Consider the following 485,589-nt stretch of genomic DNA (forward strand, 5'->3'; position numbering starts at 1 on the left):
TTTCAGTCTCTCCTCATAGGGCTTTGTTTCCAGACCCCTGATCATCCTCGTTGCCCTCCTCTGAACCCCTTCCAGCTTGCCTGCATCCTTCTTGAAGTGTGGTGCCCAGAATTGGATGTAGTACTCAAAATTAGGCCTAACCATTGCTGAATAGAGGGGAACCAATACCTCGCATGATTTGGAAGCTATACTTCTATTAATGCAGCCCAAAATAGCATTTGCTTTTTTTGCAGCCACATCGCATTGTTGGCTCATATTCAGCTTGTGATCTACAATTCCGAGATCCTTCTCATTTGTAGTATTGCTGAGCCAAGTATCCCCCATCTTGTAACTGTGCATTTGGTTTCTATTTCCTAAATGTAGAACTTGGCATTTATCCCTATTAAATTACATTCTGTTGTTTTCAGCCCAGCACTCCAGCCTATCAAGATCACTTTGTACTGCAACAGTACTGAACATCTTTTCAAAGACAGATCACACCCACACAACCTTAAAGCCTGGGTGTTTTGGTCTTCAGTTTCCCCCCAATTAATATTCAATTTATCCCTTAATTAGAGCCAGGGAGGTATAAAGGCTAGAGTGTCAGTGGCTGACCACACTCAGCCATGAGGCCCACTGTGTGACTTTGGGCCAGTCACTATCTCCCAGCCTAACCTACCTTGCAGGGCTGTTCTTTCTTCACCAAGCACTAAGCAGTAAGAATGTTCCCAGCAGCATTTTATCCCATTGACCACTTCTGTAAATTGAGATATGTCAACTATATTTTTTAGATACGAGACAAAAGCTGTGCTTTACAGTTGATGTAGATTTTAAGAACTGATTTTCTAGGAAGAATGTAACATATAAAAATATGTCCTCCACTTGAGAAATAAAGATTTGGGAATAAGATAGGTGATTGTTTATTTATTTGTTCTACTGTATTTTACAATAAATTAAGAGATATCACAGCTAATCTGACATGAATGAACAGATGGTTGGCATTACTAAAAAAAAAAAAAAAAACCTGCTCTAAGAACAGTGTGTTCTTCCTACTCAATTTGTAGTCTCTCCGTTCATTGATGCTGCAATATAACAACACTCCGTATCAGAGATATTATTCCTGCCTAATGTGAATTAACTGAGTTGCTACTATCTTTCAAATGCTAACAATTTGTATTATGGTTGTACCATCAATAAAAAGTATGAATGCTGTTATGAGGAGACCCTAACTTAACCTTTCTATATGCTATCAATATTTATAGAGCATCTGACATAATCAATTTGCCTATGTGAAATAAACCTCATATAAAGGAACTATTGCACTTACATTTCCAAATAAATAAGAATGTAGAATGTATATGGAGGGCTTAGCCAAGCTTTAATGTATCTTAAAAGTGCTGTCCCATTCTTGTTTATCTGGGAGTCAGTTTATTCAGAGTATAATTCACTACCACCACATATAGTGATGGCCACCAATTTGGATGGCTTTAAAAACAGGCTGGATAAATTCCTGGAGGCAAAGACTATCAATGGCTACTAGCCCTGATGGTTGTGTGCTATCTCCAGTACCAGAGGCAGAAGGCCCGTATATGCTGGTTGCTGGGGAACATGGGCAGAAGGGTGCTGTTTCACCTGTGTACTTCTTGTGGGTCCCTGGTCGACAGCTGGTTGGTCACTGTTTGAACAGAATGCTGGACTAGATGGACCTTTAGCTTGATTCAGCAGGGCTTTTCTTATGTTCTTATATAGAACATGTGTAGGAATGTTCTATAACTCTCCCAGAAATCAGAGGAATGTAGAAAGACATGATCCTTCATTGGCAACTTTGTCCTAGTAACCAATTACTTTCCCTTTGCAAGGCCAGCTACTGTAGGTGAAGAGGCATTCCCATTCTAATGTGAATATTGGTAAACATTCTGTGACATCACAGAATACCATCCAACTGGGGTGAATAGACAGGGGATGGCAGATCAGCAACAGCCTGTTTTGCATTATTATTTCTAAGAAATGTTGTATGTATATCTAGTAAATTCTAAGCTTGCAATGGGGGGAATGTTATTTTTTCTTAATAAATAATAAATGATAAGGTGGATAGATGAATTGGTATCTGAATGTTGCAGCCAGAAAGACCTTTTTAATTGTTAACCCCAGTGTGTGTGTGTGTGTGTGTGTGTGTGTGAATCTGGTCTGTGCTTCAGGCAGCAAAATGGACATCACTATAGCATCTGAAGCACACAGCATTGCTCCTTTTAACAGTGAACACATATTACAGATTCTGGATAATTATATGAAGAAAGAAATCTGTAAGTAAATAATTCTTAATTCATCATCATCATCATCAACAACAACAACAACAACAACATCAACAGCAATGCTGTAAGCAGTGAACTATATATGATGAAATCCCATTCCAAGAGGCTTTCAGCCAATTCTTTATGGCTTGTTGAAAATGCAGCAACGTCAAACATTTATTACCTTCCTATAGAGAAATGTAGTTCCACCTGAATTCTAGAATCCCACTCTCTCTTGGAAGAAAGCCAGTTATCCGAATCTATTCTCATGCCTCTCATCTGAGTATCCTCCTAGAGTAATGGGTCCTTACATTTCACCCTTTTCTGATTATGGGAGAACTTCCTTGGATAGAGCTGAAGAAACCATTAAAAAACACACCACCATGGACCTGTTCAGGCAACACACTAAGTCATGGTTAGGCCACTAACCTTTTTGCAACAAATGGTTAGTGAACATGATTAAACCATGGTTATGTAGCCACCGTGGTTAGGAATGGTTCACACGACACACTAAGCCATAATGTTGAGCTCAAAATGCTTAAGCACCATGGCTTAGCATGTTGTCTGAACAGGGTCCATGTCTTACTGGATTTCTCTTCTTCTTAATTGGTATGCCTCCACTGGTTCCCCCTATCTACAACTGTCTTTGAATGGTTACAATTAAGCATGCTGTCCAAACATTGTGAACAGGAGAGGTTATGTAACATTTATTACACACAAGTAACATCTTTGTTAATGAGAGCAACTCAACAGGAGAAATGAGCTGAAATCCTAGAGACTTTTTGGAAAGGTAACTTTATCCCCTTTCTCAAAAGACAAGCGGCCAGCTGGGAACAATTAACCACTGCAGTTCAGCACACACTGTTAATAATATGCACACAAGACCTTTTGATGTCAATGAGCATGACATTTGCATAAATGTGGCCTGGACAATGAACTACTATTTTGGGGGTGGGGTGGGGTAGTACTCCGTTTAGATTGTCCCTTCAAAAATAAAATAAAATAAATTTATTGTATTAATTATTACATTTTTGTGTGATATTTTATTAGTGGTTTTATAAAATACAGTTCTCTAAGTCAGTCTTTCCCAGCCTGATGCCCTCCAGAAGTTTTGGGGGACACCATAGGTCTCAGCCAGCATGGACAATGGCTGGCTGGGAATTGGCCATTGGCCATGCTGGCTGGGAATTATGGGAGTTGTAGTCCCATAGGGAGGCTGCTCTAAGAGCATCATCACATGGGGAAAAATCACATTTGCTTACCCTCACTTCTCCACCCCCGCGATTGTCCCTCATTACTTCCTCTTTTGAAAGAGGAAGTAAACAATGTGTACGTGGCCCATTTTGATCCTGCTGCTTCTCCTGCACACAGCAGGAGATAGAGAAAACTTCCATCTTTAAAAATAAGTTGGATTTACTGGGGTGCTTTGTTGTACTGCAAAAAAGGCTAGAAGGGGCGGGAGGCACCCCAGAGGCAGATGACGTCATGAAAATCCATGAGTGCTCAGTAACAAGTGTGCAGTAAAACACCCATCTGATGATCTCTAAGTGAATTTAAAAGATCATGTATGAAACAGAATGGAAACAGCAATCCTATAGAGGAGAAAGAAACTGAGGTGCAGGAACACTTTTCCTACACCCCACCAGGCTGTGCTACCAGGGCAGGAGGGCTGTCCCCTTTTATTTATTTGATTGTTTATTATTGTTCTAGTCTGCGCAATAGCCAAAGCTATCTGGGAAGTTCCCCCCCCCCAAACCTCCCCCCTATAAAATAATAATGTCATAGGAAACTTTAAAAAGTTTAAAACAGAATAAAGCCAATGTAAAAAAAAAAAATCAGAATGAAAGCCTTCAGCAGTATCTAAATCTAAAACCACAACAAAACACAAAGGGTTATAAAGCCTAGGAAAATGTAAAAGTCTTCACCTGGCACCAAAACTGACTGCAGTGTAGGCACCAGGGAAGCCTCTCTAGGAAGGGCATTCCACAGCAACAGTGCCACCACTGAAAAAGGCTTCCCTTCAATAGCCACTGACCTCACTTCATTTGATGGGGGCAGCTGGAGGAGGACATCTCAAGATGATCTTCAGGACCAGACACATACATATGGGAGAAGGCATATAAAGCTGCCTTATACTGAGTTGGACCATGGGTCCGTATTACCTAGTGTTGTCAACACTGACTGGCAGCGGCTCTTCATGGTTTCAGGCTGTGATTTCTCCTGCCACACCTGGAGATGTTGGGGATTTGAACCTGTGACTGTCTGCATGCAAAACAGGTGCTCTACCACTGAACTACAGCCCCTTCTACTAATTACAATCATTTTACCGCCACCTGGTTTTTAAATATTTTTCCCCCCTCCATGCGGGAAGAACATCAACTATGCAAGTTCCAGGACTGGTTGTAATTTATGTTTTATTCCCCACCACCACCACCATTGTAGGGGCAGGTTGGAGGATGGGAGGGCTTTAGTTCTTATAGATTCCCTCCTTTTTGTCAGAGAAGCACAGGTGATAGTGGACCTTTCTCCCGCTGCAAGTACGAAGCTCGTGAAGTCAAATCTTCCTCTCCAAGGGCAGACATATGTCTTGGCTCTCAGAGAGAGAGAGATCCAAACAATGCTATTACCTTTGGACACTTTCCCAGGGACTGTAGGGTTGTGGCCTAAAACAATACCCCTCCCCCCCCAAAAAAAACAAAAACGATTAACGATGAGATCCAAGTTGAGCATAAAAGGCAAAAACAAATGCTAACACCAGTAAAAGTGAATTCAGTACACAAAAGCTCTAAAAGGATTCACTAAAGGTAGAAAAGAAAAGAAACAATGTTTAATGGGAAGAATTTATTCTTATGCTCTGATAAAGAAATCTGAAAAGCCCACCTGAAGCCCCTTACTCCAATGTGAATGGCCCTGGCCCCCACCTTCATGCCTCCTCATGGAAAATAATAAAGTTACCAGTCTTCACTTGAGGCTCCAAGGTTGTCCTAAACCCTTTGCCCCACACCCGATAGCGGAACATATCAGAGAAAGAAGACCTTGAGGCCAGAAACAAGTTTCCGTATTTCCCCAGACATAGAGGCATCCAAACCATTGGAAGCCCTCTGACCAGGGATTTTTAAAGGGTCAGAGTATACTCTGGAAGTCCTATCTCTCCTTGTGGTGCTTATCAAGGAACAGAATGCAACCTTTTGTACCAGTCATAGGCTGCCAACATATGGCATTGTTTATGTAAGAGTGGGTTTCTGTTTATAGAACATGTATGGGACTTGGTGATCAGTCAAAGGAGGGAGGAGGGGAAAGTATGACTTCATTAGAGCAACTTAGATGAAGTATAAATGTATGGTGATGTGGCTAATGGTTAGAGAGTCTCTGCTGTCAGTTTGTACGTGGTATGGGGCTTTTCTCCTGTGTACACAGAAAATAAAGAGTCTCTGTTTCTGGACCGGTTGTGAAGTTGTCTCTTCCCTACCAGGTTAGGGGAATTTCCCTAACAGCTCAGTTTTTAAAAAAATGGTAGCAAAAGGCTTTATTTGGTGTTGGGTTTTGACTACCATAGGGATTTACATCACTTGGCCCATTCTTTACACCGGTGTCATGCTAAATATGGAACCGTGTTTCAAACCACATCCCACACATTTAACATAGCTATACACTTTTATTAAAAAATAGGAAAGTATATTGCTTCCAAAGGCTATTTTGGACAAAGAGACACCGAAGCAAGCTACAAAATCTATTGTTTCTATAATCTGAGATATGCTATAAAGTGATACATATGGAGTGCAATTGTTTCTAGTTGCTATTTGTCAGTGCCTAGTGGCAAGAAAGTCTGAATGAATTACATGGAACTTTTTAATAAAAGAACAAAAAATGGGCTTTATAACCTAGGGGAACTTTACATTGAGTATAAAAGAAAAAAAATCCCTAAACAAGCATCCCTTTAAAATCCTCTACAAATCCTCCCTCTCTCTCGTTCTTTTTCGCTCTTAAAAGTGCTGGATGATTTGTCCTATTCCCTGTCCAATAACAGCCAAGCCATTGTTTTAGAAGATATTCTTTAATGTTGCGTTTTATTTGATGTTTGTTTTAAATTTAGGACATTTCACCCATACGTTGCAAGGAAATAAGTGAATGCAAAGCCCTGCAATATGAGATGAACTTTGAACACCAAATAGGTAGGCCCTAGAGAAGGGAGGAACTGAAATATGAGCTGCTTATTCTCCGAGCCCTTTAAACCCTCCAATCTGTTTTAAATTATTTTGGTGCCTCTATTTAAAGGTTAAATTTTTGTTGTTGTTATGAGCCCTAGTTTAGTAATACAAAACCTGGGCAATATCAGCAGAGAGCCAATTCACAGATTACACACGCAGGGTCTTTCCTGAGCTAGCCTAAAGTGAAACAGCATGCTTATTCTTAGCGACACATTCTGACAATGAATGAACTTTTCACATCTTGGCTCATAAAATAAACACATCAATTCAGTGGGAAAAATAAATTAACTAGCCTGACCATTGCCTATGTGTACATTACTTGGAGAGAAACTCAGGTCTTCTGTCAAACCCGGGGTAAATCACCCTTTATTTCACTTCAATTTCTATATTTCTCTAGCTCTAAATATAATTGCAGGTATAAACATTAGATCTATGGATGCAATCCAACCAAACATTTTTCTCTTTTAAGTTCTACAGATCTACACCTTGTGTAAAATAATTACAAATGCAGAATAAAAAGCAGAATACGCTATGAAAATGGTATATGGAATGTGGCTTTTGCCCCTACAGTTATCAGTGCATTTCAATACCGCTATAAAGCAGTAGCGTGGGAGGATGATCAGACAGGGGGATTTACATGTTTCCTTATCGCGAGCTCTCTTTCTGGATCTCTTCCACTTTTGAAATTAGCACTTTTCATGGAGAAGAGACCAGTGACCATGCGGCCTGTAGATTTCAATGGGGACATCGCCCTCTAGTGGGCATTTTATAGTGCAACCTCAGAAGAGTTGGATTAAAAGAGGTTTATTTTTTGACGCTAAAATTGAGAAAAGGAGTGGGAGATGCGCAGGAGGGCGGAAGGCATCCTCAAAAGGACACTCCAACATCTATGAGTGGCCAGTAATGAGTGTGCTATAAAATGCTCATCTGATGATGTCCTAGATCTAGCTAAAGTCTGTACTGACCTCTCCCATTGAAATCACCCTACTATGCTCACAATTCCAGCCAGAGTGAAGCATTTTTAGGGCACAATCCTATGCATATTTTAGACAGAAAAAGTCCTACAATTCCCAGCATGCCCCAGCCAGTCTCCTCATCTTCAATAAATAAATAAATAAATAAATAAATAAATGGTAGGCAGATACAACATGATCCTCTCCATGCTGGGAATCACTGTGTCTCTATTGAATTTGGCTGATGGATATGGGTGACAATTTCATGTGGCTCCGTTTTCCCAAAATTAGCAAATTTCTTCATGAACAGGATAGAAAGAACTTTTTAATAATAATAATAATAATAATAATAATAATAATAATAATGTATGTGGAAGAAAGCAAATCTGACAGGTTTGTCCATATCTACTTTTTGATTTCATTGGGAGATTTCAACTTGTGCCTTAATCTCTCCTGTTAAAACCAGTGGGAGTAAAAAGAGTTAAGTGGGGATGCATTGCATTGGATTTAACAGTTGTTGACGTTGGTTCAATTGGATCAAATAATGCCTATAGTGGTCCTGATCCAGGGAAAGTTACAGTGGAATCCTATGCATATTTTACTCAGAAGTAAGTCCCAGCTATGTCTTTTTTATTATTGTTATTGTACTAGAGTGGGTACCAGGGCCTTAATCTACATCTTAAAAGCCCCCTACTCCCATGCTAGAGTCTGGTCGGAACGGTGGCCTCTACACCTATCTAGAATAAAAATGCGGGGAGGGGGGATGTAGCTGCTAGGTACAGTTTTAAAGTAACATCTGTTTGCGTACAGCTGTTAAAGTAACATCAGCAAGCTTGCAAGTATATTCTGAACTAACTGAAGTTTCCAAGCCATTTTCAATGGCAAACCCTGCATATAGCATTGCAATAGTCCAATATCTATCTTATGGATTGATCACAAATAATATGTGTGCGAATGCAAAGACTCACAAGAAATCTCTATATTCCCATTTCAAATTACATATAAGTTTCCGTCACATTCACTTAAGCATTGAGTAGATACTCGTCCTTGTTCAGCATGCTCTCTCTCGCGTGTGTGTGTTCTCGCTCTCTTTCTCTCTGTGTATGTATGTGTTTTGCCCTATAGATAATGCTCTGCATTTTACTGCTTTTTTCCTGTATGAAACTAAGCATTTGGGCTTAGACATCAGCTTGATTCCAATTTCAATGACCACTTTTTCCCCCATTGCCATTTTGAGCTCAATTCCAGTAAATACCAATGGGAAATTCCTAGAGGCCAAGCCATTTTCAGAGAATTAGCATCAAGACACTGAGCCTTTGTATAGCAGTTACATGTAACTTGATTCAAAATGCATATTTGGGGATTTCTGACAAGACTTGCTTTGTTTTTTATGCTAATAGAAAAAAAGTATTGAAATCTCTTGCATTTTTATGATCAAAGTTGACCACCATGAATGTGTCTGGAAGCATTGCCGAGTGACAGAATTTCCAGAGACAATCACGTTACATAGATCAAAAAAGTCTTTCAAAAATACTCCTTTCAAAAGACCCTCTTTCCCCCCTCATAATGTGTGTGTGTGTGTATGTATGTGTGTGTGTACACATCCAGTTCCTTTTCTAACATCATGATTGACATATTGCTTATCAAATATATATCAATGAAAAGATTGTGTCTCCTTTCATAAAGTACATTGGAAAATTCTTAATCCAAGAAGCTGTCCTACAATTGGTCCATCTGGCCTGATATATTCTCTATTTTGATTGGCAGCAATTTTCCAAGGTCTCTGGCGGAAAGTCTCAGATCTGCTATCTAAAATCCTCAGCTGGAGATTAAAACTGGGACATGCAGAGTAGGGATGGGCGATTGAGTAGGGTTTGGGACCCTCATCTTACTGTTTGTCTCATGCCCAATTACTGTTTGTGATCACTGCTCACTCTGCGCAAATGGGAAAACGTTAGGAAATTTATGCAAAATGACACAGGGGCACAGTCGTGCAAATCGAATTCAAGCACATATCTGGAAATTGGCAAACATTTTCAGCGGACACATGCTTGTGCTTGTGATCACATTCAGGGCTTTGAATTTTCCTGTTTCAGGAGCAAAAGCAAAAATTTCTTGCATCCGTCATGCGGGGTGCGTATCTATCACAATCATAAATGAAGCTTAAAGCAAGGGTGTGGTCTCTGGATTTATTTATTTATTTATTTATTGCATTTGTATACCGCCCCATAGCCGAAGCTCTCTGGGCAGTTCACATAAGATTAAAAACACTTAAAAACAATATACAAAAATTAAAAACCACAAAAACATATAATAAACATAAAAACATACAACATACAATATACATATATTGCTGGACTCCAACTCCCATCAGCCCCAGCCAACATGACTAATGAAGATAATGAGTCCAAGATCGGGAATGCCACAGGTCCCCCATCCCTGTAGCCCAAGAACACTTTTAAGAGCTACATCTTCAGAATCAGGAAAGTTCTACCTACACCTGCTGGGCTGCTACTGAGCTGGGCCACCACTGTCCTTCCTACAGTGGCCATTTTTGAATTGCCTAAAAAAAAAAAAGAAAAAAAAAAAGACGAAATGCATCACCCAAGAAGATGACAGGAGAGCATACCAATCTTCATAAAATTTGCATCTGCTAAGTGATATGTATAGATGCCAATTTAGAAATAATTTTAAAATTTAAGAAGAAATCCAATGTATCTCAACATAGCGTGGAAGACCTACATTGGGTCTGCACCTCCTCTACCCTCCAGAAGCTCCAGGGACCCAAGCTGCTCCCATGAAAATCCCAGAGCACAGCCATGTGTGGAGGCCTTGGGACGGAGTGGCTTATGGGTGAATGTAGGAGAAGAATGGGAAAGTCTGCCTTGGAATGAATGGTGCTTTGTGCCTAGTGGTACCAGCGGCACATTGTGAGACACGAGGACTGTACAAACTCCAATGGGGCCATGCTCTGTGCTAGTCAGTGTTTTTAGACCACTTACAGGATTGCAGCTGAATGGTCTGTTCTGATGGAGACAGAATGAACACGACTGCGGTCTTGTAAAAAATCTCTATAAGGTTTTAAATTTATAATTACTTCAGAACATAATTTATTTCATTGTACAGCTCCTGTTGAAGGATCTCCGGATCCGAAACGTTGAGTGTTGTACAAGTTTGGTTGAAAGTTTTTTTCTTTAACGTTTTTATATTTTCATATTTTGGATAACAATAAAGAAACTTCTTTTGACATTTCATAGCACCAGAGCCTCTTTTTCTTATAGCCTTTTCGCGGTACTTTTCCCCTCGTTTTCCTCAGCTGACTGCATCAGTCGCCATGCAGCATGATCCAACCTTTGAGTTTCCATTGGGGGCTAGGGCTCCGATTTTGGTGGGGCTGTGAATCCATGCTGGGTTTAAGTCAGAACCAGCCAGAACTCTTAAGAAGCTCTCCAAGGTGCTGGACCCATTTTGGGGATTGAGTTCAGCACTTTGCATAGCACCTGTAGAATTGTAGCTGTTTCTCACTAAACTCAATAAACCCCAGAATGGAATCACAGACCCACCAAAATCGGAACCGCCAGCCTCCACTGAGAGTCGTTTTCAGTGACCCCAAGTCAGCCTCATCTTCCACAGCCCTTGAATTTGCCAGGAGCTTTATGACAAGGAACCATGAAAAACCTATGTAACGTTTGGATACTGGAGGGAAATTGTAAAGATTCTCTGTGCAAGAAATTATTATTTTTCCTGCCACAGTATAACATATGGAGAACAATCAACTTTAACCTGTAAGCACTGGCAAGGAGCAATAGGTACAAGCAAAGGAGCCACTTTCAATTTATCATCACCTCCCCCAATCTGTTGCCCTTCAGATGTTTTAGACTTCAACTCCCATCAGCCCCAGCCACCATAGCCAATGGTCAAGAATACTGGGAGGTGTCGTCCAAAATATTTGGAAGGCACCAGGTTGGGGAAGGGTGGTTTATGATTAAAGCGTTTCATATCAATCAAAAGAATGATCACCTAAACTGCTAGGCTAAGAATACATTGACTCTTATAATATTTTTATGGTTACAATTAGATTTTATTTTAGCTCCATTTCAGTGCATATGATATTGTGGAGGTTTAAATCAAGGTATTATCAAACATTTTCTTTTCATTAACAAGACCTTTTTGTTAATTTCACCAGGAGTGCTTGAAACATCCCAGCTTCCAAGGAAGAGGGATACGCTTCCTTAATTTGCGGAAAGCTGCGTTCTAGTCTCCTCTGTTTAATTTTGTTTTTATAGCATACTATAATTAAGTCTTTATTTGAAATTCATATTTAAACCATTGCCTGGTTGTCATGGAATTGTTGGTAATGTGTGATTACATTATGTTGTCTTTGCCAGGACACTCCTGTAAATGAGGCATTATCCTCTGAGATTTTCTTGGCTGAAAATGTGAGTAATTAAAAACGTAAACAAATATTATCCATTACATATGCCACAGTAATAAGTACTTCACTATAATACAAGTTAATGGCTCTTTAGGGATCCAGCTTAATCCTGCTATAGCATGTTTCGTAGGTGTATAAATAAACCATTGGGCATGTGCTGTATTAGATATTATTTAAAGGGATCTATGAGGATGGAAGGATAATGGCCAAATTGATTGATGGGTTTTAAAGGATGCCTGTCAAAGAAGAGGAGGGATAAACAGAGAGAAAGCCCTGGATAGTCCCCAAACTATAGAAGATGTTATTGTTCTGGCCCAAAAATGTGGAGGAAAGTCAAGCCTTCTTATAGCAATGACATTTAGCCATTACAGTTAAAAGGAACCTTTGTCTTCCTCTGAGTATCAGATGACGGGAGCAAGCCAACAAGGATTCGCTATCTCCATAATTAGCAATTAAATCATTCATTTCTCAGAAACTTCTTCAACCATATGGTACTCAAGACAGCATATAACCCTCTACCGAAATACAGCATATAAGAGCATCTATGGCCATGGCCTATATCCTGGGATTGTCCCAGGATCATCCCTGTGCATCCAAATGACACACAGGGGATCCTGGGAGCAGGCAGTGATGACCCTTCCGTTTGCCTGGTATAGGCCTGAGAAATCTAGAACATAGCAGTGAGATACTACCACCTTCATCAGAATCTTATGAAAGTCAGATGTTTTGTGCCATCAACAAACCATGAGATGATTTAGCTCTTGTGTGGGGTAAGAAGGAGCTGGGGAGCAATCAAATCAGGAGTCCTGATCAGCTATACATTTGAATGATTCACCAGGCTATTGGCAAGACCAAGATCGGAGTCAAGGGTAGCCATGTCTGGGCACCGGCTTCGGGCTCACACCCTGATAGGCATCCACTGACAAGAGCCCCCTGGAGTTGCTCCTTCTCTTCACCTTCGCAACATGCTGGTTTACCTGCCCCTTGTTCTAGTCCACACAATGGTGGTGATAAGAAGGAGGAGCAGTAGATGCCACTGTCCACTTGCTCCCTGGATCTCTGCTGGTCAAGGAAGCCAGTGGTGGCAATGATGAGAAAGAGGCGAAGAAGCAAGAGTAGCTGGTGACAATGGTGGTGAGAAAGGGAAGGGCCCCATTGAGGGTGTCTTGCCCAAGGGACCTCCAAAACCTGTGAAGGATTAGCTAAATACCCCCAGAGTATTCTAATAGATCACACATACAGTATCTCCATGGGGCATCTTAGTGGGTATACACACGCTGGAGACCTAAAATCTGCACCCTGGCAGCCTTCTCAGTGGCTGCCCTGGGGCTCTGAAACTCCCATCCCAAGGAAGCTAGATTGGCTCCCTTCCTGGTGTGTTTCCGAAGGCAGGCTAAAACTTTCTTGTCCTGACTGGCCTTTGGGGAGTAGTCTGGACCTCGGTTTATGTGTTGCTTACATATTGGAGGTTTTTTTTTAAAAAAAAATACTCATATTTTAAATGTTCTTAAATGTTTTAATATTGTAGTATGTTAAATATAGTTTTTAATTTTTGTATTACTGTATCTGTTTTAACTGTGCATGTTTTAATTTGTAAAGCCGCCTTGAGTCCCAGTAATGGGGGAAAGGCAAGAAATCATCATCATCGTCGTCATCATCATCACCGCCGCCACCGCCGCCGCCGCCACCACCACCACCACCACCACCATCATCATCATCATCATTATCTGACCGTGATGATGATAGCAAATATCCCCAACCCCACCCTGGACCCAGGTCGCCAGCATTCTGACTAGCACAGAAGATCAGATCCCATGTGTGCAAGTTCAGTCCTGACTCCACCAACCACCTTCGCATACAGCCCTTGGGGCCAAAATGGTTGCCCACCACTTACTAAATGACTGCCCACCGTTTACTAAAAATGTAAGTAGTAAAGTCAGGGGGAAGCAACATGCAAAAAATACGGTTTGAGATGATTGCATGAAGGCTGAAATGTAGGTAAAACAGTGATAGTGAACATTCACAAAGCAGTATTGATGATCATGTGAACATGCTGGCATTGGGAAGCTAATGAACACCTGTAGCGTCAGACTGCGTTCATTTTCTCTTGCTGGCACCTTCACCCCAAAGAGAAAATGACTTTAAAAGACATTAACGTTCTCTGGTTATTAAAAAGTGACTTCCTCTTTGCACTCTCCGGCTTTCACGTCTTCAATAGGTTTCCTGAGGGCCTAACTGTCAGGAGGCAAAGTCTATAATAAACTTCGCTACTTAGCCATCAATGCTTTCTTTGCTTTCCCTACTTCGACTGGATGGCTTTATACAAGGAACAGCAGTGGGTAGAAGCGGTAGCAGGAAGCAGCAGGAGAGCTGTGTGTGCCACACGTCTGTCTGCCTGTGTATATAGTACCTGAAAATTAAACAGCTTTCCAATGTAGCTTTTGGGTGAATTACACCACCTGCCAAGCCTGTGGGAGCGGACCCCTGAGTGGTGATTTCAGTTATAAACTTCCTTTGGTAAGTCTACATTTCTATGCTTTGTGACAGGTATTTTTTCCCAGAGTAGTAGCCTATGGCAGTTGGTTGGAAAGATGATATTTCCGAGAGATACAGCACACAAAGAGTGACAAATTAAAATGACATGCCTGTCGCGGAAGATTGTGATCTAGTGGAATGAAATACTTCGGATCCAGATAATGTCGGACTCGCTGTGTGGCAATGCACTACAAGACCAGTTCAATTTGCACGTGTCCTCCTGAACAGAGCGGAATTTGTCACTCCGGCACTGCATCTTTCTTGAACGAGAGCTAGGAGTACGGAAATGCACAATTGTCTCCCTGCTCCTTTATTGCATCGCCCAATGGTAACATTTTCTGTCCTTCATTCTGCTAGCAGTTGGGCTAAAATGAAACTGAGCAGTCATTCTGGCTGACACAGGAGACAAGCGGGGGACAATTTGTTAAAAGACAAGTGTGGAACTTGGCATCACGTTGCCTTTGATTCAATGTCGTATGTCTTTTTAATTTCAAGTTTGTCTCTCGTGATGGTCTGGTAACAGTTCCTAATGCTGCCCCTCTGATCTTCAGATGTTGTATTTGATCCTCCTGGTGCAATGCCATGACCAAAATGTGAATTTTATTTTTACTGCATTTGGGGGTGGGTGGGGTTTTTTTCTCCCCCCCTTTTTTTCCTGTTAGAAGAGTAGCTGAGCTACATACATGTCCATGAGAATCAAACTTCAGGTTTATTATTTTTAAGTGGAATGCCAAACCACATCCACATACGTTGACATCAGAAGGTGCTTCTAGTTGAAGCTTTTATTGCACCATAGCCCTGTCTCATTCACAGAATTTTACAAGGGTCCAGTTGTCATCTACCACTCATAACTCCCCCCCCCACCTACTTACACCCACACCTGTGTTTTGTCACCACTTCTTCCATCTTTTCTCTTAACACAGAATATCCATTCAGGAGGAAAATACAGAATTGCAGCACAATGTCTTTTTTGATTGGCAGTGCTAAGAGCCCTCTGTCTGGAAGCATCCATAATATAAATTTCATCACATTATTTGATGGTTTACAGGACATTCTGATTCATGGTGGCGTCGACACTTTTTCTTGGAAAGGGAAGAAAAAGGAGGAGACTCAATTAGCAGTGTGATCCTATACATGCTGACTGATAAGGAAGACTTGTTGAGGTCAAACCAAGTTTTATAGGATTGCTGTCTAAAATATTTTCATTTCTTGTGAGGACCATCTCTTTTTAGTAGTGAGAAGATCTCAGGATGATGAGATATGAGATAGAATATCTCATCATATCTCATATATATGCAAGACAAATCTTTTCAAAGTGGCTACAGTCTTCGCAAGGCTTACAATAGAAATCATAAAATTCTATGCAATATAGCATGTTTGTAAAATCATAAATCATAAAAAATGCAATAAATAAATACATCTTTAAAGAAATGTAAGCATAAACCAAAACAGTGTAAAAAAAATAGGATATACAATTTTTTAAAAAACTTTTTAATTAAAAGCCAAAAAAACATGTACATTCTTTAAAAACCTTCTGAAAAACAACAGATAGAGCCAGCTATATATCACTTGGAAGGGAGTTCCATACTGCAGGGGCCACCACTGAGAAGGCCCTATGTCTAGTGTCCAGAGACACTACAGATATTAATAGTGGGCTAATAAGGAAGGCTTCTGATAATGATCTTAACACACAGGCAGATTTAAGTGGTCCTTCAAATTGCAAAAATAAAACAGAAACACGATCATGTTTCTGCAGGAACTTTTGCCTCTAGTAATGAGAATGCTGACATTAGAGCAGGCCTGGTCAGGCCCATTGTGTGATCCATGAAGCTGAGCAAAGCTATCTATTTGTGGCCTACCAGATGTTTGACAAGATAGTCTCCTTGTCTGTACTTTTCCAGATGTGTGGCAAATCCAAGAAGTCTATTGAAAACCTGGTGGATACCATATATGGCTGGAGGCCTTCATTTGGCATAATATGGTTCATAATTTGTACCAGCCTATAGTAGAGTATTTTGTGTAGGGAACCACTGGGTTACAATTTAAACTTTTCACAGAAACTGGGCTGCGATGGAACTTTAGAATAAGGGAATCACAGAGTTGGAAGGGGCTGTTTAGGCCATCGAGTCCAATCCCTTGCTCAGGGCAGCAATCCAGTTTGAAGCATCCCTGACAGGTGGCTATCCAGTCTCTGCTTGAATACCTCCAGCAATGGAGAGTCCACACCTCCCTGGGTTGTTGGTTGACTAGGATAAGGTCTCTTAAGAACCTAAGAACATAAGAAGAGCCCTGCTGGATCAGACCAATGGTCCAACCAGTCCAGCATTCTGTTCGCACCGTGAACAACCAGCTGTTGTCTAGGGACTCATAAGCAGGACATGGTACAACAGCAACTTCCCACCCATGTTCCCCAGCAACTTATGTACATAGGCTTACTGCCTCTGATAGTGGCTCTTAAGATGCATCTCTAAAAGCATCTTTGTGTTGGACTTGGTTCTGTTTTACAGAGACAATTAGTAGTGGAAGACATACTAGCTTTCCCACTACTATTGCTGACCTTCCTCTGTAAGCCCACTCACAGGTGATTGGTGTGTGTGTGTGTGTGTGTGTGTGTGTGTGTGTGTGTGTGTGTGTGTGTGTGTTCCTAGTTGCACTCTCAGTTTATACAAGCCAATGATGTGAACTGATAATACTTCCTAGAACAAGTCCCAGAGTTGCTTATGATGTATAGGGTTTCCTCAGCAAATGCACAGAGGTTCCTTGGCAGACAATTCAGTGAGAAATGGCCATGGTGGCTGGGAATGGTGGGAGTTGTAGTCCAATACATCTGGAGGACACCAGATTGGGGGGGGAACTATTCTAGTCTCTGGGCTGGAGTGCAGGAGGGAGTTTGCGTTATGCATTGTACCCTGACCTTGAAAAGGGTATTATATTTCACTTCCATAAGTGCTTTCCAAGTCAACTGTACAAAGCCTAATTAGTATAGCTTTGCAGCCTCATCTCCCTCCAGTTCCCCCCCCCAATTATTAGCTCTTAAGGGCAGGAAGCATGTTTTATGTTTGTAAGCTATACATTGTACCCAGCAGCATAGGAAACGTCCAGTAGGGCAACCATATATTTTGAAACCTACGGTGCTAAGGACAGCCCAGCACTGTCTGAAATATAGCTCAATTGGATTCAACCTGAATAAACAGTTTCAGATAAATTCAGTTAATTGGTGTGGACTTAAGTGTGCAAACAGCCTATCTTGTGTAGCCATGTAACAATAACTTGTTCCAGAATTGCTGTTATATAATTACCTTCAGTCAATGAATAAAGACGAGAGGAAGCTGGAAACCCATTATGTCTGACTAAACTAATTAACTGCTATCTAAATTTTCACACCTCTGTTTCATGAACGTTCTTGCTTTCCACAAACACAAAACATGGTGAAGCAAAAAATGGCATGGCGGGGGGGTGAGTCTCATTTTTAGGGTCTCATTTTATCTAGACCGTCACTGTGAAGTTTCACTAGAAAATGTCATCTTAAGAACTATTTTATTATGTTATTAATTAATCTATTTAGAATTCTTATGCCTCACCCTGCCTCCAAAAAGAGCACAGAGCAGATTACAATATTAACAAAACATGTACCAATAAAGCAACCATAAAATCCTATTATCACATTAAAACAATTAAAACGCAACTATAACAATCTAACCTAAAAACACCAAGAAAGGCTGCTTTCCACAAAGGATGGTGTGCATGGATTCTCAGATTGGTGTGTGTGTGTGTGTGTGTGTGTGTGTACTAATAATTATCCACAAAATACACTGGCCTTCATTTTATAGTCACTTTCGACATTTTATATAGAAAATCGAGGTACAACTATATTGAAATAAATAATTAGCTAAGAAGACCACTGCTGGATTAGACTAAAGGCCCAGCATCCAGTGTCCTGTTACCCAAGGTGACAAACCAGATCCTCCTGGAAACCCACAAACATGGAGGCAATCTTGAGATCGTCAGGTGCACTAAATCAAAGCCTTTGACACTTAGCCCCTCACCTTCACCACCCTCATGCAGTGAGGGGGTTGCCTTTGTTTTTCTTACTTTTTGAAGACTGGAAACAGATTTTCAGTAGCTGGGCTCATTTCTTGAATTATTCACACAAAGTGGGCCTTACTCACTCGTATTTATTTATTTAAAACGTTTCTTGGCCTCCTTTCAGGGCAGAGGCCCTCCCAAGGTGGCTTACAGCAATAAAATGCATAAAAACAGTTAAAATATTAAAAGCTGTAAAAAACATAAACACAATAAAATAGAAATTAAAAGCAACAATAAAGCCAGCAGCAACAACAATAGCAGTCATATCATGAGAAGGCCATGGTAAAGTAATATGTTTTCAAGGCCTTCTTAAAAGCCTGCAATGAAGGAGCATGGCAGACCTTTGGTGGCAACTTATTCCAAAGGTGTGGGGCCACTGCAGAGAAGGCCGGCTCATGTGTGATCACCCTCCTAATTGATCTCACGGGTGGACAAATGAGAAGGGCCTCTCTTTCTGATCTTAAAAGTGTGGGCCGGCTGATATGATACATGCACACACATGGAGCAATCACCACCATGCAGCTGTGATCTGGTATCCTTCTTCTTAGAAATATACCACTGCTTGGACTGGCTCTTGGGCAAAGCTAAGCCATTGTGTTGATTGTGACTATATCTTACCTTTGATACTTTGCACAAATTTGGGATGGTAGTAATCAGTGGAAACACAGCTCTAAGATGGTGTGAGCAGCATTGGCTCTTATAGTACAAGAATGCACATGTACTTTACAATGCAGATTATTATTCATGCACAGAACATTCATATGCTCATAGATGTTAAAGAAGTAGATAAAATATTGCAGTTGACTAACAGTGGGTGTAATGATAGGTATTTCTATTGGATGTATTAAATGCCATAAATATTTACAATGATAAGTTTAAATTGTGTTTTTATCGGCCTTTATAGCCCTATGCAATAAAAGGTCCAAATAATTGTAAACCTAAAGATATCCATCAGTTTAACAGATGGATGTTGTGATTATCTTTTGTTGTATATTATTCCTCTTGAGGGATTCATTAAATTTAGTGTGCCTTTCAGAACTGAATCTATGGCTTAATTAAGCTTTGCAAATATAAAATTTGAGACCACGCACCCTGCGTGGAGAGGCTATTGTTTGCTTTTTTTAATTCTTCTTTCATAAAAGTGGTACTAATGAATGTTATGCTTAGGCATACCACTGCAAGCATGTATCCTGGAGAATCCCCTTCCCACAGAAGCTGCATTCACGCTCAAGAGATCAAGAGTCAACTTTTTATATACTGTAAGTGTAGCGAGAAGAGCACAAGGACTCATTGACACCAAGGAAATTTTATCGTTTGTGGGAAAGACACATGTCAGGGTAAGGTGTGAAATTCCAATCAGAAATGTTGCGAAGGATAAAGGTAAACTGCCTGCGATAATTAATCTGGACTGCCAAGAGAAAAATAAATAAATAGATGGCACACTTTCAAAGCGTAGAGCTGTTTTAAGTGTTCTACTGTGTACACTCATGACACCACCACTACGCTGAAGGTTTTACGCACGGATCTATGGATATAAAGACAAGCCCTATTCATGTATTAGGAAAGGGAAAGGAACCTCTCGTGCAAGCACTTGAGTCATTGCTGACTCCTAGAGGGATGCCTGCTTTCGCTGACGTTTTCTTGGCAGACTTTGTAGTGGGGTGGTTTGCCACTGCCTTCCCCAGTTGCGGTTACCTTTCCCCCCAGTTAGCTGGGGACTCATTTTACCAACCTTGGAAGGATGGAAGGCTGAGTCGACCTGAGCCGGCTGCCTGAGAACCAGCTTCCGCTGGGATCAAACTCAGGCTGTGGGGAGAGTTTCGGCTGCAGTAACTGCCGCTTACCACTCTGCGCCACACGAGGCACTATTCATGTATTACTTGCATGGATTTGGTAAGCATGTCAAAAGTGCCAGGAGGGGGAACACATTTAGTTCACCACCAAGGTTTCATCACTCCTTCTGACCCAGCCCCCACCGCCATTGCAGATGGCACAACATCTGTAGCGGGGAGACGCCCACCTCAATGTTTGGAGACTTCTAGCATGATTGAGGGCCAAAATACACAATGCTTTAGTGATGTAGGAAGCAGCTACGTCTTTTTCTTTCTTTTTTTAGTCTCCCCTCTAGAGGAAGTGCAGGGCCCCCAGTGCAAATCAGTCATAGGGTGATTTAACTCATTTCTACCTGCTGCAGAAAACAGATAAGCCATCCCATGCCTACAATATATCTCCAAATCAATATTTGGCAATAAAAATTGCAGGTGCAGGAGGCCCTGATCTAGATCTGGACCACAATGGGAGAAGAGTTTTACACACACACACACACACACACACACAGAGGTCTCAATTCAGATTGGATTCCCTGCACTTTCTCTAGAGGGAGGGAGAGAGAGAGAGATATGCTTGCTACACCTTTAAATTAAACCATGTTTTTGGTCTCTGATAGGATGACCATATGGAAAGGAGGACTGGGCACCTGTATCTTTAACAGTTGTTTAGAAAGGGAAATTTCAGCCCTCTGCTTCGCAACAGTTAAAGCTGCAGGAGCCCTACCTTCTTGACCAGACACAAATTAGATTGTTGTTGTTTTTTCTTATGCTCTTCATGATCTTAATTTTTGTGAACCACCCAGAGAGCTTCGGCTATTGGGCGGTATAAAAATGTAGTAAATAAATAAATAAATAAATAAACTGTCGTGATGAAGAGGGCATTTCACCAGGTGCCGCATGCATACAAATGACACTTGCTGAAATTCCCCTTTCTAAACAACTGTTAAAGATACAGGAGCCCTGTCTTCCTTTCCATAGGGTCATCAGGGCCAAACAATATGTTATGCTAATTGCATGAAACTGAACATTAGGTTTTTGTTTACTCTAGATTAAGTGTTCATGACCCCAATTTGGATCCTAAACAGCGGGGGGGGGGGGGGAATTAAACCTCTCCTGTACCATTACCTCCTTGAAATTGGCTTCTCACATACCCACATTTTTTTTAACAGCTCTCACCCCCTGGACGCCACTGCTGACCATTCATGACAGAAAGAAAGAGGGAGAGAAAGTGTTGCTTTCAGTCTGGCAGACTCAGAGGCCTCCAAATTATCACAAGTTTCCTCATGTGAAGTAGGAAGTGGCACAACCCTCTCTCCTGAGTGTGTTTCTTACCTTTCAGGTTCCCACCCTCAACTTCTTGAGCCTCTCCCTTCCCCATCTCTCTCTTTGTGTACATTCCCTGGTGAAGAAGTTTCAGAGGAGAGGATGATGGTGTCAGGTGGAGAGAACCTAGTTGTGAGCCACTTGGCCAAGGAGAAATCAAATTCAAGGAAGTAGCCATCTTTAGTTTAGACCCCTGGTTGCATATTGCTAAATGATTTGCATCTAACCTCTTTAGCTGGTCCTCAGAAGGGTAGTAATTGAATGCTGCTGCTTCCACCTGTTAGAGGTATATATATACAGTTTAATTTGCAAGTTAGGTTCTTTCTCACACCTCATTGGCACAATCGGAAGTTCTGCATCACACAGGCTAGATCTACACCACTGCTTTAGAGTGGAATTGAAGTGCACTGATAATTGTTGGGACACAATCCACATTCCATATACCGCTTTCATAATGGTATTCCCTGCTTTTTATTCCACGTTCGTAATGATGTGACACAAGGTGTAGATCTGGCCACAGTTGCACGGGTTCATATAGCAGAAGGTGGTCCTTTCAAGAAATTGACCTGACTTAAATGTAAATTTTCAACACACTTGAATTTTAATACGCTACTGTCATTTTTTCACCTTTGAATACTTCAGTAAAAAAAAAAAGTGCATTCAATGCAATTGCTACATGGATATGGTGGCAAACCTATTCTGTCTTATTATTCACAGCATACACATCCATCTCATGTAGGTTATCATTAACAATATTGTATTCAGTAGACAGCTCCCTGTAAATAGCTCCAGTGATGCTGCTGAAATAAAGCCTAGAATTATATGCATTCTCTGTTTGAATATTTTTGAATGGCTTTTGTTCTGTATGCCACCTTGAGAGAGTTTTATCCTTAAAGGCGGGCTAAAAAATAATTTCAGTTTATTTATTTTTAAAAAAATAGAAGTTGAATATGATGTGCCTTATTGTAAGCAAGAATGGCCGAATGCCTGAAGGTTAACAGACTGTGTTGTGTTAGGCGGGTGGGGTGGGATGGCCAGAAGAGATTCCACACCTAGAGCTTTCAGGTAAGAACTCAGGTAAAATATTTCAGGATGTTCAGCCTCCAAAGAACTTTCTTTAATAGTGATGTTTTGGTTTTGCCCACATTGTGGACAAATGATAACTTACGTAGAAGTAATATTTGTCCTCCTGCTTTTCACAACAAATATGCTCTATTAGTTCTTGTAACTAATTGTTTTAATAAAGAAATGACAGACTTGCAAGTGGCCAAGAAAATGGTAAATAACATTTGTTCTAACCACTTACAGTCCTCATCTTGCAGCTTTTAGGCAGCTGTAGCCTCTTGGGAACTCTTCCTGCCTAAGGAAAACTGGAGTGAGCCCTAAATGGGTATTTTATTTTCTAGCTAAATGATTTTTAAAACATAAACTTGCTTTCAAAAACTAAACAAAAAAAAATAAGCATCAGCCTTTGGATGCCTTTAAAGAAGTTGTCAACACTCAGTGGTTTTCAGAAGGTCTTTCCCTCCCCTAACCATAATGGACTATGAATTTGCAAAGCAAATAATTAAGATCTATATAAAAACAGTTCATTAAATTGACCTCACAGATCCTGCATTATAGGAAATGGCACCATACATCAATGGAGCCCTATTAAAATGTAGCAAGACTCACGCTTCTATATGAGGCATGAGAGAGATTAAGCCACTACTACAGCCTTCCCCAACCTGGAGCCCTCCAGAGATATCTGGGATTAGAGAACTCCTATCACTGCTAAACATCAATGGCCATGCTGTATTGGGATGATGGGAATTGTAGTCCATCCTATCTGGAGATGCCCATTTTGTGGAAAATCTCTCTCCCTGTCTGTGCATATAGATCTGCTTGTCTATCTAGAGAGATGGCGAATTTGGTTGCCCTATGCTGGCAAGTAGGACAATGAAGCTGACATGAAGCTATACACAGACAGCTTAGGAGTTCTTAGCATGGTCAAGTGTCCTACCTTACAGAAAACAGATCTTTATTTAAAGGGTTATCAGAGGACAGTCCTCTATTTGAAGGCATTCTGTGCTTAAACAGCATCCAGCCCAAGTCTGGTTTAAATGCAAAGAACCAAAAAAAGAATGGAAAAAAGGGCCTTCAAAATGACTTCAATGGGTCTTACCCCCAGATAATTGAGTTTAGCATTGGAGTCTTAGGGCCTTGCTAGACCTGGTGGAAAATCCGGGGGAGAGGAGGGGAGACCTTGCGTTATGAATAACGTGAGATCTCGCCCGTATTCACACATGAGCCACGACGAGCTCTGGAGGAGAGCTGTCGTGGCCGCCATTTTTTTTTATTCTTAAAGCGGCAGCAGCAGCGCAGGAACCAGGAAAGGTAAGTAGGTTTTTTTTTATTATTCTCCTTTCCCCCCCATCTGCGATCTCCCCCCCCCCGGCCCCGTTCTCCTTCCCCCGTCCACGATCACCCCCCTGGCCCTGTTCTCCTTCCCCCACCCACCCACCCCACCCATGATGTCCGATCCCCCACCCACCTGCAATGTGCGATCCCCCGCCTGATGACCCCCACCCACAATTCCCCCTCAATGTCCCCTGGGCCCAATTCCCCCGATCTCCCCAGCCTCCATTTCCTGCCCCTCCCCATGTCCCCACTGTAGCCCTAATGGCCACAGCGCTCTTGTGCCACTTTCCCCAGCTACTCAGGAGTAAATCCAGTAGCTGGGAAAAGTGGCGGACTTGGCTACATGCCTGTGGTCTCGGGCTCAGCCCAAGACTGCAGGAGAAAATGGGCCTGAAGTGGTGCCAATTACCCCGGGCCCAGGGAGGATTCAACCCTGCCTGAGCCCAGGATACCCTGTGTGTCATCTGGATGCACAGGGGTGAGTCCAGGGCTTGCACTGGGCTAAAGCCCCATCTAAGAAGGCCCTTAGTTGCACATTAGATCTAGATCACAGCCTACCTATATATAGTTCCTATCCATGTGAAAGCCTATTTAAGCCGATGGGGCTACACATGTGTTACTAAGTGGTTATTAAATCCTACCTGGATCATGCAGGAGCTGCTTTTCTGTGAGCAACTTCCATGCTGATAGTGATAGGTAGCCAGTGCAGTTCCCTCAGCAAAGGAGCTGCATTCTGCACAAGCTTCCTGGGCATCCTTAACGGCAACCCCACATAGGGTACTTTGCAATAATCCAGTTACTAGCACCTATGTCACTGCTGCCAAGCTATTTCTGTCCAGGAGAGGCCATAGCTGGTGAACCAGCTGAAGCTAGTAAAAGGCACTTCAAGCTTCTACAGCCACTTGGGCCTCCAGTGACCGTGATGGATCTAGGAGTACCCCCAGACTAGGAACCTGATCTTTCAGAGAATGTGCAACCCCATCCAGAACAGGCAATGAGCCTATCTCCCTGACTCAAGAACCACTCACCCACAGGGCTCCTGTCTTGCCAGGATACAGCTTCAGTTTATTGGCCCTCATCCAGCCCATTACTGAGTGTAGGCGCTGATCCAGAACTTGCACAGGTGCACCTAATTCTGATGTCACAGGGAGATAGAGCTGCGTGTCATTAGCATACTGATAGCACTTGGCTCCAAATCCACTAATGACTGCTCCTAGCGACTTCGTATAGATGTTGAACAAGGGGCCGAGGAATGGTCACCCAATGTTATTCAATCAAATTGACCCCAGAGGTCAGACTGGAACCATGTAACATCCACAGAAGGGTGATCAAGGTTGATTCATGCGGACAGGGACTACTCATGTGGACCTTCCCATGGAACTGGTACCCCAGCCTCTGTGTAATTCTGATACTATGGTGGGGATCTATATGCTTGCCGTCCACCTCCATGGTTGGATCATTTTTTGTGTTGCCCAAGGACAGCAAGGTGCACTGTTGCCATTCCACAAGTCATGCATTATTCCTGTCTAAGACAGGGATTGGTATGAACTTGCCAATTTCAGTTTCTCTCACTTTGTTATTTTTTTCAGTTCACTTCATCCCAAACCTTGAGAATTTTTCCACTCTTAAATTCATTTTTTTCTCTATCTTTCAGATTTTCTTTAAAGTTCATAATAAATGTGTACCCATTTTTATGTGCATTTCACCTAATACAGATGGTTTTGTATGTACACATATTTTGCAAGCAATTCTCCTAATACAATGCATTTTTAATATTATTTTCACCCATATGCATATTTTTGCAATGCAGAATTCCATTGCCAAATTCGAGGCAGTGCGAATTTTAAAGGATAAACTGCATTTTGGTTGGCGTATAAGATCGAAAGCAAGAAATTCGTTACATTCGCATTAAAATGAGAACGTAGTGGATTTCTCCCCATGTCTGGCTTGTGCTGGAGCCCTGTGTACTCTCCATTGAGTAGAAGAGAGACTGTGAAGCAGCAGCACTCAGTGCATGGCTCCCCCGGTCTTCACGGCATCAATCTACCTGGGGGGGGGGGAGAGGAAATCCACTACGAGTTCCTGGTAGAGTGCCAGTGTAGGTTTGTGCTGCAGACAAAAGACACACCAGAAAGGGGAAGACAGATATGCCACTTAAATTAAATAGGAAATGAATTGGCCAGCGTGCTGGCTTGTCTGCTGAGACAAATCATAGACAACATGTCTCTCAACAACAGAACTTATTTGTTTTCTCTTGCCAACAGATTCATCACTGCCCAGGCAAAACAGGCAAAATACATTAGTGTCATGGTAAACTGATAAAGAGAAGTGCCTCAATCTAGCATCCTCAATGGCGAAAGTCTTCGGGCTGTATTGATCCGTGTTCTATAAATCTTGTTTTCTGTCTGCAGAAGTGAATCAGGAATGACCCTTAAGGTTAACAAACATTGTAATGTCTTTCAGCTGGGGCAGATGTCTATGTGCGCCACACATTGTATTTGGTCAAGTCCCATCTTGTCATTTTCCTGCCAAGGAGCTTAACTAATTGTTGGCTATCATAAGACAGTGTGATGGAAGCAAAGAAATCCTACCATTGTTGCTTCCCCCCCCCTTCAGCCCCCACTCCACCAAATCTCTTTTTAGTCTTAACAAGCACTCAAAGCCATGTAGCGGAAAACAAGCAATGAATTAGTCAGCAGGAGTCTTAGCTGAAATGCATGGAACTTTATGTAATTGGCATGCCATGGTCTTGAGATACCCAGAAGCAGAGCTGATTAAGCTGCTGCATTTTTGTTTTGATAAACTTTCAAAATGGGGTCTTCGTCTTGATGTGTGCATGTTTGGTTTGGTTTCTCGCTTAGCTGGCCTTTCAGAATATGTACGTTATACAGCAGAGAAAGTACGTTATACAGCAGAGAAATTCTGCTAGCAGAGAAAGCCATCATGACAACCCATGTCTTTGGGGCTGGATGTAAAGCAATATGCGAAAGGAACGTTGACTTATTCCATTTATTTGTTACATTTATATCCTGCTTTCCCACCAAATTGTGCCCAAGGAGGTTAACAACAGTAAAACAAACAAACAAATGGCAACCATAACATAAAACCAATACAACCCAAAATAAAGTCAATAATAAAACAATGAGGGAGGCCTTCTATTTTCCATATAATGGTAACAACGTGGTAACATCGCTACATAACATTATTCCCAGGCTCATTTGTGCCCCCCATGTTCAACATGTGCAGCAGTGTGGCAGCCGGGTGGTCCGCCAAATGACACACTTTGCTTTTAAAAGCTTGAAGATTTTTTTTTTTAAAAAAAGTAGGCATCCCTCAGAGCACCTCATAAAGCAATTAGTACAACCCCCCTGCATCCAAATTTTCACCTCCCACCTGATCAAACCCTTCCCAAACTTTGGGAGGATTCCCCCACCAAAAGACCCCAAATATATGTGAAAGTGTTCAAACACAAATATTCTGTGCAGAATTGGACTCGATGGCCTTGTAGGCCCCCTCCAACTCTACTATTCTATGATTCTATGAATTCTGAATCTGCTAAAGTTTGCGAACACTCCCCAAAGGCAGAGAAACACAGACCAGGTTACAGTTGTCTGAAATGAGGGAGGGGGGAAATTTCATATGTTTTACAAAATAAAAAAGTCACAAGCATGTGTGTGTGTGTGTGTGTGTGTGTGTGTGCGCGCGCGCACATGTGCGTGTGCAGTACTCATTAATCGCACAGCTGTAAGGACAGGCAGTTTCATCCATTTTCTCACCGATTAGGCACCTTGGAGAGAAAGTAATGCTCTACACCTCACTCCTTTTGTGTCATTGATTTGCAGCATGGTTTCATAGTTATGGCTATATTTGGTAAGCAGATTTCCCATGAAGCATGACTTCCTTTGAATGCCTCCTTAATCAATTAATCAGCCCTGCCCATTGGAGACGCTATAAAATTATGACGGGTTTCACTCTGCCCTTCCTTGGGTTGCTCAAAGTGTCAGCCTTTACGAAGCACTTATCATTAAAGTTAACTCTCTCAAGCTGATAGCATGGCAGCCATATTCCTCTCCACTCACACTTTTCCCAGCATAACCAGCAGCGGACTGTGGCACAGATGATTAAAGCTGAAAGAGTGCAGTTTCCAAGGGATTACCTTGTGTGCTCTGATTATTACGTCACCATTGACAATATCAAGACAAAACTCAGGGAACTAATGGAGCTATTTCTCCCTCCCCCCTCTCTCCCCCCCCCCTTTAGACATGGAAAGGTCAAGCTAGTTTTCACCATTTTCTGTGTGTGTTGTTCTCAATATAGCAACAGAGTCGTCCCCCCCATAGAAAACAATGTAAGTAAATGTCTCTACGCGGCTACTAGTCACCTGATCAAAAGTCAATGTTGAAAAACACTCCTAATGACTGTCTCTTATGCATCAGTGCACCTACTAATGAGCTGCCAGAAAAGGCTTTGCAAAGCTTTGTGGCGATAGAGCAGGAATGTGAGTAGCCTGAGATATATAACTTCCCTGCTGTGATCCTTGCCTTTTTACTAACAGGAAGCCCAGGCTCCGAGCTACTAATGAGCAGGCTGTAGTGGATGTCCAAACCAATGCGGGTTGGAGCCATTCCACCTGTCTGCTTTTGGATACGTAGTATGGTGCATGACAGTGAGGTACCCTGTTGTAGCCTGCCTTTAAATAATTTAGATATTTATTGATTTCTCTCCCCCTGCCCCAGCCCGCCATCCCCGATTATGAAGTTTGTCTTTGTCTATCTTCAGTAGGAACAAACACCCTGTTTTTGGAATGGGGCTTGCAGCACAACAGCACCTTTCACTCAGTCGGTTTTACACTTCAGAAAATCGTTGTCCACACTGTCATCTTGGGAGCAACGCAGACTGTGGCATGGATTTCTCTAACACCGTGTGTGTGTGCGCGTGCGCGTGCGCCTGTGCATGTGTGCAAACACATCCCCATTGGTCTTTGCAAAGACCAAGCCTCGTGAAACAAACCCTTGAAATAAACGCCGGCTCCAAATGTTCTTCATCGGATCCGGAGCGTGCCATCTGTTTGATGCTAAGTGGAAGTGCAAATGACACGAACAAGAGAGCATGCATTTCATAGACATCTTGCTCAAAGCCGTTACCCATCGTCAACAGGCAGCAGGAGAGCACTATGAAACATTTACTCAACTCCAGGGGTGGAAAAGTACTAGACTCTAAACGGAAGTGACTGCAGTAAACCTTTCAATCCCATGCTGAAATCATAACCAGTGAACATGTGGTCCATAGAGGATCGGTTGTTGTTGTTGTTGTTGTTGTTGTTATTTACATTTCTGTACTGCCCCATAGCCGAAGCTCTCTGGGCAGTTTACAAAGGAGGTTAGAAGGTTAGCAATTGTCCACCCTGTTTCTCTTCCATTAGCCCAAGGGTGTCAAACCTCTTTCAGTCTCAGGGTCAAACTGAATTTTGGAGAAGCGTTCAGGGCTGCATTCCATGTGATTAGGGTTAAAGTCAAAAGGGAGCTGGGCAAAAGGAATGGAGCCCCAAAATCAGCATATAGTTTAGCTTAAAGAGTCATCCTGAAAACAGTGCTATTCCAGGAAGCATTCCGTAATTGATCGCCCACGGTTTTTATTGGTATTCTATTGATATTCTGTTTTAAAAAGAACAATGTTAATAATGGTGTTTTTAATCTTTTTATTTTTTGACCTTTATGTTCACCACTCCGGAATCTGTCTTAGATGTGGAGCAGTATACAAATCTTGCAAATAAATAAATAATAAATAAAGCTCTTAACTAAGCCTTAAGAGAAGCATTTGAAACTTTTAGAATGGGAAAGAGCTGCGGAAATGGTAGGAGGAAAGGAGGTGGGGCCAGGGGAAAGGGCCATGGCTATATGGAGAGCACCCGAGAACTAGATAGGCACCTTAGGTGGGCCATATTTGGCCCAAGGGCCTGAGGTTCAATACCCCTGCGTTAGCCAGTGAGAAAACCAGATCTACACTACTCCTTTAAAGCGCTTTGTAACAGTTTTGACAACTGTATATGGAGTGTGTCCTGGGCCCCAACATTTGTCAAAACTGTTATAAAACACTTTAAAGCAGTAGTGTAGATCCTGCCCTAGTGTGAGAGTTGCAGGTGAGGTTCACTTACTTGTGACAACTCAGCTTTGTGTGCAATGATCAAGTCAATTCTCACGTACGCTGACTCACCCACACACCCCTCAGCTCAGGATGGCCCGTTGTGCTGATACAAGTTCCTGCTTAGATCGACATTGTTGGCAAATGCTATTGCTTGATACTGATTCTCTGTGTCAATGTTCTCTAACCTGCCATCTTCAACAATGCTGTGGAATTCTGGGAGTTGTAGTCCAATGCATCTGGAGTGCAACAAGTTGGAACAAGTCTGCTCTATGTTCTGCCATGCTGGCAAAGTCAGCGGTTGCATATTTTTGTCGTATGGCACCCATTGTTCCTCAACATGAACAGTTCTTTTAATATCTGTACCTTTAGCAAGAGAACATTCCTAGAGTAGTATTTCCCTTTTAAAAACATTTTTTTTACCTAGACATATTTGCTGGATGAAGATTGGAGTCACACCTCGCCCTTAAGGTGAAGAAGATACATAAACCTTTTCTTGGACAATGAGCTTGTGCTGAGCTCCGCGAGTTGTGAAAGTGGGGTAGCTTGTTCATCTTAGTTCCCAGGGGCAGGGGGCTTCATTGTGAAATGATGGAATCAACAGCAGCAGTGGCTTCTCTTGGGTGTGTGTCCTTTCTTTAATGGCAATGACAGGGCTGCTGTAGGTGGCCGCCATATTCCTCTGCAAGGCCTCTGTTTTAATGATGCTACATCAGGATGTCATTTCATTCCCGAGAAATTGTTGGCTGGTGGGGGAGATGGTGGTCTTGGGGAGCGGGGGAGGGACACCATTTTTCCCCCAGCAATGCCCCTAGAATGTCGCTAAATCTTGACATACCATCATTCAAACAGAGGCACTGCAAAGGATTATGGTGGCCTATTGGGCCACTAAATGCAACTCCATCCCTGCAAGGGATGGTGCCATCATTAAAGGAAGAACCCTTTAGAAAAGTTACCAGCAGTGCTTATCATGATAAGCCTTCCCCAGCGTAAAAAACATTAGATTTTTTTCTTCCTCTCAAAATTTTATCCCCCTGCCCTGCCACCACATTTGTTTGGAAAAAAGCTGAGTCAGAAATCTCTAGTCAGCCCAACAGTTGATATTCTATGTTTTCTGGGAAACAGTGAAGCTTGCCCTAGGCCTATCAACCACAGTGTGGGCTCCACTACGAATCCTAGGCCAGATTTACACCAAGCAGGATATGACACTTTGAAAACAGTTTGAAAACTGTGTATGGAGTGTGTGTCCTGAGCCTCAACAGTTGTCAGTACTTATATAAACCATTTTAAAAGCAGTAGTGTAGATCCTGCCCTAGTGTGTCCTCATTCAGGATGTCACAGCCTACACATTTTAGAAGCAAGCAACCAATGGAGCACGGAACATTTCTTCAATGATGGTTATTCAAACTGGTGGCTGGATGTTTCATGTCATACCTCATAGACATGTATAATACCTCCAGCATGCTTGAGAAACTTTCTTCCACAAGAAAAGCATAGATTCTTCTCCTCAAAGTGACATGTTTTTAAAGTCTTCTGAAGCTGGAGTGGTCCAGCCTCTCTATTTGAATCTATTGGGTCCAACGTTGGTTACAAAAGATCATCATTGTTCTCTCTATTGCCAACACTGGCAAAGCTCTGGTTGCAATGGCACAGTATTTAACGGTTGCATTGCCGTCTCTGCACAGACATGAGTCCTAGTTGGATGTGCAAGTCCCCAACCCAATTAGAACAGTGGGAGGAAGAGTGGGCAGGTGCACACATGGTGTGCACAAGCTCAGTCAGCACCAAAAGCAAAATGAAGCACGGAGCTTGAGAATTGGTCTCAATCCACATGCGTCTATTTATCAGCAGGCATCAAAAACACAGCAACATCAGGGTTAGGCATCATTAGAAAAAGCATAAATCTAATTAGACATAATTAGAAAAAGAATCAAACTCCCAATATCATACTGCCTTTGTACAAATCTACGGTGCGACCACACTTAGAATACTGCGTACTGTTCTGGGCCGGATCTACGCCTTGAAATCATTATGATGCCATCATGGTGATGTTATATCCCTCTTGCGCATTTATACCTTGTAGGACACACAATGACATTTGTTGTAGGTATTCTGGAGAATGTGGAATAAAAAGCAGGAAATAACACTATGAAAGCGGTATATGGAATGTGCAATGTGCCCCAACAGTTATCAGTGCACTTCAATAACACTATAAAACAGCAGTGTAGATCCTGTCCTGGTCACCATACCTAAAAAAGAAAAAAAGAAAAAAGATATTGCAGAGGTGGAAAAAGTGCAGGAAAGAGCAACAAAAATGATCAAGGGGCTGGAGCATCTTCCCAGGATGGAAGGTTACAACAGCTGGGATTATTTAGCTTTAGGGGAGGGGAAAGGAGGCTAAGGGGTGACCTGATAGAGGTGTAATCATGCATAGTGTGGAGAATGTAGATAGGGAACATAAGAAGTGCCCTGCTGGATCAGACTAAGGGTCCAGCTAGTCCAGCACTCTGTTCACACAGTGGCCAAACAGCGGTTGACCAGGGACAGCACCCTCCCATCCATGTTCCCCAGCAACTGGGGCACACAGTCTTCTGCCTCGAATAGTGGAGATAACATCTTTCTCCCTCTCCCATAATACTAGAAACCAATCATCCCATTAAGCTGATTTGATGAGATTCAGGAGAGATAAAAGAAAGTACTTCTTCACACAGCGCATAGTTAAACTATGGAATTCACTACCACAAGATGTGGTGATGGCCACCAATTTGGATGGCTTTAAAAGGTGGATAGATAAAGTCCTGGAGGAAAAGGCTATCAATGGCTACTAGTCCTCATAGCTATGTGCTACCTCCAGTATCAGAGGCAGCAAGCCTCTGTACACTAGTTGCTGTGGAACATGGGCAGGAGGGTGCTGTTGCACTCATACCCTGCTTGTGAGGTCCCAGTCAACAGCTGGTTGGTCACTGTGTGAACAGAGTGCTGGACTAGATGGACCCTTGGTTTGATCCAGCATGGCTCTTCTTACATTCTTATGACATCAACAGGCACAGATTCCACATAGAGGGAGCTACCACACTGAAGGCTCTATTCCAAGTGGACTCCAGACTGTGGGTATGCCACATTTGATAATCTCAGTGACCGAGCAGGATAGTAAGGAAAAGGGCATGCTCTGTTATGTACTTTTATTTGAAACTTTCATTATCTACATACAATAGGCAGTATCCTATACTCCACAGCATCTCTGCTGGTCTCTGACTCTTACACAAGCAGAACTGGCCACTTGCCCAACAGGAATGAGTGTTTCCAAAAATGAAATGCTCATTTCCCGAACAGAGCAGGTCTGCAGAGCTCCTTTCTGTGAGTTTCGCTCATATGTGCCCTTCTGAAATGAGCATTTTTTGCTACTTTCCAATTGGTTCAAGAACTGCTGGTTCCCATTCTGCTGGTGTTATCACCCACTAGCACATGGAGAAGTCTTGGATACTGCCCAATGAGATTGTATCCAATTTTAGTCCCACTTAGAGTATACGCATTGAAATCAATGGGACTTAAGTTAGACTAACATTGGATACCACCCATTTTATACAACTCATTATTGGTAAGTAACCTAAAAGCATGTTGCAGAGAAATCCAAGTTCCTCATGATTAGTAGGAATCAACCATGATTTGAACACACTCCCCAAAGTCTTTGGCTTTGCTTACTGAAGAGTCCTTGTTTCTCCATTCTATTAGCGAGCTCTAAGCAGGGGAAATCATATCTGCATTGCCCAGACTATGTCATCTTTGCTAAGGCTTGTAATATCCTGTCATCATTATCAGAATCTCTTGGCTAGCACTGGGTGTTATGTCAATTAGGTACCAAGTGGCTTACCTTGGCTGGTAGTAAAATCAATGTGTTATAGCAGATTCTCTATATGATAATTTATGCATCTATGAACTTTATGCCAATAATTACTGCATATGTTATATGATTATTTCATAAAATTACATGGCACCATAAAATAACTGCACATGATGTATTTAATTTTCAACTTATACAGACAAAAAATGGAAGTAGCTACAATAATCATTATTTTCAATTTTATGTAGTTAAGTGGTTTTACAAAAAAAAAAAAACCCTTCCAAATTACATAGTTATAATGTGTTAATGGTAGCATAACATGTCATTACATTATGCAACATAATTTCAGGGATATTATAGATGGCTAGACTTTAGAAATTTCTTGTCCTTTTACTTATTAGAAGGCATTCATATTTCAAACCACAGTTCGCTTAATGCACCTATTTAACCTTGATATTTCTACTTACCCCTGTGGATACTTACAGAAGTTCATGTTCAAGCCTAGAATCCGTTTACTGGAATGCTAACTGAGTCATCTCCTTGTAGTTTCTTCTCTAGATTGCTGAAAATTATATCCATTCTTTAAAGAAATTAACAGTCTAGTCCTCATGCTGGTGGAAGTACGCATAGAAACCTCATCATACTTGCTACAAAAGGCTCAGTCACAGGGAGAAACATAAATAGAATTCAAGTTCATATTTTAACAGCCAAATGGTTTCTAAGTTCATGTCAGGTTTCTTCAGGAGCTAACTCTAGATGTAGCTTTGGAGTTAAAATTTCTTGTATGAAAATATTCTGGGACAACATTCCATTGTAAAGCACTTATTCTGTCAGTTGCTACTTGGCAACTAAAATGAGTATCATAGAAAAATAAAGCTAATTGTGTCAAGCACTTGAAAGGTCCAAGGACCAGGTTCATAGGGCACAAATCTTCATAAGATCTGCCAGTGTGGTGTAGTGGCTAAAGTGTTGGACTGGGAGTCAGGAGATCTGGTTTCTAGTCCCCACTCAGCCATGGAAGCCCACTGGGTGACTTTGGGTCAGTCACAGACTCTCAGCTCAGCCTACCTCACAGGGTTGTTGCTGTGAGGATAAAATGGAGAGGAGGATTATGTACGCTGCCTTGGGTTCCTTAGAGGAAAAAAAGATGGGATATAAAGGCAATTTATATATATATATATATATATATATATATATATATATATATATATGCAAATTTAGAAATTATTATTAAGCTTTATTTAAATTTCACAGGAGGCAAAGCCAGACAATTAACTCCCCTATTGGAGAACATAAAAAGATATTCTTTCAAGAAGGAGAAGGAGAGAAAGAGGAGGAGGAAGAGGAGGAGGAGTGCAGAATCATAAGAGGGGCTTGACACAGTTAAAGCTATCAGCTATTCTTCTCTGCTATATTATTTGTGTATTTCTTCCCATAAACTTAATCTCTCTTCAATCCACCCGGTGCCTTAACTCTCTGGATCCTGCTGCATTCCTAATTCACCATCTTCCCTATTTATCTTTCCTCCCTGTTTGGTGTCGTCTGCAAATTTTAATCAGTCTTGAATTAATTTTATCCCCAAGGTCAGTAATGAATGTATTGAATAATGCTGATTCTAGGACCAAACCCCACTGACCTTTCCTTGTATTCAGATGCAGCTATATTCATAATCCCCTGTTGTTTTCTAAATGTTTGCCGGGAGTTTTCAATTTTATTATTGATTATTATCCAGAAAAATACCTTGGATGGCTGAATGTGCAGTGTGTGTTTTGGTCCCCCTGTAGCAAAAACGTTGCTGACATCCAGATAAACCCTCATTTGTCTGCCTCATTTCACTTATCTGGCCCACCTTGACAATGCTGACATGTCAAAAAGACTATTGCATTACCATGACGCTGGTAATGCTTCATAATGCTTTGCGGGTTGGGAGACCGCAGGAGCACTGGGTGCAATCCAGCAAAATGTTGACACTTTTTAAGTCCCACTGAAATCAGGTGTGGCTAGACAGCATCCTCATTCGGCTGCATGTTCAGACCTGCGTGTGTGTGTTTCTGAAGGGCAACCCAGTTTATGCCTGCATTTCCAAATAATCCAGCAAGATGCACTTGGAAACATGCTTACATGCACGGCTCTGCTTCGCTTGCTCAGCAGAGTTAGAGCTGTGCCAAAATCTGCTCTCCAGTTTCCCAAAAGCTTTTTTACCCCCTATGAAACAGGCTTCCATTTTATTTTATTTTGCCTCGTTTTCAGAGTGCTTTAGGATTTCTTTAGACTTTACTTTGGTGGGTTTTTTGAGCTCCCCTTATCACCGGGAGTTGGTCAATGATGCTGTGTGCATTTTTCCATCCCTCCATTGTTCTGTAGCCTCCTGAGAGGCTTCCACTCTCTGATCAGAAAAAAGGCCCATGGGAGGAGTTACTGCATGATGTCTTCCTGAGGGCTTTAATTGAAGCATGGGAGTCCACTGGACATTGGTGGGTCCTGTGTCATTGGGGTGGTGAATCCACTCTGGGTTTCAGTCAGAACTCTAAAGGAGCTCTTGCAGTCATTAGAATACTACGCGGGGCTGGCCCTTTCAGGAGGTGGGGTGAATCCCCCACTACAGATGGCGCAGTGGGAGGAGACATGGGTTACATATTCTCCTCACCACCAGAAGGATCACCCTCTGGCTCACCCTGCAGATACTCTCAGATCAAACTGGCAATCAGGTTCCTCAAAGAGCCACACTGGCCAGAAAAGTGGCTGCCGGGCTCTTCATACAGGGCCCCCTGGAGATTGCCTGCACTGTCAGCAGGAGAGTTTGCACCAGAGCTGATATTACGGCTGATACAAAGCTTTTGTTTATTTTATATTTACTGTTGTTCCCTGCCTCGATCAAAATGGAGAGGTGGGTAAGTATTATTATTATTATTATTATTATTATTATTATTATTATTATTATTATTTTGTGGGACAACTGGAATAAAAAAGCCTAGGAAGGAGCTTACAAACTATTGAGATATATATATATATATATATATATATATATATATATATGAGCATCTGTATTTGATTGGAATGCGATCAAAATCTTGAAAGCCTTCCACACTGGAGATGAATGGGAATCATGGCACCAGAACTAACATGTTTTGAAACTTCTTCTTTTTTGCTACTACTACTAAAGTCAGAAAAAAGTTTCTGTGGAAATTTCCAACTCACTCTGTTATTTATTAATCATACACCCTGCATCTAAATGCGTTCCAACTCCCACACTTTCACTCTCCCTCCTAATTATAAAGGAATAATAATTATAGTAATTAGCACCTGCACTTCTATATTATCTCTCATCAGATGGCCTCAGTGTCCACACAGTTTAACTGTCGCATTTTGGGTTTGATATGAAAAGGGGACATAAATGCAGAACTCAATCTACTAACAGACAACAGTGAAATGTAACCAGCCCCCAACTATATGCTGCTGACTATTTCATACCAGACTGAAGCCATGATACTACACAAGGATTAACATAAAGGAATCTAAAGGGAAGGCTATCTTCCAATGTATGTGTTGTACGTAGGAGGCATTGGGTATATCTCTGTGCCGTGGTATTCCAAGGTATGGGTACCAGAACTGTGAACAGTTAGGGCTGGTTATGCTAGATGTACCACTGGTCTGATGTGCTAGGAGGTGAGGTTATATGGATAGTATGTCCAGAATAGTAGTTGTGTCCAGTATTGCAGGGTTGAAACACCAGGACTTTTTATTAGCAGGGATAATGATTTCCTGGGACAATCGGTGCGTCAGATTGGCATTGAGCTAGAGTAGATGATGCAACATGATTTTCATCAGCATTGTCCATGTGTATAAACAGAAAAAAAACATTAATAAATCACGCAAAAGATAAAACCCATGAACACAAAGAAGTTCTAGCAACCTAAGGATGAACATGTATCATGAAACAGCAGCGCCACAAGTCGGAAAACCATTAGAAAAGTTAGCAAAACACAAGCAGCTTGTAAGATCAAAATGAGAGCTTAACGTTTCTTTTGCACTTAAGGAAACTTTCTGAAATTACCCACGTCTGTTACGTTGGCAGAACGAGATGAAAATAGAAGCCAGAAGAATTTACTGGCGGGAAGAGAAATTCCACAGCATGGACACTGCTATTAAAAGAAAGAAAGGTCTTCTCTGTAGCCCTGCACATTGAACTTCAGTGATCAACGGGGCATGCAGCAATGTTGCTTCTGCAATTCTTAAAATGTGTGGAGGAATACACAGGAAAGGGTGTGCATGTCTTTTCTTTTGCTCCTAGCCCGTATCAAGAAGATTATTTGATCTGTAAAATTCTCCCTGATGTGGTAGATACATGATCTCACATGTTCAGGTGAAACACTGAAAAAGATGGGGAGCGGGGAGGAGCCACAATGCTAGAGGAGAGAGTGTTTGCCATTTACTTTTCAGGTTTTTTAGCTTTAGAACATAAGAGCTATGCTGGATCAAAGACAGTGTCCATCTAGTCCAGCATTCTGTTCAAACGATGGCTAGTTTCCAGGCAAAGTATAAAGTGCTGGTTATTACCTTTAAAGCCCTACAGGGTTTGGGTCCAGGTTACCTGCAGGATCGCCTTCTCCCGTACAATCCGCCACACACACTCAGGTCCTCTGGGAAGGGTTTACTCCAGTCAGCCACAACTAGGCTGGCAACTGTTACCCAGAGGACCTTTTCTTTTGCCGATCCCAGACTGTGGAATGGCCTGCCAGGAGAGACTTGTTGACTTAATAGTCTTTTTTAATTCAAGAAGACTATAAAGACTGACCTCTTCCGGCAGGCCTACTCAGTTGAATTTTAAGATATTTGACTGTTATTTTAATATTGTATTAGTTTTATATGTTTTAATCGGTTTTATGTATTTTGTGATATTTGTATCTAATGTTGATCCCCGCCTCGATCCAAAGGGAGAGGCAAGTAAGAAACAAATTTATTATTATTATTATTATTATTATTATTATTAAGCTGTCAAACAGGGACCCACAAGCAGGAGACAGGTGCAAGGGCACCCTACCACCCATGTTCCCTAGCAATTGGTGTGTATATATGCTTAGTGCTTCTGGTACTGAAGACAGCAACACACAACCATCAGGGCCCGTAGCCACTGATAGACTTCTCCTCTAGGAATGTATCCAACTCCCTTTTAAAGCCATCCAAATTGGTGGCCATCACTACATCTTGTGGCAGCTTTTAGATCCTTTGACACCTGGGATTGAGGACTAATAATAACAATAACAACAATAATAATAATAATAATAATTTATTTCTTACCCGCCTCTCCAACTGGATCGAGGCAGGGAACAACAATAAGCATAAACTACATAAAATACTGATTAAAAACATGGTATATACCATTTAAAAAATCCTAAAAGCATGGCTCCATCTACCTTTCCAGCCCTTTACGAGGAAATATTCTGCTCCTTACTCCTTCTAGATGAGAGAGGGTTTGTTAGACTCTTCCTATTAGTAAAAAAAAGTAGGAATAGTTTCGATATTGAGGTGTTAGTTTTAATTAGGTATCTATGATGGAATTGCTCTAAACTGTGTTTTATAGAGACATGCTACGCTACGGTATTGTTTGACATATTTATATTTTTGCTTTTTATGCTTTAAGAATCTTCTTAATCATTTCTCCATGTGTTAGCCCTCTGGAATTGTATATCTGTTTTGTGTGGTGAAGAAAAAAATATGGAAGTCCGTTGCCTATGGTTATTGAAAGCTTCCCTTTTTCTCTGTTTGGTTTGTTTGTAAAAAGTTGACAAATCGTATAAATAAATAAAAAGTTTCAAAAAAGCAAGGAAGAAAATGAGTTGAGAGAACTCACCTGGGCCAGATCTACACCAAGCAGCATATAACACTTTGAAAAAGGTTTGAAAACGGGACATGAAATGTGTCCTGGGCTTCAACAGATGTCAGTTCTGTTATAAACTGTTATATAGCAGTAGTGTAGATCCTGCCCTGGTCAGAAGTCAGAGGCACTTCATCTTCTTCAGGCACTGAAGATGAGTTTTCCATAGGAGGTTGCAAAACCAACTGGAAGTTGAAGCCGAGTAAGTGCTTTTTCCTCAAGAAGCAAGCTTTGCAGTATGTAGATTCCTACACATCATTACAATGGCAGTGATTTATTCCCCACCCCTACACACATGCATGCATGCACACACACACACACCACCTTTGCTTCATACCCCACAAGAACAGTGAAGAGAAGAAGAGGCTGCTAATGCTTTTTCCCCCCTACTAAAACAGCCTTCCCCAACGGGTGCCCTCTGGGCATTTTGGCCTACAACTCCCATCATCCCCAGCCATCAGTTGATCTGACTGGGGATGATGGCAGTTGTAGTCCAAACTGCTGCTGCTTCTCCTCCTCCTCCTCCTCTTCCTCCTCCTCCTCCTCCTCCTCCTCCTCCTCCTCCTCCACTTCACAATTCTTCCATGGTATGAAACAAAGGTGGTGGTGGTGGGGTGGTGGGAATAAATCACTGCCATTGTAATGTTGTGATAATCTCCATACTGTGATTACTGATATAATCTACAAGATCATAGCATCAGCACTGCCTATCAATTTATCTGCACAATATTTTGTGCTGTCTCACATCAGAAAAGATTGCTTGCATTTTACACTCAGCTTCATCAGTCTTACAATCCTCTTAGAAAGCTGGATCTTCAACAACTAATGCTCAACTCCCGGGGGAAAGGGCAGGTGAATTTGTTTTGAAAATCCACATAGAAATACAGCCACACTTCTTCAGAAGCATCATGCAGGCGACAAAACACCTCTAGAAGGCGTAAAGAAAAGGTCCTTTTCCAAAGCTCCATTTGCTTTGGGCCTTGTCCATCTCAATGGCATTCAACAACTGTTGCTCCATCTTCCATGGTCTGTTGGGGATGTGGAATCAATGACCCTATTTGCACATAATGACAGCCCATGGGTTGTTGGGCATGATGGTAATGTGCTGCCTTCAGCGCGCTCCTCACTTCTACTTTCACAACCTGCTGTTACCCCATTTGTAGGTTGTGAGTGTGGTGTCCAAACATGGGCAGTCAGGGTTATTTAGGGGTTAAAAAAATCCAGACATAACCCACAATTTGTTCCTGGATTAACTCTGGTTTGTTTAAGTCCTAAACAACCTAGAATCTCCAGGTTCAGATGTCACTCTCACAACCTATGAACGGGGCAATAGTAGGTTGTGTACAGGAAGCTTTCCCCAAAATAAATAACCCACAATTTGGTATTATGTGTTAACCATATCATAGAGTTTGAAAGGAACAAAAGGACATCTCAAGTTTTAATGTGCTCTTTTATTTTATTTAATCACAGGTTGTTTCTGAAAGTGGGAGTAAAGAGCGCACTGAAGGCAGGATGCTCCCAGTGGCATAGCGTGGGTTGCTGGCACCCGGGGCAAGGCAAGTACTGCACCCCTAATCCGTGGACATTTAGCACTCCCTTCCACCCAGGGCCGGTGCTGCCATAGAGGCAGCTCAGGCGGCGGCCTAGAGTGCCAAGCAAAGGAGAGCGCCGAACGGCGCACCCGGAAGCTGCTCTCCTAGAGCGGCTTCCGGGCGCACTGTTCTAAAGCCACCACCCTGGCCACCCCCCAAACCCCAGTGTCCTGGCTTCGAAGCTAGCACCCAGCTGGAAGCCACTCATGGCTTCGAAGCCAGGACGCTAGGGTTGGGGGGCGGGGTGGCAGCTTCAGAACGGCGTGCCTGGAAGCCACTTCCGGGCGCGCCACTTCGAAGCCTCCACCCCGCCCCCCAAGTCCAGCATCCTGGCTTTGAAGCCAAGAGCAGGCGGGGGGGCAGGGCGGAGGCTTCAGTACGGTGCGCCTGCCTAGGGCGCAAAATAGTCTAGTGCCGGCCCTGCTTCCACCAGTCCAGTATTGAACCCCTTACCCCCCCCAAGCACATGTATTATATTTTAAGAAAATACTGATATATTTAAAATAAAATTAATTTAATACTAGTATACCAGTACTTACATTTATTTAAAATCGCCTGGTTTAAATATGTGCAAATTTTTCAATAACAGTATTGAAATCTACATTGAAATCTCTCTCAATTGACAGTATTGCTGTCATGCTCTAGTAATCTGGGGTTCAGCTTTCTCCATGCATTAAATCCACTTGGCTTTCCAAAAGAACTTTTTCCTTTGGCCTTCTGAAAAAGCATGTAAGGAAAGCAATATGCAGCACAGTTTACAGGAGAAAACACCAACCATGTCCTTAACATAGTCTCACCATTGTCCAAATTCTTGTAGAACCAATCCTTGGGAAATGACCTGCCATCACTGTCTTTTGGAAACAATGCGTCCTTATTCTGCAGTTCCACTGTCCCTCTCTTGACAAGCTCAGTTTTCAAATTATTATCCACAGTTTCTGGCCAATAGCCAATATCAGTGAAAACTTGTAGGTCAATACTCTATGGCAGAATATTCGGCTGAGCAGAAGTTGAAGCATCCTCAGACAAAGCTGTCTCTGCTTCTAAACGAACAACAGGAATGTCCACTGACACTGGATCAGGCTCCTGAGGCTCCTGCGGTGCTGCTGGTGAGCCTGGTGTACTTTCAGCAGTGTCCACAAGAAACCTGTCAAGGCTTCCAGCTAGCTTAGGTTGTTGCTCCTGCTCTACCTTCCTCCTCTTCCTGCATTGTGATTCTTTTTTATTTAGCATCATAGCTGATATGATGACCTTGATATGATAACCGATCACCTTGCAGGTTGCATTTCCTCCCAAATAGGCCTCTCTAGCACACGTGTTGCTGCTCTGTCCGCCTTCTGGATGACTTAGAAGGTAGCCAGAGCAGCAACGTGTCTGCTAGAGAGGCCCGTTTAGGAGGAAATGCAGCCTGCAAGGCCTTCCTGACCTGTGCGCAACAAGAAAAATGGTGTAAAATGTTACGTGGCAACGTTTATTTGCCCCGTCTACACAGTTGGATCTACACAGATTTTAATCTTTTTATTTATTATTACTACTTTCTTCTTTTTTTAATTTTTTTTGCGCCCCTAAGAATTTTGTGCCCAGGGCAACCACCCCTGAGGGGGGGCCACGCTACGCCACTGTCTGAGAACGTATGGGTTGTCATTACATGCAAATAGAGTAATTGATTCCACATCCCAAACAGACCATGGAAGTTGGGGCAACAACTGCTGAATTCCATTCAGCTGGACAAGGCCTTCTTGAGGGTGCTTTGTTGCCTGGACTACTATGGGACTGAAGAATCCAAGAGTAGGGTGAAAATGAGGACAGGGCTCCTGAATTTTTAACAGTTGTATAAAAAAGGGAATTTCAGCAGGTGTCATTTCTATATATGGAGAACCTGGTGAAATTCCCTCTTTATCACCACAGTTAAAACTGCTGGAGCTATACTAGAGTGGCCAGATGCAAAAGAGGGCAAGGCTCCTGCAGCTTTAACTGTTGTGATGAAGAGGGAATTTTGCCAGGGGCTGCATACATACAAATGACACCAGCTGAAATTCCCTTTTCTATGCAACTGTTAAAGATACAGGAGCCCTGTCCTCCTTTTCATAGGGTCACCCTAAACATGGGGCTCTCCACAATTAACTTAAACATCCTGGGAGAATGGGTAGATCCAGCATTTCTTCCTCTCTCCTGCTTTCCACTCAGACTTAACCATGTTCACAGAGGCCCACAAACACAAAGAGAGAGTTTCAAATGCACTTTTAGGCAGCTATCCTAAATATATGAATTGGAAGTAGATTCCACTTATAGGACTCCCATTTAAATGGGTTTAGGATTGGGGCATAAGTCTGTTCATTCACCCTCCTTAGACTACACTTTCAGCCATTTAATTCCACAGCATTTTATATCCTATCAGCAATGGGACTATCTATAATATATTAGATTCAAAAAGAAACTCTCCCAAATTCAAGCAAGAAATGAAAATGAAATATTAACTCTTTTTTTGCAATATTACCAGAATCACCATTATGCCTTGAAGTGCCTTTATAGTACCTACTAAGATTTTTATTAGATTATGATAAAGCATCGTCAATATTTTAAAAGGGACTCCTACAGAAGTTAACTCCTTTTAAGATGAAGTATAAACTTTACATTAAAGGGCTACTTTTTCTTAGAGCAGTAAGATTAGGAGTAGAAAAAATGTAGAGCAACTGAAGCCAAAGTTAAGCACTTCTGCTGCACAAACCTATGCAAATTTACTTTGGTGTAAACCCCGGATAACTCAATGGTACTTCTTCATAAAATTGAATAGGTCCTTATGTCTGCTATTGAAATCAAGGGTCTCTACTCTTTGGTTTAAATGCTAGATTAGAAGCATTATTCTATAATCCAATCAGTGAGGGATATGGCAAAATCCATCACAGGGTTAGGAACATTGACTCCTATTGAAGTCAATGGGGCTCAGCAGTGCCTAGCTCAGGGTGGCCAGGTGTCCTACTTTATTTGAAAGATTGTCAGAAGCAGTGGAGGCTGGTGGCTCTGATTTTGGTGGGGAAACTAATCCACTCTGGGTTTCTGTCAGAACCAGCCAGAACTCTAAAGGAGCTATGGATGTGCTGAAGCTACTTTGGGCATAGGGTTCTGCACTTTGGATAGCTCTGTTAGAGTTCTGGCTATTTCTGATTGAAACCCAGAATGGATTTGCAGCCCCACCGAAATCAGAGATGCCAGCTCCCACTAGTCAGAGGACAGTCCTCCAGTTGACAATGCCAAATCCTGTCCAAATAGAAAAAGCACTATTAAAAAGAGAGTGCAGGGTCCCCGAAGTTGCTCATCAATGGGTAGCACCTGGACAGTAGACTGAGCAGCAGGCACAGGCCGTCTGAAGACAGCCTTTCTCACAGTGGTGAAATGGGTTGTGTTTCTATTTAAATTATAGCCATGATTTCTAAATTTGCATCTCTATAGAGAACTTAGCATATGGAAATTGTATGCAAATTGGTGTCCTATTTTTTCCTATTTTTGTGAGTGATACATTTCCTCTTTGGGGGGGGGGTGATGCGTACGTAGCCACCCTACTAACTCTGTGCGGCCTATAATTTCACTTGGCTGGCAGCCCTCTGTGAAATTAACTTTGTTCTGAAGTTTATGGAACGTACTGAGAACTTTGATGAGTTTTAGTACAATGAGCGGGAAGGTGAAGACCTTCTGAGCAGAGAGGAGAAAGGGTGGAAAGAATTGTTCTCACAGGCATTTATTTTTAAAATATCCACCACTGACTGCAATCTGGTCCACATGACGGTTCTCTCTCTCTCTCTCTCTCTCTCTCTCTCTCTTCAAAATGCTCTTCAGACTTGTCCTCGTTGGCTCTAGTCACCTCCATCAGGAATAATTATCAGCATCCCAAAAGGGCTGAACCGCTTTGAAGGAAAGGAAAAACTTGTCTGATGGGTGGCAGGATTTTAACAAGGGTGTTTGGCAAGGCCTCCTGCAGTATAACATGGCTATGCTCTCTGCAAAAAATAAATAAATCCTTTTTATATACTGAATTACAGACAACTTCTGTAATCTTGCCAAAAAAGCTGAATAAGGATTAAAAATAAAATGTGAACTTGAAATGTGTGAATCATTTTGATTTGCTGATAACACCTTGTGCAATTGAAGCCATATTCGACGCTGACTTGTAACACATTCATTTTGTAAACTCGCATGTCTTGAAAGTTCTCTCAAAACTTTTTAGGGGATGTTCTCATATGGTGAAATGACTGGTGGTTACAAGCCTCACTGAAATGTCCTTACAATTTTACAGACCTGCAAGAGGGAAACAATAAGGGTTGTCAAATAGACAGCTGACAAAAATGAATGTTTCCCACTAAAATGTGCCTCGTTTTAAATTTCTGTGGTCGAACCTTGCTCTGCTGAATTGGATTTCGTTACATTGAATTCGTTTAATTTTTCAGAAAGCTCAAGCTAAATTAACTCACAAAGCGCTTCAAAAAGCAAACCAGCCAATTTTGAAGCTTCAAAGGGATCACATGCCCTGAAATGTGTGACTTCATGCAACCAATTGCAGATTGTCAAATTCGCAAAGAATTGCCACAGTCCAACAATCTCCTACGGGCCTGGGGAATGCTAGTGTGAACACAGAGATCCTATGGTTGCAAGGACAGCCACCATTCACTTGAATAGGGCAGAGAGCAAGGTGAATCACATAAAGAAGATCTCTCCATTGAAGTACATGGGGAAGCTTACTCACACAAGAGCTCCATGTAACTGAGTGCAATCCATGAAACACTGCCTCTTTGTAACCAGCAGCAGATCTACACTAGGCTGGATATACCGCTTTATAAACATTTTTTTTATTGTGTATTGAGTCTTATCTCGCTACATGACGCTTGCCTTATAACGTATCGCTTACCCTTTCTGTCGTTCTATTTTCTGATCTTATCCGTATAAGTTGTTGTATTTTCTCTTATGTGGCCAATTGCATCATACGAAACCTTCCTTTTTTTCATATGCTTTTCCTTAGCCAATCACCTTCCTCGGGGTGTGTTTCTGTTCCCAAAGTAGCAGTTTTTCCTCTTTCTTGCCTCATGTTCCCCTTTTCAGCCACAATCTCCCTCCCCCCTTCCAGGATCTGCATGTGAATGGGCATTGTTCTATATATGTTTACTCAGAAGTAAGACTCTCTCTGTCCAATGGACTTTCCTCAAAGGTAAGCCAGCATGTGATGTTAGCAGTTGAAATCAATGGGATTTACTTTTGAGTAAGGAAACCAGCACACCTGTAGTTTATGTACTTGAAGATACAAGCAAGCAGGGAGGGAGACTCCAGGCAGGGTTAGTGGATTTACTTTACTCAAAAGTAAATCCCATTGATTTCAACTGCTAACATCACATGCTGCTCCTTGTCTGTGCTTAGGGAATGGGCGCAGAAAGAGAGGAAATCTTTCCAGCGCCCCCTTCTTTCCGTTTCTCTCCCCTCCAAGCACAGACCAAGGGGAAGCAGGTCACGTTAGCAGTTGAAATCAATGGGATTTACTTTTGAGTAAAATAAATCCCCTAACCCTGCCTGGAGGCTCCCTTCCTCCATGTCTCCTGCTTAGGGAAAGCTCTCAGGTGTGGAAAGGGGAAATCTTTCCACCACCACCCTTCACCACCCTTCCCTGGAGGAGGGACAATGGAAGAAAAGAGGAAGTGGGAGGAACAATAAGCAGACGGGGAATTGAAAAAACAACAATGTTACAACATACATTGTGTGGCCCAGAGTGCTGCATTCCTACCGGAGAGGAAAACGGTAAGAAACGTCTTAATACCTACGTGTGCCCAACGACGTTTTAAATTGGTATAACATATTATGTTTACTGACTGACAAAACAACGTTATATATACCAGTGTAGATCTACCCCAACAGTAATTTAAGTGAGTATGCCATGCAGAGTGGGTGGGGTGGATGCCCACAATGAAATGGACAAAACTATTGTTGCAAGAGGGCAGAAGGGAGGAGCTTGCTGGTTGATAGAAACAATGTCTTACCAGCTTCTCTTGTCTCCTGACCCTGCCTTGGTCCTGAACCTCTGCTTTACCCTGCTACTAGATTATGTATGTAATGGACTGCCTCACTGTGTTTGACTCTTTGCATGTTTGACTACTTCTGCATTTGCCTGAACTTAAAGTTTGTCTGCTGGAACATTGGTCTAGGGTATTAATTGGCCTGGTGGTCAGTTGTATAACCAAGAATGCTACAGCCAATGCAGGACAGTGTGTGTGTTCCTTTATTCTTCATTGGATCATTGTGGTTGCTTCATCAAGCTTCCTCCCCCCATCCACCTGCAATTTCTTTTTTAAAAAAAAAATTCCAGGGGCTTTATTATACAATGAGGGCCAAATGACCAGGCCAAAATCTCATCTGCTGGCTCATCAGTTAACTCATCAGTTAATGAATGTTTGGTAATTCATTAACTGGCCTTAACAAGGGATGCTACATCATAGGTCACTGGTACCAATCCCAACTGTTTATACCCTCCTCTGGTAATCAGTGCTAGCAGCTAGCCCCCAAACAGTGCTCTTGTATTTCACCATGGCTAGGACATGTAGTTTTGTCAAGATGTAGGAGGTAGCCGCTTTTTTTTCTTTTTACTGCCTGGGTTGGTTGTCATTAAGTAAGATTCCCCCAGGGACTTGTGTGTGATGTTTAACTGAGTTGAAAGCAAAGGGAAAGCTAATCTATCCTCTGCATCATTTCCATCCCATAGAAATAAAGCTTCCACCCTCACTATTTCTTTTGTAAAAGTTTGTAATCCAATGCTTGGGTGCAGGATCCTCATTAAGAATGGGACACTTCTGTTGGTTCAGAATGCAATGCTAAGGTTTTAGTGTTGGGCTAATTCCTTGACTGTTAGGATTTTTTAAAGTTCAAGGGATGAACGGATCTGCTTCAAATTTGGCATGGCTAAATCCCTATTTAAGAGCTACTGTGGTGTCAAGCTTCATCTCTTTATCTTTAATTTCTTTAAAAAAAAACTTGTACTGCTGAAGGTCCTAGACCCCAAAGAGGAGACTTCTGTTTTAACTTTTAAAAATTCCTAAAAATCAAGGCATGGAGAAATTTGCTTCAAACTTGGCATATCTATGTTCCCACCTAAGATCTACCATGCTGCCAAGTTTCATCTCTTTATCTTTAAAAATGAGGGAGATGTAAGTATTTTGGTTAATTAATTAATTTGAAAAGTGAGTTCAACACATAACACTAGCCTTCAATTTATATTGGATGTCAACATAGTGTAACATCATGGCTGCCTTTGACCTGGTAGTCAACTGTATAATATCCAGTCATCCATTACACATAGCCATGAAATTCATTAAACAAAAAACCTACGGTTTACAAAACAACGTTAAGGTTCTACCGTTTTCAACCAAGCTCCAAAAAGCAGGGAAATTGGGAGAAGGCTCACAAGCCTTAATGCCACATCCTCCCTAAGGAGGCAGAAAGTGCAAGTGAAATTCTCCTTCACCCAAAGCAGATAAACCATGCGGAAAGGATAGAGAACATGATATGCAGAGGTGACTGTGGGGTTGTGGGAAACTGATGATGAACAACTTAGGGCCACCTACTTCTCATTTCTTGTTTAAAGCAGCCCTTCCCCAAGTTGTAGTCCAAAAGTGTTGGACAACAACTCCCATCATAGCAAGTCAGTATGTCCCTTGGTTAGGAACATTGGGACTTGTAATCTCAAACATCTGGAGGGCATTGTGAGCCTTAACTCCCAATTTCCCTGCTTTTTGGTGCTTAGTTGAAAACTGTAGAGCCTTAATGTTGTTTTATAAACTATAGATTTGAATACCCTTCTAAGGCCATCTAACTTGGTGGCTTTCTCCACAACCTTTAGCAGGAAATTCCATAGTTTAACTATCTGCTGATTTCATTTTGTTTGTTCTGAATCTCCCACCCTTCAGTTTCATAGGATGATCCAGGCTGTAGTATTATGAAAAAGGGAGAAAAACATCTCTCTAGCCACTTTCTCCACATCAAGCATAATTTTTAAAACTTGTTTTAAAAATGTTACCTTTTAAATCAAAAAATCTTAACTACTACAGTATGTCCAACAGTCATGTTAACAAAGGGGTTTTATCTACAATGCTTGCACATTCTTTACCATTTCTATAAGGGAGGTGGTTTTTGTGTATTTGTGGGAGTGGCATATCCGATTTCAATCTCTCTCTTTTCTTTTCTTTTTATCCATGCCCAGACCTGTAATATTGCTATTTACCTTGGTGAAATAATGAAAGGTTGGCTAGTTAGACCCCTACTGTTCAGGTAATATTATGACAAACACAATTATCTCTGGTGTCAGGTGCTGCGGGGCTAGAACTGGGAGCTCTGTGGATTAAGCACTGGCTTCCTACCTGCTGATCAGATGAGGGAACTACATATTGTTCCAGCCATTAATTTAACACCACAACCCATAATCTTCCAGGACTCAAAAGTCAGGTGATGTGCTGCTGCTGAGGGATATCAATACTTGCAAACCTGCTGACATCCTTCAGTTTGGGCCACTCACTGCTGTGGGGTGTGTGTGTGTGTGATGTTTAACTGTTTTATGCTATTTTTCTGTGATGTAAATGCTGTTTGGACTTCTTATGGTAAGGCTGGTAAGTGGCTAATTCTGTTGGGAGGGGAAGTGAGTGAATAGAATGTTGGAGTGAATGCTGATTGTCTGTTGGATTCAAGTGTGTGAAAGGGAATGACAGTTGGTTAGTAGTTGGCAGTTGAGAATGAAAGAGAGTTGGGGTAGTCTGTTGAAGAGGTTAGATCAGTGTAGGTTGTGCGTTTTATTGTTTTGGGAATAAGAGGGAGGAGGAGGAGTTAGATTTGACTTTTCAGTGGTGGTTGCCATGACACAGGCTCTGAACACCAGGCCTGGCCGTGGCTACTCCCTGCTCAAGCCAAGCACCACCACTTGATATGCCTGAGGCGAGGGACAAACACCGCCTTCCTCCAAACTATGTGGAGAAAGGGGTTAAATGGAGAAGGATTTCAATATATAAAATAATAGGGGTGTGCACGGACCCCCCGCTCCGCTTCACTTGCAGATCCGCCATTTTTCGGATCGGGCCACTCCGCCCCGCCCCCGCTCCGCCCACTTCCGCTCCGCTCCGCCCGGAGCTCCGGATCCGGATCCGGAGCTCCGTTTCCCCCCCCCCTAGGCTTGCATTGAAAGCTAAAAAATTATACAACTTTTTTTCTGTTCAAGTTAGAAACCTCATGTTTGGCACCATGACACCTCATGGGGATATACACACGCACGCCAAGTTTCAAAGCAATCCCATCATCCCCTGATTTTTGGCGAATTTTTGAAAATCGGGCACCCCACACACAACATCCCTGCGAGGTGTGTTAAAAAACACGGGGAAAAGCCCGTTCAGATGAAGAAAGAGAAGTTTCCCAGAATCCCAAGTTACCTGTTTTGCCTATGCCCTCCTCCAACTTTGGGATCATCATGACCGGGAGCTGACTCTGCCCCTCAGCCCTTTGAAAAAGGTATTTTTCCCGCCGATTTTTTAAAAAATTCTAGCCCGCGACCCGTACGATGCAGAAAGTTGAGAGTGGTCTCAAAATGACCCCCATCCACGACTCTCTGTGCACAAGAATTTTCAGAATGATAGCTTAACCCCCCCCCCAGTTATCCCCGATTCTTTCCCTCAATGCAATCCTATGGGCGAAAAGCCGAAAACGCAGTTTGAGCCGCGCGGTTTACCCGATTTTCACAAAAATATAGCCCGTGACCCGTACGATGCAGAAAGTTGAGAGTGGTCTCAAAATGACCCCCATCCACGACTCTCTGTGCACAAGAATTTTCAGAATGATAGCTTAAACCCCCCCCCAGTTATCCCCGATTCTTTCCCTCAATGCAATCCTATGGGCGAAAAGCCGAAAACACAGTTTGAGCTGCGCGGTTGACCCGATTTTCACAAAAATATAGCCCGCGACCCGTACGATGCAGAAAGTTGAGAGTGGTCTCAAAATGACCCCCATCCACGACTCTCTGTGCACAAGAATTTTCAGAATGATAGCTTAAACCCCCCCCCAGTTATCCCCGATTCTTTCCCTCAATGCAATCCTATGGGCGAAAAGCCGAAAACGCAGTTTGAGCCGCGCGGTTGACCCGATTTTCACAAAAATATAGCCCGCGACCCGTACGATGCAGAAAGTTGAGAGTGGTCTCAAAATGACCCCCATCCATGACTCTCTGTGCACAAGAATTTTCAGAATGATAGCTTAACCCCCCCCCCAGTTATCCCCGATTCTTTCCCTCAATGCAATCCTATGGGCGAAAAGCCGAAAACGCAGTTTGAGCCGCGCGGTTGACCCGATTTTCACAAAAATATAGCTCGTGACCCGTACGATGCAGAGAGGTGAGAGTGGTCTCAAAATGACCCCCATCCACGACTCTCTGTGCACAAGAATTTTCAGAATGATAGCTTCAAAAACAACGTAGTTATGCACGATTATTTGCCGCAATGCAATCCTATGGCGAAATGTTTTCAAGATGGCGACCGGAGCGCTCCGCCTGAACTCGGAGCTCCGAAAAATGGCCGCTTCTCTTCGCCTTGCTTCTAGGGGGTCCGCGGTCCGCTCCTACTCCGCCTCTGGGTAAGGCGGAGCAGGCCAATCCGCTACTGCTTCTACGCTCCTAATCGGAGCGGAGCACATCCCTATAAAATAATACACTGTGAGTTATATGTGCTGAGGTGAATTATTGTCAGAGTGGGTGCTAAATGTATAAACTTCAGATGATAAATGCCAAACAGACATGTGGGATTTTTGTGGTAGTTAAAAACAAAATAATTAAAATTTATTTTAAAAGTTCACAAGCTTTGTTTCAAAATAAAACATTTAAAGCTCTTTTTGAAACCTTTCATCCAATCCTTTCACCCATTCACATACGCGCTTTCCTTTCTCTCACACAATCACTCTTGAGCTTTCTTTATTATCAGTATTGTTTAATATACATCCACTATGTGCACACCACACTCCAAAGACACCACTCTCTACACTGAACCTCAAATTCTCCAGACCCAAGTACTCTAAACACCAAGAGCTAACACACAGAGAGCGCTAAAGGCTCTAAGAGTACCTAAAAAGTCTCCTCAAACCCCTCAGTCCTTCCCTTATATATCACTCCTCCCTCCTCCTCAGACATTCTAACTCCACCCACTCAGGCCAACATTCTAAAAACCACAGACTTACAAACTCCAGACATACATTTGGGAACTGACTTGTGGGGTGTAACGCCACAGTGGTCCCCCAGTTATGGAATGATCTCCCTGACAAGGCTTGCCTGTTGCCAACATTGTTGTACCAGGTCAAGACTTTTCTCTTCTCCCAGGCATTTAACAGCGTCTTTAACTGATCCAGAATAGTTGTTTTAAATGGATATTGTATCTAATATGTTTTAATATTTTTATGGTTTTAAAATTTGCATATTGGTTTTTAATGTTCAGTGTTTTAATCATTGTGAACCACTCAGAGTGCTTCAGGTATGGGGCGGTATATAAATGTAAATAATAATTATCTGGACAGAGATAGCCTAGCTACAGTTATCCATGCTCTCGTTTGGATTACTGCAATGCGTTATACGTGGGGCTGCCTTTGAAAACGGTCCGGAAACTTCAACTGGTACAAAACAGGGCAGCACGCTTACTAACAGGGACTGGCCGACGAGACCACATTACGCCAGTCCTTTTCCAGCTTCATTGGCTGCCAGTCCAGGTCCAGGCCCGATTCAAAGTGCTGGTATTAACATTTAAAGCCCTAAACGGCTTGGGGCCAGGTTATCTGAAGGAACGCCTCCTCCCGTATGTACCTGCCCAGACCCTAAGGTTATCCTCAGGGGTCCTTCTCCGCGAGCCCCTGCCAAGGGAAGTGAGGCAGGTGGCTACCAGGAGGAGGGCTTTCTCTGCTGTGGCACCCTGGCTGTGGAACGAGCTCCCTAAGGAGGTTTGCTTGGCACCTACATTATATGCTTTTAGACGCCAGGTGAAGACCTTTTTATTCTCCCAGCATTTTAACAGTCTATAAATAAATTTTAACTTGGTGTTTTAAATTTGTAATTTTGCATTGCTGCTGTTTTATCTGGTTGAGGTTTTATATTGTATTTTATATTATGGTTTTATACTGTTGTTTTATACTTTGAATGTTTTTAATTTTTGTGAACCGCCCAGAGAGCTCCGGCTATTGGGCGGTAAAGAAATGTAATAAATAAAATAAATAAAATAATAAATAAATTTAGGGGGTAGAGTAGGCAAGGATACGTAATATAGTTATTGTAACAATGAAGTACTGGACCAAATGAAACCACAAGCTTAATAACATGCGTGAACTTTCTTTTTGTTAAATAAAAGTTATTTTTGTTTTCACACTGGATTGGATTCCTGAGGTAAGGTACTGAGTTATATGGTGGCAGCGGTAAAGAGAAAGAAGGTGAATAAAAAGGAGCACAGAGTGCCAAGCTGGTTACTGTGGGACCGGGAAGGGTCAGAGAATCACAGAACCAGTGGGAGAATAAAAGAGCGATGCCCAGAGGTGGGATCAGAAAGGAAAAATATTCCACAGAGTGGGCAGACGTATACTGACTGCGTTCATGGTTGGGATCCTTTAAAGAGAAAGGTAAATAGGAGCCTTAAGGTGAGCAGGGGACATGACAGAGGCCACCCATGTCCTCCCTCTGTACATCTGGCCAGTCCATATTTAGCATGCCTGTCTCTATTCCACGTGCCTCCAAGGCAAGCCCAGCCCTACCATTAGGCAGAAATGAGGCCACCACCTCAGGCGGCAGACATTGGGGGAAGCAACAGAAACCCCATTGGCCATTTCATCCTTTAGGGAGGATAGTTCTATGTGTGCCACAAAACCTATCCTGCACCCTCTAATGCGACGCTGCTGCCCTCAGGTGTCATCGAGGCTGTTATCCCATTGTCAATGTTGTAGTGAGATTAAACTGCCAATTTGATGGACTTCTGTACATAGAATGGAGGGAGTACCATACCTTATTGTCCTTTCCCTCAGGCAGCAAAATGTTTTTGGAGCGGCCCTCCTTCAAGGTACCAGCACAACTTTGGCCTGAGAGCCTGGCCCTTGATGGCAAAGCCCATCTAAAGTGTTTATCTCCATATGAATTGCAGGTAGGATCATCCTTGATTCTCTCTAGTACTTTCCGAATCATGTATACCAAAAGAGGAAAAGTGAGGGACCAGCTAAGCGTTCTCTGTCTCTCTCCTTCTCCATTCATGATGCTTTCCTCACTGCATCCAGCCTCCACCACTGCTCTCAAGTGTTTGTTTACACTCTTGGGAGAGTGAAGTAGGCTCTCTTTCTACGCTCTTTTAATCATGCCGTTGTACCTGTTCCTGAACTCTCAACAATAAAAGCCACTTAATGACAACAGTGCTGCCAGTGGAACAATTGGACGTTGCTTTAAATGACCTATAAAACTCTGATCAAACACTGTGGTCAGGAGAAAGAGAATGAAAGTTGATGGTGATGGGGTCTTTTAGCTAGACAAACTTGGGGGGGGGGGAATATGGTGACTTTCTCCGCACTCAGGCTCAGCGCCGCTCTGTTTTGCATTAGGTGTAGATGGTGAACTTTGACATAGACTGCTGTGTATAATATTACTTGTTCTGACCACAGGGAAATTGTTCATTTTCTCTCACTTTCCGTTATGAATAGTCTCACTAAGGTTTCTTGACTCACTTGTTGAAGGTGGATGAACAAATTGTTAATTAGAGGAAGTGACAGAAAGCATAGCATATAAGAACCTCTGGGTGGAGAACCATCCTTTACTATGGTATTGTAGATATTAGGGGTGTGCAGAGTGGGTCTGCTCCTCCCCGAAATTCAGGGTGGAGCTCTGTTGAACAGGTTCCCCACTATGATTTTCAGAAGTGGTCCATCTCTCCTCACCACCACATTACTCGTCAGAAAACCGCTCAATTTTGGAGAACCGCACTATTATCTTCAATGGAAATTAACAAAAATGCATTAATCTCCATCACTTTTAAATAGGCATGTGCTCCGCTCCGATTAGAAGCGCAGAAGCAGGAGCGAATTGGCCTGCTCCGCCTTGCCCAGAGGCAGAGTAGAAGCGGACCACGGACCCCTAGAAGCAAGGCGAAGAGAAGCGCCCATTTTTCGGAGCTCGTCTTTCAGGCGGACCGCTCTGATCACCATCTTGAAACATTTCGCCCATAGGATTGCATTGCGGAAAAGAAAGGGGGATAACTGTGATGTTTTTGATGCTATCTTTCTGAAAATTCTTGTGCTTAGAGAGTCGTGGATGGGGGTCATTTTGAGACTACTCTCAGCTCTCTGCGTGGTGCGGTTCACGTGCTATTTTTTAAAAAAAATCGGGTCAACAAACAGGGACAGCGCGGTAAACCGGCGGTTTGGGGTTTTGTTTTGTTTTGTTTTGTTTTTTGAAGCGATGACAGGCACATTCAACTCCTAATCCTGATGAGAACTGATCACCTCATGAAGCATCCTCCAATCCCAGCGTTCGAGGGGGGGACTAAGGCAGAGTCACCCTCACAGCTTTGAGCTCTCAGCGTCTTGTGGGTTTGGACGTTCATGGGGAGAGGAGCTAGTTAGTGCTGCTGCTGTGTTTTGGACTTTGGAGGATTTAGCTTGGCGTGTGTGTGTGTTTGTTTGCTTCTTTCTGACTTTTAGCTTAGTTTGCTCTGTGTTTTTCCCTTACTTTGATTTAATATAAACTTTATTTTTAAATTTTGGAGTGTGTGTTTGTTTGCTTGGTTGGTTGTCCCCCCCTCCCCTCTCTTAAAGCCTGACTGTGTTTCATCTTCCTTCTTCCTTCTATATACAAAAAAATACCAAAAAATACAAAAAAAAATATTATTCTCTATTTCTTCTCTCTGTTACTTGGACTCTGTGTGTGACTGTGTTATTGTGTGAGTGTGCTGTGTGTGCAGTGCACTGTTTGTGAAGTACAACAGCCACAGATTGAGCATTTCAAATCCTGTTTGGGGAAAGCATACACACACTTCTTGTCCCATTTCCCTACATACAGTAATTTTCTTATACATATTATTATATTCTTATACATATATTCTTATACATATTATTATTAGTATTAATATTTTATTCTTATACATATTAGTAGTAGTATATATTCTTATACATATTATTAGTATTAATATTTTATTCTTATACATAGTAGTAGTATATTAGTATATTCTTATACATATTATTAGTATTAATATTTTATTCTTATACATATTAGTAGTAGTATTAGTATATCCTTATAGATATTATTAATAATATCATCATGAAAAGAGGGAGCAGGCGCATGTCTGTGGCGGGGCGTGCTGAAAGCAGCAAGGGTCAGGCTACCAGCAGTAAGCAGCAGGCTGCCTCTCCTGCTGTGAAAATCAAATGGGCAACTCCTTGGCTGGCTGCTCCGCAACAGAAGCAGGACAAGCAGCAGGCAGAGCCACTCTCTTCTGCAACTTGTGCCCGGCGTTCTCTTTTTGAGGGTGGGAGCAGCAGTGCCATTAGAGGAGGAGGAGGAGGAGTATCCCCAACTCCTTCATTATCCTTTGAGCCCACGAGCCCGCTGATGGACCTGTCTCCAGACCTCCTAGACGAGGTCCTCAGCACAGTGGAGGGGGAGGAGGAGGCGGTGGTCCTCCAGGATGTGGGGGCTGAGGAGGAGCAGCAGCAGGCCGAGGCTCTCTCCCCAGTCTCATCCCACCCCTCTTCCGCTGCCACCCCTGTTTCTGTGGCAACACCAGAGAGCTCAGGCGGGCAATTGGTGGTGTCACCATGGAAGCGAAAGACAAGCATCGTGTGGGACCACTTTGAGGTGGGAGCGGATCCCCGCTTTGCTGTCTGTCGCCACTGCAAACTCACCCTAAGCAGGGGTTCATCGACAGGGCATTATGGAACCAGCAGCATGAAGATGCATCTTCAGAGGCAGCACCAGGCGATCTTGCTGGGGAAAGAGGCGGGCAAGGCAACTGGTTCCAGGGGAAAGCCGAAGGCTGCTGCTGCTGCTGCTGCTGCTGCTGCTAGTGGTGGCACTGCCACTCTAAGCTCTCCATCTCCCATCCCCACGAGGGTTAGGCAGGCAACCCTGCAGGACATGGGGTGGGGGAAGTATGGACCCACAAGATAGCGTTTTCCAACGCCCACCCAGGGTGCTACAGTGGTGGGGCATCTGCCGGGAATGACTCCTCCCCAATACTAGATCTATGACATGTCTCTCTGCCTGCCCCTCTGCTAGCCTGTCTTCCTCCTCAGTGACCGACTCGCTGGGATGGTTTGCATTTGCAATGCGTGACTAACTGCAGTGCTGGCTTAGAAACCAGCCATCCTGGCCTCACTTCCTTATGCCCGCTGCCTGCCTGCCTGCCTGCCTTCCCTCCCTCCCTTCTCCCCTTCCCGCCTCGCAGGGATGGTGTATGTGTCCTGCTTTGACTCAGGGGAGAAGTCCTTCCTGTGCTCACTTAGACTTTATCAAGTTCAAAAATCCATTTTTCAAGTGTGGAAGAAGATTTAGGGTTATCTCATGGCATGTTGGGATTTCCTTTCAACTGGCCCCATTGAGCTGTCTCCATTGCAACTTTAAAATCCCTGAGATACTGGAGTGTCCGATTTTCAAAACTTCCTCTAACATCAGGGGATGATGGGATTGCCTTGAAACTTGGCATCCATGTGGACACATGGGTAATCTGTCACGGGACCAAAGGATAGTTTTCTGACATGCAAATTGACGTAGTTGTAGAATGGGACTTGATTTGGGGTGAGTTAAAAAGTTTAAGCACCGCCAAAACTCAGGGGATGATGGGATTGCCTTGAGTCTGGGTGTCCATGTGGACACATGGATTAGCTTTCATGGTGCCGAGTTTGAGGTTTCTAACATGCAAAATGACAGAGCTATGGAAAGAGGTGTGAATGGGGTGCCCGATTTTCATAAATTCCCCTAACATCAGGGGATGATGGGATTGCCTTGAAACTTGGCGTCCATGTGGACACATGGATAAGCTATCATGGTGCCGAATTTGAGGTTTCTAACGTGCAAATTGACGTAGTTGTAGAATGGGACAATTTGGGGTGAGTTAAGCCATGCCAAAAATCAGGGGATGATGGGATTGCCTTGAGTCTGGGCGTCCACGTGGACACATGGATTAGCTTTCATGGTGCCAAGCTTGAGGTTTCTAACGTGCAAATTGACGGAGCTATGGAAAGGGATGTGAATGGGGTGTTGGATTTTCATAAATTCCCCAAAAATCAGGGGATGATGGGATTCCCTTGAAACTTGGCGTGCATGTGTATACGTCCATGAGGTGTCATGGTGCCTAACGTGAGGTTTCTAACTTGAACAGAAAAAAAGTTGTATACTTTTTTAGCTTTCAATGCAACCCTATGGGGGGGGAAACGGAGCTCCGATCCAGATCCGGAGCTCCGAGCGGAGCGGAGCGGACATGGGCAGAGCGGGGGCGGAGCAAAGTGGCCCAATCCGCAAATCCCGGATCTGGAAGTGAAGCGGAGCGGGGGGTCCGTGCACACCCCTACTTTTAAAGATAAAGAGATGAAACTTGGCACCCTGGTACTTCTTAAGTAGGGCTTTCGCAATGCCAAGTTTAAAGCAGGTCCCTTCATCCCTTGATTTTTAGGATTTTTTAAAAAAAAATCCTCCTCAAAATATTCCCCCCCCCCCATTCACACACACACACACATCCAAATCTGCACAGGACCTTTTATCCTTTACTTTGCTGATGCACAATTGTGCATCTTCAATTTATAAAAATAGATCTGCTGCGTTCCCTGACCATTTGCTCTAATGGGGTGAAATGGGGGAGGAGGGTGCTCTCCCTATGAGAGGTCAGACAAGAGCAAACATAAATATACCTTTATTTTTGATATACATTTTCAAAGCATATAAACTTGAGTCCTGTTTTCAGAACAGGATATATACTAGTAATAACAATAGCAATTTTTTCTCTCGGTGCCCCTTCTTCTCTTGACTTTACACCTGGCCAAGTTGTGTCCATACTTGCAGTTCACAGATCAGCCTTTGGCACAAGATTCTTTTCCGTATTCTAATATTGGCTTGTGAGACTGTATGGATCTGCACTGCCTGCCAGTCAACATCACTTTCTGGGACAACTCACTTACATGGAATGATTTTCATTATTTTTATAATGTGAGCCATTTCCCCCTAATCCTTCCTTTCCGCCAGCATCAATTTTTCAAGAAGTGAAGAAGATTGGTTGTAGTTTCATTCTAGTTCAGACACTGCTCCCATAATTTAAACATATGATACTAAGTCGACAAACATTGGGGACTTTGATTTTTGTAGGAGGTTCTAGTTTCTGAAAGTTCTGCAAGCTCTCTTGAGAGAGATGAAGTGTATATGGGGAGTGGAACTTGGACTCTTTCTCGCTCTACGAGCTAGCAAACAAAGGAGTGCCAGGGTGTGGGAAAATGAGTTATATCATTTGCAATCCCTCCCCCTAATCACTGTGATTGGAGGGGGGATGACAGGGAAGAGACTGTGGCTATTGGTTAGCCCCAGATGTCAATCTCAAAACTCCCCCCCCCTTCACCCCTTGGTGTCTTCCGAATATGGAAGTGTTCAGTTAGCCATCCATCAACTTGAAACGAGCCCTTGCGTTGCCTAAAAAACCTTCGGATACCTACGTATCCATTCAGGGCTCCAAAGGATCTTCTAACTGTACTGTGGGTTTACAATGGTTTTGAAGCTGCCCCCTAACCACACCATGATTTCAGAGTCCATCGGAGGTCTGTCAGACCACTGTATTTTTGGTGCAGAGCGTACACCCATTGTATATATTGATTGTACTAAGTAACTGACAACTATTTCAGTAGCAGCAGTAGTAGTGGTGTTGTAGTAGTAGGAATACTTCCTCATCACTGGGATCCACTCCCCCCACCCTTATTGATTTTGTCCCTTGGGAAAAACAGAGCTCAGACTTCTTGGGGTTTATAAGCAGTGATGTGGGGTAGAAATTTTTCCATAAATTTTTCCAGTCCTTTACCTTCCCATGGAAAATTTTCCATTTCATAAGTTCATTAGTAACAATGAATGGATGCCAATTGCAGATACAGGCTTAGGCAAACTTGGCAGTTTCCATGTTTTAATTAATGTTTTCCAGGTGATTATCCCTAGCAAGTATGTGAGACAATACATGTATGTCACTAGAACCCATATATGCCTCAGTGTGAAATAGAACAAATAAATCGTGACTGTGAAAATAGATGAGTGGTTGTTAGCATATCATGCACAGTCCTTTAGGTTGCTAAAATTTATTAGTGTGTCAACAGTTTTCAGTACCTTTTTTTCCCCTTAAATTTAAACAATGTAAGGGAAAGACATGCTATTTTTGTTTACAAGTATTCCAATAAAATACCTACATAATATCACAATTAAATCACATGAAGAATGATTTAATTTCTCCCCTCAAATTTCTCAGGTCAATTATATGTATGGTGTACTGTATTGGGACAACAAATTAACATGGGGTATTTTATAAAGTCTTAGGAGGAAGAAGAAGGGCTATTTTATTTTTTACATTAAAATGTTGTTGGTACAACAGCCAGTTGGGGCTATAAGCAACACTGGACTGGTATGGAAAAGGGTTTGGATCTGGTGTCTTTTGAGAAATATCCAGTCCTCCCTCGAAAATGCCTTCTTACAACAAAAATGCTTGTTCTATAGCATTTGGTTCAGCCCTAAAATGTTACTGTCTTGTATGGTGCCACTAGATGGAACAGTTTACAATTGCCTCATGGGAAGGCCGGCACTGGGCATTTGACAAACACACAACATTCCCAAAGATACAACTAAGGTGTCAGGTTGTAACCTGTGCTATTGTCGACCAGGCTGCATATCTCTAAGCGACAGGATTGCAAATGGACCAAGGCCAGCCCTACCCTTAGATAGAGCAAGGTGGCTGCTTCATCCAGCAGATTTGGGGTGTCATGAAAGGGCAGCAAAATGTTAGTCATTTACTTGGTTATTATTGTATTTTTACTGTTAAAGATTCAGAAAGGTGCTTGTGAGATTTTCTACCTCATGCTAAAATAACTTGCCTGTCTTTGGGTCCTATGGGGGAGAGATTTGGGTGGGTGAGGGGGGACCCATTTGCTACTCTACCTCAGGCAGCCAAATATCTTGGGCTGGCCCTGAAATATACCCCGAGACTTTATTTTTGGACGCACGCTTCTCAGAAAACACAAAGCAAAGTTCTTCTCCTGCATTCTGTAACACATTTCAATAACTCAAGTACACACACCCTTTCCCTCCTTCTTCTTCCTCTTTGAGAGATTGATGGAATAATATTTTGTGTCTGAATCACGTGCCATTTTTCAGCACCTACCCACAGGGTGAGTTCAGGCTGGTAAAGAATATCAAGCCCAAAGAGGCAGATGATCATTAGCGCACAAACTGAAATTTCTCGAGCCTCGAGACGTTTGTTTGCAAGAGCCAGGAATATGAATGTTGTCTTGTTTTTAAAGAAAGCTTACGGCCAGATGAGTGGAAATACCAGGCAGAAAATAAAAGGGTAAATGAGGCACTGCGGGCCCCATTCTGTTAACTCGTGAGCCCATTTTATATGCAATTTAAATGAGAGAGCTTTAAATTGGCTCCCTAGTTTGTACTACGCTGCTCTGGTCTTCTCCCTTTCCCCATGCATCCCGATTTCAGGTTTGTCCTGCTGCAACATGAAGCATAGATCATGCAAAACAGGAGGGCTGAGGAGGGATAATTCAAGGTAGCTAGGGTGAATGTGTTACAGCTTCTCCAAATAATGCATTGCTGATGTTATGTTTTATCCACAAAAGTCATTTACAGTTTTAAGCTGAGACGTGGATTCCATCCAATTCAGTAAATTCAGAGTTAAGATTCTCTTCCTTGCTTTGACTCTGACCTCCCTTCTGCAGTGGTGCCAGCAGGAAAAAAATACTAATACTAATATTGATAATAATGTGTGATGAGGTGAGGGGGTTAGATTGGTCAAAATGGATGCTGAAGGAGTAAGCTTTGCCTCACATTTTAAACATTCTCAAATAGAAACCTCTCTAGATTTAAGAGTCTGATCCTAAATATGTTTTCTCAGAAGTTACACACATTTCAAAAAATGTTGCATTGAAGCAACTATGTTTAGGATTACAGCCTTAATTGAAATCTTAATTTAAGATTCTATATTCATCTTTATTTTTTTAAATTTTGGATTAAGTTCTAGTTTCTAGGTATAGCAAAAAAAAAAAAAAAAAGTAAGTCATTTTTCTGAATACAGGATAGTAATGGGAAGTCTTCTTGATCCAGATCTTCTGGGGGTAGAAAGATTTGCCTTGAATAACAAGGATGACAACAATTCAGTAGAAGAAAATCTTCCCACCCCAGTGATGCAGTAAAGGAAAGTTTCACCTGTTGAATTTCTTCCTATGATGCAGCTAGATGATGGGGGTGTCACCAATAAATACAAAATCATAGCAGAAGTACTTTGAGAAATGGTTCAGTATAGAACTGAAATGAAGATATGCAAAGTTCAAAATTCAAGTATGGACATCAAAAGTTGGCATTCACATGTTTTGATTGGTTATAATAAGTACTTTGATTGGAGTTAATTGACTACACACACTACAAATCGCTATCGAATGTTGATGTCTACTGTCAAACGTTGCAAAATCAAAAAGCCTAATCCAGATACAGAATATCAATAAAGCACCAAATATTTGGGGAATGTTCACCACCACCAAATTATCAGTATATATGTGAACAATATTCACTCTCAAAATTTGCAGGGGAGAATTTTTGGAGCTAATTTGTTCTAGCACTGGTTCAGTAAAACAGTTCAAATGGTTTGATTAAGCCAAGAAGCAAGGAAGCGAATCAATCCACACTCCCCAATGTAGTTTGGAAGGATAAGGAGCTCAGGACACAAGAGTTTTGATCCAGATATTTATTTTGTCACCGAACAAATACTTTGCTTAGAGAAAACTCCAAGTTCAGTCTCCAGCATCTCCAGTTTGGCCTGGAAAAGATCCCCCCTGAACCCTAGAAAACAGCTGCCAGTCGGCGTAAAACAATACTGAAATGTGGACTGCTTTAGGCAGCTTGCCATGGTGTAAGAATGTGCCCTGCTCGCACACCAGTGTTGTTTTTCAAGATTTGTGATTGCTTTTTGTCAGTTTGCAGTTTTATTGATTTTATCAGGAGAGGGCATATGGCATAATTGTTCTGAGGCCATAAATACAGTTGTGCCTGGCTACCCATGCCTCGTAAGTAGATGTCATAGAGAATAGAGTGATCACACTGCAAGAATAACTTTACACATACATCAACAGAGCGTGATACTAGATATGCACAATGAACAGGAAACCAAAATGATCTGCTGTGCTCTGAATTTGCAATTCCCTTCCTTCCCTCCACTTGAAATTCAATGGGACAGATGACAGAGCTCTCTAATCCCAAATCAATTTGTTAGCCCTTTTCTAGGCCGCTTGTATACAAGGGGTATTCTTTTGGAAATCCAGAGAACTGAACTGTGAGACGGTGTCTGCTTGCTCTTAGGTTTGGATTTTTGTCAGTGCCACTGCATCCATTGTTCATCAAGACCCTGTAAGAGATGAGAATTCTTTTCTGAAACCGTAACAGGATTGGAAGGGCATTGCCATATTTATACTTCTGGGTATTTAGTTTTCTGGTAGGTACTATTTTCTGGTAGGTTCTATGCTCAGAAGAAACAGCTGTGCTCTGCTCAACAGCAACCAGAGGGAAGGTTTTTCTTTGAGGCTCAAGGAAGGTTATTTACTTATTCATAATACTTGTATACTGCTTAATATAATAAAATCTCTAAGCAGTTTACACACATATATAAATATGAAAGATCACTGTTAAAATACACTGTTAATAAACAATTTTAAATACAATAACAAAGATAAATAAAAACAGAATGAAATGAAACAATAAAATGGAGCAGGGTCATGATAATTGGATTACAAAGTAGAAAAAGCCAATGTAAACAAGGAGTTTTCAGGAGGAATTTAAAACACAACACATTTTCTGTCTCCCATACCATACAGGGAACCATTTTCCAGAGGGCACCACTACTGAGACAACCTGTTTTCAAGATGTTATGTGGTAACATTGGGTTACCTACGTACCCTCATCCCAAGTTATTTAGTGCTTTTTTATGGCAAAAACAGAACTTTGAACTGCCTAACTCAGTAGCAGTTCTGTTAATGCAAGTGTACTGCATGACCTAGCTGCTGCATTCTGCACTAGCTGCAGCTTCCAAACCAGGTGCAAGGGCAGCCTCACATAGACCCTATTCAGACAACACACTAAGCCATGGCGGTTAAGTGTTTTGAGCTAACCATGAAGGCTTAGTGTGTTGTGTGTAGGGCCTTTCCCTAAACATGGTCCCTAAACATAACCATGGTTTAACCACCTTCTTTAACCATGTGCAGCAACAGGGTTAGCAGCCATAACCATGGCTTAGCATGTCATCTGTAAGCCCCCCACCATGGTTAAATCAATGCTACCATAGAGCTCCATGGCAAGAATGGCCGAAATCTGCCAGACCGCTCTGTCTGGCCAGTGGGATCTCCATTACCAAGATCTGAATGGCAGCTCCGAACATGCCAGCTGCCATTTTGGGTTCTTACCTGAAATCCCCACACCTAGCATGCCTGTATGCCTGTACTGGGTCCACCAGAATGGAGGTATCATGAGGTGGGGATAGAGCACACAGCTCTTGTAACAGCCTCCAGGAGCCATGGCAGGGCTTGTATTGGGCATCAGCACGGCCACCAGCAACAGCCAGGAAATGGTTCCCCAGGGCTGTGTGTGCCACAAGGAGTATGTGGTTAGGATGTAATTAGGCAAACCACACAGTAAGACATGGCTCCATGCTCATGTGGCAGCAGCACTAGGTGAAGTTAGTGCTAACCATGTTAACTGTGATTAGCATAACCATGTTGTTCAAACTGTCATCTGAACAAGGCCATCAAGTGTATTACAGTCATCTAATCATGAAGTTTCTAGTGCATGAACTACAATGACTAGGGTAGCCCTACCCAATCATGGACATAATTGTTACACCAACCAAATGTGGTAATGGGCACTCCAAGCCATAGAAGTCACCTGGCTTCTAGTTATAGGGATGGATCCAGGAGCATCCCCAAATTATGGACCTGTTCCTTTAAAGGAAGTGCAACCCCCATCCAGAACAAATTAACAACTCAACGCAATTGCATTTTATGGCAATTTCACCACAACAGAAGACAGCAAAGAGGAAATACATCAACCAAATTTGACCATATCATTATCTATAGCATATGATGACTACAGGACAACTCAGATCAATAGATGGGAATCATTATGCTGCATTTTCAGAGAGCTGTGTCCACCAGACTGCCAACAGCATGGTGTTCTTTTCATGATCATTGTCTGAATCAGGGACAGGCAAATTATAGCTCTCCAGATGTTTTGGCCTACATGTCCTAGCCAGTATAACCATTGGTAAGGGTTGATGGGGGGTTAGATTGAAATAACTGGAAGACCGCAGGTTATACACCCATAGTCTAAATATTGGGAGTGCCATGATGGAATCAGTAATGAATGGGATGAGAGCCAACAAACCTAAACCCAATGCAAACAAGATGGAGGTGCTATTGGACGGTGGTATTGCACTTCCCCTAAAGGGTGTGCTCCTAAACACAGCTTTGTCACTGGAAGTCCAAGTAGCCTCTGTAGCATGAAGTACTAGCTATGCCCCATCCTAGACAGTGATAGCCTGGCTACGGTTATCCATGCTCTGATAGCATGCCAGTTGGATTACTGCAAGGTGTTGTACGTGGTGCTACTTTAGGAAACTGTTCAGAAACTGCAGTTTGCCTAAAACACAGTGACTAGATTTTTAACTGGGAGCAGTCAAATGTCAGCTATTGACCTTTAAAATCCCAAACACTTTAGGCTGTGGATACCTCAAGATCCACCTATGAGCCTGCCTGTGACTTAAGAGTTCTGTCTCAGAGGATCTTCTCTAGGTCCCGTGGTCATTAGAGGTCTGTGCAGTAGCAACAAAGCTCTGGCATTGTCTCTCCAAAGAGTTTTCCTTGTCCTGAGTTTATGATACTTTCAGTACCAGATGAAAATCCTTTTTCTTTTTCCAGGCCTCTTGGATTTGTGAATATTAACTCTGCTTTTCTGTTTATGCTGTCGCTGTGTTTTATGGAATTTTAATTTTGTTTTTCTGATATGCTTTATTTTTTGCTTTATATTGTAAGCCATTCTGGGAATACTTGCATTGAAGAGTCAGATATCAAATGTCTAAAATGAACAAACAAGGGTTGTCAACATGGTATATATCTTATCTATTTATGGGCTAAATCCAATATTATGTGCATAAACAGCCATGCATGCAAAAAAAAAAAAAAAAAAGAGTTTCATTCCCTTCCCCTCCTGCTCCCTGCAGTCCCATGCATGCCCCTCACAGATTGTGGGGGTGCCCTGCTGGCTGAAGGGGGTGGGGGAATTTAACCCACTAGTGGTGTCTGATCCACTGGTAGGAGTCTCTATCTATCCATCCATTCATCCATCCTTCACTCTAAATGTCACTGGCTTGTGGAACTATGGTAGCAGACTTCCACATGTCTCAGTCTCCTAAAGTCCATTTACATCAGGGGTATTGAACCGCTTTCAGCCCAAAAGCCAAATTCAGAGAAGAATAGTCCTCTATTTAAAGACCTCTTCTATTTGAAGGCTAAATGGCTAACAGTCCTGATGGCTATATGCTACCTCCAGTATCAAAGGCAGTATGTATGAACATCAGTTGCTGGGGAACATGGGCGGGACTTTACTGTTGCACTTGTATCCTGCTTTTGGGTTTCTGGTCAACAGCTGGTTGGCTGCTGCGTGAACAGAATACTGGTCTAGATGGACTCTTGGTCTGATCCAACATGGCTCTTCCTACGTTCTTATGAACTACCATTATCCATGGATACACACATTTCATATTTTAAGTGTTTTGCTGGCTGAACATCAATACTTTAGATAATCATCACAATGACTGGGATTTGATTGGGCATGACATTTTGTTCAAGCTGATTGGGTCCCAGATTTTTTTCCAGCTATATTTTAATGGGTAGTCTTCCTTTCTTACCTGCTCAAAAATGAATCCCATCTTGATCATTTTGGCAAGCCTGGGAGGAAGGGGGTTGTGGCATGTTTACAGCATGATTAGGACTGTCTAACATAACTGCTCATACTCTCTAGTCCCTTTTTCTTGGCATCGAAAAATAATACGACTTCTGCTCCCTAGATTTTAGAAATCAATGGATTCAGTCTTGTCACATCATCTGCAATGATGATTTTTGCTGGCAACAATGCCGACTTAAGGATTTGCTGTTGCGGCACTGAGGTCTTCGACGATCCTTCTAAAATTTCAATCCAAAGTGCCCTGTTGTAACAGGTTACGTGGCAGCTGTGTGCAACCTCCTGCTAGAAAGTTGTTGCCTTGGCATACATTTATGACGGCAGAATTAGTAACACTCTGAAATGTGGTTCAAAGTATGTGTAGTCATGCAAAGTAATGCTTTCCTCTAAGAACCACCTACATTTGCTGTAGGGTAAAAAGTTCAGTCCAGTTTCATTCACCACCAACTATTATCTTGGCGAATTTTGTCCCCTGGTGCCATCTTGTGTCGATAGAGAATTCCACCTTCTCTTGTTGGGATTTGGAGTGTTTTGGTCTCCTACATCTGGAACTGTTTGCTAAAAGAGGAAAATTGTACACATGGTTATGGTCATCCAAAAGTACAGCAAAAACAAAAAAATATATGTTTTTTTAATGTAACAAAACAACTATGCTAACATTTCTTCTTTCTTGGTACAATAAAATGTGCCTTTATAGAACACAAGTAAACACAGGGTTGGATTCAGCTAAAGCCTCCTGCGGCTGGAAGGGCTCCTTCTGTCAGCTGCAGTCTTTTGATCCAGTGGAGCTTTTCTGCAGGCTGAACACGGGAGGAGGTGTTCTTCGCTGATTCCACACACACACAAACACACACTGCAGTATCCTCCTATCTCCCCCCGCCCTCCAAAAAAAAAATCTGTTCTGGAGGGTTGGGGTAAAGATTATTCACTCTTTTATGTCAAAAAACAAGTTTTTAACTCAACATGTCTGAAAAGAATACCATGGCCTCAATTTTAAAAGGATTTGTATCAAATTCATTCTTCTTCTGTCAAATAAAAGGGATATATGTTGACTTTTATTTAAAAAAAACTAATTTAAATTTAAAAGTTTGATTTTTAAAAATTTATTTTTTACAAAATCTGTGGGGTTTCTTTAAAAAAAAATCTATTTGTTTATACCCTGTGTGTCTCATATTTTATAGTTGAGCAAAGACTGCATGAGCGACCTTACTTTTAACCTCAGTGTTATATCCCTTAGGGGGCCTACTGTGCAATTTTGCAGGACATCAGCATTTGGATATACATGTGCAGTGACTGGTGATATAAGGTTGGCATCTGCATCTGGCAAGGTGAGGGGTGGATGTAAAGAGTGTGATGCTTAGCCTGGTCGTTTGCATTGAGCAGATGCGTTTAGCACCCCGCCTAATCTTTTCCAAAAAGCTGCTCAATTTTGCCACTGCAATACCAGGAAGCAAGAAGGGGCAAAAAGACTCTGAACTCTGAGACTGGTCAACCCGTGACTCACAAAGCCAGACTTTTAGACTTACTGGCTGTGTACCAAGGACTAGTATTCATCAAGAGTTTTAAACGTGGACTCAGACATTGCCTGTGAGTTAAGAAGGAGAGTGGATGATGGCTTAGGCTTAACCTATAGGGGGACTTGAGAGGAATAATGCGAGGTAGAGTCCAACGTGGAAGAAATAGGGAGCCAAAGCAAAAAGACGATGAGAGATCAGGTCTAATGAGCCTTTCGAGAGAAAGCAAAGACAAAGACCCTCCAAATGAAAGAGTGGCTGAGCAAAGCAGGGCTAAAGTGGATCAGCTACAATGTCACCAAATTGATCCAGAGTTCACAGACCATCAAATTGCTCTACACAATAGAGAGAAAGAGAAATGTTGGCAGACACAGGCCTTGTATTGATATTGGACATAAGCAATGCCTCCAATTTGGAATATGATAAGCCTTTTATCCTTTTAAATGCTGAATATTGGAAGTGTGTTGTACAATACAATCTATGCATTCCGAGAGGTGAAAATGCAGAAAGACGGTGGGCGGATATTTTTGAACGACAATGGAAGCAACTTCTCCCTTAAAACTACGGCAGCAGTGCACTAGCTTCAGTCTAGCTTTGGTAATTTGACAGGTGTACAAATACAATAGGAGAGGAGAAGAAGCTCTCTGGAGTTCAGGTGGAGGCAAACCTGTTCACTCCTATCTGAATTGCATCTTCTTCTCTTAGTCCACTGCCGGTGATGAAATTGACAGTGGACTGGTCTGAAACATTTTCTGGGGTACTCAGTTTAATTTCAGTTAAGAAAGGAGGGAGGGAGGGAGGGAGAGAAAGTTAGGTCTTGAAGGAAGATCTTAATTGATCTTAATTCAATTCATTTCATTTTTAAAGAAGTATATGTGCAGATATGTGGATAAGCACTCATGTTTTCAGGTCCTTCAAAGTTCTTACGCTTTTATAAAAACCCAGCAACAACCTTGGACTCCCTTCAGAATCAGGGAAGAGAGAGTGTGCTACTTGTTATGAGAACTATCCAATACATGCCTGCGACAAATACATTGAAATCCTGGTCATGCTGCTGGGATTTAGATTTGACTTTCCCCAAGTATCTATACAGAAATCTGCAAAACCAGTTTGAATGAAGACTCCAGAAAGACAACAAATACAAACCAACAAAAGGAAGGAACTAAAGAAAGTTCTTCTGACATACAGGGCCCATTCAGAAGACACCTTGAAACATGGCTTTAACCACAGTGGTTAAGCCAAAAAGCTGAGCCATGTTCAGAAGACACCTTAAACCATGGCTTTAACCTCAGTGAATAAGGCTTTTTTGCTTTATTCACCATGGTTAAAGCTGTAGTTTAAGGTGTCTTCTGAACACAGCCCATCCACAAATGCATCCATTTCCCCTTCCTGTTGTCTCTTTCACTCGACTGCCAATGGTTTTCCAGCTTTTATATATCCCACCCTATTCTAAGGTGTGTGACTACATTAAGGAAAAAAACCATACCCTTACCAGGCTTTCTTTTTCTCTGTCTTTTCATGATCACTGCATGTTTCTTTAGATAGTGACCAAAGATGACCACATGATTTTGAATTGAAAACTTCCCCTCTGGGGAATGCTATTCTGTTAAATAAGCCAGCACCACCTAGTGGTGGAATTATAGTGCTACACTAACTTTACACACTGGGCAATCCCATGATAATTTAAATACTGCATTATCTCCATTTTTTTTTTTTAAAAAAAAGCAAAATTACCAGGGTTAACACAGGAGATGTCCTGGAGGTTGATGGCATCATGTAAAGGACCTGCAAACTTCCTTGTGTGGCCAATTATGAGCATGCAATAAATCACTCATGAATAGAAGCTCTAAGAAGCTTAATTGCTGGCACTGCTACACTTAAGCTAAAATATGCTGGTAGTTTGGGTTGTTTTAGCCTTAGCCCTTTTGCCTTTGGCCTGCCTGCTTTTGCCCTTATCCCTGCCAACTCACCAATTTGACCCTCGGCCTGAAAGAGGTTCCACAGCCCCGCTCTAATCACCATAAATAATATATTAAAAATAACACTATAAAATAACTGGCAGAAGAGGGTACCAAAGGCATTCCTTGCTCAGAGCGCGATCTATCCTAGGGCTGGCCCTGGGAGAAGAAAACCGTGGAAACCTCATCACTATGAATGCCAGCGAACAAATGCACAATGCCAAAATAACATTGCCACTCAAAACAAATCCATTCCAAAGGCATGCAAAAGGTTTTCCACACTCATCGCTGATATTATGGAAGACTCCCCTTCACCTTACCATCTCGCTATTAAGCAAAGCGGAGCCCTAGCCTGCATTTTGAAAGCCTCTCTGTCTTGCAGTGATGTAAGCAGGAGACATTGTCTGTTTGTGGCAGGTTACAATATTTAGACACCTCGGCACCTCTGACTTGGTGGACTTATTTTTGATAAGTGGCACTTAAAAGTGTTAGTATGAAGCATAAGTAGCTAATGCAAATATGTTACCGACCCCTACCAGAGTCAGCAATTATGCAAATATCCCAAGCCTTCATCTTTTATAATTAGATGTAGCTAGCTTATAGAGAACTCTAATTTTCTAGCTCACTCCTTGTTGAAATGTTCCACCGAAAAGAGAGAGAGAGAGAGGAATGTGTATGTTTGAAATCAGATAAATGATGTATTCTCTAAAGATGTTTAAGGCATGGTCTGTATTTAAAAAGAATAAAGCTAGAAGGCTTTTAGCAATTATTTTCTTGTTTGTCATGCATGAGAGATGCATGAAAAGCATGGAGACGCTGAAAATAACATTGTAATAAGGGTCCTGTTAAATTCATCTCAAGTGTATGAAATGCTAATTAATATCCCCCTCCCCCCACCCAAAAAAATCCCAAAGGTATGTTTTGTTAGTGTGGCAAGGGAGCAGAGAGGCAAGGGAAAAGGTACCAGGAATCATCTCTTTTCTGAAGCTACTAACTCCCCTGAGCAAATTCCACTCTATAGCAATCACTTTGTTATTTGGGTGATCCACAGATTTCACAGTTCTGGATGCAAAGCCCTAGGAATGCAGAAGAGCCTTTGCTAGGACTTCACAGAGGTTTGTACTCTGGTGCCTTTAGATCACACAGAAACAAAATGTGTGTCTTTTGTTTTTATTATTTATTTGAATGCCATGGCATAATAAGACATAATAAGAAGTTGATCCCTCCTCTCCTCCTTCCCCAATTACAGTAGTGTTGGTTCATACATCACAGTAACCCACCGTGGGTTAATTAACCAGTTGGTTTCCGCCACATACACCAGCTTGCATTTTGAATACGCAAGCCGACTATGCAAACCGTGGGTTGTAATGCAGTCTTGCATTCACTTTTCTCTAAGTTTTTGCACACATTCAACTAATAAGCTGATTTTTGTGTGTGTGCAATTTTATCAGACTGCATTGCCAAGCTTGGAAAAAGTGTGGATTTCAGTATGCAATTGTGTTTCAGCTCGCTTATTGGCTTGGGAGGTACAAATCTGGTAATTCTGCATTAAAATCGGAATGGACCAAATTTCTCACCCATCCCTGTGTAAGGTGGGAGGGGTGGGTGGTGTGTGAATGGGGGAATCAGCAAAACTCATGTCTCCCCACCCCCACACCCTCATTCCTCAAATGGAAGAATCCACTAGAAGAATTTGGGGTGGGGGAGATGATGGAAGACTCCACTGGAGTGCAGCCCCTTCAGTGAACAGAATGACTCCTTCCATTCATGGAGGGGTAACTCTAGAGCCAATCCTATTTATTCAGAAGTTCAAAATTCAGTACCCTACCAGACTTAGCCCCAGACCCAAAATGGTAATATTGATCAGCTAAGTAGACATGATTGAGGGACGTGCTGTAGTTGCCAGTGAGGTGATTTGCTAGGTGAAACTGCCGGAGGCCGCTGCATGACCCTTGAGGCAGGGAGAAGATGCCTGTCCATAGCTTTCAGCACTAGGAAGCAGTGGAAGAAGCAGGGAATGCAAGAGCCAGCACTGTGTGAGTGCTGGATGCCCCCCTGATGACATCATCAGCCAGTGCCTGAACCAGGGGCAACTATCCAGTGAGCAACAATGTGCAAGCCCACGGCTAGCTACAGCACCCTCTGCTTTCACTCCCACCTCCCAGTGCACAATGTTGTGTTTTTAATATTGTATTTTAAACGTAATTGTAATTATAAGTGAACTGTTTGAGGATTTTATTATATTTAGAAGTATACAAAAGCGAGGACGTGCAAGATGGCATTAAGACAGCCCCAAAGCCTCGCTCCAGAGTCACAGCAGAGGCATGGCCGGGTGGTTCCTGGTGGAAGGCAACCTGTGATTGGTTGCCTTCCACCAGGAAGAGGGCGGGGGCGGCTCTGGTCCCTAGGTGGCCACCCAGAAACTCTGTACTGCCTCCTTGGCATTGGGGTTACCTGGGGCCACCCCAGGGAAGGGGAAGCGCGGAGTTTGAGAGGGAGGCGACATCAACCCAGGCCTGCGATGACACCCCCCAATGTACAAATCATGGAGATAGGCAGCCCCATGGGGGGTGACCTTTCGGGGGGAATGGGTGGAAGAAGTTTCAACACCCACCTTCCATCATCCAGAGCACCATCTTAATCAGGCCTGCATGCAGTTACACAAGAGTAGGCAAATCTATCATTTATAGAAACACTATGTTTAGGAGAACATTTCATTGGGCTCTCAGTTACTGGCAGTAAGAGCTTTCAGCTAAAACATGCTGGTATTTTTGGTCATGCCCTTTGAGGCTTTGGCTCTGCCCATGACTGGAATGCAACCCCTAAGAGCTTCTCTGAAACGGAATTCATCCAGTGGAAGCTGGTGTGTCCGATATCATTGGGGTGGTGAATCTAGTCTGGGTTTCAGTCAGAAGCAGTCAGAAGTCTAAAGGAGCCATCCAAGGTGTTCTGCACTGTCCACCATCCCCCACTGAATTCATCCCTCAGACTGAAAGGGGTTTGAGCCCCGGCTCAAACCAGACTGTGGTTAGCACAAGCCAAGGTTTACAAGATGTCTGAACTGTGAGAGCCAGTGTGGTGTAGTCGCTAAAGTGTTTGACTGGGAGTCAGGAGATCTGGGTCCTAGTCCCCACTTGGCCATGGAAACCCACTGGGTGACTTTGGGCCAGTCCCAGACTCTCAGCCCAGCCTACCTCACAGGGTTGTTGTTGTGAGGATAAAATGGAGAGGAGGATTATGTACGCCGTCTTGGGTTTCTTGGAGGAAAAAAGGCGGGAAATAAATGCAATAATAAATAAATGAGTCTCAAGATTACTGAACTGGGATTTTTTTGAACCCCAGCTTCCCTGGTCTAGGTCCATCACTATGACCATCAAACATAGTCTACCTGGTTTTAAATCAGATCACGTGAAATGATTTCTCTCCCCCACCTCCTCCTTCAGCTAAGATGTGTTTTTTTTGTTTCAGTCTGAACCTCAAGTCCAGGTGAACGGCAACTTTAAATCAGGGCGTATTTAACTAAATATGTAAATGAGCGTGCTCTGTTATTTTTCTTTTCTTCCTCCTTTTTCTTTTCTTTTCAGTTACTCTTAAAGTGATGGACTAATGCGGCCTTGCCGTATCTGACCATCTTTATAATGATCCTTTCCCACCACACAATGGTTCTCTGTGGTCAATTAATTAATGTTTGTGAAGCTTATTGTGGCTCTTGGATGAAAGGAGTTACAGCCTGTAAAGTAATTGTATTACGCTGATGATGACTGATGCCGTGTGATAGCACGGAGCTGCTAGCCCACTGCAAGGGCCAAGGAAGGTTAAAGTTCAGGGCTGGTTTATGTATCAGATTAATTTGCCATTAAAAAGTTGATTTCAACTGGGAAAATGAGGGACGGGGAATTTCAGCAGAAAACATCATGATATAAGCAAATTTAAGGGCTACAGTCTAATACCAAGCCAAGAGCGCTTAAATGTGTTCATCCCCACGAGCTTAAGCATCCCTCTTTCTGTACTAGATTCCAGCCATGTGTTTTGAACTTCCATTGATTTTAATGGGAGAGATTAAAAGCTCCATCACATCTCGGTAGAAACGCGCGGCTCCCGTCACTTCTCCTTCGTCACTTCTCCTTCATCGCTCCCTGAAAATAGGAAGTAACGTAGGCCCTTTTCTATTAAATTGTTAAAAAGCTTCATCACACCTAGTCAAATGCGTGGCTCCCGTAGCTTCTTCTGTCGCAGCTCTCAACATCGCTTCCTGAAAACAGGAAGTAATTAGGCCCATTCAGTCCGGCAGGAGAGAGCAGCAACTGGACTTTTTCTGGAGGTGGGTGGGTTGCGGTGCAAGGAAGGGCAGAAAGGGCAGAAGATGTGCGAGAGGCAGACGACATCATGTGAGCAATCCGTGAGTGCCCAGTAACGAGCGTGCAGTAAAACGCTCGTTGGATGGAGCTCTAAGACTGCAATTGTATGCACACTTACCTGGGACTATCCCCCACTGAATTCCATGTGACTTGCTTTGGAGTCTGCATGCAGAGGATTGCCCTGTAAAGCACATGCTGAAATCTTCCATTGCCCTCAATGGGCTTTAACGCCGACCGGATCATGCTATAACTTTGTGCAATAGTTCAGGAGTCTCTGTGACAGCTTTCTCACTGTGAGCCAGAAAATCCTCACCGGGAATTGCTATGACTTTAACAATTCCTGAACAGATAGTGGGTTGGATCCAGATTGAGTCATACTTTGAGTAGACCCATTGAAGTTGGGAGGACTTAATCTGGATCCAACGCACTGTTCCAAATTCTAAAATGCTAATGCTTACAAATAAGGTAAAAACAAACACAACCCGTTATCTATTGCCTGTTGCATGTTTGTGCTGCATATATAAAGTTCCAGCCTCATTGCTCCCAGCCAAAACCAAAGTGAGGAACAGATCTGTGTTGCTTTTCTTCCTAAACTGATCAGCAGCAGCGGCTGGTGTGCGATTGCATGCGAATGATAAGCTATATAGTTCATGACCTAAATCTAATGGTTACTTTTGTCATCTGCACTGGACAATTAAGTGACTGAGGAGTGAAACTGACATTGAGGAGCAGATTTTTGCCTCCCAGCTGCTTTCAAGACTTGGATTTCACTGTATCATGTTCAGAAAGGTCAGAACTCTGCCCAGATGACCAGCACAGAGGTGCAGATGGCTCCGTTTGTCACCTGACTGTGAAGGGCCTCCGCAACCTGCTGCAGAGGGCCAGGGTTCATGGAAAGGTTACGGGCATCTACAAAATGCAGTGCATTACTAGCCCGTGAGCAACGTGGCGTCCCTTTGACTCAGTTACTCCAAAACACAGATCAGAGTGAGATGGCAGCTAAGCCAAAGCTACAAGGAGAAATCACATAGAGGAGAAGGCCAGGGTGGAAATGCTGCTATTCAAACAGAGGAGTTTGGACTGTTACTTAAGATATCAATGGGGTGGGCGGGTGGAGGGAGATACTCAGCTTTTAATGGTGGGGACAGTAAAACACCCATTATTTGAGCCCGATATTCACAGCTCCCAGTTATCAAATTTCAGTTCTTCCAGCGACCAGGGTGTCAATGCGACCGAAGTCACCAGATGTCCCTTATGTTAAAGGAATGTCCCTTCATTCAGATGACACTGTGATCCATAGAAAGCCATGGACGTTTCTCTTCTTTCCAAACGCTTCGACACTGTGTTGCTTCATTGTGTGCAGCTGTCCCTCTTACTTTTAGGACTGGGCCTTTTTCTTTTCTTTTTACTCAAATGAAGCCCCTGTTTGAGTAGCAACAGGAAGCACAGATACACACACATGCAAAATGAGTTGGCATTAAAAAAAAATCTCTAAGAACATATGAAGAGCCCTGCTGGATCAGACCATGGGTCCATCTAGTCCAGCACTCTGTTCACACAGTGGCCAACCAGATGTCGACCAGGAACCCACAAGCAGAACATGGTGCAACATCACACATACCGTGTCCATGTTCCCCAGCAACTTGTGTATATAAACATAGTGCTTCTGATACTGGAGATAGGTATTATTTACGTGTTATCTCTAAATAATATCTGCTGAATAGGTATATTTAACACCAGTGATCCATGGAATTCTAGTGGGTAGGGAAGGACCAATGTGCACACAAAGGACTTCAATTCCTTTTCACTTCACTAGCTCCATGCAAATGAAGGGATGCCTTCCTTCCATTGAAATTAATGGGGTAGCCAACCTGTGTGAGGTCCATGTGTGCACTGGGATACTACCCCCCCCCAACTCCATCATTGTAAGAGCAAATCAATTAATTGTTTGTGAAATTCTTATGTACTTCGCATGAGCATCTCTCAAACTCTGAACCTTCCTGCATCCCCACCAACTAAGCCCTTTACTTCGAAAAAAGATGGTGTGGGGCAGGGGGCTTTCTATGCCACTTCTATCCACTCCATAACCAACACAATTTCTATGCCATCCCATAACCAACTTCCTCTTGGTGGCGCTGGAAGCAAGTATTTGGCCCAGCCTTTCCCCAGTATTTGGGGCCACAAGATAGGGTGCCTATTTACACATTGCTAAAGAAGAGGAACTGCACCACCAAAAAAGAGGGGGTTGGGAGGTCAGTAATTTCCATATGCAAATTTATATGTATAGGTGAAAATTTAGAAATAATGTCTCTACTTTAAACAGTAATACAATGCATCTCACCATAGCAGAGAACACTGACCAGGAGACCTGTGTGGCTGCTCAGTCTGCTGCCCAGGTGCCAATTGTGGATGAGCAAGTCCGAAGTCCCTCCCCGCTCTCCCTCCAAAGAGAGGGCTGTCCTCTGCCAGCTCTTCAAACTAGATAATTCTCCTGTGTGAAGTAGGACACCTGGCCACTCTTGGATGCTAATGTGAAAATCTATCTCCCCCCACCCCACACTTATCCAAGCCCGTCCCTGGGAATGATGCTATCATTCCCTGGGGTCTTCTGTGACAGATTAGAAAGAAACACCACTGAGTTGCTGAGGGCAACCTAGCCATTACTTGAAGTAGCAAAAGCATCTTTTTCCCCCAGAAAGAAAGAAAGAAAGAAACTTTAGGCCACCTGGTTGTTAAAGGTAAGCCCACCCCCACCCAAAAATTCTGAGAATCCAGTACGCTGAGGTGTCCCGATTGTGCAGAAGCCTACATATGAGAACGTTTCTCATGTATAGACTTACCTTCTGCAGACTTACAGACACTATGGCCTTAGCTAGACCTAAGGATTATCCCAGGCAAATGGAGGGGTCGTCCCTGCCTGCTCCCGGGATCCCCAGTGTGTCATTTGGATGCACAGGGACGATCCTGGGACAATCCCGGGATATTGGGCTGGTCTAGCCATGGCCTTAGAGAATTGTATTTTATCAAGTGATTAATAAATGTAATACACAAACAAATAAATATTACCTGAGGAGTCATTTATAGATTTCAGTAGGTTTGATAGGATTTGGTTCCTAATAAATATAATATGCTAGAAAAAAAAATTCTCGTTTAGGTACAGAAATGTTGGTACTATTGAAATAAATGCATGGAGTGTAGTGCCATCTAAGGGACAAAGTGAGTCCTTACACCAAAGTATTTTTCCCCCCTTGAAAGATGGTGTGCAAATGCACAAGAAAAACGGCTGTGAAATTATATCTCTACGACTATAAAAGGGAAATGGAACTGAACCTCATTGATTTACATTTAGCTACTCTCCATTGATTAAAAATATTTCCAATATATTCAAACACAGCTCTAAGAGCTAATCAGCACTGAGGAGAATTGCTATGGTAATGACTTCGCGGGCGTTTTAAAAATCTAGTAAAAGAATGTCTTGACTCCTGGGAACCTGGAAAAGCAAAGGAATAAGAAAACATTGTGGTCAGAAACTCTCTTTACTATCATAGAAGCATAGAATAGTACAGTTGGAAGGGGCCTACAATGCCATCGAGTCCAACTCCATGCTCAATGCAGGAATCCACCTTAAAGCTCTTTAATCCATCCTTAAAGATGGTTGTCCAGCTGCCTCTGTAATGCCTTTAGTGTGGGAGACCCCACAAACTCCCTAGGGAATTGGTTCCTTTGTCTTAGTGCTCTAACACTCAGGAAGTTTTTCCTGGTGTCCAGCCGGAATCTGGCTTCCTGTAACTTGAGCCCATTAATCCGTGTCCGGCACTCTGGGATGATCGAGGAGAAATCCTGGCCCTCCTCTGTGTGACAACTTTTCAAGTATTTGAAGAGTGCTATCATGTCTCCCCTCAATCTTAGGGTGACCATATGACTGGATTTGCCCGGATTTGTCTGGGTTTTTGTTTGCAAATCCAGGAGGAAATCCGGATTTTTTTTCCAAAGGGCAGCTCTAATGGGAATTAACAAAAATGCTCATAACTCCATCATTTTTTAAGATAAAGACATGAAACTTGGCACAATGGTTGCTCTTAGGAAGGGCTTTAGTTATACGAAATGTGAAACAGATCTGTTCATCCATTGATTTTTTAGGAATTTTTTTAAAATTGAGGTTTTAAAATTATTTATATCTCCCGCCCCTTTAGGATTCAGTTTAAAGCTCCCGCCCCTTTAGGATTCAGTTTAAAGCCCTCCTGATGAAGTTCTTCATCCTGTGGCCAAACACATTCTTTCCAGCCCTTGTGAGGTACAACCCATCCCTTGCCAGCAGTCCAACTTCCAAGTAACGCAGCCCGTGGTCCCATAATCCAAATATCTCACATCTGCACCACCTTTGTAGCCAGTCGTTCACCTGGAGTATTCTTCTTTCCCTTTCTAATCCTCTTCCAAGAACTGGGAGGATGGATGAGAAAACTATCTGGGCACCAAAGTTCTTGAATTTCCTTCCCAGAACTTCAAAGTCTGAGGTGATTTCTTCGTAGCTCTGCTTGGCAATATCATTTGTTCCCACAAGGATGAGAAGAAAAGGGTATATGTCAGTGGGCTTTATGTAGGGTGACCATATGAAAAGGAGGACAGGGCTCTTGTATCTTTAACAGTTGCATAGAAAAGGGAATTTCAGCAGGTGTCATTTGTATATATGGAGAACCTGGTGAAATTCCCTCTTCATCACAACAGTTAAAGTGCAGGAGCTATACTAGAGTGACCAGATTTAAAAGAGGGCAGGGCACCTGCAGCTTTAACTGTTGTGATGAAGAGGGAATTTCACCAGGTTCTCCATATATAAAAATGACACCTGCTGAATTTCCCTTTTCAATACAACTGCTAAAAGATACAGGACCCCTGTCCTTTTCATATGGCCACCCTACTTTATGAGCTTTGGCAACCCTTCAGTCACATCTTTAATCTGTGATCCAGGGATGCAGCATACCTGGCAAGTCCATGGATCTTCAAGACATACTTGGGTTTCAATCCCACGCAGCAGGGAGTCTCCCACAACAATTACTAATATGAGCAAACAAGAGAAGTGTCATCCCTTGGGAAATTACAGAATCATTAGAGTTGAGAGTCCAACCCCCTCCTCAATGCAGGACCTGCAACGCAGGATGCCACTCTAGCATCCCTGACAGATAGCCACCCAGCCTTTGCCAAAACGCTGTCCCCACAGTGAAGCAGAACCCTCCACCTTCTGCTCCAGTTGAATGGCTCTAACCACTAATGAAGAGGTGGAGGACTTTTTTTGCTTCAAGGGCTCACTGGCAACCCAGATATGGTAAGTCTCTCTCTCATGCATACATCTCTCTCTCTCTCTCTCTCTCTCTCTCTCTCTCTCTCTCTCTCTCTCTCTCTCTCTCTCTCTCTCTCTCTCTCACACACACACACACACACACACACACACACACACACACACACCATATTCATTCACACAAGCATACACACACATCATGCATCTTATGTGCTACCCCTTTCCCAATGCATAGAAGGGAAAATACAGTGAACTTCATCCATAGCCAGATTGTTCCATTCTTTTCTGTGCATGGAGAGAAGGGCAGCCTCTTTCTCCGTGCACAGAGAGGCATGCGAGCCGCTAGGTCTCTTCCTCTATCCCCAGATCGGGATACCTTTCTCTGAGGGGGCGTGGCCTCGGAGAAGGGCCTTCACCAGTGCCTCAGGAGGCAGGATGGGAAGGCCTCACAGGCCTAATTTGTCATCCCTGCGACATCTAAATTTTTCTATCACTTTGGCTTTTTATTGTATTTTTCATTATGACAGCTTTTGTATTTGCTTCCAAATTTTTATCATGTTGGCTTTACCATTGTGTTTTTAGATCTTTGTATCGTATTGTTATACTAGCTTTTAATTCTACGATGCCTAGAGAAGTTAGTTTTGGGGGTCAAATTAGAAATAAATGATGATTACGGCATCCAAAGATGGGTCTCATTTCTCAATCTTGTATGTGTGTGACCTGCTTATGTGTATGTGTGTGTGTAAATTTCAGAGAAGGTGTTCCATCAGACTGAGGCTAGTAATTCTGAAGCATAAAGGCATCAGAATTACTAGCCATTGATAGCCTCCTCCTCCATGAATTTGTCCAACCCTCTTTTAAAACCACCCAAATTGGTGTCCATCACTACATCTTGTGGAAGTGAATTCTATAGTTTAACAATGCTCTGTGTGGAGATGTAGTTTACTGTCCTTGTTGTAGTTTACTAGACGGGAAAAGATGGCGCTTTTCACGTGGGGTAACATTCAAAAGTATGACTCCCCCATTTGTAATCTGAAATCAAGCAACCCAACATTCTGCCACTCCAAGCCTTAGTCTATCACCTCAACCTGAAGAAGGTGCAGATTGGCTGTTGACTTAACACTCCACCCTAGCCCCTCACAACCCCAAAGACACACAAAACAGGATAATACTCCATCACTCTCAAGGAACAATGATCATCTTACAAATATAGTTAGACTGCGTTGTGAGTTCTGTTGCCATTTTAAGGACCTTGCTATTAAAAGGAACTCTCACTCAGTCCCATGGTAATTAGCACCACATGGCTGATGATCTCTATGGTAACGATGTATTTTTATTCAACCAACTGAAAGACATTTTAAAATGGGATCGTTTATTGTTATTTAAGGAAAAGCTGCCCCTGGGGACACTAAAACATCAGCAGCAATACGTTGAATTAGCTTTAGCGAAATAACCATTTTTGAAAAACATTTCATTTGGCGATGTTAAATACAGGGACGTGCTTTAAAAGCAAGAGCAAAACAAATATCTAGTGTATCAGTGAGTGGTACAGACAGCTGAGGCCTCTTTAAAAGAGCAGAAAAACGAGCAATCTAGAGTAACAGATGTGAAGTGCAATAATAAAAAGGGATTGACTTCCTCACTGTGGCCTAGCTGTCTCACAGAGCCAATACAGACAGAAGTCAATCCGTTTCTGGACCATACCACTTATGAGTGAAAATGGGCCTTCACGTAACCCAGGGTGCTTCCAGACAAGGCTTTTACCCTGCCTCATTCATGGAATTTTACAGGGGGAGGTGTTCCAGAAGATCATGTCTTCCACTTGTAAGCATTCTGTATTTTCCTACCACTTCTTCCACCTTTTTCTCTTTTCTTCTCATAAAAGAACCTGTTAAGGAGAGAACACAAGCAGGAGAGGGCTAAATGCTCTCACATCCTGCTTGCAGGCTTCCCATGGGCATGTGGTTGGCTACTTTTGTATGAAGAGACATTTGTGGCACACTCATATTGAGAAAGCAAAAAAGGCCTACAACTCCCAGCATGCCCCATGGCTGGCTGGGGCATGCTGGGAGCTGTAGGCCTTTTTGCTTTCTAAACATGCATAAGGTTGCGCCTTTAATCATATTGTGCCTCCCCACCCATCCACACACCCAGCAATTTGACACCATATAATTGAAAAACAAGTTTACATATTCCTCTTATTTGCAAGTGGAGACAGACAGGTACGTTTGTGGGTAATGTTTGCAACACAAGGTGGACATGGGAGAGGGGATCTGTGTCCCCCCCTCCCACCACACACAAACACTTAACCTTGCTGCATTCTGATACTGCAGAAATGTTTTCCCTAATGCAACTGTGCTAGGAGGGGCTCCTTTCCCCCCACTGCTGAGCTGTCTCCCATCAATCAGCTGAGCCACACAGAAGGAGATTGAGGGACAGTTTAAATCAAAGTTGTGCACAGCCTCCCAACTCACCTCAAGCTATTTTGGAGCCTCCGAAATGGCCCCGATTCAACTCAGCCTTGGGGGTGCCCGCCTTGCCTTGGAGTGACTCGGCCTTGCAGGTTCCTGAGTGCCATTCCTGGAAAGCCAAACACAAAGCCAGCTGGGAGTCCATGGGACTTTGGACTCCCCATTCCACACTTGCAGCCCCCTTCCCCCTCAGCTCCCAATCCAGAGCTGGCGCCAAAAATCACATCTTCCTCCCAGAGAGCCAAGCTGTGATTTAAAGTTAAGATCATGGTGGCTCTCCGTTTTTACTATATCTATGGCAGCAAACTATGGTGGCCATAAAGAGGAATGTCCCTTTATGGCCGCCATAGTTTTTGGCCAAAGATATAGTAAAAACAGAGCACCACCATGACCTTAACTTTAAATTGCGACTTGGCTCTCTGGGAGGAGGATGCGATTTACAGGTAAGTTCCGGTTACAGTGAGAGGTTCCCAGGGAGGGCGGAGAAGGAGAGGGAGTTGAGTCCAGGTTAGTTCAATGGACTCACCTGGACTCATGGCCAGCCTTGCACTGGCTTTCCTGGTTGGAGGGCTGACCAGCACTGCTTCAAATCAGCCTAAGGTGCCCTGAAGTGTTGGTGCCAATCTGCTCCGGCCTTTGGGCACCTTGGGCCAATCCAGTACCACCCCAGCTCAGATTCAGGGATTCAGCCTGAGGCAGTGCACAGCCATAGTTTAAACTCTACAGTCTCCCATGAGAAAGTGTGTGAGTGAAGTGTGTATATGAATGAGGGATGCATGTGGGGATGTGGGGGGGGGAGGAGTTATGGGGTGGGACAGAGAGACAGAGATTAGATTTTCCACCACATTTGGCTTTGGCCCCATTCACTAGAGGTGGACAAATCTGCCAGTTCTGCTTTCTCTCCACTTCTCATTTTTCTTCAGTTCATGCTGAACTTGGAGATTTTTTTGTAAAAAGAACTCTGCATGAAAATTCACACACAGCTTATTCTGATGTTCTTAAACAAAACTAGGGTATCAGGAAGGAATTCAAAGAGATGCAAGTTTCTTTTGAAACTGATGGGGAAAAAACCAAAACATTATGAAAAAATAAAACATTGTTCACATGCATTTTCGCACATATTTCTCCTAATTCACGCATTTTTGTATGAAATTTTGCCTACCATGCACATTTGTTGCAAACACTTTTCCTAACATAATGCATTCTGGAATGCTATTTTCATGGATGTGTGCAGTTTTGTATGCCCGTTTCCCTAATCCATGCATTTCTGTACACATTTTTTGATACAGGAATGCCATAGCAAAATTTGGAGAAGTGCAAATTTTGAAGGATGCCTGAGTTTTTATTCGCATATTGGTTTGAAAGTGCGAATTGGGCAACTCTGCATTAAAATGTGGGTTGCATGAATTTATCTTCCATCCCTACCACTCTCTAGTAGATCCAGCCCTTCCTACCCCCCACTTTCCCTGGAGGAAATGCAGCTGTGTGGAGGGGGGAGGGCATGTCCCCCACCCCTCTCCTACACAGACCCACCCATCAATGGGTCTCCTTCCATGCAAGTAGGCTGTAACAAGAGACCCATCAGAAAGGAGTGTTCTTATAATTGTCAGGTTGATGAAAAGGAAGCAGAGTCAGGGGTCATTGAACTTGGGCACCTCTTGGCAGCAGGAAGATCAAAGGTGGCAACTTGACACTGAGCAACAGGAGGTTAAGTATATTACAAGTAGCAAGATGAATGAAAAGAGGAAATGATTTGTTGTGTATATCTCATCTTTAAATTGAATAAATGTGCGTCAAAAACTAAAAGAGAAGATCTGTATTTGTTTTGAAATCCCCAAATCATTCAACGGTACTTAAATTTTTTGGTACTTCACTCATGACCGCAGTTGGACATAGGTATCTGTTCTGCTACAGGAGTCTTTCCCTTTGGGAATACTGCTACTGAAAGATGCACTTAAAAGCACATTATACAACAGTTGTTGCCCTGTTAGACATGTCACAGATGGATTGGCACTTACAAATGGGAAATTGACAACAACCTGGGCAAATGCTGTCCTGTTCTATATTATGGGATATTCCAGGGATTCTCTTCTGGGGCTGCACGCGGCATCATCTCTCCCGCATCCGTTGCACAGTGAGCACATCAGAGTCCATCCATCTCTTTCATTTTCCCCTTGTCCACCCTGCTTTTCAGAAGTGCAAATTAGAGATGCAGATGCAGAATCTGGGATGCTTTCCAGTTTCCTTTTTTTAGAAATCAAAGCTTGAACTGCTGAGGGGATTCAGACTTCTCCATCTGTCACAAAACCACTCTCAGTACCAAAAGAGATTCTGAAATGTGCTGAGCAGCACAATTTTTAAAATAATAATAATAATAATGTGACCAAAGCATTTGTCTTTCAGCCATGATATATAATTAATACAGTTTATTTTGATGTTCTTAAACAAAACCAGGGTATCGGGAAGGAATTCAAAGGGATGCAAGTTTCTTTTGAAACTGATGGAAAAATTAAAACATTCTGACATCTCAGGTGACGTAATAGACAAGAGTAACAGAATTAGAGCTGGGTTCAAATCTCCACTCATCCATGTAGTTTACCAGGTGTTCTTGGCTAAGTCCTTGTTTTTCTGAGCCCAAACCTCCTCATTAGTTGTTATGAGCATAAAATGGGACAACCCCATGCCTGCTGCTCTGGATGGATGGATAGGTAGATAGATAACCAAAGCAATGTACAGGTGATTTTTTAAAAGCATACTAACAATGGTATTTTATCAGCTCACTAGCTTCAATGAAGGCCAGTGCTAAAAGCTACAGTAGAATAGGAGCAGAGGGAAATTCTGAAGCACCTTCTTTCTAGCTTATACAAGCTTCCATGGATCCATCTTGGCTAATGTATGGCTAGCTTTATAAGCGGTGGTGCTATCAGGGCAGGAGGTCAAAGACCAGAGGTCTGGTGCCCCACTCAGCAGAATGAGCAAGAGAGCCCCCAAACACAGCAGTGCTAGTTTGCCACATTTCTATGTGAAGCAATGCACAGTAACATCTCGTGGGGTCCCACCCAGAGGCTAAAATTACCTACCTGCCCTGTTGTCCGTGAGGACTGGGTTCCTCTTATCCTAATTCTTTGTTTCTTCTCCTCATCCTATTTCCTTTTGTGTCATTTATTATAGATTGCAAGCCTGAGGGCAGGGAGTGTCTTATTACTGATCTCTAGGAGTTTGTCAGCTAAAGAACAGGTTTAAAAAAGTTCAAATAAATAAATACATAAATAAATAACTGGCTACTCAGCCAGTTACTGGCTGGATTCACACGACACACCAAGACACCCAGTGTGGGTCGTTGTTGAACCATGGTTTGTTGTGTTGTCTGAACGCAGCACAGTTTCCAAAGGGTGGCTTGTTAACCACTCTGAACAACCCAACAACAAGACATGGGTTCTCAAGGTGGCTTTTCGAGAGAAAAAAAAAATACTGCATGGTTAACAAGCCACCCTGTGGGGGAAAAAACCCTGTGTTCAGACAACACCTTAATGCAAGATGGGTTAGCATGTTGTATGAACCCAGCCACTAATTTCAAGCCAGAAAATGGAGAAATGTCAATCAACAGGTTTTTTCCTTCTGTGTCCAACCTATTGAAACTTCTGAAAAACAAAACAAATAGTAAAACTTCTTTGTACAAAGGGTCACATTTATATTTCATTCCTCTGCTCTCAGTTTTAAATGGATTTCTTACTGCGAGGTTTGTTTTCCTCAGTTCTCTGTTTTAAAGTGATTTTGATATGTATTTTGTTGTTTTAAATGTAATTTTGCTTGCTTTAATTTATTCATTACCTTTCTGTACCACCTGACATCCAAAGCGCTCTCGGCAGTTCACAAGATGGTTCCTGCCTTCCCCAACCTGGTGCTCTGATGCCATGCTTCTCGCCTGCCCAAGGGTCTCTACTTCCCTTGCTCGGCTTCGCCCATTTTCTTCTGCTGCCCCTTATGCCTGGAACGCTCTTCCAGAACATCTGAGATCCACAAGTTCAATCGCAGCTTTTAAAGCTCAGCTAAAAACTTTTCTTTTTCCTAAAGCTTTTACAACTTGATGCTGTTTGGACTTTATACTGTTATACTGTTAGTTTTACCCTACCCTGCGCCTGTTTACCCTACCCAGTGCCTGTTTGCATTCTCTTCCCCTCCTTATCGCTCTACTATGATTTTAATAGAATGTAAGCCTATGCAGCAGGGTCTTGCTATTTACTGTTTTACTCTGTACAGCACCATGTACATAGATGGTGCTATATAAATAAATAAATAAATAAATAAATAAATAAATAATAATAATAATAATAATAATACAAGCCTCCACATTCCTGACCATTGGCCAGGCTGGCTGACCAAAACATCTGGAGGACACCAGGTTGTGGGATACTGTTTTAATCCCTGCAAGATAACTTTGGTTACTGGGCAGCTTAGAATTTGCACAAAGCAAGCAAGCAAACAACGTCATTTACTGCCACAGGATGTGGTGCTAGTGTAGATCACTGTAATGGGCAATTGGGCAAATTCATGGAGGAAAGGGCTGTCCATGGCCATGAATCCTGATGGTTAGATGCTACTTCCGTGATCAGAGGTACCATGCCTCTGAATACCAGTTGCTGAGGAACAACAGCAGGGAAGAGTTATTGCCTTCACGCCCTGCTTGTGGGCTTCCTACTGGCATTCGGTTGGCGGCAGTGGCAAACATGATGCTGGATTAAAAAGGCTTTTGGGTTCTGCTTTAGATCAGTCTGTAAAAACAAGGGCAAGATCTACACCTCGTGTCATATTGATACAAGCCCATCATGGTGGCGCTATCTCCCTCAGGTGTTTATACTTGTACCACGCACAATGACATCGGCTGGCAATAAGGAATAAAAAGCGGGAAATAATGATAGGAAAGCAGTATACATCAGATGTAATGCATCCCTACAGTTATCAATGCACAACCAGTGTGGTGTAGTGGCTAGACTGTTGGACTGGGAGTCGGGAGATCCTGGTTCTAGTCCCCACTCGGCCATGGCAGCGCACTGGGTGACTTTGGACAAGTCACAGCCTCTCAGCCCAACCCACCTCACAGGGTTGTTGTTGTGAGGATAAAATGGAGAGGAGGAAGATTATTTATGCCGCCTTGGGTTGCCTGGAGGAAAAAAGGTGGGATAAATAATAATAATAATAATAATAATAATAATAATAATAATAATAATAATAATAATATAAACCACTAAAAAGCACTACTGTAGATCTAGCTGAGGTTAAAGTACAGCAAAGCACTTTAGCTTCTATGAATTGAACAGCACTTTTGATTCCACCTAGTATAGTATTATTGCTGTAGTGAGAATGACTGGGCTTACAGAGCATGGAAGTTCACGAAAGTATTACAGATGTTTAAGCAATGCATCCATATAGCAATAACAGGAGGGAGAATTTGCTGTGAGTCGACACTGGAAATTGAAACACGAACATGAAAGCCACATCTACAATAGATACAGAGGCACAGATACTTCAGGGAACAGTGGATGAGTCTTTATCTTCTAAAACCCAGTTACCAGGTGTAAATAATACACAGGATAAGCTAGAACATCCCCTACCTGCAAATATATTGTACTAGTATCTATGGGGTTGAGAGATATCACAAGTTGTCACGCGGGCACTGGATGATGATGATGATGATGATTTAAAAGTAGTTTCAATTAATGGCCCTTTTCAAACAACACACTAAGCCATGGTTAGGTGCTAAACCTTTTGCAGCAGTGAGCAAGTTTAAACCATGGTTATGTAGCCACCATGGTTAGGAATGGTTCACACGACATGCTAAGTTATGGTTCATATGACACTCTAAGCCATAATGCTTAGCTCAAAATGCTTAACCACCATGGCTTAGCATGTCATCTGAACAGGGTCAATGAGGGGCGGGGGTTTGGAGGAAAAGAGAGAGAATAATTTCCCAATTCACACTTCCAGCATTTCACATTGGCCTGACTTAAAATCAAAATTAGTCATTATTCCAAACAATATGTTATTCATTATCACACCTTTCAACCTTCCCCAGCCTGGGCCGGATCTACACCTCAAGTCATATTGATATGATCCCATCATGCTGACACTATCACTGTCCTGTGCATTTATTACTTATAGGGCACACAATGACATTTGTGTGCTGTTTTGGATAATACAGAATAAAAAGCAGGAAATAATGCTAGAAAAGTGATAGACAGAATGCATATTGTGCCCCAACAGTTATCAGTGCACTTCAATACCAAAAAGAAAAAGAAAAAAGCATTGGTGTAGAACTAGCCCAAGTTCATTCCAGAACTCTCATCATTCTCATAGGAGTTACAAACCAGGGGGCTGTTTATGTGTGGGAAAGCCCTGGGGTGGCTCCATGGTGGTGCTGCATTGTTTATATGATGCAACAGCCACTGCAGGTGATGCATGCAGCACCCAGTGAAATTTCCCCTTCATCACAACAGTTAAAGCTGCAGGAGCCCTGCCCTCGTTTGTATCTGGTCACTCTAATATAGCTTGAGGCAAGACACATACAAATTACACCTGCTAAATTCTCTTTCCTACAGAACTCTTAAAGATACAGGAGCCCTGTCCTCCTTTCTATATGGTCACCCTAGCTAAGAGTAATAAAATACAGTTAAAAAACCCAAAGCTTTACTAAAATATTAAATCAATTCAAAATGCTGCAAAGCAAGAGAGGGCAAGAAACCAGTTTTTTTAAAAAGCCTCCCACAGCAGACCAGCTTGCATTCCTAAAGCCTGCCTAAATAAAAATATATTTGCTTACTGTTGGAAAGACAACAGAGGGATCCAACCTATCCTGCCCCAGCAGGGAATTTTGGAGGCTGGGAGCAGCCAGCATGAAGGCCCCCTCTCATGTCCTTGTTGTCCCCCCAAACGGGGAGGAAGGCTCGCTACCCCAGCGCGTTATTTCCCAATTAAACACACGGGGCTGGAGAATTCAACTTAATCCTTTATTCTCAATGCTGCAGCACGGGTGCTTTGGCAGAAATGCAAATCAAAAGCACACAGAACAAAGGAATCCACACACATATATAGGCTCTGGTTACAAAAAGTGTGTTTGGCCTTAGCTAGATGAGGCGTTATCCCGGGCTGATACCCAGGATCGCCCCTGTGCGTCCTTATGATGCACAGGAGATCCTGGGCTCAGGCAGGCATCAACCCTCCCTTGCCCCAGGATAATGGGCACCACTTTTGGCCTGGTATTTCCCACGGTCTCGACTCGGCCCGAGACCGCAAGTGTGTGGCCCATGTAAGCGGTTTTTCCTGGCTCCGTGCGCGATTACTCACAAGGAGCTGGGAGCTGCGCCCATTGGGGGCAGGGTGGGGGGAGCAGGGAAATGAATTTAAGTTTTTTTTTTTAAAAAAAAAAAAAACCTTTATCTGTGCGCATGAGCATTCGTGCACATTGTCCCTTTAAGAAAAAAAATCTGGACGCAACAGCTCTCTCCTTGAGTCGCCTCGCCTGACGTCTGTACTAGGGCGAGAGCCCACGATACTTGCATCATGGGCTGTCCTGTCTTCCGTCAGACTTTCCAGTAGGTCTTGCAAAGGCCTTAGTCTCGTCATTGGTCAGTGTCACTACATTTTAATAAACCTTTTTTGCCAGTGTTGGAGTAGCAAGTTAGGTTACAGTGTCAATAGCAAATTGAGGTGCTTACATTTCATGAGTCATAGGTTACATTCGATGACTTATTGGTTACAGCTCTTCTCTTAGTCTGCTAGCACATGGTGTCCACCGTTGAGGAAAGTACGTTTGGCAAGTAGCCACTTTTGGCAGAGGGGTGGTCCTCAACTTTTCACCTGGTACATAACATTCCTTCACAAAATGAAATTCCCTCTGCAGACATCATCCCCACCAAACACATGCTGATGGCAGTGGGTTTGAGCAATGAGCCTCCCCACAAAAGACCTTAAAACCTAGACAGGCTCATGAGGGAGGAGGTGGTGGTCTTCCAAATAGGCTCAGGTGGTGCTTGGCCATTGTGGGAAGCAGAATGTAGGGCTAGATGATGGGTGGGAAACTGGTGCCCCTCCAGACAATGTTGCCTGTTTACACTTCCCTGTGCCTGTTTGCATTCTCCTTCCCTCTTTATTGTTTACTACAACTTATTAGATTGTAAGCCTATGCGGCAGGGTCTTGCTATTTACTGTGTTATCTGTACAGCACCATGTACATTGATGGTGCTATATAAATAAATAATAATAATAATAATAATAATAATCAACTCCAAGCAGCATGGCCAATGGTCAGGGCTGATGGGAGTTGTAATCCAACAACATTTGGAGAGCCCATAGCTAGACAAGGGGTTATCCCGGGCTAAGGAGGGCCTTCTCTGCTGTGGCACCCTGGCTGTGGAATGAGCTCCCTAAGGAGGTTTGCTTGGCACCTACATTATATGCTTTTAGACGCCAGGTGAAGACCTTTTTATTCTCCCAGCATTTTAACAGTCTATAAATAAATTTTAACTTGGTGTTTTAAACTTGTAATTTTGCATTGCTGCTGTTTTATCTGGTTGAGCTTTTATATTGTATTTTATATTATGGTTTTATACTGTTGTTTTATACTTTGAATGTTTTTAATTTTTGTGAACCGCCCAGAGAGCTCCGGCTATTGGGCGGTATAGAAATGTAATAAATAAAATAAATAAAATAATAATAATAAATAAATTTAGGGGTAGAGTAGGCAAGGATACATAATATAGTTATTGTAACAATGAAGTACTGGACCAAATGAAACCACAAGCTTAATAACATGTGTGAACTTTCTTTTTGTTAAATAAAAGTTATTTTTGTTTTCACACTGGATTGGATTCCTAAGGAGGTTTGCTTGGCACCTACATTATATGCTTTTAGACATCAGGTGAAGACCTTTTTACTGTTTTATACTGTTGTTTTATACTTTGAATGTTTTTAATTTTTGTGAACTGCCCAGAGAGCTCTGGCTATTGGGCGGTATAGAAATGTAATAAATAAATAAATAAGTAATAAATAAATAAATAATAAATGATGTTCCCTACTCCTGGATGAGGTGGGGCTTTTGGTCTGCTCCAACAGGTCTCCTTTTTGGTTTTTAAAGGTTCCCACAGAGGGAGATCTGGATTTCAAAGGAGGGTCATGTGATCAAAGGTAGATTCATTCAGACAGCAGAGGTTATATTTATCACTTTCATGAACATCTCCTGGACCTTCTGCTTACCTACACCTGGACAGTTAAGAAGCCATTTTGCAAAGTTTAAGCATTTAAGAGAACAGTCCTATGCATGTTAAGACCAAAAAAAGTCCTACAACTCACAGTATTCCTCCCCATTTCATCAGGATCATAGCACAGGGGAAATCAGTTTATCCTCTTCCCTGCATACCATGGTCCAAATCCTAGTTCCCCCCAACCCACATATCTGCTATTTAAATAACTAAAATTAAACCTGCTGAATACATTCACTTATTTAACATCCCATTTGACTGTAAATCTTGTGTAGAGAGGAAACTATTCAACTAAAGGCAATCTCTCAAATTCACTTTAAGAGTAAAGTCCTATGCATGTTTAGATAGTGGGGGTGGGGGGAGTCCTACAGATTCCAGGATTCCCGAGCCAGAATAACTGGCAAGAGAATCCTGGGAGTTCTAGGACTTTTTTCTGTCTAAACAGGCCTAGGATTGTGCCCTAAGAGCCTTCTCTACAATGGCTTTTTCTGAACTTCATCACGTGATTCTGACCATCAAGCCTGTGATGGTCCAGAATCTGTGTTTTGTTGAATGGTTTCTCTGCTTTGCCATGGTGTGAAATGAAACTAAATGCTTGTCCAAAATATGCAAAAGGAGACATTGCACAGAATGATTTTCAGTCAGATTAGCTACTCAAATTGGGGAAAATTCTACTGGTTATAATTTAATAAGTATGGTTCATAAATCAAGAACATTTGGTTCTCATCAATGTAATTTCCCCTCTTTTTTCTTTGTGTATAATGTGGCTTTTCATTCAAGATATGGAATTAAATCAGAAAATAGTTGTAGCCTACAGATCACATATGCAGCTGAGTTGTGGCTTTAAATGAAACATATTCATAATTTTAGATATTGCCCTGATAAAATGTAAGACTGAAAAGCCCAAAGGAAGAGAGAGAACAAGCCTTGCGAATAGAATCACCCTTCCACAACCTGGTACCTTCAGATGTTTTGGACTACAACTCCCAGAATTCTTGACCGTTGGCCATACTGGTTGGGGCTGATGGGAGTTAAAGTCCAAAACTTATGGAGGCCACCAGGATGTGGAAGGATGGACTAGACAGTAAAAATAGTAGGAAAGATACCATAAGCTGTTCTGAAATGAAACACTAGATGGCACAAAAGTACTCCTTTCTTGGAATGTTACATAGGTTAAAAACAGAGTTCAGGCAGCACTTTAAAGACCAGCAAATGCATGATGGCCTAAGCTTTTGTCTCAGATGCATGAAGTATTATCCTGAGTTGCAGGTATATATACACATGATTTGTACGTGGAGGGGAATTATAAACAGAGAAGTCATAGACGCACTATACAGGGAGGCACAACAGTTTTGAGAATGCTGATTGTCCTCTTCTCTTTATAATCAGGAGCGGGCAGAAAGAAGATCAAGATCTACTAGTAGGTGTGGTGCTTCAGTTTAAATGGAAAGGAGGAACACCTGAGCCTGGGAGTGTTTGGGGCGTGGCCCTTCACAGGAACAGGCAGAAGTTAGCTGAAGGCCCATGCAGCTGATAACAATCCCCAATCACCACACTCCCCATAAAAGACTTCCCTGAATTCAGAAGCAACTATTATTCTTCGTGCCTCATCTGTGTTACTTGCATACCAGCTCCCTGTTCTTGCCTGGACTTATCCTGACCTTGGACTACGCTTTGATGCCTTTCTGATTCTAGTATTGTTGACCCAGCTTCGGACAGATACTTCGGCTCTTGACCACGGACTGTTTACTGTCTTTTCCCACCTGCCTATCTCTCTAACATCAGTGATTTACGACAGCAGGAGGGGATCTACACTAGTATATGAAATGTTGTTTTTGCAGTCATTGAACATTTTGTTTTTGAATGATTTAAAACGTAGCAGTTTTTAAAACATTTACTTTTCTCTTTCCGTGGGCATGTATTCCTTTTGGCCACACTAAGAAAAGAAATCTGTTTGTTCTTTTTCCCCGTCTGCCAATTTCCCCTCCCACCTTCTCTTCTCTTCGAGAATCCGCCAACGGCAAACAATCCAGCAAGCAGCCTCCCAAAAGTGAAACTAAAAGTGTCTGCAAAAAAGAGGCTTGAAAGAAAAAAACGGCTCCAACTTTGGGTGCGGAAATTACACAAACATCCCCCCCCCCAGGAATGTGATTGGCTAATTAAGAACTACAGGAAACCCATTTAATACGATGAAATCAGCCACATCATACCAAATAGAACGACTTATTTCAGAGAAGTTTGAAATAAAAACCGGAGAACAGACAACAATAAAATGTCACAAACTGAACATCATGTGGCGAAATACTACCAAACGTACACTTAAAATGGTAAGACACGTTCTAACTTGACTAGTGTAGATCCCCGCCTGGTAGATTTGAAGAAGATCAGCAAAAGTTACTGATTTCCAATAGTTTAACAATAGAATTTTTTAAAATTTATGTAAATAAATAAAAAAAATCTGCAATGGCTGGCCTTGTGCACTCATCTCTTGGCCTCAGTGTTCTTCATCTGTAAAATATGAGTATTAACTGGTTTCCCTTGGACTTTCTGCACCTGAGCTAGCCAGGTTGGGCATTTTCCATTGGAATCCCTCATCTGAAGTAACTCAAACTTATATTTGTACTTGAATACGCCGCTCACCCAGTATGGGAAGCAGAAGGTCAATGGCTCTGCCCCAGAGCCCCCATTACACATTTGGCTTCATGGTCCCCCAGCTGACTCCAGTTTAGGATAGTCGCTTGTGAAGTGTTAGTAAAAGAGAGGACAAAAGAGGACACTGATTTGAATAAGATTTGCATATGCTGATATATACACATAGATATATATTTAGAAATGATTATTATCATTACATCTGGCCATAGCGTGGAAAACTGTGACCAGGTGAGATGTGTGCCTTGCTCAGCCTGCTGTCCAGGTGCTGTTCATGGGCAAACTCAATAGTCCAGCTCTCCCTTCTGATTGGTCTGTATCTTTACTAACCTTGGACAGGACAGCCCTTTAAATAAGACACATTCAAAACAGAGGATTGTCTATTAGAGAAGAGGATGCATAGCCGTCCTATCTGAAGTTCTAGTAAAAAATAGTTAAGTAGGTTCTACATGCTGAAGTTTTAACACTTCTGATGTATATTTTAAAGCAGCTTCATGACAGCTAAACAAACAAACCCACTCTCCAGCTTAGCAAATATTTTGCCATTTCCAGATTTATTCCAGTGATATTACTCAACACAGTGAATCTGCTATCACTCATTAAACTTTCAAGAGTGCTGACGGCTTTTCCGCTAAAGCAGGCACAAATCCACACTGCTTTACCTAGCAAATCACTACAGTGCTTTAGAGATGGGTTTTGTCTATTATTTTTTTGCACTGCTTGTCATTAGTTAGCACTGGGCCATGCCTCTCTCAGAATCTAAAACCGTGGAGGAAATTCATTCTCCGAAGAGATAAGGTTGAATCCTCATTCCCAACTGCAGCCAAGTTTTTAAACTGCCTAGAGCCATATTTGCATACATTCATCACTTGCTGTCCATATGACTGGATCTGGGCCAGTCCTGGAAGAACAATATAACAAGAGAGAGAAATGTATATATGGAATGGACCATATATGGAATAGGCTGGCAAAAGAGACAGCTCCTTCACAAGGCAGCTGGAGCAGTCTTAGATCTCTTGCACCAGCAGAATCCTGGAGACTTGGATCTACTCAGGGTCCTGTATAAGGGATCTGAAAGGCTTTTATTGTGCTAAGAAATTCCATGGTGCAGCTGCTCTCTCCCTGAACTCGCCTCCTTCGGCTATTGCTTGTCGGTGGCATGCAAGGCTGAATCTTCCGATTAGTAATATCTTTAGTAAAATGTTTTGATTGATCCACTAGCCAATCAGACAACTCTGTTTCCTTTCAGAGTCATTTGGGGGGGGGGGAGGAAATATAGTATTGATATGAATGAAACAGAATTCTTTCAGACATTGTTAAAAGATAAGCACCCGTGTTTTATTTATTTATTCATTCATTCATTTATTTCATCTAGATTTTGCTTACCCCCACAGGGCAGTGCACAAGGGATTGACCAAACCCAGACCATGCCCGATAGAGCATTTAAGCTTGCCTTCAAAACTGAGGAAGTGCAGTATTAAGCTGTAATATATTGACAAATCAGCCCAACTCAACACCTTAGAAATTAGATACAAATTTGTGTCCAGACTGTTTTTCCCTGTCCTGCTCTCTTCCTAACCAGGGCTTCAATGTACCTTCTGATTTTAGTCAAGGCACATTTCAACATAACTCGAGGGAGGGCTCGGCCTTCTTCCCAAAGAGATTTACGCAATTCGAGGCAGCTGTTAGATAATTCCTTCCTAAACCTTTGTTTCACTTTCTGCATTCCTCCACTAGGATTTTACTTCTTTGTGCAGACTTCGCACTGAAGTTAAGCTTGTCAGAAGGAAGATAGAGAGAAATGTGGCAGAAAGGTAGTTCTTCTATGTCATTTTTTATATGCCTCTTTGAGGTAACTGCAAATAGGCAGAGAGAGAGAGAGAGAGAGAGAGAGAGAGAGAGTTATCGAAGGGCAGATATATGGAGCATATTTTCACTCCATGATGTAGAACACCATCCAGAGAATCTCTCATGTGAAGAGACACACACCTGGCAACTGATAGGAAGGAGGCAAGGAATGACAGCGTGGCCAGTTTCATCAGTGGTCTCTGTGATCAATGGCCATAGCCTCTTCATTCCAGGCCCTTCCACAGTGTTTGCAGCTGACAGTCAAAGAATGAAAGACTGTAACACTTAAAAAGAAAAAGAAAAGAAAGAAATTCCTTGTTAGCATTGGTATTATAGCAGTGTAACATGATAATATAATAATAATGTTTGGATTTTATTATTATTATTATTATTATTATTATTATTATTATTATTGACCTTTTTGGTCACTACTTTTTAGCAATACAATAAATGATGATGTCTGGAAACTTACTTTGAATAATGTATTTTTAAAAGCATTTAAAGCATTATTATTATTATTATTATTATTATTATTATTATTATTATTATTATTTAAAAAAGCATTATAGTGCTATAATACCTCTCCCTCTCTGTGTGTCTGTGTATGTGTGTGCTGAGAGAGAGAGAGAGATGAGGGTTCAATTAAGCACATTCTTGAAAGGGCTTAATTAAAGATATGAGTGGGGCCAGATCTATACCTAGCAGTATATAACACTTTGAAAACTGTTTGAAAACTGTATATTCAGTGTGTCCTGGGACCGAACAGTTGTCAAAACTATTATAAACCATTATAAAGTAGTAATGTAGATCCTGCCCTGGGCCCCAACAGTTGTCACTACTGTTAAAAAACCATTTTAAAGCAGTAGTGTAGTTCCTGCCCATATAACCCACGCCATCCCCTGTCGCACGCCTACATTGCTGGGGAAAATAGGTGTGAGGATGCTGTTGTGCTCATATCCTGCTTGTGGGTTTCCTCTGCACAGCTGGTTGGCCACTGTGTGAACAGAATGCTGGACTAGATGGACCCTTGGTTTGATCCATGATAGCTCTTCTTATGTCTTTATGTATATGTGACATTGGCCCTGGTCTCCATGTGCAGAGTGCAAATGTTTGCAGGAATGAGTCCAACATGAGCAGACCTCCATGCAAGCTTGTAACCCAATAGTTTGGGGTTTTGGCTCACATGGACGCCAGCACCTGTGCAGTTGTATGCGGGTAGCCTCCTCCCTCCAGACATTCACAATGACACCTAGGAGGGGGATGTTACATGTGTGATATCAGGGGGCAGGGCGATGCGATACAGCCCTGCTTATGTGTTTAATAAAGACCTTTCAGGAATGCTTGAATAGGTCAATGGATCCTGTATTGGATCAGGATCTCTCTTTTGCAAGAAGAAGGGGCCATCTGCAAGAGGAAGGGCTCTGATCACAAGAGGAGGTCCTTCCATGTGATTTTGAAGGATCTGTCCTCCCTGCCACTGCGCACACACCGCAGCTCACGCCATTCAGCAGGTCCTCCTGTCTCTCTGTGTAGCGTTTTCAGGGGGTGAGTGGGGCAGGGAAGTTCTCCTCCATCAGCACAGTGGAAAAACATAAATATTTACAGAATGGGCAGATGGTTCCTCCAGCAGCTTGTTGTATTTGAGAAGTACAGTGTTCAATATTCCTCCAATGAAAGGGCAGTGAATCATGCAGTTTTTACCAGTATATATATTTTTTTATTTCAAAACACAGACAACTTACAAACACAAAATACAAAAGAAAGAAAGAAAAACATATAAAAAGATTTTTTTAAAAAAAACATTAAAAACATACAAAGTTAAGATGGACTTCCGATTTTCTCTACAGCAAAACAAGTGACCATAATTTCTCTTACTCTATAATAACAATAATCAAAATTCCCCTCTTTCTTTTATCTTAAAGTTTTCTTCTTAATCGTTAAATCCACAGATAAACAGATCATCTCTTCCTATTTATTAATTTATTTAAAATACTTATATCCAGCCCTATATCACTAAGATCTCAGGGCAGCGTACAGATAAAAACATACAGTATAAAACAATAAATATACACAGTTAAAAACAAATTACACCATGATCCAAGTTAAAACAATATATAATTTAAAAGCAATATTTACAGTTAAAACAGTTAAAACAATGTGCCAGTGATTTTAACCATCAAAGGCTTTGTTAAAAAGCCATGTTTTTCTAGTCCCTGCAAAAAGTCTATAAGAGGTTTCCATTCAGTTAAAAACATAGATGTTGACTTTTCTCTAATTATTGACGTAAGGTTTGCCATCTTCACCAACTCTACCATCTTCAATAGCCATTCATCAATAGTAGGCAATATTGAGCCTTTCTATTTCTGTGCATATAATAATCTCGCTGCTGTTATCATATATAAGAATAAAGTCCCATGGTTCCTCTTCATCTGGTCGTCCATTAAGCCCAAAAAGAAATATTCCGGCTTCAGTTGTATATTGGTCTTTAATATCTTCTGAATTAGAGAATGAATTTGTATCCAAAAGCTTTTAGCTTTTTTGCAAGTACACCACAGATGGCAAAATGTTCCTTCTTGTTCTTCACACTTCCAACAGGTTCCCGAGACACCTTTATACATTTTGGGCAATTTTGAAGGAGACATATACCATCTATACATCATCTTATAAAAAAATTTCTTTAAGACTAGAACTTAATGTAAATTTTAGGCCTTTCAACCACATATTTCCCCATTGTTATATTATATCCAAAGTTTTGGCCCCATTTTATCATACAATCCTTTTCATGCAGTTTTGTTAAAAATCTAACACCATGGTGTGCCATTCCATGCAATTCTATTTTTAACCCTGAAATGGTACAAAACCATTTTTAATTTTGGATTCTTCCCCCTTTCCACCCTTTTTCTTATGAGATTTCCTTCAAAAAAAACAACCCCCCCTCAAAATGCTTTATTTTAAAGTGTACTCCAAGTTTTCAAAGGGATCCTATGACTTTGGGGAGGGGACAGGGGAAATCAGAAAGATTAACAGTGTGATCCTATGGATGTCTAATCAGAAATAAGCCCCATTGGCTTCAACAGGATGTACTCCCAAATAAGCATGGTGAAGAACCAGCAAAATGATTTGGAGAGAGAAAATTCAGGGAGAGGCTATTTCATGAAACTGTTTCCTCAAAATTATTGAGTCAGATTCACAAAATGTTCGGTCCAATCACTGCTTCTCCCTAGCCCTAGTTGAGAGTGTGGAGTACACAGGATGCATCAAGTTGGGTTCTGACTGTGAGCTGCTCCGCTACATGGCTAAACATGGTGCAGAATAATTGCATTGCAGCTGAAACTGTGAGAGTTCTAACTATGTCACTGTGAGTCCTCTCTCCTGTTCAAAGTCGGGCCTGAAAATAGCCAGAATCCGCCCACTCCGTACACACATGGTTAAGCACTGAAACAAGCTGTAGGCAATTAAATTGTGCCTGGGCAGTCTAAATTGCAACCCGAAGGGAAATCTGGACTTGGAAAAGCACAATAAGAAAAACCTGGGCAGGACTCTGCATCCAGGGGAGACATGCAGCTGCCTGGGAGCCCAACTGAGCATGGGACTTAGGCCAACATCTCAGTCTTCCTCATGGGGAGGGTGCTGGTGCCACAGTTCTGATAGTCAGATGAGGAACCAGGAACAGAGCCAGAGTGGGCTTGGGAGAGGAACTCAGCAGTTTTGGAACGGATCTGTATTATGAGCTGTATAGTCACCTAAGGCATACAGCTTAAATTTGTCCTACGACACATAACATACACACACACACACTGATACTGGTGATATTGATATTGATGAGGTGTGTGTGCATGTGATAAGATATATATGACACATATATATTGATAAGACACACATGCGTACACACACATATAGTATTTCTATCTAAATTACACTAATTACTTCTGAATTTGCATCTGTACATACACATTAGAATATTTAGTTTTATGAATTATTTATTTATTTACAATATTTATCTACCACTCCCTATTCAGAATTTCGAGGCGGTGGACAAAATAAAGTACAATAAAAAACCCCATTGGTGCCCTCTTTGCCTTGTTTCTTGCTTTGCTGCCCTTCATCTTCCAATGAAGTCTCCATTTTTCCTCTTCAGAATCCTTCTCCCCAAATCTTATATTTGGACCATTGCCTCAGCGACTTCTATTTTTTGTTTGTGTTCTTGCTAAACTCCTACAGTACAAAAAGGGGAAAAAAGAAAGAAAGAAAAGACCCTAAAAAGAGCACAACTGCATTTTTTCTAATGTGGCAAAGAAACAGATGGTTGAAATAAAAGGGATTTAATTCCCAGGACTCCTGTAGTGAGGCAAAACTAAAATTAACATTGTCCCCACCTCAGCTTTAAGGAACCTGAGGTAAAGTATCCAAGGAAAGCACACTGCATATCTGCCTTATCGTTCCAATCAATCACAGACAGAAAGGACAGCATGGACCAATTAGAAAGGGATTAGAAATCAATGCTTTCCCTCAGGCCTTGATTTCCTTGTTGCAGTTCCTTGGATGAAATCAATGGGTTGCATCCAATGATGGCTTTGCCTTAACAGAGAGTACTTCTGCTTACACAAGTTGGGACAACTGTGTTTTTTTGCCAATCTGCCCTGACCTATTGTAATTTTCCATGCCATATCCCATAAGTGCTCTCCAAATATTTTGGGCTAAGGTGACCATATGGAAAAGAGGACTGGGCTCCTGTATCTTTAACAGTTGCATAGAAAAGGGAAGTTCAGCAGGTGTCGTTTGTATGTATACAGCACCTGGTGAAATTCCCTCTTCATCACAACAGCTGCAGGAGCCCTGCCCTCTTATGTAACTGGTCACTCAGGGCAGGGCTTATGAACAAGTTGAAAAGAATTGGTCCCAATACCAATCCATGTGGGACCCCCTATTTACTTCCCTCCATTGGTAGAATTGACCTACTCTCTGCTTTCTGTTCTTTAACCAGTTACTGATCCATAAGAGGACCTCTCCTCTTATTCCATGACTACTAATTATATTGGTGCTCATAAGTGTATATTCTTACTTTGAATGTCCCCTTGTGTCTATGCCATGGAACCACTCTACCTGTGAATTGTCATAGGTAAATGACAATTATGAAGGTCAATAAAGGAATTGGGGTGTCATAGAATAGTAGAGTTGGAAGGGGCCTATAAGGCCATCGAGTCCAATCCCCTGCTCAATGCAGGAATCCACCCTAAAGTCTTTGGTGACTATCTTGTATTGTAATGTGCATTTATGTGAACTGTCCAGAGAGCTTCAGGTATTGAACAGCATATGAAATTGGCAGTAGTATTAGTATTTCTACATATATTTTCCTTATAGGATTCAAAGTTCTTTTGATATACATGTTGTATGGGGTGGGGTGGGGGATGGAGTGTATTTTCATCCTACAATGTGAAAATCCCATTGCATCTCATAAAATAGAGAATAGGGGGAAATATGTGGAAGAGAATTTGTGTGTGCTATTTCTATTTCCTGGAACAATGAACTGTTCCCTGGCAGCTACCAATTTTAAAAATCTGCATAAGGGAAAACACTCTCATTTTCTTTTCTTCCCTCGGGAGTGAACACTTGTCAAGAATCTGTATGATACAATATGCTGTGTTACACCTTGCAAAGTGTAACGCTCTTTCGCTGCCTGATGCATCCAGGCTCTGTGGCTCATCTAAAATCTAATAAGGATCTCCAAGAGAAGTAATGCTTTACAGCCACAGGTGTGCCGGCTTGCAGATGAAGGCTTAAGGAATGGACGTTAAAGGCAAGCCTCCTTTGAATGAAGGAGGACCCAAGGCTGTGGAACTGAGATGAATTTTCAAAAGAACACTCTCCTAAGAAATTAATATGAGAGGCATGTGGTTAAACCACAATAGTATTTGCGTAATTATAATTGGTGATTATTTTGGAATAAAGTGTTCTCTTTTCAGAGGAGTGGAGGATCTAGTTTTTCTTTCATGTTCCCTAAATACAATTCAGAGGTACAGAAGCTCAGGCCCAGAGGCCAAATCTAGTCTGCTTGGGTCCCAATTTGGCCCTTTGGTATACTAGCTCTACTAGATTATTATTATTATTATTATTATTATTATTATTATTATTATTATTATTTATTTATTTATCTAGCACCATCAATGTACATGGTGCTGTACAGAGTAAAACAATAAATAGCAAGACCCTGCCGCATAGGCTTACATTCTAAAGTGACCATTTACAAAAGAGGGAAGGGCTCCTGCAGCTTTAACTGTTGTGATGAAGAGGGAATTTCACCAGGTCCTGCATGCGTACAAACAACACCTGCTGAAATTCCCTTTTCTATACAATGGTTAAAGATACAGGAGCCCAGTCCCCCTTTCCATATGGTCACCCTAGTTGAAATGCTTCCCCTAAGGTTTCTCCTGGCAGTAAGCGTTTTCAGTCACAACATGCTGGTATTTGGGGGTCCTGCCCTTCTTGCATTTGGCCTCCGCCCACCACTGAAATGTGCCCCCTCCCCCACCCCCAAGAACTTCTCAGAAATGGAATCTGGACCCCAGGATCAAAGAGGTCCGGAAGTAACAGGCAACAAGGCCTGACAACAAACCCAGGACAACAATTATTTTATGGTCTTTGTTTCCATCACAGGATATAACAAAACTACTCTCTGATGGTTCTTCCCAGAGTGTCCTTTGGTCTACTGGTCTTCAGTAGAAGGCCTGAGGTGGACTAGCCTACAATTAGGCCCTTCTGGAATCCTGGATCAAGGAATGGATCCATCATAAGCGCTTCACACTGCTCTCTGAAATGTTTCCAGCCTCTGGTGTGAGCTCATAAGTAATTAGTACACGCGGAGCAGCAAACTGAAAACCACCATCACATGTTCCTAATTCTACTTTAAACTTGGGGACCAGAGGTGTAGAACCGTTTCTAAGGGTGGCCACTTATGCATCGCTAAAAAAAAGAGGAAATGCATCCGCAAAACAAGAGGACAAGAAGTTGCACAAAATTTGCATATGTTTATTTAAATTACAATAATTTAAATAGGTATACAATACACTTCACCATAGCGGGGCAGAATGTAACCAGGAGGCCTGTGTGACTGCTCAGTTTGATCTCCAAGTGCCAGCTGTGGATGGGGAACTTTAAGGCCTCTGCGCTGCCTTCCTATTGAGCTGTTTCAGACAGTGTTTCCTTACCGTTGCTCTTGGTTCTGTTTCCCTTCTGCGATAGGGATGAGAAGAATCCCAAGGGGGAGAAAGGGGAAGCAAGCAGCAACCACATGGCCCATTCAGTGTAGTGGGACAGCGCCCTCTAGTGGGCATTTTATAATGAAGCTTCTCCTGCACTCGGCAGGAAACAGCCACAAATGTCGCTATAGCTCAGAAGAGTCACATTTTTGGAGGATTATTTCACAATGAAAAAATGGCAGAAGGAGCAGGAAACCATCAGGAGGAGCACACAAATATCCATGAGTGGCCAGTCGCGAGTGTGCGATAAAATGCTCATCTGAAGAAGCGCATTATATTTCTTTGTCTGGAAACCAGACTTGAACCGGACAACCTTTAAATAGAGGGCTGCCCTCCGTAAAGTAGGACATATGACCATCCTGTATTTCAGACATTGAGATCAATGGACATCAAACAAAACGCATTTAGGAGTGAGGTACAAAAATGCTTTTAGAATGTGCAGGGATGGAATTATTGCCCTTAGCTAGAGTCTAACCAATGCATTACTTCTGTGCTTATATATGATTAGCCCATTATGCTGAAAGACAAGTAAGTGAATGATTTTAAACTACTGCCTTGTAATTTATAATCTGTACCCTGTTCAACTGAGCAGTCATGCTATTAATTTAATACACAATGCATGACATTCTATTTCCAACTCCCATCCCAAAAATGACTCCTGAAAGGGATCTACTTCTCCTCAGTAATTTATCATAATTAACAGTGAATACTGTGCATCAGGGATATGATTTACTTCCTGTTCTAATGGCTAATTCAGACGCTCTTTGAAAGTAGGTTGAGGATGGAGATTCACTCTTAGAGGACCAATCCAGCAGCCATTTCTCTATGGTAACTCTTTATCTTATCAATGCAATTCCCAAAAGTGAATAAGGGGTAAAACACCCACCAAGGGAACGAGCGCTGTTACCGCCAGCAGCAGCTGTATCTCTGCAGAGCTGCCTCTGTTTGGAGCGCTAAGTGCTTCAGGTGTGCATCAAAATGAATTAAGGTAAATGGCTAACCATATGCCAATGTTAACTCAGGAGAGACAATCCCAATTTGGTATCCTTTGCTACATGTAAAGTCAGCAGAAAGTGGGAATTGCTGAGCTTGCAAGCAATTTGACCCATTTTCACACATCCTCATTATACTCACTTCCCAGTTGATAGAGAAAGTTAGCACCAATTGGGAAAGCAACGGCTGTCTAATTCCAACCACAATTTCTTATCCTAAATACAGTACTGCAAAGCATAGCGTTGCAACGTTTTGCGCTAGTCTTTCCTTTCTTTTTTCCATTTATACCATGCCTTTCTAGTACCATACCGAGTTAAAAGAATTCAGCAATAAGAATTCAATTCAAAGTCTTGCCTAAACAAAAAGGGTTTTACCTGTGGCAGAAGGCCATCAGGGAAGGGGTTAAATGTATCTTCTGGAGAAGACAGTTCCCAAGACAAGGTGCAGCCACTAAAAAGGCTCTTTTCTGTTTCATCACCAATGGGTAGGGTGACCATATGAAAAGGAGGACAGGACTGCTATATCGTTGGCAGTTGTATTGAAAAGGGAATTTCAGCAGGTGTCGTTTGTATGCATGCAGCACCTGGTGAAATTCCCTCTTTATCACAACAGTTAAAGCCACAGGAGCTGGTCAAGCAGGCAGGCACACCCAAGAAAAAGAAGCCACTCAGTTGCCCTTGTGCCTTGACGCGTCTTGCCTCCTGACCCTGCCCGTCACCAGCCAACTTACTTTTCCAAGTATGGCACGCACATCTGTGTCACTGGTGTGCTGCCTCTGTAAGGTCTTTCTGCCTTCAGGAGCCATGCAGAACCTGCACGCCCATCTAATGCAGCTCCTGAAACAGAAAAACCTTACAGAGGCAGCACGCTGGTGACGCGGGCCGATGTGCCTCCACCAAGGAAAGTATGCTGACTGGCAGGCATGGTAAGGCCGGTCCAGGTGCAGGCCGCTGAAGAACAGCATCAGCAAGGGCTGTTAACCCTTGCCTTGCTGTGCCAAGGCTGCCTTGCCCAGGGTGACCAAGTGAGCCCTCCTAGTGTGGGTGCAGATGTGGGCACGAGGAGGGGCAACACGGATTCGCCGCTTTTTCCACTCCCTGCCGCCTCATGGAGGAGCTTCCTCCCACTCTGCATAAGACTGGCTCTGAGCAGGGGAATGGAGCTCCAAAGGAGAATGATTAAGGGGCCAATGTTTATTGATACGCTGAAACCTGATATCATCGTAAAAGGTGAGATGAAACAAGTCATGATGTTTATTCATGCAGTTTGATTGGCAGTCGAATACAAGTGTTAGTTGTTAATCCCTGTTCCCTCATTGAGGCTTGGCCTGTTTCTGATTGGTTCTGGCTCAGCTTATAAGTGGCATTGTAACATACTTTTATTTTGTGACTGAAGCTGCTGTTTTATACCAAAACTTTTTGCATCTTAAAGTCTGTTTATATGTGCATATGTTTAAAAATGTTAAAGCTATAAAAATTTAAATCTAAGAATTTTTTTTAAAATTAAATCTATAAAAATGTATTAACCGGTGGTCATCTGTTTTGTTTTTCGGAGTGCTGCACCATGTGCATCGCATTGCCTGCGTATCGGTTGTTTCATTGTACATTGCCCTGAACTCTGATCCTATGAAGGGCAGCATAACACGGTTTTAAACAGAGCTGTGCACACGTGGCCTCTCAAAATTCTCCACCCTACTTGTGGATAGAGAAATTGGGGGGCGGGGGGAAGATTTCAATGAATTTCTCCAGGGGAAGGACAAACTCTCCAACAATTTCTCACAGGTAGGCATCACCATTGGCAAGGATTGTAGAACAGCTTCTTTCCATTTTTCTGAAGGTGTTTTTTTCCCCTGCACTGCCACTGCAAGTGGCAACAGCATCAACTGTGTTGGCAGCCTGGCCCTCATTTTGCATCTTCCACAATATGCCCCATATGCCTACCATCACTCCAGGGCATCCAGGGGAGGGAATGCAGCCACCACAAAAAAATAATGGTGAAGTAAATGTGGAGGAAGTTCTGAAAAGTGTCCTTTAATTTCTAGGAGGTAAGAAAAGAAAAACCTCAGGAATTTCCTAAAAGTCCCCCACCCACCCCCGGCAATGAAAGGGGTTCCATTTTTCTACCTCATTCTCAGGACATTTTATAATTTATTTTGAATGTGTGTTGGTGGTGTTTTTGACCCTACCTAATCACTGTGAGGTGGCTGAAGGTACTGTCTGTATTTTTCTCTCTCTTACACATCTCTCCATTGTTCTACAGTCTCCCAGGCTTCCTGCACTTCCTAATCTGAAAAGGAATAAATTCATGATGTCTTCCCCTGGGTGAGAAGTGAGGGAAGCCAAGGAGGCTCCAGCTGTCAGAGAGATGACTGTACAATGAAGGACAGGCCACTCACATACACCTCTAGTCAAGGTAAGCACAAGAATCCTGAGCCAAACCCATGAAAATTTCTCCTCTGTCAAATTGAATAAGAATGATTGAAATTTTCGTGGGAGAAATTTTCGGCACAGCACTAGTTTTAAATAAATAGTTTTGTCAGTGCAAATGTATCAGAATAATAGTTTATAATGAATATTAAATATTATCATGGACTTGCTACTGACAAGCAGAACCATCTCACCCCCAGCTGCAACATCTTTTGAGGACTGGGAACTTAAGAGGCAGGCTCCTGCTACTTGGGATCGTGTCCATCGGATCCAGCCAGGAGAGGAAGCCTACAAAGCAAGGGGCCAATCAGCAGCTGCTGTTGTCCTGCCTTGGGGGTTTGGCTAGTCTGCGGAACCTTGCAACTGCCTCCTAGCAAACTCAGGCTCCCAGCACAGAACCATCTCACCCCCAGCTGCAACATCTTTTGGGGACTGGGAGCTTAAGAGGCAGGCTCCTTTGGGGGCGGGTCCGCCACCAGCGGGGTCACCTCCGAAGGGGGCGACACCAAGGCGAGGCCCTGTCCTCTTGTTTGTTTGTTTTTTCCCCCTACTGACTTATAATTTTGTTGTGAATTTTAAACTTTTTTTTTTTTAACATTTCTTTTCCTATGTTTTAAAACGTATGTTTTAAACTTTGTAATACCGCCTTGAGGCCCATTATTGGGCAAAAGGCGGGATACAAATAAATAATAATAATAATAATAATAATAATAATAATAATAATAATAACAACTGGATTACCAGTCCCTTTTGCCTCTCCTGGCATGATGTTCTAGCTACCTCGGTTCATAATCGCTGCCACCTCCCCATTTTGGAACTCTGCATATAGTTAAGTTGGGAATGAAATTTATTAAGGTTTTTTCTTTTCTTTTCCTTCTTTTTTAAAGGAACTCTGTGCATTTCCCACCAGGCAGCAGTGCTTATGTCTCTAAACACCCAGCTAGCCTCTTATTATTTGCTATTACTGGGAAATATTTCATGACTTCAGACTGCGATCTCTTTGAATTTGCAAATATTTTTGCTTAGTATAGTAACACTACATTGATTCCATCTGCAGGCTAACTCATGAGACAGTTGAAATGTCAGCTAATATACAAAGAACGTAAAGGACAAAAATGAACTATAGAGTAAAATAATAACATACATTTCTGAGTTGAACCCTGGAGAATAATAGAAAAAGAAAAGAAAAAAATGTCACTTTTTGCTAATGATAAAAGAACACACAATACAAGCCTAACAAGCACCATTTTGTGTGTGTGTTTTGATGGTGTTTTGATTTATATGACAAATGCTACTAAATTTAGTCATCCGCATCCTTTTGATACCAACTGTTATATAGTAGTAGTCGTGGATTTGGGGCCTGTTTGCACAGCTTGTTTTCTATCTTCAAATTTTGATTCTGATTTGCTGGCATAATGGTACCCTGGTTTGGTTTCATTAAGGCCACAATCCTATACACACTCACCAGGAAATGAGTCCCATGGGACTTTATGGGGCTTACTTCTGAGTGGACATGAGTTGAATCATAATATTGCTACTGTTGCAACATGGAACATGCAAAAGTAAGGAAAGATGAAAACGTGATGTATTTATTTTTACACATTTACGCACATACGAATAGTCAAGGAATAGCACCTTTTTTTTTCAGAACAGACTCTCCTGTTCACAATGCTGACCTTAGGTTTTTCCTCTCCTTTTCTTTTAAGCCAGATGTCAAAATGGCAGCACCTCCCATGCCAGAATGGAGGTGACCCCTCAGAAATGGAACTTGGGGGGGGATCTACACTACTGCTTTTAAAGTGCTTTAAAGCACTTTGAAACCTGTATATGCAGTGTGTCCTGGGCCCCAATAGTTGTCAAAACTGTTATAAAGTGCTTTAAAGCAGTAGTGTAGATCCCCCCCTGGAGGCAGAACAATTATTCCCCTTTCTGGAAGTACTGCCCCAATGTTGTTTCATAATAAAGCACCAGCCCTGTTTATAATCACCATAGTGGTTCAATAAAAGCCATATGAAATATGTCCAGGTATAGGGTGCTCACGTTGCACCATGCAAAATGAGGAAATGCATCACCAAAAGAGAGAGAGAGAGGAAGCCAATATTCATAACATTTGCATATGTAAATGCATGTGTATAGATACAAATACAGAAATAATCACTATACTTTATATGTCACCATAGTGGAGAAGACTGACCAGGCCCTTGTCTATACGACTTTGATAATGCTGTGCCCAGCAGCACACAGCCGCATTGATGCTCCTTCCCAGCTTCTACATGGGAAGGAGCACAGTTGAGGGTTTCCAGGTGCTCACGAGGCTGATCCAGGGGCACCTGGAAGCATCCGTGCTGGTTTGTGGGGAGTTTTGATGGGACAATGGGGCTGATTTTTTTTGGGGGGGGTAGCTGTAAATGTGAAGGATTACATTTACAGCTAACTGGGGGGAAACAAGAGGGGGAGGAATGGGGTGCTCCCTCCCTAGTGTGATTTCCAGCCCCCCCTTTAAATTTTATTTATTTTTCCTTAACAAGGCTCCGCAGAGGCGCAGAACCTTGCTCCAATCTAAAAAAAAGTCGGGGTAAATCCCCGATTTCTTTAGTGCGGAGCTTCGGGGCTTTGCCCCTGGATTGATTCGGAGTGGCGGCTGCATCATGTAGATCATGTGCCACCACTCTGAAGCAATCCAGGGGCAAAGCGCCCATGTGGACGAGCTCCAGGTGACCAGTGTGCCTGCTCAGTCTGCTGTCCGAATGTGAAGTGTTAATGGTCAACTCCCAGGCTTCTTCTTTACCTGCTCAGGGTTCTTTGACCTTAAACCAAACAGACTTGGACCAGACACCTATTCAGATAGAAGACAAATAGAGGACTGTCCTCTGCCAGCCCTCCAAAATTGAGGATTGCCATCTGTACAGTAGGACACTTGGCCACCCTAGGTAACTCCTCTAGATCATCAATTAAAGAGGACACAGGCCAATAGGAAGTTAGCACTGCTTTCGTTTCAGGGAATGAGAGAGACAAAGCGGGTCTCACGTTATCCTTGTTAAATGGGAATGGCTCTTTTAAGCTTCATAGAAGTCTTCTTCTTGAAGTCGGGATCTTTGAAGATGAATATTTACTTGCTTATGGTAACAAATGCTGGTCCACGAACACAGCTTGCTTTTTCTCACAAGGTGTATATGGCTCATTAAAACCAATGAGGACCTTGAATCTGTCCACCGCTACGTAGTGAGATATCTAGCTAGATAAAACCCCTGTGTCCATATAGAATTGGAGGCTTGCCCATGATCAGCTCCACAGCCGGCAAGAGATCATCAAAAACAAACAAACAGAAAAAAGAAAAACTAGGCATGCCAAATTGCAGCTGTTATTAAGCCAAAGATGCATTGGACCCCAGCAAGTTCTATGTGCATACATCAGACAGTAACTGCAAAAATGCACGTTGAAGTAGAAAAACTGGCAGTTTCTATCCATCCGAGGCATTTAAGAACATGATTAACAATGATAAGATTTGCTGCACCAGAAATAAGTGCACAGGAAATGAAGTCATAATTGATGAGACTGCCCACTGGACTGGACATGTCATAGCGTACTACCCTTACAACTAATGATATTTATTTATTTATTTATTTATTTATTTATTTATTTATTTATTCACTTTATAACCCACCTATACACAAAGTACTCTAGGCAGCATGTGGAGTTAAAAACAATTTAACCAAAAAAAAAAACACCCTACAATAAAAACAACACATCTAAGAAGCAGTATATAACATTCAGCAAAGAGAAATAAATGTTCTAAAAGAGGGAAGGCTTGCCGAAATGACCAAGTCTTTAATTCCCACTTTAAAACATTCAAAGAAGTCAGTTGGTGCATTTATTATTATTATTGTTATTATTATTATTATTATTATTTATATAGTACCATCAATGTACATGGTGCTGTACAGAGTAAAACAGTAAATAGCAAGACCCTGCCGCATAGGCTTACATTCTAATAAAATCATAATAAAACAATAAGGAGGGGAAGAGAATGCACCAAACAGGCACAGGGTAGGGTAAAACTAACAGTCTACACAGTCTACACAGTTGAGGGACAGCAAAGGAAAGGGTTAAATAATAAACAATTTATAGCATTTACTTTACGTACTCAAAGTGCTTCACATACTTTATCTACGGCCTTAGCTAGACCTAAGGTTTATCCCAAGATCGTCCCTGCCTGCTCCCAGGATATCCTGTGTGTCATTTACATGAGCAGGGATGACTCCGGGACAATTCCGGGATAAACCTTAGGTCTAGCTAAGGCCTAAGTAAGCTTACAACACCCCTGCAAGATAGGCCAGTATTATTATTCCCATATTGCAGATGATAGGAATATTGCAGGAGGGAGCTGAGGCTGAAAGGATTGTGGCTTGTCTCAAGCTACCAGCTGAATTCATGGCTGATATGAGACTTCCCAGGTCACACTTTTAGTCCTTATGGATGCTACGCCAGCTGAGTGCTGTTTATACTACTTGTACACAATTATGAACACTTCTGAACCATGTACATGAAGATGCAATAGAAGGATGTGGTTATTAACCATGACGAAATCAAAGGTAATGGGACTTTGATTATATTTAAAGGGAACCATGTGCCAGGTAAGCTAGTTTGCTGAAGGTCATCCAGCACAGAGCTCATATATGTACAGGATGAGACATGGATGTGTTCTTGGGGGCACAACTATTGGGACTAGGAGTGAGGAGTGGGATAACCACACAGCCAGAGCTCATTCACACAAGTCCCTCGTGTGGTACTTGATAGCAGCAGTCAGCAAGGTGGTGGGAAAGGAAGACACATGTTCTTCCTTCTGGGCAAAGTGGGAATAACACTTGTTTCTGGGATATTTGTGTCCTTCAAAAACACAATGGCAATACCACTGCCTTAGTTTTAAAAGAAATTGATTCTAGTCAGCACACAGTTTGCAGCTACTTGGTAATACTACTTTGTGGGGAGAGGGGGAGAGGGAGAGAGAGGGAGAACAAGGGACTCATCTGTGCCAACGTTTCTCTCTTTCCCCTGAGGGTTTATACCTGCTACAACTGTAGACAGCTGGTCAATGAAAGAGCTGCCACTCTCTGAACAGTCACTGGGGACAGTCACTGGGTTTATCACCACACGTGCAGAAAACATGATAAGAATGAATGCACCTTTCTCCTCCCTCCCTCACCACAGACGGAGACAGGCACATGGCCATATGGGTACTCTCTTACCTTGTCATCCTTGTCTTCTACCTTTCTCCTCTACCTCATCAGTTACACAATGGAACTGACAGAAACAAACAGCAATGCTTGAAAGAAGGATCTTCGCCTTTGGAGATACAGCACAACAAGGAACAATGCGGGAAGTGTGTTATTATTTTCTTTTGAAAAGATGGTTGGCTGAGGGTTTTTAAAAATAGTAATAATAGAGGAATGGAGGCTGCAGTCCAAAGAACCTGCATTACAGTAAACTTCAACTACGTCAAGTCTGGGGAAAGGGCTGTGGTAAATAAGGGAGGAGGCTTTGTGGTAGAGCAGGGCCTGGGTTAAGAGTAGGCCTGGTTGAGCACCTCCCATGGACCCACACCCCAGCAGGGACCTACTGACAAGAGTTCCCTGGAATTGCTGGTCCTTATTACCATGGCAACCTGCTGGTTCCCCTGCCTCTCACTCTGACCACTGTGGTGGGGAGAAGGAGGCGAAGCCAGGGCCTACTTGCTCCCTGGCTCTCCAACTGTCAAGGAAGCAAGAGGGTAGTAATGATGAGAAAAAGGCTGAGGAAGAGTCGGTGGCAATGGCGATGCAGAGGTGGTCTCGCTGTATGTGGGTTGGATGGCACAACTGAAAGAGGCCCGTTCTTCTAACATCAGATGGCAGGGTGACCCTGCTTCCATCAAGACAACAGAAGTATTTGTGAAGCATGGAATGCCACTGGGAGAGGAGGAGTGGAGAGAAACCTTAGCTGTGCACTTCACCATCAAAGTAATACATTTGACTGTGTAAAGCCTTCCACTTAAACCATGGGGTAGTATTCATTAGGGGCTGTGTGTGCATGGCCAGTCTCACCAGCCCTGGTCCATATATGTCCTGCCCTGCCAGCCAGGTCCAGTTCCTACTGCTTGCAGCAATGATATCATGCTTCCAGGGACAAGCCCCAACATGAATGAGAATGCTTGTTTCTAGAAGGGGCATGGACCTGGGCTGTTAGGGCAGGGCATGCGTAGATTGGAACCGGTGGGGCTGGCCGTATATGTTCAGCCCCTATTGGATACAACCCATTAAGTCCAGGTTCTAAAGATACCTTGCTGTACCACTGTATACATCTCACATAATTCCACTTTCTTGGCACAGTATTCAGCTAGTGGAAGGAAGGAGGGCTGCACCGGGAGGCAGAAACCAACAGAAATAGGAAATTAAAACAAGAGTCGGTCAAGTGAACTCATCATATGTTTCAATCATGACAGTTTTTCAACAGGGGGGGGGATGAAAACATAGAAGCACCCTTCTAGTTTGCTTTATTTCCTTTCAGATTACACCAGATTAGACTTGTTCAACAACAGAGGAAGCATGAAATCAGCAGTTCTGCTCTGCCTGTTTGTTCTGAAGAAGCTGATAACTTGGAACCTTGGCTTCCCTGAAAACAGCCAACTGCAGCAGGATGCTTTTTTCATGCTTGCTTTATTATTGAACAAGCTTATCTTCTTTGGTGTAATTTGGAAGAGGAGAAATCTGCCTAGAGGATTTCTTCTATAATATATATATATATATATATATATATATATATATATATATATATATCAGTGCCCCCACCCCCTGCCCTTTGTGGAATGCATCAGGAATTGGCTTAGCAATATTTTATTTCTTACACCTTTGCTTTCTGCCTTTGTATGGATGTGTACATGTGCAGGCATGTACAGGATGTGTGCCTGCGGAGTGGCTATTCACACATTGCCCCCCCAAAAAAGAGGAAATGCATAACCCCAAAAGAGGACAAAAGAAAAGATTTGCATGGAAATCATGTGTGCTAATTTATACGTACATATGCAAATTTAGTAATCCTTATTATGATTTAAATAGAAATACAAAAAAAAAAAAATCTCACCGTCATGGAGAAGATGACGTGTGTGACGTTATTATTATTATTTATTTATTTATTTATTTATTTATATAGCACCATCAATGTACATGGTGCTGTACAGAGTAAAACAATAAAATAGCAAGACCCTGCCGCATAGGCTTACATTCTAATAGCATCATAATAAAGCAATAAGGAGGGGAAGGAAAGGAACCTCTCGTGCAAGCACGAAGTCATTACTGACTCTTGGAGGGACGCCAGCTTTCGCTGACGTTTTCTTGGCAGGCCTTATAGCGGGGTGGTTTGCCGTTGCCTTCCCCGGCCGTTATTACCTTTCCCCCAGCTAACTGGGTACTCATTTTACCGACCTCGGGAGGATGGAAGGCTGAGTCGACCCGAGCCAGCTGCCTGAAACCAGCTTCCGCTGAGATCGAACTCAGGCTGTGGGGAGAGTTTCAGCTGCAGAAACTGCTGCTTTACCGCTCTGCGCCACACGAGGCTCAAGGAGGGGAAGAGAATGCACCAAACAGGCATGAGCAACTTCAAGGTTCCTGCGCTTCCTTCTTATAGCTTCAAGTAGAGGACTATGCTCTGTAAATTAGGACACCTGGCCACTCCACGCGACGTGAAACTGATTTTAAAACGACAGTACAGGTTTCCTATTATGCTATGAATGTGCATGAATGTAAATGCAAAGGAGAGGGGACCACCCTAACGACAGCCTTTGCCTTTCTGTTGCTTAAATGCCACAGCATTGAATATGCTCTGACATGTACCTAGAGGTCTTGTGTCTATGAGTTAATTAATTTCAATGGATGAAGCAGAGTCTTGTGTACAAAGAATACATGCATAGATCTGTACTGGGTCAAACAACAAGTTAATTCTAAAGAAGGCTTTGGGTATTTATTTATTTTTATTTATATAGATTTATTTATTTATTTATTATATTATTATTATTATTATTATTATTATTATTATTATTATTATTATTTATATAGCACCATCAATGTACATGGTGCTGTACAGAGTAAAACAGTAAATAGCAAGACCCTGCAGCATAGGCTTACATTTATATACCACCCCACAGCCGAAGCTCTCTGGGTGGTTCACAAAAGTTAAAACAGTAAACATTAAAAAGTACACAAAATTTAAAAAAAAACTATCAGAAACTTAAAAACAACAGTATAAAAACAACAGTATCCATTTATAAAACAACAGTTCTGGGGGCTGTTAAAAAACAAACTTAACGTTGTTAAATGCTGCTTAAAATGCCTGGGAGAAGAGAAAAGTCTTGACCTGGCACCTGAAAGATAACAGAGTTGGCGCAAGGCGAGCCTTATCAGGAAGATCATTCCACCATCGGGGGCCATCACTGAAAAGGCCCTCTGCCTTGTTGCCATCCTCCGAGCTTCCCTCAGAGCAGGCACTCGGAGGAGGACCTTAGATGTTGAGCGCAGTGTACGGGTAGGTTCATGTCGGGAGAGGCGTTCCATCAGGTATTGCGGTCCCAAGCCATGTAGGGCTTTATAGGTTAAAACCAGCACCTTGAATTGGGCTCAGAAATGTATAGGCAGCCAATGCAAGCAGGCCAGAATCGGTGTTATATGCTCAAACCTCCGTGTTCCAGCTATCAATCTGGCCGCCGCATTCTGCACAAGCTGCAGTTTCCAAACCATCTTCAAAGGCTGCCCCATGTAGAGGGCATTGCAGTAATCTAATTTGGAGGTTACTAGGGCCAGGTCTACACCAAGCAGAATAAGACACTTTCAAAATCGTTTGAAAACTGTATATGTAGTGTGGCCTGGGTTACAACCATTGTCACTACTGTTATAAACCATTTTAAAACAGTAGTGTACATCCTTCCTAGGAAAACGTGCATAGCAACAGTCTGTTGTTCAGTAGCTCATTCTAGAGCCAAATGTCATCTGCTTACTTCCTGTGCTGTTGGACTTCCTCTTCCAGGAAGCAGTGCTTAAACTTTGATATGTTCTTAGGTGTAATTGTGTATATGACAATCTGTTTTCTCAGTGAGAGAGGAACTGTGGATGTTGGTACAAATGATAAGACATTATTGAATTGGGACAAACTTCTCAAATTTCTAGTGAAATTTCCAGTGATGTCACCAAAACGAGCAATTGTTTGGTCCATATGCTGAATCGAGAATGTTTATAATTTCCATCAAAATGTTGACATTTTCATAATTTAAACAAGATTTATCACAAGTTAACTCAGCTATTTTTGTGCATGCTCAGAAGTTGTATACTGTAACCCCTAACATTCTGAACAAAATGAACTGTACATGTTCAGAATTATTATTATTAGTAGTAGTAGCATTACTATTACTACTACTACTTTAAGCCTTTATTTACTCACTTTGCAGAAGGAACCAACTGATTCAAAAAAATTAGTCAAACACATTGGAAGAATTAAATATGTTGTTTTGCATCCATCATTTAGTTTCTTTCTTCTCCAGCTAGTTGACTTGAGGCTGATATTTTTCTCAAGTATCATACAGAAAAAGGCATTTTTATAGAAATAAAATGGGAAAGGCAATGCATTCTCCGGTATTGAATTAGCATAGTAAACTTGTGACTGAGAGGTGCTGCTTGTGGGTGAAGAGGGGTTGGGGGTGTTGATTGCCTTGATTTGCTTTCCCACTGCATACACTGATGGACTTGGAGCAGTGGGGAAGACAGCTGCTTGGCCACAGTGTGAACAGAGTGTTGGACTAGATAGACCCTTGGTCTGACCCAGGGTGGAAAGAAAATGGAAGAAGAGCTTGGTATGGCGCCAGATCTACACCAAGCAGGATATGACACTTTGAAAAAGGTTTGAAAACTGTATATTGAGTTTGTTCTGGGCCCCAACAGTTGTCACTACTGTAATAAACCATTTCAAAGCCGTAGTGTAGATCCGACCTGGGTGTTTTGGAATGGTCTTAAGTGGTGTCATTTAATTTGTGGTGTGGAGATGTGGTAAAGGGGGCTCACTGGGTGAGTTGTGGGGAGGGGCTTGAATTTCCTTTGTTTAATATCCAAATTTACTGACCTGCTTTCACTTTTCTCAATACATCCCCCAAATCATGAGGCATAGAATAAGGCACAGTACAGAGATGGAATAACAGCCTCTTTGAATGTGCATTATGGAATTCGTGGAGTGATATGTTGTATTGTGGAATGATATATTAGTGCTTTGATATTGTTGTTATGCATTTGAAGTCAATATATTTGTTGTTATGTTGAGACTGGCAGTTCAATCCTATATGACTGCTAAGAAGTAAACCCCATTCATTACTCCCAGGGATATAGGATTGCAGCCATACGCTGCAGTTCTGTTCCCTCTTACCTGGGAGTAAGCAACACTGAACTTACTTCTGAATAGATATGTATAAGATTGCATTGTTAGTGAAAAATTCGATACTGAAGGAAAAAAAGACTTTAATATACCCAAGGACTGCCCTTTCAACATTCTTGAGAATGTAATCACCCTCTATTTAAACCTCTTTGCCCCTCATCTGATGAAAGTTGAAATGGTGGCCTTGTCTATAAAGGGCATTTTGTCCCTCCAGATTTTATTTCTGAGAAATAATACAGTGCACATTCGAAAAACTGGCTAATACACTGTGCTGCTCTTTATATCTCCACACAATGACTGTTTTCACTTTGCAACTCCTTGTAATTCCACCCCATTGGGGGAACACTCGTGTTTAGCGATGACCTTCTCTTTCCTTTTATTGGGCAGAGGCTGTCCGTCTTATGCACCTCACACAGCGGCTAACGTGACTTTAGCCCTTCACAGAATTCGAAAGGGGCCTTTTGACGCACCAGCAGCCTGCAATTCTTAAACCGCAGAATCCCAGGGAAGGAGAAAGAAACATTCAGATGGACGTTAAGTGCCTTAGTTCAAATTCAAGCCCACGAAAAGCGGCTCATGAAATATTCATACTTTAATGTCCCCAAAAAAGAGGGAGCTTAATTTGGTCTGCAGAATCACAATTCAAGCAGTATAATATGTCCCAGAACCACAGACAGTGCTGAGGTAAGCAGAAGGTGGCCAGAATCTTTCTCCAGGATGATTTTTCTGATCCAGGGGCAGCAAGCATTGGTACAAAGCACTGACCTGGGCAGGATCTACACTACCAATTTAAAACAGTTTATAACAGTAGTGACAACTGTTGGGGCCCAGGACATGGGCCATAGCTAGACCTAAGGTTTATCCCTGGATCATCCAGGGGTCAAACCTGTTCATCTAGGTGACACGCTATGCGGCAGGGTCTTGCTATTTACTGTTTTACTCTGTACAGCACCATGTACATTGATGGTGCTATATAAATTAATAATAATAATAATAATAATAATAATCCAGTGCTCAGGCAGGAGTGAATCCTGGATGATCCCAGGATAAACCTTACGTCTAGCTGTAGCCGTGTTCCATATACAGTTTTCAACCCATTTTCAAAGTGTCATGTCCTGCTTGGTGTGGATCTGGCCCAGTTACTACAACCCTTTCCCCCAATATACCTGCATTCACTTAGGGGGATTCTGGAAATGCTTTCAGTGTTATTGTTTTCCTTTTGGTTCTTAGGGATGGGAAGCAGTTTCTTTGCCCGGTGACCTCACAAACAGAATTAAAGCTGAGGAATGGGGAGGGGGAGGAATGTGCTAACAGCATCAAGTTCTTTCTTGATAAGTCAAAGTTTAATGCCAACTGTGATCATGGCAGGGGAGAAGATTAAAAAAAAACCCTCATCAACAGCACTTTTGGATCCCTTCAATATGGACTCCTGTTGTTATTTTCTGCACGCAATTGCAATTACACTGTTTATTCCCTGTTCAGACCCCACACTAATTAATTTATCTGTAGCTCAGAATCACACCCTGATAAATCAAATTATCACCTGAATACGATTGATTGCTACCACTTCCTTTTCTAATTATATGTTGGGGATCATACGTTCCTTCCTGCCCACTCTCCCGACCCTGTAATCTAATCTGTCATTCCTTGGCCTATGCCAAGAAAACCCGTGTGTGTGTGTGTGTGTGTGTGTGTGTGTGTGTCTGTGTGTGTGTGTGTGTGTGTGTGTGCGTGCAAGAAAGAGAGAGAGAGAAGCTGTGTACGTATTGTATTCAATGGTGGGTTTGAACTAGCAAAACATGCTTCTGCTCATGCAAGGCAAGAAACCCACTTGTTGCATGCTGCAGTCTCCTTACTGTACCCAATACAATCCCAGAGGATCCTCAAAGCCTCAGGGCCATATTACACAGTATGTGTAATACAGAGCATGCAGCTATGCCTATTATTTTTCCTTACTCAAAGTAATATACTGTAGTTGCCCTGGATTGAGATTATGGCATTGGGAGGGGGGGAATGAGGGACTTTACCCCTATAGCCCACCCCAATCCAGATCACAATTGGGATGCCAGAGGGACCCTTGCAATTTACATATGAAAAATTCCCCTTGGGGCTTTTTTGCCTGTGCAAACTGCACGTGCAGGGCCCCAATCCAGATTGGGATCATAGAGTGGGGGAAGGGTTAAAGACCCTACCCCCTCGTGCCAGGGTCCCAATCCAGATAGGGTCCGAGGTGCTTAAATATGAGTAAGGGGGGAAAGGAAAGGTGGGAGCATGCTACATATTAAAGGGTAACTTTTTGTTTGGCCCTTGGAAGCAGCTTTTCAATGGCACGAGGGAAATGAAATGGTAGAGCAGAGTGATGAAAAGGGAGGGGACCTTGCAGAGCAGAAGTGTTTTCTGCTAGGGCGAAGCCACCATCAGGTACATTGGGATGGATCCCAATTCTGCCTACATAAGCAGAAGGCATGTCACGCTTCCTGTTTTTTGCTCGTTGCATGCCGTTGTGTTCCGATCCAGCATATTGGGTTCTGCAAGCGCTAGGCTCTTCCATAACCTTGCAATGTAACATGCAACATGCTTTGTGCGATACACGCACTCTTACTTCAAGGCTCGATTTCAACCTTTTTGCTTGTGTGACATTTTTGCAGAACAGTGAAACTCCTCCATGCACACGGATTTGGAACACACACACACACACACATACACCAAGATTCTCCTTTGCTTATAAGTGTGTGTATGTGTGTGTATGTGTGTGTGTGAATAGCTCCACAGTCCATCTGGAGTTACTGTTCCGCTTGATGTCACATAAAAGGCCCTGCCTACACAGACGATGAAAGGACGTTCAAGGCCTGCATCTGGGGGATGACAGCTTCCTTTGTGATGAACCAGAGTCACCGCTTGTTAAGTAAGACTGTGACAGTGATAAAGACAAAGCCATCATTTTTACAGTGGAGCACAGCCTATCAGCACATGACAAGACATACTATCTCTACTCACACATGCTGACATCTCATCACGCGTTGCCTCTAGTGCCGTACGAAAATAGCCCTGTAAGACACTACTCAACAGAGAACGATAGCACACACCGCTTATCTGTGAGCAAATGAATGGGGGGGGTGGCACGAGGGGGGAGAAACTCTTTGAAGTGAATACTTTGCCACTATTAATATTGTAGATAAAAGTAAAGGTAGCTTTCTTGGCCCATTGGGAAAAACACAGTGACAGTTTGTGTGTGTGTGTGGGGGATGCCCTTATTAGGACCACGTAACACAGTGACCTATTCATGTTATTGCATTTATATCCAACTTTTCTTCCACCATGAACCTCATGGAAGCACACAGAGGGTCCCCCATCCAGAACTAGACTGTGTTGGCATCCACAGGGTGGTTGCATTAGGTCCCTCCACATCACATCACTTCCTGGGACCCATGAGTTTCACAGGGCTCATCTACACCAAGCAGGATATTCCACTATAAAAGCGGTATATAAAAGGCAGGAGCCACACCACTGCTAAAGCCCTACATGGTTTGGGTCCAGGCTACCTACGGGATCGCCTTCTCCCGTACAATCTGCCCCACACACTCGGGTCCTCAGGGAAGAACCTACTTCAGTCAGTCAAAGTTAGGCTGACAGGTATTACTCAGAGGACCTTCTCTTCTGCTGCTCCCAGACTGTGGAATGGCCTGCCAGAGGAGATTCGTCAACTTGACAGTGTTTTAGCATTTAAAAAAGCAATAAAGACTGATCTCTTCCTGCAGGCCTATCCAGGGGAATTTGGGATGTTTTGGGAATGTTTTTCAGATGTTTTAACAATGTACATTATGTTCTTAATTCAGTTTTATGTATTTTGTTTTTACTGTTGTTCCCCACCTTGATCAAAATGGAGAGGTGGGTAAGAAATAATAATAATAATAATAATAATAATTTATGGTGGTATTGATGTGCACTGACAACTGTTGGGGCCCATGACACATACCATATACCACTTTCATAGCACTTTCATAGTGTTATATCCTGCTTGGTGTAGATGTGTCCTGGGCCCCAACAGTTGTCAGTGCACTTCAGTACCACTGTAAAGCAGTAGTGTAGATCCTGCAGTGCACTTCAATACCGCTATAAAGCAGTAATGTGGCTCCTGCCTTTTATATGCTGCTTTCATACCACTTTCATAGTGGAATATCCTGCTTGGTGTAGATGAGCCCACAGAGGAAAAGAACTGTAAAACATGGAAGCTAGCTATCAAGGCAGATAAAAGCAATGCTCAGTTTAAAATATTTTCTCCATGATCCCTGTTTGATTAGCTTTCTGATACACTGAAAAAATGAATGACAACCAAATGTATTTAATTTTATTGCATGCATGGATAATTGAACTGTTTGAAAAAGGTAATTGTAGTAAGTTTGCAAAATTAGCTTAACGAGCTTTTTCAATTGATTCTCCCGTTGTGGCAGGGCTCCATAGGTAGCATTCTACAACATTTATGATGATTAGCTCTGCAGCATTTACTCAGTTCCAAGCAGTAGTACTGAGCTGAATATTTATCCCACATTTTTGACCATTTCCCTTCAATTCGAAAGAACAGAAATTGCTTTTGAAAAGAAATGCAATGGTGATTCCCCCCTCCCCGAGAAGTTCTCATGGGTTAGGTTTGGGTTTCTTGTGCTTACTTTACTTAGAAGGTGGCTAAGAAGTGTACACAAGTGTTGTTTTATCAAGAGCATACAGCTACCACTGTTGACTTTTAAAAGTTGCCCTCCTCCCTGCTTAAGTGGTTCGGCTTATTTTATTTCTGTTTTGTATCTTTGTGGCTTATTGATCCGTTGTGTGTGTTTGTTTGTTTTCATTTCCCCATTGATTTTTGGAATGTATTTTTGAACTTTTATTTGTAAGTCACTTTGGATACTTTTTGTGTAAAAGCAAGCTATAAATCATTAACTCAGCTCAGTTCCACTCAAATCAATTGAAAGGAGGTGTGTGAGCAGCTGGCAGACACATTTTTGGCACAGCACTACTTACAGGTATTCTACACTAATGTCATATCACATCACATGGTAAAAAGTGTTCCTGGACTGTACTCGTTTAGACTGCATCTGCAGAACTGCACAATTGAACTTTCCCCAAATTAAAAACGGAAACAAACCATGACTCCCCGAACACCGAAAATTAGTTATGACTTTCCTTGATTGGCTAGTTTTCTATATATAGTTTTCCCCATGCCCCTACGGTGGGGGGAGATATTCAAGTATATGGATCACCTGTAGTCTGAAGTGGCACCATTCAAAAACTGGACCTACATTTATATGGACGGGTGCTTATACTTCTTAGACCAGTCTTCCCTAACCTGGTGCTGTCCATCAGGGCTACAACTCCCATCAGCCCCGGTCAACATGGCCAGTGATAAGGGATGTTGGGGTGCTGAAGTCCAAAACAACTGGAGGGCACCAGGTTGGGGAAGGCTGTTCTTTCCCAAGCTGTGCTGCTCCTACAGACCTCATTATCGTACATCTAACAAAACCAATTTCAGCAATGGCTTTGATCCGAAGGGCCTGGTGTGGCAGCAAGTTCAACACAAAGAGCTCCTGGGCTTCTCTTCTGGTAGTCAAGTTTCTGCCACTTTGGATCATGACCCATCCCATGATTAGTTCAGTGGAGATCTTGTTAGAGTTAACCAGCTAAAAATATTTTTAAGACACTCCATCTCCAGCGTTTCAAGTGCTTGCTATTTGACCTTTACATTTCTGTTAGAGAGATCCCGCTAGTCTGGCAGCATCTCCTCAGTCTCAACCGTACGGAGACGTAAACCTGTTCCTACCCTTAGGCCTGCGAGGAGATGCATCAGTTTTCACATGGGCTCTAGCTGACATTTGAACAATTCTTTTGGCTGCAATCCTACACACACTTCCCCGAGATTAAGGCCTTAGCTAGACCTAAGGTTTATCCCAGGATCGTCCTGGGGTCATCCCTGTTCATGTAAATGACACACAGGATATCCGGGAGCAGGCAGGGACGACCCCGGGACAATCCCGGGATAAACCTTAGGTCTAGTTGAGGCCTAAATTTAACTGAAATCAGTGGGGCTTACTTCTGTGTAGACCTGCCTAGGAGCATAGGATCACATTGTTAATCTAGGAATTCAATGTGACTGAGGGTTTTGCTAGATCTACCTGATAATCCGGTGATGAGGAGGGGCTAGCCCATGCTAGAAGTAGTGTGGGCTGTCGCTGCAATCTACACGTCAGACACGATGGGCTGCAGGAAAGCCCCATCGTGTCCACCATTTTTTATTTTTAAAGTAGCCAGATGCGCAAGAATGCTCATGCGCTTAACTAAGTATTTAAAAAAAAAAAAAAAAAAAAGTTCTCCCCACTCCCCCCCCTACGCCCCAGGCTCCGATCTCTCCCCCTGTCTTGATGGGCCCAGCACTTGATGGGCCCAGCAATAGGATCTTCCACCACTAGATGGTGCTGTCTCAATCACAGTAAACAGAGCATGCTTAGAAGGGAAGTATTCAGTTCAAACCACATGGTCACCCCTCTTTGTCCAGGTAATGCAGCCCATAACAGTTGCGCCAAAAAGCAGGAAGCACAAATGCCCCAAGTAAGCAACGTGATTTCCCCTTAATGTAAAGACGGCCCTAGACTTCCTAAGGCAGTACAATGAGATGGAAGGAAGGAGGCAGTAGAATCCGGAGGTGAAAGAGTGAATTGCACCCTTTAAGTGTGCAGGGAGGGGTTTTACTTTTTTGAATGTTTCTCTATGTTAAAAAAAGAAAAGAAGGGGAGGAAGCTCTCAACAAGTGTAACAATTCATCATCATCATCATCATCAGATAGTCCTTTGGCCGAGGAATTGTTTGCATTTTGTCTTTCTTTTTTTAATAATACAATTTATGTTTAGCAGCAAGATACTTTCAAAGTAAATGGTACCCAATGAAACAATCCTTTACATAATCCAGGAGGAAAGCAGGTTGCTTCTAATAGGATTTCAAGATAACACCACTATTATTTTTGGTCCTGAAAAATGAATGAGAACAGCCAGTGTTCACCAATTTACTCTGCTAGCTCTTTACATATTTTAATAATGTTCCTTCTTGTCTTGTCTTTTTCTTTTTTTCTTTTCTCTGAAGTTCCAAGAAAATTGAATAAAGAACCTTCCTTGCCTTCATTTTGCATATAACAAGTAAATGATTGGTCTGTAACCTCAGGAAAATTTAAAATTTAAAGTGGGTACTTCTGATTCTGTATGATCTACTTTGTTGGGTGTCCAGTTTTAATGTTGCAAAACTGATGCCTGTCCTCACCTCTTCCCTGTCACCATGGGTTTCATTCCTGCTTGGATCCAACAGTGGAGTTCAAAGCTCTGGATAGATTCACTGTTCCATTCTGTAATGTCATCACCCTTGCTCAGGACAAGAGCCACAATGCATGCTTGGGACCACAATACCTGATGGAACGCCTCTCCCGACATGAACCTACCCGTACACTGCGCTCAACATCTAAGGTCCTCCTCCGAGTGCCTACTCCGAGGGAAGCTCGGAGGATGGCAACAAGGCAGAGGGCCTTCTCAGTGGTTGCCCCCTGACTGTGGAATGATCTCCCCGATGAGGCTCGCCTGGCGCCAACGTTGTTATCTTTTCAGCACCAGGTCAAGACTTTTCTTTTCTCCCAGGCATTTTAACAGCATTTAACAATGTTAAGTTTGTTTTTAATGGACCCCAGAATTGTTGTTTTTAAATGGATGCTGCTGCTTTTATACTGTTGTTTTTATGTTTCTGATGGTTTTTTAAATTTTGTATACTTTTTAAAGTTTACCATTTTTAACTGTTGTAAACCGCCCAGATAGCTTTGGCTATGGGGCGGTATATAAATGTAATAAATAAATAAATATCTCCTAAGCCCTTCTGAAACATGAATGATCGGGGCAGGGGCATGATTTATTTCAAGTGCAAGGGGGACCATTTCACACTGTGCTGGTTTAACAGAACCAGCAGAAGCACAGTGCCAGCTTAGGATACTGCCCAAAGGATACATAAGTGTAGGGTGGTCTGGAATGGCAATTTTTAGTTGCATGAAAGACAGACGGTGGTCTTTTCCTCCTTAACAAAGGTTTTGGGTGGAATCTAAAGTCCTTCTTGTAGAACTGGGGTAGGCAGAAGATAGAACTACATATACTGGTAAATCTTTGGGTAATTTTCAGTAGTGGTAATTGTTGAACAATTATTGATTCCCCCCTTGATGAACAGTAGTAACAACACCAAATTATACTACTGTAATGAATAACGTTTGGTAACCAGGAATGGATTTTTGTGAGGAAAGCCTGTGAGTCCTGTTGAGTTCTGATACTCAAAACAAATTCCTGGGTTCAGATTTCTTTAATTCTAAGTATATTTCTTTTACACCAGACTCTGGTTGGTGGAACTTGAGGATCTTCTAAAAAATAAAGTAGTTCCTGCAAGCCTGAGGTCTGTCCACTCCTGTTTTAGGAAATACGCCAAACCTCAGAGTTCTTCACAGACAATCAATAGGTGATACATAATTGTTATGATTAGATTAGAATCCAGAGGGAGATAGAGCATTAATGATTAAGAGAGCAATCCTTTAGACATAGGATGGTTTTGGTTTCCTGGCTCCAAGGTCAGAAACTGGTCTTCAACCTCAGAGGCAGGAAACTGTACTCCATTCCCCAATCCCCCTCATAGCCAGTGTGGAGAAAGTGTGCTAGCTATATCTCCTTGCTTGGGAAATGGAGTGCAGAGGGCATTCCCAGGGGCAGCAGCCATATGACAAACCCTATGGTCACCCCAGCTTCTTTCCTTCCCTCTCCCCAAAGCCTCCGCTAGACAGGTGAAAACACACATCTAACATAAATGCAGAGCAGGAGGCATGATGGACCTCCTGCTCTGCATAGGATACTCGTAACCTCCAAGTTCAGAGGCTTACAAGTAGTTGCGCCTCTGCTTGGGATGGAGGAGGAAACAGAACAGCTGAGCCTGAGAGAGTTTGGGGAGGGGCCCAGCACATGGGCAAGCAGAAGACAACTGCAGCTCAACCCAGTTGGCCTCACTTGTCTATCCACCTTGCAATATAAGACAAGCCTGAAACTCAGCTTAGTTGCTGGAAGCAATGGTTGTTTCTGCTGATCTGTAGCAGTAGCATTCCGGCCAGCTGGACCCAGCTTGGACCCTGGAACAACTTTGACTATTCTTCAGTGTGTCCCTATCTCTGGATTTGTTTGCCTTGGCTTTAGATGGATATCTTTGGTTTATTGTCCTTGGACTGTTTAACGACCCACTCTAGCTGTGGCTTATCTCTCAACCCCGATTTACGACACAAGTAGCTAGGGTTGTGATTTTGGGGGTGGTGGTGCACAAAGGTGTTTTTTTTGGGGGGTGCACAAAGGTTGAGAAACCACCAAACAAACAGTGGCCATAGCTAGACCTAAGGTTTATCCCTGGATCGTCCAGGGGTCAAACCTGTTCATCTAGGTGACACACAGGGGATCCAGTGCTCAGGCAGGGGTGAACCCTGGATGATCCCAGGATAAACCTTAGGTCTAGCTGTGGCCAGTGATTAGGGGAAAGAGGGTGGGGCCATCTGAGAACCAGGAAGGCTGGATTTGGCCCCTGGGCCTGAGGTTCCCCATCCCTGAGGTTTATAATGTATATGGGATCTTCTACATCACCCACAAATGCATAGGCATTCATCTACTGGTATTGTTGTATATAATTATAGAGGTTATAAGAACATAGAAGGATCTATGTTCTTTTATTTCACCCTCATAAAATTGCAATTCTCATGGTTGTTTGATTCAACAGCTAAATTATTTTCAGGTTACAAGCTGGTTTACCTTTGTAGTGTGCCTCTGACCCCCTTCTAACAAAGATGTTAAGCAAGGCTTTGCGGGGATACAACACACAGCACATTCCATTATGTGGGCTGCTGTGGCTAAAATGCCTAAAGAGGATCCCCAGAACTGTTGTTGTTTAAAATGGATACTGTTTTATACAGTTGTTTAAATATTTTTTGATGGTTTTAAATTTTGTATACTTTTTAATGTTCACTGTTTTAAACTTTTGTAAACCGCACAGAGAGCTTGGCTTTGGGGTGGTATATAAATTTAAATAAATAAATAAGTATTGTTGCCTTTTTAATCATTGAAGAGGTTAGCATACAAGGCAGCAGTTAAGTTTGGCTAATAATGGCGCCATATGTCAACGTATTCCCAGATGGTAGGTACCATAAAACTGTAAAAATAAGCATAGCATAGCCACAAGGTTTGTTTTGAGGGTTTTTAAAGGTTGCTTTGCTTTCTTTCCAAAGCAAAAGCTTAACATTGAACCTTCTGAATGAATCCCAAATGCTTTCCATTTCATCAAGAGCTGACTGTGTAGATTCCTACCTTTGTGACTGAAGAAAGGCAATGTGTGTGTGTGTACGTGCCTGCTGTACTATGTTATGAACAAATAGGCTTTGTCTGAATACTAAAGAAACCAAAAGTTATGAGTGGGAATGTATCCAGGTAGAGAGAAAGAGCCATTTTGAAGGAGGGTAAATTCATTTATTATCCCTTGGCAAAGATGTTTCCAGTCAAGGCTTTTACTGCACCATTGCCCTAACTTATTCATGGAATTTTACGGGAGATCCTGATGTCATCATCTTCCACTGACCATGATGTGCTGGTAAAATCTGAACTGTAGGCACTCATTATAATTGTCCTCATAGACACACACACACACACACACCCAGGAATGCCCAAACATTCAGGTAGCTGTATTGATACGTATCTACAGACCAGTTCTAGCAGTTTTCATCTCGGCCAGGAGCACGTCTCTTGCAAAACTTCATTGCCCATTCAAGAGCAACTCATCCCACCCACCCCAAATACTAGAAAAGTTGAGTTCTTCCCAGCTACTGTAAGGATTGTTGTTAAGCTCAGAGGGAACAGGGAATTCTGAGGGTTTGGGGGCAGATGATATCGTCAACCCTGCTGATAAAAAGAAAAAGGCAGCACTGTGTACCTGTGAATCCTGGTTCGACTACACCACTGTCCATTCATAACTCTCCCATGTTTTCCCACCACTTCCTCCATCTTTTTCTTAACAGAGGAAATGCTTTAAGAAAGCAAAGATGGAATAGTAGGGCCATGCACAGCCGACCTCTCACCCCCAACTCACCTCGGAGGCTGATTTGGCAGCTCCAAATCAGTTTGATTCAACTCGGGATGCTTCGGGACCAGGCTGACTAGGGTGACCATATGAAAAGGAGGACAGGGCTCCTGTATCTTTAACAGTTGTATTGAAAAGGGAATTTCAGCAGGTGTCATTTGTATATATGGGGAACCTGGTGAAATTTCCTCTTCATCACACCAGTTAAAGCTGCAGGTGCCCTGCCCTCTTTTACATCTGGTCACTCTAGTATAGCTCCTGCACTTTAACTGTTGTGATGAAGAGAAAATTTCACCAGGTTCTCCATATATACAAATGACACCAGTTGAAATTCTCTTTTCTATGCAACTGTTAAAGATAAAGGAGCCCTGTCCTCCATTTCATATGGTCACCCTAAGGCTGACCCACTTCAGATTCAGTTCCAAAGTGAGGTTCAGACCCTCCCCCACAAAGTGGCTTGGCCATTGTGGGTTCTGGGTGCCAGCCAAGCAGCTGACTCCCCACTCGCCTCCCTCTCCATCTCCCCCCTCCCCCCACTTAACCCCAGAACGAAGTGCTGTCCCTACCACCCACAGGACTTACCTTGCTCTCCCACTGAGCCTGTGTTTCATTTACCGAGCTGTAGGAAACATGTTGTATCTGGCTGAAAGGGTTGGGTATCACCTGAAGTCACTGTGGTGGAATCTTACTCTATAATATAAACCAAAGGGGAAAATATTGTTAACTTCCTCAATCCCTTATTTCTTTAACCAACATGGTTAAACAGCACCTGCATTGGTCAGGTCGTTCTCTCTTGGGCCAGATCTACACCAAGTAGGACATGACACTTTGAAAACGGTTTGAAAACTGTACGTGGAGCGTGTCCTGGGCCCCAACAGTTGTCACTACTGTTATAAACTGTTTTAAAGCAGTAGTGTAGTTCCTGCCTTGGTGGCCTGCTCAAAACATCAACAGCCATTTTCTACAAGTTGTGTCATTATGCCACACTCCTGAGATTCCAATATTGATCGACTGAAATAAGGTTAGGGCACACGTCCAGATGTGAGGGCCTGCAATCTGCTCCCTTGGTCTGTAGCCCAGGAAAAGTCATCAGCTCTGTGCCAACAATAACAACCTCCTTGTTTACTGCATAAGCTGCGAGTGGACTTCCCGCAGCATTTTTTCCTATGGAAAATTTGTTATCGGGAAAGTTTGCAGGAATGTTTTGCCCTGCTTGTTAATGAATTGTTTATGGAATCTTGGTAAAATTCTTATTCAAGCACAAGATGTAGTCAGCACTACATTTTCCCCATTAATTTTGTGGAAGTAACACTTTGGGTGGATTAAAATGATTCAAAATAATAATAATTCACACTATTCATACACACACACACACACACACACACACACACACAGACACCATTACATATACACCCCATTCATACATATACACACAGAGAGACACTTCCAAGCCTCCTCTCCTCAGTTGATCCATACAGTTGAGCTAAGGGGAGGGGGTTCTCACCGCCCTCTTTCCTCAGCTGATCCATGTATATCTGCTGAGGAAGTGGGCATTTTCAGCCCAATCATAGCATGCTGGATGGGGAAGTTTAAACCTCTCCAGAAAAGATGATAGCTTTTCTCTGCTGTGTGGTGACAATGCCTGTTCCCTACCATGCAGCAGAGAAAATCTCTTATCCCCAATGAGCTTCTGAGTAAAGGTAAGAGATCTTCCCTGCCTAGCAAGAGGAGGCTGGACATGGGGATGTAGCTGGCAGGCCAGATCAGGAATCCTGTGGTCCATATGTGGCCTGTGGGCCAGAAGTTCCCTATGCCCACTATTAATACTCAACTGGAAGTAACTCCATTGATCTCACTGGGCATTACTTCTGAATAGACATTCATAGCATTGCATTGCCCATCACGTGGACTCCAAATGCTTTCTCAGCCTGCAAGCCCCTGAAAAGTATCTCATTATTTACTTATTTTTCTATTTAAAATATTTTCAACCCCATCATTTGGCCCCCAAACCCTCAAGCTATCTCACAACATGAGCTAAAACAATCTGCACCGGACAGTCAATAATAAGGATTAACGAAAACAAAAACAAAATGACAACAGAAGCTAACTTCAGAAAATAGAGCCGAGATTGAAAACAGCAGTGGTGGGGTGGGGGGATATTAAACTGAAGGCACAACAGAACAAAAAGGTCTTAAGTAGTCCATCTAAATGCCAATGAGAAGTTGGAGGCATGAATTTGAGGCCTTCTGGGTACACTGCAGAGAAGGCTCTGTCCTCCTGTATCACAGTCAATTTGTGCTCTGATGGCAATAGCCAGTTTTGGCCAATTTCCACATCCACTAGATCGAAGTGTAATATTTGATGAGGCTAAGTGTTGGTGGGAGTTACTTCCCATAATCACATGACAATATGTTTCAGTGTACAGCCACCAGGCCCAGCCCAACCTATCTTGGCCACCCAAGGCAACCAGCTGCCGCCTGCCCACCGCCACTTTCTTTCCCAGCTGCAGGGAATTCACCTGAAGTCTCTGAAGAGCTTGCTCAAAGTCTCACGAGACTTTGGCTGAGTGGGGGCACACACCAGTAGGGCAGGTGTCTACTCCAGAGAGCCCCACTGGCTGCTGCCTTGCTGCAACACATGTGGGAGAGCAACTGGAGGGGCTCACAAGAGCACCTGTTGTGGGCCCTCCTAGCAGGGGGAAGCACTGTTCTTTGCCACTCCTCCCAGTTTGCTGCCTGATACTGCATAATGGAAGGGTTGGTCCCTGATAGCCAACCACAAATCAGCACTGAATTCTGATCAGCTTTCATGCAACATGTGGCATTACAATTTTGTGAAGCAGCATAAAATGAAATCTTCCTTCTGGTTATCTGTTTGGATAGCAAGTGATATAGTAATATACTCCTAGTTAAAAAAGGGGGGTGTTATATACGTAGGCAATCTCATGAACCTCCCAGTAAAGGGAGTTGAAAGAACAGTTTATTATTTTATGTGTCAACGTGTGGAGAATCCAGATAAACATATGGGAATGTTCTTTAAAAGTCTAACATTCAGGATCTGATGACCTTGACCAGTAAATCCGTGGAGCAAATAAATGCCTTTCCGTTCAAATGACATTATCTGGCACATTTTGTAGTGGGCACAGTTAAGCTGTGAGGACCTGAATAAGCACAACCCACTGTATTCTAACATTCAGAGGAAATCACTGTGGCCCAGAGAGAGAGATCAAAGAGGAACCAAAGCCACTCCACCTGCTGAGGAAATAAAGGGTTTCCTTTATTGTCATTTTGTAACTGATGCTGTAGAAGGGATTGGGGGGCAGTGGAGAAAGGGAGGGGAATCGTTTGGCAAGTTACAAGCACCTGTAAACTAGGAGCATCTGTGGCACATAATCCAGCCTCAAGCTGGATTATTTTATTTTTTTTAATTTAATAAAAACTAGTCCAGGGAAGGACATATTTTGACCCTCCAATGTTTGAAGCGGAGGGTCAAAGGGGGAAAGAAGAAATCCCCATTATAGCTGACTGGAGCATGCGGCTCGCATTATCGCATGCAAAAAGAGAAAGCTGGCCAAATTTCAGACAAATCCTTTGGCTGTTGCCTGGGCCCCTGAGCCATGACCTTCAGCAGCTGCCGTGGGCTTTTACGGATCATTCCTGATAAGCACAGCCTCAGAGTAATTACATCCTTGCAGATTACTTGGTCCCGTAATTATATTTGAAGTTACTAAGTAGTTCAAAGATTAATTACTCTGCAAGTTTGCCGTTGCTTGATCTTATAATGAGGGTAGTTAAGAAAGCAAATGCTATGCCGTAATTATGCTGGGATGTTAAGTAACTAAGTGTTTACAGGGGGTTAGGAGTCGCACAGAACATGTTGCCCTCTAAAAATAAAATCTGCGCCTAATTCTGACATTGGGGCTAAAAAGGTGGTGGGCTCCCGGTTCTGCAACTGCTGCTGTTCTTGAGCCGCTTACTTCCCTCTGTCAAGAACAAAAGAACATCTTTTTCCTACCACTGATGTGTGTAAACAGATGGTTTGAGGAAGAACAAGGTTCTCTTGCTTTTTATTATTATTATTCCCCTCTGCATCCATGCCTCATCCAGAGTTACTGTTTCTCAAACCCTGGACTGCAAAAGTGGCATCCTAGAACCATGGAGAATCTTCTCCTGGATGGATCAGCCCGTGTTTTAAGATTTGTTAGGGGGAACATTGCTCTAAGTGCCCCCAAATAGAGTTTAATCAGTAGTGACCCAAATAACACTAAAGTTTGTGATTACTTGGCTAGGAATATGCATTTGTCTACTTCATCATGTGCAATTGTATCACAAATCAAGTGCTGTTTCCTGAAAAGTTATCCTCCAGCTTGGAATATAAAGCAAGATTCTACATGTTCATAGTCTGCATTTACCAGACAAAGCAGTTTAGTTTGGTTCAGCTTCTATTTAAATCTGAGCTTATCTAATTGCACATTTTCAAACCCATATGTGAACTGAAATCAGTTATCCTTTGAAATTCACATTTTTCCAAATTTTGCAATGGCATTCTCCAATCACAAAATGCTTCCAAAAAGTTTTATATTATATATTAGAGAAAATAATATTCAAACATGCATCCTGTTAGGAAAACAGATTGTAATACTGTGCATACTAGGAAAGAAATCATACCCAATGCACATATTAGGGGAAATATGCACTGAAATGCCTACAAATTTTCATGTACTCTGAAAATACTCTGAATTTGGGATGCACCTAATTAAGACTGGAGAAATTCTCACAAGTTCAATATGCTGTACTTATGATTGGGAAAAAAATAAGGAACTGAAATTGAGAAATATGTCCATCCCTACCCCATACCAGCTACTTCGTAGATACTTGAGCAAACATTTGTCAATGTCAATCCCTTAAACTTGAGGACACTCTCATTTGTTGCTTAGATCTAACGAGACTACTTAGCCAAGGTGCATTCTGTTTGGTACGTTATTTATTTATTTATTTATTACATTTCTATACCGCCCAATTGCCGGAGCTCTCTGGGCAGTTCACAAAAATTAAAAACATTCAAAGTATAAAACAACAGTATAAAACCATAACATAAAATACAATATAAAAGCTCAACCAGGTAAAAACAGCAGCAATGCAAAATTACAAATTTAAAACATCAAGTTAAAATTTATTTATAGACTGTTAAAATGCTGGGAGAATAAAAAGGTCTTCACCTGGCATCTAAAAGCATATAATGTAGGTGCCAAGCGAACCTCCTTAGGGAGCTCATTCCACAGAGAAGGCCCTCCTCCTGGTAGCCACCTGCCTCACTTCCTTTGGCAGGGGCTCACGGAGAAGGACCCCTGAGGATGACCTTAGGGTCTGGGCAGGTACATATGGGAGGAGGCGTTCCTTCAGATAGCCTGGCCCCAAGCCGTTTAGGGCTTTAAATGTTAATACCAGAACTTTGAATCGTGCCCGGACCTGGACTGGCAGCCAATGGAGCTGGAAAAGGACTGGCGTGATGTGGTCTCGTCGGCCAGTCCCTGTTAGTAACCGTTCTGCTCTGTTTTGTACCAGTTGAAGTTTCCGGACCATTTTCAAAGGCAGCCCCATGTATAACACATTGCAGTAATCCAAACAAGAGGTTATCAGAGCATGGATAACTGTAGCTAAGCTATCTTTGTCCAGATAAGGGCGCAGTTGGTATATCAGCCTCAGCTGATAAAAGGTGCTCTTTGCCACTGAGTTCACCTGTGCCTCAAGTGACAGTTCTGGATCCAAGAGCACCCCCAAACTACGGACCCAATCCTTTAGGGAAAGTTCAACCCCGTCCAGGACAGGGCAAACATCATCTCGCCGGACAAATGAACCACCCGCTAACAGTACCTCCGTCTTGTCTGGATTGAGTCTCAGTTTGTTAGCCCTCATCCAGTCCATTACCGTGCCCAGGCACTGGTTCAGAACAGTCACTGCCTCACCTGGGTTTGATGAAAAGGAAAGGTAGAGCAGGGTATCATCCGTATATTGATGACACCTCAGTCCACATCTCCGGATAACCTCCCCCAGCGGCTTCATGTATATGTTAAACAGCATAGGGGATAAAATAGAGCCCTGCGGAACCCCATGGCTTAGGAGCCACGGCACAGAGCAATAATCCCCCAGCACCACCTTCTGGAATCTGCCATCTAAGTAGGAGCGGAACCACTGCAACGCGGTACCTCCAACTCCGAGCTCAGACAACCTATCCAGAAGGATACCATGGTCGATGGTATCAAAAGCCGCTGAGAGGTCCAGGAGAACCAACAGGGTTGCACTCCCCCTGTCCCTCTCCCGGCAAAGGTCATTCCACAGGGCGACCAAGGCAGTTTCCGTTCCAAAACCAGGCCTGAAACCTGATTGAAATGGATCTAGATAATCCGTTTCATTCAAGAATGCCTGGAGTTGTCCAGCAACCACCCACTCAAGCACGTTGCCCAGGAAAGGGATATTAGCCACTATAGAGTCACTATATGGAAAGGAGGACAGAGCTCCTCTCAGAAGACACCTTAAACCATGGCTTTAACCACAATGAATAAGGCAAAAAGCCTGTATCTTCTGCCTATGCGGCAGAGTCTTGCTATTTACTGTTTTACTCTGTACAGCACCATGTACATTGATGGTGCTATATAAATAAATAAATAAATAAATAAATAAATAATAATAATAATAATAACTGGGCCTATCTTTAACAGTTGTATAGAAAAGGGAATTTCAGCAGGTGTTAGTTGTATGCATGAAGCACCTGGTGAAATTCCCTCTTCATCACAACAGTTAAAGCTGCAAGAGCCCTGCCCTCTTTTGTATCTGGTCATTCTAGTATAGCTGCTTGGGTGTTGTTTGCTTTAATCTGCCCATTATTTATGGCTTTAGTTACTGTTCCAGTGCTATGGTGGCCACGTGTCCTCCTTTCCAGAGGACAGTCCTCTGTTTGAAGGGCTGTCCAAGTCAAGTCTGGTTTTAAAAAAGAGCAGGTGAAGTTACTCATCAACAGTTAGACCTGGGGGGAATCCACACGTCGTACTGAGGCCGCTTCCATGCGGCCCCAGTGCGACCCCAAAGTGATCGTGTAACTTGCCTGGCGAAGAGACGAGGAAGAGGCGTCCTTGCCGGCGCCGCCACCCACCTCCCTCCTCGCCGGCCAGGACTGAGAGCTCGGCGGAAGAAGGCCAGTTGTCTAGCTCCTTGAGTAGGTTGATATTAGTCAAACAACACTTAAGTGAGCTGTTATATTTTTCAGTAGGGGCTGATGATTTTACTTATTTACTTACTACATTTATATGCCACCTTTCTGCTAAAGCACTCATGGCAGCTGACATTTTATAATATCAAGTAGGAGCCAAGCTGATGGCGATGGCCTTGCAGTCTCCCCTCTGCCTCTAATGCAGCCAGGAGGAATGCAGCTGAGCTAAATGTAGGAGGGGAGAAGTCAAACAGCAGTCAGGCCAAGGGAACCTCACTGCATCCCTTCTCTTTTAAGATGTGGCCACATGGAATGACCACTGTTGACTGTCAGAGCCACACAAAGTTGCAAAGTGTGATCTGGCTTGAAGCCTGGGATTGTGGTTCTCTTGAATTAGGGTGATTGTATGGAAAGGAGGACTGGGGCTCCTGTAGCTTTAATAGTTGCATAGAAAAGGGAAATTTAGCAGGTGTCATTTGTATGCATGCTGCACCTGGAGAAATTCCCTCTTCATCACAATGTATAAAACTACAGGAGCCCTGCCCTCTTTTGTATCTGGTCACTGTAGTTTGTTTATTTATTTATTTATTTACAATATTTATATACCACTCCCCATTCAAAATTTTGGAGCGGTATGCAAGATAAAATAATATAAAATGGAATAAAACACCTTAAAATAGATTTTTAAAAGAAGCAAAATGAAAAGTGAACTGTGAGCCATGGCTGGTCATTAAGGAAACGACATTTTCAGGAGGCGCCAAAAGGAATACAAAGTTGGTACCTGCCTGACTATAGCTGATGAAGGTGCTGCATATATTCAAATGACACCTGCTAAAATTACCTTTTCTATACAACTATTAAAGACACAGGAGCCCCCCTGTCCTCCTTTCCATATGGTCAACCTAGTTGAATAACCACTATGTCCTTTGTCTTCCCCCATGGGGATCCTTCAGAAAGTGAGCTGTTATTGATGATGGACCAATTTAGACTCTCCGAAGGCTGGCCTGTACCTCTCAGTTTTTGAAGCCTGCTTATTCCTCTTCCTCTTTCATAATTTCTTGGGACAGGGTTGTCTCAGGATCCAGGCCTCTTGGGTAAATGGAACTGAAAAATCCTTTGTAGATTTTAACGGCACAAGATTGGGTTTATATGAGTTTTTGCTTTTCCAATTGAATGCATGAATGCTAGATACTGTGACAAATCAACAATTATTTTCCAGTTTTATTTTATGACCAGATGCTACATCTGTTAGTAAATTAACACTTTAGAAATGGCCAAACTGCTCCCACTTGATCAAGTATTGGCAACATTTCTCCAAGCACATACAGAAAACCAAGGTCTTTTGGTACAAATTTTCTCTTTGTAACCAGCTCTACTTTCCTAAAACCCATTAAGAAGCAATAACCACCCTCCCTTTTTACATTCAAGAGCAGCCTTCCCAAACCTGGTGTCCTCTAGACATTGGCTGTACCAGTTGAAGAGGGCAGGAGATGTTGTCCAAAACAGCTGGAGAGCACCAAGTTGGGGGAGGCTGGCCAAAAGCTTCATGGGGGTTAGGGTTAGAAATGGAGAAAGAAAAAGTGATTTGCTGACCACAAAAATACCCCAACCCCATTCGCTTCAATGGAGAAGAACACTGTGTATCCAAAGGGCTGCGTGTACTGAGCTGACTCTATGTGAAATTCAGCATTGTTCAAACATTGTTCATTGTTTCTCTTCTCTCCAGCAGCCTGCTGCCCCCCAATCCGCTCCAGAGGTTCCCCCGAGCTTCCAGAGAGCTGCAGGGGGAGAGGAAACCATCCCCTCTGCAATGACAGATGCAATTTCATCAGCAGAAGCACTTAATTGGATACTGCCTTTTGCTGTTTAGTATGTGTGGGGAGCTGCACTTAAAAAAAAAGTCACACATCCTACAGATATGGCTTCTTCCTTGTAATTATGATTCATGGGGTCTGTTGATATTTACATTGTTTCTATGAATCATTTACAAGGATTTATGTACAATATCAACATTTCGTTAATGGGCATTACAGTATTTTATGGATTCTGGCTGTGAGAAGAAACACAGGAATAGTTTATAGCAGATGTGGGCAACCCACGGCCCTCAAGGGTTGCCTCTGTGGCTTGCGGGTGTCCTAGCCCTCCTCCTCCTCCTCCCAATGCTCTTTCACTTGCTCAATCTCTCTACCACTGGGGCCTAAAGCAGACCTTTTTGCTGCTGTAGCTCACAATATTCTGTGGTTTCTTACTCAAGAATCTTATTTTTGAGAGAGAACCATGGCATAAGGTGGGCTAGGACAGGCACCTTTCTTTTCCAAGCAGTGACAGGAAAGCCTGGAAGGGTACTGTGAGTGTGTGTGTGTGTGTTTGAGTGAGGGGGGGGGGGAGAGGGAGACAGTGATAGCCAGTGGGAGGATGGGAGTGTCTGTGTGTGAGGAAATCAGTGGGGAGAAAGCTGTGTGTGTGTGTATAGGAGAGAGGGAGTGGGTGTCACCAACTGCTGGCACATGACCTCCAACCTACCACCCATCATCACATTCAGCCTTCAGGGGCAAAGATTTTGCTCACACCTGGTTTACAGTACTTGTGGCTTATGCTGTCATTTTGGTTTGTTTTTTTTCCCTGTGAGAAATTAAACCAAGAATATACAAGTCAGCTATTTTCCTATGTCAATAATCATCCAGAGCAATGCTGTAATGTTTTTACTTGAAGCCAAGGCAGGCCAATTATAACTGGAGAAGGCAGAAACGATTCAATTGTTGCAGGTAATCAGATCTGCCTAACACTTGCCATCTGCACTATGATTCCATGTCTCACTCTCAAATTAAGTTTTCACAAAATGAAATTAAAGTAAAATTGAATCAGGGTTGTTTGTGTGTGTGTGTGTGTGTGTGTGTGTGTGTGAGAGAGAGAGAGAGAGAGAGAGAGAGAGAGAGAGAGAGAGAGAGAGAGAGCATCATCATCACACAGGGGAATATTGCATTTGCTTACCGTCACTTCTCCACCTGTGCATTTGACCCTCATTACTTCCTCTTTTGAAAGAGGAAGTAAACAAGGAACAAGTGGCCCATTCACTGGGCCATTTTGATCATGCTGCTTCACTGGGGTGTTTTTTTGTGGCACAAAGAAGGCTAGAAGGGGCGGGAGGCAGACGACATCATGAGAGGGGCCTGCGAAAATCTGTGAGTGCCCAATAATGAGCGTGCAATAAAATGCTCATGTGATGGAGCTCAGTGACTGCCGATGGTTTTATTTAAGCATCTTTACTTCCCTGACTTTGCAAAAAGATCAGAGCACTACTACTGAAGAGAGAGAAAAGGCTTTTAAAGAAGGGATAGTTCAGAGAGTAAAGAAACCGTCATTCATGTTCCTTCTATCTCCTGAGGTTTTAAGACATGCATTTTCCACACTGAAAGCTTTGTTCCCCTACAACCATAATAACCAGAAATTTTATAAATTAGTGAAATAGAAGACACTTGGGATCCAGTGTCTCCACTCTTCCCCACGTAGTTCTTCATTCAGCAATATCTGTGGCTACAGCTGCACGAATCATACGTGCTGAGTGCTGTTAGCTCTGCTTGCCACATTCCTTAAAACAAGCATATCTGTCCATGTTGTGTCCAAAAATAGCATTTCCCTCCAATATAAAATAACAAGGTAAGAGGAATTATGGGGTGATCATGCTGGAGACATGTTGATACACAGGAAATACAGGATGGATTCTATCTCGTTCAAATAAGTCAATGCATGAGTGATGTCATGCGCAAACAATGGTCCACCCAGTTTTTAATTCATAGATTTTTAAAAGAATTATAAACCGGTTTTAAAAATTTGTTAGAATTTTTTTTAAAAAATCTATATGTTTATGAACTGGATGCACTATTTATTATAGGTTGTTTTGTTCTATCAAGTTAATAATTAATTGTTTTTTGGGGGGTGCTGAGTGAGGTTCCTGTGACCTGTGCTGTGCAATGAGGGCCAATTTCTACCCCGCCACGTTTTGCGGAAGGGAGAGCACTTGCAGGAAGATGGAGACCATGGGAGAGCTGCCTAAAAAGACAGATACGGGGGCTGTCTTCACGGTGCTGAGTTGACGCCGCTCCACGGCTAAACTCTGCAGGATCGCTGCTGCGGGGTGGCGTTGAATAAGCCCCACTGGGGGAGACAATAGGGGCTTTCCGGTGGCCAATAGGCTTGCCGCCCCACCCCCTCACACAGCTTCTAGTGACCAATAGGGGGTCACCTTCCGCCTGGGAACGCCCCCGGCACTGCGCCAAAACGAGGACGGATGGTCGAAGAGCTGTGCTGACCTTCCATGGGCAGAGAAAGTCATGGTAAGTCCCCGAGTTTTCTGCTGCACATCATTGCCTCTTTGCCCCAGGGTGGCTCCAAATTGATGGCTGGGGCATATAACCAGTGTAGCATGGATTCAGAGCCACCCTGGGGCAAGGATGATGTTTAGACAGCCCCACAGTGGCTTCCTTCCAGAGTTTTTTCTTTTTATTTTGCAGGAGCAGCATAATGTACCATCAGTCCCAGAGGGATGGGAAAGTAATTCGTTCACTTTTCTTTTAAATACAAATTTCCCTAATTTCACATTTCTACATCAATGTGTCAATTATCCTTCAAAAACTGTTGGAGATGTCATACTGCTAATGCTTCCTTTGTTCATATGTTCTGGAAATGTCCAATAGTCGCCTCCTTTTGGGAGGAAATTATCAGACGCATAAATCGTATTGGAAAGCTCTTTAATATTTTCAGTTGTACATGTCATCTTAAATTATGTACCAGCTTCTTGGAAAGTAATGCACAGTCAACGTAAATGGATTTTTTGTCCCCTCTTGACTGCCAAAAGACTGATCCTACAACATTGGAAAGATAAAATCACACTGCCTATAATGCAATGGACTGAAGACTTAACAACATTAGCAATATTCGAAAGAGTGGTATACAGGCACCATTTATGAATGGGGTTATACCTTCACGGATGTTTATGTGTCATTTATGCTACTTTCCATATCTTCTTTTTTTTCATTTAGAACATTGTGATATTTGAAACTGAGGCTTTTGAAGTATGTAGTTGCATATGTCTATTTTTTTTATAGTTTTTGTTTTGTAAAAATTCACAATAAGAAATGATTTTTAAAAAATTGGAAAAATGAAAAACTGGGAGAAACCCAAAGTGACAGATTTGTCTATCCCTACATTGTAGTGGTTGGGGAGAGCAGGCCAGAAGGTATATTGTGTCATTCTCATAGGGCCATTTTATAGGGCTGCAGAACATTAATGGGCTGGTCATTGCAGCACTATCTCATCTTTTTATTAAGCCCCCCTCCCAAGTGAAAATTGCTAGCATTTATTCAGAACCTACACACACACACACCCATCCAAAATGATCCCTTACTGTTGTGGGAATCAAATGGTCCTAGGAAAATGGAGTGGCTCTATTGCCCCAGTATATATCACCTAAAAAACTAAAATTATTTTTAGGCAGCCTTTATGGATGGAACTCATTCAAGTGGTGTACAAAATAAAACCACAGTGGTTACAGTTAAAGATCCCATAAAAAGAGGTTTCAATAAAATTCGTAAAAACAGATATTGGCAAATAAAGTAATTGGAAACAATGTTTATTTTAATGTTATGTTCTCTTTGACCAGTTGGGACCCCACCCGGGTCCTAATCCACAATCATACCATAATCTTCCAGGTGCAAAGAGTGAGCAATTCCAGTTCTGAAGCACAGCTTTGTGTCCGCAATCTGGTAAATAATCAATGGGTGAGAAAGTAGGCAGTAGATTCTGTAGGTTCAGCTGTTCCCTACCCTTGTTCAAAAAAGGACATATGCCCCTCTTCCCCAGGTTGCTGTTTTTGTATCTAGGAGAAAACAACTTTGGCCAATGGACAGGTTCAGGCCTGAGCTGCCAAGTGTGTTAATGGCTTGGTCTGATATGTTGCGGAGGAGAATATGGAAAGTTGATAGATCTTGATGCAGGTACGGTGAGGGAAATCAAGATTACGCTTCTTGTAGCCAACCAACCTCTCCCAGCTGACTGGTGCAAGAAGACTTGGAAAGGAACCTGGGAATCTCAAGCAGCCCAGCCATGATGGGATGACACTCTCAGGTGCCCTCCTTAGTATCCCATTAGGTGAGCAGAAACACGGATCAGGTTTCAGTTTGGTCTGATGCTTGGAACAAAGGTGGAATTGCCTGTGTAAAGTAAATAGCAGGAGAGGTGTCCTCCCAACGATCACCTTGAGATGAAGGTGGTTCCGAGTTAGCCTGTTAGGAACATGTTCTGCTCAATGTGGAGCCTTATGAACAAAGCTGTGGCCCATTTATCCCATATTCATATTTTGGTTCTACTTTCTGTGATGGGGTGGCAAAAAGAAAAGAAAAGTTTATGACTGCAGACGTAAACAAAACAAGAGAAGGATTGATAATGAGCCTTTGGATGACAACCTTTTAAAGTGTTCATCATTAAAATATCACTCCAGCCGGATTCGACAGGGCTTTTGCACACGCAACTGTGAACAGGATTGCAGCCAAATTCTGAAACAGACGTTTGCAGGAGCTGTGTGGGCTGGGCTGGCTCTATCCTGGAAGCATGAGGAGATGAAATGGTAGCCAGGCCTTGTTTGTTTTGCTTTAAAATAAGCTGAATACAATAAATAATTGGCATCATGGACCGAGTTCAAAAGACTGTATACACTCGGGGGGGGGGGTAATTTAAGAATGAAGTGGTACTATATATAATTTGGTGTTCCATCCCTTAAAATCTCCATTGTTATATGGGGCTGGGTCCAGGATCTGCCCTTCCATCTTTAAAAATAATACAGACTTACCAGGGGCATTTTCGTCATGAGAAGAATGCTAGAAGGGGTAGGAGGCGTGCAGGAGGGGTGCGTCATGAGAGGGCCCAGTGAAAATCCGTGAATGCCCAATAATGAGTGTGCAATAAAAAGCTCATCTGATGGAACTCTGTGGCCTCCTCCTTCTGTTCCACATTAGCAGTGAACTGTTTACACGGGGAGAGAAAGAGGAAGCAGCAACAACCACATGGCCCATTCAGGGGGCATTTTTATCATGCTGCTTTTCCTGCACACAGCAGGAAATGGTGGCGCATTCCAGGTTGTTTTGCTTTGTTTTTAAAAGGTGGATTAAAAGGGGTCTATTTTGTGATGGAAAAACAAGTGGAAGGTGCACGGGAGGCAAATGGTGTCGTCTAAAGGACGCACGAACATCCATAAGTGGGCAGTAGTGAGCATGTGATAAAATACTCATCTGATGATGTTCTTCATTTCTTCTGTGGTCTGATGGACCTAGACTGAACTCATGGTGCAGGACAAAAAGATATTTTGTTCGAAAGCAGGTAACTATCGTCAGTTTTCCACATGCACCATATTGTGATTGAGGAGATAAAGGTTACTCAGGGCATTTTGAATACCTACAAGCTACTTAAGGAGCAATCCTATGCATGTTTAGACAGAAAAAACTCCTACAACTCCCAGCATCCCCCAACCACCTGGGAATTGTGCCCTTAGCAATGCTTCCCTTGCATGTTGACAATGCAATCGTATGTATATTTACTCAGAAGGAATTGCCACTGCATTCAAACTCTCAAGCAAGCATGCATAGGATTGCAGCCTTAGTACAGCTGCATTGGAAGCCAGAAAAAGTTGAGTTTTAATTCAGTTTTTGTCACTGTGTGCTTTGAAAAAGCCTTTCAGCATTCTCTCCTTTATTTGAATAGAGGACTAGTGAAGGACCATTAAAGAGGGATAATCTATAGCAACAAGGCACATTTTAATACAAACGCTAAAAATGATTTCATTTTACATCCATCACCTAGACGTTATTGTCTTGGATCTTTAGAACTGCAAGCAGAGTTCCATTGCCACAGGTGTTCATCATATGAGCGTTTTATCGCATGCTTGCTACTGCCCACTCACAGTTTTCTCCCACGCACCTCCCTCCCCGTGCCTCTCAATCCTTCTTGCTTTTTTTCCATCACAAAATGGACCCCTTTTAATCTGTCTTTTTTTTTAATGGAATGTGCCACCATTTCCTGCTGTGTGCAGGAACAATGGTGCAATAAAAACAGCCCATGAATGGGCCATGTGGTCTTTGTTTACTTCTTCTTTCTTCCTGGGGAGAAGGAGGAAGTATTATGGGACAGGACTGGGGATGGAGAAGTGATGGTAGGGGGCCATGATTCCTCCCCCCCCCCAAACATCTGATGATGCTCACAGAGGGGATTCCCATATCTTTCTTTTCCTACTGTACACCTAAAAAGCTGCTGGTCAATCATCAATGCTAATAAATGAGAGCTTTGGAAAATCTATTGCCAAACGAAATACATTGCACTACTAAAGACTTCTAGCAATTGTTGCTGTTTGTGGTTTGTGACAATTTTTCCACTCTGACTAGCACTCCCTCTAACAGCAAACTCAGCTTGCGGATGCCAACAGGAGTGCAGCCAAAATGAAGCCAGTGAGAATAAGAGGAAAATATCAGTATGCTTGGAAAAACCACTGATGTGCAGAAATACCAAAACAACAACTTTGGAAAATTAAGGGGGCAATCCTTAAACAGGCATCAGGGGCCATACATCACTGAGCATTCCAGAGAATCATGAGGGCAAAGTGTAAAATATGGCTAGAGAAGTACCTGACCTAAATTTAGTAGATTATTGTCAACTGAAGCATGAGCAGTGACAGTGATAAATGCTGCCTCAGATAGAATCAGTTGATGGGATTTTGGACAGTATAGAATTATTTTGAGGCAGCATTACTCATTTAAACAGAAATGCTGTACAGAGGAATTGAATTGAGGCGGGGGGGGGAGAGACTACAATAGCAGAGAACAAATCTACTGGAGGAACTTGGAGAACTTAGCATTAGCAAAAAGCTTTTAATAACAGTGTTAATAATATCCAGCTGAGTAGAAAGCAGAAATGATGTGTTAGCTTACTTAGGTCAAATGACTGTGTCAAATATGTTAACAAAATGCAAGAGAAGAAAGAAACAAGGCAGTGGCTCATAGGATCAAGTGTAGGTGTCGCAACATCAGTGCTAGGAGGCAAGGCTGGGATTGAGGAAAGGCATCGTTGAACACTCACCAGGGGGCCACAACGCCTCAGGGGCCCACTGATGACAGCCCCCAGGATGTGCTCCTCTTCATCACTGCAAGCTGCTTCTTCACCTGCCTCTTGCTCTGGCCCAGACAATGGTGGTGATGGTGGTGTAGTGTGGTGTGAAGCAAACAGGAGCAGTAGATGCTACCTCCTGCTTGCTCACTGCCTCTCTACCTGTCAAGCACACAAGTTGCATCAATGAGGGTGAGGAGCAACAGCAGCTGGTGATAATAGTGGTGAGAAGGTAGAGTCACTAAGGGTTTCTTGTCCAAGGGTGCGCAAAAATCTGCAGCTGGCACTGCTAGAAAGGAGCGGTACCCACATCTTTTCATTAATGCTGAACCTGAATGCCAGCCCAAGTCCTAGTGCAATAGCAGCCACCAGTCTAGCTGTATAGCCTATGGTGACCATATGAAAAGGAGGACCGGGCTTCTGTATCTTTAACAGTTGTACAGAAAAGGGAATTTTAGCAGGTGTCATTTGTATGCATGAAGCACCTGGTGAAATTCCCTCTTCATCACCACAGTTAAAGCTGCAGGAGGAGTCCTCTTTTGTATCTGCTCACGCTAGTATAGCTCCTTCAGCTTTAACTGCGGTGATGAAGAGGGAATTTCACCATGTTCTCCATAAATACAAATGACACCTGCTGAAATTCCCCTTTCTTTGCAACTGTTAAAGATACAGGAGCCCTGTCCTTCTTTTCATAGGGTCACCCTAGTATAGCCAGACTTGTCTCCTCTGCAGAATTGCTGTGTCATACAAAAATATTGCATGGACTTCACCTTGCATCATTTGGGCCTCCTTTGCAATCAGCCCAAATGGTCTTGGGACTCAGAATGGCAACTTTTGCCACTGTTCACCCAGAAAAGAAGCAAAACCACTGACACTGCAATCCTATAGATGTTCTTCTTAGAAGTCCCACCGAGTTCAATGGTGCTTACTCCCAGGTAATTGGGTATAGGATTGCAGCCTTAGAGATTTTATTAAGCATTATATAAACATTATTTAAGTGAAATAATAACTAAAATAATAACATTTGCTTCAAGGCAAACGAAAAATAATGAGATCTGGGCTGGTGATTCTTCAATGGTGAGTTGGTACATACTAGTGGTCTGCAGGAGCTATGTAAGAAGCCAAGTGTAATCAGTTTGTTTGCAGAAGGTGTTTGGGGACAGTACAACACAAAAGGTTAAAAACTCTAGGTGAGGAAAGGGCACCAAAATACATCCTAGTCCAAAGCCAGTTCAAACATTCCGTCTGTAGCTTCCCCTCTGTAAAACATTTGTAATCTACGTATCAATTGAATTGCCTCTTAAAACAGTGGGTGACTCCCCATTGTTTAAACAGAAGCAAAAATAAATCCTTTCTACAAGCTATGCGAAACAAGGTGGAAGATAGAAATTGGCAAAACTCTCAGATTATATCACTCCGGACCTCAGGTGGAAAGTGCAGTAAAAGAATTCCCTGCATGAAGAAAGCTGGCTCCTCGGGAAGAGAAGAATTGAGCTTAGCCTTCTGTCTGATGTGATTTGGTATAGGCAAAGATTTCAAAGGTAAGACACTAGGAGTGAGAAGGCCTAATTGCCCATCTCTACCCACCAAGTCTATAGCTTTGTGAAATGCCCTAACTGAGCTCCAGTAATTATGTTTTACTCCCTAACCTTTAGCAGACTCCTGTGATGTGTAAAAGAAACAAGAGTAATCTATTTGGCTGCTATGCTGTACAATAACAACCTTTAATCCCTGCTTGAGTCTCCAAAGAAATTATACTAGCTCATACTTAGCTGGCCTACCATGTGCTATTACCCTTTACTTTCCACTCTCAGAGCCTGAATGAACAAAAGGAAGTTAAGTAATTATAGTCCTCCCATTCATAATTAATCTTCTGTGGCATTAAGCTAGAATGCCGCAGCCAAAATTGCATGCAAAACGTATTCTACAAATTAACAAAAGGAACGGGGAAATGTACAGGGAAGGCCTCAGACTCCAGGAAGATTGTCTCAGGAACAGAGCTCCTTCCTAACTTCAAAGTATTTCTAACTCTCAACGTTCTCCCTCAACACAACATTTCTAAAATTTATTTAAAGGATTCATGCCCACCTATCCATTAAAAAAAAAAGCTCAAGGTGGCTTTCAACATATGTAAGACACCTAAATAATAAATTTAGAATGGCAAATTTCAAAAAACAGCAGATAAAAATAAATAGGGGATCAACAACATACCTTCAGTTCTGCAGGCCAAAAGCCTATCAAGTGGAAAGGCCTTTGTGAGGTTACAGAAGGTTATCAGAAAGGGGATAAGATGAGCCACCCTTGTTAGGGATGAACCACAGCCCTGGTGTGGCCAAAGAGAAGGGGATCTCTGATATTCCATCATAGGGTGACCATATGAAAAAGAGGACTGGGTTTCTGAATCTTTAACAGCTGTACTGGAAAGGGAATCTAAGCAGGTGTCATTTTAATGCATGCAGCACCTGATGAAATCCCCACTTCATCATGACAGTTAAAGTTTCAGGAGCCCTGTCCTCTTTTGTATCTGGTCACTCTAGTATAGTTCCTGTGGCTTTAACTGTAGATCTGTAAGCTAATAGCATGTTTGGGTGCTGGGTCTCTCTCTGGAGACCTAGTGTGAGAGAAATGGACTTGGGCTGTCTGTTGGAGTATTTGAGTTGTGGCTCCACTTACTATCTGTAAATAAATGTAAACATTACAAAATACTAGTATGCCTCCAGTGACCTCCTTCCAAAGCAAACCAAACCCATGTAAGCATTGCACCCCAGAAGCTCTTGCCGCTTGTAGAAGTGGGGTGAAGACATGTTTCAAAACTGCACTATGATTACACTTGTTCACATAATGCCAAAGATTCATCTTCAAATTTGCAAGCAAATGTTTGCCAAAGTAGCTGAACTGAAGTAACTCCTTAAATTTCTCGAGACCATTTTCAGTCTGAATCCTCTCTTTCAAAGTGTTTTCATCCTTGTCTCTACTTTTATTCCACCTGAAGATGTGATAAATAATATCAGTTGATGTCACTATATGAAAATAGTGCATGTCAGTAGACCTAGTTCAGCTATTTACGCCATCCCATGTCAGAAATTTTACCCAATGCTTCTGCAAATAAAGGAAATTACCTCTTAGAGCAGAAGTACCTGCAATCAAGATTGCTATTGACTGTAATTTAGCTTTTAAGATATTATAATAGATAATTTCGAATGCCAGCCCTATACAAGCATTGCTCATGTGGAGGGAGAGATATGGGACTGGGCGTATTGTCCTAACCACCACTCTCCCCATCCACACCCTGGGGGGAATATGTGCCAAGGGAAAGCCTGCTGTATCCTCACCGCCCTGTGATTTAAAACACCGATTGTGCAGCAGAGCCTGTGTGTGTACAACATGCTTCCGCTTTACATATATTTCCCCAACGCATGGACAATGCAGTATGAATGACCCCACTTTCTCCCTCCATTTGATTATGATTGCATGGAGGGTAATGCCTGTCAAGAGGCTATTGTTGTCCATGTATGGAGCTCAAAGAGAGTCAGAAGTGAATAGTTTTTCAGTGAACGAGCCATCGCCATAAGGATTTTGAATTCAGTAAGCAGGGATGGCAACTTGTGGCCCTCCAGATGTTTTGTCCTACATTGGCTAGGCTGGCTAGGGCTGATGGGAGTTGTAGGCCAAACATCTGGAGGGACACAAGTTGCCCATCCCTCCAATAAATGCTCCTTGGCTAACTCTGGCAATTGCTACAGATTCATTGGATTATGGGCAACATGATCCATATGGTTCCTTTGCTACTTTCATTTAGGAGGGTGGTAATTCCCCCCCCCCTTTTTAACCAGGATTTTGAGATTTCTTAGAGATTTGGGGTTTTCTATTTTACTGTTTGTTGTTTGTTATAGTGTATGACCATTTTTAGTGTCTGTCACTCTGATATCCTTAAGGAGGAACAGTGGAATACAAATTATTTTAAATAAATAACCAACAGTTTGAATTGCTGCTGAAAATGTGCAGAAAGTCATAAGGTGATACCAGTCAGAAGTGCAGTATGAACACTAGATCAGAGCTCATCCATTTTTTATTAGCAGGGTTGGATTAAAATACATGAAACTCTTGAGTTGCACTGTGTTACTGTACTTGACTGCTTATGATCCTCGTGGTTTCTTCTGTTAATGCATTCATAGATCAAAACAGGCCAGCAACGCCTCTATCAGCCAGCTACCAATTTTCTAAATTACAGAAGGATATATGACCTCTTCTCCTCTTGACTTAAGAAGAGTCCATAGTCACTAGATTTGATGCACTGTGGAATTTCAAAGGAGCCTAGTACAAGAAGAACCACTTTGAGAAACTCCCAGAATATGATGCCACCAAAATGTGGACTACTGGTCTATTCTGCCCACTTAGACAGATTTTTTAAATGCACTTTTAGATAATCATCATTCCCTCCAATAGTGAATTCAGATGGTGGAAACTCTATGATGTCACACACACACACACACAGAGTAATGACTTCTGTGTAATGATGGAATATTACATTTATGAATTAAGTTGTTTTTTTAAAAAAAAATTAAAACAAAAAACGCCTAATGGGAAATTGTGACTTTACAGAATGTTGATGGCAACTGAGACAAAAGAGAGGGGAAACAGGGAATGCGGAATGGTCCAAAGCCCCATCCCTATCCTAGCACCCTCCATATGGATTAGACTACAAATACCAGCAGGATAGGAGCTGTAGTCCAATCCATTCGTATGATGCTAGGTTGGGGAACGGTTGTTTAAAGGAATCAAAACACAGGCAAATTGTGCGAGACCAAGAGAGCAGTCTGACATACAGAATGTTTCCATATTGAGCAAACTCCCACCCCCAAAGGGGATACGGAGGGCAGAAGAAGCCCCTGACAATTTATACCAGCCTTTCCCAACCTGGCACCTTCCAGATGTTTTGGACTACTACAACTCCAGCATTCCCAACCATCAGCCATGCTGAGGGGGCTTAGGGGTGAGAAATACCTTCCCCACCTCTAGAACTGTGTGGCTCCTTTTATATAGCAATTAGGAACTCAATATTTGGCCTGCCAACCCACTAGTGCAGCCTTCTCCAACCTGGTATCATTCAGTTGTTTTGGACTTCAGCTCCCATCATCCCCAGCCACCATGACCAATGGTCAGGAATACTGCGAGTTGAGTACAAAATATTTGGAAGGCATCAGGTTGAAGCGACTGCTCTAGGGCTATATTGCACAGCAGGGAAGTCCTGCAAAGCAGTGTGTGTGTGTGAGAGAGGGGGGGGGTTATCCCTTTCCCACTCAAACTTAGGCCCACTCTCCAAGCCCTGAACACCCACTACAAAGCTGGAGCTCTGAACAGGACCACTCCACTTAGGGAGTTTGGGAAAGGGGGGGGGGGGAGACGGCAGATACACTGTAACAGTTCATTGTACATTCCACTGATCTCTTCCAAATAGCCTAGTTTCTCCCCCTTTCAAGACTTATCAATTCAGTTGTATGCCTGTCTTGTTTAACAGAAGAATATTATTGTTTTCTGGTTGTGCTTTTATATTGTATTTTATATCACGTTGTTATACTGTTTGTTTTATACTTTGAATGGTTAATTTTTGTGAACCACCTAGAGAGCTTCAGCTATTGGGTGGTATAAAAATGCAATAAATAAATAAATAAATAAATAAATAAATAAATAAATAAATAAATAGTTTCCTCAATGGGACAGAATCATCAGTATTCAAGTGAAAGTTCAGCACTGTGTCTACAAATAGCTTGCAGTTTCCTTTCCTGTGTTCAGGCACTTTCCAATACAAATGACCGCACCTTCACCTGTGATCCTATACCAACTTACCTGGGAATAAACTCTACTGTAACGGGACTTACCTTTGAGTAGACATGTGTAGGATCATGCTGATAAGTGTTTTGTTATCAAAATTAAAATGAAGCACCTGATTTGAATCAGTTCTAGGACAAATGCCATTTTGCTTTTTGTAATCCCAGGTTCTGCAAGCCATATGGCAATAGCTGAGCATCCAGCACACACACACTCACCCTGGATACTGCTTTCTAGAACAGAAGTGAATGGTACCTTTGGAGCCATGGAACTCCCCATAAAGCAAATGGAGTTCTTCAAAGTTTTGACCCTCTTTACCCATCCCCATAATTTGTCACTCAAGCATAAACCACCTCTCAAAAAAGCATCTCATCCATGATACCTTAGCATAGCCTCTCCCCCCCCAACCTGGTGCCCTCCAGATGTTTGTTTTGAAATGTAACTTCCATCATTCCTAGCTAGTATGACCATTTGGGAGTGATGGGAGTTGCAGTCTTTCACATCTAGAGGGAGATGGGTTGGGAAAGGCTGACTTAGCACTTACTTTAAATGCCTTTTTGGTATGACCCCAGTTGTTACAGGTAAGGACTATGACTTGGATCCTAATTTCCCTTCTGTGGGTGGAACAGAGATTCCATTCATGGAAAAGAACTTTCTTGCTTCTCCTCTGGAATCCCCTGAAAGTTCAGTCCTGTGGGCTGCAAGGCCCTTCGGAACAGCAGGGGATGTGGGGCAAGGGATGGAGTGAGAAATCAGAAGAAAACACTATTATTATTATTATTATTATTATTATTATTATTATTATTATTATTATAACAATAAATTCCCCCACACACCCAAACTACATTGTAACATGTTGTCAGGTTGTTGTTTTTTCTAAGAATGTCTATTATACTCTGTGTGGCCATAGAGATCTGTTTATGCCTGGAGTGGGTGGATGAGGGAAACCCAGGAACACAAGGAAAAGAGGTACAGAACATAACTGGAGTAGTGGGAGAGCAGAAATGGAAAATGAAGTGAAGACATGAAGATTAACTGAAATAGGGGATCATGTGTAATGACAAGAAGTCAACAGAGCATGGTGTATCTATTGGCGCTTAGCATCAAGTCCTAAATGCTTTTTTCTCCTAGTGAAGTTAGGTCCTTTCTACAGCTAAGGGTATAGAGGGAGGGATGGGTGTGATCCCAGACTTACCTGCTTCCGGGATTGACCTAGGATGTCCAGATGACAGCACAACCTCCCAGAAGGGGAGAAGGGCATCGTGCCCATCATGGCTGCCATTTAAAAAAAAGAAGAAGAGGAGGAGCTGGAGCGCACTTGCGCTCAAACAAAAACTAAGGTAAATAATTAAAAAAAAGCCCTGACCTCACTCTGCCACATGTCCCTGCATTCCTCCTGGCCTGGCTCCTTCCCTCTCCTGACCCCCACTACTCAAGGGGAGGAGGGGAAAAGCCGGGACGGGCGCCACACTGCCGGCAGTCCACAGGATGCTCCCAGGACCATAGGTAAAACTGGGGTTCCCCAGGGTTCCTTTATCCCTGGGAATACCCATGCCCATCCACCCCTGCCCTGGGGAGTCCTGACTCAGCTGTGACCCGCCCAGACTATCCAGCTGGTGTAAAAGCATTGGAAGCTCCCTTTCATTGAATCCATCTAGCCCAGCACTGTCTACCCAACTGGCAGGGGCTGGCTTAGGGTTCTTTCCTAACCCTACTTAGAGATGCCGGGGATTGAACCTGGGGCCTTTTGCATGCAAAACATGCACTCTACCACTGAGCCGCAGCACCTCTCGATTTATTTTAAGCAGCTGCCAAACCTGTTGGAGAAGATATAGCAATAAGTAACAGAAGTTTCCTCCCTCCCCTCCATACATAATTCAAGTTATGAATTACCCTCTTCCTATTTTTATTTTTATTTTGGCAAGGATTCCTTGCCCTTTGGGTTTGCGAGTTGTTTAGAAAAAGCAGAGGCACTTTCTACTGAAAGCTTAGAAATCAGAGGGCCCTCTAGTGACCAGCAAATCACCGGAGGTTTGAGGAGTCCTTAACTTTAAAAACAAAAGCAGCGCAACCGCCCCCGCCCCGCCCTGTCCACCGCAACAGCCTTTCGTGTTCAACCCGTCCTCCTTTTCCTCCCTCGAACCCCCCCCCCCCCGCGCCAATCATCTTCCTTTCCCAAACCCTGCCTAAACCTGGAGAAGCGCCCCTGCGGTGATGCGGAAATTACTCCCAATATATTCCAAGCGGCTGTCAAACCTGCTGGGTGAGACACAACGGCGAGGAACAAAAGCAACCCCCGAGAGGGAGTAAGGAAACACCTCCCAATGGGATTGCCAAAGGGCAGGTGGAAAGCGGAGGCAGAGGCGGGCTCAATAGCTTCTCATTCGCCTTTGCGGGCGTCTCTCGCTCGCTCGCTGCGAGAGCGTCCCTGGCCAGGGCTCTCCGCGAGTCTGAAGGCGCTCTCTACGCCGAGGCAGACGGTCAGGTTCGCGGCGGAGCCTTTGTGTCAGATGAGAGCCGAGGAGCCGCAGGCCTTCTGCCTGGCTGCTGAACCGGTCCTCTCTTGCTCGTTCAGGGAACCTTAATGATAGCCGGCAAATCGCAGCCGCTTCCCTTGGGGCGCGTCTCTTTCTCTCCCTCCTCAGTTATTACTGCGGGGAAAGCTGTGATTTGGGCTGAGAGCGCGAACAGTGGAAGGAGAAGGTCTTGCCGGGCTTTGCTCGCGAGTCCCTTTAGCTCAGCGGTGGTGTTGGAGCGGAGGCTGCTGGTGGCGGCTTCGCCTTGAGGGTTGAGCATCAGCACCACGGACAGCTCCAAGCCCCAGCTGCTGGCTGGCTGCGCACTTCTCCGAGGCGCTCCATAGAAAGGCGCTCCTTTTTCTTTGCGGAGTTTTCCCAGCCTTAAACCGAAAACAGGGAGCCGCGCGTATACAGCGTTGGAGAAGGTGACTCCCTCTTTCAGACACTTTTAAAAGCATCACATCACACTCCGGGGAAAAGGCATGAAAGACTTCTCTCCTCGCGCTCCCCCATCCCCAACCCACCCTTTCAAGGCACTCCGTATGGATGGAGTCTCCAATCCGAATCAGCACTTCATGAGGCTGCGAAAGCAGCAAGCTGGGAATTCTGTCAGATTAGTTTGCACAAAGTGGAACGTTGTCATCTATATGCGTGTGCAGAGAGAGATGTGCAGGGCAATCCTATGCATGTTTACTCTTAACTGAGTCCTGGTTTATTCAATGGGATGGACTCCCAGGTAAGTGCGCACTGGACTGCAGCCTAATCCCGTGCACACGTTTCTGGGAGGAAGACCCATTGAACTCCGTGAGGCTTACCTCTGAGGTCACATGCATAGGATTGTACTGAAAAGGAATTAACCAGGGCTGTCTCACACCCTGTCCCTGGGTGATATTACCCTGCATTTCTTCCCAAGATGCTGCAGTATGGAGGTGCACATCAGAAATCATGCATTCCTATGTTGTGAAAAATAGCCTGCCTTGGATTTCCTTTGAGAGGCCTTCTCTCACACCTCTTCACTGGGAGAATTTCTGCCAAACCCATGGCACTGCTGTAGGGGGTGGCAGAGCTTGTACTTGGCCATAATGAGGAAATTCCCTTCCTGATTCTCCCACATATCCTCTGCTATTGTGCTCTGTCTGCCTTCATCTTTCTGCTTTTTACCTGCTTTCCCAATTTCCCCCTCCCCTTAAGGATCTTGGAGTTACTGGAAAACCATGTGGGGATCACAAGCTCTCATTTTAACCTCTTGCCCCTCAACAGCACTTTCCCTCCATATACACACACATATGCTGTCTTGTCTGCAAAACCTCTGCAGGACCTTTTTGAGGTTGTGGAAATAAATGATCCACTGGTTTAATACAAATAGGAGAAACCTACTACAGAATATTTTTGTCTCTATCTGATCGATTATCTATAGGAGGTAATGGATGCTTCTTCCTCTTTTGTCTTCTTTTTCCTCTTTCTTCTTCTTGGCAGACTTCTCTTAATGCCCCATGACTGTTAAGAGAACAGTCTGCCCAAAACCTCTAAACTTTCTCAGTGACCTTGTAACCTCCTTGTTCATCAACCAATCAAATGGGATCCAGCAAGCTGCCACAAATAGTCATTTTTTCCACCTGGAAAAAAGAAGAAAAAAGATTCAGCTGTGATCTTAAAATGAGTAGCTTATGCAGGGTTAATGAACAGTTAGGAAATGGCTGTATAAGAGGTGATGAACTCAGTTTCCCAGGCCCAGTCTGGCCCACCTGAAGTCTCAGTCTGCCCCTCTGACTCCAGCCCCTTTCCCCCAACAGCCAATCATTTGGTGGTTTTGTGGCTTTTGCATGTATTTCCCTATTCTAAAAGACTGGAGTGCCTGTCTTAAGGTGTAGTTATTGGCAGTGAGAGATTAAAGCTAAAATGATGCCAGCATTTTTGTTATTTTGGCTCCACCCCTTTTCCCTTTGGCTCCACCCACCACTGGAATGCAGACCCTGAGAGCTTCTCCAGAATGGAATTCAGCCCTTGACCTGGAAGAGTTCTGACACCCCTGCCTGACACCCAGTCTAGCTCTTATCAGGAAATCAGAAAGTCAATCCCATGTGTCTCACACTATTCCTCATATTGATGTTATTTTCCAGTGAATCCATGATTCCCAGCCCTGCTGAGAATCCTTGAAGAGTCAAGCCCTCAGCGGTCCTCCCTGGTGCTCATAGGCCCTTGGATGGCTTGGAGGCTACCACCTCTGGTCAAATCATGTGCATGCTTTCTCAGAATAGGCCCACATCTGCTTAGGTTGCATTCCAGAAGCCTCACCATTGAAATGTCCCTGGCACCAATTTATACCCCATCCCTCAAAATCATACTCATGAATCTTAGAGAAACATCTTTACACGTTTCCAGTAATTCCACCATCCAGCACTTGTTTCTTCTTACCCTCACATGACAAATAATGCACATTGTAGACCAGACTTCATCAACGTAACTCTCCACATGCACCCATCTCCCCCTATCTGTCATCATTATTCTCTAGCTCTCCTCTGCGGTTACAGATTTCTTCAGACAAATTGCCAACAACTAATTACATAAGGCTAATGGCTGGATTTTAGCTAGATGACTTGGCGAGATTTGATAAAATAAGGTTTTGGGACTGTTTTGGCCTGGTAATCACAGGATGCAGTACACAAAATACCGTGGTACCAGCTTGGTTGTAGCACTAGCCTACAGCAGAGGCAGGCAGACTTCAAACTCATAGGATCTATTTCAGTTTTCCTCAAACATCAAAGTCCACCAACAAGAGTCAGGTCAAAATGAGGCTAGGAGATAAAAATGGCTGACCCAAGGCCAGCCATAGCAGGAAATTCATTTTATATTTTACTGGCTATTGTTAAACTAGTGAAAGTCAGAAATCCTTGCTAATCTACTACAAATCACCCCAAGATTTACCATAGATTTACCACCCCAAGATTTACCTATCTTCTGCCTATCCCTGGTCTACAGGCTTGTGTACAAATTACATCCCCCCTTTCAGTTTGTCAAAAACCAGTGTTTTATCTGTGGATAGCCAAATGCTATGTCTAAGTATTGAAATGGAGGCAATTCAGCTTAAACACGGGTGGGGGTGGCAGCTAAACAATGAACTTCATCTTGATCATGGTGTTAACAGGAGAAGAAGTGCTAAGGTTACAATCCCACACATACTTACTTGAAAATAAGTCTTGCTGGTGTTTACTTCTGAGTAAACATTGGTAGGATCAGGCTGCATAAATGGATAAATGCTGCCAAATGTAGAGTGGGGGCATGGAGAAGAAAGAAAAGAGAAAGGAAGGGTGGAAAGCAAAACACAGAAACACAGCCAGTGGCAACTTGGCAGCCTCCAGAGGCTTTAGACTATAATTCCCACCATTTCTGACCATTGTCAGGGTGACTGGGGCTGATGGGAGTTGTAGTCCAAAACATCTGAACAGGTTGGCGCTTATCCCCATAAAGGACACAAATTGTAGGGTAGGTTTGTAGAGAAGGTACAGGGTTATGTATAGGTCGCCTCAGCCGATGGGGCTCCACAAAGGTAGAGCCTTATCCTGCATTAGATCAGGAAACAATGGAAGGGCACTCTGCACAATGAAGAGGTCCACCTTCAAATTCCTACTGAGTTGTGGTTTTCCCTGGGTGGTGAGACAGGGTGGGGTGGGGGGCCGTCAGGGTTCAGTCCAGGAAGACAAGAGGCGCTTAAGACAAAAAGACTGGCTGAGTTCAGATGACACGCTAATCAATGGGCGGGAGGGGGGTCTAATAGGAACATGGCCTCATCAGCCACTGTCGTCTTCCTTGCCACACAGCAGCATCTCCTTCTTCGACTCTGCGGGCTCAACTCATCCCTTCTCAGTCAGTCAAGATGTGCAGCAGCAGGGCACCATTTGTTTAGTGATGGAAGGATAAGGCATATGGCGGCACATCTTAATCACCCACATGTTTAGTTTTTAACGGTTTTTAATGCTTTATGTGTGTATGTTCTGTGTTTTAGAATTTAAAATTTTATATACTCGTTTTTATCTTAATTTTAGAATTTCTGTAAACCGCCCAGAGAGCCCCGGCTATGGGAGCGGTATATGAGTGAAATAAATAAATAAATAAATAAATGCTTTGCACCTTCTCAGAGGCAGCCTCTTTCTCACTTCACACTTTTGAGGCCAAGCCTCAACGCAAGACCTAGAGCCCAGCCCTCTGCTAGGGTGATTCCACCCCGCTGGCCTTCTCTTTACTGCTTCAGAGGAGGAGACCCTGGCTTCTGTTGCCCTGCCCATCTCCGAGACGGGAGGCACTCTGCACATGCGCCAGGGCACTGTCTTCAGTCCTTCTAAAGATCTGACCCAGGGCCTTGTATGGCTATAGCTACAACACCACTATACCCACAACCTTGAGAGCAAGTCTCAGCATCCTCCGAGGGACTTACTTTTGAGTAGACCTGCCTAGGCTTGGGCTGTGAGTTGGCCAAAATGAAGCCCCCTACATAGCTTCGTGCCGTTTTCCCCTCCGCCTCGGTTGCCCCTCTCCACGTCCTCGCCGTCGAGGCGGCGGCGGCTGCCCGGGTCGGGGGTGTCACCGCTTCCTGCCTGTTTGTCGCGGGCTTCGGGAGCGGGAGATTTATTGGCTGGCTCCCGCGAAAGCACGCTTGAGTAATCCGAGCTGCATGCTGCTGCTGCGAGCCGCGCCGGAGCCGGCTGGCGGCCGGGGAGGGACGTCACTCCACGCGAAGGCAGGGCGCTGAGTCTTCCTGGCCTCCCGCCTCCGCGGCAGGCTTGCCTCCCCGGGCCGCGGTTTGCGAGGGCGGGAAGGGGGCGAGGCCTGGCGTTGGGCGGGAGGAGCGGAGCGGGACGCGGATCGATCACCTTGGGCGCAAGTCCCCACCCACCGCCGCGGGCAGCCTTCCCCGCCCGGCTCCTCCCAGCGACTTCCCTCCCTCCCTCCTCCTCCTCCTCGCTCTCCATCCCGGCGAAGAGCGCGTCAGGTTCGCCCCGAGGCAAAACACGCACACACGCCCCGACCCTGAGCATGGAGCAGGCGCCGCGGAGGCGAGCGGCTGCCCGGGCTGAGCGTCGCCGCCGCTGCTGAACGACGACGCCGACGCCGCCGCGAGCTGCCCGGCGGCCCGAGGGACCATGATTTCTCGCCGAGGGTAGCCGCCGCGGCGATCCAGCGATAGGCAAGGGGGGCGGGGGGGAGCGAGCCAGCGAACCCCGGAGCCGCGTCCCTCATCGCAGCCCCGGCGAGCTGGAGAGCGAGCACCATGCCTGTGCGCAGAGGTCATGTGGCACCGCAAAACACCTTCCTGGGGACCATCATCCGGAAATTCGAAGGGCAAAGTAAGTTGGCCGTCCGCGCCGCCGCTCGCGGGTTGCCGGGGCAGAAAGGCGGGCGGGTGGGCGTGGGAGCCGAGCTACTCTGGACCGGGGCAACTTTGGCCGAGGGCTGCTCCCATCTGGGCGACTTGGGGAGGAGCATTGCTGGCTGATGCTCTGGGTTCCCGGCTACGCGCACAGGCAGCGCGGCTCTCCGGCTGCCTCGCCTGCCTCGCCTAACACCGCTGGCCGAAACTCCTCCGGCTTGTCGTGCCGCGAACACTTTTCTCTCCGTGCCTCTCTCACTTGCCTTGGAACTGCTCGGATGGCTCCAATAAGGCAGAACATTCAACCATGCATGCTTATGCAATCTCTCTCTCTCTCGTCGTGTCAGAGAGAGAGCGTGTTCGCAATCCGGACAACTCAGGCTTGGGGTCGGTGAGAAATAGATTTGGGAGGACCTGGAATATCCCGGGCACTGCCCAGCGTAGAAACTGCAGCCTCTTTTCTGCCTTGGCTTTAAACCTTGACCTTCGAGTGCCACACGGCTCCTGGTTTAACACTAGTTTAGGAAGAGTTTCCAGCAGGTCAATTCCAAAAGGCATATCCGGAGGGGATATTTGCTTAGGATACTTTTGGCTTTGACTGTAAGGATCCTTTTTCATTTCAACAGCTGATTGCCTAAAGAAGGAGTGAGAAGTGTGCTTACACTTGAATAAATTGTAATTCTAGGCATGTTTACTCGAAAGTAAGTCTTGTTGAGTTCTAAAACACATATTCCCCAGTAAATGTCTTGGGGATTGCAGCCTTACAGTCCAAATCTTGTGCATGGCTTACTCAGAAGTAACTCCAATTGTATTCAATGGGGGCTGATTGTCAGGTAAGTGTGTGCAGGATTGCAGTGTTAACCTTCTCAATAATGGTAAAGATTTAAGGAGATAACACTTGATCTAGCCTGGTTCTCTTAATACTGTGAAAAATGTATGTTGGACACATTCCCTTTAAATACTTAATAAATTCCAAATGTGTTGAAATAATAGCCTTGAAATAACATGCAAATTACAAATCTTTTTGTAATACTCTACATTATTTTAAAAAAATGTAGAGTAGGCACCTTTCTGTCAATGTAAGAGACTCTTAGTTTGAATAAGATATTTAAAGGTCAGATCCTGCAGCCTTTTGGGATATAAGTAGCCTATTAAAGTCAGTAGACTTATTTATCTCTGTGAGGGTGTGCATAATGAGGCCATTGAGTGACACGAGCTATGGTTGCTGCAAAGATAGCTTGTAAATAATCAGGCACTCTTCTCTGGGGAGAGCTGAACATTATGGCTATGCACTTGACAGGATGTGGAAAGGGTTGAAGGAAACCTGGAAAGGCAGTGGGGGGAGGGGAGGGAGAAATTGTGCAGGATATATTCAGCCTTGCCATTTTCCCATCATGCCTTCAAGTGTAAACATTTGGCATATTGTGTAGCTCATGGGGGTAAAATCACGCGGGCATCTTTCATGTGATAGTTCTGAGGGAAGTCAGGTGAATCATGAGAAGAAGGTGCATAACGTGAAGTGCTTTCAGAGCTGCGCCTGCCATTAAAACAACCGGCTCAGTAAAATCACATGGGCAATGCCACTTCCAATGCAGAGAGAACCCCTTGGGTTGGTGTTGCAAGAGATATATGCCTGTTTAGAGCCTTGTTACATTTGAGTTGTAAAACAATAATGAAGACTACCATTTATCTCTCCCCCTTTCACTCCAGTGATCTAATACTTCCCCAACCTGGTGCTTTCCAGGTGTTTTGGACTACAGCTCCCTTTATTCATGGCCATTGGCCATTCTGGCTGGGGATGATGGAGTTGTAGTCCAAAACATCAGGCAGTTGCCAGGGTGGGAAGGTTGATCTAATACTTTGTGGTTCTGCTCTTGTATGTGATTATATCAGTTGTGTACACTTGAGCTGAAGCAATGGATAGCCAGCCATATCAAGGCAACTGATAACCGAGTTCAGGATTGGTCTGCATCTTCTGTGTTTTTCAGTCCAATCCTGCATTTTGCTCTTTGTGAAGCAGGAAACCCATGATTGACATGGTGGCTTCATTTCATATAGCAATCAAGGTGCATTGGGAGCCTTGAATTCTTGCTGCCATCACTGTGCAGGAGAGCACTGTTGTGCCACTGATGGCCCTATTATTATTATTATTAATAATAATAATAATAATAATAATAATATCCCGCCTTTTGCCCAATGCCGGGCCTCAAGGCGGCATCACAAAATTTAAAACATATACATTAAAAACCTATAGATAGAGATATACAAAAGTTAAAAGTATATTAAACTTATTCCAATATTAAAACATTTAAACATTTTAAATGACAAGTAAGGGAGAAAAGTGGTTTTGTTTTTCTACTTAATTTATATTACCACTGTTTACTCTCCCTGCATCAGGTTTCCTATGTAAAGCACCATTGTGAGTCAAGTAAAAAAACAGAAAAGAAATCAGGATTGTGAATGGATTTGCTTGTAGGTGCAACTGTATTTCAGAGGTAGTGGAAGAAACCTGCTTTGCATGCCGAAGGTCCTAGGTTCAATCCTAGGCAGGTTTTGGTAAAAGGATCAGCTGGTGGATGTTGGGAAAGACCTTTGCCTGAGACTCTGGAGAATCACTGCTGGTCCAAGTAGACCAGGGATGGGGAAAGGGTGGCCCAGCAGATTTTGTTAGACCACAACTCCCAGCATGCCCCACCATTGCATGGTGGGGCTAGGTTTGGTTGGAGTTGCAATCCAACAACATCTGGAAAGCTTCACATTTCTCCGCCCTGGAGTAGATGATACTAGGCTAGATGGCCCAATAATCTCACCTGTTATAAGACAGCTTCTGATGTAACTGCATAGAGCCCTGCCTTCCACTGGCCAGGCCAGAAAGCTTTTGCAAACTGGAAAACTCTTTGCTTTATTTTTAATTAAAAAGAAAAAAACATTTTATGTCACCTATGCTCCTCAAATGACTAACAAATCAAAAGCTAACATCACTAACATGGTAGCATAAAGGCCACTGAAGGTTTTTTGTGTGCCCCTGGTGGTGGTGGGTTTAATTATTTTCAAGGCTTAGTGATGATCTAACTTCCCTGTTCTGCTTTTCCTGTCGGCCTGCCCATACCCAGGTTTGAATTAGAGCAGGAGTTGCAATCCTCTGTAACAAGACCTACTTCAAGAGCTTTGGCAAGCACACACACACACACACACACACACACACACACACAGGTCAAATTAAAGTTGGAGAATGGCCCTCATCCACTCAATCTACTCAGAGCTCTGTACTGGCCATTCCATTACCTGTTGGATATTTCTAATACAAGAAAACTACAGCCACATTTATAGCCAGTAAGCTTTGCAGCACATTTCTTAGGCTGGTTACTTCCCTGCACTCCACGCCAATGCACATGTGCTCCAATGCCCAGTTGAATTTGAGTTTTAATTTCTCTCCTTTTTATTGGAGTTTTTAAAAGAACTCTGGCACCACTGGAGTGGTATTAAATATCTACTGAAGCTCACTAAACCAAAGACAAATCAGAGGCAGAAATAGCTCCTGTCCAGGCAGCTACAAGACTTTATGAAACATTGTAAGGTTCCTGAAAAATGCATTACTCTTTTTTTTTTTAATTGCAGATAAAAAATTCATCATTGCTAATGCCAGAGTGCAGAACTGCGCTATCATCTACTGCAATGACGGGTTCTGTGAGTTGACGGGATTCTCCAGGCCAGATGTCATGCAAAAACCATGCACTTGTGACTTCCTTCATGGACCGGAGACAAAAAGGCATCACGTTGCCCAAATTGCCCAGGCCTTGCTCGGGTCAGAGGAGAGGAAAGTGGAAGTTACCTATTATCATAAAGATGGTAAAGTACCTGAGGGTTGTTTATTTTAAATGTGTTTGAGTGATTATAGCTTGCTTTGGAATAGTTTTGAAAGGCACCTTCTTTGATACGATGCATCAGGTGTTCATTTGGCATTGGTATGGCATAGTGGAATTGTGCTTCTTTCCTGGAGATCTGAACAAGGCCGTTATCCTAAGCACATTTACTCTGAAGTATAAAGTTCCACTCTAATCAGTGCACCTGCCTCCCCATTAAATCTGCTTGAGATTGGTGTATAAGCAGAGCTAGCCTGGCATTTCCATGGAGTGATGTGAAGTAGTTTTTAAGCAATCCATTCCAAAGGGGGGGGGGCATTCCCTTTGTGCCTCCAGTTTCCATTTCCAAGAGAAAATGAAAAAAGAACTCCAGTCCTTGGGAAATGATGTATGTGGGAGGGGTGGGGTGTTTGATTGCCCCATTTCAAGTATATGAAAAAGTATACGGCAAGCATGGTACGTAACAACAAACGTTGGATATGTGCATTTTAAATGCATAGCACTGTCTTCCAGTGAAACCCAATATCATTATTTTTATTATTTCTGGTGGAGAAGGGGGGTTTAGAATTCATGTCTCATATATATGAATCTGTTCAAAAGTTAAGTCAATATTATCCCCGTTTTATGGATGGGAGAGTGAGACTTAGAGATAAGGAGTGACTTGCTCAAAAAGGCCATATTCAAGCACTGTGTTATATGCACTTAAAACTAATGAAAACAGTGGGCATGTTCATGTGAAACTATGTTTTGGATTGGAACTAATATGAGTCCAGGGTCTGAATTGAGATTTGACTTCAGGTATCCTAGTTAAAATCTATCAATATTTATTTATTTATTTAAAACATTTATATCCCGCCCTGCATCATTAAGATCTCAAAGTGGCGTACAATAGACCCCTTAGTGGGAACTTCTTTGACAACTTAAGTAAAGAATCTACCCCATTGCAGAATCAGATTTCAAGCACAGAACTGCAATTAAAATAATACTGCCACTTATTATTTAATCTCTGGCAGTCATATAAACTGAGGCATACTAAAGACAAAGAAGGCTTGCTCAAAATAAAGGGATCCATTTCGGTTGTTTGCTTATCTCTTGTATACATGTGTAATGCCACAATTGAAGTAAGATCAAGAGATTTCACTGTTGAGTGTGTTGATCTATATGGATTGTTGTTTTCACATCATGGAAAAAAGAAGAAGCATGCCTGGACATATGTTTGAATTAAATGGGGCATCTGACTGAGCAAGATGTTCAGCAGTCAAAGTAAATAGCAGTTGAACCTTTGCTGATAGAGAGTCAACTTTAAACAAGCATCCAGTCAAATGCTGAGTAATTATTTCAGATACTGGGTAATTACTTTGGGGAGATTTTTAAAAAGAAAAAAAAGGAACTTACCTGTTTCAAACAGAAGACAGTTTGGACTGTTGTTGTTTTTTCTAAAGCAAAACTACAGGCTAACTAAAATATATTTTATGTAATTAGTCGTAACCGTAACTGGAAAAAATACAGTGTTATGCATTTAGTGTTGAAACCTAAAGGAAAATAAAGATTGCTGTTTATTTGTCACGATGCATCCTGGTAAAGGATTGAGAGTGCTAATTATTTCTGAAGGTTTACATTAGTTTTCTTTTTCTGATTATTCAGCATTTGTGTGTCAGAATAATACATAAGCGTGTTGCACTCTATCTTGTTTGCACTGTGTATATGTATTCAAAGGGGAAATGCAAAGCAATCTCATATATTCAAATATGGAGCTTTAATTAGCTTTGGAGACCTGCCAGTGCACTGTTTACATTAATTCATTTGAGAACTGCAACAATAGAGGGGAATCATGCTTAAAAGTAACAGTGACAAGTGTGGTTCTGGGGTTCTTGTGATGACATTGGCAGACTGGCACTTGTGATGTTAGCTGGTGGGGTGATTTCTATTCTGAGTATTATGGGACCGCTTTAAACAAACAAACAAACAAATCTAATAAGAGTATAATGGGGTTTCTTTTAACAAAATACTCTAGTATAATATGGTTCCTTCAAAAACACTCTAGTAACAATATAATGTGTTTCCTTCCAAAATACTCCAGTAATGTGGTTTCATTAAAAAAGAAATTCTAGTAAGTGTATAATGATGTTCCGAATTCCTTTCCGAGTGTTAAGAAGAAAATGTATCTATCGATGCAAAAGGGGCTGTGATTCTCAGTGGATGTGAATGGACTTACTTATTTTATCACACTTTTATGTTGCTCTTCTTCTCGAATTCTTAAGGCAGCATATATCCTGTGCACACTTACCTGGGAGTAAGTCCCGTTGAACTCATAATAGATGACTAGATATGCATAGAATGGTGCTGTTAAACTAGTGCCATAGGTGTCCCCTTTACAGTAGTCTTTGGAATCGGGGTGCTGCCAGGGTTGAGGGGCCCCTGGGCCTGATGCCCTCTGAGGGCCCCCACACATGTACTCCTGGGAGCGTCATCCCTGCCCTAGTTCCTCTCTCCCCACGTGCTCTGTCTCTACTTTCTCTCTCCCCTGACCACTCCCCTGGTACTTGCTTCCTTGCTCACTCTCCCCTACCCACACCCCCTGACCAAGCAGCACCACTTTTTCTTTGCCTCTATTTCTTTCAGTTTTCCAAAGTGTTCAGGTGCACTGCAGAGTGAATCTGCCATCATGGCTGGCATCTTGGTTTCCCAGAGTACCTCTGGGCTTGCATGGGGCCACCTAAAGGCCCTCTGGAGTAATCAACATGTCAGACATCACTGCAGCTTCCTCGACAACACACCGTCAACCCCTTCTCAAAGAAAAGTCAAAAGGAGCGAAAATGAAGGTGTCACAGCTTGGTAAGGAGAAGCCAGACCCACGGGAGTGGGGGTGGGGGGAGAGTGAAAAGGCAGAGAACACCCATGGGTAGGGCAGGGGGGACCTTCATTTGTATTGCAACTATGTTTGGGGTCCCTCTTGGACATGAGGCGTCATACTTCTGCACGCAGTAGTCAGGCATTAATGGTACCCCTGCTTGAGGGATGTCTTACGGATCTTGCAGAGAATTCTCAGTATCCTCACCGTACTACAATTCCCAGGATGCCTTGTAGGTAGCCATGACACTTAAGTGTAAATAAAGCCAATATAGGTCTATAGTGCAGATATGACCAGAATTCTCAGTCTTACTACAGTATCTGACTATTAAAACAGTAAGGCAAGTGCTAAACACCAAGGTACACCAACAGTATAAAAACTCATGTTCTGGTGTATTGCAGCATACTTGACATATGAAGCCTTAGGAGAGGCATTTCAACCATTTAGAATGGGAGTGGGGGAAACCCACACAAAATCCAGAAAACCAGCCAATTGGGGGAAAGGGGGTGGGGCCAGGAAACAGGGTCGTGGTCCTCTGGGGGAAAAAAACCTCTAGAGGGCTGAATTGGGTCCTCCAGGTGGGCTGGATTTGGCCTGAGACTCAACGCTGTATAAAGGGATTCTATCCACCAAATAGGGACTAAATATTTAATAGGGTTATGGGGGAGCTCAAAGTAGGCATGAGCTGATGTGAAGTGGTTTAAAAGAAATTGTGTTGAAGAATCTATTCCTGACCCATTATTATTATTATTATTATTATTATTATTATTACATGTATACACACCATTGACTGTGATGGGTCAAACTTATATATGGGCTTGCAGCCAATTTATTTAACCCTGGAGTATGAGCCATGAATAAAAAGCTTAAGAGAGCAATCCTATACTCTGTCGGTGACTGTCCCAGAGAGCACAGGATGGCCCAGAAAATTCCTTGTAAGGTCAGAGACAGTGCTCCAACCTTGGAAGGGGGAGTCAGAGATCCATCCTCCGATTTTGACCTCCCCACAACTGATGCTAAGAGAACCATGCTGGGTGCTTCTCCAAAGTCAGAAAAGGGTGCATTCCAGTGGGTTTTGACTGAAGAGGCCAGGAAACAATTTCTCCTGAGCCGCCTCCATCCTTCTTCCTTATCACTCCAAAGTATCCTTGCTAGAAGAGACAAAAAGCCTGTCTAGTGAAAATAAAGGAGATTGAAGAACTGGGCAACAAAGATCGCCTCCACCCATCCTCCTGTCCTGCCAGCTTCAGCCCGGCAGGATATAAGAACCTCAGACACGTCCAAGTTTGGATATTTCCATGCAGCAAGGGCACAGTCCATAGGATTGTGCCTTAAGTAATTATATATTGTTTCTCTGTTTAGGACAGCAACTGGTAATTACAAGCCTCTATACATGTCTACTTGGAAGCAAGTCCCATTGAGTCAAAAGAGGCTTACTTTGAGGTAAGGTACAGGTTTGCAGCCTGAGGTTCTGAAAAAAAAGCCCAGTTAAAGAACTACCAGAATTAACACCTTCTCTAGTTGTCAGTTAATGGCATTGTTTCCTGCGATCTTCTAGCATTTTAGAAGCAATTTTCACAAGGCTAGGCAGAAAGAACAGATTTTAATGAGAGACTTTCAGGCTGACCAAGCCACAAGCAATTGATCCAATTAAACTGACATGAAGTAACACTTCCACAGTCCTTGAAAAATTATTGCTGAGAGTTATGCATGTATCCTGTGGGAAACTGATACTCCCATTACAGAGTTCTGCTTAAACTGCATATATATCATCTTGCAATTCCTCTCCCACACCTTTTTATAATAGAGCCATTTGTCTGCGGTTTGAAGCCTATGTCGTGCCATGAGCTATTCCTCAATGGGTAATTGTAAAATAAACCAAAAATTGGGGACATAATCTCGTGATTCTGTCAAGCTCAATTTTGGTCCGGTTCTCATTGTTCCACTTTTAAATTCATTCCATTCTGTTTCCACATCAGATTGTGGTTTATTATTATTATTATTAGTCTACAGGAAAAGGATACCAATTGTTATGTGTATTTTTCTAAATATATGCATTTCTTGTGTGCGGTCTGTCAAATGTACATATTTTCTGTGCAAACCTTTTCCTTTGCAAACTGTATTGCAAACTCCGGAAAGTACAGTTTTCTCAATGTCTAGCTGTGTTCTGATTTGCGCTTAGGCTCAGAAAGTGTAAATTTGTTAAGTTCACATTGAAATGTGTTGCAAACTGCACAAATTTCTCATCAATCCCTAGCATAATCACAAGGAACAAAAAATTCTCAAAGAACAGACCAAACTTGATCTATAACATACTTCCTTGAATGATTACTTGCATCTCAGTGGGATTACCACTAACAGCCAAGTAGTAGGCAGGGAGGTTTAAATTACGGAAGTATCTGAAAATCCTATGACAAATTAGGCCTAAATAAAATGTTTTCCAGAATTGCCCAATTGGCATTAACAGTGATGTAAATTCAGAGTAATGGAGCACAGTGTTCCTTCTCACTGGCTTCATAACATCCTTTCCTACTATCGGTTTATCTTTAGAGGCTGATCTGATTAGGTATCTTTGGAGGTAAGATACTGTTTACATGGAATATCAATAATTTTGTTTTAATAAAGTTATTTGCCATGGAAATGTGCTACAGCTCTTTCTCTAAGGACTCCATTTCGCCGTTTAAGTCATTATTGCATAAATCATTCTTGACAGCTGTAAAATATTGCTGGAGGTGATAAAGCTGTAAAGCTTTGACATAAAAACTATAATTATGCAGGGATTGAAGATGGGTTTGTGTATTAAACCGAGGAGTATTGTACTCCGTCAATCCTTTTTGTGTGATGGGTTTGCTGGAAGATTATCAAAGTAGGATGTACCTAAGTGTATACATTCTATGAAGCGCTGATTATTGACAGGAGAGTGAAGTTGCTTAATGCTGCCGTGTAACTGGAGAGATTTCACAGAGAAGAAATACAAGGGCAGGAAGTGGTGACAGATAGAATGACAGCAGGAAATAATGACTCTTGACAGTTTTTTAAAAAAATATTCCAAAGAGCAAAATAACATTGGTGATTTCTTGCACTGAATTGTGTAACATTCTAGGGCTGAGCTGATAAACTGGTAAACAAACAGATTTCTCATTCAATAGGTTTAAGGGCAGAAAAATGAATTTATGCACTCAAGGTAAGTGCATAAATCAGCAACACACATATTTTTTAAATATTTCATGCTTTTTCAGATTAAAGTATACTTTATGGAGCCTCACTGTGACCATGTGAGGTGGGTCATTAGTCTGTTATCATCAGTGGATATTAGCCATGTCAAGCTCAATGAAGACTGTGGTGAGAAGTATAGATAGAGATATGGGTTGCTAGGTGCTCTGAAGAACATAGGAAGATGCTTTATATGGAGTCAGGCCATTGATCTATCTAGTTCAGTACTGTGTATGCTAGTTTTGTCCAAATTCACCAAGCATCCCCAACCTGATGCCCTCCAGATGTGTTGGATTGTAACTCCCATCATTCCCAGGCAGCATGGCCAATGACTCTCCAGCATTTCAAACAGGAATCTTTCCCAGCCCTACCTAGCGATGAGAGAGGTGGAACTGGGGAACTTTTGCATGCAAAGCACGTGTTCTACCACTGAGCTATGGCCCAGCCTGTGGGAATCCCATGACACATAAGACTGTCAGCCGCTGGAGACAGAATGCATTGGCTCTCGATCTGATCCAGCAAGGCAAGGACACCAGAACTGGCCTATTAAGGACATCCAATTCTGTTTTTATATATAGGGCATTGAGGCTGAAAGGTAGCAGGTTTCCTAAGGCTACAGCTTGACTTGAGTCCATGGCAGAGAGAAAATTTAAATCAGATTTCCTAGTCAATCCATTCTAGTATCTCTGCTACACTGGTGCCCATAAAAGGAGTAAGTTTCTTCTCTGCCCAAAGACACCTGAGGTGGAGTACAACATGAAATATCAACAATGCAATTTAGTTAAGAGCATTGGCACAATCCAATAAAACCTAAAATCAACTAATTAAATCTGTAATCCTAAACACACTTACTAGAAGGAAGGTGCTATTGAGTTTACTTTTGAGTAAAGATGTTTAGGCATGCACTGTGTAAAGGGTTTTAATTTAGAGGATATCAGCAAGTGCCATCTGATTATGCCAAACTCTGCCTCCATCTGCCACCATTTTGTGACTGACTCTGACCCTGCACTACCATTTTGTGACTGGTAGTCTATCATTTTCTGCTCTCTTAAGAGGGCCTGGAGGGAAGAAAGTTTGAGAACCAGTTCTAAATTATTCATTTCTTGATATATTCTATAGTCTAAAAAATTGCCGGCAGTCTAAACATTCTTAGGCATCTACTGAAAAATCCCCTGGAGCGGAAACCAGGATGATCAGTACCCTCAAATGGTGTTTAATGTACTCAGTTTAAAAAGGTTCTTTCTCCCACATTAAAGCTACCTTGGTAAAGTACAACAGCAACATAGCCTTCTTATTTCAGGCTGTTGCACCTATTTGCCTTCGGTATTCAGAGTGATGTTTTATCAGTCAAGCTCGCTGCCCAGGTTAATAGCCTGTAACAAAGCCCCATTTCAAAAACCGCTAGTGTAATGACAGAGTACGAGTCACAGAGGTGAAAGTTAGCAATTGCTTTTGTACACTCTACCATCTCATTAGTCATGCCTTTTGTTCGAAGAGCAGGTCAGGTTCATATTGCTACTGCCGACCTTCTGTACGGTGCCACTGAGGTGTTATCCGAAAATCCAGGTTCTTCAGAAGAACAAGAGCAGGTTCCATTGTTAGTTTGAAACCACTCATATCACCATACCTGGAAAAAAATGACTTCTGTTGTCAACATGAAGAACAGGCTGCTGGAGGTTTCTTCTGCAGGACACCTCCATTGAAGTGAATGGTAGATGCTTCAAAGCACGCCCATGTCTTTGTTCAGTTCCTCTCAATTTCAAGTGAGCAGGAGATATTGTTGGCAAACTCTATCCATTGTTAGTGTTCCTACTACTTGTGGAAACATCCCACCAATATTTTGAATGGATGACACCAAACTATTCTTCCTGGTGAGTGTTCTACTGTGGAGTTGAGTAGAAGGTAGTTCTGGATCTACTGGTAGATCTCTGGATCATTTGTGGTAGAGCAGCAGTGATGTTTGATTGCTGATTGTTTAGCCATAGCAGCAACAGAATGATTCGCTCCCCTTGCTTCCCTAAATTATACTGTCGAAATGGGGAAAGCTTGGGGTAGCCTGAAGTGGATTTTTGTGTGGAGCTTTAGTCAGTTTTGCTGCTCAAAACAAATTCCTGGCTCAGATTCTTTAATTCTAAAACTGTTTTGTATTAAGCTCCAGTTGGTGGATCTCAGGGTTCTAGGAAAAAACACAACCAAATAGATCCTGGAAACTTAGTGTCCTCCTACCCATGTTCTAATAAGTTTCTTGTCATATTCATCTCCAGTGTAGAGCTTATAGTCTGGTTCAGAAAGCTGGGTCTATGTTGTGCAGCATACATCAACTGGAGGTGGAAACAATATTACCTGGCTTGCTCATTTGCTAAATCTTGGCCTCCTAAACTTTTTATACCTATTGGGGAAAGATTTTTCTGTGCCTTAAGGCTGGGAATGTCAGAACTAGAACTCACTGAACACTCTGGCTTAGTCCTCATATAAATGCAGGTGAGCCTCCCAAACAAGCAAAAGGGTGTACCTGGTGCACTGTTATCTCCACAATGCTTTGGGAGCCAAAATATGGAAGCTGCCAGGTACCAAATGGCTCCTGGCCTGTTGCAGTACCACTGGGTAAGTCTACTTACAAGTGATCAATTAGTGTTGGATACAACAGCATCAACCCCTGCTCCTGAATTGTAGCTTTCACCAACTTTGCACCCTTCTTATGTTTTGGACTACGGAATGCACATTTACTATCAAGAATGCACAACGGTGATTCTACTCACATGTCGTGAAACTGAGCATAAGTGTCTATCAGTAAAATATACTTTAGATCAATAATTTTAATAAGGAATGAGAGAATGAATGAAATAAATATTCTGGGGATCTTACAGAGAGGATTAAAAAAAATCTCCCACTGCTTCATTATTTCCAGACATTTTGCATCTCCAGTCTTTCCATAAATGTCTTCTTAGTACATAGGTTTTAGAAATCATTTGAGGGGTGGGGGTGGGGGGTGGAAGTAAAGACTGGTTAACAATATATAATTACTTTGCCTTAAATTCTAAAAGAATATATTGTATGATCCTAAGCTGTTCATTCTTTTGGAAAATTACAAAAATGGTCCTCGGGGGGAAAACAGGTTCCCTACCCAAAAAAAAATCTTGGGTCCATCCCCCCCAGGCCTTGGCATCTCTTGTTCTGGATCAGTTATCAGTTGCTTTGCAAGTAGATAGATGTCTGTGTTCAGTTATAACAAATTGTCAAATCATTGACTGTTTCTGTAGCTATTGAAGTAAAAACAATATTTTGTATGGGGAACTTGGAAGATCACTAGGCGTGTGCTTCAAATGAGGCTGAATCCTGAAATGGATTAGGCTAATTCAGACAGATACAAGAGTTGTCTGAATTGAAGCATGGCTCCTTCAAAATGGACCAACTCCTAAAGGTTTGGGATTTGGAGGACACCGACAGAGTGTCTCAAAATTGATACATTCCTCCCCAGGGTCTCCATATAAAGAAAGCACCTTTTATAGGAAGAAGGTGGAAGGAAATGGGGTTATTATTATTATTATTTTGACTTGGAAGCATTAGCTTCTAATCACAGTAAATGGCCTTGCTAGGGCTTGCCAAACCCGGTGTGTTTGGAGCAGGATGTGCAATATACCAGGTTCTTTGTTAGTTCTCTTTCCCAGGAACAGGAACATTGAAAGAGGTTTGGTGGAGTCTGTGGGACTGGGAAGGGTGTAGCAGTGTGTGCTTACTTAGAAAAAGCTGGATGTTCAGGTCCTTCTGCATGTTCCTTATCCATCACCTAATCTTATCCTATTGCACTTTCTGTGGCTTTGGTGCCAACTGAGAAGGAAACAAACAAGGCTTAAACTGTTTTTCAGTCATCATAATGCCCCCAACCCCTGCACCTATCCTTCTGAATCATTGTAGGTTTCTTGCTCAGGGACACCTCTAAGACATATGACATTTTCATACAAATTGGCAACCCCAAACCCACCCACCCCACATGGAAAGGGTAAGGGAAACTGGATCAATTCCCCCAACCCCTGCCCAGATTCCAACACTCCTCTTCCACAGAAATCACTGCACCCATCCTTCTGAAATTTTGCAGGTTTTTTAACTATGACCATTTTTATGTTGTAGGTCATTTCTGTCACAATTGCCCACAAAAAAAACATTGGGGGATAAGTATATGCTTTTTGGAAACCCCCAAACTGTAAATACTGCTCTCTGCAATGATAAATCTGCCCCTATTTGTCTGAAATTTGATAGATGTGATTCCTTCATATACAACTACTTTGATGGCAAACTGAATCTGACAAAAGCCGGGGGAGGGCAGAATGCAATAGCTATTTGTTACTTTACAATGATAGTCAATGGGAGGCATGAAGATTTGGATTTCTGTACAAAGAGTCATATTTAGTCCTGAATTGTCTCTGAATTGGTCCAAACTAAATCAGGCTGTTTTCTGAATCACAGAATCTGGGTGTGAATCAAATCTTAGGGTTGATGCACACCTCTGCCCAACACTTCCATTTTTGTATTACCATATATATATATATGTGTGTGTGTGTGTGTGTGTGTGTGTGTGTGTGTACACACGCACACACACCAAGAATAGATCTGAATCTTTTGTTTGTTGCTCTTTCTTCTTTTCCTGATACTTTTTTATCCCCCACTTCACCAAAAAGCTTTTAAATGTCATGAAAGTAGGTCTTTCCAGTCCTTGTAAATATCTGCTTTGTTTTTTCAAGAGCAATTACTAATACCAAGAGCAAACTCTTACACAGATGAGACACCAGCAATTTTCGCACTGAGGAAACCCAAAGCGCTCTTATATACATGCTAAAGGAATTCTAGGCAGGCTCTATTTCACAAACGTATCTATTTCCAAAACCGTCATCTGATTTTGACCTGCAAAACAATTATGGCTAATAAGACTTTAATTAACTCGGAACATGTTATTATAAGTGCATCACGTTTGCAATGAAGCTGTCTAGCTTCGGAGGCTAATTATGAGTGGAGTTACTTTATTTTCAATATTTTAGTCAGAGAATGGAAGGCAGTCCCCTACCTCATTGTGGGAGATCTACTAATGTCATTCCACCTTGCAAATGGTGTTATATGACCTGGCAAACTTCACAGTCTCTTTTTAAACTCTATATCAAATGCTAAGACTTAAAGCTGAGGATTCTTACACCCTGCACTTATGGATACATGAAGCTGTGAGTGCTAATGTCACTATGCCAGTATCGTATGCTCTGACGGTGGGGGAAATAGTGCAGTGTGGAATAGTTCTGTTCTGTTGGTTTTGGCAATTTGTGGGGAATAGGGGGTGAAAGGAAGAGTACTGTGAAAGAGCCTTGGAAGTGAGGAGAATTTTGAAGAAATTATTCATGACAGGAGCAAGGGTTCTGTTTACCTTATTAAGTGTACGAGGTGGCTGAGGGGAGTTTGACTATTTTTTACTTTGAAAATCTCACTTGCCTGCTTGCAGCAGCGTGGGTCTCGTCACAGATAGCCTTTCAACCTGGCAGCGCTTCCTGGAATGACCATGTGACCATGTGAGGTCGCATTGGGCTTCCCAGAAACTGCTGCCGGATTGAAAGGCCATCTGTGAAGAGACCCACGCTGTTGTGAGCAAGCAAACCACGGAGTTTTCAAAGTAAAAACTAGGTAAATTGTCCCTCGGCCACATTGTGCTCTTAAGAAGGTAAATGTAAACATCTTTTCAAAATTCTCTCCTCCCTGCGAAAGAGACAGAACAAATCAATACCTCTTTTGCAGGGAGGGAAGAATTTCAGGAAAGTAGGGGTCAGGGTTTGGCAGAGCACTAGAACATCATTAGCAGTGGCTGCCAGCTCAGGTCATTATTATTTATTACTTTTATCTCCCAACTCATTTGCAGAGCTTGCAATGACTTACACGTGGTTACCCAAAGTAGTAAAGTGTCTTGTGGCATCTCAAAGACAATGGCTGTAATCCTATAAGACTTTCCTGGGAGTAAACACCATTGCATTTAATGGGACCTATGTCTGAGTAGATATGCATAGGATTGCACTGTAACAGTCCAACCCTTAAATACATTGTCAATGAGACCTTCTCCCAAGTAAGTGGTGCACATAACAAATTTACCGTGATACAAGCTTTTCTGGGCCAGAATATGCTTCATTAGATGCAGGTGCCACACACACACCCTTTTTTTTTGGTGGCTTCTGTTGCAACAGGTTGCCCATGTGCAATACAGTTCCCAGATATGCTTCCATCCAGGCAGCTTACATGGCCAAGCCTCTTAAACTTTGGCAATAGAACTGTATCATATCATCGCAACAAGGAAGGTATATTGGTTGCAACAATATGATTCTTTCAGAGGGCTTACGTATCATTCACTATATCTGAATTATGCCAATGTTCAGCTTGGAAATGGAAATACATCCCATCGCAACTGAACTTCATGGGAAATGTTTTCTTTGCTCACTGCGCAATGCATGCAGCAACCAATTCAGGCAACAAGACCACCATTATGCTGAACATGAACTTATACCTGGTCTAGTGCCTATGTCAGTTTCTGCTGGGTGTATTCTGGGTTATTTTATGAGCTGGGTTATTTTATCTCATGTGCTGGCTGCCAAGATGGGTGTTGGGAATGGCTCTATAGGGAATTCTCCCTGAGAAACACACCAGAATGGTGTTGGACAGACATTACAAAAAAATAATAATTCAGGAAAGTCAGAGGAGTACAAAATGTCTGAATGTGGCAGACTTCCTTCTTGTTTGATGTATAGGGATTGGTGTATAGGAGGTGGAGAGAGGGAGGAATAAGAAAATGCCAGGAAAAGGTTCATGAATGAATAAGCCTTGAGATGGGCTTTATAGGTTTACTTTAGAGGATTTAAAGACAATGACACCCACACAGTTTTATCCAGTAGAGACCACATTCTCTCAGCTTTGTAGCTATAGCACCGGCTCTGATAGAAATATTGAAGGTATGAACATTTTGCTGGGGATTTAAGTCCTGAAGTCACAGCCAATTTTCCCTTCATGTTTTGCAGTTATGTACAAATCCTTGAGTATAAATTGCACACAGTTCCCATTGAGTCTGAAGCACAAATGTGTGTAATGTTTAGTTACTGTCTTTTGCAAATACACTGAAGTCGGCCCCTGATATATTTGTGATTGCCAATCCTGACTACTTTAAGTATATGTTCTCAGATATCCATATTAGGTCAGGACTCAGAATTGAAAAACCAATTGTCATATTTAGGAGAAATAATGAAGACTTTCATATATGTTTAATGTTCTGTCTGTTTACCTGACCTCTATCTTCCCCTCTCTCTGTGGGCTTCTTTAGATTAAGGTGAAATAATATTTTCTTACCAGGGCTTTGCTTCCGGCTTCTCTTGTGCAATTGTAATGGGCTGCATTACATGGCTGGAGAGGGGCGACCATGTGGTCCATAATGTAAAACTTCCCCTAGTACAGCGGTTCTCAACCTGTGGGTCGGGACCCCTTTCGGGGTCGAATGACCCTTTCACAGGGGTCGCCTAAGACCATCGGAAAACACATATTTCCGATGGTCTTAGGAAACTGTATTGACTGAACTATGTCATGTATCATCTTTTGTATTATTAAAGGTGTTGTTATGTATTATTTTCATTAGCAAACCATCCTATGACAATGGATCATGTAGAGAAGAACGAAAATGATTTTATGGTTGGGGGTCACCACAACATGAGGAACTGTATTAAAGGGTCGCGGCATTGGGAAGGTTGAGAACCACTGCCCTAGTGGGTGATTTGTGGCACAACTTCCCCTGTACACGGTAGGAAATCCTGAAATATTTCAATCGGAATATCGGGGGGGGGGAGGGCTTAAATGGAACTACCAGGAGAAGGCATGGGAGATGTTTCAGAAGTTGCTGACATTATCAAAAGGACCCACGAACTACCATGAATGGCCAGTCATAAGCATGCCTTATTTCCCTCATGTGAAGAAGCCCTTTGCTTATCAATTTGTCTCACTTGAATTAGTCACAGATTGTGACCATCTATCTCAGCTTTCCCCAATCTAGTGGTCTCCAGAGGTGTTGAACTGTAACTCCCATCAAAGCCAGCCAATGTGATCAGTTGGCCTGCAGCCATAATGCAGCTTTTTGTATCAGCTGAAGCTCTGCTGCAGGACCACCCATGGTGCTGTAGCAGAATGCCAGTTCAGAGGATCAGGACAGAAGACTGGGGAGGTCTGCAAATTTAGTCATAGATCACATGCTTTCTCCCAAAAGGTCCCAGGTTCAATCCCTGACCTTTCTAGGTAGGGCTGAGAAAGACCCCAGCCTGTAACCCTGTTGCTAGTCAATGTAGACAGTACTTGCTAGATGGACCATTGGTCTCTTGATATAAGCTTTCTATGTTCTTTCTTATATGATAATCTGAGCGTATTCCAGCCAAAGCAAAGCACTTTTCACAGTCCAATTGAATTCAGTGAGAGAGAGAGGTAAGGACATGCATAACTCTTCCATTGAAATAAATGGGTTTTAAAGGTGCTTAGCTTATCCCCCCAATGAAAATGTGTGCCATTCCAAAATTATTTTATCTTTTTTTTTAAATGGCAGTAGTTATCAAGATCAGCAGCCAGAAAAGTGATAAAAGATTTTGTTATTATTATTATTATTGCTAACATTATTGGTTTTAATATAAAAAGATACATAATTCAAATTCAGAAAAAAGTCTAGGCAAATTGGGAGGATTGGCTTTCCTGATCATCTGTTGTCATCACCAGCACAAGTTGGATGAGAATCAGGCAACTTATGAACAATGAAGTATAATAAAACCTCTTTGAAACATGTGCCTTGGGCAAAAGAAAGGAAAGTGAACAGTTTGATAATATCATAAATTTGTATTGCATATATAGAACAAGACAAAGGGAAAAGTAAGCTCTAAAATTTCACCTTGGTAATCATTTTGTGCAGATCCATTGGGAGTAATGATAGAGGCCAGTTGGGAATGCTATTAGCTAACAAGATTTTAAAATGTAGTGAAGGAAGTTAGACTCTTCTCTTATGAAGAATCTATTCAAAAAAATAGATTCCCTTTATTCTAATCCTTTCGGCAGGGAACTTTGGTCCAAGATAAATAAGGCGAGAATGCTTTAGGAGAAAAATAGAATTTGAAAATATAATGGTGGGTACAATAAAGGAATGTTGTCTGAAATCATCAGATACTAATTAAAATTAGAAGACTACAGAATGACAAGATCATTGTTTAAAATGGAATCAAGATCTTAATCAAAATAGTGTTAAGAGATATATAGGAAAAGGGAATGAAAATGTCATGTATTAATTTAGCAGAAAATTATTTTTACAGTACCTTCATGTTAGCATTTGACTCGATTGAGGTTTTAAATATATATCCCAGTACATCAATTGTTGGTGATGTCTTAGGAAGAACAGAAGAGTTGCATATATAGTGGGTGTGCCCATTCATGCAAGCATACTAGAGCCAAAAATAATTAAAATTACTCAACTTGGGATACCATTAGCTGGGCAACTTGTGGCTCTCCGAATGTTTTGACCTACAACTCCCATCATCCCTAGGCTAGGACTGAGTTGTAGGCAAAAGGTCTGGAGACTCACAAGTTGCTTCCTCCCTCTCCCACCACATTAGACCCTCTAGAAGTGATAATGGGATATTTAGTGTGATACCTGACAGGGTATCCCAGGATCTTATAATTGTGGTATTGTATGTTGATTGAAGCACTTTCCTAATGCAATGTATTTTTTAAGTGCTTAATGGGGGATGGATCATGCCCTCAATTATAAAATTACTTGTAAAAATAACTTTTAAAGAGTAAAATAGTGGTGATGAACTATTACAATTGTGTTCCTTTAACATAGTCATGTAAGATTAGAACTCCCTCGCTGGAGAATATTTCAGTGACAGGGTTTCCACATAACTTTTTAAATGTAGCCAGTTTTTGAGGGATCTTTCTTTCTTTCTTTCTTTCTTTTTTTATTTTTATTTTAAAACACCCCCAGCATTTTCAGGAGCCCAGGAGTTCTTCCTGAATGCTTATTGGAGAGGGCGAGATCACATGGTCTCTAACAGGCATTCACTAAGAACTGTCGGGCTGCTCCAAATGCTGAAAGAAGGGGGGTGTTTTTGAAAAACTAAAAAATAGGAAGAAGGCCCCTCAGCAATTGGCTACACTTTTAAAAGGTATGCGGAAACCCTGTCCTCCTCCCCAAGATGAAAGTTCTCTGAATTTCTCCCCTCCTTGCGAAAGAGGCAGAAAAAAACTATGCCTCTTTCGCAGGGAGAACATTGCCGAAAATATGGGGCAGCCCTTGTGCTTTTCTGTCTCTGCTGATAGATCTTTTGCTGGCTCTGCTAGCAGGTTTCTAGACTTGATACTGTGGGGGAGGGGAATGATATTCTGTTGGGGAAATCATGTAGCAAATTTGTTTTCCATCTCACCACTCATCTTTAGCAAACATCTTGCTCTTCATGGAGTCAGAAGTCTTAGCCCTGGTTTGCACAGCCTTCTAACCCTCTTCTCAGTGCCTCTGCTGCTTGCTCACTTAGCTTTCCTCCAGCACTGCCTGGTTTCTTATTGCATTTGGAACAGCAAAGGAAAACAAAAATACACCACTTTTTGCTACTTCCTTGTTCCTCTGTGCTGATCTGAGTCCAGGAAGAAATCACATGCTACCAGAAGAAAGGTAAGCATGTGTGCAGACAAGCAAGCAAGCATACAGTGCTTGAAGGAAGAGTTAGAAGCAGCAGGTGGTTGTAAATAGCTATTAAAACAGATAGCTGCTGCAGTCACTTGGAGACATCTCACCGGGCCTCATCTACAGGCTCATGTATGAAATAGGACAGACTTCATTCTCTCCACATACTCTGACTAAGAAGGTTTCAGGCTGGTCTATTTTCAGCTGTGAGCCATGTCATACGGAAAGGTCCTTGGACTGCTATAGCAGATAATGAGATCAGGCAAAAGGACTACTTTGGTCTTTCCTTTACAACATTTTGGATGCAGGAAAAGGTGGATGTCCCATTAAAATGCCATTGCTTTTAATGGGATTTGATTATGATTAGCTTTAGTTAGATCGTGCCCATTGCCTTTATCACTCTGTATCTATTCTAGGCATTTGTATTTCATCTCCATGGTGTTTATGTATCAGTTGCTTCTGTGGGATTAAGCCTTGTTCACATGACCAATCTGGCTACACTGGGTGTGCTGGGATTGCTGTCAAGGTTTGCCTCACCTTGTACCTATTCCGTTGGTCACATAGACAGACCTATGGCCCGGCCCATGAATGTAGGCTCTATACTTGCAGTCAGGGACCCTGCAAAAAAGCAGTGTTCCCAATTGATCAACACCACTTTATACATACAGTTTGTTATCGCACAGAGGTCTGTTCCCACAACCCATTGGATATATACAGGACAGGACTTGCCACCACCACAATCACTCTCTTCCCCTTAGGGAGCACATTCAGCCTCCCTAGATTGGTTTAGGTTGTAATATTAAGTACATTTACGTGGGTGTGAGCTCCACTACACTCACTGAAACTTATTTCTGAGTAAACGTGTTTAGTACTGCTCAACAGGTCACACAGTTATAATGGTAATAATTCCTTCTGCATTGATCATGGACTCAATGTTTTGTTTTTAGATTCAGGCCCTGTATTTAACTGCATATATCATTTTGTAGGTAAAATATTTCTCAAGTACAGATGCTATGAAATAACAATCTGAAAGATAGTTTACATAACAAGGGGGTTCTTCACCCTTCATTTATAAAACTCTGGTTACCGGATTCTGTTACAGATGTCTAGTTGGAGGGGAGATGCTGGTGGATGGTTCAACCTCAAGTAAGGTAATAGTGGGATGCAGGCTTTTTCTTTCTTTCAAGTGTCTGAGGGAATTAATCAATAGCCTCCTCCCCGTGGGAGATAATGAGCAGTACTGCTGCTGTCATACAATTACAATATGTCTGGTATCCATTACTCAGCACTCCATCTGTATTGCTGAAGATATACAGAAAACAGATCTTCAAAGGGTGGGAATACTCTTCACACAGTACGGAATTCTTTTCAGAGTGTCAGAGAGTCCGGCGTGAGATAACCCCAGTGAAACATTTTTCCTTGTATTAAGAGAAAAAGTTCATTGCCTAGGTTTCCTTATCTAGGTCAAATGCAGAAGGGAGAACTTTTGTCCTCTATTTTGCTTCTCCTGTCATTGCTTTCATCTTACAGCAAAGGATGCTGAAGGATGTCTCTGCTCTGCTTGTCCCCACGCCTACAGACCACCCAGTCTTTCTCTGGTATACATCATTCTCTCCCTCATGCATCTTCCCACGGTCTGAAGAACTTGAGCACCTTTCTATCTTTTTCCTTCCTCTTCGAATTAGTGTATAGTCCGGGCATGCTTAATCCTGATATAGCATCTGTGGGTTTCTTTCTTTCGTTCGTTCACATAGTCACTCAACGCCCCCTCATACTTGTAGATTCTCAGTTCCTTTGTAGCGTTAGTCTATCTGGCTAAATACCAGGAGCCCACTATTAAAGAAAGGTCTGTATTTCTCAATTCCAGGGTTCAGGGTGTTCAGAACTAAGGGAGATAAGGTTGTTGGAAGCAAATGCCAACTAAATAAGAGGGTGGAAGCAATATGCCTGCCATGTCCCTTCTATTTGGCATTGGACCTGTGTTATTTTATTTCTACTTTGATTCATTCTCAACTTCCCCTATAAAAGTAATCCTCCTGGGTAACTATGGGCAGAATCCAAAGGGTGTTTACACCTCCACTGATTCTGTTGTCGAAGTGGTGGATCCTGCCAATTCTGTTACACGACCAGGACTGGCGGCTTGTGAAACAGTGATTTAACGCTTCCAAGAGGAAGCCCTGAAATGAGTGGAAATGCTCATTTCTCGTTGGGGTAGGTTGGCAGAGTTCCAGCTCTGCTGACCCAACCCGTTCCAGAAATGAGTGTTTTTGCAAGTTTCCAGTTGTCCCGGAAGTGCTAAATCTTCCTTCCACAAGTGATGTGTCCCATTTGCAGACAGGAATTGGCAGAGGCGTAAGGAGCCAAAAGGCAAAGCTGTCTGGATGGTTCACAAAAATCAAAACCCATAAGTACAATTCAAAGTATAAAATTTAAACCACAATGTAAAAACAATGTGAAAGTGCAACCAGAATAAAACTGAGCAGCAATGCGAAGATTTAAAATGCTTATTTAAAACAGGAGAGTTAAAATCAGTAGATATGAGCAGGATTGCACGGGAAATCGCATGCAAAGAAGTGGCAACGAGTTACAGCTAGAACCATCATTTCAGATTTATTATTATTATTATTATTATTATTATTATTATTAATTTATTTATATAGCACCATCAATGTACATGGTGCTGTACAGAGTAAAACAGTAAATAGCAAGACCCTGCCGCATAGGCTTACAATCTAATAAAATCATAGTAAAACAATAAGGAGGGGAAGAGAATGCAAACAGGTACAGGGTAGGGTAAGCAGGCACAGGGTAGGGTAAAACTAGCAGTAGAAAGTAACAGTAGAAGTCTGCACAACATAAAGTTTTAAAAGCTTTAGGAAAAAGAAAAGTTTTTAGTTGAGCTTTAAAAGCTGCGGTTGAACTTGTAGTTCTCAAATGTTCTGGAAGAGCGTTCCAGGCGTAAGGGGCAGCAGACGAAAATGGACGAAGCCGAGCAAGGGAAGTAGAGGCCCTTGGGCAGGCGAGAAACATGGCATCAGAGGAGCGAAGAGCACGAGCGGGGCAATAGTGTGAGATGAGAGAGGAGAGATAGGAAGGAGCTAGACCGTGGAAAGCTTTGAAGGTTAACAGGAGAAGTTTATATTGGATTCTGAAGTGAATTGGAAGCCAATGAAGAGATTTCAGAAGCGGAGTAACATGGTCAGAGCGGCGAGCCAAGAAGATGATCTTTGCGGCAGAGTGGTGAACAGAAACCAACGGACTGATGTGAGAAGAAGGAAGGCCAGAGAGAAGAAGGTTGCAGTAGTCCAACCGTGAAATAACCAGTGCATGAACAAGCGTCTTGGCAGAAGAGACAGACAAAAATGATCGAATCCTGGCAATATTATACAGGAAAAATCGACAGGATTTAGCTACTGCCTCAATATGAGGAATAAAGGAGAGCGAGGAGTCGAATATAAAGCCAAGGCTACGAGCTTCCTTGACCGGAGTAAGCGTAACATCATTGACAGTAAGAGAGAATGAGAGATGAGGAGAAGGTTTAGGAGGAAAAACAAGCAATTCAGTCTTTGCCATGTTAAGTTTCAAGCGACAATGAAGTGTGTATCTGATGTGGGGGACATTTACCAAGGTACAACAGGCAAGGGTTAGATATCATATATTAGAAGTATCCTCCCAGAGTACAGGACACGGAATAATGGGCTCAAGTTAAAGGAAGCCAGATTCCAGCTGGACATCAGGAAAAACTTCCTGACTGTTAGAGCAGTATGACAATGGAATCAGTTACCTAGGGAGGTTGTGGGCTCTCCCACACTAGAGGTATTCAAGAGGCAGCTGGACAAGCATCTGTCAGGGATGCTTTAGGGTGGATTCCTGCATTGAGCAGGGGGTTGGACTCGATGGCCTTGTAGGCCCCTTCCAACTCTGCTATTCTATGATTCTAAGTTAAATGGTAAAAAAATAAAACCAAAAGCTTATGCTATTTGTGGGCACACACATGCAAACACACACACACACACACACACACACACACACACACACACACACACACTTGTGTTTGTGCATGCCAGAGGGATAGGGGATTCCAAAGGAAGGAGAGAAAAAAATCAATTTAAGCTGAACAGACTTGTCATTCAAACATTGGCAGTTAAACTGATGGCAAAACAGACCTCTGTTGTGAGTCACGTTTTCACTTTTCCAGACATTGTCTTCAGCCTGAACAATAGCAGAAGCTTTTGCTTGAGCACCACTTAACCAAACAAATAAATAACCTGAGGGGTGGTTTCAAGGGTCCAATTGTTTGTGGCAGTCAGTGCTGGCTCCCGGTTTTGGAGGGCCCTTTGACAAGACACCCTCAATTGGCTCCTTCCCTCAGTGAATCTCCATTCTGACCCCCATTGTCACGTAGCTCCTCACACTCTTTCACCTCACTGTGACCACTTGCTTGCTTGTCAGGAAGAGAGCCAGGGAGTAGGTAGGCAGTGGCATTTACTGCTCCTTGATCCCACCACTGTTGTTGTGGTTTGGGACCGCAATACCTGATGGAACGCCTCTCCCGACATGAACATACCCGTACACTGCGCTCAACATCTAAGGGCCTCCTCCGAGGGAAGCTTGGAGGATGGCAACAAGGGAGAGGGCCTTTTCAGTGGTTGCCCCCCGACTGTGGAATGATCTTCCCGATGAGGCTCGCCTGGCGCCAACATTGTTATCTTTTCAGCGCCAGGTCAAGACTTTTCTCTACTCCCAGGCATTTTAACAGCATTTAACAACGTTAAGTTTGTTTTTAATGGACCCCAGAATTGTTGTTTTTAAATGGATACTGTTGTTTTTATACTGTTTTTTATGTTTTTGATGGTTTTAAAATTTTGTATACTTTTAATGTTTACCATTTTAAATTGTTGTAAACCGCCCAGAGAACTTCGGCTGTGGGGCGGTATATAAATGTAATAAAATAAATAAATAAATCTGGACCAGCTGAACAAGCGGGTTGCCATGCTGAAGAGGAAGAGCAACTTCTGGGGGCTGTAGTGAGCGGGATCCGGTTGGGTCCTGCCTGACCATGCTTAACCCTGATGCTGACCCAGTGGCGGAGGAAACAAAATCTATGGCATCTCTAACATAAGATCATAAGAAGAGCCCTGCGGGATCAGACCAAGGGTCCATCGAGTCCAGCACTCTGTTCACACAGTGGCCAAGCAGGTGTCGCCCAGGGACCCACAAGCAGGACACGAGTGCAAGAGCACCCTCCCACCCATGTTCCCCAGCAACTGGTGTATCTAGGCTTACTGCTTCTGATACTGTACATATAGGCTTACTGCCTCAGTGTTTGCAGCTAGTATTCATGATGGCTTTAATCAATATCCTTCCTTTCCATTAAAAGTAGTGCTCAAGGTGGCTAATGGTGAAATACAAACAAACTATGAATGAAATTAAAACATTCAAACACATGAAATAAAAATGCATCAATAAATGCATACAACAGTACCCACCAGATTAAAATGGGAGTTGTAGTCCAAAATTCAGGAGGGCACCAGGTTGGGGGAAGTTGATGTACTGCTTCAGAGATCTAGCCTCGCAGAGTTAGTATTAGTGTTCCAAAAATAAAAGCAAGACTTGAAAAACAACTGTCCGTGCCTAGGCATGATGGCAAGTATTAGAAGAACAGCCGCAGCCGCAGATCAGCCCTAAATCCTGCAAAGTAAAATCCTAAAGCCTCAACCCAACCCCTGATCTCCTACCCCCATCAGTTAGCAGGTTACAGAGGATAATTTTTCATCAGCAACCTATGGTGTTTAAGAACAGAACTTGCTATGCAAAAGTGAGATTCAGGATGAAATGTCAAACTAATGGTTTGGCTGTAAGCAGTGGGGGGTGGGGGGAACAATATTATTTTAGAAGCAAGAATACTGTCGGAAAATATTCTCTGCCATTATAATTAGTGGAAGCATATTCATCAAATCTCATCCACACCTTAATGGAAGTGAATAGTTTATTTTTAAAAAATTAATCTTCATTATATTTGCCTTTACAGTCATTGGTATTAATTTAACAGTCCTTGTTTTGCTAAGTATTATAACGAACAGATTGAAAAATGGAGAAGAATGTTCCAACTATAGATAAGGGCAATTGTCCTTCTGAATTCCAGGGACATTTTAAACTGTAGCGTCAAAGCTTTGATAGGCGTTTTAATTATATAATTAGCAAATGCCCCTGACAGAATTGCAGCCTTCAGTTATGAATATTTTGGTAGCACAGTATTTAATTTAAGTGCTTTCATTTCTGATGGCAAATGGGGCTGAAACAAATCCATGCAGATGAGATAATGGAGCTGCTGTGCTAATATGTTGAGTCATTTGTAGGCAGTGAGAGCCTGTGTTCACATGAACAAAGGAACTTCATGACGTTTCTCAAGATACCTTATTTAATAATAATTCTAACGGACCAACCCTATGTATGCCTACTCCAGGGGTGGGCAGCCTGTAGCACCAGAGCAGCAAATAGTCCTCAGGCTAATTTCATGCAACCCTCCGCATGGATAGAATGCAACGGGGCACTTCTGCCCCCGCCAAATCTGTTGCGCCCCCACTAATTCCATTGCGCAAGTGGTGGGTCACCCCAGTTCCGTTGTGCTAGCAAGAGTCACTGCTTGTGCAACAGAGATTTAGCACTTCCCAGAGGAAGCTCTGAAAGGAGCAGAAACACTTGTTTCACAATTGGGTTCCCCGTCTGTGAGTTCCCCCCAACCTGCCCCATTTTGGTTGCCTCAGAAGGGCTAATCCTTCGTTCTAGAAGCGGTAGGTCCCGTTTGTGGATGGGAATTGGTGGAGTATAAGGGAATTGGCAGGTTGTAAGACATAAGCGCCCCGCTGGATTCTGCCCCATATGATCAGTTACAACTCTGGGCAAGATTGACCTGACCCTTTCCTCAACCCATTGGATGGGAAAGAAGAGGAAGAGAGAGAAAAGGGGTTGGCCTGAAAGAGAAAAAAGAGAGAGCAGCAGAAAGAGAAAGGGGGCAACCCACTTACTTTTGGCTCTGCCCTTTTCCTTAAAGCATGCGCTCCCCAGCAGATTACCCACAATGCTATAGGGCCCTTGATAGAAAAAAGGTTGCTCACCTCTGGCCTACTCAAAGGTAAGTCCCAGAAAGATCAGAAGAACTTACTTTCTGGTAAGTGTATGTAGGATTGCATCCTTAGTTAGCATTGACAAAGTGCTCCCTAAGCCTTGTCCCATCGCGGATTAATTTGAGCTGAGGGACAGGGGATTTGGTGTTTTCTTGAGGCACTGGCCTCAGTGGAGAGTGTGATTTTGCTGCCATCACCACCACTTCTGGCTAGGAAGCCCAGGTGTCTAACCCCAGGCTTTTTTGCCCTTTTCCTCCAGTGCTGCCTCCTCTGAGCAGGAGTCCAGCACGTTGTAGCTCTGGCTTCCCTGTCTCACCACCTTCTCTGAGAGGGCTGGGATGTCTCAGCCCCGACACTCTTCCAAAGGTGGAAAATCAGCACACTTGTGGTTGGCACTTCAAAGGCCTTCATGACAGCACAACATCAGAAACTTGCGCTGCGTTCAGCATTCCCGAGTCTGTGGCTGGACTGAAAACTAGTTGAGCTGGGTTTTAGCCATATCACCTCTCTTTGGCCTACCTTGTGGTAAGCAGTTACAGGGAAGGGGAAAAAAATAGTCATGACTAATATGAGTCCGATTTATTTCACTGGGGCTACTCTAAGCATGAAAGACTCTGGATCCAATCCAATGACTGCTGACCTGCCCATTTATGAGCCTAGTCTACATATGGCCCAATGGAATGATAAATTCTAGATTACTGCCTTCACTTCGAAACCCATTTTTGTGGGTGGGTGGGTTAAACCCCTTAATAAACCTGCATAGTTATATAGCACTGATGAAATGTCTAATGATTTCCACAGAGTGACATTCAAATATAACCTTTGAGTGGTTGGAATGAGATTGTGCCCACACATAGGGCATGTGAATGTTACACCTCCTTGGAATTTCTTTTATTAGAATTCAAATCATTGCTTCTCTTCTTTCTCTCATTTTTAAAACTCATTGAGGGGGAAGTGTCTATTAAAGAGGAAGGCAAAAGAGCCTTGCTATATTTGCCAAATGAAATGTCCACGATGGGCTACCCTTTATGTGTAGGGAGACACTCTTGCAGTCCTCATTACTACAGATTGCCTTACTTGCAAGGACAGGCAACTTGGCGCCTTCCAAGTGGACTACAATTCCCATACACTCCAGCCAGCATGGCTAAAAATTATGGGAGTTGCTGTCCAAAAGATCAGGAGAGGACCATGTTAAAATACATGATTTTTATACAATATGGCAGCAACATTTTTCAAAGCCTTTCCTCAGATGATGAAGAGACTAAATAAAATTTGTTATTATGAAGAACCATGAAGCAAATCTTCAACCATGAAGCAAATGTTCAGCCAGTGGATTCCACCTTTATTTTTCCCTGTAAAGAGGGAATATATAATGCACTCTGTGTCAGCAACTAAACTTAAACGTGATGTGATTGTCTTTTATTTATTTATTTTGTTTGTCCTTGTATTTTGACAATATCTTTTTTTAAAAAAAAACATACAAGGGCGCAACGTTGCTACTCATGCCTTTTTCAGTGGCCACTATTATGTATCTGTCATAGTGAATAATACCCCAAATTTGGTGACTGTTGACATTCACAGGTGAATGCTGGCAATCCCAGGCAAATGTTCTGAATGTCCAAAAATTCAGTGAATGTTGACAGCCACTTAAATGTGATTGTCAGCATCTAGTTGTAGCAAATGTGTCAGTGTATCTCCATTTTACAACACAGCCTTCCCCAGTCTTGGATGCCCATCCATTTTGGGACTATTGCTGGCCAGCATAGGCAATGATCAGGTGTAATTGTCCATCAACATCTGGGGATTGAAGTTTGGGAAACACTGCTCTGGCAAGTATAGCTGTCCTTCTGAAACTTTACACATGACTTGCTTAGGGGCGCCTCTCCAATGCATGTATACAAACTGCCCACAAAACTACAGTGGTTGGGGGGGTTAGTGAATCCCTTTATAGTTTCCCCAAATCAATGTTAAAGGCGCAAAATCTCCTGAACCTATTATTCTGACATTTTCCAGGTTTCTTCCTTAAGAGTATTTTGTGATGTACGTTATTGTCATACATATTACACACCCACACACCAGGGGGGGAAAACCCATCGACAAGTAATCCATTTTTGAAAACCCTCACACTGAAAAGGCTGTTCTTGCACATGAACCAATGCATCAATCTGTCCTCCCATCCAGAGGGCAACTCTGTCTTCATCCAATTCTGCCAAGAATATTTAAAAATGTTATTGGAAGTTATCTTTGGCAATATATAAAAATTATGAAGTGTGCGTCTTGACATATAAATTATCATATGCACATTTTATTCAAATTTGTGACCTTTTCTGCCCTCTTTTCAGTGACGCATTTCCTCAATTTTGGCAATGTACAAGTGGCCACCCTATGTAGTGGTGGCCTATCTCTTATGTCATCCTGTTGCTTAGCCCATCTATTGCTCAAACTATGGAAGATAAGATAGGGAAACCCTTAGTGAAATCCACAACCCCCATCACCTCATTCCCTCTAATTTAAAGAAAGGCTGCGTTCCAATATACACCAGCCTTCCCCAACCTGGTGCCCTTCAAATACTGGCTGGAAAGATGGAAGTTGCAGTTCAACTCATCTGTAGAACATCAGGTTGGGTAAATCTCCTATACGTCCTTGCCTGGGAAGTGTATATTTCCATTGAGCTCAGGGGTACTTTGAGTAGAGGTATATAGGTGATGCTGTCAATGGGCAGTATCCAACAGTGTCATTCCACAAACTTAATAAAGCTAGTGGAGCTCTGCCTCCTTTTTTAGATGCACAAGCATTTGCAGAGTGTGCTAGCAGAACTAGTTGTTTGCAAATGTTTGCATAACTGGTTGCAAAAATGCTTATGCAACTAACTGGTTTCACGCCCACTTCCACAACTGATTGTGCAAATGTAAGTTTAGTTGGATTCTCCCCTTGCTCATAGTTCGGAACTTAGTTCCTGCGAGCGCAAGATCATTTGCACTAGCAGAACGGCACACTTGGCTACTGCCCATTCATCCCCCTCCCCACAGATCTTTAAAAATAATAGGAGAGCTGTGACAAAAGGTAAGGGGTCATGCCTCTTGCCCCACCCCTGTAATTTGGGTTTATTATAATCGGTGGTGATAGATTGATGCTTATTGGATTGAACACTCTAGTAAACACAGCCTCCAGATTCATGAAAATGTCAAACAATGCTGCTAATCAAATGCTAGCTATCTCACAAGCCATTCTGAACAGGTTTGTGCTCTCTCCACAGCCCCATCACAATCCTTCCCCAAAAGATCTGGAACTGAATCATTAACAAGCCTGTACAGCATTTCTCCTCCTAGAGAAAACCAGGTAGCATAATGGCATTATTTCTTTATATTCAACATTGATCAATAGTTTCACCTTCTCTCTGCCTGCTATGCCTGTAAAGCTTTCTTCTAACGCAAGAGCCTCTGCTCTTCTTTATTGTTCCCAGGAGCTGCATAAAAGATTACCCTGAAGAAGCAGAACAAAAGCATCAGGGTAGCCCTTTCAATCACTTAGTCATTTAAATGATGACGTGCTCTCTGGGGGATTCCAGATCTCGCCTACCCTTTTGGGTGGCAATCTTTGGTTTAATCCACTCCAGAAATTCTCTCCAGGGAATCAATTAGTGGGTGGGGGGGAACGCCAGGTGCAGATATTATTTAAACTAGACGTGTTTCACCCATAGGGCTAAAAGGGCTATTTGCATTTCCTACATCTGAATGTAACATTTCCATGGGCTGAAATATACATTTCATTATAAAATGGTTTTCTTTTCCTGCCAACATTAGCAACATTTACACTCGTGAAAAGCTAGTGATGGATGTGGACAGAATCAGATCCTTGTGGTTGGTTCTGCAATAAATCTGTCATACCAAAAATGCCACTTATGGAATATATGGTATTGAGCTATAGGGCTACGTCAAACTTCTCATGAGCTGATGTCTGCTCATGCAATGGGTCTTCCCCTTGCTCTCCATCCTACTACAACCCCCCATTCTCCCTAAATTTGTTCTGAAGCAGTTGTGGGGGTGGGGTTAGGGGAAGAGCAATCCGTTCCTGATGGGCAGACACCATTGGATATAACCCACAGATTCATGGCCAAAGAGTTTACATGATTACTCTTGTTCACACTCTTCCATTTGACAAAATACACAACTGTGGGCCAAAATCCTTCCATTCATCAAGATTTGCATATGGTCAAGATTTCCTTGTAGCTTGGAGTCCCTGGTAACTTTGATGTGTGGGTTGTATTTGATTCTTTGAAAGAACAGGAGGGAGCTGGGTTTAAGAAGACCCAGGCCGTAGCTAGGCCTAAGGTTTATCCCAGGATCATCCCAGGTTCGTCCCTGCCTGAGCGCTGGATGCCCTGTGTGGCACTTAGATGAACAGGTTTGACCCCAGGACTATCCTGGGATAAACCTTAGGTCTAGCTACGGCCCCAGTCAGGTGAGGACTAAGTTTACCTTTTGCCCCAGCATTTAGGGAGAAAAGGCTTTGGACACAGGCTGAATATAGCCCCACCACAGTTTTATTTATTTATTTTATTTACAATAATGATATACCGCTTCCCATTGAAAATTTCAGACTGGTGTACAAGATAAAATCAAAACAGAATAAAACACTTTAAAAATAGATTTTAAAAGATACAAAATGTACAGTAAACCGAGGCTAGTCATTAAGGAAAGGCTTCCTGGAATAATGATGTTTTCAGGAGGCGCCGAAAGGAATACAAAGTTGGTGCCTGCCTGACCTCCAGAGGCAGGGAATTCCACAGGAGGGGGGCTACCACGCTGGTGGACTCCAATTGGAGGTTGGGTCTATGTGGAACCGATAATGAATAAGAGACTAGCTCTGATGCTGTTGAAGATAGTTAAAATCTTTAATAATTCTTGTCCATATGCAAAATGCTCGACGTTTCGGATTAGTTGTATTATTATTATTATTTATTTATTTATTTATTTATTTATATAGCACCATCAATGTACATGGTGCTGTACAGAGTAAAACAATAAAATAGCAAAACCCTGCCACATAGGCTTACATTCTAATCCTTCCTCAGGAGCTACAATTAATGAAATTAATACAGTTTAAAATGTATTTGAAAAAACAGACATGGAACACAACACCTTTATCAATCCAAACTTTTAAACAGAAGTTTGTTGCTTATATAATCAAGATTGGAATTTTTTGGAATTTGCAGCAAATGGTTTTTGTTTGGGTATTAAACTTTATCTACAGAAATTATTGTATGGAAATTCTTACAAGGTATAAATTATGAAGCCTCCCAGAGGATTTTTTTGTTTAAGTATGTATACACAGCAATTTCTACTGGCCTATGCTGGAAATAGTACAGCAGACTACATATCAAACACATTATTTAGTTCATAGGAACTGACCTGACGCTGGAGACAGGCTACTAAAATACCTGTTCCTGTATGTTAGATATTCCATGGAGCCCTTTTCTCCTCTAAGCGTTCTGCTGCAGAACTGCATCCAGTCAAAGAGTTCTGGCTTGTAATGGCGAGTCTGGGTCACGCGCTATCTGATAAAGTTAATTATATAGGATTCATTGGCTCTAGCAGAGCGTTTTTAAGAGATTCTGCTCATACTTAGCTAGAAATTGAATGTCAGATCGGCAAGGTAATGTGGCAATCTTTTTACTTGAATTGGTTGTAAGTGTTATATTCTAAAGAGTCATTTAACCCTTTTGGCACAAGAGTTTTTAAAGTCAAAATCCAAAAGAGTTCTCTTTTACTAAGAACTATCTCATTGCCTCTGACTTTTTCAATGGCCCAAAAACTGATGGATTCAGGTGGATGTTCTTTATCCTGAAGACGTTTCACCAGTGGGGCCCTGGATTTTTGATGTCTCAAATTGTAGAGATGTTCTCCTGTTCTTGTTTTTAGCGCTCTTGTTGTTGGTAGGGGAGAAGGCGCTCTCTCAGGTATCCTGGTCCCAAGTTGTTTAGGGCTTTGTACACTAGTACAAGAACCTTAAACCTGGCCCAGTAGCGAATAGACAGTCAGTGCAGTTCCCTCAGCAGAGGAGTTACATGTTGGAAAGGGGCAGCTCCAGACAACAGCTGAGCTGCAGCGTTCTGCACTAGCTCCATCTTCCGGAGCAGCTTCAAGGGCAGCCCCACATAGGGTGCATTGCAGTAATCCAATCTTGAGGTTACCAATGCCTGTACCACCGTGGCCAAGCTATCCCTGTCCAAGAGAGGCCGTAGTTGGTGAACCAGCCGAAGCTGGTAAAAGGCACTCCAAGCTGCCATGGCCACTTGAGCCTCCAGCGACAGAGATGGATCTAAGAGTACCTCCAAACTATGAACCTGATCTTTTAGAGGGAGTTCAACCCCATCCAGAACCGGCAATGACCCTATCTCCTGAACCTGAGAACCACTCACCCACAGGGCCTCCGTCTTGCCAGGATTCAGTTTCAGTTTATTGGCCCTCATCCAGGCCATTATTTATTGCATTTCTATACTGCCAAAGCTCTCTGGGTGGCTTACAGGGATTAAAACCTTAAAAACAAAAAGTATTGTACATAATGTCAAAACAGTTTGCATATAACCATCAACAATGAGAAAGACAATGACCTAGCCCCAGAACTAAATTTTCCACTAATGGCAGTCTCTCTTTGTAAACTAGGATGAACACCAATTTTGTGAATACATCACGGAAAGCTAGGTGACCACTATTAATCTAAGAGGTAATTTTAGTGTGTGTTTGAAGCAAACAACTGCCTATTTCCATCCTTCCCTGCCTTAAGAGAATGCTTCTAGGCACAATGATATTGCTCTGTTTGTAGCTGAACCCTGGAACTGGAAGGACAGTTTTCTAGCTTTTTTCATGAATATTAAATCCAGCACTATGTAATTGCTTGATTTTCATGTGAAAACAACTAGGAAAGAGAGAATCCCAAGGTTAGTCAGAAAGTTGGATTCATGGGGCAAATGCATTCTAACGGTAGGTCCTGGATGCTACATTTTAATTCATTTTTTTCCCTTCTCCTCTTGGAACTCAAAGCAATGGACAACAGAAATCATACCTTTAAAAGTGAAAAGTATTGTTGCTATTTTAAACAGGGATGGGGAACATAGAATCATAGAATAGTTCACTTGGAAGGGGTCTAAGGCCATTGAGTCCGACCCCCTGCTCAATGCAAGAATCCACCTTAACGCATACCTGACAGATGGCTGTCCAGCTGCCTCTTGAAGGCATCTAGTGTGGGAGAGCTCATGACCTCCTAAGTAATTGGTTCCCTTGTCGTACTGGTCTAACAATCAGGAAGTTTTTCCTGATGTCCAGCCGGAATCAGGCTTCCTGTAACTTGAGCCCATTATTCCATGTTCTGCACTCTTGGATGATCGAGAAGAGATCCTGGCCCTCCTCTGTGTGACAACCTTTCAAGTATTTGAAGAGTCTTCTCCAGGCTAAACATGACCAGTTCCTTCAGTCTCTCCTCATGGGGCTTTGTTTCCAGACCCCTGATCACCCTCATTGCCCTCCTTTGAACCCCCTCCAGCTTGTTTGCATCCTTCTTGAAGTGTGGTGTTCAGAACTGGACACAGTATTCAAGATGAGGCCTAACCAGTGCTGAATAGAGGGGAACCAGTACCTCATGCGATTTGGAAGCTATATTTCTATTAATGCATCCCAAAATAGCATTTGCTCTTTTTTTGCAGCCACATCATACTGTTAGCTCATATTCAGCTTGTGATCTACCACAATTCCAAGATCTTTCTCACTTGTACTATTGCTGACCGAAGTATCCCCCATCTTGTAACAATGCATTTGGTTTCTTTTTCCTAGGTGTAGAACTTGGCATCTGTCCCTATTAAATCTCATGTGCCCCTATAGTTGTTGGACTGCAACTCCCATCATCCCTCACCATTGGCTATGCTGTCTGATGGGTTTTGCAGTCCAGCAACATGTGGAGGGCCACATGTTCCCTACCCCGATTCAAAACAAAGCCCAGTAAACGTTAGAAGCCCCAAACAGAAACAAGTGGTTTAAAGTATCACAGGAGTGAAAATATTTTAAATATCCAAAAGACAAAGAGATAGATTAAAAGAGCACGTTAAAAATTACCTGTGAAATGCCTTCCTCAAAAAGGAAGATTGTTAATGAGGAAGTGAGACAGGGCTTTATTGGTAGGGAGAGAGATTTCAATTGAAATCTCAGCTTCACTGGACAAAAGAAGAGCCTGCAACTTTAAAGCATTAGCTGGTCCTAAAAGGATAAAATGACACTGTACTTATTTTGAAAGCAGATATACTAGAACTTTGCCATTTCCACTGATGTAATCCCATTGGGTTTCTTGAAGGAAAACCTACCTGTAGGGAGGGCACAGACAAACAGCCATTATGGGCTCACTAGCAGCTAACAGGAAGAGCTGAGTATCAGCCCCATTTGGGAAGGTCAGAGAAAAAGCTGATCTGACATGGAGGGCTATCGTATCCTTTATATTAAAAGTGCCATTTGGGAATGCTTCCATCGAGCCACTGCTGGAGTTGGCTCTTCTCGGTTTATAAGGCTTTGTTTCAAAAAGAAGATACCTAAACAGGCGACGCAATTTATGTTGCAGCCTCAGTTTTAGGTTTTATTTTGTTTTTTCTGTGCCCCAGTATAGTAACTTGAAGTTTTGATGTTATTGTCTTCGTTTTATTTTGGACAAAGCACATAGATATTCCAAGCAAGCTATAGCAATATATGCAACACTTTTCTGTTGCTTATGTAGTAGATCCCACAATTTTTAGGCTGTGCAATCTTTTGAAAATAACCCCTTTATATGGACTTCCAACAATATCAATTGCCCTGTTCTTCCCCATAACTGTAGCTGCCATGTGGCCCAAAACGTTGTCTTTCACTCACTGCTACCAAATCTTGAATGTATGTTACCCTAAATTCTCCCTCACCCAGCTGCTACTATTACTTCATGTCCCTCCCAACTCCATTCAATGTGGAAGGGAGGTTCTGTGTATTAGTGTGGGTGTATGGGTGAGTGGAGGAACAGTCTTGTGTTTTTGCGTGTTTATCAGTGTGTGTGTGTGTGTGTGTGTGTGTGTGTGTGTGTGTGAGAGAGAGAGAGAGAGAGAGAGAGAGAGAGAGAGAGAGAGAGAGAGAGAGAGAGAGAGCTTCTTCACATGAATGAAATAAGGCATGTTTGTGACTGGCCACTCATGGAAGTTCGTAAGTCCTTTTGACATAATTAGGTTCCTGATGTCTCCTGTGCTTTTCCTGGTAATTATGTTTTTCAAAAAAACAACAACCTGGATATCCTGATTCTGATGAAATATCTTGGGATTTCCTACCATGTATAGGAGAAGTTGTGCTACAAAGCACCCATTTGTGCTGACCCATTCACAGCTATGAGCAGTGAGAGGAGGTTTTCCATTATAGACCATGTGGTTGCTCATCTCTGCCCATGTAATGCAGCCCTAGTACGATTGTACAAGAGAAGCAGGAAGCAAAGCCCTAGTAAGGAAACATGATTTTTCTCTTAATATAAAGAAGCCCAGTGAGAGAGAGAGAGAGAGGGAAAGGAGGTCCAGGTCCTTCCCACCACCAGCTCTGGCTAAGCCCAGTAGCAGCATGCAGCCCCCACACTGCCACCGTATACAGCCCTCAGGAGCAACAAGGATGCCCAAACCTGCTTTGCATTATTTGATTTAATATAATTCCATCAGACTGTGGTGAGAACCTGCCCCACTTGTTCGTAGTGTATGAAATGTTCTGCTTTATTCTCAGTGCTAATATTTAATTTAGATGTCTTTGCTAAACTGGTTAGTCTAAGGGCTAAATAAGGAATTTGGGAGTTGGGATATATGTCTGTTTCCCCCCATAAATGGTACCACTAAAATTGTTCTGTTTGAAGTAACAACAATTATTTTAAAATTTTACTGTGTTTGTTTTGACAGAGATGACTGCTTAAGGATAGAGCTATAATTAGGCATAGCATCCAAAAAAAATAACAAGAGAAATCTGAAGAACATATTTTCTTTTTACAGAATGTAGAAATTAGACATGCTGATGTCAAAGCTTACTTCTGAAGGAGCTGTAATATCAGTTCAGTGTATAAAGACCTTAATAGCTTTAGGCTCAATACACTTGGCAGATTGCCGCCTCCACTACATCCCACCGAGATCAATTATGAGCTGGGCATTCAAATGGAGTTGGGGGAGCATGGACCCCTGGATTGTCATAAGTCTGCTGGAACTCTGGGAGCTAAGCCATGGCTAACGATCCTCTCTCTCTCTCTCTCTCTCTCTCTCTCTCTCTCTCTCTCTCTCTCTCTCTCTCTCTCTGTTGCAAAACCATGTTGGAAACTGTGCAAGCAACAGCCAACGTTCTGTTCCTGGCCTTCAGGTCAGAATTACGCATGGCATCCAATAAACATAACAACTTACACATCACCCAAAAAGAGGATATGGAGCTTTCCAGAAAACATTGCAAGGCTAATTTATATGTAAACACACAGCTTCAACTGATAGCTGCTTGGGACTGGCCTTATCCAACATCCAGAGAACCAAGGGCCACTGGGAGGCTGCACGCATGCACACGCCTCCCAGGAAAAACATCATGGCAAGGGGGAGACCAACCTGGCCCTAGACATCAGTCAGAGAGGGAGCAGCTGCAGGGAGCTCCCTGCTGGAAAGAATGCCTATAAGAACTTTGAAGCTAAGACTTGCTGCTGGTGTTTTGCCTTTATCAACCTCCCTCCCAAACCCTTTTCATTTTGTGCTTGAGGTTTGAAGTGGGGTGAAAACACTGGACGTAAACAAATTAGCATATGCAAATATTATGCAATTCTGTGCACTCTCTCTTTTTTGGCCATGCATAATTGGGTATCCTTCTACCTCCTCAGCACCCATAACACGTCATCCTACCCTTTGTGTAGGCATCTACCCTACGCCATCCTTCTTCTCACATCAGTTAGTTGGTTTCTGTTCACCACTCTGCTGCTTAGATCATCTTCTTGGCTCGCCACTCTGACCATGTTACTCCACTTCTGAAATCTCTTCATTGGCTTCCAATTCACTCCAGAATCCAATATAAACTTCTCCTGTTGACCTACAAAGCTTTTCACTGTCAAGCTCCTTCCTATCTTTCCTCTCTCATCTCACACTATTGCCCCGCTCGTGCTCTTCACTCCTCTAGTGCCTTGTTTCTCACCTTCCCTTGCTCGGCTTCGTCCATTTTCTTCTGCTGCCCCTTACGCCTGGAACACTCTTCCAGAACATTTGAGAACTACAAGTTCAATCGCAGCTTTTAAAGCTCAGCTAAAAACTTTTCTTTTTTCTAAAGCTTTTAAAACTTGATTTTGTTCTGACTTTTATACTATTAGTTTTACTCTACCCTATGCTTGTTTGGTGCATTCTCTTCCCCTTCTTATTGTTTTATTATGATTCTATTAGAATGTAAGCCTATGCGGCAGGGTCTTGCTATTTTATTGTTTTACTCTGTACAGCACCATGTACATTGATGGTGCTATATAAATAAATAAATAAATAAATAAATAAATAAATAATAATAATAATAATAATAATAATAATAATAATTGTGTAGAAGGGGCTGCAGCAAACCTGGGACTGTTGCTGCCCCATAATATTTGCATTTGCCTTATGTTCCTGAGAGCCATATATCTCCCCAACACACACACACACACACACACATTATGGCCCCATTGAGACACCTTAAACCACAGCTTTAACCACGGTGGTCAAGCCAGAAAGCCAGGCCGTGTTCAGAAAACACCTTAAACCATGGCTTTAACCACGGTGAATAAGGCATTTTGCCTTAGTCACCATGTTTAAAGCTAGGGGTGTGCACAGACCCCCCCCCCGCTCCGCTTCTCTTCTAGATCTGCGATTTGCAAATCGGGCCGCTTCGCTCCACCCCTGCTCCGCCTATGTCCGCTCCGCTCCGCTGCGGAGCTCCGGATCCGGATCGGAGCTCCGTTTCCCCCCCCCCATAGGCTTGCATTAAGCTAAAAAAGTATACAACTTTTTTTCTGTTAAAGTTAGAAACCTCAAGTTTGGCACCATGACACCTCATGGATGTATACACACGCACGCCAAGACTCAAGGCAATCCCATCATCCCCTGATTTTTGGGGAATTTATGAAAATCGGGCACCCCATTCATACCCCTTTCGATAGCTCCATCAATTTGCACGTTAAAAACCTCAAACTCCCCACCATGATAGCTTATCCAGGGATACACATGCATGCCAAGACTCAAGGCAGTCCCATCATCCCCTGATTTTTGGGGAATTTATGAAAATCAGGCACCCCATTTGCAGACGTGGACTATTCTCTGACATTTGGACAGATAAAAAAAAGGGAAGTGGGCACACTCACAGATGCCATCTAGACCCACAATCATGCCAAGGTACAAGGCAATCCCATCATCGCCTGATTTTTGGGGGGGCTTAAACCTGCAGACAGCTCAATGGGGCCATTTCAAAGGAAATCCCAAGATGCCATGAATTGGGGAGTAGAGATCAACCTAAATATGAATCTTCTTCCACACTTAAAAAATGGATTTGGAACTTCCAAAAGTCTAATTGAGTGCAGGAAGGACTTCTCCCCTGAGTCAAAGCCAGACACAAACCATCCCTGCGAGGCGGGCAGGGGAGGAGGGACGGAAGGCAGGCAGGCAGCAGACATTTCTGGTGGCATAAGGAAGTGAGCCAAGGATAAGCCAGTAATGCATATAAAATGGAATAAATAAATAAATAAACAAAGTAGGGGTGGAATTAAAAGCAGCAGTGTTGCTCAATAAACAGCAAGAAGAACTTTTTTTAAAAGGCTATATCTGTCTTTTACCAGTAATAGGGGGGTGGGTGGACGTGCCCAAAGGGGGAAGCATCAGCCAATTTGAATGGTCCTGTCTAGGTACCAGTCTTTTAAGAAGCAAACGCTCACTTCAACTCATGATAGGCATTGCTCCACTGGGTTACTCTTTGGAGGGCTCTGATGGCCCTCCAAGTACAGGAGAGTGAGGGCACGTCCACATGCCCTAGGGGAGCTCATCCCCTTGCACCACATTTATTCAGTTGTTCCCCAAAGTTAGGGTGGGTAGCAGCGCTGTGTTTTTTCTATCTCTTATTATTGGCTTAGTATATGATTTCAGGTTGTGTTTGTGCATTTGGTGGGGCTACTGTTTTAAAAAACACTGGGAAAAGTCCGTTCAGACTAAGAAAGAGAAGTTCCCAGAATCCCAAGTTACCCATTTTGCCTATCCCCTCCTCCAACTTTGGGATCATGTGATCATGACCGGGAGTTGACTCTGCCCCTCAGCAATCGAAAAGGTAATCTTTTTCCCGCCTTTACACTACTTTTTTAAAAATTCTAGCAAGCGAACCACACCACGCAGAGAGCTGAGAGTAGGCTCAAAATGACCCCCAGCCATGACTCTCTAAGCACAAGAAGTTTCAGAAAGATAGCTTCAAAAACAACACAGTTATCCCCTTTTCTTTTCCGCAATGCAATCCTATGGGCAAAATGTTTCAAAATGGTGATCGAATCGGTCCGCGGAAAGAGGATCGCTCCGAAAATGGGCACTTCTCTCCACCTTGCTTCTAGGGGTCCGTGGTCTGCTTCTACTCCGCCTCTGGGCAAGGCGGAGCAGGTCAATTCGCTTCTGATTCTCCGGTTCTAATCGGAGCGGAGCACATCCCTAGTTAAAGCCATGGTTTAAGATGTCTTCTGAACACGGCCTGGCTTTCTTGCGTAAGCACCGTGGTTAAAGCTGTGGTTTAAAGTGTCTTCTGAATGGGGCCATTGTGAGAGGGTGTTATTCGGAGGCAAGCAGTGCGGACAAGAAAATTCTGGGGAGGAGCCATAGATCAATGTTAGGGTACATGCTTTGCATGCAGAAGGTCCCAAGTTTGATTCCTAGCACCTCTATATATTCTTTAAAAAAGAATCTGGTGGTAGATGATGTGGCCTGGTGTGAAGCAGGTTCCTATGCTAGCTGCTAAGAAGCAGAAATTAACTTGGTGAAGCTGGGGAAAAGTTTGAATTAATTTTGGCAGGCAAGGCCCTTGAAATGCCCTTACAATGCCCTTGAACAGCTGATGGCATTGAGGATATGAAAAAGGTGTGCTTCTCACCCCACCCCTCATGCACATCCTGCCAAGCTATTGAATTCATTCATATATATATATATATATATATATATATACACACACACACACACACACACACACACACACATACACACACACACACACACACACACAAACAGAATTCAAGGTTCAAAGATATTGAATATTTCATGGCAAGTAGTATAATTTCCTCTTAAAATATAATGACATTAGCACACACAATACTTAGGACAAGGCCTGTGGGTTGCATTTAGTCCTTTTTGTGGCACACGGACATAACCGGGTGACTGCAATTCTCAGATGTGCCGCTGTGTGTATAATTTGCCACCTTGGTCGATAATCAGTTGATGCATCTTGCTGCTTCTTCCATTTTAGTAGTCTATATTAAAACAGCCTGAGGTTGAAATTTCAGCACTGCCTTCCTCAAGTGGGTCCAGTTTTAAGGGAAGGATAAGAGTGCAACTGACAATAGATAACTGACTCCAATTCTGGCATAATTTTACCTCTGGGATTAGAGTAGATAGCAGCGAGTGTCTTGGGTCTTTGAATCCAAATGCCTTTGCGGAGTAGAGAAGCAGACTGAAATTTCACCAACCAGTAATGCCACTGGAAATCTAATCATATTTCCTTTGCTGATATTGGCAGTTAATCTCAAACATAATCACAATCTGGTTTAGTTCAACCGCAAGAATGATTTCCTGTTGAACCGAATTTGAAAACACATAGGTTTAACTTTCTATGAGGATTGTTTTGCAGTGTGGGGGGCAGGAATGGGGAAGGGATTAAATACCTAAGCTTCTTAGGACAGCAGAAGGGGGAGAAAACACTAACCCAAAAAGGGAAAGGATGCAGTATTTTTAAGTAAACCAAATAATGGCAGGAATATCCATTTCAAAGAGAATTCTGTTTCTATTGATCTTACTAAAAAGCTTATTCATATCTTTCTTTCTATAGTAAGCAAGACATACATTTTCATAGTTAATCTGATAGATGAATTAAGAAAAATACTTTCCAATTGCAACATAATTGTATCGCACAGCAATTAACTCATATAACGTTTAATCCTGTGTGATATTGCAATGAAGCACAACTAATCCTCTGCCTAATTAATGTAGCCACCCAAATAATATAGCCCGGTTCAATATATAGATTTTCTTAGAGCTAATTGTTCATTTAATGAGCAAGGAACCAAAGACTATGAAATCTTGGTGCCAATGTGTGAAATTGTATAATAGTTATCAGAAAGTGCCGGATTATTTCGTTCTGATTTTTATTCCACTGGTGCCCCTGACTGTGGCTTTCAAAGGATTATACTGCTATAACAAAGTACAGATTTGATTAACCCTATGGACACATTATATATAATTGCATTTAATGACAGCTCAACTAGTTCAGTTATTGACCCTGATCCATTTTTTAAAAACAAAACAAAACATTGAGCTTTAAGCTTCTGTTTGCCAGCACTGGTTCAGATGATGCTGTCGATCATTTGGATTCTACATCCACTCCTGTGCGTGCCATGTGCACAGCCATCATCTGGTCAATTTCTTGTAGGTGGAATAGGGGTGGGGTGCCATCTTCTCTTTCAGCTCAGGCAGCAAATTATCTTGGTCTAGTCCTGGCCCAACCCATTTGATGAGTGCACCCCCCCCCCTCCATGGCTCATCATTAAGTAATTTAAAGTGGCTTCAATGTGTCTCTTGTAAAGTATGCACATAGTCCCACATTTTTTATTATTGATTGGAATGACGGATAAACCTCAGGTCTACTCTGCAGAGTTCTTTTCAAGGCCAGAAGGACCCAACTAAAGAAGATGTCACTTTGGCTTGCACTGTAGCTCGTGCTATGGATCAAACCTTCTTTCATCATCAGTGAGTTGGATTTTGGGTAGTCCTGCCTTTGCTAGAAGGGATGCTCTATAGCAGCCTTCCCCTACCTTCCAGATGTTGCTGCTCTACAAAATTCCAGAATTCCTGAACGTTAGCCATGCTGGCTGGGGCTGATGGGAGTTGAAGTTCAAAACATCTGGAGGGCATCAGGCTGGTGAAGACTAGATGGGCTTTTGGGGCCCTTCCACTTTTATGATTCCATGCTGCTTCCTAAGAAAAATCATGCGCAGACAGGCAAGATATGTTGTTATCACAACCTGTGTGATTTTTTTAAATGGAAGTGAATGAAGGAGGCTGATTACAGCTCTTGAATCTAACCACAGCTTTGGGGATTGCAGGGTCTGTAGATATTTACACATGTAGCAGATTGTCTATGATTTTATACATATTGTATTACTTCCTTTATAATATTTGTAGGTCAGCTTTCTACAAGGAGCACAGGGAGGTTCTTAATTTTATCTTTACAGCGATTTTGTGAGATGGAAAAGGCTGAGAGGCAGTAGCCCTGCTCAGACCTAATGGGAAACTGTGATTTCCACTTACTTTTTTTGATCTATTGCCCTTTGGCAAGAGCATTTGCAAAAGAAAGTGATATATTGAGTCTTCAGCCCTCAGTGTGCTTGGAAACAATCAAAATAACATTTGAATCTGAACAGCGAAAAAGAAAAAAGCAGAATATTTCCCAAAGTCTTAATACATACGTCTAATTTAAACATTACAGCCTCCATTTGAATGCTGTTAAAATGATTTTCCATGGTAATGTTTGAATTCTAACTTTACTCCACTAGCCTTCCTTCTGGGTAGCTGAACCTTCACAGCAGTCTAACTCTCCTGTTTCTTTAGTATTTGAGAATCTCACAGCCTATTGTTGAGAGAACTCCCTTTGCTCATACAAAAGCATTCATAGGGGACTTCTGAATTTATATCTGTGGCATCTTGTATACTCTCTGTCTTATCTCCAGGTATAGTGTACTTAGCTTCTTAAAGAGCCTGTGTTAAAACTTAATCTGAGAGCTGTTCAGTCATTTCTGAAGTCTGAGATTGATAAACAAATGGTCAAAGAACACCTAATTTCCTTGAATGAGTTTAAATCTCCAGGGCCCGATGAACTGCATCCTAGAGTAATGAAGGAGCTAGCAGAAGAACTCTCAGAACCTTTGTCTATTATCTTTGCAAAATCATGGAAGACGGGTGAGGTGCCGGACGACTGGAGGAGGGCTAACGTTGTCCCTATCTTCAAAAAGGAGGAACCTGGGAACTACAGACCAGTCAGTCTGACATCCATCCCTGGGAAAATTCTGGAGCAGATTATAAAGAAGTCAATCTGTAAACACCTTGAAATCAATGCAGTGATTACTAGAAGCCAACATGGATTTGTCAGGAACAAATCCTGTCAGACTAATTTGATCTCATTTTTTCATAGGATAACCTCCCTTGTGGACTGTGGGAATGCTGTGGACGTCATATATCTTGACGTCAGCAAAGCTTTTGACAAAGTACCACATGACATTCTGATTAACAAACTAGCTAAAAGTGGGCTAGATGGAACAACTATTACGTGGATTCACAGTTGGCTACAGAATCGGACTCAAAGAGTACTTATCAATGGAACCTTCTCAAACTGGGGAGAGGCAACGAGTGGGGTGCCGCAGGGCTCAGTCCTGGGCCCAGTGCTCTTCAACATTTTTATTAATGATTTGGACGAGGCGGTGCAGGGAACGCTGATCAAATTTGCAGATGACACAAAATTGGTTGGGATAGCTAATACCCTGGAAGACAGAAATTTCACACCGATTGGGAGGTTCACTTTATCCTAGGGTCTTCCTATGAAGCAAGGCAAGAGTGAGATCACTAATGTAGTACCTTTCTATAAGAACATTGCATCTCCTGGTCAGGAAACACTTGAGTGGGAAAGAATCACAGGATTGGATTTACTCATATACCTCCTTCATGGACTGATTAATAAACAGCATGGGAAGCACGAAGACAGCCTTAAAGTAGAATAACATGAGAGAAGCCTGTGTCTGTTTTTCATTGAGTGTTCTGGATGGAAAATTTAAATGGCAGATAGTGTACACAAAATGCAAAAAACCGGTGTGTACACAAAATGCAAAAAACAGCGTGTACACAAATTTTATTAAAAAACAACAGTGTAAGCATCACATTTAAAAATGGCCCCATTTAACACAGGAATTACAGAATTAACTTTTAAGATGGGGAATTTGGAGCCATATTTTCACCTGCTGTGCCTTGGAACCGGTCCACTGAAGCCCCTAGCACCATGCAAGTTTTCTGCAGCTCAGAAACTCCTTTGCATATATTAGGCTTGGATTTCTGACATGTTTTCTATGAACATACAGAGCCACTATTACTTGGAGGAAAGCTTCTCTATCACAATCAAACAACCATATTGCAGTGGGTGAAATGCTTGCAAATAGCACTCCTGAGTAGGCGTGACAAGGCTGGATCTAGGCTGTCATGGCAAAGCTGTTTCCCTGCAAACACAACTTTTATAGTCATGCAGGGAAAGCTTTGAATATCCGTTCCTGGTGGCTTTTGAGCAAAGCATTGGAGCGATTGCTGAGAACAAAAGAAGGAAGTGAGCAGAAGCCTGGCTGGTCTCGTAGTTTACTCTACCAGCTGCATATTCCTATCTAGGTTAGGGCTAGAGATCTGAAAAGTTAAGTTGGAGAACAGTGTGATTTTATTTCACTCCACCAAACCCTGGAGTGGATTGTGGAATTTGGAAAGAACCCAACAATCCACTCCAGGAATTGATGGTGGCTAGAAAGAGAGAGAAAAAAGATAATATCTCACTATGCTAAGAGGCACCTGGATTTCTGGTCTGGATGCTGGTTGTCATGGAAATCTATGCCGTCCTAATCTAGGTTGGATACTTTTTAGCTAACATCCCTGGTTATATTTTGAGTTTGGGAATGGGGCACTAATCTGATATTTAAAATTTCCTTTCTCCTCACCCCATATCCCTTCACAGTATGGGCCTGTTCAGACAATGCACTAAACCATGATTAGGCTGCTAACAAATGGTTAGTGAGTGTGTTTAAACCATGGTTATGTACCCACCATGATTAGGAAAGGTTCACACGACACACTAAGTTATGGTTCACATGATACACTAAGCCATAACGTTCAGTTCAAAATGCTTAACCACGGTGGCTTAGTGTGACGTCTGAACAGGGTCTGAGGGCATCTTCAGATGGGCAGTTTCTCCCGTGATTTACTGTTTCTTCCTGTTCTGGATTCTTTTTGGGATTTAAATGGGGTCTTTCTTTTATGTATATCACTATATGCCATTTACAAGGGTGGGTGGGGCCTGGCAAGATGTTATCGGTTGTCCACCCTTCTGGCATAGCCCCCCCCCTCCTCTCTCAGCATGCAATGAAACACTTCACAAGTTCAGAAGTCTGCATTTTTGGATCTCTCTCTCTCTCTCTCTCTCTCTCTCTCTCTCTCTCTCTCTCTCTCACACACACACACACACACACACACACACACACACACACGCCGACATGCAAGTGAGTATTGTGAAAGCAACAGTAACACTTTTCTGATTTGTGTATACACCGGGAGAGAGGGTTGAGAGTGAGCAGAAGGGGCTTACACTTCTCTCTTGTGTTTGTGTGCATGGAGATTGAATAGAAAGGCCTAAAGGTTTTCCAAGCAGCACATGCAGAGCAGCTCCCATCCCATTGTTAAACTCTGATTCTTCGCAAGTTCAGAAGTCCGTACCTTCAGAGGTCCACCTCCCCCAACCCCACATGCAAATCAGTATTGTTCCTGTAAAAGCAACAGTAACACTTTTCTGGTTTGAGCATACACTGGGAGAGGGGATTAAATGGAAATGGGTTGCATGTGCTCACGTCCGTTGCAACCGCCATCCCTCCTCCCCATTGGACATCTGCTTAGGCATTCCTGAAATACGGAGCTGAGCAGGAGCGAAATGGGGGAGGGGCAGGAGGAGACACTCCCAACTGATCCTGACGTCAATGATGCACTGCCCAACATCCGCCCACACACAGCAGGACGTAGCACAATGGGAAGATTCTACGAGGAGACGATGTCAGTTTCATTGCATGTCTGCAAAAAATACTGCATTTTCCCCATAGCAAAATAACATGCAGAAAGTGGGGAAAGACATGAGACAGCTAGAGCATGGCAAAGGCATTGTGCATTGCCCGTGGGAAAACCAGTGTCCAGACCATGATGATCACAAGAAAAAGATGCCCATCTGAAGATGCCCTAAGTGTTACACATAGGGCCACAAACAGAGGGAAGGAAAGTAAAATGACATGAGAGATGTCTACATGTGGCCAATTGTACATTAACCCAAAAAGAGGACAGAAAAGGACATCGGTTTGCATAAAATATGCATATATTGTTTAATATGTATGAATGCAAATTTAGTAATAATGACTATAATTTAAATAGAAATACAATACATCTCATTGTCATGGGGAAGACTGTGACCCATGTGCCTGTTCACTCTGCTGTTGATGGGCAACTTCAAACTCTCTGCTCTCTCTCCTTATCTTTAAACTGAACTTGGACTGGATGGCTCTTCAAGTAGACCAAGGGTGGAGAACCTGCAGCCCTTCAGATATCAGACTACAACTCCTGCCATCACCGGACATTGGCCCTGCTAGATGGAGTTGATGGAAGTTGTGGTCTAATAACATCTGGAGAGTTACAGGATCTTATCCATGAAATAAAGGGAATGCCTTCAGAGGGCTTTCCTTTGTAAAGCTGGACACATGACCACTCTAGCTAAACAGAAGCTAATCACCAATGGATGCTATTTGTTGTATTTACACTGGGATCCTCTCCTTCCATGGAACTCAAGGTGGCCAACGTAGGGTTCCCAGGTAGTTTCCTACTCAGGCGTTCCTACTCAGGCACTCAAAGCCAATCATTTAGCAAGGGTACCCCATCATATGCTCTCAGGCAATTGACACCAGGGGTTGTATCCAATGTTAGCCTAACTTAATCCCCATTCATTTCAATGGGTCTATTCTAAGTAGAGCTGAGGTTGGATAAAACCTCTCATCAGCTCAACCTCATTTTCCTCCAAATAAATGAATAATCAGTGAGGTTCAAATCACATGTGAGTACATCCAATGTAATTCCCACTGAAGTACAAAATATGATCTTTGACATCCTACCCATTCTTTTCTGACAGCCAATAAAAATAGAAGGTCTTCATCATACTATGCACTGTGAGATACTATGTGGATATACTCCCTGCTAATTCAACAATTGCCACAGCTGCTCCAGTCCTCTCTCCCACCCCCACGACTCAACTAGAGTTATGGCAGTGTCATCAAGTATTGCCTTCATTTCCTCTGCTTCCATATCAAACACGTTCCTTTCTTCCTGAACAGAGTAAAAGACCCTAGTAGGAGGTGTCTGATGTATATGTATATTAAGTTATCGTTTTAGTGAGCTACTGGCCTCCATTGCAGCCTGAAGGGTTCTGTCATATTTATACATAATTTAATTCAGAGACTTCCTGCAGTGCTTTTAAAAAATTTATATCATAACTAGAAAAGCTCTTTCCTCCTGGACTCTTTGCATCCAATGCGATATGCTGAGAAAGAAGAAACGGCTCCCCCCATTAAGTGAGAACTGAGAGCAAATGCAAAACTGGGATTCAGGAACTGGAGGCCACTGAGCCAAATCTGCCCCGCCCCCCGTCAGATCCCAGCAAGGGTCCACTCTTGGTTGTTAGGCGCTGAGACAAGGGTATAGACTGAACAGACTTGGTCAAGGCTGGAGTAACCAGTTAAGGCTCCAAGGACCAGATGCAGAGGAGTAATTCAAACAAGTGTGGCTGCGTTTAAGGCAAGTTTGAGTTCAGGCTGATGCAGCAAACAGAACCAGCCCAAACCATTAGGCAGAATGAAGCAGTCATCTCTGGCTGCAGATCTCGAGGTAGCAGCAAGGTGTTGGAGAAGAGAATTGTGCGCCATGTGGCCTTCTCTGTGCCCCTAAGCTAGCCTACTGCCTTCAGGTGTGGTGGAAGCAGCTGTCTCACTGCCATTGCTGAAGAAAGATTCAGCTTTCAATCCAGTTAGCTGTTTTACATGGAATGGGAGAGGGCGCCATCTTGACCTTTGCCTCAGGTAGCAAAATGTCTTGGGGTGGCCCTAGCACCAGGAATCCATTTCTGCTGCTCCTCATAGCAATACATTGCTCAGAATGGTGAATCAGCCCTGTGGCCAGAGCCTTATAAGCCTAGGTCAGGAATGGGAAACTTGTGGCCACCCAGATGCTGCTGGACTACAACTCCCAGCATGCTGCATCATTGGCTAGGCTAGTTAAGGCAGAAGAAAGTTGCAGGCCAATGACATCTGGAGGGCACAAGTACATGTGGATTCCATCTACAAATTGCTCAGGACATCATTTGTGGTTCAGCCACACATCCCTTTTATCTTTCTAACAACCTTACAAGGTAGGCTAAGATGAAAGAGAGCTTAAGCTACTAGCTCAGGATTGCCCAGTAAGCTTCATAGGTATCTGGTAATTTGAACCCTGGGTCTCCCCACTCTGTGTCCAACACTTTGACCACTACACTATGCTGACTGTCTTAGCCTAGATCTAGACATTATAATAATATGAATGCAACTATCACTGAAGAAGACAGCCACATGTCTAGTTCCATCACATCTACTGCACTGAATTCATGTCCAAATGCCATGGCATGCATTTCTCTACCCCCACCTCCACCAGTGGCAAGACATTTCAAAGGCAGGGGCAGAAAGGATAAATACTTCACTAATGTGCAAGAGGAGCTGAAAGTATTACTGAAAAATATGTGAGGGGGGATGGATGCCTACCATTTCAAGATAATTTCTTTCTTCAGCTCCTGAAAATTGCTTCTTGTGACACAAAACCAACTTTGATGGGGAAGTCAGTGGGAAAACATGTTCTGACAGATTACCAGAAGGCACAGAATTCCTTTGGCATTCCAGGTGAAGCATTTTCACTGTGCTGAATGGCAGCGTGAGCAGGTGGCTTTTCCCCGCTCTGCTGTGAACGCCTGTCATACGGCATCAACTTATGTCTAAACTTCCCTCCTACTTGCAATGAGTCTTCACAAAGGGCTGGGAGGGGAGAGGATGTGTCCTAATCCTTTGTTTGAAGGGATGCCCAGTCCAAGTTTAGTTTTAAAACATAAAAAGAAAGCACCTTGAAGTCGTGCAATCAACAGTGTGCACCTGGAAAGCAGGTAGGCACAAAGGACACCTGGTCCCAGTCTTCCTCACGATATCAGGATGTAGTGTGTTTCCATTTAAATCATCATAATGTCTAAATGTGCTCCTTTACATATAAATTAGCATGTGCAAATCCGTGTCCTCTTGGCCTCTCTCTTTTTGGTGATGCATTTCCTCTTTCCTGGCTATGCAAAAGTGGCCACCTTTGAAGAACCCCACGTTGTTGAAAACCCAGGCCCCACTCACATTTGAAGAACCAAAAAAACCCTGCAATCAACACCAATCTTGGAAGTAGCTACTACTCCCCCTGCCTCCACCCAACACACAAACACACATACCATACTGTTGTGCTCCTGCCACCATCAATTTTAAGACCAAACTACATGCAACACAGAAGATTCATGATTAAATCCTCTGACTTTTAAAAATAAATTAATTAAAGGGGTTCTAATTTTTTCTGATACAAGTACTTGTACTTTCCCCCGAGCAGCTTTGGGGGATGATTTAGATTGGGAAAATGGCATTGGGGAGAGGGCTAAATAGCCCTTTCCCCAGCACCCCTGCTCTGATGAATTTTGGAACTCCCCATGGTTTCTTTAAAAATGTCAGGAGAACCAATTATGGATCACTCACACGGCCCATAGTTTGGCCTATAGCTGGGGTGTCAACTGAAATTACTGATAAGATAATTTCAGATGGTGAGGAGGATGTCCACATTCGTAGGACTGAAGATATTAGTTATACATTCAAATTCTGGTCTGGATCCATCTTGGGAAGTGCACACGTTGAAAAATGGCAGCCATGCAGAGGGGAAATGGCTGTTCATGGTGTTTCTTACTTAAATTTTCCCATGTCAATATATGAGAATGTGTATGGTGCTGCTTCCATGTTATTTGAGGTCAAGGATACATTTTGTTGGCTCTGGTTCGACATTGGCTCTTAAAGTGGCACCAACTCTGACTTGTTGCTCAAACACTTATTGCCATTGTGAAAGAGTGCAAAAGAAAAGAGCTGATTCTCCTGCTTGACAAATTGATCCATATCCATCTCGCCATTCAAGCTCACGTATTTCAGAGTAGTCTTCTTTGATTGTCATTCTTCTTAGCTGGCATACTGAATAGATGCAAACAGGATTCGCCCTGCCCTCCATGGTTCAAACGAAGTACAGCTTTTGTTAACAAGACATTCCCCATCAAAGCAGTGTTTAACCAATCTTTCTCACAGACACAATTACTTCAATAACTCCTTTGTCTGCGACAGTCCTGCTCTTAATAACTATGCAGTAGCGATCTGTGTCCATTAAGGGGAAAGAGCATTAATTCCATTGGGGAAAATAATTGCCGAACTCTTCCCCAATGCATATACTGTTGCATGAATTTAACTTGGTATGACTTGTATTGTTCAGGATGTGGTCAGGAATCTTTCCAGACCAGTTTCCAGTAATGCACTATTCGAGGAGGTGAAGGGCTGTTTTAGAGGGCCACTGAATATCAATCCACTTTGGGTGCACAGTATCCTCATTGATTCAGTGGGATCCTGAGATGTGATACTCCTTTAGACAGCCTGTCTACTTGCACTGTTTCCACTGTATGGGAGACATTACTACAACCATTGGAGTAAGAGAGGGTTGTTAAGCCCACGCATCATTTCCCCATATTGCAGAGGGGAAGAGAAGACACTCTGTGGCCATGGGTATTTGAGTGCTCTGCATACCTTTGGGGTGCTGAGGAGTCAATGTTTATTTCAGTGTTTATTTCCAGCATGGGAAATCTGAGTTTAAATCCATGGTTAGTTTTGGGAATAGGTAGGGTGACCCTATGGAAAGGAGGACAGGGCTCCTGTATCTTTAACAGCTGTATAGAAAAGGGAATTTCAGCAGCTTTCATTTGTATGCATGCAGCACCTGGTGAAATTTCCTCTTCGTCACAAGAGTTAAAGCTGCAGGAGCCATACTAGAGTGACCAGATACAAAAGAAGGCAGGGCTCCTGCAGCTTTAACTCTTGTGATGAAGAGGGGATTTCACCAGGTATTTGGGATGCTTGGTATTTGGGATGCTCTTTGAAGGTGCTGCTGAGTGATTCAGTCCTGCTTATTTCGGAGTAGATTTTGCATACTTTAAATGGTAATAATCACATTTGGTCCTGCCCATTCTGGCATTGGCCTTGCTCACAGATGGAATATCCCCCATCCCTGCTGCAATGTTTCTCATTTTGCAATTTGACTTCAGGCTGAAAAAGGTTTCCCAACCCTGCCCTATGTTCATTTACCTGAAAGAAACACCTATACTTTTCCTGTCTGCCATAGCCTCCATCTCCTTCCTCTTTATCTTTGTGACTAATTTTATATTATGAGATCCTCAGCTCAGGGATACCTCATATATCACATTGATGGTACTATAACAATAAATTGCTGTTGCTGTTGTTGTTTTGTAGTAGCTCTCAGGGTGCCATAATCTGGAGTAGCTCCAGCCCTGGTTTTACATATAGATCAGTCTTACCACAGGCCATTTGGCCATAAAAGATTTATGCCTCATTGTATGGTTCCATTTGTACCTGATTTTTTTTAAAAAAGAAAATGTCTCTGCATCCAGGGACTGGCTCCGGGTTTGAAGGGGGCCTGGGAGAACTGCTCCTCTTACGTCAATGGGTGACCTCAGGCTTACCTAGCAGTGGTGGTGGTGGTGGGGACTGCAGCCATCGAACGGTGGCTGGGAGCTGCCATTTAAATTTTACACAATGCCTTGGAGCTTCCAACCTAGTGGCATTCTGAGCTATTATGGGAAGTTAAGATGAAGCCTCACAGACCTGGGCTGCTGGTGAGCCCTGCTGGGACAGAGGGGCCCCAGCAACTGCCCTAGGATGCCAGTTCAAAAACTTCTGTGTCCATGACATACCTTCTAGCTGGGTTTGTAGGAAATGTGCAAGTGCACATCAGCACTGTAGTAATTTTCATGGCTCCCTTTGATATAACTGGAAACTTTCTGTAAGCTGGGCTAAAGGGCCACAATTATACCCAAATATATCTTAATGGAAATCATGGCAAAATTGTTCAAGGCACAACATATTTATCGATAGACTCCTTTAACTGCATCAATCTCTCTGTCTTGTGTGTGTGTGTGTGTGTGTGTGTGTGTGTGTGTGTGTGAGAGAGAGAGAGAGAGAGAGAGAGAGAGAGAGAGAGAGAAAACTTGTTCCATCTGCTTCTCTGGGGACACTCAGACATTTTTCTGTTTACCATTTAAACCATGGTGGGAAGGGATCCATTCCCTTAAACGCTCATAGAAAAAATGTTGGGAGCCAGAGGCAATCTCATTGCTCATCAGATTTCAGAAGGCATAAAAACACATCAGACCGTATTATGTTAACAAACTCATCCCTCCAAGACCATCTGATGCTCTAGTATGTGACTTCGTTGTGCAGTGGAAAGGATGGAGGTTCTGTGCCTGATGTATAGAGCCACTTTGATATAATTAGCAGTGCAAACCTTTCAAGACTAATTAAGGCTGAATGGATAAAATGCAGTGTGGGGATTTCTCATGCTGTCTGTCCTTTCCCAGTGGTTATAAGGGATTCCCCTTTCCTTCTGTCAACTTGTACTCCCGAAGGGGATCTTTACCAAAGGGGGCATTCCTCCTACTCTGCTGCGTGGGGGCGGGGGGGGGGGAAGAGTCTCTTCTTTTCTCCCCAATGAATACCAAGGAATTCCGCTCCTGCTGTTCTCTTGCTTTTCCTGTGGGGGGCTGGGGATTCCCTTGCCTTCTGTTCTCTTCATTAATTTATTTTACTAGTGTCTCTGTTCCAATCTTTCTCATTTCTGATTCATTTTCCAATGAAAATACTGAAACCCAAAAAATTAATAAGTAAGATTTGTTTATCAGCAGCTTTGATCTAAATATAGTTCAGGACACTCAGTTCTGTCTGTCTTGCTATCTTCCTCTTTCCTTTTCAATGCTCATTAATTAGGAATAGGCGAAGTATAGATTGAAAAACAAATATCACCTCAGAAATTTACTTGTTCCTCAGAGATCTGTTTATGAGCAGGCTTCACTCTAATATAGGCCATGTCCTCTGACAGTTCTTACAATATGCAGCCTCACTTTTGTACTAATCACTGTTGCAAAGTACTGCAGATCAGCAGATGTGGGTAAAATGTAGCCCTCTGCAAAGGCCTCAATGGCATCTTGGCATTTATTATAGCCCACTTGCACTTGTGATTAAAATTTTTGTTTTCTAAAAGGTCAGCACCATGTAAGTTTGCTTCAGTACTGGTTCCTATTTTGCAGACAAACAAACTTTAGGCTTTAGCCTGAGCCATGTAGGCCCAAGGAAGCAGTAGATAGAACCTACTCCCCATCCCATAACTTCGGCGGACATGGGCTCCCTACCCCAACTTTTTTAAAATAAGTCTCTACCTGTGAATAGCCAAAAACCTGTACACCAAAAAGGATGGCGATTTTCATAAAATCTGCATATGCTGATTTTTATGTATACATACTAATTTAGAAATAATAATTATAATTCAAACTATAGGCCCCATTCAGACAACCCACTAAACCGTGCTGCTTAACCACCATTAACCATTTTGTGGTTAAGCAGCATGGTTTAGCATGTTGTATGGACAGGGCCATAGTGTGGAAGACTAGCCAGGTGACCAGTGTCCCTGCTTAGTCGACTATCAAGGTGTTTTATGTGCATCAAGGCCCAGATCTTTCATCTGAAGGTTCTTTATCTTTAAAGTGGACTTGTTCTCAAATAGAGGAGGCCTTCAAAATAGAGGACAGTCCTCTGGCAATCTTTCAATTAGAGGACTGTCCTCTGTAAAAGAGTACATATGGCCACACTAGGGCCCTGTACTCAAATTATGGGCGGAAAGATAGGGGGGCCTTAATGAAATCCACAAGCGTAAACCCTTGTCTCACCGCTCCCAATTTTAAATTGTGGTCCCTCTTTACCCTTCTTTACAAAGTAGTTAAGAGCACCATCACACAAGGTAAGGGAATGAAGCCTTCCTCTGCCATCCCCTCCTCACTGCCTACTCACTGGCCATTTTGGGTTGCACCTAGCCCTCATGCATATGAAGGGAAGCTTGGATATTCATCAGATTGGGGGGGGGGAGGGAGTGGGGAGGCTGGTCTCCTGTGCTTTTAAAAACCATTTGGCAATCAAAAGTTCAATTTCCCCCAACCTTGTATCTCTATGCCAAGAAAAGAAAGTATCTGTTGAATGCCAACCTTCATGAAAGCAAATTGGCAGCAGAGTATACGCTTCAGGTGGATGCTCTTCGTTTTGTTTGTGATGAGAGACACCTTTCATGTGCTCCTAGCACTTAGTCACTTTCTGAACAGCTGCAGCTGGGCTAATCTGTTATGCACAAAATCAGTATTGGTCTTTAAAAAAGAAAGAAAGGAATCCTTGATCTTCCCAGCAAAGTAGCATCAGGGACAGGTGCTTAGGAAATAGGGGGTTATCCATCCCTCCATCCCTAAACAACATCTCCCCTTGTATTTCAAAAAGGCCACAAAATTGTTATATCCAGTGCATACTTTGTCTGCTTTCAGATCTTCAGCCCCCTGTGGTCAGCCACCATTGAACAAGAGGCACAACTCCCTTGGAAGGGTTTAAGTGACTGAAGGCACCTGGTTGTGTTGATCTTCTCCCGCTAAGCAGCTGAGACAGATGTAGCCTTGTGAGAAGAGCAAACCCCCTCTGTACTTGGCGGTTTCAGGGTTCTACTTTGCAGCCAGTCTTTCCATTCAGTCTAAGACATTGCAGGAAAATTGCAAGCTCCTGGATCCCTCCAGTGTTGTGCTCTGTTCCATTTTCTTTTGCTAGGATTTGATATCTGGGGAAATATCAGAATTGATCCAACATTGTTGCCCAGTGGTTTAATATTGCTGTTATTATTATCTTAAACTAAATAATGAGAAAAGCAGCACCAAGGACTACAGTCACTTTTCACACACACCTCTCTCTCTCTCTCTCTCTCTCTCTCTCTCACACACACACACACACACACACACACACAGTGTATCTAAAGGGTTTGGGTCAGGACAGCCTTTCTTTTCCCCTCACAAAGCTCCATGGTATCTGCACTGCCTAAAGGGCAGGCTGCTTTGAATATGTACAAACAAAGGAAACAGTTTCTATAGCAACCAGGGAGCCATATGAAAGCTCTCTCAGCAATTCACAGCAATCCTTTTTCACACTCACACAGAAAGAGAGGGAGGGAGGGAAAAAGAGAGAGTGGCATCACTTTTTGCGGTAGATTACCTCCTAACCTCCCCAACATGCTGAGATACATTTTTGTTTTGTTTTGCCTGATGCAGAATAGGTTAAACTGTAAGCCTGCAGTAAACAATATTATGAATTATTTGCGTGCAGTGACATATCTGATTTGTAAACCGCCCAGAGAGCTTCGGCTGTGGGGCGGTATATAAATGTAATTAAATAAATAAATAAATAAATTTGAGATTAGCACCAAGGAGAAAAAGTGAGCCGGTGCGGTGTGCATTATTATTATTATTATTATTATTATTATTATTATTATTATTATTTATATAGCACCATCAATGTACATAGTGCTGTACAGATTATACACAGTAAATAGCAAGACCCTGCCGCATAGGCTTACAATCTAATAAAGTTGCAGTAAACAATAAGGAGGGAGAGAGAATGCAAACAGGCACAGGGAAGTGTAAACAGGTACCGGGTAGGGTGAAGCTAACAGTATAGAGTCAGAACAAACTCAATATTTAAAAGCTGTAGGGAAAAGAAAAGTTTTTAGCTGAGTTTTAAAAGCTGTGATTGATTTGGTAGTTCTCAAGTGTTCTGGAAGAGCGTTCCAGGCGTAAGGGGCAGCAGAAGAAAAAGGACGAAGCCGAGTAAGGGAAGTAGAGGTCCTTGGGCAGGCGAGAAGCATGGCATCAGAGGAGCGGAGAGCACGAGCGGGGCAATAGTGTGAGATGAGAGAGGAGAGATAGGCAGGAGCTAGACCGTGAGAAGCTTTGAAGGTCAACAGGAGAAGTTTATATTGGATTCTGGAGTGAATTGGGAGCCAATGAAGAGATTTCAGAAGTGGAGTGACATGGTCAGAGCGGCGGGCCAAGAAGATGATCTTAGCGGCAGAGTGGTAGACAGAGACCAGCGGACTGATGTGAGACGAAGGAAGGCCAGAGAGAAGAAGGTTGCAGTAGTCCAACCGAGAGATAACCAGTGCGTGAACGAGAGTCTTGGCAGAAGAGACAGACAAAAATGGTCGAATCCTGGCAATATTATACAGGAAGAAACGACAGGATTTAGCTACTGCCTCGATATGAGGAATAAAGGAGAGCGAGGAATCAAATATAAAGCCAAGACTACGAGTTTCCTTGACCGGAGAGAGCGTGACATCGTTGACAGTAAGAGAGAATGAGAGGTGAGGAGAAGGTTTAGGAGGAAAAACAAGCAGTTCAGTTTTTGCCATATTAAGTTTCAAACGACGATGAAGCAGCCAGGCTGAGATATCTAAAAGACATGCCGAGATACGATCGTGAACATCAGGAGAGAGTTCCGGAGATGAGAGATATAATTGTGTATCATCGGCATACAGGTGATATTGGAGGCCATGAGATTGAATAAGCTTACCCAAGGGCAGCATGTATAAAGAAAACAACAACGGGCCAAGCACCGAGCCTTGCGGAACCCCTACTGAAAGGGGAAAAGAGGAGGACGAGCTGCCGTTAGCCGACACGCTGAAAGAGAGACCCTCTAGATAGGAGGTGAACCAGTTATATACAGAGCCACAGAGTCCAAGGTCATGGAGGGAATCTAAGAGAAGATCGTGATCAACCGTGTCAAAGGCTGCAGTTAGATCAAGAAGAATAAGAACGGAATAATGGCCTTTAGACTTGGCAGTAAGAAGATCATTGGTGATCTTGGTAAGGGCTGTTTCAGTGGAATGCAAAGGACGGAATCCAGATTGAAAGGGATCCAGAGCAGAGTTACTAGAGAGAAAGTCAAGACAACGAGAGTAGACCACACGTTCCAGAATCTTTGAGACAAGGGGCAACAGAGAGACAGGTCGGTAGTTAGACAGAGATAGTCGATCAAGAGTGGGTTTTTTGAGAATGGGAGAGACTGTAGCATGTTTAAAAGCAGAAGGAAATGAACCAGAGGACAGAGAAGAATTAATGATGTGAAGCAAGGACGGGAGGATAGCGGGGATAAGATTAATAAAGATTAATAAAGCAGCTGCTCAAACGTTGGACTCGGATTATGGAGACAAGGGCCGGCCCTACCATTAGGAGGAGTGAGGTAGTTGCCTCAGACAGCAGTAAAGGGGTGGAGCAGAGAACTATGTGGCCTGCCCTGCACCCCCTAAGCTAGCCTGCTACCTTTATCCAAGTGTGTTCCGGGGAACTCTGGCATTCCTCAAAGGCTTCTCAGTGTTAAGATTGGCAAACTGGTGGACCGGCTTCCTTGAAAGAAAGCTTACCTATCACCATAATGCTTTCCCTGTAATGTGCAGCCATCTGGAGTGTTGGGATGTGCTGTCACTTCACATGAAACACTGGTGTGGTCTAATAGCCTCGCCAGTGTAAGGTTAGAACTGAATAGGGTTAGAAAACTAGGGCCCTTTCTACACCTAAGGGTTATCCCAGGAAAATGGAGGGATCATCCCTGCCTACCCCCGGGATCCCCTGTGTGTCACTTGGATGCACAGGGACGATCCTGGGATATAGGGCTGGTGTAGTCATGCCCTAGGGCTGTAGAACAGGTTTCAAAATACTTTACAATGAGTTAAAGTTCCACAGCATGTCTGTACATCATGCCTATTTCCTTCAAAAGCAGCAATGAGGAAAGTATCAGGAACCTGCTTGCATGCATTTTGAAAGAAAAAAGCTACAATGTACTTTATATAACTAACATAATACACATGTATTTTGTAGCCTATCAGAACCTCAGTATAACTGATTTTATAAGAAATGTTTATCAGCTTATTCAATAGCTGCAGTCAGCTTTGTTATGCAGGGTTGACCATATGTTATGCTGACTAGATCCAATAGGTCAGGGCTCTTGTACTTTCAATTTTAGGGAGGTGCAGGTTTTTCTCATCCCCTCAGCACTATGACATGGCAAGCTGCACCTGCTTAAACCTCTTCCATATTCTACTAGCGCAAATCCCGTGTTGCCACAGAGGGGCTAGTAGTCTGAGAATGGTTGGATAAAAACATGTTCACTCATTTCCCCTGCGACTGGAACAACTTTACACTTTAAAATGAATGTGCTACAAATAGACCAACAAAGGCAAAAACAAAACAAAAAAGATGTTTTTCTTAAAAAGATAGTATACCGTTTCTTGAAGTTTAAGGTCAAAAACATGTGATGTGTGATTTTTTCCTCTCTCTTCTCCCTCTTTCAGCTCTTTCTCCTCAGCTTCTCCTCCTCCTCTAACTATTACCAACTGATTTTTCTTCCCAGCATCCTGTGCCTGTCCTTTCATTGGTCCAGCACTCTTAAGACTTCACAGGAGTAAGCATTGTTACAGATGCATCCACACACTGTGTCACATGTTACATTACATGCACAGTGCCGGGCATATGCATTAACCTTTCCTTTGCCTCAGCCCTCCCACTTCCTGAGCTGCCCAAAGCTCAAGCTTTGAATGTTTTCAAAGTTTTATAAAATTTTCTGCAAGTCTACACTGCTCAAGCTTCAATTTAAAACAAAAAATGAGCAAAATTGGTCTGGTAGATCTCTAGTAATAAGCCTTACACTACCACATTCATATCTAAGATAAGATTCTAAAGGGACAAAAGCAATAGAGGCTGCTGGCTTCTTGGATAGCTCCTTTAGAGTTCTGGCTAATTCTGACAGAAACGCAGAATGGCTTCACAGCCCCATTGAAATCAGAGCCACCAGCCTCCACTGGACAAAAATCATGTTGTCTATTGCATCTGACCATCCTAAACTAGACTAATTAGAATTGAACAGGATTCTGCCACCCTGTTCAGCGTTTTGCAATTTATTTCTCCTCTGAGCAAATAATCTTTTGGATTAAGTTAGGTGAACTAAGTCACCTTTGCTTTCAGAAATCCATTTAATGCAACAGCTGTAGTCAGAATGTTCTCATTTGCAAACATAAGCAGAATACTGCAACCTGTGCAATGTGCATTTAGCTCCTTTAATGGATTGTATTGGAAGTTGACTGGAAATTAAGATGGTTAATAACACAGCCTGATCTGACGCGAGGTGCCATGAGTACACCCTTCCAGTAAGCTTTGGCACATTTCCTCTAATGGGTAATTTCCAACCTGACTTAAAATCACTAATAATGCTTTTAACAGTGACAATTGGTTGTAATAAACGTAGTGCATTTTGGGCTGAAGAAATTTGTGCTGCAGCAATACAGAGACTGCAAATGCAGCCTAGATGGGCATGTGGTTGTGGTTGTGGTTGTTGTCCCCCCCCCAAAAAAATTAATTGTTACACAAAACCAATGAACAATCATCTGGTACAATTCTGAAAGACTGACCCATGCCCATAATGGGACCCACAAATCCAATCACCAAACCTGTAGGTTATAGTGACTTAGTGATTAAAGTTTCGGGTGTCAAAAAAGAAACAACTCAAAATCTACCTTCTTTCCAACCCTACCTTATACTATTACTATTTTTTTAACAATAGCACAAAATTCTCATTGTTGTATCACTGGGATATTATCATACAGTGTATTACTGTCATTTGATGTGCAGTCCTAATGGGTCAGAACCGATAGAGGCAATTGGGCTGGGTTCACCTAATAAGTCATTAGAATGCTGCAGGGAACAGTCTGTCACCTGACAGGCAAAGCAGCATCCAAGACAAGAATGGGTACAGAAGGACATTCAGGAAGCAGAGAACTAGACAACATCAGTAGCCCCAGGATGGTTCCCAGACAGGAAATAAATTACTCAGATGACTTTCAGAATCAGGCTGAACCTTACTGTCTGTTCCAGTCTCCACCTCCTCTCTAAGGAGTGGAGATCTTAAATAAAAGGAGCTCTTCCTTGACTGGAGCCTTGCCCTAGATTGCTGCTCCGTTATTTCCAGATAGGGTTGTCAGCATTTCTGGCAAAAGAAGTGGGAGATCAAATGGCTTTCAGTGGAGGTTGTGATGGTGCCTTAGGAGGTTCTGGCTTGAGGCATTCCAGCTTACAGGGGCTTCAGTGGCCCTACATACAGGGTCTCTGCTACTGGGTTCCAAACTGGTGTCTATATTTGGGTTTGTGTCAGCCCCTGTATAACCTGAGCTGCTGGACCACAGGGCACCCAGAGTGCTCTGGGTCCTACTTTTCCAAGTTGAGGTCCTTGTCATGACTGGTGTCATGACACCTATGGGCTTATCAAAGAATTGAGGAAATATTATCTTTTAGAAAATACGTCACATTTCTTAATATGCTTCGGGAGTTGTCCTAAAGCAGTTGTGTTCAGAATTCAGATTTAACAACATATGATGAAGTTTTGCAGTCTAGCAATGATATTAAATGCTCAGCAATGACAGCAAATGTTCCTTCATTTACACAGCACTAATTCTTTACAGAGCACAGTGCTATTTATTTTGTTTGCTGGTCTTCATAACTATGAGGCAAATGATCCTTTTTAAAGAATGAATATGGGGCTGTGCATTGCTCAGGCCACACATAGGTTCTGGACTCTAGTTCATGAGAGCTTATGAGGGTGTGTGCATGTGTCGATGTATGGATGGGTGCAAATGGGTGAGTGCATGAATCTGTGGGTAGGTAGAGTTGTATCGATGTGTGTGAAAGGATGGGCATACGGATCTGTGGATGGATATGAATAGAGTTGTATGGATGTGTGTGAATGGAGAGGATGTGCGTTTGGATGGCTGTGTGTAAATGTATGTGAATGGGGTGTGAATGGGTGTGCGTGTGAGTAGCGTGTGGATGTGTGTGCATGCGCACGTGAATGGAGTGTGGATGGGTCTGTGTGAATGGGGTGTAGATGTAGCCCAATTCAGGTGTTGTCGTTTTTAAGTTTAATGAATACATGAGGGGAGAGACCAAGGACAATCATGTCAGCTTTGCCCCCTCCATCCCCATTTTCATTGCCTCCACATGTTGAGGGTGAACAGCTGCAGCAGAGGAGATTTTTGTAACTATGTAGGCTGCCTATGTAATAGAGAACCCTGATTTTCCAGGCTTCTACATCAGATGGGGAGCTTACACAGATACAAAAGGCTCTCCCCACCGCAGAAGATTTGCCTCAAAATGTGAAGGGTCGTGAGAATAAGAATGAGGGGGTGGTATGGAGTTCCTTAAATTCAGAACTAGAATGCCTAATAGTGCTAATGTGAATGGATACATGTGTGTAAATAGGACATGTGTGTTACTTTGGCTCCAACCACATTTAGCTTTGGCCCCACTCACCACTGGCATGCGGCCCCCAGAAGGTTACCCATTAGGAAATTCAGCCCTGGGGCTGGAAAAGGGTCACCACTCCTAATTTATGCCATAATAAATGCGTTAGCTTTGCAATTAATGTGCAAGGGTGTTTATATTATGTAAATAACAACTGCAGGGAAACCTAGGCAATCTCAAAACTTTGCAGGGGTGGAAGGGTGAGTTTAACTCTTTCTCTTCCTGCCACAATCCTGGCAAAAACGGCTTCTCTAAAGGTGTGGTGTGCATTTCAAAGGAAGCCTCCAGTGGCAACAAAAAGGGGCTTCCTTTGAAATGAATGTGGTGGCTTCATAGAGACTTTTTTCCCCCCAGCGGGGGACTGGTAAGGAGTGGAAAAGTTCACACACACACACACACACACACAGAGCCATGAGCTTGCACACAGGCTTTCTTGTAGCTGCTGTTATAAAAATTGCATTCATGCAATTAACTTCACATCTAGTTTGACCTGGAGGCGCTTACTTTCTGAAAACACCTCACCCCAAGCAGACTGGCTCTTCAGCAATGATTTCCTTGGATAATAATAATGGCGGGGGTGGGGGGGGAACTCACCTATGTAAACTCATGTTACAGGTCTCTCTTAAAATTAATGCACATTATGCTTAAAAGTGCTTTTCTGCATATGCAGTATCAAAGTGGATCTTGGGAGCTATAGTTTGGAAACACGTAACGCATCATGATGTCATGCGTCACCATATTATGTACCGCCTTCCTGACTAGTTGCTTTCACATGGCCTGCCTATGGTATATGGAGGAGAGAAGAAGATGAACCTGCCTCCTCCTCTTCCTCCTCCTTGCAGAGCCAGAGCTGCAACATAAGTAAGAGAAGCAGCTATGGGCACACCAGATCGTTCAAGGGTTTAACCATCCAAGCCAGCACATGTGCAGAAATGGCATTGTTTAGATACAGACCGTGCATGCTGAGAAGCTCAAAATCAATTCTGATCTTAATAGAGAATTCATACAATGCTGGTCGAGGCTTGTTAAAAGGGTGAGCATTACAAATGGGTGAAATTTGACCAGTGATAATTATGAGATTTGGTGGCATCACTAGTCAAAATTGCCAGACTTGTATCTATGTAACTGGCAACATTAGCATTTAGCCAGTTTGTCCTAACTGCACTAGATATATAATGAGCTCTGGAGCTAAGTTTTCCAGGAGATATAGCCTGAACTCACTTATTCAGGTATTCACTTTTGCAAAATAGGAATCAAATAGACTGAAGGATTACTGCAGAAAGGATCTGGAGTCCAGGCAGATATTTTTTTATATAAAGCTGACCTTTCTAGATCAATAGGCTGTCATTGTTGCTGTAACGTCTCTGTTTTTAAATAGCTGTTTTTTCTTTTCTAGACTACTGTATTATGATAACACAGATGTGTCTCTCCAAGGCGGTCTCTAGAATCCCTTTTAACCTCCGGCTATTATGTTTATCCAGCTGGACCATTAGATTGGATGAACATGCCTTAACCTTATTATTTATCTTATTGCCACTTAGACATAAACCAGCGTCTGCCTAGCAATTGTTCCATCTGATCAGATCAGAGTTGGGAGGAATGTTTTTATTTTTAAAAAAGAAAGGGCATGTTGTTTTTCACTTCCACATTTCATTCAGGTTTTATTACAGAGGGACTCAGAAAATTATTAAAGAGGGACATTTCTTCACATAAAAAATGAAGACAGAACACCATTTACCAAGTGGCAATGCATCATTGTGTGCAAGTACTTAAGCAAGTAAGAACTTAGTTAATAAACCAGTCCTCTGCATCCTCCTATCTTACACTAAAGGTTTTTTTGTTTCTTTTGTTTTCTTTTGGTTTTTTGCATTTGTCTGCATTTCATTTCATTTATTTATTTATTTATTTATTTATTACATTTCTATACCGCCCAATAGCCGGAGCTCTCTGGGCGGTTTCATCAGAAAACCAAGGGAGCAGATGAGTGGTGAAAAAAAATCCTCAACCTTGTGGCAAGATGATACACATTATTAGCTTGTCAAATAATGTTTTACTATGGTTTTAATTTTTGTGACCACCCAGAGAGCTTTGGCTATTGGGCGGTATAAAAATGTAAGAAATAAATAAATAAATAAATAATCTGGTGGCAAAAAGTGCCTTCGTAACTATAACATACCTTCTTTCATAGCCATTTTTGAAATTCATTAGCTTCAGTTAATTACTGCTCTTTAGATCAGTTCAATGGGGTTTTCTCAAAGGTAAAAAATACACATTGAGGGTAGAGCAGTGTCCTTTCGTATTACCAGAAGAACTGGACTTTCCTCGTGCCAAAAAAAAAACAAAAAACAGCGCTAATTATTATTATTATTATTATTATTATTATTATTATTATTTATTTATATAGCACCATCTATGTACATGGTGCTGTACAGAGTAAAACAGTAAATAGCAAGACCCTCAGGCAGGACAGGGACGACATCATGTGATTCATCAACATACAATGCAGGGCGACAGTGGGCTATAACGCTGGTGTGGTGTGATGGAGCCCTAAGACACAGCCTAAGATCCATGGACATGACAAGTGGATGCCAAAGCAGTGATCAGGCATTTTGTGGTGGCACCCACAGCAATTTTCACATTCCCAAATGTGCCGTAGGTCCAAAAACGTTTGGGTCCCCTGCTCCAATGTATCTTGTTTCCTCCTAAAGATGCCTTTATTAGGGGGGAAGTGAGTTGAAGTGTTTCTGGATGAGTGAAAACCTGGGTCAAGATGAACATAGTCCATCACACATGCACGGTATGGATATTTACTACAATTTGTTCATGCATTGGTTCTGTGAATGCAGACACAATTAAATCATGGAGACTGGGGATGAGGATACCGGGCACTATCTTGCTCACCATTCAAACATTAGTTGGACACAGTTGGAAGATCATGCTATTGCAACTGAATGGAGATCCATTTGCTGCTGTTTCACTATAATCTCTCAGCCTATGAGGACCTTTCTTAGAAGGCAGATTCTGATTCAATTAGAGTGACTTGAGGGACACTTTTAGATTCAGAAGCAATGAAGATTAGAAACAAATCTGGGATGCAATATCTGTTCTCTGAAGTGTGAGGCATTACTCTACAGTGATATCAAAGACGTGTCTCTCTTTGGGATGGGGGTAAATTGGCCATTTCTGTTGAGCCGTAGTCTGCTGTTCATGAGTTTTTCATGGGCTGCACACTAATGTGTCTGTTTGGAGACATTTTAAATGAGCTGATTAGGAAGGCCAGATTTATATCTTGAGGGATGCATGTATTTAAAAAGGGAAAACCTCACAGGACAGATGTTGAAATTGGCTAGAAGATGGAAGTCAAGCTTTATATTATGCAAAGTGGAGCATGAACATGGATTATAGAACTGGGGGTTTAAAGGAAAAGGATCCAATAACAAATGGACAAAATTCAAGGATTTGCCTCAGAAAAGCACTGAAACAATTTGTGTTATTTATTTATTTCCTTTTGCATAGACAGATGTCTGGCTTTATATAATCTATATTCACAGAACCTGTTTTATTATTTTAAAATCCATGGCAACATGTCACCAACTGTAAATTTAGAATAATCAATCATATTCAGACTTTAGTAGAATGGATCCTTTGCTTAAAGGGCACAGAGGGATAGAACCTGGGAAAATTAATTAAGGTTCCATTATATTTTCCAGATATTTGACTCTTATAACAATTACCGTGATGGATCAAATCAAAGGTCCAGGACTAATCCGTGTCTGACATTAACCTGCTAGATACCATGGAGAGCTCATGAATAGACTTTGATGGAAATAGCCATTTCCTTTTGCTTATTCCCAGGAAGTAGAGATAAGGAGTTTCATCTCTAGTTGCCATGACTAATAGGAGTAATGTGTGTGTGTGTGAGGGGGGGGGGGGGACCTTGTAATATCATGGACTCCAGGGAAGCTGGTGTTCTATATGTAAAAACCTGTGAGATGTGAGTATTATTGGAAATATGAGAACCTTCCTGGCTGTAGATAAACGTTGAGTAAAGATTTTCTGAGATGGGGATGGGTAGAGAACACCCAGAAAAGAAAAACTGAAAGGAAATTAATTAACTGGATTTTCTTCATAGGCTTTTGAAAGTGGAAACAGGAAAAGAGGTTCTCTTGTGAATTAGCTCAGATGTTACTGTAGCCAAAGAAAGAAGAAATTCTGAACAAATATATGGAGCACATAAGATGCGTTGGAGCTAGAAATTTAAACCACTTTCAATCTTGGAATTATTTGCCCAAACTCCCCAGCAAGGAATCCAAGACTTTGTGCAGGGGCATGTACTAGGGAACCCTTTCCAGGAGCCTCAGGAAATCTCATTTCCCAAGATATTTTGGAGAAGCCTTAAATAAGGTTCGGGGTGCTTTGAAGCAGATGACTTTAATCCTAACATCCTTTCCATGGGGGGCCCTGCACCCTGCAAATTCTGTTGCAAAAGAGTGATTTGTTTGCTTTAAGGATTGTTATTTTACAATAGAAATTGCAGGTGTGCCTGCTATCCAGATCAGTTCCATAGAAGGTGGGAAAGAGTTAAAGCTCCTCTACTCAACCAGACTAGGGTCCCAATCCAAATCTAGCCCCTGTTCCTACTCTAGAGTAAAAATGAAAGAAATGACTAGTTTTCCCTGAGGTTCCATTGAAATCAAGTGCAATTCAGTCAGAATCAATCCCAAAGTGCTTACAGGGTATAGCGGGATTGCTCCCATTGGCCCGGGCCCCTTACATGTATTCAGAATAATATGTGAAAGAACTTATAAGTGTACAGAGTCTCTCCAACAGGTTATGCCAAATACACATAGAAACAGGAGCACCATAGTCAGGCTCTTCCTTCTACATGTGAAGATACTCTAATCATCATAACAAGATTCAGTCATAAAAAAATTATTTGTGGCTTTTTATTTTGATTCATCTTAATTCAGTTTTCTAAGGAATTTGTGAACGTGGCTCTAAAATACTGTTTGAAGAATTTACTTTCCCCCATAACCAACTTTATAGCTCAGATCAATAGTTTGCTGGCATTTTATTTCTATGAATATTTAGATAGGCAAGGAGAGGAAAGCAAACATAGTTTGAAGTTCTTGCTATTGATCAGTCCACATCAGGAGTATAAAAAAGAGCAAACACTGAGTTGACATTTTAGCACAGGCTTCTATTTAAAGAATCATTTAATTTGTAATATCCTTAGCCAGCATTCTGTGAATTGAATTCTGAAATGGTAGTATAACTGTCAGAAATATTACAATGTCATTGTGATTTGCTATTTGGTTTTCTGTTCTAAACAATTTTCTGTTTCCAGAGGTTGGACAAGTTAATCTGTTATAGCAAAAACAACACAGAGTCTTGGGGCTTGTCTACACCTCCCGGTGTTCTGGGAGGGAGTGATATGCAGATCAGTGATATGCTGATCGCGAGAGCCTCCCCCTGCGTTCACACACAACGAGCGACGTCCAGGGAGGAAGGAGGACGTCGCACCCACCATGGTGTTTTTTTTAAAAAAGAGTACAGGAGCTGGAGCGCACCTGCACTTCAGCGAAAAAGTAAGACAAAAGAAAAAAAGCCCTAACCCCGCTCCCCACCCCACCCCCAATGGCCCTGGACTCTTCCTGTCCTGGCTCCTTCCCTCAGATGTGATCCCCGCTACTCGCAGGGAAAAGGGAAGAAGCTGGGCCGGCCGGCCACAGCACCCGCAGTCCTTGGGATCATCCCGGGACCGCAGGAAAAGCCGTGAAGAAAGGGTATGTCAATATCCCAGGGAAATGGAGGGATCATCCCTCCCTGCTCCCGGCATCCCCTGTGCATCATGTGGATGCACAGGGACGATCCCAGGATGATCCCCAGGATATCACCTGTTGTAGACATGCCCTTGGGGCACCTAAATGACTAATAAATTTATCCTGGCATAACCTTTTGTGGGCTACAGTCCGTTTCATCAGATGCATGAAGTATTATGGAGAGTTTCAGGTTTACATACAGTAAATATGGTGTGTGTGGTGGTGGTGGTGGTGAGGAATTGTAAACAGTGAAGTCAGAAGGAAATTAATGAAGGAAGCACTTGACAGTGACAATTGCATTATAAACAGTGGCCATTCACAGTGCAGGTGTTGCTGATAACACAAACATCATTGTACTAGGTAAGCCTTAATTCTGATTCAGCCCTATGGCAATAGAAATAAACCTGTTGGTAAATTCTATCTATTGGATTTGTTGGTTTAGGGAGCCAAGTATCGTACCTATTCCCACTTCAACTAGAGTGGATTTGAAAGTAGATTTATAGGAGATGAGTGGCTACCATCTAAAAGTGCAGTCCCATGTCTATTCCTGTTCTCTCCTTCTGGAAGCATATAATATTTCAAAATTAAAGTGATGTCACTGCATCACAAATTGTCCTATCCCACAAGCCAATGAAGCAGAAACACCCAGCAGGTAGAAAACAAGCACACTAGGTATATTGACCTTGATGTATTAAATTACTAAATGCAGGGAGCTTTTTACATGGGAAAACATTTAAAAATATGACTCCTGTCCTTTAGTAAGAAGTAGCAGAATTCTCCGTCAGATCCAGTGCCAGGGCAAGCTCTCCTGCCAACTGAAGCAATAGAACACAACCCCACCCCCACATGCATCCTTTGAAGCCACCTGTCAGGATCAGGCCTGTTCTCCCTAGTGTGGGGTAAGGGGTTGCAAAAGGTCAATCAGACTCAGGAGGAGGAGGAGGACTTGAAGGGGGGGGGGTTTCACTCCACCTCATGGAAAGTCTGGCCTGATCATTTCCATTTACCACCTCATTCTAACTCTTTTAAATTGTCTCTCCATACACTCACACACACACACACGTACACACACATATCCATGTGGAGCCACCAGACATGCCTGGTCCTGGTGGGTCACAAATTGTGCAGGCCTTCTCCATCCCCTCCCTTTGGTTGAACATAAAGGAATGGGAAATATTCATCCACCCCACATCCTTCTTCCTGTCTGCTTAAATGGTTATTGAGACATGGAAGGAAGAGTGCATCTGCAGGCACTGTGAATAAAATTGATGATGTCACTGCACTATTTTTCAGCATGTGAAGGGTTGTCATTTGGAGTACGAGGAATACTAGGGTTGGAAGTCAGTCCTAATCCAAAAGCTCTCACTAAGATCTAAGATCCATTTTTGCACCATCTCTATAGCAGATCATAAAACATGGATTTGAATTTGAAAAGGACAATAGAATGCTATTGGGCAACTCAAGATACATAAAAGGAAGTACTTTTTCACAGAGCACATGGTTAAGCTATGGAGATCACCACCACAAGATGTAGTGAGTGCCACCAATGTGGATGGCTTTAAAAGGGGGTTGGATAAATTCCTGGAAGAGAAGGCTGTCAATGGCTATTAGTTGTGATAGCTATGTGCTACCTCCAGAATCAAGGGCAATAAGCCTGTACACACAAGTTGCTGGGGAACATGGATGGAAGGGTGATGTGGCACTAGTGCCCTGCTTGTGGTTCCCTGGTTGACACCTCATTCGCCCCTGTATGAACAGATTGCTGGACTAGATGGACCCTTGGTCTGATCCAGCATGCTCTTCTTATGTTCTTATCCTATTCAGAACTGCACATGGTTTCTGTAAGTGGGGCCATGCCAGCTTGGCCCACCCTCGATGTCATGCATCCCACTGGCCCTGCGCTAGAAGTCTGCGCATTCAGTGCACATGTCTTGTCTAAAAAAGCAATGTCTATGCGCGTAGACTCCCACACGATCGAGAACTGTGTGTAAAGTTCCTTTTTTCAGGAGTCCATGCAGGTGTTAGAGTGGAGCATGTGATGTCAGGATGACCTGGTCCTGCTCACATGTTGATTTCAAGTTGTGAACAGGTCTTCTGAATAAGACTGCAAAGGAGGAACTGTAAATTCTGGTATAACAAAAAGCAAAGCAAAAGTGAGATAGGCCAATTTGTGCTGTGTGGAAATGGCTAGAGGCTGTGGTGCCACGGGAAACACTTGGAGATTCTGTTAGTCTGATGAACACAATTTGACTCTGTTTGGCTTGCTGACTTTTCTTTCAAGCATACAACTCTTTGGTTGCTGTTACAAAGGACTATTATTATAAAGCCTAAAACAATATGTTGAATATAAATCTGACAGTATTGCTTCCCCACCCCCACCCCAAAAGTATCTGGGACTTGTGTGTGTGTATGTGTGTGTGTGTGTGGAAAAGAACTTAAAATATGACTGCAATATCTTCTAGGCCATAATACAATTCTCTGCTGTAATTCTAAGCTTGGCATCCCTGGAAGCTTGCTGTATTGAAAAACAGATTAATTTATCCATTCATTCATTCATTCGTATACCGCCAAACTGGTAAATGTCCTTGGGGCAGTTTACAATCATAAAACCAAGGAGCAACAACAACAATGAAATAACCAAACAAAGACAACAAAAGGACTACTGTTATTCTATCAGAATAATATAATATTAAATGTTAAAAATATTAAGAAGCCAGCAGTAATCAGAGCAACTAATTACAGATTAAATGCCTGTTTGAAGAAGAAGGTCTTCGGTGTATACAGGGAAGATGCCAGAAGGTTCTTTATAAGGGTACTGGAAAATCATAGAAGAGCAGGTAGCAGTGAGTGTGTGGGAGGGAGGGAGGTTATCCAATATCAAATCGCTTGCAATCAAATAATCAGCATTGTGAATACTGACCTGCTGGGACCTGGGCAAGGCTACAGCTGGGCATGACAGCAGATAATAGAAGTGAAATTAAATTTCACACATTTTCAAAATTTGGGGATTTTTCAGAATTTGAATTCCAAATATTTTCAAATGTCCTCTTTTTTATTTTATATTTTGGAAATTGACTTCAAGTTTTTTTTTTGTTTTTTTGTTTTTAAAAAAGCAGATTCATGGCAAAGTAACAAAGTTAACTATAAACTTTCTGAATGTAATACTTTTACGAAGTGGCATAGACCCAATAGTATATAACACTGGTAGAAAGGTACTTCAGCTGATTCTTAGAAGTGTCCCCTCCTTTCCTCCTGCAGCCTTTGATTCTAGAGGGTTCCCTGATCCTGGGTGGGCACAGGGGGCTGTGAGAGAGCCCATTCCACGAGTGGAACTCCACACATAGTTCTTAGCATACAAGCCCTTGTTGTTGTTTTTCTAAACCTCCTAAATTCAACGGTATTCACAATTGGAAGTATTTTTCTGAAGAAGTGAAGCATGTAAATTCAAAAATTTTGCAAGTCAGTTTGAGCTAAGAGAATTCTTTGCTTCCTCTTAAATTGTTTTATTTTCTGGTGTGCTGCTCCAGGAAGAACTAGTTATGCCAATGCATTTCCACTTTTTCCTGAAAGAGGCCATGTTTGTTTGGAAGTGGATTGCACATCCCAGCATGCACTTGTTCCCCAATTGCTAGACAATATGTGCAACCATGCTGCTAATAGTGAAATGAATGCAATGTAGATTTTCCTGTATGGTAACAGGAATGTTGAAGAACCTGATATATGCATTTTGGGGCTGGTGATATTTAAATCTGCTTAAGAGAGCAGGAAGACAAGTAGTCCCAGCCCGTTTTCTCAGGAAGGACCAGACAAAATTCCTTTGATAAAGAACATATCTTGAAATGCGTTGGTAATCAAATCACATGCACAACTCTCTTTTTTCTTCTCTTTGCTGCTGATTGTGGAGATTTGGGATGGTCCACAGAGAGTTGAGTGTCACGTGGAGGGTTCAGATGCCTCAAGGGTTAAATGAACTGTGAAAGGGGATCAGTAAGTTGCCTGGTCTAGCCCTGCCCCCTCACCAGATGTACGCCCACTGACCACTGGCAACTGATTTGGTTGATGTGTGAAAAGGCTCTAAGCATTTACTAAGGTATTTGCAGAGAGCTCCTTCACACAAGGGGAGATGCTGGCTCCATCCCAACTTCCTTACTGTTAGAGCAGTACGACAATGGAACCAGTTACCTAGGGATGTCGTGGGCTCTCCCACACTAGAGGCATTCAAGAGGCAGCTGGACAACCATCTGTCAGGGATGCTTTAGGGCGGATTCCTCATTGAGCAGGGGGTTGGACTTGATGGCCTTAGAGGACCCTTCCAACTCTACTATTCTATGATTCCATGGATCAGCACTGCACATGTACATTAGCATGTGTATATATAGCCTCTGCTTATGTGGGTTCTATGGGGCTTAATTAGAGGAGAACTTGCAAAGATATAAACTGAATAGATGTTCTTTTGGTAAGAACCACAGTTATACAAAAACATACAGCAATTGCCCCAATACAAATAAGTGCAACAAATAGTCCTTCTTCTGAGTCCAAACAGAAATATTGAATAATTGCTTGCAATTTTGCAGTAAGCCAGTCCCAATGTTTCACTGGTCCCACACGTCTAGACTCTTGTGTAGATACTTTGACTCCAAAGCACAGGATGCCCGCAAATGGCAGCTTACAAATAGTAGCTTCAAGGTCTTAGCCCTTTTACAAGGTGAGAAAAGCCTATAATAAAGTTCTTCAACATTTCCCTCTGAACAAATTGAATCTTGGGTTCTTAGCTATCTCCCGACTGTGAACTCCACCCCTAAGGGACTAAACCATCTCATTCATAGGGGTGACATATACAACCCATTCACACACTGGCCTAACGAACAGACAGTGGGGCCATTGCATTGCTAGACTGTATGCCCCCACAACCCCCCTCACATATTCTTTTAAAATATTGAGGAGCACCTCTCTCCCCATTCTGTCATGCTCCTGCCATACATCAAGCAATTCTTATCACAGAAACGCTCAGCATGTTTATAGTGTCTACTTTAAAAGAAGAAGTTATTTAAGTGTGAAGTCAAATGTATACCCTTAAACCTTTTAACCAATTCACACATTTTTCCCTTTTCTCTTTATTTAGCATCTATTCCCTCTAGCTCTGTTTCTCTCTATCTGGACCACAACTAATTTAATTTCTGAATAACTCTGATAATTAGAGTTGTCTTGTTAATACAATAATTATTATTTTTATCTTCACTAAATATTACTTTATTATCCTTAAATTGCAGTTTTAAAAAAAGGAATTTGTTGAAGTGCTAGCCAGCAATGCTTAGAGATATTCTCATATATATATATATATATATATATATATATATATATATATATATATATATATCAAAGGACTGTCTTTTTAATTGTTATAATTGGGGAAACCTCTGAATAGAGTTTTGCATACCCCTTCTGACTTCTCATATTCTGTCAACACAGTAGGACTTTGGGAAACATTGCTGATGCAAGAGAGGAGCTGGAATTTATCACATTTACTCTTACTGTTCCTCGTTGCTGGGAAGGGTGTTTCCCATCAAAAATCATTCCCCTTCATTCCTAAGATTCTATTTATTAAAATATTTGTATCCTGTCTTTCCATTTGTACTAGCCCTGGCTAACAATCAATAAAACTGTCATAAAAAACAACTAGAAAAATACTTTTATGACCATTCAAAATAGAACACCTATAGAACAGCAACAAGGGAGAGGGCCTTCTCTGTGGTAGCCCCCAATTCTTGAATGATCTCCCCAACGAGACCTGCCTGGTGCCAACATTACTATCTTTTCGGTGCCAGATCAAGTCTTTTCTCTTTCCCCAAGCATTTAGCAATATGTGGTGAGCTTAACCAATCCCGGATCTGTTTTTGGGTTTGGCTGACAGTGTACAGTTGTTTATAGTCATTTTTAGATATACGTTCTTGTGTATACTGTATGTTTTTATGGTTTAAATTTTGTATATCATTTTTAATTGTTTTAATCTTATGTAAACCACCCAGAGACTTTCAAATATGGGGCAGTATAGAAATGTAATAAATAAATAAACACAAATTAGCAGAATTCAACACAATTCAGTAGGAGGAGGAGCCAAGCCCAACAAGACTACTTTGGAGGAATCTGGCAACCAGTTTCTATGGGGTTAGCCCCATTGGACCTAATGGAACCTGTGGCTTTGAGGCGACGTGTCCCTTGGCCCAGTTTTATGTGACCCTCAGCATAATTTGAAAAGTTTTCCATGTGATTAGTTTAGACAACTGACAAGAGTTATTTGTCATTTCCCTGGCAACCTGCTGGTTAGGGAGGAAGAGGTAGAGAGAAAAGGGAGACCTACCCACTTTTGGCTCTCAACTTGCCCACAGCTGGCTTTGACTCCACCCATGGCCAACATGCAAGTTTATTCTTGAGGGAATGCAGCCCTTGGCAATAAAAGGTTATCTACCTACAGTTTAAATGGTAGTTTCACAGTTTAAAGTGTCAACAGATACTTTCCCAGATTCCAGTAAAAACATAAGGAAAACCAGTAAAACTCAGTGCCTTGATGCATTTCATTTAAATGGTTTAAAACCTCTGGAGGATCAATATATTTTTTTTTTGCTGGAAAACAACTCAGATTAATAGTTTATTAGGCATAGGTTAGGTTTGTCCATGGATGCTTTCTTGGTTGTTCCCCTAAGTGGCTATGGTAGAAGAAGACCAAGGCCCTTTCTACACCTAAGGATTATCCCAGGAAAATGGAGGGGTCGTCCCTGCCTGCTCCCAGGATCCCTTGTGTGTCATCTGCATGCACAGGGATGATCCTGGGAATGATCCCTGTGAAAAAGGCAGGTGCAGAAACGGCTCAAGAGTCTAAACATCAGTTGCCTTTGCATTGATACTAAATTCAGGCTAGTTCCTTACAGTGCAATACTATGCATGTCTACTCAGAAGTAAGTCCCACTGAGTTCAATGGAATTGCAGCCTTGGAGGATTTTAGTGTAAAGAAGGCTTAAAATTGGGAATGCATATGAAATATTCGTTCTTTATATTTTTATGGCAAAGGTAGCCACTGTAGTTCTGTAGCTGTAATAAAATAATTTAAGGTTTTTCTTGTGCTGCTACACTAAAAAGAAGCAACAATCCTACAAAGGAATAAGTAGGCCTCTTACTCTGTGTGTTCCTCACCTCTTTTCAACACCTTTTCCCTCCTCATATATAGCTGCAAAATCTCATGACTGCTATTATGGAGAAACATTTTTGAAGGGACTACAGTCTGACTGTTTCACAACAACATTGCCATTAAGATCTTTCCCAGTGCTTTTTCACAGGCTATACCATCTTCCTTAGCCATTCTGGGGGCCGGGATAAACAAGGAGGCAAATCTTTTGAGACAGTATCTCCTGCAAATGCTGGCTCTGTTATCAGTCAAGACCTTCTAAAGCTGGATTTCTGTCTGATCCTGTAGCTGTGTTTATTTCTGATCCTGCATGGGGAAGGATGCAGGTTGTAATGCTATCTTTTTCATTCTGTTTTGGGACTGGTATTTGTAAGGGTTAGGGTTTTGAAACCGTAAGAAAGACTCTTTCAGCTGATGCTAGGAGTTGCCAGTGATTAGAACCAAGGGCCCAGAACTGCCACAGTGCATGAGAAGAAATGTAAAGACAGGTCAGTATTCAAATCAGGTCATGGAGACCAGTAAGAAAGCATACGTGTCTTAATGTAAAGGGACTAACCCAGCTCAGAGTTAAACCCTGTGTGGACTAGCAAGAACACCAACGCATTCTGTAACTTGCCAGTGACCCTGCAGATCTGACACCCTTGCTATAATCTAGGCCAGCTTTCCCAAACCAGGTGTCCTCCACGTATGTTGGACTACAATCCCCATCATATTCAGCCAGCATGGCCCAACAAGGCACCTTCCAATGCACATGATCCTTGGATGTGCTGGTTGGGGATGATGGGAATTGCAGCCCCACACATCTAGAGGGCGCTGGATAAGAAAGGCTGATATATGTCTATTCCAGTGTGTAGGGGCTCCATAAATCCAGCAATAAACTCCCCACGACAGTGCCGAAACAGAAAATAGATTAAACACATCATTACATTTAATGTGTCTGTGTGTTTTTTCCTTTAAAAATAGCAGCCACCAGCAGTGTGTATGTGTGTGTGTGTGGGGGGGGACTGGAATCAGAATTGGACTATTGTGCATGGGGGGGGGGAAGTTTAACTCTTTCACCCTGCACTAGAGTTCCAACAAAAATCAACCCCTGAAGCTGCACCAATAGAAGCTCCCTCCTCGTGAGGGATAGAGTGACATCTTCAGAGGGGAAATCCTCATGGGTAGCGTAGCACAAGGGGAAAGGATTAACCCCAGATCCTGATTTGGCTGGCCTTGCAGCTGCTTTTTAAAAAGAAAAAAGGTGACGTATTAGATGAAGACATGGGCAAGGATGTCTGAGACTTTTGCTCCTGTACACAAATTATGTGAAGATGTACCACTCGCAACCCTGAATACAAATATGAGCAGGATATATATGCAAATTCCTGAACTTGCATTTGTGTTCAAAAATGCACACTTGGTGAAATTCACATTCCCCCCTCTAAATCCTCATTCTCAGGCTTTAGCGTATGGCGTGGGGTGAGGTGGGGTAAGCACACACTTTTAAAAATGTGCATTTTCCCAATAAAGAAATGTGCGTCTTGATTGGGGTGGGTGAGATGTGTTTGGGAATGCAACCAAACCAAAATGACCTTGGAGGAGGAATTCAGATAACTTCAGCGTTCACCAGTGATGTCCTGTATTATTTGAAACCATTCTACAACAATAGACATTCTATGATGTTAACACTTGTCTTGCACATATGATTTTTGCAGTAAGTAATTGGGTATTTTACATGACTCTTGACCTATTACCACTGTGGACAACAGCTTACAGGAATATTACTGATACCAGGAGTTGAACAAGAAATAATGGGGACAAATTTTAGCGTGCTACAGGACTGTGCTTCACAACATTGTCTTGCCTATTCCTTGTCGCGGTTCATTCCTCCCCTCCCCCCAAAAAAGAAATCTAATTTCTCGACTCCATCCTATTTATCTGATCTTTCCACTTTTCAAGGTAGAGGAGTTGCAATTCTTATTTATCATTCCACTTCACCAGTCAAGGTCTATTGAGATCATCATTGCTTGTGGTTTCGTTTCATTGTCATTTTCCATTTCATTTCAAGAGCTTGACAGCTGGATATATATTTGAAACAACATGAAGAATTAGTGAAAGAAAGAAAGAAAACCCCAGTGTGTTTCTATGAATATTAGTTCATTATACTCAGGTAACATGCAGAATATATTTGCATAATATAATATTATGTCCAGTCTTAAAATTACTACAGGAATGAGCCCGAAGGATGGTTTTGAAAACGTTAACTTTTAAACCTTCTTTGAGTGTAATCCTAACTGGCAGATTTACTGTCTTGAAGTGGTTTGCATGGGACAGTGGGCACATCTACTGTGGAAGTCCCCAGCTTGCCTGCAGAAAGCAGCACAGGCATAGATCTACAACTGATGGTGTTTGTGCTAGCAGCAGGCCTCAAAATGTGGTGATCTAAGAACATATGGGTTGGAAGCCACTGTGGATCGGCTGTATCCTTTTGGAATTAGGGTTGGGCTGCAACGTTGATCATCTGTTTTGCATGCAGAAGGTCTCTGATTCAATCCCTGGCTTCTCCAGGTAGGGCTAGGAAAGAATCCTGCTTGAAGCCCTGTAGAGCATCTGCCAGTCAGTGTTGACAATATTGGGTTAGATGGACAAATGGTCTGATTCATGTTCCTACGTTCTATGTAAAAGCACTGGGGATGAAGGGAAACAGGAACGAAGCTGGGAGCAGCCATTGTAACAGTAGAGGGCAGAGGGAGAGGTGTCAGTAGGGTGGCCAGATGTCCTGTTTACAGAAGACAGTCCTTGATTTGAAAGCACCCTTGATTTGAAGGCTGCCAGTCAGTGTCAAACTGGGCTAGATGGACCAATGGTCTGGATTGGATTAAGGCAGCTTCTTGTGTTCCTATTTTCCTATGTTTTCTTTCCCAATGGTTTCAATGGAGAGGGAAATCCAAAACAACAAAGATCCGCTGGACCAGTTCTCAGAAAAAACTCACCCCCATCTCCTGCCCCAATCAGCATAGGCCCAGAGGGCTTTGGAAGTGGTGGATTGTCTGCCACTTCACCCTATTTAGGATTAGGCTGCCTTTTACCCATCTTTTAGCTGTAACCACTTTATTTACTTCCAGTATTCAGGTTCCGCAACATGGTTAAAACTGACATAGCCTCCATTTTCCACAGTCATAGCTACTTCTCCTCGTCCCCTTAGCTGCTGGGTAAGCAAGGAGGGGCCATATCTCCGTGGTAGAGCACCTGATTTGTATGCAGAAGGCCCCAGTTCAATCTCCAACATCTCCAGGTGGGGGTGGAAAAACTCCTGCATGAAACCCTGGACATATGCCAGTCAGTGTTGACAATATTGGGCTAGATGGACAAATGGCCTAACTCACGTTCCTACATTCTATGTAAAAGTACTGGGGACGAAAGGAAACAGGAAGGAAGCTGGGAGAAGCCATTATAATAGTATAGAACAAAGGGAGAGATGTGAGTAGGGTGGCCAGATGTCCTACTTTACAGAAGACAGTCCTTGATTTGAAGGCATCCTCTATTTCAAGGGCTGTCCAATCCAAGTCATTTTTAAAGATAAGGAATTGTAAGAAGTTGTAAGATGGGAGAGGAGGGACCTTGAAGTTGCCCATCAACAGTTAATACCTTGGCTAGATCTACACTAATGCTTTTTATCGGTATTGCAGTACACAGATAACTGTTGAGGCACATGACACATTCCTTATACTGCTTTTCTAGAGTATATTTTCTGCTTTTATTCCATATTATCCAAAATACTGAAACAGATGTCATTGTGTGTGCTACAAGTTATAAATGCTCAAGAGAGAGATAGCATCACCAGTGAGATCATATTAATATGACACGAGGTGTAGCTCTGGTCCTGGTCAGCAGACTGGGGAGACACACAGGTTATCTGGAGAAAGTCTTTGCCGCTATGGTAAAATGTGTGATATTTCTTTTTTAAAGTAATTCTTTCTAAATTTGCATATATATATATATATATATATATATATATATATACTGGGGAAAAAATCAAATGTAATGAAAGGTTGAACTAAACTTTGACTGGGTTACTTTTAATTGTACGTGACTCTTAATCCCTTCATGATTTGTTTACATGAGATATGTTACTGGCATATCATTTTACTTTGGCCTGCACCTGTGTTTATAAAAGTATACAGAGACTTTTTTGTGTGTTCATATTTCATTTTGCTCCATTTTGCAATTAATCATGTTAGTTAATTACACTTTTACATTTTTTGATATTAAAAAAATAAAACGTCATAGTACATTGGTATAGAAGGTAGCCTCATTCTTTGAAAAAAGATTTATGGACATAAATAAACTCCCAACTTTGAATTACAGTGAAAACCATTGCTATTTGTGGAATCTGTGCATCAAGAGCTTTCCAATGAAGTACGTTTCATGAGAATCAGTCAACAGGGAAGTAGTCAAAAAGGGATAACCAACTAATTCCCCCCCTCCCTCCCTCCCTCCCTCCCTCCCTCCCTCCCTCTCTCTCTCTCTCTCTCTCTCTCTCTCTATATATATATATATATATATATGATATAGCCTGTGTCCTCTTTTGTCTTCTTTTTTGGCAATGGGGTGCTGCTGAGTGGTTATAAGGGAAACGGTGCAGCTCCTGGCTTGTCTCTAAATTCAAAGAACCTGAGTGGCCTTGATGACAGTCTTCCTGGGTTGAAGGAATTTCTGCTGAATGCCAGGACATCGAATAGGGAAAAACACCTCCACCCCTACAAAAAAAAAAAAAAAAAAAAACCTCTAGCCAACCAGAACTTGATCATGGATGAGCATGCCAGCCTGGTTTATGTCATGGAAACGTAGTTGGACAAGACTACGGGAGGGAGTGAATCTCTTCCAGCTTTGCCCACCTGCGTTCTACAGACAGCAGATAGCAAGGACAAAACTATTTGAAAGACCACAGCCACCCCATATAAGCCTGCTCAGCTTTTAAGCTTCTCTCTGCCCTGCCACCATTAGAGGAACACGCAAGGGAGAGGTGGGATATAAAACCACCACCACCACCATCATCATCATTTAATACTAGCTCATTTCAGTCTATGCTAACATCTGAAAGTCAAGCATAGATTCATCCCAAGACTAGTTTGAGGGCTAAAGTGCTGAAACACCATAACAAAAGTAGAACATTTATGTTCCAGACAGGATACTTCAGTCTCAACACTTCACTCTCTCTACCACATCCCTGCTACCCAGTCCCACTACCCACCATGCACTGCTACCAGTGGGAGTTAGAACACTGCATGACCAGGGGTCTAAATTGTACAAAGTCTACATAAGCATAGCAGGTTCATCCAGGAAGACTAGTGGTGCTGGGAGATTTAATATAATAGAGGGGATGGAGCTTTGAATATCTGGATTGGGTTTATATGACTTCAGAATATGGGTAGGGGATTGTATGACTGAATACTTCCCAAATTTCAGGGCTCTAACATCTATCATAGCCTTTCCCCATACCTGCAATTTTTCTGTGCGGGAAGATTCAAACATGCAATCGTTCACCTGCATTCCAAAATAACATTTTCCGATGTGAAGATTGGCACTTACAGTTTATTGTCAGGGTTTGTAGCTCAGACACATCTCCATATTTTTCCTATTTCCAGGCTTGTATTACTAAAGGGAGTTGTTGAAAATGTTCATTTCAAATTTCACAGGGCCTTTTGACAGATATCCGTTTGACTGCTAGCTCTTGCTGTTTGGTTGTTTGTTGCTGGTTAAAATGCCTTCAGGTATGCTATTAAATAATGTTCAGAACAAACTGTTTGCTCTGGCTGAAGATTAAAGTGTACATTTTATTTTGTCCTATCATAAGCTTCTTTACTTTCTGCACTGTTTGCCTGAACAGTGAACCCAAACAGGGTCTATAGCTTTGCGTGAAGATTGAAAATAAGTGAGCTATACCTATGAACAGAAAAGCATTGAGCTATTGATTTAAATCAGAGAATAAAGCCATATATCCATGTCCAAGTATCCATTCATTTGACATTCTTGTACACAGATAAACATGCACACATTTTTAAAGCAACATTTAGCTGCTAGCCCACTAATCTTCTAGCTGAAGAACATGACACATGGCAAATTCATAATGATATCAGCTGAGATTTCAGGTCAACAGATCACTATTAAATTCCAATTCCTGTTATATGGTGGCAGTTAACCACCCAGAACAGGACCAGGTGTTCTGGCACTCTTCACAACAGATGTCTGTTGAGGGATAGTGCAACTTTGGCTGGTTGATTGGCCCAGCTGTCAAATTATGCATAAGAAATATTTTCCCCACTCTGGTTCCACAATGGTAGGTGGCCATGGCAGTTCTGCTAGATTGGGTAAGATTCTTTTCTGAGAGGCATCCTGTGAATGCATGTATATCACATCAGTTTAATGATTTACCAGCATTTCAGAATTTTGTTGGACCGATGAACCTTGGAACTAAAAACTCTGTGCTTTCAGCAGAATATTATAATTATTTTACCTTTGCAGGGGAAAGGGTGGTGGTGCCTGATGTATGTTTGTAAGATGAGATTGTTGGTTCTTTGTCTTTAGATCTATGAAATAAATGTATTAATCCCCAATTCCCTTTTGTAGAGGAAAAAATCCCAGAGGCAATTAATATAGTTAATAACGCAGATTGAGCAAACTCTGGGGAGAATCGTAGTTCTGCAAGATAGAAAGATACACTTCCTTTGATAAATTTCATTTAAATATATATATATATATCGTTATTTAAAGAACTGCATTCTATTTTTAAATGAAAGCATTTACATTCGTGTTTTTTAAAAAAAGCCCAGCAAAGACATAGAAGATTCATGCATGCAATTGTTCACAAGCTGAAAACCCAACTCTTAAAGCATTCTTCCTGCACAATTGCATTTAGACCCATTTGCTCATGGGGCTGTATCACCTCCGAATGCATGTATGCATCACATTAAAGTATGGCTGCATGTGTAAAGCTTATCAGGGATAAGGTTTCTAACCTAGACTTTTCCCTGATTTACAAGCTTTCTGTGTGCAGGGTGGTTTGAATGTGAGGCTGCAATCAAAAACACACCATGTACATTTTTGAAGCAGAATAATCCTATGGGGGTGGCATTGAATGCAAACATTTGAATTAGTGCTTACTGTTAGTCCCCTATAAATCTTGTAGTTTAAGGAGTGAGCCAAGCAAACTGAGAGAATTAAATAACAGTGAATAATGTCCAAATGCACAGCTTCCGTCTTTGAGCGAAAATTTCAATAGGAAGTGAAGGGAAGGGAATTCAGTTACAATCTTGTGTACATTCTTCTAGGAGTAAACCCCACTGAGCTAAGTGGGGCTTGCTTCTGAGTAGACACGAAATAGGATTGTGCTATGTGCAAAGTAGGGCTGCAACTTTTAGTTGATTGATTAGAGTAATCAATGATATCATTTTAGTTAGAGTAATCAATTAATAATTTTGATAGGCTAAAATGGCACCCTGCTTAATCAGTCAGAAGATTCGTTTTTAAAAAATACATGTTTAATATGAGGATAACCGAAGATGACAGGCACCATTTTAAGATGCAATCTCACCAATGTGAAAGAGAAATTAGAACAACCCTGCTGAGAAGATGCCTGCTGTACTACAAGCAGGCACCAGCTAAAAACAAAGGAAGTGTTTTTAAAGACCTGTGCATCTTATATGCAAGATTTAAGCATATTCAGTCAATGAATTGACTCATTCACATGCAGCAAACATAGCTTGTGTTCTAATAACCCTGTGCAAACTGGATTTATTTTTATTAAACTATAGCTGAAATAAATGTGTGCAAAATTTGCCAAAATTTAATTATCTTACACTTTAATTTTGAATATGAAATTTCTAATTCAGAGTCTGGATTTGGACTTTGAATGTGAAAATTGACCTCATATCTCTAGTCTGAATGCATCACAATCCTGTACATGTCTACTCAGAAGTAAGTCCCTTTGAGTTTGTTAAGATTTACTCCAAGGTAAGGGTGCATTGAATTGTATTGTTAGAGACATATCAGCTGTCAAATACAACCAAACACACAAACATCACCACATGTAGCTATTGAATACTGGCAAATATCAAAATCAAATAAATATATATATATTGAAATCTAATTTCATAGAGTGTAAACTGCCCTGGAAGCTCTGTTGAAGGACGGTTAGCAATCTGTAAAATAAATAAATACTGATATCCAAATATTTAGCAAATATTCAATTATGCAGAGAAAAATATTCAATTATGCCACATTAGCTGAGAAGAAAGTTGAGGAGAATTTCTGGGAATCAAATTCATTTCAGCTCTAATTAAGAACCCCTAATCTAAACGAACACACACATCCAATTTTAGTGTATCACATTTCTCAATACATGAAATAGCCACTGGCCAATTATCTGTGGAGCATGAGAACAGAACACCGCCTGGAAGGCCAGCAGAGGTTACTGTAATTTCCATCAACTGCAATCTCAGTTTCACTTGGACATAAATGATGTCTGACTCATGGAAATATTAACTTCACTGTTTGTACTTATTCAAACACAGTAGCTTCCACTGCGTTCTGTGGTATTTGTGGGAAATACCCACATTGATTCCATCTTCATTTTCCATTTTATATCATTATCCCGAGTGAATGCTCATGCCCCCTCTTCATTACCAAAGTGGAACTCATTAGTACTCTAAAACCAGAAACACAATTCGGCACAAGACTTCAAAGTATGCTTGCTTTCAGCCATGGAAGCAGTTGTGTTGACTCTACTGGGACATGGCCGAGAGCTTTTCTACATGAGGCATTTATTGTGTGCTAGCCTTTCCCTACTCGTGGTTGTTTATGTGTTCTTTAGACAATGACATGACCCTGTTTTTAAAGAGCACGTTCTACAAGTTTTTTTTAGAGCAGGAATTGCAGTATTTTTTGTCAAAGCAAAAGAAAATGCTTTCTCATCTTGTGTATTTGCGCTATTCTGCTACGCCACATGCCACCTAGAGATTACATAACAGAAAAGCAGGGAGGGAAACACTCTTCTTCTAGTGCTCGGATTTCAATTATGCAATAAAACTGAAAGTAGATTAGCAGCCTCATGTAGAAAAGCCCGAAGTACTTACTCGATTAATGCTACTGTACTAGAATATACAAACTTGTGCCATCTATGCTATCATAACAAGAAAGGACAATGTCTCCAGTAACAGTATCAGTGCAAACACTTAAAGTGTAAGAGACCTACAACACAGCATTGGACCAATTAAATACAAAATTTACAGTAATTAGAAGTACAATTGTGCCGATATATTATACAACGTCAGTTTATGTTAGTCAATCCAAAACAACTATATCAGTTATGCTAGTCAGTCATCAGTCCAATATTTCAAAACAATATATCAGTTATGCTAGTCAGTTTACGGAATCCCTGCCTGTTTCCGTTTCAACTCTATGAAGTCTTCATCAGGTACTCCTGTAGACATAACATGTTCAGTAACCGTTTCCAGATACTGATATCTCTGAAAAATAATAATTTCACTTCCTGTGTGGACAGAATCTTTCAGTGGTAGACTGGTCACTAAGGCAAAATAGCCTTCTTTTATTTGTGGGTTAAGAGTGAGGCAATCCCTCTGAAAGAGAAAGAAAAAGTAAATTTATCATATTGGATCTTCCCCAGATTTCAGTAACATAAACTTATCCAGAGTCTGCAGTTAATTTCCACCTGATTTTTTTTCAGCTCACCCTTCCCAAAATGTGTAATAACTCTCAATACCAAACAGTAGACTCCAGCACAACCATTGTAAATCAGGAAGTGAATGCAATAATATATACAAAAGCGCTATCCTGCCATACACCTTTTCTCATGCTCTCCTTCTTCCCTATATGAGGTAGATCAGTTACATAGTTTCTGATACACCTAATTGCCATCAAGACTCTTATCCTGCCTGGCTTTAATATTTCAGCTGAAAATGTCAAAGATCCTGTAAGGGCAAAACATACATTTTGTACTGTGTAGACATGTGAACTTGGGCTGTATATTTAATTGTGGCTTGTTAGGACTATAAACCCATAAAATATACATTGTTTATGCATGCAGCTATTGCAAGTTTATGAGGAGTCATAAAAGCCCTCTTTGGTCATTCAATGTATGTGAAATCTCTACCTATCAGGAAAGGAAGAAGGGAAGAGAGGGCTAGTTTCCTGAGCCTTCATCACCATTTTCATTGCCCTCTACACATGGAGGGTGACTGTGCACAAAAGAGAACCTTCTCTAGCTGTAGAAGCCTCCCCAGTGATGTAGGGCTTTTCTACACAAAGCTGTTAATCAGTTGTATCTACTTCCCGTTTTGTCACAGAACCTGTAGGTGGCATTGTGGTATAGCGAAATAGTGCAAATACACAGGTGGAAAATGTGGGTTGGGTTACTGTTTCTTTGTTCTTTTCGCTTTCTCAAATAATATCACATTTTCCCTGCTCTAAAAAACAACAACACCTCGCTGGAAGTGTTCTTTAAACAGGAGGGTCACATCATCATCTAAAGATCCCACAAACAACTATTAATATTTACTTATTTATTTATTTATTTATTTATTGCATGTCTATACCACCCAATAGCCAAAGCTCCCTAGGCAGTTCACAAAAATTAAAACCATTCAAAGTATAAAACAAACAGTGTAAAAACATGATGCAAAATACAATATAAAAGCACAACCAGAATAAAATCAGAATAGAGAATAATGCACACACAATAAATGCCTCATGTAGGAAAGCTCAAAAAATCCTGGAAAATCAGGATTCTAAATCCTGGGGAAAGCCTTCATGGGTAGAGGAAGTTCCCCCCTGCCCACAAATCACTCTTCATGTCTAGATGGCAATGAAAACAGCAACAAAGGGAGTGGAACTAGTGCACTTCTTCCTGCTCCCCCTCCTCATCAAATACCTGAACAGGACAACAGTTCAGAGTTAATGTGGCCTAATGGCTAAAGAAGGGATGTAGAACCACAGGTCTGGGGACAAAATTCAGCGTTCTTGGGATCCCAGTCTGGCCATTCCCCTCCCCTAGCCTTGCCCCCTTACCTCCAACCACCAATCATTTGGCAGTTTCCCAGCAGTGTCATCCCCCATCCCAATTCTAAATGGTGGAAATGCATCTCCTAAGCCATAATTGGTGACAGTAAGAGCTTTAGGCTAAAATATGCTGGGATTTTTGATGTTGTGGCTCCACCCCTTTTACCCCAGTTCTTTATGAAATGGTGGCACCATCCCACACAAGAACTTCTCCAAAATGGAATTTGGCCCTCTGGATGAAAGTGGTTCTGAATCCACTATGAGCTGTCCCTGGTTCAACCAGCAGTCTCTGGATGAAATTTCGCTTTAGGCCAGCCACAGTTCTTCTAGCTTCATCCCTGACTAATAATGCTGACCTTCCTTTAGTGATGGTGGTGAATTTTGGTCCTGGGTGATTCATAATATTCACGCCTCCAGAAATCTGTGGGTCTATTACAAGCATACCCTAAACTCCTGCTGAAATTCAGGCCTGGCTTATAATGTGTTTCATGTGGAGCTGTGCGCAAATGGCCTGTTGAAATTCTCCACCCTATTTGTGGGCAGAGAAATTGTGAAGTGTACTATTTCACTGAATTTCTCCAGGGGGAGGAGAAATTCTTGACCGTTTCTGACAGGAAGGGCTCACCATTGGCAGGGGTTGTAGTACAGCTTTTCTTTTTTTTGTCAGGGTTTTGGTTTTCTGTGCTTCCACTGCAAGTGGCAACAGCAGTGTTGTGTCTAGCTCCAGAGAAGAGTTGGAGCTAGTGCTGAGCCAGTGTGGTGTAGTGGCTAAAGTGTTGGACTGGGAGTCGGGAGATCCGGGTTCTAGTCCTCACTCAGCCATGGAAACTCACTGGGTGACTTTGGGCCAGTCACGGACTCTCAGCCCAACCTGAGAGTTGTGAGGTTAAAATGGAGAGGCGGAGGAGGAGGAGGATTGTATACACTGCCTTGAATTCCTTGGAGGAAAAAAGGTTGGATATAAATGCAATAATAAATAAATAAATAAATAAATAAAATCTGCCTTCCAGTTTTCTGAGAGTTTTCTTCCCCCATGAAAGAAGCATCCATTGTTCTGCCTCATTCTCAAGGTCTCCTATAATTTTTTGTGGTGTTTTGGAGCAAACCCAATCACTGCGATGTGGCCAAGATTGTGGTATGTGTGTTTTCTTTCTATTACACATCTCTCTGTTGCACTGCAGCCTACCAGACTGTCGGCGCTTCCAGATATGAAAAAAGCCCCATGGGAGGAATTACCTCACGATGCCTTCCCCTGGGCTTTAATTGAAGTGTTGGAAGAGGAGGATGCTACAGGCTGCCAGAGAGATGATTGCACAGTGAAAGACAGGACACTCATGCACATTCTCAGCCATCACCTAAGTAAGGTTAGGACAAGAAACCTGAACCCAGCTCATGAGAGTTTCTCTGAAATTTTCTAAACAGATGTAGGATTGCACGTTGTTGTTGTTGCTGCTGCTGCTGTTGTAGCTGTTTCATTCATGACTTACCTTTGCATGCCAACTAATGAAGGGAAAAAATTGTGGCTGGAAGATTAGCACACAAGTACTTTAGGGGTGTGTGATTTTGTATGTTTGGTTAGTTGGTTGGTTTTTCAGGATATCTCAGGCAGCTTTGAGAAGGATTACTTTAAAATAAAATCCCAGAGTCCATGCAAATATAAAGTTGAAAATCGCTTCATGATGTTACACATTTTTGCATGCATTTGAAAGCATGCAAAGCACCAAAAAAAAAAAAAACCCAAATCAGCAGCAATATTTAAATCATGCTTCTAACACAGGAGACAAGTGGCACGCACTGGTTGCACTGGACAGGCGTAAAGCTACAGATCTGACAGTGCAGCTTTTAAAAAATGTTTACTCAGAAATAAGATCGGTTGTGTTCGGTGGGGGCTTGTGCCCAGGTGTATCTGCAGAGCAGCCTGAAGCAAATTTTAAGGCAACAGTGACTAATAAAAATCCCATGTACGAGTGATTTATAATATACTGCAGGGGGGTTGAACCTATTTTCCCTCAAGGACCAACGACCACTTTGGGGAAGTTCTTGGGGGGCTCTTTCCAGTGGTGGGCAGGTCTGAAGACAAAAGGGGCAGGGGCAAAAATATCACCATATTGTAGCTTAAAGCTCTTATTGACACTGGCTGCATTCGGACAACACGGTAGTCAATGGTGGGGTAACAATCAACACAACAGTTGTTTATCTAGGGGGTACTTCCCACATGACACGATAATAATCAACCATGGTGTGGATTGGGGTCAGCAATGAGTTGGCTATTAGTCCACACTGAGTTGACTCACTCATCCCCCTCTCTGTCCCCCCCACCAGTCCTCCCCACTAATATCCCATCAGCCATTTCTGCCAAAAATCTATCCTGCTGGATGGACCATAGCAGCCACCACCTTGTGACTCTGTGGCTGACAAAATAACCCACGGTGTCCAAGGAAATAATCAACAGTGCCCTCCACACAACACAATATCCAATGGTGGTTCAAATAGCCAACTCTGCACAGCATTGGATATTTGTGTTGGCTATTTCAGACAAATAACCAAACATTGGTTAAAAAAACTCCTGCTACACTATATGATAACCCACGGTAGGTTAAATAACCTACCGTCGACTATTTAAACCACAGTAGGTTATCATATTATCTAAACCCAGTAAGCACCTTAGTCTTTGGAGAGGCATTTCAACCTTTTAGAAAGGCAGGGAAGGGCAACCCCACAAAAGCCAGAAAACCACCAATCAAGGCGTGGCTGGGGAAAAGGAGGCGATGGCTAGGGGATGGCACCATCTGGGGAACCCTGAATTGGGAGGTTCTGTGCCCCTGATCTACTGGATGCAAAATGAGAGCAGAAAACCAGAATTGTCAAGAAAGGTATCATGTGACTCCATTGATGAAATGCACAAAGGAACTGGGAATATTTGTCTGGTAAATGGGGTTGGGGAGTGCCTGGGCTTGGAGAGCTTCATCTTCTCCCCCAAATTAAGAAATTAGAAACAAGGCAACCACAACAGTATGAGAAGTGACAACATCTCTGAGCTGTACAGTTGGGCCTTTTCTTCTAGCCCACACTTCATGTGTCTTGACAACTCCGCTGGATTGCAAAGAGCATGTTCCTTAGTAGAAATCACACATCATCTTCACTCTTTGTAGGCATCATCCATATGTTAGTCAGGCAAGAAGCTGTAGACTGTGCCAGGCAAACAGGCAAGGTTTGAATAGACTAATATTAGATATTGTGTGTTGTTAAACTGATATAATGGGAACACGCGAAGCTGTCACATACTGAGTCAGTCCATTGATCCATCTAGCTCAGTATGGTCTATCTATACCAACTGGCAGTGGCTTCTCAGGTTTGTAGAATGGACTTTTCCCCAACCCTATCTGGAGATGTCCAGGGTTGAGTTTGGCCCCTTATGTATACAAAGCATGTGTACCATCACGGAACTATGAACCTTCCTCATATATGGATGTATTACAAAGAATCAAAGGGTGAATCCAGCAGCCACTTAAAGCACAGTCCTAAGCATGGTTATTTAGAAGTAACTCCGAGTTCAGTTATTTATTTATTTATTTATTTATTACATTTCTATACCGGCCAGGTTCTCTGGGCAGTTCACAGAAGTTAAAACCATCAGACATGAATCAAACTATAAAACAAACAACAGTATAAAAGCACAATAAAAATAGTTTATAAAAGCACAACCAGGCAGCAAAATGTATGAACTGGGCAGCAATTCATACAGATTTAAAATACCAATTTAAAATACAGATTTAAAACAAGAAGGTTAAAAGACTGAGGCCCTTTCTACACCTAAGGATTATCCCAGGAAAATGGAGGCATCCTCCCTGCCTGCTCCCGGGATCCCCTGTGTGTCATTTGGATGCACAGGGATGATCCCAGGACAATCCCGGGATAAATGGCTGGTGTAGACATGTCCTAAGATGATGAACTGCTAAAATACTCAGAGAATAAGAAGGTCTCACCTGGCATTGAACAGAGTATAACGTAGGTGCCAGGTGAACCTCTCTAGGGAGCTCATTCCACTGCCTCACTTCTCCACGGAGAAGGACCCCTGAAGATGAGCTTAGAGTCTGGGCAGGCACATATGGGAGGAGGCGTTCCTTCGAATAACCTGGCCCCAAACAGTTTAGGGCTTTGAATGTTAATACTAGCACTTTGAATTGGGCCCGGACCTGGACTTACTCCTTAGGAAAGCTGCAATCCTATGCATACTTTCTTGAGAGTAAATTCCACGTAATACAGTGGAGGGTGGTGCTGTTTGCCAGTAAATATGCATAAGATTTCTTTGTTTAGGTAACCAGCTGCTCTGGTTACCTGTGTATTTCTGAGCCCAATTCAAAGTGCTGGTTTTGACCTTTAAAGCCCTTAAAGCCCTCCTGGCAGAGGCTCCCAACCTCTGCCAGGAGAGAGACAGGGGGAGTGTGACCCTGTTGGTTCTCCTGGACCTCTCAGCGGCCTTCGATACCATCGACCATGGTATCCTTCTGGATAGGTTGTCTGAGCTGGGAGTTGGAGGTACTGCGTTGCAGTGGTTCCGCTCCTACTTGGATGGCCGATTCCAGAAGGTGGTGCTGGGGGATTATTACTCTGTGCCGTGGCTCCTAAGCCATGGGGTTCCACAGGGCTCTATCTTATCCCCTATGCTGTTTAACATATACATGAAGCTGCTGGGGGAGGTTATCCGGAGATGTGGACTGAGATGTCATCAATATGCGGATGATACCCAGCTCTACCTTTCCTTTTCATCAAACCCAGGTGAGGCAGTGACTGTTCTGAACCAGTGCCTGGGCACGGTAATGGACTGGATGAGGGCTAACAAACTGAGACTCAATCCAGACAAGATGGAGGTACTGTTAGCAGGTGGTTCATCTGTCCGGCGAGGTGATGTTTGCCCTGTCCTGGACGGGGTTGCACTCTCCCTAAAGGATTGGGTCCATAGTTTGGGGGTGCTCTCGGATCCAGAACTGTCACTTGAGGCACAGGTGAACTCAGTGGCAAAGAGCACCTTTTATCAGCTTAGGCTGATATATCAACTATGCCCTTATTTGGACAGAGATATTCTAGCTACAGTTATCCATGCTCTGATAACCTCTCGTTTGGATTACTGCAATGCGTTATACTTGGGCTGCCTTTGAAAATGGTCCGGAAGCCTCAGCTGGTACAAAACAGAGTAGCCCATTTACTAACAGGGACTGGCTGGCGAGATCACATTACGCCAGTCCTTTTACAACTTCATTGGCTGCCAGTCCAGGCCCGGGCCCGATTCAAAGTGCTGGTATTGACATTTAAAGCCCTAAACGGTTTGGGGCCAGGTTATTTGAAGGAACGCCTCCTCCCATATGTACTTGCCTGGACCTTAAGATCATCTACAGGGGCCCTTCTCCGTGAGCCCCTTCCAAAGGAAGTGAGGCAGGTGGCTACTAGGAGGAGGGCTTTCTCCGCTGTGGCACCCTGGTTGTGGAATGAGCTCCCCAGAGAGGTCCGCCTGGTGCCTACACTGTACTGCTTTCGTCGCCAGCTGAAGACCTTTTTATTCTCTCAGCATTTTAACGCTTAATTTTAACTTAAATTTAAATTTTACAGTTTTAACTCTGTGTTTTAATCTTATATCAATTTTGCTGTGTGGTTTTATCCTGGTTGTGTTTTTTATACTGTATTTTGTATTTGTGCTTTTAACCTGTTGGTTGTTTTATTATGGTTTTAATTTTTGTGAACCGCCCAGAGAGCTTCGGCTATTGGGCGGTATAAGAATGTAATAAAAATAAATAAATAAATAAATAAATAAATAAATAAATAAAATTAAATGGTTTGGGACCAAGTTACTTGAAGAATTGTCTTCACCCATATCAGCCTGCCCACACTTTAAGATTCCCCCCTTTTTCCCCCACAATGGAAGGAGGTAAGCACCAGGTTCATCCAAGGAAGTGTGTGTGTGTGCGTGCGTGCGTGTTTGTGAGTAGGTCAGGAGTGGGCAATTTGTGTCCCTCCAAATGTTTTGGCCTACAATTCCCATCATCCCTCTCCATTGGCTATGCTAGCTAAGGCTGATGGGAGTTGAAGGCCAAAACATCTGGAAGGCCACAAGATGCTCAACCCTGATATACTTTTTACAATGTGATATAATTGGCACAAAAATGAACTGTTGGAAGAGGTGGACAGTGAGGTAGTCTAGCGTGAAGATGACCCCAAATTATTCAGTATGCTAAAATCCCCGCTCCAAAAAAGATCTCTCCAAACTGGATAGCTGAGCAACACAATGACAGAAGAGTCAATTGTTGCTTTCAGACACAGTGTTTCTGATCCTCCAAAATATGGTTTGTAGGATCAGTGAACATGCCTCGCTCTTGTGCATTCCCTCCACCTCTCACATTATTGGCTTAATTAATAACTTCCTGGGTTGATCAAATCATAGTTTGCCATTGCATTCCACTGGGAATCTACGATTTGAATAAGCCCTCTAAACCAGAATAGCAAACCATGGTATTTATGTATTTGCAAAACAGTGGACAATAGAAGAGAAGTGGACGTCTCACTTCAGAACAGGGCACGGCTTCATTTAACTCTTCAACTTACAGGCTCTAATGAACCTAGGAGAACTGAGGAGATCTGTTTAACTCCTAAGGCCATGGCTAGCGGAGGCGACTTGGCTACCCTGTCATATTCATCCCACCAATTGGGATGAATCCCACCTTGCTCTGTCCTGTCCCAAAACCATTTTGCAAACCTGCCTTATGCCCTATGAATGTGGAGGGTGCTCCCCATCCAGCATCTTGGGGTTCACGCCAGCGTTGACTTAAAAACACAATGGTGCAAAATCTTCCTGAAGGCTCACATACAGTGGCTGTTCCCTCTTCATCCAGGTGCTCACATGTTTCATGGGTGAGATGGTCTCACTCATTTCCTTATGACCCAGAACCTTTAACTGCCTTGCAAAATCCAGCCCACTTCTACCACCAGCTGTTCCTGTGACTGCTGATGTGCTCTGTGAAGCTGCTTGTTTGTTTGTTTTGGAAATCCATCTTCTTAGGTACAGTAAAACAGTGTTCAGAGTGTGTCATTCACTTCAGCTTTCTCTCTTTCCTTGTCATATCAGCCCACACATGTGAAATGCTTTAAAGCACGTATATGCAAGTAGAACAAAGCCAGGGAATTTTGCTTGGGTTTACTAAGTCTTGTTTGCTGGTGCAATCTATTTATATCTCAGACTGTCTCTCTTCCCCCCACCTTTCTTTTCCCACTTGTCCCCACCCCAACCATTCCCCTGTTAGAAATCCAGCAATATCTAAAAAAGATATTGTAATACCGTGATCTTTGCTGAAGGTTATCTCGTGGGCCCGGAGAACTGCCTTTGCTAGAGTTTGTTTGTGAGCCTGCAGCTTAAAAGATGGTATTGATGAGATTGACCTGTTAGCCTGATAATGATTGAGTGCTGAGTGGAAACCAGAGGATAAAAGTCTGTAAGGAGGGTGGAAATGGCATTTCATTGTAGATCAGGGGTAGGGGATATATGGCCCTCCAGATGTTGGTGGACTGCAACTCCCATCAGCCCTAGCCAGCATAGCCAAGGTTGAGGAATGGAGGGAGTTGCAGTTCAGCAACATACGGCTGGTCATAGTCCTACATTCCTCTTGTAGATCCACTCCTTTCTACCAACCCAAACTGTGACTAGGGGACCTCCGTCTGTTAAAGAGGTGAGGTGGGTAAAAAGAGAGAGCCAAATGAATGTATGGTATCTTCAGCCCATGAGCTCCCATTTAACTTTAACAGTTAGCTTAGGAATCTTTGTGTTCAATTTTACTTCCTTTGCCTACAGCTGATTTCCACTGATTTGCAAACCTGTGTCTGGGCTATACCACTTTTGACAGAAGGTGGGATCTCAAACAATTGTATGATCCTTTATACCACATATCTATCTATCTATCTATCTATCTATCTATCTATCTATCTGTTTGCACACAGAAAACTAGCAGTTTAAGAAGAAAAGATTTATCCTAGCTTTTCCCTGGCATTCTACTTTTTCTGTCCCATTGTACGGGTATTTGAGGGTTACAAGGAAAGCCAGTGGCATCTGCTGGAGTCATATCAGGGAAGGTAAAGTCCAGTCAGGGTAGGTAAGCCAAAGCATGGCAGACAAAGTCAAGGCAGAAGCCCTCACACAGAAAGCAGATGAAAAGAAGACCTTGTATAGATCTAAGAGAACCCTGCTAGCTAGAATGTTGTCTCAGCAGGGAGCTAAAGCCAATTGAAGCCTTATGTGGGTTGGCAAGGCTGTGGTGTGGTGAGCTCCACACCCACCCACCCAAGAAGGAGCTGAATAGACTGTTAAAAGCCCCCTCAACTGATTTTGTAGTCTTAGACTTGTGAGAGGCTAGGGAGATAAAGATTCTGCCAGGGACAATTAGGAGGTAGTAGCAGGACTGTGGCTGGCAGGGTCTGCATAAAATATTGGCCATCCTTCCCTGAGGAAATAAGCTTGAGCCTCATCCTGCTACACACTGAAAGGTCTGAAGGCTGGGAGTTGTAGCATTTTCTAAACGGAGGGTATTTTTCCATATGAAGGAACGTTCATTCCCCACTCTACTCCTACCCTTCAGACTGAAGTGAAACAGTCCCAGATCAGATTTACTACCTCATGAGAACTAGTCTCAGAATAAGATCAATCTCTTGTTTTCTCAGTCTCCTCTAACATCTGCCACATCTTCTTGGGGACAAATAGCACTCACCTGCAAGGATCTACTCAGGGGCCACACCCACAGAGTTAGACAGCTTGCAGCAAAATATCATCTATGTAAACAGCAACATTCACAGTGGCACCATTCACATGTCACTTTAATGCATGCATTATAGCTTGATAAACCAGAATGTGAAGGAGCTAGTGCACACAGTCCATTCACTTCTGCTTCACTCCCTTTCTACAAGCAGTAAACAAAGCAGGAAAGGGAGAGCTTCATATGACATTGAAGTCCAAAGTGTGATTTATTATGCTCAAAGAAGCCAGGATTCATAAGCCAACAATAAACCCTGGTTTGTAGCTAGCTTTACAATTCTGGCAAAATAGAAAGAGTATCCCTTGAAATCGTCATTAGTGCCATGATCTGCTCCAGCAATCCTGCCTAACATTTCAGTACCGTTTGGCTCATTGATCTGATAGCTCACTCCAGAGGAAAAAGACTGTGAGGCTTGAAAAAGGCTGAATTATAATAGAGCAAACCGACATGTTCAGAGTTACCACTTTTTACTTTAATCTCTTACTGTTCTATAGATATTTGCTACAGCTTATCAGGCCTGTCGGAGACTCTGAGCTTCACAACACAGCAGGACTGGAAGTAGCATGAAAGGAGGGGCAGCTCCCCCCCCCCGTTCCTCCTGGCTCAATCCAGAAGCAGAGCAGCACTGGGGGCTCCATTCCCCAGGGTTCTTGGTGACAATGGCTATTCTACAGGAAAGTCCATGTCTTCACGAGTCCCCTTCCATTTATGCCATGGTCAGTTTTGGGGAAATGGGGGTGTGGAGGGGAATCGGTGGGGAAGACCTGAGGAAGCTCAGAAGAACTGAGTTAATTTCAAAGTGAGCTAGTGGAGGGCTTGACCATCACTCATTCATATTTGTGGGAAGTGGGGGAGGGGAGAAAAATCAATGGCTGCAAGAAGCTGCTCTTGTCTAATGGCCCCAAAGGATGATAGTCTGCCCTAGAAATAATTACCTAGCTGCATCACTGACTACAAGTGAACACTTCCCACATATATTTCCTTGCCAATAAACTCTATGTATGTGGCAGATGCAGAGGATTATGGGGCAACTTCTAGAGCACAACCTGTGTTAATGAAAAGGGCGCTGAGGGACAAGTTTCTGGGTCTAGAACTTTCCAATTCTCCCCTGCAGCTGCTTATAGAAAAAGGAGGAGGAGGAAGAGGAGGAGGAGGAGGAGGAGGAGGTGGTGGTAAAGGCTCCAATCCATACATAGCCAGTTCTTAACTTTGGACCCAGAATCAACATGCGGCATTCTTGGGCAACTGCTTAGAGCCCAGGGTTCTCTGCTAATACATGACTGGGCCCTCGCTGAATATCTGGGTCTGAAAGCCACCATCTTAATTGCCCACAATGCTCCACTCCAGGGCATTGTGGGAAATTAATGCTTGGTGGTGAGCAGCAGCATTTGTGGCAGCTGCCCACCACTGCCACAGTCAGATAAGCCTGCTTGAGAAGAATGCTAATATAGGAAGAGGTCTGTCAGAGGGCCCCACAAACCTGAGCCAGCCCTGCATGGTTGAAAACTGAAGTGCTAGATAATCACAGTATTCTGTTTCCAAATTGAGACCTGGAAAGGCCTGTTCAGCTGGATATACCCCAGGTCATGCTAGATGCATTGGAAAACACCTGAGCTTCTAATTGAAAGACTGGGTTCCAGACTAATGGTGAGAGGTCGGATGTAGGTTTTATTGCCAGCAGGCAGCAATGTCAGGCTATGTGACTGTACTTAGTGTCCAAAAGTTATTTTGCCACTGCTTTGGCCAGATCTACACTAAGCAGGATATAACACTTTAAAAGTGCTTTGAAAATGGTATATGAAATTTTATTTATTTATTTATTTATTTAAGGATTTTTATGCCACCATTCAGCCAAAATAGGCTCTCACGGCGGCTTACAAAAGTATTTCTTGACAGTCCCTGCCCACAGGCTTACAATCTAAAAGACATGACACAAAAGGAAAGGGGATTGGGAGGGAGGAGGAGGAGGGGGAAAAGAAAAGCAAATTCAGGCACTACAATCTTAGTTGCAAAGTTCAGCAGTTACAGTTGACAGCAGGAGGGAGGGGGCTCTCAGCTGGAGCTGGACCCAGGCACGGTGGAGAGGTGCCTGGCTGCTGCTTCCTCCCTCACTGGTGGCCTCTGCAGAAATGTGTCATGGGCCCACACAGTTGTGAAAACCATTATAAACTGTTATAAAGCAGTAGTGTAGATCCAGCTTTTGTCCTCTTTAAATGTCTATATGATGGGCAAAAAAGACATGCTGCACCCCACCCACCCCAGATTTTTAAATGCTTAATTTAAAGCATTGCTTTGACAAACTGGCTGGAATACAAATTGGAGATACTTGTTTTGTCAAAAGAGTTTCCCTTTAAATCTTAGCCTGCTCACAGAGGTTGAAAACAAGCTACATTCACTCTGTGATACACATAATGCATCTCCTCATACAATCAATCATGGCTGCACCCTTAAGAGCACTGAAACATTGTTTACAATAACACTGCTTCGTCTGTCGGTGCTACTGGGTCCTTTTACATGGAGCAGGAGCACTGAAAAACAGATCTTCTCCTTTAGGAGTCCTATCAAGATTCCACAAGGAAGTACTGGAACGTGTGTAACTCACTTTAATTTTCCTAAACAAAAGGGGAGCTTTTCTATTAGCATTTGCAATGGAAGAAGTGATGCCATTTACCCAGATTGTAATAAAGCTACTTTAAAGCACTTAAGTCCAGAGTAGTCATACTAAAGTCAATGAAGCTAGCCCAGAAAGTGGTTTGATTAATATGATCTTCTTAGATGCATCTCTGTGTTGTAGACAAGGTACTTTAGCTAAATGACCTTGTAAAGCACAGCGCTGTTACAGGCCAATTTGGTTGTGTCTGGGAGCTTGTTTACTTGATCAGGAATATCCAGTCATGAGGCTGAAAGGAACTAGAAAGTTATCAAGTCCAACCCAGCTGCTGAAACTCCTACTTGGTAACTTTCCCCTGTTGATTAACTCACAATCAGAGAACAGGAGTTAGCTATGTATAATGTGCTGAGATGTTACAAAATAGATAATTTGTTGTTGTTGTTAATATAATTTCATTTCTACACCACCCCATTGCTGAAGCTTTACAACAATTCATAAAAATACAAAATGCAACATAATAAAAATAAGTCCAAAATGTTTAACATAGAAAAATTAAACAACATAAACAGCTAAAAACAATTTAAATAAACAATGTTTTTCCTAGTAGATCTGTTCCAAAACATATAACATTAAATGCCAGGGAGTAGAGGGTGGTATTTGCCTGGTGCTGAAAAATTGACAATGTCTGCGTGAGGTGAGCCTCAGGCCTTAGCTAGACCAGCGGTTATCCTGGGCTCATACCTGGGATCGCCCCTGTGCATCCAGATGATGCACAGGGATCCCGGGATCAGGGAGGGATCATCCCTCCCTGGCCCCTGGATGTAGCCCTACACTTTGGGCCTGGTTTTCCCCACGGTCTTGGGCTGAGCCCGAGACCATGAGCGTGTGGCCCGTTTCCACAGCTTTTCCCAGCTCCGCGATCACCCTAACCCTGATCCTCTAATTCTCCCCTCGAACCAAAGTACTTTAAAAACACCCCCTTATCACCTTTATATATCCTCCTTCCCCCTCCTAAGATATTCAGTCCCTACCCACTCAGGTCAACATTCTAAACACTCAGGTCAACATTCTAAACACTCAGGTCAACATTCTAAACTGACTTGTGGGGTGTAACGCCACAGATTCTGTTATGTTTTCCCAGATCTTATTTTAGGACAAGGCAAGTAAATGTTGTTTTTGTTACTTTCATCATACAAGTCCTTCTGGGAAGCAAGCCATGGGATTGCTTCTGCTATTCGCTTGAAGTGGTTTGGACTAATTAGTAGTCGTCCTTAATGCAAAGGGTCCCAACTTTATAGCAACTATAAGATAGTTATCAATCAGTGCATGGCTCGCAATGGGTTTCTTGTAAAGAGGTTATACAGTATAAAGCTAAAGTGCTAGTAGCTCTTGGCTGCTTTGCTTTACAATGGGCCTGTTCAGACAACATGCTAAGCCATGGTTAGGCCGCTAACCCTTTTGCTGCAAATAGTTAATGAGCATGTTTAATCCATGGTTATGTAGCCACCATGGTTAGGTATAGTTCACACAACACACTAAGCCATAAGGTTTAGCTCAAAACGCGTAGCCACTGTGGCTTAGGCCACAGCTAGACCTAAGGTTTATCCTGGAATCATCCAGGGTTCGCCCCTGCCTGAGCACTGGATCCCCTGTGTGTCACCTAGATGAACAGGTTTGACCCCTGGACGATCCAGGGATAAACCTTAGGTGTAGCTATGGCCCAAGTGTGTTTTCTGAACAAGGACTTTATGAGATCTATGGATGCAAGGTAAGGTACAGATGGCCTTGCAGTGAACCACGTATCAGTCAGTGCTTGTTACTATCTGTTATGTGTAAGGCTGTGATTATGCTACCGTCCCTCAGGAGCACAAAAAGGTGATGAATGTAATATTTTGCACTTCTTGAGAACCTTGACTTTCAATCTGTTCAACATGCAGCTTGCAGAATTCAGCCTTTCTTGGTACAACTTTTTTGTTTTGTTTTTCTGTGGCAACCCTCACAGCTCCAGGTCAAGGGGGAAGGGCTAAAATGTCAGTACCAGAACATTGCACAATACAGACAAGTTTGTTTACTGAGTTTACCCTATTGAATGACAAGAGCAAATATTTCAGAGGAGAAAAAGGCCAGGCTTGTTTAGATATTAAGGGGAAAACCCCACTTTGTTGTAAGATAACAACCCTCCATTTGTGCCAGTCCCTTTATTGCTAGCAAGTTCTATTTGTTCCTTTCTGAAAGTGTTTTATGAGGACAATGATCATGAATGATATCTTTATTTATTTTTTAGAAAGGAAAATAACCACAACCCCAAAGCCTTTCTCATTCCTTTATATGCCTCAAAAACAAAAGATACTCTTTGAATTTGATATAAATGATAGGATGCATGAATAATTATATTCACTTTAATTCAAGCTGTCGGGGGGAAGACAAACTAGATCGATAGTTTACACTAAACAGAATGTTGTGGCTCAGTTGTTTTGCTTTGTGAATTCAGCCCTTCATATAATATCTCATTCACACACACTCAAAATTAGAGAAACTGGCAATTACATATATTCTTGAAAGGCACCGAGATCCTTCTGTAAGCAGATTCTTCCTTCTACATGGGAAAGGATCATGCAAGGATTCTTGCTGAATGGCGGAGCCAACCTGCAGAGCCATCTATGTACACATAAATGGGCACCATGGCAAAGCCATACAAATAGCTGCCCTTAAAAGACTGGCTATTTGCATCCCAAAGCATGGATAACGATAGCATGCTTGGCCCAGATCCCAGTCCCTGCCCTTTTGCTTGTCAACACTTCTTGCCTTCCATGGTTCTGAATCCCAACATTCCTAACTATTCCCACTTCAAACAATAACATTGGAACAAAGATGTGTCTGCAGAAAAGTCCAAATAGCACAACCAAACATAGTGTACGAATTTTGATCTATTCCAGATGTGTAATTAGGCATACAATTTGATTACTGTGGTACAGCCTTCCAGACTCGTTGCTTTATTATGTATGGTAAACGAGGCCTGCTGTACACTGAAAATGATCTCCAAGCTGTTGCTTTTGGCTGCTTTGCTCATTGGATGCTGTGTTTTTAATTTGGCATTTATCTTGCTGATCTTAGGCTGCAACCCTAGACACACTCACTTGGGAGTATCCCACATAAGTGGAGCTTGCTTCTGAGTAAAGCTGCATAGAATTGCACTATTATTGTATCTTCTATGTATTTTTTTTAACTAGCAAGTGGACCTATGTAAGCAAACTTACACAAATATCAAGAGTTGGGCACATTTTGGTAGCCCCATCTGAGTGAAGACACACCTGCTGGCACCTCTAGCCTCAATCTCCCTATAGGCCCCTAATGGAAGCTTTTGTGCACACCATTCCCCTGCAGTTGGGTTAGTCCACTGCAGGGATAGGGGGCCAGGTGTATAACTATCCTTTGGTTTGCTAAATAGCTTCCAACTGCATCAATTGCAAAGCTATGTGCTGGTTATGGAAGTGAGATCTACCCCTAGTAGCTGAAGATGTTACTGCAGGCTTCAACCACATGGATGCATTTAAATTAATCAAAGTTAACTAATGCATTTTAGAAATAAAATAACCTTGAGTTGCACACTCCTAGGGTCCCCTTAGAATGCATACCATGTTTCAGGTGTCTAGGTTTCATGGTCTTGTAGTTATGGTACTGATGGACAGACAGACAGATACACATCTATTATTATAGATTGTTCTGTGTCATGAACAAATTCAGTACTAAGAATGGTGCTTTGGATTAGGGAACATAGGAAGTTAGATCGTTGATCCATCTAGTTCAGTGATGTCTACACTGACTGACAGCAATTCTCTGGGGTCTTTCCTGCCTGGAGATCCCAAGGTCTGACTCTGGGACCTTCTATATGCAAACCTTGTGCTCTACCGTGAGCTGCTAAAGTCATTTCTGTTCCGCTCTTATTTAATTTAATATATACAAGACTCCGATCTGCTAACCATTTTAAGAAAGTGCCATTTCTCTCCAACACCAGCTATTGAAGCTTCTTATCAGACTAGCAGATAGTTAAATCTATTTGTTGCTTGTAGCGTATGTAGCATATCTTTGGACACTGCTTCTGAAATATATAAGTGTTTGTGCTGGACTGTTTGCATGTAATGCATGATCTACACCTCTATGGACACATGTATTTTTCTTTCCCCACTGTAGAAATAATGGAACTGCCATTTGGGTATATACAGTATCTGTGCATGCTAATTTCAGAAGGGAAAAGAAACGGTGCTGCAAAGAAAGGAAAACATTCCCTCTTATTTTCCTCCTTTCTCTCTTCTCCTGTTTCTTATTTTTGTCTTGTCTCCCTCCCCACCGTTAACCACATGCTGATTTGTTTAGAGTTAGTGATGGTGCTTGTCTTACAACTCCCAGGGTGCTGCATTAGAGGAGAAAGCACTAGAAAGCACAGATCGCTGGTACAGCCCTAATTGTACCAATTGTATAGCCCCTAATTGTAATAACATGATGGCTTTATGCCACCTCTAGGCTGAGAGGAGACATGCCTCTGAATACCAGATGCAGTGGTGGGGGGGGAACTAGTCAGTGAGGGCAACTGGCCCCATGTGTTGTTTGTGGACTTCCCAGAAGCATCTGGTTAGCTACTATGGGAAACAGGATGCCGAACTAGATAAACCTTTAGCCTGATCCAGCAGGGGGGTTCTTTTGTTCTTCGTTATTTCCTCCGTCTCTTGCTGAAGCCTCAGCACTCCCTGATCTCATATTCTGTGTTTCCTTCTTCAGCTTTGGATCAGCAATGCCACAAAACTGCCATGGCGTTGGTAGCCTATAATCATTTCTATTTTCCTAAAGTAAATAAGAAAAGAATATACACCTTAAGATCACACCAGGAAAAGGGTTACAACTGAAAAACTACACTACAATATTTAATATGTCTTGACATACGTATGTTTTAATTTCATTCCAGTGCAACAACACAAGGTTTCCAGTTGTCTGTAAGTAGAAAATTGTCAAGTTTTCCAGAATCTTTTATAATGGGCAATTTTCACCATCACAAAAATTTGACAGGCCCTTCTGAGCCATGCATCCATTCTCAGCAGATGTGCTTTCTTCAAATATTTTGCAATTAAAATATGGACTGTAATCAATCAGTTATTGATCTAGCATTAAGTAGCCCCAGATCCTAAAGGCTGACTTAAGTCCTGTTGCTATAGTTTTCAGGAAGGCTGAAGAAGCAGTCACATTGCCTTATAGCAGGCGGGGGAATGTGGTGCGGCCCTCCATATGTTGTTGGACTGCAATTCCCATCAGCCCCAGCCTGCATAGCCAATGGTGGGAGTAAATGCTTTGCATTCATATGGTCCCAGGCTTAAGCCTAGGCATCCTCAATTGAAAAGGACCTCCAATTAAAAGGTCTGGGAAAAGATTCTGTCTGAGATGTTGAAGAGTAGTTGCCAGCAATGGTCCAGTTCAGTATATAAATACAGCAGTTTTATACAGTCATAATGAGAGGGGCACAGCTGAGTGATACATGTAGCCATTAGTCCCTTGCCTTTAAAGGCTTGTGGGCAAGACGCCTCCAATGGGGCCCACTCCCTCAGTGAGTTTTACCTTCTCACCACCATGGCCACTACCTGGTATTGCTCCTCATCCTCTTTCTCATCATTGCTACCATTTGCTTGCTTGGCCAACAGAGAGCCAGGGAGCAAGTAGGCAGTAGCATCTACTGTTCCTCCTTCTCACCACCACGTTATCTAGGCCAGAGGGAGAGGCAGGTGAACAAGCGGGTTGCAAGGGTGAAGAGGAGGAATAACCCCAGGGGGCTCTTGTCAGGGGATCCCTACTGGAGTGTGAGCCCATGGCAGGTGCCTGACTATACCTGCCCTTGACTCCAGACCTGGAATACTGAAAAGATTTGGATGGCATTCTCTACTATTTTTGAGTTGACTTTTTATTTCTCTAGCACTCAGCTACAGATACATTTCCCCGGAAAATGTACCTGAGCTGAACCAGTTCTGTAAACCTTGGCTATCTCCCAGAACACGGCTGCTCAGAGGCAGGGAAGTAGGTCATGTGTTTTGCCTAGAGGGTTTGTCTCATAATGGTGGATGTTGTTGTCATCCTGAATATTATCACCTCTCCAGAGTGCCATTTCTTATAGCTATGCTACCTCTCCTCTGTTCCATGCTCAGAGTTAGTTGTGTGAGACAGAGAAAATAATGCTACTCACAAGGAAGCTCTCAACAGTGTATTCTATTGAACAGAAGCCGTGGTCTTGTGCCAGGTTCAGGCACACCTCTGATCATTTACAAATCCCAGGAAATGCAAAGTTTTCCACTATTTACTCCCATTTATCAAATAAACAAGGGCAGCATACAAACTGAAATAGCATCCACACTAAAACCAAAAAATATACAAGCGTTTCAGTCTAAAACTATTCAATCTAAAAGGGCCTTGCTGTTCAGCTCTTTTGGTGATGGGAAACACAAGATTGTGTGATCCACCAAGCTGCTTAATAACACAATATTCACCTTCCGTGGACCAGGAGGAAAGCAGGAGAAAGTCTCTTGTAGGCTCAGATTACATATAGCTGCCTTGCTGTCAGAAGGCTGGTCAGGCCAGTAAAATGCAAGGATTGTGAACATCATAAGAATATAAGAGGTGCCATGCTGGATCAGACCAAGGGTCCATCTAGTCCAGTATTCTGTTCACACAGTGGCCAACCAGCTATTGACCATGGACCAACAAAGCAGGACATGGTGCAACATCTTTCAGCTTGAGGGCCAAATTCCATTATATGCTGTGATGTCTATCTAATGTTGTCATGAATGTGGTGTTGATGTTTTATTTACCCTTGTGCCACAGCAAGTATCTAGCCAAATGCAATATACCCTGTACAGAATGTGCAGCAGTCTTTCTGTGGAAAGTGGGGAGTAACTAGCCTGACCTTCCCTGCGGCTTGCTCCCAGTTACAGTCTCTTCAGCCGCCCACCTTCATAGGTTCTCATGCTCTCTGGGTGGCTAGGGAGGCAGATTCCTGGCTGGCTTATGAATATCCAGCTATAGGCTTGACAGGAATCATGCCCCGTGCATCCAGGCTTCCTGATCAGCAGAGAAGTGACTCCTGACATTGTGGCAATCGAACCATGACTCCCTGTCATCTCCCTGTCATCTCACACACACACTCCTCAAATTCACATTTGGCTGTGCTGGCGATGCAACACAGTGGGCAGTGGGCACAGCCTGCCAGGGCACGCCAAAGGTGAGGAATCCTCCCAGTCAGCATGTAGGGAGGCAGCATTAGGGGATTCCTGATACTTGTAAATGACTGACAGGCTTTCTCAAACAGAATTATTATTATTATTATTATTATTATTATTATTATTATTATTATTATTATTATTATTATTTCTTACCTGCCTCTCCACTTTGATCGAGGCGGGGAACAACAGTAAATATAAAATACATAAAACTGAATTAAGAACATAATATACATTGTTAAAACATCCTAAAAACATTCTTAAAACATCCTAAAATTCCACTGGATAGGCCTGAGTGAGACGAGTAACTGCTTCTTGCTCCATCTGACTAGCTTGTTTGTGAGATTCCCCAGATCAAGAAAGAATACAATGGCCTTAAAGGACAGACCCTAATCAGTGATAGATTTGCAAATCTTTACCAAGTGTATTGGGCTGCAAGAATTAACATATGGGTAGTGGACCCTGAAACTCCTTTCAAGCCAGACAGAATATATTTCTATTGCTCAAACAGTTTAAGGGAATATTAAGCTTTAGCTAAGATGAGGCAGGTCACAAACATCCCTAAATACACACAAGTGCTAATCATTAAAAAATAACTAAAATAGTATCAAGCGTATTGTTATCATAGTAAAGCCTAGGTTCCTCTAACAGTCACTATCAAAGGTTCGTAATTTCCTAAATGGAGGACATGGTGCGCAAAGCCAGTCTAAGCACATGTGGTGGATTTCCTGTTCTCCAAAGAACTCTCTCTCTCAAGCAGATCAAACCCTGGCCTTTTATAAACCCCATGACACCAGTGACCTCATCTATTCTCATTTTTCTCAAGGTAGCCAGGTCTGTCACTGATACTAGTAACACCCAGATGGAGGTATCCCTGCTAAGTTAAGCTACATGCTACTTCCAGCCCTTGACTGACCCATTCATGACAACCTCCCTCTCTTTCCAAGAATAGATGCTATTACTCGTAGTTATCTCACAACACATACATGCAGAACTTGCCACACTAACAAGATACAATAAATTCTTACAATGCATGTTCTGCTACAAGAACTGTTTTGTTTCTAAGTGAAGTTTTTTTTTTTTTAGGATTGACCCATATAACAAAACCTGGAAAGGGTTTCTGTCTGCTTGATCATAGCTTCAGATAAAATGCACGCCAGGCAGAGGAAGAAGACCTTTCAAATGAAGTTTGAAAAAGAAAGTGGTACTGAGTTTTGGACGTTTTCAAGCAACAGCAAAAGTTGCTAACAAAAGCCTATTGAACTATAACTTCTTCTCCTTTGTACAGGATTAGCCATGTTAGCCTGCTTCTTCTAAAAACAACAAAGAAAGGTCTTATAGTACCTGATGGAATAGGTTCTGGCCCGCAAAAGATCATGCCACAATAAATTAGTTTGCGTTTTAGATACCACATGACTAATGTTCTGGTCCTATGGTCTTCCATGAGTTGTCTTTGAAACCCAATGCCTGCCACAAAGTAGACAGAGTGAAGTAAATCCCTCAAGTGAATAGTGGCCTCAGCAGGTGCCCAATGATGCCAACCTCTGACATTGGCCCTGGAGGTAGCAATCCATCCAAAAATAAGCATTTTAAAATCCCACAGATTTCAGTGGGTGATTTAAACCCATGCTTAATTCCTCCAGTGAAATTAATTATTTCATTTATTTATTAGCTGTATATACCACTTAACATTTTTTTAACAAAAAAACCAACACCTCTAAGCAGTTTCCAAGAGAATTCATATAAAATACATTGCAAATATGCAATAAAATGCAATTACAATGTATAATTGCTAAAACAGTTATGTAATACAATTCTATGTCCTTAATTTTGACTGGATATGTCAAAATATCCAGAAATATGTCAGTGAGAATATGTACATTTTTGAACATGCTATGTTGGCCTTCCTGCAGGAATCCATTCCTATACTTATCCATTTTTTAATAACTGATGGGGGGCAGGCAGATGGAGACAAATGTACTTTGCACTTGGTGCAAGAGTTTTTTCTGAAGCCCTCAACCCATGTAGAATAGGGTACAAGAGGACTTCTTGGGTAGTATCCAATGTTAGTCCTATATAGAGTAGATCTGTTGAAATGAAAGGAGAAAGTAAGGCCATAGCTAGACCTAAAGTTTATCCCTGGATCGTCCAGGAGTCAAACCTGTTCATTTAGGTGACACACAGGGGATGCAGTGCTCAGGCAGGGGTGAACCCTGGATGATCCCAGGATAAACCTTAGGTCTAGCTGTGGCCTAAGTCTTGACTAACTTAAGTCTCTTTCATTTCAATGGGTCTACTCTACATAAGACTAACGTTTGATACTACCCCTTGTGAACTCAACATCAAGAAAACCCATGGGATTGGGAAATTAAAATCTCATGCTTGAGTAATGTAACATTTATCACCATTTAGCCGGCAACAAAAACCTCTCCCCTCAAGCTTTCACCAGCAAGCTCTACAATTAATCTGTTTAAAAATAAAAATAAAAAATTCCTCAAATCAGCTGTCAGACATAGCTTCCAGCTGGAGTGTTCAGGATGTGATAAAATTAGAACGATGGAAAGAAAACACATTCGACACAAATAGGTTTGGTTTAAGAAGTCATATTTTACATTTGCTGCATCGCTCCCAACTGCACTTCTGGGGTGTGATAGTCTTCCTCCATGCAGTTCTCTTGTTGCAGCAGAATCCTCTGCTAAGTGTGGACTTGTGGATGGAAATGTTTATTTTGGAAACGAATGGAACACATATATGATGAAGAGAAACAATTTGTAAAGGCTTGTTCATAACAACTAAGGGAGAACTGTCAATGGAGCAGGTAGGGGAACAGGGCAGGAGGAAGCAGCAAGAAATGATTATATCCATGCTAATCAACAAAGAAAGGTATGGCAGCCCAATCTCTCCTTCCCAAATAAATGCCCCCCAATCCCCATGACCCTTTAGGTGAAGCTAGTGTAAATTTTGTAGTGTAGATGTGTTTTTAAGGTTCTGTGGCAGTTCTCAAAATTTCTTCTCACCAGAAATTATGAAGGAGCTAAAATGTCTGGATTTCATGCACAATTCTCAAAGACTGATTTAACAACATGCCCGACTAAAAACCAAAAACAAAAATGGGGCCCCGTCGATATTTCTCACTGTATTTTTGGAATAGTTTCTACAACAACGAAAAGCTTCCTGTCAGGTCCCCAGGCTCATTGGCTCAGAAGCACTTCATGGAGGACTCAGAGTAGGATAAGCCAGTGGTTGTTCCACTTCGGGGAGAACCCTCAGCACACACACCCCATACAACTTCTAGACCCTTCCCTCCACCTCAGGCTTTGACAAGGCCTCCCCCCTCCCCCCTCTCTTGTCCCTCCGCCACCCAGAACATGAGGCTACAGAAATAACTGTGGAGCCTTTAAGGGCTTCAGCTAGCATCCAGCAGGGGTGGAGTCTGTGAATGTATCAGTCCTCTTCAGGCAGTTGCTTGCAGTCTTTTACTAGGGCAAGAGCTCTCCCAGGGAGGAGAAACTCCAGTCAGTATGGCTGCAGTATGCTGTCCAGGGTCCTGAAAGTGCTTCAGCTTGCTGTGACCGTGCTTTACTAGACCTGACCGCTCTTTACTTGACACTGAACTATCTGTGAGTGCAGGTGCTATAAGCTCCTCTCCTGGGCATCAAGCTTAGCCAAAACCCCTTCCCTTAGCTTTTTACAATTTATAGGAAATCCTTGCAGTGATGTTTAGGTTGTTCGTTTAGATTCTCCTTCCCTGCTATCTCTCTCAGTTGGCTACATTTGCCTGTGATGACCTCAGGACATTACAAATCTGATTGGCTGCCTAGTGCCATCCCATTTGCAACTGTTGAGGTGAAAAAGTTCCCCCACTGCTTTCCTACATCAAAAGCGAATTGATGGATGTGTGGGATAACTCAGTCAAGGATGATCCTCATAATCAGCATCATTTGTTTCAGACATTCTCTAGATCAGTACATAAGTTTCCTATCAAGTTGGCTTTGCAAATGTGTCAGAGTATCTGTGCAGTGAAGTGTCACATAGCTAGGCATGAGGAAGAAATGCATTTGGTTCATATTTTAATAATACAAAACCCTAATTTGCAATTTCTGAATTACTGATCAAACTGGAACGTAATTATCTTTCAGTTTTCACAATTCTCTGAATTTTGTGATGCAGCACAAAAATGTGTATATTGGGGGAAATTGCTTAACATTTTTGGTACATTTTGGAAAAACTGCATATATTTGGTGAAATACATACAAAATGCTTATGAATTATCATGCATACAAAAATGCACATAAAAATGCATAGAAATTAGGGGTACTAACATCTACTCCTACTGAGCCCAAGACCACGGAATGTGTGGCCAGGTGCTGTGGTTGGTTCCAGTTCCTCGTGAGGAGTCGGGACCCGCACATGGGGCGCAGAGCTCCTCAGGAGCACTGCGCCATTGGGGGTGGGGTGGAGGGAGGGGGGAAGTAATTATTTTTTTTAAAAAAATACTTACCTTTTGCCCACGAGCATTTGTGCGCTGCCGGCCCTTTAACACCCCCCCCCAAAAAAAATGGCGGACGTGATGCCTTTCCATCTGAGGTCATCACGCGCTGTGTATGAACTGAGGGGGATATCTCACGATGAAAAAATCATGAGATCTTCACCCCTCCATCTCACTAGACTGCTAGGTCTAGCTAAGGCCCAAGACTTCTAGATGTAGGAGCTCAAATGGACATAGCTGCCCTTTCTTCTTCAAGTCCTGCATGCTGGTTAGCAAGTGCAAAATGTCAGCATAAATATGAAAAATATTGGCCATTCCCCCAAGAAAATGGAATACTGGAAAGCTTCTCCCCAGTCCATTTGGAATCAAGGGTTCAGCTGGGGAGTTTCCTGGGCATACCACTTAAAGATACATTATGCAGCAGTATTGGAGGATTTGCCTCACTATATTTTGGGATGTTGGTTATACTCTGATATTCAAGAACCTTTAATAAAGAAAATGAAACATTGGAAAGTGAAAGAGAAATTTAGCCTTCAACTATAAAGAACTAATCAGTATGTAACTTAGACAGTAGCTTCCTTTGCAGCAAGGGCTTCCAGACTTAGAAAAAGATATTTTGAATCCATCTCAGTTAGCTGTGGAGGAGATTCTGAGTTTTGAGGAAATAAAACCTGCTTTGGTATGTACCTCATCAATGTTTAAAATTTATTGCTTTTAGAATACTTTCAATCTTAATTTTAGTCTTGTTTAGTAAAGCCCAAATATTATTTATTATTACATTTATTATTACATTTATATCCCACCTTTTCTTCTCCAAGAAAGGCGGCGTACATAATCATCATCCTCTCCATTTATCCTCACAACAACAACCTTGTGAGGTAGGTTGGGCTGAGAGTCTGTGACTGGCCCAGAGTCACCCAGTGAGCTTCCATGGCCAAGTGGGGACTAGAACCCTGATCTCCCTACTCTCGGGCCATAACTAGATGGGGCTTTATCCTGGAGCGATCCCTGGGATCATCCCTGTGCATCCACAAGATGCATGTGGAATTTGTCACCAGGCACCGTGGTTTGTCCCAGCTCCTTGCAGTTCCTCGCGAGGAGCCGGGACCCACACATGGAGTGCAGAGATCCTCAGGAGCCCATCAGGGGTGGGGTGGGGTGAGCGGGGAAATTAAATTACTTTTTTTAAAAAAAAAAACCCTTATCTTCTTATCCTTTGAGAAAATTTTTAAATGGCAGGCGCGACACCTCTCTCTCTCTGAGGTCATCGTGTGCCGCGTGTAAACTGAGGGGTGTCTCGCGATAAAACCATCGTGAGATCTTCACCCCTCCATCACTGACTAACAGGTAGACCTAGCTAAGTCCTCAGTCTGTCTGACACTCTGGCCACTACACCACACTAGCTGTCCCACTTATAATTTTATGTGACATTTTAAAATGTATTTTATTTTGTTTTCTTCTAATATGACATGGTCCTGTGTTTGCTTTTACATGGAATTTTAAATGTATTTTTCCTTGTTCTCTTTGATATGGTCTTCGTATTCATTCAATATACTCAATATACTATTCTATCCATATGGACCTTAAAAATATCAGTGAATTGCTGTGGAAATGGGATACAAGAAACTGGTGCTTGGAGAAAAACCCTGCAAACATTATAGGCAGCAAAGCAGACATTTTTGTCCATCCCTCGAGATGGCATATGATGATTTGCTGCACTTTGTGGCTGCTCTACAGTGGTGTGATCTCTGGAGTCACAAATTTCTAATGTGTTGTATGAACTGGGCCCCTGAAGGTTTTGCTCTGAGAAGCAGACTTGGCACTAGTCTGAAAAGGAAAACATCTGTCTTTGAAACATGGAGATAAGCAGCAGTAGTAGAAGAAACCAAATCTTAAACCTGACTTGCTACCTTTTTTTCTAGCCTTCTGGAATGTTCTGGATAAAGAAAAGTTTTGGTCTTAATATTTTAAGAAAGATTTTAAGCACTTCTCCTATCAGAGGTTAGCTATCATTACAGCTAGTTTTATTTTTGATGCTGCTGCTCTAAATAACTGTGTAGAAAATTTTAAGCACAGTGCTGAAAAATAGCAAGATGCTTAAAATCCACGTGACACTGTCATCACTCCAAACCTTCTATTCATGTAATCCTACAATTATTTCTATATTCTGGCAGGAAAAGAGATCAGAGGGCTCTGTGTAAAACCCCGGAACAAATATTTTTATTTCCTAATTTGAGTTATGCTTAAAAATAAAATAAAAGCTGACTACAATTTGACTGAACCGTCTATGACCTCCAAGGATAGAGTTATTGCTGGAAAGTGGCCTAACCTACTTGGAAGCCATATTAAGGTATGTCCAGGATTTCAAGGGAGAAGAAAGTTTTCCCAACTCATTTTGTAGCCCCTGGTTCATTATCAACCATTTGCTATCTGTAAAAAGGGGGAGTTCCTGAAGTCTAAAGGAGGGATCTATTTGCCAAGAGAGAGGAAATAGTATTCAAGAAGAGAGGCATACTTTGCTTCAGAAGTAGTTATTGCCTTTTTGTAATCCTGTTCCTTGGAGCTTGAGGCTCACAAGGAAAGTGGACCAAGATGGGTCAAGTCTCTTCTGCATGGTCCAAGTCAGGCAGAGTCAGGTCAAGTCATAGCAGGCAAAGATGGTTCAAGTCAGATCATGTTGCTTTAATCAGTAGTCAGAGAAGTCAGGACTATGGACAGCTGCAAGTGAACCATACTTCCCAACCTCCCCCAAGTGGTAGCATTCAAAGGCAAAGTCATGTATTTCCCTCACCCAGAGAACATCCCTTAATTTCTAGGAAAGGTAGTGAGTAGGTATATGAAGCACTTGAGGGGCAGTTTGAAGAGATCGAGGAGCAGAGTGGGAAAGACCAATCGAAACCAGAATAGCACTCAAAAGGAGACTGACATTTCTCAGTTCCCACTGATCGCTCAGAGAACACCTGATGCTGCAGCATTGTTGAAGCTAAAAAGGGGTACGTATATCAGCACCCCTGAGAGCTCCGTGCCAAGTGATCTTAGCTATCAAAAGGAAGAGCTGGGTGTATGTTCAATGGGTATGCAGACAATCAGAGAGAAATTAAACACCCCAAAGCCCTGATCCATTAAAAAGCTTTATAGAAAGCTGGTTGCCATCTGAAACTTTTGTAACAGAATTGTGCCTTTTTCCCTATCTCCCATTCCGAGTAAATGCTCATTTTGCCTTAAACAGAGTAGGCAACTTTTTCTTTTCTTTTTTACCACCGAGGGTCCACTTGGTAGTTTGCAAAACTGTTGAGAGCACCACCACAAAATGGCTGCCATGGCAGCCATGGCTAGTTACAAAGGACAAGTAACTCTGTTCACAAGGCAGAGATGTGGTCTGAACCGCAACACGGTAAACAACTCCCCTGAACTCCCAGGTTTTAATACCTTTTTTTTCTTTTCCCCCTTCTTTTTCTTGGTGGCCGGGTAGGCTGCAGAGGAAAGCATCAGTCTGCAGCTCTCCACCAACTTCATTCTCTAAGAAGGTTTCTGAGCCCATCATGTAGCCCAGAAGCATTCATGGGAAATGAAGATGGCAGCAGCTGGAAGCCCTCACTTTGCTTAGCAGTGATCCCAGCTTCAAGTAAACCGCTCAGAGAGCTTCGGCTATTGGGCAGCATAAAAATGTAATAAATAAATAAATAAGAAAATGTGTTAATGTAAAAACAAAAGGTGGGAGGGGTAGGGTGCCTTGGCCATCATCAAGAAAGGCATCTAGGGGCATCCTGGTTTCTATAGGCACCACATTGCTTACCCTGTCCTAAACAAATAAGTGGCAAACCAATTATACAAGCCGTGCAGGATGACTCTTCAGTGTAATATGGTACTTCTCTGCAAACTTTGGCATTTGCATTTCCAAACAGACATAAAAGATCACTTTGGCTCAGTTCAGACAACACGTTAGTCAACGCAATGTGAAAACTTCACTCAACAGTTCATTTTTTAGGAGGTAATCCCCACACAATGTATTCTAACTCCACCATTGTGTGACTGGGCTACTGTGGAGTTGAGTAAAATCCATCATGATGTTTGATTGACACTTCCTCCACCGTCTCTCCTCCCCAGTCCTCTTGATGGTATCCCATCAGCAATTGCTGCAAAAAACAAAAAACAATCCCAGCAGCTCTCCTAGAGTGGCACTCACCAGTCTCCCCCAACCTGATGCTTTGAACTTCAAGCCCCATCAGCCTCTACGAACATGTCCAATGGCCAGAAATCCTGGGAGTTGTAGTCCAAAATTCTGGAAGGAACTAGGCTGCAGAAGGCAGGCATATGACATTTGTTTTCTTAGTTTGGGTACAATCCTAGCAGGATGGTTGTAAGCCTCCAAACTCAGAGGCTTATGGCCATCCAGTACAGAATGAGAAGAGCAGCAGAGGTGATCTTCACCTTCATGCTCTTCCCACTCTGCATTTTGGCTAGACAGGCTTTTTCACCCCTCTAACTGGCTCTGTGAAGGGGGAGGGAAGGAGCTGGGGGAATATAGCATAAGTTGGCCTCCCCAGTCCCCTCTCTTCTCCACCCACTGCAGGCCCCCTTTCCCTCTTTTCTGAGATCACCTTTGCAACCTTGGACAGGCAGCTGATGTGGTTGTCTCCACACCAGCTGTGAGGGGGAGGGGGCCAGGAGCTTGGATTCCTGGCTCCAAGGTTGGAGTAGTGTCTCCAATCTTGGAGCCAGGAATCCAAACTAGTCTATGCCCACCCTCTGTTTTCCATTTCCAAAGCAAAATGCTCAAAATTCCAGGCCAGGAAAGAAGAACTTCTTTCAATTCGTACAGCTGTACAGTTCTTATTACCTATGCACTTAAGTAAATAGTAGTAATTTTCAGAACAGCCTAGATGTGATATGTTAAGTATCTTTTAATGGGAGACCTCTGGGTAGGACCTCTAACACAAACAAAAGAAACATGCAGTCTTTTTAGACACATTGATATTATGCAACAGGCCTTTTAAAAAAGGTGGTCAAACTGTACTGAATTTTCTACACCATGCAAATGTGTAAAATTAAAGGTATAAATATAACTCATAAATATGTCACTAATTATGCACCTACACCTTAAAATATTGTGTAGAATCACAGGTGCTATTAATATATGCATTGATGACATTCTTATATAACAAGTAGAACATAATTAATAGAAGATTCTAGTTCTACAAACCTAGTGTATTATGCTTCCCTCCTATCAAACGCTCTCAGGTTTTTGGCTTTCTTAAAAAAAAATTACTCACTGCAATAATCAATCTTGCTCTGTACTAGGTAGAAACATGCTATTTCCAACATTTTATTTTTAACAGCATGTTTCATAATAGATTACATTCAATTTCATTGGTGAGCTTCCAAGAGACCAGAATAACTGGTGGAGATGGACAGTTTCTGGGTAAAACAAAAAAAAAGGGGGGGCTTCTTTTACAACCCAAGTAGTCTATTCTTCTTCATAAAAGAAAACATTTATCCTGGGAAGCAAGAGACATAACTTAAAATGACCCCCAGAATACTAAGATACATATCAATGAATTATTGTAATACAGCTTTTTGGAGTCATCTTCCCATGGGAATCCTAAGGGGGGAGGAGAGAAGAATGAGGAGCCAAAAATGGGGAAACAGTAAGATGGAGAGAGGTGAGGAGAAGATAAAGATTCAGGAAAGGTAAATTAAGGAGAACATGGAAGACATGGCTGCAGCTTCCCTGCAGAGCGGCAAAGGAATGAACTGGAACTAGGAGGGAGGGGAAAACTTTTGGAGGGAAGGAAGAGCCGGGGATATGTTAATGCACAAAAGAAGGACAGCATTGCTTCAGTTTAATGAGAGAGTTTCACCCTTGTACAACTTCAGGGTGATCCAAATATAGCTCCCTGTCTACCAAGAACACCATTTCTTTGCATGCTGGCTGCTGGTTGCGTTTAGTCAAAAAGAGTCCTCTTTCGCTTGCACTCCCCTTGTTACTCAGTCTGCTCTACAGCCTAGAAACTACTGGGGAGGGTTTGCCGTTCTCCTCAAATGGGACTCTGGGCTTTGCAACTTGTTAGGGTTTTGGAAGCCCTTGCCTAAAGGAGACAATGCTGCTCTAGTGAGACTGCCACACAAATGCAACTGGGATTTTTGCACACGCAGAGCAGCTTTGACTGAACGGGCTGTCATGTTCACGTCAGTGAGTGGGCAGCGCTATGCTTGCTTTCCTGTGTTCATGCAGTATCCAGTCATGATGAAGCAGAGTCCAGAGATGAGCGGGGAGGGAGAAAGCCTGGCTAGTCTGGACAGGAGGAGAGGAAAGGGAGGACACTGGCAGGCAGAATCCAATCCAAGATCAAGGTCCCAGCAAGAAAGCAGGCTAGATACTGTCGACCAAAGTTGGCAATACTGGGCTAGACAGACCCAGCGGTCACTTAGGTTGAGATATTATGCACATGTACCTGTGAGTAAGTCTCATCAAACTCAGTGGAGCTTGCTTCTGAGCAGGCACACACAGGATTGCACTGCTAAAGTCTCTCTCTTTATCTCTTTATCAACTTCTCGGTTGTTTCATTAATTGAATCAGGCCAATGTGCAATAATAAAATATAATGAGAGTGGAATGGAAATGGTTATGCAGCACATTTAAAGCAGAGCTCATGTAGCAAATAACTAGCAAGTTTCTGAAATGGCTTCCAACTATTAAAAAAGGAAAGAAAGCTGTGAAGGGTCATAACCTAGCATTCCTATAAAATGTAAAATCTTGTTGTTGTGCTTCATTGCAGCAAACCTAATTTCCCCACATGTGTTATATACATATAGCTTACTGAACAGTACAGCTCTTGAATCTTTTGTGCTGGTGAAAGCAGCAAATGGGTAGCTTCGTGAATACCTGAACCCCCATGAGGAAACTCAGTCGCAGCCATTCTCCTCCCTCTAGCAATATACTTGAGTTTGTTTTCAGATGGGAGACTAGTGTTCATAAAATTAGAAATGACTTCAAGAATGTAGAGTTCATTTGAGCAGCTGCTCTGGAGAGATACTGAGCAGTGACTTTGGCCAGATCTACACATTCAAGGAATATGTGGAGGGGGAGTAGTGATGTGAAGGTCTGAAGAGGAACATAAGAAGAGCCCTGCTGGATCAGACCATGGGTCCATTTAGTCCAGCACTCTGTTCACACAGTGGCCAACCTCAGGGACCAACAAGGCAGGACATGGTGCAACAGCACCCTCCCACCCATGTTCCCCAGCAACTGGTGCAGACAGGCTTATTGCCTCAAATACTGGAGATAGCACACAACCATCAAATAGCCATTGATAGCCTTCTCCTCCAGGAATTTATCCAAACCTTTTTAAAGCCATCCAAATTGGTGGCCATCACTACATCTTGTAGTAGTGAATTCCATAATTTAAGTATGCACTGTTGTTGTTTTCCTGGGGTGGGGGGACAGAAAAAAGGGAAACTAGGAAAATTTGGGGGGAGAGTGAACATTTTTTCCATGCAATTTTCAAAAATGTGGGGAACCATTTTTGGTCCCTAAATATTTGGGGGGTATCCCCCATTTTTTCTAGGATTTTTACTGGGTCTTCACACCTCTAAGGGGGAGGAGGGCTGCATGTGCTGGCCCCTCCTCCAGTGACCCTATCCCTGGCAGCTCAACCCATGATATTTGGGCACTGAACTGTTTGACTGAGCCATGTGATTGGGAATCCTGCATGATCTGGGATCCCACCTGAGGAGAGGATCCTAAGCACATTCAGCTGAATTCACAAATATTGTAAAGGTTGTGCCCCATACAATACTGTAAAGATTGTGCCACATTCTCAGCACACCTGAAATGAAGTAAACAATTGCCCCTTGCCTAGACTGGAAAGTAAACAACTCTGTTGTAACACTGGATAACTTCAAGGTCTGCAGTGAGATTACCAGAGAGAGGGCCTCCTCACTGGTGGCACCCTGGTTGGGAAATGTCCTCCTCAGAGAGGTTTGCCTGATACCCATTGTCCTTTCGCCACCAGGTAAAGCCCTTTTTTGTTTTCCCCAACTTGTTGGAGGCAATTTTAATGCTGATGTTTTGTGCTGCTTATTACATTTTTTTTCTATTTACATTTTAATTATTTTTTTCTTTTTTTGTAAACCGCCTGGGAAATAGAATTGAAGAGCAGTTAAAAATGCTTATGATAGAGAGATAGAAAGAGAAAATGGAGAGACAATCATATATTGTAACTACAAGACTTCTGTTCACAGACAAGGAGGAGAAAATGCATGAATTTTTTAAAATGTGAATAAAAATCTTCCATCCCGTATAATGGCCTTCCACAACCTATCACTCTCCAGATGTCTTTGACTACAAGTCCCAACATCCCCAGCCAGCATGGCCAATGGATGTGATAGCTGAGGAAGATGAGAGTTGTAGTTGTGGAGGGGTAACAGGTTGGGCTAGTCTGATGTATAATCTTAATGGGTTTAGAAACTGGACTCTTACTGATCCAAAACTGCTTCAGAGCAACTTAGATTTCTCAGACAGCAGCTCCATATGAGGTTCTCATGACCATCATCCCAATAAGGGGTACGGGGGGGGGGGGTCGGATTGCCCATGTCCTGATGTTATTCCATTGGGCACTCCTGCACCCTACGTCATGGGCTGCCAGGCCTCTGAGCACATACAACATGGTGCCATCACGACATGGGTGTCTTCTACTATGCATTAGTTTGAACCTCAGGCCTGCTGGCAAAATCCAGTCTGCCTGGGGATCCAGTCCAACCCTCTATTAAGTAGCAAATTGAGAGAAAGAGAGAGAGAGAGAGAGAGAGAGAGAGAGGCAGGCAGGCAGGCAGGCAAGCAGGCAGACATGTTTGTTTCTGAAACGGACAAATATACAGAACCTTGTACCCTTGAATTTAGCTATCAAGACCACGATCTGAATCTTTGTACATCTCTTCTAGAATATGCCAGAGTGGGCTGGAGATGTTCTTTGCAGTTGAAGAGAGCAGGGCCCCTTCCTGTCTCCTTAAATTTACAACCTTAAATACATACTGTGTTTCCTACTCTTTATATAGATCACTGTTCTTCCAAGATTTCCAATACTCTCGGCTTCATTTATCCCTCTGTGTATGTTCAGAAACATAACAAACGAGCAGGGGAGAAACTGTCTCTACAATGCGAAAACATGCCACACTCTCTGTGTTTGTGAGAACAACATTCCCTTTCTCAGAGCAATCGACAACCTCCACAAGTAAAGTCCTTGGCTGAATCAAACTAAGCCGATTCTTCAGAGGGCCAGTTTGGGAGAAGTTTGTGGCATGTAGTGTCTTTCCCTTTTTGGTTTCTTGATGTTCAGAAATGTGGACATGCACACTCCCGACTTTTCCATTCTGTGTTTTATTTTCTCCCACTTTTTCATGAAATCACAAAACTATTAAAAAAAAATGTCTCCCAGCAACACTGTAATGCACACCAGCCTTGAATGGAAATCATACTTTGATATGAGGATCTCTCCCCACCACACACACACCTGGGCCCTTTCTACACCTAAGGATTATCCCAGGCAAATGGAGGGGTTGTCCCTGCCTGCTTCCGGGATCCCCTGTGTGTCATTTGGATGCACAGGTATGATCCCATGACGATCCCTGGAAAAAAGGCAGGTGTAGAAACGGCCATAGTTTGTGGGGAGACGAGGGTGCAGAGGCGGTGCAGGAGTGTTTAAGTAAGTGGCTGCTGTAGAAGTTTAAACGACAAACCGTGTCATAAGAGCTAGCCATCTATTTCTTCTTCAGGTTTAGCACTACACTTGGTTTATCATGCCAGGCTCATCTGCACAACACCATAAACAGCAAATCAAAATGCCATACATGCATCCTTAAGTTTACTAAATGTTTTAAATGGGACATGCTTTTACTTTCCTGCGAGGTAGGTAGTGAAGATTAATTAATTTATTGCTGCAAAGTGCTTTGACATTTTCAGTTGTGAAGTGGGGGGAGGGGCAGAGGGTTAAGGAAAAGTAATTAAGGAAAAGAGAGTTCCCTGTTCCTCCCACTTATGTATCCTCCTTGATTTCCAGTTCCCTCTACTCTGTGCATGAGCAGCTACAGCCATAAAATAACATTTGGGTACCATCTTGATGCAAATAGGTACCGCCAAGGCCTCTTTTGACCCCAACCAGTGTGGTTTTTAATCAAGTGTCCTCATCTTTTTAAATTGCAGTTTTATGATACCATTCATCCAAGTATTTCAGAGGATTTTTTACCAATATTGCAAAAACAAAAAGTGATTGTGCTAATCTCTAGGGGTGTGCACGGACCCCCGATCCGCTTCTCTTCCAGATCCGCAACTTCCAGATCGGGTCCGCTCCGATCCGCTCTGCCTATAGTCCGCTCCAGTTCGCTGCGAAGCTCCGGATCGGAGCTCTGCCTTTTCCCCCTATAGGCTTGCATTGAAATCCAAAAAAGCCTACAACTCTTTTTCTGTTAATGTTAGAAACCTCAAACTTGGCACCATGATAGCTTATACATGTATAGACATGCATGCCAGGCCTAAAGCAAATCCAAGCCTCCCCTGATTTTTGGGGAATTTTTGAAAATCGGACACCCCATTTTCAGACATGGGCTTTTCTCCGACATTTTGACAGATAAAAACTTGGAAGCAGGCACATCCACATTCACAGCAAGTTTCAAGCAAATCACATCATCCCCTGATTTTGGGCGGGCCTTTAACCTTTTAACTCACCCCAAATCAAGTTCCATGCTAAAACTCCGTCAATTTTCACGTTAGAAATGTCAAATTAGGCACCATGACACCTCATGCACGTATATACATGCATGCCAAGCCTCAAGCAAATCCAAGCCTCCCCTGATTTTGGGGAAATTTTTGAAAATTGGACACACCCCAGTATCTCAGGGATTTAAAGCTGCAGACAGCTCAATGGGGCCATTTCAAAGGAAATCCCAACATGCCATGAATTGGGAAGTAGATAAGCCTATATGAATCTTCCTCCACACTTGAAAAATTTATTTGGAACTTCAAAAAGTCTAAGTGAGCGCAGGAAGGACTTATCCCCTGAGTCAAAGCAAGACACACACAAACCATCCCTGCGAGGCGGGCACAGAGGAGGACTGGCAGAAGAGCAAGCATGCTGAAGGCTTGTGGGGTTGAACCACAAAGCCCATCATGTAGTACAGCTCCCAGGGGGAGAAGGGAGGGAAGGTAGGCAGGCAGCAGACATTTCTGGGGGCACAAGGCAGTGCGGCAAGGATTGCTTGTTTCTTTCTAAGCCAGCAGTAACGCATTGCAAACCAACCCTGCGAGGCGGGAGCAGCACAGAGAGATGCCTTTTCTTTTGCATCCCATAAGGCTAGGAGGATAAGAGTAAAGTTTTGTGATCCTTGCTTCAGAGTTGATTGACTGCATTGTGTGATCACAGCCATTATTAAACAACAACAAAATAATAACGTTAATAATAGCAGTACTAATTCATATGAATAGCAATAATAACAACAACAACAATAAGGAGTTGAACCACAATGAAAGCCTGCCTGACTTCACTGAAGAGGAAAAGCCAGGAGAGCTTGGGCTATGGGGTGTATAAATATGTAATAAATAAATAAATAAACAAAGGAGGGGTGGAATTAAAAGGAGCAGTGTTGCTGAATAAACAACAAGAAGAATTTTTTTAAAAAGGCTATGTCTGTCTTTTACCAGAAAGAGGAAAGTGGACGTGCCCAGGGGGAGGGGGAATTATGCCAATTTGACTGGCCCTAAGTAAGTACCAGTCTTTAAGAAGCTACCTGTCACTTCAACTCATGACAGGCATTAGCTTCTCCACTCCAGTCTCCCTCCACTGGTTACTCTTTGGAGGGCTCTGATGATCCTCCAAGGAGTGCACTGGGCACATCCACATGCCCTAGGGGACCTCATCCCCTTGCAGCACATCTATTCAGTTGTTCACCAAGGTTAGGGTGGGTAGCAGTGCTGTGTTTCCTATCTGTTATTTATTTGCTTAGTATACGATTTCAGGTCATGTTTGTGCGTTTGGTGGTGGTACTGTTTAAAAAAACACTGGGAAAAGACCGTTCAGAGACAAAGAAAGAGAAGTTTCCCATTATCCCAAGTTACTAAGTATCCCGTTTTGCCTATCCTCCCCTCCAACTTTGGGATTGGAGGATGCTTCATCAGGTGATCATGATTGGGAGTTGAATCTGCCTCTCAGCACTTTGAAAAGGTACCTCTCCTGCTTTTTTACCCTATTTTTTAAAAAATATATAGCAAGCGAACCGCACCACGCAGAGTGTTGAGAGTAGGCTCAAAATGACCCCCAGCCATGACTCTCTAAGCACATGAAGTTTCAGAAAGATAGCTTTAAAAACAAAAAAGTTATCCGCTAATCTTTTCCGCAATGCAATCCTATGGGCGAAAAAATCCAAAATGGCAGGCGGATCGCTCCGCAAAAAGAGGAGCGCTCTGCCTATGGTTGCTTCTCTTCGCCGTGCTCCTCCAGCCCCCCAAGTCGCTTCTCCTCCACCTCCGGGCAAGGCGAATCAGGCCAATTCGCTGTTGCTTATCCGGTCCGAGGAGAAGCGGATCACACCCCTACTAATCTCAATTACGTGAGTGAGAAAAAGGAGATTGATGTGGTGGCATGCTTGGGTTTGGGACAGAGAGGTTGTGTCTTGTTAAAACTGGTAGGATTTGTACTTAGCTATTTATTTTAGTGAATGTATAAGGAACATATGAAGAGCCCTTCTGGATCAGAGCAAGGGTCCATCTAGTCCAGCATTCTGTTCACACAGTGGCCAACCAGGTGTCGACCAGGGAACCTCAAGCAGGACATGGTTGCAACAGCACCCCACCCACCCGTGTTCCCCAGTAACTGGTGAATATAGGCTTACTGCCTCTGATACTGGAGGGAGCACATAGCTGTCAGGTCTACTAGCCATTGATCTTTTCAGTAATCCAGGTGTAGAGTCAAGGGTAGGCATTGTCAGGCACCTTCCAAAGGCTTCCCCTACCCCCCAGCAAAAGCCCACTGGCAAGTGCTCCTTGGAGTTGCTCCTCCTTCTCACCATGGCACTCTGCTTGTTCACCTGCCTCTCCCTCTGGCCCAGACAACAGTTGTGGTGGCGAGAAGGGGGATCAGTAGATGCCATGGCCTACTTGCTCTCTGGCTCTCTGCCTGCCAAGCCACGTAAGTGGCAGCAATGATGAGAAAGAGGACGAGGAGCAAGAACAGCCGTGGACAATGGTGGTGAGAAGGTAGACTCACTGAGGGAGGGGCCCCGTTGAGAGTATCTTGCTCAACGGCCCTCAAAATCCTGGTGCTAGCACTGTGGAAAACCCACGAGAAGGACATGAGTACTAACTCCATCCTAGTCATATTTGTCTCATGGGTTGATATTTTAAAGACAACTCTTTTCTGGCCAAATAAAGCCACGTTTCTCCATCTACATATCTTGGCATAATCCCAGTGATTTCAAGAAGGCAACCCCAAACCAATTAGAACTAGAATCTTTGGGTCAGTTCAGACATGTACTTGGGCAGAAAGCCTCCCATCCCCATGCACCTGAAGCAAATCCAAGGAGTCCCCAGGCTGCATGCAGCCTTTGGAGTCCTTCTATGTGGCCCTCTTCAGGTGATCAAGACCCCACTGCCATATTCTCCCCCTCGGCCACCGCTGCTGCCATTTTGCTGGGTTGGATCTCACCCCAGGAGAGTCATCCTGTCACACCAGCTTCCCCAGCATAATCACACTCCCGACACACTGCCAAACAGCTGTTTTGCAGGTTATCAGGAGTGCAGCTTAAATGGGGAAGGCAGCACACAGGAAGAGTCATCTCTGCATGCCTTTTTTCCCATTTAAATTGTGTACTTCTCCCTTGCCCAGCTGATTGGTGCAAGGGGAGGTACAACGTGGTCTCTGTTCATGGGGAGGGTAGGTTCAATGTGGGTGTATGTCTATGTCTGCATGCACAGGGGAGGGGTGTTTGAGAGGGAAGGCCTGGGGGAAGGTTCTGCGCGTCTTTGTTTCCATGTGTCCATGCTTATGTATGAGTCCATAAGCAAATGGGTGCGACCCCTAGTCTCCAGCTCATTGCTCACGTAGCTCTTGGGGCCCAAAAAGTTACTCACCTCTGATCTAAAGGAACAATGAAGGTGGGCATTACATGTGAAGTCTCCTCCCTCACCTTGCATGATGGCATGATTCATGGAATTCTTTCCCCTGGGGAAAAAGGGTGGAGTGAAAGAAAATAAATTGGGCTGTTACATATCTGAGCATCCAGGTGGGATACCTCTCACACATAAGAACATGAGAAGACCCATGCTGGATCAGACCAAAGGGCCATCTAGTCCCTCATTGCATTCACGCAGTGGCCAAACAGCTGCCCACAGGACATAAGTGCAAGAGCACCCTCCTGCCCATGTTCCCAAGCAATTGATGTGTCTAAGGCTTGCGCACCTAGCTCTTCCTTTGATACTGGAAGAGGCACATAGCCATCAGTCCTAGTAGCCATTGACAGTCTCCTCCTCCATATATTTTCCAACCATCACTGCATCATGTGGAAGGTGAATCCCATAGTTTAACTCTGTGCTATGTGAAGAACTGCTCCCTTTTATCTGTCCTGAATCTCCCATTAACCAGCTTCATCCATTCATGATTTCATAGCTACATGACTTTAGAAATGTGGTGGGTGAGAATGGGTATGTACCTGCCCTTCCATCAATCAATTTGCGTTGCTTAAGGGATCGACCTTGCAGCAAGAGTAGGAGTGATTTTGAAAGTGCAGTTCTCAACAGCGACACCCAAAAGGAAAAAAAGCTCCAGAAGAAGGATTTTTATCTGAAACGCCTCGAGCTTTATTTTATTCATTAAAGAAATAAAATATTTTTATAAGCACCAGAGCTTGTCTCTCTTTTGTGTCTCCATCATGGTGCTTTTTCTGTCTTCTTTCTACTTAAGGGACATGTGCTATATGAACCAGACTCAGAAATGCATCCTAGTTCATAAGCTGTATTTCAGAACTCTTGGCGTTTGTACGGCAGGAGGTGCAATGAGTGAGCAGTAGAATATAGGCACTTACATCCTGCCTCTCCTTGCTTGTCTGAATTTGGCAGTTCTAAGTTGATATTAGAGATTGTGGTAGGGCAAAGGGGGCAGCCTAGGAGGCATATTTATTTATAGGACTTATACCCCCGCTTTTGACACAAGGCTCCTCAATGTGGCTTATAATAATCAATGAAAGCAATGTATTGTGATAAAATACAAACCCACAGTAAAGCCAGTAGAATAAAAACACCAGTGCCAGCAGATAAAAACAGGAGATAAACATCATTTAAAAAAGAAAGAAAGATCTTAAATACCATTAAAAGCATGACAAAGCAAAATAGATTTTGCCTGATGCACAGACACAGTTCCATAATTTGGGGGCCACCACAAAGACCTTCAGTCCTCTAGCCACCCACTTGACCTTAAAAGGCAGGATTATGAAGTTCTCCATTTCATGTGAAAGAATGTGGATTAATAAGGATTTTAGATATCAAAATCAGCACCTTGATTTCACCAGGAATGCACTAATGCAGTCTTCCCTTTCCTGATGTCCTCCTGATTTTTGGGAGTTCAACTACCACCAGCCCCAGTCAGCATGTACAATGGTTAGGACTGCTAAAAGTTGTAATCTAAACCAGAGGGCACCAGATTGGGGAAGGCTGATTTAGGGTATCCACTGCAAATGATGGAGCATGAGAGTAATACATTTTAGCCCATTCCCACCATGTTGCATGGTTGAAGTACCTAAAGGGCCCGCAAGGATGTTTGCAATTATAGCTGATATGGCTGTCCACCCAAGCAACAATGAACTGAACTTCAAACTATTATAGTGGTCCAACCTCAGGATTCTGATTGCATTCCTCAGGTGTTCTTGACTACATCTGGAGTTCCATATGTAGCACTCTCTGCATGCAAATTAAAGAAGGATGAACAATGTCATTAATGGTGGGTGCTTGTGTCTCCTCACAACATGATCTGACCATCCTTACATCAGTCCAGTTCAACTTCATTCATTCTACTCCCTTGACCAGGTAAGGAGCAATCATCAGGTATCCACAACAGGGGTCAGATGAGTACTATCCTATTCAGCAACCCCAAGATGGGGGTAAGATAAATATTCTGTGGTATTCAGTGGGGCATCCCTGTCTCAGTGATGGCGACCAATCACCGGTCACCACATTTTAGGGCTTGTAAACAAAACAAAACCAGACCTCCTGAGGAACACTTTTCCAGTGCCTGCTGATTTCTGCCATTGCAGTATCAACACTTCATAATCAATGGTATCACAGGGGGTGAAAGTTTCAATTAAATCAATTGGATACCATTCCACCTGTAGATTCCCAGGTGAAGTTTGTCATCCAAGACAGTGAGGATGTTTTCAGTGCTAGACCCATAAATGAATCCCAGATTGGCAAGATCCCAGAAAACCAATTGTTTCCAGATGCATCTGAAGCTGCCGTGCAACACCTGTCTGCCAGCCTACTCCCCAAAGGGAAAGTTGGGATGGAGGTAGTCACTAGCTGCAGTATCAGCTCTGACATTTAGCTTTTAGAATGCATTCATGGAAAGTTAGCAGTATTTGCATTCACTTGAGACTGAACTCCCAAAGGAAATTCCATTTGATAGCTATTTCTTTTTGGTGTTTTGCCTGCAGGCGGCCATTTAGCTCAGCAGGATAAAAAGAAAAAAAAGGTTTATTTTCGGATGAGAGAAACTGTGCCTTCTTGCTTTGGTGTAAATGGATGCAAGCTTTTATGATTTACAAGCTTCTTGTGGGTGAGGTGGGGAAAACATGGCAACAGTTGAATAGCTTTCTGGAATAATAATTCATGCAAATAAGAGATTGTTTTTTTTAAAAAAAAATAGTCTCACCTTTCAATGCATGTGGTAACAGGACTGGCTCTGCAACACACATTGAGGATTATTGAAAAGAAATGCCTTTGCAAAATAGCTGCGTATTAATGAGCATCAAAATTAGTTTGGGCATGCCTCATATGGGAGAATACAACATACTGTTGTATTACAAGAACTGATCAATATTTATTGTTAATTACAGAGAGACTGGCGACATTTATATTCCAGAACTGCCAAGAAGCTGGTCTAGTTCAGAGTCATACTGATTTGTTAGCTTTCCAGCCTAATCAAATATCACAGTTTTGTTTTGTTTTCTGTTTTTTTGGTATGAACCTGAAATGGTTTTGCAATCAGGCCATTTTCATATAAATGTACAAAGCAGAAGTCCAATGTTAATATATTCTAGGCAGAACAATCCTAAACTTCTGGGCGAGGGGACAAAGAATCCATGGTGGACAAATAGCCATATCCTATGCCCTGTTGGATCATGCCAGCCAGCCAGGGTGGAAGGGGAGAGGAGCAGCTTTTTCCTTTCCTCTCTTTTTTAAAATGTGTTTTACTTCTTCAATTTTAACTCCCATTGCCTCCAATGGAAGGGGAAATCACTATGCCCCCATTTGGAGGGCATGATAGGGGAATGAGGGTGTTTTAGATCCAGCAATGTTGCACCCTTTTTTTTCTCCAATAGTGGAGAAGCAATGGCAACATGGCTTTCCACCATGACAAAGAGGAGGCCTTTGGAGGTAGACCACCCACAGACAAGGAGGTCCACAGTCTCCTAAAGCTCCTGGGATGCCCTCCCAGAAGCCAGAGTGGCCACCAATTTGGATGGCTTTAAAAGGGGGTTGGATAAATTCCTCAAGGTGTGAAGGCTATCAATGGCTACTAGCCCTGATGGTTGTGTGCTTTCTCCAGTATTCGAGGCAGTAAGCCTGTGTGCACCAATTGTTGGGGAACATGGATGGGAAGGAGCTGTTGCACCTTGTTCTGCCTTGTTGGTCCCTGGCCAATGGCTGGTTGGCCACTGTGTGAACAGAGTGCTGGACTAGATGGACCCTTGGTACGATCCAGCATGGCACTTCTCATGTTCTTATGTACTGCAGTTTTGTGTTGGCTTTGTATTGAAGAATGCACCAACAGTAAGATTTTATTATTCATGTTACTATGTACACAATAGCAATGTAAATAATAATAATAATAATAATAATAATAATAATAATAATAATAATAATAATATAGCACCACCTTCCGTTGTGGTGTAGTGGTTAGAGTGTTGGACTGGGACTCGGGAGGTCCAGGTTCTAGTCTCCAATCAACTAAGGAGCTCCCGGGGCGGCTTTGGGCCAGGCACTTGACTCTCAGCCTAGCCTAACTCATAGGAGTGTTGTGAGGATAAATGAAGAAGAGGAAGAACACATAAGCTGCCTTGGGTTCCTTGAGAGAGGAAAAAAGGCAGCATGTGAATGTAATATATATTACGTAAAACTGGTGTTAATGTACTATAACTTTTAGATCCCATGTTAGTTGAATGTTTTCTAGTAAAAGGCAAGGGCAGTTCACAAACACATGGGTCCCTTCCATTGTCATTACTGATGCTGGGAAATTGTGAGATGGCGTAGTCTCCACATATGAGGGAGAGCAGGGGTGTGTTGGCAGGCTTCTTCCCTCCAGTGTGTCAACTTCCCCTTGTTTGGATCCCTTCATGAGTTGAAGTGCAAACGTCCACATGATTTAGAACCCTGATTAACACGAAAGAAGCCTCTGCCTGGAAAGGAGGTTCCCCTCCAACTTCAGAAATTCACCCTCCAACTTCTAGAGGGCTGTGAACAATGGGAAGGTAGTGTGCTAGAGTGGGCTGGGCTCGCCAGCATTCACCCATCTTCCTTCATGTGGTTTTAGCCACGTGAAGGAAGAGGATGCCCAAACGGCCCTTAATTAATTAATTAAATTAATCTTATTGCATTTGTATTCCGCACCATAGCCGAAGTTCTCTGGGTGGTTCACATAAGATAAAAACACTTAAAAACAATATACAAAAATTAAAAACCACAAAAACATGCAAAATGCATATACATTTAAAACCACTGTAACAAGTTTACAAATGATGAGCTGAAAAATAGACCCAGGCTCATTACATATTGCTAAATGCTTCGGAGAACAGAAAAATCTTGACCTGGTACCGAAAATATGACAATGTCAGCACCAGGTGGGCCTCGTCAGGGAGATTGTTCCACAGTTGGGGGGGGCCACCACAGAGAAGGCCCTCTCTCTCCGAGCTTCCCTCAGAGTAGGCACCCAGAGGAGGACGTTAGATGTTGAACGTAGTGTTTGGGTAGGTTCATGTCGGGAAAGGCATTCCATCAGGTATTGTAGTCCCAAGCCATGTAGGGTTTTATAGGTAGTGTGTCCTTACTGTGCCTTGCTAAGCAGTCCCAATAAGGTCATTTCTGTGGAATCATTATGCCTTAAAAGCATTGAAGGAGGATTTCTCCTGTAGCTTTGTTGTTGAATATTGAACAAGAAAGAGCTACTTTCCAGCTATAATATAGAAGAAAAGGAGCTGTTCTTGGTGCTGAAAGCCAGCCAAAAGTCTTGGCTTATCAACATAACAATGGCTGTAGAGGCATCAGCTCCAGCACACAATTATTTCTGGGAAATGCCTATGCAACTATGGGAAAAATAAATGTCTCTCCATCCCCATCTTTTGACAAAACCATATCATGTCCTTGAATTATATGTGCAGCTCATTTGGTTACTGACCAAGTTGATATGGCTTCTGGTGATGACAAAATGATGGTTATTGTGTTTGACTTTTAAATTCCTTTTAAAAAGAAATTTTAAATGCCTTTACAAAATAGTGGTTCAAATGCAAAAGTTTCAACCCCCTCCCCACAGGCAGAAATTGGCATGCCAGCCTGAAAGCCATCTTGTTCTTTGTTCACACTTTGACTTTGTCCATGCAAAAATGACCCAGAGCTTAAATCAGTAGGGTTATGCTGGTCAGAAAAGACCTAGCAGATGATGACTGCTGTGCAGGTTTCTTTCTGCATTCAGTCACTGCTGCTGTGATGATCATGCCATTGTGAATGACCAGGGAAACCATATCAGCATTGTATTCTACTGAACACAAATACTGAAGTGGGTTTTGACAACATTTATGGCCAGTTAGTCCATTCAAGGAGATATAAGCTCAGGCAAGTGGGCAAAGTCAAGATGAGGTTTCTTCAACTCACTCCAAGTTCCATATACTTATGTTTTCCCAGATATCCAGTTGTTTCTAATTTGCTACATTGATCCCAAAAGAATCATGAAGCAAGAACAGACTCCAGCTTATCAAGCCCAATACCCTGCTCTGTGACGATTTCTCAATTTTAACACAGTCTTTCTCTACAACTTTCACAGAAGAAGGTCCCATGTTCTCTTTGGTCAAATTGTCCCATTTCTCAGCTTTTACAACATAAAATTAGGGCATTTGTCCTAACAGACTTTTTCTATATATCATGAAGGTATGCAACCTGGATGCAAGAAACTAAAGATATTTTCAGGAACTTCCATTTGGGTAATCCAAAGACTTTATAGACTAAGAATTAGCTTTTAAGTAAAAAAAAAAAGTCATTAGGATGCTTTGGCCAGATACTAACAAAGAAATACCTGTGTTTGCTGAATCACTTGCTGACTACAGCACACAACAATGGGGAAACCACTTGCCAATACAAGAAGAATGAATTAGAACGCCTTGGGAAGTTTTAGTTATTGTCCAAGTAACAAATTTCAAGAGATAATGAAACAGTAGTCATGTCATAATTCAGGAGACCATTCTTTGTATTTTGGAATTGAGTAAAAACATATGAAGAGTTAGACTAGGAATATTAATACTATTTAAGGGAGTACCTATGAATTACTTTCCCATCTTTCTCTTTTCGACTTTCTGAATTCTTTTTTTAAAAAAATATTTAGGAGATTTTGTTCAGAGGTGCCCTTCTGCAAGCAAAATGTTTCTTCCCTGTGCAGAAGGGCATTTTCTGACTTAGTGCACAATCCTTGCAGTAGAACAAATACCTGAAATGTCTCGCACAATTTTTGTGCTAGTATGCAGGAGGTGTGGTGCAATCTCTTGTACAAAGACTTGCACAGCTTCACAATAGTTTCCCCCTCCCCAACTATCTCTTGCAGAACAGTTCCTGGAATAATGCCACAGCCAGAATTCCTTCCACTAGCATATCTTTGGATTCAACCTTCTATATTTATTTCTCTATAATTTGTATAAAATTCCATACAAAAGACTGGCAGTATTTAAAAACTGAATGATACTAATTTGTGCCATTTAAACACAATGGTAAATTTTAATCTTTTTTTTAAACCCTCTTTAGATAACATAGGAGTGAATTAGGTTTGTGAAGCTCTTATACTCCTAGTTACCAAGGCATGTTGGAAAATTGACCCTTAATTTATGAACCTGAGCAAGAATTGCTTCATTTTCTTTCAGCTCACACAGATGTTACCAAAAGCCATTCCCATGTGGCATCCTTCCCCCAACATGGTGCCTTCCAGATGTTTTTGACTTCAACCCCCCTATCAGCCCCAATCAAGCATACTGAGAGCTGTAATCTGAAACATCTAGAGGTCTCTGGATTGGAAAAGGTTGTCATATGGCAACACCCTCCACACAGGTTGTAACATTTGTAAGCTTCATGGAGGATAAGGCTATCAATGCCTACTAGTCATGATGGCTATATATTACCTCCAGTATGAAAGAAGCAGCTGGGGAACATGTGTGGGAGCGTGCTACAGTTGTCATGTCATGTTTTTGGCTACCCTATGGGCATCTGATTTGCCACTGTCAGAACAGAATGCTGGACTAGGTAGGGCTTTGGTCTGATCCAACACAGCTCTTCATAGGTTTTTAACTATAATATCCATTCTTGTTCCAGCTTCCCCAGCTGTTCTGGGCACAATTCCAGGTGCTGGTTATCACCTTTAAAGTCCTTAATGGTTTAGAGCTGAGATACCTTTAAAAAAAAACACCACCGCCTCCTCCCCTAGCCCTGTGTTCAATTGTATGGTCTTTTGTATGTTGCCCATCACTAGCTGAGGTGTGGCTGGTGGGAACAAGGAAGGGGGCTTCTCTGAGATGATCATTCTCCCTGCCCTGGCAGATTTAGTGTGTCCTCTCATGTATGGCCTTCTGCTGCCAAGTGAAGACAAACCTTATCTTGAGTTTTCTAGTCTCCCTGCTGTGTTTTCTGTGGGTCCCCTCTTGCAAAGTTTGCTCTGTTGCTTAGCTCTTTTTATTAGATTGTTGTTATTTTAGTAGGGTTTTTTCTATATCATTTTTCATCTTTGGAAACCACACTGAGTGCTTCTTTTTGGAGTGGAAGGGTGGGTCAAAGGTCTCATTGATATATTGTCTCTTTTCTTGCTCATGGAGGTTTTTCTAGATGGACATGATGGGCTTTGCCAAGTCATGCTGTCTTTTGCTGATTCAGGAATTTCCTGACAATTGAGCATGTTTTAAGTATGACTGCTTTCTGGAGGTTGGTGTGGATGTATTTTGATAGGCCCAGTTTCTGAAGGTTTTCTGTATAGTTTTTCTGTATAGGTGCAAAAGTAGTGTTTGAAGGGTCAGGTCCAGAAATAGGTTCCCAAATGCACTAAATAGTAAGAATGTCCAAAAAAAAATCAAGCTTGTTCCCTGCCACTCCCCGCTTCCCTGATCTGTAATCCAGAGTGCATTCACTTGGAATCTCTCAACTTCCTTCCATGTAAATATATTTAGGACTGAGGCTGAAAACTGCTTTTCACTTCTTTCAACCTTTTGCCCTTTCTCAGCCTCTCTTTGCCAAAAGAGAATAGTTCACCTCTCTCCCTCTATTCTTTACAGCTGCCTTTTAAGCAGCCTGCTATTAAATCTCCCCCCAGAATTCTTTCATGTAGACTAAATATATCTAAACCCTTGGCTGTCATTGGTTTTGAATTCTAATTGCACTATTTCCTCCCTATTCTGAAGATAATGAGAGAAAATGAAATGCCATTCCTTTGATGAACTAGGTGATGTTCTTGGCTGTATTCAAGATTCTCCTTATGTTCCTCATCCCTTTTGGAAACATTAATTGGTCTGAAATTCATCCATCTCACTGGAAGTTAGATGAATTTAAGTTTTCCTCCTTGAACCTCTCCATGAAACCAGGTGGGCAAGAAGCCCATAAATTAGAGGCAAGGGTGGTATTGTCATCAAGCCCAGGAGATGGAAACTATGGCCCTCCTGAAGTTGATGGAATCCAGCTCCTATCAGTCATACCCAGCATGGCCACTCATCATGGATTATGGAAGTCATCCAACAACATCTAGAGGGCAACAAATTCCCCACTGCTAGTCAAATTGACATGGTGGAAGAAGGCCTGCTAATTGACCTGGCAGCAGAAAGCTTGGCTGATCTAGTTTGTGAGATGACCTAACAATAGAATTTTCCAAGGGGTGAACAAGAGGCCAAAGGGATGCCCATGGCCAGCCCCACTGGGATTAAACATTTTAGTAATGGTAGTGGAGGCTCTTGGTTAAGACCTGATCACTTACTTGCAATACAGGCCCTGCAACCAATAACCTTTTAAAAGAGGAAGGCTTCCAGCCTCAGCCTTAGACTTGGGGACCAACTGCAGGCTAGAACAACTTACAGAAGTGACTCAGAACAATGGCTAAGAACATACAATGCAAGCATGGAGGTCCATGGTACAAATCTCTCTACAGCCATGAGCTCACTCAGCAGTACCAACCTAAGTTCCCAACCCCTTAACACACAATTAAGGGATAATAGTACTGACTGATTAATCTTACAAGGCTTCATAAGGATTGTTAAGATAACTGAGGGAAAAAAGTGGGCATAAGTGTTTTAAAGTACTAAACCACCCAGAGAGGTTCGGCTGTGGGGCGGTATATAAATGTAATAAATAACTAAATGTAATAAATAAATAAATAAATAAATAAATAAATATAAATAGTGCTACATGAGGCATTTTGAACTAGACCTGAGCAGAAATTTCCCAGAAGAAATTTCTGAGGGGAAATTCTGAGATGGGTTTCCTTTTCTCACCCTGCCCACCCCACCATGAAAAAGAATTTTCTTTGAACAACCCCCTCCATTTTTTTGTGATGGCTGACATTCCCCCTCCCCCTCCCCCTTCACAAAATACCCAAGAAGGACACTAGTTCAGGGATATTATGGAGGACATGGAATGGCAGTCAGGCTGCCAACACAGCTGCTGCTGCTACCACTTGCAGCCATAGTAACAACAAAGAAACCTTTAGGGTGGAGAAAGAATTTCTGTGTAATGGATGAGGACCTTGGTTGCCTTGTCATCTTCAGACTCGGGGGACTTTAGAGGACAATCACGGTTCACAGTAAAACTTCTATTTAAGGCCAGTCTTGACCTACTCCTTGTTGGAGTAACATACAGACATCCCTGTCTGGCTTCAAGTCCAGCCCCACTTGGAGCTTTCCATGGTGCTGATCTCTGCCTGTCTTGCTTACCTCAGGAACCTGACATAACCTGACCCCTGCTCAAGATCTGATCTATAGCAGATCCCTGCAGTGCAGGGCATCTGCAGAACCTATGGCCTGATATGGTGTGCCATGCTATCGCCACAGCTAATATTGATGAGCTCTACTCTGAGAAACTGTTGGAGAATTTCTCTTCCCTAGGAAAGAAATTCAGTGAAAGGCTTCCTTCAATATCTCTGCCTATGAATAGGACAGTGCATGTCAAGATGCCATTTGCACACAGCTCTAATGAACATATTTATTTATTTATTTATTTATTTATTACATCTTTATACTGCCTAATAGCCAAAGCTCTCTGGGCGGTTCACAAAAATTAAAACCATAATAAAACAACTAACAGTCTAAAAACACAAATACAAAATACAGTATCAAAAGCACAACCAGGATAAAACCATGCAGCAGAAATTGATATAAGATTAAAATACATAATTAGAACAGTAAAATTTAAATTTAAGTTAAAATTGAGTGTTAAAATACTGAGAGAATAAAAAGCTCTTCAGCTAGCGACGAAAAGAGTACAGTGAAGGCACCAGGTGGACCTCTCTGGGGAGCTCATTCCACAGCCGGGGTGCCACAGCGGAGAAAGCCCTCCTCCTAGTAGCCACCTGCCTCACTTCCTTTGGCAGGGGCTTACAGAGAAGGGCCCTTGTGGATGATCTTAAGGTCTGAGCAGGTACATATGGGAGGAGGCGTTCCTTCAGATAACCTGGCCCCAAACTGTTTAGGGCTTTGAATGTTAATACCAGCACTTTGAATCGGGCCCGGACCTGGACTGGCAGCCAATGAAGCTGGAAAAGGACTGGTGTGATGTGGTCTATCTGGCCAGTCCCTGTTAGTAAATGGGCTGCCCTGTTTTGTACCAGCTGAAGTTTCCAGACCATTTTCAAAGGCAGCCCCACGTATAACGCATTGCAGTAATCCAAACGAGAGATTATCAGAGCATGGATAACTGTAGCTAGGCCGTCTCTGTCCAGATAAGGGCGTAGTTGGTATATCGACCTAAGTTGATCAAAGGTGCTCTTTGCCACTGAGTTCACCTGTGCCTCAAGTGATGGTTCTGGATCCAAGAGCACCCCCAAACTACGGACCCGATCCTTTAGGGAGAGTGCAACCCCATCCAGGACAGGGCAAACATCACCTCGCCGGACAGATGAGCCATCCACTAACAGTACCTCCGTCTTGTCTGGATTGAGTCTCAGTTTGTTAGCCCTCATCTAGTCCATTACCGTGCCCAGGCACTGGTTCAGAACAGTCACTGCCTCACCTGGGTTTGATGAAAAGGAAAGGTAGAGCTGGGCATCATCCGCATATTGATGACACCTCAGTCCACATCTCCGGATAACCTCCCCCAGCGGCTTCATGTATATGTTAAACAGCATAGGGGATAAGATAGAGCCCTGCGGAACCCCATGGCTTAGGAGCCACGGCACAGAGCAATAATCCCCCAGCACCACCTTCTGGAATCGGCCATCCAAGTAGGAGTGGAACCACTGCAACGCAGAACCTCCAAGTCCCAGCTCAGACAACCTATCCAAAAGGATACCATGGTCGATGGTATCGAAAGCTGCTGAGAGGTCCAGGAGAACCAACAGGGTCACACTCCCCCTGTCTCTGTCCTGGCAAAGGTCATCCCACAGGGCGACCAAGGCAGTTTCCGTTACGTTCCAAAACATTCAAACAAGTGCAGTGTTGTGTGCTAAGAAAGTATTACATTGTTACTATTTTGCTTTGCTTTGCAATATTGCTTGGTTTCCATTGTTCCATTCTGATTTTAGCATTGTATAGCTATTGGGTAGGGCACGGAAGTGAACCAATTGCTTTGGGTATATTAATTCTATGGAAACAGTAATCCATATCCTCATTTGTCTATGCAGCTCAAATGGGTTCTCAACAGGCAGTGCTGCCATGCCTCAGGCAACAGTGGCAAGGCTAACAAAAGCCCAGAGCATGTATAAGTGGAAGTGGAAGCTCTGAACCCTAAGGGCTGAGAAGCAGCAGGACCAGCCCAAAGGACCTCATAACAAACTGACCTGAACAGCACTTATAATCTGGGAAAAATTAACATTAGCCTTGACCTCTATATATTATTAATGTGCAACAGGATTACATCACCCTTTACAGAGATCACATGTTATGAGCAGAACCCTATATAACATGAGTTTTCTTGTGCAGAGAAAGCTATTGTTCCATCCCATTCATGTCCTTTGTTTGTGAGGCCCAAGGACTGCATTGTTTTGCTCTGGCTTCAGAAAAAAAGGATCACATTTACTGAACATTATGTCTGATCAATACAACAAGCAAGCTGAGATTTACGAGGAGTGCATAATGGATGTATCTTGTATCTTCACCTATACGTGCCTTTTGTTAAGAGATGGGGATATGGAAAGTGACATGGAACAATAAAGTAACACGCTTTGAAGATGCACAAAGTCAGCCAAAAGAACACCCTTTAGGTTTGCCAGGTTGTCAAATAGTCTATAAATCTGGTACAGGGAGGGGTTGACAATGCCGTACCTATGGGTAGACTAGCGCCTGCTAAGTCCTTCTGGTGTACCCACAAGGCTTCTTTCCCCTACCTCTATGGCATGGTATTACTCCATTGACTTCAATAGAGGTAGAGGAAAGGGTGCCCTTCCCAAAAAACAGCTTGAGAAGGGAGAAAGCCCATCCAACACCAAGGACCCTTGGGGCAACAGAGTCATTGGAGATGGGTGAGCTTAACCCTCTTCCAGCTCTTATTTAACAGGAGAATTTCATCTCCAACTCTGTTAAATCAATGGAACACTCTCACTCCATACAGGTAAGGAAAAGCAGCCTTCATTCACTTTAGTGCTTCATTGATTTTAATAGAGGTGGGAACAAAAGTCCTCTGCCCCCCCAAAAAAGTTAAAATAAATAAATGGGTGAGAGGAGGCAAGAAAAGGGAGAATCCAAATGTCTCATATGAACTGGTAGTGCAATTCTCTACCTTACAGACAGATTCAATCTCAAGTTTATAATGTTGTTGCTATCTCGGCTTTCAGAGCGTGTGGCAGATTCAGAACTGTGTGTTCCTTTTTTTAAAAAGAAAAGAAAAGAAATATTTTCCCCATAGTTGAGAGACTTGCAGAAAAGTTATCATTTCTGAAACAGCCACTATTGTCATTATTTCATTTACAACTCATGTCATTGTAGCAAATGTGAGTACCAAACGTTGCACAAAGTAACTGCATTGCCTTAATAAGTTAGCTATGATCAGGCAACCCAATAGCCTATGATGGGTTAATAAACCACAAGTGATACTAAGTTGCAGAAGTTTACCCCTCCCCCCTATTTTTTTTAATACTGCAGCAAGTTCTTCACCTTTTCCCATCCAGTTTTCCACTTACTCCCCCTCAACTGTTTTTCTTCCCATGGGGAAAAAGGTAGAGGGTACCCATGTCTTTCCTTCTTGTTATTTAGGAGAAAACTTTTAGTTAAAACCTTCTGGGGAGGAAAGAGCTAAGAAACCTCTCCCCTCTGCATGCATCTTCCATAGGGTGGCTAGGTGTCCTCCTTTACAGAGGACAATCGATGTCCTCTCTACCATGGGCTCCTCAGTCCAACTCTGGTTTCACATCAATGAACCATCAGGAGGTAGAGCTTGGAGGGACCTTGGACATGCCCATCCACAGTTGGGACCTGGGTGGCAGACTAAGCAACACGCAGTTCACCTGACAAGTCTTCTCCACTATTGTGAGATGCATTGTATTTCTGTTTAAAGTCTAGTCATTATTTCTAAATGTGGGTTTTTACATATAAATGTACATATTCAAATGTTATGCAATTTGATGTCCTCTTTCCGCCTCTTTTTTGGTGATATATTTCCTCTTTCTTGGCATTGCATAAGTGACTGCCCTAGTCTTCCATTGCAGACTGCAATGGCAGCATTATATTAAAACACACACATACACATCCCTTGAGGAATAACAACACGCCACTGTTATATGAAGTCTGACCCTGAATTACATCACTTTAAGGTTTGCGCCCTCATTTTCATACTTGTCACAATGTCTTCTCTCTGCAATCTATTCCACTTTTTGTGAACACGGTCCCCTGTACTGACGGTGGCCTGTGACTAGTTGTTTTGTTTGGTGATTTGCATGCCAGACATTTGTGAAGGACCGCTTTGATTTCTTGCTTCAGTTACCTCTTTGCTCTGTCGATTGGTCAACTAGTTGTCCTTGAGCTTTTCTTTTCTTTTTTTTAAGCTGTGCAAATAAATGTAGGACACCATGTGGAACTGCTGGAACATGGCCTTATTTTATTTTCCCACAAGGAAATCAAAGGCATGATGGTTTCTCGCCAAATGGAACTGTTTTAAAAGCGAAATCCAAGTTGCATCTTAGGAGGAAGGAGGAGAAAAGTTAAAAAGAAAAATTAAGATACAGCTTTATGAAATAACAGGGCAACAATAATTTTTGGTCATTTCACCCACAACCTTTGCTGTCAAAACACATTTTCAGTAGGAGCCAGCTTGTAAATGTGACAGAAGCAGAGCAGTTACAAAAATACAGAGTTCAAAATTAACTAATGATCTCTTAAACTGACCTTCTCCCAATGTGGCATCCTCCAGATGTGTTTGACTACAGCACCCATCATGCTGGTCTGGGATGATTGGAAGTATAGTCCAACACATCCGGAGGGCACTACATTGGGGAAGGCTAAGGGGGGGCATACCCAGAAGCCCCACCCCCATCAACCCCATGTGCACTGCCCTGAGACTCTGTATTCCTGTGTTCGCTCTCTGCTCAACATGGGGAATTTGGGGACTGAGAGGGTGGGGGTGGACCTTGAATGTGCACCCATGTCCCCTCCCCACTTTTAATAAACTTCTGAACAGGCGTTATTTATCTATTTATTATTATTGTGTTTATATCCCACCTTTTTTCTTCCAAGTAACCCAAGGTGGCATACATAATCTTCCTCCCCTCCATTTTATCCTTACAACAACAACCCTGTGAGGTAGGTTGGGCTGAGAGTCCATGACTGGCCCAAAGTCACCCAGGGAGTTCTCCCGACTCTCAGTCCAACACTTCAGCCACTACACCACACTGGCTCTAAATAGCTCTAATGTCTATATAGAGCTATAGAATCAGGAGTATCACTGACTCAAGGGTTGTCTTTAAACCATGGAACTCATTTCTTGGAAACATAGAAGCTAGCATACCGAGCCTTTCTACTTCGGGGAAGAGAAAGCTCTCCCCAGTTGCAATATTTTTCAAGAAGCCACTGCAAGGTGCTTTTCATTTGTTTGTCTCAAATGGACACTGAAGTTCTTCAGAGAGGCAAAATAATTCCAACCAGTCTGACAAATCGAACAACTGCATAGGTGGCCTAAAAGTGGATTGAAACAATTGTGTCATCATATGATAGCTTCCTTTCCGTGGATAAACTATTCATAATCCAGCCCGACATCGGTGACAGAGGTGCACATTTTGCTATTTGTAACAAGGTAGTCTGTTAAAACAAAACAGTAAGGAAGGCAGAAAAAAGAGGAGTTGCCTTAATCTGCCAAAACTATCTAGATTGGGATGTGCAGAAGATAGACCTACAGATGTTTGGGATCCAGAAGCCCCTGCCAGCATAGCCAATGGTCCAACACATCTGGAGATCTGCTTTCTGCCCACCCCGATCTGTTGTTGTTGTTGTTATTTCTATACTGCCCCTTAACTGAAGCTCTCGTCGTAGTTTACAGAAAGATCAGCCTTCCCCAACCCTCCAGTTGTATTGTATTACAATTCCCATCAGCCCCAGCCATTCTGGCTTCACATCAAAGCCTCTGTGAAAGGAACACTTTGTTGAAGAGCTTTGCCTACATTTTCTGGGGCGGGTGAAGGGAGTTGTCCACGTCTGGAAAGCACCAGATTGGGGGAGATGGATCTAGACCAACCCCCTACACACAAGCACCATTTCAAGGTTTTGACGCTGAACAGCAAACACTGTGATGGCATGTTGACCTTCTGCAATAGCATTTCTCTCTTCTGGGAATGAATTGATTTTTCTCTGGCTGCTGTGTAGCAATACAAGCTGACCCTGGGCTTCAAAGTGTGAAGTGCCACCGACAGCAAGGGAACAGCAAGGATTTCATCAGCTTTTAAGGAATTTAAGTGGTCTGTTAGCTGTTGAAGGCTTTTGTGATAGTTTCTGAAAATAGCCAGCTCTTTTTTGTAAGGCATGGTGGGCCGGTGATTTCATATTTCACATTTGCTTATTAAATATTACTGAGTAAGAGAATCAGATTTGGGTCAAACTGACAAGTCTTGACTGGCAGGTTTATATATATTGGACAGTATAGAAATGCAACAAATGAAGAGTATCCTTCATCAAAATGGATGACCTTCCTAAATTAATAACTATTCCTTTGTTGTCACTAAACTTGATTATATAGTTTTGATTATATAGTTATATAATCAAGTTTAGTGACAACAAAGGAATAGTTATTAATTTAGGAAGGTCATCCATTTTGATGAAAGATACTCTTCATTTATTGCATTTCTATACTGTCCAATAGTCAAAGCTCTCTGGGTGGTTTACAAAGGTTAAAAACTTTCCAAGTGCCAGTCTTAGCATACCTGTAGCCTTTTCTTATGGATTAGAAAAGCCACAGAATTTATGTTGTATCAGAGATTCCCACACACATTCTCTGTAGAATTCTATTCCAGCTGCTTAGGAGTAACACAGTTCATCCTTGCAGTATTGGCAGCATTCCCTTGGACTCCCAGATGTCTGCCCATGTGGCACTAAGCAACACACTTTGTACACCCCAAGGTGTATACCGAGGTGCTGGATCTGCAGCTTCACCCTTTCTTTTACCTGATCAGCAAAAGTGATGGAATTCAGGGTTAACCGCTGGAACTGCCCACAGAGCCCTCTCAAAAACACCATTTATGTTGCAAAGACTCCGAAATTGCAGCGGGTTTCTTATCGAAATCTGAACTACTAAGATCAACTGAATCCAGGGCAGTAGCTTTGTTCCAAGTCAGCTCCAATTCACATTGTGGGTCCTTTGCTGGTGTGCTGCCTGCTGCTGTGATCTAAATATGACCAAAAGGGAGGGTGTTTCATTGTGCTCCCTACACATGGTGGGCTGTCATTTAAAGTTTATGAAAGATGGGGCAGAATTCCTTCTAGATTGAATGCTGTATTGCAATCAAAACCCACTCATTTCCTTTGGGTTGGCTTAAGCTCAGCTTTATACCTCAAAAGCACAAACAAGCATATGACATGCAATATTTTAGCAGAGCACTCCAGGAAACCCTCAGTGCATGAAAGGAATATAATGCCTCTTGGTTCACAATCTCCTCGTGCATTACAAGAGATTAGTGTATGCTTGCCTTGAATAGGGCAGGAGAGGGAAGACTCAGGTGAATTTATTTAATAATTGATAGTGGAAATAGACTCTAATGAAATTTCCATCATCCAGAAACATGAACTCTACTTTATATTAATCACCCTTTATTTGTCTACTTACTAAATACATGACTTGGCAGCTATGCTGAATTCCCTGCTTATTTACAAGGGAGGGACTGATGTACTTGTCCTGTGATGATAGGAAGCTCAAGGAGAAGCTTCCTTTTATTTATTTTTAATCATTCAAATTTATTAATGAGATGCAGTTGCTTTTATATCTTCTTCGTCTCAGATGAAAATGTTTCTATTAAAGCAAGTCTTTTGCCTTTAGCCTGCATGTTGATTCACTTTGGTTAATCAACCTCATATTTTATTTTTGTGGTTTTGGTGATATTTTTATCTGCCGTTCTTCTGTTGGCAGGGGCGGGGGGTTTCCCCATGAAATTTTGATGTCATTTTGAAATTAAAAAATAGTATGCAAACTAATAGAACAGGATCACTCAAGAAATAAAGGATCTTGCTTATTATAATTCTTAGTCTATTAGTGTTATGCTTGTGGAACAGCTAGAGTAAAACAGACTAATTGAGAGCTCACTATCTATTCATTAGAGTCTAATGAAAGAAAAAAATTGCATAGTGTATAACTATAACTGATGGCTTTTCAATTTATTGTTGTGATGCTTTTTCAGTTTGTTAGCTAACCTGAGTGGTTTGGTTTTGAATTTGGAAAGTGAGACATCAGTATTCTAGAACAGCAGCGACAATAATGTAGGACAGACTTACAGTATATCACCCAAACACACACAGACATATCTAAGTAAAGCAATACAAATCAGAGGGTTTTGTGAATGGAAACTAGGATAAGAAAGAGGATCAGAAATACTCAGTCTGTGTCCAAATAGATGTGATGGCAACAGCAATGTATATTTGTCCCTTGCCAGTCATATTCACATATAATGCAGGAGAGCACTGCAATTAAAGTACACAGCAATTAAAGTACACAGATGATGGGGCTGAAGGTTCTACCATCCTGCCTCCTACAGCTCATTGTATTTCCCCCTCCCCAACCTGGTTCACTTCCAGTCTTAAAGCCAAGATGGGGTGGGGGTGGGGAAGAAGTTTAAGTGATGGATAAAGAGGTCACACCCATGTATCTCATGGGTTGACCAAACCCATGAGCTGTCGGGGACAACTGGGAGGGGGTGTCCTGCCTCTTACACATCTGCCACTTCTGCTTTTATTCAGCAACCCACAAGCGACTCCATTATGGGTTGCTGAGTTTGTCATCCAAACCCAGACTGCTGGGATGTTTAAGGGCTAAACAATCCAACAGTTAACCTAACAACAAACCATTGTTTTACCCATGGGCTGTCATTATATGCAAACCAGGCCTTTCTACATTTCGACCAGCTATGGTGTACTAGACTCATAGACTCATAGAATAGCAGAGTTGGAAGGGGCCTACAAGGCCATCGAGTCCAACCCTAAAGCATCCCTGACAGATGGTTGTCCAGCTGCCTCTTGAATGCCTGTAGTGTGGGAGAGCCCACAACCTCCCTAGGTAACTGATTCCATTTACCTAGGAGGCTTTCTTTACTAGAAGTCTTTCTCAGTAGAAACTGTAAAACAATGCAATGATCTCGCTCTTTGGCTTGTCATGTTCACTTATGATCTGCGATAGACATAAAATAAGAGAGCAGACATCGATGGGATTGAGTGACTGGATCCATAATAGATATTGAAATAGCAGCACAGATCACACAAGACAAAGCTATTATTATCAAGAAAACTGGAAGGCAGAATGTGAAAACTTGGCCAAGTTTGATTTTATACAGATTAAGAAAGGTAACCGGAGACTGAGCAGATGCGGGATAGGAAAGAGAGCATCCATTGACGTCTTCTTGGTTTTGTAATTGACAGGCACTTGGCCGCAGCTCTAACAAATGTTCTATAAGTAGATTCTTCAGGTGAAAATTTCATCACTTGGAAGTGACAGCTAATTGAGCCAACACAGTAGAGGAAGAATCGAATTAGCATTAAAGGAATTTAATGCATGCTCCTTAAACAGAAAGAATTTAAAAAAGAAAAGAAATGCTCTTCATATTTTTGTGGAAATCTACATTTGTAATTTTCTGTAGTCTTGATGAAAAGAAAACCTGAAAATAATGTGTGTGTGTTTACATTGGTAAAATATTTGAATATTGGCCCATTTTGCTTAGTTCGTGGCATCCAATTTTGATGTTGGATCAAGAAATGTTGAATCTTGAAGATTTTTACAAAATGCTAGGGCTGCACACCACTTTAGGCCCAAATCTGAACTGAAGCTTCAGTTCTGAGCCACTGTGTATGAGTGCAGACAGTACTGAACTAGATGGACCATTGATCTGACTTGGCAGAAGGCAGCTTCTTATGTACACCAGGACATGTGTCTCTATGAGCTGATTTTTTTTTTAATCTTTTACACTAGAGTGAGGTTCAGCAGCTCCATTTCAGTCTGGGCCTCACCTGGGGTGGGAGGGCTTTTAAGATCATAATGGGGGGGGGCCTTGTGCCATTCTAGAGTAAAAATGAAAAGGAGACATAGCTGCTAAACACACATTTAAAGTATCATCTGTTTGGATTTCATTCTGCCATTCTAGGAATAAGATGTCATGAGTGTGTAAAATCTTGGCAAAGGATAAAGGCAAGCAAAGGTTCTGTTGCTGGGCGACAGCTGGTTGGCCACTGTGTCAACAGAGAGATGGACTAGATGGACCCTCAGTCTGATCCAGCGGGGCTCTTCTTATGTTCTTACATTCTGACAGAGGAGCGGCTGAAAAGAACCTGCATGAATAGCTATGAAGCTGATAGGCAAAATGATCTGAATGGAAATTAAAATGCTATCTTGGAAATAATGGGTCAGGGAAGTGAGGTGCCTTCCTTGAAAGAAGAGCAAAAGTTTCAGAAAGCTTTTTTCACCCACTTGTGAGCACAGAGAGCAGGGGGAAAAAACAGCCTGAAGTCACCAGTGGTTCACACAAAGGGGACAACATGACAAAGCCAGCTGCTGAGCAGAGATGCCGTGACTCCAGGAGCCTCTGAAGAGGATGGCAAAGGTGATGGTGCAGTGAAGGCAAATGAATCTAGGCGGGCCCTTAGCGCAGAAGAATTTGGAACTGAGAACAATGACTTCACATATAATCAAAGTAAAAAGTAAAACAAAAAGCAGATACTGTTTTGATACTGAATCTAAAAACCCCAAATCTTCTCAAGGGTAATGGACAAAGAAGAGGCATTTTCTATTTCAGGAAACTATTTATTTATTTATTTATTTAATTACAATTATATACCGCCCCACAGCTGAAGCTCTCTGGGCGGTTTACAACATTTAAAAATAGTAAACATTAAAAGTATACAATTTAAAAAACAACAACACACACACACACATAAAAACAGTATAAAAACAACAGTATCCATTTAAAAACAACAATTGTGGGGTCCATTAAAAACAAACTTAACGTTGTTAAATGCTGTTAAAATGCTGTTAAAAATGCCTGGGAGAAGAGAAAAGTCTTCTACAAATGTATTTGTTCCCAGTTGGAGGAAATCATGATGGATTTGAAAGTTTTGCCAATGTTTGGAAATAGAGTTGGGAACATCATAAAATATGCCCCTGGAACCTTGATCAGTTTGCTTGATTGCTTGCTTCTGTGACCTATCTTTCCTTGTTCTTCAAAGCATCTCTCATGGACTAAAGGAGGGGTGGGGGATGGACAGCCAAAGAGATATGAACTTATAATGAAACTGTCTTGTACTGAGTTAGGTCATTGGTCTATCATGCCCAGTACTTTCTACTCTGACTGGTTTACCAGGGGTGCTTCCAGCCAGAGGGCTCCTAGAGCTACCAATCAAAAGGCATTAGGCACCTCTTCCATCTTTTCCTCCTTAATGGATTTCTTGTGGAAAGAACAAAGGCTGACGAAAGGGTGGCAAAACGCGGGAGAACTGCAAGATGAAGATGTCATCATCTGGAATAATAATAATAATAATAATAATAATAATAATAATAATAATAATAGTAATAATAATAATAATAAAATCAGTGAATGTGACAAGGTTATTGCATGCTTCAAGCCTCATACGGAAACAACCCAGAATTTCAGGCAGATGCCTTTTCCAGCACTGCTGTCCAAAATCCTGGATCCTGAGATTTTTACTTTATTCATGAATTCTTCATTAAGAAAAACTATATCCTTTTTTTCTATTAAAAACAGCAGTCAAGGCAGCTAATGATAACAACAGTACAATAAAACAAAAATAATGATCAAAGCATTTAATAACAATGGGCAGAATCCAGATTTAGTCATACTTGGAGTAGATCCCTTGAAAGCAACAGGATGACTAAATCAAGTCCCATTGATTCAAGGGGTCTACTGTGGGTATGACTAAATCTGAATCCAGTCCAGTAAAACAGTTAAAGACGACACAACACACAAAAGAGATGCCAAGGATTGAGCCTGGGATCTTCTGCATGCAAAGCATGTGCTCTGCCACTGAGCTGTGGCCCTTTTCTCTGACCTATGGCTTCGTCCCCAGTTATGGATGAAATTGTATGCTGTCAGAGCTGATCTTAGATATGTTGATCCCTGATGTAGGATTCTAACAGTGAGATCCTGTATGTGTCAGCTCAGAAGTATGCCTCATTGAGGTGAATGGGATTTACTCCCAGGTAAGTGAGTATAAGCTGGTGAGGACAGCTGAGGGGTGTTGAGCGGTGTGGACCTCCCTCTCTGCAGGCAGAGAAGCAGGACTGCCTCTGAAGGGCACTGTGGCTGCAGAAAGCTCCGCTGCCATCGCTGCTCCGATGGCATTCGAGGATGAAAAGGGGCAATGAGAGGAAGCTTTGGATTCATTGAATCCATTCAAATCCCGCCCCCTGTTCCTTAGATACAGCCCCTGGATGGGGGAATCTATACCAGTCTTGGAGCTGGCAGAGGGGTTCCCCCCTTCCCATTAATTCATAAAAATAACTGCAAAGCTCAGCACAGAAAGCAGAAACAAACGAACAGCCCAAACGGGAAAACCCGTGGAGATGGAGAGGATACTGTGTGGCCTGGTCCAGGGCAACCCTGGCAGGGCTTAGGAAGTGGTGGCTCCACCACCGTGTGATGTGAAAAGAAGGGAGAAACGAATTCTCGGAATGCTGAACTTTTTATTGCAGATTGTAAAGCCCGACGCGTTTCGGCCAGTACCTTTTCAAGGCCTTCTTCAGGGGGTTGCAGAAGATGTCTGCAAAGATCTTCTTATCAACAAAATGTCTTTCTCTGATGGGTAATAGCGATTCACCATGGACATTCCCTCTCCCATTGCCATTCCCATAGGATTGTTCAGTGAATTGTGCTGCTCCTGCAGCAAGCCCCTCCCTGCCAGACCTCTACTTCCTGCCCATCTACTTCCTGCCCATCTACTTCCTGCCCCTCCCTGCCAGACCTCTACTTCCTGCCCATCTCCCTGCCGTATTTCCACTTCCTTTCCCTTCTAGCTTTGATGCTCTCCCTCCCTCTGGTGCTGTTGTTCCTCTCTGTTTATTCTTAGAGGTGGAAAGTCCAGACCGACACAATCTCCCGCTCTTATCCTGAGGCCAGACGGATGTGTGAGAGCTGCTGAAGCATGGAACTGTGCCAATGCCCCTTCCCCTTCACTGCTTATTGATATTTGCACAAATGGCCTTTTGGGAGTAAATAGCATCGTTTGGTGAATGGGTGCGCAAGAGAAGACCGCATTTACTCATAGGCAACTAATAGCAGTGTCAAGAGCTTAAAACAGAATATTTGTTTTGTGTTTCGCTCTAGTCATTATTTGCTGTTTATCGCTTCTTGGTCTTCAGCCTCAGAAGGGGATTCATCTGATCAATGAATGAACGCAACCTAATGTGACATGCAGGAACGCTGCAAATATTGAAGAGCAAAGAGCAAAAAATAAAATAAAAAAATGGAGCCATTGAGAGAGAAACTTTCAGCTGAAAATGGTGTTTTCTCTTGGCCGCAGAGCGCCAGCCAATGTTTATGCTTAAGAAAGGCATTAACCAAAATCCAGGTCATGTCAAGTAAATCAATAGGATTTACTTCTGAGTGAACATGGTTAGGATTAGGTTGTAAGACTGTTAACAGGTAGGCTTGGTTAAAAAAAAAAAAGCCCTCATAACATTGAAGAAAGGACATTTTGGCTGAGCATTATACAGGCTGTAATCCTTTACACCAGGATCCTCAAACATTTTGGGAGTGGGTGAACACATTTGGAAAGTTGAGACTGCAGCGTGAGTGGGTCTTGCCCATTTGTAAAATGGCTGTCATGGTGGGCATGATCAGTCACAAAACATTAATTTCCCAGAAGTCAAACTGGTAAGGCTAAAAGAAAAGTAACTTGCCCAAGAACTTAAGTACAACGCAGGGTCAACCAGTACTCCAGTCACCCTGCAAGTGCAGAGAAGAAAATAGTTCTTGTTAATGTATGACTCAGCTTCTGGTGAGCAATCCTTGTGTCTCTAGCAGATTCCTGAAAATGACCTGAAGAAGCGAGAGCTGACTAAAATAAAATACTGATTCTGTCTCTCCAGTTGTTCCTGCTGAGATTATGACCTGGTTACATAAACCACAGCAAGTGTGGTGCATTCCCTGGAGGGGACCAACTATTCAATATCCTTTTTTACTGCTGGATTATACATGTATGCAATGGAGGCTAGTGGCTCCAATTTCGGTGGGGCTGTGAATCTATTCTGGGTCTCATACAGAACCAGCCAGAGCACTTAAGGAGCTGTCCAAGGTTCTGGACAGCACCACCCAACCTAGATTCAGCACCTTGGATAGGTCCTTTAAAGTTCTGGCTGGTTCTGACTGAAACCCAGAGTGGATTCACAGCCCCACCAAAATCAACACCACCAGCCTCCACTGAGCAGGCAAATGCCCCAATACAGCATGCAATGAATTATTTGAAGAGAACAAAAGTAAATTGAGTTCAAAGTAACAGAAGTATTTATTTATTTATGTATTTATTAAATTTATTTACCGCCCCATAGCCGAAGCTCTCTGGGCGGTTTACAAAAGTGGACATTAAAAAGTATACAAAATTTAAAACCATCAAAAAAATATAAAAATAACAGTATACAGTATCCATTTTAAACAACAACTGTAAACCCAATGCCATCAAAACACTCAAGGGTAGGCAACCTAGTGCCCTCCTGATGTTTTGGAATACAACTCCCATACTCTCCTGTCATTGTGCATGCTTTCTCAACAATGTATACTTGCTTAGTTTAAACTTGATGTGTGAACTGACTTCCCTGAAAAGCATTGTATTTGAGATGGTGTGGTGAGATATGGAGGATACCTGTGGTTGTCCATTCACACATGCATGTCCTTTCAGGCAGTGTCGGCATCAAGTGAAGAACATGCCTATGTGAATCAGCTCCAAGTGTGTGATCAAGAGTAGAGAAATCAAGCTGCATGTGTGAACCCAGTCCTTAATTCACCCTTTCTGGTGCCATTTCAAGAGCCACATTGCTCTCACTTCCTTTGACATACTCAGAACTCAAATGTGTAATCAGATTTTCAAGCTGAATCGCATGTGAATTCCTTTAAAAACCAAACTGCATTTGATACAGCTACAGGAATGATTAACCAACCATTAAGTGCTTTTTAATTCTGAGCTGCCATGGAACCTGGGGCAAAGCTGTTATATGATTCTTCTCAAGAGTCAGCTGCAACTTTGTATTGAAGTCGTTTGAAAGCATTTGAGAAGCTTTGTAAATTATTCACCGAAAGAAGGAACTGCCAAAGAATGCCGAAGCCAGGTTGGCCATTAAGGCAAATCCCAGCAGCCTTCAATTCGTCAACTGAATCCCTGGAGTTATATATTTTTAATGACAGTGTAAAATTCCTTTATCTGAAGGGTCAGAACAGTGAAGGACGGCAGAAGCCATCTTATTTACAACTAACATGTTTTGTGTAATGAAAGGTGTTTCTCCTCGTCTGGTGGAATGTATATCAGTAGAAGGTAAATAATATCTTCCTCCAAAAAAGAGAGAACACATATAATTCTCACAATAGAGAGAAATGTACGTTATTAGACTGCTCATAGGAGACTCACACAAAAGATGACCCCTCCCCAAAGTTCAAAACAGGCATGGGGAGTGGTGGTGTAAAGTCACGATCATGCACCACGCCAGCATACGGATAAAGATAACTGCATTTTAACTGCCAGTCCATTTCCAAGTCCAAATTAAAAGTGCAGGTATTAATATTCAGAGTCCTAAATGGCTTGGGGCCAGGTTACCTGAAGGATTGTCTTTTCCCATATGTTCCTGCCTGGACCCTAAGGTCAGCTTCAGCAGTACTTCTCTGGAGCCCCTGCCAAAGGAAGTGAGGCAGGTGGCTACCAAGAAGAGGGCCTTTTCTGCTGTGGCACCCTGGTTGTGGAATGATCTTCCCAGAGATGCTCACCCCGCACCTACATTGTGCTTTTTCTGACACCAGGTGAAACCCTTTTTGATTTCCCCAGGCGTTTTAGTCTTTTAGCTCTTTTTTAAAAGTCTTACTGTATTTTCAATCTCTGCATTGCTGCTAGTTTTATTGTGGGTTGGATCTTTATATCATTACTTTTTTATATTTTATGTTATGATGCTTTCTGTGGTTTTAATTGTTGTGAAACCCCCCCACCCCCCCAGAGAGCTTCAGCTATCAGGTGGTACAGAATTGAAATAAATTACAATTTTAAGTTACATGATGAAGTAGCCCCTTATAAGGTTGGGAAAGACACCAAAGCAATTGTATTCCAATGGAGGGGGAGGGGAGAAACCCCAGCACCATGAATCATTTGCCCCCACCTTCATGGGCAAAATCACTTTTAGTCAACAATACATGAGTCAAAGTCCATTAATTTCTCTGAAGAGCTGGATCTAAGGGTGTGATGGGCCAATTCTACCCACTCCATCCAGCTAACTAGTCCCTCTCACCTGAGGCAGCTGTGCTTGTAGCTCATCTGGCCAGAAAAGCAACTGCAGCTTATGAGGATGGTTCCCAATCAGATACAGACCTCATTGTACCTCCCCAATCATATCTCATTGTTCTGGGCATGAAAAATGATTTGGTTATGTTCCCTGAGGCACCCCACAAAATGGCCCCATAAAAGTGTGTATTTATTGCTCAAACAATTTTAGGGAATGACAAAGTGTTGCAGTCTTGAAACAAGTGAGACACATCACCATTGACATGACAATTAGGACAATTAAAATTATAACAGAGATAGTGACTAGTGTATTTTTCATAAAATTCAACTTCAAGTTCCTTACAAGAAGACAGTTATCATTTGAAAAAGCTCGTTTTTACCAAAATAGCAAGAGCTGTGTAAGCATCTTCACCAAGCTTCTCTTTCTCTCAGGAACTTTCTGCTTCGCCATGTAAAAATCTTATTTAAAACATTCTACCGAACAGCAGCTGAGGTCCTTTATCTTAAATATCTCTATACCTATTCTCACAATGGACCTTCAGACTAAAGACATCGCTAGACGAGGATTGGAGGGGTATGATCTCACGATTTTATGATCGTAAGATCATCCCCCTCGTTTACATGTGGTGTGTGACATCCCAGGAGGAATCATAGAATAGTAGAGTTGGAAGGGGCCTATAAGGCCATCGAGTCCAACCCCCTGCTCAATGCAGGAATCCACCTTAAAGCACCCCTGACAGACGGTTGTCCAGCTGCCTCTTGAATGCCTCTAGTGTGGGAGAGCCCACAACCTCCCTAGGTAACTGGTTCCATTGTCGTATTGAAGAGGATGTCGTGGCTGCCATTTTGCTTTGTTTTTTCAATCGCACAAAATGTGAGTTTATTTTAAAAAACAAAACCCTCCCGCTCACCCCACCCCACCCCCGATGGGCACAGAGCTCCTGAGGAGCACCTTGGATAGCCCTATGTACAGCACATTGCAGAAATCGAGCATCAAAGTTACCAGTGTGTGCCCTACCATGCATATTTGATCATTCTCTCATTTAAAATAATAAGAATTACAAATAAAAATAACTACAATAACCTGAGTGCTAGCTTTGTATGTTCAGTAGTGTTTTGAGTTGTTGTTGTTGTTTTTAATATAATGGGGCGAGCATTCAGCCATGCAATTTGCCACCCTTTAGTATGGTGCAGGAAGAGTTTTACCACCTCAACTGCTGTATATGTAGACCAAAATGAGTGTTTTCCCTGTAAAAGATTCCCCACAGAGCAGAATAAAGGAAGTGCGTTCAACCCTTTTGCTCCCATTTATGACAAACTAGGTCAAGCCCATGATCTTGGCATTAGTGAAATCGGTGTTACAATGGCTGAGAACAGGAATGCTTCCATTAAAGTATAATAGTAGCCCAACCTGGGCAGCAGTTACATTGCATAATGTGGTGAGATGTATTTAATCAGCATTGACACTTTGATGGAGAGGCAGATGGAAATAGCCATTGACCTGCTATTAATACTGGTGCTAGAGATAAAAATAATCTTTTAGTTTTATACTAGAAGAACACGACATTTTCGCAGAGGGACGCATGAACTTCAGAATGGGATTTTGCAGACTTTCTGGCACACACACATGGACTGACAGTCCCAATGATTCCAGTTGTTTGTTTAAAAAAAAGCTACTCTATTGTACACCCCATAGATTATTGCATCAGGTACCTATTGCTGAGCCCAGAAATCCATATTAGTGTATCATCACAATGGCTAAAGAACTGAGCTGTGAACCAGAAAATCCGAGCTGTGAACAAGTTCAAATATCCCCTCTGCCTAAGGCAAGCTGCTTTTTATTTGGTCTCAGCTATGAACATCTACAATATGGGGATACTAATACTGACCTATCTTCCTAGGTTCTTGTAAGGATTACTGAGATAATGAATGCAAATACACGACATGCTCTGAAATGCTAGGCAATATTATGGATGTATCGTATCTTAAGCTTAGTGATTGCAACATGCACTATAATGTTGCTGATAGAAAAGGGCAAATCAAATGATCAAGGGATTGGAGCATCTCCCGTATGAGGGAAGGTCACAACATCTGGGATTGTTTAGCTTGGGAAAAAAGAGGCTAAGAGGAGACGTGATAGAGGCATACAAAATTATGCATGGTGTGGAGAATGTGGATAGGGAGACATTTTTCTCCCTCTCCCATCGTACTTGAACCCAGGGTCACCCCATGAAGCTGATTGGAAGGTTATGATTTAGCTGTGAGTTCACTGAGCTCATGGGAGAGAGGGTATCATCTTGTCTTTCAACTCAGACAGCAAAATGTGCTAGACTGGCCTTGACTCTAAATACTTCGGGTTCTTACATTTTTTGTATGGCCAACAGGTTATGTTAGTCAGTGCCCAAAGCATAGAAAAAGCATAGTCCTAGTTACCCAGAAAGACTTCCAACGGATAGTAGGTAGGCAAGACAAAAATAAATGCAGGGTTAGGAATTGAGAAAATAGAGCGAAGAAGGAGTGGAGAGATGGTGGCAAGTGTTGGAACAGGGAAGACAAAATCTAGGCAAGAATGGGAAGCCTGTGGCCAATGGTCAGGCATGATTGGAGCTGGAGTCCAACAACTTCTGGAAGGGTTTCACATGGAGCTATGAGCTATATAACACCTGGCTTGAGCTAAAAATTGCTGAGTGATTCAGTGGTGAGAAATTTAGTGATGTACTTGTATGTGAAACTGGTTCCATGAATATTGCTCTTGACTAGGGTGACCATATGGAAAGGAGGACAGGGCTCCTGTATCTTTAACAGTTGTATAGAAGAGGGAACTTCAGTCGGCATCATTTGTATGCATGCAGCACCTAGTGAAATCCCCTCTTCATCACAATAGGAGCTCTGCCCCCTTTTCTGTCTGGTCAAGAGGGCAGCTCCTGCAGCTTTAACTGTTGTGATGAAGAGGGAATTTCACCTGGTGCATGCCTACAACACCTGCTGAAATTCCCTTTTCTATACAACGGTTAAAGATACAGGAGCCCTGTCCTCCTTTCGATATTGACAGCTTTTGCACTGAGATAAATCCTCGATGAATATTCCTATTGGGGAGGGGCTGTAGTTCAGTGGTAGAGCATATGATTTGCATGCAGAAGATCCCAGGTCTCATTCTCCTCATCTCTTATCTAAAAGGGTTTCAGATAGCAGGGGTGGAAAATACACCACCTGAATCCCTGAGGAGCTGCTGCCAGTCAGAGTAGACAGCACTGGCCTAGATGGTCTGACTCAGTATAAAGTAGCTTCCTACGTTTGTGGGTCATTGTGATGTAGAAACTAGAAGGATGTTATTTCTTACCTGCTTTGCAAGACAAACGGGGAAAGCACATAATGCAGCCCTTCCCAACCTAGTGCACCCCTGCCAGATGTTTTGGACTTGGACTCTCATCACCCTAGCCAGCATGGCCAATGGTTAGGAATGCTGGTATATCTGGAGGGCACCAGGTTAGGGAAGGATGCCATAATGTAATAGTACATAGGATGGGTCATCTCCAAATATTTTCCGAATCCAGCAAAGAAATCTGCACACAGAATCCTGTTTTGTATGCTGGTTTCTCTTGCTGGGTTAGGGAAATGTAGGAAGCGAGGTTCAGTTGCAGATGCTCTGGAATGATTAAAGAAAAAAAGAATCTAGGACTCTTAACACAGTGTCCAAGACTATTTGAATCTTTTTAAATCAAAAGAGTTGACTACCCTACTAGAACTCCTGCCTCCTGCCTATTTTATTCTCAGACATAAAAGCTCTATGAAGGTAGGTACATCATTCGCCAGACATTATGTTAGTTGCACTGCAAGATGACATATCATAATTGATCGCTTGTCAGCAGGTTCCCATCATTTTCAGTGTCTTGATATATAAAATGTACATACTGCAATGCATTTCAAGCAATGTGTACATCATTACAGTCAATCATCTTGAAACGTTGTCTTGGCATGAGTTCCGTTTAATACTCCTCTAAGTGGGAGAATTTGACTTTGGTACAGGAAATGTATTCTGCCACAGTAGCTTGCATTCTGTGTACTGAGAGTCTTTGGAATTCCACCAGGACAGCAAATATCCCCATCCGTGGGAGGAAGAAGGAGTTATGGTAGATTTCTGTGAGCTCCAATTGAACCCAGAAGGTCTCTGGTTTAGGAAGTCAATAGAACCTGACCTCCTCCAGAAAGAAGAGAGCTTGAATGTCCCTCCCCTATGGATTTAGTACCATAAGGAATTCTAGTTGTGGTGATGGAGCCTCCTGGAGAAGGGTCTCAAGTCCAGAACTACCTACGATAGCTTCCTCTGAAAGCCTGTGGCCTCCATGCCTAGACCATATTTGCTGACATATTATATTATATTAACAAGTTTAGTCTTTTATGGCTTCCAGTGACTTTTGTTTCTCCAGAGCCCATTTGATGAATTTGGCAGTCCTATGTGATGTGTAATAATCTGTACCAGCCAGTAGTGTTAAGAGTTATGCTTGCAGAGGAGGTATAATTGAACCCAACAATTAAGGGCTCAAGAGTGACCATAGGGCTGAGTCACTTTTATGAAGAGATGGTTTGCATGACGTGGGCAGCTCATTGTGGGTTATTTAAATAACCCATGATAAACTGCAGACTGTGCCTTTTTGGATATGCAGCCCCCACTCAAGGCAATCGAGGGTTGGGAAGTGTTATGCAAACCCTTCCATAACCCTCAATTAGTAGTAGGGTTATGTGAGGGTTGTTTAACCCTCGACTGACCCACAATGGCCAGGTTCACATGACACGTTACAACCTTCGATTGCTCTGATTCTCATATGATGCAAATCAGCTCTCCATAAAAGTGATTTAGCTTCATGGTCACCCCCACTAGTATGGAGATCACAGGATATCAATTTCACACAACACACTGCAACCCCCAATTGCCCTGGGTGTGTGTGGGTGTGTGGGTGTGTGTGGGTGTGTGTGTGTGTTGCATATTCAAAGTAGCAGCCACACACTTTTGGCATGTAACATGGCTCATCATGGGTCAAATGTTGTGTGAGCTGGCCCAGTAGCTTCTTGTTGAGCCGTTTCTTTGATGATATGGCCAGCTCTGTCTTGGTCTGACTCTGTCATCTTTCCAGGCAGAATCTTGCCATAGCTGCTCATGTCAGGAATTTGTTCCTTCTATTTTGGCTTTCCTAGTGCAGGGATGGGCAAGTTGTGGTCCTCCAGATGTTGTTGAACTGCAATTCCCTTCAGCATAGCTAACTGTGAAGTATGTTCATCAGAGGCCCTCTTCCATGTGCACCCACCAAATGAAGTGAATCAGGTGGCTGCTAAGGAGAGGGCCTTTTCAGCGGTGGCACCCTGTCTGTGGAATGGCCTCCCCAGAGCAGCTGACCTGATGCCTACATTATGGTCTTAACATCACCAGATGAAGACCTTTTTCTTGTCCCTAGCATGTTAAGAATAGTTTTTCAGTGCTTTAAGATTGCTGCCAGTTTATTGCTGCTGTTTTTACTTTGGCTTTATGAGCTGCCGTGTCTTTCTTTACACTTTGCTGCTTGTTTTATCTTGATTTTATTATGTGCATTTTTAAAATTTATTGTTCTGTTGTTTGTATTGTATGTTTTTACTGGGCAGTCTAAAGAGACACGTGTTGCCCACCCTTCTCCTAGTGTCTCCCCAAGGGAATGTTCTCACATTTCATTAAGAGGGACCAGGATCAGGACCCATCTAGATAGCTTCCAGATGCCTTGAGTTCTGCCTAATGATAAGAACAAAGTTATGGACAATGAAATGTACAAAATTTAATACAAAACAGTTAAATTAAAAATAACAGTATTTCTACATAGGAGTACTCGTGGTTCCAAATTTTACACCGAATGAATTACTAAAAAAAAAGTGCTCTCTTTCAAGTGGCAGACATGTTTCGACCAGGAAGTCTTCTTGAGTGGCCAAACATCTGGCATATAAAGACATGGAAATACAAACAGTATTAGTGCCTTAGAAGGAGAAAGGAGGGAAATGTATGTACAACACAAAATCTTTACACCTACTTAGGCTTGTATGCACCAGGAAGTTTTATCAGATGAGGCTGACTGCTTTATATCATTCTTTATATCATTCTTGAGTTCTAGAGCCTACACTGGTTTAAATAGCAGAGACAGAGAAGCTCACTTGTATAGATTTACAAGCAGTGCTTCCAGATGAGGCTTTTGTTGTGCAATTGCTCTGCCTCATTTTCAGAACCTTACAGGGGGTCCATACAGTGTCATCTTCCATTTGTAACCCTCCTATATTTGGCCACTGGTTTTTTAAATCTTTTTTCTCACAACAGAAAATCCACTTAGCAGGGAAAGACAGAATATCTGTGTGCTGCCTTTTGATATGTAAGTTTAGGAACCTCTCTTTGGAAGCACCCAGGGACTCAGTGTGTCTGTGTGTATGTGTGTGTGTTTAAACCTTTTTAGTTTTGGCATGTTTTATTACTAATGATCTAGGAGTGAACAAAATGAATCAAACCTTTCTTCCAAATTACTGTGATACTCCCCATATACAGACTCTGAAAAAAGTGGGCTATGGAGGTGTTCATTGATTTGTTGTCAACTGAAAGCTGTTCATTTGAAGGGAGTTCAATATCCCAGTTGTCTGTATGAAAAATAGTGGCTTTGCCAAGAGGAAACTGTATTGCTAATCACGTTTATTACAGAAACAAAGAAGAAGTGGGATAAAAATCCAGCGTGCGTGCCATTAGAATCAGCCCTTTTTGTGCACTTGCAAAGAAGTTTTGCTACTTTATAAAGATACAAATATTGGGCTTTCCTTGCATTTGGGGAAGTGTTCAGAAATTACATTGAGTGCAAAATAAATATAACAGTGTGATTATTGACTGGAAGCAGACATACAGAAGAACACATATTGCCATTTTCCCAACAATTCCTCTTTGCCTGTTTCCAATCACATTTTAATGAGCTGATTTTAACCTACAAAACCCTAAATAGCTTGGTTCATCCAGGTCCTGCATGGACCTGCCCAGGTGTTAAGACCAGCTTTTGAGGCTTTGCTCAATATCCTACTGCCTTCTGAACTTGAGGCAAGTGATGACAGGAGACAGAGCCTTGTCTGTTGTGGCACCCCATCGCTCATATTCCCTCCCCTGAGAGGTGTACCAGGCTCTCTCTTTGCTTTCTTTTCAGTGTGAAGTGAATACCTTTTTATTTGTCCATATTTTAAAGAATGGGATATATTTACCTCCTTTTATTGCTCTACTTTGTCTTGTCTTAGTGTGAGTTCTATGATTTCTTGCTTTAAAAATGGGGATTGTGTTAGTTTTTTGTAACCAATTCTGAGAGCATCCGCTGAAGAGCAGCCCTATAAACATCCCCAAGAAATAAATAACCAGCTTCCCATGGAGGAAATGACTCCTGCAAAGAGATGAGGCTAACAAGTATGTAGCACACTCCTATCTCATTCAAGACGGACATGAAGAAAAGGCAAAGATAGCTTAGCCTTAAGCAAATCTCTTGGGAACTGAAAACCCTCTGTACACTCATTAGCAGATATTGACCCTATGACTTTACTTCCTTTGTCTCTGTCAGCAGGCATGACTGACACCGAAAACAATCTAAAGAGAAAAGATCTGATGAGAGGTGAGGGGAGCTACCCAGTTCTGTACTGAAAAGGGCTCTGGTAGGTTTGAATGTTCTGTTGACTGAAATTTCTGCCTCCAGCCACAAGTAGTTCTTGATGCCAGACGCCCCAGTTCTGCCGGGGAATAATTTACCAGGAGCCATCAGGTTGCTGTGATCACTTCAGAGACTTTCCCTCTCAACATCATGGGTTGCAGTAGCTGCAGGCAAAAGCTGTCCCAGTCTGCACCTTGTTACATTGCAGTTTGGAGTTACAACACGAATGTTTCCTGTGTAAAACAAAACGAAACAACACATACCTACATGCAAAACAGCCCTCAATATCTATGGAACCCAAACATGAACCTTTCTTGCTAACAGGCTAGCTTTCCACATTCAGTGTTGGGGTCAGAGATGTCTGTACAATGTGCCTTTTATGTATATTTGAATTGGTTTTGAGTCTGTAGCAGATGCATCGGTCTGGCACCAACTTTCAGAAATAAAATGGTAGAAACACTTTCCTTGTATTAAGTCCTTGATACAAAAAGGCTGGACAGAGCTCTTTGTCATTTTTTAAAAAAAACAACAACACAGAAATCTTAGCCATATTGATAAAAACATAAGAGAATTTATAAGAGGATCTTCAAATATATGGAAAATACTCTAAACATTTTTCATTCCAACAAAGGACCATACTGAGAAAATTAAGAATTAATCCTTCAGCCCCACATAGGGAACCAACCCATAGCACAGTATTTTCGGTTAAGCGAATGCCTTTTTTCCCTATTATGTGAGACAAAATGATCTTTCTTTTCCTTAAGAAAAGAGGGGGGGAAAGAACCATATATCTATATTTCATTTCTGATTTCACTAGAGAACTTTTTGCTGCTTCTCATGCAGGATCTTCTATTTTGCCCTCTACAAGATACAAAAGATTATGTCCTTGGATGGAATAATCATCAAAAGACAAGGTTCTGCCACCATTATTCATGCCAAGTAGTAACTTTCACATAACCACAATGATAACTAATGATACTGAGGACTGGAGTGGCACTCAAAGTGGCAAGGGATACATCGTTTGTAGCAAGGAAGCATCATTTGTCTTCTTTTTAATGTATTCACTTTTTTAAAAAAAATAGATTGTTAACAGCAAATGAACATCAGGGCACTTCACCTTCAGAACCCTTGAAATATAACTTCATGGCCCTGGACCAAGAACTCTCAGAGACTGAGTTTTGCATCAGCAGAAGCTCCGAAGAGGTGCTCAGACACAGTGTCCAAGCCTTCTTAGATAGGTCTGCATCCCAGGGATTTTGCTAGACTTGGGTCCATGGGACCCTGACTCTGAATCAATTTACCATGGCCCCAGATAGTTTCCCCCAACCCCTGAGTGTTCATTGGTGCCAGTAGAATTTTTGGGTATGTGAAAGGGCCATTCCACTTGTGTGTGTGCATGCACTTTTTCACACCTATTCACGACCATTGCAAATTTAATTGCAACCGAAAAAAACCCACTGAGTTAGGATGATCTGGGGACTGGATGCAATTTAATTAAAGAATTTATTTCATTTGGCATAGTTTTGATTGGATCATTAATTGGCTGTCTTTGCTTTCTGTGAAATTTAAATAAATCCTAGCAAGTCTTTTTAAATTTGCATATATAGATATAAATTAGTGTATGTAAATATTATGTAAGTTAATGTGCTATGGCGCTTGGCCCCTAAATCATTAAATGCCTAGCAACATGTCTGGTGCATTGTACTCAGACTCCTCCAGCAAGTAGAAAGGTTCTAGGGATCATTCCCCGTTGAGATCCCCACTCCTCAGACTCTCACCCCCAGAAGAAGCCAACAACTGCAGAAAAAGTCACTTGCCCTTTAAGAAAGCCAGATGTAGCACTTGAGGGGGTGGAGCTCCCATAAGGACTCTTCTGGCCAGGATATAAAATCATGGCAGTTTTTCCAGACCAGTAGTGGGATAACTTGTCTCTTCTCTTAGCTGCAGGATTGCTAGCTAGGGCCTGGATCCAAGCTGCAAATCCTTGTGTTGGTGCTGTCCAGGGTCCTGAACTGCCTCTGTTCCAGTTACCCATCACACCTCCTGTCATTGTAAAACTTTTTTTAAAAAAAAGGAAAGGGAAAAGGATGTCCGCAACTGGCATTAGCCCTGGTGGGACCCAGCATTTGCTTGACCGTGTCAGTTGCAAAGCCTGCTCATATTATCCAAGGGTGTGGGAAGGAGCCCCATGGTAATAGCTCCCATCTTGTAAACATAATGTGAGATGAGGACAAAACAGTGAGATGGTGCTTGGTTTTGAAAGAGAAAAGGGGGAACCCCATAATTTCCATAAAATTCCACACTGGGTGGTGTAGTGGCTAAAGTGTCAGGCTGGGAGTTGGGAGATCTGGGTTCTATTCCCACTTGGCCATGGAAACCCACTGGGTGACTTTGGGCCAGTCACAGACTCTCAGCCCAACCCATCTCACAGGGTTGTTGTTGTGAGGATAAAAATGGAGAGAAGGAGGATTATGTATACTGACTTGGGTTCCTTGGAAGAAGACAGGTGAGAAATAAATGCAAAAATAAATAAATAAATAAATAAATAAATAAATAAATAAATAAATAAATAAATATCTCTGCCAAACAAAACAAAATCATAAACAGAATGGAATATTGATGGCATTATACGCCAGTCAAGGTGCAACATTTGGATACCTCCCTATCTCCACAATGCTGGAGAGGTTGTGGAGATGTAGGGACGCTGTTCCATATGGGGTGGGCTGTCCCCAAGTTCAAACCTACTTGGTTGTGGTTTTTGGAATTATACCAGATATAATAGCATGTATTATTGCCCCTGATCCCCTCCTAGCACTGGGGGACAATGTACAGGGTGATTTACCACATGGTGAGGTAATCATGTTTTTGTCAATGGCTGTGAACTTGGAAGTTGTGCAGCACTGGAAAGCAAGTTCTGAATGATCGACACAGGACTAGTTCACCAAAGTATGGGAAATTGCATGGGACAAAATATTATCTCATCACAGTTGAGTAGTGTGAGGGATTGTAAAGTATGACCTATTCATGGAAATCTGATTCCCATGTATCACTTTCATAAGTAAAGGAACAGTAGGCTATAAACCTCTGACAACCCAAAAGTCATTCTGGAAAGACTTCATAAAACAGTGGAAGTCAGTGACTAATAAGGGCTAAGCTGGACACACCATCTTGATGAATATGCATTGCAAGCAAATATGGGGACATACTTTTTATTTGTTTGTATCATTGTATTGTTGTTAATGATATTCTGTTATTCATGAGTCAAAAAAGTTGATTTTAAAAATAAATATCTTCATAAATAAGTAAAACCCTTACAGTTCACATCAGTTCACTCCATTCTATGTCTGGAGAAAGAAAAAGACTTGAAGGAAAGGACATTCCATCCATGTTGTAGTGGCAGCTCTTCATCAATGTAGCTGGTGTTCCTCACATTACTGGCATACATGCTGTGGGATCCCTCAGGAAATCTCCTTCTTTTTCTCATTCTCCTTTTCCTTTTCCTTTTCCTTCTCCTCCTTCTCCTTCAGTAAATGTGTTGATGCTTCCTCTTGTGTTGGCTGTGAAAATATACTACTTTGTGAATCCAGAGGGTGTAAAAGACTCAGAAGCAAAGCTAGCATTTCTGGCATTTAAGAGATACAAAGATGGGGTGGGGTAGGGGGGACACAGGAAAGGATACTGGATGAGATGAACAAGGCCTGGCCTGTTGTTTAAGAGATGAGGAAAGACAGTAGTGGTGACCTGTACTCTTTCTCTGCAGGTTGTAATGAGCTAAACGCTCTCTGAGGATGCAAGGTCCCAAAATTTCATCTTTTATGGCCCACTGCAATCATTTTCATTTGACATGTTCCATCTCAGCCATCATGCAGAATCGTGCTGCAATAATTAGTATTAACCTATGTTCTCCCTCTGTGTCTTTATACACTGTGTTCCCATAAGCCTTTTATACAGAGGCAACTGCCTGGTCTAAGCAGTATGGGGGCCAATTTAGCTAAATACTTTATTCATATAGGCCATTATAACAGGGATGTACAACTACGCCAACAGTTGGTCTTAAATATTTCCCAAGTTTCTTCAGTTCCATTAACTATGGTGTAAAAGCTAAATCATGCTTGCTCATTTAATAAAAAATTAATTGCTTTCCTAATCAGTTATAGTAATAGGTGTGGGGACATGTTACAGACATGATACATTTATAAATAATATTATGTGTCCATTTATAACTTTTCCCCCTTATACCTTTAAATAATTCACTCAAATCTTTGAATCAAGCTATGGTGTATAATAATTTGTTGTAAATAGCCATTTCTATTCATCACTAATTAACTTTAAAACATTTATAAATGTTTCTTTCATTTAAGTATTCTCGGGGGTTGCAACCTTGTTCAAGCATTGCCTGACAATATGTTGATTTGGTGGGTTTTTAAAAACACATACACACAGCATAAAAGCAAAGAATATATATTCATCTTGGCTATGTGCTTTCATTTTCCTAATAGGATGTTATGGGAGCCTCACAAACAGTGGCCAAGATCCAAAGATCTACTGCAGGAGTATTCAAAGGCTAGGGATGCCCATTGAAATTCTTGGGATTTTTTTTTCCTCCTTTGAATAAGATGCCAAACGATATCACAAGCCATTTCAGGATCTTCCCTCTGCTTCAGATGAGAATTGCCCTGTCATTTGATGTATTATATTTAAATCGCACCTTTCTGACATCACAAAACTCAAGGCATTTCCAGATCGTCTCCCATCCAGGTACCGACCAGACCCAGAACAGCTTAGCTTAAGTGAATGTGCTGCATCATGTGCCTTCAGGCTATGCCCTATGATTGTGACATGGAGGCAGAGCTAGCACCAGGTGTGACATGCAATTGTTTCTCAGCATCTATTTCCCCTTAGTTGTGGGTACTTTTTGGCCAGGACAACTACAACCTAGAAGGATGTACACCCTCTTAGAGGTGTTTTACGTATCTGGTTGAATGAGACCAGGGCATTCTCCTTTAAGCGGCCTCCTTCTAGTCTTATCTAACACAGGTAACACAGGGTCTTTTGTTTTGTACTTCTTGGAAGAGCTAATTGGGTAGCCACCCTGCTCTTCCCTGGCCAGGGGGAATAAATGGGGGAAGCACAACCTTCATATCAGCTAATAAGTGTTGTATTTTGTTTTTGTGCCTGTTTTGTTTCCCGTCTTGCCTTGTCTTTTTCCTTTGTAATCAACTTTTTCTTTAATTTGGGTTTTAGGAATTGATTTCAGCCAAACCCAAGGGAAAGGATGTATTTTGTTTCTGTCCCCACACATCCTAGTTCATCGTGGCTAGACACTACCAAAGGAGATAGAGAGGGAGTCTCAGGTCTTCCAAAGGGGCATAATAATCCACCCCCAATCATCACAGATTTGAGGGGGGCTGGGCAAGGTGATATCTTCTGCCCCTCTAAGCTGTACCTTAATGCTCTCTATGTCACCAGGTGTCTTCCTTCCAGTGCCTCCCTGATAAATTTCAAGGCACAGGTGCTTGTTGGAAGAAGCAATCCTTAACTCTCTGAATATATCCATGTATATATCCATTTATAATGAAGCAAATTGGTATTCCGTGTAATGCCACCTCTGAACCTGGGAGGAGTACCATAAAGCCATTAGAACTAATAGCCACCAATACTCTTGTCCTACATGTATTTTTCTAACCTCCAGGTCAGAAAGAGTTGGGAAGCAAGGGATTAAATGGTAAAATATGTGTATAAATGTTTAAGTTTGGCCTTTTATTTTGCCCAGTTGTCAATGATCCTTCTTGCCTGCCTCCCTGAGGGGGCAAAGGTACTTATCACTCCTTGATTCAACTCTACCTAATATCCTGAAGTAGGGCTTGCCATTGTGTCAGCTTCACAGAAAAGTTCCAAAAAGTAAAGGACCAAGCCTTTTAGCTAAAGCAAATGTGAAATAGAGTCAGAGTGCCACCAAAACCTATATTTAGCATGGAATTATAGAAGGAGGGCTGAAACGATATAGTACCCAATATCTAAATAGAGAAATTGCCCATTGCTTTTGAATAACTTCAGGGGGAAAACCATTACTACCCATTAGATAAATAACACCCACTGAAAACTCATTTATATGGCTTCAGTAAGAGATCATAATGAATGAACTGTCATGGTCAGTTGTGCCCCACTTCCATGGCTTGAGTTTGGTTTTAAACTCTGCCAAAATGAAAACTAAATCACAAAATGCGTAATTAAAGTAGCATTATCTTGCCTCAATAAATCCAGCAAAACACTGGATTTAAAGCAGCTGTCCCCATTCTGGCACCTTTCATTGGCTGGCTAGGGATGACGGCATTGTAGTCCAACTCATCTGGACTATGCCAGGTCAGGAAAGGATGATTTAAAGGGTTCTGGCATACTGTCATGCTGGCATGTGTTGAGGGAAAGTCTTGTTAGCAATAGATGAGAACAACTGTTTATGGAAAGTTCTGAAAAAGTTCTGTAATGTACTTCAATGTGCGTGTTTAGAAGTCATCTTAAACCATGGCTTGAACCATGAAGGTTAAGCCAGAAAGCTAGGCCATGTTCAGAAGACATCTTAAACCATGGCTTTAACCATGGTGAATAAGGATTTTTGCTTTATTCATCAAAGTTAAAGCCCTGGTTTAAGGTGTCTTCTGAATGGGGCTATAGGCTACTTTCCTTCAAACAAAAAAGACTCTGATATTAAAATGAATGAGCCAGGTTGCATCTTCCTCTCCATCTAGGACCAAATTCCTATGGAGCAGTTCTGTGCAATAATTTCTAGCTATTCCCAGGATCCTAACCACCAGGTCCATATTCACACATTTTCCCCAACTTGTGTACCCAACTATATTTTAACATAAAGAGAACCAATGTAATATTAAAGGTTGTTTTGGAAAGTCACAGCATAGGACCTCAAGATCGTGAGGTGTTTGCAGAAAGAAGCTGCTTTATACTGAGACAGACCATTTGTCCAGGTAGCTCAAGACTAACTAAACCAGTGGTCTTCAATGGGTTGGTCGCAAACCCATTTGGGTCATGGTGGAGCTGTTGCTGCCATGTTGAGCATGGAGAAAATTATGAAAGTGGGTCCCATTTTGTTGGCTGGGAGTTTGAGGTGGGTCTCGGGTCTTGACAAGTTGAAGAGAACCCTGGTCTAAACTGACTGGTAGCATCTTTGCAGGGTTTCATATATGTAATCTTTCCCAACTCTACCTGTATATGTCAAGGACCTGTTGCAAGCAAAGCAGGTGGTTTGCTGCTGTCCTGTTTTGGTTCTTTTACTTTAAAGTGACTGGCAGTGAGCAGGGATAGGAGGGCATGATGCCAATGTAATAGATGGGTTTGCATGGTAAAACCAGGATATCATCTCTGGCAAGGATTCCAAATTCAGGCTCTTTCTGTGAAAGTTAGGGAGGCATGCCACTGAAAATCCCTCTCAGAAAAAGATTAACTTTCATAAATAACAGAACAGATTCCAAAGCAATGGCTGGTCCCTGCCAATCAAGTGATGTTTTCAGATGAAATGCATGGGGAGTTGTTATGATAACTGGAGTGGGGGAACGGGGAAGAGACTTTAATTAAAACAAACGGTGGGTTTTTGTACTCCAGGATTTAAATAATGTTAAAATGAGTTCCACTAGCAAAATTCACCATGAAGACATTCAAGCGAGCTTTAAAAAAAACAAAAAAAACCTTACTAGCTGATCAAATGCATGATGCAGCCAAAATTGCAGTCCTAAGTGGAAAGAGTATTTACAAGAAAGAACAATGTAATGCGAGCAATGAAACACGTTAACTTTAAGAAAGACAGAATGCAGGACTTCTTGTTAAATCACAGCAATTCCGCAGAGAACAGGGCAGGCGCCAGAAGCTGGCATCATTGGGCAGCTGCCAGGGGGCCAATCTCCTTGCACATTCCATTGCTGATGTCTGCTCTGGGGCCCCTTAAAAATCACGTTGCTTAGAGTGCCACACCCAGGTGCCTGAGCATAGCTACCATTTTAATGTTGCACAATATCCCCAATGTAGCAGCAATCTGAGGCATTACAGGGAATTTTAATGGTAACTAGTCGTAGGTGCTGCTCTTGAGTACTGCTGCCAAACCCATGAGGCCCCATTGATGGAGGATCCCTCCCCCCAAATGGCACTGTGCTCTGGACCCCCCTTGAAGCTGGATCCAGCCCTATCAGGGAAATCCATATCAATGAGGCATTAGAAAGAGGATGACGCACCAGAAGTTTCAGGCTTCCTCCTTGGTGGGCTTTCTGTTAGCATTGGTTAGCGGAAATAGAAGTGTGCTCCGGGCATCCCTGTAATATCCATGTGATTCCACCCTAGCCTGTCATCTGCCTCCTAGCCAGTTCTTTCTCCCTTCTGCCAAGGATGTTGGTGAGATAAGCGCAGGTTCGGTCTGAAGGTGCTGTGCAGCTTCAGGGTGAGCCAAGGCAAGAGAATAACTTGCATAACTTTCATAGTTGTGTAGAATAATGGCAGACCTGACAGCCTGGGGGATCTACGATGATGATGATGATGATGATGATGATGATGATGATGATTTCCTTGATATCCACCAACTGGAGCCTAGTTCAAATGACATGCACTCTTAAAATTAAAGAATTCTAAGCCCAAGAATTTGTTTCGTAATGAAATATCACACAACACACATACACAGGCCATTTCTACACCTGCCTTTTTCCTGGGATCGTCCCAGGATCATCCCAGTGCATCCAAATGACACACAGGGGATCCCAGGAGCAGGCAGGGACGATCCCTCCATTTTCCTGGGATAATCCTTAGGTGTAGAAAGGGAGGGAGGGAGGGCGAGAGAGAGAGAGAGATTCTTTGTATAGGAATAGGGCTTATTCCCATTCAAGCCATGATGGTGTGGACCTCAAGCTTGGTGCTGACACCCATATGTTTGCTTTCAGTGAACAGCTCTCTTCCACATCACAAAAATTCTTTTTAAAGCAACTAGAAGCTGAAAGAACAAATCAGCTTCATACATGTTACTTCTTGCATGTATATAAATCAGTCATCTAAGGCTGCAATCCTATGCACACTGACTGTCACGGTGAGTTGGGAAGTTAGAGGTTAAATTGTGAGGCCTAAAAGGTTGTAAGTTTGACCTTTATTTCAACTCGGCCAACAAGGTCGACATGTCTCCACTGCCATATTCTGATGTGGAGTAGGCCGCTATGGCAATATCATAGGCAGAGTTCAGGAAACAGCAACTTAGTTTGCAGGGATAAATAAGAAACTAACCTCCTGATTGGTTGGAGATGGGGAGAGAGAGAAAATTAATTTTAAGAGTTAAACACCTAAAGCAGAGAGACAGAAATGCAGAGGAGCATTTTTAAAAAAATCTTTTTTAAAAAAAACCACCAACAACCTCACTTTTCGTTGGAGAACACGGGCGCTCAGCTCTTTTAAAAATAAATTTTTAAAATTGTGGGTGCGACACCCTCCTTCCTTCTACACAACTTTCACGCCCGCATGTGGACTAAGGGGAGGATCTCACAATCAGGATATCATAAGATCCTCCCTCCCTCCCTCCCTCTACATCGGGCTTGTGTAGAAATGGCCTCAGGTGACAGATGTTGAGAGGTGGCAGCAAGGTATTGTTGGAGAGAAATATGGTCCATGCAGCCTGCTCTTCACCCCCTAATTTAGCCTGCTGCCTTCATGTGGGTGGAAGGCACTGCCCCATCATCAGCATTGGAGACAGTCATCTGCCAGTCCATTCAGCTGCTGGGCATCAGACAAGGTGGAGTGCCATCTTGTTTTCTGCCTCAAGCAGCAAAAAGCCTTGGGCCAGTCCAGTTATATCTCTCATGGTGACACCATACCCTGTATTCGACCAGGGCGGTGAGGCTTCCACCAAATCCTGTAGCAGAACTCAAGTATAGGATTCTGCCCTTAATTAGTCTGATATTTTTGCTATTTATAAAAGAGAGCCAGATATAATCTCAGGGAAATGATTCAATGTTTGAAAATCATTTTAATTATGTGTAATTACAATGAGATTAATTTCCAGCTCTGGGACCTTTCCTAATTAGCAAATCTCTCTCTCTTCCCCACTCCCAACTTTCAGAGACATTATTGAACAATGAATGGAAAGAAAGCCATAATAGACTGCTAACAGAGATCAGGACACTTTTGCAAACAACTATATGTGCATATTACACATGCCTTCAGCCCTCCACTTGTCTGTTACATTTTCCACTAGATATTCCTTCCTCATTAAAATAATGTCTGAGGCTGATGATTTCTGCTGTGACTCTTAACAGCTGAAGGTCAGATGTCACTCACATGAGTCACATTCTCATTAAGATGACCAAGCAGCAGTGGCAGCTGAACCAGTTCTCTAGCGAACTGTTGGCTGCCGCTGGGGAGTCATCAAGATGAAATGACTCTTTTACTGGGTACTTTTCAAGTACCTAAAGGGCGTCACCCCAAAGTGGGCCACAGTCATCCAAGACTGTAGGACATGAAATAGTGGGTTTAAGTTAAGGAAGGCAGATTTTGGTTGAATGTCAGAAAAAGCTTCCTAACTGTCAGAGCACGATGGGGCCAACTACCTAGGGAGGTGATGGGCTCTCCATCAACAGAAGTAGTCAAGTGGAGACTGGACAGCCACCTGGATTCCTGCACTGAGCAGGGGGTTGGACCCGATGGTCTAAATGGGCCCTTCCAACGCTATGATTCCAACTCTTGGGAGGCAGTGATGGCAGGAGGCACTTCAGTCACCATTATGCAAAATGGAGTGGCTGATTGGCTAGGTGCCCCAAAAGTGGCACCATCAAGTAATAGGACCAACAGACCTGCACAGGGTCAACAAATGAGCCTCCTGCCTCCATCACCTTTCAATAGCTATTGGTTAGGACAGAAATTCCTCTCTCCTCTCAGTCGCTGCATAACTGTGGCCTGCAGTTCCTACTAGCAAACCAATGCATCCCTATTGCTGCAGGTGCAATATACATGGAAGGAGGCCATGTACATGGCCACCCCAGGGGACCTATGCGTGGAGGTTGAGCCACTCTCTGTCACGGCGGTGGACAGATTTTGCTCTTATTGCAACATTATTGTCTTCAAATGCATTGCTTTACTTTTCCCTATAGCAGCTTTGACAATCTGGTGCCCTTTGAGCCACAGCAGGTTCTCCAGGCTGGTAGCGCACGCAGTTCCTCCTGAAATGAAGCTGAAGCATGAAGCCTGCGCATTGGATATTTTGAGCTGTCCTGCTAGCTGCCTGCCTCTCTCTCAGGAGCTGACAGACGGCATCCCTCCCCCGTCGCAGAAGAAGCAGGGGGGCTCCCTCTCACACATTTTCAGAGCATCTCCGCTTAGGAAAATAATTGGCCTGGTTAGGTGTGAAAACCTCCCAACTCATCCCGAGATAAGACTCTATGAGAAAAGGATAACATAACTATGAGAGGTCCAACCAGGAAATGAGGCCTGCTCATCAGCTAAAGCCTGATAAACTCTACTCACTGTCTTAGGCTTTATAACCCTCTTAGCAACATTTTGAAACTCTGTAAAGTCCATCTTTCTGCTCACTAACAAACTCATCAACATCTAAGGTCCTCCTCCGGGTGCCTACTCCAAGGGAAGCTCGGAGGACAGCAATAAGGGCCTTTTCTGTGGTGGCCCCCTAATTCTGGAACAATCTCACCAATGAGGGCCGCCTGGCGCCAACATTGTTAACTTTTCAGCACCAGGTTAAGACTTTCCTTTTCTCCCAAGCATTTAACACCATATATTGAGTTTTTAACTGACTTCAAAATGAGCTTCGGCCTGGCTGAGTGTTTAAAAATTGTTTAAAATATTAGCTGTTTTTTATGTTTTTGTTTTTAAATTTTGCATATTGGTTTTTAATGGTCAGTCTTTTTAATCTCATCTTTTTAATCTTTGTAACCTGCTCGGAGAGCTTTGGCTATGGGGCGGTATATAAATGTAATACATAAATAAATAATAGCCTATAGTACATGCAGGTTCAGCCAACACACTAAATCTACCTTCCCCAACCTGGTGCCCACCAGATGTTTTAGATTACAACTTCCAGTATTCCTGACCATTGACCATGTTGGCTGGGACTGATGGGATTTGATCTCCAAAACACCAGATCAGGGAGGACAGCGCTCAACAAACCATTACTGTTTTGGTTTTGGTTTGCTAGAAGTTTGGTTTTGGTTTGCTATCAGGAAGAGCCATAAGCAGAAGGAAACTGGCTGCAGTGCACCAGCACAGAGCTTGTTCACGATAAACCAGGATTTCCCAGAATCCTGGCTTACCATTCCGTAGTGTGGGAGGGATGGGTTATCCCTATGAATTTATGCACGCAAACATAGAAAAGAACAATGGCAGACAGGAAGGTTGCAGAGGCCTGAGCCCGAGTATAATTATTCAGCATAAATCCATCCATCCTTCTCCCTTTTCTCTTAATGTAAAACTAGCATATCTATTTGTCTCTGTCAAATGTTGGTGGCCATGTATTCATCCCTCTAAAGGGCTGCTGTCTGTCAAATCAAGCCAATCATTCATTTAGCCCTGTAGTTAAGGTCCATTTACTCCAACTGGCTGCAGCTTTCCAAGTTACATTACCTGAAATCTTATAACTGAATAGAATCTGGAGTCCGGTATATGAAGAGAAAATACATGATCTCTCCACTGGCCATGGTTTGCTTGGAAGCATAAATCCTAAAATGTTTCCTACTCTTCGAGGTTTAGGAAGAAAAACATATAATATAAACTAAAGTTTCTCTGTCTTAATCTTGACAGTACTCTGTCCCTTTAACAGTTGTGTGGCAGGCAGAAATTCAACAGGTGATTCCATATCATTATTGCTACTGTGTGAAACACTTGTTGAATTTCTGCTTCTCATGCAGTTGTTTACGGCACAGAACTGCAGTCAGAAAAAAAAAGGGAGCAACCGTTATCTATGCTAAACAAGAACCCCTCCATTTTTCTTTCATTTATCAAACAGTGAATAGATCTTTTAAGTCAAATAGATTTAGCCTTTTGTTTAATCAGCTGTAGCTCTGCTTCACTGCTCCGCATTGAGTAGAACACAGTATGGAGTATTTTTACAGACCTCCAAGCAATAAATCAAATTATTTTTAATATATTTTTAGCATGCTTTATATGCATGAGAGCAAAATGTGCACATTTGTAACCAGGCAGCTTTGCTAATGAGAAACATGCTCTCTTACTCTTGTTTTTATTTTCATGTTAAATCAAGAGAGAGATTTGAAAATTAAATATTGTCTTTATTACAATTGAGAACTGTGTCTGGAATTGAACTACGTGAAAAACCCTTCTGCCCATCCTCCACCATCGGCAATAGAAACTTGCATTTAGAACAACTGTGGCCTTATATGTTTGACTCCAGTATGTATTCCAGGGAGAATTAGACATAACTTGTATGAATGGCTAGCTCAGAAGTCATCTGTATTTGACTGAAATCTGACTTACAGACTGGGTTCACACATCACCCTAAGCCATGGTGGGTTATCATGGGTGGCTGCAGAGTGGCTTAGCTCAATTTACAAATCTGGACAGTTTTTTACATCATGGATAGTTTTATGCAAACAAGCCACCTGAGAACCCACAGCTTGTAGTAGGGTTGTTTAGGATGGCTTGTTCTCAGGGTGGTGTTTAGCATGATGCCCGAACCCAGCAGGGTGATTTTTCCAGTGGTTGTTAGGAACGGCTAGGAAACCTCCCTGCCAGAGCAGCAAAAATCCCTGTTGCTCCTTGAGATCTCGTCACTGCCAGAACCATTCTCCATCATCCCTTCTCAGCATCGGGATGGATTTTTATTTTTTACTTTTTGTAGGAATCTTGAAGAAAGGACACTGGAGAGTGTACTGAATGTGTCTGCAATTTTTTTAAAAAAATCTTTATTTTATTTTCATTCCTGCACAAGTGTGCAGGCGCAAACTAGGAGTTTTGCACAATCCCCCCTTCCGTTCTATTGCTCTGCCATGGAATTGGTGCAATTTCCCCCTCTGTTGCACTGCTCTGCCATGAATTTGGCATCATTTTACCTTCCATTGTAATGCTCTACCTTGAAATTTGTGTATTTTTGGCAATTCCGCTCACTGGTCAGTAACACTCATGTACATCTGACAGCTACCAATGGAGACCAGTAGAAGGAAGCAACAAGCATGAAGGGGGTGGTGTGGTTGCAGCAGAGGAGGAGCTTTAGGGGTGGGTGTTATGACTTCAATGTAAAGTGAAGTAGCTTTCCTTTCCTTTTAAAAAAGGACTTTACTAGCCAGGGAAGCAGGGAAATGAGGATGAAATTGACAAGGACATTAACAAGAGGAGGGTATGCTCAGCTAAATAGTGGACAGGTGGTCTTTGACTCTTGTACAAAGTTTACATTTGTAAATGTGTTCCTGCATTTATAAGAGCTCGGGAAATTATTTCCTTTTTGTGATATATATATATATATATATATATATATATATATATATATATATATCCCGCCTCTCCCTCTGGATTGAGGCGGGAAACAACACTAAATAAAATTCAATACATATAATTAGTTAAAAGAGTATATAAAACCAATAGAATATTCAAATAATAATCACAGCATCTTAAAATTCTTAGGTTTAAAATTTATCTGGGTAGGCCTGCTGGAAGAGATGTAACCCTCATGTACATCTGAGAGCTAGCAATGGAGAACAGTGCAAGGAAATGACTAGCATAAAAGGGGGGATCTTGATTTTCCATCCTGATTGCCCTTCCTCCTTCCCTTCCTTACCTCCCCTCTGTCTTCAAGGTTCCCATTTGGTAGGGTGACCATATGAAAAGGAGGACAGGGCTCCTGTATCTTTAACAGTTGCATAGAAAAGGAAATTTCAGTAGGTGTCATTTGTATATATAGGGAATCTGGTAAAATTCCCTCTTCATCACAACAGTTAAAGCTGCAGGAGCTATACTAGAGTGACCAGATTTAAAAGAGGGCAGGGCACCTGCAGCTTTAACTGTTGTGATGACGAGGAAATTTCACCAGGTTCTCCATATATACAAGTGACACCTGCTGAAATTTCCTTTTCAATACACCTGTTAAAGATACAGGAACCGTGTCCTCCTTTTCATATGGTCCCTTTTCCAGCTGGTCCTGGTCGCTGTCGCCTGGTGGACAACCATCTCTCACTGTGTTCCTTTACTAAGAACACAGTGAGGGCCTGCAATGTCCGCCAGATTCACAGGTTCCTGTCTCAAGTGATTGTGGACCTCTTGGTTCAGGCCTTGGTTGTCTCACACCTGGATTACTGTGTAACAGTCTCCTAGAGGGTCTCCCTCTTTCCTCTCTCTGCCCTTTGATCCTGGTCCAGAACAGTGCTTTTAGGACTGTTCTGGACCTTCCCTGATATGCCCATACCTCCTTCCATCGTAGGGCCCAATTTAAGATCTTACTCCTGGACTTTAAGGCCCTTCAGTTGCACCACTCAGCTTACCTTTTGTCCTGATATGTTCCAGACCGGGCCACCAGATCCATGGGTCAGGACCTCCTGACCCATTTTACCTCACAGATCACAGTGTCCTGGTATCAGGCATTCCAGGACTTTGTCCCTCAGCTGTGGAATTCACTCCCCCTGCCACTGCAGCTGACCGAGAGTTTGGAGTTGTTCAAGAAAGGTTTGAAAACTTTTCTTTTGGAATAGATGGGGTTGGCTGGCTGTTCCTGAGATAAAACATGCTGATGTTTTTTGTGGTGGCCATGACACATTTTATAAGGTTTTTTTCAAGTTTTATTGTTATATTCTTTTAATTTCAGCTAGGTCTTTTATTAGAATTATTGTATTTATTCCATTTTTGTAAACTCCCTGACCTATTTTATCTCATGTACAGCACTTTGTTAGGAAATGCTATATTATTAATAATAATAATAATAATAATAATAATAATAAGTGGTCTTTAGCTCTTGCACAAGAGCATGAGACCTCAAAAAAGGGGGGAAACAGCTTGTAAACATGTTCCAGCATTCATGAAAGCTCAGGGAATTATTTCCTTTCATTGATTTGATGCAGGGTGGGGGAGGGTTCCCTCATCAGCCAGTAACTCCAGCAGACCAATTGCCGAAACGGTGCTAGTGTAGGGAATGAGGATTTCTGCTACAAAGGCCTGTAGGATACATGCTGGCAGGGGCTGGGACGACTGACAGGGACTGAAAGAGAAACAAGCCATGGGAAGTACCAAGTGGATGATCGTCTGTCACAAATAAGGGACAATTCACCCACCCAGCATGGCTTCTTTTCAGGGTGGCTTAGCGTGACGTGCGAATTCGCCCAAGTCTCCCCCCTCCCCAACAAGCCATCTGTGCTTCTGGCTAAGTTTGAATTTATAGGTTTGAGGCAACTAAGAGTCTTTCACCATTCCTTAAATAAATAACTTTATGTAGTATTTACTTTGAGAGAAATGTACATACACACAATATACACAATAGCAACCGCAGATAGCATTTAGTAGAATACAAGCAGCAGTAAAACCAAACATTTCAATCTAACAGTGCAATCTTATGGATATCTCCTCGGAAGTAATTCCCATGGAGTTTAATGGGAGCTAAACACACACTCCCAAGCAGGTGTGTACAGCAGGGATGGGGAACTTTATTTGGGGAGAGGCAGGTGACTCCCCCACTGACCAAAAAATGTCAAGGAGCCTCCAGACATCTTGTGCTCAGTTGATGCCCTGGCTAAAGCTCCCCCAAATCCAAGAAGGTGGAAAGACCAAATCCTCAGCCTGGGAGAGCACAGAATGAGGTACTTGTGTGTCCCCCCCTCCCAAGGGGGCAACCCATATCAATGTCCTTATCCAGCGCTTCCTTATGGCAGCACAGAGGGTCAGGTTTGGGGATTCTGGCAGATCAGTCCCTGACCTCCAGACAGGGACAGATCTTCTTTGTTTATATCACTCTGTACAGAGATGTTACCATGTGTAAAACATTGTGTATGTGTGCATGCGTCCATATAGATAGAAAGGTAGATGTACACACATGCACGACTCACATAGCAGGCAAGCATTGTAGCCTCAGCTTCCGACTTGCAACATTTATGTGTTAGAACGTAGCTTTCACTTATGATTTAGATTTTATCCAGCTCAATCCAAGGGGCTCTGAATGGGGTACAATTTGTTTAGACAGATAACAGCAACCGAGATAACATGGGGTGCGTTAAACTCGTTTTCCCACCCTTCTCCATCTGCTCCTCATCTCTTGTTGGACAGCCAACTCTTGGATCCCAACCCAGACATAAGCTAACAGGGGGCCCCAATCTCCCAATACAGGGGAATCATGAGACAATGGAAGGCTGCTGCAAGGACGTCTTGAGGTCATTCACATGAGCATGCCTTACCCCCTAAAGTGTTCTATATAAATGCTAAGTGTTATTATTGCATTATGATCATTAACTTAACCATCATTGTGTTTGTGCAGATATTATAAGAAATGCCAGGGTGGGGGTGTTGAGCAGTATTTATAGCTGTCAAAGCAGTCTGGAAAAGCAGTGAGAACAAAACCAAGCTGAAGACCTTTTCAGACTCCTGTGTTTGTGAGCATCCTCCAAGAGGGTTATTTTTTCTTCGTTCCAGTGGGCTTATTCCTCTTCCTTCAATTGTGCAAAGGAAAGGCTCTGGAAGCCCTACAGCGGTCCAGTAAATCAAGTGGATGAGTATCAGCATCAGCTACAGTGACAGGCTGAATGTCTGTTTGATGTGGAGGTTGAGAAGGGGGGGACGTCAAAGGGAAGAGGTCCCATTTAATCATTGTAAGCGAAGCTCCTTAATAAATATCCAGGCAAATATATTCCTTGCTCGTCCTAATCTTCCTATGCAATACTGCCCGCTTCTCTCCTCTCCCCCACCTCTCCGTAAAGCTTGCACCAAGATACAATACATTTCAACCTGCATGCTATTTTTAGTTGCTCCTCGATAATGAATCTTTAAAGACAGGGATGGTCTCACAGATCCATCTGCAGTCAGTTTAACACAGAAGCTTGTGACGTCCCCGTTGTCAACACTCTAGGCATTTCCATCCAATGGAGCTGATGGAGAACAGTTACATCAAAACATGCACCCCTGCCATTGGCATGCTGGGATTAATCAGCTCTGTCTCAGGAGCTCTGCATTGGATCAGGGCAATCACCATTTGGATACAGAACGGGGTACAATCCAGTTAAAGTGGCCACTCACATTTCCTAAGCCGGCAAAAGCAGCACAGCTGCCACCTGAACATCTAGTCGCAGCGCTGGGTCCAAGAGAACTCCCAAGCTATGAACCTTCCCTCTCAAGGGGAGTGCAACCCCCAGATAGGCAGGCTTGCATCCTCTCCCTGGACAGGAAGATCTCTCGACTCATTGCATCTCTGTCTTGTTTGGCTTTAATTTCAGTTTCCTAATCCTCATCCATCCCATCACTGTCTCCAAACACCAATTCAGAACTTCTGTGGCAGGGGTAGGCAACCTGGTCCCCTTTCATTGATTTGATCATCATGCCATTAGCACAAATGATGTTGCACTCCTAGAAACAAGGTTCCAAACTATGCACAAGAGGAGAATCCAACTAAAGTTTCATTTGTTCAAGTGTGATTGCATAAATGGTTGTGCATTATGCCTGTGCAACTCCTTATGTAATTGGTTGGACATTCTGCTTGCACAACCTGTTGTGCAACTGGTTGTACAAGTGCTTGCACAACCTGTTGTGCAACTGGTTGTACAAGTGCTTTCACAACCAGTTGCATAAGCGTAATGGGGAGCCACTGGCACAGCAGAAAGATTCGGCTATTTGAGGCCGTTGCTAGACGGAGCTGTAGCGCGTGTTACATACTGGCAGTGTCCTTACAGATCCACATGATGTTCACCAGGATCCGTGTTCATCCTGTGGTGAAACCTCTGTTGTGCTGTGTTTTGTGAAACGGCTTTAAACCCGGTTTTTCCTGTCGGCATGCGCTAATTTGGATATGGGCGGCGGAGTAGTGGGACGAAATGAGGTCAGCGCGGTTTCCAGCGAGGTCAGCACTGGTCAGGAAGAAGGCGTGCTAAGGGGAGTGGCCAACGGTTTCGGCCAAACCTCAGCCTTCATTTGTGCCCCATGTGCAGCTGTGGCAGCAGCGCGGCTGCTTTTTTTTTAACTAAATGGGTCCGCTTTGTGCACGAACGGACGACCGAAAAACTGTCTGGTGAGTTGTTGGGGGTCTGTGTGTGGTGGATGTGTGGGTTATGTGCAGCTTGGTACCTCTGTGTGGGTCACTTTTTGGGAAGGCGGGCATCCAACTGTAATGGGAAGTTGGTGACCTGTCGCGGTGGGCAGCCACAGGTACCATCCTAATGCCGGTGGTTTAGGCTGCGCGGATGATGTAAAGGCGAGTGGGAAATGACGGACACGGTAGAGGCACGCAGGGCTGTGTGCCTGTTGGTGTGGGTACGCGGCAGCTAGGTGTAAGTGGGCAACAAGCGAGGGTGGGCGTCCATCTTCCATTGGCCACACGGTGGAAGGTCAGGGAAGCATCAACCCAGGGGGTGGGCACGTCCCCTGGGGCCCCTTTAAACTGTGTCAATACACTCCCCTATCCTTCTGACTGCATTTGCTGGGGGGGGGAGTGACGGTGGCAGGCTGCTGATGCCAGTTTTGCACCTCTGCTGGTGCGGAAACTGACGCGCCCCCCTTCTTTCTGCTTGGCCCGTGTGTAGGTATCAGGAATGGCTCCGAAGGGGAGGAGGGTCACTTGGCGGCACCAGGAAATTCTAGATCTGTTGGACATTTGGGGAGAACAGAGGATGCAAGAGCAGCTGAGGGCTAGCCACCGCAACTTTAATGTGTTCCAACAAGTGGCACGGGAGATGGGCAAGAGAAGCCATCAACGAACCGCAGAAGAGTGTCACACTAAAACCAAGGGCATGCGGACAAATTACCGGCGTGTGAGGAACCATAATGTGGGTTGGCTCCATGGGATGGGGGGGGAAGGACGCAGGGCCGGTCATCGCCGGAAAAACTCAGAGGCCTGATGGGAGATGTAGGCGCAGAGTGCCCATGCAGACGACTGTCCTCGGATCACAATACATCTGTCATCACCCCCGAAAGGAAATGACAGCATCCCTGCCTTGTCAATGTTGCCGCTCAACAATGCCACTCTTTCCCATCTTCCTGCCACCGCTGGCCACGCCCCCTGTGGGTCATCCCCCAATCCCAACTGCCTCCCCTGTGCCCAGCCTGAGGGGGGGGGCATGCAACAAAAGCAGCAGCGGCAGCACTTCAACCACCGCGGATTGTGCTCTTTCGCACTTGCGCAAATCGTGCCGCAGACGGAAAAAAACCCCCTGAGAATCAGGCCAGTGTGGCTGCGCATGCCATGCTCGACCCGACAGCACCACAACCGGAGCAAACGCCCGCAACCACACACACCCCTCCAACACCGGGATAACCCACACAAGGTGTGGACCATGAGGCGTCACACCTATACAGGAAAACCTGCTTTCGCCCCTCCTCAAGCACGGAACACCCGGTAGGTCTAGCAAGAGCCTGAGTTTGAGGAATGACACAATTGGATAATGCCTTTGGGCTACTACCTCCCCAGCCAACATGGCCAAAGATTTATGGGAGCTGTAATCCAAAACCTATGGAAATAACCACATTGAGGAAGGCTGTTCTATGTTGTTCCCAAGGACAATCTGTGAAAAATATGTACACTGTGGTGTCATCAGCATTCTGATGAAAACCCGCTCCATACCTCCAGATGATCGCTCCGAGCAGTTTTATGTAGAATGATGTTTTTCAAATCACAGGGGACAAGATCAAACCCTGTGGGATCTCACAGACCAGGGGAGCACAACATGTGGGCTCCCAAGGGTGTCCTGACCCCAGAGAGGCTCCTACAGATTGCTATGGGGGCATGCATGTATATGTGTTTGTGTGGGTGCGCATATGTGCCTGTTTCGAGCCAGCATCACATGCAGCCATAGGCCAAAGGATTAAACATGAGACTCTCAGCAACACCTTCTGAAATGTAGAAAGGGCTGGAACCACCAAATGGCTCCCTGCTCCAAGCTCCTTTCCAGAAAGTTCATCCAGAAGGATATCCCAGTATAATAAATACTTTGGGAAAAGACATCTGTTTAGTTCTGGCTGACCTGAGAGGTGAATTCTGAGCATCTGCTTCATGCACGAAGCTGAAAGAGTCAGCTATTTTTGGAAACAAGCAAACTAATCCACCGATTTGTTAAGCTGGTGTGTTTGTTTCAAGCCATATTAATCTCTTTATTTAACTCCAGGTACTGTGGCTTAACTGATGCAGGGATAATTCCCCTAGAGGTGTAAACAGTATATTGGAATCAGAAAGGACAAACAGCTGCTACAGAGAGAACTCATCAATCTTTGCACTAATGACTTTCATGTTGGCGTTCCTGAATGGAGGTGATTGAGCATTGATGTACATATTCCTACTCATTAGCCTTGAATGCCTTGACAAATGGTCAAGTTTGTCTTTTTATTGTTTTTGTTGTCATTCCATTGAGAAATCAGTGGACTTCTCCCTCCCCCACCATACGCATGTATGTAAGATTTCACGTGGAATTCAGCTATAATGATAACCAGTTGGATATGTTAGGAAAAATCCACGAATATGGCTATGGGTGGATTCACATTAGCGTTTTTATTATTTATTTATTTATTTATTTACTAGCTGTACCCGGCCACGTGTTGCTGTGGCTCAGTCTGGTTAAATGGAAAAGAAAGAAAAGAGAAAGTGCACATTTCTGTTTAATTTGACAATGTTTGTGGGTATACAAAATTTTTTGTTGTTCCGTTATCTGTGCAGATATACAGATTGTCTGGTTTGCCGACTCTAGAACACGCAACATATAATTGTCCATGTGAGAACCAATCCGTGTCTAGATCTAAACCGCACAATTCTAAAGATTGGCCCTGAGCTTTGTTGATGGTGATTGCAAACGCCAATCAACTTGGGAATTGCAATCTCTTAAATTGAAATGGCATATCCGTTGGAATCATAGGAATGCGAGGAATGAGGACATCTTCACCTTTGAAAGGTCCTGTCAAGATTTTTGCTTCTACGACGTTGCTTAGTAATTTTTTTTACTGCAAGCCGTGTGCTGTTGCAAAGCTTTGGCTGGTTGATATTTCGCAACATGATAATTGGCACACCGATTTTCAATTGCAGTACGTGCGGTGGCATCCCTGGCAGATCGAGTGAATTCAAAGATTCTGTTGGATAATTAACCGCTTCATCTGCTTCCACAACAGTGTCGACGGACTTGTATGTGACTGCCTCGCTTTGAATGTTAGACTGAATAATAATGTTAAGTTCGTAGACGTCTTTGTTCTTGGCCGCAAGAATAGCTCATTCACTCAGCCAATCGTGATTCTTATAATTGGTTTGAATATTGGGAAATACTTTTTCAACCAATTCTTCTTTTGACGTCACTAAATTGCAGAAGTTATGAGGCAATGAAATTCGTCCTGAGGTCAGATCAACCGGCAGCTTTCTGTTCCCAATTTCCAGCAATTGACATGAGAATATCTCAGCTGATCGATCGTTTTGCAGCTGGACACGCATGTTTGTAGTTAATTTTAATGTCTTTATGTGTCGCCACAAAGTAGAGTATTTCAGGGAAGCATTTATTTCGTCCGCTGGTGTCGATCGAGGAATTACAAGTAATGTTTGCCTGAAATCTGCAAGCAATATTAATGCGTTCCGAAATGGTCTGATGTTTCCATGCAAATCTTGCAATGATCGATCAAGAGCCTTGAGCGATTTTTTGTGCGCCATTGTGCATTCATCCCAAACAATAAGTTTGCATTTTTGCAATACTTTTCCCATGCCGGATGCTTTGGAAATGTTGCACGTGGGAGTTTCAATGAATTGCATGTTCAATGGCAATTTCAAAGCAGAATGAGCAGTTCTTCCACCTGGTAGCAATGTCGCAGCTGTTCCGGACGACGCAAGAGCTAAGGCTATGTCATTTTGGGATTGAATTGCTGCCAGAATCAATGTAATTAGGAACGTTTTACCAGTTCCTCCTGGCGCATCTAAGAAGATTTCTCCAACCCCGTTATTGACAGTTTGCATTATTTGATCGTAAATGCCATTTTGCTCAAGCGTTAGCTTAGGAATATTTGATTGCACATACGACAAAAGATCACCTGTGTTGTAATTTTGTTCACGACGCAATTCTACATCGAACGAAGCACGCGTCATTTTGACATAACGTGAAGAAAGCAGTTAACGTTGTAGCCAGTGGATTCAGGACTATTTGTTGCACATTTGCAGCTGTGAAATAAATGTGTTGTCCATTTTCTAGATGTACTGCTAAGTGAACAACAGCGGGACTTCGTTCATGTATGGGAAATGAAAGAATTTGCCATACAGCTTCATTGCTGCTTATGTATCTTCCAGCCTGACCAGCATGTGTTCCTTTTATGTCCAACAGATGGCGCTGTTTTTCAAAAAAGCATGTTTTTACCTGTCACAGGTGTGACATCTATATAATATAGGTATATAAAAACACGCGCGTATTCGAATGCAACGTTGTGTCAAAATTTCAAAGCAATCGGTGAAGAACTTTCAGAGATTTTAGATTAAAAAGAATGTTTTTACCTGTCACAGGTGTGGTGAGGAGGTTAGTGGGTTTTGGCCCCTCTGCTAGGCCGGAATCCCCTGGCAGTTACCTTTCTTCAGAACTTGGAACTTCCATAGAAGTCCGCAGTTCCGAGAAACATCACTAGATGGCGCCAAATAGGAGAGAACATGGAAATAGGAGAGAAGGCAGAGGCAGTGGATTGGCCTACTGGTTGGTGATGTCACAATGACTTCTCTCCTATTTGCATAAGTGGCTTGGAGGAGGCCTCTGGGCTTTTATATACCCTATTTCTTCGATTCTAAGACACACTTTTGTCCCCATCTATAATATAGTTACATAAAAACACGCGCGTATTCGAATGCAACGTTGTGTCAAAATTTCAAAGCAATCAGTGAAGAACTTTCGGAGATTTTAGATTAGGAACAAATGAACATTTACATTTTTATTTATATAGATAGATTTATTTATTGGATTTATATCTCACCTTTTTTCCTCCATAAGGAACCCAAGGCAGCATACATAATCCTCTTCCTCCTCTCCACTTTATCTTTACAACAACAACCCTGTGAGGTAGGTTGGGCTGAGAGTCTGTGACTGGCCCAAAGTCACCAGTGAGCTTCCATGGCCAAGTGGGGACTAGAATCTGGATCTTCCAGCTCCCAGTCCAACATGCCAGCCACTACACCACACTGGTTCTCTGCAGCTGAATTCTAACTTTTGCCCACCCTCTGATGTAAAACCTCAGAGATAGTTTGACAAAATTGTTGGTCCAATTCGATCTCTTTTTTCTGAGCAGATAACCTGAAGAATTTGGAATTTCTACTATAGATTTGATATGGTACCATCTGGGAAATTACAAAGTTGGAGAGAAGAGGTATATTAATGAAGAAAATTTAATAGGGAGGGAGGAAGCTCTCAAGGAAAGAAAGCACAGCAATTCTCGCAGAGAGAGAGAGAGAGAGAGAGCGCTGTTAGTGAGAAGCTGTTAGTGAGGTTTTCGCAAGATCTAATCTTGGGAGCCATTTTAATCAATATTAATCAACAACCTTGATGGTAAAGATCGGAGGCTGTTAATGAAATCGGCTGATGATATCAAACTGGGGACTCTCTACAATACCAGGGAGAGCTGGAAAATTAGGCAGAACAATCTGAATCATTTTCATAGCTTGCAGGAGTAGAAATGGGTGGGTTGAAATGTTTATGCATTTGACTATTAATAACAATAATCACCTGTTTGTTTGTTTGTTTGTTTGTTTGTTTCCTGTGGGCTTATCAGCAGAAAATGACAGATAGATGCTTGGCTCTAAGAGGAAATTACAGTGGGCTCAGTGGTCTTGTAAGAATCAGTTGGCATGTTTAGTATTTATGGTTTATTTAAACTTCCAAGGAGCTGCCCAGGCCTGATCTGCTGAACCAAGCTGGTTCTGGCTAGAGCACAGCTTTCGCTAATGTGGTGCCTTCCCAAAGCCATGCTGGCTGGGAATGATGGGAATTGCAATCCAGCACATCTGAAGGGTACCGGTTTGGGGAACAACACAGCAGGGAATGGGTGTTGTTTGCACTAGGGAACCTGTTGATGTGGGTGGGTTTTCCTACTCCAGCTCTGGCAGTGTAAAATCCCATAATGCCAGTGTTAAATCACATCCTTTTACCGATTTGACATGTTTATTAGGCAATGCATGCCCATTCTGCTTTCAGAGCATTTGTCTCTGTTGCGCACCAGGGCTAAGTTCCATGTAATGTGCTTCTGTGGTGTTAAGCTGGCACCCTGCCTTCGACAGCAATAAAGAACCAAACTCTGAGCAAATATTATAAGTCCATTTGGCAGGGAGGACTGCGTTCCCTCTTTCTTCCTGCCACGGCACTCAGTACACTGTGTTGTTTCTTTCTGGTACTGTTTATTAATAACAAACCGTGTTTGTACTACTGCTTATGCTGATGAATACTTAAGACTTCAGAGCGTATTTTTTATCTCAGAATAATTGACAATTCACACTGTTGGTCTTTTAGCCATTGAATCTAACAGCACTTTTTGCAAGCATCCCATCTTTGTTCATAGTGCTGGCCTGTGTATGTCTACTCAGGAGTTAGCCCCACTGAATTCAGTGGGACTTACTCTCAGGTACACATGAATGGGATTGCAGCCTAAAACATGGCGTGGTTATAGGTCTGGCATTTTGGCAGCGTAAAGCAGTGTTTCGCCATAAATAACATTATGCCGGTGCTAACAGATAGCAGCTGAAGATCTGAACTATTCTGGAATCCAAATTCATCTCTCAAGTTACACGCATTTTACTTGTGGTGTAAAGAGTTGTTCCATTTGTTCTTCAGTCATATCTAGACACATTTGTTGAATTAGATAAAAAATACTATGGCATTCAGACTGAAGTGTAGGAAATATCAAGGTGAAAATATAGACTTCTTTTCTGTCTAGCAGAGTTGTGGTTGGCTTGAGTCAGGGATGGGGAATGTGTTTTCTTCCAAATGTTGTTGAGCTGCAATTCCCATCATCCTTCACTATTGGCTCTTGCAGTACAGTCCAACAACTTTTAGAGGGTCACACAGTCCCCAATCCCTGAAGAAATTTCAAAAGAAAATATTTGAGACTATAGATCAGATTTCAGGTCATTGATTAAACTTTAAGCCATTCGCTGTCTGAATCTGCACAATGTGACATCTGAAATTTTCAAATTTGAACATTTTGGTATTGCCTTACTGCTGCCTGCTTACACTGATGGTGCTATATAAATAGATAATAAGAAGAAGAAGAAGAAGAAGAAGAAGAAGAAGAAGAAGAAGAAGAAGAAGAAGAAGAAGAAGAAGAAGTCCTTCTTTTTAGAGGACAGTCCTGGTCTGTTAGAAGACAGTCCACTATTTGAAGGGCTGTCCAATCCATGTCTGGTTTAAAAATAAAGAGCCCCAAGAAGGAAGAAAGCCCCAAAGAAAGCAGGGTCTTTGAAGTTGCCCATCAGCCGTTAGCACCAGGACCTCAGACTGAGCAGGTGCACAGTTCACCTGTCACATTCTTGCCCACTAGGGTGGGCTGTGTTGTATTTCTATTCAAACAATTGTAATGATTTCTAAAGGTAAATTTTATGCAAATTTGTGCCCTTGTTGGTGGCAGTGAATAAGTGGCTTCCCGCACCTGCTGTGATAAGCAGGACTCAAGGCGTGTCACATAGCAGGTCTGGGAGGACACAGATGATGGGACCAAGGGCAAGTAGTAATCGGGAGAAGCTGCAGTTGCCGTATCTCCAGATTGCATAAAGAGGGAATCTCTGGGGTCCAGCCTGGCCACCCCTTTTGCTGGCAAATAAAGTGCCAAGCTTAGAATGAGTGAGCAGAATCTCTAGGTACCAAAGACCATGCCAAGAGATCAATACTGTGGTTAAAGTAAGCATCCCTTCACATCCCACACCTCTCATCTGCATGAGCGGGCAAGGGACCGGCACACCACCATGCAAATTACAGGCTGAAGGGATTCCTGCTGTGTGGTAGCGATGCCTTCCCCAGGAAATCAGGAAATATCATTTGGAAGCCTTTTCAAGTCTATATGTATTTTGGTAAATTATCTGAAAACGGAATGGCTCAGTCTAGCCTCACCTCCGATTCTCTGATTAACCAGTCTCGATTTCAGCATGCGGCCTGCAGCCTTTCTATTTTTAGCCGAAACAGTGGAGTCTTAAATTGCTTATTTTCTGTTTACTAAAGTCATCCTGTTTGTTCCCATGGAAACAGTGGCAAGTGTCACAGCTAAACTGTTTTATTAAATGGATTGAAGCTACTGCTACAATGTTTGAAAGGCAAGGCCGGTCGGTTTTATGTACAGCTCCTGTCATCGTAAATCCCACACGATCACAAAAACTGTATTATTGAGGGAGGGATAGATTGTGATCTGTTTTAGAGTACAGCATCCTTTCCCAATCTGGTTCATTCCAGATGTATTGGACTACAATTCCCATCCTCTCCAACCAGCATGGTCAAGGGCCCTCATTGGTAGGGTGGTCAGTTGTGAATCGGCAAAAAGAAGTCATGCAGCACCAAAAAGAGAGGGCAGTGTTTTGCATAAAATTTGCATATGCTAATTTATATGGAGAGATGCAACATGATTACAATGGAAATAGAAATAGAGTACAACTCATCATCATGCAGAAGACTGTGACCAGGTGGCCTGTGTGCTTTGCTCTGTTTGCGGCCTAGGTGCTATTGATGGGCAATTTCAAGGCCCAGCTCATCCTTCTGATGGTTCTCTATCTTTAAAGTGGACAGCCTTTCAAATAGAGGACACCTTCAAAATAGAGGACAATCCTCTGGCAGTCTCATGGCCATCTTAGTTTTGGGAAGGCTGGAGAGTGAAGAAGAGTATATCTAGAATAGCACTCCAGTGGAAATAAGTTCAGATTTCTTTCCACTGACATCAAGATGAGAGCCACTTTTTAAGGAACTCCATTAATGTCTATAGTCAAATGGATATATTACTGTTCATCTGCATTAGTTTCAACCTTCGGTGATTGTAGCCAGATAATTCTCTCGTAGATGTATCTGTGTGCAACTGGTAGCCAAACCGTCTCTTGGTGCTTATTACTGCGATCACATTACTATCAGAATGGATGCCTCCTGCTAAAGAAGCAGTCTAATGGCTTTGTTAAAAAATACAGTTTGTCCAAGGGACATTTTGGAGGGGAAGGAACAAAGTCCAGTCTTTTCAAATTTATACATCTAGTTCAAAATGTGAGCTACATGTAAAAGGTTCCAAGCAGGAGCAATTCCCATTGACTTCACTGTGTGGGATCACAGGTTCCCCACCCCTGACCTATGGCATTTTGTCTCTTCATTTTCCATCCTACTTATTATAAGAAAGGGAAGACCGTTGGTGCCATTCCATTAGGCCCCTGGAAACTGTACAACTGTGATTTTGTTAATTTGTTTCCAAGAATCTCTCTCTAATAGACTCTCCTGCAAGTTTGATGTGCCCAGTGAAGCAAGCCTGCTATTATAAGAAATACTTAATATCCTAATCAGTATCATCATCATCATCATCATCATCATCATATTATTATTATTATTATTATTATTATTATTATTATTATTATTATTATCTCTCTGGGTAATCTGGTGGTTAAGAGAAACTCTTGTTAAAATAAATATGGAATGAACTGGAATTACTATTCCTTTATGACATTTAGGAGCGGATATTGAATACTGTGGCAGAATTGTAATTGCATCACTACAAATTAAAAGCTTGCAGTGTAATTTGTCTTTCTGTGTTTAGCAAGTCTTAGTACCTGGACCATTACATTTCAGCAGGTTCTTAGTAAATGTTTTGAGCTGACTGATAGGCCACTGGATGTGGCATAAGTGCTACTCCATCGGTGGAGAGGAAGGTCTGCCAATGGAGCAGCACTCATCCTGTCAGAGACCCACACCACCCAACCCCATCCTATCCCGTCCTACCCCACCTTGCTATGTCTTCAGAAAGTTCTACAGGTGTAGATGTTCCACTGATGGTGTTCAGCCACTCGGGGAGAGGGAAACAGGGTGGTGTGGGGTAGGGGTGGCTGAGGATCTGTAGGAGCCTGATTCCCTTCATGTTCCATGGCCACAGTCCTCTATTTGAAGGACTGTCCAGTCCAAGTCCAGTTTAAACATTCAGAGCCATAATAAGAAGAGAGAGCTGGGGCCTTGACATTGCCCATCCACAGTTAGCACCTGAACAACAGACACAGCAGGCACGCAGGTCACCTGATCACAGTTTGGTGAGAAGGATAAGGCTGGCGTCAAGGCTAGGAATGCTCAGGGCCAAAGGCAAAAGCCCACTGACAAGGTCCCCCTGGAGTTGCTCCACCTCTTCATCATTATAATGTGCTCGTTCACCTGCCTCTCACTCTGGCCCAGACAAGGGCGGTGGTGAGAAGCAGGAACAATGGATACCGCTGCCAATTTGCTCCTTGCCTGTCAAACAATGAGGTAGCAATGAGGAGAAAGAGGTTGAGAAGCAATGGTAGCTGCTGACAATGGTGGTGAGGAGGCAGACTCACTGAGGGAGGGGGGAGCATCGGGGGTATCTTGCCCAAGGGCCCCCCAAAACTTGGAGCTGGCACTGTTTTGAAATTACAGCAATCTTTTCTAAATTTACATCTATGCATATAAATCAGCATGCACACATTCTCTGTGTCCCCTTTTTATTTATTTTTTGCAGCATATACATAGCCACCTTATCCATGAAGCTTTTCAGCTGAATTCTGTGTAGGAAAGCATCCATTCTTTGTTCTCTTTCTTTTAAACCAGCAAAATAGCATATGAAAAGGAACCACGCCCCCCAAAAGACCAGTGCACAGCACTAAAATGTAAAGAAGGCTTTGTCAAGGTTGATCTTTATTGGTCAATGATTTTGCATTTGTGGATCTGTATATGATGATTTATGATTCTGCATTCTAGATGTTCTCGGCTTCCATTGTTATATTACTGCCATAGCTAGTGACCTAGCTATGTAATTAATTAATAAACGGAACCAAATAGCAAAAGAAAGCCATGTATCCAACCATTTCAGTAATGCCCCAGTTTTCCCGCTCAACCTCTTTCTATCTGGATGATTAGTTGTTGATTGCTGTTGTATTTTTACTTGTATGGTATTACAGACAGCATGCCTTGCCAGGCTGGAGCAGAAGTTATCTTAATGGGATAGGACTGTACTCTGGCAAAAAAAATATAAGAATCCTGGGTGGAGTTTCAAAATAACTTTTCACTTTGTAAATTTCATTTTGTAATAATACCAAAGGGATGTCTGTCCTTGAATCCAATTAATATTCCTGGGGTCGAGGGGTTGGGGGGAGAGGAGGTAGGCAACAAAATTGTTGGTGTTGGTGTCAATTTAGTATTTTAGAACATAAGAACATAAGAGGAGCCCTGCTGGATCAGACCAAGGGTCCATCTAGTCCAGCTTTCTGTTGACATAGTGGCCAACCAGCTGTCAATCAGGGACCCACAAGCAGGACACAGTGCAATAGCATCCTCCTACCCATGTTCCCCAGCAACTGGTGTATATAGGCTGACTTCCTCTGATACTGGAGGTAGCACATAGCCATCACGACTAGTAGCCATTTACTGTGTTTTCTTGTTTGTAACCTGCTTTGGGATTACTTTATAATAAAAGCAGGTAAGAAAAGTATTAAATTAATAAATCCAGTCTAGCTTAAGTCCCATTCATTTCAGTGTGTCTACTTTAAGTAGGGCTATCATTGGATACAACCTAAAGTAGAGTGATCATATGAAAAGGAGGACAGGGCTCCGGTATTTTTAACAGTTGTATTGAAAAGGGAATTTCACCAGGTGCTGCATGTGTACAAATGACACCTGCTGAAATTCCCTTTTCTATGCAGCTGTTAAAAATACAGGAGCCCTGTCCTCCTTTCCATATGGTCATTCTACCTAGACAGCCGGTGTGGCGTAGGGCTTAGAGTGTTGTACTGGGACTTGGGAGACGCTGGGTTTAGTCCCCATTTGGCCATGAAGCACACTGGATGACTTAACTAGTCACTGACCCTGACCCTAAACTACCTCACAGGGTTACTGCGAGGATAAAATGGAAAGGAGGAGGTCATACGTTGGGTTCCTTCCAACAGAAAAAAGGCAGGATATAAATGTAATTCATGAATTAATTGATAAAGAGGCCACTGAAACACCGTCTAAAAAGGACAGCTTTTGTGGGTCTTTTTAAACAAACAAACAAACAAACAAACAAATGCACATTTGGTGTATTATGATGTTTATTATCTCTAGGTTGTGGGGGGGGGGGGAGTTTCCCAGAGACAGTGCCATTACTGCTCTAACCCTTGTGGCTGACATCTTTCACACTGAGTGGACACAGAGGAGGGCCCCTGCTACTGATCATCACACATATGGGTGCTGCTACAGGATGCCACAAGCTTCGTAGCTGGGAAATTTCCTTTTTCAGAACTGAAAGCTTTCTGATTCGTAAGAGCAAAGAAGATCCCGGCTGCATCAGACCACGGGCCGTCTAGTTCAACGTCATGTTTCCCACAGGGGTCAACCAGATGCCTGTGGGAAGCCCACAAACAGGACATAGGAGGACAATGTGGCACCCTCCCACTGTTGTTCCTCAGTGAATGATGTTCAGAGGCCTGCTACCTCTGTTACCAGAGGTAATATACATCCATGGTGACCCGTAGGCTTTCATAGCCTGGTCTTCCATGAGAATTGGGAGAGTTGCAGAAGACTGTACAGACGCAACTGCAAAAGGAATTACAATACAGTCAGTTTTATTCGTTAAGCAACTATTCTCACCTTTAGCCTAGCCAAACATTTATTGGCTGGCATTTAAGAGAATAGTGGAGCTTTTCTCATACTAAGCATCACTGATGAGAGGTTAAATTTCAAGGTGGTGGCTGATACATGATACCTTCTTGTGTTCCCAATACGATGGTGCTGGCTTATTTATTAATTTATTTTATATTCTACCTTTCCACCCAAAATGACATGCAAGGCCTCTAAATAATAATAAAGAACAGATTATAACAGAATCTGGGCCAGTTCAGATGACACGCTGAGTCATGGTTAGGCCGTTAACCCTTTTGCAGCAAATGGTTAGTGAACAGGTTTAAACCTTGGCTATGTAGACACCGTGGTTAAGAATGGTTCACATGACATGCTAAGTCATGGTTCTCACAGCAAGCTAAGCCATAATGTATTGCTCAAAATGCTTAAACACTACGGCTTAGCGTGTTGCCTGAACAGGGTCTCTTGAGTTAAAACAGAACATAAAAACAAATCAATTAAAACATAATTAACTACAACAATTAAAGAAATGGGCCACAGCTGGCCAGTTAAAACTGCAGCAGACCAGCCTAAGGCCTGCCTAAAAGAAGATGTCTTTGGCTGCCAGCAGAAGGACAACAGAGAGGGAGCCCACCTAGCCTCCCACGGCAGGGAATTCCATAGCCTGGGAAGCCTGTCTGAAGCATTTCTTTTGTTGTTTATTCGTTAAGTCGTTTCCGACTCTTCGTGACATCATGGAACAGCCCACGCCAGAGCTTTCTGTCAGCCGTTGCCACCCCTAGCTCCCCCAAGGTCAAGGCTGTCACCTCCAGAATATCATCCATCCATCTTGCCCTTGGTCGGCCCCTCTTCCTTTTGCCTTCCACTTTCCCTAGCATCAGCCTCTTCTCCAGGGTAACCTGTCTTCTCATTAAGTGGCCAAAGTACTTCAGTTTTGCCTTTAATACCTTTCCCTCAAGTGAGCAGTCTGGCTTTATTTCCTGGAGTATGGACTGGTTTGATCTTCTTGCAGACCACGGCACTCTCAGAATTTTCCTCCAACACCACAGTTCAGAAGCATCTATCTTCCTTCGCTCAGCCTTCCTTATGGTCCAGCTCTTGCAGCCATAGGTTACTACAGGGAATACCATTGCTTTAACTATGCGGACCTTTGTTGTCAGTGTGGTGTCTCTGCTCTTAACTATTTTATCAAGATTTGTCATTGCTCTCCTCCCAAGAAGTAAACATCTTCCGATTTCCTGGCTGCAGTCAGCGTCTGCAGTAATCTTTGCACCCAGAAATACAAAGTCTGTCATTTCTAGTGAACCAAAAATGCAGCAAAGAAATACAAGCTAAAATCCTATACTCACTTACCTAGGGATAAGTCCTGTTGAAATTTACTGTGATGTACATCTGAGTAGACATATATAGGATTGCCCTGGAAATGAGAGAGCTTCTTGAACTTGGTACATAGGTGATGGATTGTCGGAAACCACCTGCATGCCTTTAAATCCAGACAATACCAATTGCATTTCCAGTTGTTTCTTGAACAGCTGCCATCCTCATGGAACAACTAGCATGGAAATCGCTGGCCAGCGGGGAAAGATTTCACTGGCAACCCTTTTCTTATGCTTTCCCCTTTCCTTTCTAGGGTCCACCTTCATTTGCAACACCCACATAATCCCCGTGAAAAACCAAGATGGAGTGGCCATGATGTTTATTATTAGCTTTGACTACATAACGGATGAGGAGAATGTCGAGTCTCCAGAGAAATTCAACCAGATACTGTCAGCCAAAGTTGCAAACCGTAAGTGTGCATTTGCTTTATTATGGGGTTTATGGAGCAGGCAAGAAGGAATCGAATGATTGCTTGCTGGTTGGAACATTTTGATTCTGAACTCATTCTCTGGAAAGAAAATGTTTTAAATGGAGGTCCCACAGCTCATTGGTAGAGCATGCGCTTTACATGCAGGGGGTACCAGGTTCAGTCTCTGGTATTTTCAGTTGAAAAACTGAGCTCACAGCCTTAAAAATATAATGCTGAACTGCTAATGACTGCAAATGTTTTACTTGTATTAATCATGGATTCACACATGCCTTTGTTCACACGTGGCTTTAACCCAGAACGTTGGCCTACTGAGCTACAGTGTGAATGAGCTTCTTGCTAATGCATCCAGCCCTTTCACTCTCATTTCACTCCTCCCATCGCCAGGTAAACCAGGGGTGGACCTTGGACCTGGACAGCAAATTCAGCCTTCCTTGACCTTGTCCAATGGCAAGCTAGGCCATGGTGGTTAAGCATTTTGAGCTAAACGTTATGGCTTAGCGTGTTGTGTGAACCATTCCTAACCATGGTGGCTACATAACCACAGTTTAAACATGCTCACTAACCATTTGCTACAAAAGGGTTAGCAGCCTAACCATGGTGTAGCATGGTGTCTGAACAAGCCCGTTGTGTCCCAATTTGGTCCTCTTGGGTTCCCCAGACAGCCACTTTGCTTTCTCCTACCACTGAACATTTGGTGTTTCTCCAGTTTATGTGCAGTTTTTTCCCCATTCTAAAATGTTGAAATCCCACTCTTAAGAGTTTTAAGATGCAACATTGTGCTGGTATCTCTGGTATTTTGGCTACACTACTTTTGCCTTCAGCCCTGCCCACTACTGGAATGGGCCCCCCAAAAGCTACTCCAAAATAGAATTTGGCCCTTGGAGTGAAATAGGTAATGCATTCCTGAGGCAGGGATAGTTTGGCATGGCTAACCTGGGATCAAAGTTTACTAATCAAGTTTACTAATCAAGCAAAGATTAGTAAACTTTGGTTTAAAGCTGGCTTATATCCTGGTTTGTTTGGGTTCAATATCTTAGGTTCGAGACAAATAAACAAACTGTCCCTGCCTAGTTTGTTTATTTGCTCATGCAAAGGAGGAGTGAAGAGGCTGCATTCATCAGCTGGTGATGGGTGAACTATCAATGTTCGAGATTGCTAGGGTTCTCTGAAAGTTGTCTATCTGCTTGTCTCGTGCCCAATTCCTGTTTGAGTTTGTGATTGCTGCTCATTCTGCATGAATTTGAAATTTGTACAGATTTCCCCCCAAATTTGTGCAAATTTCCTAACTGGCACAACTTTTTTCCATAGACTAAAATCAAACTTGTAACGTTGCGCAAATTGAACATGAGCACATGTCTGGCAACTTGTGAGCATTTTTGGAGGGCACGTTTTGTGCTCGCAACTGCGTTCAGGGGTTCAAACTGGGCATGCTCGCATGTTTTGCAAGCAAAACTGAAATTCTTATGCATCCCTGCCATCGGCAAACAGCTTGTGCACATGCTGATGGATGCACAGGGTGGGGTTGCAGCTCAGTGACCAAGCTTTGCATGCAGAAGGTTTCAGATCTGGTTCCCATCTTGGGTTGGAAAAACTCCTGCCTGAAACCCTGGAGAGCAGCTGCCCATCAGAGTAGACAACAGTAGGCTAGATGGACCAATGGCCTGACCCTGTAAAAAGCAGCTTCCTATGTTCCCATATTGTTACTGCATGAGCTGAATTCCTGGCATAAAGCAATCTGTGAACATAGCCATTGGGGAATGTGTTGCCTCAAGCTTCTCCTTCAGTGACACGTTACTGAAAGTATACCTGGAAGCGTGCCGTTTAAATGAGTTTGAGGTATTTGGCATCTCACATGCAGAAAACCATGAGATGAGATCCACACACTCTTGTGTGCAAGTGGAAAGTGCTTCTGCTAGCACATGGGGAAAGGGGGCGAACATTCCTTCCAATCCAGGCAGCCCCTCAGACATTATGGGATGGTGATCCTCTGAAGGGCCAGCAGTCCTGGGGGAACCCTGCCACTTGAAGCAGGAAGCCCAAAAGCCCCCATGCCTGAACAAATCTGTGCTTGTGCTCACCTGGAGCCCAATCAATGTCTTCAGCATATTAAAAATACCCATGATGAAGCTGATGTACAACCTTCCATCTCCATGCAGACTCCAGCTTTGTTGTTCGTTTGGTTTTTACTAGAATCCTGATGTCTTCCAACCAGAGACAGATGTAAAACAGTGACTCATTCACTGAACAGAAGTATTACACTCCTGTAGGCTTCCCTCAAATCATGTGTCCTAATTTACAGAGAACAGCGCTCTGTTTGAAGGAGCCCTTTTCTTAAAGTGCTGCCTAGTAAAAGTCTAGTTTAAAAATAAAAACCCATTAGAAAGAAAAGCTGGGCCTTCAAGTTGCCCATCCACAGTGAGCACCTGGACAGCAGACTGAGCAGGTAACCAGGTCACTTGCTCACAGTCATCCCCACTATGGGGAAATGTAATGAATTTCTATTTAAATCATATAAATTCTTTCTAAATTTGCATGTATGCATATTCATTAACACATGGACATTTTACGCACATCTGTGTCCTCTTTTTTGATGTGGCCACACTACTCTAGGCACAGGTTTAATTTCTGAAGTGGGCCTTAGTGACAATGGAGAAAGGAATCTTCACTCATTTGCACTGTCCATTATTATTATTATTATTATTATTATTATTATTATTATTATTAGCAACCTTTTTTTACTTTTACTTCCTCTTATTGTATGAATGGGTGCCTTTGAATGGATATATCTACAAAATGCAGTTCATAGCTGAAGGGAAAGAGCTCTTAGAAATCCAATTTTAAACTTGCATTCACAGATATCCGTATCACAAGTGGCCGCACGCTCATCCAATTAGGAGACAAAACCATATGAACAGATAGTTTTTAGATTTTATTAGAAATGGGAACAATAATCTGCTTGCAGATATTCTAATGGTGCAATAAGAGGATAGATTTGTTTAAATAAATCACTCGTAATTATTTGCTCAGCTTTGCCCCTAAGCCAATAGCTTTAGCTATGGCTATTAGACTGTGAGAAGGCTATAAGTAAGGAGTGAAAGCTCCATCCCTCTTGCATTCAATAGTAGATTTTAGATTACTGTGTCATCTTGGGGTGGATCCAGACTTAGTCCTGCTTAGAGCATACCCACTGAAATCAACAGAACTTGAGTTAGTCCAGATAACTTGTCCCATCAATTTTGATAGGTCCCTCTATGCTTGACTAAGCTTGAATTCAACCTCTTGTAAAGAGCAATCTTGTCCTGGCAGAATCCTGACACAAGCATATATTGGCCTACATCCAGGTAGTAGGATTAATGGCTTCCAAGCAAGCCAGGATTCAGAAGCTAACATTAACCCATAGTTCCAGTTTGCGCACAAAGGGAAGCCACGGTTGACTGAAGTTTCCTGCTATTCCTCTTGTGCTTCAAATGACAGGGGTTTCCTCTTTCACTTGAAAAGATCAGCAAGAAAGAAATTATTTCCCACCTGCCCTGTGGCTTTCCTTGATAACTTTTATGCCATAGAATTGTGTGGGGAGGGCGGGATTAAAATGGCAATTTCACTGTTCTGCTTACTGAAGCAGATCTCTGTAGTATAGGTTATCTAAAAGCCTCTGCTTAGGGAACCAAGAAATTTGTAATACAGAAAGCATGTCCCACAATTTAGAGTCCCCTTTGGTGGAGCTTAAAACTGGACAACACCAGCTTTAAGTCAGAGATGGAAAGCTAGATTTCTAATAGCCTTTCAACTAAAGTACATTATTAAAATACACACACATCCGCATATAATCCATTATTCAGGTGCTTTTAATAAAATGTTGCATGGTGTTATGTAACATACTTTTTTCTAGAATTGGGCATACCTAATGCAGTTTCAACTCAATGCAGATCAAGTAAATCCACATTGCTCTGGATGACAAGCACTACATGTCTACTCAGAAGTAAGCCCCATTGAATTTAGTAGGGCTTATTTCCAAGTCCTTATGCACAGGATTATACTGTCAGCATATTGGCATTTGCCCTGATTTCTAAGTTTCTAAACATCTTCATTTGTCATTGCTGAGCACACAATAATTCATGTACATCAGGGCCAGCCCTACCATTAGGCAGAGTGAGGTGCTTGCCTTAAGCAGCATGTTCTAAGAGGAAGCAGCAAGGCGTTGAAGTTGTCGGCCACACTGCTCACCGTACACCCCCTAAGCTAACTTGCTGCCTTCAAGGATGATGCTACCAGCCCAATTGAATTTTGTACACAGCATGGGATGGGGTGCTTAGCATCCAAACAGCCCACATGACAGTGATGGTGGTGGACCTTTCTGCAACCACAACAGGGGACCTCTGTTTGCGGACATTCCATCCTCCTGGTGAACAACCCTCTCCAGTGGCAGAGGGGCACTTTCGTCATATCCTATGGCCCCTCATCCACCCTCATTTCTTTGAAAATGGACAGGCTGCTCTTGAGAAGAAATGGCATCCAGCTGAAACTGGTTATCATACACTCATTTTCCATTAGATAAACTCTTTAGGTATACTGTTGAATATAGCCTTTTGAAGGAGATACTCTTGAAATCATACAAAGGTATACTGTTGAATCTGTATCCCATATAATACATACACATGAATAACTGTTTGGTTTTTCCGGGAATGTCATGAGAATTTTTTTCACATTTATTTGCCTATATTCAAGTAGACATGAGGATCAGGATTGTGTTTGGTTTGGTTTTTAAAAAGAAGAAGTAAGAGGACCAGCATGTCTTAACAAGCCAGCCAATGTCCTAATTATGGCAACCCCTGTGTCAATATGTGGGTCTGCCTCCAAAAGCAATTAATGTGAATTTTAGCTTCATAGCTAAAAGTTTACACAGAAAAGTTTATACAGAACAAAAAAGTTGTTGGGAGGAAAAATGTAGTCAGCACTTTCAAAAGTGCTTCAGAAAAATTGCCATATTGATTTGTGAATCCCCAGCAATCTCAATATGAACTACTTAATCATTCCATAGGATTTTGTTTTCTTTTTATTCCAGAATAACCAGGGCTTAGCATATGAGCCTTTGCAACATTTCCACATGGCTCAATTGAGGGACAAAGATTAATTATACAGCATTATATGTATATCTACCTGTACATAGAGAGATTCTGTGGATATTCTGACCTAAATAAGAAAAAATATGTATCACAATTGTGAGGACAAGGAAAGGGAGGCTCTCACGAAGAACACTTCGTTCATTACCTGGCAGCAAATAAATGCCAGCATGTACATTGCCACCGCATGTACAGAGAAGAGAGAGTGGTGACCGGTCATCGCTACTTGATATGACTACCTGCAGGGCCGGCGCTAGGACTAGGCGAGTCAGCTGTTCGCCTAGAGCTCTGACCCTGGGGGGGGGGGCACGGAGCGAAGGGGAAGCAGGGCGGAGGCTGCCCACCTGCGGAGGCGTCCCCATCCGCCTGGGCTGCCTCCTCCCCCGGCTCCGCCGCTGCCGCCCACCACTAACACCTGAGGCTTCTGCGGGGCCTACACTCTGCTTCACCCCGCGCAGGTATGGGAGGCTGCCGCCACGCCCCCTCCCCTCCCTTCTAGGGGCCGCAGGCCCCGCACTTCTCCAGGGGCGCAACTGCTGGTCACAACTCCTGCCTGCAGCGGGGGTGGGTGGGTGGGTTTGCACAGGCAGGGCCCAGCTGTCCAGCAGCAGAAGCACCAGCACCATCGCAGCAAAGAGGTACACAACGCGGTCTGTCCTTCTTCTCCAGCTGCTGCATGCATGTGGCTGCCCAGGCCTGCTCTCCTGCCTGGGAGTCCAGCAGCCGAGCCAGCCATTCTCCTCCCCAGCTATCCTCAGCCGCAGGGTGCCTGTGGCTTGAGCTCCCCGGGCCTGTCCAGCAACCCAGGGCTCCTGGCCATCCCCATCCCTCAGCCACATCATCAAGCGGCTTGATTTTGGGGCCTGCCCGGGCCTGCTCCAGCACAGCCCTTGTTCAATGGGTTTACTTGTTTCCATTCCCCCAATGCATGCTTTTCCTGGGAGTAAGCCCCATTGAGGGGGTTGGGGTTACTTCTGAGTAAGTGCGCAAAATCCAGGTGGGGTCCTGTGCGCACTACTGACCTTGGAAATGCTGCACACAGAGGATCTGGGTCTCTCCTGGGCTACTTATAGAAAATTTCGTGGTGGGGAAAAGATCGAGGGAAGCTGTGAGGAGGTGAGCGTTGGTGGTAGCTGCGTGAAACAGGCTGAGTGAATCAGTCTTCTTCTGGGGAAGGGGTGAGTGATTCAAGCCCAGAAAGCCAAAATTGAAATTTGTGGCAGTCTCCTCCTCCTGGGTCTGGCAGGATATTTTGGGCTTCTGAATTCTCTACCTTTTCCGCCTTTTAGGACTTAAACCTATGCATGTTCAGACAGAAAAAAGCCTTACAACCCAGTGGGATTCCCCCCCCCTTTCTGAATATGCATAGGATTGCACCCTTAGAAATTTTATTATTATTAATAATAATAATAATAATATATTTAAAATGGCATTTTAGCTTTTGTTGCAATGCTTGTAAGCCTCTTATCAAACATGAGTTATGGGGCAAACTTAAAATGTAAGAAAGAAATAGCCTTAAAATGCAATTGAAGAGACCTTTTAATATTAAACTGTATAAAGCAGCCACTAAGGAAAACATTCACTTTTTAAAACAAGAACTTTAATTTTGGAGGATCTTTAGGCACTCTGGAAAAAATTCATTGACCGCTTTTTGAGATAGTAAATTGAAAAGAAAAACTGCTAAGTGTGAAAAGTTTATTAAGTTTCCTTCCCTCGTGCAGCCAGTGGTATTATGTCCTTGCTTTGACAAACAAACAAACAAGGGATAAATTGTATACTGCCTAAGGCTGTAGTATTCAAATTTAACTTGATTAATCATATTGACTTCAAAATTATATTTTGTAACAGTGCAATCCTAAACCTGTTTTGTCAGAAGTCAGTCCCATTGAGCTCAATGGGGCTTACTCCCTACTAAGTCTATTTGGTCTATTTAGGAGCACAGCGTTAAGACTTGTTTTAATTGTCCTTATCCACCCCTGCATTGCCAAAACTGCTAGATTATATGCAAAATAAAAGCATGTATGATCTCACTACAGGACAAGGAGGCAGACTGCTTGAAGAACATTGTACACTGCTCTTTTTCTTAAGAGGGAGTTTAAACTTCACTCTCCTAACAGCAAACCCTTGTGACATAAGTTTTTGTTCCACTTTCTCTTCATATTCTTATGGATAAATTGCTGGAGGAGAAGGCTATCAATGGCTACAACCCTGATGATTATGTGCTACCTCCAGTATCAGAGGCAGTAAGCCTATATACACCAGTTGCTGGGGAACATGGGTGGGAGGGTGCTGTTGCACCATGTCCTGCTTTGTTGGTTCCTGATCAACAGCTGGTGGGCCACTGTGTGAACAGAGTACTGGACTAGATGGACCTTTGGTCTGATCCAGCAAGGCTCTTCTCATGTTCTTAGGCTTAATTCTATTTGGGCCATTTCTTCCCACTGTACCCTACATGCGTAACATAATAAAAGGAAAACAGAATAGTTCTTGAACAGCTGAATCGATCAAAGTTGGCGATTTTGGGGTGTGTGCAAGTCGCTCGCCTTGCCTAGGGCGCAAAATAGTCTGGCACCGGCCTTGACTACCTGTATGATTCACATGGAGGACAGCCCATTTTTGTCTTGCTTATACATTCTGTTTTCAGGTTTCCAAGCCTCCCTGCCAGTACGAGACAATAAAGACGTTTGTTTATTCAACAAACCAATATCTCTTCACTCCTGAAAGGTGTCTGAAGCTTAGGAGCTGTGCTCTAAGCTTAATTTGACTGATGAAGGTAGGTTGTTGCCTTCAAGTCAAACAGGGCTGTTCTCAGGAGTCCAACAGACACTTTTCATCAGGGAGGGTCTTTCTTGAGGACCGTCTCATGAGCCACTATGCAAAGAGATCACGTCTCAACTCCACCCCCCTGACTCTGCAGCAGACTCTGGGATATGTCAACTCCAATGTCCCCTCCCCCTCAGAGAGAGGATGAGTTCCCAGAAGTGGGGGGATGGTCTCTGGGCCATCTGCATTCACACAGATAAGCTGCTGTGAAGAGTCATCCTTGACTCCTGAAGAGTCTTGGAGAAAGTCCTCCCCCGCTTCCTGTGTTGGTTGGTAAATTTCTGCTGCTGCTGCTGCTGCTGCTTCTGCTTCTTCTGAGTCTGAGGCCACAGCTAGACCTAAGGTTTATCCTGGAATCATCCAGGTTCGCCCCTGCCTGAGCACTGGATCCCCTGTGTGTCACCTAGATGAACAGGTTTGACCCCTGGACGATCCAGGGATAAACCTTAGGTCTAGCTAAGGCCAAGTCTGAGTCTGATTGACTCCCCTCAACCCCTTCCCCTACACTAGGGAGAACAGGCCTGATTCTGACTATACCTATAAGTCATTTCATGGTATATTACTTGTATATATATTCTGTATTCAGGTATACCTGTAAGTCATTTCATGAGTGCATTTCTTGTGTACACATTCTGTTTTTAGATGTACCCATTAGATGTACCCATGGTACCCATGTAGATGTACCCATGCGTAAACTTCAAAAATGCAATATGTAGCAAAGGAATATATTGGGCTGGATCCAGATATACATGAGTAAAGTGGAGTACTCTTGGCTCCTGTGTCTAGGAAAGGAGACGATGCCCTCTTTCCTTTGCTGCCCTTCTAATTCCTAAAAATCTGTTCTGAAGGGTTGGGGCAGACCGTCCAGGACCCTCCAGAACAACATGGAAAGTGGTGTGGTGGTCTGCTGTGGGGGTGGGGTGGAAATCAGCAAACGTCATCTCCCCCTTCTGTTCACAGAAACATCCACTGGATTGAAGCCCCTTCCGTGAACAGACAGATTATTTCCATTTGCAGAAGAGCTTCACTGGATCCAATCCATGCTTTTGCAAACCTGCATTAGACATTAGAGTTTAGTATTTTTGCAGATAACAGGACAGCCTACTTCTTTCCTAATAGGCATTCTAGTAAAAGTTGACTGAGAGGTGTTTTGTAAGAAAATGGTGTAGTTGCTCAGCAATGCATCTTTGCAAAGTCAATTCAACAGTTCGGTCCTAGGTTGGCTTCGGCATACATCTCCCTTGAGAGGAAGCTTCACTAAACTCTGTGGGCTTTACTCTTGAGCAATCAGGCATACGATTGAACTTCAAGCGCAGCAGCAGGCATTACGGAAGGAACAAAGCATTCTGGAGACAAGAAGAGTATGGAGCATGACACAAAGAAACAATTGAAGTATTGTAGTATTTGTAGTTAATTGGGCAAACATCAGCATAATTTATCCAAGTCAATAGCAGACTTTTAGATTTGTTTCTTAAAAATATAAAAGAAAAATAGACAGAGGTGAGTGCTGTGAAAGGTGGGAGGGAGCTCTGTATGGCAAAATGTTGCATTATTGATACTCAGCTTATTTTGTTTGTTTTATTGTTTAGTACAGCACTTTGACCATATAGATCTGAAAAGGCACCGCTTTGCATAAAGATGATGTGTAAATAATTAACTGGAGGATTCTGCCTCCACCTCCTAAATCTTATACTGTAATTCTAGAACTGAAATGCAATGTTGCAAAGGTCAGTCTGAAGTCATGGATCCTTCCAGTCTCTCCATCTACAAGCTGAACATGATTTTGAATGGGTTCATATGCATTGATTTCTTACCGTTCCTCCAAGGAGCTCGAGGCAGCATTGGTGATTCTCCCTGCCTGCCCTCGCTTTTGTCCTCACAAAAACCCCTGCTCTAACAACTCCACCACTTTGGCTCCCAGTGTATATTAGCTCCAATGAGCAGTAAGCCAGATCTGGTATAAATACTAGGAATTTACTTGCCCGGATGACACAGTAGGATCTTCGGCTTGCTGTTCTTTAGGCTCCAGCGTTTAGCTTCCCTAGCTCAAGCCATGGATCAGCGCCCCCAATGTGTGGCGCCACCTTTACACGGCAATCTCCCCCTGCCCAAATTGATAAACACTAACATACTGGGGATTAATATTCAGTTAAGAAAACTTGTGATTAGACTTTCAGATTGCAAGAGAACTTTTGGACATGGAAACAACTCTCTTTTCTTGGTCATCCAGGATACGGAATCCATGTGAGTGAGTTCAAATACACATAAATATATACTCTCTGGCCCAAGCTGAGATGATGGTCACTAGGTCTGAACACGGAGGCCCCACAGAGACATTTAAGCTGCATCATGTTTGGCACACAGCTTGTATTATACCCCAAAATATACACTGTGGCTTTGTGAAGTGGGAGAAGTTGGTTGCGATTCCCCGGAGAAGAACTCAGTTGTTATGCAAGGCTTTGCTTAAAAGAGAAGTGTAGTGAATTGAATAGGCAATTAAAAACAAAGGTCATCATGATTATATTTGAATTATAAACTGCCCGCAAATGAAAGAGCTTGGATTTTGTACAGATTTTGTTAAATTCGTTCTGTCTGTGTTTCATGGATTTCATTCCGTTGTTTGCTCATTGATAGAATTAGGGGAGGGGGTTAGTGTTGTACAAAAGTTTTGTTCCACTTGTGCAAGTGTGTATTGGCATTAATGAACATCAACACACAGGCACACTTAATGCAAATCTCTCCCAAAAGTAAATAACTGGTCCGCAAGTCCAGGGAATCTATCATCTCGGAGGAAGTCAGTCCACTACGGACTCTGCAGATCAGATTCATAGAAAGAAATTGAACCCAAGGCTCCCCAGTCTGACACAGCCTTCTCCAACCTGATTCCCTCCGCATGTCTTAGACTGGATCTACCATGATTCCCAGCCAGCCGTGGTGAATGGCAATGCAGCCCAACATATCTGGAGGGCATCGGGTTGGACAAGGCTGCTCTAACAACTTCACTGTGTTGGCTCTCAGGGTATGTTAGCTCCAATGTGCAGTATGAATAAGCCAGATTGGGTATAAATACTAGGAATTTATTTGCCTGGATGACACAGTAGGATCTTCAGCTTGCTGTTCTTTAGGCTCCAGCATTTAGTTTCCCTAGCTCAAGCCTTGGATCTCACGTACCTCAAGCTGGAGAACATGCACACACCACTGAAAGTTTTTGAGACAAATGCACATGGCCCCAGTCTTGCTCTGATGCCCATCTGCCTTCTCTCTGGTCAGCACTGACCAAAAAAATCCCACCCACAGCTGAACAATGGATTCATTGGTAGGTTTGGCCAAGTCAGTCTAGAATAATGATAGATTACCTTGCACAATTGCTTTGCTCATAACTGCTGAAGATGCATTAGATTAAGACTGTGAATGCAGGGCCTCATAATCTTCTTCACATAAACTGGGTGGTGTGTCTGTGGACATGTAGATATAACACTGGGGAACTGAGCAGATAATAGAAATATCAAGGGGATGAAAATGGCGTCAGTTGCCACAACTCAGTCCTGTCCACACACAACTGAAGTTGACAAAGCTGCCTGGTCATATTAAATTAAATATATTGTTGTGAACAGGGCTGACCCAATATATTTTGCTGCCTGAGGTGGAAAACAAGATGGTGTCCCCTCCCATTCCAGGCATGAAAGCCAGCTGGACTGGCAATTTAATCTTTCTGGCAATGTGATATCTCCTCCGTCCTACCTGAAGGCATCAGGCTAGTTTAGGGGGCACAAGGCAAGCAGCATGGCCCTCAACACTCTCTTCTAATCCCTTGCTGCTGCCTTCCAACCTCTGCCACCTGAGGTGACTTCTTCACTTCACCTAATAGTAGGACTGGCCCCAGTTGTGGATCTGCATCTTCAAAATTCATGGAAGGGGAACTCATGAGCCTAAATTCAAGTGCGTCCATGAGTGTATATCTCCTTCATTTATGTATACAACTTGTTTCACGCATTTAAGGTTAACTATAAACTGCTTTTTTAAACTAATTTGTCTTGCAAAAAATGGACTGCTATCTGTAAATCCAGTTTACTTATATTTCAGATGGTAACAACCTTTCAAGAGGCTCTTCGTCAGGTAATTCTATCCACTGAAAACTTATTTGCACCACTTCTGTTTCTGTTACTTCAATGACCAGTCCAGCTTTCTGAGGACTGTTTCAAAATGTCTATTGAATCTGAAGACCTCCCTCTGTCGTAAAGGGTCACTTCCAGCATGCACCATGTGACCTGCCAAACCAAATCCATCCCACGCCATCCACGTAGTGTGGCTTTCTAGATGTTTTACAAAATCCATGTTCTAACATAGGCAGCAAAAGTAAGAGTTTTATGAGGCTTCCAGGGGACAACCATCCAAATTTGACCAATGAGCAGCATTCTGATTGGTGCATCACAAGCTGGGCAGGCCTAGATTACTAGTTGAAGTGATCCGTGCTCGTGAGATCATTCCCCACCTCTCAAATAACATGGACAATTTAAACTTAGCTTTTTTGCAAGTGTGTATGCATATGTATCCCTTCAAAATGTTATCCTGTAAACTTTATTTTTTTAAAAAAAGTTCCAATGGAAGAGGCAGGAAATTCATGCAGATTTTATTCCCCATGTCAGAAGGAAGGTGCAGAGATTTTAATGAATTAATGGTTGCAAACTACATTTATCTGAATCCAGTACATTCTCCTAGTTGCATCCCCTTTCATCCTCACAACAGGAACTGCCGCCTGGCTCAATTTTTCCATTCCTAATCCTCCCTCCTCCAATTTCTTCCACTCCTTAAAGGATAAAAGATGACGGACCTCCTTTCCCATTGCAAATATCAAGATTTGGTGCCCATCTTGCAGCTATTTTAGCCCTCAAAGCTGCCCCACCATCTACCTGGCATGCCATAGTCAAAAGCTATCTCTTCTAATGCCATGTACCAGAGGTGCAGAACTACACCCCCTTTTCCCAACCACCAATCGTTTAGAGGTTTCTTGGCTTTTGTGTAGTTTTTTCTCCCCATTCTAAAAAATTGAAATGCCTCTCCTGAGGCATAGTTACTGGCAGGGAAAGCCTTAAGCTAAAGTTAAAGCTGCACGAGCAGCCCTCTTTTGTATCTGGTCACTCTAGTATAGCTCCTGCATCTTTAACTACTGTGATGAAGAGGGAATTTCACCAGGAGCTGCATGCATACAAATGATACCTGCTGAAATTCCCTCTTCTATACAACCATTACAGATACAGGAGCCCTGTCCTGATTTCCATATGCTCAGCCTGCTTAAGCTGAACTATGCTGATATTTTGGTCTTGCCCCTTTTGGCCCACCGCTAGCCCTGAAGAGCTTCTCCCAAATGGAATTCGGCTCCTGGACTGACAGAGATGCTCCACCCCAATGTAGGTGGAACCAATCATTTGAGTCTTTGCTGTCTGATTGGCACCATCCAATCACCCATTGATCAGGTGGGAAAGACATAAGTGATTGCCCCCACTTTGATGGCTGTAGTATTTACACATGTGCCATAGGTCAGTGTGTAGGAGGGGGCATAGTTCAGTGTGATAGAGCACATGCTTTGTATGCAGAAGGTCTCAGGTTCAATCCCTGGCTTCCCCAGGTAGGACGAAGAAAAGAATCCCTCCTGAAACTCTGGAGAGCTGATGCCAGTCAGTGTTTACAATACTGGGCTAGATGGACCTGTGGTCTTACTCAATATAAGGCAGTGTCCTATGTTCCATATCAATAGCAGAAACTCCTCCCATAAGGCTTGATGTACTGTTCTTGCTTCCAGTTGAAGAAACTCATCTTCTCTACAAGAGGCTCCCAAGAAAAGGCCATGACGAATGACGGGAGAGAATAATAACGGGGGCCCTCTCCAATTCAGCCTGTCAGCGATGGTCTACACATGACATTTTCTTACCCAGAAATACTGACAGTTAATCAGGGGGGCAAATATCATCCTGTGGCAACATTTGAAAGATGTAGAAGTCTGTGGACAGTCACTGGATTTGTGACATTTTACTGATCCATAATAACGGATCCCTGGACAAATGCCATTAAAAAGGGGGGAAGGAGAAGATACTCCTGTCGCTGTAGAACAGGGTTGTTGGACGTCTTTTAGCCCCAGGGCCGGATTCCATTTCTGAGAAGCTCATGGGACCTGCATTCCAGGGGTGGGCGGAGCCAAAGGAAAAAGGGGTGTTGCCAAAACAAGAAAAATCCCACCCTTGTTTTAGCTTGAATCTCTTACTGTCCATTACTAAGCCTTAGGGGAGGCATTTCAACTGTTTAGAATGAGTGGGGGTGGGGATGGCTGCACTAAAGCCTGGACTGATAGTCATGGGAGAGGGAACGGGGCCAGAGAACACCCTAGACAGCTGGATTGGGGTCCAAAAGGGGGTGCATTTGTTTCCCAGGCCTGCTGTTCTGCCCCTCTGCTCTAGAAAAATCAATCCTTTATATAAAGCCTTAGATAAATTGAGTAAATGGGGAAACTGTTCTGCATATGTCTCTACACATCTGCATCTACATAAGAAGGCAGAGAATATAGTTTGCAGAGTTTATCAAATTTGTGCCATGGTTTAGTTATCCTCTTAAGATATAAATGCTAGAATAGCTGCTAGTAATTGCTATATTTGTTAAGACTGAAGAGGGTTGCTTGTATGCCGTGGTTCTATTTTCTGCCGTGGTTCTATTTTCTATTCAGAAAGCAAAAACTGGCATGCCCCTTTCCCCCGCCCCCATAAATTATTAGCCATTTCCAGCTCAGCTACTGGAGTTCCTTTTCTGATTCCATATAGTTTGGGGAAATTCTGCAGCGCAATATATATATATATACTTTCTAGAAACGATTGTACCAAGGGATTGCTGCTTGATTCTTCCTGAAAAGCAAAACATTTTTTTTTTGAGATTTATACAATTATCCAATCAATAATTGTATTATTGATTGGATCCATCCTTCAGAAAGATTATTACAGAAGGTTTGTCAGACAAATATCTGCCCTTTTCTTTCTTTCCATAAGCACTTCTTGCAGTATTTTGTTTTATTTATACATGCTACTTATAGCGGCCCTATATTATAACTGTCACTAAGTACATTGTTGGTGCTATAGAAATAAATAAATGAATAAATTCAATAAGAATTCAATGATCAAAGCACCTACTGGTTTAAGACCAGAGTTACACCTATCTCATGTTGGCACATACTCTGCAAAACCAAGAAATTAGAAGCTAAGACTGATGTCCCATTATCAGTAAAGGCCCCCACTTAGAAGCAGATGTGATAACAACTGAGTTCTTTCCTGGTGAACTCTGCAGTTTTCCATTTGGTGGTTTGGGGAGATGCTCCTCTCTGTTTGATGGATAGAGATGTCTATTCTTCTAAGCATATTCTTTCAGATTTAGTGACCTGGAGCTTAGAAGCCAGAAGCCAATTCCTCCTGCAGTGTAAGACAGTAGGGGTCATGTGAACAGAACAGCGGAGATGTCTTGAAAAGGGATCATAAGGTACTCCAGAAGTAGGGTGGAAACATCAGTGATGGGGGGGGGAAGCTAAAACTGTGGCTGAAGAGTTCTGCAAAGAGGATATCAGAAAATTATGACTAGATGAAACCAAGGGTCCAACAAGTCCAGGATTCTCCTTCCCACAATGGCCAGGCAGATGTTTCCAGGAAACTATGAAGACAATAATCCTGGAGTCTCCCACCAAGCCTAAACATTCAGGGAGGGGGCACAATAAAAAAGTAGAGGGCAGTTCATCTTTTAAAGCCAAATTTGTGAACATTTAATCTATTTGTAAAGAAAAATTAGGGGGGGCAGAGAAAGTTTGGAGGGAGCAGCCCAGCCCAGCCCAGCCCAGCCCAGCCCAGCTCAGGCCAGGCTATAAACCTGTCTCCTGTGTGTTGCACATGGCCACCAATATGTGTGGAGTCACCCAACAGGCGTTTTTGAAAAACTAACTGGGAGGTTGGCATGCTGCAAAGTGAAGAGTCAGTATCCAGTGCCATCTTTATTTCCAAAAAAGTTTGGGGACCCCTGCAATAGCCTGTGTCCAGCAATTTGCCAAAACACATGTGGATGCAAATACTTTAAAGACGTAGAAAGCATCTATGTCAGCCTTCCTCAACCTGGGGCGCTCCAGATGTGTTGGACTGCATCTCCCAGAATGCCCCAGGCTGGGGCATTCTGGGAGTTGTAGTCCAACACATCTGGAGCACCCCAGGTTGAGGAAGGCTGATCTATGTCTTTTTGTCTTTTTTCTTGAGAGTAAATGCAGGGATCCCTAGCATTGGGGGAAGGGTATGAAACTTTAACTCTTTATCCCCTGCTGTGGTCCTGGTCTGGTTCAGGGGGCAGATGTGTCAGCAATTTATATTGCCGAAGGATTATTTAAAAAATACCCTAAAAATAAATGAATAAAAACAATAAAATAAAAATATAAGAGACTGAATAAAAATCTACTCAGTATAAGCCTGCGTTCTGAGTTCCTGTGTGTAATCAGTGGGATTTACTTCCAATATAAAAATGCAAATATAATATTAAAAATAGCAATACATAAATAAAACAGATAGGATCAAACTGCATGCAAGAACATCTGTGTAGCTCAGACAAACTGTGTGCAAGCTCTCTGTCTGCTTCATATCTAGTATTAGAAGGTATTATTTTAAAAGAGGAAGAAAGAAGATAGATCATCAAGTTGCCAATATATGTTTGCTAGAAGTTAGTTCAATTAAAACAAAGATGGAAGTTTGAAACAATTTCTTTTACATGTAAAAACAATTGGCAAAGATACTCTTCTGAGTTTTCCATTTCGTGCTTGAAAGTATTAGCAGTGAGCAACGTTCTCACTGTATATCCTTTCCAGCTCAACTAACAGTTAGACAGCTAAATCAGCAATGCAGGGTAACGTGGTCGTATTAACCTAGCGAAGCAGAAAAGACCATCTGCACCACCATGAATATTACTAAAATAGAACAGCCGTGGCAGCAGCGGGGTGGGTGTGGGAACTTCTACATTTTCCATTGCATGAAAGCAAGGAAACCCTAAGAAGGATCCAACCTTATGGGTTGACACTGCAACCGATAAACAAAAACCTGTCAGAATGGTTGAAGCTTTGATGTAATTAGCTTGCGCAATTGATTTACAAACTGTGCTTTCTAACTCAATTTCATGTGCATTACAAAAGCGATATAATGCATTCATGTACTTCTATTATTTATTTATTTTAGTTAATTATTTTAGCTGTAGCCCATTTCGTTGAACATGCGTTAGCAGTTAGGTGAAAGCTTTCTAAACAGCTCCTGATATGTATGTCATTGCATCTATGGGTACAACTGAAAAGAATGACAACCAGTTCTCCACAGCATCATATTTTATCTCTTGCTAAATGTTATGCAGTGAGTGTGTGTGTGTGTGTGTGTGTGTGTATAAAATCACCCCAATCTGTCACTATGTTTGCACCAGGCGTGTTGAACTTCATAGAATCATAGTATCATAGAATAGTAGAGTTGGAAGGGGCCTATAAGGCCATAGAGTCCAACTCCCTGCTCAATGTAGGAATCTCCCTTAAAGCATACCTGATGGATCGCTGTCCAGCTGCCTCTTGAAGGCCTCTAGTGTGGGAGAGCCCAAAACCTCCCTAGGTAATTGGTTCCATTGCCATACTGCTCTAACACTCAGGAAGTTTTTCCTGATGTCCAGCCAGAATCTGGCTTCTTTCACCCCAAGATCTGAATTCTATTTTGGAGAAGCTCTTTGCAAGCCTCATTCCAATGATGAGGCCAATGGGTGGAGGCAAAAATACCACCAGCATATTTTAGCTAAAAGTTCTTACTGCCAGTAACTAAGCCTTAGGAGAAGCATTCCAACCTATAGAATGTGGGGTAAGAACTTCACAAAAGCTAGGAAAACACCAAATGATTGGTGGTCGGAAATAGAGGTGGGGCCAGAACCAAGTCAAAACCAGCACCTTGAATTGGGCTCAAAACCATACAGCAGCCAGTACAAGTGGGCCAGAACCAGTGTTATTTGTTCAGAATTTCTGGTCCCTGTTATTGATCTGGCTGCTACATTTTGTCTTCCAAAGCCCATGTGGTAATCTAACTCGGAGAATTAGATTGGGTTAGGCGATGAGCCTATACAGCAGGGATAATTTATTTTATTTATTTATTTATTTATTACATTTTTATACCGCCCAATAGCCGAAGCTCTCTGGGCGGTTCACAAAAATTAAAATCATCATAAAACAACCAACAAGTTAAAAATACAAATACAAAATACAATATAAAAAGCACAACCAGGATAAAACCACGCAGCAAAATTGATATAAGGTTAAAATACAGAGTTAAAACAGTATAATTTAAATTTAAGTTAAAATTAAGTGTTAAAATACTGAGTGAATAAAAAGGTCTTCAGCTGGCGACGAAAGGAGTACAGTGTAGGCGCCAGGCGGACCTCTCTGGGGAGCTCATTCCACAACCGGGGTGCCACAGCGGAGAAAGCCCTCCTCCTAGTAGCCACCTGCCTCACTTCCTTTGGCAGGGGCTCACGGAGAAGGGCCCCTGTAGATGATCTTAAGGTCCGGGTAGGTACATATGGGAGGAGGCGTTCCTTCAAAAAACCTGGCCCCAAACCGTTTAGGGCTTTAAATGTCAATACCAGCACTTTGAATCGGGCCCGGACCTGGACTGGCAGCCAATGAAGTTGTAAAAGGACTGGCGTAATGTGATCTCACCAGCCAGTCCCTGTTAGTAAACGGGCTGCCCTGTTTTGTACCAGCTGAAGCTTCCGGACCGTTTTCAAAGGCAGCCCCACGTATAACGCATTGCAGTAATCCAAACGAGAGGTTATCAGAGCATGGATAACTGTAGCTAGGCTATCACTGTCCAGATAAGGGCGCAGTTGGTATATCAGCCTAAGCTGATAAAAGGATAAGAAACATAAGAAGAGCCATCTAGTCCAGCACTCTGTTCACACAGTGGCCTACTGGCTGTCAGCCAGTGACCAACAAAGCTTGACCTGGTGCAATAGCACCCTCCCAACCTTTTTGCCCTGAGGGCCATATAAAGCAGGGAGTGGGTAGGTGGGCAGGGCCTGGGTTTGTGCAGGTGACAGGGTGGTGGTGGTGGTGATGGGGATTTGGTGGGAGGGCAGCTTGATCATTTTCATGGCTGCACTGAAGGCCTCTAAGGGCCATATGTGGTACACAGAACATCTGGATGATGGGACTTAAATCTGAAGGAAAGCAACAACCTCATTCTGGAAGTCTCTCCCTAACAAGTCTAGACTCTCTTCTGATTCCCTGAAGGAAACAGAGGTTGAGAGAGAGGTGGAGATGTGGCAGCTTCGGGATAAAGCTTGGACACTGGAAACATCCCTTATCCAAGGCCTGATGCAAAATGATCGCAGATGCTAGCACAGCATTCTCAGTTGCCCGATGTTTAATGGTGTTTGGGCACTTGCACTCTAATACTGATGTTCCCATGCCTGGTCAGTCTCTTCCAATTTCTTCTCAACCTTCTCCCCCATACCAGTGGCTGCTGTGTTGCATCCAATATGTTCATGGGATTCCTGTTGCTGGATATTTCAGAGAAAAAGCTGTGAGAAGAGATGGTGCTCCCCAAGAATTGCAAAGCTCTGTTTCATTTCTGAAACTGATTTTTTTTTTTTTAAGGTTATGGCCATTTGGTGAGGCCTGAGGAAGTCAACTGTGCTTTTAGTTTGACCAAAACCAATGAGATTTGATCCCACAATCACACTCTTTACATCCTGATCTTAATGCACTTAGGAGGTCGTCCTATTGCTTTCAAGGTCGATAGAGGTTGTCCCATCCTCATCAGGTTCCATTATACTTTTAAGACAAGCTGTCCGCACTTGAGAAAAGCTGCTTTTGCACATTGCAGAGCTCTCACTCATGCACCAGAGCTTCTGGATTAGGGCACAAATACAAAAACATTTCTGTCAAGTGAGAAAAATAGGTTAGCATTATTATTATTCATTATTGGGTTTCCTCTCTGGAGGCTCAACACGCATTTCCAGTTAGCTGAAAAATTAAGGGGGTTGAATCCAGAATTGACGTTCCACTGGTTGAAGAATGCCACTTATAGAATGGGACTTTCTTGTCCTCTTCTCCCCTGCACCCTCCCCCAAACACACACCATCCAATTGAGCTCCAGAGGGTTTGGGGATCCACTAGAACAGATTTAGATGATGCACAGGGTTGGGTAAGTGGATTTGGAAGTCCTATTCCACAAGCAATAGCCTTCCACTAGTGAAGTGACATATCTGAATCCAACCTGGTACAATTAATTGAGGAGTTAACAGGGACAAGCCCACATTGGCCCATTTCAGACAACACGCTAAACCATGATGGTTAAGCATTTTGAGCTAAACATTATGACTTAGCATAATCATAATAGTCATGTGAACCGTGACTTAGTGTATTTTGTGAAACATTCCTAACCATGGTGGCTATATAACCATGGTTTAAACACACTCACTAGGGTTAGCAGCCTAACCATGGCTTAGTGTGTTGTCTGAACAGGCCCTGAAATTGTTTAAGAATGTGATCAATAACATAATATAGCAATTATACTTCTTTTTTGTAGGGATGCATTGTTTTATGGAACTGCACATAGGCCATATATTAAAGCATTTATATATGGCTGATGTTATTTTATTAATATACAAGGTTATACAATATATTAATGAGAGAACAAAGGTTTACACCCACCTCCATTATCTCAGAAAATAAGTGTTGATAATTGCTCGTATTTGTTTTATTATTCAACCTGGTCCTTTTCCTCTCTTTTTGACGTAGGCAAGCTTTTTGGGTTCAAGATACCTGGGCTGAATCTTTTGCCGTACAGAAAGCAGTCTTTGCCCCAGGAAGATCCTGATGCGGTGATCATCGACTCATCGAAACGCAGTGACGATTCCATGGCGATGAAGCACTTTAAGTCTCCGACGAAAGAAAGCTGCAGTCCTTCCGAAGCAGATGACACCAAGGCCCTGATCCAGCCAAGCACGTGTTCACCTCCGGTGAACATATCGGGACCCCTTGACCATTCTTCACCGAAACGGCAATGGGATCGACTGTCTCCCGATATGCTGCATTCAAGCACAGCACTAACCCACGCTCAGTCGAAGGAAAGCGTTTGCAGCATACGGAGAGCATCTTCAGTACACAACATCGAAGGATTTAACATCCATCCCAAGAATGTGTTTAGGGACCGGCATGCTAGTGAAGGTACAGTTTGCAGGGAGGGGGCTGCAGAATAGATACCTATAAAATGTGATAAACTATTACATGTACGGTTGCACATTGTGGTTGTACATTATTATTCAGTTCAGTCTATGACATACTGAAATCTGAGTGCCTGGATTCCTGCTCTTTAACAGGTGTAGGTAATAATGTTTCCTAACATTAGGTTGCATTTACCATGCTAAATAAGTGTCAGCACAATAATAATGAAACTGAAATAGGTCCCTTTCACAGCCTGGCATGTTGCCAGCACATAGGGGGAAAGTGGCATCACCAAATTTGGGTAGCAAATCACGACTGTTTCCATTTGCACTAGCAAGTGCGAATGATGTTGTACTAGTATTAGGGATGTCCGTCACCAGGAAAGACTGCCCTTTTGGGGCTTTCCGGATTTCCCTGACTTGTGTTGTGTTTGCAAGCCGAGCTGCATTTCCCCGAAATCCAGGGACTTTTTCTGTTGCTTTTTTAAAATTCGTAAACAGAAAATTGCTTAATTTGCGCAAATTTCAGAAGCGGTTTGGGCAAATTACAGCTGAAATGTGCACATATTGCGCACAGTGCAGTAGCAAATTGGCACACTTTCTCTTTACACATTTATTTGTTTATTTTAGAAAGGAGGAAATCTGTGAACTGGCCCAGCTCAATGCAGAATCAAGTCAGGCTGGCTTGTGAGAATTAAGTTGAAGTCTGGGGCGGGGGGGGGGGGGGGGAGGTGAGCTGATTTTTATTTATTTATTTTTATTTAAAACATTTGTATCCTGCCCCATATCACTAGGATCTCAGGGTGGCACAAGCTGATGAAAGTTCAGTGAGCTTCACCACCACCCCAGATGGATTTTCCCATCATCCTTGGCTAGCATTGATTATGCTAGTGCAACACCATTAACACTAGCTCTGCAACACCATTGGATCCCATCAAATTCCACACAGATGTGGGGGGGGAAGGGAATCAAAAAATTAAAAGCCTAGGGGAATTTTTTTTAAAAATAAAAAGTTTTCAAAGTAGTACCAAAAAGATATCTGAGTCAAAGCCAGGAGAGGCACTCTGGGAGAACATTCCCTAAACAGCACATCATAACTGAGCAAGCCCTGCCACCTGCTTTACCTCAGAGGAGGAAGAGAGCCTGTGGAGAAACCCTGAAAAGGCAGGTTCCCTCTAATTGGGATTCGTTGAGTGGTGGCCTCTCTCATTTCTCTCATTTTAGAAAAGGTTTATTACGAGCAACCTGCAGTGCTGCAAGGTGGCAACCCCTAGAGGATCTGAAGGACTACCCACTAGTTTCAGGCAAAGCGAACATACTTATAGGGTAACATCCTCAGAAACAATGACAGAACTTCCTCATATAATTCACCAATCATAATACAGTAATAGATAAGCTTTTCAACCAATGATAAGCAAGGATTGATATTCATGTGCAGAGTTCTGAGGATAGGAAAAACAAGACGTTGATGGGTATTGCAATCCTGGAACATCTGTTCCTTGTGGTCACAGACTTCCTGTCCTCGCCGGGAGGCTCACACTCTGACGAATGTGTCAACACTTCTTGTTGGTTGAGCAATATATTTTCAGTTACAGCTTGGATCAAATTGCTACAGAAGACTTAACTTATAATAGAAGGGGCTTACACAGAATAGGGTGGGCACAGATAAAAGAGCCCACCCACTCATTTCCTCGACAAGCCCCCAAAGAAGATCTGAGTGCTCATGCTGGAGTAGGTGTACCTAGGTCCCCATGACATGCCTGGTTTTCAAAGTAAGCACCAGGCATTTGAAATGTGCCTGAAAACAGGCAAGGAGCCCGTGCAGATGTTTTAGCACCAGCAAAGAAGGATCCCAGTTAGCAGCTGTATTTTGGAACTAGCCGTTGTTCCCAGACAATCTTCAAAGGCAGCCCCACATATAATGCAGTACAGTTGTCTAATCTGGACATCTGATAATGTTAGCTCCTAAAATGATTAGCGCAGGGCTGTTAGATAAAAGCTGAACTTTAGCTAGATCACCCTGCCTATAGTCAGTTCTTTACAAACACAGGCCAGCAGATTTTAAGCTCCCTGCTTCAACCCCAAAAGCCCCCGCCTCAAATTAGGGAGCCCTCCAGGACGGCACCCTTTAAGATCTGAGGGTTTCTGCCCCTCTTCCAGTGCACAAACAGAAATGCTTCCCGATCATACATAAGGACCTTTAGTCCCCACCGGTTAGCTGGTTCAAAGGAATTAAAATGGGGCCCTCCAACATAGGAATCAAAATATACATTTTTTCAGATAATCTATTTGGAGTCTTTGGATATGGAGTTTATTGTTGTTTTCTCCTCCTCTGCTTTTCTTTTATTCTGCTGAATATCAGACAATGGTCGCAATGCCAAAGGTAACGTAAACATGAACGGTGTATTGTCCAATTTTGCTTCTGAGAGCCACTTTCTTTGGCATGTGAACTTGCCTGCTGTATGAAATGTACAAATGCCACGTTTTCCTGCTGATTTCTCTCGGGCCGGGCACACGGCAGAAATTATTGCTCTTTCACTTGGTGGCTACATCGCAATTCCTTTTGCCAATTTTGCCACGAAGTAACGCTAAGCTGCCAGTCAGAGGAAGCTGTGAAGCAATGGGCAAACCACAAATGTGCTCTTTGAGAGGCCATTGGCCTGGTCCAGTTAATCACTTTTTAAATCCCACTGGTTTCAATGGGAGAGTTAAGCATGTGCTTAATTCTCTCCCATTGCAATGCAATGGGGCTTCAAAGTGCTTAACTTTGGCTGGACTTTGCCCACCTATATATGTCTGAGATAAAGGTAGACTGTGAATGCTGCCATTCCTATGCAGGCAAACGCTTCCAGGATAAGAAGTTGCGCACCCACACCTAAAAATAAAATAAAATGCTACCAATTGGGCTTGTAATGAACAATACTAGCAATGAGACATTTTAAATCCAGTTCACTTCTACCTGCTATGCAAACAAGAAAATTAATGAATAATCTGGACCATCCTTGTGCCATTCTTCACTTATTCCTCTTTTGTCTCCTTAAAACTAGTGTCACGCTCCTGGATGGCAGGGGGTATGGTTTAAGCTTACTGTAGTCTTCCAATGTGCATGCATGAATTTCATTTGCAATTTCACACAACGAGGATTTCTGATCCCATACCTTACATTCTGGAATGGGTCCTTTACACCAGGACGGTGCCTGTCAAAGGCAGCCAAATGGAGGCTTTTTGCCTTTTTATAGATATGCATACAATTTGGATCCAATTCATTATGTTTCTTTTGCTAATCTACAAAAAGCCTTCCTGCCCCCAAAGCTTCACTAAACCGAATCCCGCAATTCTGTTTAGAGTTGGGGCTGGGAGGGAGGGAGAGGTGAAGGAGGGGGTCTGCTCATTTTGTTCCTCTTCAAGATTCCACGCATGTTGCGGAAACGTTTGTGTCGTTGGTCAAATGTCTCCTATCGAAACTGCATGGTGTGCATGAGCCAATGTCTGCCAGCAACCCATCGCTACCAGTGGATGAAGTCCACCCATTTGCTTCTTGTGTCGGTCAGCAGCGATGTAGATGTAGTGTGGTGCCTTTTTGTAAAGTGAAGTCATTTTTGTAAGTGAACTTGGTGCCAGTTTGAAGTGCTCAAGGTTGTGCATATTTACTTATTTATTTGCAATATTTTAATGCAATTCGTGCTGCTAGTCAGGTCCTCTGGAAGCCCCGTAGCAGCCACTGATATTTGGTGGCATGCCTTGTCTGACCCTAGAGGTGCCATATAGCCATCAAGGCTAATAGCCATTGGTGTACCGATCCTCCACAACTTTTATCCATGGACAGTAGTGGTGGGCAACTTGTGGCCCTACAGATGTTGTTGGACTGCAGTTCCCATCATCCCTTATTACACCTTATGCTGGAGAGGGATGATGGAAGTTGCAGTCCAACTACATTTGGAGGGCCACCCCTGATACAGAGGACCCAAAATGTTTTCTAGATTGCTGGTGCAGCTAAAAGAGTTCCTGTGTTCCTTGCTTTAGACATCCAGAATTCTCAATCTAGCCTGGGTATCTGAACTTCAAAGTAAGTTTATCTGGATGATGTCCATGTGCCAACTGAATGGACACTGTTGACAGAACAGACTCCCTCTTTTGCATGTATCCTTCTTTGAACCCCCAAAATCTGCTCTGGAGGATTGGGGGGCTGTGGCAGATCTGGGGAGTCCAGGGAGGAAAAGGAAGAGGAAATCCACTCACACAGGACTGGATGGAACTCTCTGTATTTGTTTGTTTAGTTATTTAGGGAATTTTTATTCCATCTTTCTTCTGTGTAGTAGTTTTCACATGTCATCTACATGGTTGAAACTTGCTCAATCAGTTTTTACAATTAAGTTATTGAATTACCTGTTTTAAGTACAACTTTCTGTGGTTCATGGTACCTAATCATGGAGTTATACAATACTGACATCCCCCCACCTTTTGTTTTGTTTTGTGTTTGTTTATTTGTTATTTTGCAGGTCCTTTTAACCATATCAAGTCAAGTCTATTAGGATCTACGTCAGATTCAAACCTCAACAAATATACCACCATCAACAAGATTCCCCAGCTCACTCTGAACTTTTCTGATATCAAAACTGAAAAAAAAAGTTCATCACCTCCATCGTCAGAGAAAACTATTATTGCACCCAAAGTGAAAGACAGAACACACAATGTAACTGAGAAAGTAACACAGGTAGGAGCTTTTTAGATATATAGATTGGCTCCATGGAACTTATATTATTTTGCTTTTTCAGTATGTACAACTGAGTGTTAATGTTATCACTCATTCTATTCTATTCTATTTTGCAGCTATCTTCACATCAATTATTTAAAATAAGTCTCCTAGAAACCACACTCCAATATATTGCCCTGGAGATTTTATTCCACGTGTATATTTGTACATTTGATTACATATACACATATTTTAACTGGTAAATGTTTGAGCTCTGCTAGATTTCTCCCACCCCACCCACAGTGATTGTCAGAAATTCTGTCAATGTTGACACTTACTGGCAATTCTTACTGGCCAGTTGGAAATGTCAGAAAAGTCAGACTCTAATTGCAAAGGTTCCTTAGTGCCTTTGATGAACTTAATTCTAATTTCCAGCATTTGCCAGTGAAAGGCAATTTATACGAAGACCCAATCGTAAATGTCCAAACCTCAGTGCCATTTCAATCAATGATCTCCATTTTCATTTGATGTACATGAAGCACTAGCTGGACTAGCAGTAGTCAACATCTTCAGCTTGCCAAACAAGCTGCTCGGGGCCCCGAGAGACAGCGCTGATGCTGCCTAGGTGCAGTGCTTCTGACTGATGGGTACCACTTCTGGTGCAAAATAAGATAATGCCCCTCAGAGGCCTGCCTGATGACACAGATGTTCTCTGGGATGTTCTCTCATATTGTACTAGGATGGGAGTCCTATCAGATCAGGTCTTCTTCTTACCTGCCACAGGGAGTAGCCAAGCTATTGGTGCAGGGACCAAGTGTGGCTCTCCTTGGTTATCTTCACAATTACTTGAATTAAGTGGGCTTCTAAACTAGGGATGGGGAATGCTTGGCCATCCAGATGTTGTTGGCCAGAAGTCCTGTGATCATTCACCATTGACAATCCTGGCTACAGCTGATGAAAGTTGCAGTCCAATAACATCTGGAGTGGAGGGCTATATGTTTTAAAGCAGGAGTGGGCTACCTGTGGATGTTCAGATTTTTATTATTATTCTTTTTACCTGTAACTTCCACCACCTTTGCCATTGGCTACGATGGCTAGAGCTGATGACCATTATAGGCCAAAACATGTCCCGCCTCTGTTCTAAAGGGTCGGTAGTGCTCGGATATTACCCAGACAGAACTCCCAATGAAGCTTTTAAAAGATCCACCCAGTGCCGGTCATAATAAATATTTGCATTTATATTCCGCTTCATTTATAATCCTTATAAAAACACTATCAGGTAGGCCAGCAGCTATCATCATATTACAGCTGAGGACGAGAGAGAGAGAGAGAGAGAGAGAGAGAGAGAGAGAGAGAGAGAGAGAGAGAGAGAGAGAGATCCATTTGCCAGTAAAAATGTTTACTTATAAATACACACAGATGTCCTATCAAAGTAGACATCAAGATGAGGGGTTGGACTCAGTGGCCTTATAGGCCCCTTTCAACTCTACTATTCTGTGAGGATCTCATAGAAGCCTTTCTTTTTTCTTTGATATAGTTTCTGAAGCAACATTATGGGTAGTGTCCGGTGTTAGTCCTAAGCAGAGGAGTCCTGTTGAAATGAATTAGACTTCATTTATTCCTGGCTAACTCTAGACTCATTCATTTCAGTGGGTCTACTCTACATAGGACCAACATTGAATACTATCCTATGCACCATTTTTACATATGCCCTTCTCATCTACTTTAAGATCCACAGCCCAGGCTATTGGAAGAAGTGAGAGAATGGGGAAAAACTGGCAAGCATTTCTTTCTATTTGGAGATTGGCCAGTGCCCAAAAACTGACTAAATGGTTTGTGTGTTTGCTTTTAACAAAGCTCCAATCATTGCACTTTGTCTGACTGTTGTAAAGTGTTTAGTCTCTTCTAGATCTGATTCAGTAAGACTTGAGTTATTTAAGTTTGTTGAACATGGAAATCATTTTACTACAAACCTACTTTTATAAATTATGATAACTTAAGTCCAGCTTCTTCTTCAAATGGTAAAGGTTACAACAGCTGGGGTTGTTTAGCTTGGGGAAAAAGGAAGGTAAGGGAGACATGATAGAGGTGTAAAAAAATTATGAATGGTGTGGAGAAGGTGGATAGAGAGAGATTTTTCTCCCTCTCTCATAATGCTAGAACATGGGGTCATCCCATGAAGCTGAATGGTGGGAGATTCAAGACAGATAAAAGGAAGTATTTATTTGCACAGCACATAGTTAAACTATGGAATTCACTTCCACAAGATGTAGTGATAGCCACCAATTTGGATGGCTTTAAAAGAGGATTGGACAAATTCATGGAGGATAAGGCTATCAATGCCTACTAATCCTGATGGCTGTGTGCTACCTCCAATCTCAGAGGCAGTATGCCAGTTGTACACCAGTTGCTGGGGAACATGGGTGGGAGCATGTTGTTGCACTTACATTCTGCTTGAGGATTCGACCCTTGGTCTGATCCAATATGGATCTTCTTCTTCTTCTTCTTCTTCTTCTTCTTCTTCTTCTTCTTCTTCTTCTTCTTCTTCTTCTTCTTCTTCTTCTTCTTCTTCCTCCTCCTCCTCCTCCTCCTCCTCCTCCTCCTCCTCCTCCTCCTCCTGGTGGGATAATGTAATACTAAACTGTGTCATTCAGATTTACTAGCTATTGCATATCAGGGAGGAATGTTTAAAAGGAAAAATTGATCTACTTTTTAAATTAATAGCCAAATCATTTATACATTTTATACAAGCCCTGGCAGAATCGAGTTCAGGTCAGTCTGACCTACTGGGAACTCTACAAGTCTCTAAATTTAAAATTACATTTGAAGTGCTATGTAAGGTGCCAAGAATTCTTCACAGAATGCTTCCAGTGAAATTTGACATGAGCTTTGTGTTTCTGTTCCCTATATAGTTTTATACAATTCTGTTCCCAGTGAAATTCGCAGAGCTTGCTTTAAAAGTACACCATTGAGAGTGAAAAAGAAATGAACAAAGCATCACAGATTTCTTCTTTATCCCCATATTACCTTTTCTTGCTTATCATTCATCATCATCATCATCATCATTTTCATTATGCATTTCACCAACCAGCATCAAATAGATGTTCCATATACAAATATAGCATGATGTACGAATATTAACATGAGATCTTCATAACAACCCAATACATACCTATCACCTTCCCACTCAGAAATCAACTAACACATCTATATGTCCAACCTATTACCCATACCCTGTCTTGTCTATAAATAGTCAACTTAATTTGTTTTACAATGTTACTTATATTCCTAATAAAAACACAATAACATATTAGTGGTCATAAGTGTAAATATAATCATAAATCTCCATTCATAAATTGGAAAAATTCATAAATAATCCTGTTGACAGTCAATGAGAATCATTAATGGTCAAAAAATATTCAACAATTAATGTTTAAAGTCATACGATCATAATCATAATAAAAAATATAGCACCATCAACGTGCAAAGACAGGCCCCTGTCCTGTGGGGCTTACAGCTTACTCCATCCTGTTAGTAGAGCCCATACAAAGAACAGGGCTGTGCATATTCTGACTAGCTGAAATATGATCCATGGAGGGTCGTTCCTATCATGTTGAACCTTACTTCCAGTTTAAGGGATCTTGGTTAGCTAGGAGTGGGAAAGACCCGAGATCCTGGGCAGCAGCTGCCAATGTGGGACCAGATGGACAAATAACCTGGTCTGGTATAATAAAACAGCTTCCTCCTGTATTCCTATGCACAGAAGGTTATTATTATTATTTATTTATTTATATAGCACCATCAATGTACATGGTGCTGTACAGATTACACAGTAAATAGCAAGACCCTGCCACATAGGCTTACAATCTAATTGCTTACAATCTATCAGCTGCTTACTCAGAAATGTATCTTGTGATCTTAATTGCAGTGATGATGCACAGAATGATTTGTGTTCTGTATAGTAGTGTTCTTTAATCATACCACAGTGAGAAATGGAAAGGCATCAGGCAATTTGTGCGCTGGCATACACAGAATGTTTTCTGATATAGGCCTGTTAGATCACAAAGACCATCGGGGGAGGCCTTGCTGGTTGTATCCCAACCTGCAAATGGCCATTTGGTGGCAACCCAGAAATGGGACTTCTCTGTGGTGGTACCCACTTTGTGGAATGTAGGAGGTATGTAGGAGGCACCACCTGTGCATGGTTTAGGTGTCAGAGTTTTCACACAGGCTTTCCCTACCTGATTGTGCTGCCCAGTTTCTTCGTTGTTAGTTCTCCGATGTTTTAATTGAAAATGAGGGGTTGTTTTGTTTTCTGTTTTTAACAGAGGTGTTTTATATTCTGCTTTTAAAAGTATAAACTGAAGACTTTTTGTATTTTTAATTGTTATGTTGTAAACCCTTTCAAGGTGTCTATTTGGTATGGTCAAGCTGTTTATAAATGGATGAAATAATAGGGCGTGTTCAGACAACATACTAAACCATGGTTAGGCTGCTAACCCTTTTGCAGCAAATGGTTAGTAAGCATGTTTAAACCATGGTTATGTAGCCACCATGGTTAGGAATAGTTCACACGACATGCTTAGACATGGTTCACACAATACACTAAACCAAAATGTTTAGCTCAAAATGCTTAACCACTGTAGCATCCGAACAGGACCAATATAGTGCTATGACATTAGCTCCATTGTTCATGTGAAGGAAGCATACAGCTGGCCCCAACCTGAATGTCCTGTGGCTCCCTACCCCCACCCCAGACATCAATGTATTGAGTGTGGGTGCTTGCATAGGAGACATCTTTGCACATACAGTTCTACATGCATGGGCTTCTCCTATTCAGATGTCCATAGACCATGTGGGAACATCAGAGGATGGGTTCAAGGAACTATACAAGGTCAGAAGTGAGGTAGCATATATATTGACCACCTAATTTCACTGCCCCTTTCTATATGTGGAGCTCTCCTCACATGAGAGCCGGTGTGCTGTAGTGGCTAAAGTGTTGGACTGAGAGTAAGGAGATCCAGGTTCTAGTTCCCACTCAGCCATGGAAACCCACTGGGTGACTTTGGGCCAGTCACAGACTCTCGGCCCAACCCACCTCACAGGGTTGTTGTTGTGAAGATAAAATGAAGAGGAGGAAGAGGATTATGTACGCCGCCTTGGGTTCCTTGGAGAAAAAAAGGTGGGATATAAATGCAATAATAATAAAATAAAAATAATAAATGAATAACACATGGCGGAGACTTTGGATGTAATATATAGGTCACCTCTGGTATCCAAAGTTTACAGTATTAGTGATATAACAGAGTTGATTTTTTTTTTAACAAAAAGCGCTACAAGAAAGAGCCATACATTGAATAATACATGGTTATTGAGAAAATGAGGCCGCAGTCCTAAACACACTTACTGGGGAGTAAGTCCCATCGAGCATATTTAGATTTACTTTAATGAATGAAAGCTTATGCAAGAATAAATGTTTTGGTCTTTAAAGTGCCACAAGAGTCTTTGTTTTTTGTAGTGGAATAGAAATTTAAATAAATAAAGTTTTACTCAGTGTAACTATATAAGTACTGTAAATCTAACACCTTGAAGATGACACTAATTCTGTATCATATGAATAATGGCTGTGAAAACAGTCCACCAATGACAAGCATGTGAACTGTACACTTTATCATGTATTGTACACTTTATCATATATTGACCACCTAATTTCCAGATGTCCCAAGCCACACTGACTTTGCAGAGAGAAAAAATCAAAATGATTTTTATACCCTCCTCTACTGTTCATCTTTCTTGACAATCAGCTCAGAAGAACAGTCCAATTGCTACATATTTTACACTGACAGGTTGAGATGGGGGCTTGGCACTGATTGTCAGAAAGAGATGAGTTCTCTCATGGGCACAAAAAAAGTAGTACGTTTTATTAAAGAAAGATGCAATGCAAAAACTTGACATCGCCCCCTTAACTTTTTTTTAATGAATTCCCCCCAAAATGAGATTCTAACCTTCAAACTATAGTTTTTATGAAAAAGGCATAGCAATGTAATTCTTTTCTCCCTCTTTCCTGTCCTCACTCACATACATTTGGATTCCTTATAGGCATCCAATTCATATTATAGTGAAATCCTATGCATGTTTAGACAGAAAAATGTCCTGCAACTCCCAGCATGCCCCAGCATGCATGGTTGGGGTATGCTGAGAGCTGTAGGATGTTTTTCTGTCTAAACATGCATAGAATTGCTCCCTTAATCTTCAAAACAAAAAGCCATTGTTAGTTCTGAGGTAAACTGCTGGAGTTGGGTGAGGACCACAGATAGAAGCCACCTCCTATGATATTTAAATTAATAATAATAATAATAATAATAATAATGAATAAATATAATTTTATACATGCATGATCACAAGAAAATATATAGACATTACATCTTAAGTCATTAGATCCTATCAAATTCAGATTTTTTAAAAAGCTAATCCTCATAGACCACCTTTACACACTGCTGCTCCAAATCAGATTCGGACATGGCATAATGGGAAGAGGGTTTTTAACTCTTTCCCCTCACCATGATTCTAGTCAGAATCGGTGGCCCTTGTACCTGCAGTTTGCAATAGGAGGAAAGTTCTCATTGGCTTTCCCATTGTAATTAAGATCACAAGATACATTTCTGAGTAAGCAGTTGATAACCTTCTGTGCATAGGAATACAGGAGGAAGCTGTTTTATTATACCAGACCAGGTTATTTGTCCATCTGGTCCCACTTTGGCAGCTGCTGCCCAGGATCTCGGGTCTTTCCCACTCCTAGCTAACCAAGATCCCTTAAACTGGAGCTTTCCTCCCATTGCAAGTAGCAGACACAAGGAACCTTTGTGCAGAGTATGGTAGGAGCAAAGGTTAAAGCCCTCCCCATCCCCTCAAGCCATGGGCCTGATCCGACCAGTTCTGGTGTTTGTTGGGAAAAACCAACAACCACACAAGGCCAAACAACATGAATAACATGATGTCTAGTTGCTGCTTAGATAACATCTTTCAGGTCAATTTCGCTCCAAGTCAAGTGGCTGAGAGACACTGACCAGGTTCGCAAATCACCACAGCTTGTGGTGTCTTATTTTAGCCCCAATGAGCCAAGGCACCCGCGGGTGCAATCTGGAATATTCAAGCCTTGGCTGTGACTTGTCATGTCTTCCAAATCTAGAGACTGTGGTTTATGAGAGAGTTAAACAACCCTTGCATAACCCATGGTTGGCAGATAAGAATCCAAAAAGAGAGAATAGTCTTAGGATTCAATAAACAAATTTATCAGTGAAAAGCCCGATGCGTTTCAGCCTCTTGCTTTTTATTAAGCCTTCTTCAAAGGGTTGTAACAACGTCTGCAGAAATTATTTACAGCAGGTTGTCTTGTGCCAGTGTTTATAGCACAAGAACCCATAAACAACCATGAGTCGGGAATGACAAGTGCACAATAAATGCCTCATGTAAAAAAGCTCATAGTCTAATCTGGCATAAGGCAACTTCCTGTGTTACTAAGAGAACATTACACACAGCACAATCCAGACACAGTTATGCACTTTTACGGTGAAGCCCTATGGGGTAGATGCCCATCAGATGGAGATAGGGTGACCGTATGGAAAGGAGGAAAGGGCTCCTGTTCCTTTAACAGTTGTATTGAAAAGGGAATTTCAGCAGGTGTCATGCAGCACCTGGTGAAATTCCCCCATCATTACAACAGTTCAAGCTTCAGGACCCCTGCCTAGCGTGACCAGATACAAAAGAGGGCAGGGCTCCTGCAGCTTAAACTGTTGTGATGAAGAGGAAATTTCACCAAGTGCTGCATACATAAAAATGACACCTGGTGAAATTCCTTTTTCAATACAACTGATAAAGGAACAGGAGCCCTGTCCTCCTTTCCATATGGACATCCTAGATGGAGGGCTCTGATGTTAAAGCCTCTGTCCCTTCTAAGCAAGAGCCCAGCAGGGCAGAAGGAATAGCAGAGGCTACTTTATTATTATTATTATTATTATTATTATTATTATTATTATTATTTATTTATTTATTTATTTATTTATATAGCACCATCAATGTACATGGTGCTGTACAGAGTAAAACAGTAAATAGCAAGGCCCTGCTGCATAGGCTTACAATCTAATAAAATCATAGTAAAACAATAAGGAGGGGAAGAGAATGCCAACAGGCACAGGGTAGGGTAAGCAGGCATAGGGTAGGGTAAAACTAACAGTATAAAGTCCGCACAACTTTAGCCTCTCCATCCTCTGAAAATGCATTTTACATTGCTCAGCTTGCTGGGGGTGGAGACTCGCTGGTTCACACACACACACACTCACCAGCATGCCCATTTTCTCTCCTTCCAAAATTGCAGAACTTTCTGCTGCAGCTGGGATGTTTGAGGTGTGGGGAGATCCACAGTTAGTTCTCCTCCTCCAAGTTTGGAGCTCTGGCTGGAAGAAGGAGAACTCCAGTATTCTGTAACTCCTCCGACATTGTCTAGGGGCCATACGATTGTTCCCTTAATGTCCTTTGATTTTAATGGGAGATTTTCAAGCATATCTTTTAATTGGGATTTACGTATACCCTGCTGTTCAGCCCAAACTATCTCTCAATTAGAATCCATCATAAAGATACAAGATAAATGCAATAATAATAAAATACGACGACGATGATGATGATGATGATGATGATGATGATATGGGATACATCGTGGGGGAGGGGGGGCAGAAAGAGGAGCTTAACATCCGAGCTTCAGGATTGTTGCTTTCTCCCTCTTCGTGTTTTGCGTTGCTCTTGTCATAGTGTACTCTGCAAGTTTTATTCCTCCTAGTCGTTTGCATTTTTAATTAAAGCCAATTGCTGAGCCTTCATAAAAATACACAGTCAGTATTTTGATGACTGAGTGAGAAGAACAGTTCTCTTCTTCTTTTTTCCTACATGATGAAAGAACACTTTGAAACTGGGGAAAGTAACTTGGGTCTCTCTTTCTCTCTCTCCATCTCACTCACAAACACACAGTCAGGTTTGAAGCGAACTGTTTTGTCTTGTTTATAAAATGTTTGCAGCTGCCTTGGTCCAGTAGGATGACAAACTCAAAGCACTGACAGAATACCTTTATTAAGACCAACCAAAAAGATACAAAATGCAAAATAGTCACCAAGCTTTGTAGGTTTTTTCTTCACGGTGGATATTACCTTAAATAAAAATAGCAACAACAAAAAGGTGTGTATGTTTTGGGCATGATAGGAAAGCAACAGCATGGGCCAAGGCCAACCCAAGACATTTTGCTGCCTGATGCAAAGGACAGGATGGCAGCTGCTTCAATACCAGGTACAGAAACCAACTGGACTGGCACTTGAACCTTACTTCAATACTGGCAACAGGATAGAGTCCTTCATCACACCTGAGGGAAGCAGGCTAGTTCAGGGGATACAGGACAGGCTAGGAGGCACACGCAGCTTTGTTCTCCTAAGAGAGCAGAATGCCTGGGGGACGGCAACTGCTGCCTCCTAGCATCTGCCGCCTGAGATGGTTGCCTCACTCTGCCTAATGGTAGGGCCAGCCCTGGTGTGAGACATGGTGTAATTTCAGAAATGCAGAACAAGTAATTTCAGATTTAAAACAAAAACTGCTCTTTCATGACTCATGAGATTGCAGATATAGGATGGGATCATGTGTATGGGTGGGCAGGGGCCAATATTAAAAGTTTGTACTCCCCCACCCAAAGAAATGATGTTTGGGCCCTGGGTGGCATAGATAAGTGCCTGAATTAGGGATAGGCAACATTGTTCCCATGCCCACAATCTCACTGCTTTTTGTTAAATTAACACTTTTTCGTCCCAGCAGCTGGGTTTGCTGTGAAATTGTTCTCTGTTGGTCTGAAAACTGGGAGTTTAAAGGAGTTGTTTTGTGTGTTGGGGCTCAGACCCCACCACTGCCTTGGACTCAATCTTTTCCTTTGCCATGCCTCCAATGGCAGCCATTTTGTGGTGGTGCCCAAGACCATTTCTCCAATCGCTAAATGTGCCCATAGCTCAAAAAGAATGCCTAACCCTGGCCTAGGTCATTAAAAAGCCACAAGAAGAAATTGAATTCCAAAGGAAGTGAGGCAGGTGGCTACTAGGAGGAGGGCTTTCTCCGCTGTGGCACCCTGGTTGTGGAACGAGCTCCCCAGAGAGGTCCGCCTGGCGCCTACAGTGTACTCCTTTCGTCGCCAGCTGAAGACCTTTTTATTCACTCAGTATTTTAACACTTAATTTTAACTTAAATTTAAATTTTACTGTTTTAACTCTGTATTTTAATCTTATATCAATTTTGCTGCGTGGTTTTATCCTGGTTGTGCTTTTTATGCTGTATTTTGTATTTGTGCTTTTAACCTGTTGGTTGTTTTATTGTGGTTTTAATTTTTGTGAACTGCCCAGAGAGCTTCGGCTATTGGGCGGTATAAAAATGTAATAAAAAAATAAAAAAATAAAAATAGATATTAGCGCTTGAAAGACAATGCAGGGTAGAAAGGGGCTCTTCCTTGAGGGAAGTCCTATGAACCGAGAGTTCATTCTTTGTATTGGGATTGCATGAGTTTACATGACCAAGGCCTTAGCTAGACCTAAGGTTTATCCCAGGATCATCCCGAGGTCGTCCCTGTCTGCTCCCGGGATCCCCTGTGTGTTATTTACATGAGCAGGGATGACCCCGGGATGATCCCAGGATAAACCTTAGGTCTAGCTAAGGCCCAGGACAATGTCATACTAGTATCAGATAGTAAGCTGCAGTTGATCTATAAACATACTAGGAAAGGTCTGGAATGGGGGATGGAATGGTAGCATGGGTTCCTCTGGAGCCTCATTTGGTAGGGAACTCCTTGGATGAAGCCTATAACAGAGGAATATGAGCACTGAACGCCTTCTTGTTACATTTGGAAGCCTTTCTTAAAGGTTTGGTTTTTGGAGGACAGGGCTTTCCTAACTCAAAAGAAGAAAAAGACGTTGAATTCTGATATTCGCTTTAATTTTTCCCATGGGTAGAGGGCAAAAAGGAGACATGTTGTACATCTTCCTAGGTGTAGGGGGTGCAAACTTTAACAAGTGCTAATGGGTGGTAGAGTATTCATGGAGTATTTATTTCTTAGTGCTTCTTGTAGGGTTCTTATTACTTCTTTAGAGCTCTCAAAGCCAATTAAGTGGGTGTATTGTGAGACTTGATAGGACTGGATCTAAGTAGATATAGGGTGTTTGCTACACTTTCCAGAGGTAGCTGAACAGAGGGCAGGGATCCTTCCCCTCATCACTGTTATTAGAGGAAAGCTGGTGTACATTTACATTTTGACTTGCCCTCTGAGGCTCTGTACTAGCTCACTCGTTACAGGCAAAATGGGATCTTTTTGGAGTCAAAGGCTGAAATGGCAATGGCATGTGCCCTTCTGGAAATTCTAAACATGGCATGTCACACTAAATCATGGTGAGTTGTTATCATGGGTGGTTTCACTTAGCATGATGTCCAAACTATCCGAATGATAAGAACAGAGTGCGTAGCATGCAACGAAAGTTTTGGCTGCAAAGTCCTTGCACTTTACCTTGAGAGACTCGTTGAGGGGAAGAAATAATACTCACAGTCCTTATTTATCAGTAAAGTTCCTTTTACTGAGGCTTTCTTATCAGTTTAGTATAAACTTTCAATTTACACGCATGGTCATCATAATCATCATCAACACGGATCTCCAAACACCTAACCACCTAAACATAAACCTAACAACCTAACAAGATGCCATTAAACACTGTGCATCTTAAATACATTTCACCACTAGTTATTGCAGCATACTTAATCGTCCAGTTCTCCAATTCTCCTCTGTCCGTGTCTGACACGTAAACCCGGAGTGGTTTTTCCATTGTGGTCTTTCGCAAACAAGCCGCCCTGAGAACCAATGGCTTGTAGTAGGGTTGTTTAAGATGAGTTGTTCTCAGGGTAGGTTGTGACATTTGCCTCCAGCAGGGTGATTTTCACATGGGTTGTGTGGATCAGCCAGAGAGCTGGCTGGCAAGAGTGGAGGAAACCCCTGCTGCTCCTCACAATCCCAGTAGTGCTGCCATCATTTCCTCATCCCTTCTCTGCATCCACCAGCTCAGGATGGATTAAAAAAAAAACATTTCATTGAGACCTTGAAGAAAGGACACCGGAGAATGTCCCCAAAGTGCTCACAGTTTTTTAAAAAGTTATTTTTGGTCCTGTTCTGCTGCTAGAAATTTCACATAATTATCCCTTCAGTTTTACTGCTTTGTCTTGAAATTTGCACACTTTCCCCCTGTGTTTTACTGCTGTGGCATTTCATTTGCATATTTTTAGTTATCTGCCTCACCTGTCTGCCTTGAAATGTATGTATCTTTAGCCACTTACTCCCTGTTCTCCCATGAAATGTGTGTATACTTTGTGATCCCACCCTGCTCATGTACATCTGACAGCTAATAATGGAGACCGGTGGAGGGAAAAGACAAGCAGGAGGGTGCCGGGCGGTCAAAAGCAGCTGGTGTCTGCAGGAGAGAGGGAGCTTCATGAGCAGGCATTATTACTTCTGTAGAACATGAAGCAGCCTTTGAAAAAATGTGTTTACTCACAAAGGAAGTGCCAAAGTGGAGGATGAAATTGAGAAGAACAATGACAAAAGTTGGGTATTGATATGCTTAGCTAAATAGCGGACAGGCAGTCATTCAGTCTTAACTATTTTCACAAGATCCCCCCCTCCCGCCATTTTTAATTGCAAACATGTTTCAAGTTCAGAAGGCCTCAGAAAATTATTTCCTTTTTTTGTGATCTGATGGGGCGGGGTTGGGAGTTTCGCTCATGAGCCAGCAACCCCAGCGGACCAACTACAGAAAAGGTATTGACGTACAGAATGAGGAAATTAGATTTCTGCTGCAAAGGCCCCTGGGATATATGCTACCAGCAGCCTGAAGGACTGAGAGGCACTGAAGGAGAAACAAGCCACTGAGCAGACAATTGTCTGTCAAAAGTAACGCACAAGCCATGGCTTAGTTTCAGGGTGGTTTTGCATGATGTGCATACTCATCCTGTGTGTGTGTGTGTGTGTGTGTAGGTTCTCTCACACACATACCCACACCCAGAGAGAATGAGAATGAGAATGTGGGTGGAGATCCGGTGGCCCTTCAAATGTTGTTAGACTCCCGCTCCTTCCATCATTCCTAATGATCAGCCTGGCTGATCATTAGGAATGATGGAAATTGTAGTCCAACAACAATATTTGGAGGCGCACAAGTTCCCCAGTGTGGGAGGTCCCCATCTAGCCCAGAAGCTTCTTCCCCACTTCCTCTGACACAAGGGATGACGAGACATGCTGCTCCTGCTTACTTTTGAGTGGAGAAGCATAAACCTTTTCTTTGGGAAGCTCTCTGAAAATGCTGCTGAGTGAATCAGATCCTGCTTCCTTCTGAGTAGATAATGCAGACGCTTGACCTGCTTATTTGTGAAGAGACATTCTGCTCTTGCATACTTGTGAGTAGACATGCTTCCTATTGTAAATTGAAATTTGGGGAAATGGGGGAGTTGATTTTTCGGCCCCACCCACCCCTGGAATGCAACACCTGAAAACTTGCCCACAGTGGAATCTGGCTGAAATAGGATTTCTTACTCTTGTCATAGAGGATCACTGTAGGGCTAGAAAACAATCTAGAAAGAAAACCGCCCAGAGAGCTTTGGCTATTGGGCGGTATATGAATGTAATAAATAAATAAATCTTGTTTAAATAGCCCCTAAGTACCTGAATTTAATTACTTAAGTTATATCTTGATCTGTATCTTCCAATTACATACTTAATCATCCTGGTAATGTAAGCTTGATGGATATTTTGTCCTTGTGATTTACTCAAAGTGGGAGGAGGGGTTTAGTTGCTGCTTGCTTTCTACACCACTATGCCACTCCTTTCCTGTGTGTGGTACAGAATGGATGTAACCCCGCCACGCAGGAAACGTCGTTCTGCTACGTTAATTTTTAATACCTTAATCGAGTAAGATTTTAGCTTTTATTTTTTGCTGTAGAGTTGCAAAACTTATTTTTTATCATTGCCACACAGGTCCTAATTATGGTAATGGTATAAATGTGTTTAATTACACAATCATTTCCGAAGTTTAATTATACGACGACGATGTGGAAAAACAGCTGTGTGGGGGGAAGGATGGATGGGGGGGTGAGTATACTTCACAGAGATGGGCCCAGCAGCAGAGATCAATGGGCTGATTCCTCCATGCCTTGCACCTGTGCAAGCATTAAGTGGGTACAGGATGCTAACAAATCACAATGGGGCACAGGTGTGCAGAGATGAAAGTCTAAGCCAGAGGCAAGGGAGTGGGATATGAGCTTTCGGACTGATCTTTTAAAAAGTTCAAAAATGGCATTTTTCTCCTGAAAAGGTAACAACGGCCTTTTAAAGGCTCTTTTTTCCTGACAGAAAACAGCATTAGCCAGGAGGCCTAATCCCTGCAAACCCACTTGGTTGTTTATGCAGCTGTCGCTATAGCAGCTTTCTATGTAGGTCTGCCCTGATCTCTTTAGAAGCCGACGTGCTTGGCCACTGCACCTGTTGCATTTGGACCCCCAGGCAGGGCCGGCGCTGCCATTAGGCTAACTAGGCAGCCGCCTAGGGCACAGACCTCAGAGGGGCACCGTACTGACCTTTAAGAGTCACAGTTTTATACAAATTAGCTGTTTTAAGAAAAAACATAATAAGTTCAAGTTTTGTGCTTTTTATTGTATCTACAAAACATCTGTTCTTAAAAATCAAAGTTGGCAAAAAAAAAATTGGAGGGGGCTTGCAAGTAACTCGTCTGGCCTAGGGCGCAAAATGGTCTGGCACTGACCCCAGGCGAAAATAGCAATACTCTGCACACCAAAGATCACTGTCTTTGCATTCACACATCCATGCCACATACCGATGAAGGTTCTTCTTTGGTGTCTTAGTGACACAGGGCCTCCTCTATATTTTGTTAGTCCAATGCAAGAGAAGCCCTCTTTTCCCTGTCTCATACATACACATTAGGGTGGCCACATTCGTATTGCCCAAAAAAGGAAACGCATCACACACACCCCAAAAATAAGGTGAAAGAGGGCAAAGATCTGCATAACCCTTGCATGTGCTAATTTATATGTATAGCTGCAATATGATAAATTATAATTTAAACAGAAATGCAGTCCGTCTGACCCAGGGGTGGGAAATTGGGTTGGGTTGAAGGGCTGTATGACCCCCACCCAGGCTTCCACGGGCTGAATGAAGTCGGGGGATGGCACAAGATGTCAAGGGCAGGGCAACCAACTCCCCCAACATAATTCAGTGCCTGGCCGATACTCCAGCCAGTGTTTTGTTAAGGGATGCAGTTTTGGTGTACTCGGGCTTTTCCTGGCCAGGGAAAGACCAAGCTCATGGAAGCTTCCCAGCCAAGGTGCAGGATAGAATTCCTGATCTACTGAGACAGGAAATGTGCTGCGATTCATGTGTCATTGGATTCATTGAGTCGAATCATGTATCATTGAGTTCAATAGAACTTCTCTGTGCTCTAGTGGATCCTTTTCATCTTAAAGACTGCTATGATCTTGTACCTGCTGTATGATATGCCCATTCCACGTTGAGGACCAGAGCAGGCATCGCTAGGTAAATAATCTGTCTGACGTGTCATTTTAAGACCAGTTCACACAACCCTTTTCGCATGGATGCTGCACTTCATAGCCAGTGCTGTCACTGCTGAGGAGGTTGCTGTTGCAATCTAACATCAGCATTCTTTAGATTTGAAATCAGATCACAATATGGCCTTGCATCTATTTAAAATATGAGTTGGATAAATTCCTGGAGGTGAATACTATCAGTGGCTGCTAGCCCTGATGGTTGTGAGCTATATCTCCAGTATTCGAGGCAATAAGCCTGTGTGCACCAGTTGCTGGGGAACATGGGCAGGAGGGTGCCGTTGCACCATGTCCTCCCTTGCTGGTCCCTGGCCGACGGCTGGTTGGCCACTGTGTGAACAGAGTGCTGGACTAGATGGACCCTTGGTCTGATCCAGCATGACACTTCTTATGTTCTTATGAATTTAGTGCACAGTATTCAAGGCGAAAAGACACACATTAGTTCTTTGCTGAATGAGCTAATTATTGAGTCATTGCTGGTTTGGTGCAGGTAGTAAATTGTTAATGTGGTAGATCCAAAGCTCTTTGAATCTTTCAGACCAGTTAGGTGGTCCTAGAACTAGATTTACAGTACAGTATTATATATGCCTAATCAGAAGTAGGTCCCATTGAGTTCAATTAAGCTTACTTCCAGGTAGATGGGTACATAATTGCAGCATTAAGCAATTAGAAACCTAGTTGTCTGAGGGAATGGGGGATGTTAGAGTAATGGGGCATATTTTCTCATTCCTTAGCAAGAACATTGACAGGCATAAAGTCTTCCTACTTATCTTTAAGGGCATCATTTCAGATTTCAGGCTCAGTAGGGTGAAATCAGAAAAAGAAATTATTTTAAGCAGGCATCTAATTTTGTTAACCAGAGAACTACTTTCTGAAGGAATGTGTATGCTAATTTAAACATTTTCTGGAAGTCAGAGGTTATGACAGGTAGTTAATTCATGAACAGGGGATAAAGAAAAGCCTGATTTGCAGTGAGGATAAATTAGGAATAATTGGCATATACATGAATGCTAAACTCAAAAGAAATATCTTTTAAGAGGAAAAGATCATCTCCTTCATGAAAATCCAGTGGTGAAAATCACATGGTAGATGTGAACAAATCCCCAGGGATCCCACTGGACAGGAGATCAGGAGATCACTCTCACTTGGATCCTGTGTCTACTCTGCATTATTCATTCTGGAAGGGGAAAATAAATACGTGGGTCAGATATCCTCCTTAATGTGAGGCAGAAAATTGTAAGTGTCTTTCATGGAAGAAGAAAACTTTCAGGAAATTGGAGGATAGATTTTGGCGCAGCACTTGCTCCGCCTCTTCCCTGGAGCTGGACACAACACTGCCCCTCCCTCACACTGTTACAGAGCTTTCAGGGCAGTAGTGGTCGTGTACACATCTGCATTAGAGGCAAGATGTATTGCCATTCATTCCTCAGAAGGTTAACATATGGAAGACTCTGGGACTCTACGACCACTAGAACTGAATCAACATTTCTCAGAAGACAATTTTTCTCGCAAAATTTCTGAGATTCTTCTTTTCTTATCCCCGCCAAGAAAAAACAAATTCTACTTTGAAGATTTTTCTCCAAATTTTCTTCACCACTATTTTTAGTGTGGTGGCTGCCTTCACATATATATCCCACCACCACCATCCCCTTCAGTATCCTGGAACAATGTTAGGGATGGGGGCATTCTAGAGGATGCAGAATGGTTGGCAGGCTACTGACACAGTAGCTGCTGTTGCCGCTTGAAGTGGCAGCACAAAAAGCAAATCACCCTCAGGAAAAAGAAAGAAGCCATGCTACAGCCTACCTGTGAAAAACGGTTTGAGAATTTATCCTCCCTCTGGAAAAATCCAGTGAAGTTGTATTGCTGGAGAATTTTAGGAGTCCGTTTCCACATAGCTCTGGTTTTAAATAGTGCCTCCCTTTCCCCCAATTTCTAAGCCAGAAAGCAGGAGCCAGTGACTATCACTGGGAGGACACAAGTTTCTAGTCAGGAGGGCTGAGGTTTGTGCTTCCCCATCCAGCCACACATAGCTGCCTGCCCAGGGGCCGTAGCTTTGTCACCAATAATAATCTTTTACTGCTCTTTCACTTCTCCAGATTAATTATTCTAAAACTGGCCTTAAAAACAAGTTCCCTTCTTATTGTTTAATTATGATTCTATTAGAATGTAAGCCTATGCGGCAGGGTTTTGCTATTTTATTGTTTTACTCTGTACAGCACCATGTACACTGATGGTGCTATATTAATAATAATAATAATGATGATGATGATGATGATGATGATGATGATGATGATGGAAGCCTTCAGCAGATCTTCCAGGGAGTGTGGTCTTTGCACAAAGGTCCTCCTGGGGTTTTTTGATCTGACAAAAAATCTCTTACGCCTTGAAGGAGTAAGAGCTCCTATGTAAGCCTTCTACCAACCTGGTGCCATTCAGAAGTTATGGATTTCATCTCCCATCAGCCCTAGCCAGCATGGCCAGTGGTCAGGAATGATCAGAGTTGTAGTTTAGAACATCTGGCGGGCATCAGGTTGGGGGAAGCTGTCCTATGTGCACACAAAGGCCAGTTAGAACATTTTTAATATTTCTGATGCTGGCTGTCTTTTGTCTTGCATCTCACTGCTGCTAGTTAATTTTGATTATTGAACATCTACATCTATATTCTTCACATTGCAAGCCACTCTGGGCACATCAGTGAAAAAGCTGGGTAAAATAATAAGTTGTTATTGTTGCTGCTAGAACTCATTTACACATGCATGTCTCATCACCTGATGACTCTCCCATTGGAAAGTATTGTATTGATATATTGCATTTAAGTTTTATCTGGTGCTTAATTTGTGAGAGCTGATTCATACATACAAAACATCATTTGATGCTTCCATAAGGCATGAAGGGAGATTTGCAGAGAGTATTGTTCACTCCAAGCTAACTATGAGACCATTTTAGCAATATTATGTTATAGCTCACCCCAATTTTTAACATAGAATTTAGGGACAGGGAATTTGGTCATTTGGAACTGGGCGAACTATATCTGGCCACTTGCCGGTGAGTCCCTTCCCTTCTCTTCTGCAGTATGCAGACATAAAACGTTTCTGAATTTTTCCATGGACGGGGAATTCTCTTTTCAGTATTTAATCTAATGTGTGGCTAGTGGGCATTTTACGCAAAAATCGTAACAAAGGAATGTTCTGAAGGAGGTCCCAGAACATACTTTTGCTTGCTCTATTAACCTGTCCCATAAAACCAGCCATCCCTGACTGTGTTCCTCTCCAAATATAGTATTTGCTTTTGTTTTCTACCCATAAAGACAATTTTACAGTATTTTTTTAAAAAAGCTTTGGAATAAATCATTAATCATCATAACTTCCTAGGCTTATTAGGGCTGTAGAATGTGTAATAGAGACATAAGCTATATGCAGTATATTTTGGCATTGTATACCGTGAGTTATCCCGAGTGAAACTTCTAATCTAGATTGCTTATGCTTTCTTCCCTAAAGCCTATGCCTAATAGCCCTTTTTCATATTTAGTCCCCAAATGGAATTGTTGGCAGTTGCTAAAATATAGTTCGGCTGTGAGTGAATCATATGACAACCCTGTTCAGATGAAATGCTAAGCCACATCAGCACCAAAATTACTTTGGGACCAATAACATGTAAGCACTGGTCATGGCACAACAATGAAGCAGGATTTGGCCCTTTGGAATTGGAAAATATACTGAACAGATCGTTTAAAAAAACAGAGTTGGTTTAATGTCATGGGATTATAATGTTGGTTTGAAATTCCACTTTATTATCCCAATGAAGTTAAACACAACTAAATCAAAAATGATTCTCTTAGGTGGAGATCAGAACTGCTAGAACTGGTTGGTTGATATGGATCTACACAGCAGCCTGCGTTTTGGACTCTCGGGACGGAAGGGGGGATATGGGAAATGTCATGATGAGTGCCTGTACTTCAAAATTTACCAGTAGACCGCAAGCTGACCCAGATGCCCTACTAAAACTAATATGTGGGTCTTTATATGATCTGGTTAGGCCTGGAGCAAAATAGCATTATCCAAGAGGGGGCTTTTTCCAAGCAATTCTTCATGTAGGATTTGCAGCGATAAGAAGGCTTCATGAAGATTGTAATGGTGTTATATTGTGCTGTGCTCAAATGACCTCACGATAGTCTCCACCCTACTTGTGGACAGAGAAATTGGGAGGAGAATTTCACGACATTTCTCCAGTGGGAGAAGAAATTCTTCAACAATTTCTCCCAGGTAGAGCTCACCACAGCTTCTTTCTTTTTTTTCTTGAGGGGTTTTGATGTTTTTTGCACTGCCACTACAGGTGGAAGGGACAGCAAGTGTGTTGGCAGCCTGGCCCCCATTTTGTATTTTAGATTTTCCACAATATACCCGATACCTGGCATCGTTCTGGGGCATTTGGGAGGGCGAAGTGAGAGGGAAGGCAAAACCCTCCAAAATATGGGAAAGAAAAATTGGGGAAATTCAAAATCTCAGGACTTTTCTGAGAAAATGTCCTCTGAGAAATTGTGGCTGAGCTCTACTTGCCAATCTTTAGGCGTCAGCACTTTCCCCATTAATTTCCAATTGTTAAGTTTCTGCAGAGTGATTGTGAATACATCTGATCTGTAATGCAGGTGCAGAGAGATAATTGAAAGACAGGACACCTCACCCATTTCCTAAGTAAAGAAAGTACAAGAAACCTGAATCCAACCCATGAGAATTTCTTTGAAATTCCTTCTTTAATTTCCTTTCAAAAGATTTTTTTTTCTATCAAGTTGAATGAGAATGGTCGGAAATAATGCGGGAGAAATTTTCAGCACAGCACTAGCGTTATAGACCTGACTTGCCCTTTACTTTGACCGCAGTGAAGCAAACCTCAGTTGCACTACCTCTATGAAAGCAGCTCTTTCGCGTTGAAAATCATGTTCCTAATTTTCAGCCAGCAGGCTGATTTAAAGAAGGTTTTGAGATACAAAGCCTGTTTAAATTGATCTTAATTTTTTTTAAAAAAATATATTATTTAAAAATCAATAACCCCGGGAAAATAATATCAACTCGCAGATGAAACTACATTTAGAGTGATCATGGTTAGCAATCATTCAAATCCTTCTTCCTTACTCGCTTCCTGGGTGAATCATATATGCTTGTTAATGGTGTCGAGGCTGTGCAACCAATCAATAAGGGCACATTATTTTCCACTTCGTAGCTCAGGTATTAAAACACCTGCTGGAAAGACTCCATATGATTAATTAATTAAGAATATTTTGAGGTGCCAAGGGGGCTGGTTTAATGGAGGTGACAAGAAGCAGAACGGAGGAACACAGTGCTTGCTTGGCTGGTTGCACACACCTAAATATGGCGTCTCATAATGATGCAGATACATGTAAACAAATAAAACTAAGAAAAATGTTGCAAACGTTCTACCATGAGCACTTATTGGAAAAAGAGCAGTAATTAATACCTCTTTCAATGACAGTCTTCAAATTAGAAGAGTAAGATTTAGAAACCATTAAACTACATGGAGTAAATCTCTCTGCTTAGAGCCATTACTTGAATGATGCATTTCCCCACCACCATGGAAGTAATTTTAGATTGGACAGCAAGGACAACTCCTGGGGCTCAGATCTAAACTTTTCCTTTTAAAAAAGTTATCAGTCACTGGAGTGCATAAAACATTACAACCACAAGGTCATTATATAAACTATAAAAATGTACTGCACAAACAGTGCTGACTCCAGGATATTGGGCACCCATGGGCAAGACCTCCTTAATGGGCCTCCTCCATCACTGAGTCTACCTTCTCACTGCCATTGCCACCACCTGCTATGGCTGCTCATCCTCTTTCTCATCACTGCAGGGAGCAAGTAAGCCTTGGCATCCATGGCTCCTCCTTCTCACCACCCTTTTGTCTGCGCAGGAGCGAGAGGCAGGTGAAAAGGCAGGTTGCCCTGGTGAAGAGGAGGAGCAAGTCCAAGGGCTCATCAGAGGGCCCCTTGCTATGGTGTGGACCTTTGGTAGGTGCCCAACCACGCCTACCCTTGATGTCAGTCCTCTACAAAAATAAGCTTTCTCTTCATCAAAGGAAACAATAACATTTAGAGACTATTAAACTACATGGTCAGATGACACCTTAAACCATGGCTTTAACCATGCTGGTTAAGCCAGAAAGCCAGGCGATGTTCAGAAGACACCTTAAACCATGGCTTTAACCACAGTGAGTAAGGCTTTTTGCTTTATTCACCATGGTTAAAGCCTTGGTTTAAGGTGTCTTCTGAATGGGGCCAATAAGATTTCAAAGTTATGGCTTGTAATAAATTAACAGAACAATCCTATGCATGTTTACTTAGAAGTAAGCTTCATCGTGTTCAGTGGGATTATTCCAAGGTCAATATGTTTAGGATTGCAGCCTAATAGTGTAATCTATGCATGTTTACCCAGAAGTAAATACCATTGGGCTCAGTGAGACTTACTCCCTAATAAATATCTTTAGGATTGTTGTCTTAAGCCTTCTACATATTTGGGGTAGTGGTGGATGTCAACATTTTCCCTAAATTGTGCCACTTCATACTATAAATTCTAGATTCTAAAAAGAAGCAAATGCGTTTCTCATACAAACACACCATGTACACTGCCTTGGGTTTCTTGGAGGAAAAAAGGGCAGGATATAAACGCAATAATAAAATAAAATGTGAGCACATGCAGTTTTTTAATTTTTATTTGAGAATTTCAGTAAAGGTTTTTGGGATCACTAATATAGTAAGGGGTTGTTCAGACAACACACTAAGCCATGGTTAGGTCGCTAACCCTAAAGCTCCTTGCAGATATTTAGTTGGGGTAAAAGTAATGCTCAAGGGAGGATTGCATCATGGTGGCAGGTTCCACCCCCACATTAGACATAGTCATTTGAACATGTATAGAAAATCACTATGTGCATGCTTGTATGTTCACAGAGACCTCTCCATGCATACAGGAAACCTGTCTTTGCTAGATTAGGGCAAACACCTGTTCTAATAATTCTGTATAATATGGTGAAGCTTTCATTTTCCATTATGTTCAAAGGATATAACTGACACAAGGAAGATAATTTCTTTTTTAAAAAAGAGTGTATTTATTTATTTATTTTATTTTATCACTTGCATATCCTGCCTATCCATTAAAAAAATAGTGCTCAAGGCTGTTAATAATACAATACAAGTAAAATAACAAAGTTATAATTAAAAAAACTGAAACTCACATTAATACAAACTTCCAATGCGTGTTTGTTTTTAAGATGCACATGTAATTTAATACTCATGTGTCCTCTTCACTCTTGATCAGATAACAACTGCCTGCCTCTTCCTATTCTTGATTCGGAATTTTAGCTCTAACCTTGAAGTTCCTAGAAAAATAAGTACTGATTTGGCAGAACTTCATGCTGAGAATTCACTTCGTATCATGTAGACGCCACAGCCTGCACGGATCCTGCTGCTTTGGTCCCTTTGTGACATGTATACAGACAGAAGGGGTTGAACCACTATGGTCAAGGATCCATTTAGGACACATGTGGCTTGCAGAGAATGGAGGTGATAAATGAATACTTCCAGTTTTCAATAATTTTTATACACAGGGCTGTTTGTTAATCAGCTGTTAATTCGCTGTATCTACTTTTGGTTTCATCACAAAATTGAGATCCAAGCACTACACAAGGAATATTACCTTTTCTGTTTTTACATTATATAACCTCTAGGTGGCACTGTAGTATCAAGGAATTGTACAAATACACAAGAGGAAATCACGCTTTCTTTCACTTTCACAATTAAATACTGCTTTTCCCCTGCTCTAAAAAGAACTGGCTGAAAGTTCTGGTTAGACATAGGCATGAAACTGGAAGGTCATGACGTCATCTAAAAACAACAACTTTTAAACAACCATGAGTATGGAATAAAAGAAAGCCTAGTGTATTTGCATATCTTTGGGAGAGAGACCCATTCAAACAGTGACGCCTAGATAATGGTCTGTTTTTGTGATGAAATTCAAAAGGACTTTTGTTTGTTTGTTTTCTAGTGAATGCATTACAACAGACTTCCTTATTCTTGAACATCAGCATTTTCAGACCTTTTTCGCCCTCCTGAAATATGTTATATTGTTATGTTTTGCCAGCTAACTAAGCATGTTCCTGAGCCTACTGTTAAAACAGCTTGAGACCACATATTTGGTTGTCTCAGACTATAATGGTGATTTACTTATGATCATTCATTACATTTCTATACCACCCAGTAGCCAAAGCTTACTGGGCAGTTCACAACATGATATGACTTAATATAAAACTTTTATAAAATATAAAACAGAGCTTCTCCATTGTTGTCCCTTCTAAGACTATGCAGTGCTTCCAAGCTTCTCCTGGCATATTCCTTGAATGCTTATCTTAGAACTGGGGATCCTCAGTGGGGACCAATGTGCCCATAGACACTTTTCTTCACACCAGCCAGGCTCCCTGCTCCTCCCAGTTATTGTTTTTTTATTTATTTATTTTTCGTCTGGAAGGCCATCATGCATAATGAAAGATTGCCCTCCAGCGCCATCTTTCTTTGGATTCAAAAGAGTGTTATTATGCGTCACTGCTTTGTACTTAGGTTCTTGGGAAAGTGACTTGTCTTTCAGTCCCACCACTTTCCTTTCTGGGAAATGAATGTTTTGTGACCCACCACACCTAGCAAGGTAGCCATTTTATGAATGAACAAGTCCCCACACCCACCCCATGGCAGCCATTTTGCGAGACTGCTACATTCTTGCAAAATTCCAAATGTGCCCACTGTTTATGTAGTAAATAGAAGGATGCAACAGCAGCTAAGCCTGTAACTAATGCTTTATTGATGACTCCTCATGCCTGCCCCCAAGAGCTGAGTGATGTTGCTTCTAAACATTTCCCCCAGGGACCCTGTTGTCCTTAACTTCAGTTCCACTAATCATGTTACACCCACCAACCCCAAAACGGGGTGGTAGTCATAGAATCATAAGAGTTGGAAGGGACTTTGGAGATCATCAGGACCAACCCCTAGCTTAATGCAGAATGTACAGTCTGCATACCTGAGAGGTGGCTGCCCAGACCCTCCCTAAATACCCCCAATAAAGGAGGTATTTAAACAGAGGCTGTGCACAGGTTGCCTGTGGTGGCTTGCTTGGGAGGTTCACAGCTCCAAGGCTGGAGAGCTACTTCCCTTGAAACTGTCTCGAAGAACTTCCAGTCTTCTTGTAGGTTACCTGTTTTTCCAGCTAAAAGTTCTACCATGTCAAAAGGGCTGCTTTTGATGCAAAAATTGAATATGATACTTGTTCAGCGCTAGCTGAATAAGCACGACGGTGATCCCGCTGTCCTCATGGCCATCCAGAAGCATCTCTAATTATAGGCATAGTCTCTCACTCATTGAACTGTAGCGTTTCAGAGACCTGAAAAAGTGAGTGTGCACCTAACAGTGGCAGTTCAGAACAGCAAATTGCTATCTGGGATAACATGGTGTTTCGCCCTTGCTGAGCACTCTGATTTGAAATCATTGTCCTGTCCAATTATATTAAACCTTAAATGCATTCTCTTTAGAAATGTTTAACTCTAATTGGGAGTTTGAGAGGATTAGCTGGTCAATAATGAGAGTCTTTTCTTCAGCAGGGTTGGTTTTTTATTTTGTTTCCTGTGGGTTGTACTAACTAATTAACTCCCACTATTGAGGTTGTAATAAATTGTATGGCTATTAGTTCATGTCCTGTACTTTCCAAGCCCAAGGGAATTGAATGTAAGGAGTATGATAATATTGATTTACTATTCAGTGGCATCCAAAATGCTAATGTGAGACTTCTTTGAACTTTCTCTTTTTACATTCAAGTAAAAAAGTCTACCTTCAGCTTGATATAGATCCCTGAAGTTATAATTGTGGAGGAACTTCTCTCCATATTAATTCTAAACTTGAATTAAAGTGTTTTTTATTTTTACTTTGTTTTTTAAAGTGTCTGTAATAATTCCACTAACATCTATCACAACAGAGATTGAGAACTTGATTAGATCCAAGACTTTTTCTGATACCTGCCTGGGCACAACTAGCAACTATTAACAAACAAAAAGAAAAGTGAAATTTGTTTTGCCTCCAAGGGACCATGTCAAACTTACTAAACAGCATAGTTAAGGACCATCCCCAAATTCTAAAATGCCCACAACACATGTTCTCATAAAACAAGAGTGTCAGTCATCTTAAGGTAGCCTTCTCCAACCTGGTATCCTACAGATGTTTTGGACTACAACTCCCAGCATTCCTAGCCATAGACCATGCTGGCTGGGCCTGATGTGAACTGCTGTCCAAAATACCTGGAGGGCGCTAAATTGAGGAAGGCTTTCTTAAGGTGAGGAAGATGAACAAACGCAGGCTTCCAGCTTGATACAACTGTGTTGACTTCAGCTTCTTACAATCACAAAACACAAAATTTGGAAGTTCAATGAATTATTGCGTAAAATCACCTCAGACTGTGGGTTGGATGCCAACTCAGGCTGCTTCCAGACAGAGTGGTTATAGTGGTAACAGCATTGTGCTGCTATTCATCTTTTTTCTCTTAGCAGATTTTCCACGGTAAGAGAAAAGATAGAAGCGTGGGGGTGGGCAACACTGGTGAGTTATGAGTGGAAGATGACATCTGAACCCCCCATAAAATTCCATGAATGAAGCAGGGTGATGATGCAATAAAAGCCCTCTCTGGAAGAACCCTAACACGGGGAACTGGGGAAGTTAGCTGTGATTCATTTAAGTCCCATTGATTTCACTTGGACTAGTGACTAACTTAGGGCCATAGCTAGACCTAAGGTTTATCCCTGGATCGTCCTGGGGTCAAACCTGTTCATCTAGGTGACACTCAGGGGATCCAGTGCTCAGGCAGGGGCGAACCCTGGATCATCCCAGGATAAACCTTAGGTCTAGCTGTGGTCTTAGTCTCGGCCTAACTTTGTATGTTTGCACCTTTTGATTCAAACATTGCCGTTCCCCAGCCTGGAGAAAGGAAGATTGTATGTATGAAATTGCCTTAAGTTTGCAACATTTTAAATGCTCTGTAGGGAGCCTCTAAAATGTGAGATTCTGAAAAACCATCCTTGCATTATTAATTCATTAATCCAAATTGTGTTTTTTATATAGATTACTAAAGGATATTTAAAAAGTCCCCTAAGCATTTAACTTGAGATTAGGCTTTTTCTTCTGTTCTGCACTTTTTCACATCTCAACACATTTTTAGGTCTTATTGGGAATTTCATTAGCTAAGTCCATCAGCAATTAAATTTCTTAGATATGCATTTTAATGTATCTTGTGATGTTCTTGGTCCTACTGAAAGCAAGGCATGTTAGGTATTGTGTAGATGCGTTTTCAAGGCAAGTAGACATATGTCAAATTTTGCTACATAGAAGAATTCAATCGAAAATAAGGCACCACTATGAAGATGGGTATTGCTAAGGCATGGTTGGGCATGTGTTGTAATGAGCTGCCTTTTAGATGTAAATTCAAATGTTTTTTGTACTGGAAGAAAAATGGTGCCACTCAGGTGGTATAAAGTAAAGAACAACATGCTTTTCTCTGCCATTCTCCAAAAATTAATGCAGTCTTGTTAGTACCTTGTGTCATCAAAAATGAAATAGTGGTTGTCATTAGGGGGTATCTGTTGGCTTAATTTTCACTTGTGCACCTGCATTTGTTATGGCTTTAGGAACTAAATTTGGATTTCAGGCTTCCCTTTAGGAGATCCAGGCAAGTACAGCTTTTTAGTCGTTTTTTTAAAAAACAAGAAACAAGAAAATAGAAGAAATTGTCCTGGCTGGATACAGTCTGATGGCTTCAATAGAGACAAAGCAGAGAAGAATTATGATTCCTCTTGATTTGCATAGGAGGAGAATCCTATGGTGCAAAGAAATCAGGCAGCTAATGGCAGCTGAAAATCAACCTCCCTTTTCAGCCTCAGGGAACATTTTATTTTTAAGAAGTTGTGATGGCATTTAGATTTGAAACCCAATTGTATTGACAAAATTTCTTTTTTCATTTTACCTGTACAGCGTTTTTTCATCCACACAACAATTTGCTGCAGTTGTAACTCCTGTTAAGAACCATGCACACATATATATTTGTGCTAGCTTGCTTGCTTTGGGCGGCTGTATAGTTGGAGAAACATTTCAGTCCTGGTTGAATCACAGAAAGGAGGGTTTCTTGCCGTCCTAGACTTAGGGCCTATTTATACTATACTTTACTTGAGGACAAAAATGTTGGCCAGAGATGGCTCCAGGTTTTAGAACACCCTTGGGCAAGATATGCTTAATGGGTCCCTCTCTTAATGGGTCCGTTTAAAAAAATGAAATTTAAAAATAAAAAAAGCCCTGTTAGCAGCAGCAGCTTGCAGCGGAGTGAGGATAGTCAGAAAATATATTTGAGGGAAGGGGAGAATGTATCACACAGAGTAAAGCAAAAGCTTCAAAGTACAGCAAAAGCTACAAAAGTAGGAGTGAGTAAAGTTAATTTCAGATGCAATTAATGTCTCACTTGTTCTTTATTTCAGTGGTTTTAACATTAAGATGTTATTTAGAACAGATTTTTCTTCATTGTGTGCTGTAAAATCAGATATGTGACCAAGGCTATGTTTGGGTGGGCACGCCCCCTTGGTGCTGGACACGCCCCCTGGCCCTGGGGCCAAACATGTTGGTGGGCACACCCCCTTGGGGGCCAACCATGTTGTTCTCCTTTTTGGTTTCCAACATATGGTCACCCTACATCACCTGCTGCTCCTCTTGCTCATGATTGCTGCCGCTTGCTTGCCAGTCAGAGAGGCGATAAGCAAGCAGGCAGTGGCAACTATTGCTCCCATTCACACCTCCAGCATCGTCTGGGTCAGAGTGTGAGGCAGGTAAACAAGCAGGCTGCTGGGGCTCTTGTCCATGCCCCCCTTGTGGAGTACAGGCCTTCAGCAGGTACCTAAATATGTCAACCTGTTGGCTCACGTTGATGACATAGATGTTGGCTCACTTGGACACTCCCTAATCATAGGGTGACCATATGTCCCAATTTATAAAGGACAGGCCTCTCTTTGAGGGGGGCGTTAGAGAACCACACAGGACATTCTGGGCAAGTTGAGTACAGGTGGAGGGAGGAGGAGCTTATGTATCCACTTCCTTTGAAGTTTTTCAAGAGTGGCAAATATGGAAGAGAGCCTGTGAAAAGGCTGTAATTCTGCTGCTTTGATGAACCAGCGCTGCCTCTATTACTTAAGTGCCAAAGAATAAATAATAGATTTATTTCCTGCCCCCTTGCTCATGTTGTTTAATGGCTGCTTGGAAGCAACTTATATAATCTGTGTAGAGTTTAATCATTCCCTACTGGGCTTTTCAAAGAGAAAAAGTGATTATTAATCCCTGGTGTTCTCACCATGTTCCCAGTATGTATTTTGTTTAATCAGTGGGGCTATTTAGTAGATTAAGGAGCGGGCATAAGGTTTTTTTAAAAAAAAAATAAAAAAAACGCTGATGAGAAGTTAAATAAAAAAGAGTTTCAATCGCAAGGAATACGAAAAGATCTGTGTTTGCTAATGCAGATTCAATTTAATCTGGTACTTTATAACTACATCCTTATGTACATATATCTATATATAGATTTAAATATATATGAACAGAAAATGGAAGCGTGAATCATACAACACTAATTGAAAGCTATTGTCTTCCCCTTTGAATGACTCTTTAGATTTTCCATGTTGCTCAAGTTTATTCTAGGGCTTATTTATTTACATGCAATAGGTAGGTGAGATTAAATACGTTCTATATGTAATTATTCTATGCAAAGTTCTTTCCAATTCTGTCTCTAACAGCTATGGAACCATTCATGTAAATGAACATCATCAGCATCATTGTGGTGGTGGTGGTGGTTTACCTACCCAAAACACATGAAGGCTGCAGTTGATAATAACCAATTATAAAGAATGCCAAAAGGCACAAAACTGCATACCTGGGAGCAAAAATACAACTACAACAACAACAACAACAACAACTTAAAAAACTAACAATTTGCTGCCTTTTCATGCCACTCAAAATCAGATGCCTGAGGTGTCCCCTCATTCTGCCAATTGGTAGGGCCGGCCCTAAAAAAATGGGAATTTGTGACCAAGTGCCTTTTTAAAACATATCTTGGAATGTAAGCAAATAAAATCTGCACAGAGATAGGATACATGCCACTGCCATAGCTAGGAGAGAGCTCCAGTTCTGAACAAAGAGCTTCATCATGATATGGCAGCAATAAGGTGTAGAACTCTGTTATTGTACACAGCCTTGCCAGCATATATATTTTTTCTTGTTCCAGTAAAGGACCTAAACTCAATGGTTCATACATTCACATTCATGTTACAGAATGACACTAAGCACCCACTCTGTTGGGGCTTAAATCAACAATACTAAAAGTTGAAATGTCCCTTGGGAAAGTAAACTGAATTCAAGTTTGCTCAGGTGTTTTACTTCCAGCACCTTGGAAGTAAATTGGTTGATAGATTCCAAAATTTTTACATGGATATATTTTTGCAGGATGAGAACATAGAGATCTGGTTTCTAGACTTTTATGCAAGTAAAATAAAAATCACACAGATGCAGAGAGCTAGACTGAAATATCCATGTTCAGTGGATTTTAACTGCATAACCACAAAGCGATGTGGCAGCATTTTCTGGGCAATTATTTCCTATGAGGCTTACAAACACCCTCCCCAAAACACTCACACATTGAATAACATGGCAGCAGGGAATCAGACTACACCAACTAGCTAGACCTGCCCTCAATATTGTGCATGCCGGCTTGTCCCACCCCCTGACATCCCCACGTTACATATACCACAGATGCCTGTAGAGAGGAGATCTTTGTATGTACAGCTGCTATAGCCACGGACATACAGGGACAGAGCTATTCAGTGCAGCCCCACCCTCACAATGATTTTACGTGTGAGTGTCTCTAATGAACAGAGCTCAAAGATTCAGAAGTAGTTGGAGCATCTAAGGCAGGAGTACAGAAGCTCAGGCCCACAGGTGAAATCCAGCCTTCCTGGGATTCCAATCTAGCCCTCGGGGGTTCTTCAGATGGACATGCCCCTTCTCCTGGCTCCCCCCACACACACACACTTTTCCCCGATCCAGGAAACATAGAGGCAGTTGGAATGTCTGAAGATTGAGGGGTGGGAGAAAATAGGACTTGGATATTTTTTCCACTCCCCATAACTCTCGTCTACTTTATTGTATTCTAAATATACTGTAAGCTGCCACATAAATTAATAAATAATGGCATTGCAAGTTCTAAATTAAATGATAGATAGATAGATAGATAGATAGATAGATAGATAGATAGATAGTGTGTGTGTGTGTGTGTGTGTGTGTGTGTGTGTTTCTGCTCTAGACATTTTATCCTTGACTTGGTGATTTATTTATTTTTAATTTTTTCCTAGGTCCTCTCCTTGGGAGCAGATGTACTGCCAGAATATAAACTCCAAACACCGCGCATCAACAAGTTTACTATATTGCACTACAGTCCTTTCAAGGCAGTCTGGGACTGGCTTATTTTATTACTTGTGATCTACACGGCCATATTCACCCCTTACTCTGCAGCGTTCCTTCTCAATGACAGTGAAGAACAGAAGAGGCGGGTGTGTGGCTATTCGTGCAACCCATTGAACATGGTAGACTTGATTGTGGACATTATGTTTATCATTGACATTCTCATAAACTTCCGAACAACATATGTAAACAAGAATGAAGAAGTGGTAAGTGACCCAGCAAAAATAGCAATTCACTACTTCAAAGGCTGGTTCCTAATTGACATGGTTGCTGCAATACCTTTTGACCTGCTGATTTTTGGATCTGGCTCTGATGAGGTAAGCTAAATATAACAAGAATCTACCTTCTTTCCTTCCTCTCTCTCTCACTTCCTCTTCCTCTCTTTCTTGATTTATGTGATCACCTCATATGCACATTTATCATGTTTCCTGACAGTGGCGTTTATTAGATGCTTAATGGTCTCCTGTAATGAGGTTGTCAGCAGAAGAAATGGTGAGGAGTCAGGTCAGGTGTTGAATTTACGCAGATGTTTATTAAATGTGTACAGGCCTGCTTAGTATAAAGGACAGTTTTTCTGTTTATTAGAGCAGGTCAGCTTCTGCAGGCTTCTCATAGAGAAAGAGAGAGGGAGACTGGTATCAAGCAAGCAGGCACCAATCCACATGCTAACAATTGCTAGCTGTCTGACATTGATAAGCTGCCTGATGCTAATAACGGTGTGAATCTCATGTCAACATTTACACAGCTACCTAATTCCCGCTGTTTGCTTTACTGTTTAACCTGAAGAGATGGAGAGTTCCCCCACCCCAACCCCTGTGTTGGAATGTTGGGATCTATTAGTCATGGGGGGAAGGTAACCCATTGCCTCCCTTGGGGAGGGGTCAGGAGAGGAATCCCCACTGTTGTCTCTGATCTGTGATTGAAGATAACAGCAGGGATTCCCTTATGCTGCTGCTCCGCCTCCCAGTTGCAGGAGATCCCCAGGTGCGGCACCAAGTAAAGAAGTGATCCAGGCACCGGGTGGAAGAGCAAAGCCAAGTTGACCCAGCCCCCAATGGAGGAACAAAGGAGACTTCACCTATCCTGTATCCAGCCATAAACCTATGACATAAGCCATACTCTGCCCTCAAATCAGGATAAAACCATAGTTACGGATCCTAATTTGAAGACATATTTTAACTTCTGTTTCCAGCACTTCCTTGTGAAGGCCTGTGACAGTCAGTCACAGAAAAAATAATATATCTGAAAGTATATATTATTTCTATATGTACTCAGTTGGATCCAGACTTACTCATACTCAGAGTAGACCCATTGAAATCAATGGGCATGTTAGTCATGATAAAGTATGACTAAGTCTAGATCCGGTCCAACGTGGGCAGCCATTTTCCCATTACTTTCCAAACACCATCTAAACTTATTTTGTTTAGTGCATGAATAAAGGATGTCAGACATCAGTCTACAAGTTCAGTTCCTAGTGGCATGTTTAGTCAGAAATAAGTCCCATTATGTTCAATGGGGCTTATTCCTAGGTAAATATATGTAAGATTTCAGCTTGACTAATTTAAATATATAGGTTAGGATCCAAGGACCTATTTTAGACTGAGTCAGGATTTTGCACTTTTCTCATTGAAAAGTAGATCTTCATACTGAATCAGGAAATGCCATAGTCAAAACTTCACCTCTTTTTTAAGTGGTTTGCACTAAGTTATGGCAAGCTGGGGGTGGGTGGTGCGTAGGTTGCTATTAGGAAAAGATGGCCTAATCTATACCCAACAGGATATTGCACTATGAACCTGGAATATAAGAGGCAGGAGCCACACTACTGCTTTATAGCGGTATTGAAGTGCACTGACAACTGTTGGGGCCCATTGACACACACTATATACTGCTTTCATACCGCTTTCATAGTGCAATATCCTGCTCGGTGTAGATTAGGCCAACATGTACCAAATCCCTTTGGGCCTGTAGAATGTTGTGCATTCAGAAAAAGGATTGTATCAAGTTCTGTCAGTCTACCAGTATTATCATTGGGTTGGTGAGTCTAGGGGGAGCCACATTTGAAGTCAGCTAGAACCTGTGTAAGGTGAGGGAGTCTTTTTTTTTTCTTTTGTTCAAGGGCAGAAGTCCTACTTTTTACTATGTAAACTACTTTGAGAAAATTTTTGTTGAAATGCTGGAGATAAATATTCCAAATAAAATGAGATGAATAGGTCACCATGACAGGCTACCCATTTAACATATGTCGACAAACAGAATCATATGCTTTATTTTACATGGCCAACATACCTTATATATTGAGATATTTTTATTTATAGAAGCTGCAGTTTTATTGGTATAGCTTGATTTTAAATACTTTTATTATTTTATATTTTGATTTTTTTTCTTTACTATTCATCAGTCTGGAATCTTTCTTAGATATTGAGTGGTATATAATTTTTTGCAAATAAAATAAAGTAAATACATAAATTCAGGATAACACTTTGTGCTTCTGATGAAGTGGGCTGTAGCCTAGGAAAGTTTATACCATAATTAATTTGTTTGACTTTGAGGTGCTGCGAGTCTCTTCATTGGTGTTTTTTTTATATACATTTAGGACATCCTTTCCCCTCATTTCTTGTGGGTGCATTTTCCTGTTGTTGTTTTACCCTCTATGTAAGAGAGATCTTTGGTGGCAGCCTGGATTTCACCTTTTTACTGCTGATTTTTTTATTCCTTGTGCTCTTGATCTTAATATTTCTGTGGTGATCCCTTTATAGTAAGAAGGATAAGAACATAAGAAGGCCCATGCTGGATCAGACCAAGGGTCCATCTAGTCCAGCACTCTGTTCACACAGTGGCCAACCAGCCATCGGCCAGGGACCCACAAGCAGACACGGGTGCAACAGCACCCTCCCACCCATGTTCCCCAGCAACTGGTGCACACAGGCTTACTGCCTCAGATGCTGGAGATAGCACATAACGCTAACCTAAGATAGCCTTTTCATTCAAGAATTTATCCAACCCCTCTTCAAAGCCATCCAAATTGGTGGCCATCACTACATAGTGAATGTAAAACGTCCACAGTATGATGTCTTTCACTAATGGCCATTTTCGGTCATTGAGGTGTCTTTGAAAAGAGATAGATTTCCCCATTAGCTCAAGGTCCATCCATCCAGTAAAAAGATCCCCGCTAACAACTATGTTGTCCATCCTTTCTATTAAATGGCATCACTTTCAACGGCATCACCAGGCATGTTCTGCAAGGCTTAGAAATTCTTTTCTTCCAGCTGTTTTTGGAAAAGCTGTGCGGTAACTATCAACATACTACATGACATAATATGTGTACAGTTCTGTTTGTGCATTCACTTGCTGAGCTAGGAAATAGGCAGCCTGATCCTCATAATGTATGCAGTTGTGACGGCCTTATTTCAGGCTGACTTAAAAACCACTGGTTTATATAAAACACGGCCTGCAGAGTTAAAATATTAGGTTTCTGGCAAAGATGTTAATAAGCCTCTCCAAATAATATTACTCTTTCTCTGCATGTCTTACCACCATTGGGCTCACTCTCAGTGGTGAAGGGAGCATCGTTGTTAATGAGCCATATTGGTGCTCCCATATCAATAGTTTATCTACTGAGCACAGGGTGTCATGTGTCAATGTAGGGCCTCTAAAGGTCAACCCCAAAGGGCTCTTATGGGACACGGAGATGCACGAATGGGCTTGACAGCAATAGGCAGCCCCTTGGAATTCAGGTTCACAAGTTCTGGATGGTGTAAGACATTTTCTCCTTTCAAGGAACATTGGCTGGTCTGCCATTCCACCCCTGAATAATTTAAAAGTTTCTGGGGCCTATTCTAGGGCAGGGTGGGTAAGAAGTGGATCCGTGTCTACTGATAGATAGCTGGGTGATTTTGAATAGCAAACAGGGTGAATAAAAATCAATGATTTTTTTAAAAATTGATTTTTTTTTATTTAAATCAGTTTTTTTTAACAAAATGCTTTTTGAGGAAAAATCTATCTAAAGATAGTTTTCTATTTAAGATACATTATAATCCAAAGGTTATTCATCATGAAATAAGGATTAGTTTTTAATTATGTTGCATGAGGCTGTATATTCATACAATGTTTAAATTTTTTGGTAAATGAATTCCATTAATCCATTCACAATGTCATGCTCTTCCAGAGGTTTCTGTAAGAATATTGGGCAATTTTTCTATCTAGAAGATATTATCAGAGATGCTTGGTTTTACAGTTCTCAAAACTGAATTTGTGTCTGCAGAGATCACAATCCCATTGTTCCTTTGCAAATCTATGTACACAGAATCAACCTCTTAAGTGCTACGTTTCAAAAAATTCAATGAATAGAGTGCACTTTTGGGGGGGGGAGTCACATGATTAAATTGAGTCTTTCTGAGTAGTGATTTAAATCACGATTTGAATCATGATTTAAATCAAATTGATTTAAATCAAATCCACCCTGATAGCTCAGCATGAGTTTCTGATTTAAAATCATTTAACCTTGTGAGAATCTCTTCTCTCTCAACCTCATTGTTCCTCACTTGTAAAATAATGTTTTAGTTATTTGTCTTTTGGTAAGGTCTTTGTGCAACTCCATGGCCAGTTTTGGAGTTTTGGGTTAGAATCCCTGTTCTGTAGTATCTCAGATGTAGGCTTGTACTTGTATATGCAAGCTCTCTAGGTTTATCCCTGGATCGTCCAGGGGTCAAACCTGTTCATCTAGGTGACACACAGGGGATCCAGTGCTCAGGCAGGGGCGAACCCTGGATGATCCCAGGATAAACCTTAGGTCTAGCTGTGGCCTCAGTGAATGGCTCTTGAGGTGCACTAAAGAACAGAAACAGGGGCTGCTCACACAACAGCAGTGGGTTGTTTGCTGAACCATGAATGCAGCCGGGGTGGTTTGTTAACCATGCAGTGTGGTTTATTTTCTCAGACAAGCCACCTTAAGAACCATGGTTTGTTGTTGGGTTGTTCAGGGTTGTTAACAAGCCACACTGCATGGTTAACAAACAACCCTGGCTGCATTCAGACAACACAATAATCCACAGTTCAAAACAACCTACATTCAGGCCATGGCTAGACCAGGCCTATATCCCTGGATTGTCCCAGGATCGTTCCTGTGCATCCAAATGACACACAGGGGATCCCAGGGGCAGGCAGGTATGATCCCTCCATTTTCCTGGGATAAGCCTTAAGTGTAGAAAGGGCCTCAATCACTGAGTGTGTATACTTGTTTTTAATGTTCACTATTTTTAACTTTTGTAAACCACCCAGAGAGCTTCAGCCATGGGGCGGTGTGTGTGTGTGTGTGTGTGTGTGTGTGTGTGTGTGTGTGTATATATATATATATATATATATATATATATATATATATATATTGTGTGAACAACCCTCTAAACGTTACAAATGGTGCCACCACAATAATTGTTTTGCTCTTTTCTCTGGTTCTGAACATTGGGGTTCTAGTAAAAAAAGCTCTTTCAAGCCTGAATTCTGCCCACTTAGTTCATGAGGGGCATGGCCTGTGTTTGATAACACAAGCCCTAGAACAGACTTAACTCTTCTTCCATGTGGCTTGCACATTGGAGAGAAAGTTCTATAGCAATGAGGAAGCTGTCACTGGCCACCATTACGGCTCTTCTCATCAAGGAACGCTTGATAAGCTTCCGATGGACTCCAAGATTCCACAGAATGTAGTTTGAAAACCAAAGGTGTAATAAGCTAAAATGTTGTCTTCTTCTGCTACTACTAACACCATTACTATTACTACTATTATATTTATGGGGTGGTGGTATTTTAATGGATTATTGTTTCGCAGTTTTAATTTATTGTGTTTTAATTTTGCTGTGTTGCCTTAAAGACTTTTTTGAGGAAGACATCTAAAAATAATAATATACAAAATAACATTATTATTATTATTATTATTATTATTATTATTATTATTATTATTTGCATTTTTATACCACCCAATAGCTGAAGCTCCCTGTTCAATATTCTTCCAGTGGTAAGGAAAAAAAGCCAAAGGTGGAGGAACTGCCCTGTTGTGCTTGAACAGACTGAGTGGTAAGTAGGGTGACCATATGAAAAGGAGGACAGGGCTCCTGTATCTTTAACAATTGTATTGAAAAGGAAATTTCAGCAGGTGTCATTTGTATATATGGGGAACCTGGTGAAATTCCATCTTCAGCACAACAGTTAAAGCTGCAGGTGCCCTGCCCTCTTTTAAATCTGGTCACAATATAGCTGCAGTATAGCTCCTGCACCTTTAACTGTTGTGATGAAGAGGGAATTTCACCAGGTTCTCCATATATACAAATTCGCTTTTCTATGCAACTGTTAAAGATACAGGAGCCCTGTCCTCCTTTTCATATGGTCACCCTAGTGGAAAGCAAAGAGGAGTGACATTTTTCTTTTTCCCTCCCAATTTTTCATTTTTTTTCTTTATTTGTATGATTGCTTTTCCATTGGTTGTAGTGGGGGGGATTATATATGCCATCTCTGGGTCAAGAGGGCAGGGCTCCTGCAGCTTTAACTCTTGTGATGAAGTGGGAATTTCCCCTGGTGCTGCATGCATACAAATGACACATGCTGAAATTTCTTTTTCTATACAATTGTTAAAGATACAGGAGCCCTGTCCTCCTTTCCATATGGTGACCCTAATATGTAATTTTCCCAATTCCCCTGCCATGTCCAGGGAATGGGGAGGCAATGGAGCCTAGGGATCCAAGCCTTGCCCCAGTCTGCTCTGACATGGTCACTAGGGTGACCATATGAAAAGGAGGACAGGGCTCCTGTATCTTTAACAGTTGCATAGAAAAGGGAATTTCAGCAGGTATCATTTGTATGCATGTCGCACCTGGTGAAATTTCTTCATCATCACAACAGTTAAAGCTGCAGGAGCTATACTGCAGCTATACTGTGACCAGATTTAAAAGAGGGCAGGGCACCTGCAGCTTTAACTGTTGTGATGAAGAGGAAATTTCCCCAGGTTCTCCATATATACAAATGACACCTGCTGAAATTCCCTTTTCAATACAACTGTTAAAGATACAGGAGCCCTGTCCTCCTTTTCATATGGTCACCCTAACACGAACCACCACCACCACCCTGCCCCTTTGCTTCTACTAACATTAGAGAGGCAAGAGCTAAAGAAGTTTCTGTGGTGGCTGGGAGCAGTTTTCAAGGTCAGATCTCCTGCTCCAAAATCAGTCCTCTCTCTCCACACTTGGAATGTCCTATGGCCCCTGGGTTGCCCAGGGACTATCGCACTGCAGTCTTACAAGGATACAAACATGTAACAAACAAACAAAGTAAAGAGAGAGAAATAATGAAAATAAATGATGTGGAGAAAGCAAAACTGCCTGGGTGGAAGCAAAGGGTCTGACAACAGTTTAAAAAATAATAATTAAAAATGAGTTGTTTTCTCAAAAGGAAAATGATTAGGGTCCACATTGGTTTAGTTAATTAGAATCTATTCTTCCAACCAGCTGAATGCCTATGAAATACCTTCCTAAAGATGGTTCCACAGTCTGACATACCAATGCATCTTAAAACATTTGCTAGTTGCTTCATCGGATTCCACCCTTAGAGTGCCGTTCAACCTAATAGCCACTAATCATAAATCAATTTAGCATCAGAGTTCTGGAAATTGAAGGTTGAGCAGATATTGGCATTACTGGAAGATTCAGCAATCAGAACTGTGAAGCCACCAGCCTTAGGGAGCAGGTGTTACCCTTATCAGTCCTCTCCATGCCTTCCTTTTTACCCAAATGAACGCCTGGATAGGGCTATGTCAATGTCCTGCTGTCAAGGGATGCACACCCAGACGAGTGACTTTCACAGGGCCTGTTCAGATGACACACTCAGCCATGGTTACGATGCTAACCCTTTTGCAGCAAATGGTTTGTGAGCGTGTTTGAAACAACCCTTTTTAGACAACACGCTAAGCCACAGTGGTTAAGCATGTTGAGCTAAACATTATGGCATAGTGTGTCATGTGAACCATTCCTAACCATGGTGGCTATATAAGCACGGTTTAAACACTCACTAACCATTTACTGCAAAAGTGTTAGTGGCCTAACCATGGCTTAGCATGTTGTCTGGACAGGCCCAATGTGGTTATGAAACCACCATGGTTGGGAATGGTTCACATGACATGCTAAGCAATAATGTTATGCTCAAAATGCTTAACTACCAAGGCTTAGCATGTCGTCTGAGCAGGGTCACACAAACACAGGGATGGGGCTCCTCTAAGGAGGGGGGAGGGTTAGTCTTACACACTCTACAGCAGCTGTGACGGACCTCTTTCAACCCAAGGGCTGAATTCCATTTCTGATAGGCTCTCAGGAGCTACATTCTACTGGTGGGCGGGGCTGAAGGCAAAAGGAGTGGGGCCAAGAAGACCAGCATCTTTTAGCTTAAACCTCTTAGTGCTAGTAACTACGCCTTAGGGGAGCTGTTTGGAATGGTGATGGGGGAGAGATACTGGAAACCACCCACTGACAGGAAGTTGAGGGAAAAGGCGAGTGGCCAGGGGAACCCGGGAGGGCTGGATTGGGCCTCTAGTATGGAGACCATATGAAGAGGAGGACAAGGCTCCTGTATCTGCATTGAAAAAGGAATTTCAGCAGATGTCCTTTGTATATATGGGGAATCTGGTGAAATTCCCTCTTCATCACAACAGTGAAAGCTGCAGGTGCCCTGCCCTCTTTTAAATCTGGTCACTCTAGTATAGCTCCTGCACCTTTAACTGTGGTGATGAAGAGGGAATTTCACCAGGTTCCCCATATATACAAAGGACACCTGCTGAAATTCCCTATTCTATGCAACTGTTAAAGATACAGGAGCCCTGTTCTCCTTTTCATATGGTCACCCTAGCCTCTAGTAATGAGCTTCTGCACCCCTGCTCTAGAAAAATAATCTTCTACATACAGCATTAGATCAATTGAATAGATGTAGAGGCTAATTCCAAATTTGCATGTATACATATAAATTAGCACAGGGAAACGTTAAGCAAATCTGTATCTGCTTTTGTCCTCTTTTTTTACGTTGTGTTTCTTCTTCTTTTTTGGTGATGCATATGTGGTTACCCTTAGGCCACCGAGTCATTTTGGGGCAAAGGCAAAATTTGGCCTGGGCTTTCCTGGCCCAAAGCTGAGTTGGTACCATTTTCGATTATATTGCCTCTCCCCCGTTACAAGCAAACACATGACAGGGCTTGTGAGGCATGGTGGAGGCCAGCCTTTCCCAATGGCTGTGCTGGCTGGGGATGATGGGCCTTGTAGTTCAACATGTAAGGAGGGCACCAGGTTGGGGAAGGCTGATGTAGCCATTAGCTAGTGCTGTTCGTTCACAGCTTTTACTCTTTGTCAACAAAATGGTCTTGAGGCTTCACTCTGCAAATGGCAGCCCCTGCTATATGCATGTTGTCTGAGTTTTTTGGGGGTGGAGGGAAACCTTGAAGAAATATGGTGGGTGTTCATAGTTAGACCACATTTCTCCAAACTACCTACAGTGGGGCCATAGCTAGATGGGGCTTTATCCTGGGGCGATCCCCGGGATTGTCCCTGTGCATTCACATGATGCACAGGGGATCCCAGGATCAGGGAGGGATGATCCCTCCCTTGCCCCAGGATATGGCTCTACACTTTAGGCTGATCCTGAGACCGCGGAACGTGTCGCAGTTTGTCCCAGCTCCTCACGGTTAATCGCGAGGAGTTGGGACCTGCACCCATCGGGGGTGGGGTGGGGGGAGCAGGAAAATATTTTTAAAATAAAAAAAACTTACCTTTTGCGCATGAGTCCTCGTGCGCTCCTTCCTCTTTAAAAAGCCAACAAAATTGTGCCGCGTGTAAACAGAGGGGGAGATCTTCACCCCTCCGTCGCGCTAGACCGATAGGCCTAGCTGAGGACTGGATGTCAGTTCTGTTGCCAGTTTCTTAATTTGTTGGCACTGCCATTGCATAACAATGGCACAGCGATCAGCTATTACTGAGCTATCACATTGTGTTGTCGCGGGAAGAAAGTTGCAAGTTTGGTATAAATAGAACGCGTTGTTTTCAACTAACACGACCCATGGAGCAGTTCCCCCTCCCCCCTATTTCCAGACGACAATTTTTGAGATCTAAATTCGGCAATGCATAAAATATATAAAGGTTTAATAAAACATTAAAAATGTTACTTAGTAGAAAGAAACGAGTGGGCCTGCTACTCCCACCAGAACTTTAAATGTTTTCAGCTGTTAAACATCATGTATTATAAATGCTTTCTTAAAAGAAAAGGAAAAGGTGGTGGTAATGATGATGGGAATATATATATATATATATATATATATATATGCGCAAACCTTGTGTCGCTCTTCACTCTGCTTTAATATTACACATTCATTCTTAATAGACTTGGAGGGTGGAGGGAACTTCTGCGGTTACTATTTAGAGTGTGGTACCTAGTACTCAGCTTTATAGGATTAATAATGGATAAGCCTCTGTAATTGCCGACTATAGAATATTTAGAGCAAAATTAGAGGGTGGCACGGAGCTACGGAGCTCTAGTTTGAATACTGCGTAAAACAGAGCATGTATTTACTACCCAGTCAGTTTGAATTGCATAAAAACTGCCTGGCTGGATCAGAAGAAAGGCCTGTGTAGTCCAGCATTGTGTTCTCAACAGTGGGCAGACAGAGATTTAGGAGTGTGCTCAGCTCTCCCATTGAATCTGAAGGAGCTTAAAAGTGTTACATATTTTTAAGGGGAATTGCCTATCCGCCACGCCCTGGCACATGGGAGTGCGGGGGCCGTTGCGGGTGGGGGCGGAGAGACGCGGCGCTGGGGGCAAGCTATTGGCGCGCCCTCAGTGGTGCCACTCGGGGGAGGAGGCAGCACAGGATTTAAAGCACTTTGCCCCTCCCAGCGCCCTCTTCGGCGCGAGTCTCCCTCCCTCCCTCCCTTGTAGGCAGTGTGGGTTCTCCGGTTGCCTGTTTGGGGGCCAAGTAGGAATTTTTTGCTCATATCCTAAGTTGGCTATGAGTTTTTTCGCCTACTTCACACTGTGAGACAAAGGGGGAGTAATAATTAAGTTAATCTGGCGTTACTGGTCACAATTTTGATTCGGCGGTTATTTGCGGGCATTGTGGGCGAGCATAGGAATGTTGAGCATTCTTTGGCACCGTTAGTGGTGAGGGGTAACGTCTGAGGCTCACAGCTGGGAGCCCTGTGGCAACAGCTGGTGAGATATGGCTTACCTCTGAGGCCAACCTTTCTCACTCACCCTGAGTTTTGTAACACGGGGGGAGCGACACCGGAAGGCCTACCAACCCCATCCTGGGGAAGCCAGAGGGGGGGGTGGAATACAGGCCACACCTCTCTGGCTACGAATGACTCGCCCGATCCCTTTAAGGCCAGATGGATGGCCAAGATAGGATGCCCGCTTAGGCCTCCACCTCTTGCTGAATTTTCAATAAAAGTGGCCCTTATTTTAAATCCATTTTCTGTTTGTCGTCTCTTTATTTACGCACTCCACTCACGCAAAGGGTTGCCCACTGATAGAGCACCGCCATTGCATGCAGAAGGTCCCACCAGGTTCAGTTTCAGACACTGCCAGTGTCACAGCCACATCAGCTACGTCTTGACATAAGCGAAGCCATGTTGGCACTGGAGGTGAACCGTTCATTAAAAAAATCTTGTAATAATGTTCACTCTGATGAATTTTGAAGTGGCTGATTGGTAAGCAAGTTCCTCTTACAAGACAGACAGGAAAAGGCTAGACTCCCCCTTTTTCCTTAGCAGCCAGGCCAGACTTCCTTTTGCCCTAGTCGCCTTGGTAACAGGTCTGCTGCAGGAAAGTTGTGGTCAGCTAGAATTTCCATTTTGGTAAACAAGCGTTCTGCTCATGCTCTAGCTGCTTCTGCCAAACTAGCCAATAACAACGGCTGACACACTCAGCAATCCTCAGAGAAGTGTATTCTTTTGCAGAGGTATGTCTTCTCTCCATTGCAATGTGAAGTCCTTCCTATCAATTAAAGATGTGTTGGATCATAAGAAGCATCATTCTTAATGTTTGGGCCACAACACCAGGGTGGGCTAGGAAAAACTCCTGTCTGAAACCCTGGAGAGTTGCTGCGAGTCAGTGTAGACCAGAGGGTAGATCTCCAGATGTTTGGGACTTCAAAGCCCCTGCTAGCATGGTCAATGTTCAAGAATGTTGAGAGCTGAAGTCCAAAATATCTGAAGATCTACTTTCTGCCCATCGCTGCTGTATACAACATTGAGCTAGATCTACCAGGCAGTTTCCTATGTGCTAATTAACATGGAGAGATAGAGATCTTCCTTCAGTGCCTCCCACATTAATCCCCCAAACCTCTGTATACATCTGGGACTTTAATGTCCAGCTAGACAGTTATTTGGGGAGAACAGCTTAAAAGTTTTGGAGAAAAAAACAGTAGCATAGGAACATAGGAAGCTGCCTTATAGTGAGTTTGACCATTGGTCCATGTAGACCAGTATTGTCAACGCTGAATGGCAGCAGTTGCTCTCCAGGGTTTTAGGCAGTTTTCCTGTTTCAGGCAGCCCTACGTAGAGATGCTGGGGTTCGAAGCTGAGACCTTGCTCTACCGCTGGACCATAGTCCCTCCCTGCATGTAGGTGTCTGGCTTGCTGCTCTACAAGCTCTTGATTCTGAAGTTCTTCCATTTGTGGAAACGGGTTTAGCTTATTATGTAGGCAGAGCATCATGGTTAAGAAGTTCCAAAGGATCCTGGAATAAGTTCCACGTGCCCAAAGAGGTTTTATGTTTGTATTTCTCAAATAACGGCATCCCACCCCCACCCCTCCATCATTTCATAGCAAACCACTTTTTAAACAGAGGGCCATTTGTGATATGGCTGGTGGGGGTGGAGGATCAGCCATTCTAAAACCAAAGAAGCTTACATTCTGTTGAAGTAGGACAACCTTCCCCAACATGATGCCCTTTAGATGTTTGGGACCACAACTCCCAGGATTCATGTCCACTTACCATACAGGCTGTTGCTGATGGGAGCTGATGTTCAAAATACCCTCGCAGGAGGATCCAGCTGGGGAAGGGTAAGCCAGGGCTATGGGCTGAATTCACATGATCACCTACCTTGGTGAAACTTGGCAGGCTTGCGCCTGGTCACTATCTGGATGGGAGACCTCATAGGAGCTGTATGTACACTGCCTTTGAGCTCTATTGAATCATTTATCTCTTAAATGACAGTTGAATCCAATGCTTATTTACTGAGAAGAAAGGCCCATAGTATTCAATGAGGCTTACTCCCAGAAAAATGTGTGTAGGATTGCTGCTAAAAGCCCATGGAGATTGCCTAAAGGCTTTCATTAGATCCCAACTTATATCTTCTCATTTAAAATGTGGCTGTTCTTCGGTCCTATAAAGAAATCGTTGTGTGGGGAGAAAACAAAAAACCCCATATTTATATATAGGCCACTGGAATTTCATATAAACATTTTCCTATTTCCCCTTCCTTGGATTTGAAAAACATAGGCCCGTTCCTAACAGTGTGATTTGCCTTTTTGTTTTTGCAGACCACGACACTCATTGGCCTTCTGAAGACTGCTCGGCTACTACGTTTGGTGAGGGTTGCCCGGAAACTGGACAGATACTCCGAATATGGTGCTGCTGTTCTGATGTTACTTATGTGCATCTTTGCCCTCATTGCACACTGGTTGGCTTGCATTTGGTATGCCATCGGGAATGTGGAAAGACATTACCTGTCTCCTAAAATCGGTTGGCTGGATTCCCTGGGACAGCAATTGGGGAAACATTACAATCGGAGCGATGTCAGCTCCGGACCATCCATCAAGGACAAATATGTCACCGCACTTTATTTTACCTTCAGCAGCCTGACAAGCGTCGGGTTTGGAAACGTGTCCCCAAACACCAACTCAGAGAAAATCTTTTCCATTTGTGTGATGCTGATCGGCTGTAAGTAGGGACTCGTCTGTATTTTCACTGCACACACACATTTCATCAATGAACATTACATTGGCCCTGTTCAGACAACACTTGAAGCCACAGTGGCTAAGCATTTTGAGCTAAACATTATGGCTTAATGTGTCATGTGAACCATGCCTTAGCGTGTTGTGTGAACCATTTCTAACCATGGTGGCTTCATAACCACAGTTTAAACAGGCTCTCTAACATTTGCTGGGAAAAGGGTTGGCAGCCAAACCATGGCTTAGTGCAGTGGTTCCCAAACTTTTTCAGGTCACCGCCCCCTTGGTTCCACAAAATCATGCCCAGCGCCCCCTACCCTACACTATAAAAATCATTATTCAGAATAGTGGTTTTCAATGACCCACTTAGGAAGATAATAGCAATAAAATTCAAAACAGTAACAATTGAATATTTATTCAAAATCCAATTACATTTTTTTTTAGTTTATTCAATTAAACATAATTGTTGAACTTGATCCAGTGATATCATCTTTTCAAAGTCTGATAGTCATTTAGCAAGAATATTAGATATCACATTTAGTAACTAGGGTAGAGTACCTCACTATTCTGTAAATTCTTAAAGGGATGGATGGGCTTGATGAAGTGATACTAGTTTCCCAAATCTGGTTTAAAGTCACTTAACATGAGCCATAAATCACCACGTTTAGTAATCTGGAGTCGATTTCTTTGCTTGGAGAGAAGTAGGCAGACCACACTAAAACCACGTTCTGCCAAATATGATGTTGGAAATGCAACCAGGAGCTTCTGGACTACTCTCCATAGTGCAGGACAGCTATCAGAAATTTCCTTCTGTAACCAAAACTCCTGGTATGGAAAAGACCACCTTGAGTGCCCCCCCTGTCGTCCCTTTGCCTCTTAACACCCCCCTATGCAATCCCACCACCCCCAAGGGGGCAGTACTGCCCACTTTTGGAACCACTGGCTTAGTGTGTCATCTGAATAGGCCCAACCTTTTTGTAAGCTAAACAGCCAAGAACAATTTGGGAAGAGATGAGTGAAGGAAAGCTTACTGTATGCAAAGTGGTGAAGACTTAGGCTAGGGGTGGGCAACTGCGGGCAGTCTGGGGGCGATTTTTGCTTCCTGGACCTCCCCGCTGTCCCAGCACCCCACTCCACAGGTGCTGATTTGTTTAAAAAAAATATTAATGACATCCATACTAGTTCCAAAGCGACAAAACAAGCTAAATCTGACTCTTTTGGTGCTCCATAGCTGCTCTGAATGACTTTTTCTTTTTTTAAAGAAATTTGCGAGTGGGGGGTAGGGGCCACAGCATGGGATTACATGTGATCCATGACCTGTGTGTTGCCTACCCCTGGCTTAGGCCCTTAGATAAAATTCCTATTGGGATTTTTTTAGTACTGGCTTCCACATAGAAATGTTGCCAGCCTTGCAACCTGATTTCAGTGTCAGGGCAGAGGAAAACAATGGATGGAATAATCCTAACTATAGGAGTGCCTCTCAAGGCATGTCTACTCCTAAAGGTATAGAGGGAGGGAGGGGGGAGGATCTCGCGATATGCTGATTGCGAGATCCTCCCTTGAATTCACACATGGCACGCAACATCAAGGGGGGAAGCAGGGATGTCGCGGTGCCATTTTCTGTGGGGGAGCAGCAGGGCTGGTCGTGCAAAAGTGAGACCCCGCTCCAATGAAAAAGTAAGGGGGGAAAACATTTCCCCTGAAATCGCCCCCCAAACCCCCTCCCTGCCATCCCAGGGGTGGCACAATTGCTGCCCCCCTCCCCTGATGGGCATGGATCCATGACACATGGCTCTGTGTCTGTTTCTAGTGCCGCGTTTACTCATGAGCAAGCGGGCACCAGACAGGAAGGGTGCCCATACCTCCCATGGTCTTGGGACGCTCCCGGGACCGCAGGCAAAATTAGGATAACTGGGCAATCAGTTATCCCATGAAAATGGAGGGGTTGTCCCTGGTTGCCCCCGGGATCCCCTGTGCATCATGTGGATGCACAGGGACAACCTAGGGATGACCTTGGGATAAAAGTCTTTTATAGTAAAGAATAAGTTTTCCCTGGACTATCACAACAGTCTATATCCCTGGGAATAGGAGCAAAGGCTTCCAAGCACAACAAATGTCTATTCCAGATAAGGCTCAATACTGACACTTTTACTTTTAGAAATTAAGCTCTTTCTAAGGCTTATTTATAGTATCTCTCAGGGCCAGTTTACATTTAGAATCTATATTAAGAAGGCAGGTCAACTAGTGGGCTTATAATACAATCATATTTATTCCTCTTGAGCTCAGCTGAACTTCTTCCCTGGTGTAAGGGTGCATAGCTAGCTACCTGAACTCCCCCCAATCAGTTTTCTCTGGAGTATCCTCTGTAAAAACAACTGTTGGGATATTCAGCAACATGGCATCATCATCATCATCATCATCATCATCATATATTTCTTACCCGCCTCTCCACTTGGATTGAGGCAGGGAACAACAGCGAATATAAAACATGTAAAAACTGATTAAAAACATAGTATACATGATTTAAACATCATAAAAACATTCTAAAATTCCGCTGGATAGGCCTGCCAGAATAGATCAGTCTTTATTGCTTTTTTAAATGCTAAAAGACTGTCAAGGCCATTCCACAGTCTGGGAGCTGCAGAAGACGGGGTCCTCTGGGTAATACCTGTCAGCCTAGTTTTGGCTGACTGAAGTAGATTCTTCCCAGAGGACCTGAGTGTGTGGGGCAGATTGTACAGGAGAAGGTGATCCCGCAGGTAGCATGGTCCCAAACCATGTAGGGCTTTTAACAATAGTTTTTAGTATCCGCTTCGTCTAGAAGGACTCCCACACAAAGAATTTCGTTAAGGCCTGTATCCATTCCCCTGCATTGTCTTTCCTGCTTATCCGGGAGTGCCCTGTGCATTTTTGAACCACTCGTTTATACGAATGGGGTTTATTCTGCCAACATCTTATACTAACTAGCTCTATAAGATGCTAGGATGGCCAGGTGTCCTACTTTACAGGGGACACCCCACTATTTGAACGCCTGCAGAGAACAGCCTTCTATTTGAAGGTGTCCTGTATTTGAAGGGCTGTCCAGTACGAGTCCAGTTTAAATACAAAGAACTGTAAATTAAGAGAACAGGGTTGAAGCTGCCCATCAAGAGTTAGCACTCAAACTGGACAAGCACAGAGGTCTTGTGATCACAGCCTTCCCCATGATGCTGAGATGGAATGTATTTCTGTTTATATTATGGTAAATATTTTGACATTTGCATCTATACATGCAAATGAGCATATGCATGAATGATGCAAATCTGAGTCCTCTTTTTTTGGCAGTGAGTAAGCAACTACCCTCCATGATGCACAGTGGAATCCTTTTCAGGCATTCATTCCTGTCAAATTAACATTCAGATGAACATTCCTAGGTTTGTGGAAGAATCTGCCACAACCATCCTTTACACACACTGTCCCGGTTTACATGATTGTGGCTGGTGACTTATTTCTCCTAGTGTCAGGGGGGTTAGAATAATGAGCAGCACAGCTTGTCGTGTCATGCGAACCTGGCCAGAATGGTTTGTTGCCATGGGTAACAAACAACCCACAACCCTACAACAGCCCATGGGTTCTGGGTGACTTGTTACCCCTGGCAACAAGCTATCCTGGCTGGGTTCGCACATGGCAAGTTGCACTGCTGAGAGTGATTATGCTAATCTCCCCAGCACATGACCAGCATGCACAGAATGGTTAACAAGCCACTATGGTTTATTAACTACCTTGCTAATTATATATAAATACCTGGAAAAGGGTTGGGCCTTCAGAAATGATGTATCCTTCATTATCACTGGGTACTTATGGAGATTGTGAAGTAAAACAGCCCATCAAAAAAAGACTAAATGCCAGTTCTTAGGCAACACATAAAAGCTCACTTAACAACAGAGTTGCTGCCACCACCAAGAAGGCTCTTTTCCTTGCTGTACTTCTAAAGGACAGAAGTGGGAGGGAAACTAAGCAAAACCTCCTCAGTTGATCTTATATTTATTTATTTTATTTATTACATTTATATACCGCCCCATAGCCAAAGCTCTCTGGGTGGTTTACAAAGATTAAAACACTAAACATTTAAGAAAACAGATATGCATATTTTAAAACCCATACAAAATTTCAAACCCGTAAAAATATAAAACAGATATAGCTTAAATAATTAAGGCAGTCCTTAAGACTGGTATCTTGAATACTCTAGAATATCATGCTTTCATTGAAAAGTCTTTGCAAGATCCCAGTCCAGAAGAACAGCTAGGAAACCAGGGGATTTTCAGCTGACACCAACATTAGTTAGTAAACGCCTGGGAGTGTCACTATCCCAGGAGTGTGAGAGGACCATTTGATAAAAGAAGCCAATGTAAAATACAATACTTTGCTAGGTTCATCCCTATAGGCAGCAACTACCTTGTGGCCTGATTATGCTAACCCTTTCAAAGGCTTGAACTTGAGACTGCAAGCATTTGTTTGGAAGTCTCACCCAAACTCACAACAAAAATGCTATTTTTGGCAGGAAAGGCAGAGGAGGGGGTTCTGCCTATGCACTTCATTCATTTTCAAGACTACTTGAAGGACGTGTTGAAAGACTGGAAGCCAGCAGTCTGCGTTCCAAAGTGCTTTAAAGAGGATACACCATTACAGGGCTACATATGTACTCTGTTTCCTGTCTGTATTCCCTCTGCTCTAGTCATCATACTTCGCTACAGGGAGTATGCTAGAAAGATGCAAGAAAAAAAAGTAGGTCACACTTGGTTCTCCTGGTACTGCAGGGGGAAAGCAGCATGTGGCACATAATAGATTTCACTTTATTTCTCCGAGTTCCAACCATTGCAGAGATTCAAGGAAATGTGCATCTATGCCAATAGCTGATGGAGGGCCAGCTTCTTTTTGTGTTTAATTCTTCCTTACTCAAAGAAGGAATCCTTCCTTCTAGTGGCTTGCGTGGTGGCTTAATATGTCAAGGATGATTAGTTAAGGCCCACTCTGAGTGCTTGGAAAGTAGAGAGCATGGTTGGGGGGGGAGGGGGTCTATACACCCTATTTACCCTGTTGTGGCTGCACAGAGGCGCTGCATTGTTTATATGATGCAGCTGCCAGCTCGCAGCTTTTCGCCCTGAAACTGTGCTTTTTGAAAGTGTCAATTTACCACGACTTTTCCCTTTGCTTTGAGGTCACCACATTGTTTCTTTGTGTGTCAATGGTGGCCTCGGTTCAGGTAAGCATGGGAACACAGGGCAGGGGGCGGCCTTGACAAGCCGAGTGGCCACCAGCACTGTGGTCTTCCTGGCCAGACAGCCCACACTTCCTCCTGCCGTCTATCATTTCCGCTTCGCAGCAGTGATGCTGCAGGTTTTCAGGGACTCAGATATCAGCACGGCATCATATAAACACCCCTCTGATGTGTCAGAGGCAATTAATTGTAGGTTATGTCTTCTCAATTAAAATTCTCATGAGCATGAACTATTGCAAAGGATCACTTCTAACTAAGGGGCCATTTGACCTGTGGCAAATGAAACTGTTTTTCTTCCATGTGGAACTGGTATGGAGTTTTTCTTTTGAAGGCCTTCAGGTAAGGAATTGTGAGCAAAAGAATGAGAGGTTGTGCCGATAGGTGTACACAGATATGTAGAATAGGAAACGTACTAATACATCTGTATATCCCTGTCCAAATATACTGTAAATGATAAAAACAAGCTTCATTAGATAGATTCTGTACAACCAACATCCAATTTATAACAAGGAATCAGGAAACATCCCTGATTATTTTAGGAAATGCCTCTTCCCATGTGAGCATCCATGTGAGCTTAAGCCTTGGTAAGGATTCTATCAAATATTGAGGCTCAATGAGGCACCACAAGAAGCAGGGCCTTTTCTGCTGCAACCCCAGAACTTTGGAACTCTCTTCCACAGTAGCTACAGATGGCTCCATATTTACTATCTTTCTAAGGCGTGTTAAAGCTATTCTATTCTGTTCTGTTTAGATTCTATTCTACCTTATTGTTATTAGCAGTAGTAGTTGTCATTGTCGCAGATGTAGTAGTAAAATAAAAGGTTTCATGTTTGTATGAGAGAGACTGGAGAAGGGAGACATATTTTTCAACATATATAGAGGAGGGAATAAGGAAATCTTCTATTGATTTTCTCTGCCTTATTTCTTGCAGATGATATTGGGCCTGTCAAATCTGTAGTACAAATAAATGACAGATTTGATAGACTGAGCAGGCATCTTTCAAAAACTGACATGGATAAGTGGAATTTATTTGAAGCCTGAATAGATGAGTTGAAACTGTACTTCAGAGAGGGCTAATTAATAAATGTCTATGTTGAGAAGTGAATGGTGCCACAGAGGATGGGTATGGAAGCCAACAGGACCATTGCAGTAGGTCCTGTACTTCACCCCTGACATTGCTGTACTCATCCACTAAGATCATCGGATCTCCTGAGGCTCAGGTGGAGCCAAGTAGTGACCAGTGGAAGTGGAGGATGGCAATTGACCATTCAGGGGAAGAGATGGGCTATACTTGGTACCTCAAACCTGTTGGACGTGGCAGGAACGGGAGACATAAGCACCCTGCTGGATGAGGCCTAGGGTCTAGTGGCGGCTGGTGGCGCTGATGTCACTGGGGCAGTGAATCTGGCCTCAGTTTCAGTCAGAACCAGTAGACCTTGCACCTTGGATAGCTCCTTTAGAGTACTGACTGATACCCAGAGTGGATTCACTGTCCCACTGACATCGGAGCCATTAGTCCCCACTAGTCCAGTTGCATGTTTCCAAGAATGGCTACCCAGATGCTTCTCGGAAGGCCACAGCAGGGCATGAAGGTACAACAGCCATCCCCCTCTGTTTGCCTCTCTCCTCAGCATGTAAACTCTGAACCTGGAGCTTCTACAGCTATCATGGCTAATACCTGCACTCCATAAATAGCCAACAAGATTAGTGGCTATGACCAAATCTTGTGACAGTTAATTCCACACATTATATAATGTGTCAAGAAGTACTCCAACTCCCATCAGCCCCAGTCATCATGGCTGATGGTTAGGGGTTATAGGATGCACAATCCAACATCATCTGGAGGGCTACAGATTTCCCACCCCTGCCCTAGCAGGTGCTAAGGAACCCAAGGTTCCTGTCCCTTTCATTCCAGGACAGAAGTCAGAACTTCAGCAGGTGAATCTTCTCATGCAGGAGCCCAGGTGAAAAGATTTGCAAAAAAAACACCCCACCCTTCTTCTACACCAGTGTTAAAGTGATAGGAGTCTTGTGTTCCTTGACAGGGCTGGTCCAAGACATGTTGCTGCCTCAGAAAGAGCAGTAAATGGCACTGCCTCCCCCCACCCCCACCTGTCATGTTGTCTAGTACCCAAGGCTGGTCACGTTATTTTGGCACCTGAGGCAGAAAATTCCAGAAGCACCCCCCCTCCTCCCTGGAAGTAAAACTACAACAATAAGAAATGAAATAACTAATGATTTACTGCTCTTTCATGTCATCCAAAATCAGCTGCCTGAGTTGGTCACCTCACTCTGCGTGATGTTACTGGGCTAGTTTACACGATCAAGCAGCCCACCATGCTTATTTAAGCCATGGTGGGTTGCGGCGCAAGTAGGCAGCCATTTTGGGTATTCAAGCCATGATCTTGGTTTGTTGTGTCATCTGAACCTAGCATGTTGCTGTGGTTAACAAATCACCCATAACCTCTGGGCTCTGGGTGGTTTGTTAACCATGCCAGTAACTCACCCTTGCCAGGTTTGGCTGACACGACAACCCACGGTCATAGCTTGAATAGTCAAAATGGCTGCCCAGTATACACCACAACCCACCATGGCTTAAACAAGTAGGCTCTGGTGATCAGGTGAACCCAGTCATTATCTTTCCCAGAAAACTGAGAAACTGCCCTCATTCTGGCAGCATCTCTGAACTTTACATGGAAGCCACTTCCTGTGCTTCCTTCTCTGCCCCTGCAGAACAATTCATCTATTATTCTCTCATTTTGTTAGATACTGTTGATATATATTGAGCCATGTTTTGTGGTTTTCCACAGAGAATTCTGAAGTAATTTCCTCAGTGGTTAATGTTCTTTAATGAGAACATTGTCATTTTAAGAGTGGTCTGTCATTTTTGTATAAAAGCTTTTTTTAAAAAAAATGTTAATAGGATTCATTTTAGGAATCAGTAATCAAGGTAGAGCATTAAAATTCTCATTGAAGTATTGTGACTTCAATGCAACATTAAAGGACCCTTAATCACAGTAGCTTTCCCCAGCCCCACCCCTTGAAATTAAAAGAACTCTCTGTTCTCTTTGTGTCTAAAAAGGAAGGGAAAAAACCACACAAATTAGAATCAAAATGACAATGATAAAATAGTGATACAGCATCTGTTTCTCATTTGAGATTTTTTTAAAAGCACATTGAATTAGCATGAATAATTTTAACCAGAACCAAACTGCAATCTTACAGCCCCCAGGAGGGCATCCCAGGGAAAATAGGATACTGTAGACCTCCCCCTACCTGGGTGGAGAGGGAGGTCCATCAATGGAAAGGGAGGTCCACCCTTGGAGGCCTTCCACAGATGGCAGTGAAGCTTTCTCCTGCTGTGGCTGCCCTGTGTGAGTGGTAGGTCTGAAAATGGGATTGTTGGGGGTGGTTGAGATTCTGCAGGATCCTAGGCCCCCTTGCCCCCAAACAGAGCCAGGAACTACACCAGCCTCACAGCTGGCATAGTACATTCCTTCCAATTACAGACAATGGGAGAGAAAGGGGGATGGAAGGAAAAAATTGCCGCCCCCTCCCCACCTCCTGTCTTAACCAGCACAATCCAGAAAGGATTAGGGACTGGCAGTTCTTCTGCCATGGACCTCACACCACCAACAACTTAGAATTGCTCTTCCCATCTGCTAAATTGTATTCATTGCCGATGGTGAAAAAGACACCTCAGAACCTCAGATAGTCCTAAATCGACCTAATATACAAACCAGGCCAACTGAAATGTTTGGATTTAAGTGACCAAGTCGTATTCAAATACTTCAATCCTAAAATTTGCAGCATCAGGAAATGTAAGTAACATCATTCCAGACATAACAGTGCAGAATGTTGTGCTGCTGGGTCAAAGGTTGCCACCTTTTTAAAATTTATTTCTTGCTCCTCTTCCTTCTGTGCCTATAGCAGCAGCCTGACATTAAATTTAACAGCTGAAAACTTTGCTTGGTTTGGAAAGAAATGCTGGGAACCCACTTAATATTCTTTCTTTAATTTATATCTTGCCTTTCTGCCAAAAATGGTACTCAATGCAGCTACAAATAATAAAATAGAGAATAAAAGCAGAATCAAAACATTCTATAAAACCATACCAATTACAGAACAATTAAAAACACAACAATAACAAAATGGACAGCACCCAACCATTAAAACCCCCTTCATTAGTAGACCTAAGGCCTGGATAAAAACATCTTTGCCTGCTAACAGATGGACAACAGAGAAAAAGAGAGAGAGAGAGAGAGAGAACAAGAACCTAGGCAGCCACTAAGATGGCCTCTCACATGACCATGAAGCTTACATCTGATGGCAGTGGGACCAAGAGAAGAACCTTTCCCAATGATCTTAAGATCCAGGCTTCTATGGGAGAATGTGATGTTTCTGCTGATCAAGCTATTATTAAAGGCATCAGGCCAGTGCTAGTAAGAAAATGGTAGCGGCCTTCAGTAAGCCATATGACATTCTGCAGTGCTAGCACTCTGAAAGGATGTTACACTAAAAGCAGACACACTCGTGTTGAAGGCAGCCAATTTAAAATCAATAGTGTTTAACTGGTTTGTGTAGTACAGTTGCCATAAAACATAAATGCTCATCATTCTTTTCGGGATGAAACTGTGATTTAATGACTTGTAATGCTCTTTCATACAATATGTCATATTCAGTACTCAGAGCTCATAACCAAAGTGATTGTAAACATGACCATAACAGATTATAAACAACAACATTGCAAGGTAACAGCAATGAATTCTTGTCTAGATGACTGAGATATCGATCCAGTCCTTTTATTCCTTCCCCCCACCCTTTTTTTTAACTCTTCACAACATGTTGTTGTCTTGATTGTCCTTTGGCATTTTAACTAGGTGCAGAACCCAGGCAAAGTTAACCAATTTGGAGGATGACATCTGAAAGATATTCTGAAGTGCAGTGGAAGTAGATTGGACATGTTTCTCTCCCCTGAAAACAAATGCCTCTCAATGTAGCGCGGGGGTGTTGAACCTCAAGCCTGAAAGCCAAATCCAGCCCACTTCAGTCCCAGTCTGACCCTCCAGGGCTCCCAAGGGGCCATACCTACTTCCCTTGCCCCCAACCCCTTTCCACCAACAACCAGTCATTTGATTCCCCCACCCCAGCTTTTCTGCACCCCCTCTCGCCACAATCCTATAAGGTCAAAATGCTTCTCCTAAGCCTGGTTACTGGCACTCAGAGCTTTAAGTTAAAATATGCTGGGATTTGGGGCCCAGCCCCATTTGCCTTTGTCTCCACCCCTTTTGCCTTCCAACACCAACACCCCCCACTGGAATTTGGCCCCTGAGAGCTTCTCTGAAACTGGATTTGGATCTCGAGATGAAAAAAGTTCAAGATCCCTGATGTAGCAAATACGTATTCAAACCACTTGAACACCTCATGCTCCCTTTGACTGAGTCAGACCATTGCTCCATCTCGCTCAATGTTGTCTGTGTTAGCCTTTCCTAATCTGCAGCCCACCAGATACTTTGGACTTCAATTCCCAGCAGCTCCAGCCAGCTTGGCCAGTGGTCAGGAATGCTGGGAGTTGTGTGGAGGCTGGTCCACTCTGCAGCAGCTCTCCAAAGTTTCAGATTGGAGTCTTCCCCTACCTTACTTGTAGATGGTGGCATTGAACCTGGGACCTTTGGCATGCAAAGTATATGCTCTACCATGGAGCCGCGGCCTTTCCCCTGTCTGCCTGCCTTCACCCCAAGTCTCACTGATTTCAATGACAGAGGTTTACGCCGGCACTTTGAATGTTTTGAAATGCTTAACTTGGGCTGGGTTCTTCTCATAGCGGCCATTGCATCATCCAACCATTACATTCTAAGCAAGTGTAATTTCACCATCGGTTGTGTCAGAAGCTAGCCAACCTGGGCTGATGATCTGGAACAATTGGGTAGGTCCACTCTATGCCAGGACATTGAGCCAGGGAAGAAAAACAAGATGCCATTGTCTGATACATCACAGCAAGGCTGGGCAAAGCTATTTTTGGCACAGTTCTGCATGGAAATGGGCGTTCGTGCTGTGGTACCGCTCACATTGTATCTACCCAATATCCTGAGGACAATGCAAATAACTCCTAGACAGCTCCATCTGCACAAACCTTTTGAGCTTGGCACATGATTGTAAAATGTTAGGAGGAGATTGGAACTGACAGACAGCATAGCTGGACAGAAGTGTCCCACTCGCTTCAGGCAAAAATGCTGCTCGTAAATACAAACAACTCTGGATGTGGCCATGGCTACACATATCTTTAAGATTGGAATGTTAGGCCTGGTTCAAATGATCCTTGACCCTTACGTGATTGACCAGAGAAGCATCAATCTGCCAGTAGGCTTGAGACCCATATGGAGATGCATAGAGGTGTCAGGGGCATGAACCAGTGCCTCTACAATGGAGGGTGGACAGAGAGCTAGTGCTGCTTACTCAAATATGGAAGCCCTTTTGTGTGTTGTTTGATCTGTGAAAGTCAAACAACACACATAGGGATGGGCTCATAGGGATGGGCAGAAAGTAAATGTCCAAATATTTTGGATGTCAGCTCCCAGCATTCCTGACCAGTGCTCATGTTTGTATGGGCTTCTGGGAGTTGAAGTCCAAGACATCTGGATATCTATACCTTCTGCCCTACATGTAAGGGGCTGACTCTTAAAAGCATTCTAAAAATAATTTTAAATAACTAAATGGATAAAAAATGCTGATCTACAAAATCATTCATTTGCTAGCGAAAGTTTATTATCAACTTCGGTTTTTCTTTGCACTGTCAAGATATAATAAAATGTAATTTGGGCTGCAATGTTAATCTCCTCAGTTTATAAAAGCTACTTTGTGTATGAGCCAAGTCCTATCTAACCATTTGTTTGTTTGTTTTATCTTATCCAGCATTAATGTATGCAAGCATTTTTGGAAATGTATCTGCAATAATCCAAAGACTGTATTCAGGGACTGCACGGTATCACATGCAGATGCTGCGTGTAAAAGAGTTTATACGCTTTCATCAAATCCCCAACCCTTTGAGGCAGCGGCTTGAAGAGTATTTCCAGCATGCATGGACATACACAAACGGCATTGACATGAACATGGTATGTAGATCTGCTTTTGACAACTAAACATATATATATATATATATATATATATATATATATATATATATATACACACACACACACACACACACACACACACACACATACCTAATAGCGCAGAAAGAAGGTTTAGTCTCATGACTTTGGGTGGTCTTAGCGACCTAAGTTCCCATACTGGCTCAAGTTTCTGCTCCACATCCATGCTGTTAGACATTTTCGTCGCATCATGTGAACCACCATTTATTAGTTAATCAATACAATGTGAGATATATTCATAACACAGCCCTTCCCACCCTTTGGGGGCAAGTGTCATGGCTTGGCAGAATCTGGATTTGGCTGTAGCAGTTAGCCTGTATCATTCCTAATACTTTAAAAAAAAAATTTGCTTCAGATCCCTCTTGGCACAAATCACATGAGCAATTACACTGACATTCCCCATGAAAATTAGCTGTTCTACATAAAACATTAACTGCGGCTTCTCTGCTGAAAGGATGGGGGGTTGCAGTGCAGCACACAAAAAGAACCAAAATGTCTTTAAGTGGATGATGGAAAGGACTATTTCCATGTCTAGGTGCCCTAACTGAGAAGCTTAAGGGACAAAACACACTTTATGTACACTTGTGCATTTCTTCTTTCCTTTTCTTTGTTTACTGAAAAGCTGGCTCAAAGGCATGAATTGAACTGGAAGCGCAAAGTAAGGAGTGGCTGCATAATGCTTTGCTTTTCTATCATTTCTCCACTCAAAATTGCACGCACAGCTGTTTTAGCACCCATGGGGGGGGGGGGAAGGCACTATATTTTCCCCTGCAGGGAGAAAAGTAGCTGGTGCAGGTGTGGGCAGCCATGCAAGCACACAGGTGTGCACGTACACGTGCAATTTTAAGCAGAAAAAACCACAGGAGGAGAAATGACTAAATGACCTCTACAGCTCTTCTGCTCTCCATTGCTGCCTCCAAGGCTGCTTTTCAGTAAAAGCAACCATACCTTATGAGGAAAGAAGCATGCAAATGTGTACAATGTGTCATTTGACCCTAGGTTAACCTGATTTTTAAAAAACTTCTGTGCAAATAGCCTGATTCATACGCCACCATTGGAAAAGGGTTTCATTTCAAGTTGATTGGATCACATTGAAATCGATAGAGCTCCAACAAGCTTTTGATCCTAGTACTTTTAAAATGCTATCTGCTTTTCCACTCTGGTATAACAACTGTATAAATCTAAACAAATGGCTGGGATCCAAAGTATTGTGCAATTAGTTCCATGTCCTTGGAGCTGAGGGAGTCTGGGCTTTCATTTCTCAAGTTAGAGCCCTCAATTTTTCAAAGCAAGCTGCTTTTGAATCTGCAGTGAGTTTCATAGGCAGTTTGTGATATGGCACCGGGGTGGGGGCAATAATCCCATTGGATGCACCAAATGTATTGTACTGAAGCATTGTAGGGTATGGTGTTGGTAGGTAAATGAAGGTTGGTTCTCAGAAGAAAATAATAGTTTTTCCGTCACAATTCCCCATTTCTTTGTCAAAAGCCAAAACAAAATGAGAATTCTTGCTAATGGGTTTTGTAACTTTTAATCCTGAGCACAGAAACCTATGGCTTCCCATATATAACTCCAAGCTAGTACAGTCCACAGTGTACCAAGTGAAGGCAATAGGATTAGCAGAAACATCGATGCCAGACTTTAAAACATAAGAAGATGCTTCATACTGATTCAGGCTGCTGGTCCATCTAACTGAATATTGTCCACTGATTGGCAGAAGCTCTCTCGGGTTTCAAAGAGGAGTCCTTTCTAGGTCTACTTGGTAATGCCAGAAATTGAACCTGGGACCTTCTGCATACAATCATGTGCCTTACTACTGAGCTATGACCCTTACTTCCTCATCTTTTTTCAAAAGCGATGTTCTTTTTCCTTGGTACCTTTGTTTGAAGTATAATACGTCGATAGCGTCCAATTGGCATCAACATATCAAAGGTGTTTTTTTTAAGGATTATTTCCTGTGTCTGACAAGAACTGTCACATTCTAGAACCCACAGACCTTCCTGAATGTTACTGTGAGAGCAAAAAGCACTCCACAGGATAGTTTCAGCAAGGGAATTGGAAATATTACCTTCTATCAACTGTTTCCTTGCTTTTGTCCATAAGCTGTTATTCGAAGAATCTGCTTCTCTAGGCAAAGATGATAAGAAACAGATATCAGAGCTACAAAAACTGAGGCTGTGTACAGATGATCATTTCAGCTGAAACAAATGGAGCCATTCCATTCATTCAGCTACTTCTGTGATCCAATATCAAGTCATCTGATAACTGTACAAATGCAATGAAGCGGGAGGAAGTAGCATTATTGTTTGCAAAGTTTCCCCAATTCATAACTGCAGTTCCTCCCCCTGGTATTGTGGAAATGTATTAGACCAGAGCAACCAGTAGATCCTAGTTAATTACACACCAAGGGGGAATATTCTACTGTGTTCTTTCTTTCTAAAGGTCTATATGAGCACTAATGTGGATATTCATCCATCCTGCCACCTACTATAATAAATGCAAAACAATTCCAAAAGCACACCAGGCCTAGGGTAGAAGACAAAAGTGTGTCATGGACACTGTTCACTAGATACCACCATCCTCATAGTAAATCAAAATGAACAGTATCATCAAAATAAACGTGCAGGTGGCTGAAATGCTGGTTATGCTTTTGGGAGTTTGCTTCAGTCTTTCCAGGCTACAGCTCAAAATGTGATGAAAAAACTGATTTGAACAAAGACTGTGGTAGGACACAGAAGAATAACATGTTGTGTACAAGGGATGATGGCATCTCTACTAGCTCTTCTCTTTCAAAGCCTATCATCTGTCCACAGCCTGCATGTCTGCCCACAGTGATCATCTAAGGAAATAAAGTCTCTTTGAGATGAGACGGCCCAAAAAAAAGTCTTTAAAAAGCTGAAGTCACAGAGAGATATGCTGTTGACTTCAGGAAGATGTTGGATTTCATTCATTAAATTTTATTCTTTAGTCCCAAAGACACCTTCTCCAGTAGCTGAACTAGTCCTATAGCATTAAACCAGAAGACTAAAGAAAGGTATCAAAAGGAAGAGGTACCAACTAGTGCAGGGGCTTTACACTTCTTCTTTTGAATTGTGTCACCAGCACTGATCCTGCTAGATTCAAATCAGTTTGTTGGGAGCAGTGCAGATATACATAGATATTGGGACAATCCTTGTACAGCGTCCAGCTGATTGGCATCGCAAACCAACAGGTTCAAAAAGCCCTCTGTGTGGAAACATCCTAATCCAGTCCAGTTACTATGGGGATCACTCACAGTCAGAATTCACACTTCTAGAGGTAACATCACAAGAATGGTGGCTTTAGAGCTCAGGCTGCCATGATCCCAATGGAAATGTGTCAACCTGAGTGAATACAATCAAAGCTCTCAGAGTCTTGCTGGTTAACACTCTCAAGATGCATTTTGAGTTGGTTTGATCTCATCCAATTATTTCTGAAGATATTCAGTAACATTTCCCTAACAAAGGATGCTAACTTCATCCATGAATAGTGCAATCCTATACATGTCTACCCCGAGGTAAATCCCAATGAGTTCAGTTTGGCTTGCTCCTAGTATAGGATTGCAGCCTAATAGATGTGACATCTATTTGGAGAAAGATAACATCTTAATTCACAGATGTTGTTCAGCTAAGCAGTGCATGATGCAAGACGATGTTTTGAAAAGCAGTTTTGAATGTGTTATTATCTCATATTCATGGATTTGTATATTGGAATGTTAATTAGACATTCCAATTTGCAATTCCATGAATATGAGATGACATGTAGTATTTGCTTTAAATCCAATATGCAACAATAAACACTATTCAGTGGGTTATTTTGTAATATTTTATTTCTTACACTGATGAAAATCAATCCATTTAGTTTTAGTACAATAAGTAAATTATATATATACATATATATGTATATATACATGTGTGTGTGTGTGTGTGTGTATACACACACACACACACACACACACATATGTGCGTTAATGCGAGGTTGATTTGCTAACTGTCTTTTGTATATTGTACTTATGAAAGATTTATCTCTTTCTTGTCTGCTTCATATCTTAATACATGGAATAACACCACCCACTGGTAAGAGCAGGAGGTATTTATATCTAATTTAATTCCAGTGTAAAGAAAAATCCATGTTAACTGTTGAGTTTAAACCTGTTTTAATGCTTTCTCTTTTAAGTTGTAACTTTTTCTGCATGACAATATGATAGATAAGAAAGAAAGACATAATATTAGCAAAATCAGACATGGGCCAAAAAAAAACAAAAAGGACAACAGAACAGAAACTATCTAAACCAAAAGTTTTTCTGGAAGTGCCATGTTTATTTTCCATGGTTTGACCCTACTGCTCTGATCACTGTTCTCTGCCCAAAAAAGGTCATGTGCATATTGTCAGCTGTTCTGTAGAAATGTCACATTCAGATGAAGCGTTACCATGCCCACTACTCTGTGCTTTCTTTTGTGTTGTGCTATTTTGTTCACACACCACGTGCATGCTACTAGCAAAGACCAATGGCATTTTTCCCTAGGCACAAAACCATGTGCTTATGTGATGGACTCGCACGTGCTTTGAATCGCCTGTCCTTGCATGATGGTTAACTTTGAGGAATTTCTTGTCCCACCTGCATGCAGTTCTCCTGCTGACACCATTCGAGTTGGCAGAAGTTTGCAGATGCAAAAGCAGACTACTTGAATATCGTATGATGTTTTTGGCTAGTTTCACTTTTGCAAAATGAATCATGTCAAGGACATAACAATACCCAGTTCCTGCTGTGAAAAATGAATGCATATTTAGTTATATCCACCATTATGAAGATTTCTTTTCTTTTGTAATGCTTTTTTAAAAATGTGTGAGCACTAATCCACAGGAAAGGAAGCAAGTAATTTTTCACCCAAGAAGATATAAAGCAGTTCAATAAACACAACTGCTTTGGGGGAACCAAAGCCTTAAGATGTGTATTGAAAGGGAAAAGACAATACCCCTCCATGCCCTCTTTTAAATGACTAATACTGTACGTGAAAAAATTGTTGTCATTTTGTTATTGAGATGTGTTCAGATCCTAATTAACGTGTTCATTTCTTCTCTCCGTTTCACTTCTCCATATCTTTTGTTGTACCTTTCGCTGACGTGGTTTGCACCACACAAGGTTGGTTAATCCAGGACAAATAAAAGGAAGTACTTCTTCACACAGCGCATAGTAAAATTATGAAACTCATTACCACAGGATGTAGTGATGGCCACCAGTTTGGATGGCTTTAAAAGGGGGTTGGATAAATTCCTGGAGGCAAAGGCTATCAATGGCTACTAGCCCTGATGGTTTTGTGCTATCTCCAGTATTCGAGGCAGTAAGCCTGTGTGCACCAGTTAACCACCCTTGTGCTGTGTGAACCTGGTCAACATGTGATATGTTTTTGGCAGTCTGAGCCACCGAAACATAATTATGTGCAAGGATTAGGTAAATAGGATTTAGGAATGACTTTAATCAGGGTCCAAATCCTGACATTGAATGAATATAATTGTAATATTATCCGCATTGTTTGCACTGGTGAAGTTGTTTTGAAATTGTTATTTCTTTTCCTATAAGGAGGGATGTAGAAATCCAGACACTCTGTAACTGCTGGCACGTAAGCAATGGGCTTTGTCAACTGACCTCTGGGTTGCCAAAGAAGGCAAGAAGCCAGTTTCCCCTCCTCTTGTGTGCCCTGCCATTTGCAGGACCTCCTCTCCTTTCCCAACCCTATCTCAACCTGTGGCGGGAAAACTACAGAGCAAGATGCAAAAACCTAGGCAAATAGGGTGGCCACTTACATAAAGTTTGCATGTACTAATTTATAAAGAAATACCATACATCTTGCCAGAGTGAAGAAGATTGAGGCCTGTGCCTGAGACTGTGCCTGCCTGCTCAGCCTGTTGTCCAGATCCTAGCTCTTACTTTTATTTATTTATTTTCATGCATTTCTATACCGCCCAATAGCTGAAGCTCTTCTTTCTTACGGTTCTTTATCTTTATACCAGACTTGGATTGAAGTCCTCTTACACACATTTAAATAGAGACTACCCTCTATAAAGTAGGGCACATGGCCACCTCATGGGCAACGCCTCTTCCAGGAAGAGACCAGAATACACTAACAAGGAAAGAATCCCTCCTTGTTGTACTCAAGGCTCCATTGGTCCTTACAATCTGGCTCCTAGAAAATATCACTAAATTTTGTTAAGAAATATTTGTACCCCTGCCTCTAATTTGCTACTCTCTTAGATTTTAAATGATTATGTCCCACCCACACCGTCCTGTTCTGTCTTCTGTCCATCTCTTTTCCCCCTGCACTATCCATTCTGTATTGACTGGGCTGCATGCTATTGACTGCAGAATTTTGAACTCTTGAGAGCTTGCTCTATGCGTCATGCATGTGCTTTCTTTCCAGATTTCCGTGGATTCCCATATATCAAGGCAATCACATTTATTTGTTTTTTATTGGTTTTATGAAAAAAAGACGTTCCAAACATAAAGTGTTTTGGGGAAGTTCTAAATAAATGGACCTATCAGTTTCATTTTTGAATACGGACTAGATGCCATTCTTACTTTGGTTTGTGAACCGTTTCATGTGATTGGTGGAACAGTAGGCACATTTGGGGCTTGTTCTATATTTTGCTCATAGTCATAGAGGCACAGATCCTTCAAGCAGTCTTAAACAGTAATGCACATGCTTAACTCTACAAATAGGTGCCACAGTTTAGATAACCCACACTTACTGTGAAGCAGCCCCATTTACGCTGACGGATATAGGCTGATGTCATCACTGATGTCACTATAAGTGGTTAATAAACCATTTATCTCACTTGATTAGTACCTAAAATGACAAGATGTGGCACAATAGCATGTAGAAAAATATAGTAGGGGATTGTTCAGGGCAAAGCAATAGGTATTTAAGAATATAATAACAATGGTTAAAGTGGCTAGCTTTATTTTTTTAACAATATAAGATACCCAAAGAGAGGAATTTCCAGAGGGTGGGTGCCACTACAGAGAAGGCCTCCCATCAGGGTTCTTCATGGCGACATTCCATTCATTTCAGAATGACCAGCAAGGCCTCCTCTAATGATCTTATGTTGTTGTTGTTGTTGTTGTTGTTGTTGTTGTTGTTGTTCTAATTCTAATCACTGGAGCTTACTTCCAGGTAAAGAGTTTACAATCAGAGTGTAAGCACCTCGTGACAATTCTGGTAGATATTCAAATATCTAAAATTCAAGCACTTCCTTCCACGCTTAATCTCCACAACAGAAATTGTCTTTCCAGATGGCGACCAACCCTGAGCATGACTACTGGGAGTTGATAGAAGAACACTAAGACAAAGTATAACTGTAAACCCACAAAGAGTTCTTTTTTGGCAGTTTTTCCTAGAATTTCAAATAGCCTCTAATCCATCCTTCTTCATCCATTCGTTCTCCATGTGTGCTAATCTTTCACCCCTGTGAAAGTATGGGAAGCCTATCTTTTTTTTCTCCTTAACTCTTGTCTACCTACCATCTTCCATGCCATCTAGAGCCAGGTCATTGTAAACCAGGACGGCCAGAAAACAGATCTCATGTTTCAAACTTAAATTCCCAGAAGTCCCTGCCAATATGGCCAATGGTCAGGAATGCTAGGAGTTGACATCCAAAACAACTGGAGATCTACTTCCTGCTCACCCTTGTTGTAAACCACTTCTCACATGTGCTATTTCAAATTTTGTCAATGGATTCGCCCTTCTAGCTATGCACACACACACACCTTTGAACTAAATTGATTGCTTGAAAATAACAGCAATGAAAAATATATAATTTTCCCTCTGTGCATAAGAAATTAAATATTGCTGCAACTGAGAAATGTTGGTTGCATTGATTCCACAGCAGTGGTTGCATCCCCACCTGAAGTGCCAGTAGTGAGAAGCGAACAGTTACCTTGTCTGCCTCTCCCAAGGCTGGAGACAAATCACTTGGGAAAGAGCCAGACTTCATGATTTCAAAAATGGGGGTTAGCCATTGCTTCTCTGTCCCAGAATCCTAGGGGTATCCTGATACCTGCAGCACCTTGCAGTGACTAGCAGTCTACAATCCTCATTTTGAGACTGGGTCTAAAATGTAGACCTCATGGCCACAACGTTTGGCCTTATTTGTACTTTTTTGTTTTTTCCTCAACCCCGGGCTTTTTGTACCCTGTGAACTGATGAAGGGTTTTAAAGAATTTGAAAGCTTTCTTGCTGTTTTGTGATCATTTTGGTTTGTCCTAATAAAGATATTGTTTAAGAGGGATATATTCTTCAGATCCCATAAACAGCCAAGATGAAAGCCCTATTCAGCCATGCCCCCCTCACATGATTAGCAACTGTGTTGGGAGAAGAAAGTGGGGCCTCCCCTGCCTTCACTGTCATGTCTCTGCCATCCACGTATTGGAAGGCACACTGTAGAAAGGAACTTACTGTACACATATAGTGATGTGGAACCCTGCAGAATCAAGCCCTATTGACATGTCTAACCCTACTGCCCCTGTCTTGGAGAAGATGTTTCACGTAATCAATCAGAATCAGATTCAGAACTAGAAGACAACAGCCAGCCTGTACCAGTGCAGGAGGAAGCTCTCATGGGCGATGCCCCAGCTGGGAGTCAGCCCTCTCCAGAGCTTATCTCCTCAAGGCCAAATCCTACACACTCAGTGAGAAGTGAGGTTTCTTCCGTAGGCGAGCATCCCGACAAGCTAGCTGATGTTATGGTCTACCAGAAGGAAGGCATGAGAAAGTCAGTTCGATTACACCAGAACCTGCCTCCGCACCAGGCTCCCTGAAGTTACGGGCGTTTGGGAAGTGGTTTCCTATTCTTCTTGAGCGGACAATTGTCTTGCTTAGTTTGCATAGTTTTGCCTAGGGGGATGTTTTCAAGAGGTTAGACTCTCTTCAAGTTGAAGAGACATTTGTTGCTTAATAAAAGCTTTGTAGATTACTTAGCAAGCCTCGTCATTTGCCTCCCGTCGAAAGCAAGAGTTTTTTGAGAAACACAACATCTATTCAGGCTTTCTGAACCTGAACTGGGCAAACATGTGAAGAGAAGGAGTGCTCCAGCCTCACCCCTCTCCCACATCACATTTCTTGCCCTTAACTCATGGAGAACAACAATCTGAAGAGGAGAACCTCCTTTATGTGTAGAGGCTCTCCACTTGAGCCGGAACACTGCAAAATCCACATTCTGGCTCATGTGAAATGCCTCCACAGATTTAGAATGCCTGAATAGGGCTTGATTCTGCAGGGTTCCACATCAGAGGGGGAGCCTATGTGTGTACAGCAGGCTTCCCTATACAGATGCCCCCCCCACTTCTGGAGGGACAGAGATGCAATGGCAGGGGCAGGACCAGTGGTTGCAACCCTCCTCTCCCGCCCCCGTCCCCACATGACCATACACACATTGTTAATTGTGAGAGGGAAAATGGCTGAAAAGAGCTCAAGAGTAACATTCCACTCATATATGAAAGAAAATCTGTTGAGAGATGTGTGTGTGTGTGTGTGTGTGTGTGTGTGTGTGTGATGGTGTGGTTACCTTAGCAGTAGACCCATGTGCAAATATCTTAGCCTTTGGACATTTTGTCAGCAAATTCTTGAAGGATGCTGCACTGAATTTCTTGTTGTCTGTTCCAAAATCTCTTTTGTGCTTAGTTATATAATCACACTACATGTTCTTAAGTGCTTAGAATATTGGTAAATGTATATATGCTCAGCTACAGGATAGACTTTTGAAGTAACAGATGCCAGGTGACAATGGATTAGCCTGGGCAGCCTCCATGGAACAGTTGTTCTACTGAAAGACTATAATGAGCACAAGCTGAAAACAACTAGTCGTTGTTGTGTGTGTTTTAAAACTTGACTGTTTCACAGTCACAGAGGTCACAGCTGGCACAGATCATAGAATCATAGAGTAATAGAGTTGGAAGGGGCCTATAAGGCCATCAAGTCCAACCCCCTGCTCAATGCAGAAGACATTTGTGTACCTGTACTGGCAGACAGCCAAATCAGGTGTAATAAAACAAGTAATGTTTGATTAAGCTGTCAAAATTCTTCAATTGTACACAGAAAGGATTTAGCACAGATGCTGGAGCAAAAGCGTAATGTGCTGTCTACAACTGTAGATCCACTTGTAATGGGTTATAGTAAGGACAGACCCACATGCAATGGGTTACAGTATCTAGCTTCAAGGATAAGAAGACAGGATATGTATGTATGTATGCATGTATTATATTTTTAATCTGCTCAATAACCATTTTTTCTGGGTAGATTACAAATAATTAAAAGATTAAAATGCCATACAAAGAGTTAAAAATATTAAATACAATACAAATATTTTAAAGAATACAATACAAAGGAATCTGAGGTCCTGATTGGATAGAAAACATGGCAATTACTTTACAAGATGGACCTTGTAAAAAGCATATCTGGCCACTGCCTGAACATGGCGAGGAGGGGGATAGCAGGCTTGGGGGGAAAGCTAACTTGGGAGGGGCATCAGAACTGTCTTAACAGAATTTTCTTCTTTAAATTGCTGTCCATCACAGACATTCAGAATGGGAGGTCACTAAGGAAGGAAAGGAGGAGGTCTCATTGTTCTGCACTCAATATGCACACACAAAGTCAATTTTCTTTAACACCTCCATTATGTAGAAACCTGAAATATTTCAGAGTGGATCAGAACACCCAAATTCTAGAAGCATATTTTTTTGGGAAGTGATCCCAGTGATGCCTGCGGCACTTCTAAAAGTTTTTGCCTGCAGGCAGTATAAAATAGCCAGCCATTTCTAATGATTACAATAGTTAGCTGTTTTTAATGACTAAGCATATCTAACATTAGCTGGTTTTGCCGGGGAAGTGAGGGCAGCGGGTGGGGTGGAGGAGAGGTAGGGTAAGGTTGCTGGCCTAGATAAAATAAGCTTGTTCTTAATATTACTCCCTGAAAACTTCATCAGAACTTATTCCATATGATCAAATGAGGACAACTTAAAGCTAACTTAATGGGGCTAGGTCACCTTTAGCATGTTTTTACTAACTGGTTTTGCACGCACAATCAGGCTGTGCAATGTGGAATTCCTGTTCTTACAATTAATTTTAAGGAGCAGAAGCCAGATTTCCCCAACATGGTACTTTCGAGAAGGTTTGGAGTAGGACTACACTCTCATCTGCCCCAGCCAGCAGGGCCAATTGAGATTGTAGTCCAAAACCCCTGGTGGGCATCGGATTTGGGAAGGCTGAGTCAACCTGATGAAAGTGGGGATATCCTAAGGGGATGAAGAGTGCCCAAAGGCCCTACCAGGGCTCCTTACTAGGCAGGGAGGAGGATGGAACTGACATTCGTTGGCTATCCCAGATCTAACCATCATGGGACCCAGAAGTCCTGAGCCATTCTAACCTGTTCCTTCCTCCTCTTTTCCCAGCCTTCCATACCTATAAGAACAGAGGCTCTGGTGTCACTTCTAGCATGACCCTCCACCATTTCTGCCTTACCCTGGGTGGCTCCTCTGCACAGTCCCCACAAACAAATTGTGCCAGGATGCCCTACCGGGGAGGGAGCACAAAGGACTTCCCACTGCTACAACACAACCTAATGCACATTAGTATTTATGGCATGGCACATGATTGTATGCATGCTGCCCCTGGGACTGGATATGGGTCCTGTCTCTCTAGGAGTTTATACAGCTCGATGGAATGTGAAACACCTAAGAGGTGACCTGATACAATATAACTGAATGAAGTAATGTTTCTCTCAGTGGTAGGAAGTGTCAGTATTCTAAATAAAGCCCAACTCTTTCATCCAAGGATTTAGATTGGGACTTTCAAAGACAGGTGATAAGTTGAAACTCAGACAGATTGTAGGTGGTAGTCTTCTGGGACTACTCCACTCCAGGGTACTGCAAACACAGGAGTTTGAGAATATTAGTGGAACTCCATGGAACTGGCTTCCACAAAGGTGAGTATGATTGCAAATGGGGAAATCTCATTCTTACATTATAAATGCCCTTAGTATCTGCTATGTGGTAATTTTCTTGCTGTCATCTACATGTCTAAACTCTAAGTCCCACTAAGTTCGATGGGACTTAGTTCTAGAGAAGTGTGCACAAGGGGCTGCACCCTTAGAATATATACTGTCTTGGTTGTTATGACTGAGGTGTACCTGGCTGGCACTGAAGTATAAATAACAATGAACTGCACACAATGATTTGACACATCCCTGCCTTAAAAAAAAATACAAAGATCCTTCAATAAATGTAAACTCTTCTAATGCAACAAAAATGGGATCTTCAGAGAGACGTGCAAATACAGGGTGCAATCCACCCAAGTATACATTCAATACATTCTATTGATTTCAAGCCATTGCCTTCTGAGGCAGTCAGTGGCAGCATGCAATAAGGTGTTCCCTGTGGCAGGGCACCAAATGTGGAACTCCCTTAGGAGTTCTTGTTCTTTTTTAAACAAGTTTTTCATTCTGTTGTTGCTTAATTTAACTGATATATTGTTAGCTTTGGATCTTTGAATGTTTTTCCTCATAATACTGCTTTACAGTATATATATCCCAGATCCCATTAATTCCAATAGAGCTTACTCCCAGGTAAGTGATTATAGGATTGCAGCTTTAGTCTGGTAATCTTGTATTACCTGGGATAACCATATGGAAAGGAGGACAGGGCTCCTGGATCTTTAACAGTTGTGCAGAAAAGGACATTTCCGCAAGTGTCTGCATGCAGGACCTGGTGAAATCCCCTCTTCATCGCAACAGTTAAAGCTGCAGGAGCCCTGCCCTCTTTGTACCTAGTCAGAGAGCAGGGCTCCTGCAGCTTTAATTCCATATAGTCACCCTAGGTTAACAAGAAACAGAAGGGCTTCAATTCATCAAGCGGTACAATGCCATCTCTTGCAGCCTGAATAGGGACAAAGGTGGTGGTGGGTTTTTTTCATGTCCCCTCATTGTTTACAATCCTCCTCCTCCTCCACCACCACTACCACGTGTGTGCTGGAATGCCAGCTAACACTCCATGCTTCTGATAATGTGGACTGTAGCCTATGAAAGATAATACCATAAAAGATGTGTTTGTCTTCAACATGCCACAAGAGTCATCATTGTTTTTGATGCAATAGATGAATATGGCTATCCCTCTGTACTTAATAATGCCAAAAAAAAACCAACTTATTTGCATATCTTACTCCAGAACCACTGTTGAGATAAAGAGAATCATATTACTATGATGGTTGTTTTGTTAGATGTAGTTGACTTTTTCTGCCCTATTAGGATCTTTTGCCGGCTTTTCCTGAGATGTGTAGCTTTATTTGACAGTGTCCTGAGCAGGGGCACCATTGAGAGAGGATGGAGTGGGGACTGCCTTTCCCACTGGGCTTCAGGTCACATTTTGTTACTTCTCAGCAGCACCTATATTTCTGGTTATCTTACTGGGGACTGAAACAGACATTACTTTTGTATCTGTGTCTAGCAGCTACAGCTCTCTCTCTCTATTTTTATTCTAGAGAAGGTGAAACTGACCTGATCCAGAACTTAAAAGCCCCCCCCCCTAACCTCTATGATAGGGTCCCAAACCAAAGGGGGGGCTGAGCCTACTCTTGAGTAAAAAAAAATTAAAAGATGTCTCTGCTAGACAGATTTCAAGTAATGCTTGTTTTGGTTTTACACACTGCATGATGTGTTATGGACCTACAAACCAGGCATGCATGCCAAATGCACTGCTCCTTTATTGAAAAGGTGACTCACCTCTAGCATGGTTTTAGTTCCAAATGTGCCTGCAGTGGAACCCCACTAACTGGATGTTCCTGTAAGTGGAATTGGAGAGAGATGATTTTCACCAATTCCTCCTTTCCCTCTGCAGCTCCCCATGCCCCTCCAAAATCTTCTTTGGGGTTTTAGGGAGCCTTCCAGAACAGGATGGGAGGTGATGCTGAAGGCTGCAGGGAGAAATACAAATTGGCAAAAATCATGCACATTCCTTCTTCCAGGATGAGCCTCTGATTGATCAGAGTCCCTTCCACAAATAGAAGTAGCCCTTCCAACCCTGAAATAGACATTCTGGATCCAAGCCAGTATTGAGCAACCATGAGAAATACTCTCTTTTTAAAAACCCTCTACATTAAAAAAATAATCTTGAAAATCTCCAATCTAAAGAAACTTAGCTAAGAAATGTGGCCCTCCTTAATGAAATCTCAAATGGCACCCCTGATCTCAAGTCCTCAAATTGTTCAACTTCTTTGTATAAACCATCTGTTGTAATAATGTCTTCTGTTCTTTCACAGCACAAGTTCTATTGTTTACTTCCAAATCATAGAAACATATCAAACATTTGTTTAAGGTCGTTTCTTGAATCATAGCTTGGCTTTGGTGAAGTGGTATCTTCATGTCAAATCTAATGATCGTCCATGGTGTTGTTATTGTTGTTAAAGTTGGAGAAATGGGGTTCTTGTTTTTGTTATGAAATTTTAAATGGCTGCACAGACCTTTATTGTGCTGAAGTGAACCAAAACCTACTGAAAGAACTAAGCATCTAAGTTGCACTTTAATTGTAGTTTTCGTACTATGTCATTAACATATATTAGATTAATGCTACATATTATTTATAAAAAAATATTTCTGAGTCACCTTTTGCCCGAAAAAGATTCTTCCAGGGTGACTTACAATTTTTAAAAAACCAAAACTTTAAAACATCACACACAGCAACATTAAGAGCAGGAGAAAGACAGTCTTAAAAAAAGAGAGAGCAGAGCTAATTCATTTCAAATGGCTCAAAAGCCATGTGGAACAAAACGTTTAACAGCCCAACTAAAATAAAATATGTGAATGTAACACGTATTTTTAAAGTAGTGAATAAGTAGATTTAGCAGATAGTTAAAACCAATTTATTGTATTTGTTTTAAATCCTAAAAATAAACTTCTGTCTTCAGATATTCTGTGCTTAAATATTTGTGTTCACCTGAGCATCTCTCATTTACCATAATAAAGAGGTGATGTAGAATACCAAATATATGAAAAAGAGATGTAAAGCTCAGAAACTTGTCCTCGTTGGTTGAGATGGAATTGGAACCCCTTTATCTCAGTCCCGAGTGCAAAATTCTGTCCAGTGACGCTGGTCAGATGACATGATAAGCCTTGGTGGTTAAGCATTTTGAGCTAAACATTATGGCTTAGAGTGTTGTGTGAACCATTCCTAACCATGGTGACTTGGTTAGGAATAGTTTAAACATGCTCACTAACCATTTGCTACAAATGAGTTATTGGCCTAACCATGGCTTAGCATGTTGTCTGAACAGGCCCTATGTCAACAAAGGCAGCCCACTAGCTGACCTACAAAAAGCCTTTGTCTAATAAAATTGGTACAATTCTTGACATACTAAAAGACTAGCAAGATATAGATTAAGCTGCATGATAATTCATTAATAATAATAATAATAATAATAATAATAATAATAAATCTGAGTGCTTCCTGAGCAAGAAGAAGATATCCAAAACTGCAGGCCACTTTGTACTAAACTCTCCTGTTGCCTTCATCAGGTCCTAAAGGGATTTCCAGAATGTTTACAAGCTGATATCTGTCTCCACCTCAACCAAAGTTTACTTCAAAACTGCAAAGCTTTCCAGGGGGCCAGCAAAGGTTGTCTCCGGGCTTTGGCTATGAAGTTTAAGACGACACATGCACCACCTGGGGACACACTAGTCCATTCTGGTGATATTCTAACTGCGCTTTACTTTCTTTCACGAGGCTCCATTGAAATTCTCAAGAATGACATGGTGGTGGCGATTCTTGGTAAGTATTCAGAAATTGCATTAAATCCAGAGAAGTAGGGTGGCTCACTCAATAACAAATCCTTTTTTAGAAAAGACCCAACATTGTGTTAAAAACGAATAAAAGATAAAGACTACCGATATATCTATTGGGTTTAAACATAAAATCTGGGGTTGTTGTTGTTTTAAATGTAAATGGCAAGTGTTTTAGAGCATTGGAAAGTAAGTAAAATAAGCTCAATTGCTTCAGTGAGGCTTATTCCCAGGTAAACGTTCATAGCTTTGTAGCCTGGCAGAGCAGTCCTCAATCATATTATGCTGGGACCAGAGATATCTGACTGCAAAGCTGGCAGTACACTCGCTATATCCATCACATGGTAAGCCAAGAAGGGGAAAACACACAATCAGAAAATACAAAAATTGTGTAAAATTGAAAGGCATTCCCCCAGCAACGCTGAAAATGCCCCCAATGCTCACTAATTGGGGGCTGTGCTGGAATGACATCCATAAACTTTCCATATGGAGGGAACCACTGAACTCACAATCACAGGGAAATGCCATCACAACACACACAACATGCAAGACAACACCACAGCCCCCACACTCCAGCAACTCCAGTAGCACAGGCAACAACAATGCTACTGCTGCAATCCCCAAATATTCCCTCCAGGGCTTCAAATCCTCTTATGCTCCTCACAGCCACAGCCACAGTTTTATAAAGCAGAAATAGTCCAGGAACATTAACAGGGCGGTGGGGAGTGGACCTCCTTTCCATCTTATTCTGATGGAAAGATGTGTCAGCAAAACCTATTATTATCTTCATCTGCAGAGAAAAGGCAAGGTTGTCTGCCTGTCATCCATGACTAAGTAAGGAAGAGACACAGTGATTCATTTGTGTTGTTAAAAGCAAAGTGGATGTGTTATCGTATCTTGCCTACGAACTAGCACCATGGCCCACATCACTTTTTGATGACATATCATTGTGGAAAGCGCACAAGGCATCCTTGATACCTGTACTGAAAATGTACACAGGCACTACCTTACAACCCCTGATACATGATTGATAGCAGTTATCTGCTATACCATGTCATATATACTCAATCTGCAATGTTCAAAGACATATGATAGTGCTATATCAAATGCGTAAAAACAAAAAAAATCTACCAGAGAGACGTTTACCATAGAATTCAATGGGTACAACAGTATGAAAGACGAAGATCACATGCAATGCACATTGTGAGCATTGTCAGTAGATGTTCTGGTAAACAATACAATATTGTCAGTGTCTATCCTATCGTCACTCCCAGACCTGAAGAATATGATCTTTCCCTTTCAGGATATCTTCCATTCAATTTTTTTTTTAAAAAAAAAATGCATCGACATTGACACATGTTTGTTTGTTCCTTTGTTGCTAAGGGGTAGTAGGCAGGGATCCCTTACCCACACTCTAGTTTGATCTTCAGCTGGTCTCAATCTGGGACTCCAAAGGTGGGGCGGGAGTCATCTCCAGTCTGAAAATCAAGGAAAAACTGTACTATGTACAGTAATTATGTTGCATAATGTACAGAATGTACGGTTTCCCAGAAGAATGAGTAGCTGCAATTCCCTTTAAAGAAAGTATCAGCTGATTCTAAACATATTTTTGGAGAACTACGTTGCATTTCTTATTTTTGTGGAGAGACAGGCATGTGTGAATTTCTTGTAATTTCTTATGTATTTGGATATTATATTATTATTATTATTATTATTATTATTATTATTATTATTATTACAGGCAAAAATGACATTTTTGGAGAGATGGTACATCTTTATGCAAAACCTGGGAAGTCAAATGCAGACGTGAGAGCTTTAACCTACTGTGACTTGCATAAGATCCAACGAGAAGACTTGTTAGAAGTTTTGGATATGTATCCTGAATTTTCTGATCTGTTTCTCACCAATCTAGAGCTCACTTTCAATTTGAGACATGAAAACCCCAAAGTACGTGAATGTCTGAATTTCCTCTCATTATTGAATAATAATGAATACCTTGAGATTAAGACAGCATGAGAACCAGATCTGTTATTCAGAAATGAAACAGATGGTCCTGAATGATAAATATTAGCAGAGGCAAAAAGGAAAGGAAAAAGAATGCCGGAGCTTTCTCCCTCCTGCATGAGATAAAGTTCACTCTTCTTAAGGCACAAACCAATGCATGTTTAGACAGAAAAGGCCTCAGGTGGCAAACATTGGATGCCAATAAAGAGCAAATTGCTATATTATCATTGTTATGATTGTTGTTATAATTATTAATTATTTCATTATTAGGTGTTGCTATTATTACTCTGTGGTAGTGCCTCTTGGATTTTCTGGCTCAGGCATCAAAGCCAAAATATTTGAGCTGGAACTCATTTTAGCTTCCCCCACCCCATTGGCTGGGTTCACACAACATGTTAACCCACCATGGGTTAACATGTCTGAATGCAGCACATTTCCTGCAGGGTGGCTTATTAACCATGCAGTGTGTTTTATTTTTCTAAAACAAGCCACCTTGAGAATCCATGGCTTGTTGTTGGGTTGTTTAGGATTAACAAACCACACTGCATGGTTAAGAAGCCACCCTGTGAAAAACACACTGTGTTCAACAATAACCCAGTAACACATACATCATGTGGGGCTTTTGTAAGTAAGTTTTATCTAATAGCTATTGCCTACTATTTACCTATGGTGGGGGTGAAAGTACTTTGTTTTGTTTTTATTATTCCTATTATTCTTATTAAATTCACAAGATAGCTGCATATGAAAATTTTACAATAAGGCAGAAAGAATTAGACATTAAAATAAAAAGGCAGAGCAAAAAAAAAAGAGCCATTTTTGGCTATGTAAAGAATATCTCATTTCAGCTAAAACAAGAAGGAAGAGCTAGAAAGATAAAACAAAGGAGTGTATAATTTGCCAGCATTATTGTTATGCAAGGCAACATTTATCACCATTATTGTGTAATTAAACATCATAGCTAATTATAATCAGCTACCACATTACTGTCTGCAATAATACACATCACATAAGGGGTTGTTTTCACATTTTTCTTCACCAAGCTTTTTCTGAGAACACACTGCTCAAAAGAAAAATCATAAATCATTATTCTGAGTACAAGATGGAAAAGGCACTTTAATTAACAACCACACACTCAAATTAACTTTCTTCTTTCAGACCCATCTCTACCACTCATGCATATAATTAAAAGCCTTATCCAGAAAGGGGTTTATTTTTCTTCTGCTTTTTAAAAAAATATCTATGGTTTGGCTCCAAATCTGCTCACCATCAGTGAGAAGGGGAAGAGGAGATTTTTGTTGATTCCCCCATTTATTTATTTATTACGTTTATATACCGCCCCATAGCCGAAGCTGGCTGGGCAGTTTACATCCTCCTGCATTTTCCAAAACTCTGTTTCAAAGAGTTGGGGGAATTCCTGACAACAATGTAGAAGGTGATGCAGGGGAGAGGAAATTTAAGTTGCCTCTCCCCTTTCCAGCGTGGGATCCCTCCACTGGACCAAAAATCTTCTGTGGATGGGAGGACCCCTTCCTTTCTGGGATGGCAAAGTCTGGATCCAACCCAAAGTGAACTTGTGAATAGCTGTGTAAAATCAAATTAAATGACTCTAATATATCATATGTGGGTATCTCACTTCTCAAGGCTGATCTCTCAATAAGGCCACAAACCATGAATGATTCGGATGGTGAAAACAGCCAAGTCCGAAGAAGGAAATTGTCTTTTGAAAGTGAAATTGATAAAGGTAATTAATTCATTTTTTTAAAGATATGTTCTTGAAAGGCTAAGCACGTTCACAAAAGTCCTGTTCAGGTGTTCTGTGCCTGAATAGGGCAACCATGAAAGGAGAGGGAACATTCCAGCCTTGCCCCGTTCCCTCATCATGTTTGTTGCCCTCTACTCATGGAGGGTGACTGTTTGTAGAGGAAAGCATCTTCGATCCGTGGAGGCTCTGCACATGAGCCAGAACACTGGAAAATCTGCTTGCATGGAGAGCTTTCACAGATACTGTTCAAGCAGTCGCCTTCCATGAGTAGAGGATAATGAATCTGACAAAGGAGAGAGACAGGCTGGAGTGCTCCTCCTCCTCAGGTGTTTCCCCTATTCAGGTACAGAGTGCCTGAATAGGGCTGGAGTGCTATTTATTTATTTATTTATTTATTTATTTATTTATTTATTTCATTTTTATACCGCCCAATAGCCGAAGCTCTCTGGAGCATTCACTCTACCAGCTCCAGCAGAGTCTCTGGCCATACTGCAAGTCCCCAGCCACCCACATCCCGCTGTTATCTCTGATCTGAGATTGGAGCAGGAACTCCCTATAGGAGCATGAACATTGGAGTTGACAATGTGGCAGAGGGCACTAATGGGAGGTAATGGAGGCATTGGCAGACACCATGCCAAGGGCCCACTGGACTCTGGCACCAACCCTGCCCAGGAGGCTCCATTGGCTGTATTGGAGAGCCCAGTGGCTACATTGGGCCTGTGGTCCAGAGCTTCTTCATTCCTGTATTAGAGCAAAAGAAAAAGAAATACTGTTTGCCAACTCTGATGTGTGTGTGTGTGTGTGTGTGTGTGTGTGTGTGTGTGTAAGGTTTGCTTCTGTTACCTTGATGCTAAACATATTTATTTGGGAATGAGCACCATTTTGTTGTAGGATATATAATAAAAATAATAAAATAATGCTTGGCTGGCCATCCCAGCTATAATTTTCTTTTTTAAAAAAGAAGAAAGGATGCTATGCAGAGTAGATTCATCCCCAGCAGTCTCCTGCAGGCCCAACCCAACCCAGGTGCTGATGCTGGACCTGTTTGCCACTTCCCCCCCCCATTACCTTGTGGGGGGGCTGGGGCTGCAGGGCTCTGGACATTGGCCCAGAGGTCCAACGCTAGCTGCACCACTGGCAGTAGTATTCCAGCGACAGCAGGGAGCTGATCCAACAAGGTCAACCATTCAAGTGTGTCCTTCGATCTTCAAGGAAACCTGATGCCTTCCAGGACTCTGTACCTCAAGTGAGGCCTCAAGGGATTTAAAGGAGCAGCTTTCTAGGTGCGTACTGGTGTCAGCCTGCATCACCTTCAAAGACCTTTTTAAGAACAAATGGCCTTGGGATGGTTGGAGGGGGTGGTGATGATTTAGGTTCCTCATCCAAAAGGTCTGCAGCTGCCACTTCCAGGTCACACATTACATTCTCCGCATGAATATATCCCTGGCACATCATTTGGGCCGCTTCCAGATGTGTAGTTCCTGGTGTGAATAAATCATTGTAAGCTACAAGCAGAATTGGAATTGACTTTTCATAATATGGGAGGTATTGCATTTTCCCCCCCCCCGCCCCCCGGCACCCCCTATATGTTCTGTCTAGACAGGCTGGGATGACATAGCTGTTGTGGGGAAGGGGAAAGTCCAATCCTGAGCTGCCATTTGGGGTGGGGCTGGGGGAAATCCAAGCAATCCTTTAAAAACTCTAGAAATCAATTATTAGGAAGGACAAGAGACCTCTTCCAGAAAATTAGAAACATCGGAGGTAAATTCCAGGCAAAAATGGGTATGATCAAAAACAAAGATGGCAAGGACCTAACAGAAACAGAAGAGATCAAGAAAAGGTGGCAAGAATATACGGAAGATCTGTATAGGAAGGATAATAATATCGGGGATAGCTCAGACGGTGTGGTCAGTGAGTTAGAGCCAGACATCCTGAAGAGTGAGGTTGAATGGGCCTTAAGAAGCATTGCTAATAACAAGGCAGCAGGAGACGACGGTATCCCAGCTGAACTGTTTAAAATATTGCAAGATGATGCTGTCAAGGTGATGCATGCCAGCAAATTTGGAAAACACAAGAATGGCCATCAGACTGGAAAAAATCAACTTATATCCCCATACCAAAAAAGGGAAACACTAAAGAATGTTCAAACTATCGGACAGTGGCACTTATTTCACTGAAGTACTTTGGCCACATAATGAGAAGACAGGATACCCTGGAGAAGAGGCTAATGCTAGGGAAAGTGGAAGGCAAAAGGAAGAGGGGCCGACCAAGGGCAAGATGGATGGATGATATTCTGGAGGTGACAGACTTGACCTTGGGGGAGCTAGGGGTGGCAACAGCTGACAGAAAGCTCTGGCGTGGGCTGGTCCATGAAGTCACGAAGAGTCAGAAATGACTGAACGAATAAACAACAACAAACTTATTCATTTAAGCAATATTGCCCATTAACACCCTCCGAAATGTCAAATTTACAAACAAAGTATTTAATGTTTGTCTTGGTTCAGGAGTATGGATTGCAAGTCTTTAATTAAGATAAAACTATGTTTTTAAAATGCCAGTGACCAGGAAGTTTTCTTTTCTTTTCTTTTGAAAAATTAGCTTCGTGTTGTTACAGTGTGGCAATTCCCTTGCATTTAAGCAGTAGTTTGCTACAAATTTTAACATTTTAAAAATATAGGTTTAGCACTACTTCAACGATTTTGATTCAAAAACATTAATGAGGATCTCAAATGGTGATAGGCTCACCTGCCTAATACATCCCTGGCCATGTCAAAACCACACCTCTAGAAAGATGGAAAAGTAGTGCTCTGTCTTTCTCAATGACGTTGGACTCTCTGTAATAAGGAAAAAGACAGAAGAAGCACTGGGAAATCACAAGAGAATTACAAATGAATTTCTATGCTGTGTAAATCCCCTGTAAAATATGAATGAACAAGGCATGGTGATTCTACACTGAATGCCTATTGCGGAAGCAGCCTTGGAGTTATGTTTTGCTGTGGAAAAAGAAGCTGCAGTTGTAAAATTGGAGAAATGCTATGCTTGCATCGAAATTTTCTACATAATGTCATATATTTCTAAATGTTTAATAGTTGTCTAGCAGGAAGTACAAATCTTAACTTGTGCCTTTTAGCCTGCATTCCCATACACATTTACCTGGGAGTAAGAACCATTGGATTCAATGGAGTCTACTTCTGTGTGCGTGTGTGCGGGTGTATTTCAGAAACAAAGCAGGGGAAACAATGAAAAAGAAAAAGCAGATCCATTCACATTAATTGTCTCCAACATCATTAATAAAAAGGAAGAAAAAGAAATGGATTTGACATTATTTTTTTCAGATATACAGTCCATATATCTAAGTAATCATCATATGAAGTTATGCTTGACATACATGTAAATGTAGCAAGAGCAGTAAGATCTTCAGTTCATTGAATGAGAGGTGATGGGTGTTTATCCTTCCAGGCTTGAAGTACACTAGTTGTTAGGGAACATGGGTGGGAGGGTGCTTTTGCACCATACCCTGCTTGTCGGTCCCTGTTCGACAGCTGGATTGCCAATGTGTGAACAGAGCGTTGGACTAGATGGACCCTTGGTCTGATCCAGCATGGCTCTTGTTATGTTCTTATGAATGTATGGATCTCTTTACAACTATAAGAGCTCTACTTCTGAATAGACATGCATAGGATTGCACTGTTAAAGAAATTAGCAATTCTCCATCTGCTATGGCAGAATACTGAGTCTAAACATAGTTGTTTGAAATACCCCTGAACTGTTGATACTGGATTAATTATGCTCTCCAAGTTAAAGAGCAATTGTTTGTCTTAGTCAAGGAAGTCTTTTGCTCAGTATTTTGTTGTTTAGCAGAATGACATTACTTTTCCATCAAAGGGGAATCTTTGAAGTGCAAAGCCAAGAGTGACAACAAATATGTCAAGAAAATGTCCCCATGAAATATTTAAGCTGTTCTTCTCTCTCTCTTTCTTTCTCTCTCTCACACACATGTACTATTGACAGATGTGACTTGCCAGAATGACCTTCCCATTTCATAGGAGAAAACATACTTTGCCATCTGAATAAGAAAGAATAACCTACTAACCCATGTCCACTATGGAGTTTTTAGTAGCTGATGCAGGTTGTCAGATTAATGACTTTCATTTTAGACCTCAGAATACAACCCAGAGTGCTGGCCTAGCAAGAGCTGTGGAAACTAACACACAGGGTTAAGATCCAAGCTTCATTTGCAGAAGGGATCAAGATCAAGTGGAGGCTCCCTGTTGGAGGAAGGTTTTGGGGTGAGCACTACCTCCCATGGTGTTCCAGAGACTCACTTGACCCTCCAGAGCAGCATAGGCAAACATTGTTCCTCCCACCCCACCCTGCAAATTCTGCCAGCAGGTTGTCCCATGAGCAAAGTTCCACTTGCAAGTAGTCTGGATCCATTCCCATAAGGGAAGCTCGGAGAGTGGCAATAATGAAGGGAGCTGTATGGAACTATCTCCCTGACAAGGCCTGCCTGGCACCAACATTGTTATCTTTTCAGAGCCAGGTTAAAACTGTTCTCTAAGGCAGCATATAGTAGTAAGTTTTAATCGGGTCCTGGATTGTCTTTGGTTAATTGTTTTTTTATATATGATGTCTGTGTGTGTCCTATCTGTTTTTATGGTTTTATGTAAATAGTATTTTTAATTTATTTATTTTACGGTTTTTAATCTTTGTGAACTGCCCAGGAGCTTCAGCTATGAGGTGGTATAGAAATATGGTGATGATGATGATGATGATGATGATGATGAAGAAGACGAAGACGAAGAAGAAGAAGAAGAAGAAGAAGAAGAAGAAGAAGAAGAAGAAGAAGAAGAAGAAGAAGTTTTGCTCCTCTCATGTTGGGTTTAGAATCATATTATAACTAGTGTTGGGTCGAAACCTGGCCCCTATTTTTGGGAACTTTCTCCCTGCGAAAGAGGCATTATTTTTTCTGCCTTTTCTGCAGGTAAGGGGGGAAATTAAGTGAATTTTCTCTTTGGGGATAGGGTCAGGGTTTCCATATACCTTTTTAAAGTGTTGTCGGTTGCTGAGGGAGCTGCTTCCTACTTTTTAGTTTTTTAAAAAAATAAACACCCCTTCCCTCAGCATTTGGATGATCCCAGCAGTGAATGTCTATTGGACACCATGTGACCTCTCGCTCTCCAATAAGCATCCAGTAAGCACTCAGGCTTCTAAAAATGCCCGGGGTGTTTTGAAAAAAGAAAAAGAAAGAAAGAAGACCCCTCAACAACAGACTACATTTTAAAAAGTATGTGAAAAAAACTTCCCTCCCCAAGGAGAAACTTCTCACCTCTTTCGCCCATGTTTTCATTTTTATTTATTCGTGTGCAGCCTTGTTTTTTATTTATATGGTATGATGCATGCACATGGCAAGTTACCAAAAATGGTAAACATATTTCTGCCTCAAGGAGCTTACAATCATGAAAATGACGTGAAGGAGACAACATATGAAGGGAAGGGAAATGGGGGCAAGGATAAACAACAGGGGAAGAATATGCGGTTATTACAGTTGCACATTACTAAGGCCTTTGGCTAGACCTACCTTAAAATCCATGACGGAGGAGGGAAGAGCCCGCGATGCAACTATCGTGGGCTGTCACCCTAGACTAGATATCAGATGCGACGAGCTAAAGGAAAAACCCGTCACATCTGCCATTTTTATTTTTATTTTCTTAAAGGGGCGATGCACACGAACGCTTGTGCGCTCAGGTAAGGTTGTTGTTTTTTTTTAAAAAAAATTGATTTTCCTGCTCCCCCCACCCTGCCCCCAATGGGCACGGCTTCTCCCAGCTACACACGAGCAATTGCGTGGAGCCTGGAAAAGCCGCGGAATGGGCTACACGCTCGTGGTCTCGGGCTCAGCCCGAAACTGTGGGGAAAATCGGGCTGAAAGGAGTAGGCTATATCCCAGGGCCAGGGAGGGTTGATCCCTCCCTGAGCCCGGGATCCCCTGTGCGTCATCTGGACGCACAGGGCTGATCCCGGGTATCAGCCTGGGATATAGCCTGGTCTAGCAATGGCCTTTAGTCTTAATTACATTAAGGGTATGGGATAACCTTCTGTCACTTTTAGTTCCTTGTTCTGAGAGAATTTGATTTCTTTTTCCTGCGAGTGCTAGTACTCTTCTTCAACTGCTGAAGAACAGATCTTTAAAATCTTACTTTCCTTCTGCCAGTATAAGGATATATACATTAGTCTTTGCCTTTATTCTCGCCGAAGTACTAAACACAGGATGGTACTTATTTCATCCCTCACTTCATGTTAGCCTGGCTGTTACTATAGCAACTATTTCTCCAGTAGCTTCATAAAGAATTTAGACAATATCTGCACAGCTCTTTTATCCTTTATCTCTAGTACCTCAGCCACTTAATTTGCCAGGAGTAGAACAATTAATTCAGCAATGCGCCTTCACTTCATGACAAATCTTTGTTCCGTATTAAAGCAAGGGTGTAAGAACTTCTTAATCAAATATCAGACTTCTTTGACAACCAGCTCACAACACAGAGATGATTTCAAAATCCTGTTATCAATGCTACAACCTTGCATCTTTCATAGAACTCCCTTGTGTTTAATTCAGTGATTCCTGAACTTTTTACTGAAGGACTCACCAGCATCACAATCCTTCCTGTCATGACCCAAACAGTACCAGCTATCTAAGCATTGGTATTACATCATCTTTGTTAATATATATACTCCTGGGGAGGTACCTGAGGAATGGTGAATAGAAAATAGTGTACCTATATTAGGGTGACCAACTGTCAGGATTTCCCCGGATTTGTCCTGGTTTTTGTCCTTTCCATGGTGTCAGGGGGGATTTTCTATAATTTTCAATAACGTCCTGGAATGACACACCTTCCCCTTTAAGGCTGCCATTAGCATGGCAGGAAGGAATGACATGCTTTCTTGAGGCACATCATTCCCCCACCCCAAGCTCCAATTGAGGTCTTAAAGGGGAAAGTGGGTCATTCGTGGACATTATAGAAAAGGCCCCAATTGGAGTGGATGGTGGTGGTGCAGAATGAAATCCTTTCCCCTCCTCCACTCTAATCGGGTTCTTTAAGGTGGCAGGGGAATAACGTACTTTCTGCAGGACTCAGAAAGCTGCTTCCCCACACACACACTAGGTGTCCTCTTTTTTGGTTTCCCAAATATGGTCACCCTAACCTATATTGAGGACCCTCAGCCTTCTAGCCTTGGGGGACTTCAATATTTATGTCAGGATTTAGAAAACTAAGCTCTGCACCAGGTTTCAATGCTACACAGAGTTCTGGTTTGTTCACCATGCTGTATATCAAGGAGGACCAAATTGGCTGCAAGCAAGTACACTCAAGGTCATGTGGCAGCAGTGGGCGGGGCCACAGCACAAAGTGGTCAGGGCCAGCCCACTGCTGGCATGCACTACCCCTCTGACATGCTTGTCTGGACACATTTATCTCACAAACATACAATACACATCTTCATACACACACACACACACACACACCTAGCTGTCTTCTCTTGCCACCTTTCCCATGCAAGTGCAGGCTTTGGGAAAGTGCTGCACTTTGAGGCAGCACTTCCATTGGGCTTTGCTTGACCAGCACCATATTCAAAGTGAAAGGCAAAGGCCATGCAAAGCTCCAGGGAAGTGCTGCCTCAAGGCGCTCCCGGTCCCAGCAGCTCCCCAGTGAAGGGATGAAAGTGGAGGGGCCTCAGTATAGGCCAAAGGGGGAGGCCATTGACTCCCCATCCCTGACTGAAGGACTCCTTGGTTGGCACTGATAAAGGAGGAAAAAGATCTTCAGGTACTGCCTTGATCGTAAGAGGACTATGAACCACTAGAACTCGATTTCCCTCCTTGAGTTTATTTTTATTTTAAATACGTTAATATTGCCCCTCCAGTGAATGGGTGCTTGGGCTGAGTTACAAAACTACGAAGAAGCATACGCCGAGATTTTTTTTTAGCAAAGATAGTAATCCTCGTAAGAGCAAAGATTGTTGTGCATAGTGAGCTACATATAGAAGAGTGTATCCAGTTTGGTCACCCGTTACTTCTGAGCAGTTTGGGGGGGGGGGGTGTATGAGGAGGGTGAGTTTGACTCACCTTCCCCGTTGCCATCTGTAATTGTCTGCATGAGGTCTGACAAAATCTTGAAATGAAACGTAGATAGATACTAGGCATACTGCTCAAGAAGAGAGAAATGAGCTGTTTTGGTTGAAGAAGGTTGTGAGTAAAAAAAAGAATCCAGTGACTATAAATTTATTATTATTATTATTATTATTATTATTATTATTATTATTTATTACATTTATATCCCGCCTTTTTTCCTCCTTAAGGAACCCAAGGCAGCATACATAATCCTCCTCCTCTCCATTTTATCCTCACAACAACAACCTTGTGAGGTAGGCTGGGCTGAGAGTCTGTGACTGGCCCAAAGTCACCCAGTGGGCTTCCATGGCTGAATGAGGACTAGAACTCAGATCTCCCGACTCCCAGTCCAACACTTTAGCCACTACGCCACACTGGCTCTCACTGGAAATTAACAATTTTCAGGCTGCAGTCTGACTGTACTTACCTGGGAGTAACTCCCATCGAATTCAATAGCACTTATTTCTGAGTAGGTGTTTATAGGATTGTACTGTGAGTTAGAAATCAGAAGGTTTTTAACCCTAGTCTTATGCACTCTTACTTGGGAGTAAGTCCTAGTGAAATCATGATTACGTCTATGTAAACAGGCATAGGATTGTGCTGAAAGGTATTGTTGTTGTTATCCTGCCTTTTGCCCAATACTGGGCCTCAAGGTGGCCAAGGTACACAACTAGCATCTAATTCCAGAATCAACACTGAGGCTGCCTACATTCCAAAACAAGATTACACATGGCAGAATTAAATTGACTAATAATGAATGGGTAACAGATGGGGGGGGGGAATCTCCCCCAGGATATTATTTCAAACTAGTATTGAAACTCACAAGGTAAATCATGCTCTTAAATAAATCTCCTGTGATAGAAATATCTCAATATTTCAATTCCCCAAAAATATGCAGAACATAGGATTAAAGGCGGAAACAGAGAAAGCGTGGGAATTCTTTGTACGGAAGCACGTTTGTCCCCATTTAATCTATTTGTACACAATGGTTGGTGTGTTTTTTAAGACCAGGGATGCCACTTGAGACCAGCGAAGAGACGAGTTGCAGGATCTGCTTGAGGAAATGAATATAAGTTCTTTAGCCTCTCTCTGTAACAAGACATTAAAGTAACATTATCCTTAGTGGAGAACATACTTGCTAAATGTTATAATAACTTCTTCCCTGCTTCCCCAAGGACAAGAATAAATTGCATATTATTGACTCTAATTATGTCTTTTTTCAGCAGACTATGACAAAAAGGATGAGGATTCTGTGGATAATGCCCGACATTACCAGGACACCAAGAAACATTTTGAGATCAAGAGAAGCAGGTCATCATCTTTTGTGTCGTCCATCGATGATGAACAGAAGCCCTTGTTCTCTGGGATTATAGGCTACCCAGCTGTACTGGGGAAGACGGCAGTGCTGGATTTTGGGGAGATAGTACACGCAACAGAAAAAATCCCAACTGACAGAAGAAGTCACTCTTGTAAAGGTAATTGATGCAAGTGCTTTGCAAACTGTATGAAGAGTTCAGGATCCTTGGGAAATTATTTCACAACATGCTTTTTAATCTTCCTTTAAAAAAGAAGCCGATATTGTAAGTTTTCCAAAACAACATTAAACAAACCAACAGAAGGAAAGTAGATAAATAGAAACACATTGGATTTAAACCTACTTGTTAACAGAGAATCGTACATTTAATGTATATGTATAGTTTTCCCTTTACCTTACAAATGAAGATATAGGTGAAATCCATTGGCTGCTTTTTAATCTTTCAGTGAAATGTTTATTTTAAAATATTCCTCCTGGCGAAGTTCAACATATTTTGGAAGGTAATTCCTTTTTGGTTTTTTATATTTTGGTATACTTTAATTGTGCACTAACTAATTTGGGATAAATGAATTGCTGAGACGATGATGATGATGATGATTTCTATACCACCCCATAGCCAAAGCTGTCTGGGCGGTTTACAACAATTCATAAAAATGCAAAACAGCATAATAAAAATAGTTTTAAAAAAAATTACGTAGAGAAATTTGAACAATGTAAACAGCTAAAAACAATTTAAACAAACAATGCTTTTCATAATAAACTTGTTCTAAAACAGCAGACGTAGATGCCTCGTCATATACCATTAAATGCCTGGGAGTAGAGGGTGGTCTTTACCTGGTGCCAAAAAGATGATAGTGTTGACGCCAAGCAGGCCTCAGTGGGGAACTCATTCTATTCCGTAGTCAGGGGGCCACCAAAGAGGAGGTCCTCTCCCTTATTGCCACGTTCTGAGCCTTCCTTGGAGGTGACATTCAAGGGGGAGGGCAGATCTTGTTCATAGTGTCTGGGTATGTTCAGGTCAGGAGAAGTGTACCGTCAGGTATTGCATTCCCAAGCCATGTAATGGCATCTTTGTAGCATCATATAGGCAAAAGAGGCACTAGCAAGGGCATCTCTTTATACCTCTACACATTAGCATGCTATAGTCCAGACCAACAAGCAGACAACAAGAGCAATCCAGATTGACAATCAAGGGCACTATCCAAAAGTGTGTGCAAAACATGCAATTCAAGCCAAATATTACAAGGACAGCCAAAGAAACCAACCCTCCAGAGTCCTTAGCCCATAAGCCCTGGGAGAAAATTCTTGTTTGACCCCAGAAACAATTATCAGTTTGCCCCATTTTGTATATTGCTGCTGTGTGGCCTTGCTGGCATTTATTCCCGCTTGAATCATGCGGGAGCTTTCCATGTTAGTCCCGCGGCCTGCCTCCCCTCCCCTCCCCTCCCCTCCCCTCCCACAGAGACAGGGACTTCCCACGTGATCTGCCCATTCCACATGATTCAGCCCTTCCAGGATTTCTGGTACGACATGGGTGCTTTTTGTATAAATAAATAAATAAATCCAAAATTGAAAATAAGAGGGGTGGGAGATCCATTCACAGATCTCCAACATCTCATCTAGTTTGGCCCTTAGTTTTCAGGCTGTGAAATTAGGGTAGCTAAGTTATATTTGATGTTGCAGGTTAAACACACAAATCATAAAAAAAAAAAGTTGGGGGTGGGGAGAGAACGGAGAGTGGGTAAAAGCAGATGGGACTGGTTTGTGAAGAGCCACTTTTTCTTTCACTATGACTTAAGGGTGGAGATGCTATCTTATCGGCTTTAGGGCATAATTCTGCAAACCCCGCTCATGAGCAAGCCTCACGGGAACGATGTGAGAACAGCATTTAATGAGTTATGCCTTTAAAGAATTATTTTCCAAACATATCAATTATCTCTTAATTTAGCATAACATGCCACCATAGCACGTTCACTGGCAAATCTTTACAAGTAAGGTGTGCAGGATTTGATTGCTACTAGATAACATGAGAGAGAGGATAAATTCCTGAAACACCTACGGATATGTAAAACATCAAGGATTCTGTTGTTGAAATATCGTATTCAGTTCCCACTTCAAGTGTTTGTGTGTGGTTTCGTTGATTTCACTCCTTGCATAAACATGCTTCTTACAGAAGCTGGATTTATATATAGTGCTAACTAAAAGTAGATTCCAAACTTTGCAGGTTCATGTAAATTGTTGAGACTCATACATTTATTGTTTGGAAACTCACCTTTTTCCTCCCGGCCGCGAGAAATGTGTTCTTGCAGCTATGGCAACGTTTTCCAAGGCAACCTAGTGCAAACTGTACTCTAGTCTAGGCTAAATTTAGCAAGTTTAAGAGGTGAATATTTTCATTATGACCATGCACAAGCCAAGATAATTTTCCTTTGTTCCTTTTCCAGGACTTTTAGTGTTGTTATTAAGAACTAGTCATCCATGATAAGGGGTGTTTGGGTTGTTTTTAATGATGTTCCGTTCAGTCAGCTGTGGTTGTTTTCGCTGACATTTTTAATTGAATTAATTTGAACCAGTTTTCTACAATACGTATAAATATATGGCTGTGGATATAATGGACAGTGAACATGTGCCCGTAAATATGATGTTAGTGTTTTAATAGAGATTTTGTTCTTCTATTTATGTAATTAAAGATTGGTCACGAATGTAGAGCCCATTAATATAAGAAATAATTAAAACTGCATTGAGCACAGATCTTTGTCTATGGTCCTGAAATTCACTGCAAACATCCATCACTAATGAGACGTGCGTTACAACCAATTTTTACTAGTCTCACTTATATGTCCCCTCTATTGGGAAAGCATCTTCACCTGCATAAACCTATCTGTGATGTCATATTCAGGTGTCCATCAGCTTGGTGGCCACATGAGATCAGGCCTTTTCCATAATGGTCCCATTATTGCTTTTAAACAGACTCTAAAGACCTGCTTTTTACAGCTGCTTTTAATGAATGAATTTGAGGTTGCCTCATGCCATTGCATTGTCATTTTAAACTATTGCTGCTATCTTAACTAGTGGCTTGTTGATTAAATTATTTGATGATTGTTCTTATTATGAATGTGTATTTTATTCTTATTTTTAATTTGCCATAGGAGTATTATTATTTTTAGTTGTGGTAGTAAAAACCCTAAAAAGCAGTATATAAATACTCAAATAAATAAAATTGTTGGAGAGTTTTTTAAAAAATGCATAAGCAACCCCAAGGGACCACAATCTTGAGTGGGAATGGGCTGCTTAACCCATTAGCTGTTTTCCCCCTTCAAAATTGCCTTCCTTTCTATTCCATGCCCCCAGCTTGCTGCCTTTTCCTGTTTGGGGTGGGAAATAGCCATCCACATCTTTTCCTTGCAGGATAAACAGCAGCTTAAAGAGAATAAGCATGCATAAAACTGCAGCCTAAGTCTTCCTGGTCACCCTGCAGCTTCAGTGATGGATTGTGCATGTGGAAAATATTGGGCAATGCCAGAGGCCCCTATGGTAGGGTGGCCACTTATGCATTGCCCCAAAATAGAAAATGCATGACCCAAAAAGAGGACGCAGATTGGCATAAAATCTGCATATGGTAGTTTACATGTATAGATGCAAATTTAGAAATCATGACTATAATTTAAATAGAAATACAAAACATCCCACCGTCATGAAGAAGTCTGTGGCCAGATGACGTGCCCTTTGACCACCCTTCAGAAAGAGGACTGTCCTTCGTAAAGTAGGGAATATGGCCACCCTACCCTATGGACAAGCAAAGGGCTCATTTTTGCTATTATTTTTAAACCTCTTTAGTTTATTCATGAGCTAAAATTACACGATTTCAAAATTTGTTCCAGGGTGCAATGTTTGTGATATCTGCTAGGGCTACAGCCTATATGACTTCATTGTGGGAAGAGAAAGATTTTAAACATTACTTACATGTAAAATAATTGCCTTGCATAAATCTGCTCTAGGAAGAGTTTAACTAAATATATGAATATCTTGTTTGTATTTCAACCCTGACATGAATCAAATAGTTTTTATACTATTCTCTCTCTCTCTCTCTCCCTCTCTCTCTCTAAGTCTGTGTTAGGATTTTATTTGGTTTATATCTACCAAAATGAGAGTCCGGACAAATAAAAGAAACTACTTCCTCTTACAGTGCATAGTTAAATTATGGAATTCACCATTACAAGATGTAGTGATGACCACCAATTTGGATGGCTTTAAAAGGGGGTTAGAAGTGGAGGGGAAGGCTGTCAATGGCTGCTAGTCCTGATAGCGATGTACTACCTCCAGCATCAGAGACAGTAAGCCTATATACACCAGTTGCTCAGGGAGTGTGGGCACTCGTATACTGCTTGTGGGTTTCTGGTCAACAGCTGGTTGGCCACTGTATGAACAGAATGCTGGACTAGATGAATCCTTGGTCTGATACAGCATGGCTGTTCTTACATTCTTTTGCTGGCTAGTTCCCCAGACCAATTGAGGTCTGATACATGTGACAGCCAGCAAAATCAGATCTTTAAGCTTCTTTTTTTGTTCAAGATGGCACCACTTAGGACAGGGATGGGCCCTTCAGATGTCATTGGACTACATCTGTCATCATTCCCCACTATTGGCTAAGCTGACTAGGGCTGATGGGAGCAGTAGTCCACCAACATCTGGAGAGCCACATGTTCCTCACCCCTGACTTAGGGCAACCTTGTGCAATGCATGTGTCTAGCACCTTCACTGATGTGCTTTTCCATACTGCTACCACAAGATCCCAGAGCCAATACGTTCGTTCCAGACTTTGCCTCCTTTGAAAAGAAGGGCTCCTTCTGACCAAGGAAGGTTTTTGATCAAGCAGAGGAAACCCACTCTCAGAGCTGAGAAGAAACCATTTTCATTGATTACCCAATGCCCTGAACCCTCCTCTGTAAAACAGCATGGGAGGTGATGCTGGGGGGGGTGGGTGCATGGGAAAGGGGCCTCTATGAAAATCACCTTCCCCCTCACTTTCTGCCAACAGGAGCATCCAGAGGAGAGTAGCTGCTCCCACTAGTCTGGATCTACCCCAGTGGGATTAGGCCTAAGGGCAGCATATTTTGGACAAAAAAATTGGCCAAACTATCCAGGTTCTGAATTGTAACTGAAATTTCCCTTCAGCTGGCCTCATAACTGATCCAGCATGATTGCTCCTGTGGTCATCATCAGTCCGCTATATCCAAGTGCTTCTTCTCACACTTGAGGCCAGGGCACACAGCTTGAGTGCCATGGGGCAGATGAACATTAACATGAGGACAAAGCCAAAGCACTTTTGTGGGCATTCCTTAGCATAGCATATCCCACGTTTTGTAGATTCGTTTAAACAATGTCTGTTTTTTGGCTAACCATCTCTCTTTATAAACTTCTGTTTTGGTAGACATCACTGACAGACAAATCTGGGAGGAGGATCACAGCAGGAGCCACCAAGAGTCATCCAGTCAGTCAGCATTACCTCATGTCACGTGGGGCATCTCCGAAACAGAAAGTGAGATCAACTACGGTGAAGTGGAGCAGAGGCTAGATTTACTTCAAGACCAACTCAGCAGGTAAAAAAGGGCATCAGGTCAATGATGGAGCTTCAACATGGTAGATTGTGATAAGAGCATTTACAGAGCTCTTTCAAGTGTTCAACATGCTTCTCACACATTATTTCAGCGGCCCATACAAAATGGATAGCTCAGTTTTATATAACTAGGTTCAAACAAGGGGCTGAACTTGAGTGATAGTAGCTTGCTATTATGGCCATCAAAGCATTTTGTGGCAGAGATTTGAACTAGGGATTTCATGGTTTAACCCTTACGGCAGAAATTAAGTACCTCCAGCCCATGTACACCATAATTCACCATAAAACTGCATCTGCTTCAGAGTATCCGGAATGTATTTGTTTCAGCCAGTAGCTCTCAGCCAAAATTGGCTGCAAAAAGGATGTAGAGTAATCAGGCTTGCTAAGCCTCCTTTATATGGCCTCCTTTATACGTCCCAGCTGGCACACATCAGCTGTCCTTGGTCATGTTTCCCTTGGCTTTGCTTTTTCCCTGAACCTTCATGATCCTTCATGCCTGGCCTTCCCAGAATGCGATCTGCATCCTTTGAAACTACTCCGTCTTGTTTATTTATTTATTTATTACATTTCTATACCACCCAATAGCCGGAGCTCTCTGGGCGGTTCCACTTCTCTCAGGTCTTCAGTGCTCCTCAGAACACTTTGTTCTACTCCATTGCCCTCCAGAGCTCTTTAATGCTCCTCGCTCTCAAGGAAATCTTCAGAGCTCTTTGTTTGGTTCAGGAGCTGCTGCTGAACTGCATAAGCTCTGCCTCAACCACAGCTAATTTTTCCCCTGTTGAGGTCCCGCTGGGTCACGATTAAACTTCAGTAAGCTGAATGATGAATTGGGTGGGAGGGGACATGTTGGAAAACATGCAGCTGGAGAGGAAGGTTTAAAGCTCCCTTACCCCTGTGCAGTGGTCCCGATTAATATCAGGAGCCACATGCTTACTGACGAGTAAAAAACAGAGTGACAATTGCATGGTATACATTTCATATATCATGTAGTTTGAACCTAACCTACCATTGAAGAATCCATTACATTTCACTGCAGGAAATTTCATTCTCTGATGTGAGAAATATTTTGCTGCTTTCCCTGTAATAAATAACTGGGGGGGGCCACAAAAAAGAGGTGGTGGTTGAGGTCGGCAAAGAAAGAAAAGTACCATAAGTGCCCCAAATACTTATTCCTGCTGTGCCAGAAAAACAGTCTTTTTTTTTTGTCAAAATATACATAGGGAAACCTCTTTTCCCTAATGAGCTCCATATAATTTCTCCTCCCCCTCTTCTCAGTGCATAACATGTTACTGTGGCTGTGGGCTAGGGAACACAGCTCTCGGCATTGTTTGAAATGAAGTTAAAGGGTGCTGAGCAGTCATACAGCATAATTCAACATATAACTGCATCTACTTCAGAATATTCAGAACATATTTGTTTTAGCCAATAGCTCTAACAATAAAAATTGGCTGCAGAAATAATATAAAGTAATATAACAATCCCCAGCAGAGCATAAGCCGACATAAAATAACATATCATGTACCAAGCTTACAATCCAACTGCATGACTATCCAGACATTTATGTCAATATTTTGCAGCAGCCATGGCAAATGTAAATGAGAGATCGCGTAACTTCTTTGTTATTACTTGCAAATAAAAAATGTAAATTTCTACTGACTTGACCAGTTGACGCATGCCTTCAGTAGCAGGCAGGGAATCCATTCCACACATTTTTGGGGACAGGTCAAAATTAATAAGTGAAGGGGGTGTGCCCTAACTCCCAGCAAGGGACAAAAGCTTGAAAACCAATCCAGCAAGGTAGGCTGCTGCCACCCCTTATGTCTACCTCTCAGAACATACAGGACACTCTTGGGGCTTAGGAAACAGGGATTCAAACCACCAGATGCTATCTCTAAGCCCCAAGCTAGAAACTTTAAATAGCAGCAGTTAGCCAAGCAGAAGGCTCTGGAATTATTACTGTGGTTTATATGGAAGAAGGTACGTATAGCTCTAGAGGTAGAAATTCTAAAGCATCATTCGGTGAGTGTTTAATCGCATGCTCATTGCTCCCCACTTACGGATGTTCGCAGGTCCTTTTGACGACTACATCCGCCTCCATTACAAAATAGACCCCTTTAAATCTGATTTATTTATTTTTTGAAACGAAATGTGCCATTTCCTGCTGTGTGAAGGGAAAGCGGCGCAATAAAAACGGCAACTGAACCATATGTTTGTTGCTTCCTTCTCCTGTGTGAAGAAAGAGGAATTATCAGGGGACAGAAGCCGTGGAGGGAAGCGACGGTAAGGAAATGCAATTCTTCCCCCCCCCATCTGAAGACGCTCCAAATTAACTGAGTCTTACTCTGGTTTTGAAAGCTAGAGCTACCTCGAGATAACAGACCCACAGGTGGCTTTCATCACTACATACATGCCAGTTCAACTTGGACAAATGGGGTTGTCACACAGAGCACATCGAGGAAATGGAGTTCTTGACAATATATTCCACTGCTTCCTCACAGTGGCTCGGTTCAGATGATCAGCAGAGGAAATTAAGCCAACATTGCTTCTTTTCCCTGCCCTGCACATCCGCCATTTCCTTAATTACCCTCACTGTGGTGCAGGTTGCCGTGTGCCAAGGTTGTGGGGCACCATGGGTTGAGGGATGGTTTGGAAGCCAGCCCTGCTGCACACCTCGCCAGATTCAGATGATGCAGCAACCTGTGCCAGAGCGAGGGTAGTTAGGGAAATGGTGGGCATGCAAGAAGGGGACAAGAAGGCAAAGTGGCTTTCCCCACACACACTGATCGTCCGAACCCGGCCAGTATCTTAAGTTATATGGGATGTTATGATATTGCCCATCTAAGTCAGCAGAGGACACTCACTGAAATCTTAGCTGTGGTAAAAGCTTAATGCAAATTTAGGCTGAGAGGCAAAGGACCACATGGTTAGTTCTATAGGGCCAAGGGAAAGCCTGGATTTGCTTTTCTTAAATAGCAGCCCACCATACTTCTTGCCAAACCACTTTTTAACTTGAGGAAACTTCTAAAAGCAGGTTGTGATCTGGAATGGGACAGAGCTGCCCAAAGCAAATACATATACACGTACATAAATCCCATGCGCCTGCTCATCTTTTTTGGTGCACCTGAAGAAGCTCTCTGGACCCAGGCCATAGACAAGTCGGATCAGTGACATAATTCCCCAACCCATGGTGATCATTCAGTGTCAGGAAGCAGTTTTAATATGCGTCATTAAAGAAAGATGACTCTGTTCGAAGATCTCTCTCATCCCCATCTTAAATTTCAGTTTAGCAGCTGACACATCAGTACCTGGAAAATAATCTTAAAGGAAAATAATCTAAAGTAAAGCCAGGTATAATTGGATGAGTTTAGATATTCTTCAAGCTGAGATGAACAGTGTTGGAAAACAAATTGCAACTGTTCCTGAAGACAAATCATGGAAGGCTCATCTTCTGCCATGTGCATAAGGTTTAGCTAAGGAGATAGAGGTCATCTGCACCAGAAGTAACTAGTGTCATAAAATTAAAGGAGTTCTCATTGGGGCGCCGCAGTAGCATTTAAATCCCTGGGCTGTGTCCAGTGGCAACCCTCTGCTGATGGAAAGTTCTTAGATCCAGTAAAATGGGGAAGGAGGCCATATTTGGCAATTCCCTTGTCCCCTCAGCCCCCCTCACCACCTCCCATACTGTTCCAAAGGGTCCTCCTACCCTCTGGAACAAATTTTGGCAGGGCATGGGGCCTGAGGGAGAATTGCGAAAAATCACCTTCCTTCCCATTCCGCTGATGGAAGCCTCCACTAGATCAAAGAGCCTTCCTTAAGAGAGCAGGGATCAGGGGAACATCATTGGATTCAACCTCTTGTTCTGAAATTATTCCACATCAAAAAGCCCATAAAACTAAAACTTTAGATCCACATAGAATAGAACATAGGAACACAGAAAGCTGCCTTACACTGAGTCAGACCATCTAGCCCAGTATTGTTGACACTGACTGGCAGCGGCTCACCAGGGTTTCAGGCAGGAGTTTTTCCAACCCTACCTGGAGATGCCAGGGATTGAACCTGGGACCTTCTGCGTGCAAGGCAGATGCTCCACCACTGAGCTGCAGTCCCTCTCTGTGGGCCTAATTTCTTTTCAAGGATCCCAAAATTGCAAATGACTAGATCATCCAAAACGCCAGGGTCTTAATAACAGGATGTCCCATTTTAGTTTGAGGATTCTGGTACCTTCAACTTCAGGATCAATTTGTGCTGACTTATTCCTGATCAGTTTTTCTTTTTCAGTTGGAATAATGAACTCAGTCCTAACCAGGCAGTGATTGCTGCAGCCTAAAGGAAGAGTGTTGAAATCAATAAAACTATTGGCAAGATTTGATAGAATACATTACAAATACAATCTACCACATTCACCCTTAAGGCAGAAATGAAAGTAATGTTATCATATTTATCATTATGACTCCTTCCACTTAAGGAGTGAAGATTACATTTGAAGAGGGTCTTTACCCATTGAAGACCAGCACGATTGATTTGATCATTTCTTAAATCTTGGTGCAGAAAAAATAACAAACAATCTTCCTTATGACCAAGCGTAACTGTTAGTGTTTTATTGCCCCTGCCCATACGAGTATTAAGGTCTCTTGCCAGAACAATAGTAGAGTCAACGTATTTATACTCTGTTTAATTTGATAGCAGAGTACAATTTGTTCCAGGTTAATTCTATATAAAATTTCTGGTTCCTCGAGGGAATATGGATGTTAACTATGAAAAGAGATAAAGCTGTTTCAATCCACACCCTAATTACAAGGGGAAAATATCGTTCAAGCTTGTTTCTTCATACTTCAATTTTAGGACTATATTAACAAAAATGACAAAGCTTCCAGTCCGGCTGCCATTTTCTACCCAGGCAAAATAATTTTGTCTGAATCAAACAGTGACAATCCAAGTTTCCTGTAAACAAATAATATTGTGTCTCCAAAGTTGTTTTTGAAAATCATTCCCAGGGAAATGTGTGTTCCAGCCAACAATATTCCATGAAATAATAGAGGAAGTTATTATTCTCCATCTTCTGGGGAAGAACTATTTGTCCCTGGGACAATACATTTAATCAAATAGGCTTTTTAAAAAATCAACTTCTCTTTAATAGAAGTTCATTTCCCTACCAGATTTCACTAGATAGTAATTAAGGTTGTCTTCCATAATTCTTCACTTTTAGGCAGCGTAGAATTAAAATGTAGTCCAAAATTGTCAATCAAATACAGTATTTATTTGTTTGTTTGTTGTATTTGTTAGACACTGTATAAAACCAATCCTCTAGCTGTTGAACAAGATCAATGAAAACATAATAATACAATGGAAATCCAACAACGAAACTTTAAAAATCCATCTCAGTGTAAAAGCACAATTGTACAAATTCCAACACAGGAAATAAAATATAAATTGAAGGATCTAGAACAGCCAGGAAGTAACAGAAGCTAAAACAGAGCCAGTGTGGTGTAGTGGCTAGAGTGTCAGACTGGGAGTCAGGAGATCCGGGTTCTAGTCCCCACTCAGCCACGGAAACCCACTGGGTGACTTTGGGCCAGTCACCTCAGACTCTCAGCCCAACCCACCTCACAGGGTTGTTGTTGGGAGGATAAAGTGGAGAGGGGGAGGATTATGTACGCCACTTTGGGTTCCTTGCAGGAAAAAAGGTGGGATATAAATGCAATAATAAATAAATAATAAATAAAACTGCCATCAATGCCATGGGGATTTTCCTAGTCTATATTTTGTAAATATTTATTTACTCTAGATTTCCTTCCTTTAAAGCAGAGTTGGGCAACTTGTGGCCCTCTAGATGTTGTGGTTTACAACTCCCATCAGCCCTAGCCAGCATAGCCAATGGTGAGGGATCATGGGACTTGTAGGCTAACAAATCTGGAGTCTCTCTCTCTCTCTCGGCTTTGCATGATCACGGGGATAAAAGACGCCATAGTGGCTTCTTCCCGCACCCCTGTGCATGCTGTGCACAGGACTGTTGTTTACATAATTACCTGCACTGCAGCATGGGGTGGTGTGTTGTCTGAACCTGGCAAGCGGAGTGGCGGGGGTGGCTTTGTACCCACCCACCCTACAAACCACGACATGCAGTAGGGATTGTAAGGTGGGTATCGTCCTGGACCAACTTCCTGAGATGGGTATTAAAGGCCTCATTCTTCATTTTTTCCAGTCCTATCTGCAGGGTTGGTTTCAGAGAGTAGTTTTGGGGGAATGCGCATTGGCGCCTTGGTGTTTAGGCTGTGGGTTGATGCAGCACACCATTTTGTCCCCCATGCTATTTATCATCTATATGAGACCATTAGGAATGATCGTTAGGGGATTTGGAGCAAGGTGCCCTCTGTACTCTCACTACTTCCAGCCCCATTTCTCTGTAATGTCTGGATCAAGGGAGGCTGTACAAGCCTTGGATCGATGTCTGGATGCAGTGGTAGGCTAGATGAAGGCTGATAAGTCTGAATCCTGGCAAGATGTGTTGGTGAGTGGTTCCCATGTCCAGGAGTTGGGTCAGTCATCTGATCTGGACAAGACTACACTCCCCATGAAGGAGCAGATGCATACTTTGGGGGTACTCAGGTGTCTTCTATAGGTAAGACTGCCTTTTACCAGCTCCAGCAGGTAAGACAGCTATGGCCATTCCTTGACCACTGTGGTCCATGCATTGGCAACCTCAGAATTTGATTACTGCAATGCACTTTATGTGGGGCTGCCCTTAAGGTTGGTCTGGAAGCTGCAGTCAGTGCAGAATATCACAGCCAGGTTGGTAAAAGTAGTGGCTTATCACCAACATATTGCCCCTCTGCTGAGGTCAGTGGCTGCCTATATGCTACTTGCCAGGTACTTGTTTACAAGTCCTAAACTACTATGGTGCAGGATACTTAAGAGACAACGTGATTCATTGCTGCATTCATCAGGAAATCTCTTCCTGGTGGTACCTAAGATTTCAGAGGTCCAGTCCATGATCACTCAGAATAGGGCCTTTAGTATCAGAGCACCATCTTTTGGAACTCCCTATCAATACAAATTAGGTGGCAGCCCTTCTAGGTTCCCAGTGCCTACTGAAAACATACTTGTTTCAAAAAGCATTACAAGAAATGTAATCTAGTCTTCAGCATACAGAAATAATATGCAATATTTTATTAAGATACTGTACTGAATGGCTTTGTATATCATTTACACATTTCTTTTAATGTTGGTGATTCATAAATATAGTTTAGGGAGCAATCCTCTGTCCCCTAGTTTCCTAGCTTTGCTCAGTTTCCTAGCTTTAAGCTTGTAGACAGTTAAGCTTTAAGCTGGAAGCCAGTTCCCTGCCACCTCCCACTCTTAGCTGGCACAGAGAGAATCATGGCAGCTACCTCACTGCGCTCACAAAACAGAGCATGGAGATGGAGAAAAGGAGGCATTCTTGGGGCCAGGGAGGGGAAGAAATGGGGGATGGGCTATCCCCAGCCTCCTTCCTTCTCCCTCCCCAAAGCCTCTGCTAGATGGGCAAAATTGCCCATCTAGCTATAATACAGGGTAACTGAAGAACAGAAGCAAAGATCTCCTCCTCTCTGATACTCAGCAGCTGTCATAGGACTGGGCCCTTAAATAAGTACATAAAAATAAAATAAAATGGTAATCAAAAGGCAATGACCAGCTATTTAGTCTTTCCCTCCTTAATGGATGTTTTGTGGTAAGTAGAAGGATGGGAGAAGCAATGGAAAAATACAGGAGGGTTACATTGTGTAGACCACCACCCTCTGTAAAATTTTGTGAATGAGGCAGTGTGATGGCACAATGAAAGCCTCATTATCTAGAAGTATCACAGGATCTGTAGGTTGTGGATTTCATTAAGCCCTCCTACATTTCCCCCCATAATTTGAGCACCATTCACAAAGATGTCTGTTTCACAACCAGGGGATTGTTTTCATTAACATAGACTAACATTTCCCAAACTGCTATCCTCCAGATGTAATGGACTACAGCCCTCATCATCCCAGCAAGCATAGCCAACTGATATTGAACAAATAATACAGAAGAAATGTTTCAATGAGAATGGAGACAAAAAACAAATAAACCCTCACTTAGGTGGTTTGAAGATGGTGGAATAATTTGTAGAGTCCTCAGCAGAATACTTTGAAGCTGGCAAAGGATAGTTATTGCCATTTTGAGGGGGAAATGAAGTGATTGATTAAATTGTAATTTTAAATTGCATTAGAAAATCTTTTACGTAAAAAACCCAAATTGTTCACTTCTTTAATTTCATGCAATTATTATTGTATTCACCTGCTGATTGAATGGCATTGGGTTTGCTATAATCTTTAGGGAAGCCATGCTCAGTTGTGGGAGATTGTTTGGCAGCCTTGAAATTTTACATCAGTGAACGATTTGTTCTAATAGAACCAAGTAAAAGCTCATCATTGGTCTGTGAAAAATCACTCTGAACCTTAGAACCTCATGCATCAGGTTCATACTATTACTATCAGAACAAATAGGTCAGAGAAAGAGTAGGTCTGTGGCATCCTTCCTCAATGTAATGGTCCCCAAATGCATTGGACTGCAACACCCATCCTTTCAGGTTTGTTGGGAATGATGGGAGTTGCAGTCCAACATATCTGGAGTCCACCAGGTTGGGGAAGGCTGGTCTATAGACTAATTGCCTGCAGAAGGTGTTAAAGTAAGATTCTAGTAATTACAAACTGCCTTGTTTAGATTACTGTCAATAAGATAACTAGAAAAGCTGTATTTGTTCTTTCATTTTAGCAGTTTCATTACAGTTTTGTTTGCTACAAACAAACAAAATCTGTGAGCGAAATTTGTTTCGAATGTCGCTGTTGTAGCTTGTGGTGTCTTGATGTGTAATCCTATGTATGTTGAGAAAGGAAAAAGCCCTGCAGCTCCCAGCATTCCCAGCAGATGTAGGACTTTTTTTCTGTCTAAAAGGTCCCCCCCCAGATTGCAGCATAAATAGCAGAGAATTCCCTAGTTCTTTCTGCTGAAGATTTAAAAATACAAACCAAAATATAATTAACATCAAAGGACCCACACACTGAAACACACACATATCTTGAACAAAACAAAACAGATCTCACCCAACTATACTGCCCAATATATATGTTTAGACATTTCAGAGGTGACATAACTGGAGGATTTGGTGCAGTAAAAAAATCAACAAACCAGAAATGGCCAAAGCAGAGGATATTCCATAAAATCAAATGACTCTACCCAGTGATGCCCAACTGGTAGCAGAATGGAAACTGCTGGCAGAATGGATGCACCTCCTTCCTGCACTTCCTCCTGTGCAGAGCAGATTTGGAGGATATGGAGGGTACAGAGGGGAGGAGAGGAAAGGGTCCCATTACATGAGCAAAAGTCCACTCATATGACATTTGATGTGTAGCCCCAAATTCATTATAACCTGAAATGATTAGCTCAGCAAAAGCTGACAAGTTAAGCTGGAAAACAGGGGTGGGAGGGTGCTGTTGCACTCATGTGCTGGTTTTGGGTTTCTGGTTAACAGCTGGTTGGCCACTGGACTAGATGAAGCCTTGGTCTGATCCAGCATGGCTAAACACCAGATGTGAATGAAACAGTTCAGTCACTAAAAAGTGATTCTATCATAACAGAGGAAGAATGTCGTAGTTTCCCCACCACCACACTCCAAAATGGTCACAACAGAAGACTCTGTGTCACTGCCCTTTGACTGCTTTGGGATGCTGCTTTCTGAAGTAGCTTGCAGGCCACGCCCCTTCCCTTCCTCTACTCAAGGGGAATAAATCTTGCAGACAGGCTCAGAAGGGACTTGTAAGCGGGCAAAGCTGCATCTAATTGGAAATTGGCTTTTGTTCAGGCATGTAACCTTTTTTTTTTCAAAATCATTTCCCCAGGATTCCATTACTGTCATCACTTTTGTCATGACAAATGGGCAATTTAATCCTGAATTGACAAATTCAGTCTATATTAGTCAGTGAGTGCTCCTGGGCATGTCAACTGTACATTTTAACAAGCAATTTAAAGCCAATATAAGGGCAGGCCACTTCCCATGCATTCTATCAGCCAATAAAACTTGAATAACAGTGGCCTAATTTCCAGTGAAAAATAAAATACAGCAATATAACATATGTTACAAGACAGCAGGTAGTTGGAATCATGCAGAGAACTCTGCTGCTTGTTTTTTTATATATATAAACCTCCATTGGTTTCAAATAATCCTTTGTAGTGTGGTAGCTATCTAAAAACAATACAGCTCTCACCTAATAAAGACCTGGTCAACTATAGTTGCACTACCACTTCCTTGGATTTTCAAGCAGTTGAGAGAGTATAGTGATGGTTGCTTTATTTGTTTGTTTGATAACAAGAACCCCAGGCAGCTCACAACTGATTTTGCTAAAATCCAAATAATAAAATTGAAACCATAACAGAGAATTTGAACAATGAGAGCAAAACTCACAACAGCAGTAGAGAGGGGAAACCCTGTGAAATAAGTAAGTCAAACCAGACCCATTTGTGAAACAAAAACACCTTTACTCCTTGAAGGCTAGTAAAGAGGGAGCCAGACAGATTTGGAGTATAAGAACATAAGACGAGCCATGCTGGATCAGATTGAGGGTCCATTTAGTCTAGCATTCTGTTCACACAGTGACCAATCGGCTGCCCATGGGAAACGCACAAGCAGGACATGAGTGCAACAGCACCCTCCCACCCATGTTCCCCAGCAATTGGTGTATATAGACATACAGCCTCTAACACTGGACTGGTAGCCATTGATAGCCGCCTCCTCCAGAATTTTGTCCAATCCCCTTTTGAAGCCACGCAAATTGGTGGACATCACTACTTCTTGTGGAAATGAATCCCATACTTCTATGCACTGTGTGAAGAAATAAACTTCCCAAGGGTGGGAGTTCCATGATCTTGGAACTTCTACTTTGACACACACACCACATCAAGTGTCCAAGCTTTAATGCATGATGGAATATAGATGACTGATTCCACAAGTGTTGAGTTTTAAAGAACCCAACATCTAGCCAATGGTCATTGGAAAGCATTCATGGATTGTGTTTGTGCCCATCTACAATAAGCATGGATTTGAAGATTTAGATGTGTCGTTACTTTATCACTGGTCTTCAACTTCTGGGTTGGGACCCATGGCTGAGTCACAGCCTGAACTATAATGGGTTGAAACAGCAACGCTACCACCCTACAAATATATGGTGAAAAAGTGGGTCCGCAAATGCATGTTGTGGGCTAAGGGCGAGTCCCAGTTCTGCAAAGGTTGGAAGACTATGCCTTGGGCTTCATTGTTAAGGGAGTGCCTGCTGCTTACAGAGGACTCATTGTGGTCCCTCCTATAAACAGTCATACCTTGATCCCATCTCCTCCATGTACTGCTGGTTAAGAAACAGCTGTAAACCAGGGATCCAGTGGCTCAAATCTTGCCTCTGCCTTAAACTTACTAGGGAGCCTTAGGCAAACCACTTTCTATCAGCCTCAGTGCTCCAACAGCAATTTGAAGATAATGGTAAATGACCTAAGACAGGACCTTTGTAGGGATTCAAATATAATGTCAAAAAGGGCTATGTAAATGTTGAGTATTGTACTCATATGCCCTTTAAGCCAGCTCACAAGTTAGCTGATCTTTAAGTGTAGTATAAAGCTCCCATTTATGGGAAAGGAAGCCGTAGCTCAAGGGGGGGGGGGCAGCATATGTTTTACAGAAGGGTGCCAAATTCAGTCCCTGAATTTCCCAGTTAAAGGATCTTAAGTAGCAGGGCTCACAAAGGGCCAAAGCAGAGGTATTAAGCCAATATCACTATGTCTCAGCCAGCAAGGTTTATAAGTGCTAATGAGGCTCAACCTGCTCTTGACACATCCTTTCTGCTTTCTCAGAACCTTTGCAAATTCTCTTGAGAATTTGAGCATGCTTAGCTGTGGCAAGTGATAGGAATTCCCTAGCCCATCTTATATACTTCAGAACATAAGAACCTAAGAAGTGCCATGTTGGATCAGACCAAGGGTCCAGCACAGTGGCCAACCAGCCATCGGCCAGGGATGAACAAGCAGGACATGATGCAACAGCACCCTCCCACCCATGTTCCCCAGCAACTGGTGCACACAGGCTTACTGCTTCAAATACTGGAGACAGCACACAACCATCAGGGCTAGTAGCCATTGATAGCCTTTGCCTCCGGGAATTTATCCAACCCCCCTTTAAAGCCACTTATATATTAGGGTGACCGTATGGAAAGGAGGACAGGGCTCCTGTATCTTTAACAGTTGTATAGAAAAGGGAATTTCAGCAGGTGTCATTTGTATATATGGAGAACCGGGTGAAATTCTCTCTTCAACACAACAGTTAAAGCTGCAGGAACTATACTAGAGTGAACAGATACAAAAGAGGGCAGGGATCCTGAAGCTTTACCTGTTGAGATGAAGAGAGAGTGCCTGCTGCTTACAGAGGACTCATTGTGGTCCCTCCTATAATTTCACCAGGTGCTGCATGCATGCAAATGACACCTGCTGAAATTCCCTTTTCTATATAACTGTTAAAAATACAGGAGTTCTGTCCTCCTTTTCATGTGGTCACCCACACACACACACATGCACCTGGGCACTAACAGTGCAATCCTATACATGTCTACTCAGATGTCAGTCCTATTGTGTACAATGGGGCTTAGTCCCTAGGACTGCAGGCTCCAAAAGTATTGTAAAGAGTGTTTTGAAGCTTTTTAACAACAACAAATAGATGTGGGCTTATTCATCCTATGGTGGCTTTTATCATAGAATCTTAGAATCATAGAGTAGTAGAGATGGAAGGAGCCTATAAGGCCATCAAGTCCAACCCCCTGATCAATGCAGAAATCCATATTAAAACATCCATGACAGATAGCTGTCCATCTGCATCTTGAGTGCCTATAGTGTGGAAAAGCCCACTACCTCCCTAGATACTTGGTTCCATTGTCATACTGCTCTAATAGTCAGGATGTTTTTCCTGATGTCCAGCCGGAATCTGGCCTCCTGTAACTTGAGCCCATTATTCCGTGTCCTGCACTCTGGGATAATCAAGAAGAGATCCTGTCCTTCTTCTGTGTGACATCCTTTCAAGTACTTGTGAACCGCCCAGAGAGCTCCGGCTATTGGGCGGTATAGAATTTAATAAATAAATAAATAGCGCTATCATGTCTCCCTTCAGTCTTCCAATATGGCAACGATCATACAGAATACTAAGCCAACATTCTGTAGAATGTTGGCTTACTGTGAACAAACTCCATGCTGGTGTACACAGTCCATTCACGTGCCTCCTAGTGCTAGCACAAGTAGCTAAACAAAGCAGAAATGGTTTGTTTAGCATTTTGTCCAAACCCAGGATCTTGGCTTGTTGCTTCCAAACAAACCAGGATTAATAACCCATGGTTCACAATCCTGGCTAGTAAAGGGCACAACAAGCCAGGATTCCAGGTTTCAAAGACAAGCTAAAACAACCATTTCTGGTTTGCCACTTGATCTAGCAGGAGAAGCCAAGTAGAAGCGAAAGGGCTGTGTACATCAACTGACAGCTTGTTCAGATTGAGCTGGGATTTCCCACAGTCCCAGCTTACTGTTCCATGAAAATGCAGCCAATGTCATACTTTTCTGTTTATTCCTGTTCAGAACACCATTCAGTAATGTTATTGTGTAAGTTACGACTTACGTTGTCTTGTCAAGTTCTGTCATTCCTGCCCACATACTTATTGATCGCTTGTTGCTTTCCCAGGCTCGAATCTCAGATGACTGCTGACATTCAAACCATCCTACAGTTGCTGCAGAGACAATCTGCACTCATCCCCCCTGCCTATAGTGTGGTGACCGCAAGTGCAGATTATCAGAGGCCAGCTGTCCGCATTGTGCAAAGTCTTCATCCCGTAGCATCTATTAAAACAGACAGAAGCTTCAGTCCTTCACAGGTATGCATCTGTGAACAGGTATATAAATGTCCGTGGCTTATTAAACTGTCTCCTTTTGTGGACAAGAGTACACTTCAGCAGATATATCCATATAAGGACAGGAGAAGAGCCCTGCAGTGTGAGACCAAAGGCCTACCTAGTCCAGCATCCTGTCTCCCACAGCGACCAACCACATTCCTCTGGCAAACCCACCAGCAGGACTTGAGGACAATAGTCTTCTCCCAGTGTTGTTTCCCAGTGACAGGTACTGAGAGCCTGTGCCTGTGATGCTGGAAGTAACATTTAGCCATTCAGACTACAACCATGGATAGCCTTATCCTCCGTTAATTTTCCTGCATCCATTGATGCAACCTATGATCATGTAGGGTGTGTGTGGCAATAATATGGAAGGCCCAGCTCCCAAGACACTCATTTTTATTTCCACCCCCCATAGAAATCAGCATTTAAGATCTTCAGAACTAACGCTTGCCATTTTGTTTTGTATTCTCAGTGTCCTGAGTTCCTAGACCTTGAAAAATCAAAACTGAAATCCAAAGAATCCCTCTCCAGTGGAGTGCATCTCAATACAGCCTCGGAAGACAACCTGGCATCGTTTTTGGAACAGGAGCATGAGCAGTCTTTAGAGCTACCCCCACGACATTGTAAGACTTACCTCCACCCAATTAGACACCCGTCCTTGCCTGATTCTTCCCTAAGCACTATAGGAATCTTGGGTCTCCATAGGCATGTTTCTGATCCTGGTCTTCCTGGGAAATAACCCTTTTGTACTTACATCACCTAAAATGTAAGTGCTTTTAATGGCTGGGTTTTTTCCCTTTTTTTTTTTTTTTTTGTATTTTAAATCCTCTATACTTGACTCAGGGGCTACAAGGATATACCATTATATGCAAAAGTACTGTATATTTTCCTAACTTTGTAGCTTGTAAGGTAAAGTTAACCAGTAACAATGTAAATATATAAATATATAGATATATATATATAACAAACAAACTGTATGTTCCAAATATAAAACTGCCAGCATTCTCAAGGCACCTTATATTTTTTAATTTTTTTAAAGCACCTGCATGTTTGGAAATGATTACAGTTCTGTTGCATGGAGATTACTAATTACTGTTTTCAATGAAATCCTATTTTATTGCGGATATGCCTTCAAAAAATGATGGTGATG

General features: G+C 42.5%; 1 protein-coding gene across 1 annotated transcript; it reads left to right on the forward strand.

Moving 5' to 3' along the window:
* Positions 1–159,283: 159,283 nt before the first annotated feature.
* Positions 159,284–485,277, forward strand: KCNH7 (potassium voltage-gated channel subfamily H member 7). Its single transcript, XM_063116468.1, has 17 exons — positions 159,284–159,402; positions 163,044–163,274; positions 352,053–352,208; positions 364,256–364,288; positions 372,999–373,427; positions 375,786–375,806; positions 377,923–378,137; positions 409,278–409,703; positions 422,946–423,345; positions 435,526–435,725; positions 451,347–451,590; positions 453,343–453,548; positions 455,247–455,346; positions 464,761–465,009; positions 470,281–470,449; positions 484,232–484,421; positions 484,912–485,277. The coding sequence occupies exons 1-17, from the start codon at positions 159,327–159,329 to the stop codon at positions 485,176–485,178; spliced, it is 3,612 nt and encodes a 1,203-aa protein (XP_062972538.1). The 5' UTR covers positions 159,284–159,326; the 3' UTR covers positions 485,179–485,277.
* Positions 485,278–485,589: the final 312 nt, after the last annotated feature.

Source organism: Elgaria multicarinata, chromosome 2 (genome assembly GCF_023053635.1).
Source record: "Elgaria multicarinata webbii isolate HBS135686 ecotype San Diego chromosome 2, rElgMul1.1.pri, whole genome shotgun sequence".
Taxonomy (NCBI): domain Eukaryota; kingdom Metazoa; phylum Chordata; class Lepidosauria; order Squamata; family Anguidae; genus Elgaria; species Elgaria multicarinata.

Coding starts and splice junctions, on each gene's coding strand:
- KCNH7 (XM_063116468.1), top strand. CDS start 159,327: ATGCCTGTGCGCAGAGGTCATGTGGCACCGCAAAACACCTTCCTGGGG. Junction 465,010..470,280: donor AAGAAGTCACTCTTGTAAAG/GTAATTGATGCA, acceptor CTGTTTTGGTAG/ACATCACTGACAGACAAATC. Junction 484,422..484,911: donor GAAGCTTCAGTCCTTCACAG/GTATGCATCTGT, acceptor TTGTATTCTCAG/TGTCCTGAGTTCCTAGACCT.